The sequence below is a fragment of the Thalassophryne amazonica genome, chromosome 23 (genome assembly GCF_902500255.1).
Source record: "Thalassophryne amazonica chromosome 23, fThaAma1.1, whole genome shotgun sequence".
Taxonomy (NCBI): Eukaryota; Metazoa; Chordata; class Actinopteri; order Batrachoidiformes; family Batrachoididae; genus Thalassophryne; species Thalassophryne amazonica.
The window spans coordinates 6,489,563-6,984,841 of NC_047125.1; the positions used below are offsets into that span (position 1 = coordinate 6,489,563).

The 495,279-nt window shown below is 42.2% G+C and overlaps 9 protein-coding genes and 3 long non-coding RNA genes across 25 annotated transcripts; 4 read left to right on the top strand and 8 right to left on the bottom strand.

Moving 5' to 3' along the window:
* Positions 1-56,905: 56,905 nt before the first annotated feature.
* On the top strand, positions 56,906-68,167 carry LOC117505087. Of its 2 annotated transcripts, XR_004559026.1 has the most exons (4): positions 56,906-56,917; positions 66,302-66,636; positions 67,398-67,743; positions 67,864-68,167. It is a non-coding gene; the product is annotated as an uncharacterized LOC117505087 (long non-coding RNA). The 2 variants fall into 2 exon arrangements; XR_004559025.1 differs by lacking the exon at positions 56,906-56,917 and having other exon boundaries at positions 66,097-66,636.
* A 4,312-nt stretch (positions 68,168-72,479) lies between these two features.
* rce1a (Ras converting CAAX endopeptidase 1a) lies at positions 72,480-92,026 on the bottom strand. The gene is made up of 8 exons (XM_034164618.1): positions 91,714-92,026; positions 85,157-85,259; positions 81,709-81,792; positions 80,313-80,391; positions 79,787-79,954; positions 78,519-78,590; positions 77,959-78,021; positions 72,480-75,730 (listed from the first exon to the last, which is right to left on the bottom strand). The coding sequence occupies exons 1-8, from the start codon at positions 91,833-91,835 to the stop codon at positions 75,501-75,503; spliced, it is 921 nt and encodes a 306-aa protein (XP_034020509.1). The 5' UTR covers positions 91,836-92,026; the 3' UTR covers positions 72,480-75,500.
* Positions 92,027-94,589: 2,563 nt separating this feature from the next.
* peli3 (pellino E3 ubiquitin protein ligase family member 3) lies at positions 94,590-154,069 on the top strand. Its single transcript, XM_034164479.1, is given in 8 exon segments — positions 94,590-94,811; positions 144,767-144,967; positions 147,291-147,420; positions 148,274-148,375; positions 150,992-151,216; positions 152,822-153,010; positions 153,283-153,715; positions 153,718-154,069. Coding segments are annotated over 7 exon segments (1,416 nt in total). The 5' UTR covers positions 94,590-94,811; positions 144,767-144,794; the 3' UTR covers positions 153,882-154,069.
* Positions 154,070-160,856: 6,787 nt separating this feature from the next.
* Positions 160,857-183,121, bottom strand: rab1ba (zRAB1B, member RAS oncogene family a). Its single transcript, XM_034164049.1, has 6 exons — positions 182,817-183,121; positions 174,801-174,873; positions 174,624-174,719; positions 169,833-169,928; positions 164,350-164,481; positions 160,857-164,065 (listed from the first exon to the last, which is right to left on the bottom strand). Exons 1-6 carry the CDS (start codon positions 182,828-182,830, stop codon positions 163,871-163,873), a joined length of 606 nt encoding a protein of 201 aa, XP_034019940.1. The 5' UTR covers positions 182,831-183,121; the 3' UTR covers positions 160,857-163,870.
* A 3,618-nt stretch (positions 183,122-186,739) lies between these two features.
* si:ch73-40a2.1 (tyrosine-protein kinase Mer) lies at positions 186,740-249,408 on the bottom strand. Its single transcript, XM_034164048.1, has 15 exons — positions 248,787-249,408; positions 244,273-244,334; positions 235,497-236,112; positions 232,101-232,256; positions 218,041-218,379; positions 217,595-217,784; positions 216,352-216,443; positions 213,297-213,410; positions 213,065-213,145; positions 212,190-212,282; positions 197,163-197,284; positions 195,197-195,306; positions 193,878-194,037; positions 193,634-193,770; positions 186,740-187,350 (listed from the first exon to the last, which is right to left on the bottom strand). The coding sequence occupies exons 1-15, from the start codon at positions 248,866-248,868 to the stop codon at positions 187,038-187,040; spliced, it is 2,667 nt and encodes an 888-aa protein (XP_034019939.1). The 5' UTR covers positions 248,869-249,408; the 3' UTR covers positions 186,740-187,037.
* Positions 249,409-256,722: 7,314 nt separating this feature from the next.
* On the bottom strand, positions 256,723-356,143 carry ehbp1l1a (EH domain binding protein 1-like 1a). 11 transcript variants are annotated; one of them, XM_034164107.1, is made up of 26 exons: positions 355,920-356,143; positions 316,724-316,781; positions 315,767-315,862; positions 314,879-314,932; positions 314,566-314,744; positions 314,151-314,296; positions 309,074-309,142; positions 305,598-305,840; positions 301,340-301,510; positions 299,235-299,405; positions 292,863-293,063; positions 289,784-289,921; positions 288,575-288,781; positions 287,246-287,305; positions 287,030-287,159; positions 266,702-266,762; positions 266,401-266,567; positions 264,989-265,037; positions 264,371-264,871; positions 264,224-264,275; positions 264,004-264,062; positions 260,739-260,850; positions 260,235-260,334; positions 260,077-260,150; positions 257,528-257,642; positions 256,723-257,429 (listed from the first exon to the last, which is right to left on the bottom strand). In XM_034164107.1, exons 1-26 carry the CDS (start codon positions 356,021-356,023, stop codon positions 257,336-257,338), a joined length of 3,411 nt encoding a protein of 1,136 aa, XP_034019998.1. In that variant the 5' UTR covers positions 356,024-356,143; the 3' UTR covers positions 256,723-257,335. The 11 variants fall into 11 exon arrangements, 1 of the variants encoding a protein (XP_034019998.1); XR_004558840.1 differs by lacking the exons at positions 256,723-257,429; positions 257,528-257,642; positions 260,077-260,150; ... (6 more) ...; positions 266,401-266,567; positions 266,702-266,762 and adding exons at positions 267,651-268,866; positions 270,229-270,750; positions 272,050-272,244; positions 273,089-273,143; positions 273,227-276,630; XR_004558843.1 differs by lacking the exons at positions 256,723-257,429; positions 257,528-257,642; positions 260,077-260,150; ... (7 more) ...; positions 266,702-266,762; positions 305,598-305,840 and adding exons at positions 267,651-268,866; positions 270,229-270,750; positions 272,050-272,244; positions 273,089-273,143; positions 273,227-276,630.
* On the top strand, positions 318,945-328,179 carry LOC117504614. Its single transcript, XR_004558846.1, has 4 exons — positions 318,945-319,103; positions 319,199-319,356; positions 324,079-324,161; positions 328,074-328,179. It is a non-coding gene; the product is annotated as an uncharacterized LOC117504614 (long non-coding RNA).
* A 12,279-nt stretch (positions 356,144-368,422) lies between the features above and the next one.
* On the bottom strand, positions 368,423-374,907 carry LOC117505194 (potassium channel subfamily K member 1). The gene is made up of 3 exons (XM_034164764.1): positions 374,561-374,907; positions 369,876-370,271; positions 368,423-368,763 (listed from the first exon to the last, which is right to left on the bottom strand). Exons 1-3 carry the CDS (start codon positions 374,883-374,885, stop codon positions 368,450-368,452), a joined length of 1,035 nt encoding a protein of 344 aa, XP_034020655.1. The 5' UTR covers positions 374,886-374,907; the 3' UTR covers positions 368,423-368,449.
* A 1,161-nt stretch (positions 374,908-376,068) lies between these two features.
* On the bottom strand, positions 376,069-392,506 carry taf6l (TAF6-like RNA polymerase II, p300/CBP-associated factor (PCAF)-associated factor). Of its 2 annotated transcripts, none has more exons than XM_034164762.1 (12): positions 392,405-392,506; positions 389,770-389,941; positions 389,477-389,563; positions 388,491-388,641; positions 388,363-388,413; positions 388,129-388,223; positions 387,970-388,044; positions 385,489-385,709; positions 385,082-385,214; positions 377,528-377,656; positions 376,892-377,388; positions 376,069-376,423 (listed from the first exon to the last, which is right to left on the bottom strand). In XM_034164762.1, the coding sequence occupies exons 2-12, from the start codon at positions 389,914-389,916 to the stop codon at positions 376,081-376,083; spliced, it is 1,929 nt and encodes a 642-aa protein (XP_034020653.1). In that variant the 5' UTR covers positions 389,917-389,941; positions 392,405-392,506; the 3' UTR covers positions 376,069-376,080. The 2 variants fall into 2 exon arrangements, with proteins under 2 accessions (XP_034020653.1, XP_034020654.1); XM_034164763.1 differs by having other exon boundaries at positions 392,380-392,433.
* Positions 392,507-398,842: 6,336 nt separating this feature from the next.
* Positions 398,843-417,391, bottom strand: LOC117504739. Its single transcript, XR_004558894.1, has 3 exons — positions 417,380-417,391; positions 401,323-401,336; positions 398,843-400,373 (listed from the first exon to the last, which is right to left on the bottom strand). It is a non-coding gene; the product is annotated as an uncharacterized LOC117504739 (long non-coding RNA).
* znf16l (zinc finger protein 16 like) lies at positions 403,497-411,373 on the bottom strand. The gene is made up of 3 exons (XM_034164235.1): positions 410,432-411,373; positions 407,462-407,671; positions 403,497-404,580 (listed from the first exon to the last, which is right to left on the bottom strand). The coding sequence occupies exons 1-3, from the start codon at positions 411,102-411,104 to the stop codon at positions 403,862-403,864; spliced, it is 1,602 nt and encodes a 533-aa protein (XP_034020126.1). The 5' UTR covers positions 411,105-411,373; the 3' UTR covers positions 403,497-403,861.
* On the top strand, positions 416,865-481,439 carry LOC117504737 (SH3 domain and tetratricopeptide repeat-containing protein 1). Of its 2 annotated transcripts, XM_034164233.1 has the most exons (19): positions 416,870-417,065; positions 419,879-419,950; positions 428,465-428,595; positions 435,510-435,615; positions 443,348-443,488; positions 445,340-445,538; positions 448,878-448,954; positions 449,190-449,385; positions 450,169-450,299; positions 453,187-453,225; positions 453,297-454,664; positions 455,838-455,978; positions 456,529-456,750; positions 458,579-458,759; positions 462,553-462,703; positions 463,941-464,063; positions 470,261-470,411; positions 472,011-472,207; positions 479,175-481,439. In XM_034164233.1, exons 1-19 carry the CDS (start codon positions 416,963-416,965, stop codon positions 479,427-479,429), a joined length of 3,984 nt encoding a protein of 1,327 aa, XP_034020124.1. In that variant the 5' UTR covers positions 416,870-416,962; the 3' UTR covers positions 479,430-481,439. The 2 variants fall into 2 exon arrangements, with proteins under 2 accessions (XP_034020125.1, XP_034020124.1); XM_034164234.1 differs by lacking the exon at positions 472,011-472,207 and having other exon boundaries at positions 416,865-417,065; positions 479,175-479,317.
* The last annotated feature ends 13,840 nt before the right edge of the window (positions 481,440-495,279 follow it).

Below are 495,279 nucleotides of genomic sequence, written 5' to 3' on the forward strand. Positions count from 1 at the left end.
ATAGCTATCTAGGGGTGCTTAGGTTTGGTAGTTGTGTGGTCAAACATCAAGGAAAAAAAATGGTCAAAAAAAGACAGCTTTTTTGTATATCTCAGTATCTCAGCAACCAAAAACCCTAGATGGATCAATTTTGGTGAAAATATTCCTTGGATAACTATCTAGGGGTGCTTAGATTTTCTAGTTGTGTGGTCAAACATCAAGGAAAAATGGCCAAAAAAGATGCCTTTTTTTGTATATTTCAGCAACCAAGAAGCCTAGATGGATCAATTCTGGTGGAAATATTCCTTGGATAGCTATCTAGAGGTCCTTAGATTTTGTAGTTGTGTGGTCAAACATCAAGGAAAAAATGGTCCAAAACAAAAAAACACATTTTTTTGTATATCTCAGCAACCAAGAAGCCTAGATGGCTCCATTTTGGTGGAAATATTCCTTGGATAGCTATCTAGGGGTGCTTAGATCTTGTAGTTGTGTGGTCAAACGTCAAGGAAGAAATGGTCCAAAACAAACAAACAACAACAACAACAACAGCAAAAAAAAAAAAAAAAATCACACAATTTTTGTATATCTCAGCAACCAAGAAGCCTAAATGGCTCAATTTTGGTGGAAATATTCCTTGGATAACTATCTAGGGGTGCTTAGATTTTGTAGTTGTGTGGTCAAACATCAAGGAAAAATGGCCAAAAAAGATGCCTTTTTTGTATATTTCATTAACCAAGAAGCCTAGATGGATCAATTCTGGTGGAAATATTCCTTGGATAGCTATCTAGGGGTGCTTAGATTTGGTAGTTGTGTGGTCAAACGTCAAGGAAAAATGGCCAAAAAAGATGCCTTTTTTTGTATATTTCAGCAACCAAGAAGCCTAAATGGCTCAATTTTGGTGGAAATATTCCTTGGATAGCTATCTAGGGGTGCTTAGATTTGGTAGTTGTGTGGTCAAACGTCAAGGAAAAATGGCCAAAAAAGATGCCTTTTTTTGTATATTTCAGCAACCAAGAAGCCTAAATGGCTCAATTTTGGTGGAAATATTCCTTGCATAGCTATCTAGGGGTGCTTAGATTTGGTAGTTCTGTGGTCAAACATCAAGGAAAAAAATGGTCCAAAAAAGACAGCTTTTTTTGTATATCTCAGTATCTCAGCAACCAAAAAGCCTAGATGGATCAATTTTGGTGGAAATATTCCTTGGATAACTATCTAGGGGTGCTTAGATTTTGTAGTTGTGGGGCCAAACATCAAGGAAAAACTAGCCCCCAAAAGATGCCTTTTTTGTATATCTCCGCAACCAAGAAGCCTAGATGGATCAATTTTGGTTGAAATATTCCTTGGATAACTATCTAGGGGGTGCTTAGATTTTGTAGTTGTGTGGTCAAACATCAAGGAAAAAAATGCTCCAAAAAAGACACCTTTTTTTGTATACGTCAATAACCAATGGTATGGTCCATCCAGGAGGTGGCGGTCAGATCAACGGGATATACCATAAACATAGCATCAGTGCTTTTGGGGGTCACCAAGATGTTATTCATTTGAATCTTCACACTGAACATTTGGGCTACAACCTAGTAAAAGATGATACCCATCATTGTTTAAATATTTAATACTGTTCCTTTAGTGGACACAAATTACAGCTTGCACTCATGTTTATGTCCTTGTGAATGTTTGTGTTGGACTTGGCCAATTTTGTTTGCAATAAACAGCCATTAGTTGATTGATTGATTGATTTAATATAATTGTACGTCAGCCAGACAGCCTGGCGTTACGTTCTCCCCATCATGTTTCCTAAAAACCCTCATTAGGGTAACCGTAGCTGGCTGAGCTCATGTTTGCCTTATCAGCCCCCAGCATTAGTGTAATTTATTGCTCAGCCGCAGCCCAAAGACACAAATGACCAGACTCTGCTGAGAAACTCGTACTATGATAAGATACCAGCTCTAATCTCGTCTGGCTGAAGCACAAAAGATGCGAAGCAGCAAGTTTTCCTTCACATTGTTTACATGTCAAACATCTATAAATCACCGTGATAGCCTCCCTCCCATCAGTTATTTCCACTCCGTCGATCTCGTCAGAGCTCGAGGTTAGCTAACAGGTTTGCGTTCCTTCTGTGACTGAATGAAGATGCACATAGAGAACGTAAACTGTGACAACCTCATAAACCACTCGCCTAATTATTCTCAGCTCATTGGAATCAAATTCACCCGCTACGTCCTAGACTTTTATTTTCTGTCCATCCAGTATCTTTGAGGCGGTACGACTCTCTGGTCTCACATTATCAGGGCATCCACCCCCCTACGGAACCACCCTGGGTCCTGAATGGCAACCACCCAAGTGGACAACTGCTTGAATGTAGATCTTGGGCAAAATGTGGTCCACATGCTCCTCCCCCACCACCACATCTCAACTTCACTCTATTTTCGTTATACCATCACCAAACAGCATGAGATTGGGTTGCCCAAAGTCTACATCCATAGATTAATTTACTTTTCATTATACCATCACCAGATGGCATGAGATTGGGTTGCCCAAAGAGTACATCCATAGATTAATTTACGTTTCATTATACCATCACCAAATGGCATGAGATTGGGTTGCCCAAAGTCTACATCCATAGATTAATTTACTTTTCATTATACCATCACCAGATGGCATGAGATTGGGTTGCCCAAAGTCTACATCCATAGATTAATTTACTTTTCATTATACCATCACCAAATGGCATGAGATTGGGTTGCCCAAAGAGTACATCCATAGATTAATTTACGTTTCATTATACCATCACCAAATGGCATGAGATTGGGTTGCCCAAAGTCTACATTACATTAATTTACTTTTCGTTATACCATCACCAGATGGCATGAGATTGGGTTGCCCAAAGAGTGCATCCATAGATTAATTTACGTTTCATTATACCATCACCAAATGGCATGAGATTGGGTTGCCCAAAGACTACATCCATAGATTAATTTACTTTTCATTATACCATCACCAGATGGCATGAGATTGGGTTGCCCAAAGAGTACATCCATAGATTAATTTACACTTCATTATACCATCACCAAATGGCATGAGATTGGGTTGCCCAAAGTCTACATTACATTAATTTACTTTTCGTTATACCATCACCAGATGGCATGAGATTGGGTTGCCCAAAGTCTACATTACATTAATTTACTTTTCGTTATACCATCACCAGATGGCATGAGATTGGGTTGCCCAAAGAGTACATCCATAGATTAATTTACTTTTCATTATACCATCACCAGATGGCATGAGATTGGGTTGCCCAAAGAGTACATCCATAGATTAATTTACTTTTCATTATACCATCACCAGATGGCATGAGATTGGGTTGCCCAAAGACTACATCCATAGATTAATTTACTTTTCATTATACCATCACCAGATGGCATGAGATTGGGTTGCCCAAAGAGTACATCCATAGATTAATTTACGTTTCATTATACCATCACCAAATGGCATGAGATTGGGTTGCCCAAAGAGTACATCCATAGATTAATTTACTTTTCGTTATACCATCACCAGATGGCATGAGATTGGGTTGCCCAAAGACTACATCCATAGATTAATTTACTTTTCGTTATACCATCACCAGATGGCATGAGATTGGGTTGCCCAAAGACTACATCCATAGATTAATTTACTTTTCGTTATACCATCACCAGATGGCATGAGATTGGGTTGCCCAAAGTCTACATCCATAGATTAATTTACTTTTCATTATACCATCACCAGATGGCATGAGATTGGGTTGCCCAAAGACTACATCCATAGATTAATTTACTTTTCGTTATACCTTCACCAGATGGCATGAGATTGGGTTGCCCAAAGTCTACATCCATAGATTAATTTACTTTTCGTTATACCTTCACCAGATGGCATGAGATTGGGTTGCCCAAAGTCTACATCCATAGATTAATTTCCGTTTCATTATACCATCACCAGATGGCATGAGATTGGGTTGCCCAAAGTCTACATCCATAGATTAATTTCCGTTTCATTATACCATCACCAGATGGCATGAGATTGGGTTGCCCAAAGACTACATCCATAGATTAATTTACTTTTCGTTATACCATCACCAGATGGCATGAGATTGGGATGCCCAAAGACTACATCCATAGATTAATTTACTTTTCGTTATACCATCACCAGATGGCATGAGATTGGGTTGCCCAAAGAGTACATCCATAGATTAATTTACTTTTCATTATACCATCACCAGATGGCATGAGATTGGGTTGCCCAAAGTCTACATCCATAGATTAATTTACTTTTCATTATACCATCACCAGATGGCATGAGATTGGGTTGCCCAAAGTCTACATCCATAGATTGATTTACTTTTCTTTATACATCACCATAATACATTGTTTGAATTTTTTTCATATTACACTGCTTTTATGACCTAAAATCTTCGGTAAACCAATTTCTACAAAGCTGTTCCTCCACTTGAATCAAAATGTACGTACATTCAGTAAAGATTTGAAGAATTTCTAAAAATATTTCATGATTTCATCATTGTAATGTAGTGTTGTGCATTCTCGGCAAAAAACTAAGAGTGTTCTGAACATTTTGATGTGCAACACGTGGGCGTTATACTAAAAGAAAGCACTTTAAAGGGGGAATTATGGAAAGTATGGTAAAAAAGAAAAAATCAAGAAAATTCCATAGGACCCCAAAATGTTAAATAACTACGTTCTTGATTTTTGTTGTTGCTAATGTTTATAAAATAAACAGAAGAAAGACAAGCTATACCATTTTGGTGTATGTGCATGAACACAGTAATTGGTGGTTAATTAGCTGTGAAGGTGGTACCAGATAAAAATTTTAAAAGGGCAACAAATTGGTCCATGTAGAAATATTCACTTATCTCAGTAGTGTCATTCATATCTCTGGATCCTCAAGACACGCCTGGGAAGAGCTTATGGAGTCATGGGGTCACTGGACAGAGTTGTTTAGCCCCTAAGGGGACGACTGACTAAATTTGAACCACTGAAATTTTTAAAGGTTTAGATTTATTGGTTGCACGTTATTTAGAAGATTAAGTTGTTGCTTTCTTGGCTCGTGTGTTCACTTTATAAATCATACATCTGTACGTCTTATGTTTGGGCTGCTGCCAAGACCGCCGACACTGAAGCGTTCAGCATTTCACACATGTGGGCGATATTTCACTTTGTGTTGTAGCCAAGGTTACCAAACACACTTACCACTAAACTTTCTATGCACAAACCCACCCTTTCATAAAACACAGTGAATGTGGACCTACAAGAATGAGAATATACATTTAAAGCCACTTTATGTTATAGAAATTTGTAACATTTTCTCTTTGCAGTAAGTATTTCAAGGTCTGTGAGAGGCTAGTTATTTTTATTTGATTATTTTTTAATAATTTCTACCACAGACAGGAAAGTAGAGATATAGCATAGTACAAGTTCTACCAGCTTTCATTCAGAATCACCGCATCAGTAACGGCTGTATCTCTAATAGAAAACAGTTGGCCCCCCTTTTGATCATTAACTCACAATGAATAGGAAACGTACATGTTATTTAGAAATGTCAGCTCTCACGTTTCTTCTTTCCTGCTTGCAGTTGCTGACCTGAACGTTACCTCCTCCACCCCAATGCCACCAATTGGCGCTGTCTGCAACCTGGGGAAGGCTCTGCCCTTGCCTTCTTCTTCTACTACTCTGAAGCACTTCTTTCGACCGTACATGCCAGAGCAACTGAGGAAACAAGAAAGATTTTTCAGGAATCAAATGTGTGTTTTTATTAGAGAAGGTGGGAAGGTAGCACTCAGTGGGCGTTTATCACCTGGTAAACAAAATAAGACCATAGGATAAAATTCTTAATTGTATCGGAGAGGTGTTCAAGTACAATCAGAGAAATGTGGGATTTTGAGGATTTTTAACATGAAACGCCCAAATATAGAAAATAATTCATAGATTCTACTCAACATGTTTCAGTGTAAAAGCAAATATAAAATTTGTCGTATTTAAAGAGAAACCAAGAACAGAATGGTGAAGATCAACTGAATGTTATATAATATGTAAAAGTATGTTTTTGAATTTGTCAATGTGAAGATATGAACAAGTGGATCCCAGTTCACGGCCTCATTCATTTTCACATATTTTATAGATCATGAACCCAAAGTGAAAAATCCAAAACATTTGGTTCAAGAGTGAGGAAAAGGGGACGTGGCATTTATTTGGCAACTTTGAGGGGCCGTATCTCAAACTGTATAAGAGATAATACCTTGATTTCTTTTCAGGGGGTTTTCACCTGTACCAACTGTCCATTTTAGCTTTCAATTTATGGATGTTCATATAGAGAAAATCTATATTATAACAGCCAAGTGGCCTCTGTGTGCATGAGTGTGTTTGGCTTCGATCACGCAAAATCCGAGGAGAGCTGACATTTGCTGTTTGGTATGCTTGTGTATTTTGGGTCAAGGATGAATGCTGTGAAAATGGAAAGTTGATAGAACATATATTTGGAGAAATTAGCAATTTTAGCTAATCAATAAACAATGGATGTTGTGCTGCAATGCACCGTGGGAGTTTGGGGGTTTTAAATGTTGTTACTGTGGTTCATGTTAGTTTAACAGTGTTGTTAGTGTTATTGCTATATTGAGTTTTTGTAGTTTAATTGGTTTAGCCAGTTTAGTTAAGTGTTATGTTGCTCTTACCATGAGTGGCTTAAGTGTCATGTTGGTACCATGAGTGAAATGTTTAATGCTTTTAATGTCTTCTACCACCGTTGTTGTTTGTCAAATTAAAAGCACCTGCTTACAATAGCTGTGTTTGTGTGTGTCCAACTTCGATCAGGGACAAACAGAGCACAGCTGACATTTGCAGTTTGGTGTGCTTATGTATTTTGGTCCAAGGATGAACGGTGCCAAAATAGAACGCTGATAGAACTAATAGTTTTGGAGAAGCTACGAATATTATCTAACATTACTAATTACATTTTGGACCCACACGCCTTTCCAGCAGGGGTCAGTAAATCATCTTTATATTAAAAACGTGAGCGTAAGTGCATATAATTGTAAATATGTTAAAAATACATGGATGACACAAGAAAGTAAAACACTTATTTCTGTTGTGGTCCATTTAAAAATCAAATGACAAACTAGAAGTAATAAAAAAATAATAATAATAGTGTGTATATGATAACAAGAACCTAAACAATTTATGAATATATTAAGACAGTAAATTAACATTAGAAATTACGTAATTAACAGGAAATAAATGGGTTGAGTTCCTTTTCTAAAAAATTGTTGAGGTCTAAGGTTCTAAAAACATTCTGGACTCACACACCATTCCAACTCATTGCTTAATTTATTACCACCCTTGAAAAATGTCAGCTACCTATTTTATAAAGACTACCCAATTTAGAGCCCATGGATCCCCACGAGCAACACGTTAGTTTGGCATAAATGCCCTTTTTGCATGGTCCTTATGGGACAGGAAGAAAAGGGTTGATTTGGATAAAAATTTCAATTTTATCAGACATATCAGCCAAAAATCATTTTATGGACGTCCCCATGAAGGACTTGGGGTCAAAGAAGAAGTGGATGTTTGATGAGGATGTAAATTCAGATCTACTGGCTTTGAATCACTTCGCTATCGGAGTTGTTTCTGGTCGGAAGTGGAGGTTTTATTTTGACGTGTGCTGATAAAAACGGAGGTCTTGCTTTCACCATCGTCCCCGTTACTGAACATAAATGGACAAGAACAGCTGTCTGATATTTTCCCCACAGCTAATGTTTAACCGCCCACTCCAGCTATAATCAGCCCCGCACTTATTTAGATCCAACAGAAGAAATGCCTCTAGATCGTATGTACGTACGTACCGCTGGCCGTGAGAAAAGACGTTTGCGGTGCACAGCCGAGCACAAGTTATGGAACTTCTGCAGCAACCTGTGGTGCTTTTCTCGACTTCAGGGGTGTGCAAATAACTCCCGCATCGTCATGATAAGAGCGGAACAGACAACGATTTTCCAAAAAAGACGTCACGAAATTTCAGCTAGGGGTTTGTCACATAGGAGACTCGAGCCTAGGAATTTTGTGCAGCGGAACACAACTTTTACAACTCACATCATCTGACATCACAGAAGCCTGGAACTAGTTCAGAGATGCCTGGTTTAGTGCAGCAGATAACAGAATATTTACGGAGGAATCCTTCAAATCTGGAAACAAGCACCAAAGTTGGCACAAATACTCCTTAGACATTACTCTTTTGAAAAAAACTGAGTATCCACTTGAATTTTCAGTCGGTGGCCAGGTAGGGGTCAAGTGAAGACTTACACAGGGGTCAAAATTTAAAAATGTTTCAATCATATTGAAAGCTATACCACATTATTTGTCTGATCACAGCGATACCAAAAAGGTATAGTTTGGACTATCTATGACTGAATGTTCTGGAGTTATGGGGTCAAAACAACAAGAATGGTAACAAAGGTCAGATTCAGTTTGTACAGGGGTCAGGGCTCTAAATATTGTAAAATGTGATGCAAATTATTGGTTGAGTTAATAGGGTTTGAAAAAGCAATAGTTTGCACTATGTGGCACGCTTAGTTATCATGTTACAGGGTAACATGTCACATGTCATAGAATCCAATGGATGTCGACATTGCTCTACCTTTACGTTGCAGACCAAGCATTCAACACAGTCAAAACTATTTCATTTATTAATCCTATTAGTTCACCCAATAATTTGCACCACTTTTTACCAAAATTGGAGCAACTTTAACTTTTGACCCCTGTACAAACTGAAATTGACCTTTGTCACCATTCTTGTTGTTTTGACCCCATAACTCCAGAACATTTAGTCATAGATAGTCCAAACTATACCTTTTTGGTATCGCTGTGATCAGACAAATAATGTGGTATAGCTTTCAATATGATTGAAACATTTTTAAATTTTGACCCCTGTGTAAATCTTCAATTGATCCCTACCTGGCCGCCTACTGAAAATTCAAGAGGATACTCAGTTTTTTCAAAAGAGTAATGTTTGAGGAGTATGTGTTCCAATTTTGGCGCTTGTTTCCAGAAATGAACAATTGTTACAGTTATCTGCTCCACTAGTTGTCTTGGTGAATGAAGACAGGAAGACAGGGGACGGGAATGAGAGGAATAGTAGCCAGTAAACCAGTATTGATCAGTATGTCTGGTATTTATATTTATATTTCAAACTGCTTTTACTTTCACTTTTGATACTCTGTGTGCTTCTTACCCTGTGTGCTGCTATACAATGCTGTTGGAACCTCAATTTCCCTGAGGGAGTCTTCCCAAGGGATTAATAAAGTTCTATCTAATCTAATGTAATCTAATCTAAAGATTAGGACTAACTGGTTCAGACTCTAGGACTGGTACCTGATTTTTGGTACCGTGTGTTCTCCCAACAACGGATCAGGTCAGTTTTGGGTCCAACACATACATTGTTACAGCTGACACCTCATCGATCTGACTTTAATATGACTCACTCACCTGTGAAAGAAAGTACGAAAATGACAACAACAGGCAAACACCTGTCAATCACCTACTTGACAAAGATTGACACGCAGCATGACTGCAGATGTGCACGCGAGTGTGACTTTGTGCAGTCGCTCTGGCGTGCAGGCTGGGAATGTGGAATGTTTGATGGGAAGGAGCAGCGAAGACGGAACAGATTTTAAGAAAGTGCCGGCTGACGTGTCTGAACCCGAGCCTGGTCACAATATCAAAAGTCTTCATTCATTATATTGTGTTGATAGCAAGACACCGAAGGCGAACAGCTGGAACAACACCACTCCGACATTTCTCCATCAAAACGGAGAATCACCGCTGGAAGATGTCACCACAGCATTAACTCTAACAACCCCTTGGTCACATTACCTACATGAGACAGCGGCAAAGCGAGCAGCTGTCATTCGTTTTCAATCAGAGTGGACGTCTTAAGATGGTCAAAACAGACTTGAAATCTATTTTACACAAATGCAGGACAATGTGAATGTTAAGTGCCAATCGGAGGGATGACATACGTTGGTCTGTTGCTCAAACAAACTTAAACAAAAAGGCGGAATACGCCCCCAGGCAGCCGGATTTCTGTATAAAACATTTTACCCCCACCCCAAAATTTTGTAAAAGTTAGTTTAAAAGTTGGAGGTCAAATCTACTTGCCATATATATATATATATATATATATATATATATATATACACACAAAATTTCATATTGATTATCTGGCGTTAGAGAGTCATCATCCAATAAACATATTTTCTATTTTTTTATACTATTACAGAACACATTGCAAGCACATTAAAACAATTTATTGTGTATGTGTCATAATTTAAAAGCTGTGGCATTTATTACGAAATAAAAAATACCTTTAATCCATGCTGATACTTTATATGAGGTCTGTTAGAAAAGTATCGGACCTTTTTATTTTTTTGCAAAAACCTGATGGATTTGAATCACGTGTGCTTGCGTGAGCCAACCTTGAACCTTCGTGGGCATCTGTGAACTTTTTCACGCCCGTCCATTGCGTCATTTTCTGGTAATTAATGGTTTCCACCTAGCTGTCGCCCAGTTTCTGGCAATATTTGATGCGGCGCTGCTCCAGTCGTTTCGTCTTTTTCTCTGGAATAAAAATCCGCCGAGAGCACAACACATGTCCTCACACAAAAGCAGCTTACCAGAAAATGACGCAATCGACAGGCGGGAAAAAGTTCACGCATGCGCACGAAGGTTCAAGGTTTGTTCATGCAAGCACACGTGATTCGAATCCATCAGGTTTTTGCAAAAAATAAAAAAGTCTGATACTTTTCTAACAGACCTCGTATATTTCTTAAGAAAAAACAAAAAACAAACATGTTTTATTTTTTTAAATCTTTTTTAAAATAGCTCCTTAGTTGCACTTAGCGCAGTAATAGGATGCTCGGAGTAATATTGACAATGTTTTACTTATTAAAATATACATTTTTATTATTATTATTCATTTTAGTAGTAGTAGTAGGAGGGATAACAGTATATGCAAAAATGTCTTCAAAAGTGGATCTTTAGTCTGAGGAGTTTGGGTGGGCTATTCCCACCCCTGGCCCCACTGGCTACGCCCATGTCACAGACTGTAATAGTCTGTGAGCAGGAAGAAAACACAGTCTTATTTACTTCTGTGTAAAATGCTACAGAAAGAAGTTTACATCACATAAGCCATGTGACAGAAACACATGATGCATATGTGAAGGAAAAGAGTGAAAAACATACTTTTTTAAGCTTTGATTGTGGGAGTGCTGTATAAATATAAAATTAAAAAAAAAATTGAAATATCCTGAAAACTGTGCTTCAGCCTGTATTTTTTTTAATGAACTGTCCTTTGACAAATCTGCACCAAAACTTAAAAAAGTCCTACCAAGTACCTACCAAGTTTGGGGGGAATCTACAATGTGACTTATTTTATATACAAACAAACAGACATGAGTGATTACAATGCTCTGCTTCACCAGACACACAGATGTAGCAGCTTGATTATGGATTGTGTGAGCACCAAGGCCAGCTCTCCAATCTGGGCAATCTAGGCACATGCCAAGGGTCCGTTAAGAAAAATGGGGTTCCCCTCGTCTCCACAGAAATACGCCTGTGTTTATCTCTGCGCGCGACCCCCACTTTGACTCTTCCCAGCTATAAATCACTCCGTTGTTCGATAGGGTCTCAGAGCGTCGCTCACTTTGCCTGCAGAGCGCGACACCGCGACAGACTGCAGAGTGACAGACACACGTTGCTCGGCAACATCTGACACTAAACACAGTGGTTGGAAGTACTTGTTAGAGCGGAGAATGAATAAACAAAAACTGAACAAAAGAAAATGCAGTCTGCTTTCTTTATAAACAAAAGCCAGATTGTCTGTTGTACAACTGTTACATAAAAGCAGAATGACACCGTTGATGGAGATGGTTATATATCTTGTGTTTAACTTGATAAAGGATATAGATATATGATTATGAGTCGAGAGCCGAGTCACAACCCCTCTGTGACTATGTGAGCAAGCTAACACTAGCGGAAATGGACGGCACTAGCCAAATGGGGCCACGAAAAAAGACAGAAAATTAAGCAAGAAAAGCAATTAATACAACCCCTGGCAAAAATTATGGAATCACCGGCCTCGGAGGATGTTCATTCAGTTGTTTAATTTTGTAGAAAAAAAGCAGATCACAGACATGACACAAAACTAAAGTCATTTCAAATGGCAACTTTCTGGCTTTAAGAAACACTATAAGAAATCAAGAAAAAAAGATTGTGGCAGTAAGTAACGGTTACTTTTTTAGACCAAGCAGAGGAAAAAAATATGGAATCACTCAATTCTGAGGAAAAAATTATGGAATCACCCTGTAAATTTTCATCCCCAAAACTAACACCTGCATCATATCAGATCTGCTCGTTAGTCTGCATCTAAAAAGGAGTGAACACACCATGGAGAGCTGTTGCACCAAGTGGACTGACATGAATCATGGCTCCAACACGAGATATGTCAATCATCATGCAATGCTGCAAAAGATGTTGGTTGTTCACAGTCAGCTGTGTCTAAACTCTGGACCAAATACAAACAACATGGGAAGGTTGTTAAAGGCAAACATACTGGTAGACCAAGGAAGACATCAAAGCATCAAGACAGAAAACTTAAAGCAATATGTCTCAAAAATTGAAAATGCACAACAAAACAAATGAGGAACGAATGGGAGGAAACTGGAGTCAACGTCTGTGACCGAACTGTAAGAAACCGCCTAAAGGAAATGGGATTTACATACAGAAAAACTAAACAAAAGCTATCATTAACACCTAAACAGAAAAAAAACAAGGTTACAATGGGCTAAAGAAAAGCAATTGTGGACTGTAGATGACTGGATGAAAGTCATATTCAGTGATGAATCTCGAATCTGCATTGGGCAAGGTGATGATGCTGGAACTTTTGTTTGGTGCCTTTCCAATGAGATTTATAAAGATGACTGCCTGAAGAGAACATGTAAATTTCCACAGTCATTGATGATATGGGGCTGCATGTCAGGTAAAGGCACTGGGGAGATGGCTGTCATTACATCATCAATAAATGCACAAGTTTACGTTGATATTTTGGACAATTGAAAGGATGTTTGAGGATGATGAAATCATTTTTCAAGATGATAATGCATCTTGCCATAGAGCAAAAACTGTGAAAACATTCCTTGCAAAAAGACACATAGGGTCAATGTCAACGAGCAGATCTGATATGATGCAGGTGTTAGTTTTGGGGATGAAAATTTACAGGGTGATTCCATAATTTTTTCCTCAGAATTGAGTGAGTCCATATTTTTTCCCTCTGCTTGGTCTAAAAAAGTAACCGTTACTGACTGTCACAATTTTTTTTTCTTGATTTCTTATAGTGTTTCTTAAAGCCAGAAAGTTGCCATTTGAAATGACTTTAGTTTTGTGTCATGTCTGTGATCTGCTTTTTTTCTACAAAATTAAACAACTGAATGAACATCCTCCGAGGCCGGTGATTCCATAATTTTTGCCAGGGGTTGTAAAAGACACTAGAATTAGTAGCTTTTTTAAAAAGTCCAAATTGATTAAATAGACTGCAACAATTACATATTTTTGGGAGCTTGTTTTTCTTTTTTATGACTTTGAGAGGTCCTGTGACTTATACTCCAGTGCAACTTATACACTGGGTAAAAAAAAAAAAATCATATTCCAAACTCCAATAATATACAAAGAATGAATGTTTATGAGTTCAATGGTACAAATATTTAACGAGGTTTATTAAATATAAAAATGAAATATTTGTTCCATTAAAAGAATGTAAAAACATTCATTATTTGTTTTATATATATTATATATAACGGCTAAAATAGATCCTTGTCATTTGATATTTTATTAATTTATAAACAACAGAAAAAGAACTTACATTTTGGTGTTCGTCACTGGTGCTTTGACATCAACAGTCCAACATGAATTTTAGAAATACGAAAATCGATAGACTATTTTGATAAGTTTTATATATATATGCATGCATTCACACACACACACAAATGAATATGGAAAAGTAATTAATATTTAAAACAAACAATATGCAGTTAAAACTATTAAAAATTAAAACAATCCAACATGCATTAAGTAGTAATAAATAGGTATAATTTTAACCAAATCCAATAGTACACAAGAAAAGCAGTTTAAATAAATAAATAAAGTAATATCACACTTACATTATTTAGAAAATGGTTTAAGATGGTTTAAGTAATTGAGAGATGGCTATTCGTTTTATGAGCCCACAGGGGGCTCAAGTCTATTATCCAAGGTACATATACAAAGAAAGTCATTCATACGCTCTGTCTGATATACCAGTTGAGTGATAATATCAGCTGATAAGAACCTTTCACTAACAGGTTGGTATTGCTATTATTTTTGGCAATATCAAAACATTTACTAAATAATACAGAAAAAAATTGGTTGTAGCAAATGGTTTCATTGTATAGTTGGTTCAAACAATGCCGCTATGCATAGCTGGGACCCCCACAACCCCTTGCTTACATTAGCTACAAGAGACAGAGGCAAAGCAACCAGCTGCCATTCATTTTCAATCAGAATGGGCATTTTACAGCAACCACAGACAAGCGGTTGCTATGCTGCTAGTTAAGCGAAACCAAACTAGATAAGAAGTATATTTTATTAAAATGTTGAGCAATACAATGCAGCAATGGCCAGTCTGTGTAAACGTCGGATCGTTGCTCGAACCAAATAATCCAAGACGGCAGAATACGCTCCCAGATAACTATATTTCTCCATAAATCTGTTTGGGGGTTTTTTCTCTTACATTTTGTAAAATTTAATGAGAAGTAAACATATATATTTTCAGATATATCAGCATCTGTATCGCAGATTTATTTTTACTCCCCAATATCGCCATCATACTCGGACCCTCGTTATTACAGTTTAAATATTTCTATCAGTTTTATTCTGGCCTATGTTTACTAGTCGTCACTAACTAGTCAGTTACAGTCACAATTTCTTTGTGTCATTGATCATAGCGGTGCAGTTTGATCCTTGAATGGAGTTATTTCTCAGCACACCAGTCTAGGGTATAGAACTAAACCCTTTAAACCCTTAAGAGATGACCAACAACGAGTGGACATACAGCCAGTAATCAAGGATTGAGGATTTTTTGCCCCACTTTAGTAGGTATTCTGCAATTTGAGTGATAGTATTTTTCAACCAGAAGATTTATCAGGTTTTCTTTTTCCCAAGCCCTTTCCGGGCCACGTGCCTGACCCGGTCACCCTGTCCATCCTCCTCCCTAGGACTCTGGACTGTCAGATTGGTCCAATCTGAGTCACTGAGACCTTGTGGGGGGGTTTCTGACTTCAACTTCAAGAAACCTTTGGCCTCAGCCTGATTACCTTTGTTACTGATATCATGTTTCTGGAGACATTTGTCTGTTTATCTCATTCCAAGTAGAATTCCAAAGATAAGGCATATGATTTTGGGCTCTACGTATGAAATTTCAATGAATAACAATAAACTGCTATCAAACTTCAGAAAACATCAAATTGTAATAGACAAGAGGTATAACAAGAGGTAAATACCACAAAAAGAACCACTAGAATCTTATCACTGACATTTTTACCTTGATCAAGGAGGAGTCAAAGAAGAACTCGCTGAATGTTGGTGTTGATGTGATTCAAAGGACCTTTGATGACTGAGGATTAATGTTTGAATATAATTCCTTTGAGCCAATTTTACAGGCAAAAAGCAAAATCTATGTCCAGCCATCAGGATGAAAAATAAAAATGAAAGATGACATGTCAGAAACACTCACAAGTCAGCAATCACAATCAAAGTTGATAGGATCAAAGATCAGCTATTTAAGTCAAAGACCACCGTCAAAGATTAGGATGTTCAAAGAGTATTCAAAGATCAGGAATCAGTTATGAAGTTCAGCAATCAGAATTGAAGAAACAAGATAATAATCAGGAACAAAGGTCACCAATCAGGATAAAAGTTGGTTGAGATCAAAAAACGCCTCAGGATTCATGTTATAAGTTCAGCAATCAAGCTGGACGTTAGGCAATCAAAATCAAAAGATCTGAATAATCAGAAACAAAGATCATAATCACAAGTCAGCAATCTGGACCAAAGTTGGCGGAGATCAAAGGTCAGCTATCACAGTCCGAGACCATGGTAAGATATTATGATTCATGTTCAAAGATCAGCAATCGGATTTGAAGTTCAGCGATCAGAATCAAAGATCAAGATAAAAGTTGTCTAATCAATAAGAAAGGTTCAGATAATGGTCACACCTCAACAATCAGGATCAAAGGTCAGCTATCACAGTCAAAGATCTGGATCATCAGATTTCATACTGAAATGTCAGTAGTCGGGTTTGGAGTTCCACAACTAGGATCAAATCTGACTGATCAGGAACAAAAAAAAAGAATTAAAAAATATCAGGATCAAAAGTCAGCATTCATAAACAAAGGCAAGAGATCAGGATCAAAGTCAAAGTCAGGTTCACAGGATCCAATGATTGTCCATCCATAGATGTACTTTGGGTCGGATCCAGATCACGATCCAAGTCTAGTTTTGGAGATAAATATATTTTCTGACAGGATTGGACCACAACAGTGGACAAAAGGTCGTAATTTTGTTTGGAAATTAAATTAAAGAGGAGTGGGGTGCCCCGGAAGCAGGTAGCTGAGTGGGACAAAGAGTTGAGCAGGGCTTAAATAAATTACAAGTTGATTTAATGCAAATATTAAAAAAGGATAGGCAGCATAACATACTTTGGTTGGTTGTTGGTTATATTTATAGTTATTTATAATAAACTTCATGTTTAAACTTTAAAATATCAAGCCTCAATTACATTTCTTTGTCATTTCTTCAAGACTTTGCTCCTGAAATGTTTTGAATATGTACCATTTTTATGTATCAGCAGACAAGTCAGTATCGTAGATTTTTTTTTACTCTGTAATATCATTATCGGCCTCCAGAAAAATCTGTATTGGATGGACTCCACTCTCAACGGCTTGTCACACGTGTTTGATAACAAAATGTTAGGAATCATTGCCATATATTGCATTGAAAGTTTTTTACTCCCTAATATCTGTATAAGCCCCCCAAAAAATCCATATCGGTCAGGCTTTATTACTCATTACAGGGGGGAAATATCAGTAACAACAAAAACAGACAAAGAGAGTGAGCATTTTACAGCAACAAGGAACAAGTGGTCACTATGTGAGATGGGGCCATAATAGACGAGGAGTCTAAAACTGGAGAGAGAGATTATATGCAAATGCAGAATAATGCAATACCACTTGGTTATTGTTATTTCTAATAAAGTTGCTCCTGAAATGTTTGGAATATTTACCATCTTTATGTACTATATATCGACAGACAAATCAGTATCAAATATTTTTGTTACTCCATAATATCAGTATCTGCCTCCAGAAAAATCAGTATCGGTAGGATTCTACTCTCAACTGCTTCATGCTGCAGAATCCAGAGATAAGCACCGGCACTGTTGGGCCTCAATGTCTATCTAGAGTTTAAAAGTGGTTGTCATTGCATGTTTACTCTAAATTCTGAACAGAATGGAGCCTGCGTTGAAGGAATATTCACGACTGTTTGAAAAACTGATGGAAAAACTTTCAGAACCATAAAAAGGTATAAGCTATGGGAGCACACAATTCTATTCAGAGCTGAAGAAAATAGGCACAGGAAGTGATGCAAAGTGAAGGATTGTATGTTCACGGCTGAAAGCAAGTTATGCAAACATGATGACTGTTTATTAATGTGATACATTCTGCTTCAATAAACCAAATGAGTAAATTTTCTCAATGAAAAGTCATAATTCAGTGAAAGTGACACACTGTAATTAAAAGCAGCTGTGTGACAGGTCGGGGTCGATAATATCTGACAGTTAATGGCAGGATCAGAAGCGGTCTCCATGACGATCGTATCCTGATGGCGAGAGTGAGGGATGTGATTTAATGATTTAGACAAAATGATGTAAACCAGCAGACAAACGACTTTAAACTTTAAATCTGCTGCAGTGGAACTGTTCTTTTTTGTTTTCCCCATATCCCAAATGAAAGGCATCAAGCAGACCCTGTAAACTCTACACACCACAATATAAATGTAAATACGTATGCGTACGGTGCGCCTGGAAAGTATTCACAGCGCTTCACTTTTTCCACATTTTTTTTTGTTACAGCCTTTATTCCAAAAAGGATGAAATGAATTATTTTCCTCAAAACACTACACACAATACCCCATAATGACAATACAAATAATAAATATCAAATAAATAAATAAATAAATATGTGTGTGTGTGTGTGTGTGTGTGTGTATACGTCTGCCAAGGACGTAATAAAATCATTGGCATTTATTTATTTGTATGTATGTCTGTTAGCAAGATTAACTGTAAAACAATTCCCTTGTTTTTACAGAAAAATCCTGGCAGCTGTGGTTACCAGGAGAATCCTGTAAAAATTACGGTAAATGTGTAAATTATTTTACATAAAATATGTAAATTTTACAGAGTAAACCTGTTGTAATTTTATTGTCTATTTAGAATATAAAATCTCTGCAAAACGGCCACCTCATGTATTATTTTCCTCTAAATGTAGTTTAAACAGACATCACCTCTTGTTTCAAACCCTTAATTATCTGTATGTTACTGTCTCATCTGTAAAATCTAACTGATTTGTACAGTTTTTGGTATTACCGTTTTTCTGTTTTAAACTACGGTCATCTGTAAATTCTACAATGGTATATGATTATTTTGACATATTTGTATTGTGAAATTCACAGTACAGTTTAGTTCCACATTTTACACATTACTGCTGTAAAGTAAACACCATTCCATTGTTTTTCATTTAACAATTTCTTTATGTTGTGGATTCACAGGATTTCACCATTAATTTCACAGACTTTTTTACAGTGTACATCAAAACTACTGCACGGATTTTGACTGAATTTTGGACTTGATCCAGATCCGGATTGGCGGATGTCAGAACACTCCGAGTGCTCTTGTTTTTCATAAATTGCACAAAAAAATCTTTTTTCATGTTGTCATTATGGGGTGTTGTGAGGGGAAAAAATTACTCCACTTTATTGTACTCCATTTTAGAATGAGGCTGTAACATAACAAAATGTGGAAAAAGTGAAGCGCTGTGAATACTTTCTGGATGCACCATTCACCTGTCATGGTGTTTTTGATTATGTCGGATTTCATAATCAAAAACTGTGACTTCTGTCTGACTTCATTATGAAGTCATTCATTCCAATCGATCACAAATATTTTGCTGATTAATATATACTTTAGATCATCCATCTGGGCTTCACAGCAGGTTCAACTGGCAGGTTGTTGACCTCTTAAAACAGCTGCCCACCACATTCAAATTTGGAAGCTTTATTTTGGGGATGCACATCACCACAGAGGAAAAAACAAAACTGAGCTGTAATTTTCCCGTCTAATAACTACTATTATGTCAGTTTGACATTTATGGCAACAGAGAATTAAAATGGATCAAATCTAAAACATTGAAGTTGAAAATACAAACAATAGAGAATGAAATTAGTGTCATTGAAATTAATGTCATTGCTGTGCACACCAGAGATAGTACGAGTCTTATTAGAAATCAGTTTAATTAAAATGCTTACTTTGATTTTTTTTTTTTTATCCTTTATACTCGCAGATACCATGAGCAAAATGTAGTAGTCTTGTAGTCAGGACGAAAGGAAATACAGTCAAGGGGTAGATCCTGACCTGATCCTGATTACTGGAATAATAATGGCACTGACTGTAGGATCAAACAAAAAAGATCAAAGTCTAAAACACAGGAATAGGATCAAAGAATTCAGGATCAAAGCATTTCAATAAATTCAAGATCTACCCCATGCAACAATACTTTAACTGACCTACGGTCTACCTCCATAGCACATTTAATTGAATTCTGTCTGTGTCCTTTGGAGACAATTAGACAAATTCTAAAGACATAACCTCTGTGATAGAAGGAATTATGGGATACGTTGTGTGTAAGATGCTATTAGTTGAATTGGACACTTTAAATTGACTGTAGAATTGTAATTGTAATTGTAATTTACTTTTGCATGGGGGGCACTCGGGACATTCAGACGACATTCATGTTGCATGGGGGGCTCTCGGGACATTCAGATGCCATTTGTGTTGCTTAGGGGAGCCACTCGGGACATTTGGACGCCATTTGTGTTGCATGGGGGCCACTCAGGACATTCGGACGCCATTTGTGTTGCATGGGGGTCACTCGGAACATTCGGACGCCATTTGTGTTGCATGGGGGTCACTCAGGACATTCGGGCATCATTCGTGTTGCATGGGGGCCACTCGGGACATTCGGGCACCATTTGTGTTGCATGAGGGCCACTTGGGACAATCAGGCGCCATTTGTGTTGCATAGTGGGGCCACTTGGGACAATCAGGCGCCATTCGTGTTGCATAGGGGGGGCCACTTGTGACATTCAGGCGCCATTCGTGTTGCATGAGGGCAACTCGGGACATTCAGACGCCATTTGTATTGCATAGGGGGGCCACTTGGGACAATCAGGCACCATTCGTGTTGCATAGGGGGGCCACTTGGGACATTCAGGCGCCATTCGTGTTGCATAGGGGGGGCCACTTGGGACATTCACGCGCCATTTGTGTTGCATGTTGTTGTGTTGGGACATTCATTTCTCACTATTTTTTACACATTATATGACACAGAGGTATATTACACACAAAACAGTTTTGCAGCTAGCTACCAGCCTGTGATGTCACCATGCTAATGTCCGCGAAATGGCTTGTAAATAAGTTCACAGGTGTTATTATGTTCCAAAACCAGTGTTTTCAGTTTTAAAAGTGTTTATTTCTCACTATCTTTTACACATTATATGACACAGAGGTTATATTTACACACAAACAAAACAGAGTTTTGCAGCTAGCTACCAGCCTGTGATGTCACCATGCTAATGTCCGCGAAATGGCTTGTAAATAAGTTCACAGGTGTTATTGGGTTCCAAAAGCGGCGTTTTCAGTTTTAAAAGTGTTTATTTATCACTATCTTTTACACATTATATGACACAGATGATATATTTACACACAAACAAAACAGAGTTTTGCAGCAAGCTACCAGCCTGTGATGTCACCATGCTAACATCCGCGAAATGGCTTGTAAATATGTTCACGGGTGTTATTGGGTTCCAAAAACAGAGTTTTCAGTTTTAGAAGTGTAATCCTGACCACTGACAGTGAATGGTAACCTTCGACCCTAATCCTGATGTCTGGTTGTGATTGTTTGATTAAAAATAATTCATTACTTTTTTCATAATCCTGCAAGAAAACACACAAATCAGCCAACAAACAAAAAAACGTGGTTGCACACATTATCATCTAAGCAGAAGAAAAAAAAAATCCTTTAAATAAAAAAAGGTAGAAAGATAAAGACGTTAAGGCCCAGTGGGAGTGTTTTGATTTTCACAAACGACATGAAATTCTATCTGTCCTCTGAAATACGGCATCAACCTCTAATCTGTAATGACACACCCGGGGACAAAGGAGTCACCAGATCCTGCCAAGGCTGGATTTTATGAACCATCTATTTTTATTGCAAGCAATAAAGAAGCAGAACACCATGAGCCAAAAAGGGTGTCTTTCGTTCTTTAAATCTTATTCCTGCATTTCCCTCAAATCTAAATAAATTCTGATCATGTATTTTGCTAGACTGCCACGGGTTTACTTGTGCAGTGATAGTTGGACAGTTTTTTTCTGTGACCTTTGACCTAACTCTTGCAGAATCTAAGTACCTCTCAATATCTATCAGATAATGTTCCTCCCCAAGTTTGGAGGAAATCCGTCCAGCCCTTTTTGAGTTATCTTCTGCACAGACAGAAACAGGCACCAGTTAAAACTACACCCTGCTTGCCGCTTTGCCACGGTGCAAATATCTAATTAACATGTAGCTATTATTTTCACATTTGATGATTTAATTCATATGAATTTTCTGATGAACTGAAAAAGTAAAAATGGAAATGTTCCAGTAACAAACCATTTATTCCTGCTTTTAAATAAAGGATTTGCAAGAATACAAGCAACAGTTAAAGAATTTGGTTTGAAATATAAAAAACATTCAATTAAATATTTAGTTTCTCCAATTAAAATGTATAATACTTCTATCTGCTTTAATATTTTACTGTTTTTGTATAAGTAATTGTTCATGTAATTGTTGCTTTGGTCAGTCATCAGTAAATTCTTAAGATCAAGAGATTGGAAAATTGTAATTCATGAAATAAATTTTAACACATTTTCAGTGCATTTGCTTTTCTACATTCCCTTACCCCCCAAAAGCATACTTAAAGTTTATTTGATTAAATAAACTGAAGTAAACCTTGTTTACTTTTGAAATATATTTGTAATACTTCTTTGGAATAAATGATCCACTTTTTAGTTTATAAAAAATGCCTACAAGTACAACTTAAGTGTAAAAGTGGTAAAGTTTGAGTACACAGCTAGTTTTATTTTATTTTTCAAGTTAATTTACAGGTAGTCAGTGGTGGGCACAGCTAATCAAAAAGTTAGCTTCAATAACCATTAAGCTGCTAACTGAAAAGTTAACTTTTATAATGCTAAACCGCTAAAAAAATTTGCAGAAGTTACCGCTAACTGCTAACTTCTAGTACTGACTCGGTCGTGGCCACACCGGGTTACATTGCTGGCTTGATAAGCTAGTTTCGAGTTTAAGCGCTATAGGGGCTGCTGGGTAAATTCAGGATCACAAAAATTAAACGCTAAACATTGTCATCATCTTCATCAAAAACAGTAAATTGCAGTATTAGAAGTCACAGTTTATCGCTATATTATATATTTACAAACCGTTAACGGAACTACGGCTCACCCGTATTGCATTCACAAACACAAAACAAATGCACGAAAAATAAATGAATAAAAATACTGACTTTTGAGCTGCTTACATACCGTTTTTGTCCACAGTGTAACTTCTTTTGGCTCTATGTTGCAAGAACAGCAGCGCTTGTGTGCTTTGACCTGTAAACTGGAAGTGTTAGCTAGCTCTCTGTGTAAATAAACAGGAACTAACTTGTAGGATTTTAGGGTTTATAAACGTTTTTGACCGTTAAATTTACTCACTTTACCAGCAAAAAAAAAAAAAAAAAAAGTTAGTGGACTGAAAGTTAGCCAAACTAAATTTAGCGGACGCTAATTGGTCCGCTGATGGTTTTCAAAGTTAGCTGAAAAGCTAATCCGTAATTTGCGGTATATAATTGTAGGCCACTATTCCTTATATCTATATCTATCTATCTATCTTTCTATATATAAAATTGGGGGGATCACGTATTTGGTGGTAGAAGCACTAAATCTAGCATGGTGATTCTCATGATATTATTTGCCAAATATATTATCTGGTTGATTGCCCACTTGAAAATTCAAGATAACAGCTATTTTTTTCAAGATAGCCACCAAAATTACCTATCGAAAAATCATTTTTTGCATATAACTGCTTCTATTCGATCAATGAAAATTATATCGATGTCAAATCCCCTTTTGTTATATTTATTTTATTTGCTATTTCTGGTATTTATTGTGTTTTATTTTGCTTATGTGCCGAATTAGAATGGTTTATTACATTTAGTGTTAATGGTTTCCACCCAGTGGTGGGCACAGGTCTGCTAATCTGCTAACCGCTGATTAGCGAAGCTAACTTTTTGTTAGCTGATTAGCTTTTCAGCGGAACAATTAACTTCTGCTGAATTTAGGTCTGATCATTTTTAGACCGCTAACATATTTTTGCAGGCATACTGAATAAACAGTTAAAAACATTTGTAAAGTCTGAAATCATACATTTCAGTGCCTACCTGTTACATGTTTTGTAGCAGCCAGACAGCTATGAGAGGTAGAGCTCAATCCTCTGACAGCAGAGGAGAGCTGACTAGAGGAGACCAGACCAGAGAGAAAGGAAGAGGGAGGGATAAAAAGATCATTTATTTTCACTGCCATACAGACTTGCAGATGTATCACAGGAGGCATGCGCAGCAAGACAGATTTGACTTATGGTTAAAATTTTAAACAAACTAATTACGGACAAGTTATTGAAATTAACCTCACCTCTGTCGTTTTACAAAGTGAAAATATCAGTTATATGTTTTAGTTTTAAAGTAATGCACTAATTCTGAAGGTTTTAGCTTTTTCAGACATATATGGCGAAAGGTATTATGGGAAAATTAGTTTCCGGCCATCAGTGGTTGGTCAGTATATGTAAAAATCAACACACAAGTTACTGTAACGTGTGTGTTGGTTTTTACAAATAAATCTGTAAATGTGCCATTTTTTTCATTTCTATAAAAACTGAAAATTCTGTTAAGTGATTCAGCACTTATAGCGAATGTGTCGCAATTGCTATTCACACTGCCATGAACACTTCCATCTACTGGACTCATGGGGGGGTCTGTCATAAAGGAGGATGCTGTGCACAGTGGGCGATCAGATTCTCATATACATTCAGACGAGGCTCCTATCAATTACACATGAGAAAATGAATGGGTGCAAAAGTATTTATTTGGTATAGTCTCCCAGCATGTTTGAAAAAACAGATTTTACACCCCCTTAGTGTGGTCTAACACAGTCTGATTTCAAGTAACCAGTAGTTAACCCGTGGTTCAGTATGACTTCACATTTTTCCCAAATTAAAGTGCTCTATATCCCACCACAGAGGTTTGTGTCATTACACCCTCACCATGGAGTGAAGAAAGGAGACTTTTAAAACGAGTTCTGGATCACAGTGGACAAGCCATAGCATAAATTAGGAAACAAAATGTTATAAATTCTTAACTTTCAGTCTGACAACATTTTTTTCTGGTAAAGTGAGCAAAGTTTAATAGTCAAAAATATTTGTAAACCCTAAAATCAAACATTTTAGTCCGTCTGTTGTGTGTTTGTAGCAGACTGGCTGCCTGTCGCTTGCTGATGATGTCATCATTAAGCACAAAACGCGATTGGCCGGGCGACACAGGGAGCATTGTGGGTAGTGTAGTTCAGGTTCACTTTGGCCGTTACAGTGAGTGAGTCTGCTCGACACAAAAACAAAACAGACTAATTTTAACATTATTTTATTTTATTTCTTTGTGGTTGTAATTTAATCACCAAGACTCAGTGGGAGATAGGCGCTCTCACAGCGCAGCTGTGTACAGAGGGACTTTTCTTCACATTTAGACACTGTTTTGGATATTTAAAAAAAAAAGACGCTTTATGTGGATTATTTCTTCAGATGAATCCCACTGAAACTAACAGGTAAGAATTTATATTTACTACGTGTATTTTACTCTGCCAATCAATGCATTAATGGACGTATTTAGGTTGTTTTAGCAGCAGGGTTCAAAGCATGTGATTAAAAACGGCAGCGTTTTAGTTTGTAAATGATGGTGTATCTAATACCGAGATAAACTGTGACTTCTAATACTGTGTTTTACTGCTTTTGAAAGATGATGACAATGTTTTTTTTTTTTGGGGGGGGGTTATTCATTCAAATTCCGTGCATTCTTTTTGTGTTTGTGTTCTCTGAATTTACCCAGAAGCCCCTGCGGCGCTTAAAATGAAACTGGTTTATCAGAAGCCGACAGTGTAATCTGATGTGGCCGTGTCCAAATAAAAGTTAGCGGTTAATTTTTTAGTGGTTTATCGGTTTAGCTTCATAACAGATAACTTTTCAGTTATCGGATAAATGGTTATCGAAGCTAACTTTTTGGTTAGCTGTGCCTATATAGGACTTGGTTCTTTTACCATGATGGATATTATGGACCTATACAGAGAACTGTACTATAATTTTATTATTCAGGAAGATAAGATTTAGAATTAACAGTGTGGACTCAAAATGAGAATAAAATGTAACATCTGTGCATGAAAATCCTGTGTTGACAGTAATGATTTGCACCATTTAAAGTAAATGTTCCCAAGCCTCCTGGGACGACTAATTTTAAGACCCAAAAACACTGTGCATCTCTGAAAGATGACATCGAAAAAGGCCGTCACACAACAAAGGCACCGCACTGCAGCGAGGCTCTTTGAGAAAAAGAATCCTTTGATGTTTCTTTGCTTGCAGTGTTCTTTGATGACAAAATGTCTTGCAAGTGACTGTCCATTAGCCGTCTATTTAGGAGACATCATGACCCCCCCCCCCCCGCCCCCACACACACACACCAACCTACACACACATACCAATAACATATAGCATTAATACATATACTAGCAACATATACGATATACTACTCCATAACAGTGTGTTATAGACAAAAGCCCTCTGAACACAACAAGCCAGCGCATGAACGTGACAGACTCAAGGTGATACACACGGATCAGCTCAGTAAAGTAGAAGGTTGCACTGTAATGATGAGTATGAAGATGTGACCCCAGCGCAGAGAACAGACCAGATGACTTAAATCCAGAGTTCTTTATTGATAAGCTGGAAGCAGTCCAAAGGTTAGTCCAAATAGGTGGCAGTCTTTCACAGAAATGTGTCAGAGGATTATCCAAAAACAGGTAAAGTTCAGGCACAAACAGTATTTGTCATCGTCAGTTCTAAACAACACGCATAAATCAGGAATACAAGACAGCATCAAAGATCTGTAACAGGAAACCAGTAACTACTAACAAGATAATGGACACCAGAAACATGTGGAATAATACTTGATCCAGCAAAGCTGACAAGACAGGGAGAGCCTAAAAATACTGGAGGGTGATGATGATGCTTTGAGATAGCTGTGTTGCGATTTACAGCAGAGATGAGTCTAAGTAGGACCCCAGAATGCAAGGCAGCCAGGACACAAGGGGTTAAGTGTAAAAACCAAAATCCTTTAACACTCCAGATGACAGTGATAAGCAATTGTGACCAAACAATTCCACGTGATAAAAATCCACCAATACTACAAAAGACTACGTGGCCTAGCAAATGAGGGGATAACAAAAACAACTGTCAAAAACCATATTTGTACACTTACAAATACGGAAAAGCAGGTGCAGACAGACCAAACGTGAGACAGAAACCAGGAGCAGAATGTAAAATCGACTGGCAGTGAGGGAGCAGACGGGTGTGACTTATAAACACCAGAACTGATTAACAACAGGTGTGAGGACTGAGTGAGGGCGGGAGAACATGAGAGGAACTCAAGGAGATAACAGGTGAAACAGACATCATGAGAAATGTGGGGAAACAACCAAATCTATAAACGTAACGTCATAACCCGAAGCATACCACCATACGGAAATAAATCTGGAACAAAGAAATAAGATGAACTTGAAGAACTAAAAGAACCAACACAAAGCAAAATCTAAATCTTAGACCGATATTTACACAGTAAATCCACAGGGAAATAACTTAAAGGGGATAGAGAATCAAAATAATCTTTTTCATGTTTTTGGTGTTAGTTCAGAGTCTCCCCGCTGTGGGGAATACACACGAAGTGCCAGCAAGTTTCAGAACCTCTATTTCAAGTATTTGTCCTTTTTTGAATTGCCCCTAGAAAACAGGCCAATCCGTTTTTGAGAGAAAACTTACGTCACTTTTTCACCAATAGCCCCCACAAACACACACCCACACCCACCCCCTTTCACACACGCCCCTTCGAAATTAATTATTCATAAGGTTGTGCCCACCCATTCGTAACACTCGAAGAGAAGCGATGGCGAGCTACAGGTGTGCTTTCCCAGGCTGTTTTAGCGGACTACGATCTTCCCACGGAAAGCAATGTACGCGATCACTGGCTTTTATTCATTTTGAACCGCATCCCCAGTACATACAACCGCCGACTATTTCTTTGCTCTGCGCATTTCACGGAAGACTGTTTCACAAACCTTGCACGATTTCGAGCTGGCTTCAGTCAGCATTTAATACTCAGTAGAGGGTCAGTTCAGACTCTGCGACAAAATCAACCCCAGCAATCAGTACAGCCTGTGAGTATCACATTTTCTTTTGTTTTAAATTTGTGTTGCGCCATATTCCTGTTGTAAGAATTGCATGTTAGAAAGGCACGTTAGCTCTGGTTTGTTCCTCTAAAGGGAATGAGCTAACCCCTTAGCAGCTAGGGATGTGTATCGAGAACCGGTTCCTTTTGGGTATCGTTAAGAAATGACTCAATCCACCGACATCAATAAGCTTTGTGCTTAACGATTATGTTATCGGTCCTTCAGAGTGGCTGTTGTTTTGGGGGGTGTTTGTCAGGAAAATGATAATTTCTGTATTGATTACAGACCCTGCAGCGGGTCCGTAAACAACTTTTCTACAGCGCGGCTTTGCTTTGAACCTTGAACCAATCGAAGCAGTGCTTCGCAGATTGAAGCAATACTTCGATTATTCTTTCTTCCTTTTGCATAATTTTCTCCTGCTAAAACCCTAAAGAGCATACGTCTGTGAGTATTATTTACCTTTTCTATGTTAAACCGACCTGTTATGTTCTTCTGAAACAGTTGATAGATGTATTTTATAACAAACAGTTGATAGATGTATTTTATAACTTAAAAACGGGAGCGATGCTAACGCGTTAGCATGTCTATGGCATTTTCAATGTTAAAAGTTAGCATTGCAGCTGTCATCACGTTCGGGTGCATTTGTTTTCAAATTGTAATATTTCTTAAATTTATTTTTGTTTATATATTAATAATCTAATGATTATTATATACAATTTTAGAGAAAGAGGGAAAAAAAAACCTGAATAGAAACACAACAGAAAATATAAAAGCAATGAAAATAAATAAATAATGCTTTCTTTTTAGTGAGAGCAAGGGCAGCCAATCAAACAACGGCAACCGATCAGCACCACCTACTTGCATTTCATAATGAGGTTGCCAAATAAGCTCTGAAACTACGCCATTAAAGGCAAACGAGGCATTCTAAACCCAGCATAGTAACATAGCTGTTTCAGAGAGCCTTTTAGGAAGGTTCTGAGCCATTACAGACCCAACCAATTATTTTTTGGGGCTACATATCACATCACAGAACAAGGATTAATGCCCCATTCAACCTCTCTCTATCACCTTTAAGACACAACACATAATGAACACAAGGGCAATGATCAAGGAACCAGGGTGGGGGACAAACGTAACAGACACAACAAGTGACTGGATTCACATAAAAGACACAGAGGTAAATCCATAACCCCAGCCCAGGAAACCTCGACAAGCTGTCGAAATTACTCTGATTGAAAACAGATGAGGCAGGAAACAGAAAACCAGAGGGAGCCAGAAACCAGGTGAGAGAGAGAGAATGAGCACATGAACCCAGAGTACAGAGGATAATGAAGCACAAAAATAACTAATATGCCAGAGACAACAGAATACAAAGGAAAATAACACCAAAAATAGAACAACGCAGAGAATAGACGCAAACACCAAAACATGGCCCATGACAGTGTACAACCATTCCGCAATTTAGTGATATCTATTTCCCTAGTCACACGAGAATAAAATTCCATGACAACACACGACCTGACTGAATGGCACTGTGTACAACCACACAGCAGTGAAGCCTGCATGTTCACATTCCATTTGGTGACCATTATGGAGTTATGCCAGAATTCCCAATGAACCTTATGGCCGTCTGTCCAGAGACTATCTTCACACCGTCTCTATCTCAACTGTTTTGCCCATAAACATCTTGACCATTGATGATCCTCGCCACCTTTGGCTCCTGTGTACTTGCAACTGATGACCCCTCTGGTCCTACCGGATTTCTGTGTCCCAACCCATGTCCTGGAACCCAATTCTGCCCCCTTGTTCCATGTCACCAATATGCCCACGTCAAATCTTTTAAAAAAGTCTCATCTGATTGATTCCTGATGCCCATATCAGTTGTACAATCTCTGGTCCAACATATGTAGATACAAATAATCCAAATTATTAATAGATTGCATTTTAGGCGACTCTTGTAAACAGTGATTGTAGTTTTTGTAGCGGAATAATGACAATGACAGTCCGCAGAACATAAATCTAATGCAGGAAACATCTCTTACATCAGAAACATATTTTCCCATCGAGAGCATTCGCAAACCTTTGAACCTTCAAGATGTGAGTAAGCTTTCAGAATTTAACATTTGTTGATTGCTTCATCTGTTTGCCATCTCCCAAACCACCACTGAACCAATTATTTTTATATTTGGTCACCACATGTGTCTTTATTTACGGCATAGTCTGAAATGCACATTTTATTTCCAAAGTCATCTTTGACTTTCCAGTTTTTGTCCCCATCAGCCGCACGGCCAGAACAGGATATACAAGTGGACTCTATCCATGTGTGTGTCAGGTCGTTACTTGTGGACATGATAACTTCAACTAAAATGTAGTATTTTGGACAAGACCATCTAAGGACCAACCAATTTCTCAATAGGACATTTATTATTATTATATTTTATTATGTCCTGGCAGCACAGCTTTCTTTTTATCAGTTGCTTGCTCTTTATTTCATAGCCTAATTGAACCAATGACCCCCCCCCCCCCCACACACACCCCCTAAAAAACACAAATTGGTTCGCATTTTTTGAATTTTTAAAACACAACTGCCAGTATTCTATTTACCCAATTTACCCAAGTCCCAATCTGGCAACACAGTTGATTGCTTTTAGTCCCAAATGGCCTTTGGACTTATTGGTGATAACAGTTTGGATGGTCCTTTTCATCTTTGGTCCAAAGCATATCGTGTCCTTCAAAAAAATATCCTTCAAAAAAAAAAAAACAAAAAAAAAAAATCTGGAATACTGATTCGTCTGACCACAGTATGTTTCCAGATGTGATGTCCAGGCAAGATGCCTCCAAGACCAGAGAAGTTCTTCTGGATGAGGTTAAGACTTTTTTTTCCAACACAGTAAAGTTTTATGTGTCATTTGTGAATGTGACAAAGGTGTCCCAAAGTAATCCCTTGCCCATATGGTTATATCAACTATTGATGAATGACTGTTCTTAATACAGTGATGGCGATGATAGATGTTCAGCTTCGGCCTGCTTCCTTGCCCTTAATGCACTGAAATTCCTCCAGATTCCTTGAATCATTTAATGACATTAAGTAATATAACAAATGTTTCCCAAAGTAATCCCTTGCCCATATGGTTAGGCTATATCAACTACTGATGAATGACTGTTCTTAATGCAGTCCAAGGGATCATGGGTGTTCAGATTCGGCCTGCCCCCTTTGCCCTTAATGCACTGAAATTCCTCTAGATTCCTTGAATCATTTAATGACATTAAGTAATAAAACAAATGTTTCCCAAAGTAATCCTTTGCCCATATGTTTAGGCTATATCAACTATTGATGAAGGACTGTTCTTAATGCAGTGCCAGGGATCATAGGTGTTCAGGTTCGGCCTGCCCCCTTGCCCTTAATGCACTGAAATTTCTCCAGATTCCTTGAATCATTTAATGACATTATGTAATGTAACAAAGGTTTTCCAAAGTAATCCCTTGCCCATATGGTTATATCAACTATTGATGAATGACTGTTCTTAATGTAGTACCAGAGATCATGGGTGTTCAGCTTTGGCCTCCCCCCTTGACCTTAATGCACTGAAATTCCTCCAGATTCCTTGAATCATTTAATGACATTATGTAATATAACATACATTTCCCAAAGTAATCCCTTGCCCATATGGTTAGGCTATATCAACTATTGATGAATGACTTTTCTTAATGCAGCGTCAGAAATCATGGGTGTTCAGGTTTAGACTGCTCCGTTGCCCCTTAATGCACTGAAATTCCTCTAGATTCCTTGAATCATTTAATGACATTATGTATGTAACAAGGTTTCCCAAAGTAATCCTTTGCCCATATTGGTTAGGCTATATCAACTATTGATGAATGACTGTTCTTAAGGCAGTGTCAGAGATCATGGGTGTTCAGCTTTGGCCGGCTCCCTTGCCCTTAACGCACTGAAATTCCTCCAGATTCCTTGAATCATTTATGACATTATGTATTTAACAAAGGTTTCCAAAGTAGTCCCTACCCATATGGTTATATCAACTATTGATGAATGACTGTTCTTAATGTAGTACAGAGATCATGGGTGTTCAGCTTTGGGCCTCCCCCCTTGACCTTAATGCACTGAAATTCCTCCAGATTCCTTGAATCATTTAATGACATTATGTAATATAACATATATTTCCCAAAGTAATCCTTTGCCCATATGGTTAGGCTATATCAGCTATTGATGAATGATTGTTCTTAATGCAGTGTCTGAGATCATTGGTGTTCAGATTAGGCCTGCTCCCTTGCCCTTAACGCACTGAAATTCCTCCAGATTCCTTGAATCATTTAATGACATTATGTAATGTAACAAAGGTTTTCCAAAGTAGTCCCTTACCCATATGGTTATATCAACTATTGATGAATGACTGTTCTTAATGTAGTACCAGAGATCATGAGCATTCAGCTTTGGCCTGTTCCCTTGACCTTAATGCACTGAAATTCCTCCAGATTCCTTGAATCATTTAATGACATTATGTAATATAACATATATTTCCCAAAGTAATCCTTTGCCCATATGGTTAGGCTATATCAGCTATTGATGAATGATTGTTCTTAATGCAGTGTCTGAGATCATTGGTGTTCAGATTAGGCCTGCTCCCTTGCCCTTAACCGCACTGAAATTCCTCCAGATTCCTTGAATCATTAATGACATTATGTAATGTAACAAGGTTTTCCAAAGTAGTCCCTTACCCATATGGTATATATCAACTATTGATGAATGACTGTTCTATGTAGTACCAGAGATCATGAGCATTCAGCTTTGGCCTGTTCCCTTGCCCCTAATGCCCTGAACTTCCTCCAGATTCTTTGAGTGATTTAACAACGTTATGTAATGTAGTGGGAGAAATATGTAAATCCTTTCCAATCTTTCTTTGAAGAACATTGTTTTTAAAAACCCTTTGTTAATTTTCTCATTTGTTGACCAAATGGAGAACTCTTGATCTTTGTGGCCCTTAAATACGCAGCCTTTCATGTATAACTGCTTAGCTTTTTCTGCAAAAAACATATGTCAAAAATAAACCTAGTTTTTTTTTTTTTTTTTGTCTGTTCTCCATCTGTCCTGTTCTATATTAAAAAAAGACTTCAGTCCATATGTTATGTTGTTATTTCATATTGCCTGAACATGCTGTTCTGATTGTATCTGACACAAGGCATAAGTGTGGAAAGGTCGGAATGCTTTTTAAGCATTTGTGTGTTTGTGGTAAAACTGACAAAGCCTAAAATTATAGAGACCAACCGTTTCCTACCACCCACAGAACCCCAACCACCAACACGGCTCAGTCGTCAGGCCGACAAGTGGACTGTGGGGTGCCGCTCCGTAGGAGTGTCTATAACCCGCGGCTCCGCCATGAGATCTACGCAGGGTGTGGACGAGGAGCCGAGGCGGCGTCTCCGGACACACAGGATGGAGTTTTGGATGCAAGCCAAACGGTCTCTGGGAGACTTCTTGGAGATGTTACCAAGTATAAACCCCAGGGAGCTTCAGTCATTACATCTTATTTTAAATTGCCCAATCTCGCGTTGCTGTTGCTTCCCCCTATTCCGCCCCGCTGACAGACTCCTCTTATTCCGTTCAGACTTGTTCTGGAGGCATTGTTTTTTTAAGGCATGATGACTGACAGCTGTGGACCTAGGGACCGGCGGTAATGACAGAGGCCAGCTTGCATTGCAGTCACGGCGACTCTCTGATCGGTCCCCATGTTTTGGCCAGCGCGGTATTGCCTGGTCTCAACATACACATGGAAACTATTAGCGTAATCTCATGTGGTTGGGTAATTAGTGAGAACACAGTTTTGTTTCTCTTCCATCTTTAGTTAAACCCTTGGCTGCGGGGGGGAAGCTAATTGCTTTAGTGTAAAAGCAACATATAATACCTAGCGTCCCTGTCTCATGGCATAGTCTCACGCCATGAAATATTCTAACAGTGGTGAATAATGAACCCCAGTCTCCACTGGATCAGGGTGAGTAAAGAAGTGCACTCCAAAACCAGACGCTAGGCCTTTAACGATAGCACATCCCAGTTAGCCTGCTAATGCTAGCCTTTTACAATAAAGGTGAGCGCAACCGCTACTGTTGCAATACCAAAATTCTTTTAATTGAAGGACATTTGGGAGAATATGAGCCATTAGCAAGAGCTAACAGAACTGTTGGCCACCTAGGCTCTGTCTGATTTTTTAGAAGAACCTCCAGCCAGAAGGGCCGTTGACTACACAATTTGTAGACAGAAGGCCAAAGTTGGTTAGGTAGGTAGAGGTAGGTTTTCTATTGAAACTCAACTGGTTTTCCAACCCTTGGGCTTCCTGGTGAAAGTGTGTTACCTAGGCCACCCTGCCAAGCCTATGGAAGGGGAAATACTACCAAAAAAAGTCTGAGTGTACATTCAAGAGTAGACTTAACCGAGAAACTTGATATGTTTTATGACTCGTCTGCCACGGATGCAATAAAATCATCAGCATCTATCTATCTATCTATCTATCTGGTTCCAGATTCTGGATAAAATTCACTTTATATAGGCTTAGAAGGATTACTTTTAGCCGGATTATGACAAAACTACTGCAAGTGTTTTGATGAAAGTTTCAACCACTGATAGATATAAGCCAAGAACGACTCCATTAAATTTTGGAGGTGATCTGGATCCAGTTCCAGATTCTGGATCAAGTTTATATATAGGCTTCAAATGATTACTTTTAGCAGGATTACGTCAAAACTACTGCATGGATTCTCACCATATTTGCACCACAGATACATATTAGGCCATGGAGACTCCCTTAATTTTGGATGGTGATCAGATCTGGATCCGGATCAAGTTTCACTTTATATAGGTTTTGAAGGTTACGTCAAAACTACTTCATGGAGTCTCACAAAATTTGCATTATAGAACATATTAGGCCATGGAAAATCCATTCAATTGTGAAGGTGATCTGGATCTGATCAAGTTTGACTTATATATAGACTTTGAAGGATTACCTTTTAGCAAGATTATGTCAAAGCTTCTGCATGGATTCTCACCAAATTTGCACCACAGATACATATTAGGCCATGGAAGATTCCATTCAATTTTGGAGGTGATCCAGATTCTGGATCAAGTTTCACTTTATATAGGTTTTGAAGGATAAGTCAAAACTACTTCACGGATTCTCACAAAATTTGCACTATAGATACATATTAGGCCATGGAAAATCCATTCAATTTTGAAGGTGATCTGGATCTGGATCCGGATTCTGGATCAAGTTTCACTTTATATAGGTTTTGAAGGATAAGTCAAAACTACTTCATGGATTCTCACAAAATTTGCACTATAGATACATATTAGGCCATGGGAAATCCATTCAATTTTGAAGGTGATCTGGATCTGGATCCGGATTCTGGTTCAAGTTTCACTTTATGTGGGCTTTGAAGGATTACAACAAAACTACTTTACAGATTCTCATCAAATTCGCACCACAGATACATATTAAGCTGTGGAAGACTCCATTAAATGTTGGAAGTGATCTGGATCTGGATTCTAGATCAAGTTTCACTTAATATAGGCTTTGACTCAAACTCAGGCTATTACTCAATGCATGTTTTAGTTTGTTAAAATAAGAAACTTTATGTCCTAGTACACATGGACCCCGCTGCGCATCTCACCACACACCCGACGGAGGCTTTATCATTTGATCACGACTTTGATGGGGGTTTTTATTTCTGTTTAGTCCACAGGGATCACCACAGATTTGTTTCCCATTACAATGTGGAGGTGTGTGTGCTGCTTCAAATACCAGCGGGTCAAGAAAATCCAGCACAAAAACATTCTCACGCTCTGGCTGTGCCTTCCCCAAAATACAACAGGAAGTAGCGGGGGTAGGCCACGATGACAGGGGTCGCACAACGTGCTGTGTGAGCGCGCGCGAGGTGGGGGAACACTCTGAACCTCTCAAAGCAGAAGATGTCGCTTCTCACTGGGGTATTTTTAGCTTTTTTCTGGCTCCAGAGTCCATAAATACCAAACAACAGGAAGAGCCAAATAAAACGCTAGCTGTGAAATGCTAAAATGTTTCAGAGCTTTACCAGCCGCAAGCTAGCAAATAAAAACTACGACAATGTAAACAAAGGCAGCACTGCTACCTTATGAACAGAAGTCTTGTCAGCGCAAATACTGTTGTGGAATCAGGTTCAAGCCATTTGTTGGCTGAGTTTTAACAGTAATTTTAATTAGCTTTGGCATAAAAGTGCTAGTATTGTGAACAGAGCCACTGCTTGTCCCCATTTAACACAAATGCTAGAGGCGAGAGTGACTCATGGGCACTCTAAACAAGTGAACTTCTTCAAGCTACACTTTTTTAACACATCCTATTTTGATACCATTACTGGAGCATTTAATTGTTAATATTCATGAAAAATATAGAGGGAATGGCAGGATGACTTGCAATAAAAGACATAGGCTACAATTGTAATGGTGCATTTTTGCCTAGGGCCCCAACAGACCCTAGAATCACCACAGGTTATGAAAAATCAAGACAACCGAGCATTTGGGTGACTCCAATTATCCTAATAATAATAATAATAATAATAATAATAATGTCTAAAATTTTGCAATTCCAGTATCAAAAGTGAGTTTGAAAAAACACAAAATGTAAGAATTTCCCTTTTGATTCAGGAAGTAAGTCCACCTATATACTGCAGTCATACAGTGGCTAACATAGCACCAGCTCATGATGTCAAACAAAGTTCTTTAACTAATAAAATTTCTGAATCGGCTTACAAAAGATGAATGTCAGGAGTTTCTAAAATTAATTGTAGCACACAACGTTCCCTTAGTTACACATCTCAGTACATTGTAGAATATCTATCAAAACACTGAAACGGTTGCAACTATTCGGTTCAAATTTTAAGTACCATTTCAGTCATATCGGCATGGGTGTAAAAGTCATTTAGCTACATAGATGTTAGCCACACCAATGTTCCCACAGTTAACAAGGATGTGCAGTAGTCACATGTTTTTAATGCCCACACCCGTTACGACCAAAAATGCGATAACTAAGCACTTAACCCAAAGGTAACCTAGCCTGTGCGCTTTAGCTGGCTTGGTAACTTTGACATAGGTGGGCAGGTCATGCAAATCTTGCACAAACTCCTGCCCTTTACCCATTTATGGGTTGGTGGAGCAGTTACAAACTTTTTGAAACTATATTAATAATAATACAGATAATATGCTGCCACCTGCTGGATGTTTCAAGAATGCGCATCCATGTCAAATTATGAATTTAATATCTCAAGGATACAGCTAATGCACAGCCCGTAGATGCACTAGCATGGCTGTTATTCAGACAGAAACAAATTAGTAAAACTCCTCATGCAAGTGCCAGTAAGAAGGCAGGAAATGTTTGTTCCAGGCTCTAAAAAGCATGAGTCAATCTTCCAACATTTCTTTCGTGTGGATGCTTTTTGAGGATGAAGAGAATAAAAGCAGCTGAGAGCAACTTTCCAGACTCCTGCTGTTACGACCCCTTTGTGACACGTACATGTTATATAACTTTCAAACAGAGCCGTCTACCTTTTAGATGTCCAAGTGCTACAAATCCTTCATACACCTGCGGCTACATTTAACTCATCCTCTGAATGATGTAGCGATGAAAAGAGATGAATAAAGTTGTCACATTTAGATTTAAAAGTCATTTATAGGTGAAACTATTTTTTAGGGCAAAAGTCATAAGACCTTCAGAGGCCTATGGTATCCCTGGATTCTGTACAGTGAGTCAACAACTTACTATGGATGGGACGCCAATCCATCCTATGTTACTAGGGGAAGTGATGGTCTAGTGGTTAAGCGTTGGGCTTCAGACCACAGGATCCTCGGTTCAAGACCAAACCAGAACGGAAAAATCACTAAGGGCCCTTGGGCAAGGTCCTTCATCCCCTAGTTGCTCCCGGTGTGTAGTGAGGGCCTTGCATGGTAGCACCCTGACATTAGTGTATGAGCGTGTGGGTGAATGGGTGAATGCGAGGCACCATTGTGAAGCGCTTTGGGCGTCTGATTCAAATGGAAAAGCGCTATATAAATGTAGTCCATTTGCCATTTAAAAATACATCCTTTTGGCTGAGGGAGTCATATAATGTGATGCTAGCATGTAAGTGTTAGCATGGTAACTCTATAGTGTTACATAACGTGATGTAATGAGTGTCACATAATGCAATGCTGAGAGGCTAACATTAGCATGAGCTCAGTGCTTTTAAAAATACTTTTAAAACAACTAAAAAATACATCCTTGTGGCTGAGGGAGTCATATAACGTGATGCTAACATGTGTTACCATGGTAAGTCTATAGCGTTACATAACGTGATGTAATGAGTGTCACATAATGCAATGCTAAAAGGCTAACATTAGCATGTGCTGAGTGCTTTAAAAATATTTTTTTTAAAACCACCAAATACATCCTTGTGGCTAAGAGAGTCATATAACGTGATGCTAACATGTAAGTGTTAGCATGGTAACTCTATAGTGTTACATAACGTGATGTAATGAGTGGTGGCATCACGTTATGATGCGATGCTAACAGGCTAACATTAGGATGAGCCGACGGGATTCATGGTTTATTTACAAAAAAAAAAGTTACAATTTTGCTGAGAAAAATCAGTGCACATTTTTAGCTAATTTTGCATGGTGCCTGGACAAAAAAAAAAGGGGGTGTCGTTTTTTTAGTTTTTCGATGAGCAGACTAACATATAACAGACACATTTATAGAAAATATAAATTGTTTTAAAAGTGGTGGTTTCAGACTGGTGTTGGACGATTATCCAAATTTTTTTTTTTTTTTTTTGCATTATTTTCCAAGCTGAATTGAAGAATTTATCACGTCTGAATGAGCAGTTGTAAGGGATCAAGTACTTCGAGTCAGTGCAACGCGTCTCTTGGCAGTTTGTGCGCTGCAGCCTTAAATGGAAAAAAAAGATTTGTTTGACTAGAGATTAACTGCTGTCTGCTCCGTCCAGTGATCCTCGCTGGGATGCACGAGTCAAAGTTACTGCACGGGAAATATGTAGGAATTTTGTGTGTGTGTGTGTGTGTGTGTTCATGAAAAGCCTGAAATGTGTCGTTGCAAAGGAGGAGGAAAAAATGCAAGGGCCCCGAGACGATGACATGCTGCACTTTCACTGTTTCTTAAATGCATTTCTCATCCAGATCGGCTGAAAAGAAGTCATCTCTGGGCAACACATTCGACTGAGGAGGACATGCGTGAGTTAACCTTAACCTCTAATGACTAAAAGCACATCATTTGGCAACTAAACTAATGCTTTTTTGAGTACTTGTAATTCTATAAATAGTTGCTTGTTCTCTGGGTGACTGGGAACAAGCTGTATCCATAACCCTGAGGGACACAGAGGAGCCTGGAGCTATAAAATCCCACGCGGATTGTGTCAACAGATCAGCGACTCTCTCATAGATCAGCACAAGCAAAAGCATTTCAGCAGCTTCAGGTGTTGCAATAGTTTGCAAGACTTTTTGTACTTCTTCAAGTAAAATCCATCAAAAGCATCATAATTCCATATTGCATATCCCGATCTACCTTGTTTATCCATGGTGTTGACTTAGGGTTATCAATTATCTAAAGACTTTTAGAAAGAGCCAGACTCCATGGGTAAAGCTCCTGGATCTGATGGCATACCACATTAGATCTTTCACTGTGGATGGCGAGAATGTTAAAGATGGTGTCACAGTGTTGTTTCAAACCACTGGAATTTCCAGGGTGGCCGATACCGATACCACTATCAATACTGATAATAGGGAGTTCAAGAAAAATTTATGATACTTAGTCCTAATGGTGAGACCAAAGCAAGAGGAAGAATGAGCAAATCTGTTAATGATGGCATCCTGACTGTGAGCAGCCAATTATCAATTATCTAATAAGTTTTATAAAGCGCCAGACTCCATGGGTAAAGCTCCTGGATCTAATGGCATACCACCTGATATCTTTCACTGTGGATGGGGAGAACGTTAAAGATGGTGTCGCAGTGTTGTTTCAAACCACTGGAATTTCCAGGGTGGCCGATACCAAAACCGATACTCATATTAGGGAGTTCAAAAATAATTCATAATACTTAATCCTAATGATGAGACCAAAGCAAGAGCAAGAATGAGCAAATCTGTTAACGATAAACTGGATGGGATCCTGACCGTAAGCAGCCAATTATCAATTATCTAATGAGTTTTAGAAAGAGCCAGACTCCATGAGTAAAGCTCCTGGATCTGATGGCATACCACCTGAGATCTTTCACTGTGGATGGTGAGAATGTTAAAGATGGTGTTACAGTGTTGTTTCAAACCACTAGAATTTCCAGGGTGGCCGATAACAATACTGATATTGGGGAGTTCAAAAAAGAATTTATGATACTTAATCCTAATGGTGAGACCAAAGCAAGAGCAAGAATGAGCAATTCTGTTAATGATGGCATCCTGAATGTGAGCAGCCAATTATCAATTATCTAATGAGGTTTATAAAGAGCTAGACTCCATGGGTAAAGCTCCTAGATCTTACCACCTGAGCTCTTTCACTGTGGATGGTGAGAATGTGAAACATGGTCTCACAGTGTTGTTTCAAACCACTGGAATTTTCAAGGTGGGTGATACTGATACCGATATTAGGGAGTTCAAAAAAATGTAATGGTGAGACCAAAGCAACAGCAAGAATGAGCAAATCTGTTAACGATGAATTGGATGGCATCCTGACCGTGAGCAGGCAGGAAATAGTAAAGAGCAGACGGCGGATGAGGTATTTGTCCACTTTGGTTTTTGTGTGTAAGCATCTCAAATTAAAGAAATTGGATCATGGGTCATGACACCTTTAGGGCAGTCTTGAAATGCATCTTACAGTATCATTCATAACCACCCACCTCTGCACTGGAGGCCAGCGATGTGTCTGGGCTAAATATTGCTAGTTTCCGCTAAAGAATTTGCCCAGATTAGCTCATGCAGTTTAACTTTATATCAAGTGTTTTGCAGAAACATAAATCTGTTAAAATGCCTGACAAAATGTTCCTATTTTACCCCTTAGAGAATCAATCCAGCTTGAACAAAGGCTACATCTCTCGTCCCGTTGACATGTGTTTTGGAACAGGGAGCCCAGGAGCGGTTCCTGTGTTTTTGTTCACCATAATGGTTAATCCACCTTCATTATTCTGAATCATGAAGACTAAATGGCTCCGCTTACATAATCGTGGTGATGGATGACGGAGACGAGGCCTTTTAAACTCGGCGAGCGAACCGCAGCAGGACACAGCCACTGCGCGATGTCAGAGGAACGGCTAATGAATGCAGATGCGTCGCGCCTCCTCATTGCTAATGAAGTGAGGAGCTCTCACCGGCTGCTTCCTCAGCGTGGCCGCGGTCCCAGCTGTTTAAAATTGGATTTATCACAAAGGGTTCGGGATCACTTCTTATGCAAATGTTTCATGCTGCACAGTCTACTTCATATAGGAACTCAAAATAGACTCAAATCAAATAAAATAAACACTCGAGGCGAAGGGAGCAAATCCATGAACGCACTTTGCTATTAAAGTGGAGAGAAATACTGCTGTCAAGCCACACAACGGGGACAAAAAAGGGTTTAAATTACTCTGTTTGTTAGGCAATGGGCGTTTTGTAGTCCAAATACAGTGGTGGGCACAGTTCCGCTAATCTGTTAACCGCTAATTAGCAAAGCTAACATTTTCGTTAGTGGATTAGCTTTTCAGCTAACTTTAAAAACCATCAGCGGACCAACAGGGCAGCGCAGTCTCGTTTGAACCCCAACGTGATATTGTGGGATTTGAGTACATCTGGGGACAGCCGGCACGAACGCGGCAGAATCCCTGGGCGGAGTGTGGGAGTTTCAGCACAAACCGTTCAGCCCCGCTCGGTAAACTTAAGCGCATACTCGCTGTCACCTAGCGGACGTGCCGCTTTAAAATGGTTTCCGCTGAAACCCGCATCCTCCGAAGGTTTTGTGCTAACACTCTCACACTCCCACCCGAGTATTAGTCTCGTCGCACAAACGTTATTTCTGACAAACGGCGTCAATTCTAACGGGAAAATGGTGTACTGTTTTGTTTTTCGAAGCAGTCGCAAAAAGTGCAGTTTTTTTCAGTTCCCAGTGGAGAAGGGAAGACGAGGCAAATGGGAGATGTTGTGTCAATAAAGTGTTAGCATATACAGCTAACCAGATTATATGCGTTCTCGCATAATTCGTTTATTTAACTTGATTGTGATTATTTCATCTTTTTAGATTAGATTAGATTAGATAGAACTTTATTGATCCCTTAACGAGGGCGAATATCTGTCATTATGGGCGACTGGGCATGGACGTCGGGCCTCTGAAAATGCATACCGCACGACAACAGCATGTTATTTGCATTATTATCATTTTACTGAGATACACAACATGTAACGCGTACATAAAAAGTTGGCTCACTTTAACTTTTGTCGTGTCGGCTGGCACGCGCTGCTCTCCAAATTCGGTAGTGTGTCCTCACCAAGCTGGCTGCTTTGGCTGCTGTTCACTGTCGTACTATCCATGAGAAAATCATTCGGAATATCCATACTGGGACCAACACACACGTCTCACCTTTTTATCTTTTCCTCTGCGGAGCAGAGTTTTTTTTCCCTCTGCGGACAGTTCTTGGGCTGCGCGTGCTTACGCACAGCGGGCGGGTATAGCCAGGTACCATCGACGTAAATCTATGCTACCGGCCTAGCAACGCCTTGGTAAAGTGACAATAATGATCAATACCAGTTTACTGGCTACTCCTCATTCCCGTCCCCCGTCTTCCCGTTACTCCTCCTCCCCCTGAGTGAGGAGTTGTACAGCCTGATGGCCTGAGGTTTTAATATACACTGCTCAAAAAAATTAAACAAACACTTTGAAAACACATCAGATCTCAACGGAAAAAAAAAACTGTTAATGACACGGACTGGCTAATGTGTTAGAAATGAAAGGATGCCACATTGTTTGATAGAAATTAAAACTATCATCCTGCAGAGGGCTGAAATCAGAGACACCCCGAAAATCAAAGTGAATAAATTATGCGGCAGGCTCGTCTAGTTTACCAAAATTTCAATGCAGCAACTCAAAATGATGTTCAGTAGTTTGTATGGCCCCTATGTGCATGTATGTATGCCTACCTCAGGACACGCTCCTAATGAGATGCCGGATGGTCTCTTGGGGGATCTCCTCCCAGATCTGGACCAGAGCATCACTTAGCGCTTGGACAGTTTGAGATGCAACCTAGCGGTGTCAGATGGACCAAAACAACATGTTCTGTTGGATTTGGGGTAAGGTGAACGTGGAGGCCAGTCAGTGGTATCAATGGCAGGTATTATGTGCCATCCTGGAGGAGTTGGACTACCTGTGCAACCTCTATAGGGTCCAGGTATTGTGCCATGCCACCAGTGGTGACACTGACCCAATGCAAAACTCGTGAAAAATCAGTCATAAAACCATTCCTGATTTGGGGGGGTCATCTCACTGTTGCCCCTCTAGTGCACCTACTGTTAACTGCATTGACACCAAAGCTGCTGAAACTGATTAACAACCCCCCTCCGCTACTTAACTGATCAGATCAACATCCCAGAAATTGAGCTAACTTGATGCACTTATTTGCTTCCTAAAATTCTGCATTGCAGTTAGAGTCACTCACCACCACCAACTGGGGGAGCTGCAGCCCCCATTCAGCACAGCTGGTTCTAGCCTCCCTGTTGTGTACCATCGTAAACTGAACCTCAAACTATCTCCTCCTCCAACACCGTCTAGTACGCTGCTGCCACTGCTAAGGACAGGATGAGACTGCAGCGCATCATCTACGCAGCAGAGAAGGTGATCAACTGTAATCTGCCATCCCTACAGGACCTGTACACCTCCAGGGCCCTGAAGCGAGCACGGAAGATAGATGGCTGAGGTCCATCCGGACTAAAACCTCAAGACACAAAAACATCTTCTTTCCGTCTGCAGCTACACTTATAAATAATGGCAAAGACCCCATTTACCCTAACCCCCACCCCCCCACCCCCATTCCCACAAAGTACAGACTGATCATCCCTGCACTGAAAGGTTCTGTACATCTGCAGGCCTTTGCACAGCCCCATTCCACTATGTTAGATTTAATTGGCAGTGAACATAGTTTTACCTATTTGTCTCTCTTACTTCTTACAGAAGTATTTTTCCTTCTCTTTCTTTCTTTCTCAAATTCCTTGCATGTGAGAAATTAAATGGTAAATGGACTGCATTTATATAGCGCTTTTCCATCTGAATCAGACACTCAAAGCGCTTTACAATTATGCCTCACATTCACCCCAATGTCAGGGTGCTGCCATACAAGGCGCTCACTACACACCGGGAGCAATAGGGGATTAAAAGTCTTGCCCAAGGGCCCTTAGTGATTTTCCAGTCAGGTGGGGATTTGAACCCATGAGCTTCTGGACTCAAGCCCAACACCTTAGCCACTAGACCATCACCTCCCCCAATTTATTGCCAAATTACTTGTCAATAAATTCGATTCTGATTCTGATAAATCCCAAAAGGGATACCCCCTAGTTCAAGGCCCCCACTACCTAAATATAGTCTAAAATACCTTCACAGCTGCAAAGGACAGTAATAAGAATGCAAAGAACAACACAAATGTGCACAAAGATAAGCGCGCACATCTATCACTGTCATGCAGCGATAACAGGTGTGTTCCTTTTTCACAGGCTGTCGCGGTGAGACTTATGAGCACTGACGCGTGATGCAAGATAACGACCAAACACGAAGGTTCCATCTGTCTCTGGGAAGTACATCGGCAGTGTCTGGAATCTAGAGAAAACACGGGAATGGCGGCAGATGCAGCATCGATTTCTTTGTCTGAAGTGAACAGATTAGCAAAGTTTTCATTCACGCCACAACCCAGCACATTTATATTGCAGCTGTGCAGAAACTGGGGGACAACATTGTTCAGGAACTCAACACAACAGGATGAGAATCAAGAAAAACAGCTTTTGTAGCCCAGAATATGTTTTAGCAAAGGTCAATGTAAATTTTTCACTCCAACTTGCACCATACTTGGCACACACACACACATTGGTGGGTCCCAGAATTACCTAGATGAAGTCAAATTAAGCTTTGAGGTTTCGTTTGTTAGTAGGTTCATTGGCCAACTTATAACAAAACCTATGTAGATACAATATGTCAGTTAAGGTCCACTCTGGAATTGCCCTATTCACTCTTTGGAACATCTTTGGGTATTCTGCTTGTAAATATACAAAAATGGCCAATATTACATTCAATGGAATGGCCATCACTTCCAAACTAACCCAAAAATGGGTAAAGTCGTGGAGCACTGGAGTTACCCTGCGTGTTGTAGATTTTCATTCGGCAATGAATTATGTAATTTATTTGGAAATTCTGCCAAAACAAGGTGACTATGAGGTCAGATCTGGAAGAATGCAGATCTTGCTTTTATTTTATTTTGGGGCCGTCCTTGTTGTTCTTTTAGCTTTTCAGCACTGTCGCCACTTTGTCTTGTTCTGTGTTGCTCTGTGTTTTTACCAAATGAGATGATTCACTCACTGGAAAACAATTTTACCCAAGGGTATAATAATAAATTGAATATTGAATCTTGAGTCTTGAATCTTGAATGCGGTGGTGACACACATCACTACACTATGGGAACCACTCTGGGTTCTGGTTGAGTCCATGCCCAGGTCTTAAATGTGATCGTCTATCTACCACAGCCAGGTGAAAGGTGGGGTCCCCCCAGCCCTCCCCAGCCTCTGGGGTCCTAAACACCAAAATGTCATTGCTGACATTTCCTCAACATGCAAACGATACCCTACAACTGAGTTTCCCTCAGTAACCACTGAGGGAATCCCAGAGATACTCAAAGGTCCCCTGAATAGTCAGAGTACCAAAGACATGCAGTCATCAGCTTTGGCTACAACCAGGTCTCACAGCCATACAGTAAGAATGGAACCACCAGAACCCTAAAGACTTGCATCTTCATTGTCATGCAATGATATCAGCCTCGCGCAATACCTCTGTCCAGTGACCTCATGACACCAAAATAACTCAAACGTCTCATTTCCATCTCGGTGTTTCTACCCAAATATTTCCAGTTTCAGGCAACATTCTGTAATTGTGGATTTACAACAAGTGTTTCTGACAGCTGTATTATCTGCAGACTGACGCCGAATTTCCATTGTCCTCTCTTCACACCTCTCTGTAGAATCATCATCAGCCTGAACCTCCCCCTCACTCTACTCCTTTTCCTGCACTTAAGCCTTCTCCTCTTCCATTCTAATCACGGGCACACCAACATATTTATCATTGCTTCTCTTTGCTCAGCCTATAAATGAAGGGATGACTGGAAAAGCCAACGCCATTGGGTTTTTTTGGTTCTTACTGAAACGACAGAATAGCACAAAACATGCAACAAACAGAAACTGGGGAGGAATTTAGATATCGGTTACCTAAGCCCAGTTATTTGAAGCAGTACTAAAGGGAGATAGGGTACCAATACCCTCCCTTCAACCAACCACTTTGCCCTTTCCCTTTAGGAAAAGCAGTTCCAACAGTTTGGGCAAACTTTCAGTAAGTAAAGACACAAAGTCATGTATCATAGCGCAAGTTCTGCTATTCATCTATTTTCTATACCCACTTACTCTAATTAAGGGTCACCTGGGGTACTGGAGCCTATCCCAGCAGTCATCGGGCGTGAGGTAGGGTTTACCCGAGGCAGGAGACCAGTCTCTCGCAGGGTCACATATAGACAGACAAACACATCCACTGACCTACAATCAATTTAAAGTTTCCAATTCACCTAAACATGCATGTCTTTTGGATATTTGAGGAAGGTGGAGGACCTGAAGGGAACCCATGCAAAAACAGGGAGAACATGTACACTCCACACAGAAAGACCCCAGGTGGAAAACGATTCCACCACCTTCTTGCTGTGAGGCAACAGTGACTTAGTCACCACTAAGCCACTGTGCTGCCCAGAAGACTCACACTTACCTAATCAGTAACAGGTGTATCTCCACTAGGAAGCAGTCTGTCCCACTGTTAGTCATCAGCTTGCAACCAATCGTAAACATACATGTCATTTAAAAACCCCAGCTTTCTAACTCATTTCTCTGCTGTTTGCAGTTGCTGACCTGAAACACTACCTCCTCCACTCCACTGCCACCAGTAGGTCCTTGTCTGATGCCTGGATTTAAGTTCTGCCCCTGCCTTCTAATGATGGCAGGATTCAAGATATATGTATGTACCCTTTTGATGTCATGACTGGGAGCCCCCCTCCCCCCAAAAAACTATTCTATAATTCTGTACATTATCAATATGGATTAAATCTTTAACTGTTCCTAGTATCCCACATTTAAATGGTTGAAATGTCTTTATTCTCTTTCTCTGTAAAACTGCTGTTTCAACACTACATTCAGCAAATATCTGCATTCATGAGTGCAGCTAGCTTCTTGGCATTTCATAAAAATGTAAGCATTTTTGGATAAATGAATATTCTTGAAGAACCTTTGCACACCTTTGAATAACTTATGCAAACACTTTTGGTATATTTAACATAACATGAGAAAAAGCTAAATTTTTCATTTACAAACAAATTGACAAATCTGTAGCCCCACCCACACCTGCCACATGCATGTTTGCACCTACTGGCATTTGCATGGCGGCGCATTTGTTTGCACCATTTGCATATCCTATGCTCACCCACTGGTGGGCACACTCCCGCTAATCTGCTAACAATTATTACAGAAGCTATCTTTTTTACTAGCGGATTAGCTTTTCAGCTAACTTTGAAAACCATCAGCGGACGAATTAGCTTCACATAGAACTAAATTTAGCTCTGCTAACTTTTAGTCCGCTAACATTTTTTTTTAATCTGGTAAAGTGAGTAAAGTTTAACAGTTAAAAATGTTTGTAAATCGTACATGTTAATTCCTGTCTGGTGTGTCTTCAACAGTCAGGCCGGTGTTCTCGAGATTAGCTCCCGTAGTGTAAATCGATAGTGAGCCAAGTGTAGTTTCCGGTTCATAGATCAAAGCACTCAAGCACTGCTGTCGCAACATAGAGCCGAAAGAAGTTACACTGTGAACAAAAACAGTACGCAAGGAGCTCAAAAATCAGTATTTTCATTTATTTATTTTTCGTGCATTTGTTTTGTGTTTGTGAACGCAACACGGGTGAGCCATAGCTCCGTTAATAGTTTCAATCAATCAATCAATCAATCAATTTTATTTATATAGCGCCAAATCACAACAAACAGTTGCCCCAAGGCGCTTTATATTGTAAGGCCATACAATAATTACGTAAAAACCCCAACGTTCAAAACGACCCCCTGTGAGCAAGCACTTGGCGACAGTGGGAAGGAAAAACTCCCTTTTAAAAGGAAGAAACCTCCAGCAGAACCAGGCTCAGGGAGGGGCAGTCTTCTGCTGGGACTGGTTGGGGCTGAGGGAAAAAAGAGAAACACTCAGTGCATCATGGGAACCCCCCAGCAGTCTAAGTCTATAGCAGCGTAACTAAGGGATGGTTCAGGGTCACCTGATCCAGCCCTAACTATAAGCTTTAGCAAAAAGGAAAGTTTTAAGCCTAATCTTAAAAGTAGAGAGGGTGTCTGTCTCCCTGATCTGAATTGGGAGCTGGTTCCACAGGAGAGGAGCCTGAAAGCTGAAGGCTCTGCCTCCCATTCTACTCTTACAAACCCTAGGAACTACAAGTAAGCCTGCAGTCTGAGAGCGAAGCGCTCTATTGGGGTGATATGGTACTATGAGGTCCCTAAGATAAGATGGGACCTGATTATTCAAAACCTTATAAGTAAGAAGAAGAATTTTAAATTCTATTCTAGAATTAACAGGGAGCCAATGAAGAGAGGCCAATATGGGTGAGATATGCTCTCTCCTTCTAGTCCCCATCAGTACTCTAGCTGCAGCATTTTGAATTAACTGAAGGCTTTTCAGGGACCTTTTAGTACAACCTGATAATAATGAATTACAATAGTCCAGCCTAGAGGAAATAAATGCATGAATTAGTTTTTCAGCATCACTCTGAGACAGGACTTTTCTAATTTTAGAGATATTGCGTAAATGCAAAAAAGCAGTCCTACATATTTGTTTAATATGCGCTTTGAATGACATATCCTGATCAAAAACGACTCCAAGATTTCTCACAGTATTACTAGAGGTCAGGGTAATGCCATCCAGAGTAAGGATCTGGTTAGACACCATGTTTCTAAGATTTGTGGGGCCAAGTACAATAACTTCAGTTTTATCTGAGTTTAAAAGCAGGAAATTAGAGGTCATCCATGTCTTTATGTCTGTAAGACAATCCTGCAGTTTAGCTAATTGGTGTGTGTCCTCTGGCTTCATGGATAGATAAAGCTGGGTATCATCTGCGTAACAATGAAAATTTAAGCAATGCCGTCTAATAATACTGCCTAAGGGAAGCATGTATAAAGTGAATAAAATTGGTCCTAGCACAGAACCTTGTGGAACTCCATAATTAACCTTAGTCTGTGAAGAAGATTCCCCATTTACATGAACAAATTGTAATCTATTAGATAAATATGATTCAAACCACCGCAGCGCAGTGCCTTTAATACCTATGGCATGCTCTAATCTCTGTAATAAAATTTTATGGTCAACAGTATCAAAAGCAGCACTGAGGTCTAACAGAACAAGCACAGAGATGAGTCCACTGTCTGAGGCCATAAGAAGATCATTTGTAACCTTCACTAATGCTGTTTCTGTACTATGATGAATTCTAAAACCTGACTGAAACTCTTCAAATAGACCATTCCTCTGGAGATGATCAGTTAGCTGTTTTACAACTACCCTTTCAAGAATTTTTGAGAGACAAAAATCCAGGCCGATGTGGGACCAGGGGCGATGAGGCACAGGCAGCGGCTGAAGCAGTCCCGATGCCCTGCGGTGGTCAGCCTTGCCCCTGGCGCAGGTGGTGCAGGCCTGGATATAATCCCGGACGTCGGCCTCCAGGGACGCCCACCAGAAGCGCTGCCGGACAACTGCCACGGTCCTACGCACCCCTGGATGACAGGAGAACTTGGAGCAGTGACAGAAGTCCAGGACTGCAGCCCTGGCCTCTGGTGGGACGTAAAGTTTGTTCTTCGGCCCAGTTCCGGGATCCGGGCTCCGTGCCAGGGCCTCCCGGACGGTTTTCTCTACGTCCCAGGTGAGGGTGGCCACGATAGCGGACTCCGGGATGATAGGTTCCGGTGGATCCAACAACTCCGTTTTGACTTCGTCTTCATGCACCCGGGACAAGGCATCCGATCTCTGGTTTTTGGTCCCGGGGCGGTAGGTGATCCGGAAGTCAAAACGGCCGAAGAACAGTGACCAGCGGGCTTGCCTGGGGTTCAGCCGCTTGGCGGTCCTGATATACTCCAGGTTCCGGTGGTCAGTGAAAACCGTGAATGGCATGGACGTTCCCTCCAACAGATGTCTCCACTCTTCAAGAGCCTCTTTCACCGCAAGGAGTTCTCGATTGCCGACATCATAGTTCCGTTCAGCCGGGGTCAACCTGCGTGAAAAGTAGGCACACGGGTGAAGTACCTTATCGGTCTCTCCGCTCTGGGACAGCACGGCTCCTATCCCTGAGTCAGAGGCGTCCACTTCAACCATGAACTGGCGGCTAGGGTCGGGCTGCACCAAAACTGGCGCAGTAGAGAACCGTCATTTCAACTCCTTGAACGCGGCTTCGCACCAATCCGACCAGGTGAAGGGGACTTTTGGAGAGGTCAGGGCTGTCAGGGGGCTAACTACCTGACTGTAGCCCTTAATGAACCTCCTATAGAAATTAGCGAAGCCGAGGAACTGTTGCAGCTTCCTACGGCTTGTTGGTTGGGCCCAATCTCTCACCGCCGCAACCTTGGCCGGATCAGGGGCGACGGAGTTAGAGGAGATGATAAACCCCAGGAAGGACAAAGACGTGCGGTGAAACTCACACTTCTCGCCCTTCACAAACAGTCGGTTCTCTAACAACCGCTGCAGGACCTGATGTACATGCTGGACATGGGTCTCAGGATCCGGAGAAAAGATGAGAATATCGTCCAGATATACGAAGACAAATTGGTGCAGGAAATCCCGCAAGACGTCGTTAACCAAGGCTTGGAACGTCGCGGGGGCGTTGGTGAGGCCGAACGGCATGACCAGGTACTCAAAGTGACCTAATGGGGTGTTAAATGCTGTCTTCCATTCGTCTCCCTTCCGGATCCGAACCAGGTGATACGCATTTCTAAGATCCAGCTTAGTAAAGATTTTGGCTCCATGCAGGGGGGTGAACACGGAATCTAACAATGGCAACGGGTATCAGTTGCGAACCGTAATCTCATTCAGCCCCCTGTAATCAATACATGGACGAAGTCCGCCATCTTTCTTGCCCACAAGAAAGAAACCTGCCCCCATCGGGGAGGTGGAGTTCCGGATCAGCCCGGCAGCTAATGAGTCCCGGATGTAGGTCTCCATTGATTCGCGCTCAGGTCGTGAGAGGTTGTACAGCCTGCTGGACGGGAACTCAGCGCCTGGAACCAAATCAATGGCACAATCGTACGGACGGTGCGGGGGAAGGGTGAGTGCCAGATCCTTACTGAAGACGTCAGCAAGATCGTGGTACTCAACCGGCACTGCCGTCAGATTGGGAGGGACTTTGACCTCCTCCTTAGCCTGTGAACCGGGAGGAACCGAGGATCCTAAACACCCCCGATGGCAGGTTTCGCTCCACTGAACCACCACCCCAGACGGCCAATCAATCCGGGGATTGTGCTTCAACATCCATGGGATGCCCAAAATCACGCGGGAGGTAGAAGGAGTTACAAAAAACTCAATCTCCTCCCGGTGGTTTCCAGACACCACCAGAGTTACTGGTGGTGTCTTGTGTGTGAGTAAAGGGAGGAGGGTGCCATCTAGTGCCCGCACCTGCAACGCCGAAGGAAGCGCCACCAGAGGGAGCCCTACCTCCCTTGCCCATCTGCTGTCTAGCAGATTCCCTTCTGACCCCGTGTCCACCAGTGCTCAGGCTTGAAGGGTTAAATCCCCGCTCAGGATTGTGACTGGGAGTCGTGTGGCAATTTGTGTGTGTCTCACTTGAATGTTTTGACCCCCCCTTAGCCCAGTCTCTAAGGGCGAGTGTTGTCGTTTTGGCCGTTTGGGGCAGTTTCTCTGTGTGTGCTCAGTTGAGCTGCAGAGAAAACACTCTCCACGGATCAGCCTCCCCATTTTGGCCCTGTGCGTTTCCCTAACAACGTCAGCAGGGGGAGCTGTTGCCCCACAAAGCGCTGCGGCTGTGAAGCGTGGGGAGGGCGGCCCCTTTTCGAACCCGGAAGGGAGAGGGGCGGCGCGTATCCGGTCACGTCCTTCGCCTTGCTCCCGACGGCGTTCCTCCAACCGATTGTCTAACCGTATAATGAGATCGATAAGCCCATCTAAATCCCACGGTTCCTCCTTAGCTACCAGCTGCTCCTTCAGAACCAACGACAGACCGTTTATGAAGGCGGCGCGGAGCGCAACGTTATTCCAGCCGGACCTCGCAGCCGCGATGCGGAAGTTGACTGCATAAGCGGCTGCGCTCTCGCATCCCTGTCTCATTGACAGCAGCACGGTTGACGCGGTCTCTCCTCTGTTAGGGTGATCAAACACTGTTCTGAACTCCCCCACAAACCCAGTGTATGCTGATAACAACCGTGAGTTCTGTTCCCAGAGCGCCGTAGCCCAGGCGCGTGCTTTACCCCGAAGCAGAGCAATCACATAAGCTATTTTACTAGCATCTGACGCGTACGTGACGGGACGTTGTGCGAAGACGAGCGAACACTGCGTAAGAAAATCCGTGCACGTCTCCACACAACCTCCGTACGGCTCAGAAGGGCTTATGTATGCTTCAGGGGATGGTGGGAGGGGTTGTTGAACCACCACTGGAACGTTTATATCCTGCACAGGGTCGGCAGGAGGATGAGCTGCAGCAGCGCCCTGAGCGCTCGCCGCCATCTGTGCGGAGAGAGCCTCCACACTGCGGTTCAGGAGGATGTTTTGCTCAGTCATTTGATCCAACCGAGCCGTAAAGGCGGTGAGAATGTGCTGCAGCTCACCAATCACGTCTCCTGCAGACGCCTGCGCTCCCTGCTCTCCCATTGGTCGTTCAACAGCCGGGTGACGCCCCTCGGAGTCCATGACGCTGGCCGAGATATCCTGTTGGGAAAGTGTAGGAACACGGACCCACAACAGGGGGCGCAAATGAACGGACAATGGAGGAAGTCAAATAACAACACTTTACTGTTGTGAATAAGCACAACAAACACAACAGATTACAACAATAGACAAAGAAGTCAATTCACAAAATGTGTCACGTGGGCAGGCTCGAAGATAAGAGACGTCTGTCCAAAGCAGAACCGGAACCACACGATTTCCTCCGCCACAGAACCCCGGGAATACTGGAGCCGCCAAGTCCCGAACTCCCAGGTGGCCACTGCCTCCGCGTGTCGGATCTGGTACTGCTGGCGAGGAACAAAAACAGTTAAATGTGGGTGCGTTTGCACCCAGCAACCCGTATGGCGGGAAAACCACCTCCACCTCTCGTCGGAAGAATGTCTGCTATTTAACGCACAAAAGTAACAAAGTGCTAATGTCAAAAAGACAACACAGTCGGCTGAGTACTGTACCTCCTAGGTAGAGCGATATCTCGGCAAAGAGGTGGAGATGTCGTCTTGCTGATATACCACTGCTGATCAGATGATTGGTGACAGCTGTCGTAGGCGATAAGTGACAGCTGTCACCCTGGCTGCTCCTGTGAGGCGGCAGCGCCCTCTGGTGCCTGGAGCCCGCACTCCAGACAGGGCGCCCTCTGGTGGTGGTGGGCCAGCAGTACCTCCTCTTCAGCGGCCCACACAACACATATTGGCCTCTCTTCATTGGCTTCCTGTGAATTCTAGAATAGAATTTAAAATTCTTCTTCTTACTTATAAGGTTTTGAATAATCAGGTCCCATCTTATCTTAGGGACCTCATAGTACCATATCACCCCATTAGAGCACTTCGCTCTCAGACTGCAGGCTTACTTGTAGTTCCTAGGGTTTGTAAGAGTAGAATGGGAGGCAGAGCCTTCAGCTTTCAGGCTCCTCTCCTCTGGAACCAGCTCCCAATTCAGATCAGGGAGACAGACACCCTCTCTACTTTTAAGATTAGGCTTAAAACTTTCCTTTTTGCTAAAGCTTATAGTTAGGGCTGGATCAGGTGACCCTGAACCATCCCTTAGTTATGCTGCTATAGACGTAGACTGCTGGGGGGTTCCCATGATGCACTGAGTGTTTCTTTCTCTTTTTGCTCTGTATGCACCACTCTGCATTTAATCATTAGTGATTGATCTCTTCTCCCCTCCACAGCATGTCTTTTTCCTGGTTCTCTCCCTCAGCCCCAACCAGTCCCAGCAGAAGACTGCCCCTCCCTGAGCCTGGTTCTGCTGGAGGTTTCTTCCTGTTAAAAGGGAGTTTTTGCTTCCCACTGTCGCCAAGTGCTTGCTCACAAGGGGTCGTTTTGACCGTTGGGGTTTTTACGTAATTATTGTATGGCCTTGCCTTACAATATAAAGCGCCTTGGGGCAACTGTTTGTTGTGATTTGGCGCTATATAAATAAAATTGATTGATTGATTGGGGAAAAACGAAAAGAAATGTGAACGGGTTGGCGGTGTACACGGGGCTTCTGTTTAGAACTACGCTTCCTCCTCACAGTCACCCAGTTTATAAATATATAATATAGAGATAATCTGTGACTTCTAATACTGCGATTTACTGTGTTTGGGGTTTTATTTATTTATTTTTCGTGCATTCATTTTGTGTTTGTGAGCCCCTGCAGCGCTTAAACTCAAAACTGGTGTATCAGTAGCCGACTTATCAGTGGCCGCGACTGATTCAACACTAAAAGTTAACAGTTAGCTGTAATGTCCGCTAAAATTTTTAGCGGTTTATCAGTTTAGCATTATAAAAGTTAACTTTTCAGTTAGCGGATTAATAGTTATCAAAGCTAACTTTTCGGTTAAAAAACAGCTAACAGCTAGCACATACTAATTTGCTCCCGTGGCACACTTGATTGCCCAAACCGCGCACTCAGTTGCTCCAGCTATGCATTCAGCTCTGCTTGCCACGCGTTTCTACTCTTTGAAAACGTACTGGGTGCCTAACATTTGTACATTTTGCCGAAAGCCTTACATTAAAAAGGACAATAATGGGAAAAAAAAAAACTGGCTCTGGCTTAGAGGAGAATCTAACCAGTTATTGTTCCTTTTCCAAATTGTAAGATTGTGACCTATAATTATTGTTATTGATGTTGCTGGCTGCCATTGAACAAAGTAGTAGCATTCTGAGCCTTAATAATGGCTCTCCAGGTCCATTTCAGACCTTCATTTCCTTTTGGTGTAATCTTTTCTATCAGGGATCAAACACATATGACTCACTCAGTACTTTCTCAACAGTCACATATTCATTTTTTAAGATTTTCCTGCCATTGATCTCATCTCTGATATACTGACTATCTGATTCCCGCCCCACCGTCCTCTGGATCAAAGAAATTTTGCGTCTTGATGAGCCTCAGAAAATACAGTGAGGGAAATGCACAATGCCAGGGATCAACAGTAACTTAAAATCAGAGCAATAACCCCTTTGAGGTTGCAGCAAATAGAGTTTATATAATAAATTCAATCTCCTTTTCTTGTAACCTTAACAAGGCTCTGTTTTCCCCACAGATGGCCTGGTTCATCTCTTTCCTGGATGACTGGAAATCTTCAGCAACAAAGCGGTCCAACATTTTGAGCAACTGCAACTCTTTTGGTTTTAGGTCCAAAGTATTTTGGTCATCAGTCTTTATACAGATGTATAACCATCTATCATCAGCATAATTATGAAAATAATGTCACTGTGGTGCCCATTTGTGTAGAAGTTGGGCTACCAATGGGCAGATCTGGGATTGATTCCCGTCATTCTGTGCCCACATGGACAAGACGCTTCATCTGCATTGTGTCTCATTTCACCCAACTGACATCCACCAATCCAGCTCCAGATCACCTCCAAAAATATAGTGGAGTCTTCCATGCCCTAATATCTATCTGTGGTGCAAATTTGGTGACAATTCATGAAGTAGTTTTGACGTAATCCTTCAAAGCATATATAAAGTGAGATCTTGATCCAGAATCTGGATCCAGATCCAGATCACCTCCAAAATTTAATGGAGTCTTCCATGGCCTAATACACTCAACAAAAATATAAACGCAACACTTTTGGTTTTGCTCCCATTTTGTATGAGATGAACTCAAAGATCTAAAACTTTTTCCACATACACAATATCACCATTTCCCTCAAATATTGTTCACAAACCAGTCTAAAATCTGTGACAGTGAGCACTTCTCCTTTGCTGAGATAATCCATCCCACCTCAAGGTGTGCCATATCAAGATGCTGATTAGACACCATGATTAGTGCACATGTGTGCCTTAGACTGCCCACAATAAAAGGCCACTCTGAAGGTGCAGTTTTGTTTTATTGGGGGGGATACCAGTCAGTATCTGGTGTGACCACCATTTGCCTCATGCAGTGCAACACATCTACTTCGCACAGAGTTGATCAGGTTGTCAATTTGGCCTGTGGAAATGTTGGTCCACTCCTCTTCAATGGCTGTGCGAAGTTGCTGGATATTGGCAGGAACGGTACACGCTGTCGTATACGCCCGTCCAGAGCATCCCAAACATGCTCAATGGGTGACATGTCCGGTGAGTATGCCGGCCATGCAAGAACTGGGACATTTTCAGCTTCCAAGAATTGTGGTACAGATCCTTGCAACATGGGGCGTGCATTATCCTGCTGCAACATGAGGTGATGTTCTTGGATGTATGGCACAACAATGGGCCTCAGGATCTCGTCACGGTATCTCTGTGCATTCAAAATGCCATCAATAAAATGCACCTGTGTTCTTCGTCCATAACAGACGCTTGCCCATACCATAACCCCACCGCCACCATGGGCCACTCGATCCACAACATTGAAATCAGAAACCGCTCACCCACACACACGCTGTCTGCCATCTGCCCTGGACAGTGTGAACCAGGATTATCATGAAGAGAACACCTCTCCAACGTGCCAAACGCCAGCGAATGTGAGCATTTGCCCAACTCAAGTCGGTTACGACGACGAACTGGAGTCAGGTCGAGACCCCGATGAGGACGACGAGCATGCAGATGAGCTTCCCTGAGACGGTTTCTGACAGTTTGTGCAGAAATTCTTTGGTTATGCAAACCGATTGTTTCAGCAGCTGTCTGAGTGGCTGGTCTCATACGATCTTGGAGGTGAACATGCTGGATGTGGAGGTCCTGGGCTGGTGTGGTTACACGTGGTCTGCGGTTGTGAGGCTGGTTGGATGTACTGCCAAATTCTCTGAAACGCCTTTGGAGACGGCTTATGGTAGAGACATGAACATTCAATACACGAGCAACAGCTCTGGTTGACATTCCTGCTGTCAGCATGCCAATTGCACGCTCCCTCAAATCTTGCAACATCTGTGGCATTGTGCTGTGTGATAAAACTGCACCTTTCAGAGTGGCCTTTTATTGTGGACAGTCTAAGGCACACCTGTGCACTAATCATGGTGTCTAATCAGCATCTTGGTATGGCACACCTGTGAGGTGGGATGGATTATCTCAGCAAAGGAGAAGTTCTCACTATCACAGATTTAGACTGGTTTGTGAACAATATTTGAGGGAAATGGTGATATTGTGTATGTGGAAAAAAGTTTTAGATCTTTGAGTTCATCTCATACAAAATGGGAGCAAAACCAAAAGTGTTGCGTTTATATTTTTGTTGAGTGTATCTGAAAATATCACCAAAATCTGTGCAGTAGTTTTTGACGTAATCCTGCTAACAGTAACCCCTCAAAGCCTATATGAAGTGAAACTTGATCCAGAATCAGGATGTGGATCACCTCAAAAATTTAAAGGCTCCTTTACACATAACATGAAGTTGCACGGTAGGGCCACACATCGCACCCAATGGCCATTCGTGTTGCACGGGAGACACGCACGTCACACCTGATGGCCGTTCGCGTTGCAACACACAATGCACCCGATGGCCATTTGTGTTGCTCGGTAGGGCCACACATCGCACCCAATGGCCATTCGTGTTGCACAGGAGACACACACGTTGCACCTGATGGCCGTTCGCGTTCCTCGAGGGGGAGACATGATACACCCAACCCCCATTTGGAACAGGGACTGGTGTTGCTGCCCATTGTGGTATGTCGCCCGGTCCTGTTTTCCCGTGATGCTTTTCTGTCTCTAAGACTGAGATAATTCTAATTAATAAATATTTATTAAATATAATAAATTATATTTAATGAACATTAAGTTTCTCAGGCTGTATGATAAGTTTAATGGTACTATTACTTGAATTGTTCAAAATTAGGTTATTGTTTCTCTTTGTGTAAATAAAAAAAAAACTGAACAGGTGAGGTGGGAAGAGCTAAATTAGGCCAATAAATGAAGAAACAAAAATAGACCTTTAGTTTCTGATGTAGAGTTTTGCAGTGTTGAGAACTCAGCCACATGGGGTGTGCAGCCAGTACATTCTGAGTGCCGGTCCCAAGCCCGGATAAATGAGGAGGGTTGCGTCAGGAAGGGCATCCAGCGTAAAACAAGCCAACCCAACTATGCAGACTCAGAATCGAATTCCCATACCGGATCGGTCGTGGCCCGGGTTAACAATGTCCGCCACCGGTGCTATTGCCCAACAGGGTGCCGGTGGAAATTGGGCTACTGCTGGGCGAAGACGACGAAGAAGAGGAAAACATTGCCACGAACAGCGGGAGAAGAAGAAAACTAGAAGGGTGGAAATGAGAGTGGGGACTTTGAATGTTGGTAGTATGACTGGTAAAGGGAGAGAGCTGGCTGATATGATGGAGAGGAGAAAGGTAGACATATTGTGTGTGCAAGAGACCAAGTGGAGGGGAAGTAAGAGCAGGAGCATCGGCGGTGGGTACAAGTTGTTGTACCATGGTGAGGACAGGAAGAGAAATGGTGTTGGGGTCATTTTAAAAGGAAGAGTATGTTAAAAGTGTGTTGGAGGTTAAGCGAGTGTCTGACAGGGTGATGAGTGTGAAGTTGGAAATTGAAGGGGTGATGATGAATATCATCAGTGCATATGCCCCACAGGTAGGTTGTGAGGTGAAGGAGAAAGAAGATTTCTGGAGTGTGTTAGATGAGGTGGTGGAGAGTGTCCCCAAGCATGAAAGAGTGGAGATAGGAGCAGACTTCAATGGGCATGTTGGTGAAGGGAACAGAGGTGATGAGGAAGTAATGGGTAGATATGGTATCAAGGATAGGAATGGGGAAGGACAGATGGTAGTTGATTTTGCAAAAAGGATGGAAATGGTTGTGGTGAATACCTACTTTAAGAAAAGGGAGGAGCACAGGGTAACATATAAGAGTGGAGGAAGGTGCACACAGATGGACTACATTCTTTATAGGAGATGCAAGCTAAAAGAAATCACAGACTGTAAGGTGGTATCAGGAGAGAGTGTCACTAGACAGCATAGGATGGTTGTTTGTAGGATGACTTTAGAGGTAAAGAAGAAGAAGAGAGTGAGAGCTCAAAAAAGGATCAGATGGTGGAAGCTGAAGGAGGAAGACTGTTGTGTGAAATTTAGCGAGCAGGTGAGAGAAGCACTAGTTGGAGGGGAAGCAATTTTGGACAACTGGAAAAGTACTGCAGATGTGGTGAGGGAGACAGCTAGGGCAGTACTGGGTATGACATGTGGACAGTGGAAGGAAGACAAGGAGACTTGGTGGTGGAATGAAGAGGTCCAGGAAAGCATAAGGAGAAAGATGTTGGCAAAAACGTTTTGCGATAGTCGGAGAGATGAAGAAAGTAGACAGGAGTACAAGGAGATGCGGCGTAAGGCGAGAAGTGGCAAAAGCAAAGGAAAAGGCATATTGCGAGCTGTACAAGAAGTTGAATAGTAAAGAAGGAGAAAAGGACTTGTACTGATTGGCCAGACAAAGGGACAGAGCTGGAAAGGATGTGCAGCAGGTTAGGGTGGTAAAAGATGCACATGGTAATGTGCTGACAAGTGAGGAGTGTGTGCTGAGAAGGTGGAGGGAATATTTTGAAGAGTTGATGAATAAAGAAAATGAGCGAGAGAAAAGGCTGGATGATGTGGTGAGAGTAAATCAGGAAGTAAAAGAGATTAGCAAGGAAGAAGTGAGGGCTGCTATGAAGAGGATGAAAAGTGGAAAGGCAGTTGGTCCAGATGACATTCCAATGGAGGCATGGAAATGTCTAGGAGAGATGGCAGTAGAGTTTCTAACCAGATTGTTTAATAAAATCTTGGAAAGTGAGAGGATGCCTGAGGAGTGCAGACGAAGTGTGCTGGTTCCTATTTTCAAGAACAAGGGTGATGTGCAGAGCTGCAGTAACTACAGAGGCAGCCACAGCATGAAGTTATGGGAAAGAGTAGTAGAAGCTAGGCTTAGAAAACAGGTGAAGATCTGTGAGCAGCAATATGGTTTCATGCCGAGAAAGAGCACTACAGATGCAATGTTTGCTCTGAGAATACTGTTGGAAAAGTACAGAGAAGGACAGAAAGAGTTACATTGTGTGTTTGTGGACTTAGAAAAAGCTTATGATAGGGTGCCAAGAGAAGAGTTGTGGTATTGTATGAGGAAGTCTGGAGTGGCAGAGAAGTATGTTAGGGTAGTGCAGGACATGTACAAGAATAGTGTGACAGTGGTGAGATGCGCAGTCGGAATGACAGACTCATTCAAGGTGGAGGTGGGATTACACCAAGGATCAGCTCTGAGTCCTTTCTTGTTTGCAGTGGTGATGGACAAGTTGACAGATGAGATCAGACAGGAGTCCCCATGGACTATGATGTTTGCAGATGACATTGTGATATGTGGTGAGAGTATAGAGCAAGTTGAGTCTAGTCTGGAGAAGTGGAGATATGCTTTGGAGAGAAGGGGAATGAAAGTCAGTAGAAGCAAGACTGAGTACATGTGTGTGAATGAGAGGGAGCCCAGTGGAATAGTGCAGTTACAAGGAGTAGAAGTGGTGAAAGTAGATGAGTTTAAATATTTGGGGTCAACTGTTCAAAATAATGGAGAGTGTGGTAGAGAGGTGAAGAAGAGAGTGCAGGCAGGGTGGAGTGGGTGGAGAAAGGTGGCAGGAGTGATTTCTGACCGAAGAATATCAGCAAGAGTGAAGGAGAAAGTTTACAAAACAGTAGTGAGACCAGCTATGTTGTATGGTTTAGAGACGGTGGCACTAACAAAAAGACAGGAGGCGGAGCTAGAGGTGGCAGAGCTGAAGATGTTGAGATTCTTTTTGGGAGTGACAAGAATGGACAAGATTAGGAATGAACATATCAGAGGGACAGCTCAGGTGGGACGGTTTGGAGACAAAGTCAGAGAGGCGAGATTGAGATGGTTTGGACATGTGCAGAGGAGGGACCCAGAGTATATAGGGAGAAGGATGCTGAGGATGGAGCCACCAGGCAGGAGGAGAAGAGGGAGACCAAAGAGGAGGTTCATGGATGTGCTGAGGGAGAACATGCAGGTGGTTGGTGTGACAGAGGAAGATACAGAGGACAGGGTGAGATGGAAACAATTGATCTGCTGTGGCGACCCCTAACGGGAACAGCCGAAAGACAAAGATGTTTTGCAGTGTTGAGGCTCAGAAAGATGAAACTTATTCAGATTAACATTTGTTCTGCGAGCACGGCCATGGTTTCACGAGAAAGAAAACCCTAATTTTTTGAAACATCGGATTTGGAAAGCACCACATTATTTCACACAAACAGTAAGTCAGTGTATCAGATCATCAGGACCCAAGGTGTCAATAATTCCCACGATCTGTTTCAAGAATAAATGAAACAGAAGATTAACGCCTGACCTTTCCAGTCACAGCTTAATGACTTTAACCAGTAATACATTTTGCTAGCTGTTGTAACTCTCTTGAGGCAATTCCAATTCGTTTGAAAATTTAACTGTTTAAACTGTGTGAGATGTTGAATGAATGTGACAGAGGTGAAAATGTTCCAACGTCCCCTTCAACCCCAAATGGAACAAAAGATGTAACACCAGTTAGCGCAAACTGCAATGCACATCAACTAAATGCTAACAAAAGCTCTGCCTTGAAAATATTAAAGTGTTTGTGTCGAGTAACTAACTGTTTATGGCAAACAGGCATTTGCTGGAAATTGCTCTAATTTTTGAAGGATCTGCTGTTTAAAATGCCCTGAGCAGCAAGTCACTTCAACCTAGCAAGCTAATTGCTAGCATTAGGAAAAGATTTTTTTTTTTTTTTTTTACAACCCGTTAAGAAGGAATGAGTGAATTAAGCAACTGCCCTATGTTACAAAACTATACTTTACCCTCAAAAAAGCTATGAAATAACATGACCAGTCTAGTTTGTAACGTTAACAACCTCTGAATATCGCTAGCTTGTTTTTTAATGTATTTATGTAACATACAGGTTTAACTGTGCATCAGTTTTTGCCAGTGACCAATCTGTCTGGTTGCCCTTTTTTTGTTTGCGATGGCTACTGTCAGTTTAGTAGGATTTGGCATTTTATAAATAAACCTATTGAAATGAAGCTTCACCACGATATTGTGACTAACAGAGCAAGTCAAAATTTGAATTACCCAGTTTCTCCTGACTACAGAACACTAGAACTCATTCTGAGTGACCATGGGTGTCCTGGTGGCTTCCCTCACTATTGTATTTCTTCCACGGTCAGTGTTTGAAAGCTGCTGCCTCTATGTTTTCATGACTGATGTACACCCATCATGTACACCCATGATGTACATCCATCCCCAGTGGTCTAAACTGGCTGTAAAAGTGAAAATTTGTATTAAAAGGAAGGACCAACTCTTGATTTCCTGGTGCTACTTGTCTTACTATACAGTTGAGGGACTTGGATGCTACCCAGTGAGCTAAGGCGGTGACTGGATGTCTTTGGTACCATGTTGCCCCTTCACTCGTTTCTTGGATTCTTCAGTTCATCAGCCATCTGTGTATTCTTGCTTGGACCTTCCACAGTTGAGGTTCAAGGGATATGCGGGAACTTGATGGAGACCTGGGACCTGGTCCTAGGACCAATGCCAATGCTCCATTATCTTTTGACTACTGGATTGGGTCTAGGACTTCATTTTGGAGAAGGGGAATGGAACACTGACTTTCCATTTGCAAGATGTTTCTGGGACTGTGCTCGTTGCCGTTTGGATGCTTTTGAACCATGAGGTTGTTGCAGCCACTGGACTCTATATGTATGTAGATTCCTTAGCTGCAAGGCACCGTGATGTCACTGGCAGGTCTCTAATGCTCCAAAAATGCTTTAATGTGGAAATAACATTTTTTTTATATATTATGTAAAAGTTAGCAAGAAATAAACACTTCTGAAACTGAAAATGCTGCTTTTATAAACTGATAACACCTCTGGAGTGATTTACAAGACATCTCTCGGACGTCAGCGTGCACACCAACTTCTGCTCTTGTCAAAAGCTCATGTATGCGTACACGCACGCCTTCCTACAGATGTAAATAAAATATTTATGACTGAGCTTATTTTGCAACATAAATATAAACATACAGAGGTGAATGTATGAAACACGCATAACACAAAGCATTAACGCTTCTTTAAGCATTATATATATATATACTCAACAAAAATATAAATGCAACACTTTTGGTTTTGCTCCCATTTTGTATGAGATGAACTCAAAGATCTAAAACTTTTTCCACATACACAATATCACCATTTCCCTCAAATATTGTTCACAAACCAGTCTAAATCTGTGATAGTGAGCACTTCTCCTTTGCTGAGATAATCCATCCCACCTCACAGGTGTGCCATATCAAGATGCTGATTAGACACCATGATTAGTGCACAGGTGTGCCTTAGACTGCCCACAATAAAGGCCACTCTGAAAGGTGCAGTTTTATCACACAGCACAATGCCACAGATGTCGCAAGATTTGAGGGAGCGTGCAGTTGGCATGCTGACAGCAGGAATGTCAACCAGAGCTGTTGCTCGTGTATTGAATGTTCATGTCTCTACCATAAGCCGTCTCCAAAGTCGTTTCAGAGAATTTGGCAGTACATCCAACCAGCCTCACAACCGCAGACCACGTGTAACCACACCAGCCCAGGACCTCCACATCCAGCATGTTCACCTCCAAGATCGTCTGAGACCAGCCACTCGGACAGCTGCTGAAACAATCGGTTTGCATAACCAAAGAATTTCTGCACAAACTGTCAGAAACCGTCTCAGGGAAGCTCATCTGCATGCTCGTCGTTCTCATCAGGGTCTCGACCTGACTCCAGTTCGTCGTCGTAACCGACTTGAGTGGGCAAATGCTCACATTCGCTGGTGTTTGGCACGTTGGAGAGGTGTTCTCTTCACAGATGATGCGAAGGAGATGTGTTGCACTGCATGAGGCAAATGGTGGTCACACCAGATACTGGCTGGTATCCCCCCCCCAATAAAACAAAACTCCACCTTTCAGAGTGGCCTTTTATTGTGGGCAGTCTAAGGCACACCTGTGCACTAATCATGGTGTCTAATCAGCATCTTGATATGGCACACCTGTGAGGTGGGATGGATTATCTCAGCAAAGGAGAAGTGCTCACTATCACAGATTTAGACTGGTTTGTGAACAATATTTGAGGGAAATGGCGATATTGTGTTTGTGGAAAAAGTTTTAGATCTTTGAGTTCATCTCATACAAAATGGGAGCAAAACCATAAGTGTTGCGTTTATATTTTTGTTGAGTATATATATATATACACACATATATATATATATATATATATACACACATATATATATATATATATATATATATATACACACACACACATCCACGCACACGTTGCACTGGGAAACCAATTAAACTGCAAAAGAAAGACGATGCATTGCGTTATATTTTTGATAGTATGGCCAAAGCAGACGATCGCCCCAATGAGTCTGGTCTGCTTGAGGTTTCTTCCTGTAATCAAAAACAGACTAAGAGTTCTTACTTACCACTGTTGCTAGTGTGCTTGCTCAGGGGCTGGGTAAAGCTGGATTGAGACTAGTGTCCTGCCACAACCGTCGTAATCGATTAGAGCCAGACTGCTATTTATTTTGTGGGTGCCACAAAATCAATATTGAGTGTATCTGCTGAGATTATATATATATATATATATATTATATATATATATATATAAATTTTCATACAAAAAACAATTTACAATGATCTATATAAAACCCAAGGGTGTTGGGGTCCTGGCCATGCTTGGCAGCATTATAAACACCACCCTCTCCTGGAAAACCCTGTCTTACAGTCAGTGTTTTTTGTTGGTTTATTTTGGGGGGTTGCATTTTTTTTTTGGCAAAGCAAGTTTGGATATCGATATGTTGTGACAGGCTCATATCAGCTGATATTATCAGCCAATTGATATATCAGTTGGGCTCTACAATGATACAGGGACCAGGGTAGTATTTTGCTAGATTAGATTCATTGATTGATGGATATCGATTTTAACCAGTCATGACACCATGACATCATCGAATCACGCTCATTTGAGGCGACTAATTTATCATCGTAACTGCAGAAGGACACCGATCTTGAATTCAGGTATTTGTAGGAAAACTGATTTCTCGCATGTGACCCAGTCGTCAAAGGTGAGTTGAGCACTCGAAAGCTTTTTGACCAATAAAATTAGTCATTATTGAACACAATACAGCCACAAACAAAGTGTAAATGACATCATTATTTACAAATAGAAATTCTGCAGTGATTCCAAAGTTTGTGGAAAAGATTGTTGTACTAAAACTCTTCTCCGTCATGTCTAGTTTCAACCTTTTGACAAAGTGAGCACAAAATACAAGCACACATCTTACACTCTGCTCAGGTCAGTAAAATAGATCTGCGTACAAAAATATAGCGCTCGGTATAAACATCGGTGTAGTTGTCTCACGACACACACACACACACACACACACACGAGTTCTGAAAAGTATGTTTGTAAATGTAGTAAATAGCTGAGCTGCTGAGGTTTTTCAAAAATAGAATCTGGAGTTTGTGATGTAACACTGCTCTGTGAAGATAATTAATTACTGCTGTGTACTATGTGTATCGTTAGCAATACTGATAAGTAATTATGGGGGGGGGGGGTAATCTGCTGTCATAGTAACAGCACAGACTCATCACACTGGACCAGAGTTTCTCCAGTTGTGCTCAGATCACCACCGGAGGCTCCACCCACATTTGATCCCACAGTATGTGGCGTTTGACCCGAATCTCCGTCATTACTCAGATTACGGAGTAATCTGAGTAATGACGGAGTAATGACGGAGATTACTCACTGGATTAGAGTGAATCCAAACACTCTAATCCAGAGTGTTTGGATTCAGTTAAGACATGTTTAACGTGTCAGACACCACAGATGCTAACAAAGAACGTTTCTCCAAAAAAACCCAACTGAAGTCACGCCTCAGTTGGCAGCTGCAAGTCAACTGCAGGTCAGTTAAGAGTTCAGTCACAAGTCAGTCGTAGATCTGTTCCAGGTCAAACTTTTCTCACAGATCAGTCATATGTCTGTCGCAAGTCAGTGGTAGGTTTGTCGCAGGTCAAAGTTTCCTCACAGGTCAGTCATATGTCTGTCGCAGGTCAGCTGCAGATCAAAATTCCGTCACAAGTCAGTCGTAGGTTGTCGCGTTTCAGTCATAGGTTTGTCGCAGGTCAAGTTTCCTCACAGATCAGTCATATGTCTGTCGCAGGTCAGTCGTAGGTTTGTCGCAGGTCAAAGTTTCCTCACAGATCAGTCATATGTCTGTCGCAGGTCAGTCGTAGGTTTGTCGCAGGTCAAAGTTTCCTCACAGGTCAGTCATATGTCTATCGCAGGTCAAAGTTTCCTCACAGGTCAGTCATATGTCTATCGCAGGTCAAAGTTTCCTCACAGGTCAGTCATATGTCTGTCGCAGGTCAGTCGTAGGTTAAAGTTCCATCACAGGTCAGTCGTAGGTCTGTCACAAAGCAGTCATGTCTGTCGTAGGTCAATGTTCTATCGCAGGTCAGCTGCAGATCAAAATTCCGTCACAAGTCAGTCGTAGGTTTGTCGCGTTTCAGTCATATGTCTGTCGCAGGTCAAAGTTTCCTCACAGATCAGTCATATGTCTGTCGCAGGTTAGTCGTAGGTTTGTCGCAGGTCAAAGTTTCCTCACAGGTCAGTCATATGTCTGTCACAGGTCAAAGTTTCCTCACAGGTCAGTCATATGTCTGTCGCAGGTCAAAGTTTCCTCAGAGGTCAGTCGTAGGTTTGTCGCAGGTCAAAGTTTCCTCACAGATCAGTCATATGTCTGTCGCAAGTCAGTGGTAGGTTTATCGCAGGTCAAAGTTTCCTCACAGGTCAGTCATATGTCTGTCGCAAGTCAGTGGTAGGTTTATCGCAGGTCAAAGTTTCCTCACAGGTCAGTCATATGTCTGTCGCAGGTCAAAGTTTCCTCACAGATCAGTCATATGTCTGTCGCAAGTCAGTGGTAGGTTTGTCGCAGGTCAAAGTTTCCTCACAGGTCAGTCATATGTCTGTCACAGGTCAAAGTTTCCTCACAGATCAGTCATATGTCTGTCGCAAGTCAGTGGTAGGTTTGTCGCAGGTCAAAGTTTCCTCACAGGTCAGTCGTATGTCTGTCGCGAGTCAGTCGTAGGTAAAGTTCCATCACAGGTCAGTCGTAGGTCTGTCACAAGCAGTCATGTCTGTCGTAGGTCAATGTTCTATCGCAGGTCAGCTGCAGATCAAAATTCCGTCACAAGTCAAGTTGTAGGTCTGTCATAGATCAAAGTTCCATCACAGATCAGTCTTATGTCTGTCGCAAGTCAGTGGTAGGGTTAGTCACATGTCACTCATAGGCCAGTCACAGTTCAGTCGTAGGTTTGTCGCAGGTCAGTAGGTTGTAGATTAAAGTTATGCTGCAGGTCAGGTCAGATCACAGGTCCGTCATGCAGAGCTGGTTTCCACAACGTCTGCAAAAAAAAAAAAAAAACAGGAAGAGGATGTGTTTGAACTTTGGACATGAGCCAATCAGGACACAGTAAGTATTAAATAAGAGACTATAGAGACCATTCTATGGCCGAAGCAGAGGGTCACCCCTCTGAGTCTGGTCTGCTTGAGGTTTCTTCCTCAATTCATCAGAGGGAGGTTTTCCCTTACCACTGTCACCCGTGTGCTTGCTCTAGGAGTTGGTAAGGTTAGACCTTACTTGTGTGAAGCACCTTGAGGCAGCTTTGTTGTGATTTGGTGCTTTATAAAATTAAATAAATTGGAAAAATTTTAATTGACTGCAGTGAGTTATTAAGAACTAAATTCAATTAAATGAAATATGTCAATCGCTGTCCATGGTACTGAACACAGCCCCCAGCTCCTCGGGTGGGTATGCGCCCACCAGACAACAGACCTGCAGCAGGACCAGACCAGCAGAACCTCTGTCTGTCACAAATCAGTCAAAGGTCACAGGTCAGTTAAATATCTGTCACAGGTTGTCACAAGTCTGATCTTTAAAGGTCTCCCAATGCTGGTACAGCATAAATATTTGGACACCATGGTAATGGTGTTTTTGCTCTCCACCACAGAATGTTGGAGTTAAAAACAAACATGAGCTCAAGGATATGTTAAGCTTAGAGTTGATGTATGAAAATATAAGCTTTTGAAACTATAGAGCGCAACAACATGTTAAGAATTTAAATGTAAGAAGTGGAGATGTTCTGAAAGAGCACCAAAAAACACTACTCTAAAGATTTTGAGTGGAACTCCAGCCGCCGGAGGAGCTTCCATAGCGCTACTCTTCTGGGACATAAGTGGGGTGAAGGCGAAGTTGAAGAAATAAGTTAAGACTTAGTTGGTTTTCCAGTGATGGACGACTAACATCAGACAAGCTGTCAGCAGGGTAATTGTGGCAAAGTGCTATGGCGCCCTCTAGTGTAACATTTAGGAGTTCTCATCCATGTCCCATCAACAGTCACAGCGGTCCAACAAAACTTACTTTTGGCCCCATTTATGCCCAATCCAAATACCCATCCTTCGTGAAGAGGTAGGGCATTAGTAATAGGCCAAAACACAGGGACTCAAAATCTACAATCAAAAAGGGCAAAGTAGGTAGGGCAAAGAGTCTGTACTGGGCCAAAACCTACAATCAAATACAATCAAAAATAGCAACGTAGTAGGCTAAAGACACAGTACTGGTACTGGGCCAAATCTACAATTGAATAAAATCAAAAAGGGCAAAGTGGAAGAGTGAAGCAAAGGTACAGAGACAAGGCCAAAATCTACAACCCAATAAAATCAAAAAGGGCAAAGTGGAAGAGTGAAGCAAAGGTATAGAGACGAGGTCAAAATCTACAATAGAATAAAATCAAAAAGGGCAACGTGGAAGAATGAAGCAAAGGTATAGAGATGAGGCCAAAATCTACAACCCAATAAAAATCAAACAGGGCAAAGTGGAAGAGTGAAGCAAAGGTATAGAGATGAGGCCAAAATCTACAATCAAACGCTTGATTCCTCACTCACATATAGTACTGATCTAAAAAAGGTTCCAGCAGCACACACAACTTATTGCAAAAATCCTAAGCAGCACACTTCTTCACAATAAATAAGAAGTAAGTCCTGTACAGGCCCGAGGCCCGTCGGGTCAGTGCTAAACACCAAATATCATGGAGTGAAGTGAATGAGAGTCTACGACTCGAGTCCATCACAGGTTACTTCCCCAGCCAAAGCCGGTACCCATTTACAGCTGGGTGGACTGGGACAGTGGACAGATCCAGACAGGTTGCCTAAAGCACGCCTCGGGAATCGAACCCCAGTCTATAACCCCAGGTAGTTCAACTCCGATACTAGAATGCCTGCTCTGCACTACAATAATACAGACAATAACATATCACAAAAACTCCCATCACCTACCCAAACATCTAAAAAGTCTTAAATGTGCTTGATTAAATGTTTCCCCAAAAACCAAAGCGAAGTAGGTACTGATCCAACAAAAACCCATCTTCACGTTTCACAAGCCAATTCTGACGTTTGTCGCTTGAGCTTCATTCCAACTACTCAGTCCTGGAGTCTAAATTCAGTCGGGATCTGCTTCAGATGTGCTGACTGTCAGCTACACTCGTATCAGCTTGAAGATTCAAAGAGGAACGGCACATTACGATCGCAACTGTACATATATTTACAAATGTGGTTCAATCATAGTGCAACATCAACAAGAAGTCTGTCAATGCCTGACTCGCCCATCTGTTCTCGAGTGGGACACGGAACACTCAACTGGTCCCAGTCCCAAGCCCATAAATACATCAGCAAAACACATCGACACGTAAACAAGATGAAGCCATAGTGGATTTTTCTAGGCCACATATGTGCAAAAACCTTTTTAGCACTTAAGACTAGAGTTGTATTCTGAATACCCTACCCAACTGTGACCAACTCTACAACATTAGCTAAACACACCCCCGCTAACTGTCATCTGCAGGCATCTCAGAACCAGATTATTTGGAACAGAAACACCTCAAGCCCTGTGGTCATCGTGGTTGGGGCAGTGGGGGCTTCAGGGCCAATTTGATTTGGCTTTCACACTTTTTTTTTGGTTAAAAATTTGAAGTCACGAAACAAAGTCAGGTTTCTGTTTCAATACAAAAATTTAGTTGGCTCCCATCTCAATGTGAAAACAAATCTCTGATGTGAACTAAATGGAAATAATCAAATTTAGGGCACCAGAGTAGCCAAATCAATGTATATCAGGTCTGCTGTGGCAACTCCGACAAAAATGAGACGCAAAGAAATACTAATTCTTTCACCCACCCCACGTGTGTCTAAAGACAACTGGTTGTAAACGTGATGATGTGGTTGTTGTGTTCTAATACAATTTGAGTCAATGACTACCTCAGGCATTTTTGCAGAATCGCACAGAGAAAGACATTTAGCTGAATCACCGTAAGCAGAACAGGAACTGCTGGATGTGTGTCCATGTGTTCCTGCGATACCTTGAAAAGACTTCATGTATCAAGGTCAATCTTGGTATACAAGGTCACCTCAGCAAGACCTCAGACAACTTCAACATTTGCCATGTTTCATGTGCAATTGTAGTCACAACAGGGCCGAGACTTTGAAATGATGTGTATCTTTAAAAAGACTTTGTGTATAAAGGTGAAATTTAGCGCACGGTGTCATCTCAGTAAGACCTCTGATGTGTCCAACATTGGGCACATTCTGATTGTAACTGGCCACAAGGACTTGGTTGTGTTCATTGACTCACCTTATGGTACATATGAAGGTAAGACAAATGGATGTTTATTATGTATTGGGTGAGTACTTCAGTAATTGCATTTAATATTTTGTACATGTGTTTACTATAAGCTTTTGAGATTTGTTTTCACTTTGATAGTGGGAAGCAAAATAGGCCAAGCTAGAACTCCGCAAACATCAGCTAATTCTGTCTGGCAATCCTGCCGAGCATGCACACCGCTCGGCAGCAGTCATGTCTTTCCAGACATGCTCATGGGAGTCCAGCTCACTGGACTCCCAGCTACCTCGGCCTGCCTGGAACTCTGGGCAAGGTTTTGCGTATGCTACATTCTCAACTGCTGACATCTAAGGAGCCAATAGCAAAATGTCTACGCGTCACATAATCATTGGACTTTCATAAGTCCATATATCTGCTAAAATATAGGTCCAGCCAATTGGGCAGCACTATGTCATTTGCCACAGTTACTAGGTCATTTGACATAGTAACTATAGCAGGCAAAAGTAAGTCCCTTCGGCTGCGCCCTTGTTTGCACTCGGGGTCGCCACAGCAAATCCTAGGTGGATCTGCATGTTGAATTGGCACAAGTTTTACACTGGATGCCCTTCCTGACGCAACTCCACATTACATGGAAAAATGTGGCAGGGGTGGGATTTGAACCTGGAACCTTCTGCACTGAAACCAAGCGCATTAACCACTTGGCCACCAAGTAGGCAGACAGAAGTAATTAATACAGTATAAGAACCTTTAAGAACCATTTCTCTACTTGTACAACTTCCCTGTTGGCCACCAGTTGTGAAACACTTCCATTAGCAGTCGGGACATTTCAATTACTGGCATAAGTGTGAGGAAAAAATTGGTAAAATAAGACTATATACCTGAGGTTTCCTTTCCTTTTGTACCTTGTTGGGCAATTTGAACGGGCAGTCAGACTTTTTATAAGACAGCACTGGAAAGCATGATTTGGCAATGACTTCCTGACTAATGTCAATGTACAAATAGCAGCAAGCAATGAATCTTACCTCCACAATTTCACCTGAGTGTTGTTGTCAGCTTCCTTAGCTGGTAAAACTGTTTAAAAACAGTTAAACTGAATTTACTCGTATTTTCCTTTTTTTCCCGTTCTAGCTGGTGGAACGAGTAAAAATGTCATACCTGAATCACCAGTAATTCTCATTTCTGTGCCTTTTTGTTATATACTGATCAGAAGTGGTACTACAGTTTCCTCTACGAGCCCAAACAGTAGGCACAGTCGGTCTGGGAGCATGGACTGGTGCCATGCATCCACCGCACCACAGAACTGACCCAGGGCCTGGATGCCAACTACCCTGGTAGACAACTGGTCCATCCCCACCTATAAAAAGTAATTTAGCTGCAACAACCAGGAGAAATATGGGTGTCCCCTTGGCCTTCTCCAACCACTGAGGTCCTCAACATCGAGGCACCCGAGTGCTGGATCATACAAAAAGAAATGTGTCATGTGGCCAAAACTTTATAGGTATTGTTGCCTCGCAGTGAGACAATCAGGCAAACTAGTTCTAAACCAAGTATAATCCTGAATGTGAGGCCCAATGGTTCTCATCTAGCACCATGACAGACTGGTGAAACATCTACCATAACCTGCCTCTCACCAGGTATGCAGTAAAACTAGCAACAAACCAAGAAGAAGAAAGCGGATGGATGGCCTTCAGTCCTTTGACGCAAAGTCCTTCTGCCAACAGCAAAGGATTGTCCTCAGAGACGACGTATCAAAATCATCGAGAAGTTGTACTCGTCAGAATGGAAGAAGGGGTGGTCATAACCTACACCGGAGTTGGTCACTAGGGGGTAATAAAGTACATAACCAATGGGACAGATGTTAAGACGTGTGCTGACCTACACCAAAAAGGTTGCTTTTGATTGAGATTGTTACTTAAAAAGGATTTTTGAAGAGATTTTAGTGAAAATACTGATTGTTATTTAATAAGTATATGTGTTTTCTATTATCCTGCAGTTGGGATTATTTGTGATTTCTATGCACCTCACAATTTGAGTATCTTTTTAGCGAGTACTGTCGGGCCTGGAAAACAAAAATTCTAGGGGAAATACTGGTCACCTAAAACGCAAAGCACAGCTTGATTATTGATGAAAACCGGAACATGACGGTAACAAATTGAAAATGCCCAAACATCCTCGTCGGAGGAATACATCACATCAAGTCTTTGTCTTCAGAACGACAAGATCTACATTTCCACCTCCACACAAGTGTGTGGTAGCAACAGTCAACTAAGCACTTCTTTCCTCCAATGACTGTTGGTCTAATTTTCATTGTTACTACTGCTGATCAATTAATTAAAATCACAAGATTTTCACAGGTGGGGATGGACAAGCTGTCTACCAGAACGCTGTTCAGACAACAGGGGTATACTCCACTATGTTATCCAAATTGGACAAGCACTAATCAGCAGTTTAAAATAGGTAAATCCTTTAATTTTTCTATTTTTTCTATTTTTTTAAACAAGGAGCTTAAAGCCGTACAACACCGTTGTATGTCTCATCTCGCAACGACAACTTTGTTTTCTGCCTTATGGAATTTTTAATGCTCCTCCAACGGACAAAGGCACAACGCATACAGTTGTGCACTTAAAAAGCTCTAAAAAGATTGAATTTGGCGCAAATATTTCATATTAAGGAATATTTTGCTGCGAACAACAGTAGTGGCAGGATGAAGCATCGTCGAGCCTGCCAGCCAACTGCTTCACCAAAAGCTTCATTACTTCAAATGCAATTTAACAGCTTATTTGAGACCACTGACACCTCCTGGTCAAATAATATATAACATACTTACACTGAAACCTGGAGGCCTCAGTCATTACTAGATTAGAGAGTAATGTTTTTCAGAATACTTGAAAATTTGATTATTTTAATCCAAATCTAATTGATAAAATATCAGGTGAACATGGAACAAGAGGTGCTTCTTCAGTTCAGCTTCTCCTCACTGTTTGACCAGCTACGAAGTAGAATTTGAATGTTTGAAGGCAGAAGAAGAGTTTGATCCATTTCTTATTTCTTGCAGGAGGGGATAGTTATGGAAAAACTTTTTTAAAAAGTGTGGCTAAAGACTTTTTACACATTTCACCATCTTAACATGGACTTTGCCTCAGTTTATTGTAGCTGCCAAGTCAGTTTAGAGCTGTAACTCTTCTCTACAGATAATCAATTATGTCAATAATCTGTCAAAATTTATCAATGAAGAATTCCAAACATTCCCAGCTTCTCCCGAGTGAGTTATTACTTGATTTCTCCATGTTATTTTAATGGAAATATCTTGTTTTTTGGACTATTGGTTGGAAAAACATTTAAAAGCATCATCTTGGCCTCTGGGGAAAAAAAATCATGGAAATTTTTCATCATTTTATAGACTAACTGCCATTTGAAACTATAACTGTAGTAATCATTCATTGTAGCCTGAACCCCAAACCCGTAGAGGAAGAGCTGTTTTTCCTCCACAGTGGATATGTATTTTTTTATTATTATTATTATTATGGTTGTATGTCTTCAACATAACCCTAAGTTGGGAAAATCCCATCAACTCCCTAACAAACACAAACTACTAGCACTGAAACATGCAGAGTGATATAAAATTAAATTTACTCAATTAGAACTTCCTGGAACAGCAAAGTCCTCAAATAAATGGAAACTCCAGCTTAAAAGTCATTGTTTAAAAAAAAGAGCCGATTGTTTTGCAGTTTGTCTTATTTGACGTCCAACCGAGGAATCTCAGACATTAAGATTAGCCTCCGTAGCCCAGAATGCACTGCAGCCACGAGACCCCACAGGAAGTGACTTTTTCTAGCATCAACGTGTAGCACTGACAGCGTGAAGATGTCTGACGAGGCCGCGTACACCAAAAAGGTACATTCTGATACCTCGTCATAAGCTGACGAGATTGAGGACATGGTCTTCTACACTAAACCCGCGTATTGGGGTCGTCAATAAATCTGACAATACAGCCGATGGGAAAGTTGATTGCCACAACTGCCCACATGGCACGCTGGAGGTACTATCGGTCCAAACTGGACCTGACCTTAAACTAAACAGCCACAAACAGATTCGTCAACAAAAGGGGACTTGAGCCAAGTGTTGGACAACGAAGGCTCAGATCAGAGAGGGCAGAGGTCGCTGGGGGAGGTGGCAAGGGTACAAACTGGTGTGGGTAGGCTGTAGTAGGACGGGTCAGTGAAGGGGAACAGGAAGAGGAAGAACAGGATAACGCCCAGCACGTAGCAGGTGAGGATGGTGAAGCGGTGTGGATGCTCCAGGGCGCTACTGACGGCAGGGAAACCCATGTGGTTACAGAATGAATGGCAGAGAACCGGACCAATCAGGTGACCTGTGACACACAAAATGAAGACGTCAGAAATACATGTTATCATTGCACAGCGGTTAAGATGTCAAGCACAAATACACGCGCACGCCACAGAAAAAGCTTCTTCCATCTGTCTTTCTGTCGCTGTGCAGAACCGCCCAATGGGCGGCCCGTAGGCCACATGTGGCCCCACTTGGCATTTGACAAGCAAATTAAATAGAAGTGATTTTATTATGTTGAAACTTCATTTAAACTTGGAATGTACTTTGTAGAGCATTTTATCATGTTCTGATCTCCTGGAATAACCCGCCACTGGAGGTCAGAAGGTCAGGTTCTGTCAAGTCCTTGAAAGCGAATCTTAAAACACGTTTTTTAAATCTGAAGAATTTAAATAAATCTGAAACACTTGGATGTGATGACAACCTTCTTCATTAGAATAATGCCAACTTTATATCATGTTACAGTCCAAAGACCAGTATTTTAAACCATTCTCAAAAAGTGTGTATATATATATATATATATATATATATATATATATATATATATATATATATATACACACACACACACACACACACACACACACACACACACACACACACAGTACTTCAGTCTACCCCCGCCATCTATGCTAGTAGCAATCTAATCTCCGTTTCACATCGATGGCTAAAGTTGTAAATTAGCCATCGAATTTAGTCGTCAACGGTTTTCATGGAGATAAGCGACCTTGCTAGTACTGTTACCAAGAAATGGCTCCAATGCGCGAGTTTTGTTTTGTTTACTTCCGGGTTAGTCGTCTGCTACAAACATGGGTGAGTCCGCCGCACTAAAGCAGACGCGCTCCCAGCCTCGGTGTCCGTAAACATCTCCAATGGATTATTCCGGTCCTGAAACACCTGCTCTCCTTCCTTCCTGCTCCTTCAATTGGTGGTACACCATTTTTGAGGTAAGATACTGAAGTTTTTTTCAACTAAAATAAGAATTAGCCTCCTCTGTAGCAAGCTAATAAAAACTTCAGTCAGCTGACGTGAAACTTTAGCTAACTAAGCACTTTGTGTGACAGCTAATGTCAAAAGATTAGTCCACTAAAGATTAGACCGCTTTATGAAACCGGACCCTGGACATCCAATGACTCCGCAAAGATCTTAGTGTCATGTGCAAATATTTCCTTGCAGAAAAATACATCCAAGTCACTGGAATTCCATACAGGTGACCATCCGCTCGACTTTAGATCAATTCTTTAAGGGGTAACAAGCTAGAATTTTCAAACTTGGGACTTTTTTAAATGCCAGTAGCAAGCATCTGTATCTTCAGCAGTCTTCTGTCCTTTTTTCCTGACCCAAAAAATAAACAAAACAAAACAAAACAGAACGGAAGACTGTTTATTGGTCTTTGATTCCTTCCTTGCAGGAATTACAGAAGTAGACATCATAAGACAAGTAACTTTTTTGTGGGCAGTCAGTCACGATGGCATGCACTTTCCAAAATGGCAACGTTAAACAATTTTGATGACCTCTGTAATGCCTCGGCTATGAACCAATGAGCTTCCATTTTTAACAAATGTGTCCTGCAAGGCTTTCAAGGAAAATTCAACATAGGATCTACAAAAAACTGACATCAGGATCACTGATCCAGGTTTGTTGGCCCATTGAGATAGACCATGCACACGCTTGACCAGGGTCTGAAAGGGTTAGTATTTTAAAACTAAACCTAAAGATTGTTGGATCTCAAACTCACTGAATAAGCTTTTTTTAAGTCCTCCTGAGGCCCACTCACGCCAAACCTTATCACCAGATTCTGCAACATAAAGTGGATGAGGGTCTATGACGGGATGCCAGCTCACCACAGGTTACTTCCCCAGCCAACGCCAATACCCATTTATTTTAGTGGACTGAACAGTCCAAATTACGTGATTTGTCCAAGGAATTGAGCCTACTGATCTATCTGCTTTAACACTTTAACTAAATGGAATATTAACTGAAAAGGTAACTAATTATTACATATGAAGGCAGCTATAAATAAAGCTAAGTGACTTACTGTAGAAATAACTGAATATTAAGCTGAGTGGCATCAATTCAAATAAAAAAGTTACACAATTCACATCCCTTATCATATTATCAAATGGTGTTTATTAGAAAAAGTTACAGTTTACGGCAGATTCACAAACTGAAAACATAAGCTGAACACAACCTCCTTAACAAAAGGTAGACCAAAAAACTGCACAGGTTAGAAGTAAGAAATAAAGACATTACCTGTTCTAATGAAGATAAAAGCAGTGTATGCCCCAAACACAGCTGTGTAGGAGAACTGGAACACTGTCACAAACCAGAGAAAACATTATCAGCATTCTTTTTCTTGACAAAGCGCCTTGGGGCAACTGTTTGTTGTGATTTGGCGCTATATAAATAAAATTGATTTGATTTGATTTGACATCAAAGAGCAACAGCACCACCAAGTGGTCTAAAGTCAATACTGGTAACTTATGAAGTTATCAACTGGAGTTGAGACCCATCGAATTTAGTCTGAAGGTTTTCATGGGGATAAGTGACCTTGCTAGTACTGTTACCAAGAAATGGCTCCAATGCGCGAGAGTTTTGTTTTGGGGAAAATCCCATCACTCCCTAACAAACACAAACTACTACAACGGTTCAGGCTACAACATTTTGTGACAATCGGGTACGTACAAGCAGACAAACAAGCTTTGGTTTAAAAACAAAACAAAAAAAGTCGGTAGTAATGCTTATGTGGCACAAACAAACCCTGAACACTTCGAGGTGGTCGATCGACCTTCGAACGTGACGTCAGGACGTACCTGCAGAGAGGAAGATCCCGAACACGGTCCCCTGTCTGAAGCGCAGCAGCTCTATCACATGGTGGAAGTGGGCTGGAACGGGACAACATCTACGTCAAGTCAGACACTTTCCACTCTGCAGCTGCAATAACTGAGGCAGGTCATAAGAGGACAACCCCACCCCCACCCCGACAGCAAGTGGGAAAAATACAAAGTTAATCATTTGTAGCATTATGCTTCTTTAAATATGGAAAACTAGTCTGAGCATGAACTTACACTAATTTCTAATGGCTTTTTTTTTTTTTTTTTTTTTTTTTTTTTTAAATGGGCTGTGGATCTACCAGCTGATATTCAGAGGTTGGATATTAATGAACCAAGTTGTAAGACAGCATCTGGCAGTTGTGCGCCGATAAAACATTCAACGTGAACATGAAAGGCGATTTTAACAAGTGCTACATTTGAACAACAAAAGCATTTCCCGACACGTCTGTGGTCAAACTGTAAAATTTCAGTGTGAAAGACCCCATGCTAATTAGAAAGGTGGGGGCGGGGCTAAAAAGACTGCTGAAAAAGTCTGGCTCTGCCTATAGAGCCACATTATGGTGAAATAGTCAAGTCATGATTTTAAGATAAATAATCACTCTGAACTGGCAATTGTCCACACTTTGATAGCAACTCTGGGCTGATGGAGAGCTGAGAAAGTGGACTGTGAAGACACTGAAGGTAGACACTGAGGTATTTCTTCCAGTAATCAAAGATCAGGTGACACAGTCTGTGGTCTAGTGACCCTCAGCTTGTTTACAGAGGAATCAAAGCACATCACCTTTACAGTGGGTATCTGCTCAATCTTCAAAGATGACTTGGCTTTACTATCCCATTAAGATGGCTACTGTGAGTAGCTGTAAAAGGACGTCGGCATTTCCAGTCCCAGAATTCTGTGGATCATCTGCTGGTCAGATGGGAACCACTAAATCTCAGTGAGATCGCCAAAGTGAGGGCACCTGGATTTCAGGAACTGCAGGCCCTGTAGTCGGGGTAATACCCCTATGGCTGGCCTCCATGTCCTGGAGGAGAGCAACTATGATGCATTTGTCAATGAGGAAAGGTTCATTGACCTGGACCTTGCTGGTGATGCTGTGATCATTGTGGAATCAATGCAGGCTGTGATTGCAGCACATGAGACTTTCAAAGAGGTGTAGAAGTACCTGGGTTTGCAATCATCCTGGATCTATTGACTTCCTTGTAGATTAGTGTGTGTGTGCGTCCATTGTTTAATTAGCAGAACTCACCCACTCCAAAGAAGAGGGGGCAGGTGAAGATGGCAACAGATGGACCGGCGCAGGGTACCAGCATGGGTAACATACAGGCCCTGAATACCAGTTCCTCCGTCAGCGGTGCCACCACCTGATTCCTCAGCCAGCGCATGTCACTGAAACTCAGCACCCAGAACCACGGGTCTGCGGGAACCACAAAAAAGTGTCACTGAATGTCGGACAAACTGATGACATCGATTCACATCAGCCAAATACTAAACAAAACAATGACACAAAGTCACAGCTTCATAACAATAATAATAACGGCAAGATCAAGAGTATAATAAGAAAATTTTTCACTGCAATTTCAGTAACAGCTAAAATATTTTCCAGTTGACTGGAATGCAAACAAACAAGAAGGCAGAGGCACTGTGCCTACAAGATTATTGGACGTATATGGTGATGTATTTATCTCCCTCCCCCCAACTTATATACATAAGAAAAAGTGCCAAAATCAGTGACACCTTAAGGGTAAGAAAGTAGAAGACATTAACTAGCTCACCACAAGCTACCCGTATCCCATCCAGGAAAGTCCAGGGACAGTCCATAGCCAGCTGCGTCAGGGGGCCCAGAAACAGAACCTGAATACATGATAACACAGACACTAACGTCTAGTGACACACTGTGCCAGTAACAACAGGTAAATGTTAACCAGCTAAGTTAACCAGCTGGCTTGTTTAAAAAGGATCCCATGTTATAACAATTAGTTCAGGAACATCTCATCTACCCTCCAAAAACACCCATCAGTTGTTAAAAATCTCTTCAGCAAACAGCGCCCTCTGGTAGCAGGGTGCTGCCCGTGAGCGTCGCTTTTGGCCAATGTTTGAAGAGCCAAACACTTGAGCTCAGTAAAGCCCAAGTGTCAGTTGGCCATTGGAAGGCTGGAGTAGCTGGAGACCCAAGAAGAGAAACCCTTGGAGGACAGCCAACTCTTCCAAGGATTTCTCTTCTTGGAGGAGTTGTAAATGTCTGTGCCATTTATGGGTAATCAAATGGCGCAGATGGCATCCCAGAGGATCACATGCAGCGATACCAAGATGTTTTTTAGAAAGTAGCTTTAGTCCATAATAGTACTTATTAACGACAGGAAATCTGACCTGATTAATAATACTGTTAATAAATCTTGTAAACTAAAGCAGTAATCTTTACAGGGCTCTTAATGTGACGTCACTGGGTGCAATATTAATGCTCAAATATTCCTTCATTATTGATCACCAAGTGTTCCCCAAATATTAACTCTCAGTCAAACAGTATTTTGATACTGCTTCGACAAAAGTTAATTTTATGCTCATAACCAGACGTGCGTCTTTTTGTGCACAGTGTCGATGAAACTTGTGATTTACACCCCCACACAGGAGATGGAATCTGACCCGGATGCAATATATGCATGTCAGATTGTTACTATAATGCTATATGATATTAAAGAATAACACACAACAAAGAATATTAAGCAAGATGAAGCCGCGTTTAAGTTCTGAAACCTCGACACCTCAAGACTCCCAGCCAACTGCTTCCCCAAAGGCTTCAAAACTTTACGAAGCTGATTCACCTGCTACTTCTTGTAACACTTGGATTGTTTAAATGTAAAGCAGATATAAAGTCGGCCCACTGGTGCCAGCACTTCTCCCCAAAATTAGTAGATCTGGATATCACATCTGAGTACTGAGCTCGATTCAAAACAGCACCAATTTCATTCAGTCCAATTCAACTTTTATGGATTCTTTTATTTCAATGCCAATATTGCATAAATAAAAAAAATTTCAAAGTTTTTGCTAAGAACTTCTTTCTTTTTTTTTTATGAAACAGCCAGACAAAACAAAATTGTATTGCCCCCCCCCCGGTGGGCTGCATCTTTTAGGCAGTGATTTATGCACGTGCACATCAGCGCTCTCTCTTACCATAGTGAGCAGCAGGGGGAGTATGACAGCGGGAATGACGCCCTCAATCCGAATCCCCATCAGAGCCAATAGTGACGGACCAGTCTGACACACAGAGAGGAAGGTCAGGGGTCAGTCTCTGATCCACTATGTTACAACACACAAAGTGATGCACAAACACACACAATCCTTCTGGAAGCTGCCGTTATAGTGTAGCTTTTCACACGGATGACAGTTCAGGTAGTGATCTGAAGCCATATCAGCATCTATGGCAATTTCATGTCAAAAAAGGTAGTAAATCCATAAAAGAAGAAAGGAAAATAAAAACAAAATGAATAAATACATTTATGGGGAGGTGATGGGCTAGTGGTTAAGCGGTGGGCTTGACACTGAGGTGTGTGTGTGTGTGTGTGTTAGGGATGCATCAATCCACATTTTCACTTCCGATCCCGATACCTGAATGTTGATATCTGCTGATACCGATACTATTCTGATACCACAGGTTCTCCTACAAGCTTATAACACTGTTCATGGACTGGCACCTTCCTACCTGGCTGACTTAGTAAAACCCTACGTTCCGCCCTGAGTCTATTATTTTGTGTTCCTAGGTTGAATAAAAAGTCTGCGGGGCAAAGAGCTTTCTCTTATCGTGCCCCCTTTCTGTGGAACAGTCTTCCGGCGTCTATACTGTGGACATTTTTAAAGCCAGATTGAAGACGCATTTATTCTCCCGCTCGTTTTGTTAGCATATTTATCATTATGCTTTTTATTGTTGTTATTATGCTTTTTATTTCTTTTATTATTATTTCTATTACTCTTTTAATGGTGTTTTTTAATCTTTTAATTCATTTTAATTTGTTTTTGGGCTGTTTTATGTGAAGCGCCTTGGGGCGACGCCGTCGTGAGTTGGCACTCTACAAATTGAATAAATTGAAATTGAATTGATACCAGAGCTCCGTTTGCTTTTTTATTATCATCATTATTGGTGATTTTAATGATATTTTGAGTCCCCAGGTATGCAGCTTCATGATGAAGTGATACAGAGGAGGATTTTCTAAAAAAAGAAGACCTGAAAGTTCAGCTACAATTTGCCAGAAGGTACATCTTAGATGCAAGCCTAGATTTGATGTTTTGGTGAAAGAATTAAGTACTTGTATTTATTTATTTTTGGTGGTTTCTTGTGGCATTTTGGAAATGCGCTCCTTCCTCAAAATGGTACATGTACCTGTATGCAATTTCTGGAGCACACCTGTGGGGGTGGGGGGGAATCTAATCAAATTTCGATTGATGAGAAATGGAAAGAATTTAGCTCTTTAGAATGCTGAAACACGCAAATGCAAAGAATGAAATAAATATGATTAAGGGTATACATGTTTATGTACACACGTAAATGTAAAAATTTTTGGGTCAGTGGCTGAAGATTCATCTCTTGAACACCAGATGGCACGCCTGCTCCGAGTACATGTACCGTTTTAAAGACGGAGCACATTTCTGTATTTCCAAAGCACCACAAAACCAATCAATAAAAGTATTTAATTTGCTCATATTTGGAGTCCGTTCTGGGTAAATCGCCACACGCTTCTTCCCAGTTGTGCTGAAAAGTTAGGGTTCGGGTTAGCGACCATCAGTGCTCCTCAATGCTCACCTGTTAGCTGGCAGCAAACTGCGGAAGGGATTTCCTGAACGGAGGTGTGTCTCATTACTGCACGTCTCATTGAAAGACGCCTCTGTTCAGCAAACCCCTTCCCCGTCAGCCAAGCAGAACAGCTAGCAAGACGTTTCAGCGCACACACTTGGATCAGAAAACTCCACAGGTTGTATCGGAAATTTCCAATCCATGAATTACGTTGGTATTGGAACCCAATACCGATAATGGATCGGATTAGCCCCATCCCTAGTGTCTGTGTATGGGTGAACATGAGTTATCATTGTAAAGCGCTTTGAGCTTCTCATTCATATGGAAAAAGTGCTCCATAAATGCAGTCCATTTACAAATTACAGAAATAATAAAACAACTAGAGCCCCACCAATATATCAGCTGGCCGATATTATTATCGGCCGATATAAGCCCTTTTGAAAGTACTATCGGCCGAAATTTTGCTGATAGAACACAGATAATTTCTCATAAACAGAACAGTTACTGAAATAATGTTTGTGTCGGCAATGTAAAATGTCTTTGCACCGTTTGTCCAGTAGATGGAGCTCTGACTCCATTCAACTGAGAGCTGCTTACACCCCTGCTTAAATCTGTTCATCACCGGCCCCCGTAGTTCGCCGTCACACTGCACTGATCGGCTGACAAAAGCATACAAGTAAGTTTATAAGGATCTATATCCTTATCTTGAACCTATATCTAAGTTGCAGCAACAAGAGGTACAAGATCAGATGTATTTCACAACTCTTTTTAAGGATATGCATTTGCTAATTTCACAAGGTTTAATTCTTGATTGCATTTTTTGAACTTGAAAATTCTTCTCTGTTATAAAGTTAATCAATATGAGGACAAAGCTTCAGCTTTTAGCTCATACCTTTTTTGTTAAGGGTCCAAAAAAGAACACTGTATTCATAAAAAAAAAAAAAAAAAAAAAAAAAATCGGCTCATTTATTGGCTATCGGCAAATCAGCCGATTTATCGATTATCAGCATTTTTTTCATTCACATATCGTTATCGGCATCAGACTCAAAAAAATCCATATCAGTCGGGCTCTAAAAACAACTAAATAAGATTCTTCTCAAAAGGGGTTGACAACGTTAGACCTTACCCATGTAAAGCGACTTGGGGAAGGTTTGTTGTGATTTGGCGCTATATAAATAAAATTAATTGAATTGAATTCAGACCCATTAATAATAAAAAAGTCCAAAACCTTTCATGGTGGCACCTTAGTAAAACATTGTTCACAGCGCAGGTTGTGTGCTGCAGTCAGACGACGCAACACGATAAGCATTTCATTATGACGTCAGTCATCGAAGGCAATAAACCCGAAGTAAAAAAAAATAATTTATCAGTATATTATCAGTAATTTATCAGGACAAACAAAATGGTAGTTGTCAAGATTGTGGTGCAGCAATTCCAGGTTTTAATCCTGGGTGGAAGATCAAATGTCACATCACTGTACAACTACATTACCCCGTCACCATACAGTAGGCCGTACCATTGTTCTTTGTGTACTTATGATGTTCACAATACAGTGCCGTCCAGCGTCTGATGGTCTTAGGTTCTGTCCATGAATAGAGTCGTACTGTGTAGAACCACCCACGGGGACTGGCATCAGTCTACATGAAAGTCATGTACCAAACCAATGCGTTGATTTGCCAGACCTGCCCCAAAAACTATTTGGGACAGAGCTTCAGGAATTTGCAGAGTCCCATGAATTCAATAGAAATTAATTTCTATTTCCCACCAAGTCTTCGGTAGGAAGCAAAGACTGAAACAGACAAGAAACAAACAAACAAAAAAACCTGGACTCACCTGGATGCCTGTGAACTCCCTCCATACCCAAACGATAATGGGCGACAAGCCAGACACGATCAAGACGCTGGTGAACCGCCTTTTAATGACAGCAGGGTGATCTCTAGGAATGAGCGAGATGAAAATTAGGCAACAACATCCCAAATGCAGCATGACATATTTCAACAAGACAGCTGTCCTGAAGGACCAGTAGCTCCTGTCAAACTGGTTCTGTGGAGTGCAGGATGGGAAATCAGGTATTTCAATCCTCTATGAATGGGTACGGACTCTGGAGTAATTACCCAGAGAAGGACACCAACCAACCAACAGATGGACACACACTGATTTCCGTGTCTGTAGCATCCACACTACAACACCAGGAGCTAAGAAGTACATTAAATCCTAATAGGTTCACTTAAATATCTGAGCCAGCACAGTGTTTCTATAACAGGTGTCTTACAACCTGAATTCCATTGAAGTTGGGACGTTGTGTGAAATGTAAATAAAACAGAATACAATGATTTCCAAATCCTCTTCAACCTATATTCAACTGAATACACCACAAAGACAAGATATTTAATGTTCAAACTGATAGACTTTTTTGTTTTTGTGCAAATATTTGCTCATTTTGAAATGATTGAAGTGGCAACCAAATTTCTGATTTAGTCAACTATGCCATAATGTGAGGAACATATCCAACCTTGTGTCAATAGCAACGGGCCACTTTTTTTTAAAAAATCTCTCTAAACCAACAAAAAAACTGATACACTGGCTCGATTTAAGATCAAATGGGTCTGTCCATTTGGCCAAAATCAACTCATGAAAATCTCTGGATTTTGCACTTGGTGAAAATGAAGAAAATTTGAAATCTGTGTGCAAGACAGTAGACATTGTGACCTCATCTCTGACATTGTGACATGATTGTCAACTGTCAGAAAAAATGGTGGCATTGTCAATGGCCGACTGAGGTTCTAGGTCAGGGTCTAGGACCAAGACGTATCGGCGCAATGCTCTGCCACATCTGGCACGCAATGGAACAACCCATAGGTCCTGGACAGCAGCCATCCAAGCAAACAAGGTCTATTCCCAACTTTTGGAAGTAGCCATCAATCTGCCACAGCCAGGTGAAACACAGGCATCCCCATGGCCTTCTCCAGGTGATGGCGTCCTCAGCACTGACGCACCAGCATGCTGGATGGCGCACAATGAAACACTCTGTCCAAAATGTCGTAGATGACTTTACCTCATTACAGTAAACCTCATCAGAGTCTCTCCAAATAACATTCTTTTAAAATAAAGTCAATCCAGTGGTATCCAAGGATTCTCTTAAAAAATAAAAAAATCCATAGTACCAAACACATCTAGGTCACTGGTTTGGGTCCAACTCCCACAACCACAGCGTGAACATGGAAGCACCAAGGCTTTCAAACATATTAATAAAAGAATGAAATTACATTTAGAAATACATGGCATTTCACAATATTTACACTGAAATACTCAGGCAATGTATTTATGACAAATACTATATATACAGAGACTTAAGGACCTTAAGTCTCTGTCTCTTTAAGTCTCTGGATGTTGTGGGACTGTCTTGGCTGACACGCCTCTGCAACACCGCGTGGCGATCGGGGACAGTGCCTCTGGATTGGCAGACCGGGGTGGTGGTCCCTCTGTTTAAGAAGGGGGACCGGAGGGTGTGTTCCAACTACAGGGGGATCACACTCCTCAGCCTCCCCGGTAAGGTCTATTCCAGAGTACTGGAGAGGAGAATTCGACCAATGGTCGAACCTCGGATTGATGAGGAGCAGTATGGTTTTCGTCCTGGTCGCGGCACACTAGACCAGCTCTACACGCTCCATCGGATGCTCAAGGGTTCATGGGAGTTCGCCCAACCAGTCCACATGTGTTTTGTGGATCTGGAGAAGGTGTTCAACCTTGTCCCTCAGGGCACCCCGTGGGGAGTGCTCCGGGAGTACGGGGTCCGGGGTCCTTTGCTAAGGGCTATCCGGTCCCTGTATGACCGTAGCAGGAGCTTGGTTCGCATTGCCGGTAGTAAGTCAAACCTGTTTCCAGTGCACGTTGGCCTCCGCCAGGGCTGCCCTTTGTCACCGGTTCTGTTCATTACCTTTATGTACAGAATTTCTAGGCGCAGCCAGGGTGTAGAGGGGGTCTGGTTTGGGAACCACAGAATCTCGTGTCTGCTGTTTACAGACGATGTGGTTCTGTTGGCTTCGTCAAATCAGGACCTTCAGCGTGCACTGGGGCGGTTTGCAGCCGAGTGTGAAGCATCCGGGATGAAAATCAGCACCACCAAATCCGAGGCCATGGTTCTCAACCGGAAAAAGGTGCTTTGCCCTCTTCAAGTCAGTGGAGTGTCCTTGCCTCAAGTAGAGGAGTTTAAGTATCTCGGGGTCTTGTTCAAGAGTGAGGGACGGATGGAGCGTGAGATCGATAGACGGATCGGTGCAGCATCTGCAGTGATGCGGTCGCTGTATCGGACCGTCGTGGTGAAGAGAGAGCTGAGCAGGGGGGCAAAGCTCTCGATTGACAGGGCCGTCGAAGCTCTCGATCCTCACCTATGGTCATGAGATTTGGCTCATGACCGAAAGAACGAGATCGCGAGTACAAGCGGCCAAGATGAGTTTCCTCCGCAGGGGGGCTGGGCGCTCCCTTAGAGACAGGGTGAGGAGCTCGGTCACTCGGGAGGAGCTCGGAGTCGAGCCGCTGCTCCTCCACATTGAAAGGAGTCAGTTGAGGTGGCTCGGGCATCTTTTCCGGATGCCCCCTGGACACCTTGCTGGAGAGGTGTTCCGGGCACGTCCAATTGTGAGGAGGCCCCGGGGAAGACCCAGGACACGCTGGAGGGACTACATCTCTCGGCTGTCTTAGGAACGCCTTGGGGTTCCCCCGGAGGAGCTGGGGGAGGTGTGTGTGGATCGGGAGGTCTGGGCAGCTTTGCTTGAGCTGCTGCCCCCACGACCCGACTACGGATAAAGCAGAAGAAAATGGATGGATGGACTATATATATATATACACACACACACATACAACAAAAAATATTAATCAATAATATCATATATTAAACTGTAACTTATGATACATAAATGTTCATTTGGGTCACCTGAATGACTCCCCACCAAATTTTCCTTTATGGCCGACCCTAACCCCAGTGGGGAATAATACAGTCAGGCCTCTTAATTCTATTAAATAATTGTAGCAGACCATTCTTAATAACAAAGGGTAAAAATTCATATAAGGGTCAAAACTGGCACCCAGGGATCAGAATTCAACATGACACTTGTCCTTGATTCCAATTACTAATCAGAGCCCAACAAATATGAGTTGTCTGATAATATCAGCCCAGATTAGCCTTCACAAACACATCGGTAACTGTGTTATTTTTGCCAATATGAAAACGTTCACTTTATCAAATAAACAACACAGAAAAAACTTTGGCTGCTGGAAATGTTGTCATTTCATAAGTTGTTGACAATGCTGAAATGTCAAACATGGCTGGGATCCCATCACCTCATGGTCACATTAGCTACAAGAGACAGGCAAAGCGACCAGCTGTTATATCTTTTTATTCAGAGTGAGAGTTTTACAGCAGCAACAAACAAGCGATCTCTATATGCCACAAGCTAGGCAGGGACAAAATAGACGGGAAGTGTTTTTTATGCAAAAGCTGAGTGATGTGACCCAGTGACTGGTAATCTGACTGAAGACAGAATGACGTATGTTGGTTGGTTGTTGGATATATTTATAGTTATTTGTAAAGTTTATGTTTAAACTGTAAAAATTCAACCTTCGGTAAACTGTCTTTGCCATAACGGGAATTAAAGTTTAATGTTTTTATGTGTTATCTGCAAATGTTTTTTACTCCTCAATATTGGTATCGGCTCCCAAAACCATATTGGTCACAGTCTACAACTAACTACAGAGAAGAAGAAGAACAACAACAAGAAAAGCCCTCTTCTCCCTGAAGATGTCACATATGATTTTCCTGTGTGCACGTGTCCACATGGTGAGGTGGGCTTCATAGATAATTGGCAAAGCTTCTGGGGAAAACCTGGTCTTGTTAGGAGAGACGGCATCCATCCCACTTTGGATGGAGCAGCTCTCATTTCTAGAAATCTGGCCAATTTTGTTAAATCCTCCAAACCGTGACTATCCAGGGTTGGGACCAGGAAGCAGAGTTGTAGTCTTACACACCTCTCTGCAGCTTCTCTCCCCCTGCCATCCCCTCATTACTCCATCCCCGTAGAGACGGTGCCTGCTCCCAGACCACCAATAACCAGCAAAAATCTATTTAAGCATAAAAATTCAAAAAGAAAAAATAATATAGCACCTTCAACTGCACCACAGACTAAAACAGTTAAATGTGGTCTATTAAACATTAGGTCTCTCTCTGCTAAGTCCCTGTTAGTAAATGATATAATAATTGATCAACATATTGATTTATTCTGCCTTACAGAAACCTGGTTACAGCAGGATGAATATGTTAGTTTAAATGAGTCAACACCCCCGACTCACACTAACTGCCACAACGCTCATAGCACGGGCCGAGGCGGAGGATTAGCAGCAATCTTCCATTCCAGCTTATTAATTAATCAAAAACCCAGACAGAGCTTTAATTCATTTGAAAGCTTGACTCTTAGTCTTGTCCATCCAAATTGGAAGTCCCAAAAACCAGTTTTATTTGTTATTATCTATCGTCCACCTGGTCGTTACAGTGAGTTTCTCTGTGAATTTTCAGAACTTTTGTCTGACTTAGTGCTTAGCTCAGATAAGATAATTATAGTGGGCGATTTTAACATCCACACAGATGCTGAGAATGACAGCCTCAACACTGCATTTAATCTATTATTAGACTCAATTGGCTTTGCTCAAAATGTAAATGAGTCCACCCACCACCAGTCATTTTTGATCAGGATATGTCATTCAAAGCGCATATTAAACAAATATGTAAGACTGCTTTTTTGCATTTACGCAATATCTCTAAAATTAGAAAGGTCTTGTCTCAGAGTGATGCTGAAAAACTAATTCATGCATTTATTTCCTCTAGGCTGGACTATTGTAATTCATTATTATCAGGTTGTCCTAAAAGTTCCCTGCAAAGCCTTCAGTTAATTCAAAATGCTGCAGCTAGAGTACTGACGGGGACTAGAAGGAGAGAGCATATCTCACCCATATTGGCCTCTCTTCATTGGCTTCCTGTTAATTCTAGAATAGAATTTAAAATTCTTCTTCTTACTTATAAGGTTTTGAATAATCAGGTCCCTTCTTATCTTAGGGACCTCATAGTACCATATCACCCGAATAGAGCGCTTCGCTCTCAGACTGCAGGCTTACTTGTAGTTCCTAGGGTTTGTAAGAGTAGAATGGGAGGCAGAGCCTTCAGCTTTCAGGCTCCTCTCCTGTGGAACCAGCTCCCAATTCAGATCAGGGAGACAGACACCCTCTCTACTTTTAAGATTAGGCTTAAAACTTTCCTTTTTGCTAAAGCTTACAGTTAGGGCTGGATCAGGTGACCCTGAACCATCCCTTAGTTATGCTGCTATAGACTTAGACTGCTGGGGGGTTCCCATGATGCACTGAGTGTTTCTTTCTCTTTTTGCTCTGTATGCACCACTCTGCATTTAATCATTAGTGATTGATCTCTGCTCCCCTCCACAGCATGTCTTTTTCCTGGTTCTATCCCCCAGCCCCAACCAGTCCCAGCAGAGGACTGCCCCTCCCTGAGCCTGGTTCTGCTGGAGGTTTCTTCCTGTTAAAAGGGAGTTTTTCCTTCCCACTGTCGCCAAGTGCTTGCTCACAGGGGGTCGTTTTGACCATTGGGGTTTTTACGTAATTATTGTATGGCCTTGCCTTACAATATAAAGCGCCTTGGGGCAACTGTTTGTTGTGATTTGGCGCTATATAAATAAAATTGATTGATTGATTGATTGATTGGTGTGCTGCTATGGTGTGAGGTTTCACTGAAATGCATCAAAGAGATGAGTCAATAAAAAATGGGGTTTTCAATGCTAAATTTAAATGGCCACAAAATCTGTAATCTGGATTAGATCCGGATAAAACTTTGCCAGTCCATAAAAGATACCATCCTACACAACACTCTCAAATATGAAAGAAATTTATGAGTTATAAATTTTTGGAAATTTGTTCAATGTTAAAGACAGTGATTTGTTTCTAATTTTCCAAGATTTTTCCTCACTCAAACCTTTGATCTATGGACCTTGAAAACTGAATCACTTCTTGCTTATCAGGATATGAATCTTCAGTAAAAAATTTCATAACGATACATGAAAAATTTTGGGCTGCAGGCTGTTCACAAACAAACAAACATGACCACCTCCAACTTCCTTGGCGGAGGTAAACATTGGTGCTTCACTACAGATCCTCTTAATCACATTGGTGCTGAACCACTAAGAACCCAAAGCAACTGTCCCACAGCTGACCAGCAGGGGGCGGTATTAGCACAAGAAGCCGCTGTAGCGCGGTTAAAATTTCTGTCACTTTCATGTCAAAACAGGACTTTCAACGTATTAATAATAAAAGAAGCAGCTGAGCGGTCTCACCTCGGCAGCTCGCTCCTCCACACGTACAAACTGCCCACGTAGGAGCAGGCCAGCCACAGACACGACAGCACCGACGGCCAGCACGGACCGTCCGCGACGCTCGAAGCCTCCTCCTCCCGCATCGCGGCCCGTGCAGCAAACGCCACCGGAGGCGGCCTGGACCATCTAATTTAATCAAGCATCAGCCAAAAACTACAGCCAGAGTCATAAATAAAATCCCCCAATTCAAAAATAAAAGCTAATTTCGCTGGCTAACTTCCACGTCGCTGTCAAACGACGTCATTTTCTTCTTCTTCTTCGTTGAATTTGGAGGTTGGTGTTTAAAGTTTTGAGATGCGTCCCTGCCACCTATTGCACTGGAGGGCGATGGAGACAAAATTTTAATACGTTTAAAACAATTTTCATGCACATAAGTTCTAGAATTGAATATGTTAAAATGTTGAATCTATTTGAGAAGTGCTCCAAAATATAATAATAATAATAATAATAATAATAATAATAATAATAATAATAATAATAATAATAAATAATAATATAGGCCTATTAAAATATAATCCTAGAATATGAGGTAAAACAGATGGTGCAAGAGGTTAGAATGCATTTCTTTAGCACTTTTTGATCTGATGCACATGCTCAAAGTGCTTTACAATGATCTTTCACATGTACCCATTTTCACATTAACACCAGCCATGGAAGGTGTTCAACTATGCTCTGGAAGCACCTTGAGGATTAAGGATCTTTCCCAAGGGCCCCATTGATTTTCCCAAGTAATGGAGATTTGAACATAGGATCCTTAATTCACAAGTCCACCACTTCAATCTCCAGACTACTGTCTTTCCCTATCTTGGTTCAAGGCCACCCTGACCATGCTCCTGGAGCTTCTAGACTTGCAGCAGACTATGTGCCAAATAAACACATTGGATCTGGAGTGTTCATCCTGAAAATTACATAAACTGACAGATGGATTTTAAGAAAACACAACAAGGGATCTTACTTCTATTGACATGTAAATCTTGAATTTTGAATCTTGAATGTAGAAGAAGTAAGTCCCGTACAAGCCCTTTGGCCTTTTGGTGCTGGAACATATGTCTGGATTCCGGAGTATATGAAGTGGACAAATAGCTACAACCCCCTGTGGATGGGGTACCAGAAGCTCATCCCCATTTACAGGTGGGTGGACTGAGATCATTCAGATGAAGAATCTTGTCCAAGGACATAATCAGGTAGAGTGTGCAGGAGTTGAACCTAGGTCTACATATTGGTCACCCAACCCATGGTCCCACTGAGTTATGTACTCTACTTGACCTCATATTGTCACATACAGGTGAACCCCATTAACTTGTGTATGCGTAACTTGCGTTCGGCTTTACTCACGGTCAATTTGTGGACCCAGAAAATTTAGAGTACTGTATAAAGACTACTCTATGCTTTTTGTCAACCTCATTAACGGTCTGAGGTAACTCCTGGTTCGATTTTGTGGACCCCAACTTGAGCAAGTTAATGAGGTTCACCTGTAGATGGGCAAATTTCTTTTTCAATACATAAATAGCGACAACAACAGAGCAACAGCAGATTTGCTCCAATTCAATTGTCATGAACTAGACTGTCCAAGCACAGTGTTCCACACAGAAGGCAAAAGATAGCATATTATTCTGCGAACAGATTTTAGCGAAAGTCTTCCCAATGCTGTCAAGTTACTCAGTCTCATGGACCAATGACGCTGGGACTATCACAGTGAAAATCTTAGTTATGATGTTGGTATTTTTGCAGGACGTTATTGTAAAGTGACTTGAGCAACTTGGACCATCTGAGATGTTCTTTAACTTTGCTAAAAGTAGCAGAGATACACAGCAAGTGTGGAGATGGAACATGTTTACCAGACCGCTGCTGTGCTCATAACTCTCTGATCCTAACATCAAAGTTGATACCATTGAATTGGTGACATTTAAAATGCTTTGATACGAGGGGGTGGTGGATCCCAACGCAATCCAGCATCGAATTTGAAAATACCGTGGGCCCTCATTCAGTCCTGGACATGTGTTATGTGACATGTGTTATGTGTTAGGCTAACCTGTGGCTCCAGAGCTGCAGTCAAATCGGCAAAATCCTTTCTTTCTTTCTTTCTTTTGGTAGGAGATGGGACAAAAGTGACTCTTTTGACAGTGGTGCAGACTGCAGTGTATCATCCACACAGCAGAGAAGGTGATCAACCGCAATCTGCTATCCCTACAGGACCTGTACACCTCCAGGGCCCTGAGGCAACCAAGGGAAGATAGCGGCCGATCCCTCTCACCCAGGACACAAACTTTTTGTCACCCTCCCCTCTGGCAGATGGCTGAGGTCCATCAGGACCAAAACCTCAAGATGCAAAAACAGCTTCTTTCCGTCCACATCTACACTTATAAATAATGCCAGAGACCCCCATTCCACTTGATCATCCCTTCAGGTTCTGTACATCTGCATGCCTTTGCACAGCCCCATTCCACTATGTTAGATTTATTTGACAATGAACATAGTTTTGCCCATTTGTCTATTTGACTCCTTTACTTCTTACAGAAGTATTTTTTCTTTTCTTTTTATTGTTGTTTATGCACCAGTGACACCAGATCAAATTCCTTGTATGTGAGAACTTCCTTGGCAATAACTTCGATTCTGATTCTAAAGGTTGTCGATTCCTGTCATGAGGCCCCAAGCAACTGCCCACCTTCACCTCATGGTAAACCCGCCCCTGGACAACATGTTTACCACGAGTATATCAACACGATTTAACAGCAAATAAACAAACACACACAACAGCATCTTTGTGTGATGGGGTTTTAGAGGGGGAGGGTAACACCCCTCGTTGCCACCTTTTGGGGGCGCCATTGCTTTGAAGAATCAGTACAAGGATCAGATAAAGGAGAGAGAGACAGAGAGAGAGAGAGACGTAGGCGTGACATCAGCGTGTCTCTTCTGTTCGTGTCTCCTGCGTGAACGTGGACAGGCGATGTCCTGCGCTTCGTAACCTTTCCCATCAGGCCCAGCGGGGACTGGCGGACTCACGCCCCGCGTGCACGGCAGGCCTCACGCACGGACCCTCCGTCGGCAAACATCAACGGGTACGGAGCCCTTTGATCTTTTTTGTTTGTTTGTTGTCTGTTCGGTGCCGCCAGGGATTCGAACCACATCTTTTTATTCGTTTTTTTTGTTTTTTTTTTGGTAATTGCTGAGGTCGTTTAGTGGGTGAGTGACGTCAGAGCAGGAACAGTGATGTCAGATGTTTGATGTGAGCGCCGTTTTTTTATTGTTTTAGGGATCAAAGGGATTCTGTCGGCGTTATTATTGACGTCGCTGCTGTTGCGCGTGTGGGTGATGGCGTGCGTGTGTGGGTGCGGAGGAATCCCCCTGTGTGGGGAAAAAAGACACAAAGCAGTGCGTGCGTGCGCGCGTGTGTGAATACGCTTCTCAGGAGCGTGCGTGTGGTGTGTTTATTTAATATTATTATTATTAATATTAATATTTTGTCGCATTTTTCCTGCTTTCAGGAAAAATGCTGCTTTCAGGTTGTCTTGGAAATTTCAGTTCACATCTCCAGTACTATTGTTCACCTCTTACGCGTTTATGACATCAAATCAACATTTAAAAATCAAGTTTTGTGATTATTTTTTTTTTAACAAATAGATGCTTTCATGTCAGTGTTAAAAGACAACTGGATAACATGGTCTCAGTTTAATGAAAATTTAAAATGACAGATTGCGAAAGTTCTCATCATCACTTTTAAAGCCCTTTCGGAATTCCAATATTGCGCAATACTTCCTGAAGTAAACAGAAGCAGTAGCTCAGTGGGATACAGAGTTGCGCATCATTGTACAGGCTGGGAAAAGTGCAACAAAATAACCAATCGTGTTAGAACTCCAAGTGGGAAGATTGAAGAATTTTCTTAGTTCCCTTTGGTCCGGGGGGGGGGGGGGGGGGGGGGGGGGGGGCATTGTGAGGTACTAGCAGCATGATGTCATAGCAACATTGTGATGAACTTTCCGCCACAAGCCAGAGCTAGATATGACCAGAAATGTGTTATTTGTCATCTCGCCCAGTGCCCCTACCGCCTACCAGCCTGGTACCGCTGGGGTGCCGCAACCTCACATGACAGCCAGGAATGACGGGGCGTCTTGGACTTTTTATGTAGAGTTAGGCAGCCACCGGAGACCTCTCTGAATCTACTGAGCATCTGTAGAAGTGTAGGCTTGGTCTGACATCCATAGGAATGTTCCCAGAACATACCAGCCCTCAACCTGCACCACCATGTGGACGTTGCCCCTGTTTTATTGAATGTCCGTTAACTTGGAGAGATGTTCACTTATCTCAACAGGGACATTCATGTCTGTGGGTTCTCAACCTCTGTCATCAAGAGGCGCTTGGGAAGAGCTTGTGAAGTCACAAGGTCACTGGACAGAGGCGTTTGGCAATGCCGATATCTTTGCAGGCGATTGAAGGTCCAAGTCTTTAGCTTCCTTGTGTTTGCTGTGTCGTTGTGAGATGTGGATGCTAACCAGTGACCTAAGGCAACAACTAGATGTCTTTGGTACTAGGTCTTTTTGGAGGATCTTTGGGTACCAGTGGAATGACTTTGTTTCAAATGAAGGACTACTAAGAGAAACTAGGATGAGGATTATCACTTCCATTGTGAGGAAGTGTCAGCTACCCAAGGCAGTTTCGTGGTGTTGTGGATGCGACAAAGCACAGCATCAGTCCATTACTAAATGTGCCCTGTTGGCTATATACTTGGAAATGGCAACACGTTGTGTTCACGCCCTAAAGTGTATGTTAACACCATAGGTTACTGCGCACGTCATCAGTGACGTCAGTGGAGACGACCCTATGTGGCGGTGCACACAGTGGGTGGTAAAAATTGTTAATTGTTACTTGTATGTAGTGTTTCGTGGGTTTTATGCAATAAATGTACCTGAGTGGTACTGAGTTGAGATGTGGATCTTGGTGTTGCGGTCAGTACGGTGCTAATTTGCAAACTCGTGACTATCCCCCTCCCAAGATGGAGATGAGGATATAGCAGAAAGGAGCTTGATGTCCCTAGCCATACCAACTGTGGGTATTCTTGTTTTCCTGAGCAGATGTACTGGAATGCATTTTGGTCAGATGTCGGAAATACAGACTCAGAATTATCGATTTCCATTGCGTAATGGAAGGCAGCATACTAATGTGTAAACCTTGATTCAATTCCCGCTCGTGCTAACTGTTTGTGTCCTGAGTCAAGACATTTTATCTCCATTGTCCCAGTCCACTCAGTTTTAAATGGGCACCGATGCGAATGGGGAAGCAACCAGCATCTAAATTGTGTCCCATCCATTGGGAGTTGTAGACTCAGATCCGCTTCATAAACACTGGCACCTTTGGACCTCAGGGCCTAGATTAGACTTCCAGCCCATTTAAGAGGAGTAATTTGCTGATATTCCCTTGCATTGAGAGGAATGTCAGCTAGGACATCCACACATTTTTCTGGGCATGATCTAGTGTCTTAATGCCTCACTGTTGAGGACCCCATTGGCTCCAAGTCAAAGAGGACTCCCATATTTCACCTATCTACTGCTGCAGGTACCAGGGCAGTTCGTAGCATGGTGGATGGAACAACTTGTGGCACCAGTGCGTGTTCCAAGATGTAATCTGAGTTACAAGATCGCTATGCAGCTGAAACATCAATATAGAGCCACGTTCTAATTCTGGAAGTGTGAAGCTTACTTTTGGAAGCAGTGTCCTAGGTCCTAGGAAGCAGAAAAAATGTTCAGTACACCCCATGTTCCGATATTGCACAGAACAGATGCCATATTTTCCAAAGGATGTCATGTTTTGTTTTTGTTGGGTTTTTTTTTGTTTGTTTTTAGTAGTTTGTGAGGTTCTGCTACTTATATTCCAGTGTGACTTATATCCCAAAAATCACACATTAATTAACAATAACTATTTATATAGAGCATTCCGAAGAATCCAAGCACCAAAGAAAGTAAACTTGAACAATAAAAGAATCAATGCGAATAATAAAGTGTAGTACAGCAGTTCACAAAAATCGGGAAATTCTAGATCAAATGGAGTCGTGAGAGTGTTTCCAATGTTGTGCACCAACAATCAGTGTCTCTCTGATAATTTGTTTTGTCCACAGTCTGCTAACTAACATCCAATATGTTGTTCATTGGACATTTGTTTGTCCATCTTGGTTATTTTTTTGGAATTTAAAAGTCCTTGTGTTAAGTAACAGTATAGGCTGTTGTGTGCACACACAACAGACAGCCACTTTCCACTATTTATCTGGGGCTAGGCCATGATGGCAGTAAGTTCATTATGGGAGCCAAAAGTTCCCTCTCCCCAGGAATATCTTTCAGGATCTCCTGAAGATTTCAAAGTATTCTCCAGGCCAGATGGGATATATAGTCCCTCCAGCAGGATGGACATATTCCCACTTGAATGTGTCCAGGAAACTTCATATTCAGACACCCACATCCCCTTAAACTGGCACTTTTCTAAATATGGGTAGTCCAACTCTGGTTCCACTAAGCTCCCTGCTCTGCTTCCTTCAATGACTTGTTTGAAAACTGTACAAATTATGTAGACACTCTATCAGGGGAAGCCAATGGAGTGAATTGGCTAGGCTAACTTATCCCTTCCACCCGCCATTAATAAATTCATAAATTGTTGAAGGGAATATTCTCTTAGTGTAAATCTTTGAAAAACTACATGCTTATATGACAAGTACAGCAGGGAAAGCCATTTTGGCATCTAGGAACTGCAATGTTTAAAACGCTAATGTTCTGACGCAGTCACAAGGTAGTGGGTTTTATGAAACAGCGTTATCTGGCGGTTATTGATTTGAGTTGTGGATCTTGGTGTTGCTGTCACCAAATAGTGACAATCCCTCTTTCAAAATGGTGGATGAAAATATCGCAGAAAGAAGCCCAATACAACCTCTAGTGTTTACTCATCTCTATGGGGCAGATGCGTCAAAGTGAGCTAGCTAGCTAGCATGACCACTATCTCACAAAAGATGTGCATATATACGAGGTTTGTTAGAAAAGTATCCAACCTTTTATTTTTTTCAAAAACCTGATGGATTTGAATCATGTGTGCTTGCATGAGCAAACCTTGAACCTTCGTGCGCATGCGTAAATTTTTTCAGATTATTCAGACGGCTTTCGGTGACGATCCGTCTGAATAATCCAAATGGTTTCCACCTGGCTGTCGCCCAGTTTCTGGCAAAATTTGATGCAGTCGCGCTGGTCCAGTCGTTCCCGCCATTTACTTGCAAAGAAAAAATGATGAGAGACTACACCCATCATCACACAAAGGCTGCTTACAAGCAAATGACGCAATCGACAGGCGTGAAAAAACTCACGCATGCGCACAAAGGTTCAAGGTTTGCTCATGCAAGCACACACAATTCAAATCCATCAGGTTTTTGAAAGAAATACAAAGGTCGAATACTTTTCTAACAGACCTCGTACTATTGGAGTATAATGGTTTCACACACATACACACACATATTTTAGAAGGACAATGCTTTATCAAATTATAATGCGGCATGCTAGCTAAATTGTTAGCATTTCAGACGATGCTTATGTACTGTTTAGTTGACACTTTCACTTTTTATTTATTTATTTATTTTTGTCTTTACTGTGACAACTAGAAGAAGCTAATACATTAATAAAGTACAACTTTGACACACCAAGCAGGACTCAAGGAAGGAAAATGCATCACCAAATAAATGCTGAGTCACTGCTGGCGCTCACACAATCACCTCTATCGCTTGTGTGCTACAAGGCCCAAAAAATCTTAGCGATTGCCTGTCTGTTGATTTTAATTATCTGCACGAACCCTCAGCTGCTGGCAGTTAAATCCGTGATGTGAGCAGAACGTGAGTTATATATTTCACATACGCTCTCGCGGTAATGGCTGCCTACAAACCAGGTTATGTGAACCAGTGTTGTGTGATATAAAGAAGGATGCAGCAGATGGATTTGCTCTCTGCATGTCTTGTCTCATTTTAAAGCTCGAGGCAGTACCACGTCTGGGCTATTTAGAGCCGGAGAACAGCAGGACACCTCCTCCAGTAGCTCTCTGTGATGCCAGAATAGCCATCAGCACACACCTTGCTCAGTACTATGACAATTTCAGATACCGGGTGTAATATAGTCATCGATGTACAATCATAAAGCAACCCCAAAGACGGTCTGGAATTTAATAAAAAGTCTGTCAGAAACACTTCCTGCAGCCTTTACTTTGCATTTGTAGTGAGACTACACTAAGTCCAGTGGTCAACCCCTAGAAAACCTCAATGGCGGTTGACCTTAGCTACATTCCTCTATCAAATTTCACACTAACTCACAAACCAAAAGGAAAATAACCTCCTATGTATGAAGGTCAGCTGAAAGGTTCTGCCTCCAATGGGATTATTTCAATAACAAGCAAGATATTGAAGTGAAACTAGTATGAGAATAGTCCTATCGCTATACCAAACGGTTTTTGCCTGTGCTCAAGAATCAACAAATGGTGGGTTAAATCTTACAAGACCTGCCGCACAATCCGGATCTTGTGCCCTCAGACTTTTTCAGAACTTCTCAGCCAATGATTGGATCATCAGGTATTTGTTATTGCTGTATGATGTAGAAAAAAAAATTATGTAATATTTCAGGGACCATACTGGAAATTACATTATGTGCAGTATTAGGGATGGGTATTGATAAGATTTTATCGATATCGATGCCATTGTCGATTTCGCTTATTGATCCGATTCCTTATCTGTTCCCTTATCGATACCGCTTCTGAATTTTCTGTCTACTAAAAGTCGGCTTTACAGGTTTTCTGTGTCAACAACATTTTAAATTGGTCACTGGATCCTTGATCTCTGGACATAATTGTAATCTGTAGATTCTGTCAAAAGCATTTCCTTTCAGACATTTTGGTATGAATGTCTCTCCGTACCTCTGAGCTGAGCTCAGTCGGCTGCTGCACGTCAACACGGGAACGTCTTATTTTAGGAGGGAAAAAATGTTTAATCGATTGCAGTTTGTATTACAACGTTTGGAAAGAGGTGTCAATTGATTTAAACCGCGTTTCGATTTGAAGTTATTAATTCCGACTGGAATCTATCATTCTAACTCCACTCGGCAGAGAGCCGCACAGCGTTTGGAGCTGTGTGAACAGAACAGAGGATGATTCTCGTTTCTCTCCCAGTTAGTAGTATTCTGCTCTTACTAGGATGCAGCAGTTTTCTAGCTTGGCAGATAGTTCTGGAGGAAATCACTGAAGAAATTAACACATTGAAAATATGGTTTGACCAAAACAAATTGTCATTAAACTTAAATGAAACAGGGATGAAGTGGAGGTTTAAGAGTCACTAGGTAATCGATCGGTAAATCGAGAGCTTTGCCCCCCTACTCAGCTCTCTCTTCACCACGACGGTCCGATACAGCGACCGCATCACTGCAGACGCTGCACCGATCCGTCTATCGATCTCACGCTCCATCCGTCCCTCACTCGTGAATAAGACCCCGAGATACTTAAACTCCTCCACTTGAGGCAAGGACACTCCACCAACCTGAAGAGGGCAAAGCACCTTTTTCCGGTCGAGAACCATGGCCTTGAATTTGGAGGTGCTGATTTTCATCCCGGACGCCTCACACTCGGCTGCAAACCGCCCCAGTGCACGCTGAAGGTCCTGATTTGACGAAGCCAACAGAACCACATCGTCCGCAAACAGCAGAGACGAGATTCTGTGGTTCCCAAACCAGACCCCCTCTACACCCTGGCTGTGCCTAGAAATTCTGTCCATAAAAATAATGAACAGAACTGGTGACAAAGGGCAGCCCTGGCGGAGGCCAACGTGCACTGGAAACAGGTTAGACTTACTACCAGCAATGCGAACCAAGCTCCTGCTGCGGTCGTACAGGGATCGGATAGCCCTTAGCAAAGGACCCCGGACCCCGTACTCCCGGAGCACTCCCCACAGGGTGCCCCGAGGGACACGGTCGAACGCCTTCTCCAGATCCACAAAACACATGTGGACTGGTTGGGCGAACTCCCATGAACACTCGAGCACCCGATGGAGCGTGTAGAGCTGGTCCAGTGTGCTGCGACCAGGACGAAAACCATACTGCTCCTCCTGAATCCGAGGTTCGACCATGGATTGTTATTGCTATTATTATTAATATATGAATAAAAATAAAAAAATACAATTTGACTCTTTTACGACAACAAACGCTGAGCCATTAATTATTATACAGAAAACAAATGCACACAAACGTGCTGAGATGCAAACAGCTTAATGCTAACTTTAACATTGAAAACGCCATAGACATGCTAATGCATGTCCCGTTATAACATACATCTATCAACTGTTTCAGAAGACCATAACCGGTCGGTTTCACATAAAAAAAAGGTAAATATTACTCACAGACATATGCTCTTTAGGATTTTAGCGGGGAAAAATTAAGATAAAGTGAAATAAAACAATGAATCAAGCAAATCGAAGCACTGCTTCAATCTCTGAATCACTGCTTCGATTGGTTCAAGGTTCAAAGCAAAGCCACGCTGCAGAAAAGTTGAAAAGTCGCGACCACATGGGAATACACTGTCGGTTACTGATAAGCCAGTTTCAAGTTTAAGCGCCGCAGGGGCTGCTGGGTAAATTCAAAGGTCAAGTCACACAACCTGTGCATTCCCAGGATCACAAACACACAATGAACGCATGAAAAATAAATAAAACCCAAAACACTGTTATCATCTTTATCAAAAGCAGTAAATTGCAGTATTAATACTCTCAGTTTATCTGTATATTATATTTATAAACATTAATAGAACTAACAGCTCACCCGTATTGCGTTCATAAACACAACATCAGTTCCTGTTCATAAACAGGAACTAACATGATGATTTTTAGGATTTACAAATGTTTTTGACCATTAAACTTTACTCGCTTTATCAGCAAAAAAAAAAACGTATTCACACTGAAAGTTAGGCACTAAACTAACTAAGTAACTAACAGAACTAAATTTAGCGGAAGCTAATTGGTCCGCTGATGGTTTTCAAAGTTAGCTGAAAAGGTACTCTGCTAACAAAAAGGTTAGCTTCGCTAATTAGCAGTCTAGCGGAACTGTGCCCACCATTGGCTGTGAGGCTTGCTGAATTGACATTTCTTGACATTTAAAAGAAGCTTCTTCTCACCATCAGTACTATGGGCTTGATGTTGTGTATTGTTCATTAATATGAAACATTGAGGCCAACTTTGTTCATCTGAAAGATGTCATAAGAGCACATGCAATCGGCAATTTCGTTAGTACGCATCTATATATATTTAGTTTCTTTTGTCTACTGGAGGAGCTTTCTAAACATGAAGTTGCATTGTTGCTTAATCTCAAAACAAGAAGTCAATCAATCAATCAATCAATTTTTTTATATAGCGCCAAATCACAACAAACAGTTGCCCCAAGGCGCTTTATATTGTAAGGCAAGGCCATACAATAATTATGTAAAACCCCAACGGTCAAAACGACCCCCTGTGAGCAAGCACTTGGCTACAGTGGGAAGGAAAAACTCCCTTTTAACAGGAGTACAGAAGTACAACGGCATTTTCAAAATAGCTAAAGAAATCATGAAGTGGAGAAAATAAACAAAAAAGTTAGTCACTCTAACGTACAAACTTCAGAGCGCCACTGCTGTCCAAACTGCTTTTCTACTTGTCCAGAAATTTCTACAAACAGTACTCTATAACACCTAAATCAGCTTTTCTCAAAGAGTGACCCCTAATGCTCTGGAAATATATTGGTATATCATATTTTCACTCACTCACTCATCTTCAACCACTTGCTCCAGTTAAGGCTCACAGGGGGCTGGAGCCTATCCCAGCGGTCATAGGGCATGAGAAGCGATACACCCTGGACAGGATGCCAGTTTGTCGCAGTGCCACAAATAGACAAAGAATATAATATTCTAACTTAAACATCTTTCTCAAATGGTTTAAAAATGACTTCAAAGTCTAATTGGTGGTTTGTGATATGGCGCTATATAAATATGTTTTATTTTGATTATAAAGTCAACTCGTATGTTTATCCAAAAATCTTATTTGCCTGTTTAGTGATGCTAGTAAGGCTAGCCGGTGTATGATGTGTATAATTTATAATATGCTGTTGGAGTGGTAAGCAGACCCAGTGTTTTTGGATATTTGGAGAGTTTGATGATCGGCGAGATATTTTTGATTGGTTAAGTGGTCTTTGGTCTGAAAACATTTGAGATACACTGACCTCAGTAGATCCTTGTCATGCGATTGGTGGATTATATGTCACATGGCATTGATTATTTGTCCTATTGTATTGAACAATAGTCCATTGTATGATTTCCCTAGTTTTTCCAACAGTTTGGTTCCATTTTCCTTTTATTATGTTTTGCGCCACTGAATGACTCCACTTTTCGTAAAAATGCATCCATGATAGGAGGAAGCTGTCTATAGTGCCTTTTTTTTCCCCTCTCTGTCCAAGTTGTCCAGAAGTGGGAGTGGGCATCTTCTTCTGTAATCATCATGAAATAGACGGGATCTGTGGACGCAACTGCCCCCTCCCCTCCCCTCCCCAGCCAGCCACTAGCATAAACTCCCACAATTTCCTGTAAATTTGTTTTGTCAACTGTGTCGTTAGCATGGCCCAAGCAGATGGTCACCCCCTTTGAGTCTGGTCTGCTTGAGGTTTCTTCCTTAAATTATCAGAGGGAGTTTTTCCTTACCGCTGTCGCCTGTGTGCTTGCTGTAGGGGTTGGTAAGGTTAGACCTTACTTGTGTGAAGCGCCTTGAGGCAGCTTTGTTGTGATTTGGCACTATATAAATAAAAATAAAGTAAAATTTAATTGAAATGATCCTTACCCTGACTGTGACTTATTTAGGTGTCGTATAATACAAATAATGAATGCTTTCCTTTTGTGCAATGATAAGACTATGTTCATTTGTCAATTGATAGACTCAACTTGCCACATTAAATGGAACGTTACATCTTTCAGTTCGCGCCAATATTCCTCAAATTCTTATTTCTAAATATTCATTATTTGTATAATGTTGAACCATGTGTTGGATCTCGGCGGATGTGCACAATCTGAATACCAAAAATGTGTTTTTTCCCCACTTGACAGTGCACAAACCTTTTGATATTATAATATCTGTAGCAGATATGGAGTACTATGAGACGGCACCGTCCTTTTACTGAGTCATTGTTTTAAAAAAAATGCACGTCTGAGCGGAGAAATAAATAAAACACGGGTGGACTGAATGCAGCAGCTGCAGAATGAGACAAATGAGGGAAATATAGAGCGGACGCTCAGGGTTTGGAGGTGGGGGAGGATAGCATAACTGTTTCTAACGCTTGTAGGATTTGTACAGTACAACGTGTTACATAACACAGAGCCGACTGATTCTGGCTCGACGCGTATACACATGAAAAGCATCAGCGGGGGTTCTTCTGCGTAACGGGCCATTTTGTATTTTCTACTCATGACCTATGTACGTTATTTTTGTGTGTGTGCAAAAGCGTCGAAAGCGAGCATCAGCACAGGATCGATGACTCTAATAACTGCGCGACTCTGTCTGGTGGTATTCCATATAGAGACCCAAAACACAATCTCATTCCCAGACGGATGGGAGAGTCTCGATTTAAACAGGTTGAAGATTGAAGAGCAGAAATGGTGCAATAGTCTTGGTCCAGGGGCCATAATTCACTGCAGAGTTCACTTTGTCAGCTGCAGTATATTTAGCTCCTCTGTTCATTTGTTACTGTAAGAGACAAATTTAACTCTCGTTTTTTTGCTTCTCTCCCACACACTCGCCCTTCTCCTTGCGGTAGGCAGCAAAACGCAGTGAACGGTGGGACCGAGGAAGAGGGAAGCCAAACAAGACAAGACGGCTACAAATGTCCAAGAAAACAACCCAGTGAGGACAGAGAAACGTACATCTATAATGAGACTGATCCAGATCTAGAAGTATGGTATTATATAACGCCGCAAAAAGCATAGAATGTAAAATAAGAATAAAATAAAATGTAAAAAATGTAAAATTAATTTCAACCCGCTCTCCTTAATAATAGGACCTATTATTAAGGAGAGCGGGTTGAAATAAATTTTACATTTCTGGTAGGCTATATGTTGTACTAAAGTAGGTTAAGTAATGTTACAAAAGTGCGACAGTATTTAAAAAAAATGATTAATTATGGTGAATTACCATCATTTGTTGATTTTTAGTTTGTTAGCTATTTGAAAGTATTACATTTATTGTGAACTTTAAAATCAGTTTGGGGTTAGAATATACGTCATCAAAGACTGATATGTTATATATATATATATATATAGAGAGAGAGAGAGACACTTATGGTTATGGTTAGAGTTAGGAGAAGGGGGAGGATTATAATAGTAAATTAAAAAAAAGCGTCATGAAAAGTGGCCAATTTTCGTGACTGGGTCACGAAATGTGGGGTGACATGGTGGGGGGTTATGGTTAGAGTTAGGGGAAGGGAGACACTTGCGTTGTGGTTATGGTTCAAGTTAGGAGAAGGGGAGATTATAAGTAAAATTAAGAAAATGCGTCATGAAACGCGGCCCATTTTCGTGATGGGGCATGAAATGTGGGGTGACAGCGGGTTCTGGGGGGTGGTTATAGTCAGGGGAAAGAAGACACTTCTGTTATGATTATGCATAGAGTTAGGAGAAAGGGGAGGATTATAAATAGTAAAATAAAAAAAACTTTTTCTGAGGGGAGCACAAATCCATTCATGACAGTGGCATGAAAAGCGGGGTGACGGGGGCTCTGGAGGGGTTATGATTAGAGTTAGGCGAGGGGAAGGGAGACATTTACGTTATGGTTAGAGTTAGGAGAAGAGGGAGGATTATAAATAGTAAAATAAATTTTAAAAAGTCACGAAAAGTGCCCATTTTCGTGACAGGGAGCACAAAAAATTCAAGTGCGATAACCCATTCACAGCTGGGTGGATTGAGACAATACAGATGAAGTGCTTGTAATGAAACAGTTCCAGCTGGACCCCTGCAGGGTCAGTACTGTGTGGATTTCAGCTGTGACCACCAGGGGGCGCTTGATTGAAATTAAAGAGGCACAGTGACCATCCAAAGACAGTTTGTAGCTGGTGACAGGGAGGGATCCACTGCCTTGAGGGGTGTAGCCATGATACTCCCAGGGTGTGGAGCCTGAGAAATACCAACCACGTCATAAATTGAACAGACCAAACACACGGTTGGCTGACGGGGTTTGAAAAATGGTTAATTTTTCATTGAGGGAGCAAAACAAAATGTGCGTCCAACCATTAAGTGAACATTTCTTGTTCACCAGGATCTGTCGTGGTTTGGGGTTGTACCACTGCCCTTGACAAAGGTAATTTACACTTCTATGATTACAGCATTAATGCAGAAAAGTACATTGAGATTTTAAAGCAAAATCTCAGTGTACTTTTGTACAGTGATGTCCATGCATTTTTCATCAAGACAATGCAAAACCACATTCTGCGCACATTACAATGACATGGCTGAAGAAGAGGGTACGGTTACGGAACTGGCCTGCCTGGAGTCATGACCTGTCCTCAATACAGAATGTATGGAGAATTCTGCAGTGCAAAGAACATATTTAAGTGTTGTGAGAAGGAATGGCAACTTTAGTAGAAAACAGTTTAGCATCTCAACTTTTTATGTCACCAAGGACATAATAAAATCATCTACAGTTATATATATTTATTTATTTGTCTGTCTGTGTTAGCAGGATTACATCAGAACTACTGCATGGATTTGACAAAAGTTTCACCACAGATACATATTAGGCCATGGAACACCTCATTAAATTTTGGCGGTGATCTGGATCCAGATCTGGATTCTGGATTGAGTTCACTTTATGTAGGCTTTGAAGGATTACTTTAGCAGGATTACGTCAAAACTACTGCACGGATTTGACAAAAGTTTCACAGCAGATAGATATTAGGCCGTGGAAGACCATTAAATTTTGGCGTTGATCCGGATTCTGGATCAAGTTATACTTCATATAGGCTTTGAAGGATTACAGCAAAACTCTTCACTGATTCTCACCACATTTGCACCACAGAAAGATATTGGGCATGGAAGATTCCACTGAATTATCAAAATATAAAATCAGTCTTTCTTTGGAGTAATTATTGGGAAAAGATTGAGAAACGTGTACCAAAGTCCTACTAAATTATATATATTTAATCCATTCACAGTTTATGATTGATAAATCTGCCATTGTGCTGTATAATTGTGAAGGTGCTTATGTCGCACCTATTGTTAGCATTAGCAAAGTACCTCCATTGTGAATAATAGGATGTGCTTCTAAAAATACATACTTGTGGTGGCTGAGGGCCTTAAAGCAGGGATTCACAATGGATTTAATCAGTCGCGTGTCCTGAAAACTCACTAATGTTCATAACGCGATGCCTAATGGGCTAGCATTAGCATGGAAATCACTATAGTGTCACATAATGCAATGATAACAGGCTAACATTAGCATAAAAGGTGCTAGCATCACATAATACATGCTATGAGCTAACACTAGCATAAAAACTCTTTTCTGTATTATACTGTAATATAGTAGTAGATAGTACTTCGAGACAGGGACAGGTCCTTATTCATGCAGCAACATGCAGCAACAACAATACTATGAAAAAAACTGTTCAAAACAGCAGCAACACCTTTCCATTCTCTAATCTTCCTCAGGATTTTGAAAGTTTCTCTATAGCACGTCCTAGTTTGGCTTCTTGTCAGTCAGTGGGTAAGTGCTAAAGCTCAGGGCATCTACTTGAACTCTCCACCGCCACTCAGGGGCCTCTTGGTTGGGCGTTGCACCGTCTCTACATCCAGCCTAATGTACCTTCGGACCAATGTGTCTTTGGAATCTTCAAGACAAGAATTGGGGTTGCATTGTAACAAATTGTAACATGATGGCAGTGGAAAAAAAAAACGCCATAAGATACAAAACTGGACTAAAATTAAATGCGTTCTTGTGAGCCCGTATCCCACCTATCCACCAAATTAATGCTAATCAATTAAATTGTTAAGTTATAACATTACTTTCTTAGTGCAAGTAAAAAAGGACATTTGATGATGTCATGAGGTAAAACAGCTGGGGAACAAAATACAGATTTTATGATGTCATAAAGCAATGATGTTAGAGACAAGAACACTTCTGTTATCTTCTACACTACGCACAAATGGAAGTGATTTTTTTTTTTTTTCAGGGGAGGTTCAGGTGGAATCTCTTTTGTTGGAGGTGTGAAACGACTTGGCCTGTTGTGATGTTCCGAAGCCGATTGGCCGCACAGTGCTGAGTAGATTTGTGTTGCATTATGGCTCGCGGCGTGTTGTGTTGATTTCACCATCTGTCTGGTCTGAGCATCGTCAGCATCTCTCGTTCCCACAAACCCCACAGCGACTCCATGCTCCTCCTGCACTCCCTTTATCGGTTTCTGTTCTTCTCTTCTCCCTTTGTCTTTTTTGCTAGGCCTCCCCCCCTTCTCTCTCTCTCTCTCTGTCTCTCTCTCTCTCTTTCTCTCTCTCCCTCCACCCCCAGGATGTGGCTGTGAGTTGATTAGAAAATGCGTGGCACAGAACAGGCAATCCATCACCCTGCCAAACCCCTGTTGTTGCGCGCATGCGCCAGCTGACATGCAACCAAAGACGCCTCTCACAACACGTTCACTCTCCTGTTCCTCGTTTCTCCTCCTCCATCACCACAAACATTTCACTGTTTCCTTCCATATTGTGACATCCACAGCGTCACACGCCTGCCGCTCCCGTAATTTCCTTCCCTCACCTCTCCTTGCCCTTCAAACCTCCTCCTCATCTGCATACACGAATGGCCGTCGTGCTTCTTTTGCATTTATAGATTATTCCCGCAGTGATTCTTCTCACATCATTTGGAGAGAATAGAAGACAGTGCCAGCAAAATGTGTCATCTCTCACGTTCAGACAACAGTCAAGCACACGAGTCTGTCGTTTTGGTCCAAGTCGGTTCTGAACCCAAGATCGCTCAGGACAGCGCAATGCTGTTTTTAATTTTCTTCACCTTCCCCATATTTTCCTCTTACAGCAGCGTTTTTGAGCCAGCTTGTGAAAGCAACACTTAAATAAAAACAATATTTTGAGAAAACTTGTTGCAAGTATAAAATCAAGATGCTGGTGTTAACGGTATTATTTTTACTGCACACTATTAATGTGTTTGTCGCTATAGTAGCATATTTTCTGGATTATAAGTTGCACCTATCAAAAATTGCATCTTCAAACAAACAAACAAACAAAGCGTATTATTTTTGGTATGTGAAACGCAAGTGTTTCCCTGTGGAGGAGTTTTAACATCGGAGAAGAACTCAGGGTGGCACATGTGCACACCACAGCATGCACTGTTACTTAACATAAAGACCTTTAAAGTCCCAAAATAAGCACGATGGACAACTTATTGGATGTTATGTGATGCTGTTTGGATAAAAGGGTGGATGCGTATGGAGGCATGAATAAGCAACATGGATAAATAAACATGCAACATACAACATGTTGGATGTTATTTGATGCAGATGAACACGAATTGCTGGAAACACAACAGTAAAAACAAGATACAGTACTTCTTCACAGTTGTAAATTACCCGAGTGCAGACAAGCTGACTAAGAAGAGTAACTTACAAGCGTCTGAGGTCCATTAGTTCCCAGAGCTTTTCCCTTTCCCTGGATTCACCAGCATGTCCCAGATGACTGTGACTCCCCCTCGACTGGGCGTCAATACATTACATGTTACTTCCAACCCAGTCTCATGACAGTCCTGATGGCATTACAAAAAGTCTACTAATATATTGGTTTGTGATATCATCACAAAAATGGGGCACTTTTTGGGATGGGGCATGAAATGTGGGGTGACGGGGGAGCCTTGGGGGGTTTATGGTTCAAGTTAGAAGAAGGGTGGATTATAAATGATAAAATTAAAAAAGAAAGCATCATGAAAAGTGTCCCATTTTCATGACAGGGGCACAAAATGGGGGTGACAGGGGGCTCTGGGGGTGGTTATAGTTAGGGGAAGGGAGACACTTATGGTTATGGTTAGAGTTAGGAGAAGGGGGAGGATTCTAAATAGTAAAATTAAAAAAACGCGTCATGAAAAGTGGCCAATTTTCGTGACTGGGTCACGAAATGTGGGGTGACATGGTGGGGGTTTTGGTTATGAGTTAGGGGGAAGGGAGACACTTGCGTTGTGGTTGGTTCAAGTTAGGAGAAGGGGAGATTATAAGTAAATTAAGAAAATGCGTCATGAAACGCGGCCCATTTTCGTGATGGGGCATGAAATGTGGGGTGACAGCGGGTTCTGGGGGTGGTTATAGTCAGGGGAAAGAAGACACTTCTGTTATGATTATGCATAGAGTTAGGAGAAAGGGAGGATTATAAATAGTAAAATAAAAAAAACTTTTTCTGAGGGGAGCACAAATCCATTTCATGACAGTGGCATGAAAAGCGGGGTGACGGGGGCTCTGGAGGGGTTATGGTTCAAGTTAGGCGAGGGGAAGGGAGACATTTACGTTCTGGTTAGAGTTAGGAGAAGAGGGAGGATTATAAATAGTAAATAAAATTTAAAAGTCACGAAAAGTGGACCATTTTCGTGACAGGGAGCACAAAAAATTCAAGTGCGATTACCCATTCACAGCTGGGTGGATTGAGACAATACAGATGAAGTGCTTGTAATGAAACAGTTCCAGCTGGACCCCTGCAGGGTCCAGTACGTGTGGGATTTCAGCTGTGACCACCAGGGGGCGCTTGATTGAAATTAAAGAGGCCATAGTTGACCGTCCAAAGACAGTTTTGTAGCTGTGACAGGAGGGATCCACTGCCTTGAGGGGTGTAGCCATGATACTCCCAGGGTGTGGAGCCTGAGAAATACCAAACCACGTCATAAATTGAACAGACCAAACACACGGTTGGCTGACGGGGTTTGAAAAATGGTTAATTTTTCATTGAGGGAGCAAAACAAAATGTGCATCCAACCATTAAGTGAACATTTCTTGTTCACCAGGATCTGTCGTGGTTTGGGGTTGTACCACTGCCCTTGACAAAGGTAATTTACACTTCTACGATTACAGCATTAATGCAGAAAAGTACATTGAGATTTTAAAGCAAAATCTCAGTGTACTTTTGTACAGTGATGTCCATGCATTTTCATCAAGACAATGCAAAACCACATTCTGCGCACATTACAATGACATGGCTGAAGAAGAGGGTACGGTTACGGAACTGGCCTGCCTGGAGTCATGACCTGTCCTCAATACAGAATGTATGGAGAATTCTGCAGTGCAAGAACATATTTAAGTGTTGTGAGAAGGAATGGCAACTTTAGTAGAAAACAGTTTAGCATCTCAACTTTTTATGTCCACCAAGGACATAATAAAATCATCTACAGTTATATATATTTATTTATTTGTCTGTCTGTGTTAGCAGGATTACATCAGAACTACTGCATGGATTTTGACAAAATTTTCACCACAGATACATATTAGGCCATGGAACACCTCATTACATTTTGGCGGTGATCTGGATCCAGATCTGGATTCTGGATTGAGTTTCACTTTATGTAGGCTTTGAAGGATTACTTTTAGCAGGATTACGTCAAAACTACTGCACGGATTTTGACAAAAGTTTCACAGCAGATAGATATTAGGCCGTGGAAGACCATTAAATTTTGGCGTTGATCCGGATTCTGGATCAAGTTATACTTCATATAGGCTTTGAAGGATTACAGCAAAACTCTTTCACTGATTCTCACCACATTTGCACCACAGAAAGATATTTGGGCATGGAAGATTCCACTGAATTTATCAAAACTTTCAGTTGGTCCTTTTCTTTTTGCAACAGTGACCCTGTTACTGTACAGTACCTTACCTTGTACTACCCCTCTTCACCTTTCCTTTGCTTCCACCCGTCCACCCTCCCCTGACTCCTCTCTGCCTCCATCTCCATCTCACTGCCACTCAGTAGCCATCTAAGGCAACAGAGAGCTGCCATAATGAAATGGCCACTGGCTGCCTGCCGTCATTTGATTATGAGGAAGCGTTCTCCTGGTTGGGCTCATCACATCGACCAAATTCAATCCCAGCTAATAACGAGTGTGCAGTTGACATGTGGGTAGTTTAGTTACTGTGGGTTAGTGTTCTTTAAATAACCAATACACATTACTTTGTACACCTTAACAGCAAGAAATATCTGCCTTTTTCCAACATCTTCTCGTGAAATAGGCTTTTTGAAGATATGACAGGCTGTACCAGTATAGTTGCGTCCTTTTTTTTGGTACCCAAGAGAAAAATGAAGCCAGTCTCGTCCGCAGAAACAGTTGGCCAGATTTTATCAAAAGTTTTTATGCAATGGGACCAGATCTGTACTCTCGAGAGGCCATTACCTTTACTCTAGCATCCAAAGATTTTGCAAGAGTAAAATCATTTTACACAAATTGAGTTTTACCGGCCGTTGTTAAAACGGATATTTGAGATCATAATCCAGCATTAGCATCTGCAAATGATCAGACAAAATAGGGTTATTCCCATTCTAATCCAATTCCATCGTTTGCACAGTTTATTTTTCTGTAAGTAATTCAGTTGGCGAAGCTTACCATAGCAACAGTGTCGTCGCCACTCCGCCAGTTTCTCTCGCTCTCTTCTTCTTCTTCGGTTGGCAACCTCTTGCTGTCAGCTGACAGCACCATTATCGACATCTGCGTAGCAACGCAGTCAGGGCGCGGACAAATACATAAAATGTGAAATGGTTGAATATTTTGCCACCGTCCGTGCAATATTTTATGGTCGGAAATCTCAAACGATTAACCAGTCAAATTTGTGGAACAAATGTAATTGAATTAGAATCAGGGTTTCCAGGTAAGATCAACGTCTGGATTTACTAGGTTGCTACTACTACTAGCCTACGTGGTGCGACTGATGAGGGCTAACTTGTTGTAACAGAGGCCCTGCAATTTTCTTTGAAGGTGGCCGGGTGTACAAAGAAGTTTCATCAGCATCACCTTTTGCAGTGGATGTTAAAACAAGCTGCCTTCCAGAGTAATTCCTGATTCCTGAGGCAAGAGAGGTGCTGCTTACAGACATGCCAGATCAAGGTCTTCAGCAGGCATTGAAGTGAGGTCTTGAAGGAACCAGTCCACACAGGAAGCAGTGAACCAGCTTGAATTACAATTCTGGCATAATGTTGGTAGACAGGCCAAGACGATGCTGAAGGAACAGAGGGTAATTAGTTTCACTGTGAGGTTCAAGGAGATTTCATACAAGTTTGCACCACTAGAATAGTGGAAATAGGACAGCAGGTCTGATAGACCAAGTTGGTCCAAGCCCTGGACCATAATATGTTGTAGTCAAAGTTAAGCTGTTCCAAATTACATTCTATCCCGTCTCTCCGTGATGTACTTGACAACTTATCCAAAGTCTTCTGTAGAGTTACAGGAGAAACCTATGGTTGCCTACTGTGCAAGGAAAGAGGACTTGTGGAGCAAATATTGCACAAAGGGTATTATCAGAGGCGTTATGACTAGAGCTTGAGGTCTCATAATAGACAAAAACATCCAGTCAGCCATTGTCTTTTTAAGGGCAAACTTGTCACAACTTTGGTGCATACCAGTTACACTCATACCTATGGCAGCAGACTGCCCAATGAAAGACAAGTATGAGAGTCTCCTGGCCAAATTCCTGGATCCTAAGGTGAAGTCCTCGATTTGAAATTTCAAAAATGGTGCTACCAGATTCTTGACAGGAAGCAGAAAGTCAGATTTTAAGGTTCTGCTATTAACCTGTAAAATTATTCACGCCTAGCGCCTCCCTATTTAGCTGGCCCAATTAAACCCTACGTACCGACTCTGCGTTGTCAATGTGCAGGACTACTTTGTGACCCTAGGGTGTATAAAAAGTCTGCGGGTCACATAGGTTTCTCTTATCGTGCCCCTGTGTCAATAAAACAGTCAGATTCTGTGGAGACTTTCAAGTCCAGTCTTAAGATGCATTTATTCTCACTTTCGTATGGCTAGCATCCTGGCATAGCATGGAACTATGCTTTCTGTCCTTTTAAATTCAGTTTATTAGTAATTGTGAAGCTTAGGGCTAGCTGTCAGTGATCACCTTAGTATTTTCTCTGCTTTCCTTTTTCTGCTTTAATGTTGATGAATTATACCTTAGGTGTGGTTTTCCGGCCGATTGATTCTGCTCTTTCTCTCTCTGTCTGAGGTGCGGAGGGAAATACGTGAGAGTGGTGTCTGTGGACAGCGGGATGCTGGACTAACAGCGGATTCCCATGCCTGAAATGTTTGAAGCAGATGTTGTTGGGGGTTTTTTCCCAAACTTTAAAAAGCTTTGTTAAACTTTGTAAAAACCTTGTAAATGGTGTAAGCAGGGGGTCACCCCCTTGAGTCTGGTCTGCATGAGGTTTCTTCCTCAAATCATCAGAGGGAGTTTTTCCTTAACACTGTCGCTCTAGGGGTTGGTAAGCATCTTGAGGCAACTTTGTTGTGAATTGGCGCTATAAAAAAGTAATGAATTGAATTGAATAAGAGTCCAATGACTCATTTTGGTTTGGCCTTGCTAACCATTCTTGATCTACTCGACTCACATACTTCTAGGCATCATACAAATTAAGCGTAACAAGATAATTGTGGATCAACTGAGTAATTTGTGGAGCACACAACCTACGTTGACAAAAGCAGACCAAAGACCTGGACCTCGCTGACAATTCAAGTCTGGGAGTATGTAGCCAAATGAAATGTGGGCTTCCTCTTTGCCTTTTTCAGCCACCGGGGTCTTCAGCCCTGAGACACCTGCATTCTGGATCATGCACTGAGCAATCCGCCACATGGCCAAAATGTTGTAGTTGAATTCTCCCTTGCAACGTGACGTGGTTAGGTCTGTCCACAGCATACCCCGTGTCGCGGCTCGTCTTTAGTCTTCTCAGGATGTCGTCTTTTAGATAACACAAACTAATTGCAAGTGATATGCTAGAAAATGACACAACACTTTAGAATAATTCAGCCTTAAGCAAGATAAAATGCACAGAGTTTTTAAGTTTATTTAAGCCTTCGACACAAAGCTTAGACAAACTGAGTCCTCTAGAGAGACTGAATATGACAACCGCGCTCGTCTATTTATTGGAGACCCGCGGGCATCGCTCCTCCTTCAACTTTTTTATTTATTTCATTCCCAAGACATGGTTTTCTATTGGAAGCGTCCTCTAGTGAACCCTAAGCAGGTGTTAGGCCATTATTTCAATGTGACAAACGCTCCCATTAAAACATGAAGGATTTACAACTGATTTTTTTAAAAGACCTTCAGCCACAGCTGCAGCTGGCCTGAGGCCCCCCCGCACGTGGCCTCAGTCACACGTGCAGCTGGCCTGAGGCCCCTGCACGTGGCCTGCGGGAAAGCACCTAAAAGGCCTTGGAAAGCCCCTGACAGACTAAATGACTAATAGAGCCCTTTTTTTGGGTTGAACACCTGCTAGTTCAACCAGAGGACATAAAGTTCGGATCAGGACACTTGATAGTTCATCACAGTTCAAATAAGGACCTAAAAATTCTTCTACAGTCCCTCCTCTGGGACTCGAAAGAGTCCCATTACATCAACTATACTCTTGGGTTGTTTACTGACAAGACATCCTCATTTGTGCATTGCAATAAAAAAAAGAAACACATCACTCGACTTACTGATAACTCTGGTGCGGATATGAATATCAGTGATACTTCACACGGTAAATATATTGCAGTGCAGGTGAACCTACATACTAAGGCACAAGGTGAGCAATTAGCTGGATTATATCAACGCAAGGTGACATTCAAACATTGAGTTTTGGTGTAATTCAAGGCACTTAAAATGGCCACATAAAACAAGTTACATCAACCTCTTAATCATGGCAAAGTAAAGGCTTCACATTGACATCAGTGCAACCAATCATCTTCTGGCATCTATTGACTCACTCAACCAGAGGCTCCAACCCATTATACTTGGTTCTACATATTATTTTGTTAAAGCGTCACACATTTATTATTTAAATGCATCAATAACCCCTACGTTACCACTATTTAGTCAACCAATCAAGAAACTATTTTAAGGTTAGCGCAGCTATGTCTAGTTAAATGATAAACACAATAATGGTTTCCCTTCATGTCCGTCCTTAAGTCATTTGCCTTAGTCAATCATATAATGGTTTTCATTATAGGCCATTTCTCAACATTTTCCACTTTGTTTTTCTTCTTTTTTCAGCTTGTTTTCTAATGCCCTTTTTGGCCAGACGCCAAATTTAGGCGATGCATGTCTCTTGAGGCATGCTATAATTTAAGAAAAAGGGGTCCCTATGGTGCATCTTTACTACTAAATCTACAAACACGCCGTGTAAGGGTCCCCTTTTTATAACTTTGCAATGTGATATCTATGTGTATGCATTTAGCTTTATCTGTGTTACGCAGATGATGGTAAGGACAGACATTTACCCAACCTTCGTTACTAACATATATCCTTCTTTGTTTTATTTACACTCAGATTTCTGAAACCAGTCCGCAATTCAAACTCAAGAACCAAGATCATAGTCCGTGTTCAGTGCCATTACGTCAGTCCGCGCTCCTCAGCATTTACTCAGCATCTGAAGTTTTGGGAGAAGTTGGGGAACATGGGGAGGTTGGCCTTTCAGGGGTAGTGGGGGGAGGATCAGGAATTCTGGCTTTCAGACAGTCGTGCAGTTCTCTGATGGATCTTTCCAGCTCCTTGTGCTGCTTGGCCAGGTTGTACAGGGCCCCCAGAGAATTCTTGCCCACATTCAGGGTGGTGGTGGCCAGCCCTAGCTGTTCCCTTTCCATATGCTCCATCATGCAGGCTAGCATGTCCATACTAGACTGAAGACCACACAGTTGAGTATGGAGGCCCTCCTGAGCACAAGAGATGTTGGCATTGTCACGGTGTATCCTGAACAGGTATGCAGCTGTCTGACTTAGTTGTGGCATGATTTCCTCAAATAGCTCATGGGGAATGTGATTTGTGAGGGGCAGGAGCTGCTCCAAGGTTTTTGGAACAGACTCTTGTGGAAGACGAAGCTCTCGAACCAAGATTGCCATGTCCTGTGGGGTGACCATGACCAGATTAAGGTTGTGCAGTCCAGGGGACAGGAAGTACAAGGGGGAAGGCATTTTGTGTGTGGGGGGAGTATTGTTGATGTCGCACAGGCAAGTGGGTGGGACACTCTGGGCATTTAGCAGCCTGTACAAAGCTCCCCTCTGTCCTGGTGGGTGAGTTCGGCTAAGGTCTACCCCTGCTGATCCTCCTCCAGAGGTACTGGGCTGATCAGAATATCTCTCCTGCCTTGGGGGTAGAAAGCTGGGGACAGGTCCTAGCAGTGAATTGGGTCTAGGATGCACTCGGGCGGTTGCTGCATATGGCCGACCTTGGCTGCCTCCCCTGGAGGGTATCGTTGCCACTGGCACATGTGACTGTCTCCATGGCATCTGCGGAAGGGGTGTGTTCCTGAGTCCAAAGGGTCCTTCAGGTGATGGTGGAGTCCTCGGGCCGACTCTTGCTGCAGGCAGATTCTGTGAAGCCGTCATCGCCAGGTGCTGGAACGATGAAGATCCTTCTGTTGCCAACTGGTTTAGCTGCTGGATGGAAGGCGGCTGTGGCGACCAATCATGTCTCGACCATCCCTCCTGTATATCCTCTTCTCCAAACAGTTCTGAGAGTCCAATCAGACTTGATAGAGGCAGATCAGGCATAGGTCCCTGATCAGGGGAGTCTGGTCTCTCAGCCATACTCCTGTGTCCTAGTAATATACATATACGTTCATTATTACAGCTCCATGTCATTCTTTCAGATATTGTCTATCCTATCCCTCATTTTTGTGGGTGCATGTGTGTGAATGTAAATGTGCGTGCATGTCTTCTTCCTCGTCTACAATATCACCAAGCACGGTCCATCCCAGTCCTCCCTATCTGGGGTATACGCCACAATATTAGGGAGCTGGGGGCTGTCGGGGAGGATAATTGGTATTTCATCCATTTCCATATATTCTGGTTCTCTGTCTGTTTCGTTTGTGCTTTCTTCCAGGGCTCGGATGGCTAACAGTGGGAGCTGTCCTACTGTGGATGAAATCAATTTATTGACCAGAAATTTTATCAAGGGAATACCACAACATATTGCCAGCAAGACCGCCACCCCTGTTAGTGCCAAAATTACACCTATCTGGTATAACCAGTCTTTCCATGATATCCACCCTCTCCTCAGAGTTCCAAACAGTGAAAACAGTGGGCCAATATTCATTCCATTCCCTACAATGTATCCAGAATCGTCAGTTTCATTTCTCCCTCCTATGGAGTTACTTAATAGTTCCTGTTGCATCTCTTCAAGTGTGATTAAGAGCTCTGTCAAATTTCCGTCTTCCCCTGTACGCATGGGAATAGCTGTGCAACATTCGGTGGCTTTGATCATAATACAAACTCCTTGTTCATCAGCCATCATCATCTCAATAGCTAATCTATTTTGTATTGTCATTAGCGAGGTGGCGTGCAGTTGTTCGGTTAAGGCTCCTACAGCTGCCAATGTCCAATTCAAATATCTTTGTTGATTATACCACAAGTAATTAATCCACTGCACCTCCTGGAACCTAGAACGGATTTTTGGAGTAACCCCGAACAGAGCCAATGCCCATCCCCATTTATCCGCATCTTCATCTGCTTTAACTCTGCTACTGTCTATGGCTTCTAACTGTCGGGGTATCCCTTCTGGTATCCCGTTTCTTACTGTGATGTTGTAGTCTGTTTTAAACGTCATTATTCCTCTTTTCTTACGAAGTTTCTGTGGCATGGGTTGTATTGAATTTGGCATTTCAATTACTGTTATAGCTCCTGTGAGCATCACAGGAGCACAAAGGCCCTTCCAATTAGGGGACAGCGATGACAGGAGTTTCCTTCTTTGTCCGCATATCCAAAAGATGTCAGCTAAGGGTACCGTTCCCTTAGCTAAATTTGGAGTAGATACCCATGAAGCATGGGTGAGATTCAGTCCAATTACAGACCACCCTGTGGCCGGTACTATTTGTTCACACTGTATGCCTGCTGCTGGCAGGGTGTGACAGACGGTAATGTTCCATGCTGTTTTGGCCGGTTTGTATTCTTGCTGCTTTTGCATACACCGTATGTGGTTTTTGGCTGAGTCGTCCCTACCTGCCAATCGCTTATGTATTGTGCTACTAAGCCTTTAGCTATACAGAATGGGTGTATCATCCCTTTCTCTATTTTAATCATAGGTGGAACGGTTCCTTCTGTACTTAGGGGCACTGGACAAAGTTTACTGTCGGCAGCATATTTTTCATCACCTACTGCCATTTTCATAACACATTGTGTATAGCATTCTGCTTGGTCTGAGTTATGTTGGGGACTCCTATAACAGTTGTTGATATCAGGTAGGGGTTTAGCCTGAGGTATCACACCTTTCCGGTGACAGGCTATGCAAGGCTTTTCACTGATCTGCCTAGCCGAAAATTTCAACCATTGGTAAAATAAATTGGTCTTCAACCCTTGTGTGCGGGCTAGGTCTGTACTGGGATCCCATCTCCCTAAGTGACTGCTTGTTTCTAGGCTTCTAATTGTCCTCTTTTTCCTTGGTTTGATTTTTACCCATTTTGTGGCTTCATGTACTGTAACAGTTACGTCTTGCTTGGTTTCCCTGCATCCTCTTTTATCACAAATTACCTCTATGTTGAGTGTTCCCTCCTCTTCACATTTGATGCTAATGGCTTCGCCTAATATGTAATCCCCAGCTTTCCCTGTATTCCTATGTTCTTGTAGGCTTTTGATTTAATGTATACCAAATATATGTTTTTCCTGTGTTTAGAATGCCTTGTTTAGCTGCTATTGCGGCCATGGCCACGGCACAGTCCGTTGTATGTTTTGGATGTCTATTTTCTCCCATACTGACCACCAGTAGTATTGTCAATCCCTTGAATAATTCCTTAATCATTGCTCTGATGACTGTTGAGATGTGCTACTAGATGTGCTACTAAGTGAGCCGTCACTAGATGAGCTGTCACTAGGGATGTGTGGTGTATCTGTGCTTTGTCTGGGTTGTACTTCCTGCGGTTCTTCTGTCGGTAAATCTACTGAGTTGCTGTCCGAGTCTGATGTCTCCTGTGGCCTGTCTGTATTTCTGTCTGTCTGTTGGCCTGCGTCTCCAGTTGTTTCTGAGTCTGCATCTGAGTCTGTCGCTGCTCTATCTGGCAGGGATCCACTACTCTCTGAAGCTGTGCGTCGTCTTTGTTCAATCAGTCTCTGTGAGCGCCTTGGCCAGTGTTCGCCTGGCTGCAGGGAGGCGTGGCCTTCCCTCGGTGCTTCTTCTGGCTGCAGGGAGGCGTGGCCGTCCCTCGGTGCTGCTGTAGGGTCTCTGGCTTCTCCTGCTTCCCCCCTTGGCCCGGTGGCTCTGCCAAGACGAGCTTGCCGAGGCCGCAGGGGCGCTGGGCCACCAACCCTACAGCAGTGGTTTAAATGAAACCAAGTGTCCTTACCGTCTACTTTGACTGCTGTACGTGAGGCAAGAATAACTTTAAAAGGACCTTCTCGGCGGGGCCTGTCCCACTTCTTTTTGAACACCTTGACGTAAACCAGATCACCAGGCTGGATGCTCTGATTTTCGAGTGGAATCTCTGCTTCTCTGTCTTCTGTAGCACCTTTGACCTGCAAAAAGATAGTTTTGTGTATTTGGGTTAACTGTCTCAGATAATTATGCCATTCGTCTTGTAGCTGCTCCAGCGATGGTCCTTCGTAGGGTCCTCTCAGGTATGGAATAGGCATCGGCCGACCTGTAAGAGCTTCAAATGGTGTCAAATGGGTTAGTCGGTTAGTTTGTGAGCGCATTGACAATAAAGCAAGCGGCAACGCATCCAGCCAGGTTAGTTTGCCATTGCTGTCTGCTATGATTTTTGCTAGTTTGTTCTTTAAAATGCCATTAGCCCGTTCCACTGCCCCATTTGATTGAGGGTGATAAACACACCCAAACTTCTGTTTGATACCCAATTGTTTGAATGTTTCTTGTGTAACCTTGGCTACAAAAGCCCTACCGTTGTCAGATGAGATAGTATCTGGAATGCCAAATCTTGGAAAGACATCTCGGCACAAGAATTTGGCTACCGTTTTATGGTCTTGATTTGCAGAGGCTACTGCCTCAATCCATCGGCTGAATCTGCATATCACTACCAAAACATATCTCATTCGTTTAACTCGATTTTCAGCTCCCATGTCTATGAAATCCATCATAAGATGTCTGAATGGCCCATCAGGGACCGGAATGTGGGCTAAAGGGGCTGTGAATGATTTCCGGACATTGTACTGTGCACATACCTCACACTCATTCAACAAACGGTCCACTGTTGCTGCCATATATGGTGACCACCAGACAGCTTTTAGTTTGTTCATAATTTGGACTCGCGAACAATGATCGGGTCCGTGGGCCCAAATGATTGCATGTCGTAATAAATTGGTGGGTAACACAAAATGTCCATGACTACTGCGCCACAGCTTGTCCGCTGGCCCCTGACTGCGTGTCTCAATAGCGCCTCGTTTAACCCACATTCGTTTTTCTTCTCCACTGGCCCTACTTTGAGCCACTATCAGTGCGTCAAGTGAAACCAGTGGGGCACAATCTTGGATGGTTAGCAGGGGAAACATATTTTCTCCTTGTGCTCCTTTGCGAGCTGCGTCATCTGCTAGGTTGTTACCTTGAGCTATGATGTTATTATTCTTTTGATGACCTGCACATTTAATGATGGCTACCTCAGACGGTAATTGGAGAGCTTGTAACAGTTGGGAAATCGCTTCTCCATGAGTGACAGGGGTGCCATCTGCTCTCAGGAATCCCCTTTGTTTCCAAATGTTTGCATGTACATGACATACGCCATAAGCGTAGGCTGAGTCTGTGTAGATATTAACACGTTGATCTTTAGCTATCTGGCAAGCCATAATTAAGGCTTTGATTTCTGCCAGTTGGGCTGAACAAGGCTGATCAATTCCTTGGGACTCCAGTAATTCAAAGGTCTCGCCATCCGTGTTTAGTTTAACAATCCCCATACCCGCATGCAATCCCGCGGTATCCCGAAAGCATGAGCCATCCACGAACAGGGTTAGATCTGCATCTATGGCGTGATTATACAAATGTTCTCTGGCTCTCAAAAATTTCTCTGTCTCTGCCACACAGTTATGTGGAGTACCATCTAACGGTGTGGTCAATTTGGTGGCGGGATTCACCGTGTGACAACGTTGTATTGTTATTTCTGGAGCGGACAACACAACTTCGTATCCAGTGCGTCTAGCTTGTGTTAAGACAAAACGTTGACTGGTTAGCAGGGCATGTAACTGATGCGACGTGTACAACGTTACTGCATGTCCCATGATTATGGATGATGCTTTTTGAAATGCAAAGGCAGCTGCTGCTAGACCCTGATAGCATGGTGGCAATCCTGTTTCAATATTGTCAAGCTTTGTACTATAATAGGCCAATGGTTGTTTTCCTTCATTTGTTTCCTGCATTAGTACAGCACAAGCATAACCAGCTTTTTCAGTAACATACAAATGGAAAGGTTTCCCATAATCTGGGTTACCTAACGCGGGAGCAGATTGCATGTCTGTTTTTAGGGCCTCAAAAGCTCCCGTTGCCTCATCTGTCCAGACGAGGAGAGCTGCATTGCTTGTTTGCCCCACTGCTCTAATCATGGCACGCAAAGGTGCAGTTTTTATAGCATAATCACAAATCCACGGCCGACTGTACCCTGCCATCCCAAGGAATGAAAGCATCTGTCCCACTGTTTGGGGTTTGGGAGCCTTGATTATAGCCTCCACTTGGCTTGGGGCTATACATCGTGTGGTCCCACACAACTGTCTTCCCAAGTATTCTACTTGTTGTTTGCAGAACTGCAATTTGTCCTTACTTACTTTATGACCTCCAGCTGCCAATGCATGCAATACAATTAATGAATCTTTTTCACACTGTTCTTGAGTCTCTGATGCAATAAGGAGATCATCCATATATTGCACCAATGTACTGGGTATATCAAGGTGTTGTAAATCTTCAGCCAGGACTTTGTTAAAGATGGCTGGGGACAGGTTCAGTCCCTGAGGTAGCCGTGTATACGTTAGCTGTTGTCCCAGAAATGTGAATGCAAACAAATGTTGTGAGTCTGGGTGCACAGGCACACTGAAATAGGCTGAACACAGATCTATTACTGTGTACCATTTTGCTCCAGCAGGGATGCTTGATAGTATAGTATGCGGATCAGGTACTATAGGTGCATCCATTTCTATTATTGCATTGATAGGACGCAGATCATGTACCAGCCGATACTCTTTGGTATTGTTTTTAGGGATAGGATAGATAGGAGTATTGCATGGGCTTGCAGTTTTTATTAAAACTCCAGCTGCCATTAGTCCCTTAATTACTGGTTTTATGCCTTCAATAGCCTGAGGTTTTAATGGATACTGCCTTTGGTGAGGCAGTTTTGCTCCCGGTTTTACTTTTATTTTTACTGGTAAGGCTGTTTTTACTAGTCCTACATCTGTTTTGCTTTTGGACCACACCACTGGTGGTATTTGCTCTAACAATTTCTCTTGTTGGGCCGATAACACCATCTGTCCCTCTGGTCTAGGATTGAGCTCCACTTTTTGAGCTATAGCCTCATCATTTACTTTTAAATTAATTCGTATAAACTGCTGGTCTTTTGACAGATGTACTTGTGGACTTTCCATGTTTTGCCATTCTTCAACTTCTGAGGCTGTCTTTACCATTGGACCTAGGTCATGGGATTCGTACTTTTCTGAGACTAAAAGGGTCACATGAGGCATGGCATTCGGCACTTGATACCATTGTTGTTCAGCTGAAGTTAGCTTGACAGAAGCTGCGGCCCCTTGGGGGCTTAAATAAATTTCTGTGGTGGTTATGTGAAACAGCCGTTGATTCATCAATGCATCCCAGCAGCATGCATAGTCAGTTTGTTCTTGTTTGGCATCGAACATCAGGGTGACATGTAAAGGTAAACTAGATGTACATACTGCTTCATAGTGTTGTTCTGCCCAGGGCTTCCATTTTTCCCATTCCAGTTGAAGATTTGAATTTTCTGGTTGTAACTTCAGCCAGTATACCATGGGTTGCACAGGTCGGACCTTGTTTTCCATGTCCATAAGCACCATAATGTTGGTGAGTGCTTCGTCAGGAAAGTGTATTTGCAGTCCTTGATGGGTACACACTATCTGGGTTTGTAGCTTACATAAAATGTCTCTTCCCAGCAAATTCACAGGTGTATTTTGTGAGTATAACAGGGGTGCTTCAATTGTTTTTCCTGCAATCGTTACAGGAAGTGGGCGTGTAAAAGGTATTATTTGAGTTTTCCCAGAGAAGCCGATGGTCTTAATTACAGACCCAGAGAGGGGGAGATAAGCGCCCATTTTCCCTATGCAAGAGTATGTTGCCCCTGTATCCACCATGAAAGGGAAATCTCTGTTTTGTATATTAACGGTGACGGTTGGCTCTTCCTTAGGTATCATCGAAATAGCCAATGCCACCGTTTCCCCCTCTGTCTTCTCTAGGCCTCCCTATTGCCAATAGGCAGAGGGTCCAACCCAAGGTCGGGCCGGACAATTTCTCATTCGATGTCCAGGTTGTCCACAGCTCCAACACTCATTAGAGGGTTGATCCCCTATTGGGGGTGTTGGTCCTATAGGCGGTCCCACTTGACTGTTCCTGGGAGCTGAGTTTTGGAATCTGCTTCCAAATGAAGGTTGGCGAGATCCTCTTCGCCACCCTCCTCTTTGACCTTGAAAGTTCCGTGACTCTCCTCTCCACCCATGATTGTAGGTGGGTCCATTTCCGGGTGTGCCAGTGCTATGGTAGTGATAGTGATGCTCCACTGGTGCCGAGACTTCTCCTGCAGCAGTGCTCCCTGCTGCTCCTTGGGGGCTCTGTGTGGCTGTTACCACAGGTGCCTGTATGGTGGCAGCAGTGTTTGTCGTAGGGGCTAGGCTTGCCGACTCAGAAGGAACAGGGGTCATCATTGGTGCCTGGGTCTTTGTTTTTTCTTTCTTGACTTTGGTTAGCTCTCCCAACTGCATCTGCACCAATTTTTTCGTCAGGGATTTTGCTGCATCTTCTTCTTTTTGTTTTTCTTTCTTGTAGATTTCAAGATGGTGACAAATATGCTCAGAGTATAAAGCCCAATTCATTTTTGATAGTCCCACGACTCCATCTAGGGCTTTCTGAACCTCATCTGGTAGAGCCTTTTTTACAGTTATTTTAAACAGGATTTCAGTTGCTGGAGAATGGTTCCATGCATTTCCTGTTTCCTCCGCCCATCTTTTCTGGAATTGGTGCAGGAACTTCTTTGGGCACTCTTCAGGTGTCCACTCCTCATCATCCAATTTAGAGGGATCCAAGACCTCAGGGTACTTTCTTCTCAGTCCTTCCCACATGGAGTTTCTATAGCGATTAAAGGGGACTTCATCATGTTGATTAGTGCCCATCATTTGTGTTAGTCCAACCTTTCCTACTAATTCTTCAGTGTCATGTTTTCCCATGACATGCATTAGCAAGGCTTTTATGTCACCTAAAGACAAGGTTACCCCTGCAGTGCCTTCTTCTAAGGCAGTTATCCATCTCCCAGCTCCTTGGGTGATGTCTGGCAGCCTGTTGGCCAGCCCCACCATGTCTGTCCAGCTCCATGGGGTATACACATGATGACCATTTCTAACCACCAATGGGCATATGAGGTCTTCGTCCTCCTCTTCTTCTGTGGGGGCTCCATACTGTCTTCCAGATCGAGTGCGACTGACTGGTTCTAGGCAGTCCATCCAGTCGGTTATATTCTGTTCTAAAGCCGCTATGTCTTTGGCTACACATTGTTGTCTTTGCCTGAGTCGGGCCTCTTTTGCACTCTCAATGATGATCTCACCAGAAATTTTTCGGGTGGGTGGCTCTATAATGTGATTCCCTTGATTGGGCGTCGATTGTTGTAATATTCTTCTTTCCTCGGCGTCCCTATGTCTTTGTATTCTTTCCTTCGCTAGCCGAAGTTGCTCAGCTAGTTCTTCATTATCTCTTCTGGCCAGATCCAGTGTGTCACAGAAGCTCTTGTGCCACTCTTCGGAGCCTCTATAGCCTGTGAAGGTCCAGTCGGCTGACTTATGGTGGGAGGGGACGGTTTTCAGTGGACCTCGATGTGCAGGCGGAGCCTTCAGGTCTCTCTCTTTATCCTCGTCTGCCTCCGTGTCACTGTTATTTGTGGCCCCCCCTGCTGGTCGTGGTGAGCGACCACTTACTTTAGGACTTGGAGACCTTGTATGATCCATTTGACAGACTGAGGACCTGTTTCCTTGTGGCTCTCGAGCTTTTAGTGTCAGTGTGAATTTGCCCTCCACATCCATGCCTTGGTCCTCTTCACGAGTTCCTAATACAAATTGTCCAGCTGTCTTTCCCATATCATGATGTTTATATGGGGGTGGCTCTGCTTCCCAGCTCGGTGCACTGGCTTTAGTCTCTTTGGATCTTTCCTCTGTCATTTTTTCTCTTTTCTGCTGTAGCCTCTGTGCTTCCTGCTTGAACAAGGCTAAAACTTATTTTTCTTCAGTGCGTTTTTTGTTGTTTTTTACGTTCTTCTGCTGATCTTTAATTTCTTTTTTCTGTATTTCTACCGCAACTGCTTCACACATCACCGGATCAAATGATCCCTCCAAAGGCCATTGCCTGCCCCCATGTGACCTTTTGTGCCACTTTCTCATACATTGGTTGGCCTTAGTGCGTTTTCCTGGATATTTTCTTAGTACTAAGTCTAGCGGGGTACTTTCCCGACCTTGACCTTGAGAGTTACCCATGTAACCCTGACAAACGCTATGTGAGGTGTTTCTATGGTGTTCTGGTAGTCCCTCAGGGGCTGTCCTGATCCAGACCAATAACTTGCTGGCTGTAACACCTGTTTTGTATTTTAAACCCTTAAAAGGATTAAATTTCCAACTGCTATGCCCGTCTTCTTTTTCTTTAACTAAATATGAAAATTTACCTGTTTCCCACCGAACCTTCCTTGGGACCACAGTCAGAGTCAACCTAGGAATCAGTTCTTCACCTGGATCGGTTGGTAGTGTTACTAAATGATTTAATGGTATGCTAAGTTCTTTATTAGGGTCAGCACAAAGCAGCTCCAGCCACAGGGTTAAACCCTGATGCCACAGACGTCTTATCAGCAGCTCCCAATTAATTAGAGGGAATTGTTCTTTCTTTTGCTTCAGATTGATTACCTTAGTAATCTGCCATAATTTCTGATTGATCTCTTGTTCGTCCTGCCAATGTTCTGCTCCTACCCTGTCAAAATAGGTCCTTTCCAGCCAAAAATGTGTCCTGATTCCCTGGGTTTCGATGTCTCCGTCAGTCAAGTAATGTTCTGGGAGTATTATTTCATCATCACTTAAGTCTCCCATCAAAGACTGTCCCAAGCATTGATCAGTCTGTCAGCTTTTTCACTGTAATCTAAGCTTTATCTCTTTTTTGATTTATAACCAACTTTATTTATTTAATCCTCTTACAACCCTAACACCTCCTAATGTCTTTGCTCCCGACTTTCTATTTCCCTTCTAATTTTTTAACTTTCTGCTTCTCGTCTTTTTCTGCTATGTTTGTTTATTAGTTTTGTCTCTTTGAAATAATATCTACCTTCTCTGTATTTACATAGCACTCTTCTCCTGTCTTTTTCTTCACTGTCTCTGTTTCACACTTTCCTCTCTGCCTGTCATGCACCTCCCAAGTCCTCCTGTTGGGTCTAAATACCTCCCCCTCGTACTCTTTCACATTAATCTTGTATGTCAGCCAGCTTGCAAGCCCTCACAGCTTTTTTTGCTTGCACCTCCCCGCTTACTCTCCACTCTCCCACACACAATTTTCAAAAGCTTTATACACAAAAATTATTAAAAACAACTTTCTATATATCCCTATCTAGACTTCTGCCACTTTTCACTCCGCGGCTTTAAACAACCTTTTTATTCACTTAACACCAATGTGTTCTGTTTAAGCATGTATCTCTTCTTCACGTTAGACAGCTTCTCCGGCGCTGTCAGCAACTTCATATATTACTTTTTCACCAGCTCCTTTCTGAGCGTACAATATTTCATTTACTTCTACGCCTTACCGCGTCTCGCGTGCGTATCCTGTGCCTTTCTGCACTTTCTTCTACCTTTTTTTTTTTCACTTACTGAGCTCCTCGTGAGCTTAATGTGCCTTTGCACTGAAAATACTCTCTTTTTCTTTTCTTATAAAAAACTCATATTACTGTGTACTTAATTACTTATTCTTCTCCCACGCCCCACAAGCGTGTATTTGGTGCCTTACTGCACTATTTTCTGCTTCATTAATTCTCATGTATTCTGCACTAACTCTCTATTTATTTTATTATTTTTTTATAGTTTTTCTCTTTTCTTAAAAAATGACGTCCTTTATTGAGCTCTTTTACTTACTGTCAGCTGTGCTTCTTTGCACTTTTAAATCTCTTTATCACGTACGGTATTTCTACTGCGCCCCCTCAGGCACTTATTTGCTTCCTCTGCACGTATTCTCTGTTAAACTCTTTTTCTCACTTATTTCACTTCAGTCTCTGTTAAACTCTTTAAATAACCTTGTATTACCTTGTATCTATTTGTCAGTATACTCCCCTAAATTAACCCCTACAGCGCATGCTATCAGCCGGCACGTTAGTAACGAATTTCAACACCAATTATTCCCCAAGCATCCAGGTTAGTTCTCCACGCACTCTTTCCGCACCAGAGTTCATGAACATTCCTGACCTTTCACTCACACAGACATTCTTTTTCCCGGGAACACACACACCTTCTGAGCATTTTATCTACAAGGCCTGATAATTTTCAATCTTATCTTTTTTTAGTCTCTTATCAATTTTCTTAGTCCAGGTTCTTTTGGGTAAGAGGCAATTAAAAATATCACCTGTCAACTTGGGCGGAAATCCCGACTCACTCCTCCAGATCGTGCAGAAGTTATAAAAGGTTTCTGCTTACCTTTTAGTCGTGATCACTGTTATTTACGGTCTGGAGGGATGAGCTGGACTGCCCCAGGCTGCCGGAATGCCCCTGGACCCTCCTGAAGCTGGCTCGCCAAGTTCTGTCGCGGCTCGTCTTTAGTCTTCTCAGGATGTCGTCTTTTAGATAACACAAACTAATTGCAAGTGATATGCTAGAAAATGACACAACACTTTAGAATAATTCAGCCTTAAGCAAGATAAAATGCACAGAGTTTTTAAGTTTATTTAAGCCTTCGACACAAAGCTTAGACAAACTGAGTCCTCTAGAGAGACTGAATATGACAACCGCGCTCGTCTATTTATTGGAGACCCGCGGGCATCGCTCCTCCTTCAACTTTTTATTTATTTCATTCCCAAGACATGGTTTTCTATTGGAAGCGTCCTCTAGTGAACCCTAAGCAGGTGTTAGGCCATTATTTCAATGTGACAAACGCTCCCATTAAAACATGAAGGATTTACAACTGATTTTTTTAAAAGACCTTCAGCCACAGGTGCAGCTGGCCTGAGGCCCCCCCCCCGCACGTGGCCTCAGTCACACGTGCAGCTGGCCTGAGGCCCCTGCACGTGGCCTGCGGGAAAGCACCTAAAAGGCCTTGGAAAGCCCCTGACAGACTAAATGACTAATAGAGCCCTTTTTTTGGGTTGAACACCTGCTAGTTCAACCAGAGGACATACAGTTCGGATCAGGACACTTGATAGTTCATCACAGTTCAAATAAGGACCTAAAAATTCTTCTACACCCGCTTGAAAATTTTAAAACATCAATGGCTTTCTTCCCGCATTCTAAAGCAATCTGAGACGCTAAATACCATCTCTTTAGTCATCGTGTTTAATGCACAGTTTTTATTTTTCAGTGAAATCTTCTAATTCACCCTGTCACATATAGGGATGGGTATCGAAAACCAGTTCCCGTAAATAATTGATAAGAAATTATTCGATCCACCGACATCAACAGTCTTTTTGCTTAATGATTCCCTTATCGGTTCTTCAACTCACATTGCACTAGAACTAGCTTGTGGTTGGAGATAGCTCCGACCACTAGCTTCTGTGGCATTTAATGGCAGCTGGCATCCTTATTGTTGCATTGCTGCCACCTTCTGCATCAACCCGTTATAGCAGTAAAAGCTTCTTGAGTCCAGTGTCTTTCAAGTATTTAAAAAGCCAAAACTTCCCCTTTCCACTTTAATTTCTTCTTTATTTCACCAGGTTTGTCCCTTTGAGATCAAGATCTCTTTTACAATGGAGACCTGGACAATTATAAAGTTTCCAATTCACCTAACCTGCTGATCCTAAGTCTAAAATACTTCTTCTAAACTCTGAGAGAAGCTCTTGCCATTCTCTGGAATATTTATTACAAACATGAGGACAACCCTAATCACCAAAACAGTGTCCTAAATAAGGTCTTGCTGACTCCTGGATCCAGTGACCACTTTCACATTGATTTACTTTAAGACTCAATAAACTGTTGTTGACATAGAATCGGATTGATACGCGGAATCGATAATCAAATCAATTCAAATCAATTTTATTTATATAGCGCCAAATCACAACAACAGTTGCCCCAAGGCGCTTTATATTGTAAGGCAAAAGCCATACAATAATTACAGAAAAACCCCAACGGTCAAAACGACCCCCTATGAGCAAGCACTTGGCGACAGTGGGAAGGAAAAACTACCTTTTAACAGGAAGAAACCTCCAGCAGAACCAGGCTCAGGGAGGGGCAGTCTTCTGCTGGGACTGGTTGGGGCTGAGGGAGAGAACCAGGAAAAAGACATGCTGTGGAGGGGAGCAGAGATCAATCACTAATGATTAAATGCAGAGTGGTGCATACAGAGCAAAAAGAGAAAGAAACACTCAGTGCATCATGGGAACCCCCCAGCAGTCTAAGTCTATAGCAGCATAACTAAGGGATGGTTCAGGGTCACCTGATCCAGCCCTAACTATAAGATTTAGCAAAAAGGAAAGTTTTAAGCCTAATCTTAAAAGTAGAGAGGGTGTCTGTCTCCCTGATCCGAATTGGGAGCTGGTTCCACTGGAGAGGAGCCTGAAAGCTGAAGGTTCTGCCTCCCATTCTACTCTTACAAACCCTAGGAACTACAAGTAAGCCGGCAGTCTGAGAGCGAAGCGCTCTATTGGGGTGATATGGTACTAAGAGGTCCCTAAGATAAGATGGGACCTGATTATTCAAATCCTTATAAGTAAGAAGAACAATTTTAAATTCTATTCTAGAATTAACAGGAAGCCAATGAAGAGAGGCCAATATGGGTTAAATATGCTCTCTCCTTCTAGTCCCCGTCAGTACTCTAGCTGCAGCATTTTGAATTAACTGAAGGCTTTTCAGGGAACTTTTAGGACAACCTGATAATGAATTACAATAGTCCAGCCTAGAGGAAATAAATGCATGGATTAGTTTTTCAGCATCACTCTGAGACAAGACCTTTCTAATTTTAGAGATATTGCGCAAATGTAAAAAGCAGTCCTATATATTTGCTTAATATGCGCATTGAAGGATATATCCTGATCAAAAATGACTCCAAGATTTCTCACAGTATTACTAGAGGTCAGGGTAATGCCATCCAGAGTAAGGATCTGGTTAGATACCATGTTTCTAAGATTTTGTGGGGCCAAGTACAATAACTTCACTTTTATCTGAATTTAAAAGCAGGAAATTAGAGGTCATCCATGTCTTTATGTCTGTAAGATATTCCTGCAGTTTAACTAATTGGTGCGTGTCCTCTGGCTTCATGGATAGATAAAGCTGGGTATCATCTGCGTAACAATGAAAATTTAAGCAATGCTGTCTAATAATACTGCCTAAGGGAAGCATGTATAAAGTGAATAAAATTGGTCCTAGCACAGAACCTTGTGGAACTCCATAATTAACCTTAGTCTGTGAAGAAGATTCCCCATTTACATGAACAAATTGTAATCTATTAGATAAATATGATTCAAACCACTGCAGCGCAGTGCCTTTAATACCTATGGCATGCTCTAATCTCTGTAATAAAATTTTATGGTCAACAGTATCAAAAGCAGCACTGAGGTCTAACAGAACAAGCACAGAGATGAGTCCACTGTCTGAGGCCATAAGAAGATCATTTGTAACCTTCACTAATGCTGTTTCTGTACTATGATGAATTCTAAAACCTGACTGAAACTCTTCAAATAGACCATTCCTCTGCAGATGATCAGTTAGCTGTTTTACAACTACTCTTTCAAGAATTTTTGAGAGAAAAGGGAAGTTGGAGATTGGCCTATAATTAGCTAAGATAGCTGGGTCAAGTGATGGCTTTTTAAGTAATGGTTTAATTACTGCCACCTTAAAAGCCTGTGGTACATAGCCAACTAATAAAGATAGATTGATCATATTTTAGATCGAAGCATTAAATAATGGTAGGGCTTCCTTGAGCAGCCTGGTAGGAATGGGGTCTAATAGACATGTTGATGGTTTGGAGGAAGTGACTAATGAAAATAACTCAGTCAACAATTGGAGAGAAAGAGTCTAACCAAATACCAGCAATGATAATGGCATCGATATCTATTAAAATCTTATCAATAGCTATCCCTATAGTCACATATAGGCAATATCGACCCAGAATGCATTACGTCATCAACATTTGGGGTTATTTTTTCCAGTCAGTGAAATTTCCAGCCCCGTTCTTTACATTTTTTTTCTTCGCGTGCGTATGAGAAAGCACACAAGTTTGTCTGACTGTTAGAGAGAAAGTGATGGTGGGTTGGCGATCTCAACGGGACAGCTGTGGTGTGGACATCGAAGCAGTCAGTACTGTCTATGCATACTGACTTATTGACCGTCATTGGACACATGAAAGAATCAAGAAACACAAATGTGACAATGCCCCCCCCCCCCCCCCCCATCTGCCACTGTAACCTTTGTCAAAATGAACTCTTTAAGAGTAAAAGCAGAATCAGTCTTCATCAGCGTGTCGAGTTTGATGGAAATCAGCCAGCGGACCTTTGGAAGAGTCAGAGAACAAAGACGAACGTTGCTCAAATTATAGTGCGACGATTTATCTTGAGGCACTTTGAGCTTTTTCTTTTTTTTGGAAGATTCTGTTCAAATCTTGTCTAACTAAAAGAAGTGTGTATAGCATCCAACCTCACCTTTTTAGTACTAGTGTTGGGAAAGTGTAGTGACACGGACCCACAACAGGGGGCGTAAATGAACGGACAATGGAAGGAGACAAATTATAACACTTTACTGGTGTGAATGTCACAACCAAACACAGCAGATTCAGAATGTGCAACAGTCAATTAATAAATGTGTCGTGTGGGCAGGCTCGACGATAGGAGACGCCCGTCTGGAAACGAACCGGAACCACACGATTTCCACCGCCACCTGAACCCGAGGAATACTGGAGCCGCCAAGTCCCGGAGTCCCCAGGTGGCCACCTTCCCGGCGTGTCGGATCTGGTACTGCTGGCAGAAAGCAAAAGACAGTCAAAGGGTGGGTGTGTGAACACCCAGTAACAATGGTGGGAATGCCACCTCCACCTCTCACTCAACACGTTGCAGCGGTCTCAGATGAAAAGGAGCGCCGTCTTGCACAGCCTCCGCAAAAACGACCGGTTCTCCTGCAAACACTCACAATAACAGATTTATAAATCTCACAAAAAGGCGAGAGTATTACCTCCAGATGAAGATGATATCTCTGCAGTTTGGTGGAGGTGTCTTCCTGCTTTTATACCAGATGTGATGATTAGTGACAGCTGTCACGGATGATGGGTGACAGCTGTCACCACGGCTTGTTCCTGAGGCGGCAGCGCCCTCTCGTGCCTGAAGCCCGCACTTCAGGCAGGGCGCCTTCTGGTGGTGGGCCAGCAGTACCTCCTCTTCAGCGGCCCACACAACAGGACCCCCCCCTCAACGGGCGCCTCCTGGCGCCCGACTAGGCTTGTCCGGGTGGCGACGATAGAAATCGGCCAGGAGGGCCGGGTCCAGGATGAAGCTCCTCTTCACCCAGGAGAGTTCTTCGGGTCCATACCCCTCCCAGTCCACCAAATACTGGAAACCCCGGCCCATTCGACGGACGTCCAAGAGCCGGCGAACTGTCCAAGCTGGCTCCCCGTCGATAATACGGGCAGGAGGCGGCGCTGGACCGGGTGCACAGAGGGGCGAGGTGTGATGCGGTTTTATCCTGGAGACATGAAAGACCTGATGGATCCGCAGTGAGGCCGGGAGTTGGAGCCTCACTGCGGTAGGACTGAGGACCTTGAGGATGGGGAAGGGTCCAATGAATCGGTCTTTCAACTTGGGGGACTCGACCTGGAGTGGAATGTCCTTGGTGGAAAGCCACACCTCCTGCCCGGGCTGGTAAGTTGGGGCCAGGGACCATCGACGGTCTGCATGGGCTTTAGCCCTCGTCCGGGCCCTCAACAAGGCCGAACGGGCGGTGCGCCACACCCGACGGCATCTCCGCAGGTGGGCCTGGACCGAGGGCACACCGACCTCTCCCTCCATCAAAGGAAACAAAGGGGGCTGGTACCCCAGACACACCTCAAACGGGGAGAGGCCGGTGGCAGAGGACACCTGGCTGTTATGAGCGTACTCGATCCAGGCCAGATGTTCACTCCAAGCCGTCGGGTGTGCGGAGGTCGTGCACCTGAGGGCCTGCTCCAACTCCTGGTTGGCCCATTCGACCTGTCCATTAGTCTGCGGGTGATACCCAGACGAGAGGCTTACAGTGGCCCCCAGTTCCCGGCAGAAACTTCTCCACACCTGCGAGGAGAACTGGGGACCGCGATCCGAAACGATGTCTGTTGGTATCCCATGCAGCCGGACAACATGGTGGACGAGGAGATCCGCCGTCTCCTGGGCCAAAGGGAGCTTCGGGAGGGCCACGAAGTGGGCCGCCTTGGAGAAACGGTCCACTATCGTGAGTGTGGTGGTGTGTCCCCGGGACGGCGGGAGGCCCGTGACAAAATCCAGGCTGATGTGGGACCAGGGGCGGTGAGGCACAGGAAGTGGCTGTAGAAGTCCCTGTGCCTTCTGGTGGTCAGCCTTGCCCCTGGCGCAGGTGGTGCAGGCCTGGATGTAAGCCCGGACATCAGTCTCCAGGGACGCCCACCAGAAGCGCTGCCGGACTACTGCCACGGTCCTACGCACCCCTGGGTGGCAGGAGAGCTTGGACCCATGACAGAAGTCCAGAACAGCAGCTCTGGCTTCTGGTGGGACGTATAGTCTGTTCTTCGGCCCTGTTCCGGGATCCGGGCTCCGTGCCAGGGCCTCCCGGACGGTCTTCTCCACGTCCCAGGTCAGAGCAGCCACGATAGTGGACTCCGGGAGAATGGGTTCCGGTGGATCCGACAGCTCGGTCTTGACTTCCTGTTCATGCACCCGGGACAGGGCATCCGATCTTTGGTTTTTGGTCCCGGGGCGGTAGGTGATCCGGAAGTCAAAACGGCCGAAAAACAGTGACCAGCGGGCTTGCCTGGGGTTCAGTCGCTTGGCGGTCCTGATATACTCCAGGTTCCGGTGGTCAGTGAAAACCGTGAAAGGCACTGACGCTCCCTCCAGCAGGTGTCTCCACTCCTCAAGGGCCTCTTTCACCGCAAAGGAGCTCTCGATTGCCCACATCATAGTTCCGCTCTGCTGGGGTCAACCTGCGGGAAAAATAGGCACACGGGTGAAGAACCTTATCGGTTTCTCCACTCTGGGATAGCACGGCTCCTATCCCTGAGTCAGAGGCGTCCACTTCAACCACAAACTGGCGACCAGGATCGGGCTGCACCAAGACCGGTGCAGTCGAGAACCGGCGTTTCAACTCCCTAAACGCGGCTTCGCGTTTAGGGAGTTGACCAGGTGAAGGGAACTTTTGGTGAGGTCAGGGCCGTCAGGGGGCTAACTACCTGACTATACCCCTTAATGAACCTCCTGTAGAAATTTGCGAAGCCGAGGAACTGTTGCAGCTTCCTACGGCTTGTAGGTTGGGGCCAGTCTCTCACCGCTGCGACCTTGGCCGGATCCGGGGCGACGGAGTTGGAGGAGATGATAAACCCCAGGAAGGACAAAGAAGTGCGGTGAAACTCACACTTCTCGCCCTTCACAAACAACCGGTTCTCCAACAACCGCTGCAGGACCTGACGTACATGCCGTACATGGGTCTCAGGGTCCGGAGAAAAGATGAGTATATCATCCAGATATACGAAGACGAATCGGTGCAGGAAGTCCCGCAAGACGTCATTAACCAAAGCTTGGAACATCGCGGGGGCGTTAGTGAGGCCGAACGGCATGACCAGGTACTCAAAATGACCTAACGGGGTGTTAAATGCCGTCTTCCATTCGTCTCCCTTCCGGATCCGAACTAGGTGGTATGCGTTCCTAAGATCCAACTTTGTGAAGATTTTGGCTCCATGCAGGGGGGTGAACACTGAATCCAACAAAGGCAACGGGTATCGGTTGCGAACTGTGATCTCGTTCAGCCCCCGATAATCAATGCATGGACGAAGACCGCCATCTTTTTTTCCCACAAAAAAGAAACCTGCTCCCATCGGAGAGGTGGAGTTACGGATCAGCCCTGCAGCTAAAGAGTCCCGGATGTAGGTCTCCATCGATTCGCGCTCAGGTCGGGAGAGGTTGTACAGCCTGCTGGACGGGAACTCCACGCCTGGCAACAAATCGATGGCACAATCATATGGACGGTGCGGGGGAAGAGTGAGTGCCCGATCCTTGCTAAAAACGTCAGCAAGATCGTGGTACTCAACCGGCACCGCCGACAGATTGGGGGGAACTTGGACCTGCTCCTTAGCCTGGGAACCGGGAGGAACCGAGGATCCCAAACACATCCGATGGCAGGTTTCGCTCCACTGTACCACCACCCCGGACGGCCAATCAATCCGGGGATTGTGTTTCATCATCCAGGGGAACCCCAGAATCACACGGGAGGTAGAAGGAGTCACAAAAAACTCAATCTCCTCCCTATGATTCCCTGACACTACCAGAGTTACTGGTGGTGTCTTGTGTGTGATTAAAGGGAGTAGGGTGCCATCTAGTGCTCGCACCTGCAATGGTGTAGGTAGCGCCACCAGAGGGAGCCCTACCTCCCTGGCCCATCTGCTGTCTAACAGATTCCCTTCTGACCCTGTGTCTACCAGTGCTGGGGCCTGAAGGGTTAAATCCCCACTAAGGATTGTAACTGGGAGTCGTGCGGCAATATGTGTGTGTCCCACGTGAATTTTTTGGCCCACCCTAAGCCCAGTCTCTAGGGGCGGGCGTTGGTGTTTAACCGTTCGGGGCAATCTGTTGTGAAAGTGTAGGAACACGGACCCACAACAGGGGGCGCAATGAACGGACAATGGAGAAGGTAAATAACAAGGTTTACTATTGTGAAACGAGCACAATAAATACAACAATCACAATTTGGGGTCGAATCCGCTGGTGTCGTGTGGGCAGGCTCGAAGGTAGGAGACGTCCGTCTCAGTCGAACCGGAACCACCCAGATCTCCTCTGCCACCGAACCCTGGAAATACTGGAACCGCCAAGTCCCGAATTCCCAGGTGGCCACTGCCTCCGCTCGTCGGATCCGGTACTGCTGGCGGGAGAGAGCAACAACACACAGGTGTGGATGCGACCGCACCCAGTAACGGAGAGGGGAGAAGCCGCCTCCACCTCTTGTCAAAGTACAGCAGGAAGGTGAGTACTTATCCAAGCAATGAAGCTATCAGTAGTCAACAGTCCTGAAAAGGTTTAACAAGTTTAGCTGGTTGTTCAGAATATAAATGCAGAGAATATTACCTCAGTCTTAGGCGATATCTCGGCACTGAGGTGGAGACGCCGTCCTCCTGATATACCTCTGTGCTGAGTGGAACAGCTGTGTCTGGTGATGGGTGACAGCTGTCACCCAGGCTACTCCCATAAGGCGGCAGCGCCCTCTGGTGCCTGGAGCCCGCACTCCAGGCAGGGCGCCCTCTGGTGGTGGTGGGCCAGCAGTACCTCCTCTTCAGCGGCCCACACAACACAATCGCTCAATTGATGCTCCATTGAGCCACAAACAACACATGCCCCGCGTGGAAACCTCCTCTGTCTATTAGGTGGTCAAAATGTGGCCCTGCTCGTGTCCATAGCTTCGTCAGCAGGGGGAGCTGTCGCCCCACGGGACGTAGAGGCCAGGGAGCGTGGGAAGGGCGGACCTTTCTCTGACCCGGAAGGAAGAGGGACGGCGCGCGCCCGGCCACGTCCTTCGTCTCGTTCCCGACGGCGTTCCTCCAACCGATTGTCTAACCGTATAACGAGATCAATAAGCCCATCTAATTCCCGCGGTTCATCCTTGGCCACTAGGTGCTCCTTTAGGACTGACGACAGTCCGTTTACAAAGGCGGCGCGGAGCGCAGCGTTATTCCAGCCGGACCTCGCAGCCGCGATGCGGAAGTTGACTGCATAAGCGGCTGCGCTCCGGCGTCCCTGTCTCATCGACAGCAGCACGGTTGAAGCGGTCTCTCCCCTGTTAGGGTGATCAAACACAGTTCTGAACTCCCTCACAAACCCAGTGTATGTGTGAAGGAGCCGTGAATTTTGCTCCCAAAGCGCCGTAGCCCAAGACGCGTGCCTCTCCCCGAAGCAGAGTGATCACATAAGCTATTTTGCTTGCATCTGACGCGTACATGACGGGACGTTGTGCGAAGACGAGCGAACACTGCATAAGAAAGTCCGCGCACGTCTCCGCACAACCTCCGTACGGCTCAGGAGGGCTTATGTATGCTTCAGGGGATGGTGGGAGGGGTTGTTGAACCACCACTGGAACATTAATATCTAGCACAGGATCGACAGGAGGAGGAGCTGCAGCAGCGCCCTGAACGCTCGCCGCCACTTGCGCGGAGAGAGCCTCCACCCTGCGGTTCAGGAGGATGTTTTGCTCGGCTATTTGATCCATTCGAGCCGTAAAGGCGGTGAGAATATGCTGTAGCTCACCAATCACGCCTCCTGCAGATGCCTGCGCTCCCTGCTCTCCCATTGGTTGTTCAACAGCCTGGTGACGCCCCTCGGAGTCCATGACGCTGGCCGAGATATCCTGTTGGGAAAGTGTAGTGACATGGACCCACAACAGGGGGCGTAAATGAACGGACAATGGAAGGAGACAAATTATAACACTTTACTGTTGTGAATGTCACAACCAAACACAGCAGATTCAGAATGTGCAACAGTCAATTAATAAATGTGTCGTGTGGGCAGGCTCGACGATAGGAGACGCCCGTCTGGAAACGAACCGGAACCACACGATTTCCACTGCCACCTGAACCCGAGGAATACTGGAGCCGCCAAGTCCCGGAGTCCCCAGGTGGCCACCTTCCCGGCGTGTCGGATCTGGTACTGCTGGCAGAAAGCAAAAGACAGTCAAAGGGTGGGTGTGTGAACACCCAGTAACAATGGTGGGAATGCCACCTCCACCTCTCACTCAACACGTTGCAGCGGTCTCAGATGAAAAGGAGCGCCGTCTTGCACAGCCTCCGCAAAAACGACCGGTTCTCCTGCAAACACTCACAATAACAGATTTATAAATCTCACAAAAAGGCTGAGAGTATTACCTCCAGATGAAGATGATATCTCGGCAGTTTGGTGGAGGTGTCTTCCTGCTTTTATACCAGATGTGATGATTAGTGACAGCTGTCACGGATGATGGGTGACAGCTGTCACCACAGCTTGTTCCTGAGGCGGCAGCGCCCTCTCGTGCCTGAAGCCCGCACTTCAGGCAGGGCGCCTTCTGGTGGTGGGCCAGCAGTACCTCCTCTTCAGCGGCCCACACAACAACTAGTTTGTCTCAGGTTGATTATCTAATCTGCACAAAGGGAAACCAAAGCTCGTAGGCCTTTTTTAATGTTTTTTTTTTCAGTCCTCACATTCCACTGTGTAGGTTGACTCGCCCACTGTTGATTAAAAATGGGTTTGAGCATTAAGCTCTGGTTTAGAAACCATCAGAACCACAGACTGTCACAATCAGGGGCACCGCCAGGAATTTTGAGCCACCCTCCATATTATTTTGTCAGTATTTTAATTAACGGCCTCTCTGGGCCCCTTTCAATCATGGGTCCCTAGAAACCTTATTCTCCCCTTTCCGGCAACCCCTGGTCACATTACCCACCGACTGCACTGCGCCGTACGATATTTCTGCAACACAACTTAATTAAAACCTTGCTAATGAGCATTTTGTATCAATAAATTGTATTTTGGGACTGTTGCATTTTTAAAGCCAAGCCCTACGTTTAATTTGACAAGTGTGCAACTGTTGCTCTGCAGTAATAAAACTCACGTAGAACTAAAATGCACCTATAATTAACCTGCTACGACCTCTGTTTGGTGGTTGCAGTTAAAAAAAAAGACACTTTGTCAGTTGATGGTGATCTGGTTGTTAACTGGGAGCGGCACCCGTGCAGGACTTCAGCAATCAACATGGATAACAAGTGGCACAGTGCTTCGTAAAATGTATCAGGAAAAGCAGGCTCCATTTTTGTGCTGATCGCATCTCATTAATACGGTCCAGCTTTTGTCTAAATGGCCTCAGTCAGCAACCGCAAAGCACTTCAGAGCCATTAAAATTAAAGAGCGATATGACCGAACGTGTCCAAAAGACGTCTAACTGTAAATAATGCAGCGTTTGAATAACAGGAGACATTTTAGGCCACAAACTGTAATATTAAATACTATATTTTCTAGAGTATAAGTCACATTTTTTGTGTGTTTTTACCCAACGCCATCAAATATGGCCATCAGGTATTGCAAAGGCTGTCCGTCCATCTGTCTGTGCTTGGCATAAGTCCAGTCCTCTTACTGCCAGACTCTTGAAATTCACAGGGAACAAGTTCAAAGATGGCTAACTTTGATGTATTTTAAGAGGTTAAAAAGTCACCTTCTGTTTCAATCTGATCCATTTTGTTTTTTAGTGACACAGGTGACAGTCAGTCAGAGTAGAGCTGCACCATGACATCAGTCACTAGTCTCTTCAAAACCGCTTTGTTTTGTGTGTTTAAATACATGTTTCTCATATATTATGTAAGAGTTAGCGAGAAATCAACACTTCTAAAACTGTAAACACTGTTTTTGGAAGCTAATAACACCTCTGAACTTATTTACAAGACATTTCACAGAGGTTAGCATGGTGATGTCACTTCCTGGTGTAGCTACTTGCTAACAGCTCTGACCAATAGCTTCTCTGGCTTTTAACGGCAGCCGGCATCCTTATTGTTGCATTGTTGCCACCTTCTGCCTTTATTTTTATTAATATTATCAAATCAAATCAATTTTATTTATATAGCGCCAAATCACAACAACAGTTGCCCCAAGGCGCTTTATATTGCAAGGCAAAAGCCATACAATAATGGCTTATGTAAAAGCTAGCGAGAAATAAACGCTTATTAAACTAAAAATACAGTTTTTGGAAGCTAATAACACCTCTGAACTTATTTACAAGACATTTCACCAAGGTTAGCATGGTGAAGTCACTTCCTGCTGTAGCTACTTGCTAACAGCTTTGTTTCTGATATATTATGTAAAAGCTAGCGAAAAATAACACTTATTAAATAAAAATGCCATTTTTGGAAGCTAATAACACCTCTGAACTTATTACAAGACATTTCACCAAGGTTAGCATGGTGGCGTCACTTCCTGCTGTAGCTACTTGCTAACAGCTTTGTTTCTGATATATTATGTAAAAGCTAGCGAAAAATAACACTTATTAAATAAAAATGCCATTTTTGGAAGCTAATAACACCTCTGAACTTATTACAAGACATTTCACCAAGGTTAGCATGGTGGCGTCACTTCCTGGTCTAGCTACTTGCTACCAGCTTCGTTTCTGGTATATTATGTAAAAGCTAGCGAATAAATAAACACTTATTAAACTAAAATGCCATTTTTTGGAAGCTAATAACACCTCTGAACGTATTACAAGACATTTCACCGAGGTTAGCATGGTGACGTCACTTCCTGGTGTAGCTACTCGCTACCAGCTTTGTTTCTGGTATATTATGTAAAAGCTAGCGAGAAATAAACACTTAAACAAAAATGCCATTTTTGTAGCCTGATAACACCTCTGGAGTCATTTACAATACATTTTAGGGGTGTTAGCTTGCACGCTAACTCAAAGCTAAGTTTCTATGGAGTTAAATTTGTCTCATTATTAATGCGTGCAAATGCACAGAGGGTGATCTGCAAATATTCCTTGATTTGCACAACATGAACAAATGATGGTTTGATTTTGTAGGTAAGACATTAGGATCTTAATAATTAATTAAACAACTGCAAATTGTAAAGAACACAATGCTCATATGGTCGAGGGTATTTTAGCATTGCGTTATATTTTGTTTGCGAGGTCCTTTGACTTTGTATTTCACTGTAATTTATACGCCGGCAACCCCAGTGTACACAATTTCTGTATTTTGTTTGTCTCATTATTTAATGGGATTAGCCAATTGGTTTGTGATTTATTTTTCAATAACTCTTAAAAGGCTTGAATATTGAAGGAATCATGGTCTAAAATAAATAAATAAATATATATATATATATATATATATATAAAATGTCTTAGCCAACGTTTTGGCATATTATTGTGTTTTCGACACTGTTTGTCTGTCTGGTAGTTTGTTTGCAGGAAATCTCAAAAATACATAAATGGATTTCAATGAAATTTGTTTTGTTTGGTGTGGGCCTTGAGTGAAGAAAGAGTTGCTTAAATTTTAGTATTGATCGAGAGGGTGAATCTTGCCTATGACGTTTCTTGTTGATTCTGTCTTTGATCATATAGTCAGTATAGTTAGTGATTTTGGCTTTGATCTTGAGACTATCAATGGAATCAGACATGAGTGTGGATCTGAATCAAATCTTTGAGCTTTGATCCTCATTAATTTGATCTGGATCCTAACTTTGATCCTGTAATCAAAGGCAAAAATGTTTTTGTCTTTGATCCAGATTGTGATTTTGGCCTTATCAGGATCAAAGCAATGAGGAGCAGAGCCTAGCTTTTGATCCTGTCAATACCATTGTCAAAATGTGGATACAGATCAAAGGCAAGATCTATTTTAAAATTGAGGTCAAAGAAGAGGTAATCTCTTCTTAGATCCTAGGCCCAAATTATTACCAAATTTCACTGAAATCCATTTGGAGATCAAAGCAAGAGAGGACAAAATCATAACTTGCCTGGCAGCATTCAAAGTGATCCAGATTAGGATCAAAGATTGAGTGTGGGATAAAAGGTGAGCAGCAATAATCAAAGATCAAGGTTCAAAATTATCAGAACTAAAATTCATTGATCAGGGTCAGTGGTCAAGGTCAAAGGTCTCAAACAGTAGTCAGTTATCTGAACAAAGGATTATACTCGGTGGTCATGATCAAAGTTGAGCAAATAGGATCAAAGCTCTGTAATTTGGATAATCAGTCCTCAGTCTTTTACTAACTCTTGTCCTGTTAAAACATTGTACATCTACTCTCATTTAACAACTGCAAGTTATGTGACAAATCCTACCACAAATATCCACCATGTGTCCAAAATGGCACTGAAACATTGCTAATAAGATACTTTGTAATGATTGTCACATTCATGGTGCAAAACATCTCAAGAAAAACAGCCAACTTCGAACTGGAACCTAGAATTTTGGCAAGATTTTCTACCCCAAAAACTCACAAACAAATACACAAAGGAATGTTTCCTTTTGTATGATAGTAAATATTAATATGAAGATAAACTGGTTATAATTTGATGTATCTGGTGCTTTCCAATCACAAGATATTGACAGGTTATTGATTATCTTTGCCCACCATGTCTCTGAGGCATATGATCCCATGCTTATGTACAGTACTGTTAGGAGAGGAAACCGATACCTCCTCATCATGCGTTGCTAAGTAACCCTTATTCTACTTGTCATCTGTCATTCTGTTGACCTGATTCTTCTCTCTGTCAACTCCCGTCCTCTCTTGGCAGCAGTGAGCCCCCATTGTGGCCGGTGGGCATGGTTTTGGAGGGTAGCTCGGAGGCGCTGTGTCCCCCCCCATCTCTGGAGCTGCGCCCGTCCTGCAACAAGAGCCAGCCCTCGCCTCCTCTGGGCTCCAGCTCCCAACCCCACGACGGCGTCTTCCCTGAGGACAAGGAGCCCATCAAGTACGGCGAGCTCATCGTCCTCGGGTGAGGGTTACAGGAGCGCGTCTTGATTATTTAATTGCAGCTCTGTTGCGGTGGCGCACAAAAGGCAAACGACGAAACACACAAGTCCGTAAATAAATATACATCGTTGATGTCCAAATACTTATGGACCTGGCTGTACCTCGAGCTTAACAGGAGAGAACAGGAGGCTTTTTCATTCTTAGACCTTCGTTCTATTTCGGGCACACGTATATTGATTCGCGAGCTGACGGATAATGAAAATGACTTGGCTTCCTGTCAGTGTGATTAGATGGAGAGAGGGAACGTTTAACGCCGTCCAGTCAATCACAGCGATTGCAGCCAATGCAGCGTGACAGCGAAGGTTGTATGTTACAGACCAAAAACACGCCCAGCCTGTAAAGAACCCGATACAAAGCCATCATTAGCTTAAAACGAGGAACTGGATTTCTTATAGTCCTCATACTGACAGTGGAAGCAATTTTCATGAAATTTGGAGGAAGGGCGGGGCTTAGCCACCAGGGTCCGGTTTCATAAAGCAGTCTAATCTTGTTTAGTCGAATACACTCACTTAGTTGATTAATGTTTTGATGTTAGCACAAAGCGCTTAGTCAGCTAAAGTTTCGTGCTACCTGACTAAAGTTTTTAGCCTGGCACAGAGGGGACTAATCTTATTTTAGTCAACAAAATAGTGTTTTTACCTCAAAAATGGCGGCTATCATGTACCACCACTTGACGGAACACTTAAGAGCACCCCTACGTCGCTCGTATTCCTCCAAAAGGAGAACTTCCTCCGCTTTTGGTCACGGTTGTAGCAGACGACGACTGTCATGATGTGTTTGTGACAGTTCTCACATGAAACACCGGGTGTCGCTATTACGCTGAGCAATGTTGCGTGCACAAAAAGGCTTGACAGAAGTGTAGAAGAAGAAACTGAAGAGTGAAACTAAGCTAAAAGCTAAGCACGTCATTCTGCTGTTCATATGGGTCCGTAAATGTTAATAAAGCCAGTTAACGAAACAAAGGCTACATAGTTCATGATAACGACCAACCTGGAAGTAAACAAAACTGTCACGCACTGGAGTTGTCTCTTGGTAACGGCACACGCGAAGCCGTTATGCCTGTGAAAACCATCAACTAAGGTAATCTACAAGGCTAATCTACAAGTTTAACCGTTTCCCAAAGTGGTCTGGTTTAGTCAACTAAACTCACTTAGTTGACTAATCTTTTGATGTTAGTTGTTACACAAGCGCTTAGTCAGCTAAAATTTTGCATTAGCCGTCTGAAGTTTTTAGCGTGGTATGGAGGAGGCTAATCTTATTTTCGTCGACAAAACTTCAGTGTCTTACCTCGAAAATGGATGGCTATCATGTACCACCAATTGACGGATCAGGAAGGAAGGGAGCGGGTGTTCCGGGACTGGAATAATCCATTAGAGAGGCTTACGGATGCCAAGGCTGGGAGCTCTTCTCCTCTGGTGCGGCGGACTCTGTCATGTTTGTAGCAGACGACCAACCCGGAAGTAAACAAAACTCTCACACATTGGAGTTGCTTCTTGGCAACGGCACTGGTGAGGCCACTTATGCCCATGAAAATCGTCAACTAACATTAGATGACTAATCTACGAGTTTAGCAGTCAATGTGAAATGGAGATTAGACAGCTAATGTTGGGCAACTAATCTTACTTGACTAAATAAGTTTACTAGACTAAAAGATTACACCACTTTATGAAACTGGGCCCTGCTCCCAATTTCCATTTGGGCTGGGCAATAAGACAATCAGGATAATGTATTGGAATGAAAAATTTAGCTCGATAACAATGGTGTGGTTTAGTGTGGTTGTAAAACGCCCACTCTGACTGAAAATGAATGGCGGCTGGTTGCTTTGCCGCTGCCTGTTGTAGCTAATGCGACCAAAGGGTGATGGTGGTCCATGTTGTGCTTGACAGCATTGTAAAAAAAAATGCTGTCTGGGCACCCTCTGCTGGACAGACTATGGAATGTCACCATTTTTAAGAACCATGGTGTTTTTCTTCAGCGTTTATTCACTAAAATTGTACTTTTCTTATCAGCCAAATAACAATAATACCGATGTGTTGGCAAAAAGCTCATACCGGCCGATATTATCGGTTGGGCTCATGGCAGGGGATGGATACGAGTTTTGAGATCTAGTGTAAACCGAGATGAGCTAATGTCACCATCAGTCGACACTCAAGGAAAAATGCGCATCCCAGGGTCACTTCAACTTTGGCAAAGTTAAAAATAGACTTTGATTATGATTCTGTACCATTCAGAGAATCTTTTCTTGTTACTTATACAAACTACTGTTGTGTTCTTACGCTTGACAGACACAATGGCTCACTGGCCAATGGGGACAAAGGTCGCAGAAGAAGCCGCCTGGCCCTCTATAAGAGACCCAAAGCCAACGGGGTCAAACCCGATGTCATTCACAATGTCTCGACCCCTCTGGTGTCAAAGGTGAGAAGACAAACACGTGATAAAATATGACAAAACCTGGATGTCACCTGGTGTACTAACCTATAGGCATTAACGCTAAAGACGATAAAGTGCGAGTCATCATAGCTGCCGTTTGCTATAAAGGTTGAATCCAGTCTCTGAAACGATAGTAACTAAAGATCACGTGATATATGGACCAGATGTTATTGTAGCACTCTCAGTATATTTCAGTTTATTTTATTTATATAGCGCCAAATCACAACTTAAGCCATCCTACGGCGATTCACGAGGGTAAGGTCGAACCTTACCAACCCCCTAAGCAAGCACGTAGACAAGCGTGGTCAGGAAAAACTCCCTAGGGTGGGATTTGAGGAAGAAACCTCAAGCAGACTAGACTCTGGGGTGACCAACTGCTCCAAAATCTTGGAGGTATTCGGCTTATTTTCCCACTTTGCAGTACTGTGTGGAAAATGGAATGCACTTACCTCAAGGTGACATCATTCCCAATTGTGACTTCTGAAGTAAACGGAACGCAGCACTAATTCAATCAGAGTGTCTTCTGTCATTACCTTTAACAGTAAACTGGCACAAAAATTATTGCTTTACAGCTGTTGCTGTAAATGTTCACAAAATCTTGGGGGTGGAAACAGAGTTATCGAAATCCATGGGGGGAGCCACAGCCCCAACAACCCCTGCTCAAAGCCACTGATGAATAAAGTCAAAGTAGTGCATTCTTGTACCACTTCATTACTGTTTTAAAAATAAACAGTTGGATGAAATGAGAGGAATTTCGAGCTGTGTTTTTACACAGGAGGTGGTCACGCCTTCCGTTCTGCTGGTCATGTGACCTGGATTGTGTCTTTTCCATTGGCAGGCACTCAGCAACAAAAGCCAGCACAGCATCTCTTATACACTGTCAAGGAGCCACTCGGTCATTGTGGAGTACACCCACGACACCAACACGGATATGTTCCAGGTCAGTGACTGCACATGCACACTTGTGCACGTAACCTCATGGTGAAAACGGATTCTCAGAAAGACCAGGATGTCCTTGTAGAGTTACAGCTGGTTAAAGTGCAGGTCATCAACTCCACCTGCATCCATGTTTGTTTTACAAGTGTGAGCCACAGCCTACAGTAATTCTGTGCACTGGACTGTGAGAGTGCACGCCCCCGGAGGTACTAGTTAAAAAATAGTTCACTATCAACAGAAAAAAAAAATCAGCATCAAAATATTCAGCCTCAAAAACTTTAATCTAAAAAAAAATTCAACCTCAAACAAAAATTCAATCAAAAAAAAAATTCAACCTAAAAGTGTTCAACTCCTAAAAAAATTTAACCTCAAAAAATAGAAAAGCAGGGAGCAATCAATCCCTGTCTCAATCATCCAACGTTCAGCCAATCACGTTTTGCTCCATTGGTCATGTGACACCGAGACCAAATCGAAAGAAGACGACGACGTGATACATTCAGCCAATCATGTTTTGCTCCATTGGTCATGTGACACCGAGACCAAATCGAAAGAAGAAGACGACGTGATACATTCAGCCAATCACGTATTGCTCCATTGGTCATGTGACACAGAGACCAAATCGAAAGAAGACAACGTGATAAATTGCTGAAGTTGGATGATTGCTAGCTATCGCTAATGCAGGGTGTCCGGTGGATCGTCACCACAGTGGAGACACAACGACTGAGAAGGCCAGTTATTGAACTATTGCTGTAAATGTTCACAAAATCTTGGGGGTGGAAACAGAGCTATTGAAATCCATGGGGGGAGCCACAGCCCCAACAACCCCCGCTCAAAGCCGCCAATGGAAAAATTTAAAGTAGCGCATTCTTGTACCATCACAGGGATTGATTGCTTCTCCCTGCTTTTCTACTTTCTGAGGTTGAAATTTTTTTTAGGTTCAATTTTTTTTTTTTTTTTTTTTTTTTTTAGGTTGACGTTTTTGAGGGTGAATGTTTTGATGCTAAACCTTCAAACTTTAAAAAAATCTAACTCAAACTCTGATGGCACAGATTTACCTCCATATTTCTCACATTTGCATCTCAAAGAAGGCAGAAAAGAGTTTCTTCTATTTAGCAGGGGTGGCTCCAGATGTTCTTCTCTTGGGCGGCAGGTGGGGGGGGGGGGGGGGGGGGGGTAGTATTTTGTTGTTTGTGTCAAGTCATGATGTTGCTAGACAGAGATGTTTGATGATGTCGATAGGGTGGAGGTGCTTCCTGTGCTACTGTATGGTTGTGAGATGTAGACGTTAACCAGTAACCAAAAGGCAATGACCAGATGTCTTTGACACCAGGTCTCTTTGGAGGATCCACTGGAATGACTTTGTGTCAAATGGTTACTTCGAGAGACTCAGCTGAAGAGTATCACTTGCCTTGTGAGACTGTGTCACCTACATTTCTTTGGTTACAATCCAGCTTGCAGACCTAAACAACTGGGAAATGCCAAGGGAACCCTTCTAGAGGTGGGGATGGACCAGTTCTCTGCCTTGGGGCATTACCTTCCAGGACCCAAGCTGGTTCCACTGTGAGGTAGACCTGGAGACGTGTGACTCCAGCAAAGGCTTTCAGAACTGATCACGTAGCGCCAATCACTAATGATACCAATCAGAGGAGGAGATCACAACTGTTACCAGATGAGATCTTTGTTTCCTTTGACCAAACTAGTCCATAATCTAACCCCCTCTAGATACTTATCCACAGTGGGCATAGTTGCGCTAATCTGCTAACCGCTAATTAGCTTTTCAGTGACTTCAAAAACCATCAGTCACCAATTAGCTTCTGCGAAATTTAGTTCTGCTAATGTTTTTAGCTGGCATTGTTGGTAACGGTCAAAAACATTTGTAAACCCTAAAGTCATACATGGTGGTTCTTGTCTGCTACGTATTTTGTAACAATCAGGCAACTGTGAGGAGCTGAGCTCAACTCTACTTCAGCGGAAGCAGGGTTTGACTTATGGTTTTGATTTATAAACCAAATTTATCCAGATAGTTTATCTAGATTAATGTCAACTCTGTCATTTTTACAAAGTGAAAATATAACACATAACTTTTAATTATAAAAGAATGCACTAATTCTGAAGGTTTGAACATTAACACACACAGATGCCAAAAGGCATTATGGGAAAATGAGTCTCCACTCATCACACAAGTTACTGTGACGTGTGTGTTGGTTTTTACAAATAAATGTTTATTTGTAAAATAGGGCATTTTTTCATTTGAAAAAAAAAGGCATTTACAAAACTGATTAACAAATCTGTTTAAGTGTGATTCAGCTCAACGGCCATGTGATATTTGGGGGGGGGGCGCTATTCACACTGCCATCGGTGTTCTATGCATTTTGACCCATCCTGCTATAAAAGTTAACTTTTCAGTTAGCGGATTAGCGGGTATCGAAGCTAACGTTTTTTGGTTAGCTGTGCCCACCACTGTCTATCCAAGTAACATTTACACCAAGAAAATCAAATTTCAAGGTAAATCCACGTCACCAAACTTGAATCCCCTCTCCCAGGATGTACTGTGTACTTTTACGTTCCGATAATCTGTGTGAAGTTCATCTTTTGATTCCCACTCGCCTGCTCCTCCTAGATCGGCCGCTCCACAGAGAGCATGATTGACTTCGTAGTGACTGACACCGTGGGTGGCAGCAGCGGGCAAGGTGGGGGTATGGCAGGGGAAAACGGCAGTGGGGGCCAGTCCGCTCAGAGCACCATTTCCCGCTACGCCTGCCGCATCATGTGCGAGCGCAGTGCTCCCTACACGGCTCGTATCTACGCCGCCGGCTTCGACTCTTCCAAGAACATCTTCCTCGGGGTGAGTACTCTCCTGTGGTGCCGGGTTTCCTTGCAGGGACCGGTGGAGGTTATGTGACCTGTGATCCTGATGTTGGATTCTCATCACTGAATCTACTCTACAGCCTGATTGCTGTGATCCTTTACTTGGTATCAAAGAAATCAGGATTAAAGATCAGCAAACATAATCAAAGGCAGGGTATGCTCTTTAATGCAAATTCATACTAAAACGTAATCTGTTCTTCGTTGGTGCATTCCCCACCCTTTTCATTAAAAATCACATCAATACAATTTGCACAACTCTAACAAACAAATTGACAAACAGGTGAACAAAAAACCTTCAAAAAGATAGTAAGTGATCACGGAAGACACAAGGAAAGGGTGCAAGTGTAGGATCTTTAGTTCCAATCAAGACATTTGGTGTCAGCCATATCAAAATAAGCCATCCTATGTCACTTCCTGTTTTTGATAGTAAGTGATACTATAGTGCCCTCAAGTGGCTGAGCAGAGAACTACAGTACTATGCAACATTTACCAATGTCATTGTCAGCTATTGTTCTTTGATAAATAATAATAAAATATGATGTAAGCCTGTCTGACTGTAATATCCGGATGTGTACGGGTGTTAGCTGGCTAACCATTAGCATGTTTCCTTTGATGCTACAGGGAACCCATCAGCTTGTTTTTGAGGTCTGAAACTTTAATAATTATGTAATTAAGTACACAAAGCATGAAAATCCTCTTTGTACTGTGTATATTTAAATCACAATTTATTATTAATAACTGGAATAGTTTGGACCGTGTTGAATGCTTGGTCTCCAAAGTAATGGTCAAAAAAGGTTGACGATTCAGGATCCATTGGATTCTATGATTTATGACATATGCTAACCCGTAATGTGATAACTAGGCCAATATTAAATTTTGACCCCTGTACAAACAAATATTGATCTTTTGATTTTCCTCCATAACTCCACAACTTTCACTTTTAGATAGTCCAAATTATATCTTTTTGGACTCTTTAGGATCGGACAAATAAAACCTACTCGGCCTAAGGGCTAGGGCGGATACATGAACATTTCCAAGCCAGAAATACAAGCAGTATGGTAAATCTTTCTGCAGTAGACATTCTCAAACTGTGCAAGACAAGGAGACAAGTGAGGGAAGCCACCAAAACATCAATCATAACCCTGAAGGAGTTATAGGCTTCTGTGGGACATGACTGAGGGCTTGTTATTGGCATCTGAAACCGTCTCTGTAGGGAGCTTGAATAATTATGTAATTAAAAGACAAAACGCGAAGATCCACTTTCCATTGTGCTAATTTTAAAGCGGTTGTATTCCTTCCTCTAGAGCAGGATTTGCCTTCAACACATCTCATGCTGCATTATTCAGTGTACTGGCCCTTTAAGGCTTTTTAAAAATAAATTTACACATACTTGAAGTCGGTGTTAATCTGTGTTTCTTTGGTTCCCTCAGGAATGGGTTTATTCTTAGGCGTGGGTGCAGCGCTGCGCATTAGTCAGTACAGTAGTTACTCTGTACTCAGCTAAAAATAGCCGTCGAGAAAAGCAACGCTGGCCGTTTTTCTGGCCCACTACTGCTGACACCACCTGCACTCTCATCCTCAGGAGCGGGCCGCCAAGTGGAGGACGTCGGACGGCTTGATGGACGGCCTGACCACCAATGGGGTGTTGGTGATGCACCCAGCAGGGGAGTTTGTGTCCGAGCCGGCACCGGGGGTCTGGAGGGAAATCTCAGTTTGCGGCAACGTGTTTGCCCTGAGGGAGACCCGCTCCGCCCAGCAGAGGGGGAAACTGGTAAGTCAGCGGACACAGAGGGTACTGACATTAACACGGGGAAAATGGAAATGACCGAAATGAAACTGAGAATACGTCTTCGGCACTGCAGCACAGTGAGTTTGTACTCTAAATAAACCCTTCCTGATTGCAATGCTGATGATGTATATTTAGATGTCGCCTACAGCATGATAACGTGAGCACAGCACCATCTTATGGTGGTACAAAAGAACACCAGAAGATTCCCTGAAGTGTCTGTCTCCACTTGAGCTTCTCGTCTCTTTTCCTTTAAGGTGGAAAACGAGTCCAACACCCTCCAGGACGGCTCTTTGATTGACCTGTGTGGAGCCACCTTGTTGTGGCGGACTCCCGCCGGATTGCGCCACACCCCCACCCTCAAACAGTTGGAGTCGCTTCGCCAGGAGTTGAATGCAGCCCGACCTCAGTGTCCCGTGGGCTTTAACACTCTGGCCTTCCCCAGCCTGGCTCAACGTGAGATCGTCGACAAGAAGCAGCCGTGGGTTTACGTCAACTGCGGCCACGTTCACGGATACCACAACTGGGGGTACCGCAAGGAGAAAGGGCCTGCGGGCCTGGGGGGTACGGCGCCAGCCAGCACCGGGGAGCGGGAGTGCCCCATGTGCCGGCGAGTTGGGCCTTATGTGCCGCTGTGGTTGGGCTGTGAGGGAGGATTGTACCTGGATGCCGGGCCACCCACTCATGCTTTTGTCCCTGCGGCCACGTATGCTCAGAAAAGACAGTTGTGGGGTGGAGCCAGATCCCGTTACCCCACGGCACCCATGCCTTCCATGCTGCCTGCCCCTTCTGTGGTACCTGGTTAACAGGGGAGCAGGGCCATATCAAACTCATCTTCCAGGGCCCCGTCGACTGAATCCCACACCCGGGGACCAGCCGGAACCAAGGGATGATGGAACTACTGGGGGACGTCGGTGCAAGAACACTAAGGCACTGGTGGCACCAAGGACAAGAAACTGTTGAAATGTAGAACTGAAAATGACAAACCATGAGATGCCAAGTGATTATTAAGGCGATAGATGTAAATAAATTGTGTTGAAGGAACATGTTTGCTGGTGTTTTTGTCCCCTATCCATACTGGTACATCTCTGTACTTGGGAGTTCCATCTGATATACACTTAAAACACAAAGGTTATCCATGTCCAGACAGAATAGGACAAACCAAGTAGCATTAGCCAAGGTTCTCAAATGTGAGTTGTCCGGAATGAGTTTGAAGACGATACTGTGCATGTTTTTTTGTCGGTCTAACATTTTCCCTTTCATAGTCTAGGACTTTAGATAGTTCTGCAAACTATGGCCAGAATAAAAAAAAAAGTAGAGTCAAGTCCAGGTCAAGGCACAGAAATAGGCCTTTCCTGTGCTGCTACGTGAAACTAAATTGCTGTAACCAAGATAATTAGGGTATAAATTCATCTCAACTCTCTCAGTTGAGTTCAGAGAGTGATGACCTCAACTTAACTGTTCTGGGACAAATTTGGATGAAGACATAAAAATAGGGTTTCAGCACATGATTACTCGACACCAAATCCTTGCATATTCAAGATATTTTAGAAATAAGTTCTGCGTTCACAAGTCATCAAGGGCCTTGACTTTCTTCTTCTGGGTCAAATCAGGAGAATTCAACCGTAGGTGAGTGTACAATACCTGTCTGTCTACAAGTGCCAAGGCACCGATACTCAAGATTGATCTTGCGAATTGTTAATGTTAAGACATTAAAATGCTTTAAAAGCAGATGTTCGAATGAGGAACACAGAAATTTGAAGGACTTCAGATGGTATTTGAAAAGGCAGAGATTTGATTTAAATGTGATTGTCTGAGCATCACCCACATCCCCATCTCCATCCCGGTAAGAGCTCAGCAGGTGCGACTAGCACGCAGTCCACGACGTGTCTGCAGACTCAGAGCAGACACTGCACTAAAAATAAGTGAAGGTCACCGGCAGAGAGGAACGGAGTCGTGTCATCACCAGAAGTGTGCATCACCTACCGGAGACATGAGGAAATAAAAAATAAATGACACCCCCATCTGTTTCCCACTTCAAAATATCCAAATGTTCATCTGTGCAACACCAAGAGAAACTTACTTAAAGGGTATTCTATGGGTAGAACTGGCAAAAGAAAAAGGTGTCACCTCTACAAGTGTCTTGGCTTTGTGACTAAGATCCAGTCATCAAACTTGGAGAGACGTTCATGCCTCTGAGTCCCCTGCACTTTAGATTGAGATACACCCTGGAGGTCGCTAGTCAAGAATGCTTGCCGCCCAAGTTTTAGGGTCCTGGTACATCCAGTCTTATGGTACAGTTGTAAGACTTAGACACTAACCAGACCTAAGAGGATGACTACATATTTGGTGCTTGGCCTCTTAGAACTCCTTGATTGAAGATATTGGTTACTTAGGGATGAACACACCAGCAGATAGAGAAGCCCAATGCAGCACCCACATTTCACCTGGATGTGGCAGATGGATGTTATTTTTGAGAGGTGGGGATGGACCGATTGTCGGCCCAAGGCGATTTTGTGGCTTAGTAGAAATGTGTGTGCTACCACACCTGACCTACGATAGCTCCTGCAGTTAAGGACAGAGTAATATACAAGAAATAATAGTCACCCATGACAAAAAGGCGGGATGGTAATGCCTTTGAGGTGCTCCCGAGTTCCAAATTTAATTTCTTTCAAGTGTCTTGTGGAAGTTGGCCCTCTTACAATACTTACAGTGATTACAGTGGAAGCCTAAAAGGTCTGTTGCTTATCTCGACATTGACCAATGTACACACAAAGTACTGTTGAGTTTTGCTGAAACCATTTTTACAGTAGATGGCACCATCTGGTAATCATGTGGTGCCACCTGACACCCATTTTAAATCAAAGCTAAGACCAACGACCATACAATAAATGCCCGATGCCAGTTTTCAATTTTCTCTGGGTTTCTCTACATCCAAGATTGGAAGTCGGTCAAAGCGTTGCTGAGTTATTGTGCTTAAACTTGAAGTGTGGACGGACACGTCACTACAGTAGACATTGGAACTGGCCAAGTAGGGGAAAAAGTGCACATTTCATTTTAGAATTGTCTCTTGGTAAGATGAAAGTTATTCACAAAGCATCTTCGGCCTTAAGAGAGCTCCTAAGGTGAAAAACTGTTAAGAAGAGGGAGGAGGACTTTTAAGAAGACTAAGAGTGTCTTAAACAGGCAAGATGGAGAGATATTTATGGAAGTAAATCTGTGCAATCAGAGTCTGAAATTGAATTTCTAAGGTTGAATTTGTTTAGCAACAAAATATTCAGTGCCAAAAACTTCAACCTAAAAAAAAAAACTATTGAACCTAAAAAAAAAAAAAAAATCAACCTAAATTAAAAAATTCAAGCTCAAAAAATTTTCAACCTCAAAACAATTCAACCCTAAAAAAAAAAAAAAAATTAACCTCACAAAACAGAAAAGTAGGGAGAATCAATCAATCAATCAATCCCTGTCTCAATCATTCAATGTTCTTCTTTCGATTTGATTTCATGGACATGACCAATGGAGCAAAACATGATTGGCTGAATGTATCATGTCTTCTTCTTTTGATTTGGTCTCATTGTCACATGACCAATAAAACAAAACGTGATAGGCTGAACGGTGGATGATTGAGACAGGGATTAATTGCTTCTCCTTGCTTTTCTATTTTTGAAAGACAAATACAGTATAATTTATCAGCATTTATCAACAAGAAAAACAGAAGAAATACTAAGTTGATCACCGGCCACTTGCCCTAAGCTTGACTGAAAGACCCAGAATTTAGATAAAGTTGAGGCAGCGGCACGCTCCATTTCCTAATAAAATGAATTTAAAAGGGTAAAACCATAGTAACATACTATGCCAGTATACTAGCCATGCAAAATGGAAAATAAGTGCGTCTTAAGTCTGGACTTGAAAGTCTCCACAGAATCTGACTGTTTTATTGATGCAGGGAGATCATTCCACAGAACAGGGGCACAATAAGAGAAAGCTCTGTGACCCGCAGACTTTTTATTCACCCTAGGGACACAAAGTAGTCCTGCACCCTGAGAACGTAAAGCCCGGGCCGGTACGTAGGGTTTAATTTGCTCAGCTAGGTAGGGAGGTGCTAGTCTGTGAACAATTTTATAGTCTAGTAGCAGAACCTTAAAATCTGATCTCACTGGGACAGGAAGCCAGTGAAGGGATGCCAAAATGAATGTAATGTGGTTGTACTTTCTGCTTCGTGTCAAAAGTCTAGCAGCAGCATTTTGAACCAATTGGAGAGCCCTAATGCTGGACTGCGGTAAACCAGAAAACAGAACATTGCAGTTGTCCAGTCTAGAAGAAACAAATGCATGAATCAGGGTCTCAGCATCAGCCATAGAGAGGATGGGATGAATCTTCACTATATTTCGCATGCAGGTGGAAAAAAGCAGTCCTCGTAATATCTCTAATGTGGAGGTCAAAGGACAACATAGGATCAAAAATTACCCCAAGGTTCCTCACTTAGTGTGATGTATTACACACAAGCCTAGGCTGGTCAAATTGATGCCGATGTCTCAGAACCATCATTTCAGTCTCATCGGAGTTTAAAAGTAGGAAATTGCCTTGCATCAGTGAAAATCTGGATGTCGAGCAATCTTCTAAGGATTTTATGTGGATGAGATTACCAGCAGTTATCTGCATGTATAACTGAGTATCATCAGCATAGCAGTGAAAGGTAACCCCAAAACGCTGCAATATGTGCCCAAGGGGTGTTATATAAAGGGAGAAAAAAAAACAAATTTCATGTCACTTAACTTAGAGGTAGTGTTATTGTACAAAACACAGTGAGAACGACTGGTCAGGTATGACGTCAGCCATGCAAGGGCACTCCCAGTAATCCCAAAATGATTTTCCAGCCTATCAAGTAGAATATGATGATCCACGGTATCAAATGGAGCACTGAGATCGAACAGCACCAGAACCGTAGTGGTGTCCGAATCCATTGTAAGCAGAAGATCATTCACCACTTTAGTGAGAGCCGTCTCTGTGGAGTGATATTTTCTAAAAGCAGACTGCAGTGGCTCTAAAAGATTATTCTCAGTAAAATAATCCACGAGCTGCCGTGAAACCACCACCTCCAGAATTTAGAGCAGAATGATCAATTTTATATCGGCCTATAGTTCTTCAATATACTAGGGTCAAGATTAGGTTTCTTAAGTCGTGGTTTAATCACAGCAGATTTGAAACATTTAGGAACAGATCCAGAAGTTAATGAGAGATTCATCATTTCCATCACAGTCGGCCCAAGGTTGGGCCACAGGTCCTTAAACAGTTTTGTTGGTATAGGATCAAATAAACAGGTTGTGCTTTTTGTAGACATTACAAGTTTCGTCAGCACGCCTAGTGAGATACCATCAAATTCTGTAAATCTAGGTCATACCTCAGTATTGGCACCCACCTCAATAGCAGGGTGTAGTGGTTGGGTTAAGGCATGCTGGGATATGTTTAACCTAATGCCTTCTATTTTTTTCTCGAAGTAATCCAAGAAGTCCTGTGCTATAAAAGGAGAGTGACTTATAGGTGGTTGTTCATGAATAAGTGTTGCCACCGTGTCACAGATTTACTTCCATAGATGTTGGATGATTGAGACAGGGATCGATTGCTTCTCCCTGCTTTTCAAATTTTTTGATGTTGAATTTTTTTTAGGTTGAATTTTTTTTTTAGGTTGATGTTTTTGAGGCTGAATATTTTGATGCAAAACAAATTCAACCTTAGATATTCAAATTCAAACTCTGATTTTGATGCTAAAACATTCAACCTTAAAAATTCAAATTCAAACTGATGGCACAGATTTACTTCCATAACTTTCTGAATAGATTTTTTTTTTTCCAGAAGTTTAGGATGAAAGTTTTACAGTTTTAGAAAATTATGTTCAAAGGCTTCCATTGCTTAAGTTAAATGTTCATAAACAGTAACTTAATTTATAAAAATGTAATTTGTATAAATGGAACACCAATTGCTACTCCTTCAGGGTCCATACATAGAAGTGCCCAATTTGAAATATGATCAGACTAGTTGAGGGTTCGAGGATTCAGTTGAAGCCTTGTAGACAATCATTTGCTCAGTGTCAAAGATTAAATTTAGACAGACTTCAAGATTAGCAGGGCCCATATCCAAGAAGCAGCTCAAAGTCCTCTCAAAGAGCTCCTAACTTAGCTTAAAATTTCCTAAATAATAGAGTGAGCCAGCACATATCTGAGAGCAAGTCTGAGCAAGGAGTGGACAGAAACTCTCTTTATGAGGAGGCAGGGTTGACCCCATTGCTAGGTATGATGCAGTCCTCTAAGAGCTGTGATTGGTTGTCATGGAAAGGGGAGGAGAAATAAAAAAAACAAATGCGCTCCACCCTCCTAGTCATGAATTGGCAGTGAAATCAACCAATCATATAAGCTGAACTGCATTAAGGTGCGTAATCGTGAGAATAACTTAATGTTATGATGAAACTCAGAAAAATTAAACGAATTGTTACACAGCTTGAAAATGTTTGAACATACGTCACTCACTCACTCTCTCCCTCTATATATGTATTAAAAGCATATGTGCGTGAGTTTATTTAGTACTTTCATTGTGAGTACATAATATAATTGTAAATACTTTAAAAATGCATGCATGACACAAGAAAGTGAAAACACTTGTTTCCATTGTGGTCCATTTAAAATCAAATGACAAAACAGAAGTAATAATAAAAGAAAATAAGACCAATAATAATAATGATATTAATAGTGTGTATATAACAAGACCCTAAACAATTTATAAATGCGCTAAGACAGTAAATTAACATAAAATTATGTAGATCAAGCGGGTAGCATGTTACTTACTGTCATCCTACATACAAAGAATATCTCTTTCTGTCTTTTCCACCATCTCCTCTGCTTAAGACACTCTTAGGCTTCCTAAGTCCTCCTCCCTACTCTTAAGACTTTGGCACCTTAGGAGCTCTCTTAAGGCGTTTCGCAGACAACTTTCATCCGACAAGGGAAAATTCTAAGAAATGTCTAGGACTTTGAGGAATTCTAAGAATTTTCTATTTTTTAGCCTTCGTGGATATGGGCCCAGGCTTTTTCTTGAGAGTATGTGGTGCAATGTGGCTAGACCATTTGCAGACATGTCCACATCTAGTTATCTGAACGGGAGTTATTGTGCAACCCTGAAAGTTGCTGAGGATTGTAGTGTTGTTGTCCATGTCTGTAAGTATTTTATATAAAAGCACTTTGAATGTCACTCCGGAGTTGTAGAGCACGGCTTGATGGCTCTGAAGACAGAGACAAGGAGGTGTCCACTACAGTGAGGCAGACTCTGACTTACTCTGTGATTTCTGGTGTTCATCAGGGATGTGTTCAGTAGGGGTGGTGGCCAAGTGGTTAATGCGCTTGGTTTCAGTTCGGAAGGTTCTGGGTTCAAATCCCACCCCTGCCACATTTCTCCATGGAATGTGGAGTTGTGTCAGGAAGGGCATCCGGCGTAAAACCTGTGCCAATTCAACATGCAGATCCACCTTGGATTTGCTGTAGCGACCCCGAGTGCAAACAAGGGAGCAGCCGAAGGGACTTACATGAGGGATGTGTTCTGGTTCCTACTCTGTTCAATGAACCCTCTGTGTGAGGTTATGGAGAACAGCAGCTTCGATACCTTTGCCCAAAGCAGTTGCGTCGCATGCTCCCACACCGGACCTCAAGGTTTCAAGCCTTGGAGGTTTGGGTGAAGCCTCCAACACTAAACAACTCAAAAATTCATAGAATCAATAAAATCAAACCTGACTGTTCTGCATTTCTGATGGAAAACAAAGAGCAGCCATTGGTCTGATGTTTTTCATGATTTTATTATATATATATTTATAATATGTACAGAAATAAAAACATGGCAGAACTCAGCAGAAGACGGCACCAAGAGAACAAGCGCAACAGAAAAGACAGAAGGTGACAGGTGAGGTTCATTTTATTCATGCCTAACGAGTGCCTTCATTAAGCCACTAAACAATGAACACGTGTGCAAATAACATAAAAAAGACCCTCTTTGCTCCCAAAATCTGAACACACAAAAAAACAGCAGAAAAAGAAGCTTTGTTTCTTCAGAATCACATTTGTAAGCAAGCCCCGCCCACCTGCCTTAAGACCTCATTCCCTTCATGTGATGGACCAGACACAACAGCAATAAATGAATACGTGAAAATCAAAACATCAAGACAATCGTTTCAAAGAAAAATTAAAAATACAAATGAAATCAGTCGTCATCGTTCAAAACATCTCGGATGTAAATGTTTGTGGATGGTTTGTTCTGCATCTACTCGAATGAGAGCCGTGTGACGCCCCCAAGAAACCAAAACAAAATAATAATCCACACACAAACATGCTAGATTCCAGTTTCACAAAGTACATTTCAGTTCTGCAAGCTAGAAAAAGAAGAAGAAAAAAAAAATGTCTTTGCAGCTTTCTGTTGCGTCATCGATGCGTTTGGGTCAAACACGGCGTGATGAAGCTTCAGCAATGAAGCTGCCGAAAATCAAAAACACTTACACGAGACTAATTTTCAAAGCTTGTAACAGTTTACAAACGTGAAAAAAAAAAAAAAAATTGTTTGATGTTGTTTTGTCAGTGTGCAGCCTGTTGGTCAAAGCTTAAACTGCGGGTTTTAACATGTTTGAATGTTGCAGATGATTTAGCATAAATATTTCAGCGGACACACAGAGGAGCGGTTCTGTGCTCGCCCATCTTTGTGAGAAACGGACGGATGTGGTTTTGTGGTCCTCAGATTGAAAACAACTCCGTTACACTTCGACAGTCATCTAGATCTGCTCAAAAAAATGCCCTTTAGATTTCTTGCCTTGTGATGTCACAAAGAACTGGGGGGAGGGGGGTTGTCAGCATTCTGACTGCCCCCCCTCTGTCAGGTGACTGCGATGATGGACACCTACCGCATCCTTAAAGTTTTTTTTGTTAAAAAAAAAAAAAAAAGAAAAAAAAAAATCACCCACTGTGTTCCCTCAGAATGAAACCTCTGATTTATTGAGATTTGCAGCAGGGTGTTAAACTGCTGAGGTTTGAGACAGAAAGTCCACAGTTACTCTTTCATTTGTTTTTTTATTGTATTTATTGATCAGCTTTGAAAACACTAGAACAGGAAGTGGAGTGTTGTGTTACAGGGATCGATTCTGTGTCACACTGTGAAGGTTTGAGATGATCAGAGTGTTTGACGTGCAGCTGACCAAAATTCACAAGGGAGCTGCACTTTACTGCCCCCTGCTGGGCACGGCGTGGAGGCGTGGTTTCGTTTCCCCGGCAGAGAAGGTGGAAGTGAACCGGAGTGCGAGGAGGATCAGAGAGGATCTACCTGCTTTCAGCGACGCGGTTGGCTGGAGGCCGGAGTCGGGAGTTCATATCCGGTCAACGAACCAGGACCAGTCAATCCCTGAGCCTCCAGACACTCCCACACAACCCGCCTGGCGAGACCACGGACGGCGTTGGAGACTTACAGCTGCGCGTGGGGGAAAAAAACGTTCACAAAGTGAGGGAAAAATGAGCGGATGCGTTTTGTGAGAGGGAAGGCAAACTGAAAGCAGGCGCTATGTTACAGAGTGGTTTCAAACCGTGAACAGAGCTCATATTTCATTGTAGTGCAGAGCACAGAGGGCAGGGGGCGCTCTTGTCCTACGTTTCTATTAAACCATTTCCACGTCCCTCTGACGTCCAATGGAGACACCTGACAGGTGCGAAAAACTTGTCCAAACACTCCGTGTTCTCATGGAAGAAACAGCGGTTTTAGTAAGATTCCGCCCCTTCTGCCACTAGCCACACCCCTCCTCCACTTCCACACCGGCTTCATCTGCAAACCAGCAACAAACTGAACCTGAAAACTAACGTGAGTAAACTGAACAAGTTGTCCCCAAAAACAAGACATCAATGAGAAAGTAAAAACAACAAATAACAGTATCGTGAATTCAAAATGCTTCTGGTTATCACTGACTCCGCCCCCTGCCCCGCCTCTCTGCGTTATTTAGTGTCACTCCTGGAATTCCACAGATGAAACACCACTTTTTACATGTGAAATGATTTGTTTTTAAGACTGAAGCATTTAAAAAAAAAAAACCCTTAAAGCCTCGCCAGCGGCGTACTAAGCAACCCACCGGCAGCCCGACAAGTACCGAGCTGTTTTCCTCAAAACAAACTCATCCGAGTCCACTGAATAACAGATGCGGCTGCGTTCCCGGACGTCCCTGTCAGTGCCCCCGAGACACTGCGAGCGCACCCCCCAAAAGTCAATGCGAGTGTCCCCAACCACGAATACGCGCAGTGGGAAAACCAGGATTCTGTTCTCCATCTGTGCCAACAGCCGATTAAAGTGGCCTCGCTTCTCTCATCACGGTTTTGAGGCAGTCAACTGGGATTTTTTTGGAACTCGGGGAACAACGTCCTGTTCACAAATGTGTTACGTGGCACCGAACACGTTTGTGAGAATCTCGACTGCCACAGTGATGTCAAATCAATCTAGTTTGTGGTAAACTGGTTCCTTGGATCCTCATTCGCAAGGGGTCAACGTTAGCATAAAAACAGCTCAGCACTCACGTGCCATTTGGGCTGGGGGAGGGGGTGCTGGGTTTGGAGACATATGTATGTAAAGTCGGACCGTTTCACTCTCTAAGTCGTCACTGTCCGTCTGCGTTCAGGTCCTCTTGGTCTCAGTCGCTCCCTCACCAACACACTGGAAATAAATGTGAACTTGTCTCGCTGCCTGAACCTGCAGCCAGGCTGACAGGGCCTCGGGGGGGGTCAGAGGGTGTGATGGAGGGAGGGGTGGGGTGGGGGAGTGGGGGGAGTAACAAGGGCTTCTTTAACAGCAGCCTCCACCAGACTGCTTGACAGGGGTGCTGTCGATTTTCAAGTTGGGTTTGTCGCCACCTGCTGTGGCCCCGGGGCCCATTCGCTTCTTGATTTCAGCGGCCATGGTCATGAAAGCCTGCTCCACGTTGGTGGCATTCTTGGCGCTGGTCTCGAGAAAGGGGATGGCCAAAGAGTCAGCAAACTCCTGCAGGAAAAGGCAACAATTAGTCAAACAGGGACAAGAGCCTGACAAGACGTAACATCAAACACAAACCGCCGAGCGCGTCGTGTTTGAGTTGAGGTTTTATCCGTACAACAGAATCAACACAGATGAGTCAAGATAAATCCATTTTCTGAAGTCAAGTCCTGGGATGCGCAAAACTCAAATGAGACATGGTTCTTGAGTCAAACCCCTCAGAGAGCGAAATCAGGTGCGTGAACATGATGTGTTGAACGGTCACATCCTGACGGGCCACGCCGAGGACTCACCTTGGCCGTGGTGTAGTCCACCACTTTCTTAGTGGTCAGGTCACATTTGTTGCCCACCAGAAGCTTGTTGACGTTCTCGCTGGCGTAGCGGTCGATTTCCTGAAGCCACTGCTTCACATTGTTGTAGGACTCCTGCACGGCGACAAAAATGGCATCAATCAGGACAGACAGTGAAACGCATCAACACCATCGAGGTTTGCAGATCGTGGAACTGCAGCCAACGGATTCATCTCAGTGGTCGTTTGGCACAGAATCATTATTCACAAGGCCCAAACCCAACACCCTCCCCCACATCAGGGTGAAGGAGGGTGTTGGGGTATTGGGCCAATCAGGAGTTGGTTGTGAATTTACAAAACAAATTTTGGCCACTGCACTGAATGTAACGATGTCTCACTGTTAGAAAAGTAACCCTTTAAAATAAATGATAATTATATAAGTCGTGTGATCAGACGACATTCAGCTCAAACAAATACTGACTGTTTGAAAACATTTAAAATCATTTACTTAAGACTGAGTGTAACCTTAAACCACAGCAGCACATCGGTGGAGATGTGACAGGAAATACTGGTGCGGACAGCAAGCGCGCTCAGAAGCCTGTACGTCCTGTTAGCAGTCATTTATATTCACTACATCTCAACAAAACGCTACAATACTGGAACACAACGAGGCCCAGTGAACGGAAAGCTTCTAGGCTAAACTGGAACTTCATCTCCTTTAGATCTTACAACGTCGAGGGGTGCTTTAAATTTTAAAGACCTTAAAGACAGCAGACTAGCAGAAGGTTTGACTCAATGTCCGGATCAGGTTTTATTCACCATGGCAACGGCCGTGTGTAAATTGTGAGTACAAAAAAAATAAATAAATAATACTTGGAGTTGAATCATGATCAAAGAAACGAGAAAGTAAAACTGGAATTAAATAATAGATCATGTAGCTGGGAATGGAAACCTTATCACTACTGCAAATTAGTGATGAAAGGAAAAAAGTTACTCTCCATCAACATTTCTGTACAGAGCAGCTGTTTCAGAGTCGCCGTGGTTGCACATAGTCGTGGTACACTGTCTGTTGTTGTCCGTTGTTGTACGAGGTCTGTTAGAAAAGTAACGGACCTATTTATTTTTTGCAAAAACTATATGGATTTGAATCGTGTGATTGCATCAGCCAAGCTTGAACCTTTGTGCGCATGCGTGAGTTTTTTTACGCCTGTCGGTTGTATCATTCGCCTGTGAGCACGCCTTGTGGGAGGAGTGGTCCAGCCCCCTCGTCGGATTTTTATTGTCAGGAAATTGGCTGATCGACTGCCGCTATGCTTCATCAAAATTTTTTCAGAAAGTGTGAGAGACAGCCAGGTGGAAACCATTTGGAAAATTCAGATGGCTTTCGGTGAAGATCTTATGGGGATCACACAGATTAAGGACAATTACAACTGGATTAAAGACGGCCCACAGCGGCAGATGGCGCGCCACGCACCGAGCAGCGATCGACAGGCTCAAACGACCAGATCATTTCTAAAGTGAACGCTTTGTTGATCCGGGACATCGTCTGACTACCACAGAAATGGCAGAAGAGTTACACATCAGCACTTTTTCGGCATGAAAAGACGTGCGGAGGGATTCGCGCGTCGGGACGGAGGTGCAGGGCACAGAACAAAAAGCAACGCCGTGATGAAGCCTCACAGGACATGTTGTGGCATGTCCAGCTCGTCCACAATTTCTCGGATAGTCACACGACTGAAAAGCCACCGAAATCCATCTGAATTTTCTGAATGGTGCAAGAGCTGGGCATGTCAGGGCTTGTCCTGTGAGACCAACACGGGAGGTGCTTTCGTCCCGCGACATGAGCGGCTCCGTGGCGAATTTCTCCGCTCCTCTTTCCATTACAAACACTGTAACAGTGGAATGTGCCGAAAAAGTGCTATGTCCAGCTGTCCTGCCATTTCTCTGGTCGTCAGACGACATCCCGAATCAACAAAACGTTCACTTTGGAAATGATCTGGTCGTTTGAGCCTGTCGATGGCCGCTCGGTGCGCGGCGCGCCATCTGCCGCTGTGGGCCGTCTTTAATCCAGTTGTAATTGTCCTTAATCTGTGTGATCCCCATATCTTCACCAAAAGGCATCTGAATTTTCCAAATGGTTTCCGCTTGGCTGTCTCTCACACTTTCTGAAAAAATTTTGATGAAGCAAAGCGGCAGTCGATCAGCCAATTTCCTGACAATGAAAATCCGACGAGGGGGCTGGACCACTCCTCCCACAAGGCGTGCTCACAGGCGAATGACGCAACCAACAGGCGTGAAAAAAACTCATGCATGTGCACGAAGGTTCAAGCTTGGCTGATGCAATCACACATGATTCAAAGCCATATAGTTTTGCAAAAAATAAAAAGGTCCGTTACTTTTCTAACAGACCTCGTATAGTCTCTGTTTCAGAGTCGCCGCCGTTGCATACAGTCGCCGTCGTCGTACAGCCTCTCTTTTTCAGAGTCACCGCGGTTGCATATAGTCGCCGTTGTTGTACAGCCTCTTTTTTTCCAGAGTCGCTGTGGTTGCACAGAATTGATGTGGTTTGTTGAGTCAAACCTCATCCTCACATTCATGAATATGTATCATGGCCACGCCTTCATAATTATGCTGGTTGATGGTGGAATTTTTGTATACTATGGCCTGATGCACAGGCTACTTTCAAATACGAGGTCTGTTAGAAAAGTATCGGACCTTTTTATTTTTTGCAAAAACCATATGGATTTGAATCACGTGTGATTGCATCAGCCAAGCTTGAACCTTCGTGCGCATGCGTGAGTTTTTTCACGCCTGTCGGTTGCGTCATTCGCCTGTGAGCAGGCTTTGTGTGAGCAGTGGTCCACCCCTCTCGTCGGATTTTTATTGCGAATAAATGTCTGAACGATTTGGAGCTTTGCTGCATCAATTTTTTCCAGAAACTGTGAGAGACCTCCAGGTGGACACCATTCGGAAAATTCAGATGGCTTTCAGGGACCATTTTATGGGGATTACACAGATTAAGGAGTGCTCCAGCCGGTTTAAAGACCGCCCACAGCGTCTGAGTGGCACTGTGGCGCATCCGTCTGCTTCTTTTTCCATGAAAAAAAAACTCCTGTAACAGTGGAATGTGCCGAAAAAGTGCTGATGTCCACGACTTCTGCCTTTTTTGTGGAAGTCAGACGACGTCCCGGATCAACAAAGCCTTCACGTTGGAAATGATCTGCTTGTTTCAGCGGGGTTTGAGCCCGTCGATCATTTTTCCCCATCAAAATTCTACTCACCACACCCCATAATAATAACATGCTTCACTGCGGGGATGTTGCCTGGTTTCCTACAAACAGGACACCTGGCATTCACACCTAAGAGTTCAATCTTTGTCTCACAGACCAGAGAATTTTGTTTCTCCTGGTCTGAGAGTCCTTCAGGTGCCTTTTGTCAAACTCCAGGTGGGCTGCCATGTGCCTTTTACTAAGGAGTGGCTTCCGTCTGACCACTCTACCATACAGGCCTGATTGGTGGACTGCTGCAGAGATGGTTGTCCTTCTGAAAGGTTCTCCTCCCTTCACAGAGGAATGCTGGAGCTCTGACAGAGTGACCATCAGGTTCTTGGTCACTTCCCTGATTAAGGCCCTTCTCCTCAGTTTAGATGGGCGTCCAGCTCTAGGAGCCACTGTGCTCATTGGGACCTTCAAAGCAGCAGAAATGTTTCTGTTCCGTTCCCCAGATTTGTCCCTCAAGACAATCCTGTCTCAGAGGTCTACAGACAATTCCTTTGACTTCATGCTTGATCTGTGCTCTGACATGCACTGTCAGCTGTGGGACCTTATATGTAGACAGGTGTGCGTCTTTCCAAATCATGTCCAATCAACTGAATTTACCCCAGGTGGACTCCAATTAAGCTGCAGAAACATCTCAAGGATGATCAGTGGAAACAGGATGCACCTGAGCTCAATTCTGAGCTTCATGGCAAAGGCTGTGAAAACATATATATGTGTGATTTCTTTTTTTCATTTTTAATACACTGGGAAAAAAATCTTTTTCACAATGTCATTATGGGGTATTGTGTGTAGAATTTTTAAGAATTCTGGAATAAGGCTGTAACATGACAAAATGTGGGGAAAAGTGCACACTGTGAATACTTTCTGGATGTATTGGACAATGTATGCAAGGGATTAAAGGGAAATCTGGAGCTCTCAAAATACAACAGACAGATGGACGGACTCACGGATTCAGTCCATTTCAATGGTCCCATTTATTTCATGGAGGAGGACAATAAATTTCAGGTGGAACACTGGTGTAGAACGTAGTTGTCGATAGAAGAATATACTGTAACTGAACAATAAACAGTTTAGGCACAAATTTTCTTTCTAGCAATAATTCTTGGGAATTTTACAGAGTTTTATAATGTTTTTTAAGCTGTGACAGAGTGTGAATTTGCTCTTTTTAAATGTATTCTTTGTGCACAAGCCTGTTTTGTCATTTAACAGACAACATGGTGCCAATTTTTGCCAACACACGGCACCAATGTTGCTAAATGCAGCGACAATAACACTTGTCTGATTACCCGAGGGGGCGAGTAAAAAGTCGTGTTGCACAAGCAAATCAATTTAAACATTTGTTCTGGAGCTCACACACTGTGATCCAGCTACATCACATCTACTCTAGACATTTTACACACGATACCCCGCTGTTTGTATCACTTTATGATGGCATGACGACATGTTCAGACACTTGGAAAAGTTCACGTTTATGTCGACCTGACTTGTCTCAGCAAAAGTGGCTGTAAAGAGATGATTTGAAGCACTGCGTGTGCAAATCTCCAATTCCTGAACACTTAAGGCGATACGTTTGTTAAACCATTAAAAGAACACCTTGACTGTTTCATTTCAACCCCATTATGGTGATGTGCAGAGGAAAAAAACAAAACAAACATAAAAACTGTCCAAAAACGTATGGACCGTAAGACACTTTTACATTTAAGTGCTCCACTGAGGCAGAAACTACACACAAACAAAACGGCACCAGGTCTGCTGTGAACTTTTATCAGTACAACATGTAGTTCCTATTCTGCAGAACTCAGCGTGAAGATAAGATGTTCCTTCATTAGTCCTGCATGGGGACATCTGCAGTGTCAGAAAAGCTGTGGTTATAATAATTATGCAACAGTAGAGCAAAGTAAATGAGCAGAGAAAAAAAACAACAACTATTTTATGAATATCAGATCAGCTGGTAACAATTTTAAAAACAAGACCAATAAACATGCAGTATGATCCAGTCACATACTTACACCATCATCCTCAGCTTTCCACATAGAACATCAGGTCAATCAGGAAGCTCCTCCTCTCATAACCCGCCCCCTAACACTTTTGATTAACAAGTTCTTTGATCACTGCCTTCATGAAATCTGAACTCCGCCGCATGAAGACATTTTCTGCATCTTTGCTGTTGAAGTTTAAAGGCTAAAGATGGCAGTTGGACAAAACCCACCTGATCTGTCACATCGTACACAACGATGATGCCGTGAGCTCCTCTGTAGTAACTGGAGGTGATGGTACGAAACCTCTCCTGCCCTGCAGTGTCCCACTGAGAAAACAGACATACAAAACGTGTGTGTTAACATTTTCAAACAGTTTAAAATAAATACATAAAACAAAATGTTCAGTATGTATATATGTAATTGAAACAATGTTTACCGTTTACTGTTTCAGTACTCTGGTAAAACAATTTCCTTCAGGATTAATAAAGTTCTTTCTTATTTTTATTCTTAAATTGATGCATTGATTCTTTAAGTAATAATACTACAGTCTTGGCATGCTTGATCAAAAACAACACATATCACAGAAATGTGTGTGTGTATTTATACAGTCAGTGCATCCAGAAATTATTCACAGCGTTTCACTTTTTCCACATTTCATTATGTTACAGCCTTATTGCAAAATGGATGAAATTTATTTTTCCCCCCTCAAAATTCTACACAAAATACCCCATAATGACAATGTGAAAAAAAGTTTTTTTTTGTTTTTTTTTTTTTTAGATTTTTGTAAATTTATTAAAAATAAAAACTAAGAAATCACATGTACAGAAGTATTCACAGCCTTTGCCATAAGCTAAAAATTGAGCTCAGGTGCCTCCTGTTTCCACTGATCATCCTTGTGCTGTTCCTACAACTTAACTGGAGTCCACCTGGAGTAAATTCTGTTGATTGGACATGATTTGGAAAGACACACACCTGACTACATATAAGTAACTAGTCATATGTGCTGAAAACCCACATTGAAAGTGCCACAACTTTGGGTATAAACTTTTTTAGCCTGTTATTAAACACAGCCCTCCATAAAAGTTTTTAAAAAAATGCATTAAGCCTCAAAATGTCCAATATTTTATGTTTACCTTTGAATAAATGTGAGGATGCTGATGCGAACGGCACAATGTTTGAATGTCAAATGAGAAGACATCATGGACTTTGATTTGGTTGTAAGAGAATCTGCTCAATTTTTAATTGTTTTTCCATTTCCATTCCAGCTTATTAATTAATCCAAAACCCAGACAGAGCTTTAATTCATTTGAAAGCTTGACTCTTAGTCTTGTCCATCCAAATTGGAAGTCCCAAAAACCAGTTTTATTTGTTATTATCTATCGTCCACCTGGTCGTTACTGTGGGTTTCTCTGTGAATTTTCAGACCTTTTGTCTGACTTAGTGCTTAGCTCAGATAAGATAATTATAGTGGGCGATTTTAACATCCACACAGATGCTGAAAATGACAGCCTCAACACTGCATTTAATCTATTATTAGACTCTATTGGCTTTGCTCAAAAAGTAAATGAGTCCACCCACCACTTTAATCATATCTTAGATCTTGTTCTGACTTATGGTATGGAAATAGAAGACTTAACAGTATTCCCTGAAAACTCCCTTCTGTCTGATCATTTCTTAATAACATTTACATTTACTCAAAGAGTCAGAGCTCTATTGAGCCGAGTATTCCTTTAACTTTAACTAGTAATGACTTCATGACTTTCTTTGCTAATAAAATTTTAACTATTAGAGAAAAATTACTCATAACCATCCCAAAGACGTATCGTTATCTTTGGCTGCTTTCAGTGATGCCGGTATTTGGTTAGACTCTTTCTCTCCGATTGTTCTGTCTGAGTTATTTTCATTAGTTACATCATCCAAACCATCAACATGTCTATTAGACCCCATTCCTACCAGGCTGCTCAAGGAAGCCCTACCATTATTTAATGCTTCGATCTTAAATATGATCAATCTATCTTTATTAGTTGGCTATGTACCACAGGCTTTTAAGGTGGCAGTAATTAAACCATTACTTAAAAAGCCATCACTTGACCCAGCTATCTTAGCTAATTATAGGCCAATCTCCAACCTTCCTTTTCTCTCAAAAATTCTTGAAAGGGTAGTTGTAAAACAGCTAACTGATCATCTGCAGAGGAATGGTCTATTTGAAGAGTTTCAGTCAGGTTTTAGAATTCATCATAGTACAGAAACAGCATTAGTGAAGGTTACAAATGATCTTCTTATGGCCGCAGACAGTGGACTCATCTCTGTGCTTGTCCTGTTAGACCTCAGTGCTGCTTTTGATACTGTTGACCACAAAATTTTATTACAGAGATAAGAGCATGCCATAGGTATTAAAGGCACTGCGCTGCGGTGGTTTGAATCATATTTATCTAATAGATTACAATTTGTTCATGTAAATGGGGAATCTTCTTCACAGACTAAGGTTAATTATGGAGTTCCACAAGGTTCTGTGCTAGGACCAATTTTATTCACTTTATACATGCTTCCCTTAGGCAGTATTATTAGACGGCATTGCTTAAATTTTCATTGTTACGTAGATGATACCCAGCTTTATCTATCCATGAAGCCAGAGGACACACACCAATTAGCTAAACTGCAGGATTGTCTTACAGACATAAAGACATGGATGACCTCTAATTTCCTGCTTTTAAACTCAGATAAAACTGAAGCTATTGTACTTGGCCCCACAAATCTTAGAAACATGGTGTCTAACCAGATCCTTACTCTGGATGGCATTACCCTGACCTCTAGTAATACTGTGAGAAATCTTGGAGTCATTTTTGATCAGGATATGTCATTCAGTGCGCATATTAAACAAATATGTAGGACTGCTTTTTTGCATTTACGCAATACGTCTCTAAAATTAGAAAGGTCTTGTCTCAGAGTGATGCTGAAAAACTAATTCATGCATTTATTTCCTCTAGGCTGGACTATTGTAATTCATTATTATCAGCTTGCCCTAAAAGTTCCCTGAAAAGCCTTCAGTTAATTCAAAATGCTGCAGCTAGAGTACTAACGGGGACTAGAAGGAGAGAGCATATCTCACCCATATTGGCCTCTCTTCATTGGCTTCCTGTTAATTCTAGAATAGAATTTAAAATTCTTCTTCTTACTTATAAGGTTTTGAATAATCAGGTCCCATCTTATCTTAGGGACCTCATAGTACCATATCACCCCAATAGAGCGCTTCGCTCTCAGACTGCTCCCCTCCTCAGCATGTCTTTTTCCTGGTTCTCTCCCTCAGCCCCAACCAGTCCCAGCAGAAGACTGCCCCTCCCTGAGCCTGGTTCTGCTGGAGGTTCCTGTTAAAAGGGAGTTTTTCCTTCCCACTGTCGCCAAGTGCTTGCTCACAGGGGGTCGTTTTGACCATTGGGGTTTTTACGTAATTATTGTATGGTCTTGCCTTATAATATAAAGCGCCTTGGGGCAACTGTTTGTTGTGATTTGGCGCTATATAAATAAAATTGATTGATTGATTGATCTCCACCCAAGGAACCACCCACCACCCTGTCAAAACACCACGGACAAACCAAAAACCAAAGGTCCAAAACAGAAGATGGTGTGCATGTCATGTTGAAGTGCTGTGCATCCTGTACGCAGAGCTGTGATGCCCCCACACACACACACACTCATATATGTGTCTGTTCTTGGTCTCTATGTTGCACATGGAGACATTTATTCTTATAGAAAAAAAGCACAAAGTAAATTTAAATATACCCGATGTTTACAAATGAATGATCCCCCCACCCCAATTCTGTGCAGCAAACAGCATTCTGGATCAGCAATCTGTCAAGCGGAATAACAAGTTTATGCCAAGGATTAAAACTCACATAATACAGATGCAGTAAGCACTCCCTACATTTCCTTTTGACCTTGATAAATCCTGTTGCGTGTGAAAACTTTTTTCCTCCCACAAAACGCATTAAATTGACAATATTCACAATTTTGCTCATTTGACACATGCAATCCCCCATTGATAAATCAGTTTAGTGTGTTGTTCAAAGACACAGACAGGCAGCCTGAAACGGACACCTGGAATCAAACGCGGGACTAAACACTGGTCGTGGAAATGCTGTCCCACAGAGCCATCTGCTGTGCACGGGGACGAGGTCGTGCCATTTTAAAACGTGCTGAAATTCTCACAATGTGACTGCGCATGCAGAAATTCTCCTGATATAAAGCTCACTTGGCGTAATAACACCTCCAGCATCGTCAAAAAGGCTCTACACCTGTACTTCTTGAGGAAACTGTAGAGGGCGCGGATGAACCCTGAAATACTTAGTTCCTTTTACAGTTGTGTGGCAGAGAGCACTCTGACCTCTGACATCGCTGTGGGTTATACCAGCTGCACAGGTGGCAGAGAAACAGGCACTGCAGCAGGTAATAAACTCTGCACAGAGAACATCAGCTGTTTTTTAATATATATTTATATCGGATTTTATTTTGATTGGATTTTATACGCTCTTATAAGGTTTGAATGGGGTCCTGGTAATTTTAGTAGGACCTTCTATTATCATGTTTATTACATTTATACCAGTTGGGGATTGGTGACACCGCTGACTTTCATATTATTATAAGTTTGTGTTCTATCTATTAGGTATTTGTTCTATTTATTATTAATGATCATTAAGAGGACCAGAATATGACAATGTTTTTTTTTTCATGTTTTACATAATTAGAATGACAACACAGAATCCTTGATCCATTTAGATTTGAAGCCACTCAACACCCCGAAAGCCCCGACTTCACCCCAAATGTTATAAAGCTCCCACACTCGTCTTCTCTGATTTTTGGATTACGATCCGGTTACTCCTCAGTCCAAGTGCAAAAGCATCCGATCACCTGCCACCAAAGCTTCTGCTGTGTTCAGTAACAATGATTGGATCGGAGCCCTGTTTCAGGTGTAGGTTCCACAAAGTCTTTTGTGTGTGTGTGTGTGTGCCTGCACGCAGACTCACAATCTGCAGTTTGATGGTCTTTCCGTCCAGCTCAATGGTGCGGATTTTGAAGTCCACGCCGATGGTGCTGATGTAACTCTCCGTGTAGGTGTCATCCTGCGATAAGAACGCGACCGGGTCAGGTCGACAACAAAGGGGTGGAGCTTACGTTTAATAGCGTGAAGCAGACATACTCACAGCGAAGCGAAGTAAGAGGCAGGATTTTCCCACGCCAGAGTCTCCAATGAGCAGGAGCTTGAACAGATAGTCACTGGAATGAAAACAAAAAAGGAGGTTACAGCAGGAATCAGATTCATAAACTCACAGAAAGCAAAACATCTTAACTCTCAATGTTTTAAATCAATATACCTAAGAACTGTGCCAACCCCCCACCCCACCCCACTCCACATACATTATGACTTCAATCACCCAAAATGTGACTTTTTTTTTTTTTAAAGACCACTGTCCGACTTGAGGACCAATCAACCATCACCTGACCCTCGAGAGGAAAACATCAACACGGGGCTGACAGCTGTACAGAATTGCTCAATGCAGAGTTCTATTCTGGTGCTGGCGCAAAGTGAGATCTGTCCTACATCCCAACCTGACCTGGGTCAGCTGGATCCCAAACGTGGGCTGCAGCAGCGCTGTCGCAATCATGACTGGCCAATCAGAAGAAATAAGATGTGTGACGCCTTCTTTGGATTCAGACTTACAGGGTGTTTACGCAGTGTTTGACAGTTTACATCAAACTCAAATATCAGACAGCAGAACACTTTGTCATGTATATTTTGGTATGTTTTTATAAGCCAATGGCACCTGCTATGAGAGATTCAGATGCCCCGCCCACCTGCACCATCAGGATTACTTCAGCAGTTTGGCAACAGCAGCAAAATTCAGACTGATATTCATCACCAGAGATGACAGGGCTCAGCCTGCACGGTAACACTAGAAATAATAATAATAAATGATGTAAGTGAAAACCTTTAAAAATCTGGTAAAATGTCAAGGAATTGCAGATATTTTACTCCCCAGTCTGCATGATGAGTGTTACGCCCTGATCACTTCAACACATTTACTTGGTGATCAACTTGAAATTTTGAGGATAATTTAAGGCCAGGTTAGCATCAAAGCCCATTGATTTCAGGGTCAAAGGTAAAAGTCTCTCACACAAGCTCTCTTGAATTTGCTTGTGAATGCAATGTTTGCTGTGCATATCCAGCTGTGACAAAATGTGTAATGTATGTTAGCTAATTTGAGTCATTTTTAAAAGCTAAAAACTGCTTCACGAGTTCCCAACATTTCACATTGGGCCGAGGGGATAATGTGATGAACACTCAGGTTTCAGGAACTCGCAGCTACAATATATTCATTCTAATCCAATTACATTTGTTCCGCAAATCTGATTGGTTAATCGTTTGAGATTTCCGATCATAAAATATTGCATTGATGGTGGCAAAATATTTGACCGTTTCGCATTTGATGTATTACTCCACGCCCTGACCGCGTTGCTGAGCAGATATCAATAATGGCGCTGTCAGCTGAGAGAGAGAGAACCTGGCGGAGCGATGACGACTGCCAAAATGGGTGAATTTAATCTGTCATATGAAAGTATTAATGTGGATTCTGATACAGAATTACTCAGTGCAGTTGACCAGATGGAGAAATCTGTTGGTCTGCTCACAGAATTTCCAGTTTGGCATGAAGACGCTGTTGCTACGGTAAGCTTCGCCGACCAATGTAAATATTGCAATTACTGCTATGATATCTGATAAATACAATACTAACAGTGATTATTTGACAATTCGGGACCAGGAATTTAGAAACATTTCCCTAAGACTACAGTATGCGTAACAGTTTTATTGAACTATATTATTATGTGGGTGTAGATATAGCCTGTAGTCGTGAAGCGGTCTTTCGCTGAAAACATGGATAGGGGTCGAATTACTTACAGAAAAATAAATCATACAAATGATGGAATTGGATTAGAATGGGAATAACCCTGTTGTACCTAATGATTTGCGGATTTACGCTCGCAAATATCTGTTTTAAAACTCCAGCATTAACATCTGCAAATCAGATGACACAACGGGGTTATTCCCTAGTGATTTGGCTGAAGTTTTACACCTGATGCCCTTCCTGATGCAACTCCACATTACATGGTGACTGAGCAGCGGTGGTCTGAAACCCAGCACCTTCTGCACTGGAAACAAGTGCACTTAACTGCGAGGCCACCATATCTTCCCAATAATTTCATTGACATCTTTAATATTCTGCTGCTAGCACTTTGTATTCAATAACAGACATGAGCAGACGCCGGCTTTCCTCGCTGGCGTAAGGCCTCGGCTGCAGCTGCTCCCAATTCTTGCTTGTTGAAGCAGACGGACTTCAAAAAGTAAAATGTGAAATGCATATTCAGTTGACTGTACTGCAGAAGCTTCAGGTTGATTCTGCACTACGAGTTGATTGAACGTGAACGGATAGCATAGAAATCCTGCTGCTGCTGCTTCTGTCATTGTCGACCAGAAGAACAAAGAACACAGTTCAGCTGGAACTCCTCATCAGTCTTCAATCTGGAACAAGTTTGTTACTTCTGCCCAGTGGAGGCTTTTTGTTTGGTTTTTAAACAAACTAATCCTTCAGGCTGCCAGTTTATAGCTTTAATCCTCTGTAAATTTCCTGGTCAAGTGTTGATCTTACTTGCTATGGAAACAACCGCCACAGTCCTTCACCCTGCATTCCTTATTTATCAGAACATCTCAAACCTTGTGTCAAACCTTTAAGTTCATACGAAGAGCATCAATTTTTTAAAAGTTGAAGGGACTTACTTACTTACTAAGCTAACCACACACAGTTATGATGCCACGGTTCAAAGTGCAGCTGATGTGTTGCTGTGTGTCTGCAGCGTGCCGATCAGCGCCGGCTGACGGATTGGATGGCAAGTGAGCCTCCTCTGGTTTCAGTTCTGCAGGTCAGCCATCAAACATCTGCTGTATCAGCTCACGTTAGCCCCGAAAACCTTACGCTATCAATGGTGGGGGCTGAATTACACACACAGGGCACAATGCTCAGAAGCTTAACGCTTGCTAACTACTGCTAAATTAAACAAGTATTTTATACACATAGTCGTTGTGACATAAAAGTGACAGGCATTAGCTCAGCCAAAGCAGTATGACGTTTGTCTATTTGGTAGCGGGATTATTCAAAAGGTTCTCGGACTGCAAATATGAACTAAGGCTGTTAATCTCAATCAAATTATAGGACTGGTTGGTCAGTCCTGTCTGAGATATGGGCTATGTGTGTGTGCTTCTAGTTTGTGACTGAAGTAGGACTGGAAAAGCTTGTCCATGATCACCACGGCAACAGTAAACTCATTTTCTCATTAATTAGGGCTCAGGTCAGCGACTGCAGAGTCACATGGTAGTATCTGAAGTTATATTACGGTAAAACCCTCGGTCTCAGATCAACCGTAGTCTGAAAAGGGCAACAACTTGGATATTATTTAGGTTATGAGGTCACCCAGCACAGACTACACTACACACTGGGAGCAACTAGGGGATTAAGGACTTTGACCAAGAGCCTTTAGTGATTTTCCGGTCTGGCTGGGTTTCGAACTGAAGATCCTCTGGTTTGAAGCCCGATGCTTAACCACTAGACCATCACCTTTCCATGCCATAACAATTTTGTCCTTAAACGCTGCCATGATTGTGCAACAACTCGCTCGCAACAATGATGCTGAAGCTCAATGCCAGTGTTAATTTTAAGAAACCAACGGGTTGGTCACTACTGCACACTCGATAAACATGCTCGGATCAAGGGTGGACTTACAAAATTAGGCTGCCTGGACAATTGAGACTTTTTCAGAAGTGCTCTAATTTGGTCTACCATAAACCACAATATTAAATGCTTGCAGATATTGGTGTTTGTATTTATTATAATAATGTTGTATTTCACAATGTAATATATTTAAAGGTGATAGAGAGAGGTTGAATGGGGCATTAATCCTTGTTCTGTGATGTGATATGTAGCCCCAAAAAATAATTGGTTGGGTCTGTAATGGCTCAGAACCTTCCTAAAAGGCTCTCTGAAACAGCTATGTTACTATGCTGGGTTTAGAATGCCTCATCTGCCTTTAATGGCGTCGTTTCGGAGCTTATTTGGCAACCTCATTATGAAATGCAAGTAGGTGGTGCTGATCGGTTGCCGTTGTTTGATTGGCTGCCCTTGCTCTCACTGAAAAGAAAGCATTATTTATTTATTTTCATTGCTTTTATATTTTCTGTTGTGTTTCTATTCAGGTTTTTTTTTTGCCTCTTTCTCTAAAATTGTATATAATAATCATTAGATTATTAATATATAAACAAAAATAAATTTAAGAAATATTACAATTTGAAAACAAATGCACCCGAACGTGATGACAGCTGCAATGCTAACTTTTAACATTGAAAATGCCATAGACATGCTAACATGTTAGCATCGCTCCCGTTTTTAAGTTATAAAATACATCTATCAACTGTTTGTTATAAAATACATCTATCAACTGTTTCAGAAGAACATAACAGGTCGGTTTAACATAGAAAAGGTAAATAATACTCACAGACGTATGCTCGTTAGGGTTTTAGCAGGAGAAAATTATGCAAAAGGAAGAAAGAATAATCGAAGTATTGCTTCAATCTGCGAAGCACTGCTTCGATTGGTTCAAGGTTCAAAGCAAAGCCGCGCTGTAGAAAAGTTGTTTACGGACCCGCTGCAGGGTCTGTAATCAATACAGAAATTATCATTTTCCTGACAAACACCCCCCAAAACAACAGCCACTCTGAAGGACCGATAACATAATCGTTAAGCACAAAGCTTATTGATGTCGGTGGATTGAGTCATTTCTTAACGATACCCAAAAGGAACCAGTTCTCGATACACATCCCTAGCTGCTAAGGGGTTAGCTCATTCCCTTTAGAGGAACAAACCAGAGCTAACGTGCCTTTCTAACATGCAATTCTTACAACAGGAATATGGCGCAACACAAATTTAAAACAAAAGAAAATGTGATACTCACAGGCTGTACTGATTGCTGGGGTTGATTTTGTCGCAGAGTCTGAACTGACCCTCTACTGAGTATTAAATGCTGACTGAAGCCAGCTCGAAATCGTGCAAGGTTTGTGAAACAGTCTTCCGTGAAATGCGCAGAGCAAAGAAATAGTCGGCGGTTGTATGTACTGGGGATGCGGTTCAAAATGAATAAAAGCCAGTGATCGCGTACATTGCTTTCCGTGGGAAGATCGTAGTCCGCTAAAACAGCCTGGGAAAGCACACCTGTAGCTCGCCATCGCTTCTCTTCGAGTGTTACGAATGGGTGGGCACAACCTTATGAATAATTAATTTCGAAGGGGCGTGTGTGAAAGGGGGTGGGTGTGGGTGTGTGTTTGTGGGGGCTATTGGTGAAAAAGTGACGTAAGTTTTCTCTCAAAAACGGATTGGCCTGTTTTCTAGGGGCAATTCAAAAAAGGACAAATACTTGAAATAGAGGTTCTGAAACTTGCTGGCACTTCGTGTGTATTCCCACAGCGGGGAGACTCTGAACTAACACCAAAAACATGAAAAAGATGATTTTGATTCTCTATCCCCTTTAAGAAAAGACAAAAGGAAAGAAGAACTTTTCTGTTAGCTTCTCCCTTTTACATTTGATGTGGATCCTCATGCTGCTTACCCCATACATACTTGGAGAATGGGAGCGCAGGTTACCTTCAACTTAGACCTTGTGTTTTGAAAGCTAGTGCAACAACCACCTACACTCACGATCAATTGTGACGCAGTGACGGAGCCACTGAATCTGGAATCTGTTCATCGATTGCTGATTCGCTGAAAGCTCCTACGGTATCATCATCATGACAAGATAATTGTCCTACAAGCATGGCGATGTTGGAGGAGATGGTGATTTGGGCCACAGATATAGCCAGACTCCGTAAACAGAGAACAACGTGAATACTCAGAGTTTGTTTAATCTTTTATTGCGCAAAAACTGCATTACCATTTACACTGCGGTTTCCAACTGTCATAATTTAAAGTTGTATGACACGTGTGCTGTGTGTGGAGGAGGTCTTATCAGTACCCAATCCGTACCACATGCCAGATGCGTTCTACAAATGCGAGTAGATCTGTCCATTGTGGACACATAGTTTTGCACCAGCACTAATTAGTACTGTTATGTTAATATTTCTTAACAAAACAGACCCTCACCATAAAGCACATAGATGGCCATTAAAAGTTTGGAAGTGACTCCGTAGCCGTTTACTGCTCTCCATAGCAGTTAAACTATTATATAAAGGATTATTAACCAAGCAAACAAGGTTAATAATTAATTTATTATATGGTTACTATACACATATACACACACACACGCAAACACTCGAACTTATGGTATCACCTCTGTGAAGAACTTGCCAACAGATGGTCCAGTCATTAGCTGGTAAGCTTTCAATCTGTGTGTGTGTGTGGTTTTTTTTTCTAAAACTGTTTACATATTTATGGAGTATGTTCATGTCCGACTTGGATTTTGTAATCATGTTTTTAGTTTTCTGGTTTGTAGTGAATGTGATACACATTCTGAACCGATTGTCACGGTAACTGTCTGATATTGGAAATTATTATCACTTTATCAAGGCATTGCTAGGCCGGTATATCTGGCTATACCTGCCCGCTGTGCGTAAACAAATGACGTCATAGCGCGCAGCCCAAGAACTGTCCACAGAGGGGGGAAAAAAAACTGTTTGCAGAGGAAAAGATAAAAAGGCGAGAAGTGTGTGTTGGTCCCAATATGGATTTCCGGATGATTTTCTCATGGATAGTACGACAATGAACAGCAGCCAATTAAGCAGCCAGCTTGATGAGGATGCACTGCTGAATTCGGAGAGCAGCGCGTGCCAGCCGACACAACAAAAGTTAAAGTGAGCCAACTCGTTATGTACACGTTACATGTTGTGTATCTCAGGAAAGTGATAATAATGCAAATAACATGCTGTTGTCGTGCGGTATGCATTGTCTGAGTCCCTCCGTTCATGGCCAGTCGCCCAAAATGACAGATATTCGCCCTCGTCTACCTCGGGGATATATCTGTCATTTTGGGTGACTGGCCATGAATGTCGGGCCTCTGAAAACGCATACCGCCCTCCAAAAGCATGTTACTGTATTAATATCAGACCGGAAATCAGCCAATCAGAGCGCGCGTAGTGTTGCAGCCATGAAATAAAATATAATATACATCTCACAGTAAATCCCGCAATATTTTGCGGGATTTGAAACCTCAATAAGGTGAATTGATTGCCAGCTATGAAGTCTCTGCCTAAAAGTTTTGCGCAGAAAGGATCTGGCACGTGGTACGGATCTGACACTGACAGGTAGGGTTGCAACTAATGATAATTTCCATAATCAATAAGTGACTGATTTTTTTTTCCTCAATTAGTCATTTGGTCCATATAATTAAACAAGAAAGGTGAAAAATGTTAATTAATGATGGATATTATGTTTACTGGCAGATCAGAGTAATACAACTCGTACAATAAACCAAAAATTATTCACATTTAAAAGGCTGAAAGAATTTGATTTTTTTTTTTTTTTTTTTTTTTACTAAACCTACTCCCAAAATGGTTGTCAATTACTTGAATAGTCAATCATCAATTAATTGATTAATTGTTGCAGTTCTGCTGAGAGGCCTCGCAGCTTATGTTTTTTTTTTTTTTTTTTTTTTTTTCTGAAGGGGGGGGCTAATATTAAATTTAAAAAAGCATAAGATTCAAGACTGAATTTTGAATCTCAAGATTGAACCTTGAATCTTGTGTTTTCTTGTTTTTGTTGTTCTGAAGGGAGGGGGGTAATATTAATTTAAAAAAAAACAATGTGTAGCTACGTTTTAACTTGGTGGGACTCTATGATTAACAATAAATTTCTATTTAAGAGTTGTCCCGCTGACCTTTGACCGGGTTCCTGGTGCGCGTGCTCTGACACAATAGATTGTTCCGTTTTATGGCGCGTGAGAGGCCGCGTGCCACTACGGCCGCGGTGAGGCACGCGCGCGGTGTCAGCTGACGTCGCGCGAGAGAAAACACGTTTGACGTGAAGCCGTCCGCGCCCTGCTCGGCGAATAAACTCCCCATTCTGTCGCCACAAAGCAAACTACAGCCATTAGCACACAAACACAGACGCTGTCGATAACAAACTCACTATTCGGGGTTCATTGTGTGAGCGGAGAAGTGTTTTTCCTCTTCCTTCCTGCTCCGGCAGAAAAACGATGACTTGTAAGTCCGGTATCACAGGCACTTGATGGCGGTTTTGTCGTCTCCGTGTCTGCCGCCTGGTCGTTCCTCTGCGCTCGACCTTTACGATTTCATATACTCCTAAATGTAGCGGACATGTCCCTGTTTCGGCTGATTTGGGTGGTATGTTTACTCCTTTTTCCTCCTTTTCGGTGTCCGTTGCTCCTTAGAGATGCAAGATGGCTGCGCAGGTGCGGTAGTGACGTCGATGACGTGGCACTACCAGGCAAATAGGGACAATTCTAGAAGTACAGGAAAGCTGGGATTTGTAGTTTTTTACCGTGTCAATTTTGAACCTTGGATTTGCTGTGGCGACCCCAAGTGCAAACAAGGGAGCAGCCGAAGGGACTTACTAATATCCCCCAGCAGTCGATTACGCAATGAAGTTGTACTACCTATTTATCTTTATTTCTGCTGTGGCTGTTTTAATTTCATAAACAAATGCAAAATTGCAACATAACGTGCTGCAAAAGTAGGATGGGTAATTATTTTCTGATTTTCTGTGTATGTATCTATCTATCTATATAAAATGGTTTTATATTAATTATTATAATTATTAATATATTATATTAATAATAATAATTATTACGATCTACCTCTTGAGTTGCGTACTCTTCCTGACCTAGCACTTTTTAAATCTAAGTTAAAGATTTATTTATTTAAACTGGCTTTTAACACTTAGTGGGGAGGTGACATGTTTTTTATGTGCTGTTTTAAAATTTTATTCTATATGTTTTATTTTTGTGAATTTGCGTTTTTAATGTTAATCACTTTGGACACCAGTCGGTCCTGTAAAGCGCTTTATAAATAAATGCTGATTGATTGATTGATTGATTATGAATTATTAATACAATAAGTAATTCGATAAATTATGTTAAAAAAGAGCATGCATTTTTATTTTTAGTTATTCATCTATTTATGTTTTGACATAAAATGTTATTCCAGGAAAAGTGGTGTATACAAATTTAATATTTCTGTAATGTCCTCCAACAAAATATGATGGCAGGGGTGTTGCAAGCTTGTTTGCTTGCCTGCAATTAATATATCTCAAAAAGAAGTAGAGAAATATTAATAAGAGTTGTGGAGAGGTTTTCTTGATCAGTTAAGCCTTTATTACATCAGTGATCCCCTATAAATTCTTCCTTTTATCTGTCTTTACTGTTTGTAACAACACAAGGTGGATTGCACTTTGACATCTTTAATATACCTTGTGACATCATCCCTCACAGGGGGAAAGGTCATAATTATCCCTGCACTTTTTGGTTCTTGCAATAATAATAATTAACTTAAATAACTTTATTTTTTAACCTTTAAAACAAAGTCAAAATGTGCTTAAAAACAAAACCAGAATGTTTAATAGCGTAATTAAGTAACAAAATAAATATGGAAATAAAATATGAAATAAAACTTGCTTCAGAGATTTAAAAAACCAAATCAATATAATCAGCAGTTTATGACAGTTAATCAAATGAAAGGAATCAGAGGGCTAATCCAAACCCTGCATGCTCTGCATGCTGGGATATATCCATATCTCATATGTTACCAATCAATCACAAATACTTTGCTGATTAATCTAAACTTTACACCATCTCTCTAGCCCTATTGGCTGTGGAGATATAGCAGACAAAATGTTTTCCGTACCAAGTTTTTGTAGACATTGACATTTGTCTGATCTTCTCCAAAAGTTCATCATCTGAAGATATCTACCCAAGTATTAATCTGACGTTTTGTGAAAACCATCCAGCCACTTTTTGTTATCGTCTTCAGACACACACTGATTACAATTAGAGGTGGGCGATACCAGGAATTTTGGTATTGATCCGATACCAAGTAAATACAGGCCCAGTATCGCCGACCTCGATACCGATACCGATACTTTTTCATATTTAAGCTTCATAGATCCATAGAATTTCACCAAACATTATATGTGGCAACAAAATACTTTATTATCACAATCAACATTTTCTAAAAAAAAAAAAAAAAAAATCACTCAACACAACTTAAAATCTCCTGACGGAGAGGGCTGACTCAAGGAGAGCGCTGAGTGGGCGGGCCAGGCTGAGCCTACCTGCATGGCTGTTGGCTGGCGCCGCTGAGCCACGTGACGCCGCAACAGCAAAAGACCAGAGGGGGGAAGGTGCGCTGCTCCATGTTGTGTGACACAGCGCAGCGCTGCTCTTACAGACAGAGAGTAGACTTTGATGAATCTGCGTGCGCAGCAGTCAGTGTGTGCGGGAGAGAAAAAAGCTTGAGTATCGATCTTTTTACACGAGGATCGTTCAATATCAAAACCAGCGTTGGTATCGATATTATCGATATTAGGATCGATCCGCCCACCTCTAATTACAATACCTTACTTCTCTTCCTTTCCGGTGCATAGGGTAATCAGTAAAGGTACTCAAATAATCACGCAAAGTACATCTTTGGGATTCAGCATAATACTATAACATATAGTTCTGTGTGCATTAATCATACCTATTTCACAACACCTTATTAATAATAACTGGAGCTCTTGGCAAAAATTCTATTGTACCTGCAATAATAGTAAATGTCCACCAGGTGGAAATATTGCTCCATTTCAAGAATCTTGAGCACAGACTGCTGTGGGACACAACACGACCAACCTGTTTATATTAGTAGATGATTAGATTTAATTTGTAGGTGAACTGTAACTATGTGCCATAGGCATTTATGAATTTGACCTTTCAAGGTCAGTCAGGGCCAAAGCTCATGTGACCAATAAAAAAATTGATATATGACTTCGTATCACTGTTTCATAGTAACCATAGGTGTATCTTAGACAGCCAATCTAAAGAAGCATTGTGCCAAATGTCTTGACCTTGATTTAATTGATTTTTCTCTAAAACAAATGATTTTGTCTTTAGATGACCCTCAAACATTCCACCAACTACGGTCCAAATCGCATCATAACTCTTGTGCTATGATTTTCACACACATGCCACCCATTCAAAATTTGGGAAAAGCCAAAAAAGTCCTGAAACATCTGAATGTGGTGGAAACATCTTCTATTTATACTAGAGTAAAGTGCAAGTCTGGATTAAGTACAGGCTTAGATAAACTTCTCTATATCTGGAAATGAGAGAACTGACTTCATTTTGAAGATCTGCCATTGTCCATAATAGTTTTGTGACTTAATTGGACATAAAACATAAGAAATGATTGGGAAACAACATGTGGACCTTTGGTTGTACATTTTCTGGTAGTCATTCCAGGCCAGACAGGAAATGATGACGTAGTGTTGGTATTGTTACAACTACGTTTTGAACATCCAGCACATATCAGGCAGGTAAAACATAAAGGACAAGTCACCAGTGCCTGGATTTAGGGGAATGTATAGTTGGGTGTCATCTGCATAGCAATGGAATATTGTCTATTGCATGAGCAGGTCAAGCAAAGTATTAATGGAGTCTGTCAACCACTGAGCTAGTGAGTAGGTTTGCAGAATTTCTATAACAGGATACAGTCCTGCATCTTCAATTTTGAAATTTTGTGTTCTGATAGATACAGGAGAGGACTAGTTTTGAGCCACGTTGGCATCCTTTAACATGCACAGTGACAGCATACAGTAAAGATAGGCAGTTCTGTAAAATTGCTTGTGAAGTCTTACACGGGTTGCTCTTGTTTGTGTTTGGTATTGTCCAACAGAAATACTGCATAAGTAAAGAATATTAAGGTGCCTGGAACCAATCCCTGAGAGATCCCACCTGTGAGTGAAACCCTGCTGGAATTTTAAACATTCATATAATAGATCACTGTTACTGATTTGAATTTTTCTAAAATATCGGCGAACACAACAACAGAAAGAAAGTCTTTTTTTTTAGACTAGATACACCAACAGTGGCTGAGATATATGAACCAACCATCTGAAACCCATAGCCTCAGTCATTCAAAGGAAATCAAAACTGTTATAGTTTCAGAGGAGAGAAGGAAAACCTCTTTGGGGACTTGACTGTGGAGTGGGTACAGGTCTTGAGTCAAAACATGTTAAATGGTCTTAGTCAACGAGGGTATTGTGGGAGCTGGTACCCAAACAATGCCCTTCCTTCTGTTGTTCTTTCACAGATGTAGTGACTGGAAAGTACCTGCTTTGTAACTGTTATAATGAATTTTAAGAAACATCTTCCCCCTTTATTGCCGAGTCATGAATAAAGTGAAGGTATTCTTCTTCTGTCACCCTGGTGGTTACAGCTGCACCCACAGGAGCAGGCAGGTAGACATTCGCGCATCGTCCCTCGTCTGAGTCTGTGTGTGGCTCCTCAGAGGCAGCGGCGGCCTCCAGGCCCTGGTTGATGTAGCAGGCTTCCTGGCTGGCATCCAGCACCGGCAGCTCTGACAGAAGAGCTTTCAACATCTCGCCCAGTTCCCTGAAACCAGGCCTCTGGTTTGGGTCCTGATCCCAGCAGGTGTGCATGACTTCATAGCTGTGTTTGGGTTTGGGGTAGGGAAGGGAGACAGGAGTGAGATGTGGGGAGGGAGAACTACATTTACATATACATACGATACAGGAATTTATAGTCAGGTGTGCACATAACTGGTACTCATGGTGCTTGTGTGTGTTAAACATCACTGATGCACAGCAGAGGGAAACACTTTTCCTACAATCTGTCGTTGCTTTCCTCTTGTGTTTTCTGCTACGCATCATTTACTTTTAGTACGCACATGCACCATGAGTACCAGTTATGTGCACCCCTGTTTATAGTACTATGTGTTATACAAACATACATACGATTTTCAAATAGTTGGAAACACAGGTAATTTCTACCTGCCTGGCGTTTCCGCCTGACGCACCTCCACCAGTGCCGGTGGGGTAACTGCAGGGTCATCAACCGGGAGCCACCCTTCATTGACGTTTCACTCCATTAATCCTGGAACATCTCACAGTGGTGGAGCAACGGCAGGGATGTCTCCCTGCCACCCCCTGCAGCCACCCCTAGAACCCCTCTTTCCCCCACGACCTATCCTTCCTATGCAACCACAGCCAGAAGCTGGCTCTTTCCGCCTCCTCTGCCAGCTCCCTACATGCCCTCTTCACCCTTATTCCAGACACTCCGATCTTCCTAAAGAGGCGCTGAATGGATGTTCCGATGAACCCCCTACAACCACCCTCCACGGGATAGATAACTGTGGACCATCCCGCTTCCCGACACTCCGCTACCAAGTCGGTGTATTTATCTCTCTTCCTTTCACAGGCAGCCTCCATTCCTCCCTCCCAAGGGACTGTTAGCTCCACCAAAATCACAGACTTAACATCAGCGGACCACAGCACAACATCTGGCCTCAAAGAGGTGGTAACAATCTCTCTGGGGAACTTGAGCTGCCTATCGAGATCCACCCTCAAGTTCCAGCTACATCCAGGTGTTAGCAGTGACCTTGTCCTCTGAGCAACAGGTTGGACTCCAGCCCCTTGTCTAACAAAGTTGATAAAAGTCCAAGACTTAGGAGGAAGCTCTTTAATTACCTCCGTTCTCTGCACTTCAAGGACTTCTGCCAGCTTCCGCAGAACCAGATCGTGCCGCCACCTATACCTACCCTGCGCCAGAGCTGTCTTGCAACTAGACAGGATATGTTGGAGGCTTGGGTTTGGGACATTACAGAGCTGACAGCTTTCCTCCAAGCCATACCACAGACTCACATTGCTTGGGCTGGGGAGGGTATCATACGTGGCCCGAATGAGGAAGCTAAGCCTTGCTTGGGGCATCTTCCACACATCGGACCACTTGATGGTCCTACTGACAACTCCTTCCCACGTTGTCCATTGCCCTTGCCGCGACTGGCTGAGGGCCTTGATGTTATATTTCTCCTCCTCATGCCTGACCACCTCCTCAATCACCAACCCTTTCTTCTCCTTTCTTGTAGCCTTGGACAAACCTTGGGGGCTATTCCCCACCCCAAGCCTGCTCTCCCTGACTGTATCCTACCCACCACTTCTTTATGCTCAAGCCTGCTGATAGCCTGGTTAACAGCCTCCTCAGCCTTCCACTTGCGTCCTGTTCGCACTGGCACCTTGCTGTTTTTTTACGAGTGGATCAGCTGACTCTCTCAACTCCAGAACAAGCCTGGCCTTCTCTTGCCTGTAGCCTAGATTAATAGACTTCAGTGGCAACTGCAACACCGTCTTCCCAAACAGGGCAACATCAGAGAGGCTTCGAGGTAGCCCAAGCCACTTGCGTATAAAGCTATTGGCTTTTGCATCCATCTTCATTACTACGGATGAAGTGATCTCACACAGCTTCAGAGGCCACATCAACCGCTGGAAGAGGGTGAACTGATAACACCAGACTTTCAGCTTCCCTGGGAGGTGGCACTTATCAATCCTCTCCAGCCCATCCGTAACCTGCTGCAAAATGACGGCAGGCATGTGAGTGTCAGACAACTCCGCCGTATACAGCCTTCCCAGACTGCGGACTGGTTGGTCAACCAACAACGGGATCTTTCCTCCATCCACTGTAAAGGAGATATGATCGTTCCTAACTCCCTTCCAGATCGACAAACTGCGGGACTTCGCTGGCTTGATCCTCATTCTCACCCATCTGAGGAGTTCTTCAAACCTCCTTAAAAACCTAACAGTACATGACGCTGTTTGCAGTAGGCTAGTTACATCATCCATGTAACTTCGCAGAGCTGGTAGTCGTTGTCCTGACCCCGTTTTTAACCCTCGCCCCATCTGCCTACTGCCAATCAGAATCACCTCAAAAGCTGCGGTGAAAATGATGAGGGAAATTGAGCATCCCATTGCGATGCCCTTCTCAAGCTGTTGCCAATTGGTGGTAATACCCTGTGTGGCATAACAAACTTGCAAAGAGTTAAAGTAATTGGATACCAGCTTCTGAATACAAGATGGAATATGAAAAAATTCCAAGGCAAAACCAATGAGCTGATGAGGGACCGAACCATAAGCATTTTCCAGATCCAGCCAGACAATGTGCAGATCGTGCTTCTCCCGCTTGGCTGACTGAATCTGGTTCCAAATCATAGCTGAATGCTCCACACAACCTGGAAAACCAGGAATGCCTGCCTTTTGACAACTGGTGTCAATGTAGTTATTTTCTAGGAGATAACTGGTCACTCTCTTTGCGACCACTGAAAAGAAAATCTTCCCTTCCACATTCAATAGGGCAATTCCTCTAAACTGATTGATGCTACGAGAGTCCTGTTCTTTTGGGATAAAAATAGTTATTGCCCTAGCCCACTCAGTTGGAATAACTTTGGTCTTCTAGGCGACTCTCATCAACCTCCAAAGAAACTTCAGCACTGTCGGGCAGCTTTTATACACCCTATAGGGCACGCCATTCAGGCCTGGGGCTGACGCAGATCTCGCCTTGTCCACCACCTGCCTGATCTCGACCTACCTTGGTGGTGTTATATCGAACTCAACTTCGGGCTCGGCAGGACGGGGCACATATCCTGGTGACCCTAGCGGAATGTTCCTCGCAGGATCGCTCAACTGACTTTTCAAGTGCTCCTCAAGCTCCTGTGCCGTAGCCTCCAGTCTTCCATTCTTTTTCTCTTCGAGGAGGCTCCTGACAAACTTAAAAGGATCCCGGAAGAACCTTGCCCTCTCACTCTCCTTCCTTCTTCTCCGCTTTCGAATTCGCTCCGCTCTCCGCAAGGTTATAAGCCTCCTTCGAATTTGAACCCACAGTACTTTAAGTCCCTCTTTCTCATTTTCTCCAGCTTTCCTCCAAGCCTTCCTAAGGGACCTCCTCTCCTTCACTAGATTGAATATTTCCTTCTCTCTTCTCCCTGGCCCCCTGGCCGTGTTCTTCCTCCCCACTTTTTCCCCAAACCTTGCCCTACCCTCTTCATATATGATGTTACCAAAGAGGTTCAGCTTGGTGGACACATTGCCTCGCACTGACTTCAGGCTGACATACAGATCATGATCGAACCCTCTCCATGCCTCTTTGTCACTGGCTCTAGGCCACTTCACTTTGGGCTGTTGAATGGGGTTCTCCCTCCTTATTCTTGTCGGGGTTTCGCTGCAGGGGAGCAATAGCATGAATAATAATGCTATATTGTTAGCATCATAGCTAACAATATAGTCAGTTCTGTTCTGTTTGGGAAGCTAACGTCAATACACACTTTTGTTTACATTTGTTGCTATATGTATTTGTTAATACAATTATTGTAGGGTTAAATTAAGCTATTGTACTTTATATGCTAGTTACTGGCTTTGTTTAACCTTGTTGGCTGGCAAGGTACGGTTGACTTATTAACAGCTAATTTAATGGTAGCTCATCTAGCTATAGTTAGCTTATTTTCGTGATTTACATTTTTATTTTACATGGTGTAGATTTTTAATTATTCTTCAGTTTATGGGTTCTTTAATAGATATCAACATATAGTATCTAAGTTTGGGGTTAGATAGCATATATAATATGTATTTTGTCTTCCTACAGTAAGCTAGCAGGGTGAACTTTAGCTAGATACCTAAAACATATTGCATCAGAGCTTCTGTTTCAATAATAAAATAACCATATTATAGCTTAGCCTACTAGCTAAGCTATAAATATTTAATTTAATTAAATTTTACTACTATTAATTTTTACTACTTTAATGATTTTACTACTAGTCTATAGACTAGGTATACGTTCATATACGTTGTTGTACAATCTTCTGTATTAATATTTAGGTTTTAGAAGCTAACTCCTATAATATTATGTAGTACTATATTTCTTGTATATGTTGTTTATTACCCTGATTGTGTAAATATCACTTATATACATGATGTCCAGGTCAAGGTCACAGGAAGGTCAAACACTAAAATCACCAAAAAAAAAAAACCTTTGCTGCTCGCAATTTGTGCTTTTTTGCCTCCGAATTTGGCATGAATATAGTATGTTCCCTTGCATGTCAATCCTTCTTCATGGTAGTCTCTGTTGTTCATCTTTTGGCAAGATACCGGTCACTCTCAGGGTGACAGTTTTCATTAATTTCTTGAATTTATTTCTTCTTTATGTCCCCCGTGATCTGTTTAAGAAAGAGAGTGACTCGTCTTTGTCAAAGCTGGCACGTGAGAACGTTCCAGCTTGTGCCAATAATGATGATTACTTCAAAATAAATGTTTTGAAAATGAATCCCCAAAATTTTCAAAATAAAGGATGCACATCATCGTGCCATGTACCAGCCATATCCGAAAGCTGAGGCCGATCTGACAAACAGAGAGATATGGGAGCCATAAACACACAGGCTCATCCTGCTTTATAGAGAGATTATCATTAATTAAATTAGAATTTAAAAATGACTTTGAAGCAGATATATTATGCTGGGAGTCAAGTCATCATGGCATTCCCAATAGACTTCCTTAATTCTTGCAGAACATTCAAATCCTAGAACCATCCATTGATATATCTGCAGGATTTCCACATTCTTGGTCTTAAAAGGTATTAATTTGTTGACAAAAAAAATTAGGCCTCAGTTTGTATTAAAATGTCTTAAATCCTTCTTGCCGCACTACTCAGTGCAGAGACATTTTCAACTGGCTAGAAGTAACTTATGTGTTAACATGGAAGTGTAAATTTAAAGAAAATTTGCTTTTTTAAGGAGGATTTTGCAACATGGCTGAAATCAGGAACCATGTTCTTTGGAACAAGCAATATTTGATCAATTTTGCCTTGAATCTATTAAGCAAGAAGCGTCTGTGTGACTGCGAGTATGTGGCTCATATATCGGATATGGCACGCGCATAGCATGATGATGCGCATCCTTTATTATGAAAATTATGGGAATGAATTTCCAAACCTTTATTTTGATTACCATTGTAGCATTTGTACTTCCAAGATGGCGTGGCTCGCTGATTTTACTCGTAGCAAAGTTAAACAACATCAGATACTTCTTGTTGCTTGCACAATAAAATCACAATAAAATGTTTAATGCCACAGCATCCCAGCAAATACTTTTACTGTGAAATGCATGCTGTCACTGTTCCTTGTGACTGAGTTTAACTTGTACCACTAGCAGGCGCCCCTGCCAGACCGGCCCCCACAGCAAACATCTCTCAATTTTTTTCTGCTCTTAGCAGCATCAGTTGTGGAAGCTTTTTTCCTCTTCCATCAAATTTTCTGCACCGCCTTTTCATTTTTTCTCCATTTTGTGACTCACTTTTTTTCATGTTCTTCTGTATTGTTTCTCTCTCCCTTTCTCATTATGATCATTAAAGGTGATTGGACGAGGGAGGTCTAGAACATGCTTGGGTGGAACCCCTAGGCTTCTGTAACCTAGCATAGGGCCACAATTGGGTAAAGTATTCTTTTCACAGACAAGCCACTGGGCCTATGCTGTGTCTGCAGGCTGCAGCTGAGCTCAGTGGACCGGTGCATGTCTCTTTCCCTGTGTTGGGAGAGTTACCATGGCACGGTGCAGCAAAAAAAAAAAACACACACACACAAAAAAAACGGGCAGCCATCGGTCCATTATTGATCGGCTCACCGGGAAAAATCCCAGTGCTCCCAATGGACAATCCACCCTTGTGGAAAACCATGATCTACTTTTTCTGGGTCAGGCTCCAAACTTTTCAGTCACCCCTCATATGTACTACACAATGACTGTAATATGGAAGCACCTACCTGTTGCTGGGCGAATTTGATTATTATAAGCTAATTCAGCAACCTCTCAACCTATTGCCCCTATACCTAGTACAGTATTGCCCCCAAAACTTATCAATACCAAAATAAAAACTGTTATTTAATGAGTGTAGGAACTCACAGTTTGAGGTCACAGTCCTCAGGTAGTTTGAGTCTGTACCCAGACAAAAGCAGGTCCAGCAGCTCGTGGTTGTGGACTCCAGGGTACGGAGTCCTTCCTCTGGACACGATCTCCCACATGGTTACCCCAAAAGACCACTGAGAGGAGAAAGGGAAGTCGTACAAAATTAGAGTCGTTAAAATCTGATTGAGGGTCAAAACCTGCTCAAGTCCCACTATGACTGACCGATCCTCTATAGACTCACCACATCACTTTTGGTGGTGTAGAGCGACTCGGACAGGCTCTCTATGGCCATCCACTTGACGGGGACCCGGATAGCTACTTTCTGACGATAATAATTGCTGCTGTAGATTTTCTTAGAGAGACCAAAATCAGCCACACACACTCTTAGGTCATCGCCCAACCTGCAACAAAATATTGATGAATGTATCAACGTAATAAATAAATAATGAACATTTAGCACAATGATGTGCATCCTTTATTATGGAAAATATGGGGGATTCATTTTTAAAACCTTTATTTTGAAACCTTTATTTTGATTAACATTGTAACATTCATACTTCCAAGATGAGGCTCACTGATGTTACTGGTAGCAAAGTTAAACAACATCAGATAGTTCATGTTGCTCCCACCATTTCACAATAAACCATTTAACACCAGCATCCCAACAAATACTTTTACTGTGAAAGGCATACTGTTAGTGTTCCTTGTGACTGAGCTTAACTTGACAACACTGAGGAGATGTTAGCTAAAATCCGTTTTTTGCTAACATCAACAAATTTCCCACTATTTGTACAATGTTTGTCAGTACACAAGCTGAATAAAATATAATTTGTATTACATTTCATTAAGTACATAAGCTGAATAAAATATTATATTTGCTGTGAGTTCAAGTTTAAATAAACTGTGTTCAGAAGGTGGGATACTGATTTGCTGTTTCAAATATTCTAAATGTTCTGTTTAATTTTGTCTAACTCTCTTCCAATAATCTGTTTAATAGGAATCTTTTTATTTTCACATAGTTGATAATAAAACAGATTATTTTAAAACAATATGAAATACTGTTTTTATCACTTTCCTTTTAATTGCTGTAGCACTCTGAGATTTATTGCAAATGTAAAGTGCATTATGAATTAAAATTATTATTATTACTACTATATTCAAATAATAATATAAGTACACCTCTTTGTACATCCCACCTTCAAACACAGCCTCATACGACCAGCCATGAAAAATCTACTTAAGCTCCTCATTTTCTATAACAATACAATCTTCCTACGGGCACTGCACTAGTAGTTTTAACGAGAAAACCCGCTTAGAAAGAAGCACCTTTTTGCACAGTAAATGCTAATTATTCTTATTTTGACATATTTCTTCTCTTCAGTTTCTGCTTTTTGTTGCCTCCTGTCCAGACATGTGCCACAGCTGAATACTAATAAGTGAGCACAGAGATGCAGTCATACATTAACAAGGGTTCCTTGATTCCTAATCCCTCCACCTCTTCCCCTTCCTATGCAGGTCAGCATTTTTTTTTCTCTCTGTGTCGCCCCCTGATGGACTCACATGCAGTTACGTGCAGCCAGGTCCCTGTGCAGAAAACCCCGTGAGCTCAGATAGTCCATCCCTGTTGAGATGTCAATCATGAAACGCAGTAGACTCTGGTGTGGCACAAACTGGCATGAAGAAAAGAACAAAACTTTAGAATCGCGACACAACTCTGAGCTCCTTCTGTTATCTGACCTGGATGAGTCAATTCAATTCATTTGTACAATGTGAAATAACAACACAAGTCACCCCAAGGTGTTAGGTCTAACCTTACCCACCCCCTGAGCAAGGGCACTGGCAACAGTAGTAAGGGAAAAAAAAAAAGTAGGCATTTTTATTACAGGAAGAAGCCTCAAGCAGACCAGACTCAGTGGGGTGGCCTTCTACTTTGCCAATACTATCAATATCAAGGCATAACAAAGTAACGTCAAATATGCAAAGACAGAAATGTTGCAAGTAAGAAACCCATATGCATATACAGTCCAGTGGCTGCAAGAACCTCATAACTCAAAAACAACCAAACGACAGAGTCATCACCAAACATATGGAGTACAAATTGCAAGTCAGTGTTCTATTCTGTTTGCCGTAAAGTCTGACTTGCTCCAGTAAATATCTCTAAGAGAAATCCATGCATCATGCAAACAGCCTCTGAACTTCACATCATCTTTCAAAGTCCTCATGGCTCCATCACAGAGGAACCCATAGGACACGGTTGGTCAGTTGGCAAGGTAAAGGATCTGCAATGCCCACAAAGCCCTGGCCTCCCAGCAATCTGACTCCTCATCATCGGCACCATCAAATGTGAGGTAGATTATAGGTTTGGGCAAGTCTGACATTTCCATAGGACTTGACAAAGATGACCATGTCACCGGTGGATTACTTGTGATCTGAAAAGTTGGCTGTCATAGCACCTCTAGGACGGGGCTTGATGAGGTTTTAGCTCCAAAAGCCCAACTATGGAATCTAGTGATTTGGGTGTCTCTGTTGAACAGGAAAGGTTAACTGGCTTTGACTTTGTGGATGATGCTCTGATCTTTATGGAATCAATGGATGTGCCTGATTTCAGTGTAAAAGAACAGTGAAACGTCAGAGTGTCTAGATCTTCCAGAATTTCGATGACTTTCTTGAGTAGGCTGTAGCTTATCTCAGGTTTCTATAGTGTAAAATGGATGAGACTCCCTCTATGCCTCCCTGAATGAAATGCTAGTCTATGGAAAGTTACCCGCTAGCTGAAGCCAGTATCTGTTTTTAGTATCTCTGAAGTATCTTGTCCAAGGATACAGTCAGACACATGCGAAGAAGAAACACTTGGAAAGGAACCTGGCTGTGGCATCCCATAAAGATAGAATCATAGACTCTTATCCACTTCATGCTACGGAATCTGGGTACAAACACCAGCACCAATATGCCTCGGGGCCTATATACGACTTATGAGTCCTACTAAGTCTCACCATTATGCTCCACCTCAATTAATCCAGGAACATGAAGCCAATTTTGACCTAATCGGTAATATTTAAGGGGACTAAACAATACCCTATAATCCACCATTTTTTTGCTGTTTTTACCTCATAACTCCATAACATTCCATCATAGATAGTCCAAACTATACCTTTATGGAATCTTCATGATCAGGTAAATAATGTGGTATACATTTCAATATGATTGGGACATTTTAAATGTTGATCCAGGTGTAATTTATCATTGCTCCTGCCTGACTATAGCTGCCACCTTGCAATGGCCACCATACATTTTGTATAGTTTAGTCCCATTAGGTGGTACTGAAAACCTGCTTCGCCCATGGACTAAATATCAGAGAGAGGTGTGAGTAAATGTCAAAAAGCAGTTTTTACTTCCCTGGTCTCTGGGGGTGATGTGTGAGTATTTGGGACTGGACTATGTGCTCTAGGAGAATCTACATTTCCAATTATACACCTGAATAAGTGCTTTTGTGCTTCTGTCTTGTATCCTGTGGACTGGATCTCACCATGGGAACGTCCCCGTAACGTGTAGCAATGAGGAAGCGTCGCAGGTCTCCGTGCTTCATGAAGGGCAGGATGACCAAAGGAACAGGTAGAGGACTGTCCTGCTCCTTCTGTAGAGTGACCCCTACAGGACACATGCATGCAAACACACCTTTAACAAAGGCCAATCCTCTGGACCTTCACAGCGTTTATGTTGATAAAATTTGGGTTAACAGATTTACCTTGAATTTCAGCATCTACCCAGCTACATGTCTGAAATTCAAGGTGTTGGGTCAAGTCAGGTTCTAACCCTCAAACTAACTGACCCGTGAGCTTGGTTTTCAGCATCCACCCAGGTAGTGACATTATTTGTTTGGGATTGATGGTCAAGGCATAGGCGAATTTCAGAAACCCCATGACTCTTTAAATTACTATATATTTATATACCCATATTTATATTTACATTGGTGACCAAATGGCGGTTTGATTGTCTACATTAATTGCAAAAATAAGTCTGACAACATTTTAAGTCATTCTATTCTGTATGCAGAGTCTACATGCATACACATAAATTGCCGTGAGTGTGTATAAAACAGACCTCCCTCAAGACCAACACATGAAAGTACTTGTTACAAAATTGTTCATAACTTAGTATCAACATTTGTCAAGAGTTTATAATGGGAATAACATATCCAGAAAAGGCAAACCTAATCAAGTACAATATTAAATGAAAACATGCCTGACAATTATCATATATAGCTGTATAAGAGAAGACTCAAAAGCTACCTCAGGTGACTACTGCAAGGGGTATCAAGATAGTGTAAGACAACGTTAAATTGTTATCAATCAGAAAAATCATTTTGTTCCTCCTTCCCCTCTTTCTACCAAACACATGAACAATACTGTTGATGTCCACTTTGTTGGTGTGGCTTCTTTCAATACAAGGAAGTCCTAATCATGAGAGACGATCCTGACCCATAGTAGACCTGAGGTAGCTTTTCAGTCTCCTTAAACATGAAAATGACCTCTCTGCTGAGCACAATGAACAGTGGGGAAAATATGTCTTTGACCCCCTGTCAGTTTTGAGGTTTTCCCACCTACAAAGAATGGAGAGGTCTGTAATTTTTATCGTAGGTACACTTCAACTGTGAGAGACAGAATCTAAAAAAAAAATCCAGCAAATCACACTGTATGATTTTTAAATAATTAATTTGCATTTTGTTGCATAAAATAGAAAAACAGAGCTTAACAACTGGTACAGAAACATTTGTCTGCTATTACAGAGGTCAGACGTTTCTTGTAGTTCTTGACCAAGTTTACACACACTGCAGCAGGGATTTTGGTCCACTCCTCCATACAGATCTTCTCCAAATATTTCAGGTTTGGAGTTTCAGCTCCCTCCAAAGATTTTCTATTGAGTTCAGGTCTGGAGACTGGCCAGGCCACTCCAGGAGCTTGAAATGCTTCTTACGGAGCCCCTCCTTAGTTGCCCTGGCTGTGTGTTTGGGGTCATTGTCATGCTGGAAGACCCAGCCATGACCCATCTTCAATGCTCTTACTGAGGGAAGGAGGTTGTTTGCCAAAATCTCGCAATACATGACCCCATCCACCCTCCCTTCAATACGGTGAAGTCGTCCTGTCCCCTTTGCAGAAGAGCACCCCCAGAGTATGATGTTTCCACCCCCAAGCTTCACGGTTCGGATGGTTTTCTTGGGGTTGTTCTCATCCTCTAAACATGGTAAGTGGAGTTGACTCCAAAAAGCTCTATTCTGGTCTCATCTGACCAGCAAGGTCCCCCTGCTCAAGCCAGCATATGTCCAGGCCCATTTGAAGTTCACCAGTGACCATCTGGATGATCCAGAGGAGGCATGGGAGAAGGTCATGTGGTGAGATGAGACCAGAATAGAGCTTTTTGGAATCAACTCCACTTACCATGTATAGAGAATGAGAACAAACCCAAGAAAGCCATCCCAACCGTGAAGCATGGGGGTGGAAACATCATACTCTGGGGGTGGGATGGAGCTGAAACACCAAACCTGAAAGATTTGGAGAAGATCTGTATGGAGAAGTGGACCAAAATCCCTGCTGCAGTGTGTGTAAACCTGGTGAAAAACTACAGGAAACGTTTGATCTCTGTAATTGCAAACAAAGGCTACTGTACCAAATATTAACATTGATTTTCACAGGTGTTCAAATACTTATTTGCAGCAGTAACATACAAATAAATTATTTTAAAAAAATCATACATTGTGATTTCCGGATTTTTTTTTTTTTTTTAGATTAAGTCTCTCATATGCACCTAAGATGAATATTTCAGACCCCTCCATGATTTCTAAGTGGGAGAACTTGCAAAATCGGAGGGTGGTCAAATACTTATTTTCCTCACTGTATAACCTCTTTGGTTGGTCCACAGGTGACCTTTAGGTCTCTTACTATCCACCAGAAGGCAGCACTGCTTGGGCTTTGGACAGGAAGGAGTGGGCTTTATGCTGGTATTTACAACCCTAGACCCTGGCACTAGACTCTATAGAGTTGAAGACATCTGTTCTACTTCTACACTGATGATGGTCACCACACCTTCGAGTAAAATTTCGACATCAGTTTTTTTTTTTCTTGGCTTTTGGAATATTTTTTTAGACATAAGCATATTTTCCTTAACATGGCCCATGCCCGAATTTCCCAGCCCATCTGCCCGAATTTGAGCATTTTGCCGAGTCTAGGGGGGTTGTTTGCCCCCCCACCTCCTACGTCTATGGGTCAAGGTCATAGGCCAAGTTGAAAATTTTCTTTCATTTTTGCATATTTGCATAATATTGAGGTCAGGCTCATTGTCATTAATCAACCTCAAATGTCAAATATTAGGTGCAAGGTCAAAAATCAATAGGTTTCCTGAGATACTCTATTAGTGGGGCGGCACAGCAAAACAATTGTTCATTTTGTGATAAAATCATGGAATTTGGCACACATATTCTAAATTAACTAATGTTTATTTTCAGGTATGGAACCATCCTGGAGCTGACCTCTAATGAGCTACAGGGGCCAATAAAGTATAGAGAGTGGCTATACGCCCAACCGTTGGTTCAATAAAGTAAATACGCGAGCATATACGCCCAATCACAACCGACCAATGAGCGCACTTGTAAGATCACTTCCGGTTTCAAAGCAGGAGGGAAAAAAGGCGGATATTTTTTCGCCGGCTGCAGGAGGGTTCGCAGCCCGTGGAGGGGCTGTGATCTAAAGCGGTTCTGTTTGGCTCATCACACCCAGGGAACTGTGTCAAACTAACACCATCTTACAGACAACAAGCAGCATTGTTTCGTCGTCGTTAACAGGCTTCCATTCAAAATGCTTATGACGTTTGTTTGTTTTGATCCATTGCAGTGTTTTCGCAGTAATTAAAGACGATGCCGTTAAATGTGTCAAACATACGCCACAATAGAGCCTTAAAAAGTGGTGTAAAAAACGTAGTTTAGATGCACAAAACGTGTCAAATACACGATCATGGTTGGTCGAATAAGATATGACATTATATTTATCTGCCCAACGGTTGTGCATGTAATGTTCAGTGTATGACTTATCTGCCCAACGGTTGGGCAAATAAGATAAGACATTATATTTATCTGCCCGACGGTTGGGCAAATAAGATAAGACATTATATTTATCTGCCCGACGGTTGTGCATGTAATGTTCAATGTATGACTTATCTGCCCAACGGTTGGGCAAATAAGGTAGGACATTATATTTATCTGCCCGACGGTTGTGCATGTAATGTTCAATGTATGACTTATCTGCCCAACGGTTCGGCAAATAAGATAAGACATTATATTTATCTGCCCGACGGTTGTGCATGTAATGTTCAATGTATGACTTATCTGCCCAACGGTTGGGCAAATAAGGTAGGACATTATATATATCTGCCCAACGGTTGGGCAAATAAGGTAGGACATTATATTTATCTGCCCAACGGTTGTGCATGTAATGTTCAATGTATGACTTATCTGCCCAACGGTTGGGCAAATAAGGTAGGACATTATATATATCTGCCCAACGGTTGTGCATGTAATGTTCAATGTATGACTTATCTGCCCAACGGTTGGGCAAATAAGGTAGGACATTATATATATCTGCCCAACGGTTGTGCATGTAATGTTCAATGTATGACTTATCTGCCCAAGGGTTGGGCAAATAAGGTAGGACATTATATATATCTGCCCAACGGTTGGGCAAATAAGGTGGGACATTATATATATCTGCCCAACGGTTGTGCATGTAATGTTCAGTGTATGACTTATCTGCCCAACGGTTGGGCAAATAAGGTAGGACATTATATTTATCTGCCCAACGGTTGTGCATGTAATGTTCAGTGTATGACTTATCTGCCCAACGGTTGGGCAAATAAGGTAGGACATTATATTTATCTGCCCAACGGTTGGGCAAATAAGGTAGGACATTATATATATCTGCCCAACGGTTGGGCAAATAAGGTAGGACATTATATTTATCTGCCCAATGGTTGTGTATGTAATGTTCAATGTATGACTTATCTGCCCAACGGTTGGTCAAATAAGATAAGACATTATATTTATCTGCCCAACGGTTGACAAAGGTCAGTTTCAGTTTGTACAGGGGTCAAAAGTTAAAGTTGCTCCAATTTTGTAAAAAAAAATGATGCAAATTATTGGTTGAGTTAATAGCATTCTAAAAAGGGATAGTTTGCACCATGTGTCATGCTTAGTTATGTTACGCGGTAACATATGTCATACATCATTGTATCCAATGGGCATTGACCTTGTTTGACCTTTAATTTGAAGACAAAGCATTCAACACAGTCAAAACTATTCCATTTATTAATCCTTTTATTTCAACCAATAATTTGCATCACTTTTGACCAAAACTGGAGCAACTTTAACTTTTGACCCCTGTACAAACTGAAACTGATTTATTTCTTCCACTAGTTCACCACAGGGTTGTGTCCTTTCACCTCTTTTATTTGTTTTATATACTAACATGTGTCAAAGTCAACATCAAGGATGACTTATTGATAAATTTCCTGATGATTCTGTCATGATCAACACCATGGCCCTGTGGTGTCAGATTTTATCAGCTGGTGTAAATCGTCCTTTTTAGATATCAACGTGAATAAAACTAAAGAGATGTTAATTGATTTTAGGAAAAAGCAGGATGATATTTCTCCTGTAGTTATTAATGGACTGGCTGTGGAAGTTGTACAGAACTATAAACACCTTGGAACCTGTATTGACAGTGGATTAACCTTTGAGCACCAGATTTACCAGTTATGTAAGAAAGCTCACCAACGCATGCATTGTTACCGTAAACTCAGGCATTTTAATGTGGACAGCACTTTTATGAAGATGTTTTATTCTTGTTTTATTGTATCTGTTCTTACTTTTTTTTTTATCTGCTGGTATGGGTTTTTAAAATTTGAAAAACAAAAACCGTCTGGATCGTATTGTAAATGAGTGCAACAAGATTGCTGGTGTTTCTTTAAACGACCTGCTATCTATATATAAAAACAGGTTCATTAAGAAGGCGAGGTTGATTTTGGATGATTCCAGTCACCCCGTGTACCCTGAGTTCACAATCCTTCCATCTGGTCGTAGATTTACGTCTAACAGATGTAAGACCAGTAGGTACAAGAACTCTTTTATTCCCACTGTTATTAGATTTTTAAACACTATCACATGAGTGGTTTTTAACTAGGTTTTCTTATTATTGAGTTATGTTTACTGTGTGGTGAGTTTTCATGGTGAGTTTTTATGCCATATTTAAGATCTTGTTATGTTTATGTGTGTTCGAATGTGTTCTACTGCTGGCTGCACAACAAATTGCCCCTGGGGGGTCAATAAAGTCTACTTGATACTTGATCTTTTGTTGTGTGGGCCGCTGAAGAGGAGGTACTGCTGGCCCACCACCAGATGGTGCCTTGCCATGCGGGCACCTTTTTGCCCTGAAGAAGGCGCACTGGTCTGTTGGCCTCTTTTGGCACCACCAGGTGCGCACCGTTAGGCTGTCAGCTGTTTATTATCATCATCATCCACACCATAAAAGCCTGGGAGAGACACCATAACTCTGCCGAGTTATCAGCTTACCTCACAGGTAAACCAACTCAGCCTTTTGTGCCATACGCACATTCATTGTTACTGAAGTCTTTGCAGTTGTGATTTGTATACTTGCACCTTGTAGCTGGGTTTGTTGGAAGTTTGGAGGAGCTGGCGTCTCCACTCCTCACTTCTTATTTACCTTATTTACTAAGTATAACAATTGACACTGCACGTTTTCAAGTCTTCCTCTGCACTCTGGGAGTTATTGGATTTTTCCCGCAGGAGGATTAGTGTGTTTGCTGACTGTTTGCTGGGTGTACACACACCCACGTTAATCTGTTTTTGCTCCTGCCAGCAGTACCGGTCCGACAGCCTTGAACAGTGGCCACGTGGGGTTTCAGGTCTTGGCGGTTCTGGTGGATTGCGGACCTCCGGCTGGCAGTGGGACTACGTGGGTCCCGGCTCTTCTCTGGATAGGCGTCTCCTACCCTCGGGCCTGCCCACATGTCACCATTTATTACTAAATTGGACTTTGCATATTTGAAACCTTGTTTGCACCTTTGCATAATAAATTGTGATTTATTCGTATCCTATTGACCACTCATTTACGCCCCCTAACGTGGGTCCATGCATTCACTTTCTCAACAGGATAACTCGGCACGTCATGGACTCCGCGCAGGTAGACACAAGCGCGTCAGGCGCGGCTGCACCCACTCCTCCTCCAGTAGATCTGCCGTCAAATAGAATAAATCCAGCGGTTGTTCAGAGGTCTCCCTCCTCGTTGCCCAAAGCTTACATTAGTCCCCCGGAACCGTACGGTGGTTGTGTTGAAATGTGCGCAGACTTTTTGATGCAGTGCGCGCTTGTTTTTTCACAACGGCCCGTTATGTACGCGTCAGAGCACAGCCGGGTGGCTTATGTGATTAATTTGCTTCGGGGCGAAGCACGCGCCTGGGCTACGGCGCTCTGGGAACAAGATTCATGGATCCTCTCGACTTACACTGGGTTCATAAGGGAGTTTCGACAGGTGTTCGATCATCCCAATAGAGGTGAGTCTGCTTCAAATATGTTGTTGTCAATGAGACAGGGACGACGGAGTGCAGCTGATTACACAATCAACTTCCGCATTGCGGTAGCGAGGGCCGGTTGGGATTCAGTCTCACTCCGCGCCTCCTTTGTAATCGGGCTGTCTCCGGCCCTAAAGGAGCATCTGGTGGCTAAGGATCAGCCGCGGGATTTAGACGGGCTTATTGATCTGGTTATTCGCTTAGACAATCGGCTTGAGGAATTCAAGCGGGAGCGAGACGAAGGTGCGCTGTCCCTCTCCCCTCCAGATCCAAATTAGCGCCGTCCTCTCCCCGCTTCAAAGCCAGGAATCTCTGCGCTGCACCAGCTCCCCCTGCTGATGAAGCTATGGACACAAGCAGGACTAAAGTCAAAATGAAGGAAAGACAAAGGAGGCTGGCCCGTGGAAAGTGTTTTTACTGCGGCTTGAGTGAGCATGCGCAGAAGAATTGCCCCAAGCGGTTAAAACTCCAACGCTCACCCTTAGAGACTGGGCTAAGGGTGAGCCATACAAACCACACGGGCATTTCACGCAAATGCGCACGACTCCCAGTCACAATCCTCTGTGGGGATTTAACCCTTACCGCTCCAGCACTGATTGACACAGGATCAGAAGGGAACCTACTGGATAGTAGGTGGGCTAAGGCCGTAGGGCTCCCTCTGGTGGCTGTTCCTTCGCCATTGAAGGTGCGGGCACTAGATGGCACCCTACTACCAGAAATCACACATCAGACACAGCCGTTAACCTTGGTCGTCTCTGGTAATCACCGGGAGGAGATTGTGTTTTTGTAACACCTTCTACCTCCAGGGTTATTTTGGGCTACCCACGGATGATAAAACACAATCCCCGGATTGACTGGCCATCTGGGGCTGTGGCTCAGTGGAGCGAAACCTGCCACCAGGAATGTTTAAGATCCTCGGTGCCACCTGGCAATGAAGTAAAAGAGGAGGTCAGAGTTCCCCCCAATCTTACGGAGGTGCCGGCTGAGTATCATGACCTTGCTGACATCTTCAGCAAGGATCTGGCCCTCACCCTGCCCCCACATCGACCGTATGATTGTGCCATTGATTTGATTCCAGGAGCTGAGTATCCATCCAGCAGGCTGTACAACCTCTCACGTCCTGAGCGCGAATCAATGGAGACCTACATCTGGGACTCTTTAGCTGCCAGGCTAATCCAGAATTCTTCATCCCCGTTAGGTGCAGGTTTCTTTTTTGTGGGCAAGAAGGACGGTGGTCTCCGTCCATGCATTGATTATAGAGGGCTGAATGAGATTACGGTTCGCAACCGATACCCATTACCTCTCTTAGATTCAGTGTTCACGCCCCTGCATGGAGCCAAAATATTTACAAAGTTGGATCTTAGGAATGCTTACCATCTGGTTCGGATAAGGAAGGGAGACAAATGGAAGACGGCATTTAACACCCCCTTAGGGCACTTTGAGTACCTGGTCATGCCGTTCGGCCTCACCAACGCCCCCGTGACGTTCCAGGCTTTGGTTAGCGACATTTTGCGGGATTTCCTGCACCGATTCATCTTTGTATACCTAGATGATATCTTCATTTTCTCCCAGGACTCCGAGTCTCATGTTAGGCATGTCCGTCAGGTCCTTCAGTGGTTACTGGAGAACCGGCTGTTTGTGAAGGCCGAGAAGTGCAAGTTCCATCGCACCTCTCTGTCCTTCCTGGGGTTCATTATCTCCTCCAAATCCGTCACACCCGATCCAGCTAAGGTAGCTACGGTGAGAGATTGGCCCCAACCGGTAAACCGTAGGAAGCTTCAACAGTTCCTATGGTTCACCAATTTTTACAGAAGGTTTATTAAGGGCTACAGTCAGGTAGTTAGCCCCCTTACAGCCGTGACCTCCACCAAAGTCCCCTTCACCTGGTCGGATCGTTGCGAAGCAGCGTTTAGGGAGTTAAAACACCGGTTCTCAACTGCGCCAGTTCTGGTGCAGCCCGATCCTAGCCGAAAGTTCATAGTTGAAGTGAATGCCTCTGACTCAGGGATAGGAGCCGTGTTGTCCCAGAGCAGGGAGTCCGATAGTGCTCTCCACCCTTGTGCTTACTTCTCCCGCAGATTAACCCCCGCCGAACGGAACTATGACATTGGCAATCGGGAACTCCTGGCTGTGAAAGAGGCCCTTGAGGAATGGAGACATCTGTTGGAGGGAGCTGTGGTCCCATTTGTGGTTCTTACTGACCACCGGAACCTGGAATACATTCAGACCGCTAAGCGGCTGAACCCCAGGCAAGCCCGTTTGTCATTGTTTTTTGGTTGCTTTAATTTCAAGATCACCTACCGCCCTGGGACCAAGAACGTCAGGTCAGACGCCCTGTCCCGGGTGCACGAAGAGGAAATTAAAGCTAGGCTGTTGGACCCACCTGACACCATCATGCCGGTATCCACTACCGTCGCAATCCTCACGTGGGACGTGGAGGGAGTCGTCAGGGATGCCCTGACCCGACACCCGGATCCGGGAGGTGGACCACCCAACAGACTGTATGTGCCACCAGATGCTCAGACTGCCGTGTTGGACTTCTGTCATGGTTCCAAGCTCTCCTGCCATCCAGGGGTGCGAAGGACCATGGCAGTGGTTCGGCAGCGGTTCTGGTGGCCGTCAGTTGAAGCCGACACAAAGGACTACATCAAGGCTTGTACCACCTGTGCCAGGGGCAAGGCATCCCATCAGCCGGAGAAAGGGCTTCTCCAGTCACTGTCTGTGCCTCGTCACCCCTGGTCGCATATCGGACTGGACTTCGTCACGGGCCTCCCTTCGTCCCAGGGGAAGACTGTCATCCTGATGATAGCGGACTGGTTCTCGAAGGCGGCCCACTTTGTGGCCCTCCCGAAGCTCCCGATGGCCCAGGAGACAGCAGACCTCCTGGTCTACCACGTCGTGCGTCTGCATGGTATCCCGATGGACATAGTGTCAGACCGTGGTCCTCAGTTCTCCTCGCAGGTCTAAAGGAGTTTCTGTAAGGAGCTGGGGGCCGCGATGAGCCTGTCGTCCGGGTATCACCCTCAAACCAACGGTCAAGCAGAGTGGGCCAATCAAGACCTTGAACAAATCAAATCAATTTTATTTATATAGCGCCAAATCACAACAACAGTCGCCCCAAGTCACTTTATATTGCAAGGCAAAAGCCATACAATAATTACAGAAAAACCCCAACAGTCAAAACAACCCCCTATGAGCAAGCACTTGGCGACAGTGGGAAGGAAAAACTCCCTTTTAACAGGAAGAAACCTCCAGCAGAACCAGGCTCAGGGAGGCTGGTTCAAGCTTTAAGATGCGTAACATCTACACACCCGACAGCCTGGAGTCAACATCTGGCCTGGATTGAGTATGCACACAATAGTCAGGTGTCATCATCAACCGGCCTCTCCCCGTTTGAAGACTGCTTGGGATATCAACCACCACTCTTTCCAGCTGTTGAGGGAGAGGTCGAGGTGCCCTCAGTCCAGGCCCACCTCAGGAGATGCTGTCAGGTGTGGAAGAAAGCCCGCTCTGCTCTCCTGAAGGCCCGGACGCGGGCTAAGGACCATGCAGACCACCGATGAGCCCCGGCCCCAACATACCAGTCCGGGTAGGAGGTTTGGCTGTCCACAAAAAACATCCCTCTTCAGACAGACTCACCGAAACTGACCAACCGTTTCATTGGATCATTCAAGATCATCATGGTGATCAGACCAGCCGCGGTGCTTAGACTCCCGGCCTCTCTGCGGATTCACCCGGTTTTTCATGTGTCTCGAATCAAGCCCTATCACACATCGGACCTCTGTTCCCCTGGACCGACGCCACCTCCTGCCCGGATCATGGATGGAGAACTGGCCTGGATGGTCAAGAAACTCCTGGATGTTCGTCGGAGGGGCTGGGGGTATCAATATCTGGTAGACTGGGAGGGGTGTGGCCCAGAAGAGCGCTCCTGGCTGAAGAGGAGTTTCATTCTGGATCCCGCCCTCCTGGCGGATTTCTACCGGGAGCACCCAGACAAGCCGGGCAGGCGCCAGGAGGCACCCGTTGAGGGGGGGGGGTCCTGTTGTGTGGGCCACTGAAGAGGAGGTACTGCTGGCCCACCATCAGATGGTGCCCTGCCATGCGAGCAACTTTTTGGCCTGAAGAGGGCGCATTGGCCTGTTGGCCTCTTTTGGCACCACCAGGTGCGCACCGTTAGGCTGTCAGCTGTTTTTCATCACCATCATCCACACCATAAAAGCCTGGGAGAGACACCATAACTCTGCCGAGTTATCAGCTTACCTCACAGGTAAACCAACTCAGCCTTTTGTGCCGTACGCACATTCATTGTTACTGAAGTCTTTGCAGTTGTGATTTGTATACTTGCAGCTTGTAGCTGGGTTTGTTGGAAGTTTGGAGGAGCTGGCGTCTCCACTCCTCACTTCTTATTTACTAAGTATAACAATTGACACTGCACGTTTTCAAGTCTTCCTCTGCACTCTGGGAGTTATGGGATTTTTCCCGCAGGAGGATTACTGTGTTTGCTGACTGTTTGCTGGGTGTAAACACACCCACGTTAATCTGTTTTTGCTCCTGCCAGCAGTACCGGTCTGACAGCCTTGAACGGTGGCCACCTGGGGTTTCAGGTCTTGGCGGTTCTGGTGGATTGCGGACCTCCGGCTGGCGGTGGGACTATGTGGGTCCCAGCTCTTCTCTGGATAGGCGTCTCCTACCCTCGGGCCTGCCCACGTGTCACCATTTATTACTAAATTGGACTTTGCTTATTTGAAACCTTGTTTGCACCTTTGCATAATAAATTGTGATTTATTCGTATCCTATTGACCGCTCATTTATCCCCCCTAACGTGGGTCCGTGCATTCACTTTCTCAACATCTTTGTAACCATGTTTGCTGTTTTTACCCCATAACTCCAGAACATTCAATCATAGATAGTCCAAACTATACCTTTTTGAAATCATTATGATCAGACAAATAATGTGGTATAGTTTTCAACATGATTGGAGCATTTTTAAATTTTGACCCCTGTAGCTCATTAGTGGTCAGCTAGGTTTTCTTATTATTGAGTTATTATGTTTGCTGTGTGGTGAGGTTTTTATGCCATATTTAAGATCTTGTTATGTTTATGTATGTTCGAATGCGTTCTACTGCTGGTGCACAACAAACTGCCCATGGGGGGCTAATAAAGTCTACTTGATACTTGAACTTTGTAACCATGTTTGCTATTTTTACCCCATAACTCCAGAACATTCAGTCATAGATAGTCCAAACTATACTTTTTTGAAATCGTTATGATCAGACAAATAATGTGGTATAGTTTTCAACAAGATTGGAGCATTTTTAAATTTTGACCCCTGTAGCTCATTAGAGGTCAGCTCCAGGATGGCTCCATATCTGAAGATAAATCAAATCAAATCAATTTTATTTATATAGCGCCAAATCACAACAAACAGTTGCCCCAAGGCGCTTTATATTGTAAGGCAAGGCCATACAATAACTACGGAAAAACCCCAATGGTCAAAATGACCCCCTGTGAGCAAGCACTTGGCAACAGTGGGAAGGAAAAACTCCCTTTTAACAGGAAGAAACCTCCAGCAGAACCAGGCTCAGGGAGGGGCAGTCTTCTGCTGGGACTGGTTGGGGCTGAGGGGAGAGAACCAGGAAAAAGACATGCTGTGGAGGGGAGCAGAGATCAATCACTAATGATTAAATGCAGAGTGGTGCATACAGAGCAAAAAGAGAAAGAAACACTCAGTGCATCATGGGAACCCCCCAGCAGTCTAAGTCTATAGCAGCATAACTAAGGGATGGTTCAGGGTCACCTGATCCAGCCCTAACTATAAGCTTTAGCAAAAAGAAAAGTTTTAAGCCTAATTCTAAAAGTAGAGAGGGTGTCTGTCTCCCTGATCTGAATTGGGAGCTGGTTCCACAGGAGAGGAGCCTGAAAGCTGAAGGCTCTGCCTCCCATTCTACTCTTACAAACCCTAGGAACTACAAGTAAGCCTGCAGTCTGAGAGCGAAGCACTCTATTGGGGTGATATGGTACTATGAGGTCCCTAAGATAAGATGGGACCTGATTATTCAAAACCTTATAAGTAAGAAGAAGAATTTTAAATTCTATTCTAGAATTAACAGGAAGCCAATGAAGAGAGGCCAATATGGGTGAGATATGCTCTCTCCTTCTAGTCCAGGGGTGGGCATCGAGGGCCGAGACACTGCAGGTTTTCCATGTAACCAATCACCTCAGGAGGTGGGTTGCTGTTGAGCTTCTGCTCTGAACATAAACACCTGGTTGTCAATGAAATCACCTGCTGAGACACCTGATCATTAATGAAATCACCTGCTGAGGCGATTGGTTGCACGGAAAACCTGCAGTGTCTCGGCCCTTTATGGCACATGATTGCCCACCCCTGTTCTAGTCTCTGTCAGTACTCTAGCTGCAGCATTTTGAATTACCTGAAGGCTTTTCAGGGAACTTTTAGAACAACCTGATAATAATGAAATACAACAGTCCAGCCTAGAGGAAATAAATGCATGAATTAGTTTTTCAGCAAAAATGACTCCAAGATTTCTCACAGTATTACTAGAGGTCAGGGTAATGCCATCCAGAGTAAGAATCTGGCTAGACACCATGTTTCTAAGATTTGTGGGGCCAAGTACAATAACTTCAGTTTTATCTGAGTTTAAAAGCAGGAAATTAGAGGTCATCCATGTCTTTATGTCTGTAAGACAATCCTGCAGTTTAACTAATTGGTGTGTGTCCTCTGGCTTCATGGATAGATAAAGCTGAGTATCATCTGCGTAACAATGAAAATTTAAGCAATGCCGTCTAATAATACTGCCTAAGGGAAACATGTATAAAGTGAATAAAATTGGTCCTAGCACAGAACCTTGTAGAACTCCATAATTAACCTTAGTCTGTGAAGAAGGTTCCCCATTTACATGAACAAATTGTAATCTATTAGATAAATATGATTCAAACCACCACAGCGCAGTGCCTTTAATACCTATGGCATGCTCTAATCTCTGTAATAAAATTTTATGGTCAACAGTATCAAAAGCAGCACTGAGGTCTAACAGAACAAGCACAGAGATGAGTCCACTGTCTGAGGCCATAAGAAGATCATTTGTAACCTTCACTAATGCTGTTTCTGTACTATGATGAATTCTAAAACCTGACTGAAACTCTTCAAATAGACCATTCCTCTGCAGATGATCAGTTAGCTGTTTTACAACTACCCTTTCAAGAATTTTTGAGAGAAAAGGAAGGTTGGAGATTGGCCTATAATTAGCTAAGATAGCTGGGTCAAGTGATGGCTTTTTAAGTAATGGTTTAATTACTGCCACCTTAAAAGCCTGTGGTACATAGCCAACTAACAAAGATAGATTGATCATATTTAAGATCGAAGCATTAATTAATGGTAGGGCTTCCTTGAGCAGCCTGGTAGGAATGGGCTGTAATAGACATGTTGATGGTTTGGAGGAAGTAACTAATGAAAATAACTCAGACAGAACAATCAGAGAGAAAGAGTCTAACCAAATACCGGCATCACTGAAAGCAGCCAAAGATAACGATACGTCTTTGGGATGGTTATGAGTAATTTTTTCTCTAATAGTTAAAATTTTATTAGCAAAGAAAGTCATGAAGTCATTACTAGTTAAAGTTAAAGGAATACTCGGCTCAATAGATTAGTTAATACTCGGCTAATAAACATTAGTTAATTTAGAATATGTGTGCCAAATTCCATGCTTTTATCACAAAATGAGCAATTTTTATGGACATTTTAAATAATTCACTGAAGACCCCATTTCTTTTAGGATACTTTTCATTTTTCAGAATAATGCGGTTGGTCTAACCATGACCAAGTCCATTTTTAATTTGAAATTAGTTCCTGCCAGTTAACACATTATTATACTGTGACACAAAATACTGTGGGACATCTTACCAACTAGTCTGACCACATTATCATGGTTAAAGTTCTTCATCATCTCTGCCTCTTTCAAAAACTCATGCAAGTCTTCCTGATTGTGGATCCCAACTAGATAATAGAAGGAAATTAAATCATCACAATGGCAAGAAAACAGTAAAAGAAGGTTTGTACAAACACAATATATGCTATAATCTTTTATATTAAAGTCAGATCTCTGTATGTGGGTGTGTCTGACTATGACTGGCCTGTTGCTCAGAAAAACTAACTATATATTGGTAGTTCATTCATTTCTGCTGCTTATCCAGAGCCGGGTCGTGGTGACTGTAGATCAAGCAACTGAACCCACACTTCTCGATCCTCGGCAAAGTCCTCCAACTCTTCCTAGGGAATCCCAAGGCATTCCCAAGCAAGCTAGGTGAAATAATCCATCCAGCGTGTCCTGGGTCTTCCTCGGGGCTTCTTCCCAGTTGGACATACATAGAAGACCTCCCTAGGGAGACAACCAGGAGGCATCCTCAGGAGATGCAGAAACCACCACAGGTGGCTTCTATCAATGCGAAGAAGCAGCGGCTCTACTCTGAATCCTTCTTGGATAGTTGCGCTTCTCACCCTTTCCCAAAGTGTAAGGCCAGATACCTTCTGAAGGAACCTCATTTCCACCACTTGTATCCACGACCTTGTTCTTTCAGTCATTACTCAAAGCTCATGACCACAGGAGAGGATATTGGTCATCCAGGTCTTTATTCCACTGAACCTCCTGCTCTGCACTTGTGCAATATTGTTGTTTTATGTTTCCATTTTTATTTAATTTAAATTTGAATTGAAGAAATAAAATTGGGAATTCTGTTGTTAGAAACACAAAATTTAGTTATAGTTTAGATAATCCGCACCTCTCATTGTCTTCACAGCAACCTTTAAGTCCACACCTTCCTCTGGTGTGAAGACACCTTCATACACTGAGCCAAATTCTCCTTTACAGCAGAATACAAAAAGACTCAGAGTTATCAATCACACTTAAATACACAAGCCAAAATTTTAGATTATTTTATTTTTTCAAACGGAACAAATATCAGACACAACACTTAATTGATGCTCCCTGTAAAAGACGAGCCAAGAACTGACCTTTCCCCAGCTCCTTGCCCAGCGTCAGCTTGTTTCGTTCCACCAGGACGTCCTTGAGGCTGACCAGCAGCATGTCACTGAAGTCCTCCAACAACTGCAATGCACCTTCTACCACTAAACAACACAACAAATCAAACAATCTCATTCATAACCAGTGTTGCCACCGTTACTATGAAAAAGTAATCTGATTACTGATTACTCTTTGAAAAATAACTTAGTTACTTTACTGATTACTCCATTTCAAAAGTAACTAAGTGAGATTACTAGTTACTTTATTCATTACTTTCAGCAGCTGCCGACAACAACCCCCCTGCCACCTCAACATGAAAATGATAAGCGGTTTTGCCAATACTCACTTTGTTGAAAGTGCATTTTTAACAGCAACGTGGAGTAAACAATGTATGTCCTGACATTTTAAGTTGAATTTGAATACTATTTCCTGAAATAAGGTTTTTGTAAAGCATGAGATAAAGTCAGTCTTTCTTGACTTCCATGAACATAAATACTTGTTTTATAAAAAAGAAAATAAAGACAGGATTTCTTGACGTCCTGTTTAACTGTTCCCAGCACTGTAATGGTAAAACTTATAATTTATAATCTACAATATCTAATATAATATCTAATATCTATAATATCTAATATCAATATCTAATATGTAATTTATAATCTCCCCATTCAATTGCTGTATTTTTGTCTGAGGTAATTGGGTGTGATATGAATTGCCCTTTTAGGGATTAATAAAGTTGTTTGAATCTTGAATCTTGATATATACTATATAAAAATACAAAAATAATAGTAATGCACAATGACTCAGAGATGTAGCTTTAATCTGATTACTGATTAGGAAATATTAACGTCTTAGATTACTCGTTACTGAAAAATGTGGTCAGATTAGAGTAACGCGTAACGCGTTGCCGGCATCCCTGTTCATAACTAACATTGTTGCCAACACTATACATTCTTCCACACTATAAAGTAGTAGTCCACTTCAGGTTGTTTTTTGTTTGTTTACAGTTTAATTCGTAAATTGGATTTTCTTCTGCAGCACTATAAATTGTGTTTAATAACATTCAAAGTATCAATAGTATGATTTGCCATATACGAGGTCTGTTAGAAAACTATCTGACCTTTTTATTTTTTGCAAAAACTATATGGATTTGAATCACGTGTGATTGCATCAGCCAAGCTTGAACCTTCGTGCGCATGCGTGAGTTTTTTCACGCCTGTCGGTTGCATCATTTGCCTGTGAGCACGCCTTGTGGGAGGAGTGGTCCAGCCTCCTCGGCAGATTTTCATTGTCAGGAAATTGGCTGATCGACTGTTGCTTTACGGCATCAAAATTTTTTCAGAAACTGTGAGAGACAGCCAGGTGGAAACCATTCGGAATATTCAGATGGCTTTCGGTGAAGATCTTATGGGGATCACACAGATTAAGGAGTGTTACAACCGGTTTAAAGACGGCGCACAATGGCGGAGTGCGCGCCGCGCTCCGAGCGGCGATCGACAGGCTGAAACGGCCACTGAAAGCTGTCTGAATCTTCCGAATGGTGCAAGAGCTGGACATGTTAGAACATGTCCTGTGAGACCAACACGGAGGTGCTTTTGTCCCGCGCCATTAGCAGCTCTGTGGCGAATTCCTCTGCTCCTCTTTCCATGACAAAAACTCCTGTAACAGTGGAATGTGCCGAAAAAGTGCTATGTCCACATCTTCTACCATTTCTGTAGTAGTCAGACAACGTCCCGGATCAACACAGCGTTCACTTTGGAAATGATCTGGTCGTTTCAGCCTGTCGATCGCCGCTCGGAGCGCGGCGCACCCTCCGCCATTGTGCGCCGTCTTTAAACCGGTTGTAACACTCCTTAATCTGTGTGATCCCCATAAGATCTTCACCGAAAGCCATCTGAATTTTCCGAATGGTTTCCACCTGGCTGTCTCTCACAGTTTCTGAAAAAACTTTGATGCAGTAAAGCGGCAGTCGATCAGCCAATTTCCTGACAATGAAAATCCGCAGAGGAGGCTGGACCACTCCTCCCACAAGGCGTGCTCACAGGCGAATGATGCAACCGACAGGCGTGAAAAAACTCATGCATGCGCACGAAGGTTCAAGCTTGGCTGATGCAAGCTCACATGATTCAAATCCATATAGTTTTTGCAAAAAATAAAAAGGTCGGATAGTTTTCTAACAGACCTCGTATGCAAACAATTTAGAATTTTGACCCCCCCCCCCCACCCCATGGGTTAAAATACAGCAAAAGATGCCATGGCACACTTTCTATGGTGATATATTATATGGCTGATTTTATCTCCATCAAATACCACGGTGGAAAATTTCAAGGAGCAAAAGAAAAGGGAAAGCAGCACAAAAATTAAACAGAAAGAAAGTGACAGATTGAGTGAATAAACACTGCGGAAATTGTTCTGAACATTTTGATATGCAATACATGGTAATTATACTCAAAGAAAGTATGGTAAAATTGAAAAAAATACCCCTGGACACCAGAGGGGTAAGTGCTTTGACCACATTTTTACTTGTCTGAAAAAATTATCTACATGACAGTATGTAATTTAAATTTTATTCAAGTAAATTTGAATTAAAATAATCAAATCCTCAATATGAAAAGATTTATTGGTGTAGTCATGTCTAATAATACTATAACTTTGCTTGCTGTTACATCTTCAGCTTGTAATGTCTTAGTAAGTGTGCTGGTCATTGTTTTACCAGCAAAAATCTCAAATCACTGTTAAATGAAACTTGAAGTTAAAAAAGCTTTTGTTGAAGTAATTGGCTGGGATGTAAGTGTTGAAGCATCCACACTTCATCATGTCATCACTGCATTGCATTCACCAGTGCATTTGTTATTATGAAATATTCACACCAAATTTCATCTTCATAGAGATGATACAAGTGGAAAACTACAACAGTGATTCCATAAGTACGTAATATCGAATCCCGCTGTATTGTGTGTTCTCCAGTAAAAAATTGGCTTTCCTGAAGGTGAAAGCTGCTGCAACAAGAAATAGAATACTGAGTATTTTGAAATCCTACACACTTACTTTGAGCCTGTTGCGGTTCAGGCTCTTCCTCCTGTTGTCGTCGGTAAGAAATGACAGTGTTCAATGGCAAAAGCTCAACTTCCTGATCAGACCTGTGTCAAAATAAAAGTCAATAAAACTAAAACATATTGCAAAGTAAGTTCAAAGGTCATGTGACCAACAGAAAAATGTAATGAGATTTCACATTGCCAATGGTGACAGTTGGTGTGTGACCAATTCCTCAAATTTGGAATTGGGTTAAAGGCATTGCACCTTGGCCGATGATCATGACTTTCAACCAAGCACATCTGGGGACCATTCCCATTTGAATTCTACTAACTCCTGCACCTGATTTAGTTGGACCTCCAGATCTTTGAAGTCAAAGGTCAAAATACAGACACTAATCCCCAATTAATTAAAGGTCCCCCACCCATCTTGGGAAACATGGTATGTTGATGGGTTCCTGAACTGCAAGGTCATATTTGACAGTTTGTTGACCTATTCATCCCAGGTTCTTTGGCCGGGTTCAACCAATCTCCTTGACCCTGAAATTGCCCTTAAAGGGTTCATTTGGCAAAGGGTGGAGCCACTGATGTCAAGTTCACATTGGATCAGGTCTAGCAGCATATGCTTGTCTCACAAGTTGCTGCATCCACTACACCACCACCTTGGAATCTGGATGGCAGCCACTCAGGCAAAAAACCAATCCATCCCTGCATCTAGAAATAGTCAAATACCAGTGCTGTTGCTAAGAAGATTGACCATGTTGTTGTGGAAAAATACTGGAGAATTCTGCAGAACTGCAGGGTCTACAGAAGTGCCCAGTTTGTGAATTCTGATTCCAAAGTTGTGGCTTCCTTGAGGATCCAGTTGAACTCTCACAAAGTACTGCCTGCTCAGTGCCCAACATTAAACTGAAGTCAGGAGGGTCAAGGAAATTGATTTTAACCTGATTTGGACCAAACCTGGCCATATATGTAATTGGGTTCCAGAATCGCTGTGCCAAGTTCAGCCAAAGATTAATCATTCGAATGAAGGTCAAGTCTATCACCAGTGCCAAAGTTTAGACATCCAAAAAGCATTGAATTGCATTGTTTAGTCAGAAATTCTATCCCAAACAAAGTGATTCCATCCTTATTGATGCTATACACAGCATAGCAACCTGCTACAGCCCTCAGAGACTCCATGTCCATGGGTAGTAGTGCCTAGTCTCCTTAATAAGGATGCTATATGCCGAGAGGTGGGGGGATAGAAGTCCACTTACCTGAATTTAACGTAGGGGTGGCGTAGCAAACACAACACAATGGGGAGTACACCAATTAGCAACAAACTGCCAAACACAACAGCACCCATCAGCCACACGGAGGAATGACCCAGGAACGGAGTTGAAGGCGTTATCTCCACCTCTGAGATGTTCAAGACTGGAGTCACAGGGATCACCACAGGTACTTTCCCTGTAAGAAAAAACAAAACCCACATCTTTTTTTTTTTTCAGTGCACAAAAGTAGCACCCCGGCAAATCTGATGGAGCCTTATGTACCTTCTCGTGCTCTGTGTTCTGTAAATGAATGCCTACTTTGTATTCCAATCAACTCCACTCTAAAGCTGCCGACAACAATAATGTAATATTTTCTAACATCAGCTTGATTTCTTTAGGTTAGTTTGCATTTTTATTCTATCATTAAAAAAAAAGAAAGTACATTTACATACATCTGTGGATGGTAACGGTGGCACTGGGTGAAGGAGCCTTCTGCTGGTAGGATATGGAATTCCAGGCATACACGGACAGTTTGTGGTGGCACTGGGGGTTCAGACCTGTGATAGTGACTGACGTGTCGCTCAGCTTGGTCGAGTTTGGCAGGAAAACTACGTTGTCTCCACACGGTTCCCAGACGCCGCCAGCCTCGTCCTTCTTCTCCGAACATGAGACACTGTACATCACTTCGGGTCGGCTCCCCCAGTCCAGAGGAGGATCCCACGTCAGAGTCAGCATCAGCATCGAGTCATTGTGATGGTGAATGGTTAGATTGACCGGAGCAGAGGGCGGCTCTAAAGACGACAGCGCACACTACTTACAATCAAAAACACAATTCAACCCAGAGTGAAGACAAATCTTATATATACGAGTAAAAGTCAGATGTATGTGGGTGTGTCCACGGATAAGTGACCTGTAGCGTAGCAACAATAACCGTAGCAAGCCCCTACCCCCACCACCATCACCACTACTACTACTACACACACACACACAATATGAACATACACAGAAGTCCTCTTGCCAATGGGTATGTGTAGCGGCTGCACTCTGCATTGTGTTGTTATGACTCCACCCATTCCATCCCTTCGGGATGCAAACTCACAATCTCCAGAATGGGAGAAGGCCAAAACCCAGGGCTCTGGCCTTGTGACCAGAGAATCCTTTTGCGCTGTTTCGAGTGAGGTTTACTAACTACATATGCACAACGACACCTGCTGGCCTCCGTTACACTCACCTCGTATTACTAGAGGTCAGGGAAATGCCATCCAGAGTAAGGATCTGGTTAGACACCACGTTTCTAAGATTTGTGGGGCCAAGTACAATAACTTCAGTTTTATCTGAGTTTAAAAGCAGGAAATTATAGGTCATCCATGTCTTTATGTCTGTAAGACAATCCTACAGTTTAGGTAATTGGTGTGTGTCCTCTGGCTTCATGGATAGATAAAGCTGAGTATCATCTGCATAACAATGAAAATTTAAGCAATGCTGTCTAATAATACTGCCTAAGGGAAGCATGTATAAAGTGAATAAAATTGGTCCTAGCACAGAACCTTGTGGAACTCCATAATTAACCTTAGTCTGTGAAGAAGATTCCCCATTTACATGAACAAATTGTAATCTATTAGATAAATATGATTCAAACCACCGCAGCGCAGTGCCTTTAATACCTATGGCATGCTCTAATCTCTGTAATAAAATTTTATGGTCAACAGTATCAAAAGCAGCACTGAGGTCTAACAGGACAAGCACAGAGATGAGTCCACTGTCTGCGGCGATAAGAAGATCATTTGTAACCTTCACTAATGCTGTTTCTGTACTATGATGAATTCTAAAACCTGACTGAAACTATTCAAATAGACCACTCCTCAGCAGATGATCAGTTAGCTGTTTTACAACTACCCTTTCAAGAATTTTTGAGAGAAAAGGAAGGTTGGAGATTGGCCTATAATTAGCTAAGATAGCTGGGTCAAGTGATGGCTTTTTAAGTAATGGTTTAATTACTGCAACCTTAAAAGCCTGTGGTACATAGCCAACTAATAAAGATAGATTGATCATATTTAAGATCGAAGCATTAATTAATGGTAGGGCTTCCTTGAGCAGCCTGGTAGGAATGGGGTCTAATAGACATGTTGATGGTTTGGAGGAAGTGACTAATGAAAATAACTCAGACAGAACAATCGGAAAGAAAGAGTCTAACCAAATACCGGCATCACTGAAAGCAGCCAAAGAGAACGATATGTCTTTGGGATGGTTATGAGTAATTTTTTCTCTAATAGTTAAAATTTTATTAACAAAGAAAGTCATGAAGTCATTACTAGTTAAAGTTAAAGGAATACTCGGCTCAATAGAGCTCTGACTCTTTGTCAGCCTGGCTACAGTGCTGAAAAGAAACCTGGGGTTGTTCTTATTTTCTTCAATTAGTGATGAGTAGTAAGATGTCCTAGCTTTATGGAGGGCTTTTTTGTAGAGCAACAGACTCTTTTTCCAGGCTAAGTGAAGATCTTCTAAATTAGTGAGACACCATTTCCTCTCCAACTTACAGGTTATCTGCTTTAAGCTGCGAGTTTGTGAGTTATACCACAAAGTCAGGCACTTCTGATCTAAGGCTCTCTTTTTCAGAGGAGCTACAGCATCCAAAGTTGTCCTCAATGAGGATGTAAAACTATTGAGAGATACTCTATCTCACTCACAGAGTTTAGGTAGCTACTCTGCACTGTGTTGGTATATGGCATTAGAGAACATAAAGAAGGAATCATATCCTTAAACCTAGTTACAGCACTTTCTGAAAGACGTCTAGTGTAATGAAACTTAGTCCATCAGAGTAAATGTAAATGTTATTAAGAAATGATCAATTAATCAATCAATCAATTTTATTTATATAGCGCCAAATCACAACAAACAGTTGCCCCAATGCGCTTTATATTGTAAGGCAAGGCCATACCAGAAGGGAGATCAGACAGATCAGACAGAAGGGAGTTTTCAGAGAATACTGTTAAGTCTTCAATTTCCATACCATAAGTCAGAACAAGATCTAAGATATGATTAAAGTGGTGGGTGGACTCATTTACATTTTGAGCAAAGCCAATTGAGTCTAATAATAGATTAAATGCAGTGTTGAGGCTGTCATTCTCAGCATCTGTGTGGATGTTAAAATCGCCCACTATAATTATCTTATCTGAGCTAAGCACTAAGTCAGACAAAAGGTCTGAAAATTCACAGAGAAACTCACAGTAACGACCAGGTGGACGATAGATAATAACAAATAAAACTGGTTTTTGGGACTTCCAATTTGGATGGACAAGACTAAGAGTCAAGCTTTCCATTATTATATCATTTACTAACAGGGACTTAGAAGAGAGAGACCTAATGTTTAATAGACCACATTTAACTGTTTTACTCTGTGGTGCAGTTGAAGGTGCTATATTATTTTTTCTTTTTGAATTTTTATGCTTAAATAGATTTTTACTGGTTATTGGTGGTCTGGGAGCAGGCACCGTCTCTACGGGGATGGGGTAATGAGGGGATGGCAGGGGGAGAGAAGCTGCAGAGAGATGTGTAAGACCACTCAGACAGCCAGCAATTCAAGGAGAACATGCGGCTAAACATGTCACTCCCGGTCCGATTGGGGAGGGGCCCAGAGAAAACTACAGAGTCCGACATTGTTTTTGCAAAGTTACACACCGATTCAATGTTAATTTTAGTGACCTCCGATTGGCGTAACCGGGTGTCATTACTGCCGACATGAATTACAATCTTGAATGAATGAATGAAAATGAATGAAAACTGTTTATTTCAAACATTTGATACAACAACAAATACAAGATAGATCAGTGAAGACAACAACAAAAAAAGTTCCTACTGTGTACCCAACATGTCCGAAAAGGGGTAGGGTGAAGCATCAGCTTATTTATCCCTACCCCTTCTTCCCCACAACCAGTGATACCCTTTGCGACATATACACATAGATTCCTACACACCTAAACCGATATCAATATATATATATATCAATATATATATATATATATATATATATATATATATATATATATATCAATATATATATCAATATATATATATATATATATATATATATATCAATATATATATATATATATATATATATATATATATATATATATATATATATATATATATATATATATCAATATATATATATATATATATATCAATATTCCTTCCTACATACCCGTATAATATTAGTTAATCTATTTTTGTATTTCTTATATCTATTTTTCCTACATACCCGTATAATATTAGTTAATCTATTTTTGTATTTCCTATATCTATTGTCTGCCTCTTTAGTCTTTAGTTTTATGAATTCTCTATACAGTGTATTTTTCTTATTACATGCATTTCGTAACCCTTTCGTCATCCATGGTCGATCTTGGATTTTTTGTTTTCTGTAGTCTTGTTTAATTGGACAATTTTTATCATATAATGATGTAAATATTTGTAAAAAAGTTTCATATGCACTATCAACATCACTTTCACTGTATACCTTTTCCCAGTTTTGCTCCTGTAAATCCTTCTTTAGTGTGTTCATGTTTTCCTCTGTCCGCACTCGCCTGTATTTTATTTTCTCCTCTGGCTGATTCCGCCGATGGTTTCTATTATAAACGATGAAAACTGGTAGATGATCACTAATGTCATTGATTAATAATCCACTCACAGTGTTATTCTCAATATCATTGCTGAATATATTATCAATTAATGTAGCACTATGGGATGTAATTCTGCTTGGCCTGGTGATTTTTGGATATAAACTCATACTGTACATTATACTGATAAATTCATGTTATTTTATGCTTATTTGGATTGAGCAGATCAATATTTAAGTCACCACAAATGAACACAGTTTTTTGATTCGTTTTTGAGAACATTTTTCCCATACAGTCAGTGAATGTTTCAATACTAGATCCTGGTGCTCTATATATACAGATGACTAATACATTTTTGCTTTTTTCTTCACATATTTCAATAGTTATACATTCTAATAAGTTATCAATCACAGTTGTCATATTGTCTACTATTTTATAATCCATGTTCTTATCCACATACACAGCCACTCCTCCTCCACTCTTATTCTTTCTGTTTACACAGTTAAATTCATATCCATCCAGTTCAAAATCCATTCCTTTATCTTCATTGATCCATGTTTCTGATATAGCAATTATGTTAAATATTTTTTTAAATTGACTTAAATATTCTTTAATGTTGTTAAAGTTTGCATATAGACTTCTGCTGTTGAAATGGATTATTGATAATTTGTTATCCGTTTTAATGATCCGATTACACTGTTCATCTGTATAATAGCAACAACTGTCATTAATATCTGAGAAGAAATTATTGTCCGGGTCTATATCGTGCTCCAAGTCCAGTACATTGTGGTCTGTGTATTTAAATGTTCTCAGTTCTACTTTTCCATGATCAGCAATCCTTTGAGTTATATCCTTCTTGTCTCCAGATGTAGATGATGTAGTAGATGAATAGGTTCCTCTGGTCTGTGTCATGGTGTTGTGATGTGTTTGTGTCCTCATACCTTATTGGTCATATTTGTCCAGATCCTCGATGTTCCTGATTACCATAACCTTCGCTTGTTCTGGTGTTCCATTCAATTTGATGAATGTTTTGCAGTTGGATGTCCATGTCTGTTGAATTTTTCCCTGCTTTTTTAAGAAACGAGCTTTCCTGGCGATGTCTGCGTTTCTTTTGGTCAGATGTTCATTGATGAATACGTTTGTTCCTTTGAGTTTCCGTTCCTGTTTTAACAATGCCATTTTGTGTTTTCTGTTGACAAACCTCATTATAACTGCTCGCTTGTCTCCATCCTCTCTCCTGGGCAGGGGGTGGCACGCTTCAATGTTATTACAGTCCATTTGAATACCTTTAGATTGCAGGAAGTCAGCCACCTGTTGTTCCACTGAGCTGGCCTCCTGCTCACTGGCCTCCCCTCCGCTGTCTTCTGACACCACCCGTGCGTAGGATCGAGGTTTAATATGAATTCCTGTAATAATAACGTCGTTCATCCTTGTGTACTGTTCCAACTCCGTAACACGGTTCTCCAGGTACACCAGACGCCGGTCTTTCTCGGCATTCTGGATCCGGAGAGCCTTCACTTCTTTCACCAGCTCCATAATGGATTTCTGCATTTTAACAACAGAGATTTCCTCAGACAAAAAGTCCAGGGACTTCTTGATATCGTCTCCTTCCTCCGCTGTCAGTGCCTTCTTCGGACCCATGGTCAGATAACTCCGCGCTGGCGCCTCGGGCCTCGATGGAGCCGCGCTGGTGGAACTGCGCTGATGCTGCTGTGGATCAGCGAACTTCAGGCTTGAAAACTAGTTTCTTCTCTTCTTTAAATCCACTCATTTCTTCTTGCTGCTCTGTGATCTGTTTGTTTCTACCAACTCAAATATCTCGGCTTCATTAGCAGCAGTTAGCCGCTGTTTCAACAACCTTCTCAGCTCTGTCTTACCAAATTTTAGCTTAGCCTTAGCCAGCAGTTTCAAATTTCCTTCAATGTCGCCTGCTCTGGCCCCTGGAAGACAGTTGACTATGGTTGCTGGTGTCGCTAACTTCACATTTCTCAAAACAGAGTCGCCAATAACCAGAGTTTGATCCTCGGCGGGTGTGTCGCCGAGTGGGGAAAAACGGTTAGAGATGTGAACGGGTTGGTGGTGTACAGGGGGCTTCTGTTTAGAACTACGCTTCCTCCTCACAGTCACCCAGTCGGCCTGCTTTCCCGGCTGCTCAGGATCTGCTGGGGGACAGCTAACGGCGGCTAAGCTACCTTGGTCTGCACCGACTACAGGGGCCTGGCTAGCTGTAGGATTTTCCACGGTGCGGAGCCGAGTCTCCAGTTCGCCCAGCCTGGCCTCCAAAGCTACGAATAAGCTACACTTATTACAAGTACCATTACTGCTAAAGGAGGCCGAGGAATAACTAAACATTTCACACCCAGAGCAGAAAAGTGGAGGAGAGACAGGAGCCGCCATGCTAAACCGGCTAAGAGCTAGTAGCTATGCTAAGCTAGCGGATTCCTAAAAACACACAAAGTGAATAATGTGTAAATAATTTAGAGGTGATTCAGCAGAGGGAGTGCTTTAGTTAAGGCACGTGAAGATTACACTGTGAAGCAAATCGTTATCTAGTTAACTAGATCAATCTAACTGCGCAGATTAAACAGCTGTATCTGTTGATACAGCAAAACACCGCTGTGCTCCGGAACAGGAAGTGATACAATACCGCAGTGAGAGCCAACCACCAGTAGAGGCAAGCAAGAGGTCTTAACAGCACTGAGTGTAATCGGTTTTAAAAATAGATCAAACGTTGGAGAAATTTCAATTTATTTCATTTATATAGCGCCAAATCACAACAAAGTTGTCACAAGGCGCTTCACACAAGTAAAGTCTAACCTTACCAACCCCTAGAGCAGTGATTCTCAACCGGGGTGACGTGGCACCCTAGGGTGCCGTGATCGATCGTCAGGGGTGCCATGGGTATTTTTCATATTCGCGATTATTTTTCATATTCGCGATTACCGTGAATTATTTATTTTATCCATAAAGCATAAAACGATTCAGAATCTGATGTCAAACGTGCTGCAGCCTCGCTCTCGTCTTAAGGCGAGACAATAACAAGGAGGCTGACGGCCGATTAAAACATTGCCGTCTTCTTCAAAAGCTGTCTAAAATGTGGAGCTGTCGGTGTGTGTGTCCGTGCCTGTGTGTGTGCGCGCGCGGAGTTAACAGGCTGCAGACAGCGAGGGAGGGGGTGGGTGAGAGAGGGAGGGGGTGGGTGAGAGAGGGGGTGGGTGAGGGAGATTCCTGAATGCAGGCGCGACACGTTCAGTGCGCAGCGAGCGCAGAGCACAGAGAGGATCTTAACCCGAGTGAACGTTAACAAAACGGAAAAGTGAAGCTGCCTTTACTTCTCTCTGAACTTTCTCTAAAGGTGTGATTCTGCCGTTACCGTCCTGTTTACACCATGTGCGTGTCGTATACTGAATTTATGAGATCATGAGATGAAATAAACGGTCAAATATCTTTAAAAACATATTTAAAAAATGAGAATATATGAATGAACTGAGCCACAAAAAAAAAAAACAATGTTCAGACGCACAGATCACAAAAAGCAGGTGAGAACTCTGAACTTTAACAGCTGTAACTTTCCAAAGGTATTTATTTGTTCAATCTTGAGCTTAATGCAGTGTTTAAGCACAAAACGTGACTGATGAGGAGAAACAATTTCAGAAATGCAACAGAAACAACCACAAATCAGAAAAAGTTGGGACTGTATGTAAAATGAAGATAAAAATAAAAATGTTGCACCATTCCCAGTTTCTCCACTCACAGAAGCCAAACGTTCTTCCAGAGTTGTGTAATTATACTACAATAGTAGAATATAAAGAAGGGGGAAAAAAGAAAAAAAATAGACAATATATTCGTCAATCGCAATTATTTGTCTGACAATTAATCATCTCCAGAAATTCCTAATCATGACAGCCCTACTTGAGATCAGAGCGATGCGGTGTTTTCTGTATTGATTTTCTATTAATAATAATAATGATATTTGGGTTTTGCGCAAAACCAGAGGTAATAGCATTATAATATTATTTTGGTTGGTGGTGTGCCGCAGGATTTTGTAAATATAAAAAGGGTGCCGCGGCTCAAAAAAGGTTGAAAATCACTGCCCTAGAGAAAGCACACAGGCGACAGTGGTAAGGAAAAACTCCCTCTGATGATTTGAGGAAGAAACCTCAAGTAGACCAGACTCAAAGGGGTGACCCTCTGCTTGGGCCATGCTACCAACACACTTGACAATATAAGTGTATTGTCAAGTGTGACAATACAACCCCTGGCAATAATTATGGAATCACCGGCCTCAGAGGATGTTCATTCAGTTGTTTAATTTTGTAGAAAAAAAGCAAATCACAGACATGACACAAAACTAAAGTCATTTCAAATGGCAACTTTCTGGCTTTAAGAAACACTATAAGAATGTTATGTGTCAGACGCAGCCCGGAGAACCGACCAGCGTTTGAAGGACCCAGTATAAAATAAGCAGAGCATGGTACAAAGGATAACAGAGTTTAATGAACATAACAGTGCTGTGAAAAAATATAAAAGTGCGCGGTCTGGCATGGTGGTTTTGCGGTGCGCTCCCAGCAGCACTAATGGTCCGGAGCCAGAACCAATTCGGACCCAAGGACCCCGCCGACACCCCCCAGGTGGCCGCGACAAACCGAGTCTGTGAAAGAAGGAATCATTATGTGAGTCCACACTCAACACACAGAGAGACCGCTCAAAGGTGCACAAACAGCAAACACTTCCTGGCTTAATTACTAATCAGCTTCCCACCCTGCAGGCATGGAACACCCAGTTCACAAAACTCCACTGCAGTGGAAGCTGATTACACGACCAACATACAGCTCAATATAATAAGGTGTGAGGGACACCACATTTACTGACTGTATAAATGTTAGTCACAAAATCTAACGTACCTCAGGAAGTGTGCTGACGAGCGTGAGACCTCACCCCCTCCTCTTTCACAGACCATGCATCAAACCTGGACGTTCTCTGCATCCACTGATGATGAGATGGCTCCCGAGACGACAATCTCACCCGTCTGGTCACAAGGTCGAGTCTCTGGCAAATACACACTGTGTACTCCAGTCTTAAATGCCACCATGTTCCAATCCATGTAGATGCACCACAGCTGTGAGTCCTGACGAGCCGCAGGTGATCAGCCTCAGGTGATCAGGGTGAGGTCCTGATAAACTCAGCTACACAGCCACTCAGTCCCAAATGCAAGCCACCTGGAAGGAAAAACAAAAGACAGGACAAAAGACAGAAACAAAAAGGCAGCCAGGCCCCCCCAGCCATACAACAGTACCCCACCCTCACGGGAAGCCTCCCGGCGACCACACAAACCTGGCCCAGGAGAAACACCCCCCTCCAGGGACCATGGCTGGAAACCGTATCCGCATTCATCTTCCAACAGAATCTTCATCTAACAGAACGGTTGATGTCTTCTCCTCTGGCTGCATCTTTGCCCTTGTTTCTATCAGTCAATTAGCACAGGTGTGGCCAGGAGTTCTTGAACCTGTGCGGTCAGCCTTTGTCCAACCATGTTCACAGTCTGATTAGTCATAAAACAAAAAAGACAAACACAAACAAACAAAACACCCCCCCCTCCCCAGGGGACCGTCCCATCAAACCCCGGGAAGAGGAGAAAAGAAAAACACAACCCAAACTTAAGCTTACGAATAAAAATGCTAACCCCCCCCTTCCCCCCCCCCCCCTCCCCAGAGGACCGTTCCATCAAACCCCGGGAAGGGGAGAAAAGAAAAACAACCCAAACTTAAGCTAGCAAATAAAAACACTAACACCCCCCCCCCCTCCCCAGAGGACCGTTCCATCAAACCCCGGGAAGGGGAGAAAAGAAAAACAACCCAAACTTAAGCTAACAAATAAAAACGCTAACACCCCCCCCCCCCCCCCCCAACGACATGTAGGGACCAACACCCCCCAGAGGACATCCCGCCAGCTCCAGGAGTAATAACCACAGCCGAGGTCCCTCTGGGATCCAATGTCACCCACGGGGACTCCCAGCGCCTCCCAGAGGACCATTCCATCAACCCCAGGAGACGCCTCCCCTCATGACCAACGGACCCAGCCCCGGCCGTCTATGGCTAGATGGACCCACAGCCCTTTCCCCCCCAGAGGACACCACAGTCAAACCCTGAGGGCGGAAACTGGGGGGAAAAACAAAAGGAGAAAAAAAAACATACAAACAAAACAACCCCAACCCCACCCCCTTGGCGCAGTGGAAACTGGAAGCACGTCCAGTGTCACCAACCGTGACTATACCCCAGAAGCCAACCGGGAGGAGTGGAACAGCGGTTATGGCAGACGGCACAAAACGGCGCCACTCCTCCGACTTCCAAACCAGCCACCAGCTGCGGGTATATCCCACTGCCCCAAACCTCAGCCACGCCGATGGCAGATGGCTCAAAGGCGCGCTGAAGCCGGAGGTGGAACAGGGAATCAACAAACAAAAGCACCCCCCCCCCCCCCCCCCCCAGGTGCAGAGGTTACCTGGGAAACGCCCAGCATAACCAAACTGCACCACTCCAGCAACGCCGACACTACGGCTCACACGGCTGGAGCCAGAGGAGAAGAGAGGGAACAAAAAGAAAATACCCCAAACCCCCCCTCCCCTCCCGGGTGCAGAGGTTACCTGGGAAACGCCCAGCATAACCAAACTGCACCACTCCAGCAACGCCGACTCCACGGCTCACCCGCCTGGAGTCAGAGGAGAAGAGAGGGCATAACAAAAAACTAAACAAAAAAAAAGAAAAAAGAAAAAACAACCCAATTACCCCCCATCACCCCCCAGGGGACCGTCCCATCAAACCCTGGGGAGGTGAAACTAAAAGAAATAAAAAGAAAGACTAACAGACTAACATAAAGTTGCTTGGGTCCTTTTTTGTTGCTCCAAACAGGCTGCAGGGTCACAACCCCAGACACTAATAGTGGAAAACAAAAAATAAAATCCCACACAAAAACCAACTCAAAAAACACCCACAAGAAATGAACCAACACAAAACTAATCAGTGGTTTATACCGTCAAGCTCAAACAAATCGAACACACCTGTTCCAATTTAAGAGCTTAACGGTAATGTGACTCAATCACCACAAGAGGGAGCCAGAGTGCTAAAAATGAAAAACCCTCTTTGGTGACAGAGAAAACAAACAAGCTGCTTTTCTGTGCGCAGCTGTGTGCAACACACAACCAAAAATGTGATTCAACTAAATAACACCGGAGCTGACACAACAGACGCAGTAGCTATCATTACCCGGGGAAACGGGGCTACGACTGAAACACAGGAAGCACCGCGACCCGTGCCACAGAGCTCCGCCGTGCGTGTTCACCCATTACAGACCCACTACTGCAGCTCCCGTTCAAACCTCTTATCCGGTCGAAGTGCGACGCGAAGCCGTCGCCAGTCACACTCCACCACGACCCACGGATAAGGCACAAACACAGGAACACGGCTGCACGAGCGCTCAAATCAGTGTTCAGTAATGGGTTCTCCAACGCACACCATCCGGGCGGAGAGCACCCGCAACTGATCCGGATAACTTCTGAACGTCTGCTGCCGCCTTCCCGGCGCGTTACCGTCTCTGCTACCGCTGGGTCCATGATGTTTGGCCAGAGACTACTGTTATGTGTCGGACGCAGCCCGGAGAACCGACCAGCGTTTGAAGGACCCAGTATAAAATAAGCAGAGCACGGTACAAAGGATAACAGAATTTAATAAACATAACAGTGCTGTGAAAAAATATAAAAGTGCGCGGTCTGGCGTGGTGGTTTTGCGGTGCGCTCCCAGCAGCGCTAACGGTCCGGAGCCAGAACCAATTCGGACCCAAGGACCCCGCCGACACCCCCCAGGTGGCCGCGACAAACCGAGTCTGTGAAAGAAGGAATCATTATGTGAGTCCACACTCAACACACAGAGAGAACGCTCAAAGGTGCACAAACAGCAAACACTTCCTGGCTTAATTACTAATCAGCTTCCCACCCTGCAGGCATGGAACACCCAGTATACAAAACTCCACTGCAGTGGAAGCTGATTACACGACCAACATACAGCTCAATATAATAAGGTGTGAGGGACACCACATTTACTGACTGTATAAATGTTAGTCACAAAATCTAACGTACCTCAGGAAGTGTGCTGACGAGCGTGAGACCTCACCCCCTCCTCTTTCACAGACCATGCATCAAACCTGGACGTTCTCTGCATCCACTGATGATGAGATGGCTCCCGAGACGATGATCTCACCCGTCTGGTCACAAGGTCGAGTCTCTGGCAAATACACACTGTGTACTCCAGTCTTAAATGCCACCATGTTCCAATCCATGTAGATGCACCACAGCTGTGAGTCCTGACGAGCCGCAGGTGATCAGCCTCAGGTGATCAGGGTGAGGTCCTGATAAACTCAGCTACACAGCCACTCAGTCCAAAATGCAAGCCACCTGGAAGGAAAAACAAAAGACAGGACAAAAGACAGAAACAAAAAGGCAGCCAGGCCCCCCCAGCCATACAACAAAGAAATCAAGAAAAAAAGATTGTGACAGTCAGTAACGGTTACTTTTTTAGACCAAGCAGAGGAAAAAAATATGGAATCACTCAATTCTGAGGAATAAATTATGGAATCACCCTGTAAATTTTCATCCCCCAAACTAACACCTGCATCATATCAGATCTGCTCGTTGATACTGACCCTATCCCATGACATTGACCCTGTGTATCTTTTTGCAAGGAATGTTTTCACAGTTTTTGCTCTATGGCAAGATGCATTATCATCTTGAAAAATGATTTCATCATCCCCAAACATCCTTTCAATTGTCCAAAATATCAACATAAACTTGTGCATTTATTGATGATGTAATGACAGCCATCTCCCCAGTGCCTTTACCTGACATGCAGCCCCATATCATCAATGACTGTGGAAATTTACATGTTCTCTTCAGGCAGTCATCTTTATAAATCTCATTGGAAAGGCACCAAACAAAAGTTCCAGCATCATCACCTTGCCCAATGCAGATTCGAGATTCATCACTGAATATGACTTTCATCCAGTCATCCACAGTCCACGACTGCTTTTCCTTAGCCCATTGTAACCTTGTTTTTTGCTGTTTAGGTGTTAATGATGGCTTTTGTTTAGCTTTTCTGTATGTAAATCCCATTTCCTTTAGGCGGTTTCTTACAGTTCGGTCACAGACGCTGACTCCAGTTTCCTCCCATTCGTTCCTCATTTGTTTTGTTGTGCATTTTTTGATTTTTGAGACATACTGCTTTAAGTTTTCTGTCTTGACGCTTTGATGTCTTCCTTGGTCTACCAGTATGTTTGCCTTTAACAACCTTCCCATGTTGTTTGTATTTGGTCCAGAGTTTAGACACAGCTGACTGTGAACAACCAACATCTTTTGCAACATTGCGTGATGATTTACCCTCTTTTAAGAGTTTGATAATCCTCTCCTTTGTTTCAATTGACATCTCTCGTGTTGGAGCCATGATTCATGTCGGTCCACTTGGTGCAACAGCTCTCCAAGGTGTGTTCACTCCTTTTTAGATGCAGACTAACGAGCAGATCTGATATGATGTCTGTGATCTGCTTTTTTTCTACAAAATTAAACAACTGAATGAACATCCTCCGAGGCCGGTGATTCCATAATTTTTGCCAGGGGTTGTACTCGTCTTACTTTACTATCACAAGGTGGAACCTTCTCATGCGCCAACTTTGACAAACATCGTCAACAAAGCTCCCAGTTTTCTACAGGAATACAAACTTCCTATGACCACTGCACTAGTTCATAATAATTGCTCAAACACAATTATCAGATCCTCATTCTCATCCTGGACTTTGTTGCACTGTTATGCACTCGAGTGTTTATGGCGACATCATCCTGAAGTGTGTCTTACTGGAGCAGCCGTGCTCAGGCGGGTCATCTGGCAGGCTGCTGTAGCCCGGCAGACAGTGGCAGCTCTCTGATCCCTCTCTGTGAGTCCTTTTGTTTGGTGGGCACGGGCGGCATCCTCCACTCTCATTGGCCGGTTTGTAGAAGTTCACGCTGCACGCTGTACAAAAAACACACATACTGACATATAACACAAGTCCACCATTTGATAACTGAGGAAAATATGGAAAATTCAAATTCAAAGTTCAAATTTGAAATTCAGAATTCAAACTTTGAATTCTGTTTCTTTTTCTGATGCTTCATGTTTTGTGTGGCCAATTTTTTTTTTTTGTGGTGAAAGGTATCAGAGAGCTGATGCATATCGGTGCGTTCTACATGTCACAATATAAATGTAGAAGTAAATATACATCTCCCTGCAATTTTGCTTTTAATTATGTACCAATCAATCACAAATATTTTGATGATCAGTAGATGCTTCAGATCACCCATCTAGAGTCCTTGGGTGTTGAGATATAGAAAAAAGGTGTTTTTCATACCTTTTTCTTTCACCTTGACTTTTGACTTAAACGGCTCCAAAATCTAATCACCTCTCGAAATGAAGCCAAGAAAGAGTCCAGCAAGTTAATAAAAATAAATACAAAAAAATAGAAAAAAAAAAAAAATATATATATATATATATATATATATATATATATATATATATATATATATATATATATATATATATATAAATCTTTCCAGCAGTTTTTGCGTTATCTTGTTCGCAGACGCGCAGATACACGGCGCACCGGATAAATAGAAATTCTTGCAACGCATTCCAAAAAAAAAAGTCGGAATGGGGGAAATTTATGGCAATATTTGAAATAGATTATTGAGACAAGTAACTGTAATAATGATTTGGTTCCAGTACCAATCCAAGAAAGTCTGAGTCTTGAGCAGCAATGATGGGTAGATGATCCTCAGTTTGTCAACAAATGTATGAGAAAATTATTGAAATGTTGACAACGTTTCACAAATAAAGATTAGAACTGATTTGCGTACATAGTGCACAAAATCATTAAATGATTCAACAAATCTGAAAGAATTTCAATGCACAAAGGGCAAGGGCACATGCCTAAGATGAACACCTGTGATCTCCAATCCCTCAAGAATTGTCATCAATATCTGATATAACCACTTCAACAAGGGATTACTTAGGGAAAGCTTGGATGAAAATAAAGGCAATTTGATTTTCAACCCATTTGGGACCAAATGTAGCACACACTTGGGTGGACTCCAGAACTGCAATAGCAAGGTCAGTTAGAGGTCAATTATTTGGGTCAAGGTCAATGATTAAATTGCTATAGGAACTACTGTCTATGGGTCCAATGGAACCATTACGTAGTTATGCTTAAAATGAGCAGAATGTGGTGGAGAGGCGGGGCATAAGTCAAGGACAAGCCCCTGAGGATCCAGGTCCAGGGATGGATCTCACTTTTGATGTGTCATCTTTGCTCTTGCTTTCGTTGTTTGATCTGGGCTCCTGATTCATTTGACTCAGGATTTCTGCTTAGTTCAGAGATCAAATGTAGGATCTACCCACCGATCCTGATTCCTTTGATCCTGATTACATTACATTTACAAAAATAGCCTCCTTGTCAAACTTTAAACATTAAAGACTAGTGATGAGGATCAAAGAAGGGCAATCAGCAACACAGATCAAGATAAAATGTTAACAATCAAGCTTCGAAACATTGTATCAAAGATGGCTGAACAGGATCAGAGGTAAGGATCAAAGATCAGGGTCAAAGTTCAGTGATTAAGATTAAAGATCAGCAATCACATTCAAAGGCCTGAATCAAACGTCAGTGATCAGGATCAAAGTTCAGTATTCACATATTGATCCTGATTACTTTGATCTTGTTTACAGAATCACATTTAAACAAAAACATAACCTCATCAAGTTTTAAGGATCAAAGACTAGGATTAGGACCAAAGAAGAGCAATCAGGAACACAAATGAAGTTAAAATGTTAAAAAAAAGCTGCCGCACCTCTAAGAAATTAATGCAGCTGTCACACCTTGACGATTAACCAGTGCACGCCGACAGCCCCATTTCCACCAAGTGGTTCAGGTCGGTACTGCACAGTGTGGTACGGGTCAGAAACACAGTAATTTAGCATTATTTTATTATTTTATTTCTTATCTTGGTGGACCATTTTCATTGTGTACAGAATGCTGATGAGTCGACTGGCTGTGGTAAACGCTGCAAGAATGAATGAATGGAGTGCTGTGACTCTTTAAACTTAAAGCGCCAGTTGTTTTCTGATCATCAGCGGACTTGATCAGGTCATCACAGACATGAATAATGAAACGTTGTGATGATTTAAACTTTATAGCACCAGTCGACCGCGATCAGGTGTGATCTGAAGGACGTGCTGTGTGATCTGTCGGTGTGTGATCACACTGACAGCGACGGTGCTTTAAACTTTAAAGAGACACAGCACTTCATTCAGCTCTGATCACACCTAATCAATCAGGTCGTCTGATGATCACACCACAGCGACAGCACGTTAAAAGTTTAAATCGTCACAGTGCTTCTGTGTGATCAGAGCGCGGCACCGGCGTCAACGCACCTGGAGCAGAAAAACCACAGAGGGATTTGTTTTAAAATGCTGCGTTGTCAAGGAGTTCAGTGTATTAGGAGGTACATCAGCGAGCTTCAACGTGCTCTTGACTTATAAAAAAAACTTACCCATAACTTATTATATATAGACTTATGCCAACTTTTTTAATACTGTTGGCATATGCTGGTTAAATCATCATGGTATGACAGGGCCTGACACTCAGTTTCAATGTTTACTGTCAAAGATGGCTGAACAGGATCACAGGTCTGGATCAGAGCTGAGGATCAAAGGTCAGGATCAAAGATAAGTGATCAGGGTCAAACGTCAGTATCTACACACTGATCCTATTTCCTTTGATCTTGACTACAGAAACAAACATTAACAATACCATAACCTCCTTTTCAAGCTTTAATGATCAAAGACTAGTGATTAGTTCCAAAGAAGAGCAATCGGGAACACAGATCAAGTTAAAATGTTAATTAGGTTCAAAGCTTACTGTCAAAGATGACTGAACAGGAACAAAGGTCCTGCTCAAAGATCAGTGATTAGGATAAAGATTAGTGATTTGGATCAAATATTGTCAATTCCGCTCAAAGATTAGGATCAAAGATCCATTATCAAGATCAAAGATCACAATCAAAGATTAGTGATGAGAAACAAAATATCAGGATCAAAGGTTAGAAGTCTGTGTATAAGAATGTCTAAGAAGAGATCAAAGGAAAAACCCTCTGACAATGTCAGTCTTATCAAACAGTAACGTTAACAAACATGGAGCTGAACCTGGGCCCTTCTTACCTTGACAGGTGTCGCCTACCACATGGTGTCCAGCTTGGCAGACACACGCCCCCTGCAATGGACCCCACATTCCATCCACAGAGCACTCCCGAACAACGTGAGAAACCTCCACAGCTCCCTCCACACAGGAACCCACCTGGGGTCCTGATCCTGCCGCAATCCCTTTGAACCAGGTCAGGTCAGAAAGCAGGTCAGGGCACTTCCTGTAGTACAGTCTGATGGATGTTATCAGTACACAAGGTCCCGAATAGGAGAATCCGAGCTGGAAGCCCCTCTGAGTGACAGCGCCCAAGTTCAGTTCCCGCCTGTGGGTCAGGTAACTCGATATTTGGTGCAATCTGAACGCAACAGGAAGCAGCTGGGACGTCTGCAGGTGAAGTCCAGTCCAGCTGTTTGCAAACCTGGTGACAGGTGTGTCAGAGTTGGAAAGGTAAACCTGCAGTGGGCTGATTAGTCCGTACGGCTCCTCTTCTTGGGCAAATGCGATGTCCATCAAAAGCCAGTGGGCTTCGTTACGCTCCATCCATTTGCTTAAAAGTGTTGCTTTTGTGCCCGCGCAAGCCTGGAGCACAGGAACCCGATTCTCTGTACCAACTCTCAGCTTCACTTCAGTCCACTGTAGAGACAGAAGCAAACACACAAATGGAAAAAAATATGCTCATTGTCAGGGTTTAGACTTGATTTCAACGGAAGATCCTTAAAATCAATGTATACATTGTGAACAACGATTGCACAATCACTATTGTAAGTGAATCACTGTTTCTGATAGGCTTAAGTGCCTTAACAACGGCAATATAATAGTGGAAAATAATAGACACACTTTGTACTGTCATTATTTTTTTCATATTAAAAATTGAATCTGATTCTGAGAAGTCATTAAAATATAACAGTGGGCATCCTTCAGAGCTTGATAGTGGGGCCTCTTTTGTTTCTTCTGTATATAAATAATTTGACACTGTCTCGTATACATTGTGAATGGACAAAGATTGCGCATTCACTATTGTAAGTGAATGCGCAATCATTGCATTTCTGATAACTGTGCACATCACGTAACTGCCCTTAAACATCTGCCTTAATAATGGCAATATAATACCGCAAAATAATAGTCACACTTTGTACTGTCTTTATTTTTTTTCATATTAAAATTGAATATGATTCTGAGTAGTCATTAAAATATAACAGTAAGCATCCCTCAGGGTTTGATAGTGGGGCCTCTTTTGTTTCTTCTTCTGTATATAAATAATTTTCCACCGCCTATCCAAAAATCCATGGTAACTGTGCTTGCTGATGATTTGATTTTTTTTGTTTTTGTGACGCCCAAGTTTATTATTGTTCTAGTGCCTGAACTAAATGTTTTGGTCATACAGTTCTTCAGTAGTTTTATCTTGCCCTACTTTAACTGTTGTCTCTCAGTCTTTTGTGGCATGAACAATCTGTTATCATTATTGTCAAAATTATTGAATTAATCAATAATAATATAACCGTTTGTTTTGTTTTGAATTTTTACTACATTCAAAAGCACTTTTAACTTTTATACAAATGATCATAATATACGAGGTCTGTCCGTAAAGTATAGGTCCTTTTTATTTTTTTAAAAAACTATATGGATTTCATTCATATGTTTTTACGTCAGACATGCTTGAACCCTCGTGCGCATGCGTGAGTTTTTCCACGCCTGTCGGTGACGTCATTCGCCTGTGAGCACTCCTTGTGGGAGGAGTCGTCCAGCCCCTCGTCGGAATTCCTTTGTCTGAGAAGTTGCTGAGAGACTGGCGCTTTGTTTGATCAAAATTTTTTCTAAACCTGTGAGACACATTGAAGTGGACACGGTTCGAAAAATTAAGCTGGTCTTCAGTGAAAATTTTAACAGCTGATGAGAGATTTTGAGGTGATTCTGTCGCTTTAAGGACTTTTCACGGTGCGAGACGTCGCGCAGCGCTCTCAGGCGGCGTCATCAGCCTGTTTCAAGCTGAAAACCTCCACATTTCAGGCTCTGTTGATCCAGGACGTCGTGAGAGAACAGAGAAGTTTCAGAAGAAGTTGGTTTCAGCATTTTATCCGGATATTCCACTGGTAAAGAAGATTTTTTTAATGAAAGACGTGCGGGCGGATTGCAGCGTCGGCTCGCAGCCGCCGCGACGCTCCGCCACAGGAAAAACACCTCCGTTGGAAACCTTAAGGACAAGTTGGAACATCTCCAGCTGATAAACAATTTCTCATATACTCACTCCACTGAAAGCCATCAAAAGCCAACTGGATTTTAACAAATGGTTATCAACACGGAGGTGTTTCTCCTGTGCCGCCGCACCATGTCGGCTGCGTTCATTAAAAAAATCTCCTTTAACAGTGGAATATCCGGATAAAATGCTGAAACCGACTTCTTCTGAAACGTCTCTGTTCTCTCACGACGTCCTGGATCAATAGAGCCTGAAATGTGGAGGTTTTCAGCTTAAAACAGGCTGATGACGCCGCCTGAGAGCGCTGCGCGACGTCTCGCACCGTGAAAAGTCCTTAAAGCGACAGAATCACCTCAAAATCTCTCATCAGCTGTTAAAAGTTTCACTGAAAACCAGCTTAATTTTTCGAACCATGTCCACTTCGATGTGTCTCACAGGTTTAGAAAAAAGTTTGATCAAACAAAGTGCCAGTATCTCAGCAACTTCTTGTTGTGAAAGTGTAGGAACACGGACCCACAACAGGGGGCGCAAATGAACGGACAATGGAGAAGGTAAATAACAAGGTTTTACTGTTGTGAAACGTGCACAACCAATACAACAATCGACAATTTGGGGTTAAGCCGAATTCCACTGGTGTCGTGTGGGCAGGCTCGAAGGTAGGAGACGTCCGTCCAGGTCGAACCGGAACCATCCAGATTTCCTCTGCCACCGAACCCTGGAAGTACTGGAACCGCCAAGTCCCGAATTCCCAGGTGGCCACTGCCTCCGCTCGTCGGATCCGGTACTGCTGGCAAGAGAACAACAAACACACAGGAGTGGATGCGGCTGCACCCAGTAACACGGAGAGGGGAGAAGCCGCCTCCACCTCACGTCACAATACTGCAGGAAGGTGAGTACTTATCCGAAGCAACGGCTTTTTGTAGACAGCTGTCCTGCAATGCTCAACAAGAAAGACAATATAATAGAATATAGCAGAGAACGTTACCTCTATCTTAAGGCGATATCTCGGCACTGAGGTGGAGACGCCGTCCTGCTGATATACCTCCGTGCTGAGTGGAACAGCTGTGTCCAGTGATGGGTGACAGCTGTCACCCTGGCTGCTCCCGTAAGGCGGCAGCGCCCTCTGGTGCCTGGAGCCCGCACTCCAGGCAGGGCGCCCTCTTGTGGTGGTGGGCCAGCAGTACCTCCTCTTCAGCGGCCCACACAACAGGACCCCCCCCCTCAACGGGCGCCTCCTGGCGCACGACCGGGCTTGTCCGGATGGCGACGGTAGAAGTCGGCCAGGAGGGCCGGATCCAGGATGAAGCCCTTCTTCACCCAGGAGCGTTCCTCGGGACCGTACCCCTCCCAGTCCACCAGGTACTGAAAACCCCGGCCCATTCGACGGACGTCGAGGAGCCGGCGCACAGTCCAAGCCGGCTCCCCGTCGATAATCCGGGCAGGAGGTGGTGCCGGACCCGGGGTACAGAGGGGTGAGGTGTGATGGGGCTTGATCCTTGACACGTGAAATACTGGATGGATCCGCAGCGAGGCCGGGAGCTGGAGCCTCACTGCGGCGGGGTTGATGACTTTAAGGATTCTGAAGGGTCCGATGTATCGTTCCTGGAGTTTTGGGGAGTCCACTTGCAGAGGAATATCTTTGGTGGACAACCATACCTCCTGCCCAGGACGATACTTGGGGGCCGGGGCCCGCCGCCGGTCTGCATGTTTCTTCGCCCTCGTCCGGGCCTTCAATAAAGCAGAGCGGGCAGTGCGCCACACCCGACGGCACTTCCGTAGGTGGGCCTGGACCGAGGGCACACCGACCTCTCCCTCAACCACCGGAAACAGGGGGGGCTGATACCCCAAGCACACCTCAAAAGGGGAGAGGCCGGTGGCTAACGACACTTGACTGTTGTGGGCGTACTCGATCCAGGCCAGGTGGGTACTCCAGGCCATCGGGTGCGCGGCTGTCACACAGCGTAGTGTCTGCTCCAGTTCCTGATTGGCCCGCTCTGCCTGTCCGTTGGTTTGGAGGTGATACCCGGACGAGAGGCTGACCGTGGCCCCCAGTTCCCGGCAGAAGCTCCTCCAAACGTGCGAGGTGAACTGGGGACCACGATCGGAGACGATGTCTGATGGTATCCCATGCAGACGGACGACGTGGTGGACCAAGAGGTCCGCGGTCTCCTGGGCCGTTGGTAGCTTCGGGAGGGCCACGAAGTGGGCCGCCTTGGAGAAACGGTCCACTATCGTGAAGACGACGGTGTTTCCCTGGGATGGCGGGAGACCCGTGACAAAGTCCAGGCCGATGTGGGACCAGGGGCGATGTGGGACGGGCAGCGGCTGTAGCAACCCTGAGGTCTTTCGGTGGTCGGCCTTGCCCCTGGCGCAGGTGGTACAGGCCTGGACGTAGTCCCGGACGTCGGCCTCCAGGGATGCCCACCAGAAGCGCTGCCGAACGACTGCCACGGTCCTTTGCACCCCAGGGTGACAGGAGAGCTTAGAACCGTGACAGAAGTCCAGTACTGCAGCTCTGGCTTCCGGTGGGACGTAGAGTCTATTCTTTGGTCCGGTTCCGGGGTCCGGGTCACGGGTCAGGGCCTCCCGGACGGTCTTTTCCACGTCCCAGGTGAGGGCGGCCACGATAGCGGACTCCGGGATGATGGGATCCGGGGGATCCGACGGTTCCGTTTTGACTTCGTCTTCGTGTACCCGGGACAATGCATCCGATCTTTGATTCTTGATCCCGGGACGGTAGGTAATCCGGAAGTCAAAACGGCCAAAGAACAGTGACCAGCGGGCTTGCCTGGGGTTCAGCCGCTTGGCGGTCCTGATGTACTCCAGGTTCCGATGGTCAGTGAAAACCGTGAATGGCACGGCTGTTCCCTCCAACAGATGTCTCCACTCTTCGAGGGCCTCTTTCACCGGAAGGAGTTCTCGATTGCCGACGTCATAGTTCCGTTCGGCGGGGGTCAACCTGCGGGAAAAATAGGCACACGGGTGAAGGACCTTATCGGCCTTCCCGCTCTGGGAGAGCACCGCTCCTATCCCTGAGTCCGAGGCGTCCACTTCAACCACTAACTGGCGGCTAGGATCGGGCTGCACCAGAACTGGTGCAGACGAGAAGCGCCGTTTCAACTCCTTGAACGCGGCTTCGCACCGATCCGACCAGGTGAAGGGGACTTTTGGTGAGGTCAGGGCTGTCAGGGGGCTAACTACCTGACTGTAGCCCTTAATGAACCTCCTGTAGAAATTAGCAAATCCGAGGAACTGTTGCAGCTTCCTACGGCTTGTGGGTTGGGGCCAATCTCTCACCGCCGCAACCTTGGCCGGATCAGGGGCGACGGAGTTAGAGGAGATGATGAACCCCAAGAAGGACAAAGAAGTGCGGTGGAACTCACACTTCTCGCCCTTCACAAACAGGCGGTTCTCCAACAACCGCTGTAGGACCTGACGGACATGCCGGACATGAGTCTCAGGATCCGGGGAAAAGATGAGTATATCGTCCAGATACACGAAGATGAACCGGTGCAGGAAGTCCCGCAAGACATCGTTTACCAACGCTTGGAAAGTCGCGGGAGCATTAGTGAGACCGAACGGCATGACCAGGTACTCAAAATGACCTAACGGGGTGTTAAACGCCGTCTTCCATTCGTCTCCCTTCCGGATCCGAACCAAATGATACGCATTCCTAAGATCAAGCTTGGTGAAGATTCTGGCTCCATGCAAGGGGGTGAACACCGAATCCAACAAGGGCAACGGGTATCGGTTGCGAACCGTGATTTCGTTCAACCCCCTGTAATCAATGCATGGACGAAGCCCGCCATCTTTTTTACCCACAAAAAAGAAACCAGCACCCATCGGAGAGGTGGAATTCCGGATCAACCCGGCAGCTAATGAGTCCCGGATGTAGGTCTCCATTGATTCGCGTTCTGGCCGTGAGAGGTTGTACAGCCTACTGGACGGGAACTCACTGCCTGGAACCAAATCAATGGCACAATCATACGGGCGGTGGGGAGGAAGCGTGAGAGCCAGATCCTTGCTGAACACGTCCGCAAGGTCATGGTACTCCGCCGGCACCGCCTTCAGATTGGGCGGGACTCGGACCTCCTCCTTAGCGTGGGAGCTGGGAGGAACCGAGGAACCTAGACACTCCCGATGGCAGGTCTCGCTCCACTGTACCACTACCCCGGACGGCCAATCGATCCGGGGATTGTGCTTTAGCATCCAGGGAAAACCCAGAACCACACGGGAGGTGGCCTGAGTCACAAAGAACTCGATCACCTCCCGGTGGTTGCCTGACACCACCAGAGTTACTGGAGGTGTCTTATGCGTGATCGGTGGGAGTAGGAAGCCATCTAGTGCCCGAACCTGTACAGGCGAGGTAAGAGCCACCAGAGGGAGCCCTATCTCCCTGGCCCATCTACTGTCTAGCAGATTCCCCTCAGAGCCCGTGTCCACCAGTGCTGGGGCCTTCAGGGTTGAATCCTCATACAGGATCGTGACTGGGAGTCGTGTGGCAATGTGGGTGTGTCCCACGTGAATGTCTCGGCCCACCCCTGGCCCAGTCTCTAGGGGCGGGCGTTGGAGTTTAACCGCTCGGGGCAGTCGTTTGCAAGATGCTCGCTCGAGCCACAAACAAAACAAGCTCCGCAGGCCCGCCTCCTTTGTGCTCCAGGTGCCCTAAATGTTGCCCTGCTCGTGTCCATAGCTTCGTCAGCAGGGGGAGCCGTAGGCGCACGGAGCGCAGGAACAGAGGAGCGTGGGGAGGGCGGAGCTCGGTCGGAACCGGAAGGGAGAGGGACGACACGTGCCTGGCCACGCCCTTCGCCTCGTTCCCGACGGCGTTCTTCTAGCCGGTTGTCGAGTCGTATGACTAGATCGATGAGCCCATCTAAGTCCCGTGGTTTGTCCTTCGCCACCAGGTGCTCTTTTAGGACCAGTGACAGTCCGTTTACAAAGGCGGCGCGGAGGGCAGTGCTATTCCAGCCGGATCTCGCCGCCGCGATGCGGAAGGCGACTGCATAGGCAGCTGCGCTCCGACGCCCCTGTCTCATTGACAGTAGCACGGTTGAAGCGGTCTCTCCTCTATTGGGATGATCGAACACCGTTCTGAGCTCCCGCACAAACCCATCGTATGTATGAAGGAGCCGTGAGTTCTGCTCCCAGAGCGCTGTAGCCCAAGCGCGTGCCTCCCCGCGAAGCAGGTTTATTACATAAGCTACTTTGCTAGCGTCAGTCGCGTACATCACGGGACGCTGTGCGAAGACGAGCGAACACTGCATCAAAAAATCCGCGCACGTCTCCACACAGCCTCCGTACGGTTCTGGAGGGCTTATGTAAGCTTCTGGGGATGGAGGAAGGGACCGTTGAACGACCAGTGGAACGTCACTATCACGCGCAGGGTCCTCAGGAGGGAGAGCCGCTTCCACTTGTGCGGCGAGAGCCTCCACCCTGCGGTTTAGGAGAACGTGCTGCTCGGTCATTAAATCGATCCGAGTGGTGAAAGCGGTGAGGATCCGCTGCAACTCACCGATTACCCCTCCCGAAGACGCCGACGCGCCCTGTTCTTCCATTGGCCGTTCAACAGCCGGTTGACGCCCCTCGGGATCCATGACGCTGGCCGAGATATCCTGTTGTGAAAGTGTAGGAACACGGACCCACAACAGGGGGCGCAAATGAACGGACAATGGAGAAGGTAAATAACAAGGTTTTACTGTTGTGAAACGTGCACAACCAATACAACAATCGACAATTTGGGGTTAAGCCGAATTCCACTGGTGTCGTGTGGGCAGGCTCGAAGGTAGGAGACGTCCGTCCAGGTCGAACCGGAACCATCCAGATTTCCTCTGCCACCGAACCCTGGAAGTACTGGAACCGCCAAGTCCCGAATTCCCAGGTGGCCACTGCCTCCGCTCGTCGGATCCGGTACTGCTGGCAAGAGAACAACAAACACACAGGAGTGGATGCGGCTGCACCCAGTAACACGGAGAGGGGAGAAGCCGCCTCCACCTCACGTCACAATACTGCAGGAAGGTGAGTACTTATCCGAAGCAACGGCTTTTTGTAGACAGCTGTCCTGCAATGCTCAACAAGAAAGACAATATAATAGAATATAGCAGAGAACGTTACCTCTATCTTAAGGCGATATCTCGGCACTGAGGTGGAGACGCCATCCTGCTGATATACCTCTGTGCTGAGTGGAACAGCTGTGTCCAGTGATGGGTGACAGCTGTCACCCTGGCTGCTCCCGTAAGGCGGCAGCGCCCTGTGGTGCCTGGAGCCCGCACTCCAGGCAGGGCGCCCTCTTGTGGTGGTGGGCCAGCAGTACCTCCTCTTCAGCGGCCCACACAACACTTCTCAGACAAAGGAATTCCGACGAGGGGCTGGACGACTCCTCCCACAAGGAGTGCTCACAGGCGAATGACGTCACCGACAGGCGTGGAAAAACTCACGCATGCGCATGAGGGTTCAAGCATGTCTGACGTAAAAACATGAATGAAATCCATATAGTTTTTGAAAAAAATAAAAAGGACCTATACTTTACGGACAGCCCTCGTATAACACATGACTGAAACATGACAAATAAACAGAAAAAAAGACATTCAGCAGCTTACAGCTTTGCGTGGGTCAGGTTTCCATCCTAGTTCGGTCTCTTTCGTAGAATGGAACAGCTCCACTAAATACAGAGGAAGCACAAGAAAGATTTCATTTTTATCCTTTTAGTATCCAGCAATCAAGCATTAAAATATTCCAAATATTCCATATATATATATATATATATATATATATATATCCCCCTCAGTATGTGTGTTCCTCAAGCTCGGGCCCTCTACCAGAGGCCTAGGAGTTTGAGGGTTCAGCGCAGTGTCTTAGCTGTTCCTAGGACTCCACTCTTCTGGACAGAGACCTCTGATGTTGTGCCTGGAATCTTCTGGAGCCACACTTGCAATTTAGGGGTTACAGCTCCTATTGCGTCTGTTACCACTAATACCACTTTGAACTTTACCTTCCACATCTGCTCCAGTTGCTCCTTCAGCCCCTGGTAGTTCTTGATTTTCTCGTGCTCCTTCTTTTTGATGTTGCTGTCGGCTGGGATTGCCACATCGATCACAACTGCAGTTTTATTTCCCTTGTTAACCACCAATGTGGTTGGCCAGCAGTTACTTGTCTGTGTGGAATTTGAAGTCCCACAGAACCGTAGTCCTGTCGGTCTCAACTACCTTTGCTGGCGTTTCCCATCGGAACATGGGGACTTCTAATCCGTATGTGGCATAGATGTTCCTGTACATGATTCCTGACACTTGGTTGTGCCTCTCATTGTACGCTGTCCCAGTCTGTATCTTGCATCCTGCTACTATGTGCTGGACTGTCTCTGAGGCACATTTGCACAGCCTGCAACGTGGGTCCTGTTGGCTGTGGTGGACTCCTGCATCTATGGATATGGTGCTTTGGGCTTGTTGTTGTGCTGCCATGATCAGAGCCTCTGTGCTGTCCTTTAGGCTGGCCTCTTGTAGTTACTGATAGGTTTTCTTGATGTCAGCCACTTCCTCTATCTGTTGATGGTACATCCCATGGAGAGTCTTGCTCTTCCATGATATCTCCTTCTCCTGTTCCTTATCATCATCTGTCTGCAGCTGCCTGAGGATATATATATATATATATATATATATATATATATATATATATATATATATATATATATATATATATATATATATATATATATATATATATATATATATATGTGTGTGTGTGTGTGTTTTGTATTTATTCATGGATGTGTATATATGTCCGCATAGTCAAATCTATACCGTAGTAGCTAAGTGGCTTCTGTGTGTGTGTGTGTGCATGGCTTTGATCATGCAGAAAGTGGGGACAGCTGACATTTGCCGTTTATGTATTTTGGGTCAAGGATGAATGCTGCAAAAACGGAAAGTTGATGTGACAAATAGTTTTGGGAAAATTTGCACTTTTACCTAACCAGTAAACAATGGATGTTGTGCTGCAGTGCACCATGGGAGTTTGGGGTTTTAAATGTTGTTATTGTGGTTCATGTTAATTTAACAGTGTTCTTAGCGTTATTGATTTATTGTGTTTTTGTAGTTCAATTACTTTAGTCAGTTTAGTTAAGTGTCATGTTGCTGTTACCATGAGTGAAAAGGGTATTGCATTTGATGTCTTTTGCCATCGTCTGTTTGTGGATGTGTAAAATTAAAAGCACCTGCTTGTGGCAGAATGCAGAAAGACAAAAAGCTCTCCGTGCATTGGTGCGTGCATGCATGAGTGTGTAACTTCGATCACAGAGAAACTGTGGAGAGCTGACATTTGACGATTGGTATGCTTGGGTCAAGGTTGAACGCCGCCAAAATGAAACTAGGACTAATATATTTGGAGAAGCTACAGATATTAGCTAACAACACTGAACAATGGATGTTGCTAACTACATTGTGGACTCACACACCATTCCAGCAGGGGGCAGTAAATCATCATTATGTTAAAGCGTGAGCGCATGCTTTTATTTAGTAAGCTCAATGTAAGTACATAATTGTAAATACGTTAAAAATACATGGATGACACAAGAAAGTGAAAACATTTATTTCCATTGTGATCCATTTAAAAATCAAATGACAAAATAGTAATAATAATAACAACAACATATAGTACATATGTATAGCACAATGTAATAGTAACAGCGTGCATATGATAACAAGAATTTTAACAATTTATAAATACATTAAGACAGTGAATTAACATTTTTAGAAAAATTACATAATAAACAGGAAATAAAAGGGTTGAGTTCCTCTTCTAAAAATTGTTAAGGTCTAAGATTCTAAAAACATTCTGGACTGACACACCATTCTGACTCATACAAGCCTTGCATAATCTATTACCACCCTTGAAAAATGTCAGCTACCTATTTTATAAACACTGCTCAATCTAGAGCCCGTGGATCCCCACAGGCAATGCACTAGTTATATGTTATTATTGTTATTTTTGTTGATCTTTCTATTTATTACACGCTGTCATCATATCTGGCATTCATATATTACCACTTATTATTAACATCAGTATTAAATACTACCATCACCACCATCCTATTGACGGGCCTGACGTCTTCTTTTACACCTGAGGCACCTTATCCCTTTCCCTCACATCTTTTATGTTTTTACCTGTGCATTCCTTCTTTATTACTTCTTTGTGTTTTTACTGTACTTTGTTGTATTTAGTGTACCCGGCTGCTAAGACAATTTAACTTTCCTCTGGGAAGTAATAAATTTATCTCTACATATCTCTCTATTTGGGTTGATGTTCTTCTGTTTGTCTGTAAATTATTTTAATGTTTAATGTTGTTTGTTTATTTTAAATTCTGTTATTACACTGTTCTATCAATTGACACTTTTAGCACTACAATACCTCTAATTTGTTAAAAAAGTAAAAATCAAATACAATGAAATCAAATTTTATTTGGTTACATTTTATCTTTAACATTTAAATTTAACATTGTAAATTCTAAAAAAAATAAAATAAAAATTGTTTATTTGTTGTTAACTTTGTAATTGTGCAATCTGGATTAGAGTTTTTAAGAATGAATTTATGTGTTCATCATTTCTAAATGAAGTAAGATTTGTGTTATTAACCACTTATTAAGGAATTAGCTAAGGTTTATAAGGTCAGCTGGAATATGAAAGTTAATGATTAACACACTACCTACACCTACATTTACATACATACATTACATTACAAATGTAATGATTCTGCCATATCTTAATATTTACTACACCTACATTTACATACATACATTACAAATGTCATGATTCTGCCACACCTTAATAGTTATTACACCTACATTTACATACATACATTACACTGCAAATGTAATGATTTTGTCATATCTTATCTACATTTACATACATACATTACAAATGTAATAATTCTGCAGTATATTTAATAGTTAATACACCTACATTTATACATACATTACAAATGAAATGATTTTGCCATATATTAAAACTTACTACACCTACATTTACATAATACATTGCGTTTCAAATGTAATGATTTTGCCATATGTTAATAGTTACACCTACATTTATATACATACATTACAAATGTAATGATTCTGCCATATCTTAATAGTTACTACACCTACATTTATATACATACATTACAAATGTAATGATTCTGCCACACCTTAATAGTTACTACACCTACATTTAAACACATACATTACACTGCAAATGTAATGATTTTCATATCTTAATAGTTACCTACATTTACATACATACATTACAAATGTGATCATTCTGCAGTATATTTAATAGTTAATACACCTACATTTATACACATACATTACATTACAAATGTCATGACTATGCCATATATTAATAGTTAGTACACCTACATTTAAGTGCCTTGGGGCAACTGTTTGTTTTGATTTGGCGCTATATATAAAAAAAATTGATTGATTGACATACATACATTATAAATGTAATGATTTTTATCATATATTAAAAGTTACTACACCTACATTTACATAATACATTACATTACAAATGTAATGATTTTGCCATATATTAATAGTTAGTGAGTGTGTTAATACATCTTTTACAAACACTTACTCGTACTACCAAAACACAGTCACAGTGCATTTAGAAAAATTATTAATGATATTTTAAAAATGCAATTAGGAGTAGTTTATAGTCATGCATCATGTTCAGCATTAAATCTGGTATAATTTATATGTTCTAAATTATTATTAGTATAGATGACTAAATCACAGGCATTAACTCCATGTTTGAAAAACTTAAGAAATATTTGTATGTCTTGTAGCACTTCGCATTTTTTTTTACGTCTTTTGGAGCTCTTAACCTTTACAACTCATTTTTAAATGTATTGTAAAGCACAGTTGCTTAGCAACTGGTTAATAACAGAAACATTACCTAATTAACAAAGTGTTAATAGATTATTTTAGTACGTATATAAAACAAAAATCTGTTAAGCCACTTTTAGATGGGCTGATTTACAGACAACAACTTAATGAGAATTAGAGTCCGATCAATGCTTTACTGTGTGTAATGTGTAGTTTGATGAAGTTCTTTCTGTGATGATGCTCCTGTCAAACACTCACCCTCCTCTGCCTGGTGTTGTGCATGACAGATCCACATCCACAGCAGCATTAAAATCGGCCCGCCAGACCCCAGGACCCCCATGTTTCCACACTGCTTCAAATCTGAATCATAATCTGGTTTTGCAGGAAGCCAGACCGGCAGAGGGTCACTCAGTGTTTACATCCACTTGTGACTTGTCTGAGAGGAATGTTGCAATTAAAGTGCTGAAATTAGGCTTCCTCCTCTGGAGGTTACACCCACATGATGGGGCCTAATCACGCACACATTTCATGAACAAGATAGTAAAAATCTAACAATCATCAGCTTTGTTGGACATCTGGACACAAATGTTGGACTCAACAACACAGCTCTGGTTTTTAAGATCGTCTACTGAATGAATCAGTGGGGTCCGGTACACAGAAAGGCAGTTCAAAATCAGTAAACAAATCAGAATCATCAGGCGTTAGGTGTGGTCGGATAAACAGGCAGGTGGTTAAAACACAACATGGAAGCAGGACTAGAAAACACAGAATACAGGCACAAGGTGCAACGATCTGGCAGAGAACTAGTGCAACCAGTGAAGCTTAAATACACCCAGGTGATGTGTGGAAAGCTCCAGAACAGGGTGTGGCCCAGACAGTGTGCACCGCCCACCACCAAATACAAAGAGAGACAGACAAGAGACATAGGGAAAGACAAAGCCCAAGCAGGAAAGATTCAAGATTCAAAGATTCAAAGCTTTTATTGTCATAGGCACAGTAAAGAAACATGTCCCTGTGCAATGAAATTCTTACTTTTCTGCCCACACTGGATGCACACACACACAAACACACACACACACACACATATATATATATATATATAAGTATAAAATATCTAAATATAAGTGGGTTGAAAAAATGCAATAGCATAAAAACCCAACAAGAGAAATCACACACAGAAAACCAAACTAAACTAAGCAGAACTAAACAGAACAAAGCATAATACATAAAGTCCAGATCATGACAGCAATGCTAAAATACCTTCACCCAAATGAGCATTATGTTCTTTATAATTTGCAGTTATTTAATTAATTATTAAGATCCTATAGGACAGCACAGTCTCATTTGAACACTGCGTGATATCGTGGGATTTGGGGACAGCTGCTCCCATTGCGCAATATATACATAGCATAACTTCACATGAAAAAAATTTACTGTGCAGTTGCAAAAAGTGCAGTTTTTTTTTTGTTTGTTTCCAGTGCAGAAGGGAAGACAAGGCAAATGTGAGAAGTCGTGTCAGTAAGTGTTAGCCTACACAGCTAACCAGAGTAACTGTGTTCTCTTGCCTGCAAAACCGCCTCGACACGTTCCACTTTCTACTACATCGTCACTTTTTCTTTGTATTTTCACTTTGTTTGCGTGTAATTTGCCCAAAATCTCAGCGAAAGTGCCGTGTTTCTGTCCCCGGAAGTAGAAAAATTATGTCATATGCATCATATTTTACCCCTTTAACGCCTGAGACGGCACTGCCCAATTGGCTTACCTACAGTTTGTACATGTTGAAATTAAATAATCATTTAATTCATGTTGTGCAAATCAAGGAATATTTGTAGATCACCCTCCGTGCATTTGCAGTTATTAATGAGACTAATTTAACTCCATAGGAAGTTAGCTTTGAGTTAGCAAAAATTTGCGCGCAAGCTAACGCCTTCAAAATGTCTTGTAAATGACTCCAGAAGTGTTAGCAAGTTACAAAAACAGTGTTTATTTCTCGCTAGCTTTTACATAACACATACAAAGCTGTTAGCAAGCAGCTACACCAGGAAGTGATGTCACCATGCTAACCTCTGCAAAATGTCTTGCAATTAAGTTCAGAGGTGTTATTAGGTTCCAAAAACAGTGTTTTCCATTTTAGAAGTGTTTATTTCTCGCTATCTTTCACATAATATATGAGAAAGGTATATAAACACACAAAACGAAACGGTTATGAAGAGACCAGCGAGTGATTGGCTATCACCCGCATCACTCAAACAGAAAACAGATCAGATTGAAACAGAATCTGACATTTAACCTCTTAAAATACCTCAAGGTTAGCCATCTTTGAAGTTGTCCAAAGTCTGTGTCTCAAGAAAGTTCCCTGTGAATTTCTACATTTTTGAACATATTTGAAGGCCTCGGGTAAAAATAATAATGTCAATGTACAAGCTCAGACACGTTCGCGTATCCTGTGAAAAGCTATTGAAAAAGCAGTGATTTTGTGATTGTTCACGACAATTGAAAAACAAGAAGCAAGATTTCAGAGAATTCATTATTTTGACACGTACATCCCCCCCAAACAAACCACAGCAGCAGTGATGGAAACTTATTATCGAGTCAAACCACAAATCACAAGCAAAATAAGTGAGTAAAGATAGTAAATACTTCATAAACAGGCTTGATCATAAATTATCATGATCACACAGAACAGGGTTATTTGATCACTATACAACCTGAACAATGCCATATGATGACATCATCATGTGACATTCTATTTTCTGATTTATATGCATTCAAGATCATCTGTCTATTTCTTCTAGTTTCTTTTTTAGAGAGTATGCTGTTGCATGACATCACATACAAATTAGCAAATTCTAGCACTTGAAATCACCCGTATGGTTTTCTTTGTTTCAAAGTTATAGAGAAAAATCTGATTTCCAAGCTATTCGGTGACCTTCATTGACCTAGAGCTTTGACCTTCATATTAATGCCATGCCTAGATGATATCGCAAAAGAAATTGGCCAAATGGTTCATGAGTTATTTGTCTGGACACACACACGACTGCAGTACTCTCGCAAACCCCTCTGTGGCTTGATTAATAAGTATAATTTTATAATTCAGCAATTATAAAGGGCATATAATGAGGATGTACTGATTGAAATATGGTGAACACTGATGCACCAGAACAACACAAAAAGCAAGTTTGATTTGCTGATGTCTGGCACCTGCTAGATGGTGAGTGGAGTTGGTCTGTAAGTGCTGAAAACAACTCTTGCATGTTTCTATTCCTTTAAATGAAAATGTGAAATGTAGTATAATGACAGCAAGCATGATATTTTGTGACATATGTCACAGAAGTGGACAACAAGCCATTGCAGACCTAAACACTGCTTACAGCAGGGACAGTTTCAGCATCAGTCAGAGAATGGTGGGATGTTTTAAAGATGTTTTAACTCCAAACATACCTAAAAGTTAATGATTGATGACGAACGTTGGACCTTACAAGAAAATCTGATGTCCAGAATTGGGCAACACTCTCACTTCTGCTTTCTGGATTTCATTGGAAATGCCTGTTTCAGTTTTTTTGTAATCTATTCTTAACTTGATTATTCATTAACTGTTCACATTTAGTTTCTTAGTTTTGAATGTCAGCACATCCGATCAGCTGTGCTTAATCAACATTTTCCACTGAGGTTCATTCCACAGAGTCGCTTCCTCATTTTGCTTGATTTCTGTCAGTGTCGTCCTCAGATTTTTCCCAATTTGTGCTTATTTTAATGTCAAACACCATTTCACTTTAAAAAAAATCATAAAAGGCCAAATTGATCATTTCTGGAGAAACCAGATATCAGTATCTTTACTAATACCCTTCTGCCAAGATGTTTGATATCATTCTGAACTGGGGTTCTTGAGGCTGATCCTCCACTCAACTGTAAACCACCAGAGGTTACTGGGAACTCAAACGTAGTTGAACTCCTCCAGTTGGGGGAGACAATGTGCTCCTGGCATCATAAACAGTCTTTGTTTATTCTGGTAGATGGGTATCATCCCTACAGATTGGAAGGGAGGAATTGTCCCAATCTACAAGTCAAAAGGCATTCCCGGGTTTGCAACAACTATGGGGTTGGAAAGGAGAATAACCCTTCTTATTAATTTAAGAAGATTCTTAAGAAGATATTGGTGAAGATATTTGATTTCTAAGATCATCTTGAGAAGTTGTGGGATCTCCAAGACATTGCTGGACATCATAGCAGGCCTGAACACAGATGCTGTGAGTGCTGTTGACAGGTTTACGATCTAGGTTGTGGAGACAAGTGCTTTTGTTGGCGAGGAAAGGATTACTGACCTTGACTTTATGGACAATGCTGAGAACTTTGCAGATTTAATGGATTGCAGCACTCAGCGTGGAGTCAGAGTGTCTCTTTTTGTGGTTGTCCTGGATCAAGATACAGATCCAGGCTTTCAATAACTTTGAGACTTGGCCATCAGAATGTATTTGTATGAGGTGACTGTTGAACTTGTAGAAGACGCTCACTTATCTCAGTAGTGACATTTATGCCTCTGGGTCCTCAACCTTTGAGATCAAGAGATACCTGGTGGATTAGCGGTTAGCATTGTTGCCTCACAGCATGAACATCCTGGGATAGCTTTCCACCTGGTCCCACAATGGTCAGTAGACAAGATGGTGAATCACATGATCATTGAACCCCGTGTCAAATGCCTCCTTGCCTACTCTCAGGTCCATCAGAGCCCACTTGGTCACCTCCCTGTATAGCCTTGAACTATGCATTATGATTCCTCTGTATGATATTCAGGGTGCCTTCAGACATGAAAAATCTATGGACATTGGCAACTCCAGTTGAATCAGTTAGGTTCTGGTTGCAGAAGAACCCTTACATTTCTTTCAGCAGGTGTGCCCATGTCTGCATGCAAATTCCTGAAAAACAGTCTGGTCTTGAAGTCTGGAAAGATTTAATTTCAGGCACTGAGCAGACTTCAACTGGATCCTCAAGGAAGACAAGTCTGAATTGTACTGCCAAAATAAAAATGAATCTGAGAGGGTGAAGTGACTAAGAAAGACAAATGTACCTTCTCATACTGTACGTCTCCAGTTTGTATTAGTAGTAGTGAACGGCATTGAAGTGCCTTATGTCCGCAGGCAGAGTATTCCACAGAAAAAGGGAGGACAAGTGAAAGCCCAGTGGCCTACTGACTTCTTTTTCATTTTTAGAACCCACTGTAATCTTGCATTAGCAGAATGCAGAACATTTGGTTAGCATGTAGCTACCATGAATGAAGGCAAAAGTCCAAAAAGTGATGTAGACAACCAAATATATTTTGTATTTTTTTCAAATCTTTACAACCAGTAGTGCAAATGTATCACAAATCCATTCAAGTGGATTAGAAACAGTCTGACTGCAAACACACACAAAAAAATCAGGCCCAGAAATGTAACCATCTTTCACAGAATTAGCTCCTACTGAAACATTTTCAGTGCACAGAGAAGGAAGAAGTAACCTGCAAGTCAGCAAACAGAAACTGACTGAAAGGAAATTGAACCTTGCACTAAGATATATGGCTTTTGTCATGCATAAACGTTCATGCATATGTGAGGTAAATGTTTTTCAGACAAACGACGTTAGCTTTCAATCTGACATACAATACACCGATATCCTCAAGCACACTGGATGAAATAAGCAAAACCTTATCACAAAACAAGTCGATAGTAAATTATTAAAAATGCTAAAATGTTCAAACCCTGACCATAATGGTCATTACATCTTTATAACAGAGGAGCTAAATGTTAAATCTTTGGCACAAAAACTATTAGCACAAAGCTAAACGTTAGCGTTACAGTCTCACACAAGAATTTTAATCTGGTTATATTGAAATTGTAAAAAATTATTTTAAAAAGGACACTTTGTGGTTGGAGCCCAAAACATTCAGTTAGCATACACACTATGCTACAGATAAGCTACATAACTGGAACAGTGATGATCAAAATACTTTTCTTCTTTCCCCGGGATGTGTAATCCATCATAGCAAACATTACAAATATAAGAATTTTTTTATTCTCCCGTAAGTTATAAAATTTTACTCTTTTGGTGCAGCTAATGTACATTTTGTGGGCAGTTTCACTTTTAGCTGCATTAATGGTGTTGGGGAAGTTGAACACAAAAGATAAACAATTATACATCAATTCACCAAAACATAAAATAAAATAAAAAAATAAATAAATAACCAAAAGAATAATAAAAACTATATTGAACTATCACAGTTCTAGTTATACAGATTCAAAATGGCTAACTGAATGCTAACTGAATCTGGATTCTGTAAGTAGTATCGCAACAAATATGTTTGGAAGAGTGGGAGAGTGACACAAAGTGTTTGTAGGTTTGCGAGAGAATTAAGGGAAAATTAATTGTGACCAAATACACTGATAAAACTTTGAAATAATTAAAAGTACATTGATTCCAAAACAGTGGCATCATGGATTGTACTCTAGCGGGTGCTAGTCGCTTTGTGGAGAGATTCTGGTGTCGTCATTAATCCTACAAAATCAAACTTCCTCAGGTCACAGATAATAACGGCAAGGCACAAATTAGGTCTGGAGTAAAACAATGTAACACTCTTAATGATAAACTCAGCATCAATCCAGAGTTTTGACTGTGACCCACATTTATGCTAATTATCTAAACATTACAGTAAAACTTGTAGTCAGACTTTTTTTTATGGAAAATTCTAAAAAAATTATTCTCTTTAATTTTAAAGTGAAAACAAATCTCTACAATACATTCATTATGAAAAGCAAAAAGTACAAGCACAGTGTGATATATGTGTCTAGAGCAGGACATCATCAAAAACTAAGTCAGTATGCACGAGCAGTAGTCACCAGACAAGTGAGGGAAGCCATCAAAACACCCATGACAACTCTGAAGGATGTACAAGCTTCAGTGGCTGTGACTGGCGGAACAGATTTTTACCCGAGTCCATCAAATACGGCCATCGGGTATTTTTTCATCCATCCGTCCGTCTGTCTGTGCTCGGCATATGTCTAGTCCTACTATTGCCAGGATCTTCAAATTCACAGGGAACATTTTGGGGACACAGACCATGGACAAGTTCAAAGATGGCTAACCTGGATCTATTCTAAGAGGTGTTTTAAGAGGTTAAAAAAGTCACCTTATGCTCTGATTTTTTAGGGTATGATCTCGCAGACGTTAGCATGGTGATGTCACTTCCTGGTGTTGCTATAGTTGCTAAATTTGCTTCAATTTTTGGCTAGAAATAACACCTTTGTCATATATTATGCAAAAGCTTGCAAGAAATAAATACTTCTAAAACTGAAAACGCTGTTATTGTAAACTGATAATACCTCTGGAAGGATTTACAAAACATTTAGTGAACTTTAGCGTGGTGACATCACAGGCTGGTAACTAGCTGTAAACTCTGTTTCATTTGTGTGTAAATATAACCTCTTTGTCATATATTATGTAAAAGCTAGCGAGAAATAAACACTTCTAAAACTTAAAATGCTGTTTCTGGAACCTAATAACACCTCTGGAGTGATTTATAAGACCTTTAGCGGACATTATTGTGCACACTAACTCAACGCTAAATTCAGAGGGAGGTAAATATGACTCATTAATACCTGCAAACACACAAATATTCCTTGATTTGCACAACGTATGCTCTCGTCAAAAGCTCATGTAAATGCACATGCAAGGCTGTTAATAAGCCGTTAATAAGTAAATATTTTTTTGATTGATTGATTGATACAGGGGCTTTATTGAACTTAATAATTAATTACACAACTGCAAATTCTAAAGAACACAATGCCCATACAGCCGAGGGTATTTTAAATAAATCCATTGTTAAAAAGAAAACAGGAAATGTAGAAAGGAGTTTCCGACCTCCCTTTTGGGGAAGTCAAATATTCAACAGTCTTCTCTCTAACAAATTCAAAGTTGCGACTGGTGAAAATCTCCAATCACAGCTACTGAAGTGTGTGACTCCTTTAGAGCTGTCACTGGCATCTCTGTGGCTTCCCTCACCTGTTTACTTCATGCACGCTTGCGGAATTCTTGATACAACTGTATCACTGCATTTCTCTTCCGATTTGTCTAAAGACAACTGGCTGTAAAAGTGATGGCTCGGTTGTGTTGAACTAGATGAGTAGTTGAATAAATATTCAACCCATCTTATGTGATAATTTAATTTAATTTATCTCATGTTGCAGCAATCTGGTTTCACTTTGGAATTAAAGTGCATAAATGTATTTTCTTTACCTTCGCGTGTAAAGAACCCTGATTTTTATTCTTTTAAAAAAATTTGATGACACAAAACAAAGTCACACAATGAGAAAACAACAGGAATCGGTGATTGTAATTTTGTTCATCTACATCAAAAGCTCCAATCACAAAAACACGCAGCTTCAATCAAACACAGTTTATGTATGTTCATAAATACTATCGGTAACCAGAGTTACATTTATAAAAGCGCAGAAACCAACCCAAAAGTCGACCAGCAGTTTTCTCTGAGGAGCTTCATTCACTTACGTTTTGGCAATTTGATGTGTTTATTAAATTTATGCTGTTTCTTTAATTTTTTTTTTTCCTTTTTTTTCTCCTGGAATAGAGAGTTCCACGTGTCACAGCCTCACTTTGGTTTTGCACCTTTTACTCTCTGCTGCCCTCTACTGGTAACTTTACACACTGCAACTTTTCCCCATCTGCTCTGAAGCTAAACAACCTGTGACATCAACGGAGACGCGGCCCATCTGCTGTCGCCACGGTGACGCGGTGGCATTTTCCCGGCTCCTCCGAGTCGATCACTGCATCACGCACTTGTCCTTCTGCTGCGTGGCGTACTTCTGCCGTCTCTGCTCCAGACCTCGCTCCAGGCGTTCGTCCTCCTCCAGCGCTCTGACAAAAAAGCAAAACAAAAAAAAGCCAGTTTAGGTTGGACGCTGAAAAAGCAATTCCACATTTTGCAGGATGGATGGAGGCGTGGCGCTCCTCACCCCCTCTCCTTGGCATCCATATCGTGGACCAGCTCGTCTCTCTGGTTGACCAGTGAGACGAGTTCCTGAAGGAGCAGCTGCTCTCGGTGCTTGTGGGCCGGAGTCTTCTGACACTCTGCAGGAGAATAAGAGCTGAATGAAACATTACACGAGCGCCCTCCAAATCTATATTCTTATCTGTCATATCGTTATTTTTTTATTATTAACATCCACTAACTGCTTCTGTCCTTTCAGCTACTGGTCTGATGGGTTTAGACCATGTCCCCTGCACTCCCTGTCAGCTGACGCACTGTTAGCAATCACCCCATCATCCCCTCAGTCTTTAGCTTGCCAGTCGTCCCCTTTAGCATTGCCAGATTGTCGTGTTTTCAGTGTGGCAAGAAACCTGCTCTCACGAAAACACGGTCAACGTATTGATGGGTTTCACAGGTAAATTCAGAGCTATTAACTGATTCACGCTGTCTGTGTTCTGATGGACTCTTGTTTGGAAATACATAAACAATCAACTGCGTTGCTGACTGAACCGTCAAACTGTGGTCCCGCACTGGGACTTGAGTAAATAACTTGTAGTTCTGTTGGAAGGTTTATGATTTAAAAAAAAGAAAATACTTTTGAGGAAGTCTCCGATCCCAACTTTTTTTTTATTCAAACTTTTTAAAATTTATGATATCTGTTTTAGTAGTTTTAGCCAACATGGAACCAAAATATCAGTCAACACACTCCTACTATACCCAGAGGCAAAACAAATAATAATAATAATAATAATGATAAAAAAAATCGCCAACCCTACTGACCCACTTTTTTCAAATCTGTTTTTCCCCCAAATCAGGTTAAAAAAAAAAAAAAAAGTAACTCCAAAACTTTGCGTATATATTGAGTGTTTGTGAATTAGCAGTCAATCTGGCAGTTGTATAACGCTGGGTTCAAAAACGCACTGTGGGAGTCGATGCACTATCAGCACAGCTGTCATTTTGTTCTGGTGTCATCTGTTTCAAACAAGTCAAAAATGAATGCAAAGATACCTACAAAATTTGGACTGAAGTCAGAATAGAGGAAAGAGATTGGCACCAATTTTTAAATAATATTTAAAAAAGGTACAATCTACCTTTTGACAGTTTAACAGCTTAATCCTGATATAGTTACTAAAGCTTCACATATGCAATCACATTTTTGCGTTAAATTTCATATATATACGAGGTCTGTCCATAAGGTATCGTACCTTTTTATTTTTTTCAAAAACTATATGGATTTCATTCATATGTTTTTATGTCAGACATGCTTGAACCCTCGTGCGCATGCGTGAGTTTTTCCACGCCTGTCAGTGACGTCATTCGCATGTGAGCACGCCTTGTGGAAGGAGTGGTCCCGCCCCCTCGTCGGATTTTCATTGTCTGGAAATGGCGGAATGAAAAGGACTTTTTTTCCATCAGAATTTTTTCAGAAGCTGTTAGAGACTGGCACCTGGAAACCATTCGAAAAATTTATCTGGCTTTCAGTGAAAATTTTACAGGCTTCACAGAGAATAAGGACTTTAACTACAGGTTTAAGGACCCCTTTAAAGGACGGTCGGTGCGCCGCGCTGCGAGCTGCGATGATGCGGCACAAACCACTGGATCATTTCTAAGCTGATGGCTCTGTGGATACGAGACCGTCGTGTGCTCTTTCTCTGGTTATCACAAGAGCTGGACATCAGCCATTTTCCGGCAGATTTCACTTTTAACAAGAGATTTTGTCATGGAAAGCCGCGCGGAGGCTTCGCGCATCACGACCGATTCGCTAATGAAGCGAGACAAAGGAACACCTCCGTTTCGACGTGTTAGAGGACAAGTTGGGACATGTCCAGCTCTCCACAATGACAAAATTTTTCGAATGGTTTCCAGGTGCCAGTCTCTAACAGCTTCTGAAAAAATTCTGATGGAAAAAAAGTCCTTTTCATTCCGCCATTTCCAGACAATGAAAATCCGACGAGGGGGCGGGACCACTCCTTCCACAAGGCGTGCTCACAGGCGAATGACGTCACCAACAGGCGTGGAAAAACTCACGCATGCGCACGAGGGTTCAAGCATGTCTGACGTAAAAACATATGAATGAAATCCATATAGTTTTTGAAAAAAATAAAAAGGTACAATACTTTATGGACAGACCTCGTATGTATTTATATAACGGCTGAGTGGATCCTTGTCATTTGATTGGTGCTTTGTATGTCACATGACATGGATTAATTCGTCCCATTGTGCTGTATTGCATTTAGAGTGCAAATTTGGTTCCATACATTTGGTACCACTGCACTCTGCACACGTGCGCACACGCACACGTGCTCACGCGCACATGTGCATGCGCGCTCACGCACACGCGCGCTCACGCACACGTGCTCACGCGCCCGTCTTAAAGATGAACAAGAAAACAGTGAACTCGTCTCCTCCATGGATGGCTGAGACGCTGTTCTGACAGAGGGTTTTGAGACAGTTTGAAGCCCAACGTACATCACGATTTCAGTTTGACCGTCAGTGAACCAAGCTGGGTCAATGCTGCTGTCACGCTTTAATTACCTTCAAACGCCATCATGTCCCCGAGCTCCTTTTTCAACAGCTCCAATTTTCTCTCCAAGTCTTGTTCTTCCAGTCTGTCAAACACAAAAGATGGATTACAAGTGAACGTTTCCTTGTGTCTTCAGTGCACGTTTGTAGGAACGTGTGTTGTTTCTTACAACAGTTGCAGGTGGTCCTGCCTCCTGATTAAGGCGTTCTTCTTGTTGACCAGCATAAACCATTCCCGAATCAAGCGCTCCTCTTCCACCTTGTCACTTCCTGTCAAAGAAAATCATCACATGACGACTCAGTCACATAGTCCTTTCTTGCATGCATGATTTGGAGCTTCTGAGCAAAATAATGGAAGCCCTTAACTGAGAAGTACCTAAGGATTGTCGAGCAAGATCTAATACTAACGATGTCTTTGCTCACTGGTTATGTTCATGTCTCTGAACTGTGCAAGAAAACTGGAAGAACCAGAGTTCTAAAGACTTGGACCTTCATCTACTTCTGAAGGTATCAACAGGACCACACCAAGTTTTTAATTACTCTATGGACCATTTCTGGTCATCCCAATTTTATCTGAATTAGTGCAGTGACATCATTCTTACCTCTGCCAATGACTGCCCCCCCTGTCAGTTATATTAGTTATAGATTAAGAGGTCTGACTCTTTTGTTCTTACCTGTTTCCATCAGGTTCCTCAGAGTCCTCTCCACCACACCTGCTCTGGTATCAATGTGTTTCTGTTCTGCCTCCAGGGCTTCCACTTCACTCAGAACATACTGACTGGTGTCCTGCACCAGGTGAGACAAAAACATAGCCCAACGCTCCATAATGATACAAAAATCAAACCGTATAAGGCACAAGTCACAGGATCCATGGACAGTCCGACACTGTGAGTTTGTCATTTGCAAGTCACACTCAAAAGAAATGGTGCTAAATAGCACTACAAGAGGTTCTTTGGCTCGTAATCACAGGGGAACCACTTTTGGTGCCGTATACCACCTAAATGTGCCAACGCTACAATGGCAATGTGATGAATGTATACCAAAGCAAGAGGTGGTCCAACCTCATGGAGAGGTATTGAAACCATACCAGTCTACAGGATGCCTCGCTGACCAGCCATGATGACTCGCTTCCTGATGCCCTGGACCGGTTCTTTGCATGCTTTGACAATCACAATAACACTCAAGCAGCATTGCCACCTAGAGAGGAGCCAGCGCTTGTCTTACGGCTCCACCAGGTGAGAATCTGGTGGAACTGTCTCTGCAGTAGACGGCAGTCTCCACCTCAAAACCACAACCATCGTCCCTGTACCCAAAAAAGCAAGCAGTCACATGTTTCTACGATAACCCCCCAGTTACTTCAACACCGACTGCTATCAAGTGTTTTGAGAGGCTTTTTCTCATGCACATCAAGACCAGCATTTCCACCAATCTGGACCGCCACCAGCTTTGCATACTGGGGAACAGGTCAACTTAGGATGTGATCTCACCTGCACTTCACGCTACCCTGTCCCATCTGGAGCCTCCCAACAGATACAGCAGGTAAAGTAAGTATTGAACATGTTACCCATTTTCTCAGTAAATATATTTCTAAAGGTGCTACTGACATGAAAATCTCACCAGATGTCGGTAATAACCCAAGAAAACCACACATACAAAGAAGTCAAACAATACATGTCCATATATTAAGTTATGTGTAATAATGTGAAATGACACAGGGGAAAAAGTATTGAATACTTGAAGAAAGGGAGGTGTAAGAAGTCATGGAACGCCAAGACACCAGCTGAGATCAGAAATTAGAAAGCAGCCCTGCTCCTTGTCAGTGCAAATTAATATCAGCTGGTTCAGTTCCAATTGATGGCCTATAAAAAGGTGTTTCATTACCAAGGTGTCACACCAGAAACATCTCATGATGGGTAAAAGCAAAGAGCTCTCTCAAGATCGTTGCAACCTTATTGGTGCAAAACATACTGATGGCATTGGTTCCAGAAGGATTTTTTTTAACTTCTGGATGCTCCAGTGAGCCCTGTATGGGTCATAATCTGAAAGTGGAAAGAACATAATTTCACCATAAACCAGCCATGACCAGGTGCTTCTCACAAGATTTCTGGCAGAGGACGGACAAGAATTATCAGAAGAATTGTCCAATATCCAAAGACCATATCAGAAAGACATGCACATAGACATTATAATACATAGTCTATGTATTATAATAAAAATAAAACAATCACAAATTTGACTCAGTCGCCAAGTATTAATTATACTGGTGCTTTCCCGTCCTTATTTTTAAATGGAAACATAGGTGCTTTGGTGTTGAGCTCAAGCAACTGGAAAGAGCCTAGGGGCTGTCTATGTTTGACCTGAGCAATCCTACCTAGGCCAATTCAGAATTGGTTCTACAACCCCTGGCAAAAATTCTGGAATCACCGGCCTCGGAGGATGTTCATTCAGTTGTTTAATTTTGTAGAAAAAAAGCAGATCACAGACATGACACAAAACTAAATTCATTTCAAATGGCAACTTTCTGGCTTTAAGAAACACTATAAGAAATCAAGAAAAAAAGATTGTGGCAGTCAGTAACGGTTACTTTTTTAGACCAAGCAGAGGAAAAAAATATGGAATCACTCAATTCTGAGGAAAAAATTATGGAATCACCCTGTAAATTTTCATCCCCAAAACTAACACCTGCATCATATCAGATCTGCTCGTTAGTCTGCATCTAAAAAGGAGTGAACACACCTTGGAGAGCTGTTGCACCAAGTGGACTGACATGAATCATGGCTCCAACACGAGAGATGTCAATTGAAACAAAGGAGAGGATTATCAAACTCTTAAAAGAGGGTAAATCATCACGCAATGTTGCAAAAGATGTTGGTTGTTCACAGTCAGCTGTGTCTAAACTCTGGACCAAATACAAACAACATGGGAAGGTTGTTAAAGGCAAACATACTGGTAGACCAAGGAAGACATCAAAGCGTCAAGACAGAAAACTTAAAGCAATATGTCTCAAAAATCGAAAAATGTACAACAAAACAAATGAGGAACGAATGGGAGGAAACTGGAGTCAACGTCTGTGACCGAACTGTAAGAAACTGCCTAAAGGAAATGGGATTTACATACAGAAAAGCTAAACGAAAGGCATCATTAACACCTAAACAGAAAAAAACAAGGTTACAATGGGCTAAGGAAAAGCAATTGTGGACTGTGGATGACTGGATGAAAGTCATATTCAGTGATGAATGAATCTTGAATCTGCATTGGGCAAGGTGATAATGCTGGAACGTTTGTTTGGTGCCTTTCCAATGAGATTTATAAAGATGACTGCCTGAAGAGAACATGTAAATTTCCACAGTCATTGATGATATGGGGCTGCATGTCAGGTAAAGGCACTGGGGAGATGGCTGTCATTACATCATCAATAAATGCACAAGTTTATGTTGATATTTTGGACAATTGAAAGGATGTTTGGGGATGATGAAATCATTTTTCAAGATGATAATGCATCTTGCCATAGAGCAAAAACTGCAAAAACATTCCTTGCAAAAAGACACATAGGGTCAATGTCATGGCATAGGGTCAATGTCAATGAGCAGATCTGATTTGATGCAGGTGTTAATTTGGGGGATAAAAATTTACAGGGTGATTCCATAATTTTTTCCTCAGAATTGAGTGATTCCATATTTTTTTCCTCTGCTTGGTCTAAAAAAGTAACCGTTACTGACTGCCACAATCTTTTTTTCTTGATTTCTTATAGTGTTTCTTAAAGCCAGAAAGTTGCCATTTGAAATGACTTTAGTTTTGTGTCATGTCTGTGATCTGCTTTTTTTCTACAAAATGAAACAACTGAATGAACATCCTCTAAGGCCGGTGATTCCATAATATTTGCCAGGGGTTGTAGTTGTCCCTCCTATCTTGTAAGATTACATCTTAACTGAAATTGACCTGGCCCTCTGGTCTTCCATCCTCACTCGCAGCTGCAGCTTCTTGTCTTTCTCCTAAACCTGTGAAAAAGTAGCAGGAAGAAGACAAGTGAATGATAAAGAATACCTGATGAGTTCATTTTTGATTTTGATTTCAACAATAACGAATCTTTGCAAGTGTTGCAGAAAGACAAGTTTATTTGTACTGAAGAATAAAAACTGGAAGTATTTCTGACAACTACCTGTTTCGGACTTCCTTCTGCTAACTTTAACATCTTCCTGCTCTGATACCACCTGTAAAATCATTCAATGAAATTAGCAGAAAAAGTAACTGAAATCGAAAAAAGGAAACAGTAAAAAAAAAGCAACAGACTGGTCGGGCGTCATACCGCTGATACTTCTGCCTCCTCTACTGATCTACTCCTCCGCTGGGATCTTCGCTTCCTGACCAGATCTGCATCTTTGATATGAGAAAAAGTTGACTTGGACGGAAGGTGAGTTCTTGGTGGTGCCACTAGCGCATGACCTCCAAGTCGTTTGGTTCGGGGAGGTGGAACCATGTCTCTACTGGTTTTACCATCCTTTTCTGCTGTGCCTGCTTCCCCATTAGCATCCAGAGATAGAGCCTCCTCTTGGAGCTTCTGGGCACAGTAACGAACAGCTGCCTCAGGGTCAACGGCGTCTTGGTTTTCCCGATCCCCTGTTACTGCATAGCTGGACTCACTGCTGTCTTTCTCTATGTGAAGGACACTGAGCTGCTGTCCTATGAAATGGGTGCGGATCTGGCTAAGGTAAGTCATGACAATAAGGCGGTCTGGTACTGGTATCATGACCATGTCAGAAGGCTCTATCAGCCTGGAAATGCCAAGTTCAGCAAAGCCATCAAACGCCTGCAAAGGATTAGAACAAAAAAACAATGAGTTGATCAGATTAGAACTGTCCACGTCCACTTATAAACTTATTTTGCCTTGTCAATAACCATCAAGAGAAATAAAATGATCAGGAACCTTTTTGTTGTTGTGCTTGATGTCATACGGGTCCAGCAACTCATAATTACTGCAATTAGAGGCAGATAACACATCAAAGAGTTAACATTACTATAATTATCATTATTATACTGTATTTTCCAGAGTACAACTTGTGTTTTTTTTTTTACAAGACTGGGAGGTTATGTGACTTATACCAAAAAATCATGGGTTTGTTATTAATAAAACTATTATAAGTATTTATATAGAGCTTTCTCAGGAATCAAACACCGAAACAGAATAGACACCAATAATAAAAGAATAAGCAGCAATAATAAAAGTACGCTACAATGCACAAAAATTCTAAATTTTCCAACACTCTGGGCATTTGACCATTTCTTTTGTCCAAACTGCGTCAAAGGTTCTGCTACTAACCTATAAAATTATTCATGGACTGGCACCTCCCTACCTAGCTGACCTAATTAAACCTTACGTACCGGCCCGGGCTTTACGTTCTCAGGGTGCAGGACTACTTTGTGTCCCTAAGGTGAATAAGAAGTCTGCGGGTCACAGAGCTTTCTCTTATCGTGCCCCTGTTCTGTGGAATGATCTCCCTGCATCAATAAAACAGTCAGATTCTGTGGAGATTTTCAAGTCCAGACTTAAGACGCACTTATTTTCCCTTTCATATGGCTAGCATACTGGTACAGTTTTGTTTTATGCTTTTTACTCTTTTAATTCATTTATTAGTAATTGGAGTGGGCTGCGGCCTCAACTTTACCTAAATTCTGGGTCTTTTAGTGAAGTTTAGGGCTAGCGGCTGGTGATCACCTTAGTATTTCTCTGTTTTTCTTATTGTTTAATGCTGACAAATTATACAGTATTTTTTGTCTTTCTGATGCCTGATTCTGTTTTTTCTCTCTGTTTAAGGTGCAGCTCCATCCAGAGATGGGAGTTGTATTCATGTTGGCGATCCTCCTGTCCTGTGCGGCAATAGCATTTCTTGTATATTCGTCTGTGAACTGTTCTGTGAATTGTTCTGTAATTTATATTTTGTAACATGGCCCAAGCAGAGGGTCACCCCTTTGAGTTTGGTCTGCTTGAGGTTTCTTCCTCAGAGGGAGTTTTTCCTTACCACTGTTGCTCTGGGGGTTGGTAAGGTTAGACATTACCTGTGTGAAGCGCTTTGAGACAACTCTGTTGTGATTTTGCGCTATATAAATGAAAATGAATTGAAACTGAAAAATCTAAAAGTCATTTTGTTAAGTAACAGCACAGACAGTGGTGCGCACACGTGCTAAACTGAGCTGCTGTCTGTTGTTAAACTCACCCCAGTGGAACAACTGTTAAAAAGTGAAAAAAGGTACGACTTATACTCCTGTACACTCTGGAAAATATGGTAATGTCCCATCACCCCCCTCCGCCCCGTAGCCTGAGTTTTATTTGTTTCTTACATCTTGTCTGGGTGGAAGTGATGTAAGATGGCACAGAAAGCCATGCCATTCCTCCAAGAGGTGCTGAAATTGGTAATCTTTAGCCCTTTGTGGCCTTGTGTGACCTCCTGACACCACTTCAGTAGAGACTCGCTGGATTTCACAAGACTGGGAGTGCTCAGCTCACTCTGGTAAAGACAGAAGTTGTGCAGAATTGCAAAACAACTTAAATTCAGAACAGTAGAGAAACCATAAAAGAAATCCTCCCCAGGGGTTAATAAAGTTCTATCTAATCTAATCTATCTACGTAAGAACCACTCACCTGTGTTTTGCTCCCTGCCACTGGTACAGCCTGACCCGAGGGTTTTTCTAGCTCACTTTGCCTAGAAAGATAAACACAAACACAACAAATTAATCAATTATGTATTTATAGTTTTTCAAACTGACACTATGTATGAAATGACACAAAAGTGCGAAGTAGAAATGGCAGTAAACGTACACAGGCTTACATACGTCCTGCTTTTATGACTAATCTCACCTTTCTTTGTCTAAGCAACCAGCAGCTACATTTATAGACGCAAAGCCAAAGTCCATCTCTTTGTCCGCTGGTTCTTTGCTCGATTCCATTCCTGCGGGTTTGCCGTCTTTATCTTCTTCAATATGTAGCCACTCATCCTGAGCAGATGTGACACTGGGAGTTTGATCAGGTTCTTCTTCGAGACTCATTTCAGTGTCAGCCTGCTCTTGGATGTCCAGAGCTTTTCCAGAGTCTTCTGCCCCAACAGGTTTATCTGTGAATGCCCAGCTTTCTACACACTCATTCACTGCCTTAGCAACAATAGTGTCTTCTCCCGATTGTGGATGCGGGGATTCTCTTTTGAGCGACGCTTCAGACACTTCCTGTTCCAACTCTAATGTTGGACCAGCCTGTCCCGGGATTGGGGTAAAACCTGCTTCAAGGATCGCACTTGAATCCATTGATGTCAAACATGCTGAGGCTTCCTGGTTAACTCCAGAGAGTGCTTCCAAATTCTTCTGAGTCGTTTCCATTTCTACGGGGAATAACTGGTCTGCTGATGATGTGGTATCTGCATAAGTTGCACTGAGTCGTTTCTTGAAACGAGGCAACGGAGTGACAAATGTTTCTGACAGAGAAGAAGGTGAACTAGAAATTGCAACATCTTCTGGGAATGTACCACTCAGACATTTCTTTATTCTTGGTTTTGGCACAGGCATGATTAATGGCTCGTTTGTCATCTCTAGACTTTCACCATCTTCTACTTGAACGTTGCTCTCAATGGTCAGCTGTACTGGTTCAAGAGCTTCTGCTGTTCTACCAGGCTCATCACTTAGAACAAGAGGTTCAAGACTTTTGCTGTGTTGTTCAAGTTCCAAATCTTGAGTTGTGACTAAAAGTCTATCCTGACTGACTAGTGGACCATCTTCTCCGTGGTGGACCTGTCTGAACTGATCACTAGTCCTCTCTGAAACTGTGAAGTCATCTGGGAATCCAGCACTCAGACGTTTCCTCACACGAGGCCTTGGGATAGGTGGAGATGTTTCTGTTTTTGTCTGTGAATCTGGTGTTGGATGCTCCAATTTCTGAGATGGTTATCACATATTTCACTAGATGTCTCACCAGTTGACTGTTTTATCATCTCCATATCATCCACCAATTCTTCTCTGTCTGGTTTGCACTACCACTTCCTTGTTTTTACCAGGTTGTGCCAAATTTGCTTGAAGATAATTTCTTGCTATATCGTGAAGACCTATTGTTCTGAAGATTGAAAGACCAGCAGTTTGTTCTGGTTCTGAATTGGTTGTGGGACTTCCTTTCTTTTTGAGGGACCATAAGCGCCCATCAAAGGATTGGGTAGACGTATCTCACCACTTTATTTTTCGTGGGACATTCAGATGTAAAAGAGGTTTAACACCTCCTTTGAAGAGACAACTTCCTTGTCTACCTGTATAGATGCATTGTCAATGAAATCAGCTCCTGTGAGTGTTGTTCAAATGTCTGGTCTATTATTCCTGTAAGTGTGGAAGTAGGACCCACAGTGGGAGCTTGAACAGATTTATCAACATTCTCCAAAGCTTCAGGATCTCCTGAGATATTGGAACTTTTTTTACTCTGTTGAATGAGCTTCTTTCTTTTCCAGACAGGACCTGATAACATCTTGAGGGTGCCTGATAGACACAATCATCAAATTTTTCCTTGTGGGCTAAGGTTGGACTCTCCTTCCTTCGCAGCGGCCGCAAGGGAACAATGCCTGCTTGACCACGCTTTTCCCGTTGAGGCTCTGAATGTTTCTTTTTTGCTTTCTGCTTTCTGGAGAAACAGTTTGTGGTCCAACCGAACCAACAATGCCCTCATCTGACTGTTCCTTCAAGATGGTCTCACTTGGTTTTCTGTAATCTTCCAGAGACTCTTCTGATGAAGGCTGTAGGACAGCAGCAGAAATTTCTTCTACACTTGTTTGTTGTGGGCTTAGGAACAAAAAAGGACAAACTTGAGAGTTTGCGACTGTTTCTGTCAGGCAACTCCATGAGACTGTCACATCTGTTACCACCTTCAGTGATCCTGCTGTGATCTAGCCATCCCAGAGACTTCTTATTTTCAAAAGGATGAAGAAACAGTGGAAAAAAACATAATTCTATGAGGTGGCTAGATGGACCATAGAACAGAAGGACCATTGGAAGCAGGGACAGTCTCATGGTATTGCCCTGCCATTTTCAAACTGTACCATGCATCCCGTCTACCACACAACACCGACAATGAATTTGCTCAAGACTCACATCACCACAAATATCAAAGCTAAAAGTTAAAAACTTTGTGTTAAAAACACAAAGTTGACCTTTGTTTAACACATTCTGCTTTGTTTATAGTAGGTATGTTGGCATTGTCATTACACAATAGCAGCACTTGACACAAAATTAGTAACATACATACAAAACGTATTACGTACCATGCTAACTTATCGTACCATATCTACCAATCTTTTTCTCTGAAACAGGTCTCACACTTGACCAAGTTGGGCACTAAGCGAACGCTGCTCAGAATCCATAACCACCAGGTGGTTAAACTCATGCCACATTTCAATGTGGTGTGCTTGCTCAGGAGGAATTGGTGCCGAATGTAGGCCAGGCGAGAGCTGCTTTCGGTGATCAGGTGCCCTGAGTTGTAACTTTAGGTCAATTCTAGCCTCAAACTCTTGCAGCAGCTTGACCCAAAGCATATTATTAAAAGAAGCTAAGCCCTGGACTTCCTGACTAACTTCTTGATCACATTAGCTGAAAGAGACAGCGGCAAAGCAACCAGCTGTCATTCATTTCAATCAGTGGTGTTTTAATTAACAAGAGATAGTGGCTGCTATGCAGCCAGCTGGACATGGTGACTGCCAATCCAAGAGAGGAGAATTCGACAGTAGCCTGATGTTTGTTGGTTGTTGCTCAAAAATTTAAATAAAATAAAACAAATTCCAAGATGGCGGAACACTATCCCAGACAGAGTATTTCTGTATCTAAAATGTTTTGGAACAAATAAACACCTTTTAAATTAAAACGTTGGTTGTTTGCAACCAGATAATACCTCTGAGGTGATTTACAAGGCATGTTACCACTAACCAGACATTAAAACTCTTGATGCAAGAGTGTCACGCACGTTCTACTGAAACAAATCAATCAAACTTTGGTTCCGTAAAGAACTGCTTGTCGCCCATATTTGTCACTAATCAGACGGTACGGTTAGCTCATACACACAGAACAAGGCATTGCTGTGATGAAAAATATTGTGCACACTGTCACACTGTGCAAGCCAACACGCAATTGGAGCATCACTCAAACACTCACCCTTTTTCTAGGTGTTCATACTGCGGGACTGTTCTAACATCGTGTTCTTCTGCTTCAGTCCACCGCCTTACTAAGTGACCTTCCGCATCGACTGATGTGTCAACTAAATCATCCCCAGTGGCTGTTCTCTCTTGTAGTGTAGCTTGTTGTTCTTCTGCTCCTTCAACATAGTCCTTGGATATTTCGGTGATATCTGCCTCTGTCAGTGGTGGCCATTTCTTCATGCTTGCACAAATCAAAAATCCGTCGTCACTGTCTGTTATCGACGATGAAGATGCTGATCGATTATCGGACAACTCCCACATGTAGGGCTCAGCACTTGTCGGAAATTCAGTGTGATGTTCCAAATGGATTATCTCCCGTGCGACAGCCTCGTTGACTGCAGTACGTGGAACAGGTTCGTCCGGCGGCAGAGCCAACTGCCTTTTCTTTCATGTCCGAGAAGAGACGGGTTTGGGGAGCTGATCACCATCATTAAAAGCAGAGCTAGATGGCCACAAAATAGATGAGACTGTTGCACAACTGTGAGGAATGAATACTATGATGCGAAGGTGAAGCAATTATTTCATTACACAGTACAGCCGGAAATTCACACCAGTACTATAAAGGTGACATTGGTTTTCATGCAAACATGGAAAAGTATGTAGCATATAGTTTTGATAATTGTACATAATAATAAATTCAATAACTTGTCTGGAATTAGTTTGGTTAAAACTATAACCATAAGTCAAAACTGTCTGTCTGTGCAAGACTCCAGTGAAACGCCCAGCAGGTCTGTATGGTGTGAAGAGAAATGATCTTTTTTTTTCTCTCCTCCCTCTTCCTTCCTTTCTCTCTGGTAGTCAGCTCTCCTCTGCCTGTAGAGGATAGAGATCTACCATTCATGGCCGTCTGTCTGCTACAAAACATGTAACAGACAGGCACTAAAATCTCTGATTTCATACTTTACAAATGTTTTTAACTGTTAAGCTTTATTCACTATGCCTGCAAAAATAATTTTAGCAGTCTAAAAGTTACAAGAACTAAATTTATTGGAAGCTAATTGGTCAACTGATAGTTTTCAAAGTTATTTGGAAAGCAAATCCGCTAATGAAAACGTTAGCTTCGACAACGGATTAGCGTTAGTGGTTAGTGGATTAGCAGAACTGTGCCCACTACTGAAGAAAACTAAATGAATACTAAATATTTCAAATGTATGATTTTGTTTTTTTTTTTTACTTTTAACATTTTATATATGCAGTACATTTCTCAAATAATCAGATGTTTAAAATACATGACAATATAATGTCCCCTCCAGTCAAGTCAAGTCTGGAAACCTGCACTGGTGCCACCTGTAGCCACATCTACTACACCCCGGGTCTTAGATGGTAACCACCCATGCAGATAACCAATCCATCCTCACCTCTTGAAAATAACCAACTCTCCACTGCAGCCATTAGAAATCTGAACATCCCCTTGGCATTTGCCAACTGCTGAGGCACCTTTGTGCTACATCATGCACTTCCAAGTCTCCTTAAGTAACTGCTTGTTTACCACAAAGTTATTCCAGTAGTGCAAAGGGATCTTCCAAAGACATTTTCTTTGATTGCTGAAGACTGTCCAAGTCTTACAACCATCAATCAGACAGAAAAAATTAGGACCCTAAAAACTTTCAACAAACTCCCCTATGAAGTGAGTTGGATGTCCCCTCAGTGCAAGTGGTAAGTTGATACAAGGAAAATTTTGAATTCCCCCCACATTACAACAGTGGTAAAGTCTTGATGTCACAAATCCCTAAGGTCCCAGATACGCACCATGTCATGCAAGCTAGGGTCAACTTACCCCTTGTGGAACACCCCAACAATAGTCTTTACTAATCTTGAGGTGTCCTCCTTTGTTGGCGCTGCCTGTTTATCTGCCACTGCTTCCTCTGCCTCCAGTACTTCCCAATCTAAGACTCCCGCTGGTACTGGTGTGTCCAGTGGTTTCTTCCCTGTTTGGACTTCCTCTGCTGCTAGTGGCTCTAACTGTGTTTTGCTGAAGATCCAAACATAAACCACTTTATGCAGAATCATATCCACACAATCCATGCAGATAAACACGAATTCCGCTAGCAAAGCCATAACAGCCAACGGCGTTATTGCTTCTGCAAACCAACATGGGACGGTGGTTAGAACTTCAAAACATAGTGGCAAATCTAGAACTGTTGGATGCAAACATGCAACATATCCCACAATTAATTCCCAACACCCAGATCGACTATGCTAATCTTCACGTCTGAGCAATAACATAGTAACTAATGCTAATCAATTATTTACAAATATCTCATAATTGAGTATGACCAGATACACCAAATTCTAAACAATTCAATTTCATGTTATTGTTCACTATTCTGCAAAACGTGAAGCTTCTATGAACATTAATTTGGAAGACACTGGGTCCCATCTTCCATCAAGCATAAAGCTGCAAGAAAATACATGTGATGATTTGCCTTTTTCATTGGCATCAGCTACAGATAACACTTAACTACAGCTACAAGCAACAGTTTGGTCATCGTTGTGTTCCATAGCAGCCTGTACTCAAGGTTCTTGAAATGGAGCAATATCTCCACCTGATGGACATTTACCAATAATGCAGGCGCAATAGAATTTCACCAAGCACTCTAGTACTGCATAAGAATGCTTGCATAACCACTGCCATGCTCTGGAGGTCTGTCAAGGTAAAAACGATTAACTCAGTTTTGTCACAGATGCTAAAGCATGCACTATAGCCACGTTATTAAAGCCAGTGCTTACTGATCCAAACTGTACAGGTTAGACCGGCATTAGATCTGCTCAATGTCACACCAAACAATGCAAGAGCACTGGGCTCGTCCACTCACCGATTATTTATAGAAAGGTCCACATTTTTTACAAGACCCACCTGGAGTTTCTCCTCTGTCATAACAGCAAATGTTACAAAATTCAATGAATAAGAAAAAAAATAACACCAACATTGACCTCAAGAGTAAATATCTCACCATGTACAACCACGATGCTTGGACTATCACCAGATGTAGAAGGCAAATCTGATATTCTTGCATCTTTAACACATAATAGTGTTGTCTCTTCATGAGGTAACTCTTCTGATTTACCCTTTTCCATTCCAGAAGGCAAATGTATAGTCACTGTTTGGTTTTCTGTTGGGCTTAATTGTGAAAGGCTGGGGAATCCAGAAACTCGAGTCACTGGCGCTAATGATGGTGCCATTGCCACCATACATTCCATTTCCATTTGGTGTTTTGAAAGATAGTTTGCAATGACAGCAATCTTAACCTTTTCTTGCTTCTCAAAGAAACACTCAGGGTTCGGTGCTCTAGGCGGTTGATCCATGCACACAAAGGTAAGCATCCTAGCTGACGGAAAACCGGAGACACGTGAAACACAAGGGGCTGACGCATATAGGCTGACCATGTCCGGTGGCCTGTCTGAAACGGGAGCAGAAGGAAAACCGAACATGTTGGCCTCTTTTGGGCAGGACAACACCAAAGTTGCCATACCTTTACTGTTGTGGCAATAAGGCTGATTCCACCCAGAAAGCGTCACGGCCATTTCTGGTCTCTTCTGATGACGATGTATAAACAGAGGTTTTTGGTCAGTTATCCACCTTGGGTTTTGGACTTCTGTAAGTGATGCAATACCATTGATATTTGATGCACTGGGGCAGCAAGGTACAAAACTTATCATTTGTTCAGTTTTGTATATGGTTCGGCATGTATAGGACATCCCGTAGATCTTTGACATTTCTGGACAGCATGGTGCTAAGGCAAACATTCTCTTCACAGTTTCTCTATCTTGATTTGGACTCTCCATCATACAACACATCTCCTTCTTAAGCTTACTGGACAAAGCTGTTGGTGCAAAAAGCCACTGGCATTCTACTCCTACTTCAAAAGATGCAAACCCAATAAGACTGGAAACTTTGGGACAAATAGGTAGAAGACTCAAAGTACTGTATCGAGAGACCGATGGAAAGCCTGTAATTTTTGGTGCTCTTGAGCAAGAATTAACCAAAGAAAGCATGTTGTTTGGATCATCCACGGCAACTGGTGAGTTTGAAATTTCCACTTGATTCTTCTCACATGGTCTATGTACTAATACATAGGGGCCAGAAATCCAATCTAGCGTCCCATCCCAATTAATTGATGAATATCCAGCAACGGAAGAAAATAGAGGGCACAAGGGAAGGAGGTTGACAACATTGTGTCCAAAATACACAACTTTGGGATGTGGAACAGATGGGAAGCCAGCCATAATTGCTGCTTTAGGACAGGATGGTACACATGGGACCATATTCTTCATCAAATGTTTGTGTTCAGTTGATGTGTCAAATGCAAGTGGCTTCTTTGGTCGTCTCTTAAAAAATGCCTCCTTGCCTGCTGGCCATCCTGCACTCTCATCCCTTCCTAATGTTGCGAGGCCAGGTATTTTAGAAGCTTTTGGGCACATTGGAAGAAGACTGATTAGATTTGGCCCATAATACACATTTTTGGGATTTGGAATAGAGGGGAATCCTGATGTCCGTGATATTTTTGGACAAGATGGTACAAGAAAAACCATAGTTTTCATTGCTTCCTTATCCATTTCAAATTTGTCAATCAGTGACACTGGTGTTCCTTTCACCTTTGGTTGAAGTAGTGGATCCAGACTTGGTGTCCATTCTTTTGAAATAAAATATGATGGAAAACCTGATATTTGTGAGACATTTGAGCATGAAAGATGAACCATACTTGGGACATCAACAGCATGAAACACTTGTAACTTTGGAACAGTAGGGAAACCATGTATGCAGGATTCTCTTGGGCAAGATGATACAAGAGAGATCACTCCCTTCATGTCTGTATCTACTTTCTTGTTCTCTAGTAGTAATATAGCCTTCTTTGTTATTGGCCTTTCCCAAAATGGGTGATGTCTCTTGGTCCAGTTTCTGCCATCAGTGTTCTGCATGGATGGAAACCCTGCAATACTGCAGACAGATGGACAACATGGAAGGAGACTGACTGAACTACCATGGTAGGTTACTGCAGATTCCAAAATAGATGGAAATCCAGGAATACAAGCTTCTTTTGGACAGGTTGGGGCTAAAGCAAACATGGCTTCCATTTCTTTATTGTCTAGACCATCATTAATCTCAAATGTGGCTGTAGGCTTTTTCAATTTCCCCCCTAAGAGTTTGCAGTTTCTTGTCCAGCTTTTGTTCAAATGCTGTATCAATGAAGGAACACCTTCGACACAAGATGTTTTGGGGCAAGAGCTTAAAAGGCTGACCATGTTTGACTTTTCAGACAATATACCAGTGGATTGTGGAATTGAGGGGAAGCCTGGTATAGAAGAATGTTTTGGACAAGATGGTACCAAAGACACCATTTGTGAAAAGTCATTGTATTCTTGATGTAATAATGCCAAGACAAGAGGCTCTGCTTTCATTTTCTTCTCCAAAATGGTTTCCTGAAGTGGCACCCATGACCTCTTATTTGTTTCCTTTATAGATGGTAACCCTGGTATGCTGGACACAATCGGGCAAGATGGAGAAATATCCACCATATTTGGTCCATGAAAGATTAAACTGTGCTGTGACACAGAAGGAAACCCCGGATTTATAGCTTCTCTTGGACAAGATGATACCAGTGAAAGCATCATCTTCTCGTTATTTTCATAACCCTTTGGTGCCCATGCTAGTAATACATCTTTCATTGTTAGCTGTCTCTCATAGAGTGTTTGGTGGTCTTTGGGCCAATGTATCTCTTCCTTTATCGGTAATAAGGAGGGCATGCCAGCTATGCTCGTCACAACGGGACAAGCTATTAAAGTGAACTCTTTTTGGTCAGTTACAGATCTCACAAATTCCGAAACATCTGCCTTTGGTGTGTAGTCTGACTTTTTAGTATCAATGTGTTCTTCTAGAAATGCATCGCCTCTTAAGTGAGGACCACATTCTGTGGTTGTAAGTCTACCATCTTTTGGTAGCTTCACCCCTGTAGACCCTCTTTCCAATAAGCTGTCATTCATCTGTCCATCAAGAGCAGAGAGTTCAAATATTGCAGTGCCTCTTGGGGAAACTGGCATTAAATCTATCATATTCTCTTCTGTCCTTGCATTCCTTCCGTCGTCAGTATGTAACGTTGTGTACTGGAGACTTGAGGTTCTTGCAGCAGCAGAGGATGACGGGGCTGTACTGACCGTTATTTTTATCTGTTCCCTTTCTTCCTCTGGTATTTCTGGAGTAACTTTCATAGTCATCTCTGGTACCTCTTCCGAAAATATTCTGTTGTCTGGAGGGTATTTTTCTAACTGCTGCACAGCGTTAATAGTTTGGATGGATGGAAGTCCTGCTGCACCATCGATAATTGAGTAAGGTTGATGCGGTGAAACCTTGCTTTCAGGTCTAAAGAGAAGGCAAATATAATACATAGTCAAAAGAAAGCGAAGGAAAACATCACTGTGGTTTAGACGAATCTCGTAACCTTGACGGGCTACTTTACTACAGTACTGCACGAGTGGTCTCAGTCAGGAATGAACAGGCGTTTCACTAATAGCATCTTCTATGATAGAAAAACATACCATAACAAGCCCTAAATACAAATCAGAAATGAGTGAAAAACATACCATAACAAGCCCTAAATACAAATCAGAAATGATAAAAACACATACCATAACAAGCCCTAAATACAAATCAGAAATGATAGAAAAACATACCATAACAAGCCCTAAATACAAATCAGAAATGATAGAAAAACATACCATAACAAGCCCTAAATACAAATCAGAAATGATAGAAAAACATACCATAACAAGCCCCAAATACAAATCAGAAATGATAGAAAAACATACCATAACAAGCCCTACATACAAATCAGAAACGATAGAAAAAACATACCATAACAAGCCCTAAATACAAATCAGAAATGATTAAAAACAGACCATAACAAGCCCTAAATACAAATCAGAAATGAGAGAAAAACATACCAAGCCCTAAATACAAATCAGAAATGATAGAAAAACATACCCTAACAAGTCCTAAATACAATTCAGAATGATAGAAAAACATACCATAACAAGCCCTAAATACAAATCAGAAATGATAGAAAAACATACCACAACAAGCCCAAAATACAAATCAGAATGAAGCCCTAAATACAAATCAGAAATGATAGAAAAACATACCATAACAAGCCCTAAATACAATTCAGAAATGATAGAAAAACATACCATAACAATTCCTAAATACAAATCAGAAATACAATATAAATACAATTACTACATTAGTCTCCTGCATGCAACCTCATTAAAGACACATCACACCAAGCGCTTTTCAATATATATTCAAACAGTCTGGTCCAGTTGGACATCATCCAAACTGTTGTAATTTTGAGTCTGTAGGCCACAACACTGGAGTTGAAATGAAGACTAGCGCAAGAAGCCACCAAGACATCCGGACAACTCTATAGGAGTTATACGCCTTTGTTGCTTTGTATGTTTTTCATTTCAAATCCATTGTGTTGGTGTACAGGGGCAACACTGCCAAGATTGTGTCAATGCCCAAATACTTATAGACCTGACTGTAAAATGTTAGTGCACGACAATCCTCTACTTTTGATCTACAACTCATAACAGTTAGTGATGTAAAGCTTTGCTTTTCTCGCAGTAAACAGAAGCTCAAGTCAACGAAATATTTCCCTCATGGAAATATTTATATGCAGTGAAAAGCCATCATTGGACTGAAAAGTATTTTTTAAAAGGTATTGTCAACGCATTCATCCTCTGTCCATCAGTATGTCAATCTGTCCCTTGTAAGCTTCCAAAAATCTACCATAGGTTTTTTTAAAATTGTGTTGTTGCACTTTTGGTTGCATTATTGAACTATTTATGGATTCCCAAACCCCACCTCAAGCCATCATCACCACCACCGCTACAACGACCCCAAAAGATAAATGGAACTGCAACACTGAAAAACTTGAAAAGCAGAAGTACTTTTAGATACAGACAGATGTATTTGAGTACCCCGGGAGAGTTTACTGGTTCCACACATTGCTGCATCCACCACACCACAGAACCACCCTAGGTCCTAGATGGCAACCATCCAGGCAGACAACGTATCCTGTCGAACCTTCTGAAAGTACCGCAACCATCTATCTGCCAGCCTTCTCCAGCCTCTAGGGTCCTCAACACTGAGGCATCTACGGGCTGGACCATGCATGAAGAAATTTGCCATGTCTAAAATGACATAACTGTCAATCACAGTGCAATTGATACGCCTAATCTAAGGCTCTCTACGTAACCACTTGTTTGATACAAAGATGTACACAAGGATCCTTCAGTGAGAGCTAGTAGACATTTCATAATTATAATATATAATAATAATAATAATAATAATAATTGGGTTTGGAAGCTTTTTGCAACTCAAAAAACTGGGAACCCAAGTGATTTTTCAAACTATTACTGAATTACATTCCCCCCACGCCAAATCCCTTTTTTATCCACTGGAGACCCCAAGGGTGCTGGAAGATAGGAGATCCTACTTTCAAGAGAACGAATGCCATGCAGCATGTATCCCTACATCTTGTTCAAACCAACAAATGCAGAGACAACCAGGCTGTCTAACACTTACCCAGGCTCAGAATGTCTGTCACACCCTTGATCCACAGCACCACGAGGCCTGGTAATGACATCTTTTCCCATACTGAGTTGTAACATTGTCTCTACGGAATCATCTTCTTTGGACCTTTCTAAAGGTTTCAAATAGTGATCTGTTTCACTGACGTCAGCAGGTGCTGCTTCTTTACCAACAATATCACCCAAATCAGACAGTGACAGCTCTGTTCCGCGAGGATCACTTTCACCCATGGAGCTGAAACAATTGACATGCAATGAGATAAAAAAAAAAGTTTAGAATGACTCGGACGTGCAGTCCATGCACATAAATAAATCACACTAGTGCATCATTATCAGGGTTCTAGCTACAGTGGGCGGCACCGGGCAGTACCGGGTGTTTTTGCTAGTGGATTAGCTTTTCAGATAAGTTTTAAAACCATCATCGGACCAATTATCTTCCAATAAATTTATTTCCAATAACTTTCAGTCCGATAACATTTTTTTTTTTTTTTTTGCTGGTAAATTGAGCAAAGTTTAACGGTCAAAAATGTTTGTAAACCCTAAAATCAAACATTTTAGTCCGTCTGTTGTGTGTTTATTTGTGGCAGACTGACTGTCGCTTGCTGATGACATCATCATTAAGCGCAAAACGTGATTGGCCGGTCAAAGCATGGAGCATTGTGGGTAGTGTAGTTCATGTTCCTAAGGACGTTACAGTGTTTCTGTCCCTTGTCCCTTGGAAATTTGCTGAAAAACCCATCACACATCATGCAAAAAGAATTATTTAAAAATCTAAAGGACACTGGATTACTTCATCGCATCTAAAAAAGAAAAGCAAAGGCTATGGCTGCCAGGAGTTTTGATCTCAGCGATCAGTCACCAGCTCCGTAGGTGGCGGTAAATGCACCTTAAACTGGTGCCATCCGCCACTGGATCCGAAAGAAGAAGAAGAAGAAGTCTGCTCAACACAAACACAAAACCGACTAATTTTAACATTATTTTTAATTTAGTTCTTTGTGGCTGATGGTATCGCCAAGACTCGGTGGGAGAGAAGAGCTCTCACGGCGCAGTTGTGTGCAGACTGGGACGTTTCTTCACCGTTTTGGATCATCTCAGGATGATTATTTATTCAGATGAATCCCACTGAAACTAACAGGTAAGAATTTATATTTACTATGTCTATTTTTGATTAATGGTTATCGACGCTAACTTTTTGGTTAGCTGTGGCCACCACTGCTTGCCAACACCAGTTTAGAGGTATACAACCCTATAGCTTCAGGGGGATTTGCCCCCTTGAACCCCACCGGGGGCCCCTGCACCCTCGGACGTGAGCCGCGATCACGTAATTTACTCAGCACTAAAATAGTTATAGCTAGAACCCTGATCATTATGCAAACCAAAGCAACCCACCTCTTTGTCACACTTAAATATAACGGCATATCAGGAATGGAATGCCACATTCCGCAAAGCAAATCTCTGAAATCAGAATCCAAAGTAAATATTTTTAAATGTTCGCACAGAAAGCTCCTACGCTACACTTCACTCACCGTTTTTCTGGGACTGGTACTTGCTCAGCCTCAATTGGTATCCAGTAGCTGTATTCATGTGTACGCATCTCTGATGGCAAAGCGGCATCGGATTCGGCTGCTTCTTTTATGCTGAAATCTAATTTGCCTGGACTGGTCTCATGGTGTGATGGCTGGTCCACTTGGACTTCGGAAGCTGATGATGAAATGTTTGTGACGATTGCCTCAACAGGACTGGACGGTGTTTCAGTGATCACATTCTCTGGTACATTTTCGTTGGGGGAAGTAAACCTCATAGACATCTCTCTGTCGGACAGCTTAAAACAGGACTGTATTTCCAATGATAGTTGAGGACATCTCCCATGTCCTCTGTCAACCTTCTCTGAAGATGGAATGCCACCAACACTGGAATAGCTTGTGCTATACGAGAAAGAACTGGTTGTACCTACTTCCAAAGCATCTTCCTCAGAGGATGTCACAGATGGAAAACCAGTTATGTTGGTTTCTCTTGAGACAGATATGGACTTTAGAACATCTGGACAAATGAGTCCTTCAAGAGAATCATATGAATCTCTTGTCTGTCCCAAATTTGGATTTTTTTCAGCTACACTACTCAATGCTTGAGGTCTTTCAGCAGATGGAAATCCAGCACTGAGAGCTTGTCTTGGACATGATGGAAGTATACTTAGCATTATTTCCCTCTCACGATATGGTATTTCTTCGACTCCAAACTCTTCACAAACAATCCTGGGTATTCTTTTCAGTGGATTACCCAAAACTACATTTTTGGCAGCATCCCAGGCATCACATTCTGCTGTAGTGTTCCTTGCAGATAGACCTGGAACTTTACTGTGTTTTGGTAAAGTAGCTAATGATGTAACCATGTTGGGGACTTCTTTCATCAAAGGCTGCGCTGGTCTCTGTCCCAACTTAGAGGGAAATCCATAAATATTACAATGTTTGGGACATGGCGGCAACATTGACACCATTATTTCCACCATTGCCTCACTGCATAAATATATCTTTTGAGTGTGTGTTACTGAAAGTCTTTCTGGGTCTGGACATGGTTTTTCCCATATTGCCCTTTTGTGCCGATTCCAGTCTGCTCCATCTGACTTACTGGAAATTATAGAAGCCATTCCACAAATTCTTGATTTTGTTGGACAAGTAGGCAGCAAACTGATCATCCTTGGTTTATCTACCAACATCCAATGGAGTAGTGCTGGAAACCCAGGTAAGCGTGCCTTCCGTGGGCAAGATGGCAACATGGACCACATGGTTGTAACCATATCACCATCAAAGTTGACCACACTAATAGCCTCTACAGGAAACAGGGTTGCACACGGCTTCCTGGGGAGAAGCAGTGACTTCCTTTCCACTACCCACTCCAACAGATTAGTTGGGTCTTTCAACGGTATACCAGGAATTTTGGATTCCTTTGTACAAGTCTGCAACAATTTCACAATACTTGGGCGATCAGTTAATGTCTGCGTCAGAGCAGACGAGAAGCCAGGTATACTCGAGTTCTTTGGGCAACATGGTAATAATGCAATATTTGAATCAAAGCAAGAGACTACATTTACAATTTTGTGCAAGTCTTGTTTCCTCTGTGTCCTCTCCCAACATGAACTTTTATAGGCAAACCATTCCTTGCAGCTGAAAAAACAGAGTCTCCTTGAAGGCAAACCAGCGACTCTACTATGTCGAGGGCATGAGGGTCTGATATTAACCATACTGGGCGGTTCTTGTGGAGCTGAAGGTAACCCAAAAACCTTGGCTTGCACTGGGCAACTTGGCAGCATATCCATCATGTCCACAACACGGTCCTCGTCTTTCCATGGAATCTCCTGAACCAGGACTGCATTTGTTGTCTTCTCTATTTTTTTCTTAACTGACGTCTTCAGGGCATGCCAGTCTTTGTTTTCTAAGATGCTTGGAACTTTAGATGTCATACCAGGAATTTGTGCCCCTTCAGTACATAGAGAGACAAGACTAATACTTGGTAAAGATCTCTCTGGTCCTGTTGGCCAACCAACAAGAGTCTTTTGGTGACACGACAACCCTGCTTCTGAACTAAACATGGCTTTTTTGTGTAGATCTTCAGCATCACCTAGAAAGGTTTCATCAATTAACACTTCACGTGCTATGAAGGGTTTTTCCAATAAAATATGCAGAGTCACATCGAAATTCTCCTCAGTATCACTGACTGGCTCTTTAGAAGCGAAACCAAATATTCTGGTTTTACTGGGGCATGTTGGTAGAAAATTAGCCATACTAGGATGTTGGCTCAGCGTAGATGGGAAACCTTGTCGACTGGAAACATTTTGCAAGGCAGAAGGAAACCCAGGGCTGGTGGCCTTCCAGGGACAAGATGGCAACATATTGGCCATATACTTTATATGTTCACTGTCCTTTTGTGACTTTTCCTGTACCACAACCAAATTCTTTCTCAATGGTCTATCGAAAATGAAATCCCTACAGGTATGCATCTTTTCATTCCATATTTTACCTATTTGTTGGCATGGCATACCTGGAACCATCGTCGATTTGGGGCATGTAGGTAGAAAGCTGGTCATACTTGGAGTCACTGAAACCTTCCGTTGTTGTGCAGACGGAAACCCTGGAGTACATGCCTTTGCACAACATGTTGGCAATATGGCCACCATGAGTTTAATCATGTTGATATCTTTTAAAGCGTATTCCTGTATACTATGTATCTGTGAAGGAAATACTTTTTGTGTCAGTAATGGCTTATTCCACAGAGCACCTGTGTCCCAGACGTATTTCTTATATCCAATCACTGGTCTCACAGAGGGTAACCCTGGAATCTGGGAATTGTAGGGACATGAAAGCAAATGATGAACCATACTTAGCATGCATTTCGGCACAGATGGAAATCCAGGAACACTAACAGAGGGGGGACATGATGGTGCCATGTCCACCATGTTTTTGACTCTACCATCACAAAGGGGAATAACACAATGTGAACACAGAAGTAATGGTAATCTTTGACGGGGTAACTCCAGCAATAATCTACCACTGGGCCAAGATATATTTTCTGACGGATGTAAAGATGGCATTCCGCAAATACTGGAAAACCGTGGGTAATTTGCCAGTGAGCTAGTTATACTCGGTACACTCACTATTCCTTCAGCCTGTTCAAGTTCTAAAGTGGATTGGAAATGTGAAAAAGAATTTCCTCTTGGCGATACTGGCACAAGTTCAACCTTAGATATGTATGTACACTCTTCTTCATTGCCGATGCCTAAGACTGATGGTTTTTCAGTTCCTTCTTTCTCCAGTTCAGATCGAGTGGCGAAAGCTGTAGAAGCGAGTGCAAAATTCTCTTGAGATTCTTCTTGTTTTGACATGCTGTCAAAATAATTAATTGTTGAAGGAACATCTTCAGAGGCATCAGTGCTATACCCCAGTTTCCTCCCCATGATTGGTACGGGAACATCAGGGTTGATTTTTAGAGACTCCATTGGTGGCTTTTCAAACTCTGAGTTCTTCTTAATTGATAGATCACCAGGCTGAGCTTGAGGTACTTTGTTGATCACCCCTGAAGGAAGATCAGAACTGGTCTCTCTCGGGCAAGCTGACACTGAGAAAGCAACACTCTCCTTTCTGAAGAAATAGGAGATACCAATGACTGGTTTCAGAACAACTTAAAAAGTCTCAAAAAGGTGATATAACTAAGATAAATACAATAAGGGTTTAGCTAATAGCTACACTTACCCCAAATCCATTGATATTGTTTCAGAACTTCTCTTAAAAGTGAGAGGATCTTTATTGTAGGTCAAGTCTGTCCACCTCATTGGCTTTGTGTCACAAGTCATAGAAATTGGTGGCAACTGTGGCAATCTTGCCTGAGGTGATACAGGAGATGACTGGGTTTTGGACGAAGGAAGGGTGTTACTCTCCTTATGGTCTTGTTGGGCGATGGGCGCACCTAATTGAATGGAGATCTTGGAGAAGTGATATTGTGGTTTGTCCCAAAGATCCTTGGCTGGCATACATGTGGATTCCTGAACATCAGTGCTTTGCTTGGAGTCGGAACCAAGGGAAGGAGCTGTTGGATGGACTTTACGGAATGTCCTTGGCCTTTTCCCTGTTTGAGTCCTCTGTGTTTTTGAAGTCTCACAATATTGTAACCCAGGGGCAGAGGTCATATTGGGGTTAAGGGGCAGAATTGAGGCCATGCTCTCAGGTCTGAGAAACAAACAAATGGAAGCCAATGGTGTGATATCTAAACGTACGTTTAAAGGTTCAACAGCAGTAATCCAGCAGGTCACAGAGCTCAACTGCAATGTGACATGGAGGAGAAAGAGACACAAGCCGTGCAAGCATTTCCGAAAAACCAGTACTTGCCAAAGAGCACGATGCACCAGCTGTTACATCAACATGACACAAAACCAGCACTTGTACTGCACATCTGCTAATGTCCAACAGTTAGCCAACTCCACATCAGTGAGGATTCAGACAAAATTCCATTTGTGTGCAACCAATGGTGTGACACACATGCCATTCAATTTTTTGTTCAATTTGGAAGCATAGCCATGACAAGAAAGGATGCTCAAAAGGAGGCGGAGGCAGAAACCACCAGATTTTACAACAGACACTGATTTTTCAAATGGTTTTGATACGTTTTGCACCTTAAAGTGGGCTCCCATTGCAGATTCATGGCCACAATTTGCATTTTCAATGAGAAAATGGAGTGCAATTCATTACAAGAGCAAGCAAAATTTGTTTTTTTACTATTACTGCTAACTACACCTGACATGAGTGCTTGTGCACATGCACTGTACAAGCACTACTTCATACAATCTATGCAGTACTCCCATAATCATCACCACACATTTCCACAAAGCCAAAATGTATCTGTTAATATCCCAAAACTGTCTTCTGATGAAGAGTGCAACATGCTATTCATGGGTTGTGATAGATTTATGTTTCAGAGGAGAATCACAAGGCCAGGTAGGTAGGTCCCATCACTGCACCTTGTACCCACGTGTCCACCGCCATCTATGTTTGTTACACAGATACCCTACATGTGAACATGTGATGGAGCTGTATGATCTCCGCCCTCCCCCCTGCTGACCACTGGCCACTGCAAACAGCTGCCCTGCTCCAGTCAGTTGTCAACACGCTCCAATGAAATTGCCTACTACTCACACCAAAACAGAAAAAAAAAAAAAAAAAAAAAAAAAATCAGCATTATATTTTAATTTAAGCTTCAAGTGTAGCCTGGCATCAAAATAACTGAGCAGCCAAATCTACATTCAAGCAGAAATTGTTTAGTTCAAGATGCACTAACGCTCACATTTTGTAGATCACGCTATGTCCCAACATCACAAATGTTTTAAACATGTTTGAAACTTTTCAGATTGCTTACAATGGTCTATAATGCAATAATTTTTTAAAATTGATTTTTACCAGAGATCTGACCTGTTTTCCGGCTCTGACTGGGTACCAGATTCGAAATTTTTTTGCACCACAAACATACACAATCTAATGTCAGATATCGGCAGTGGCGGCCCAGCTTTATGCAACATCCCTATCCCGTAGTAATATGCAGTAAGAATCTCCCAAGTCCCTGCAAACACATACAAGGACATCATACAAAATCAAAGCTCAGGTCGCATAAATGTGCATTTTACCATATTGAGCAAACTTTATTATAATTCTGGTGGATCAAACCTCCCCTTAAGTCCAAAGCAGTCTTCCATCAACTCAATATGAATTTCTTTTCATATGCTACTGCTAGTACATGCCTAAACATATAGAGTCAATCACAAGACAAAACATGTTACACCATGACTTGCGATTGTTTAGTAAATGAGATTACACTCTTCTTAAGGTCCTGCTCCCATATACACAATTTTTGTCCACAACACCACCACAACTATCAAATCATGGCTGGTCTTAGGGATGTCTTGGTGAGTCTTGGACACGCTTGATAAGGTCCTGCTCCCATATACACAAATTTTGTCCACAACACCACAACTACAAAATCATGGCTGGTCCTAGGAATAGTCTTGGTGAGTCTTGGACACTCTTGACAAAGTCCTGCTCCCATATATACAATTTTTGTCCACAACACCACCACAACTATCAAGTTATATCTAATCTAATCTAATCTAACAACTGCAACAAGAGGTTGCTGATAAAATCCGATAATTCAAAGGACAGGAAAATGAAGGGACAAAAATTATGCTACACAACCTGTAAACCTACATGCTTATATGAAGTTTTACAGATGTTTGGATTTGTTTTCCTATGAATTACTTGATAAACCTTCTGAGAGCTCTAAAAGTACAAGTACTGATAACCACTTTGGTTGAGTGAGTCACTACCTAGAGGCGAGAATTTCAGACAGAAGGGAACTGGACTTTTGATGGAACCAAACCCACAATCTTCTTGGTGTGAGGTAGGAGTGCTAACCACAGAGGTTACCCAACCGTCAGAGCCAAATGAATCACACAGAGTGCCGATGAAAAGGTATGTTGAGTGAATTGCTTGACCAAAAGCATTCAATCAGTCATGTTATCAGTGTTAAAGTATCTGAGGCCCGATTATTCATGCAGTCGTGCCGAACACATCAACTACAAAGAACATCTCAACTGATGCTTTGCTATGAATGTGCAGTATTCTGGATTTACTCACCTTGCTGACGCCTTGACCACCTCTATTCCAAACGGGGGATCCCGTAATCGTTCAGAAGCCCTGGATGGGTCTGGCCTCAGGTTTTGAATAATGTTGGTTCCCATTCCAGAGAGAGATCTGGGATCAGGAGCTGAACAAATCATATAAATTTAGACATGGAGCCACTGTAAGTACTCTAGGTCCTGGTAACTCTATGGATTTCATATTCACACTCACATGTCGGCGTTGTGCACTGGTTATCCTCTTCATTCAGAGTGCTCAGCTGTGGTTTAAATTCTGGAAGAGTAGAAAAGCAGACGATACTGTAATATTTTGTTATACTTACCATAAAGTTCCATGTTCATGTGGTCGTGGCCGCCACAGCACAGAATTAATTTACCTAAAGTTACCAGCTGGAGGAACCCCCATGTCACCACGACAGAAAAGTTGAAAATTCAGGCGTGGACATTAAGCCTACTTCTTTTTTCTTATCTAATTTAAAAAAAAAAGGGACTTTTCTAACAGTGGCTATGAAAATGACAAGGTGAAGTCACATTAATTAAAATACCTTTTATTCACTTAATTAAAACAATCAAATTCTCAGTTAGCCGTGCGAGGCGCCTGTCCAGGGTGTACCCCGACTCTCTCCCAATAACTGCTGAGATAGACTCCAACCCATTCTTGACCCTTAAATGTAACAAGTTGGTCCAAAAAAAAAAGAATGACTGAATAAACGTAACATCACAGTTCATGTGAAAAAAAACATGTCTGTCTGTCTTTTCAATAATGATTATAATATTGCTTCCTGATTCAGGGTTAGACATTGGCCACTTTTTGCCACTGGTCCATAGGGACAGTAACTTTGAGAAGTTACTGGCCCCACCAAAATTCTACTTGCCCAGCGGTACGTTTGAGACGCGAACTACAGCCACCGCAATTTTTAAACTGTCAAAAACTACTGCAGGGTAAAGACACTTATGGGTAATCAGGAACCTGTGGCAGGAATGAGGAACTGAATGCAATCGGAAACAAATGACTGTGACTTATATACCAAACAAACTAATGAGTAACAGGTGTAACAAATCAGGGGAAGGACGAACACAACACACGAGAACTGAATGAACACAAAGTGACTAAAAGTGACATTTGAGCAAAAATAAAAAGCAATAATCACAAAGTCCGATGGAGGAAGTAACAAAACCAACATAAGAACTGAGTGCAGTGCCAAACAGAAATACATAATCAAGTGGCAGAATAAAAAGGCACAGGCTAACGGAGCAACGGGAACCTGACTGCGGGTGCCGGGGGCGCACGAACACGGTGGAGCTGTGAGACACTGTGCACAGCTGACAGGTGTGACCATGACAGGTGCACAAGACAGAGAGACACCAAGAGGATAGCACCCATAAACACACACACTCCGGACTCAACTGCAAAATGGTGGAACACGCAACCCCCAACAGAAAAATACTGAATCTACTGAATCCTGATATTTGATGGATTCAGGCACATTTTGTTGTTTTATATAAAATCAGGAACAACACTGATTTTGTTCAGGTTCTGTACCTGCATCTTCATCACGGGGGGAGGCTATGGCAGGATGGGGTGACTGAGGTTGAGGAGAAGGCCCAGGTAATGTAACAGCAAAATAACGATTTACAGGAGAAGATGAAAGAGTGTCTACTGTAGGTGTGTCCTGAGAAGTCCAGGAAGGAACAAATCCAGACCTTTTCTGGTGTTTCTGCTCTACAGACTGACCAACAAACAGAGAGGCTGGAGATGACAGGGAGCAAAAAACATAATGGGACAGAGGGTTGATGGGAAAGAGGAAAAAGGAGGAAAAAAGAGGGGAAGACAGAGGGAATAGTGAGGAGAGGGGGTAATCACTGATAAGTACCAAGACTTAAATCTAATAATGTGAGATTTCTACAACATTTTCTCCAACATTGCAGCTCGAAGCACAGTGTGGAAAATCAAACTACAGTAACTCAGAGACAGATGACATTAAGCAGAAAAAACAGCACATGGAAAGAAGCCAAAAGCATCAAGAGAGACAATAAAGCGGCGTGAGATGAATACAGATTAGAGTCATAAGTGAAAAACCAAACAAATAAGGATAACGGAGGGTTAGACGCTGAACAATGGCTAGTTAGTTCACCAGTAGTTGAGTCACAGCTCATGTTAATAAAGTAGATGACAGCGTGGCAGAAGAATGGTGAGTCCATGCAGTGTCTCAAAAAGGTATCGTATTGGCTGCAATATAAGAAAAAAAAGGGTCATTTTATATTTGGCTGCTCATACTGCATCAGGAGAGATTTTATTTGAAACGACCTTCATGTTTCCATTCCATTTTTTAGAGATGCCTTTTCCCTTTGATGTCAAAAAGGCTTTTTTTCAATAAAATATGAGATAAAGAAGCCTTTTCTGGCATAAAATGATAAAAATATAAAAGCTCATGAGGTTGAATTGAGACACCATAATCACTGCAATCACAGAGCAGAGGGATGGAAAGAACACACATACAAGAATCTGGGAAACGTGGGGTTAAAGGTAGAGCGGTGTTACATGGTGTCTCTATGCGCTGCTTTTTCAAAAAGGCTTTTTTCAATAAAATATGAGATAAAGAAGCCTTTTCCGGCATAAAATGATAAAAACATAAAAGCTCAAGAGGTTGAATTGAGACACCATAATCACTGCAATCACAGAGCAGAGGGATGGAAAGAACACACATACAACAGTCTGGGAAGCATGGAGTTAAAGGTAGAGCGGCGTTACATGGTGTCTCTATGCGCTGCTTTTTCTGCAGCACTGACGCCTGTCCAGGATCGCTGGCAAGGAGGAACTCAGGAGAGAGTGTGGGCTGTACAAGAGGGGCCTGAGATTTAGGAGGCCTCCACTCACTTTGCCAGGAAGCTATAAAAAAGTAAAGCGGGGATAAAAGGCAGATGGCAGAAGAAACACAAGTTAAGGCATGAAGAGAGAGTAGAAATAGAGGAAGATAAATATTATTGTTTTATTTGGACACTGGTAGTAGCCAGTAAACCAGTATTGATCAGTATGTCTGGTATTTATATTTATATTTGTGTATTAATATTTATATTTGCAAACTGTTTTTACTTTCACTTTTGATGTTCTGTTCTGTGTGCTGCTGGAACCTCAATTTCCCTGACGGAGTCTTCCCAAGGGATCAATAAACTTATATCTAATCTAATCTGATATAATAATAAGTGAAGCAAGCAAGCAGTAAACAGAGACTTCAATCCACCTGCCAAAATCCACTCCTAGATACCTCTCTTTATATGCTAGAAATGCTCAAAACCTTGATTTATATTTATCTAATGAACGCTTAGTCTAAAAAAATAAGAATATAATCCACTGCATGAGATCATATCATAATTATGTAAGAATCCTGTGGAAAAGCTTTGTAAATTTGGCCAAAAACATTTTATAGTAAAAAAATTACTAAGTTCAAAATTTGAAAAAGTGTAAAAAAAAAAAAATCATAAAATTAAATGAAAACTATCACTGCATCTCTCCTCCTCTCATTTTTTCCACATTTTTTTTGTTACAGCCTTTTGCCAAAATGAATGAAATTCATACATTATATATGAGGTTTATATGAAAAATAAATGGGTTGAAACATTTTTGTAAAATCGGTGCAGCAGTTTTTTTTTTTAATATTTAATATTTGAAAGCACTAAACAACAAATCAGAATTTCTCATTTATTCACTTAAATTTAATTACTTGAATAAACTTTGCCTCTCCTTAAGCCTTAAGTAAAAAGATTTGCTTGCAATGTTTTTATTTATTTATTTTTAAAGAAAATTGAGCAGGACAATTTTAATAGAAATTTCCTGATGCTAATTTGGAAAAAGTGTTAAAATATTCCAAATTTTAAAAATGGTATGATACTTCACACTGCACCTGTGCTAGTAAAAGAATAGGTCAATCAATTTTTTTTTTAAATCCCTTAATAATTTTTATAATATCTCCTGGACAAAAAGAAAGAAAGAAATGAATTATATACATACATACACACACACAAGACCACAAATGACTTTACTTTGTCACATGGAATCAATTAATATATGCAACTAAGAGGCAAAATTAAGAGGGACGTGAGTTATGGTATAGCCGGTGAGATATCACATTCAGCACTTGGCAATGAAAAAGTGAAGTTGACAGTGCATCCAGAAAGTATCCACAGCGATGCATTTTTTCCACATTTTTTGTTACAGCCTTATTTCAAAATGGATTAAATTCATATTTTTCCTCAAAATTCTACACACAATACCCCATAATGACAATGTGAAAAAGGTTGTTTTTTTTTTAGACTTTTGCAAATTTATTAAAAATAAAAATAAAAAAACCCTAAGAAATCACAGGTGTATAAGTATTCACAGCCTTTGGCATGAAGCTCAAAATTGAGCTCAGGTGCATCCTGTTTCCACTAATCATCCTTGAGATGTTTCTACAGCTTAACTGGAGTCCACCTGGGGTAAACATGATTTGGAAAAATACACACCTGTCTACATATAAGGTCCTACAGTTGACAGTGCATGTCAGTACACAAACCAAGCATGAAGTCAAAGAAATTGTCTATAGACCTCCGAGACAGGATTGTGTGGAGACACAAATCTGGGGAAGAGTACAGAAACATTTCTACTGCTTTGAAGGTCCCAATGAGCACAGTGGCCTACATCATCTGTTCGTGGAAGAGGTTCAGATCCACCAGGACTCTTCCTAGAGCTGGCCACCCGTCTAAACTGAGTGATCGGGGAGAAGGACCTTAGTCAGGGAGGTGACCAAGAACCTGATGGTCACTCTGTCAGAGCTCCAGCATTCCTCTGTGGAGAGAGGAAAACCTTCCAGAAGGACAACCATCTCTGCAGCAATCCACCAATCAGGCCTGCATGGTAGAGTGACCAGATGGAAGCCTTAGTAAAAGACACATGACAGCCCACCTGGCGTTTGACAAAAAGCACCTGAAGGACTTTCAGACCAAGAGAAACAAAATTCTGTGGTCTGATCAGACAAAGATTGAACACTTTTGTGTGAATGCCGGGCATAGTGTTTGGAAGAAACCAGGCATCATCCCTACAGTGAAGCATGGTCATGGCAGCATCATGCTGTGGGGATGTTTTTCAGCAACAGGAAATGGGAGACTAGTCAGGATTGAGGGAAAGATGAGTGCAGCAATGTACAGAGACATCCTGGATGAAAACCTGCTCCAGAGCGCTCTTGACCTCAGACTGGGGCGACGGTTCATCTTTCAGCAGGACAATGACCCTAAGCACACAGCCAAGATATCAAAGAAGTGGCTTCAGGACAACTCTGTGAATGTCCTTGAGTGGCCCATCCAGAGCCCATCTGATTGAACATCTCTGGAGAGATTTGAAAATGTCTGTGCACTGACGCTCCACATCCGACCTGATGGAGCTTGAGAGGTGCTGCAGAGGCAATGGACAAAACTTTCCAAAGATAGGTGCACCAAGCTTGTGGCATCACATTCAAGAAGACTTGAGGCTGTAACTGCTGCCAAAAGGTGCATCAAAGTATTGACCAAAGTGTGAGAATACTTATGTACATGTGATTTCTTAGTTTATTATTTTTAACAAATTTGGAAAAATTAAAAAAAAAACTTTTTTCATGTTATCATTATGGGGTGTTGTGGGTATAATTTTGAGGGGGAACATGAATTTGCTCCATTTTGGAATAAGGATGCAACATAACAAAATGTGGAAAAAGTGAAGTGCTGTGAGTACTTTCTGGGTGCACAGTATGCTCTGCGCCTCATAAGACCATTTTTTACATTATTGGATTTGTACACCTGCAGTAAGCGCTGCCTGCTACCTGCGCCTGTCTCAGAGGCATATGGCAGACTAGTGGGTCTGGTCAGAGCGGAGCTCGGTTCCACCACAGATGTGAAGGGAGTTTTACGCTGAAGTACAGGAGGAGGGAAGGAGCTGGGAGGAGCTGAGGACGTAGAGAAGGGAGATGAGGAAGGAACACTCCCTGCTCTCCAGGCACTGGGACAAGCTGCAGCAAGAGAGGCTGACAGAAGAAGACAGAAATGATGGAAGACGAAAACAAACCAGAATCAGGTCTAATTCATGCAACACCTAAAAAGAACTTCAAGGAAGAGCCTGACTTCCAACAGGAAGGAGGCCCAAATTAACACCAGAATAAATCAACATTTGTCCAGAAAGTCCAACAGAACCGCAAGTCAAGTTACGAATGCTCAAACAAATTTGTACTGAGGCTTTTTGATGTCGATTTTGAATTAATGACTTGATGGACAGTTCTGTTAAAGGTGGACATTATCACATTTCTACTCTATAAGACGCCTCCAGCTATTTTAGCAGTTCCTTATTTGTGATCCTGAATTTCTGGTGGAACTTTAGAAGAAAAGGTTACCAATTACTGTGTGTTAATTTGGGCCTCCTTCATTAAGGCCCCTTCACACGTAGCGTGAATGAGGTCGAATGGCGCATGAAGGAGCATTCAAACAACATTCGTGAAAAGTCGAGCCGCATTTGAACGCCTCGTACAGCAGTCGGCACATGCACAGCATATGCACACCACAGACGCGGTACGCTTGCATTTGAAACCCAATCGAATAGCAGTCGAGATGAGGCTGTACCATCATCTGACTGTAGTTGCAACATTCATACAGCGAGTCGTACCCAAGTGGGACCATTCGGACTACGGTCGAGGGGCTGTATGAAATGTTTGGCCAGGATTAGACATGGCTGAAAGTCGTGATCAAGCCAGCCGTCACACTACAGGGCGAATGCCACCCAAATGGCCAATCGAACCACAGTCAGCCAAAGTCCACGTGCAATCCAAAATCCTCCAACAGCAGTCGCAGTGGACTTACAGCAGCTGAGCCCATTTGTACCACCAGCTCGACTGTAGTGCACATGACATCAGAATCAAGGTGCGGTCGAGGTGCCGAAAGCTCACAGGGAGGGCAAGGAGCTGTCTTACCGCAGCCTGACTGCAGCCAAGGCGGCCGGAACGACACCCTGACAGCAGTCGAAACAGTCTGGACAACATACCGCAATAGGCAGCCACCACAGGCCGCGGCCGGATGGCGTGGGTGGGCACGGATGAGGTGGATCGCACCTGCTTAACACTAGTCCCAATCTCAAATAAGGGCCAAATGCAACAGGCATGGCGTCTGAGTGCCCCCCTCCCCCCAGGCAACACAAACGGCCATCGGGTGTGTCTTGTGGCCCCCCAAGCGACACAAATGGCGACCGATTTGGCCAAATGGCATAGAATGCTACACAAATGACATCTAAATTGCCCAATCCATTCGGGCCGGCTACGTGTCACATTCTGGGTATTTGGACGACAGTTGGAAGCCATTCGTTCGCTCCTGCCCGAATGTCTCTCCCTCCCAAAAGCAGCTCGAATTTATCAGGTTTGGCCCATTCGGCCTGATTCGCCCAACTTGGTGTTAAGGGGCCTTCAATGATGTAAAGTCTGTGTGGTCTGATGGACAATATGATGGATTTTATTTGATGCAGTTTGGATAAAAGAGATCGGACATGTTCATTTGTCTAGGGTAGGTCAATAAAAGTGCTCATATGTAAGATGTCGTTTTCCATCGGTCATAAATTTATCAAATATCAAATATTTGTCAGTGACTGACCTCTACTGGTGGTTGGCTCTCACTGCGGTATTGTATCACTTCCTGTTCCGGAGCACAGCGGTGTTTTGCTGTATCTGTTAGCTGTTTAATCTGCGTAGTTAGATTGATCTAGTTAACTAGATAACAATTTGTTTCACAGTGTAATCTTCACGTGCCTTAACTAAAGCACTCCCTCTGCTGAATCACCTCTAAATTATTTACACATTATTCACTTTGTGTGTTTTTAGGAATCCGCTAGCTTAGCGCAGCTACTAGCACTTAGCCGGTTTAGCATGGCGGCTTCTCGTGTCTCTCCCGCACTTTTCTGCTCTGGGTGTGAAATGTTTAGTTATTCCTCGGCCTCATTTAACAGTAATGGTACTTGTAATAAGTGTAGCTTATTCGTAGCTTTGGAGGCCAGGCTGGGCGAATTGGAGACTCGGCTCCGCACCTTGGAAAATCCTACAGCTAGCCAGGCCCCTGTAGTCGGTGCAGACCAAGGTAGCTTAGCCGCCGTTAGTTCCCCTCCAGCAGATCCCGAGCAGCCGGGAAAGCAGGCCGACTGGGTGACTGTGAGGAGGAAGCGTGGTCCTAAACAGAAGCCCCGTGTACACCGCCAACCCGTTCACATCTCTAACCGTTTTTCCCCACTTGGCGACACACCCGCCGAGGAACAAACTCTGGTTATTGGCGACTCTGTTTTGAGAAATGTGAAGTTAGCGACACCAGCAACCATAGTCAATTGTCTTCCGGGGGCCAGAGCAGGCGACATTGAAGGAAATTTTTGAAACTGCTGGCTAAGGCTAAGCGTAAATTTGATAAGATTGTAATTCACGTCTGCAGTAATGACACCCGGTTACACCAATCGGAGGTCACTAAAATTAACATTGAATCGGTGTGTAACTTTGCAAAAACAATGTCGGACTCTGTAGTTTTCCCTGGGCCCCTCCCCAATCGGACCGGGAGTGACATGTTTAGCCGCATGTTCCCCTTGAATTGCTGGCTGTCTGAGTGGTGTCCAAAAAATGAGGTGGGCTTCATAGATAATTGGCAAAGCTTCTGGGGAAAACCTGGTCTTGTTAGGAGAGATGGCGTCCATCCCACTTTGGATGGAGCAGCTCTCATTTCTAGAAATCTGGCAAATTTTCTTAAATCCTCCAAACCGTGACTATCCAGGGTTGGGACCAAGAAGCAGAGTTGTAGTCTTACACACCTCTCTGCAGCTTCTCTCCCCCTGCCATCCCCTCATTACCCCATCCCCGTAGAGATGGTGCCTGCTCCCAGACCACCAATAACCAGCAAAATATATTTAAGCATAAAAATTCAAAAAGAAAAAATAATATAGCACCTTCAACTGCACCACAGACTAAAACAGTTAAATGTGGTCTATTAAACATTAGATCTCTCTCTTCTAAGTCCCTGTTAGTAAATGATATAATAATTGATCAACATATTGATTTATTCTGCCTTACAGAAACCTGGTTACAGCAGGATGAATATGTTAGTTTAAATGAGTCAACACCCCCGAGTCACACTAACTGCCAGAACACTCGTAGCACGGCCGAGGAGGAGGATTAGCAGCAATCTTCCACTCCAGCTTATTAATTAATCAAAAACCCAGACAGAGCTTTAATTCATTTGAAAGCTTGACTCTTAGTCTTGTCCATCCAAATTGGAAGTCCCAAAAAACAGTTTTATTTGTTATTATCTATCGTCCACCTGGTCGTTACTGTCAGTTTCTCTGTGAATTTTCGGACCTTTTGTCTGACTTAGTGCTTAGCTCAGATAAGATAATTATAGTGGGCGATTTTAACATCCACACAGATGCTGAGAATGACAGTCTCAACACTGCATTTAATCTATTGTTAGACTCGATTGGCTTTGCTCAAAATGTAAATGAGTCCACCCACCACTTTAATCATACCTTAGATCTTGTTCTGACTTATGGTATGGAAATTGAAGACTTAACAGTATTCCCTGAAAACCCCCTTCTGTCTGATCATTTCTTAATAACATTTACATTTACTCTGATGGACTACCCAGCAGTGGGGAATAAGTTTCATTACAGTAGAAGTCTTTCAGAAAGCGCTGTAACTAGGTTTAAGGATACGATTCCTTCTTTATGTTATGTTATGTGGTATAACTCACAAACTCACAGCATAAAGCAGATAACCCATAAGTTGGAGAGGAATTGGCGTCTCACTAATTTAGAAGATCTTCACTTAGCCTGGAAAAAGAGTCTGTTGCTCTATAAAAAAGCCCTCCGTAAAGCTAGGACATCTTACTACTCATCACTAACTGAAGAAAATAGGAACAACCCCAGGTTTCTTTTCAGCACTGTAGCCAGGCTGACAAAGAGTCAGAGCTCTATTGAGCCGAGTATTCCTTTAACTTTAACTAGTAATGACTTCATGACTTTCTTTGCTAATAAACTTTTAACTATTAGACAGAAAATTACTCATAACCATCCCAAAGACATATCGTTCTCTTTGGCTGCTTTCAGTGATGCCAGTATTTGGTTAGACACTTTCTCTCCGATTGTTCTGTCTGAGTTATTTTCATTAGTTACTTCCTCCAAACCATCAACATGTCTATTAGACCCCATTCCTACCAGGCTGCTCAAGGAAGCCCTACCATTAAATATGATCAATCTATCTTTATTAGTTGGCTATGTACCACAGGCTTTTAAGGTGGCAGTAATTAAACCATTACTTAAAAAGCCATCACTTGACCCAGCTATCTTAGCTAATTATAGGCCAATCGCCAACCTTCCTTTTCTCTCAAAAATTCTTGAAAGGGTAGTTGTAAAACAGCTAACTGATCATCTGCAGAGGAATGGTCTATTTGAAGAGTTTCAGTCAGGGTTTAGAATTCATCATAGTACAGAAACAGCATTAGTGAAGGTTACAAATGATCTTCTTATGGCCTCAGACAGTGGACTCATCTCTGTGCTTGTTCTGTTAGACCACAGTGCTGCTTTTGATACTGCTGACCATAAAATTTTATTACAGAGATTAGAGCATGCCATAGGTATTAAAGGCACTGTGCTGCAGTGGTTTGAATCATATTTATCTAATAGATTACAATTTGTTCATGTAAATGGGGAATCTTCTTCACAGACTAAGGTTAATTATGGAGTTCCACAAGGTTCTGTGCTAGGACCAATTTTATTCACTTTATACATGCTTCCCTTAGGCAGTATTATTAGACAGCATTGCTTAAATTTTCATTGTTACGCAGATGATACCCAGCTTTATCTATCCATGAAGCCAGAGGACCCACACCAATTAGCTAAACTGCAGGATTGTCTTACAGACATAAAGACATGGATGACCTCTAATTTCCTGCTTTTAAACTCAGATAAAACTGAAGTTATTGTACTTGGCCCCACAAATCTTAGAAACATGGTGTCTAACCAGATCCTTACTCTGGATGGCATTACCCTGACCTCTAGTAATACTGTGAGAAATCTTGGAGTCATTTTTGATCAGGATATGTCATTCAATGCGCATATTAAACAAATATGTAGGACTGCTTTTTTGCATTTGCGCAATATCTCTAAAATTAGAAAAGTGTTGTCTCAGAGTGATGCTGAAAAACTAATTCATGCATTTATTTCCTCTAGGCTGGACTATTGTAATTCATTATTATCAGGTTGTCCTAAAAGTTCCCTGAAAAGCCTTCAGTTAATTCAAAATGCTGCAGCTAGAGTACTGTCGGGGACTAGAAGGAGAGAGCATATCTCACCCATATTGGCCTCTCTTCACTGGCTCCCTGTTAATTCTAGAATAGAATTTAAAATTCTTCTTCTTACTTATAAGGTTTTGAATAATCAGGTCCCATCTTATCTTAGGGACCTCATTATACCATATCACCCCAATAGAGCGCTTCGCTCTCAGACTGCAGGCTTACTTGTAGTTCCTAGGGTTTGTAAGAGTAGAATGGGAGGCAGAGCCTTCAGCTTTCAGGCTCCTCTCCTGTGGAACCAGCTCCCAATTCGGATCAGGGAGACAGACACCCTCTCTACTTTTAAAATTAGGCTTAAAACTTTCCTTTTTGCTAAAGCTTATAGTTAGGGCTGGATCAGGTGACCCTGAACCATCCCTTAATTATGCTGCTATAGACTGAGACTGCTGGGGGGTTCCCATGATGCACTGAGTGTTTCTTTCTCTTTTTGCTCTGTATGCACCACTCTGCATTTAATGTCTTTTTCCTGGTTCTCTCCCTCAGCCCCAACCAGTCCCAGCAGAAGACTGCCCCTCCCTGAGCCTGGTTCTGCTGGACGTTTCTTCCTGTTAAAAGGGAGTTTTTCCTTCCCACTGTCGCCAAGTGCTTGCTCACAGGGGGTCGTTTTGACCGTTGGGGTTTTCCGTAATTATTGTATGGCCTTGCCTTACAATATAAAGCGCCTTGGGGCAACTCTTTGTTGTGATTTGGCGCTATATAAATAAAATTGATTTGATTTGATTTTGATTAAATTTATTATTGTTATAATCTCAAGGTATTCCACTTACACATGAAGAACAACATTAAGAATGAACTTTTTAAAATAAATTGGAATAAGTTTGAGTTACATGATGTCGTACCTGTTGGTTGGATATCAAAGGAAGGGGGAGGAGGGTAAGACGGACCAGAGGGTGCAGGACAGATCGGAAATGTGGAGAAGGAATTAGCAGGAGAAAAGGTAGGGAGCGGCGACGCCTCTACACCCTCTGCTGGGAAGCATTCACTGTGAAAGCTGTGAGGCCTCCGAGGAGCTGAAACACGCACCAAAAAAGCAACGTGGTGGAGAAAAGAAAATGCAAATGAAAACTGATGACTAGACCCAGATCCAAGAGGATAAAAACCAACTAACCTGCAAACAAACGGCTACAAACATATCCACCCCGACTGACTTTGCCCCTTAGTCACTAAATCTACTAATCGAACAAACTGAATTAATGTGGAAGAATGTGATTGTAATCCAGTAATCTGGGAAGGATTATGAAGCTATAGCTAAGACTCCGGGACGCCAACGTACCACAGTGTACACTGGACCTTCAGTATTTACCAATACACTCACTCAGGGGAGGAGGAGTAACAGGAAGACAGGGGATGGGAAGGAGAGGAGCAGTAGTAAACAGTAAACCAGTAGTGAGCAGTATTTCTGGTATTTAAATTTGTATTTACATTTGGCAAATTGTTCTTTACTTCTACTTTCAATGCTCTGTGTGCTTCTTACCCTCTGTGCTGCTATACAGTGCTGCTGGACCCTCAATTTCTCTAACGGAGACTTCCCAAGGGATAAATAAAGATCTAGCTAATCTAATCTCTAATCTACAGACACCTTTCCAATATCTTTTCTCCTGTTTTAAAACAATCGTTTAACCAGGACATTTGTCCGTATGTACCTAGTTAACCTAACCATCTAACAAAACGTCAACTCAAACTGTCAAACTGAACAACAGGAAAATCCACATAGTCCACAACATAACTCATTTCTTGTGTTTGATTGAGCCATTTTCATCAATATTGGACCAATACCAATCCAAAATATTGGATCAGCACATTCCTAATGGGAACCTCTAGTTAAAAAAAAAAAAAAAAGCAAAACAGTGAACTTTCCTAGAAGTGGACAACTCATTCAGGAAGCCTCAAAATAGCCAAGGATACCATCCAAGGAACTAAAGGTGTCTCACCTCAACAACAGTCACCATTCACGACCCCATTATCATAAAAACGCAGTGAAAAAGTGGTACGCATGGTGAAGCATCAAGGTGGAAACTACCGCTAATCCAGAAAAACATTTAGTCTCGGAAAGTTACAAAACAGAACAATGCATGTACATCAGACCCTATTTTAACAGTTCATGTATGACAGCTGGTGCAAAGCCTGAATTTGAGTGTCAACCCCCAGTCCTAAGAAATGAAGGCAATGCAGAAGTGCCAAAACTTGCATTACCTCAACTGGCCACTTGAGTCTGACTCCAAAAGTGAGCTCATTTTAAAATGTCCTCCTTTACATCAGAAAATCCAACCTTGTACAAAAAAAAAAAACAAAAACCTGTTTTGTTGTGTTTAGCTAGTTACCCTGTTCATGACAACTGCACAGCGGGTGAATTTTTATATGACTACTTTGTGAAATTTTAATAAACCTATGCTTAATTAATGGCGTGGCAGCTAGTAGCGGCTGGCACATCACTGGTGACCACATGCTAGCAACAGATGCCCTCAGCTTGTGGTGTGTACCATAAGTTACTGTTAAATTCCATAAATAAACAAGATGGACAAATACACGTGTGATAGACAACATACTGGATGTTATTTGATGCAGTTTGGAGAAGAAAAACTGTTAGATGCACCCAGATTGCTGGCCTACAGCAACATAGAGAAGTGAACGGTGGATTTATGCAGGAAGCCTGAGCTTGTGGTGTGTACCATAGGACTGTTAAATTCCACAAATAGAAAATATGGATGTCTGATGGACAATATGATGGATTTTATCTGATGCAGTTTGGACAAAATTGATTGGACATGTTCATTTGTCTAGTGTAGGTCAATAAAAGTGCTCATATGTAAGATATCCTTTTCCATTAGTCATAAATTTATTATTGTTATAATCTCAAGGTATTCCACTTACACATGAGGAACAACATTAAGAATGAACTTTTTAAAAATGAACTGGAATAAGTTTAAGTTACATGATGTCGTACCTGTTGGTTGGATATCAAAGGAAGGGGGAGGAGGGTAAGACGGACCAGAGGGTGCAGGACAGATCGGAAATGTGGAGAAGGATTTAGCAGGAGAAAAGGTAGGGAGCGGTGGCGCCTCTACACCCTCTGCTGGGGAGCATTCACTGTGAAAGCTGTGAGGCCTCCGAGGAGCTGAAACACGCACCAAAAAAGCAACGTGGTGGAGAAAAGAAAATGCAAATGAAAACTGATGACTACACCCAGATCCAAGAGGATAAAAACCAACTAACCTGCAAACAAAAACGGCTACAAACATATCCACCCCGACTGACTTTGCCCCTTAGTCACTAAATCTACTAATCAACCAAACTGAATTAATGTGGAAGAATGTGATTGTAATCCAGTAGTCTGGGAAGGATTACGAAACTATAGCTAAGACTCCAGGATGCCAACGTACCACAGTGTACACTGGACCTTCAGTATCTACCAATACACTCACTCAGGGAGGAGGAGTAATAGGAAGACAGGGGACAGGAAGGAGAGGAGCAGTAGTAAACAGTAAGCCAGTCGGAGCAGTATTTCTAGTATTTATATTTGTATTTACATTTTGCAAATTGATTTTAACTTCTACTTTTGATGGTCTGTGTGCGTATTACCCTCTGTGCTGCTATAAAATGCTGCTGGACCCTCAATTTCGCTCAGGGAGACTTCCCAAGGGATTAATAAAGATCTAGCTAATCTAATCTCTAATCTACAGATACTATTCCAATATATTTTCTCCTGTTTTAAAACAATCTGTTAACCAGCACATTTGTCCGTATGTACGTAGTTAACCTAGTCATCTAACAAGACATCAACTCAAATTGTCAAACTGACCAACAGAAAAATCCACATAGTCCACAACATGACTCATTTCTAGTGTCTGATCAAGCCATTTTCATCAATATTGGACCAATACCAATCCAAAATATTGGACGAGCACATTCCTAATAGAAACCTCTACCTTAAAAATGTTTCCCAGAAATGGTCAATACATTCAGGTCATTCACTGTTCATGACCCCCATTATAATAAAAACGTAGTGAAAAGCGGCATGCATGGTCAAGGCGGAAACCAGTCTGCAAAAATATGCCTTAATCTGTCACCCAAACCAGGCGACTTAGCATTTTTTATTTATTTATTTATTTTTTTGCTATCTTCAATGCCTCATATCTTTGTAAATATATCACAGAAAACAACCAAATTTTCTGTGGCAGTTAATGATATATAGACAAAAATATGTAGACAAAGTGCCAAACATTTACAGAAAATGTGATTGAAGTCTGTGATTGAAATGTGTGGGGTATTCATTGAGCTGATATGGAATGACTCTAAATTGTTTCTTTGGGGAGGCGGTGGAGTCCTGAACTTCCGATAAATGTTCTCGGTTATAAAATGAAAGCATCAACTAAAAGTTTATGTTCCCCATCTCACACCCAGGGTCAAAGCAGCACAGCGCTACACTATGTCGAGAGGTGGTTTCCACACCACACAGTTGGGGTTTTCGCACTCTGCGCACACACTGTGTAAATATCGAGTATAGTTGCACTCGTGTGCAACCACACTGAAATATTTGAACCAACTTAAATGAATAGTGTCAATTGGTAACATCAAAATGAATTAAATTGTCTGAAGTTAGGTTTGTAAGTTCGAGTGGATCTAACTTATTAACGTAAGTTCAAACAACTTAATTCATTTAGATGTTACCAATTCACACAACTTTTTAAGTTGGTTCAACTGGTAACAGCTAAATTAATCAGGCTGTCTGAATTTAAGTTTGTAAGTAAGAGTGAATCTAACATATTAACATAAGTTCAAACAACTTCATTAATTGAGATGTTACCAATTGACAGACCTTTTTAAGTTGGTTCAACTGGTAACATCAAAATGAATTATGATGTTTGGACTTATGTTTGTAAGTTAGAGTGGACCTAATGTATTAACTTAAGCTCAAACAACTTAATTCATTTAGATGTTACCAATTGACGCAACTTTTTAAGTTGGTTCAACTGGTAACATCTAAATGATTGATGATTAATTAACTTAATCATCTTAGAAGCATGGTGTCTAACCAGATCTTTACTCTGGATGGCATTTCCCTGACCTCTAGTAATACTGTGAGAAATCTTGGAGTCATTTTTGATCAGGATATGTCATTCAAAGCGCATATTAAACAAATATGTAGGACTGCCTTTTTGCATTTACGCAATATCTCTAAAATCAGAAAGGTCTTGTCTCAGAGTGATGCTGAAAAACTAATTCATGCATTTATTTCCTCTAGGCTGGACTATTGTAATTCTTTATTATCAGGTTGTCCTAAAAGTTCCCTAAAAAGCCTTCAGTTAATTCAAAATGCTGCAGCTAGAGTACTGACGGGGACTAGCAGGAGAGAGCATATCTCACCCGTGTTGGCCTCTCTTCATTGGCTTCCTGTTAATTCTAGAATAGAATTTAAAATTCTTCTTCTTACTTATAAGGTTTTGAATAATCAGGTCCCATCTTATCTCAGGGACCTCGTAGTACCATATCACCCTAATAGAGCGCTTCGCTCTCAGACTGCAGGCTTACTTGTAGTTCCTAGGGTTTGTAAGAGTAGAATGGGAGGCAGAGCCTTCAGCTTTCAGGCTCCTCTCCTGTGGAACCAGCTCCCAATTCAGATCAGGGAGACAGATACCCTCTCTACTTTTAAGATTAGGCTTAAAACTTTCCTTTTCGCTAAGGCTTATAGTTAGGGCTGGATCGGGTGACCCTGGACTATCCCTTGGTTATGCTGCTTTAGACGTAGACTGTGGGGGGGTTCCCATGATGCACTGTTTCTTTCTCTTTTTGCTCTGTATGCATCACTCCGCATTTAATCATTAGTGATCGATCTCTGCCCCCCTCCACAGCATGTCTTTTTCCTGGTTCTTTCCCTCAGCCCCAACCAGTCTCAGCAGAAGACTGCCCCTCCCTGAGCCTGGTTCTGCTGGAGGTTTCTTCCTGTTAAGAGGGAGTTTTTCCTTCCCACTGTTGCCAAGTGCTTGCTCACAGGGGGTCGTTTTGACCGTTGGGGTTTTTCATGATTGTTGTATGGCCTTGCCTTACAATATAAAGCGCCTTGGGGCAACTGTTTGTTGTGATTTGGCGCTATATAAAAAAAAAGTTGATTGATTGATTGATGTTACCAATTGACAGACCTTTTTAAGTTGGTTCCACTGGTAACTTCAAAATGAATTACGTTGTTTGGACTTATGTTTGTAAGTTAGAGTGGACCTAACGTATTAACTTAAGCTCAAACAACTTAATTAATTTAGATGTTACCAACTGACACAACTTTTTAAGTTGGCTCAACTGGTAACATCTAAATGAATCAGGCTGTTTGAATTGAAGTTTGTAAGTTAGAGTGGATCTAACCTAAAAAGTTGTGTCAATTGGTAACATTGAAATTGATTAAGTTGTCTGAACTTATGTTTGTAAGTTAGAGTGAATCTAACTCATTAACATAAGTTCAAACAACTTAATTTAGATGTTACCAACTGACAGACCTTTTTAAGTTTGGTTCAACTGTAACATTGAAATGAATTTAGTTGTTTGAACTTATGTTTCTAAGTTAGAGTGGATCTAACTTATTAACGTAAGTTCAAACAACATAATTTAGATGTTACTGATTGACAACTTAAAAACTTGTGTCAATCGGTAACATCTAAATAAATTATGTTGTTTAAACTTATGTTTGTAAGTTAGAGTGGATCTAACTTATTAAAACAATTTAATTCATTAAGATGTTACCAAATGACACAATTGTCAGGTGTGCCTTGCACAAGCACCTTCACGGCACATGTGCAGCCTCAGATTATGCGCTTTTTAAACAGCAAAAAATAAGATGTACATGCCCCAATTTGGACTTGCACTGTGCACCATAGAGTGGCGCGCCAGATATCATCAATACAGGACAATGAATGCTGAATTTGACTGCGGTCTCTCTCCTCCCAGCTTCAAGTTACACAGTTTACAGCTGGGCGATCAAAAAAAAAAAAAGAACCATGTGCTGTGTGTGATTTTGGGCGGCTTGAAAAAAAACTGGGAGTGGTGCTTTAACTGGTGCAACAGGATCCTTTTAAAGTGTAACTGAGCCTTTGTGTAAAGCCGTCTGAATAAATAACTGACAACCTAAACGCAACAAAACCGTTTGAACAAACACAACAAAATCATCAAATCCCACAGAGACACCAAAGAACATCACCAAGAGTATCAGCTGATACCTGATCCAGCACCAGGCTGGAAGATTTTGGGCAAGGCTGGAGGGTGAGCACGCGTAAAGGCCGGCAACGAGAAGGCAAAGGGCGAGGGCCGAGCCTGCTGGGTAGTATTTGGTGGCTGTGTGTAGGGTCGCGTTAAAAAGGACGGGACAGTGAGGTCTGCGGGTTCAGGCAGAGGAGGACGAGATGAGATGGAGATGGTGGAGGAAACGCCGGAAGAGTTTTTCCAATCCATCTCCGCGGTTACTGAATGAAAGATAAGAGGATGACAGGGTGAAGAGGAAAGATATTAAAGGGTGAAAGAAGAATGCAAGAGGTGGAGTGGAAAGGACAAACACAGAGAAGGAGGGATGAGGAGGAGCAAACATCATAAACATAAATAAAAGGGTGAAGGCAACTATATGGACAATGGAGTCAAACACTCGAGGCCCTATCTTGTCAACTGTGGAACACAATGCATAGCACAGCACGCAATATAGTGGCAGTGCACAGTATCTTGGTAGTCTTGAATGGCGCATTTTCACACCCAGTGCCCACTTTGTCTTTTCCATCCATCTACGGGTGTGTTTTAGTCCTGGGCCCCGTTTCACAAAGCGGCCTAATCTCTGAATCTACGAAACTTACTTAGTCGACTGCAGTTACTCACCCAATATTAATCACCATTTCACATCAGCAGTTAAACTTGTAGATTAGCCGTTTTACCTTAGTCCATGTTATTAACATTGACAGACCCATACGAACTGCAGAGTGATGTGCTTAGCACTTAGCCTAGCAGTTTCACTCTTCAGGTTCTTCTTCTACACTTCCATCAAGCCATTTAACTGTGACGCCCAGTGGCTAATATGAGAACTGTCGCAAACACATCATGACAGCTGTCTGCCACAACTGTGACCAAAAGCGTGACATAGAGGTGCTCTTGAGTGTTCCATCAAGTGGTGATAAATGGTAGCCGCCATTTTTTTTTTTATGTAACACACTGAAGTTTTGTCGACTAAAATAAGATTAGCCTCCTCTGTACCACGCTAACACCTTTAGTCAGCTAATGCGAAACTTTAGCTAAGCTTAGTGCAACGATTAACGTCAAAAAATTAGTCAACTAAGTGAGTTTATTCGATTAACAAGATTAGACTGCTTTATGAAACCGGGCCCTGGAGTAATACAACCCCTGGCAAAAATTATGGAATCACCGGCCTCAGAGGATGTTCATTCAGTTGTTTATTTTTGTAGAAAAAAAGCAGATCACAGACATGACACAAAACTAAAGTCATTTCAAATGGCAACTTTCTGGCTTTAAGAAACACTATAAGAAATCAAGAAAAAAAATTGTGGCAGTCAGTAACGGTTACTTTTTTAGACCAAGCAGAGGAAAAAAATATGGAATCACTCAATTCTAAGGAAAAAATTATGGAATCACTCAATTCTGAGGAAAAAAATTATGGAATCATGAAAAACAAAAGAATGCTCCAACACATCACTAGTATTTTGTTGCACCACCTCTGGCTTTTATAACAGCTTGCAGTCTCTGAGGCATGGACTTAATGAGTGACAAACAGTACTCTTCATCAATCTGGCTCCAACTTTCTCTGATTGCTGTTGCCAGATCAGCTTTGCAGGTTGGAGCCTTGTCATGGACCATTTTCTTCAACTTCCACCAAAGATTTTCAATTGGATTAAGATCTGGACTATGAGGTCTGTCAATAAAGTAACGGTCCTTTTTATTTTTTATTTTCAAAAACTATATGGATTTCATTCATATGTTTTTACGTCAGACATGCTTGAACCCTCGTGCGCATGCGTGAGTTTTTCCACGCCTGTCGGTTACGTCATTCGCCTGTGAGCACGCCTTGGGAAGGAGTGGTCCCGCCCCCTCGTCGGATTTTCATTGTCTGGAAATGGCAGAATGAAAAGGACTTTTTTTCCATCAGAATTTTTTCAGAAGCTGTTAGAGACTGGCACCTGGAAACCATTCAAAAAATTTATCTGGCTTTCGGTGAAAATTTTACGGGCTTCACAGAGAATAAGGACTGTTACTACAGCTTTAAGGACGGTCGGCGCCGCGCTCCGAGCTGCGACAACGAGGCACAAACCACCGGATTATTTCTAAACGGATGGCTCTGTGGATACGAGACCGTCGTGTGCTCTTTCTCTGGTTATCACAAAAGCTGGACATCAGACATTTTCCGGCAGATTTCACTTTTAACAAGAGATTTTGTCATGGAAAGCCGCGCGGAGGCTTCGTGCGTCACGACCGATTCGCTGATGAAGCGAGACAAAGGAACACCCCCGTTTCGGAGTGTTAAAGGACAAGTTGGGACATGCCTATCTCGGCTTTCATTGCTTTCATAATTTATTCCTCAGAATTGAGTGAGTCCATATTTTGTCCCTCTGCTTGGTCTAAAAAAGTAATCGTTACTGACTGCCACAATTTTTTTTCCTTGATTTCTTATAGTGTTTCATAAAGCCAGAAAGTTGCCATTTGAAATTACTTTAGTTTTGTGTCATGTCTGTGATCTGCTTTTTTTCTACAAAATTAAACAACTGAATGAACATCCTCCGAGGCCGGTGATTCCATAATTATTGCCAGGGGTTGTAGGTTTAGACCTGGAACAATTTTATAACAAGCTGAAAAATTCAGGAAATGTTTAGAAAGTTGTCAGGAATAGCATACTAAAATTCCCCAAGAACCCCCCTTGGGGCTTTTGAGAAAATTGAAGATGGCATCCAAGATGGCCAATGATTTCCAGGTATGACTCAAATTTGATTTAATACTCCTGGGCTAGTTATCTTTAAAGGGGTGTGGTCAAGTGAAGTTCTGTTGTATCGCTATTGTGAGATAGGACAAAAATATTGCAACAAAGACCACCAAAATGTTTTTCTGGCATTTATATAGCACTACACTCATATCGACCTTACATAGGAGTGTTGACGGTGTGCGCACACTCTGTTTGTACACACATGGACGCACATTAGTGCTCATCCTCATCATCACTCATGAAATTCAAATTGAAATAGAAATAAAATCCAAAAATACAAGCAAAAATAAAGGAAAACTGCCAAAAAATTCTTTCTCCACAGGTTTGCAGGCGGTGTCAAGATAGGGCCCTAAACATAGGGGAGATGGAAAAAAATAGAAAAGCCAAATATGTACAAAAACACAGTCATACAGAAAAGAAGGAGAAAATAAGACTATCAGTAACTGTGAAATATAAGGTGAAGGTGTGGGAGGAGAGAAAATGAAATTGAAACTGAAATGAGTGACCGATGGTTAAAGTGGACGTCCCAAAACAAGAACACACATTGAGGAAAACTCAGATTGTCAAATCAAAAAGCACCATCATGCCATGCTCTGAAATACTTCAACACCACTATTACTAAAGAATACAAAAATGGGTGAAGATGGAATACTGTGAAACGGGTCCATTATTAGTTGAAGACCAAACTGGAAGGTAGACGTGGACATCAGGGGACAAGGGGATTACCTGCTGAGCCTGATTCAACAGCAGGTCTCCACGCCACATCGTGGATTCTTGTGGAAGGAGGAGCAGAAGCTGCGACAGAGGAGGGGAAAAAGGAGCAGCAGACAGAAAGATTACACAAGAAAGGAAGCAGGAAGCATAAAAGAGGAAGGAGCAGTTTGTGGAAAATAGTTCAAAGAGGAACAAGGTGAGATAAACAGGAATTTGGTGCACAGTGATTTGAGGACAGCATTATGGTTAGAGTTAGGAGGAGGAGAAGATTATGAATAGCAAAATTTAAAAAAAGGGCCACAAAACGCAGGCGCTAAACGTGGCGGAGGCACCGAAAAAAAAAGAAAATGTGAGACCGGGCTGTGTCAGGTGATGAGTTTTAGTGGGACGGTCCACCTGTCAAACTCACAGAGGACAGAAATCTCCCCCGCCGGTAAACGGCTCAACAGTCTGAAGAGAAACATTGTAGAAAAACAAACAACACTATTTCTAACCTCAGGAAGGCAGACACCTTATTTTTATCCATATGAACCGTCGTCTGTTAACCTGAATGAGCAGGCAGCGGAGAAACGGAAGCTGAGGGACCATGTACAAAATGCATAAACAAGACACCAGAAAAATATTCAATAAATTCAGGTGTGGTGTCACCAAATTCACTGAACACAGTGGTCTCCTGCCAGAAAAACTACAGCACTCAGTTTGGAAAAACTGAATTTTACTGAATTAGCGAATTTTATTGCTCATTTTATGACTTATTTTAATGATAAAAGATCACTAAAATTCAATTTTTGCACATTTTTCCAAACTGAGTGCTGTAGTATAACCAGCAGGACCCCACTGGTGTGGTTAAATCTATTTTCAGTTGTGTTCAATTTTCTAATTTTTTTTTTTTTTTGGTGTTGTTGTTGTCAATAAGCTTTTCTGAAGCTGCTTAACCAGTACAATAGTCCATGTAAAGAAATTAGGAATAACTGATGTTTTATAGTGTTCACATTAGATCAAATTTCTTTTTTTTCCCCCTTTTTTTCTCTGTGTGAGACACTGTTGAGACACAGTTCTGCTGTTTTGTCTGGAGTTTGAACATGTTAATTCTGGCTTTCTGACAAGAGCAAAAGTTAGCGGAGGTTAGTGTGCACACTGACATCTGCAAAATGTCTTGTAAATAGTCCATGAGCCACTCATCACTTTTCACCAAATTGGTACCATTTAAGGGGAAAAACACTTTGAATCCAGCCTCAGTGTATCATGGCCTACACAAAAATGTATGATAGTCATCCCAGGGTGGTAGCTGTAGCCAGGTAGGGGTCAATGAAGAATTACACAGAGGTCAAACTTTAAAAATGCTCCAATCATGTTGAAAACTATATCACATTATTTGTCTGATCATACCGATTCCAAAAAGGTATAGTTTGGACTATCTGTGATGGAAAGTTCTGGAGTTATGGGGTCAAAACAGCACAAATGGTGACAAAGGTCAATTTCAGTTTGTATAGGGGTGAAAAGTTAAAGTTGCTAAAATTCAGTAAAAAAAAATTACGCAAATTATTGTTTGGGTTAATAGGGTTCTAATAAGGACTACTTTGCACCATCTGTCATACTTAGTTATCATACGAGGTCTATTAGAAAAGTATCCAACCTTATTTTTTTTAAAAAACCATATGGATTTGAATCACGTGTGATTGCGTCAGACAAGCTTGAACCCTCGTGCGCATGCGTGAGTTTTTCCACGCCTGTCGGTTGCGTCATTCGCCTGTGAGCAGGCTTTGAGTGAGGTGTGCTAACTACAGCACTATTGTGTGCTAACTGCAGCACTATTGTGCTGTAGTTAGCACACCTAATGGCAGGACAGCTGTCCCTCTAATGATGGGATGGATGTCTTTCTGATGGCTCCCTTGATGACGTGAATGACTCATTACCATGAACAAAAGACTGAAACTCCTTTGACCTGAGTACCCCATTGTAAACAGGAGATAAAGCGTGACTCAGACCCCCTCCCCGGTTAAGGCTGGGTTTCAAATGTTTCACAAAGAATGCCTCCTTGACCCCTCTCTCAAACCATTTCTTCTCTCTGGCTAATATTTTAACTTCCTTGTCCTCAAACGTGTGGTTATTGTCTTTAAGGTGGAGGTGAACCGCAGACTGAGGTCCACTGGCGCCTTCTCTGCGGTGCTGGTATAGCCTTTTGTGTAAAAGTTGCTTCGTTTCATGATTTGGGCTTTTTTTCCATCAGAATTTTTTCAGAAACTCTTAGAGACTGGCAGCTGGAAACCATTGGTAAAATTTATCTGGCTTTCGGTGAAAATTTTACGGGCTTCACAGAGAATAAGGACTGTTACTACAGCTTTAAGGACGGCTTTAAAGAGGCTCGGCGCGCCGCGCTCCGTGCTGCCAACGAGAGCCACAAACCACCGGATCATTTCTAAACGGATGGCTCTGTGGATCCGAGACCGTCGTGTGCACTTTCTCTGGTTATCACAAGAGCTGGACATCAGCCATTTTCTGGCACATTTCACTTTTAACAAGAGATTTTGTCATGGAAAGCCGAGCGGAGGCTTCGCACGTCACGATGGATTCAATACTGGAGCGAGACAAAACCACCTCCGTTTTGGTCTCACAGGACGGCTTTGAGATGGCGTTCAGACAGCTGTCGGTGGTTTTTCCATCGAGTGATTATCTGAGAAATTGTGGATGTGCCTGGACATGTCCCGTGAGGCTTCATCATGGCGTTGCTGTGCGCCATGCGGCACCGCCGCGACGTGCGGAATTCCTCCGCATGTCTGTCTCAATGTGCCGAAAAAGTGCTGATGTCCACATCTTTTCACAATTCCTGTGCTAGTCAGACGACGTCCCGTATAAAACACAGCATCCAGTTTGGAAATGAACGGCACATTCCACTGTTACAGGAGTTTTCGTCATGGAAAGAGGAGCGGAGGCTTTGCACGTCGTGGCGGTGCCACATGGCGCACAGCAACGCCGTGATGAAGACTCACGGGACATGGGGTTCCCATGATGCACTGAGTGTTTCTTTCTCTTTTTGCTCTGTATGCACCACTCTGCATTTAATCATTAGTGATTGATCTCTGCTCCCCTCCACAGCATGTCTTTTTCTTGATTCTCTCCCCTCAGCCCCAACCAGTCCCAGCAGAAGACTGCCCCTCCCTGAGCCTGGTTCTGCTGGAGGTTTCTTCCTGTTAAAAGGGAGTTGTTCCTTCCCACTGTCGCCAAGTGCTTGCTCACAGGGGGTCGTTTTGACCGTTGGGGTTTTTACGTAATTATTGTATGGCCTTGCCTTACAATATAAAGCGCCTTGGGGCAACTGTTTGTTGTGATTTGGTGCTATATAAATAAAATTGATTGATTAATTGATGTTCTGGCATGTCCAGGCACATCCACAATTTCTCGGATAATCACTCGATGGAAAAACCACCGACAGCTGTCTGAACGCCATCTCGAAGCCGTCCTGTGAGACCAAAACGGAGGTGTTCCTTTGTCTCGCTCCATCAGCAAATCGGTCGTGATGCGCGAAGCCTCTGCTCGGCTTTCCATGACAAAATCTCTTGTTAAAAGTGAAATCTGCCGGAAAATGGTTGATGTCCAGCTCTTGTGATAACCAGAGAAAGTGCACACGACTGTCTCGGATCCACAGAGCCATCCGTTTAGAAATGATCCAGTGGTTTGTGGCTCTCAATGGCGGCACGGAGCGCGGCACGGAGCGCGGCGCGCCGAGCGTCCTTAAAGCCGTCCTTAAAGCTGTAGTAACAGTCCTTATTCTCTGTGAAGCCCATAAAATTTTCACAGAAAGCCAGATAAATTTTTCGAATGGTTTCCAGCTGCCAGTCTCTAACAGTTTCTGAAAAAATTCTGATGGAAAAAAAGCCCAAATCATTCCGCCATTTCCTGACAATGAAAATCTGCCGAGGGGGTGGACCACTCCTCACTCAAAGCCTGCTCACAGGCGAATGACGCAACCAACAGGCGTGGAAAAACTCACGCATGCGCACGAGGGTTCAAGCTTGTCTGACACAATCACACGTGATTCAAATCCATATGGTTTTTGAAAAAAATAATAAGGTCGGATACTTTTCTAATAGACCTCGTATATGTCACACGTCACAGAATCCAATAGATGTTAAACTTGTTTGTCCTTTACTTTGGAGACCAAACATTCAACACAGTCAAAACTATTCCATTTATTAATCCTTTTATTTCAACCAATAATGTGCATCATTTTGTACTGAAATTGGACAACTTTAACTTTTGACCCCTGTACAAACTGAGACTGACCTTTCTCACCATTTTTGCTGTTTTTACCCCATAACTCCAAAACATTCCATCACAGATAGTCCAAACTGTACCTTTTTGGAATCGTTATGACCAGACAAGTAATGTGATATAGTTTTCAACATGATTGGAGCATTTTTAAAGTTTGACCTCTGTGTAATTCTTCAATCACCCCTACCTGGCTACAGCTACCACCCTGGGATGACTATCATACATTTTTGTGTAGGCCATGATACACTGAGTCTGGATTCTAAGTGTTGTTTATTCCCCTTAAGTGGTACCAAAAACCTGCTTGGCTCATGGACTAAAATGACTCCACAGGTGTTAACAGGTTACAAAAACAGTGTTTTCACTTTTAGAAGTGTTTATTTCTCACTAGCTTTCACATAATAAATGACAAAGAGGATATATTTACACACAAACAAATCAGAGTTTGGCAGCTAGCTAGACCAGCCTGTGATGTCACCATGCTAACGTCAGTGAAATGTCTTGTAATTAAGTTCAGAGATGTTATTAAGTTCCAAAAACCATCCCCCATTGAGTGGGTTTTACCCCCATGCCTTGCGTCCCACAGGAGTGTGTGCGGGACACCCATTACTCCTGCTGCTGTGTGGGTGTGGGCATACCCCTGCATCCCAGTAGTTACACTTTGTGCCGTTGACGCTTGCGACCACCTGTGGGTTCCTGCATTGGTAACGTCAAATGTTGGCAGGTATGCTATGTCGGTTAAGGTCTTCCTGACTGGCAGCGTTGGCTAATTTTAGGTAATTCAGGCATGTGTACCCCGGTCTTGTGTACCCAGACTTACCAGTAACAGTCAACACATGACCACCTCCAAAGATGGTCTTCTTGTCTTCACCCGCTTCCTCATCACTGTCATTGAAATCATCGAGATTGCCGATGTCACTCTGTTTCATGCTCATTAGACTGGCCAAACTCTGCATGTCCTCGTCTCTGTGTATAAAAAATAAATAACTGTTACAGTGCCAAATACAGTGAGACACTGTCCATTGTCAAGTCGTCACAGCAGGGATGGTATTGCACTCGTACGGCAATACCATATTGTTGTGAGGAAAAGGGAGTTGAGCTAAAAGGCTACACCATGAATGCCCTATGTTTTTCAGAGGCATGGATGAGGTTAGAACTGTGATCTCCCAGGATACAAAGTATCCATGAATGTGAGAATGGTGACTTAGTGATATATTGGAGGGGTATTGACTTACGTGGCTTTTCCCTCCTTCAGGAAGACACACGACAACGTCAGTTTGAGTGTAGCTTCCACCACTTTGATGGACAGCGGTTTGAGCTTCAGTGTCACATCGTACTTGGCCGAAGTGGCGCTGGCATACGTCTTCATATTGACATCAGCCGATGCCAACACTTTTCTCCGTCCTTTCGTCTCCTGACAACAACGGAAAAATGCAGTCAAGTTTGAGTGAATAAGACTTCATTCTTCAACGGGATGTAAAAGTGGAAATGAAATAAACACATGAAACCACAACAACAGATAGGTCAGCTACATTGGAGACGACTCACATTTTCAATGACAAAAGTCCAATTCTTGTCTTCAAACTCGTCCGCAGTAGGTTCCTGTTGACAGACAAATGATTGCTCAGTGTCTAAGAGTTAGGAATCACGACAATGAGCATTTTCCTTCTAGAATATAAATATTTGTTTAGCTATAAACCAAGCATCAAAGAACTTTGGCACTGATGCGGTGACATTTCTGGTTTTGGGCCCTTGGACTTTGACATTGGGAGATGCCTGTAAGAGTCATGAGGTTTGTGAGGCAGAGGTGGCTGGCGATGCCACTATCTTTGTAGGAGAATGAAGGTCCAAGTCTTTAAGTTCCTGGTGCTTCCTGTCTTATTGTATAGTTGTGGGATTTGGATGCTAACCAATGGCCTAAGGCACCAACAGGATGCCATTGGCACAAGGACTGTTTGGAGGATCCTTGGTTGCTGCTTTAATGACTTTGTGCCAAACGAGTGGTTACTTAGGGAACCTAAAATGAGGCGTATCTCTTACACTGTCTGGAACATCAGCTTTGACATTTTGGCCGCGTTATGCTTCTCTGGGCACAATCCAACACACAGGTATGTCGTTGTTGAGGACCCCAGTGGCTGGAGGACACCAAGGGGATGCTCATGTTTCACCTGGCTGTGGCAGACCGATTACTTTCAAGAGGTGGGGCTTGAGTGGTTTGTGTGCCTGGTGGTTGCCATCTAGGATCAATGTTGGTTCCATTGTGTTGTGAATGCAACCGCGTTCTCAAATTTCTCCTTATAGCAATCAAACTTCATTTTGATTGCTTGCAACCAACTTCAGACTTTTTAAGAGCAGAGCCCTCTGTCGTTTCTATCAAATCTAAGCACATAAATACTTGCAAGAACTCAACAATGTCTGACTGCACAAATTTTATACCTTGAAAAGTGTAACAGTAATGTCCAAACTTTCGGAAACTTGCCAAACCACCACGCCTCGGTAGGGGTTCTTGATCCCCGGCTGCCAGCTGTGGAGCTGATGGAAAAGAGAAGGTATTTGCTACATTTTCGCCTCTGAGAAACAACACCAGGGGTCCAGTTTCATAAAGCAGTCTAATCTTGTTTAGTCGAAGAAACTCACTTAGTTGACAAATTTTTTGACGTTAGTTGCTGCACAAAGTGATTAGTCAGCTAAAGTTTCGTGTTACCCGACTAAAGTTTTTTACCCTGGTAGAGAGGAGGCTAGATTTAGTTTAGTCAGCAAAACGTCACTGTTTTACCTCAAAAAATGGCAGCTATATCATGTACCAACACTTGACAGAACACTCAAGAGCACCCCTAAGTTGCTAGTATTCCTTCAAAAGGAGAACTTCCTCTGGTTTTGGCCGTGGTTGTAGCAGACGACAACTGTCATGATGTGTTTGTGATAGTTCTCACATTAGCCACTGGGTGTCGCTGTTACGCTGAGTAGCATTATGTGCACAAAAGGGCTTGACGGAAGTGTAGAAGAACTCCTAGGCTAAGAGCTAGGCACGTCATTCTGCAGTTCGTATATCCGTAAATGTTAATAAATCCAGTTAACAAAACAAAAGCTGGATAGTTCATGACAACAACCAACCCGGAAGTAAACAAAACTGTCGCGCTTTGGAGCTGTCTCTTGACAACGGCACGCACAAGGCCGTTACGCCCGTGAAAACCGTCAACAAATGTAAGACAGCTAATGAACAAGTTTAGCCGTTGATCTGAAATGGAGATTAGATGGATAATGTTGGGGGACTAACCATAGTCAACTAAGTAAGTTTAGTAGACTAAACGATTAGACCGCTTTATGAAATCAGGCCCAGGGGCACCAGTGGTTTTAGCGGAAGCAGCATTCCAAGACATCTCATTTAAATACCTTTGTGCTGTGGCGTCTGTTTCTTCTGATCCAGACTACTCTCAGTTTGTCTGGTTGCCTGGAATCCCAGAAGAGCAAACGGTCAGTTTTGTTTGTCTTTGTTCAAGCCAATATACATGTTTATCATAGAAACTCTGTTTCCAGCTGTACCGCCCATCGCCTCTAGGTCAACTGTAGGAGGAGTTTCAGTTTTCATTTCCTTCAAAAGTCACTCATGTGTGCAACAATCTCTTGTCCTGATAGTTCACCATCTGTCTCCGTAAAGGCAGACAGGGAGCACAAACTGACATGGAACCTGGACACGAAATGGTGGGACGTTGCTTTTAATAAAATTTTAATAAAAAGTTCAACTTTTGCCAGTTCAAGGTCCTCTTCAGGATTAATTTTTTTTTCTGCTGGTCCCACATCTGTCCCATCGTCACTGACAATACGTTTGAAAGCATGTGATAAAACCACACTCTATTTTCCAACATTGTCTGTTCTCTTCTTGTTCATTACTACTTCGCTTTTGGCAGTCCTAGTCCAATACTATGTCAAGAGCATTCTCAATTACCATTGTTGTCTCTTACCATATTGCCATATTTGGGGGGTCCAGAAGCCTATAACTGATATACCAGTTAGATAGTCTAGCTTTCCCTTCCTTCGTGGCAATTCACCCCTTTTTTCCTTCCTGAAAGTCCACTAAAGGTCCTTCCAGCTCTGACTGGATCAAGGATAGTATGTCTTTTCTAAAGCGCATTTGTAAATATAACGCAATGCGAAAATACCCTCGGCCGTATGAGCATTGTGTTCTTTATAGCTTTTACATAATATAGCTTTAAACCCAGCTAGCACAGAACGTCCTTGCAACGTTGCTGGGAGGTTACATTTTCGTTGCACAATTGGGAACGTTCTGTCCACCTCCTGGCAACTTCCATCAGGCATGTTTACTTGTTACAGTTTTTGGACGTTTCTTTGGAACGTTGTACTTACGTTGAGGGGACGTTCTGTTAACTACTATATATAATTCACCAGCCTTATCAATCTATATATTGATTGATAAGGCTGGTGACTTGGTATTGTTGTAAATTTAAATAAAGTGATTCCTGTATTTTCTTTCTTAACACTTATATTTTATAACTTACTTAATCTTCTGAAAGTTTTCATTCTCAGGGATACTTTAGTAGGCCTACCGTCCCGATGATAGTCTAGTCCGGATTGACCGGTCGATCACATTGGGGGGGGACTCCCGCGGTTCATTCTACCTGCGCATGCGCAGGGTCAAGAGGTTGTGAGGAGCTACAGTGGAGAGTGACGCAAGCATATAATGGCAGAGGAAAAAGATCCCAAACTTATCATTTTCATCCAGAGTGGGAGGAAGATTATTTTTTCATTTAGTCAAATGGCAAATCCATCTGCCTTATCTGCAATGCAAACGTGGCATTACCGAAGAAAGGGAATTTGGAGCGGCATTTTAAGACGATCCACAAGAGCACGATGCTAGCTTCCCGGCTAAAAGCCGGCTTGCAGCACAACAGGCCGTTTTCCCCCGGACAAATACCACCAGTAAGGCTGCAACCACAGCTTCTTATCGTGCCAGCCGTGTTCTGGCAAAAAGAAAGAAATCATTCAAGGATGGTGAAATTGTGAAAGGAGCTTTCATGGAAGCTGCAGATGTACTCTTTGCCGATTTTAAAAATCAGAAGGAGATCGTGTCTGCAGGATGTGCAGCTCTCAAGAAAGTCTGTTGCACGACGATGCGAGTTAATGGCGGAGGATATTGATCGGCAACCGAGGAATAATATTGAGGTATGTGAGTGTTTTTCTCTGCAATTCGATGAATCCACTGATACTGTGGACGTGGCTCAGCTATGTGTTTTTAATAAAATGTCTTTTGACAACATGAATGTAAAAGAAGAACTGCTGAGCATTTTACCTTTGAAAGGCCACACGAGAGGCACAGATATGTTTCAGGTTTTTATGGAATTTGTTAATAAGAGCCAGCTGCCCCTCTACAAACTCATTTCTATAACCGAGCTGCCAGCTCGATGCCATCTTAATAATGTATTTATACAAACAACCATGTCATCAAATTTCATTGCATGAGAGGCCTATTAACTGATCGAGTAGTTCTGTTGTGTTTACATACGTGTTCCTGCTTTCAGCAGCATTGTAGCTGTTTCATGTATACTAAACTTGAAGCAACTTTGTAACAGACAGCACGCAGCAACGACTCGACAGACTGGAGTCAAAGGTGGACCGCATACTACAACTACTGTGAGGAATCAGGCTGCTGAAGAAGCTGACTGCATTGGAGATAATGCAGGCCAGACTTAAAACAACGGAGGAGCTGGACCAATTCAGCAAAACGCTGGAGGACCAGGAGTTTAGGAGGACAGTGGTAAATTATTGTTCCTAACACTTTTGCAGAAGTGGTTATTTTCATAAAAGTTGCATACTGCCATTGCACACATACTTCTTTTTACTCTGTCATAGGTGAATCTGCTGAAACAGCTATCTGGATCAATGCTGAACTCCTTTGCCAGGACGATGCTCGGTGAAATTGGGACGTGGTGGTTGTGGGCTGGCGTCAGCCTCAAAGGATGGAAAGGGAAGAAAGCCCTGCAGCCTCTCACTCGCTAGAGTTTTGAAGAGTAAGTTATCAAGCTTAGCAAGAGAGCACGCAGTCTGTTGCGGATTCTATGGCCCGAGGCGTCAGCTAGATCTGAGGCTATCAGCGGCTACGTCCGAGGCTAGCAGCGGCTACGTTCGAGGCTAGCAGCGGCTACATCCGAGGCTAGCAGCGGCTACATCCGTGGCTGGCGGCGGAGGCATCGGTGGAGGCGGTTCATCCAGGCCGAGGCATCGGTGGCGGCGATACATCCAGGCCCGAGGCGTCGGCTACATCCGAGGTTAACAGCGGCTACGTCCGAGGCTAGCAGCGGAGGCATCGGTGGAGGCGGTTCATTCAGGCCCGAGGCATCGGTGGCGGCGATACATCCAGGCCCGAGGCGTCGGCTACATCCGCGGCTAGCAGCGGCTACATCCAGGGCTGGCGGCAGCTACGACCGTGGCTGGGGCGGCTGTGAACGAGGTTAGCAACGGGGAGGGTTGGGGTGCGGCTACCGGACCTGTGGTGGTGGAGGCTACTGGTGAGAATTGTTTTTGTAATCAATAGTGGCCATACTGAGCCACGACAGTCGGCATGGCACCACCCAGGAAAACAGATAAACTCGAGGAAGATATAGAGGAGATAAAGACCTCATTAAACCATATATCAAAAGACATGTCTAATCTAGACAAACTGATGGTGGAAATTAAAGAACTCCAAAATCTGGTTAAAGAGAAGGACAAGATCATTAAGAAACTTGAGCAACGTGTAGATGAACTTGAACAATTTACTAGAAAAGATGACGTTATAATATCTGGACTAGAAACAAGGCATCGGACATATGCAAGGGTGGTGGATTCTGGTGGAACCAGTGGGGAGAATGCACCACCTGAAGAAAGACAATCATTGGAACAACAAGTTACAAACTTTTTATATCAAAAAGGTGTTGTCATCCATCAAGATACAATATCAGACTGTTATACTATTCCAACTAAAGATAGAAAAAATAAACTATCTAACATTGTTATACGATTTACAAGCAGAAAATATAAATATGAGTTATTAAGACAGGCAAAGAATTTGAAAGGAACGAGTGTCTATATAAATGAGCATCTAACAAAAAAAAATGCAGATATTGCTAGGGAAGCAAGACTACTAAGAAAACAGAAACATATTGTTGCTACATGGGTCTGGAATTGTAGGGTGTGGATTAGAGTGAAAGAAGGAACAAACGGTATACAAATCAAAAACATGGAGGACCTTACGAAATACAGACCTGAATAGACAATCAAATATAACATCTGTTGGTAATTGGACCAACAAAAAATCAGATCAAACATGGAAACAGAGGATAAAATATATGACATAGACACTAATATTGATGAAAGTATATTTGACTTAAAAACGATTGGTTGTGAGTATTATACAGTAGAACAGCTGAATAGTGAAAAAATTGCAGAAGATACCCTGTCACTCATACATATAAACAGTCGAAGCTTGTATTGTAAAATGTCACAAATAAAAGATTATTTAAATCAGTTTAAAAATAGATTTAGTATTGTTGCAATCACTGAATCTTGGCTTAAAGATGATCTCATGGATGAAGTTCAAATGGAGGGATATGAGCTGTATTTTGTAAACAGAAGATATAAAAAAGGCGGTGGTATTGCTCTGTATACAAAAACAGATCTGATGTGTATAATTGTTGAAGAAATGACAATTATGAATGATGTCATAGAAATTGTAACAGTGGAACTTGTATATGAAACATCTAAGAATATTTTAGTTAGTTGTGTATACAGAGCACCAGATTCTTGTGTTGTGAAATTTACAGATAAAATAATTGAATTATTCCATCAAATTAAAAACAAAACGCTTTTTATGTGTGGGGACTTTAATATTAACATAGAAAGCTCCAGCTGCCAAAGATCAAGTGATTTTGTGAATACAATGTATAGTTTGGGGTTATTCCCCTTGATAACAAAACCAACCAGAATTACATCGCAAAGTGCAACGGTAATTGATAATATATTTACAAACAGAACAGATGAAATTATCAAGAATGGGATCTTCATGACAGATATTAGCGACCATTTACCAATTTTTTCAATATTTAAATATAAAAATAGGTACAACAAAAAAACTGATATAAACTTTAAAAGAGATAAGTCAGTAAAAGCCTTAGAGGCATTAAAATATGACCTTAAAAATCAAAACTGGGAAGAAGTTTATGTCAGTGATGTTAATGTAGCATATAACTTATTTATGAAAATATTGATGAAATCATACAATAAAAATTGTAAATTAATTGAAATTAGTAAGAAAAGAGTAAATAAACCATGGCTGACAAAGGGGATAAAAAATGCTTGTGCAAAGAAAAACTATTTATACAGGTGCTTTTTAAAATTGCAAACAAAGGAATCAGAACATAAATACAAAAAATATAAAAATAAACTATTAACAATAATTAGGAAACAAAAAAAAGATTATTACAGTGAAAAACTAAATAAGAGTAAAGATAATATGAGGGTAACATGGGGAATTATAAAAAGTGTGATTGATAGTGATGGAACGAAAGAAACTATTCCAAATTACTTTGTTAAGGAAAATAAAGAGATATATGATATAAAAGAAGTTGCAAATGGGTTTAATGATTATTTTTCAAATGTAGGGTCAAGTCTGGTGGGAAATAAACCAATAATAGAAGATAAATTATGTACATTGGTAAATACGGTCAATAGTATTTTCCTGGACAATGTGGAAAAAGATGAAATAAGAAATATTGTAAAAAACTGTGTAAGCAAAAGATCAACTGACCATGAAGATTTAGACATGATGACTGTAAAAAGTATAATAGAAATTGTTATTGAACCATTTACTTATATTTGTAATCTGTCTCTGTCAACTGGGGTTTTTCCAGATGAAATGAAAATTGCTAAGGTAGTCCCATTATATAAAAATGGAGACAAACATAATTTTTCTAATTACAGGCCAGTATCATTGCTTCCACAGTTTTCTAAAATTATGGAAAAAGTTTTTGTAACAAGATTGGATAAATTTATTGAGAAACATCATATTTTAAATAATGCTCAGTATGGATTCAGAACAAAACATTCGACAGCTATGGCAATTATGGAACCAATAGAGAAAATATCAACAACAATAGATAATAAGGATTATTTTGTAAGTATTTTTATTGACCTGAAAAAGGCTTTTGATGTTATAGACCACTCAAGATTGCTCCACAAGTTACAACAATATGGAATAAGAGGTGTTGCACATCAGTGGGTAAAAAGCTACTTAGAAAATAGAAAACAGTTTGTTCAGATAAATAATACCAAATCAGAATTGTGTAACATTATTTATGGAGTACCACAAGGATCGGTACTTGGACCCAAACTGTTTATTTTGTATATCAATGATTTTGTGAATGTATCCAATGTGCTTGGCAGCATTTTATTTGCTGATGATACAACGCTGTTTTACTCTGGATCAGATATACAGGAAGTAGCACAAGTGATAAATACAGAGTTGGAAAAAGTTAAACATTGGTTTGATATAAACAGATTGTCACTAAATATTAATAAGACAAATTTCATATTGTTTAATGATAGAGCGAAAGAAAATAATGTGTCATTACAAATAGATGGAATGGATATACAAAGGGTAAAAGAAATGAAGTTTTTGGGAGTCATGATTGATGAAGATCTTACATGGAAGTCACACATAAATTACATAAAAGGAAAAATAGCGAAAGCCATTGCTGTTTTGCATAAGGTAAAGTATTCATTGAATGGTTATGGTTTGTTAACATTGTACAATTCATTGATTGTCCCATATTTAACTTACTGTGTAGAAATCTGGGGATCAACATATACAACCTATATACAACCTTTATTTATTTTGCAGAAAAGAGCTTTAAAAGTGATTAGTAACAGTGGTTTTAGAGATTCATCTAATCCATTGTTTATTAAGTATAGGGTACTTAAATTTCATGATTTAGTTGATTTGAAAATATTACAAACGATGTACCAAGTTAATAAAAATACTTTACCAACAAACATTCAAAATATGTTTGAAAAAAGAGTAAGTAGTTATAAATTGAAAGGAATAGAAGTCTTTAAAAAAACAAGATTTAGAACCAAAGTAAAGGAAAGGAGTATTGCAGTAAATGGTGTCAAATTATGGAACAATCTTAATAAAGAAATTAAAGAATTAAGGTCGCTTAAATTATTTAAAAAACATATTAAATTAGATGTATTAAGTAAGTATGAAACTATGAAGTAAGTCAGTGGGCTGCAAGAAAGTAAAAAAAAAAAAAAAAAAAAAAGTAAACTGTTAATAATGTTTGGAGTGTCTTAAGTTTAAATGTAACCTGTCAGTGATGTAATTTATTAATTAATGGTCATAATTATGAAATGGGTCAGTGGTATGTGACAAGTTAAAGAAATGCAATCTGTTAAATAATGTTGACTATGATGCTGTATATTGAAAGATTGTATTGTTAAAAGGGGCAGAAATCATAAGACTTGTTCTTCTTTCTGCTCCTTTTCATTCTGGTATTGTGGTGCTTTTGTTTTTTGCTTTTCTGTTTTTCTTTTAAATGAATGAAATAAATATTAAAGAAAAAAAAAAAAAAAGAAAAAAGGTGTCTCACTGCATCATTTAATTTTAGTTAGCAATTAAAAAGAATTTTATCGTTTCTCCAGTTAAAAAAGAGGAAAATACAAGACCGTTTTTTATTTTATTATTGTTTTTGTGACAGAAGCCTTCAGCAACAAGATGGAAATTTTACCAGATGCTATCAATGATGCGTTAACTGAAACACTGCGCCATGCAGCAAAGAGGGTAAGTAGTTAAACTTTTATGGCATCAGCAACTCACAGGTGACTTGTACTAGTACCATGGCCACACCTAGTCATTCCCTTCAATCAAATCCCGGTCCAGTGTTGACTGTTTCAAGAGTGAAGACCGTGACCGACTCACATGCACCCCAGCTCTTTGGAGCAATCTCTCTCTCTCAATCCGTTCCTCACATTCTGTATTCTCTTTCCGCAAACATCTTAAAACCTATCTGTGTGGGCTCACCTTCCCTCCATAGTGTAACTGTCACTCGGCTGTGTTGACAATTGGAATTCATTCATTCATTATTGGTTTATTTGACAGGGACAGTGCATATTAATGAACGTACAATTGTTTATAGACAGTATACACACACACACACACATATATATATATATATATATATATATATATATATATATATATATATATATATATATATATATATATATATATATATATATATATATATATATATATATATATATATATATATATATATATATATATATGGCACACACTTTTACGTAAATATGCCAGTTTTAGCATAATACTAATTTCCAGCCGTAGTCTCCAGACATAAAATATAAAATAGAGCATTTAACAAGCATAAAAACATTGATAATTTTACAATATAATACACTGTCATATTTTAATATAACCCAGAGCCATATAAAGGAGGAGTTATCTGTTCCGGTCAAGATGGAGGTTAAAATGCTGTTGTCTCAATATAAAGTGATGTCTCAGTATGCAATATCTCTAAAATCAGAAAGGTCTTGTCTCAGAGTGATGCTGAAAAACTAATTCATGCATTTATTTCCTCTAGGCTGGACTATTGTAATTCATTATTATCAGGTTGTCCTAAAAGTTCCCTGAAAAGCCTTCAGTTAATTCAAAATGCTGCAGCTAGAGTACTGACGGGGACTAGAAGGAGAGAGCATATCTCACCCATATTGGCCTCTCTTCATTGGCTTCCTGTTAATTCTAGAATAGAATTTAAAATTCTTCTTCTTACTTATAAGGTTTTGAATAATCAGGTCCCATCTTATCTTAGGGACCTCATAGTACCATATCACCCCAATAGAGCGCTTCGCTCTCAGACTGCAGGCTTACTTGTAGTTCCTAGGGTTTGTAAGAGTAGAATGGGAGGCAGAGCCTTCAGCTTTCAGGCTCCTCTCCTGTGGAACCAGCTCCCAATTCAGATCAGGGAGACAGACACCCTCTCTACTTTTAAGATTAGGCTTAAAACATTCCTTTTTGCTAAAGCTTATAGTTAGGGCTGGATCAGGTGACCCTGAACCATCCCTTAGTTACGCTGCTATAGACTTAGACTGCTGGGGGGTTCCAATGATGCACTGTTTCTTTCTCTTTTTGCTCTGTATGCACCACTCTGCATTTAATCATTACTGATTGATCTCTGCTCCCCTCCACAGCATGTCTTTTTCCTGGTTCTCTCCCTCAGCCCCAACCAGTCCCAGCAGAAGACTGCCCCTCCCTGAGCCTGGTTCTGCTGGAGGTTTCTTCCTGTTAAAAGGGAGTTTTTCCTTCCCACTGTCGCCAAGTGCTTGCTCACAGGGGGTCGTTTTGACCGTTGGGGTTTTTACATAATTATTGTATGGCCTTGCCTTACAATATAAAGTGCCTTGGGGCAACTGTTTGTTGTGATTTGGCGCTATATATATAAATTGATTGAAATTGATTGATTAAAGTGCAGGAAAGTACTGAGGTAGAATTAAGTTGTAGGTGTGTACAGGTACAGTCAGTTTTATTATAAGATGCTGAATTAAAGTGCTTTGTCACAATAGTAAAGTGCTCGATACAGCTGCAGTATCTCTTTAAAGTGCTGGTGTGCATAAGCTTACCTATGTGTTGTTGTGTGCGTGTATATGAAAGTATATTGCTTTCGCATGTCTTTAACCCGTAATGATTACAGGTTTGGTGTTGGGGAAAGTGTAGTGACACGGACCCACAACAGGGGGCGCAAATGAACGGTCAATAGATGAGCCAAAAGGTAACAATTTAATGTTGTGAATGTGCACAACGAATATACAGACAATCACAGAATCTGATAACAGTCAATACACAAAGGTGACGTGTGGGCAGGCTCGAGGATAGAAGACGTCTGTCCTGAGAAGAGCCGGAACCACACGATTTCCACCGCCACAGAACCCGGTGAATACTGGAGCCGCCAAGTCCCAAATTCCCAGGTGATCACCGTCCCCGACTGTCGGATCTGGTACTGCTGGCGAGGAGCACAAACAGTGAGATGTGGGTGTGTGCACACCCAGTAACAAAAACAGTCAGATGGTGGAAAGTCACCTCCACCTCTAATCACACACTCGTGCAGCTCCTGTTAAACCACTTATCTGGATTGGGTGTGAAGCGAAGCCGTCGCTGTTCACACCAAACGCCAATCCCGCAGATAAGGCACACCACAGGAAAACGGCTGCAAAGAAGTTCAGACTATTACACAAGGTTTTGTTCAGCAGAGAAAATTACCTTCACAGGTAGATGATATCTCGGCAGCAAGGTGGAGATGACGTCCGGCTTTTATGGAGTGGATTGATGAAGTGGAGATGGGTGACAGCTGTCATGAGTTGATGAGTGACAGCTGTCAACCCTGGCTGTGTCCATGGCGGCAGCGCCCTCTCGTGCCTGAAGCCCGCACTTCAGGCAGGGCGCCCTCTGGTGGTGGGCCAGCAGTACCTCCTCTTCTGGCAGCCCACACAACATTTGGTTATCTTTCAGCCATGTTTTAAGCTGTGTCTTGAATAAAGCAAATGTGGGGTTGAACCTGATTGTCGTTGGCAGAGTATTCCATGTGCTATTGCCCCTAATAGAGAGTACATTTTGAGCAAAGACAGTTTTTCAAAATTTCATCTCGCAATCACACCTAGCGGAGGATCTGGTGTTAATTTCATTGTTACTTTTCCTGTTAATATAGTTCCTCAGAGGGGGTGGGGCCAAATTGTGTAGGGACCTGTACACAGCACAACACATTTTAAATAGCATGGAATTCTCAAAACTTAAAAGCTTATATTTTTCTAAGATTGGACGGTGATGAGAAATCTGTTTTTTTTTTTTTTGTTTTTTTTTTGGTCCAATATTTTTATGGCTTTTTTGTACAATTGTTCTACTGGTTTCAGTACAGTTGTTCCTGCAAAGGACCATGTTGTAATGCAATACTCTATATGTGACATGAAGTGTAAGTAAGATTTGGCCGCATCTATTGTAATAAACGGTCTTATCTGTTTAAAATTAGATTGATTGAACTTTACAGTGTGATTTACCTTTTTGATATGTTTTTTGAATGTAAGATTTGGGTCTAATATCACTCAGAGTTATTTGAATTGGTTCACAAGCACAGTTCTTACCCTTCCAAGAAAACATGGGATCTGGCTAGCTTAATTGGTCTTTTGGTGAACATCATACATACAGTTTTTTGGTGTTTAGCAGAAGACAATTTTTATGTAGTCATTTGTGTATTTTACATAGTGCATTTGTGAGGTCTACAGATATTTTGTCACTCTTTCCCTGGGTAAAGATTACTGCGTCATCTGCATACATATGCATATTTAGTTCAGAGCACACATCGGGAAGATCATTTCTATACAGAAAGAATAATAGAGGGGCTAATATTGAGCCTTGTGGAAGACCAACATAACTAGGGAGATACGAGGATGTGGCACCATCCACAACAACACGCTGCTTTCTGTTCGAAAGATAGGATTGAAACCACTGAATAGTATCCTCTGAAAAATTAAAATATGAATTGTAAAAATTGAGATATTGAATTAAGGATTCTGCATATTAATACATGGACTGGTTGAGCGCCCTTGAACTTCACTGTGCTGAGGGGACTGGCACTATAGAAGTTATTGTATAGTATTTCTATGAATGGTTTTCTTTGTTTTTTAGGCAAAGAAGGAGGATGAAAGAATTGGTACTGGTGTTAATGCTGACTCAGATGCTGGGGTGGATGAAGCCATGGGCGACGATGTGGATGCCGATGCCATGGACCATTGTGTAGTGAATGATGATGCCATGGATGGCAGTGCCATGAGTGATGATGCCACAATTAGTCATGGGTCAGATGAGAAGTGATTCATTTTATACTGAGAACTTATGTCTCCCCCTCTGTAAGGTGCGGGGGAGACATGAAATAAGTGCCCAATTTTCCTTGCACAACAACTTTTTTCCTGGATGCCATGATCATCAACTCAACAGGACTGACACTATGTTTGTTTTGATCCACCTTTGTGATCCACCCACCATTGTGGGAACAAATCAAAAGCTGTGTTCACCACGGAGAGACGTTCGGCACTATTCAGGATTATTTGATGTTTTTTTTTTACCGATGACGAACAATGCGTAAAAAAAAAATCTGACCGATGCAACTACATCGGTCCAAACCGGTCTGGATCCGGGACTGATGTTGCTGCTTTAAAGGGTGGGCGGTGGAGACATCTTCAGTTTTTGTTTAACGTTGACCCTTCTAGTTCATTTTATACTGAGAACTTATCCATGGCTTAATGCTATTGTAACTGTAATAACACTGGATGATGTCACCTGGCTTAGTACCTGAGAGATTGGAGTGTATTTTACCTGTTTCTATGACTGTATTATTTTATGTGTTTATTTATTTATGTAAGATAAATTATTCTATTGAAGTTTTATTGCACTGAAGTCACTGATTGAGAAAAGAAATTTCGTTTTCTAGTGTATACAATTGCACAGTGAAAATAACAACAAAATCTTTGAACCTTAGTCATGGGTCACACATCACGGATGAGAACTGATCCCTGGCTTAATGCTATTGTAATTGTAATAATACTGGAGGGCGGATGAGAACTAATCAAGTTACTGAGAACTTGTCCATGGCTTAATGCATTGCTATTGTAATAATACTTCTAAAGTAATAAACTTGCAATTTACAGACTCATGCAGTGTTCACAGTGTTCCTTCGTGTTGGGGGACATTACATTGGGAAGTTTTATGCCAGATACCCTTCCTGACACAACTCCAGTCTCACCTGGAGAAACACACACAGGGAGATTCCCAATAGAGGATCCTCGTTTCCTGCATTTGAGATGTTGTTCTTGGGTCAATACCCAAAGCTCCATAGGTGACGATAGGAGCAACATAAATCTAGTAGTAAATCTAAAGCTTAGGGTTCTTACTAGACCCTGACCGATATATCAGCTGGCCGATATTATCGGCCGATATAAGCTCTTTTCAAAGTACTCACTATCGGCCGAAATTCTGCCGATAGAACGCCGATAATTTCTCATAAACAGAACAGTTACTGAAATAATGTTTGTGTCGGCAATGTAAAACATCCTTGCACTGTTTGCCCAGTAGGTGGAGCTCTGACTCCATTCAACTGAGAGCTGCTTACACCCCTGCTTAAATGTGTTCATCACCGGCCCCTGTAGTTCGTTGTCACACTGCACTGACCGGCTGACAAAATCATACAAGTAAGTTTATAGGGATGTTGTTTGTAATAACGTTGCAATTACATTCACCCCACATTTCTCCCGTTTCAGTTCAACTCAGTTTGATTAACTCAGTTTATGTAGTAATGTGTCAAATGTGCTTCATTGCGTCGGTCACACTTTTTATTAAGCCCACGTTGTGTAGACCTTATTTCTAGCATGAAAAACTTTCATTTACTGCTAAAAGGTTGAAACATTCAGATTTACTGATCGTCCAGAAGGGTTCTGGGAATTACTGCCGTTCGCCATTAGCCCTCTGGGGCCGACGCCGTCACCAAGCTTTCCTAAATTGTAAATAACTTTTTAATGATATGAGATAGAAACATACTTTTTTTGCTGAAAAGTTAACTCCGCGGACTTTCATTCCAACGTCGGCCATCTTGGTACTCATAGAAGATGTCTGATCACGAGTGCAATGTGAGTGTCCAATTTGCAATTGGTTCTCCGTCACATGGTTTTTCAAAATCCAAGCAGATTTACCTCAGTTTTACCTCACGTGATATGGCAAAGATCATTTTCAGGAGTGATATCTTACTAGTTGGCCCGTTTGAATAGCCCCTAACTGCTCCAACTGCATTTTTACATTTTTTGAACTTAAAAATTTTTCTCTGTTATAAAGCTAATCAATATGAGGACAAAGCTTCAGCTTTTAGCTCATACCTTTTTTGTTAAGGGTCCAAAAAAGAACATTTTATTCATTTAATAAAATAATAATATCAGCTGATTTATCGGCTATGGGCAAATCAGCCGATTTATCGATTATCTGTATTTTTTTCATCCAAATATCGTTATTGGCATCGGCCTCAAAAAATCCATATCGGTTGGGCTCTAGTTCTGAATGAGCCCTTTCTTCACCGCAATGGTCCACTGGTCCAGCACAGCGTCTGCAGGACATAAGACGCAGCCCTAATTTTTCCATTTTAACCCCACGTGTCAACAAGTTCCTAAGATACTTGATTCCTCTACTGTGGTACAATATACTCTCCCCTGACCCCGAGCGGACAATCCATCCTTTTCTGAGCAGAACTCATAGTCTCAGATTTACTGTCATGTTCTGCCCCTTATCTGGCTTATGTTGTTTCCCTGTCTGTGTCTGCTTTCCTGCTATTTGACTACTGTTTTGCCCTGGTCTTGATTTCCTGTTAATTATACTTTAGTCACTGGTTGAATTATCTGTTTGTTATGCTTTAGCCACGTGTTGAGTTACGTTGTAGTTTTCTGGTCCAGCTTTAATTTTCTTGTTGATCTCTTTCAGTTTTACCTTGTTTTCTTGGGTTGTGTCTTGGTTTCCTTTCACGTGGGAGGATTATTTTGTTGTGGTTTTTGCATTTTCTTTGTATGTGTTTGGGTTTATTTTTATTTAGGTTCCGTCTGCCTTGTGTTTATCTGACTGCAAGCTTTTGTCTTGTGTTTGGGGTTTGGTCTGGATCCCTTCTGTTTGCCACACCTCCTTCCTGATTGCTCTCACACCTGTGTCTCATTTCCCTAAATCAACCACCTGTATTATTTAAGCCCTTTGTGTTTCTCTAGTCTTTGCGAGTTCAGTTGTGCTTTTTCGCCTCATTCCAGCCCTTGTTTCTCGCCACTGTTTAGTCATTGTTCTTTTGCCTTGCTGTGTATGACCCCACTTAGCTTTTGAAACTTGCTTGTTTTTGTACTACGTCCCTGTCTCACAGCTGCCTGTTACCGCCGCCTGGCTGACTGTCAAACTGTGTACTGAACCTCTGGCAAGCAGCTTTCCTGGGAGGATGGACCCCTAACTCCTCTATAAAGGGAACACACTCTCCAGTCCCTTTTTCCTCTGCAGTTCACATAAAAGAATGACAGTTTTATCCTATCTTTTGCAAACACATCTGGTTTCATCTTAAAATTACTTTAAAGTGGGGACAAATGTAAAAAAAAGAACAGTAACTAGCTTTACACATTTGCATTCACTGTACGCAGTCACAGAGTAATAGGGAACAGAGTTGTGAGCTTTCACCTCTTAATAACTGGAAAAATTCCACGTCAATACAGCTTTTTGATTTGATGCAAGCAGAGTGAAGCCAATCTTATAGTAGAGGACAATTCTGCCATTCATGTGTAGTCTCAGAAATGCTGGACTACGCACTTTTGAGTACTCATCTACTGCTTGTTAAGCAAAGACAGTACAGTATTAGTGGCAATAATTTACAATGTTCATGGAGGAAACACAATGTATAGCATTCAATGCAAAACTGCCATTTTAGCAGTGAGGTGGCCCAGCTTGGAAATACCCCAAGGACAGGACCTGAGGGGACAACAGTCAGAAAGAGAACAAGAAGCGTGTCATAATACAAAAAAGAATGTTGATGAGGCCAAATTGGAGGCTTAGAAGTAGTTTTATGAGGCTCTAGAGGTAAAGCGAAGGCAAGAAAAAAAAAAACACTCTGGTCAACAGGCTCCACCAAAGGACAAAACCGGACAAGAATCACAAACATCAGTGTGGAAGACCAGAAAAAGCAATGGGAAAATGAAAAATAGAGAGACAGAGAGGATCAGAATGAAAATCAGGAGGGCGAGGCAAACAGAAACAAGATGACAAGGCGTATATCCTAGAAGTGGGGGAGTTCAAGTATTGATGAACAATGAACCAACAGAAAGCCAGTGGTGTCAAAAGTACACACATTTGTTACTTAAGTAGAAGTACAGATACTGCAGTTTAAAAACACTCTGGTAAAAATTGAAGTATCAACTTGACCTCTTTACTCAAGTAAAAGTGAAAAAGTATGTGCTCCAAAACCTACTTAAAGTATAAAAGTATAAAGTAACCTTAAAAAAAAAAAGGTAGATGCCACTATATGAATTGAAAGCTTAATTTAAAAACTGATTCGTTCTACATGTGGCCCAAGACCCAAAACCCAAAATTACCCCCCAACACCACCTGCACGAAAATGTTTCAATTCTAGAAGCTCTGAAATGCAATCTGGGACTATTCCAGACAATAAACTGCAGTGAGTGCAGCATCCATTTAGTGAGAAAAAAAAACACAACTTTCCTTATTCAAATTCATTCCAGTAGTATTCTGCTCTTACTAGGATGCAGCAGTTTTCTAGTTTGGTAGAAAGTTCTGGAGTAAATCACTGAAGAAATTAACACATTGACAATATGGTTTGACCGAAACAAACTGTCATTAAACTTAAATAAAACAGGGATGAAATGGAGGTGTGAGAGTCACTAGGTGTTCACTTATTTATTTCTGTATGTATGTATGTTCATTGTTAGTTGCTTTTATATTTTATTTTCTGTTGTGTTTCTATTCAGGTTCTTTTTGTCTCTTTCTCTGAAATTGTATATAATAATTATCATTAGATTATTAATATATAAACAAAAATAAATTTAAGAAATATTACAATTTGAAAACAAATGCACCCGAACGTGAAGACAGCTGGAACTGCTTCATGCTAACTTTTAACATTGAAAATGCCATAGACATGCTAACGCGTTAGCGTCGCTCCCGTTTTAAGTTATAAAATACATCTATCAACTGTTTCAGAAGACCATAACAGGTCCGTTTAACATAGAAAAAGTAAATAATACTCACAGAAGTATGCTCTTTAGCGGGGGAAAATTAAGCAAAAGAAAGAAAGAATAAACAAAACAATAGGTTGAAGCATTGCTTCAATCTGTGAACCACTGCTTCGATTGGTTCAAAATCCATTCCTTTATCTTCATTGATCCATGTTTCTGATATAGCAATTATGTTAAATTTTTTTTTAAATTGACTTAAATATTCTTTAATGTTGTTAAAGTTTACATACAGACTTCTGCTGTTGAAATGGATTATTGATAATTTGTTATCCGTTTTAATGATCCGATTAAACTGTTCATCTGTATAATAGCAACAACTGTCATTAATATTTGAGAAGAAATTATTGTCCGGGTCTATATCGTGCTCCAAGTCCAGTACATTGTGGTCTGTGTATTTAAATGTTCTCAGTTCTAGTTTTCCATGATCAGCAATCCTTTGAGTTATATCCTTCTTGTCTCCAGATGTAGATGATGTAGTAGATGAATAGGTTCCTCTGGTCTGTGTCATGGTGTTGTGATGTGTTTGTGTCCTCATACCTTATTGGTTGTATTTGTCCAGTTCCTTGCTGTTCCTGATTACCATAACCTTCGCTTGTTCTGGTGTTCCGTTCAGTTTGATGAATGTTTTGCAGTTGGATGTCCATGTCTGTTGAATTTTTCCCTGCTTTTTTAAGAAACGAGCTTTCCTGGCGATGTCTGCGTTTCTTTTGGTCAGATGTTCATTGATGAATACGTTTGTTCCTTTGAGTTTCCGTCCCTGTTTTAACAATGCCATTTTGTGTTTTCTGTTGACAAACCTCATTATAACTGCTCGCTTGTCTCCATCCTCTCTCCTGGGCAGGGGGTGGCACGCTTCAATGTTATTACAGTCCATTTGAATACCTTTAGATTGCAGGAAGTCAGCCACCTGTTGTTCCACTGAGCTGGCCTCCTGCTCACTGGCCTCCCCTCCGCTGTCATCTGACACCGCCCGTGCGTAGGATCGAGGTTTAATATGAATTCCTGTAATAATAACGTCGTTCATCCTTGTGTACTGTTCCAACTCTGCAACACGGTTCTCCAGGTACACCAGACGCCGGTCTTTCTCGGCATTCTGGATCCGGAGAGCCTTCACTTCTTCCACCAGCTCCATAATGGATTTCTGCTGCATTTTAACAACAGAGATGTCCTCAGACAAAAAGTCCAGGGACTTCTTGATATCATCTCCCTCCTCCGCCGTCAGTGCCTTCTTCGGACCCATGGTCAGATAACTCCGCGCTGGCACCTCGGTAAAGCCGCGCCGGTGGATGTGCGCTGACGCCTCAGCGCACATCCACCGGCGCTGAAGCCAAGAGTAATGAGGCTGTTTGTTTTAAAAATGTAAGGAATAGAAAGTACAGATACTTGTGTGAAAATGTAATAAGTAGAAGTCAGAAGTAGGCAGAAAAATAAGTAATGGAGTAAAGTATAGATACCTAAAAAGTGTACTTAAGTACAGTAACGAAGTATTTGTACTTCGTTACTTGACACCTCTGCAGAAAGCACAACTTCACTCCAAGGTGGGATGAAGGGTCTGTAGAAGGATGTCAGGATGATGGTACGGTTAAAACAAATAAATAAAGCAGGAGGTACAGTTGGAGGTGGAGGGCTGAGGTTGGACTGACAAAGAAAGTAAAGCTGTGAAATAAGGACATTTACCATCTATCTGCTGCAACCAGGACCTCAAAGACTGAAACTGGCACAAATCAAAAGTCAGTATCCTTTACCCAGGAAGACGATATTCCCATTTGTTTTACCGAGGAAGACAACATGAATAAATGGGAACATTGTTTCCCTGGGTATTATTTACCAAGGAAGACAATGTTCCCATTTGTTGATATCTTCTTCCTGGGTAAAACAAATGGGAATATCTTCTTCCTGGGTATCCTTTACCCAGGAAGAAGATATTCCCATTTGTTGATATCTTCTTCCTGGGTAAAGGATACCCAGGAAGAAGATATCATCAAATAGGAAGAGGGAAAGACCTAAGAATGGGTACTTGGACATAACAAAAGAGGACATTTAGGAAGTAGGAGTGACTGAATGCACAGCAATAACCACAGGAATCAGCCAAAAGAGATGAAGATGAAACCAAGATATTTCAAAATGTATTTTCTAAAATGTAAGCTCAGGCCTGAAACCAGCACTGAATTTCATAAAAATCCAAAAGCCTATATCAAGTTTGTATTCTGTTTTCTTTGACTTTGCTTTCATTATTTTGTAACCATACAAATTCCAGTTTAATCTAATTTAATCAAATTCAAGCATGAGGTCTGAAATGGGGAAAAAAGCACACAGGCCCAACTGTCTGCTCTGAAAACAAGCTTTAGCCAGAAGAAAATGAGAATCTTGTGACTGACTGTGGAGTTGCTCGCTCACAGCACTGTCCTCCTGAGGACACTCCTAAAGAGCTCTGCCTGGATGTTTATGTGTTCCATGACCGCTGCAAACACGCTGTGTTCAAGGCTTCACAAACCACTTTTCACTCAAGGATTCACTATTAGAAATTAACAACACAGCTTCTAAGATCTGTATGGTAGCAAAACAACTATGTCACGAAGACCGTCAGCTTTCTTAACCATGAATGCCCCAGAAACTGGAGATCATCTGCTACTCATAACCAATAGTTATCATGTTTCTGGACAACAAAAAAGGCATTTAGTGTTGTTAAATATGACAAAATTGCACTCTGTCTCCTGTCATTTGGCGTCAAAGTCGAGACTTCCAGGTGCGCTGATGGCTTCATACTCCTGCTGCGTTCAAGCCGACTTAGAAATCCCAAGTGGGCAACTTCTGAAAACTGTGTTCACGTGATGAACCTTGAACAATATGGACGCATGCAGTAACATATTCAAGTTTGTTGTGTTTTCAAAGAATACATAAAATATAACGCAATGCCAAAATACCCTCAGCCCTATGAGCACTGCGTTCTTTTAATTTGCAGTTGCTTAATTAATTATTAAGATCCTATTGTCTTATGTACAATTTGTACATGTTCAATAAAGCCCCTCTATCAATCAAAAACAATATTTACATTAACAATGGTGTCTTGCAGGAGGTCTTGCATGTGCGTTTACATGAGCTTTTGACAAGAGCGGACGTTGTGCAAGTCAAGGAATATTTGTTGATCACCCTCTGTGCTTTTGCAGGTACTAATAAGACAAATTTAACTCCATAGGAAGTTAGCGTGCACGCTAACAGTCGCTAAATGTCTTATATGTCACTCCAGAGGTGTTATTAGGTTCCAAAAACAGCGTTTTCACTTTTAGAAGTGTTTATTTCTCTCTAATTTTTACATAATATATGAGAAAGGTGATATTTCTAGCCAAAAATTAAGCGACGTCATCACACTAACGTCCGCTAAATGTTTTGCAAATCCTTCCAGATGTGTCAGGTTACAAAAATAGCATTTTCAGTTTTACAAGTGTTTATTTCTCACTAGCTTTTACATAATATATGACAAAGAGGTTATATTTACACACAAACAATATGGAGTTTGCAGCTACCTCCCAGCCTGTGAGGTAACCACGCTAACTTCCACTCAATGTTTTGTAAATCCTTCCAGAGGTGTTATGAGGTTACAAAATTTGTGTTTTCAGTTTTAGAAGTGTTTATTTCTCGCTAGCTTTTCCATAATATATGAGAAAGGTGTTATTTCTAGCCAAAAATGAAGCGAAATTTGTAGCTAGCGACACCAGGAAATGACGTCATCACTCTAACATCCACTAAATGTCTTATAAATCACTCCAGAGGTGTTATCAGGTTCCAAAAACAGCTTTTCACTTTTAAAAGTTTATTTCTCTCTAGATTGTACATAATATATAACAAAAGTGTTATTTCTAGGCATAAACAAAGTGAAGTTAGCAGCTAGCGACACCAGGAAGTGACGTCACCATGCTAATGTCTGTGAGATCATCACGCTAACGTATGCAAGGTCGTAACATAAAAATAGGAGCAGAATGTGACTTTTTAATCTCTTAAAATACCTCTTACAATAGGTCCAGGTTAGCCATCTTTGAACTTGTCCAAGGTCTGTGTTCCAAGAATGTTCCCTGTGGATTTGAAGACCATGGCAGTAACAGGACTGGACTTATGCTGAGCACAGACAGACAGACGGATGGACGGACAGCTTTTGCAATAGCCCAATGGCCATATTTGATGGCCTCGAGTAGTAACTTATTAATAACCTAAAATACAGTCCCTTTTTGTTGTTTTTTCTGCACATCCTGTAGAACAAACACTACAAAATATTTGTCATACTTTAATCCTCTTAATAACCAATTCTGTTCAAAAATTCCACCCAGATTCTCTAAATCGTTGATAGTACATGGTAACTTCCGGTTCAATCAGCTGGTTCAGAATGCTGCTGCCAGATGTTTTGACACAAAACATATTACACCCACTCTAGCATCTTTACACTGGCTTCCTGTCTCTGTAAGAGCAGATTTTAAGGTTTTGTTATTGACTTATAAAGTTGTTCATGGACTGGTGCCTTCTTATCTGGCCGATTTGGTGAAACCTTACGTGCCGGCCCGGATTTTGCGGTCGCAGGATATGTGATTATTGTGTGTTACCAGGGTGAAGAAGAAGTCAGCAGGTCAAAGAGCTTTTTCATATCATGCACCAGCTCTGTGGAATAGTCTCCCTGCGACCATGAGGCAGTCAGAGTCTGTGGACATTTTTAAGTCAAGACTTAAAACATATTTTTATTCTCTTTTTATCTGTTTTGTTCTTTTATTTGCGTTTAGAACTATGTATTTGAATTTTTTTTTATTTACTCACTTATTTTATATTTTATTTTGAACTGTTCTGTGTGAGGTGCCTTGAGGCAACTTTTGTTGTGATTTGGCGCGTTATAAGGTGAATAAATTAATCATGTTCGAACTTCTTTAAATGGGGTATTCATAGGTCTTTCATCGTGCTCCATAGGGGTAAAAATTTGAAGCCAGTGGAGAGTTTCTTGCGTTTTTTTTGTTTTTTTTGAGAGCAGTTCAAGCACCTTTCTTTCGTTTTCTGACAGGTTGCCAGATCCGCCCTTTATAAGCCAGCCTGTTAGGAGGTAAGACAGATTAAGCCGTTTCCTCCCATTTTTGCACTTTTTTGGGTGATGGGCGATCGTAGAACGGCACCCTGTGGAATAATCCTGGAATAAAGTTGCTTTTTAACAGTTGGCAGAGGGCCAGAGTCCGGCCAGATTGTCTGAGAGACATTGTGAGTCTGAAATAGCACCAGGAGTGACACTCGCATAAACAGAAGACGTCTACTCCACTTCACAGAGTCCTTCACATCAAGCCCACGTCTGCTCAACCATTTATCAGAGGAACGTTTAGCCCTGTGATGGTGCAAAAGGCTTTCTGCAGAACAACTAATCTGCAGAAAGGCCTGAACATGTATCAGCACTAACAAGAACAGAGCACACCCACGTCAGACCCAGCAGCTGTAAACAATCTGTGGGGCGTGTTTTGGGTTTACCATATGAGGGAAGACGTAACGGTGTAAAGGACAGCGTGATCACAAGACATCTGGCTAAACTACGGCTTCTTTTTGTAACCGTGGAGCCAAGCGCTTCAGCGTTCTGCTAAGAGCTTTGCACAGACAGTAGATGTAGTCCATCCACATTTTACACATTCTTTTTAGATCATCTAACTTGCCCCAAGGTTTGAGTTTACTGGTCAACACATGCATTGCTCTCTGCCACAGAATCTTTATATGTGTGTCCAAGTCACAATTCCATAGATTACAGGCACCAGGTTTTAACATCACCAAGTCGATCCAGACAGGGATCAGATTCCTGTGTGTCCTGACAGTGGGGAAGGGGGACAGTCCACTAGTCCTAGGGTAAACTGGTACTAGGGTCCACTGGTCTGAACCTCTTTAAATTATTTGATGGTTTATATTACAACCCCAAACTTGATATTAAAGTTCACCCTAACCCCTAACCCTAACCAGGACTAGTGGACCCTAGGACAAGGACTAGTGGACCCTAGGACTAGTGTACCCTAGGACAAGGACTAGTGGACCCCAGGACTAGTGTACCCTAGGACTAGTGGAACCTAGCAGGGTTCTCAAAAGGATTTTTTCACAGCATGGGGGGGGGGGGGGATTTTCATCACATTTTCAGATAAATATTTCACATGCTGTACCTAATGAAATGCTATTTCAGGTCCTGTGTGTATTGCTGTTGGTGGGTCTTCCATTTTAGTTTCATCAAACCATATGACTCAACACTCAGTGTATGCACTGAGTGTTTCTTTCTCTTTTCGCTCTGTATGCACCACTCTGCATTTAATCATTAGTGATCGATCTCTGCTCCCCTCCACAGCATGTCTTTTTCCTGGTTCTCTCCCTCAGCCCCAACCAGTCCCAGCAGAAGACTGCCCCTCCCTGAGCCTGGTTCTGCTGGAGGTTTCTTCCTGTTAAAAGGGAGTTTTTCCTTCCCACTGTTGCCAAGTGCTTGCTCACAGGGGGTCGTTTTGACCGCTGGGGTTTTTCCGTAATTATTGTATGGCCTTGCCTTACAATATAAAGCGCCTTGGTGCAACTGTTTGTTGTGATTTGGCACTATATAAATAAAATTGATTTGATTTGATCAAACTAAAATGCTAACACTAGCTAAAGTTAGTCTCACATCAAATAAGGAGGGTCCACTAGTCCGAGGACCCACTGGTCAGGACTAGTGGGCCCTAGGACTTGTAGATCCTAGGACTAGTGGGAAGTTCTTGAGTTGGGTAACGTCTTCAGCTGTATCCCCTCAAGATAAAACTTGGTGCCCTTTGCCGTTTTCCCCAATTGGGGTGACCAGCTTTCACACGTGGTCAAGTTTGGAGCACAGCTTTCATGGGTACTGACTCAGCAGAAGTCGCATACACCTTGGGGGAAGCCTGGTATACTGCTCAAAACAAGTCGGGGCTGCTCGAGGTGAGCTCAGTGCAACATGGCATAACTCTAGACAACTCAGCGTACACTTGGGCAAACTTGGCATTGCCAAAGTGCATAGTTTTTCACATCTGTTATGTTCATTTTCTGGTCTCTGGTTGTATTCCTACTTAACTTCTAACTCCCTCAAGGACACTGCCGCTCTTTGGACTGTCTCGCTGCTGCCAAGACCTTAGCTGTTGATCGAGGGTAGCCCTGTTTGCCATTTCCACCCTGATGACATTGCCGTGCAGACTGTTGATCTTGTGCCCAGTGATCTGTTTAGTTCTGATAGCTTTAATAAATCAATTTAGCATTCTCAACGTGTGCTTCTTTGCTCAGGGGTCTGTGACTAAACAATATGCTTTACAGGCCTATGAAAACTGGATGCCAAGTTTTGCAAGGCTTATTATCCCGAGCTACCCAAGTGGAGGCCAAGTTAAGACAAGTTCATTTGGCGTAGGACTAAAGCCAAGTTGTTACTCTGGAAACCCAGCATCAAACTTCAATTATGGCATTCTAAGCTGTCCAAGAATTCTGTTGTTAATACAAAATGACTCCTTGAATGTTCCAGCATTTCAAGACCTAAATACCACCACCACACCATGTATAAAGTCTATGATGACAACACACACAGAGGGAGTGTTGCTTTTTTCTCTGTGCAGGCTGAAGTGCAGCAGATAACAGAATATTTACAAAGGAATCCTGCAAATGGTGATACAAGCACTAAATTCTGTGCAAGTACTCCTTAGACATTGCTGTTTAAAAAAAAACGATTGGCCACTTAAATTTTCAATAGGCCGCCAGGTATGAGTCACTTGAACAGTTACACGGGGTCAAAATTAAAAGATGCTCCAATCATATTGAAAACTACACCACATTATTTGTCTGATTACAAAGATTCCAAAAGGGTATAGTTTGGATTATCTGTGACTGAATGTTCTGGAGTTATGGGGTAAAAACAGCAAGAATGGTGACAAAGGTCAACTTCAGTTTGTACAGGGGTCAAAAGGTAAAGTTGCTCCAAATTTTGGTAAAAAGTGATGCAAAATATTGCATCACTCTTTAAAAAAGGAATAGTCTGCACCATCTATCATGCTTAGTTATCATGTTACGGGGTAACATATGTCACATGTCATAGAATCCAATGGACGCTGACCTTGTTTGACCTTTACCCTGCAAACCAAGCTCTCAGCACAGTCAAAACTATTCCATTGATTAATCCTATTAACTCAACCAATAATTTGCACCACCCTTGACCAGAATTGAAGCAACTTTAACTTTTGACCCCTGTACAAATTGAAGTTGTCACCATTCTTGCTGTTTTTACCCCATAACTCATTAACACATTAAGTTAAGGAACCAAACTGTAACATTAAGGGCAGCTGGATGTTGTGACACTTAAGCTTTGTCACAGCTGTTGACTGCGGCGGTTTTTCTTCAATACTAAAAACACTAATTTTGCAACGACGGTAGACCACAAACTGGTGTCGCCTCACAGGAAATCGGGTTTATGACTGCAGAACACACACTCAGAGGGCTTCAACTGCAGCAGTTTGTGCACAACTCCAGTCAAAATTTATCTCCGGCTCTTCTACCACCACTCAAGAAATCACATTCCAGTCTTTTAGTCTTTTATTTTAATCTTACAAGTAACAACAGCAGGCTGAACAGCATCACCTTAAGGAGAAGATGCCCCCCATACATCAAAGACTCTGCTGTGGAGATTGTGCGGCAATGAAAATTCCTGACAACCTGACCTGGAAACTGCACATATCCTCTCTGGTTAAAAAGGCCAACCAGCATTTGCACTTTCTTTGCAGGTTAAAGAGTGCTTGCCTGAGCCCGACTGTCTTCACCTCCTTCTATAGAGGAACTATAGAGAGTGTACTAACCGGTAGCATCTCCCTGTGGCATGAAAGTAGCAACCTTGCAGACAGGATGCCACTGGGGATGTTCATGAGGGCAGCAGAGAAGCATATTCGGGCCAGGCTGCCAACCATTGGTGAACTGGCAGAACAGCACTGCTTGTCCAGGGCAAGAAGGATAATCAGAAACACTTCACATCCCTTTAACAATCTGTTTTCCCTCTGCCCTCAGGTAGACGTACCGGAGCCTGAGGTGCAAAACATGCAGATTCAGGGACAGCTTTTACCCAACTGCCATACAGCTAAATACAAATCGATAAAAAGAACTGTGCAATATAGAACGCAGGACATAGAATACACTGTAGCCTTTAGTAGCAACTTTATCCTTGTAACATCTTCATATATGCAAAATCACGTGTCCTTTATTATTTATTGTAAGCTGCGTATACACAGATACAGAGACAGATATCAATATGCTTTTTTACCCAGTGTAAATGACAATAAAAACAAGTCTCTCTAACATTTAATATCCATTGACCACAGATATTCATAAATGTGAAGTCTAGTCCAAGTCTATTTGACATTTTTAAAGATGTAGTCCCCTTCTTCCTTTCTTTTTTAAACAATCATTATAAGGATTTTCTTCTGCAACACTATAATTGTATTCCTTACGCTGCATTCACATGTTGGTGGGAGAAAAACTGTAAGAAAGGACTACATGCACAAAGGCTTGTGAGAGATACTTCCAATATCAAATAATACTGCTTGTCTGGCCAAGTTCTTGTTAACGGTGTTTATGGTATTTCAGCATGAGGATACGCAGGAAACTATTTAAGGGTGTGAAAGAGTGTAGGCAGAAGCTAAAGCTTATAAATACCCACCCCTTTTACCATTAAAAAATTATAAATAGGCATCTATATATATACACAGTGAGAAAAATAAGTATTTGAACACCCTGCACTTTTGCAAGTTCTCCCACTTAGAAATCATGGAAGGGTCTGAAATTTTCATCTTAGGTGCATGTCCACTGTGAGAGACATAATCTAAAAAAAAAAAAATCCGGAAATCACAATGTATGATTTTTTTAATAATTTATTTGTATGTTACTGCTGCAAATAAGTATTTGAACACCTGCCAACCAGCAAGAATTGTGGTTCTCACAGACCTGTTAATTTTTCTTTAAGAAGCCCTCTTATTCTGCACTCTTTACCTGTATTAATTGCACCTGTTTTAACTTGTTACCTGTATAAAAGACACCTGTTCACACAATCAATCACACTCCAACCTGTCCACCATAGCCAAGACCAAAGAGCTGTCTAAGGACACCAGGGACAAAACTGTAGACCTGCACAAGGCTGGGATGGACTACAGGACAGCAGGCAAGCAGCTTGGTAGAAGACAACACCTGTTACGATTATTTATTAGAAAGTGGAAGAAACACAAGATGACTGTCAATCTCCCTCGGTCTGGGATTCCATGCAAGATCTCACTTTGTGGGGTAAGGATGATTCTGAGAAAGCTCAGAACTACACAGGAGGACCTGGTCAATGACCTGAAGAGAGCTGGGACCACAGTCACAAAGATCACATTAGTAACAGATGATGCTGTCATGGTTTATAATCCTGCAGGGCAGTAAGGTCCCCCTGCTCAAGCCAGCACATGTCCAGGCCCGTTTGAAGTTCACCAGTGACTATCTGGATGATCCAGAGGAGGTATGGGAGAAGGTCATGTGGTCAGATGTGACCAGAATAGAGCTTTTTGGAATCAACTCCACTTACCATGTTTAGAGGATGAGAACAACCCCAAGAAAACCATCCCAACTGTGAAGCATGGGGGTGGAAACATCATACTCTGGGGGTGCTCTTCTGCAAAGGGGACAGGACGACTGCACCGTATTGAAGGGAGGATGGATGGGGTCATGTATTGTGAGATTTTGGCAAACAACCTCCTTCCCTCAGTAAGAGCATTGAAGATGGGTCATGGCTGGGTCTTCCAGCATGACAGTGACCCCAAACACACAGCCAGGGCAACTAAGGAGGGGCTCCGTAAGAAGCATTTCAAGGTCCTGGAGTGGCCTGGCCAGTCTCCAGACCTGAACTCAATAGAAAATCTTTGGAGGGAGCTGAAACTCCAAACCTGAAAGATATAGAGAAGATCTGTATGGAGGAGTGGACCAAAATCCCTGTTGCAGTGTGTGAAAACCTGGTGAAAAACTACAGGAAACGTTTGACCTCTGGAATTGACAGGACTGAGCGGAGGCGAGGCACAGACAGAGGCTGGACACAAATGCAGGCTCACAACAGGACGTATGAGTAAAAGGATGGTTTAATTCAGGCCTGGGTTCAGTAACAGGAAGGCAATCCGTGCAGCAAAAGTACCAGGCAGGGACAAGACAGAGGACGTGGTCAAAAACAAGCAGGGTCAGTACACGAGCAAACAGAGTTGTCAGAGCTGAGTCAAAAAAACGGCTTGGCAAAACAGGACTGAGACAAAGTGCTGGTAAGTGAATGAATCAACAAAGGAGCAGGGAGGAAGTGAACTGAAGCAGTTTAAATAAGAAAAAGTGGTAATAAGATAATGAGGTGCACGTGGAGGAGGAAGGGCCTGGAAAGGGGCGTGGTCAGGTGACAACTAAGAGGCAAAAGAGATGCAGAAAGGCAGTGACAAATGGGCAAGTAAATGACAGATGAATGGGGCGTGGCCAACAGTGATGACAAAGTGCAGGTGCAGGACATGAGAGTGCAGTGATCAGAAAGAGACTGTGATAACTATGAAACTGGACATGACAACTTAGAGACCTGAGAGAAGTGCAGACAAAGAGAATGACACGCAGGTGCAAGTGAGCAGTGAAGAGATTACAGACATGACAACTAAAGACAAATCTAAACTTGAACAGGACTGAAAAGCAAACCAGAACATGATAAACAGAATCATGGGAAATAACACACTATGACAAAACTAAGTGGAACAGACAGACAAAACTATAAGAGAAACAGAAACTGATAACAAAACCTGACATCACAGTACTACATATTACAGAAATGAGAACAGCAAAAAATAGGCAAACAGTAACTAAATGATAAACCATGAAAACATAGACTGATAGAACAAAACTAGATCGGAACTGAAACATGGCCAAGGTCAAAGAGCACAAAGAAAGAAGGTAACAAAGCAAAAATAGAACATAGAATAAAAACACGATGAAAGTAACAATTAATAAAACAAGGCTGGGGCAGAAGGAGCAGAACCAAATAAAATAAATAAATAAAATAAATAAATTCAATGTTTAGCCAGTCACCATTCAGTTTCTGCATTTATGCCAGGGGGCTAGAAACAGCCAACATCTGTCTGTACAGACTGAGTGAAGAGCTTCCATACCTGAAAAACAGTTATGTTATTTTAAATAAACTCCCTGTATTTTCCATGGGGTTCCCCCAAAATAAATACTTTGCTTGCCTAATATTTGCTTTAAGTTTGTATTACGCTGTGACCTGATACCAGATAAGCGGCTGAAGATGAGCGAGTGAGCAAGTTTGCAATATACCACAGATTTAAAGGTATTTCATAAGAATTAGATTTCAGCACTTAGTAAATCTTGTTAATTTGATGGAAAAAATTATTACTCATAAAAACACAGCTGTAGGACCAAACTTCAAAAACTATCTTATTCATCCATGCAGCAAGAAAGTGGTCAACTGCAGTCTGCCATCCCTACAGGACCCTGTACACCTACAGCGCCTTGGGGTGAGCAAGGAAGATAGCGGTCAATAAATAGCCCCATTTACCCTGCCCCCCCACTCCTACAAAGTATAGATTGATCATCCCTGCATTGAAAGGTTCTGTACATCTGCATGCCTTTGCACAGTCCCATTCCACTATGTTATATTTATTTGACAGTGAACATAGTTTTGCCTATTTGTCTACTCAACTCCTTTATAATTCTTACAGAAGTATTTTTTTTCCTTTTCTATTTATTATTGTTTACACACCAATGACACCAGATCAAATTCCTTGTATATGTGAACTTACTTGACAATAATTTCGATTCTGATTCTATTCTATGAAGAAGACAGTTTTTTGTGTGTCATAAAGAAAAAAGTAAAAACTCAACAGCGTGAGTAATTCTTGAAAGCACTGTAGAGAATATGACTTCCTCAAGTACACAAATGTACTCCAGTGTGGTCTGTCTTCAACAGGAAGCTACAAGCGTCTGTTGTGAATATTAATTATACTCCTTCTCGAAATATGGCAGCTTTATTTTGAACCCAGTCCAGTTTAAAGTCCTCTTTTGTCTGTATAACTGTTTGCCTGAAAAGCAAAAGACCAATAATCAGCTGTTTACACTGTATGACAGGAAAGAAACCACAATTAATTCAACATTCAATGGCAACAATAGTTCCCATACCACGAAATGTTGTGGATCATCATCAAACTCTCGCTGATGAGACATCATCTGAGGTCAGAATTAAATCAGTTACACACAAGGCCCTCAGAGGTGCACTTTAAAATTGTGTTCTGCGTGTGAACAATACCATAAAATTAGTATTCAAGGGTAACAATACCCCTTAAAAATCTCCCGAGTGCATAACTATGCCAATATCTTTGTCGGAGAATGAAGGTCCAAGTCTTTAAGGTCCTAGTTACACTTTAAAATTGTTGTGTGCACATGAACAATACCTTAAAATCAGTATTCAAGGGTGGCAATACCCCTTAAAAATCTCCCGAGTGCATAACTATGCCAACACCTTTGTAGGAGAATGAAGGTCCAAGTCTTTATGGTCCTAGTTACACTTTAAAAATGTGTTCTGTGCGTGAACAATATCCTAAAATCAGTATTCAAGGGTGACAACACCCCTTAAAAATCTCCCGAGTGTATAACCATGCCATTACCTTTGTAGGAGAATGAAGGTCCAAGTCTTTAAGGTCCTACTTACACTTTAAAATTGTTGTCTGCACATGAACAATACCTTAAAATCAGTATTCAAGGGTGACAATACCCCTTAAAAATATGCAGTGTATAACTATGCCAAGTCTTTAAGATCCAAGTCTGCTATAGACTTAGACTGCTGGGGGGTTCCCATGATGCACTGAGTGTTTCTTTCTCTTTTTGCTCTGTATGCACCACTCTGCATTTAATCATTAGTGATTGACCTCTGCAGTCTTCCATAGCATGTCTTTTTCTTGATTCTCTCCCCTCAGCCCCAACCAGTCCCAGCAGAAGACTGCCCCTCCCTGAGCCTGGTTCTGCTGGAGGTTTCTTCCTGTTAAAATGGAGTTTTTCCTTCCCACTGTCGCCAAGTGCTTGCTCACAGGAGGTCGCTTTGACCGTTAGGGTTTTTCTGTAATTATTGTATGGCTTTTGCCTTACAATATAAAGCGCCTTGGGGCAACTGTTTGTTGTGATTTAGCGCTATATAAATAAAATTGATTTGATTTGATTTAAGGTCCTAGTGCGCTATCTTATTGTGTGGTTGCGAGACCTGGATGTTACCCACTGACCTAAGGATGGATTTAGTACTAGATCTCTTCAGAGGATCCTTGCATACCACTGGAATGACTTTGTTTCAAACAAACAGATACTTCCAGAGGTTAATAGGAGGACTACCACTTGTATTATGAGGGAATATGAGCTACACCATTTTGGCCTTACAGTGGTTTTCAGTGCTGAAGACCCCAGGAACTGAAAAAGGTAAGAAGATATCCGGGTTTCAACTGGCTGTTGTAGACCTCATCTATAATTTTTATTCTCAATGCTAATCATACGGTGGTCATTATCACAGACGCTTCATTTGCTCCAGACAGTACACGACATGGTGTTTAGCTGTTCAATTACAACTTCAGTTCTGCTCATGGGTTCTGAACAATGTGCCACGGCCTGTCTATGTGACTACGTCATGCTTCTGCACAGCAGAGTGAAAGGTCAAACATGTGGCTTCGCTTTAGAAAAGAACAACAACAGTGATGAGGCAAAGTGCACGTGGGAAGCTAAGCTAATTAGCTTCACGTTAGGGTTCACATCAACCATCAAATCTGACCACACACTTAAACCTGCATTCAATAGCTCTGAATTGGTCACAAGCCAGTATCATATCCTTAGATACTGTCGTAAAGTCAGACAAAATAAAGACTTTTTTTGCAAATCAACGAAGGCTGACCAAAGACAAAACTACTAGAGTGGCGTTAGCTACGTCAACATGAAGCCTCATAGTGTTGAACCCTTCTGAAGCGAAGCCTCGATACTTCACCGAGCCTTCCAGCCAAATGTTTCACCAAAAGCTTCATTACTTGGAACCTGATTTAACAGCTCATTTGAGACTATTGACACCTACTGGACAAATAATGTATAGCATCCGTACCAGGATATTCCGAGCTGTGTATATGTAACAAAAAAAACAAAAAAACAAAACAAAACAGCTAGTTAGGCACCTAAATAGATTAACTCCAATTCAACTACCAGTTCATTTAATTAACTAGTCTATAGTGACCTTTGCTATTTAAATTTTTCATTTTTATTGTATAGAGTTAAAAATACTAGCAAATACTAAATATAGGGGTGTAACAATACACTAGCTCCATGATTCAATACATCTATCATGATTCTATATATAATTACATCACTGTTGTCATTAATTATGGAGAAATTAATCTGTGGTGAATGTTTTAACTTTAAAGAAATAAATTCTTCTGGAGTAAAAATTGTAGTCTTTGATGTTATCCAATTCCTAGTTGTATGTACGGTGGCATCTGAAATCTTACAGATGCTGTACCGGACCGCTGTAGTGAAGAAGGAGCTGAGCTAGAAGACAAGGCTGCTGGACAAGTTGAGAAGCTCGACTATCCGCGAGGGACTCAGAGTAGAGCCACTGCTTCTTCACATCAAAAGAAGCCAGTTGAGGTGGTTCTGGTACCTGGTGAGGATGTCCCCTAGTAGTCTCCCTAGGGAGGTCTTACAGGCACATCCAACTGGGAGGAGGCCCCATGGAAGGCCACACACTGGAGGGATTATATTTCCTAGCTGGCTTGGGAATGCCTTGGGATCCCCTGGGAAGAGTTACAGGGCTTGGCCAAGGATAGGGAAGTGTGGGACGATGTATATATATATACACACATTCAACAAAAATATAAATGCAACACAACACAACAGTCTAAAGCACACCTGTGCACTAATCATGGTGTCTAATCAGCATCTTGATATGGCACACCTGTGAGGTGGGATGGATTATCTCAGCAAAGGAGAAGTGCTCACTATCACAGATTTAGACTGGTTTGTGAACAATATTTGAGGGAAATGGTGATATTGTGATTGTGGAAAAAGTTTTAGATCTTTGAGTTCATCTCATACAAAATGGGAGCAAAACCAAAAGTGTTGCGTTTATATTTTTGTTGAGTATATATATATAAACACTTTTATTGTTATTTATGAAGATCTTATTGCCTTATTTACATGTTCAATAAAGCCCCTCTATCTATCACTCAATCATAAACAATACTTATGTTTATGAGTTTTTGACAACAGCACTTGTTAGCTTTGAGTTAGCTGAAGTTAGCGTGCCTGCCGACATCCACAAAATGTCTTATAAATCACTTCAGTGGTGTTATCAGGTTATAAAAACAGCATTTTCAGTTGTATAAGTGTTTATTTCTCGATAGCTTTTACATAATATATGACAAAGATATTATATTTCCACACAAACAAAATGGAGTTTGCAGCTAGCTACCAGCCTGTGATGTCACCATGCTAATGTCCGCTAAATGTCTTGTAAATCACTTCAGAGGTGTTATTAGGTTCCAAAAACAGCATTTTCAGTTTTAGAAGTGTTTATTTCTTGCATGCTTTTACATAATGTATGACAAAGACATTACATTTCCACACAAACAAAACAGAGTTTGCAGCTAGCTACCAGCCTGTGATGTCACCATGCTAATGTCCGCTAAATGTCTTGTAAATCACTTCAGAAGTGTTATTAGGTTCCATAAACCGGTTTCAGTTTTACAAGTGTTTATTTCTCGCTAGCTTTTGCAGAATATATGAAAAACATGTTATATAAACACAAATGAAGGTAGCGTTTTTAGAGAAAACTGCCACTGACGTCACTGTGCCGTTCGATTCTGATTGGCTGTCACCTCCTCCACTCAAAACCAAAAACGCAACAGACCGAAAGAGAATGCGACATTTTAACCTCTTAAAATAGGTCAAAAGTAGTCATCTTTGAACTTGTCCAAGGTCTGTGTCCCAAGAATGCTCCCTGTGAATTTGAAGAATCTGGCAGTAATAGAATTGGACTTATGCCAAGTACAGACAGACAGATGGACACATACCTAATGGCCATATATGATTGCCTCGGCTAAAAACTGCGCGACTGTATAGGAAGGAGACTACTGAGGGAAGCCATCAAGATACCCGTGAAGGGGATAAGGGATTCTGAGGCTGTGAGTGGAGAAAATAGGGACAGTGCAGCGTTTGACTGATGTACCATCAACTGTACAGCATCACCGAGGACTGGAACAGAGAACGATTTTACTACAAGAAAATCGGTCAAAGGCTCCAGTCCTCCACAAAGTGGTAAGTGGTGATGGACGCAACAAACAAAAAGTTGCGCTACCCCAATTTTTCTACTTGCAGCCACATAAATAGGATAATTCCTTTAAAGGTTGTTGGGTGTCTTGGTGGCTTCCCTCACTCCTTCTTGCACAGTCAGTCACTATCAGAACTCCGTCCTCCAGTCAGATTTAGGATACAATACTGTTTATATTTATGTGCCAAATCAACATGCAGATCCACCTTGGATTTGCTGTGGCGACCCCGAGTGCAAACAAGGGAGCAGCCGAAGGGACTTACTTACTTTACTGTTTATATTTATGAATGCAAATTAAGTACTAGAAAATGCTCAGGTTATCCATCATGGAGGGTCCATGAACTTCATAAATGCTTCATGTGATTTTATTTCAACTCCTTTGAGGCACACTTACAAAGACTGTGGAACTGACTGTCCAAATACTTATGGTCTTGAACGTACCGGTTGAACCTTCATGGCTGCCTGTATTTTTCCCTGTGGGACTGAACACACAGTGATAGGATTGAAGAGCTGAAGCCTCCCAAACCCCAAACGTGTTGGTACTGGTTTGTGTGTGTAATGCGTCAGGTCGTGTACATAAACAGAGTGACAGGTTGGCGTGCCAGGGCCGGCGTGTTGGAGAGGCTCCCTGACTGCCGCGTAACAACAATGGAATTAAAGGAAGTCTGACGTGCCAAGATAAAAGCAGTCGTCTCACCAGCACATCAAAAACTCATAACATTACAATCAGGTCCATAACTATGTGGACAGGGACACCAGTCTGTGCACGAAGACAACTTGTGAGGGAAGCCACCAAGACATCTAGGCTAGGGCGTAATTTTGGGTAGGGACGCTAGGGTCACGTCCCTATCAATATTCAGCCCCCTACTGTGTAATCATGACCAATAAAACCGCTGTCCTCCATTATTATGGCACATAAAGGGTTACATGTATGCCACTGCTCGAAGCCCCCCTCAGCTAGGCTACTGCACAGTTGCAGGGAACTTATTAAAAGACTGCACGGGCGGACACAATAACAGACAAACGGGAATCGATTAATTCACGAATAGGGATGGGTATCGAGAACCGGTTCCTTTCGGGTATCGTTAAGAAATGATTTGATCCACCGACATCAATAAGCTTTTTGCTTAACGATTCTGTTATCGGTCCTTCAGAGTCGCCGTTATTTTGGGGGGTGTTTGTCAGGAAAATGATCATTTCTCTACATTGATTACAGACCCTGCAGCGGGTCCGGAATCAACTTTTCTGCAGTGCAGCTTTGCTTTGAACCTTGAACCAATCAAAGCAGTGGTTCACAGATTGAAACAGTGCTTCGATTGCTTTGTTTATTCTTTCGTTCTTTCGCTTAATTTTCCCCCACTAAAACCCTAAAGAGCATACGTCTGTGAGTATTATTTACCTTTTCTATGTTAAACCGACCTGTTATGTTCTTCTGAAACAGTTGATAGATGTATTTTATAACTTAAAAACGGGAGCGATGCTAACACTATGGCATTTTCAATGTTTAAAGTTAGCATTAAGCAGTTGCAGCTCTCATCACGTTCGGGTGCATTTGTTTTCAAATTGTAATATTTTTTTTATTATTTTTGTTTATATATTAATAATCTAATGATTATTATATACAATATATACTTATTATATACAGTTTTAGAGAAAGAGACAAAAAGAACCTGAATAGAAACACAACAGAAAATATAAAACCAACTAACAATGAACATACATAAATAAATACATACATACATACAGAAATAAATAAGTGTTTCCTGTGAACACCTAGTGACTCTTACACCTCCATTTCATCCCTGTCTTATTTAAGTTTAATGACAATTTATTTCGGTCAAACCATATTTTCAGTTTGTTCATTTCTTCAGTGATTTCCACCAGAACTATCTGCCAAACTAGAAAACTGCTGAATCCTAGTAAGAGCAGAATACTACTGGGATGAATTTGAATAAGGAAAGTTGTTTTTTTTCTCACTAAATGGATGCTGCACTCACTCCAGTTTATTGTCTGGAATAGTCCCAGATTGCATTTCAGAGCTTCTAGAATTCATTTTCATGCAGGTGGTGTTGGGGGGTAATTTGGGGTTTCAGCTTTTTTTGTTTTTCACCACTTTCATCCCTGAATATGTCAATCGTGAGTCACTTTTGTGCAGATTAAAGTTACTAACTGGGACTCCTGTCTTGTTGCGAGAAAGAAACAAGAATCGTCCTCCGTTCTGTTCACACAGCTCCAAACGCTGCGCGGCTCTCTGACAAGTCAAGTTAGAACGATAGAGTCCAGTCGGAATTAATAACTTCAAAGCGAAACACTGTTTTGTTTATTTTTAGTTATGTCCAGAGATCAAGGATACAGTGAGCAATTTTATATTTATTTAATTTAAGACTCAAGGAAATACATAGAAAACCTGTAAAGCCTACTTTTAGTACAAAATTCAAGAGGTATCGATAAGGGAATCGATAAGGAATCGGATCGATAAGCAGAATCGATAATGGCATCGATATTGATAAAATCTTATCAATACCCATCCCTATTCACGAACGTCACAACACTAGCAGATAGGGTCATTGCAATACTTTGTGTTAAATATCCATCCTCGATGAATTCAATTTAAATGTATAGCTGGAGCAATGTTGGGTTAGTTGCTTTGCTTAAGGTCACTCCAATCATGGATGGAAAAGAGAGGTAAGGTTGGGATTTGAGCCTGCAACCCTGTGATTGAAAGAACTCCCCCCTAAGGATTGGGATGGCTCATTAACCTATAACATCTGCATGACATGAACTTATGATTGGTAATGCAAAAAAAAAAAATCTTTATCTTGGAACACTTTTGTGTCCCCACCAATATCAAAATCAAAGTTACTCCCTTGCATCTAGGCAACTCTGAAGGAGCTAAAGGTTTCTGTGGCTGTGACTGGAGAAACTTTGCACCGTGCAGCACTGGTTGGTAATTAGTCAACATACCAGTGAGTTTGACTGATCACTCAACCTAACACCCATTTGCACGAAGATTAAGTTATACCATTCTGCATGGATTTGGAGTCACTTGTCCGCATGACATTGAAGTTATTGAGGAAAAAAAGGGCAACTTTTTGTTAAATGGACATTGTTAAATCCACCAAAATGAGTTGTGCCTTATTTTTCCAGGTTAGGACCATTATGCACTGTTTGGAGTAGAGCCCGACCGATATATCGGCCGGCCAATATTATCGGCCGATAGTGAGTACTTTGAAAAGGGCTTATATCGGGATATAAGCCTGATAGAACGCCGATAATTTCTCATAAACAGAACAGTTACTGGAATAATGTTTGTGTCGGCAATGTAAAATGTCCTTGCACCGTTTGTCCAGTAGATGGAGCTCTGACTCCATTCAACTGAGAGCTGCTTACATCCCTGCTTAAATGTGTTCATCACCGGCCCCAGTACTTTGCCGTCACACTGCACTGATCGGCTGACAAAAGCATACAAGTAAGTTTATAAGAATCTATATCCTTATCCTGAACCTATATCTAAGTTGCAGCAACAAGAGGTACAAGATCAGATGTATTTCACAACTCTTTTTAAGGATATGTATTTGCTAATTTCACAAAGGTTTAATTCTTGATTGCATTTTTTGAACTTGAAAATTCTTCTCTGTTATAAAGTTAATCAATATGAGGACAAAGCTTCAGCTTTTAGCTCATACCTTTTTTGTTAAGGGTCCAAAAAAGAACATTTTATTCATTTAAAAAATAATAATAATATCGGCTGATTTATCAGCTATCGGCAAATCAGCCGATTTATCGATTATCTGCATTTTTTTCATTCAAATATCATTATTGGCATCTGCCTCAAAAAATCCATATCAGTCGGGCTCTAGTTTGGAGTCAATGGGTCAAACAACATGGAAGGTACTGAAAAATAAAAAATAAAAATCAAGATTTTTCCATACACAAGTGCCTGAAACTTCATTAAAATATCCACATAACATTAGAAAGTGGATTAAAACAGCAGTTAAAAACAAAGTGATGTAAATTAATTGATTTCCATTCACTGAAACTGAAATTATCCTTTATTCAAACATTTCTACAAAATAAATTAATGACAGTAATAATCACAGGAGGTGTACTATGGAAATCATATTTCTTATAATTTATTTAGTACAAATATGGTTAAGTTTGCAAGATGGTTTTTCAAAATAATACTGGTTTTGTGTGACTGAGCCAGTAATTTGTTGATGGTCCCTAAGTGAAACCGCTGTGTTTCCGGATGAGAGTTTGTAATTGAATTAACCGTCCTCACACCACTAACAGTCTGAAAATAAAAGAGGGAAGCATCTAAAGCTAACTTCACCTTGGTCTTAGGTTTAAATTCATGGAGAATGTGGCAGGATGTGATTTGCAAAAGAAGGGTTTCTGCAAAAGTGAAAGTACAAGTTTACAAAATGGTAATATAGTGCAATGAGGGAGACAGCGACAAAGAGGCTGGGTGTCAGAGAAAGGAAGACAATGAGCAATGGTGATGGAAGGATATAGCGAACTGTACATGAAGCTGAACACTAAGGAAGGAGAAAAGGACTTGGCCAGACAGAGGGACCAAACTGGAAAGGATCTCCAGCAGGTTAGGGTGATAAAGAATGCAGATGGAAATGTGCTGACAAGTGAGGATAGTGTGGTTAGAAGGTGGAGGGAGTATTTTGAGGAGCTCCTGAATGAAGAAAATGAGAGACAAAGAAGGTTGAATGTTGTGGAGAGTGTAAATCAGGAAGTTTAGCAGATTAATAAGGATGATATGAAGGCAGCGATAAGGAGGATGAAGAGTGGAAAGGCAGATGGTCCAGATGGCATTCCAGTGGAGGTATGGAAATGTTTAGAAGAGATGGCATTAGACTTTTTCACAAGATTGTGTAATAAAATACTGGAAAGTGCGAGGATGCCTGATGGTGCCAAGCAACAGCCTTTATAAAAATGACTCAAATCCAAAAAGCACAGATTCTGCTGAGCTCAATGGCGTCACCTGTGGTGTGGATGATCCTGACTGTGTGAGTGAGCTCTCTGCCAGGTTAATTCCACTCTGACGTCACCCTGTTAACACACGCGGAAGCAATAGGGCGTGCTCACTGCGCGTGCACAACCAAACACATTAGGGAGGCTCACGTTTAAAGTTCTCTAACGTGTTCATAAGTAAAGTGTAAAGCTCGTCATCAAACATTTAAAACTCTAGAATGCAAAGAAAAGTCGCCAGCATTTCATAAACAGGGAGATCCACTTTTAAAACTGATCACACCCTGCGTGCGATTATGACGTAATAACATGATAACGACTCAAACGTGGCGTTTAATGAGCGTGACGTCATTTACGTACCATTTGCTGGTGCATTCCACCGTCAGTTCTTTAAAGGAAGCGGCAAACTGGAACTTGGCCGCTTTCTTTCCGACCCGCTGCAGCCGCTTCCACACAGAAGTCATGGTGAAATTATCCCCACGGACACGGTGTTAAGAAGAACTGAAGAACATGTTCGTGTGACCGCGGACCGGACCGGACCACCTGCCACACTGACAGCTCCTCTCCGCCGCTCTTGTCACCGCCGCCGCCTCTGCCGGGATGGAAAACAAACACACGCCTCGACTCGGAGCGCAGCGTCAAGGCAGACAAAGAAAACAATACACTTCCGCCTGGACTTGTCAAAATAAAAGCCTCGATGGAGAGGAAAAAAAAAAGAAGCAGAGCGGCGGTCACACCCTAGAAATATTTGCACCGTACAGTGATTTCTAACTACGATGGCGTTTTATGGCCATATTGATTTTTTTTTTTTTTTTTTTTAGACTTCGATAAAAAGTCGTAATATTACGAGTATGTTGTTGTCCATTTGGTTGCTCACGTTTTGTGTTCAGGTTCGCCACAGATACAGCCAGATCCGCATCGGATTTGATTATTACTGTGTCATTAATTTATTTTACAGAAATGTTTGAATGAAGGATCATTTCAGTTTCAGTGAATGGAAATCTATTTCTAACTGTGGCGTTTTAGGGCCATATTGAATTTTTTTTTCTTTTTCTTTTTGTAGACTTTTGTAGAAAAAGTCGTAATATTACGAGAATGTTGTCGTCCATTCGGCTGCTCCCCTTTTGTGTTCAGGGTTGCCACAGAGGATACAGCCAGATCCGCATCAGTAGCTGGCACAAGTTTTAATTTCATCTGGAGAAACACACACAGCTGCTGGTGTTCCAAAGAGGTCTCCCATCCAAATCCTAACCAGGCCCTGCACTGCTAGTCGTAATTTTAAGACTTCGAGAAAAAAGTCGTAATTTAATGAGAATAAAGGCTTATTTTTAAGAGAAAAAAAGTCGTAATTTTTACGAGAATAAAGGCTTATTTTTAAGAGAAAAAAGTCGTAATATTACGAGAATAAAGTCATAATTTTAAGACTTCAAGAAAAAAAATCGTAATATTACAAGAATAAAGTCGTAATTTTATGAGAATAAAGGCTTAATTTTAAGAGAAAAAAGTCATAATAATACAAGAATAAAGTTGTAATTTTACAAGAATAAAGGCTTATTTTTAAGAGAAAAAAGTCATAATATTACGAGAATAAAGACGCAATTTTATGAGGAAAAACTCTGCAGAGGAGTTTTGTGTGCTGTCAATGTTTCATTTCCAGAATCAAGCTTTTTTTCTCTCTCTTACAACTTTATTGTAATATTATGAGTTTTTTCTTGTAATATTATGACTTTATTCTCGAAGTCTTAAAATTACGACTTCATTCTCGTAATATTACGACTTTATTCTCGAAGTCTGGAATAAAACAAAAAAAATCCTCAACGTGGCCCTAAAACGCCGTTGTATCTAAAAGATATGAAGAGTTCAATAAATTAATAAAAATCTTTTCCTAATGCATTCTTGAAATTCATTCAGATACACTGAATATATTAAAGCACAAGGTCTGTCCTGGAAAATATCAGACCTTGTGTTTTTTGCACAGACTTCGCTGATGCTCGGTCCTCAGCCTGATATTCCCGTACAGACCGAGCGAGGTTAATAATATGTTTATTATATGGTTACCATATATTTATACACACAAACTTATATCGCGCGAATATAAAAGCGGCTGACTGCTCGTAGTCAGACCTGTTCGCTTCACCGCCATGAAGAACTAGCTAACAGATGGTCCCGTTCATAGCTGGTAAGCTTTCAATCTGTGTTTTTTCTGATGCAGTTTAGAATTTTATGGAGTACATTTATGTCTGACTTGGTTTTTCTAATCGTGTTTTTAACTTTTGTGTTTGTAACAAATCTGAGACGCAATCCAGATCGATTGTCATGGTAACTGGTGTGATATTGGAAAATATCAGACCAGTCAGTCAGAGCGCGCGTAGCGTCGCAGCCATATAATAATAATGTTATATTGACTTTCGAACTAGAAATGCCCAACATTTTAAGATTTTCAACCTAGGTCCTATTTTTTTTTAGATTTTAGATTTTGGGGTCCAACTTTCCAGATGCGCAGAAACGGCAATAATCAACTCAGCATTGTGTAAGAACACTAATACTGTCAAGGATTAAGCAGCAATACAAAGGAAGCCTGGAGGGCAAGACATGAACTTTGAAGTAAATCGATTCTTGAATGGGCAAAATTGTCATTAAAAGTGTCTGGTAGCGTGGAGAGGATCTGTACGGAGGTACACGTGTCAATGTTTACCTTAAATGTAAAGAAACTTTTTAAACTGACAGATAATACAGACGGCGACTTTATTCATCAAACGGTTTGACAATGCCGTTGGTTGCTAATCTGTATAAGTTAAACATCATTGAGAGACTCATTCGTGTTGTTTACCAACAATGAGAAAGAACAAGTTACTTTCAGAGTTGGGTAAGATTACTTTGAAAAGTAATCAGTTACCAAATACAAGATGCAACTGGAATACTCTGGATTACTTGTAATCTGAATACTTTTGAATTACTTGACCCCAAAACACTTGTCATGACCAAATGTCAATATGTGGCAAATTGGGTACTCCCTTCTCGTCTTAGTGACATGTAGGGTAACCCTACCTAGAACTATAACCCAAACTATCAATACTAAAATGGACACAACCACAAATATTTGTTTTACATGATGTTTTAAACAAATGAGAGCGAAGTTTGAATCTAGTATCTAGTTCACCCAGTCATTCTCATCCCTATTTAGATGGTAAGGCACTGGCTACCTTCAGTGAGTCTTGGTGTTTGGACTCAGATTTAGCCATATATATATATATATATATATATATATATATATATATATATATATATATATATATATATATATATATATATTTCAAATTAGACATCTAGCACAAACACCGTGTCAGATCGACACGCGGAACCATACTGGATTTGCTGTAGTAACCCCGAGCAAAAACTGGAGCAATGAAAAGAAATTACAGTAGTGTTCAGAATAATAGTAGTACTATGTGACTAAAAAGATTAATCCAGGTTTTGAGTATATTTCTTATTGTCACATGGGAAACAAGGCACCAGTAGATTCAGTAGATTCTCACAAATCCAACAAGACCAAGCATTCATGATATGCACACTCTTAAGGCTATGAAATTGGGACACCTGATTCACACCTGTTTGTTCCACAAAATTGACAAACTCACTGACTGAATGCCACACTACTATTATTGTGAACACCCCCTTTAGCCCAATTTCATAGCCTTAAGAGTGTGCATATCATGAATGCTTGGTCTTGTTGGATTTCTGAGAATCTACTGAATCTACTGGTACCTTGTTTCCCATGTAACAATAAGAAATATACTCAAAACCTGGATTAATCTTTTTAGTCACATAGCACTACTATTATTCTGAACACTACTGTATATCGCTAACCAGAAGTGGGAGTAGGTCAGCATCAAGTCACTCTCAAGTCATGAATCAGCAAGTCCCAAGTCATAATGACCACCAATTGTTTGCAAGCTGACTTGAGACTTGACTTAGGACTTGCACATTGATGACTTGAGACTGACTTGATGGTGACTTACTCCCACCTCTTTCTCTAACTACTATGACACTTAAAGCAACTTTGGAAGATGTTTTGATCCATTGGCTAGACATTCTCAATACCTACTCACGACATATTTCCGCTTGGTCAGTACCCTTTGTCATCAATGTGTTGAGTTGGCTATCATCTTCACGTCATTTACTGACGTGCAGGGCAACAGGTTAAACATCTGGTCAACTCTCACCTCATCCCTTGACACAGCAGGGAACATTTATCTATGTTTGGGTTCCGGTTAATGCTTGGGTTACCCTGGACGAAGGGAGTACCCAACTTGACACATATTGACACTTGGTTGTGACAAGGGTTTTGGGTCAATATTTGATGAGGTGGGTGTGAGAACGTGTTGCCACAAGTTGAATCTTGAACATATTTTTGTCCAAAGGCAAAGTACAATATGAATGTCTGGTGTCATCATTTGGCCCGAAACAACCCACAGCTTGATACATGACTCAGCAGATTTATCAAATACAAGTAGTGTTATCAAGTACAAACATATAAACAGACTTGAGACCAGTTAAACAGTGTTTACTGAGGTCTCCTTCATCTCTGTTTGTGGATATTAGCAATTGGATACAAAATAAAAAGTACCCATGATGCTACTGGGGGAGGTTTTCCCCTGAAACGATTGGCCCCTCGGCTCGAGGGACATCTCCGGTTCAGCCCTAATGCTATTTATAATCCGTTGCTGACACACGGAGCAGCTGGGAATAAAATGTAGGCTGAGGACACACAGTACACTGACTAACACCCCGAAGACACAAATCAGACATCAAACATTTATTACATTGATTTGTCGTGGCGTTAAGAAGGCAATAAAATGGATAAAGATATCACTTGACTGCTTGAAGTAAGAGTCTACCAACTTCCGTTCTGGTCTGAAGGTATCAGCAGCATTCGCCAAGGATCGGACTTTGGTATCGGTCCTGGTCCTGAACATATGATACATTATGAGGAGGAAATCTATCCATGGGTTTCTCAGATCTTCTGCCACAGAAATAAGAGTTTGTTCTAGCGTTGCATTACACAAGAAGTTCGTTTCAAGCCGCTGGTTTTCTCATATGTGTGGTGATATAATCAGACAATAGATGGTGGCTTTCCACAACTACAACAATAATATCCAACTTAAGTCCAATCCAGTTTTCGAACCCCGTTTTCACTTTCACTGATGCACATCTTGGAAGGGTGAAGACCACAGCCGCCAGATGTGATTTAGGGCGAGGCTGCACCAGTCTAGCGTATGATGTGATGATGTAACGTGCCAGGCTTGCTCCATGTGATGACAACTGTAGCATAACCATAGAACCCGCAGCAGGACTATAGAGTACCTTCACCAAAACCATGTGTCCATAAAACCTCCAGGTGATGTTAGAGTATGTGTGACAATGTTACGGAAATGGAGTGGATTTATATTCCAGTTTTATTTTTCCAAACTTCTCAGACCAAAGCTCTTGCGAGGGTCAAGGCTCAAACAACAGCAGTTAAGTCCAAGTGAATTCAGAGGATCCACACTAAGCTGTTGGACATCATAGGACTGCTCGGAGTGGAGGTACAATCTTCTGGTATTCCGGCATCTACTCTTCGGTGGTTACATGAACTGGCTGTTAGGGAGGATTGTGAAGTCTATGGAACTGGGTGTATTTGTTGGGAGGAAAAGGCTCACCGACTTTGCAGACAACACTGGGATCTTTGTGGAACCAATGGATTCCCTATTTTTACTACCTGAGAAATTGAGCGAGGAGTTGTAATATCTGAGTTTTTGCCTCACTTGGATCAAGACTAAGATCCAGACTTTCAATAACTTTCTGAACTCGACCGTTAGTGGTGTGTCTGGTTATAGTGAAAGTGTCGTACGTCAACAGCAACATTTATGTTTCTGGAACCTCGACCCATAAAGTTGAGCTGCTCCTGGGAAGAGCTTATGGACTCATGACGCTGCTGGAGAGAGGGGTTTGGCAAAGCCAATGCTTTTACACAAGGTGCTGGTGCTTCTTGTCTTTCTGTATGGTTATAAGAGTTGGACTCTGAGCAGTGACCAAAGGTGATGAATGGAAGTTTTTGGTACCAGGTCTCTTCAGAAGATCCTTGAGTGCTACTGACCTTTTTCAAACAAGGCCTCAACTGGGGAAGTAATCTTCCTCAGACTGGTATCCCATCCAGAGGGTGTCATAGACTCTCGTCCTCTCCACGCTGTAGAATCCCAGCCACAGATATCTACAACTCCTTCAGAGTTGTTGTGGGTGTCTTGGTGGCTTCCCTCACTGGTCTCTTTTCTCCATGGCCGCAGTTTTGAGAACTGTCTACTTCAGATGATCAAAGCAAGTGAGACAAACAACAGAAACTTGACTTGCCTGGTGAGGTAGAACGGACATAATCAAAGATCAGCAGTTATCAACAAATCAAGAGCAAAAATCAGTGATCGGGATCAAAGATCTGTGGTCAGGATCAAAATCCATCATCAATCAGGATGAAAGGGCAGCAATCACAATCGAAGGTCATGGTTAAAGACCAGCCTCCACCGATGAATGATCAGCAATAAAGTTCACACTCAAAGGCTATCAATCAGTGATCTGGATCAAAGTTAACCAATGAAGATGACAGCAATTAGAATCAAATGTCACAATAAAACATGAGTGACCAGGGAAAAAGAAGATCAGGATCACAGGTCAGCAATCAGGATCAAAGCTCCATCATCTGGATCAAAGATAACCAGTCAGGATGAAACTGCAGCAATCACTATAAAAGATCAATGATTAACCATGAAAGATAAGAGATTGGGAACAAAGCTTTGGATCACAATGAAAATCAATCAAGATGAAAAGACATAAATTCAAAACAAACATCTAGATCAAAGCCCAACAATTAAAGATGAGTGATCAGAAAGAAAGACCAGGATCAACAGGCTTATGCTAGCATGAAAACTCAATTGCATCACATAACGTGTTGCTAAGAAGCTAACATTGCTATGAAAAGCCACTAGCATCACGTAGCTAGCAAGCCACCTTTAGCATGAGCCAAGTCACTTATAGGCTTTTTGATGTCATAAAGGGACTTAAATATTGCTTGTATCAGCTGCCTTGAACAGTGTGACACTGCTCATTGAGGGTTCATACCAAGGAGAGGATAAAAAGCTAAACTGAAAATGAACATGTGATGATTGTGAAAGGACACTGACTTGTGGTTTTCCACTGGGAGAGGAACCCGATCTGTCCGCGCTCGGCGGTGTGACCTCGATAAATATAGTCCGGATAAAGCGAACACCTGCCAGCTGTCCATCAGCAGATCTTCAACATAAGGTCACACAACACATACAGTTCCACATACAGAAGAAAGGCGTGACAACTTACAGTCTGGAAAATACAGTTCTCTTCCCTCCGTCAAAGAATCAGTGTTTTTGTTGCAGATTTTCTTCTTGGATGTCAGATATCTCAAAGCAATGCAAACGGTTTTCAATGAAATTTGGTGTAGATGTAGGGTCTTGAGTACAAGTCAGGTCTACAAGAGTGCGCCAGTGTTGGGCATTGCCACATCCACCAACCTGTGAGCCATCTGGTGTTACAGATCACGACTACCCAGGCAGACAATTGGTCCATCCTTCCCTTGGCCTTTTCCATTTGCTTGGGTCCTTCACCTTGAGGCACCTATGCGCTGGATCACACCCAGAGAAACAACCATGTTCCCTCTCATCCAAGTTCTCACCATTCATTTGTTAAAGTCATTTCAGCGGAACCCAGCGGTATCCTTTGAATACAGGATCAAAGACCAAATTAATAAAAAAAAAAAAAAAAAGGAGGCAAATGGCAACAAAAACATAACCTGTGTCAAGTAACATGAGTGATTAGGATCAAAGATCAGGAATCAAGTTCAGCAATCAGGATAAAATAAAGGTAAACCAAGAGATGACTTTTGGGTCTTAACTGAGGTATTTGCTCTCTGGTTTTAATTACACAACAAATAGGGCAGTGCTTAAGTTTGAACAAACATTGTGTGTAAACAGGTTGGAAAATGCTCATTTTGTTCACTACTTTTGATACCTCCTCTAAGGGGTGGGGACAAAACAGGCCCCTCCTCCCAGAAAGGGCCACATTACACCACGATTAAAGTGCCAAATATTCATAAAGGCTTCATAGATGTCAGTGTGTGGCTCGAAATATGAGGGAATGAGTTGTGACATCCCTGTTTTGATGAACTACACAAAGGGTTCTGTGGCAAAAGCTGCTGAACGCCCCCTGCTGTTCAGTCTGTAAAGTGCTGGAGGCCGTTTATATGTGGTGGAGATTTGTTTTGTTGGTTGTCATCAAGGAGAAGCCTGGAAACTACAGTATAATGCAGGACTTAGTGACTGGAAGTACTTTTTTTTTTTACAGGAAGGAACCTCAAGCAGACCACATGTAGTGTGGTGACCATCTGCTTTGGTCATGCTACCAAATAAGTAAAATAGTACAATAGGAGATGTCAAACACGCAAAGACGGAAATGTAGTGGCAACCACAGTCCACAGTGGTTGCAGAGACCTGGTGGATCAAGAACCATCCAAACAGTGAAGAGCAAAGTTGCAGCAAATGGAACCAACATGGCGAATTAGTTTTCCTACACGTCACAGTAGGAAAATTCTCAAAAGTTAAAGTTCTAGTATCATGTTACGGAGAAGCGAGACACATGTCCAAAATGTCGTAGCTGAAGTTCCCCCATATCACTTACTTAGTACACGAGGTCCTTCCGTGAATTCCCTAAGCGCATAGGCGTAGGAGGTGGGGGGGCAACCGCCCCTCCCCCGGGCTCGCAAAATGCTCAAATTCGGGCAGATGGACTGGGAAATTCGGGCATGGGCCATGTAGACAGAATAGAATGACCTAAAATGTTGTCAGACTTATTTTCGCAATTAATGTAAACAATCAAACTGCTACAACCCCTGGCAAAAATTATGGAATCACCGGCCTCGGCGGATGTTCATTCAGTTGTTTAATTTTGTAAGAAAAAAAGCAGATCACAGACATGACACAAAACTAAAGTCATTTCAAATGGCAACTTTCTGGCTTTAAGAAACACTATAAGAAATCAGGAAAAATAATTGTGGCAGTCAGTAACGGTTACTTTTTTAGACCAAGCAGAGGGAAAAAAATATGGACTCACTCAATTCTGAGGAATAAATTATGGAATCACCCTATAAATTTTCATTCCCAAAACCCTTTGTCATACTCAGTGATGAATCTCGAATCTGCATTGGGCAAGGTGATGATGCTGGAACTTTTGTTTGGTGCTGTTCCAATGAGATTTATAAAGATGATTGCCTGAAGAGAACATGTAAATTTTCCACAGTCATTGATGATATGGGGCTGCATGTCAGGTAAAGGCACTGGGGAGATGGCTGTCATTACATCATCAATAAATGCACAAGTTTACGTTGATATTTTGGACACTTTTCTTATCCCATCAATTGAAAGGATGTTTGGGGATGATGAAATCATTTCTCAAGATGATAATGCATCTTAGAGCAAAAACTGTGAAAACATTCCTTGCAAAAAGACACATAGGGTCAATGTCATGGCCTGCAGTCCGGATCTTAATCCAATTGAAAATCTTTGGTGGAAGTTGAAGAAAATGGTCCATGACAAGGCTCCAACCTGCAAAGCTGATCTGGCAACAGCAATCAGAGAAAGTTGGAGCCAGATTGATGAAGAGTGCTGTTTGTCACTCATTAAGTCCATGCCTCAGAGACTGAAAGCTGTTATAAAAGCCAGAGGTGGTGCAACAGTGATGCGTTGGAGCGTTCGTTTTTCATGATTCCATAATTTTTTCCTCAGAATTGAGTGAGTCCATATTTTTTTCCCTCTGCTTGGTCTAAAAAAGTAGCCGTTACTGCCACAATTTTTTTTCCTGATTTTTTATAGTTTCTTAAAGCCATAAAGTTGCCATTTGAAATGACTTTAGTTTTGTGTCTTCTGTGATCTGCTTTTTTTCTACAAAATTAAACAACTGAATGAACATCCTCCGAGGCCGGTGATTCCATAATTTTTGCCAGGGGTTGTATTTGGTCACTAATATAAATATAAATATGGGTATATAAATATATGGTAATTTAAAGAGTCATAGGGGTTTCTGAAATTCGGGCAAATTTGGTGTCGCCCCGCCCCAAATAGACCCCACCTCCTACGCCTATGCCTACACGAGCTTACCTTAGCCTCCCGAAGTAACCGCACATTTGACACAAGGCAATTTGAGTGGTACCCAAGAATCCTCCAAACAGACCTAGTACCTAGTACCAAAGACACCATACAGCAAGACAGGAAACATCAGGAGCCTAAAGACTTGGACCTTCCTTTTCCTACTATAGCAAGATGAAGTCCGGATTGAAAAGACGTTCTTGCTAGCTTGGCTAATGGGGAATCCCCCTTTGGCTGACCTGGTAGAGTTCTGGTCTTTAGTGTGAGCAGTCCGGGGTTCAATCCCACCACCGTTCCGGCCCCAAATGCCCTACAGTCACACTACATAGGTTATCAGCATTGCCAAACACTTATCCATGAGCTGTCACCAGGCGCCTCTTTGATACCAAAGGCCAAGAACCCAGAAACATGAATGTCTCTACAAGTTCAACAATTAAAATGTGTACAGATGCACTTTTGATGGCCAAGACGTCATCGAAATCCTAGATCTTTATGGTTCATTTGTACTCAGAGGTTGGAATGCCCCACAGAAACGCTGCCTGAAGTCAGAATTCAAACTCATTCACTCATACGAACCCCACATATCAAAGTTTGCAATTCAACATGTAGCACACTAGTAGTAAAAGCTGTAGTTTTGATGGGGGTTTTTTTGGACAAGCCTGTATTTGTGTGTCTCAATTAACAATTTATGCACAAAGTACTGCCCTACTGCTGTCTGTTGACATGTTGCTGCAATATGTTTATGCATAAAATATCACGTAATGTGCTTCTCAACTGGTGCTGCTAACGATGAATGTGTACACCAAGTTACAAACTAAGTGGTAAATGGTGGACTCTTTGGTGAAGGTTTTTTTTTAGCACTCTACTCCAAAATCTTGGAGGCATCCACCTAATTTTCCAACTTGAGGTGTGTGGAAAATGGAACATATTCAACTTGGGTGTGGTGTCATTCCCAGTTAAAACAAAACTTTTGAGGTAAATGGACCCCAGCATTATTCTTGAGGTCTTTCCAGGTGTCGCAACCTCAAAAATCAAAGACACAGAGACATTTACTGTGTTTCACACATAGTCCTGTGTATTAGTAGTACTGTTTCTTCCTACTTCAGGGCTGCCACAGCAGATGTGATATGGATTTTATACAACTTTTACACTCAATGCCGTTTTTGATGCAACTCACTATGTATAAGATTAGGGGATGGATGACCTTTGAATACCAGAGCTCTTTGTGAGGCAAAAGCACTACACTGCACTATGTGCCCTATCATACTATAGTACTACAAATGACCAAAAACAAACAAATTTAGTAAACGTGCGCCAGAATAACTTGATATACAAAACCAAGGGCTGTTGGAAGTTCTTCCTGGTCTATTACCCAACTTCTCAAGTACCCTAGGCCTAGAAAATGCAAAAAATGGCCATTTATTTCAAATAAAATGGTCATATTTTGCATTTTGTCATCATGATCACATCAAACTAGCTCAGACATTGATGACTTGGGCACGCTATCCATCAAAGTCCTGCGTCAAATACTAGAGGTCAACAGGTAGACATCTCGCCTATTGAGCATTTGGTCGACATAGGTTGTCGGCCAACCTGAGTGCGACCATGTGTAAGTGTCCAGAAGTAAAGGTCGCTAGCTAGCGCTTGTTTAGCATGATGCCAGGATCCAGCGAAGTGCGTGTGCCTTTGACGGACTATATGGCTGGCAGTTTTCCATATAGTTGTTTCTTTGTAGGGTGGCTCCTACGTAAAACATGGAATGCAACTCAAAGTAGAGACAGTTGTCGTCATTAGGAGAGTGCTAACTAGAGCACAATAGTTGCTAATTAAAGCTATTGTTTAGTCACTAGCCTATAGCAGTATGCCTCTCAGTAGGAGGGGGCCTGGTTAGGTTTAAAACTCCAGTTTTTGTTGGCTTTTGTTTTATTCCTCTCTACAAGAGTCAGACAGAAGTCAGACTTCCAGAGCAAGAATTTTAGCTGAGGAAGTTTCTGCGATTTGAAGCGAAACGTCCTCGCGTCAAGCAACCCAGTCCAGTCGAAGATTCAAGCTTCTCTACTATGGAAACCACCTGGACAACTGAGAGCCTACACAGAAACAATGCAACTCAAAGCATGTGTGTGTCCCATCCAGCTTTGCTTGAGTTGTTAGAGTACATGTTGTTAGAACCAATTTAATAGTGGCACAAAAGATTGTCTGGTAGATTTAAAAATTACATCCTATGTATTTTTAAGGCTACCATGCCTTGGCTATTTTGTTGTTGTACGTAGGTCTATACTGAGGGGCAGCACAGTGGTTTAGTGGTTAGCACCTTTGCCTCAGCAAGGACGTCATGGGATCTACCTGTTTAGAGTGCACCCCGCCTCCCCCTTTTGTGGCCTTCAATTGGAGTAAGGGTTGAAGATGAGTGAGTGTGAGGTCTATACTGCCCCCTACCTGACACCACAGAGCTCTACCTGATCATTACTGTTTTGATGGAAACCAAAAGAAAGACAAGGTTTAAAGGATGTTAATTTATTTAAGGAAGCAACTACTAGAGTCTGAGAACAATGTCTGAAGACACAACATAAACCTGAAAAAATGTTTCCCAACTGCACGTGTAAAGGTTTACTGGAGCCAAAAGAACACAAGCCCTGCAAACAACTGAAATTCCCTTCAATCTCAGTGATTTGACATAATTTGTTGAGACGCTTAAACATGCGGCGCTGTTGTCCCAAGGCTTGTAGACTGCTTTGTGTGTGACAGACAGCTGGTGGTTCTCACAGACCAGGTGGTGTCTCCGTGGTGGTTCGAACAGGACTGTGCGGAGGAGACGGTACAGATGGACAGGGAGTACCGCGGCTCCTCAAAGCTTTGTCCACTAAGTGTCAGCTGATTGAGATGGAGACCTTCCAGCTGTCCAAACTGCGGACCGACGAAGAACCTGATCAAGGTACGCACCTGGGAAACCCGTAGGACAGTCTCCTTAAAGGTAAAAATCACAACCAGACTCACCAGCAGGTAACCTGTGAGAGAGCAGACTGTCAGGTTCCACAGAGAAAATCATCACACAGAAAATCAATTATTTAGATATTTAGATTGATGAGCAGGACTCAGGTTAATGTATTTGACACCACCTACGCGCTTGAAGACACCAAGTTTTATGACATACGTAGGGCAAATAGGGAATCAGTATGGACGTGGTCATCTTGTTTAGGATAAAATTTTCTTGGCACAGTCTCGTTTGAACCCCTGCGTGATATGACCACATCCAGGGACATCCTCCACAAATACAGGAGACTAATCCCCGGGTGGAGTGTGGGTCTTTCAGTGCAAACCGCTTGGCCCAGCTTGGTAAACTTAAACGCATAGTCGCCACCAACTAGCGAATGTGCCGGTTGAAGACGTGGCGATTTAAAATGGTTTCCGCTGAAACCCCCATCCTCCAAATGGTTTGTGCCGTCACTCCCATACTCCGCCTGGGGAGTCTCTCCCTACAAACAGCGTCACTTGTAACAGAAAAATGGCATACTGTTTTGTTTTTGGCTGCAATCACCGAAGCAGTCGCGAAAAGTGCAGTTTTTTTTCAGTTCCCAGTGGAGAAGAGAAGACGAGGTAAATGTGAGAGGTCATGTCGGTAAGTGTATAGCCTACACAGCTAGCCACAGTAGCTCCGTTCTCACCACCTCGACTTGTCTGAGCTCCGGGTCATAAACAAACCCCAACATATGTCCACTTTCCACCAGGGCATTTCCACTTTGTTTGCCGTGTAATTGGTCCAAAAACTCAGCGAAAGTGGCGTGTTTCCGATAGGGGGGCAGACAAGAGCTGTGCCCAGATGTAGGATTATTGCGTCATATTTTAATCCTTTAGCACCCACCCTTGAACAAGACTACTGTGCCCAATTCATTGCTGGTGGAACTCTCACCTTTGACCCCAATGAACTTGAACTTGTGCATATGTCAGGGCTGGAAATTAAGTTGCTAACCCCCAATGAGATTGGTATTTATTGGCGCCATTGTTGCAGTGTTGTACCGCGGTGTTGGTGGATAGTGCAATGAGCGGCACTAGTGCACCCTCACAGACCTGATGATAGGTCACATACCAGTGAATATGTTTCTCAAATCATTCCTCTTACATGTAGTGATGAGTTCCAGTGTTTCTCTGGTTCCTGGGACCCAGCTTCTCCCCACTGAGGAGCTTCCTGGGCCGACGGTGCTCAAAATGGCAAAGCAGAAGAATAACGCGTCTAGGAAGCTCCACTCTGGTTGCATCAGACGGAACATCAGAGCAGGGCAGAGGAAGAGGACAACAAGAAGAAGCCCCAAAAGAAGTCCAACGTGGACAAGTGCCGCCCTGTTGTAGGACAAGGACCAGTACTTGTGGAGGTAATGGATGGGAGCGCTGGTGATGAAAGGAAGCAGGAGGTCAGAGAGGAGCGTGAGGAGAAAGAGGGTGAGGGGGATGCCCAGGGAGCAGTAGACAATAAAGAACAGCTTGACCTGATCTGACATGGGGCTGAACGAGTCAGAACCTGCAGGAGAAGGAAAAAAAAAATTTAAGGGACTGATCACCAAAAATGTTGAAGATGAAAAATTTAAGCGTCAGAATCATTGCAATTTGTTATGTATATATCAGCAGATATATCGTTATAATATTACTCCCTAATATCGGTATCGGTATCAGCCTCCCAAAAACACACATATCTGTCAAACTGATGCCACATATAGAGAAGAAATGTTGAAGTAAGGCTAAAACGAGTCCACCCTTGGCGAGGAGCAGAGCGGTTTGCGAACAGGCGAGGACCACTCATGGACAGGTTTGGGGAGTAACGGAATACATGTAATGGCGTTACGTAATTAGGATACAAAAAACAAAACAAAAAAAAAAAACATAACCGTATTCTGCTACAGTTACAGAAAAAAATATGTATTCAGATTACAGGTATATTTAGTAAAAATGGGGATTAGTTCGCAGGATTACAATTTTAAGGCATTTTATGATATTATCTGAATATATTTTTTTTCTTTGAAATGAAAACGTCCCTTCATGGACAGCGACATGACGTCTCCTAACCGGGCAAAATATTGATGAAGTTCCTGCATGTTAATGCATTTTCAATGGAGATTCGCGACTGAACACACTCAGAAAAATGCTCGCAAAATACGTGTTAAAATGCCATTTTGACCTGGATATCGAGCCAGTAAAATTAAATTACATTAAATTATGTCCGGAAAGTATTAAACTTACTCTGACACACACACACATTCTCAAATATTAGTGTTGAAAGTTACACGGATCTGCGCTGTTCAAGCTGCTGAGCTGAGGCGTCCTGCTGCAGCTGCTCTGTTCAACGCAGCGCGGCTCCTAAAACCATTACAATACATACATATATTATATTTTTACACAATTATCCTTTATTAACCAAGTTTCATTCATGAAGTCTGTGGTGTGTGTGCACATCTCTCTGTGTGGGTGTGACTGTGAGCAGCACAGCGCGGGTCATTATAATCTCATTATTTTAAGTTGCAAATTAAAAAAAAAAAAAATCCCCAGTCTTATCGAACAATTTTAATCACTAACGACAAGTATTTTAACTAGACACTGGTCTAGCAGTGGAAAATATCAACTAGACATAAGTGAAGAGTTAATGGTCCGTGTCATCAGGCGACACAGGTACGACAGGAAACATACAGCTGTTTATCAACCAAATATCACGGACAAAGTGACAAGAAGAACCAAAACCACGTACTTATGGAAGGAAATATTGTCTCCCTTGTTCCTCCACTTGTGGCTTTGCCAACATGCGCAGCTCTCCGGCATATTCCACCTGTTTCTTGAACTTCTATGTGTGCAAATCACTAACTTGCCCGGAATTAAAATGGCGATCACGCCTCCTTACTGACAGTATTTACTTAATGGTTTTCATTATGCTTTTGTTCTTATTTTGAAAGTTCAATAAGTGAACTGATACGTTAAACATGGCGCGAATGCTACGTGAAAGACTAAAGTAATTTTACTGAACAAGTAACAGACTTTTTTTGTTTTGTATATTGTTCTGCAAGCCACTTTTAATTACAAATTCATCCGCACACCGCCCGAGTTTTCATTATCCTTCATTTGTTTGCCATTTTTTGGTTGAAAATTTAGCAGGTGAACACTGGGTGTGTTTAAAACAATATTTTGGGTGCTCTTAATACATAATGTGAAGTAAAACAGAGCATGCCATGTAAAAGAAACAGTTTTATTTTTGCTTAATAAACTGTACTATGTAGTCAAGACTATTTAAATTTAGTTTTTGTCTGTATTAGCATATTTGATATTGGAGTAATCCAGAAGTAATTGAAAGTAAATCGAATTACATTAGTTTAATATTATGGTACTTGGATTACATTACTGACTACATTTTTCAACAGGTAACTAGTAACTGTATTGGAATACATTTTTAAAGTAACCCTCCTAACCCTGCTCATGGACACGTAGAGTGTCACACTAAGACTTGGATTTGGTGTTTATTGATGTGGAAAAGGCTTATAATAGGCTGCCACATCAAGACGTATGGAGGTAGATGAGGGAAAAAAGAACATACGGATTGTTCGTGACTTTACAACAAACTTCATCTACATTAGCCCACGTCGAGTAAACAAGTCCCTTCATTGTCTTCATATTTTTTCGTGCCAGTTCTGCAAACAGTTCATGACTTCTTGGTTGGCCTCATATAGGTCTTCTTGAGTGATATTTGGGCCCAGTTCACAATCATGGAGAATATGTCGCATGGTTTGGTGCCCACGGGCACTTGGCTGAGTACACCCGTCCCTATTTCAGGAGTTTATCTCTGGTTTTGCCTACTCCCCTTCTGATTCTGTTCAGGGAAGCCCATTTCCTTCTTGGCAAGTGGGTACCATGAGGTAGGGACTCTGGAAAGTTTCATTTGGAGGTAGATTGTCTAGACTTTTCCATTGGTCTAGTCGGTATTTGGCAGAGCCCTTAGGGTTTAGACTCTGTACAACCATGAAACTGTCTGGACTTGAGTCTTCTTATAATCTTGATAATGGTATAGTGGATGTCTTGGGTCCTGCGCCTGTAGAAACTTCTCAACAGATGGGAGGTGGTGCAATACCTGCTTCAATCATGACTTGAGGGTTAAAGCACTGGGATCATTGGGCCTCAGAGCCTACGTAAGACCTATTTCTTCTTGAGCAGGTAGGTATAGCGGTTGAATACCTGTATGTAGACTCGGCTTTAACTTCCAGCCCTGCTACCTGTGTCCTTTGACAAGACACTTCATGTCCATTGTCCCAGCACACCAGACTGTATATTTATTGCAGACTCTGCTGGGGAAGTACCCTGTATCTTTCTTACTACAGTATCTGGGGATAAACACTAATCCCCAATCAACCTCAGGAGTATATTAGAAAATAACAATCAAACAACCCTTCCATTGAAAATAGTAATGTCCAATGGCCACACTGCAGGGCAATTTGTTTCAGTAGATCTATTAGCAATCTGAAGGTAGCAACTCGCCTTGGCTCTCGTCTCTGCTTCCCTGTGGAAGGCTGGACTGAACCACTGTTGCTCCGGGGTCTTCCCCGTTTTCAGAAGGTCCAGTTGACAGAAGACCTGGTAGAAAATGTGTCTTTTGGGGGATTCCATACTTTGCACTTTCACTTTCTGTTGCAAAATCTTACAATCCTGTGGTTGTTGTTCATGGATTGTTTGTAGATTTTGTGCAGTTCCTCTGCTTACGATGTTGAGATAACTACATGTTCATATGCATGCTATTCATTCGGGCAGGTGTTTATTTTATTTTTGAAGTATATTTTAAATCAAGCTGAAGACATTTTCTACATTCCACTGTCCACATTGCTCAGACATTTTTCTACTGAAATCCAACTGACTTTCTAACTACCGGTGTCACCAACCGAATGGTCCGCCTTTTGCATCTGCGCATGCGTCATTTTGGACCAAAGCAGCACATCTGAGATGGAGTCTCTTCACCCAAAGTGATCAAATGGATTAAGAGGATTAGTAACCGTCAGATGATAAAGGTAAAACCTCTTAAAACATTCTAAAGTTAGTTTTAAGCAGAAACGAGGCAAAATTCTGTGACGCTTTGAAATGTCCGACGTGCAGTGAACACATCAGCTAGCAGCTTGGTTAGCCGCAGCACTCTGATTGTTTCTGCCGCCTTTCATGATGAAATAATGCTGAATTTATGTGGAAGTGATTGTTGTATAAAAATTTCAGATATCTGTCGCTAAGATAGATGGTGACTGGAGGCAGTTTGAAGCAGAAACGAGGTGATAATCCATGAACCCGCGCCATCAGGGAGGGATAGATTTTAGGGGGACCGTTTGGTCAACGTCATTGGTGGGGGACTGATTTTTAGGGGGACCATTTGGTCGGCGAACAGTCCCCCTAAAAATCAGTCCCGCTGATGATGCAGTTCATCATACGTGACGAATTTCGCAGTTTCTGCTTAAAACTGACTTTAGAATGATTTAAGAGGTTTTACCTTCATCATCTGATGGTTAATAATCACATTAATCCATTTGATTGCTTTGGGTGAAGAGACTCCGTCTCAGACGTGCTGCTGTGATCCAAAATGGCACATGCACTGATGCAAAAGGTGGACCGATTTTTTTAGGTGGACCGTTCGGTTGGCGACACCGGGCCTTCTGACAGTAAAGTGGACACCGTTGCTCCACACCAACTCCTCAAAGATGAAGACACAACGCAATATCAAGACAAACAACTACTCCCCTACGTAAAAGTTCATCCACGTTTGAATACACCTCTAGAACTAAAGCTACTGTATCTCACCCATGGTGGTCAGAGTGACCATGATGAAGTAAAGCGCAGAGGTGAAGCCGAAGCTGCGCTCCTCGCCGTCAGCCTGCAGAACAGCTACATCACGGCGGTGTGCGGTTACAGCTTCGCCCAGCAGCTCGCTCAGCTTGCCGTCCTGCATGCAGGGGTTCTCCTGCAGGAAGGAGTGATGCAGCTCCTCCATCTCTGCTCGCATCCTCTTCTCCACGGGCATCTCCAGGGTGCGGAACACCAGGGCACCCAGCAGCACAAACAGCACGTAGCCGCAAACCAGGAAGGCCAAGGCATTGGCCCGGAGGAAGAGAGCCGGCGAGGGCATCGTCCGCTTTCACCGCCGCATCGGAGCAATCAGACACTCCAGCTGGACAGCCTTTAAATATTTAGAAAGGTAGAGCAGGTTACACACAAACGTAAGCCAAAATCTTGGCAGGTGTTGCAAACAAACCAGTTCAGGTTTCAGAGTACAGCAAAGTTTTATTCCAAATCTGCATCTTGAGTCCATTTGCTGAAACACTGACCTCAGATGCTGCTCAGACAATAACTCCTCCCACAACCCGTCCACTCAGAACGCCACATTCCACTAATCCTGTGCAGATGCTCGATGCACAGCAGGATTATACTGCAGCATTTGCTTGGTAAAATACAAAAATTAGCACACAATTCTAAGAATACAGTGTGATTTCATGTAAACCAAGTTTCTGTTTTTAACTCTCACATATAAACAGGTCTGGAATAGAAACAATCAAATTGGAGGGCAAATCCATAAAAAAATAAATAAAAATTGCGTAGTAGAGCTGCACGGCATAATGAATTGTACAATAATTATAAACTAATTGTAAAGGTCCTATAAACAACAACTGTTAATGTAATGATAACGATGCAGTGGCGTAACAGCGTCCAGCGTCGTCCTCTGTGTGTGTAGTAATCAGAGTTTTTCTGTTCCTGGTTGTCATAGGTGGACGGGCCAAAAGTGCACGTTTCCACCTCGTTTCCACACGGCGTCTGTGTACACAGCCTTGGTAGAGTCCCTTGATTGAGGAGAGTAACGTCAACTTAGAACATGGCGCCACTTTGGTTCCAACTGCGCTGAACTACTGATTGAACCTTTAATGTTTTCAACATTTTTTTTTTTAAATCAGTTAACCACATGACATTAACCTGACCAGGAGCTGGTGTACGAGTGGCAGAAGGAAAACTAGGTTTTTGCTAGTACGACGTCTAGAGGTACTAAACCGTTTACAGGACATTTAATGCAGGTTCGTGGACATATTGTTGGTTAAAACGTGGACAGGCCTCAAAGACAGCACTTGTGGAAGTTTGACTTTTTAACCATGTATCAACTGTATTGTTACACTTAGCTGGATTAGCTTTAGCTGGATTAGCTTTTGTAGCTTTAGCTATTCAAAGCGCTAAACTGCATTTGGAAACTTGTTTTCAAATAAAAAAACAAAACAATGTACATGTCAAATGAAGTCCAATGTTTCATGGTGAAACCTGAACTGGAACCAGACCTATTAGAGAGGGAGATGAAGGGAGTAATGGGAACATGCCCATCGGCGAACAGGTTTGCCCACCCTCCCAATAACAGGAAGTTTGTGGGCATAGCCACGCAGTGGGATGACGGGCAGAGGCGGCATTGGAGCAAAAGTGGTCTGGAACGGGCGGCGGCCTTGACAACGGCGACCCATTTGTCGTCCACCGATGAGGAACGAAAATGCCGGCAGTCCCGTCTGTGGAGAAGTGAAGCGAGCCTTGGGAAAAACGTCACGGGAGAGACCGGCCGAACGTTGGCTCGTCCGCCACGAGGAGGATCTGGACCGCTGCACGGAGGAGGAAGATGAGGAGCGAGGCAGAGTCCTGGTAGAAAAAAGAAAGACGGTATGATGCCTTCAGGGCGTCTCCCTGCTGAGCTACAGTTACCAAACAATAATCATTAATCAGATCCAACTCCAGCTGTACATGGTGACTGGAGCCCAAGTGGTGTTGACCCAGGGACCTTCTTGGTAGGAACCTTAGAGCACTACCACTGTATTCACTGTGTCACCTCAAGCTGTATTCATATCAGCTCATATAATCAGTTATATCAGGGTAAATCTTTAGAACTTAATATTTATAGCAGGACGAGTTCAGAGCACTGAATATGTGTGATGTTTTTGGCTTTTTTTTTTTTTTAGCCTTGTGTGCCAGATTTGTCTGAAATTACATTGTTTGCTCCCTTTGATTCTTAGTTGAGCAACAAATAAATCTGATGTTGCCTCCTCAGCGCTAGACACATCCAGAATCTGATTTTTTAAAACTAGATCATCGACTTAGTGTTTCCTTTACCTCCCTGATCCCGTTGCTACCAAGCTGGGTGGAGGCGGATCCGTCCGAGGACTTCCATCCTGCCTGGGACTGATGTTGAGGTTGGCGGTCAACTGTGGCATTTTACGAGCGGTGTCGGGGTTGGTGATGGGGCCGGGCGCTTCTTTCCTGGTATCACTGGGCTGGGAGAGGGTGCAGGGAGGATAGGTGCCAAATCCAGGTCCAGTACTGAACCTGACGGCCAGGCTGTCTCCAAAGAAAGAGTAAAGTTCACAGTACATGGCTGGAAGCGGCACAGGGGTCCACTCCTCCCAGGGGCAGCCAACTCCGCCTGCCTGGAGATGGCTAGCGATTCCCAGCACGGCCTCTGACAAAGGCTCTGGAGGAGGGCTGAGGCCCGGGGAGCTCACCCTGTATCCCATAACGCCCACCACTGAGCCTGGATGAGCACTGGACGTCCCCTCTGTAGGCTGAGACAACGACAGCGCCTTCATCTTCAGCAGACGCTCTACCGCAACCTGCAGCATTAAGAAATAAATCACAGTGCTGCATAATCCTGAAACAATGATAAATGATTACTTAATCAGGATGTTGGAATAATTTACAAACAACTACTTGATGAAACCCGTCAAAAACCGAAAGAGCTAAAGTACTGACCAGGATGGCTCCATAGACCTTATGACCATCTGCTTTGACCTGGGCGTTGGAAACGGAGTAGTCGTCCAGCACCGCCTGCAGATTGGCCCAGTAGGCTGGAAGATGTGGAAACAGCACTCGTTCAACAGCCTGATGACAAAAACAACACAAACATCCGAGCAGATTAGAGCCGAGGTCATTTATAACCCAGTCACACGGCACACGACAATTCAACGAAGGGAAAAAGTTAAAAAAAAGTCACAATTCGTTGAGAAAAGGTGGACGAAGAGCTTTATCACCGAACAGCCTGTGAAGCAAGAGTGCAAAATGGACGAAAGAGGAACTTAACAAAACCGAAGCTAATGATCTCGATGCTTTAAATGAAACGCGCCTGGAGCCACAGCTGGATCACTGTGTGTCTGCATCTCTGAGTTCCAGGACTCGGTGCTGGGACGGAGCTCATAGCGCCTGAGTCCTGGAGAAACTGCAAACAGAATCTGTGGAGATGTGTGTGCACGTCAGTGGACCCACCTGCTCTGGTTCCTCGTCTAGAACAAAAGAGGGAACATCTCATCATCATCAGAATCCTCACTGTCTGATGACATGCTGCATGCTCCATCTTGCTCCAATTAAAAAAAAAACCTCTGGTGTGCCGTGGTCACTGCTGTATCACTGTATTATGTTCTAAGCCATATATATTGATTTATAACAGAAAACTGTTAAAAGGGGGAATAAATATAAGTGTAAAGATTGAATATATCAGAGCAGTAAATTGATCAGTCCATGTGTACACGCACTGACTCCCCATGTGCAGTTATTTCAACCAGCTGCAGCTGATCCACAATGTAAATTCTGCCTTCCAGAGCAGCTCTTTATATAATCATCTGAATTATCTCCCTGTTGCCACATATACAGAAGGTCTGGATTGTCATTCCTACACTCATATTGTTATATTTAATAAAAAATAAAAAGTACACACAGCAGCTGTTGCTGCCACTAATGCTGCATTCAAGTGCTGTCGGAAATTACCCAACTTTTTTGTTGTTTCAAATTCAGCAGTTGCTTGTGGCAAAATAATTAATTGTAGCCACAAAAAAGATTACTTCTGGCCTATGTAAGGTGCCTGAGCCCATTGAAGCTGACCCCCCACACAGATAAAAAAAAAAAAATCCAGGCAAACAGGCTGAGTTTGCCCTGTAATTTCCAATGGTACTTGAACGCAGCAGCAACCTCAGCGGGGCTTCTGCACTATACGAAAACAATCAGCCGGTCGAACGAAGTCAAACTAAAAATAACGTTACAAAACTAAACAAACGATTAAAAAACGTCAAGAATGACAGCAAAACGAAACATGGATGAATTGAGGTTTTCGTTGCCCTTCGTTCAAATTTTTCTACAGTTTAAAAATACTGATGAAGCACCAGTTGCAAGGCATGAAGCTGCGCGAAGGCTAAACGATGCCAACGAAAGTCAACAAAAGTCCAGATTTCTTGTTTCCTCAGGGCTTTGTTGCCCTTCGTTAAGTGCCGTGTGACTGGGCCATTAGACTGACCGCAGAAATTAAGACCACGCCACAAACACGGCTGTGATGGGCTTAGGTTTAATCACAACAGATGATAGATTTCTTTATACAATACAGTGGAATCTTGGTTTGAGAACTTAATTGGTTCCTAAATGTTGTTTTTAAACCAAAACCAATTTTCCTATAAGAAACAATGTAAAACGGATTAATCTGTTCCTGTTCCCAAAAAGAACACTGTGTTTTTACCTTTTTAACAGCATTTCAGGCATAAAAGGCAAACAAAATACAAAGAATATGCACAGTATCTTATACAAAATACTGTACAGTAATAATGATAATAAAATAGACTATTTAATTTCACCTAACCTGTACAGAGGAGACCATAAGAACATTGGGTAACTGAACTGCACCGAACAGACGCCTCCGTTGTAGTGAAAACTTAATGTCGTATGCTAACAGCATTAGCACTTTCAGCAGCTGTCGGTAGCATCACCTGTTAGCTCTACTTAATGTATGATTTCTGGAAAAAGAAAAAAAAATGTGTCTCATAACTTTTAATTTCCCACAGGAATGTAAACTGTTAGGACAGCCACCACGCAGTCCCCAAAAATATGATTTAATAAACACCCAAAGATGGACTTTCTTGCTTCTCCTTCTTCTTTTGAGTTTACTGGCAGATTGTAACCCAACATGGTGCATTACTGCCACCTACTGCGGCGGAGGTATTCGTGAACCAAGACTGTTCAAAAAGTGATGCCTTTTTTGTTTAAAAATATGTTCGTAAAGAGAGCAGTTGTAAAACCGAGGTTCCACTGTACTTTTATTATGATCTTTAAAGTAAAATGTGAACAAATCTCGATTGCAAAATCTTAAAAGGTAAAGTCAGTTTCAACAGGTGACATTTAAACACACCAATTTAACTTCAAGATAAATTTGGAAGGAACGTGATGTTTGCTAAAGGCAAAGGTTCAGCAATAAGAGCACAAAAATTCATCGCTGGCCAAAAGTGAATGACTCACTTGTGATTTGTTGGAGCATTGTGCCCTTTGATTAGTTTTGATATACTAAAACACTAAAATAGGAATGTTTAAATCCATTACATTCAAGAGTCGCCGTTTCGGGGTCATTAACTGACATTGACATTGTCAATTGTCTTCCGGGGGCCAGAGCAGGCGACATCGAAGGACACTTGAAATTGCTGGCTAAGGCTAAGCGTAAATTTGGTAAGATTGTAATTCACGTCGGCAGTAATGACACTCGGTTACGCCAATCGGAGGTCACTAAAATTAACATTGAATCGGTGTGTAACTTTGCAAAAACAATGTCGGACTCTGTTGTTTTCTCTGGGCCCCTCCCCAATCAGACCGGGAGTGACATGTTTAGCCGCATGTTCTCCTTGAATTGCTGGCTGTCTGAGTGGTGTCCAAAAAATGAGGTGGGCTTCATTGATAATTGGCAAAGCTTCTGGGGAAAACCTGGTCTTGTTAGGAGAGACGGCATCCATCTCACTTTAGAGGGAGCAGCTCTCATTTCTAGAAATCTGGCCAATTTTTTGGGATCCTCCAAACTGTGACTGTCTAGCGTTGGGACCAGGAGGCAGAGCTGTGGTCTTATACACCTCTCTGCAGCTTCTCTCCCCCTGCCATCCCCCTATTACCCCATCCCCGTAGAGACGGTGCCTGCTCCCAGACCACCAATAACTAGCAAAAATCTATTTAAGCATAAAAATTCAAAAAGAAAAAATAATATAGCACCTTCAATTGCACCACAGACTAAAACAGTTAAATGTGGTCTATTAAACATTAGGTCTCTTTCTTCTAAGTCCCTGTTGGTAAATGATATAATAATTGATCAACGTATTGATTTATTCTGCCTAACAGAAACTTGGTTACAGCAGGATGAATATGTTAGTTTAAATGAGTCAACACCCCCGAGTCACACTAACTGTCAGAATGCTCGTAGCACGGGCCGGGGCGGAGGATTAGCAGCAATCTTCCATTCCAGCTTATTAATTAATCAAAAACCTAGACAGAGCTTTAATTCATTTGAAAGCTTGTCTCTTAGTCTTGTCCATCCAAATTGGAAGTCCCAAAAACCAGTTTTATTTGTTATTATCTATCGTCCACCTGGTCGTTACTGTGAGTTTCTCTGTGAATTTTCAGACCTTTTGTCTGACTTAGTGCTTAGCTCAGATAAGATAATTATAGTGGGCGATTTTAACATCCACACAGATGCTGAAAATGACAGCCTCAACACTGCATTTAATCTATTATTAGACTCTATTGGCTTTGCTCAAAAAGTAAATGAGTCCACCCACCACTTTAATCATATTTTAGATCTTGTTCTGACTTATGGTATGGAAATAGAAGACTTAACAGTATTCCCTGAAAACTCCCTTTTGTCTGATCATTTTTTAATAACATTTACATTTACTCTGATGGACTACCCTGCAGTGGGGAATAAGTTTCATTACACTAGAAGTCTTTCAGAAAGCGCTGTAACTAGGTTTAAGGATATGATTCCTTCTTTATGTTCTCTAATGTCATATACCAACACAGAGCAGAGTAGCTACCTAAACTCTGTAAGGGAGTTAGAGTATCTTGTCAATAGTTTTACATCCTCATTGAAGACAACTTTGGATGCTGTAGCTCCTCTGAAAAAGAGAGCTTTAAATCAGAAGTGTCTGACTCCGTGGTATAACTCACAAACTCGTAGCTTAAAGCAGATAACCCGTAAGTTGGAGAGGAAATGGCGTCTCACTAATTTAGAAGATCTTCACTTAGCCTGGAAAAAGAGTTTGTTGCTCTATAAGAAAGCCCTTCGTGAAGCTAGGACATCTTTCTACTCATCACTAATTGAAGAAAATAAGAACAACCCCAGGTTTCTTTTCAGCACTGTAGCCAGGCTGACAAAGAGTCAGAGCTCTATTGAGCTGAGTATTCCATTAACTTTAACTAGTAATGACTTCATGACTTTCTTTGCTAACAAAATTTTGACTATTAGAGAAAAAATTACTCATAACCATCCCAAAGATGTATCGTTATCTTTGGCTGCTTTCAGTGATGCCGGTATTTGGTTAGACTCTTTCTCTCCGATTGTTCTGTCTGAGTTATTTTCATTAGTTACTTCATCCAAAACATCAACATGCTTATTAGACCCCATTCCTGCCAGGCTGCTCAAGGAAGTCCTACCATTATTTAATGCTTCAATCTTAAATATGATCAATCTATCTTTGTTAGTTGGTTATGTACCACAGGCCTTTAAGGTGGCAGTAATTAAACCATTACTTAAAAAGCCATCACTTGACCCAGCTATCTTAGCTAATTATAGGCCAATCTCCAACCTTCCTTTTCTCTCAAAGATTCTTGAGAGGGTAGTTGTAAAACAGCTAACTGATCACCTGCAGAGGAATGGTCTATTGAAGAGTTTCAGTCAGGTTTTAGAATTCATCATAGTACAGAAACAGCATTAGTGAAGGTTACAAATGATCTTCTTATGGCTTTGGACAGTGGACTTATCTCTGTGCTTGTTCTGTTGGACCTCAGTGCTGCTTTTGATACTGTTGACCATAAAATTTTATTACAGAGATTAGAGCATGTCATAGGTATTAAAGGCATTGCGCTGCGGTGGTTTGAATCATATTTGTCTAATAGATTACAGTTTGTTCATGTAAATGGGGAATCTTCTTCACAGACTAAAGTTAATTATGGAGTTCCACAAGGTTCTGTGCTAGGACCAATTTTATTCACTTTATACATGCTTCCCTTGGGCAGTATTATTAGACGGTATTGCTTAAATTTTCATTGTTACGCAGATGATACCCAGCTTTATCTATCCATGAAGCCAGAGGATACGCACCAATTAGCTAAACTGCAGGATTGTCTTACAGACATAAAGACATGGATGACCTCTAATTTCCTGCTTTTAAACTCAGATAAAACTGAAGTTATTGTACTTGGCCCCACAAATCTTAGAAGCATGGTGTCTAACCAGATCGTTACTCTGGATGGCATTTCCCTGATCTCTAGTAATACTGTGAGAAATCTTGGAGTTATTTTTGATCAGGATATGTCATTCAAAGCGCATATTAAACAAATATGTAGGACTGCCTTTTTGCATTTACGCAATATCTCTAAAATCAGAAAGGTCTTGTCTCAGAGTGATGCTGAAAAACTAATTCATGCATTTGTTTCCTCTAGGCTGGACTATTGTAATTCATTATTATCAGGTTGTCCTAAAAGTTCCCTAAAAAGCCTTCAGTTGGTTCAGAATGCTGCAGCTAGAGTACTGACGGGGACTAGCAGGAGAGAGCATATCTCACCCGTGTTGGCCTCCCTTCATTGGCTTCCTGTTAATGCTAGAATAGAATTTAAAATTCTTCTTCTTACTTATAAGGTTTTGAATAATCAGGTCCCATCTTATCTTAGGGACCTCATAGTACCATATTACCCCATTAGAGCGCTTCGCTCTCAGACTGCGGGCTTACTTGTAGTTCCTAGGGTTTGTAAGAGTAGAATGGGAGGCAGAGCCTTCAGCTTTCAGGCTCCTCTCCTGTGGAACCAGCTCCCAATTCAGATCAGGGAGACAGATACCCTCTCTACTTTTAAGATTAGGCTTAAAACTTTCCTTTTCGCTAAGGCTTATAGATAGGGCTGGATCGGGTGACCCTGGACCATCCCTTGGTTATGTTGCTTTAGACGTAGACTGTGTTTCATAATTATTGTATGGCCTTGCCTTGCAATGTGGAGCGCCTTGGGGCAACTGTTTGTTGTGATTTGGCGCTATACAAGAAAAAAGTTGATTGATTGATTGATTAACTAACAACTGATCGTGACAGTGCGAGGAAATCTATCCTCAGTGCCAGCTGCTTGTTGCTCAGCAACCATAGTCGTCTGGCTTCACACACTATCGACTCAATACTTTGACAAAACTCAAACTGCAAGCGTAAATACCAGCAAAGTTTCTTTGCGAACGTGTTAATATTTACAAAGGATTTGATTTGGTTGACCTAAGTGCATTATGGGACATTATGGTCAGCCTATATCGTAAATCCTGGCATTGCTCAGGGGTGTTCTGGCCTCTACTCTGTTTAGTGTTTGCATGGACTGGATGTTGGGTTTGTCGACTCCAGTGACCTGGGTGCCTTTGACAGTGAGGAAAGGTTCACTGACCTTGACGTTGCACGCAAATTTGACCACAATGTCGTGATCTTTGTGGACTCAACAGATGATCACATTGCAGTAAAAAAAAGAAACCAAATTCAGAGTCAAGAGTGTTGGGGTTTGTGACTGTCCTATCTTTTCAGACTCCGCAATACAGAGAGTCAGGATGTGGTGACAAGTGACCAACGTGCTCAGAGACTGAGCAGTGATGCTTTCCATGGAGAATGGTCACAGGTGGTCTTGAACCAGGAACCCTCTGTTTTGGAAGCAGACGCACTGACCAAGAGATCTCTCAACATCATGGGCTGAGCATGAAGTTCCAGAACAGAAGTGTTTGGTGATGCAGATACACCTGCAGGAGGACCAAGGTTCAAGACTTTTCTTGGGGCTTCTGGTCTTTTAAGACGAGCCTTCAAACACCAAAGTGGACCTTCTAACATCAAACGGCCAACTGTTCCACAAAGCTGGACCACGATATCCAAAGGCACCACCGTCTACTGACTTCTTAAGTTACAGCTAGATGCCAAATTACCTTATTAACTTCTTGATTTTCAAAAGCTCCAACTACATGTGGAGATGGTTAAGTTTACCAGAGGTGGGATGAAGTTACTCTCAAGTCATGAATCAGCAAGTCCCAAGTCAAGTCTCAAGTCATAATGACCACCAACTGTTTGCAAGCTGACTTGAGACTTGCAGATTGATGACTCTGGAATGACTTGACAATGACTTCTGACATTTAGAGATGACTGTCAACCCACCAATAGCAGTTATTGGACATCCACACAAACGTTTGTGAGGCAGAATTTCCGTACCGTCCTATCAACAAATAATAAAATATCAGATTTAGTTTCTGAAATCACGTGATCATGTTCAGATTTTTTTAAGGCGTACCTTCCATCCCAGAGCATGAAGCCCCACCACAGCACCATAATGCGAGCAGAGTGGTCTCACTGGGTCCGACAGAACCTTCTGGAGAGACAGCAGGATCTGGTGGTAGAGACCACTCACCAAATCACCGTGAGTCCTAAAAACAAACAAATCCCAAAGATCGAGAGTAAAAAAGAAAAGCTCTATACCACATGGTCCACACTGAATTAGCAAAACGATCAACCTCTGTGCATGTAGCTGTCAAATGCAACGGTTTTATAAAAGTGCATAAGATGTCCAAGCAAATTAAAAACAAACAAACAAACGCTGTTTGTTTTTATGTTGCGTTTTGACCATTGTGTATGTTGGAAGTTGCCAAAATGGCCCCAAATCAGAGGTTGACTAGGCCACATAGACTAAACTAGTATCACCAGAAGATGTGACTCAGGAGGAGGGCCGCGTAGTCTCTGAGGGTCCAGTGGTCATTCAGCGGGTTGATGGAGGCGGCCAGCGGCTCCAGGATGCAGTACATGACACTGGACACCAGGCTGCGCACGTAGGAGCCCAGGTACAAGTATGGATTCTGCACCAGGCTCTTCACCATGTGCAGTAACCTGTTGAGCTGCTCCAGGTCGTGGCTCACCGACTTCACCTGGAAAAAACAAACAAACAAAACAAAAAAAACAAACAAAAAAAACATGGCAAGCCCATAAACGATGGACACAAAACCACAAAAAAAAAAAAAAAAAAATACAATAAAATACCCATCAAAAACAAAGAGACGAGCAGAGCATAACCAGTGTTGCCACAGTTACTTTGAAAAAGTAATCCAATTACTGATTACTCCTTGAAAAAGTAACTTAGTTACTTTACTGATTACTCAATTGTAAAAGTAACTAAGTTAGATTACTAGTTACTTTTTTAGTTACTTTTCCCAGCTGCCGACAACAACCCTCTGCCACCTCAACATGACAATGATACCTGTTTTGCCAAAACTTACTTTATAGTCACCCTTTCTTGACTTCAATGAAAATAAATACTTGTTTTATAAAAAGTAAAATAAAGACCTCTTTCTTGACCTCATATTTAACTGTTGACAGCACTGTAACAGTAAAACTTGCAATTTTGAACCTACATTGTTTATAAATGTAACTATTAAATTCATTCTAGCATTTTTCTAACATTTAAGTTCTCTCTAAATATTTTACTTGTTGAAATTAATATTATTTTAAGTAGTATTAGTAGTTGTAGTAAAAAAAGGCTTCAAAACTGGACCTTTAATCTAGGGGTGTTGTGAGGGGGGCACATCCCTCCCCCACGCCCCCATTCCATCTGGATTCGCCCCTACTTTGGCGTTTGAGCACAAAGAATGGATAACATTTATTTATGCAGAAAACATGACCAGATTTACAGGTAAGAAAGTTTTATTGTGTTTTCACATCATGTGGTCCTCAGAAAGAGAGTTTAGGTGCATTTGAGTGGAAAATAGTGTTAGTTGTTGACGCGTTGCGGAGGATCAGCTGTTTTAACGTGCAGATACAGAGCGACTCAGCTCAGCTCTAAATAAAGAAGGAAAAAAAAGTATAAAAATGTCTTTGTAAAGCTCAGTGCAGGTGTGCTGATCACCGGGCTTTAAGAGGTGACGACGAGTCGAGCAGCTGCAAAAAACCGCGGATGAAAAGCTCACAGCTCACTTAAAGTGGGCAGTTCAGTCGAACCCCGACCTCCTGCCCACGGACCAAGTTTAATGCTGCTATCGACCCACAATGAAAATAATAGTAACGCACAGTGACATGAAGAAGTAACTTTAATCTGATTACTGATTTGGAAAGATTAACGCGTTAGATTACTCGTTACTAAAAGAAGTGGTCAGATTAGAGTAACGCGTTACCGGCATCACTGAGCATAACGGCGTACACACACACACACTCAACAAATACAACTGTGTCACACTGTGACTGTTGGAACTGGAAACACGGCGACACAAGGAACAACAGTGTAGTGAGCGTACTTCAACCAAATCAAATCAAGCAAAATAATAAAGCATCGTGTGTCACCACAGTCAACCATAATGCAGAACCTCCCTGGATCCTGATGGCAAGAACCTTGGACAACTGGTCTATCCCCCACCTCCTGAAAGTAGTCATCTATCTAGCTACAATCAAGTGAAACGCAAGCATCCCCTGAGCCTTGTCCAATTCTCCATATCACATACAGCCAAAACTGATCCAGGATGCACTGTGTGGTCAGAATGTGGGTGTTTTTTGTGGCAGATCACAAACGCCTGGTCACTTTCACACAGTGAAACATTTCACTTTGCGGTGCCTGGCAATTGTTTTAATACTACATGTGTCTATGAGAAAGACATGCACGTTGATCCAATTTTGGAAGCGTGTGACCATGAAGGCTCAGAGAGGAAGTGGCGGCGGGTGACTCCAGCAGAAGGCTTTGTTCACGCTGTGGCGTAGACACGGGACTTTGAAACAATCAGCACTGCTTCGTGTTAGCAGCGTTTATGCTTACCTGCCTACTGACTGTAGTTGGGAAAAAAAAGCAAAAAACAAACAAAAAAAATCGAAGAAACACAAATATACATAATGACGTCTACCGGATGTTTGCCGACCATCGTCTTGAATTTTAAAGTATCTAAGCTTAGAAAGCTGCAAGAAGCCTAAGCAGTGGCGGACAATCGCAGGATATGCATTTACTATTTATTATATATTTAGTCCTGTCTTTGTTACAATTATTTGATGTATTTTTAAAGCTTGCTTGTATGGCTAACTGCAAATCTCTGCAAAATATGGCAATAACAACTGTGTTGGTTTGTAAGTGACGCCAACTCTAGGTTCTGAACCTAGAGTTTTAGTAGCTCAAGATCCAACAGGTTTAATGATGTCCTTGGTTTGACTGACCCCACTGATGACATACACAAAGTATGGCAGGAGAGCGGCTATCTTGGAGTTCGACTGCAGGTCCAGCAAAGCCACCTGAAACACAGGACACAGTTTTGGACCTGACATCACATCCAGAGCCGCGCAGCAACATTCCAGTTATCAGCAGGAGCAGTTTACCTTCATGAGGTGGGGGTCCTCACCCAGGATCGCACGTGTGATTTGCTGGTAGTATTTCAGAAGGTCCTCTGACAAGGACTGAACTGCAGATGGAACTGTGTCAAAAAGACATCACTCAAATGATGAAACTAAACCGTCCTGCTAACAATTCTTGTATAACGAAGGCTGCATTTTTTTTTATTCTGATTTGACATCATCAAATGAAACGAATATTAAACCCAAAGAGAGTCTTACCTGTCCCCTGAGGTTCAAGGTTACCCTTCCCATCCAGATAGGACACACTGACTGAAACCAGAAACAGACTTTCAGCAACATCAAGGATGCTTCCGTCACGTGTTCCGTTTAGAGTAGCGGGGGCGTACCTCGCACCAGGGTCTCAGCGCAGCCTTTGGGAATGTTGGTGGCCAGAGCCAAGTCAACCAGGTTGATTTCCCGATCGTCCACAAAGAAGAGCTCTCCTTCTTTCACTGCACGGAAAGGTACGGCGTCCTGAGCTCCGTAACCACAAATGGCCTGCTCAACACCAGGATAAAAATAAATAAGGTGAAGGCAGTGACGACCACAAGATTGACTGCAAAGACAAACTAATGACCAGAAGAGATTGATAATGTCAGCACAGTTTAAGACGGTGATCCAATGTACCATGGCAAGAACATACTTGGTCTTCTGTCTACAGGGGTACCCCAAGGCTTGGTGCTGAAGCCTCTCTTCTTTGCCTTGTATACCACCCAGGGTTTGCGCCAAGATTTTTTTCACAGCATAGGGGGTAACTTAGCGGGGCACAGCCGCGTGACGAGCATCGCAAGCTTGAGTATTGTCAGAGGGTCCAGGGGCATCCCCCCCGAGAAGGGTTTGAAATTTATAACCCAGTGAAACACTATTTCCTGCATTTTGAGGGCCACTTTGTGTTGCAAACTTGGATGCTAAAAACATGCGATATGTCCGTTAAAAAAGAAAGAAAAAATCTGAAAAGCCCCTCTGTACTGGTTAAATCACAGCATAGGGGCCCCCCTATGCTCAACTCTGCTTTGCCTTTTCCACTATCAGGCCTTACCTAACTTAACACACTACTCAGACTATGGTTATCCCTTGCCTACTGCAATGCCTTCCCAGCAGGACTCCTAGCATCTGCAATGAAACCTTTACAGATAGACCTGAAGGCTGTGGTCCTTTTGGAATACAATCAGCCCAAAAAGTCAAATATTATCCCACTGCTCATCAACTTCCACTGGCTTCCCATTGCAAGCAGATTCACACAGGGACATTCTTCCCCATCACTCATCAAACGTCCCAATCTTCTCACGAGAGATTTATTATATTTAAATTGAGTGTGAATTCACAGCATCACCTCCACGTTGCTCCAGCGCAGAGCTCGATTGAAGTCCTCCACTGTCAGCTTCCTTCTCTTGGCGTGCCTCATGAACTGAGAGCTGCTCTGTAAAGTTCCAAACAACGTTACCATGTGAGAAGGTATTTAAAGCAGCACAATGTGCGAATGAATAACGTGACTGTGCGGAAAAGTAACAAATCATTTGGGAAATAAAAGCATTCCTCTGGAGATCTGTGCAGTTTGCAGAGTTATTGTGAAAAGGAACGTGACAAATTTACAAAGTGTTCAAACCTCACAGAGGTGATACTGACCTGTGTTGCTTCCCTGAGACGGTAGCAAACATCTTCAGCCAGCAGAGCGGCGACATCATCATTAAGCTCCACGCCAGTGCACTCGGCCATGAGTTTGACAGACTCCCGGGAAACCTCGGCGAAGCGGCGCTCCTCGCGGTCCGCCATGGTCCCAGCAAACTCTCAGAAGAAACTGTCCAACGGAACATGTCCCTGTTAAAAATGACTACTAGAAGCTTTTCTAGAAACAAAGTACAAAGGTTTGCTGCACTTTAACGTGACCCGCAGTACAGAAACTCAAAGACAAGATGCAAAATTCTAACAGTAGGTCAAAACTTGACTTGGGGGGGTGAGCATGTGGCTAGAAGGAGTGTACCTTTCAAAAATCCTACTGTTCACAATTTATGCTCCATACCAGTGTATCTCCTCTGGAAAACATGGTTGCCTCTAATTTTTGTATGGCTAAGCTCCTTCCTGTGATCGGCCGCCATCTTGGGAGGGGATCAATCATGGGTTTGCAATTGACCACCACAACCCAAGTCAGGACCAGTCACACACATTTATTGCATAAAATCCTCTGTCATACCCTACATACAAGTCAAAATTAAAGAAAAGGTCTGCTTACTGCTCACTGTGTGCACCACCAAGTCTGTCTAGATTAGATTAGATAGAATTCAAGAGCCAATATTTTTAAAGTTCAGGCAGGTTTACATTAGGGTGTGATTCAAGCCGACTCGGATTTCAACGAAACTTGGCTCAAAGATGGAACCTACCAAGAAACAAACTTTCCCAAAAAATTTTGCCTGAAAACCAAACGGTGACCTTGCCAGGAGTCATCAAACGTCAAGGCAAAAATACGCAAAAACTGATATTTCATTAAATTGCCATCTTTCAAGTGGTGTAACATTCAGTGCCATCAAGTCCCCCAAGCCAGTTTAACTATCAAATCACACAGGGAGGCAAACAGTTTCATCTTACATACATATTAGGTTGGGGGAATCGATGGTGCTGAATATAGGTCTGGTCATTTTGTGCAATTGGCTGTATTTAAAGACCCATAACCCTCTGCGCCATCTTGATAGCACTGGCCACCAGGGGCGCCAAAGTACTCGACTTGCCCAATTATGAGGAGGTTTAGCACCACCTGGTGGCCATCAGCCTTTTTTAATGACATTTGCAGGAGTGGATAAACAAACATCTCTACTTTATATAACAGTTGGCAGAATTTTGGGGACTCCTCATGTTGATTTGATACCCCTTTCATACCTGATTAAAAAGGGGTATCAAACCAGTATAAGAGGAGTCCCTCAGGGAAATTGAGGTTCCAGTAGCATTGTATAGCAGCACACAGGGTAAGAAGCACACAGAGAAACAAAAGAGAAAGTATAAAACAATCTGCAAATATAAATACACAAATATAAATACCAGACATACTGATCAGTACTGGTTTACTGGCTACTACTGTTCCTCTCCTTTCCATCCTCTGTCTTCCTGTTACTCCTCCTCCCCCTGAGTGAGGAGTTGTACAGTCTGATGGCCTGAGGGACAAAAGAGTTTTTCCAGTCTGTTGGTCCTGCACTTGGGGAGGAGCAGTCTGTAGCTGAAGAGGCTCTTTGTCCAAACTATTACGTTTCTGTGTAGAGCCCAACCGATATATCGGCCAGCCGATATTATCGGCCGATATAAGCCCTTTTCAAAGTACTCACTATCGGCCGTCACACTACACTGATCGGCTGACAAAAGCATACAACCTCTGCTTGCACTAAGGTTGTTTGAAAGTTTTTTGTTCTTGAAAGTTGCAAAATAGAAAAATAAAGGAGTGTTGTAAAAATAATGTTTCCTTAGTGTTTGTGTTTCTTTCCTCTCACAATTACTTGTCTACAACTGAAAAAGTTTTTCTACCTGTAATATAACCTATATCTAAGTTGCAGTAACAAGAGGTACAAGATCAGATGTATTTCACAACTCTTTTTAAGGATATGTATTTGCTAATTTCACAAAGGTTTAATTCTTGATTGCATTTGTTGAACTTGAAAATTCTTCTCTGTTATAAAGTTAATCAATATGAGGACAAAGCTTCAGCTTTTAGCTCATTCCTTTTTTGTTAAGGGTCCAAAAAGAACATTTTATTCATTTTTAATAAATAATAATAATATGGGCTGATTTATCGGCTATCGGCAAATCAGCCGATTTATTATCTGCATTTTTTTCATCCAAATATCGTTATTGGCAACGGCCTCAAAAAATCCATATCAGTCGGGCTCTATTTCTGTTTATTCCCGATGTGCACTTGTTTAATTTGAAAGTGCACAGCACAATCTAGTAAGGTTTAAAACCTACTTCTGCGTTTCAAAGCCATTTTTTGTTGTGCACTTTTCTGAACAGCGCCAACTATAGGGCGAGAATGAATTCACATCCTTCAAAAAATTTAATTTGGTTTAAAAAATAGCAAAGAGTTATATCGCCTGAAATTCAAAATCGTCTACAGCGTGAAAAAAAAAAAAAGTTTGATTCATATTTCGAATATAATGCTAACAGTAAGAGAATGCTAAAAACACAAGCGGAGCTAGCTGCAGTAGCTGGCTAAAATCAGAAAATAACCTACAGCTACAGATAAAATGCACCATAAACCTGCACATATTCGCTTAGATTCTACCTTCTTATGCAGAACGGCTGGAAAATCCTTTAACTGAGCAGTAAAGTTCAAAAACCGACACAAGGAGACAGCGCTACGATGTCAAGCCAGCAACTAGAAGACAACAAACTTCCTGTCTTAACTCGTCAAAATAAGCCCACATTAGTGAAACATTTGAAGAGTATCGCACTTTCTATAGAGACAACAAAATATTCAACCATGCTCTATCAAATAGCATGACTCTAAACTTGTTTTATTAAAAAAAAGTGTAAGGCTTAGATTTTGCTGGGCTTCTTTTACTGGACATCCGGTATTACTGAGAATAACTTGACACTTTCTAGTGAGGGCTGGTGACAGATTTTTTTTTAAAACTTTATTGATCATTGCAACAGTAACATTGTAGCACACCCAACTCATTACTTTTACTGCCCAATTACTTTCTTTCTTTCTTTTTTTTTTGGACACATTTCCAAGTTAAAAATTCAATCAATAATAAATACTGCAACAAATCTGTAACTGTTTTAAAGACTCCCTACTGAGATGATACAATCTATATCACTTTGTGCCCCAAATTGAGATGGTTTCCTGCACTGATATTGACAGTCAGGCTTTAGTTTTGAAATGCCACAAGACAAGAAATTAAAATTAACATTTTAAAATTTAATTTTTTAAAAAAGGGAAATTAAATTAAATCAAACATACCAGTGGAAAATTATAATGATTTGTTTTTTTGTTTTTTTTTTAAATACTGGATCAAATTAAGCTCTGACAGAGGACTGAAGAATGAAGAAAAAATAAAACAAGACCTCCACCTGCAAAGCCCTAAATGGTGAATTTCCATGACCCAGAGTTGAATTCACAAGACCTGGGTACTTTCCAGAAAAGTGATCTCACTAAACGTGGATTCTTTTCAAAAATCCACAGGTGTTTTTATTGGTGTAAGATTTGCTATATTCAGAAAAGACCACCCTTTGGGGTGGAAAAATTGCCCCTTCACAGTAATTAAGATGAACCCAAACCAGGTTAATTGAAGTTGTTCCGGTGTTCTTGATGACTTTGTGAATTGCCGCCAAAAATAAAACTGTTGCTTTGAGACTTTGATCTTTTTCTGAATTTTCTGGATACCTTCAAGGAGATCTTTTTAAACAACTGAGCACAGCTAAAACACTTAAACTCTTGTGTGGTGATCAAGGACTCTGTCTGATGTCTCCATGACAGTGGAGACATCTAAACTCCTCACAATGCTCATCGGGTTCCACTCAAAGTCCAACACCCTGAGACTGTTTGATCAACAAAAAGTGGGAGATCAGGAGTAATAAGTGTCAAAGCCACCAACAAGGATGAAACTAACATCTAACTACGTCAAGAAGTTGGCCCCCATGGACAAATGACTTAGTGACTACCTCCGACAACAGAAAACAGGGGGTAGTAACAATGAAGAGGAGATGTTATGGAGCCCAGACTCATCTATGGGATGGACCACCAGCCTGTCTGGTGCCACGAGAAATAATGCGATTGTTGTAATTTTCCTGATTGTTTTGGGGCGGTGTTATCTGGTAGACACCCAGACGCAACAGCCCTGAATGAATTATTTAAGGCGTGCTCTCATCAGTATGTTTTAACAGGACAACAAGACGTGGATAGATTTAAGTGAAATTTGGTACAGCAGCTGGCCTTGGGTTCAGGAAGACTCATCTTCAACCGCTTATCCAGGATCGGGTCTAGGTTCAGGAAGAGATGGATACATTTTGAGGTAGATAGGTACAGAATTCTTGAGGATTAATATTTTACAACATTTCTCAATGAGTTTGTAATTTGCACTTTAGCATGTGAGAGGCACCATGGTTCCTAAACTATGAGGCTCACTGTGCGAAACAGCGCCACCACCTAAAGTCCAACTTGTTGTAGGACTGCTGGGCCTTGGTAGAGGTATCTCGATGCTGAACCCTGTCTGTGCACACCTGATGACTGTTTTTTCTAAACCTGAAATCGATGCACTTTAGATGCAGCCTAGAATGACAACTGAGGCTGCTCTGATTATGCTACCTATCATACCCAGCAGGACAGCCCAGTCTCACTTTTTTTTATGCCCCCGCCACGTTAAGCAGCCGATTTTTGTGACACAGGTTTTTTTTTTATTTTGCTATTCATAATCCTCCCATTCGCCTAACCTTAACCACAGTGTCTACCCTCCCCAAACCCTAGCCATAACCCCCCTATAGACTGCCCTGTCACCCCACCTTTTGTGCCTCTATCACAATCCCATAGATTAATGTACTTTTCGTAATGCCGCCACAAACTGCTGTGAGACAGGGGTATGACCACTGGTCCTATCATATCCTACAGTAGGACCACTGCATCCTAGCATACCCCACAGTAGGGTCACTGCATCCTAGCATACCTTACAGTGGGATCACTGCATCCTATCATGCCCTACAGTAGGACCACTGCATCTTATCATATCCTACAGTAGGACCACTGCGTCCTATCATAGCCTACAGTAGGACCACTGCATCCCAGCATACCCTACAGTAGGATCACTGCGTTCTAGCATACCTTACAGTAGGATCATTGCATCCTAGCATACCCTACAGTAGGATTATTGCATCCTAGGATACCTTACAGTAGGATCACTGCATCCTAGCATACCTTACAGTAGGACCACTGCATCCTAGCATACCTTACAGTAGGATCACTGCATCCTAGCATACCTTACAGTAGGACCACTGCATCCTAGGATACCTTACAGTAGGATCACTGCATCCTAGCATACCTTACAGTAGGATCACTGCATCCTAGGATACCTTACAGTAGGATCACTGCATCCTATCATGTCCTACAGTAGGACCACTGCATCCTAGCATACCCTACAGCAGGACCACTGCATCCTAGCATACCATACAGTAGGACCACTGCATCCTAGCATACCTTACAGTAGGACCACTGCATCCTAGCATATCCTACAGTAGGATCACTGCATCCTAGGATACCTTACAGTAGGATCACTGCATCCTATCATGTCCTACAGTAGGACCACTGCATCTTATCATACCCTACAGTAGGACCACTGCATCCTAGCATACCATACAGTAGGACCACTGCATCCTAGCATACCTTACAGTAGGACCACTGCATCCTAGCATATCCTACAGTAGGATCACTGCATCCTAGGATACCTTACAGTAGGACCACTGCATCCTAGGATACCTTACAGTAGGACCACTGCATCCTAGCATACCTTACAGTAGGATCACTGCATCCTAGCATACCTTACAGTAGGATCACTGCATCCTATCATGTCCTACAGTAGGACCACTGCATCTTATCATACCCTACAGCAGGACCACTGCATCCTAGCATACCATACAGTAGGACCACTGCATCCTAGCATACCTTACAGTAGGACCACTGCATCCTAGCATATCCTACAGTAGGACCACTGCGTCATTTGTTAAACCTTTTTTAAAACTTCAACTTCACAATTATAATTTTGTTTGATGTTCTGATGGATACTGAAGCACCGGGGCATGTGTCAAGAAATTAGGAATCGTCAAATCAAGGCTTGGGAAGCTTTCAGAATGTCACACTTTTGTTTGAATCTTGCAAGAAGAAAAAGCCTTTTGGTTTCCAAAAACATCATCATCCATGAGGTCTGGGATGTTATAGGATTCCTTCAGAGAGGAAGTAAAGATCTATTTGATGGAACTGGAGATCGGATTCAACACGTCATGTTTTAAGCAATTTCACCTCATCTGGAACAAGATAAGCCAAAAGCCGAGCATTGTGCAATACCCACCGCAAAATCACTGCCACGCCCACCTTTGTCTTGAAAACTGTTTTTTTTTAACATAACATGCTAAATTGAAACAAATAATGTGAACTTTCAGCAGGCTAAACTAGGTAATGAAGGTTTGACTCCAAGATGTATTCTTGCTGTATTGAAGAACAAGGCATCCCAAAAAAACAAACAAACAAAAAAAACCCTCAAACATAATACCTCACCAACGCCAGCTAACTTTGCACTTTAGTTGAGGTGAGGTCGTTGACATCAGAGGTCACTTCTGATTGAACATGACCATGACCTTTGTTGTGAGAGGCACTGATTTGATTTTATCCATAATGTTTAAAGGAAAATGTTTATGTTTTGAAAATCTCGCCATGGAAATACAAAGAAACAGACAACAGCATCTTTCTGCTTCGCACAAAGCCAAAAATGAAAAATAAGCAACATACATGCTCGCGATAGACTGAAGCCTTTCCACATTGTTATTTTAAAGTATTGGCAGTAAATCAAGAATTCATTCAGGTGTTTGTGTTTCAGCACCAAAGTGCACAAATCAAATGGAACTTTTTTGAACATGTGGTTCAAAACACGTACAAAACACTAATGTTCTGAAACACGCAAAGGTTGCAAAGCATTCTGAACCGTGTTTTGAGTTTGTCATCACTACTTTGCAGTTTTGGTACCATCCCCAGCCACACATTCTATCCATTTTTTAAAATTCAGGTTCTACTTTTATATTCTGTTGTGTATTTTGTCCCATATTTGCTCTCAACATGTTTCTTCCCACAGTTGCTACTTGTGCAAAGGTGGGTGCCACTGAGCGGAGAGTACACACATGCCCAGTATTCAGCATTTTGCTATAATCCATCCAGGATCCACTAATCATCCAGCAGGGAGCAGACATGTACATGGGCCATTTATTGGCAAAAAAAAAAAAAAAAAGCTGCTTCAAAAATTGATACATAGATTGCATCAAAATTAAGATCAATCTTATCACTTCATCCTTATTATGAACTCATTCAATTTGGGAGTATTGAGGTTTACTCCGTGTATAGCACCACAACAAATATTGCAACCGTTTGCAATTACACTTTACCCTTAGAGCCTTGTGGGTATTTTCTCAATTTTACCAAGCCTTAAGAAATTCCCCTTTTAAAGGCCATTTTCACACAGTGTGTTGCATATCAAAATGTTCTGAACAATCTCAATATCTTTCTGAATGGGAGACATATATTTGCCTAGAACACTATGAGCTCTTAATTCTTAAGTTGACAAGGATGCAAGAGAGCATTATGACGGCTCGAAGGGTTAAAGGTCAGTCTAAACCAGGGGTGGGCAATCATGTGCCATGAAGGGCCGAGACACTGCAGGTTTTCCTTTTAAGCAATCACCTCAGCAGGTGATTTCATTCATGATCAGGTGTCTCAGCAGCTGATTTCATTGACGATCAGGTGTTTCTGTTCAAGGGAGAAGCTCATCAGCAACCACCTGCTGAGGTAATTGGTTGCAAGGAAAACCTGCAGTGTCTCGGCCCTCGTTGCCCACCCCTGGTCTAAACTCACTCTGATTGTACTTATACTCATTTCAGATCTTCTACACCTTGTTTGGTATCACCTAGTGATAAACATTATTCATTGGAAATTATATTTATATAAGGTCTCCCTTTAGACTGTATCAGTAACGAAGATCCAGTCAGTGGACCATTTGAAGAATGCTTTACCTTAAATTTAAATAAAACACATTTGGAACCACAACTCTTCATCACGCTGGCAGTCAGGCCAACTGAGGAACTGTAGAGAGGGACCCAAAAAATAACTGTTAAAACAGCTCAGACTACCTTCAGCAATCCACAATGCTATGCTACATTAGGCGTTTCTTACAGTCGCACTCACTGTATGTAACAGGAACCGTGGTTGCTAACTTTATTGAACAAACCAGCAGTCAATATTAATCAACAGATTCACTCTTTTGAACAATTACATAAACAAGAACAAACAGTCTGCCAAGAGAAGAATGTTTGACACCAGTTCATGCAAATTCACTCTGTGATTCGGTGACACCATAATATATGGTTCTGCGTGGCCTTCACATTGAGTTAAACAGCTCTGACTTGAAGTTGAGCTTTCGAGGTCAACCAATGTCATAATGGTGATATATGATTTAATGGTAGTTCCTCACAACTACCATTCCAAACAACCCCTCTACACCGACCGCATTGTTCCGAATAGGAGATTGTGTTGGGTCCCCCCCCTTGAAAATTTAACTAAGGAAAGTGAACTTTTTTATCTTCAACTCAACTAACACGGCATATATATGCACAATAGTAGGTGTCGCCATGTACCCGAAACAAGTCACCAAAAACCCCTCTAGCTTTTTTAGCACGGCACAACAGAGACACAGTGATCATCCTGAAAAGATCACATCTCAAAAGTCAACTAAGTTAACCACAAACTAAGTTAGGATCAATCAATCAATTTTTTTTATATAGCGCCAAATCACAACAAACAGTTGCCCCAAGGCGCTTTATATTGTAAGGCAAGGCCATACAATAATTATGTAAAACCCCAACGGTCAAAATGACCCCCTGTGAGCAAGCACTTGGCTACAGTGGGAAGGAAAAACTCCCTTTTAACAGGAAGAAACCTCCAGCAGAACCAGGCTCAGGGAGGGGCAGGATGCAAACTTTAAGCTCATGGCGAATAAGACTGCGTGCATCAGAGTAATCAAATAACTCTCAAGCAGCCAGTAAATATGTGGCAGTATAACATTTGAAGATGGTGAGTTGACAAAGGGAGACAGTCATCAACGCTGTCTCATATTTGGAAGAATATGGTATATGATATATATTTGGGCACAAATTTGACGTTGGGCTGTTACTTTAACTTTTAATGGATTTAACATCAAATGACTTTGTCCTTCATTAAACTTCAATTATTCTACCAAATTTGGCCCAAATCAGATCCTCGAGTTATGTTGCTCACAAATGGAGACTTGGAGACACAGAAAATCAAATGCCCCCTTGCCCGGGCAATGTGATACTGCTGCAGGTTGTAATGACCACGAATAGGTAGTAAAAGTATACACAGTATAACCAAAGCAGGAACATTTGTTACTCAAATTTTGAAATCTGTGAATATGAAAAATACTCAATAACTGCTAATTCAAGATAGTGGGTTAAAAAAAAACTAAGATTAATAAAAAAAAACCGACCAATTAATCAATTGTGATTATAATTAGTTATTTCTAGCCCTACACAACCAGACCGGTCGTTTCTCAATAAAAGGCGCCTAAAGGACTCGAAACAGGACTTGGGTCTGATGAAACTGCGTAGCTTCACTTCTCTGAGACAGGTCTTGAGGGAACTAGTCAGAGCTCATTAGCTGTACAAAACCATGCAAATGCGCTGCACAGCGGTGTCAATGTTGTGCTGTGGGCTTGATTTTTTTACCCAGCAAGCCCTGGGTGTTTTTCCTTAACACTGTCGCCAATCTGTGATGGGTAAGGTTCAACTCAACCTTCCTTGTGTTGAGAGGTTTGAGGCAACTTGTGTTATCATTTGGCGTTGTATAAATAAATTGAATCGAACCCGATGCCACGAATTGCCAAAACAGCACAAGTCTTTATTCCAGTTCAGCATGAGTTCACTGAGCTCCTTTTCTGAACTCTAAGCAATATTAATAGATTAAACTGCCTGCCGATATTGACCAAAGATCTACACCTTCTGGGCACACTGCTACCAAACCCTGCAACAAGACCCTCAGCGGACAACGACTGAACACCCCTCAATGTCCTACACAAGCTGCGTTGCAGAAACCTAAGAAAATTTGTCCACTAATGGTGTTTCTGGGTTCTCTCTGGGGTTCAAAAACTGTGAGCAACTATTGCTAATTGATGGCAATTTCAATCAGCCATACGAGTATTTGTTAGATGATTAGCCACATAGATAAGCACAAGTACGAATTTAAAACAAAAAACCCAAGACAGCTCATAAACTTTGATATTATAAAAATAATGAATGTTTATGAGTTCAATGGGACAAATATTTCATGAGGTGAAAGCTGGAAAAAAAAACATTCAACAAGGCTTTCCTTTGAAAGAATGTAAAAACATTCATTATTTGTTTTATATAACGGCTAAAACAGATCTTTGTCATTTGATATTACATTATTAATTTATAAACAGCCAAAAACGGATTTACATTTTGGTCTGTCGCTGCACTGATTTGTGTACTTCAAAAAAAAAAAAAAAAAAAAGACTTTGTGTACCTCCTCATTCTAGTGAAAAATCACGTCAGAAATTTGTGCAGCTTTTTATTCTAACAGCTCTTCATGCCTCCAGATGGCTTACAGTGCAGTGGATTTGTTTTGTGTGTGTGTGTGTTCGGAGAATTAGCACTGTCAATTAGCTCCTCCAAATCGTTGTCCGTCAGCAAAACAAATTCCACGTTTAGCTAAATGCTACCCGCACTAGTGAGTGGGGTTGGCAAACGTATGGAACCAAATTTGCACCCTAAATGGAAACAAACTGCACTCTAAATTTGTGCAAATGCACCAATGGGATGAATAATCCATGTCATGAGACATTTTCGTTTTTGTTTTGTTTTTCATGTTTTAGTTGTTTAGTTGCATTGTCCAAAACTTTGGGGTGGCATTAAGGTGGGGGCCCCCATGTGATTTTGGGGCTCCTGCTCCCTCATGTACAAAGGCTGCATACGCACAAAAACATGGTGTACGTCCGTCTCCACGCTAACATTCAGATGTATCAAAAGTGAAATGACGGTGGAAATGTGCGGTGGTGCGTCATCCAAAAATCATGGCTGGCGTACGCACATTTCTACAGCTATTGTTCCACTGGCGACACGTAGAGGTGACGCACGCAGGGAACCTTAATCGTGTGAAAACAAGAAGTCATCAGAGTGATGTGCACATCAGAGACACACAGGAACAATTAACACACCCACGTTTGCAATCATATGGGCGGATATAAAAGCATGCGCAAAGTGATGAAGAAAATGGCGTTAACAATGGCTGTGTTAGCGTTGTTAGAGGTCCTGGAAAATGGTGCAATCCGACGTGAGTGTGTATGCCTTAATGATTATCCAGTCAGGCAGGGATTTGAACAGAGGATCTTCTGGTCTCAAGCCCAATGTCTTAACCACTAGATGATCAACTCCCCTTAAAGGGTTGGGACCAAGCTAGAGGCTGACACGGTGTGCGATGGATGGCTGCTTGGTAAGTAAATAGTTTATTTATTTGTGTAATTGTTCGTACTGAAAACCAGCGCGAGAACATGTGGGCATGTACACACTCAAATATGTTTTTTTGTTAATATTAGTCATGTTTTTTGTTTGTTTCTTGATGGCGACAGTAGACCTGCAGAGCTACTTAATAGGACCCCGATTGTCTCCCTGTGTTTATTTGTCAATAAACAATGTTATGTAATGTTATGTCACACACTGTCAGTCGCAGCATACTTTTTTATTCAGCGTGTGCGCTACTCTGAGCCCACACCATATACAGCCTGACACACATGTTCCCAATAACTTTTTTTTCTATTTCATGTTTATTCCATGTGACAGGGTATCAAATAAACTATTCCTGCATGTCTCCACGCTATTTCCAGTCATCTGTAGCTCACACTCTGTATAATTTCTTTTCTGTGTTCTTGCTGACTGATTTGACGGAGGGGGTTTCCCAGCTCCCAAGGCCTCTTTACATGAATTTGCATATTTAAATAGGAGCATGCAGAGGGAGGAGTTTGGTACATCTGCATGCGCGTTCAATTCCACGTACACGTTGACACATTGCTATTTTTGTGTGGATGCCAGTTTCTGGGTTTTAGCATACACCATGGTTCAGTAGGAAATCCAAGTAAGTCTTTTTACATGAGGCCCCTAGTCTTCAGCCCAGGCAAACCTTTGCTTTAATCCACCCCTGGTTCTGGTTCCTGATTGGATCTAATCAATTCTACACTTTATTCTCAGGTTTATTGTGGCTTGTCACTCAGTATTTTAAGAAACTGCACTAGATTTTTTTAAAGGAACTAATCTGAATATTTTATCTGAAGTTCACACTCTGCACAGCAATTGAACGTACCTGTGATATGGAGCACACAGGCTGTGAACACAGACGTGACCTCCATATCAGACGAACTCACGCACATAACTGAGCATGTGTGTCCTTGTAATTGATTCACACATAAATAAATACTGAAAAAATCGTTTAAAATGAACAATTTTTTTTTTCTGTTGTCGATGACTCAGTGGCATCTGTAAGCGTCTTTTTTTAATGGAGAAGATGGATGCTCAGGATGGATGCAGAGAACAACACAAACCACAAAAGGGCTTTTACCATTCATCAAAAAAAACAAAACAAAAAAAAAAACAGAAATCTTAGTTTTGGCCCCAAAAAAATCTGGTAGTGCCAAAATTCTTGAGGATTTTTTTTTTTAGATTCCCCACCGTGGTGAATAACAGGCAAACATGAGGTGAGGGCTGGTGTCCTTATAACCTGTATGAGTTTGAGATGTTCTGCAGAGCAAATTGCAAGAAAACCCCCTAAAACCCAGGCGTGCTGAGGTCATCATAAAACATCTCAGAAGATACCAGGATGTAATCACAGCCAAAGGTGTGTCAACTGTGTTGAGTAATGTGTGCAGTAAAGTGATGGTTCAGGTTTTTTGTTTGTTTTTTCCAATCTTTAGTCAGTTATTCAATAAAAGAGTGCTGCAATTCAAACTACAAAAGATTTCAAAAAATTTTTAGAATGAGTTTGCAAAATTAAAAGAGGCAGTTTGATTAAATCAATTAACATAATCTTTAAACGAACGCCTGCATTCCTCTGGTTAAGTACCTACAGCACATCCGGTATTCAAGTATTACAAGTAGTAGGTAGTACAAGTATTCACAGCGCTTCACTTTTTCCACATTTTGTTATGTTACATCCTTATTCCAAAATGGATGAAATTCATTTTTTCCTCAAAATTCTACACACAATACCCCATAATGACAATGTGAGAGCTCTTTTTTTAATGTTAGCAAACTTATTAATAATAATAAAAAACTAAGTGCATCGACGCTCCCCATTCAACCTGATGGAGCTTGACAGGTGCTGCAAAGAGGAATGGACAAAACTGCCCAAAGATAGGTGCACCAAGCTTGTGGCATCATATTCAAGAAGACTTGAGGCTGTAATTGCTGCCAAAGGTACATCAACAAAGTATTAAGCAAAGATGTGAATACTTACGTACATGTGATTTCTTAGTTGTTGTTTTTGTTTTTTAAATAAAATTGTAAAAAAAAAAAAAAAAAAAAATTATGTTGTCCTTATGGGATGTTGTGAGTAGAATTTTGAAAGGAAAAAAATGAATTTACTCCATTTTGGCTGTAACATAACAAAATGTGGAAAACGTGAGGTGCTGTGAATACTTTCCGGATGCAATGTACACATGCTAAAGAGTCTTGGTTTTAGGGTTCCAATGCCCTCAACCTCTGAACTACCCATGTTCTTTCTTGCTTAACTCTTGAAGGTTCTGTCTTAGACTGTCCAAATTGCCTGTCTCTGTCTTGTACAGACATCATAAAAGATCATGAAAGTCTCAGAAGATGAAAGGTTGGATTGCCTCGCAGTATCACCCGCACACCTCGCCACAGACAGCACGTAGCCAATACTCTGGACCCTGGAGGGTACCCGTTGTCAATGGGCTGGATCCTGTGTCGGAGTGCAGCGGTGGCTCTTATAGGTGCCGAGGTGGCGGAAGCTCCGTCCACACTGCTGGCAGCAGTATGGTGTGGCCCCGCTGTGTATCCTCTGGTGAGTGTACAAGTTTCCCAGCTCCTTAAAACGTCGGCCACACTGTGAACAAGCATAGGGGCTTTCGCCAGTGTGCACCCTTTGGTGTCTCTTCAGACCGGACAGCACTGAGAACCCCTTCCCACATTGGGGACAGGGGAACGGACTTTGGGCCCCACTGTGGACCAGCCGGTGGCTTTTTAAACGGGCTGCATGGCGGAACCTCTCCCCACACTCCGGACAAATGAAGGGCTTCTCCCCCGTATGGATTCGCTGGTGTTGCCGCAGGTTTCCAAGGTAGTTAAACTGGCGCCCACAGTCTGCACACTCATAGCCACCTTGAATCTTAATCTGTCTTTTAACCGGCCCCCCTCCCCGACCTGCACCAATGCCGTTCCCTGGTCCCACGCCGGCCTCATTCTGGTGGGTTGAGCTCCTCGTGGAGTCCCTGCTGCCATCCCCCATGTTGGATGCAGCCGAGGAGGTGGACTGAAGGGCTTGGAGGGCCTGAACTCCAGGACTGTCTGAGTGTATCAGTTTAACATGTTCTTCCAGGAACAGAGAATCGGGGCAGAAGGTCCCACAAAGGGAGCAGATGTAAGTGTGGCTGGGAAACTGCTGGCCTGAAAAGACAAACAAAAATTTTAATACAGAATAAAAGTTAGAAACAGTTAAACATTTTGAAATAATAATCATGTCAGATTGGCGTCTTAGCTGATGGTTAGCACTGGAGTCCTGCCAACATATTTATGATTCGAACTGCTCAAATTCAATAAATGTAAAGGACAACTGATTCAGCCATTTTTCCAAAAATGAGAAGTCCAATTTATTTCTTTTTGCCAAAATCAACATCAAAGATTCATTGTGTGATAACTTGAGAAATATACACCTGACGATGTACAATTTTAGATCAAATCTAATTGAATAATGTGGATGAATCCATGCAAAATTTCAACGATGAGTAGTTAAAAAACACTGACTTATGGAACTTTGCAATTTTTTTAGCAACACTGTTAATTGGGGCTATGCTCCTTTTTAAAGCTTCATCTCAGAACGAAAGATGATACAGGACAAACACCTTCCACTCTAGTTTCTGCTTATAATGACATTATTTGTGTTACATATAGAACAAATCCAAGATGGTCAGTTGGGAGAAATGGGACCAATCGTGACTTATCTGTATAAGGGCCTCTGTCCATTAAATGACTTTTTCTGGAAGAAAAGCACAGAGAAAATAAATCCAAACTGCACCAAAAAGTACTCACCCTCAACAGGAATATAGCTTCTGATTTTGTGTGATATGTCAGCTGACTATAGACAGAAACAGCAAAAACATACTTCTCCTTTTGTGAGAGTGATCAAATTAAACCACTACTCCGTGCAGCTGCACAAAAAAGTGGTGCACTCTGGGCCATTCTTATTTTTAGCAATTGACAAAGCACACTGTCGCTCAGGGAAAAAAAAAAAAAAGGATGGACACGGTGCATCCACAGTGCTCTGAACAGCACTGCCGCGCTGAGGCGGCTCAAATAACACAGCTTTTAGTTTGAGCTCCACACATAAGTCAAAACAGCAGTTAACCACTTATCTTACAGAAGTAACACAATGAAGTCACTTTCACACAAATACATAACTTAGCAGACATGGAAATACCATATAAAATATGATTCTGTTGTGTGAACCAGCAGACATTTGCAGTGCATACTAATTTAAGCCTTAACCACTGTTAATTATACACAGATGATTAGTTGTTAAACATGTAAAACGTGTAAAAGTCTGATTCATGACATTTTTCATCCAGTTTTTAACTTTTAAGTTGCAGAATTGAAAACATTCTCCTGCTATTAATATCATTTAGACCCGACAAACCTTCTTTGACACCTCTAACATCTATAAAGCAAGAAACGTCTGTGAAACGTCTGTGTGTGTGTGTGTGTGTGTGTGTGTGTGTGTGTGTGTGTGTGTGTGTGTGTGTGTTGTGTGTGTGTGTGTGTGTGTGTGTGTGTGTGTGTGTGTGTGTCTTGCATATCTCTCTGACTGTTTGTCAGATGTCAGAATATTTTTGCGATTTATTTTCAAAACCTCGATTTCAACATTAACGTTTTCTTTTCACGTTTGTTTGCAAAAAATATATATATCAAGCGTGGCTCACTAATGTTACTGGTAACAAAGTTAAACAACATCAGAAAGTTCATGTTGCTCGCATCATTTCACAATAAAACATTTAATGCCAGCATCCCATCAAATACTTTTACTGTGAAAGTCATTCTGTCGGTGTTCCTTGTGATTGAGTTTAACTTGACAACACTGAGGAGACGTTAGCTAAAATCCGTTTTTTGCTAAAAACAACAAATGTCCCACAATTTCTACAAAGTTTCATTAAGTACATAAGCTGACTAAAACCTTATTGGGAGTTCAAGTTTAAATAAACTGTGTTCAGGAGGTTCTGTTTAATTCTGTCTGACTCTCTTCCAATACTTTTTTAATAGGAATCCTTTCATTTTCACATTATTGATAATATAATTGAAAATAATTCAAATAATAATATATTGTAACATATTAATCGAAACACAGACCCAAATGACACAAAAAGTACTTATTATCAACTCCACATGTCAATCAAATATGTTTAATTTGTGCCAAGTGGCTTTTGAATGTTTGTATTGGGTCAAAATTTAGATTATTTCATTTCATTACATATCACTTCACACATTTCACAACAAACCTAAATATCCCTGACTCACATTATCAGTAACTACTGTATTCATATGTTTGTGCTTCATGTACACTAACTGTGTTTATTCCTTCCTATATATCTCTGTGTATATACGAGGGCTGTCAATAAAGTAAAGGTCCTTTTTATTTTTTTCAAAAACTATATGGATTTCATTCATATGTTTTTGAAAAAAATTAAAAGGACCTATACTTTATTGACAGACCTCATATATATCTGACCTTGTTTGAGGAATGTCAGTCTTTTTCTTAAAATAACTGTATTTGCGTGTCTCTTGTATCTCAAAGTCAACCATGTCTTAATAAACGTACACTTTGTCTGTTAAAACTATATCTGAGTAAGTACACCTCTTGGTACATCTCACCTTCAAACACAGCCTCTTATGACCAGCCATGAAAAATCTGCAAACTTCCTACGGGCACTGCACTCGGACGTAACAGAAATACGAAATGCTTTAATTTTACCATAGATTTTTAACCTTGCACCACCAAAAATAAATAAATAAATAAAATAAAATAAAGAACTTGCGTATACAAAATGAAAATTACTACATGACACAGAAACACCACTTTAACTGTGATGAACAATATAATAATCCAAAAAGTTCCTAGTTACATAGTTTAATTTCATACAATAAAATATTTCTGGAATTGTTTTCAGTGAAAGTGAAGTTTTTTTTCTCCTAGACCTGACATTAATTTTATTGATACATTCACCTTAACTTTAAATGCACTTGCTGATTACTGCTAACTTGCTGCTTATCCACCCACCTGCCTCCAGCCTGTCTGTCTTGACCTCCAGTGGACACTCGGTTTCGCCCGGAGAACTCTGCGGCTCCATGGAGAACGCGGGGGACTGGACATGTGACATTGGTACATGGTCCTGGTCTAGTCCACCTCCTTCCCTTGTTGATGATTCCTCTTCATCATCGTCTTCCGTTTCGTCGAGTGGGGTGCTGTTGCACTCAGGATCCGTCATCACTGTCAAATTCAAAGAAAAGAAACAACCACAGAATCGAGTGATGCAATATCATCTCCTCCAAAATTCAGTGGAGTCTTCCATGCCCTAATATCTATCTTTGGTGCAAATTTGGTGAGAATCCGTGAAGTAGTTTTGATGTAATCCTTCAAAGCCTATATAAAGTGAAATCTTGATCCAGAATTTGGATCCAGCTCCAGATCACTTCCAAAATTTAATGGAGTCTTCCGTGGTCTAATATGTATCTGTGGTAAAATTTTGTCAAAATCTTCAAAATCTCTATAAAGTGAAATGTGATCCAGAATCCAAATCCGGATCCAGATCCGGATCACCTCCAAAATTTAACAAGTTCTTCAACGGCCTAATATGTATCTGTGGTGAAAATTTTGTCAAAATCTTCAAAATTTCTATAAAGTGAAATGTGATCCAGAATCCAAATCCGGATCCAGATATGGATCACCTCAAAAATTTAAAGAGTTCTTCAATGGCCTAATATGTATCTGTGGTGAAACTTTTGTCAAAATCTGTGAAGTAGTTTTGACGTAACACTTAAAAGTCTATATAAAGTGAAACATGATCCAGAATCCGGATCCAGATCCGGATCACCTCCAAAATTTAAAGAGTTCTTCAATGGCCTAATATGTATCTGTGGTGAAAATTTTGTCAAAATCTGTGACGTAGTTTTGATGTAATCCTAAAAAGTCTATACAAGGTGAAGCATGATCCAGAATCTGGATCCAGATCCGGATCACCAAAATTTAATGGGGTCTTCCATGGCCTAATATGTATCCGTGGTGAAAATTGTGTCAAAATCCATGCAGTAGATTTGATGTATTCTCACTAAAAGACAGATGCACAGACAAATAAATAAACAGCGATGATTTTATTACATCCCTGGAGGACATAATTAGGGTGACACTGATGTTAGTGAGAACAACATTACATTAATATGACATCATATTAAATCGTCATTTCAGTTCAAGCAACAGCGGACTGAAACTAAAATTGAAAACTGTTACTTATTCTGTAGAGCAGGTAACTGAGTGGATAAGGAGCTAGCACTGCCTATGTTTGTAGAACTAGGTTTGAATCGCTCTCATGCTACCCGTTAGACACGATCCACACTCTAAGAGCAGTGGGCAGCCACAGTCCGGCGCCCGGGGACCAACCGCACACATTTAATACTTTATGAATACAGCTATCCATATGTAGCCGTATTCATATAGTGAAATTGTTTGTGTACGTAGCGTTTCTCTCACTGGTCAATATAGGTAGCGTGATCATGGCACTACATCCTTGTACATGTATTTGCTATCCATATGTAGAGTCCGTTCACCAGAACCGCTAACCCTAACAAAGCTGTGATACGTACAAATACAATTTGGAATCATCATTACAGCTATGTACGAATAGCTACCTCCTAAAAGAAAACGTTTAGCATAACTGGGATGCAAACCCATGCTGCTGGCTCAGAAGTTTGACACCCAACCACTTAGGTCATAGCATGAAGTCATAATTTTATATGATTAATAATATGACAATGCAAAGGCGCCACTGTGATTAATTATTGTAGCGGGATCTACTAATCACCGGAACTATAGGCGGAATGAAATCAGAACAACTGGTAATTGGCGGAATTGTTGACAATCAGCGGAATGGATGTTTTTTGCTAATATTACACCAAAAACAAGTATTGATAAGATGATCATGTCTCAGTAATCTAGCCACTATATAAACCTATAGATCTGCATTAGAAGCCTCAAACTCTTGACAGAACAGCGACAGAATAGCAGAACGGGAGCTTGTGTGGTGCCATCTAGTGTTAGAGAAGGTAAATTTTTCTGCTATTCCAGCGATTTGAAAAGAGATAAATTTGTGCTTTGAAAATGAAGGGGGCACTTTCCGATTTTCTTGAGATGGTTATCAATATCTTCAGATGGGTTGGCGCAAGTACACGTCACTTCCAGCGAAGTGGCGAATCCGAAGGTGAGAATTCATACTTCCGCGACTGACTGCCTAAAGAAAACAAGCTCAGGCTGCGTTGATCGTCTATTGAAATCAGCTGGTTTTGTTTTGTCTCTAACTTGCTTTCTAACAGCCAGCTGATAGCCGTCATCGCCTGGAACGGCGAGATTTATACACCAAGTTGACCTGAAATGAACCATTGTACCTTAAATTGACTTTATTGATGAGTTTGACCCATTTGAAAAGTGATCAAATTACATGTAATTGTATTGAGCTCTGCGAGGTTTTCATCAGCCAAAAATGGCCACAAGAGGGATCTTGGTGTAAAGTCTGCACCGACCCATTGGTTACCAATCCACGGAAGGGAGCATCATTCCATCAACTGTATTATCATTCCGGTTCTGCCGATTAATACCTGCTTACTGTAGGGCTTGTGGTGAATCAAGAAACAAAGTGGCTACGGGTACGTACATCCGTATCTTCTGTGGGACTGCTAAAGGTACAGACCGAGGTTCACTGAAGATATGGACAATGTACGGATGAGTTTTGAAGGCTTGCCGGACCTTTAGCCGCATATGGCGCATTCTGATTGGTCGGTAAGACACCCTCCGTATCTTTAGAACGGTCTGTGAAGATATGGGTCCGTAGCCACGGCCATCAAGAAAATGTGACTTAGGGCTCCTAGGATGCAGCCCAGTGGCACATGCATTAATCTGCCCATGACTGAGGGACAAGGTTTTGGTTGGTAGAGGTCTGGACTTGGATTAGAACCACTTTATAAGGTGAAGAAGTGTTACCTTTCATCTCTGAGGAATACTCCATGGGTGTGATCCATTCATAGTCGTAGATCCGTTTGCTTCCAGAAGGCAGCATGCTGAAGATGTCATCAGCGGCGGACTCGGACTCTCCGTGCCCGGATCCGGACCCGGACCCGGACCCCGCCAAGCCGCTGTCCGGCCAAAGCTGGAGGGAGTCCTGATCGTGACGAGTCTCCCTGTCCCCGTCCGCGCCTCCTCTGGAGTTCTTATCTTTCATCAGAAAGTCACAGATGGCGTCGATGTTCTCCTTCTTGACGCAGGGCAGGCCTGCTTTGGCTCTCCTCGGGTCCGGGTTGTTGTGTTTGTTCTTGAATCCGGCTTCAGGCGGCTCCGGGACCGTCTGGACCGCCTCCAGTCTCGCCTTCAACGCTTCGATCTCCTCGCTTTTCTGGCGGAGCTCCAGCTTGAGCAGCCGGATCCGGACGCTGACCGTCTGTCGGATCTCGGACAGCGCCGAGTCCAGCACGGCCGCGATGTTCCTGCCCAGGTGCTCTGTGATGTCGCTGACCGAACACAGCAGCTCCTCGTCCGGCTCCAGCTCCGCCGAGTCGCCGTCGGCTCGGTTCGTCGAGCCCGGAGGCTCCATAAAGCCGCCGTGAAGCTCCGGACTCAGGCTGGTTTCAACAAAGCTGTGGTTTCTTTTGCGGCTCATAGGTCACCAGGGTTAACTAGTACCGCAACAATTTAACCAGCTGGGCTAAAACACAACAAGCTAATGTTTAGAAGATGCTGAAAGACACTGGTAAAGTTCGTCAGAGTCAGCGCGAGCATTACGAAAAGTAGTGAGATTGTCTTTACAAAATAAAAGCATTGTAATCCCGTGTGACTGGAAGTTCCTCAGTTAGACTTCTACCGTGAAAGGCCTACACGGAGAGTATGTTTTACACTGTTTGGAATCGAATTAACTTGATTAAAAGCGAAGAAAAAAATGTCAGCGTTTACAACAGATTTAAGTCGTACCGCCCTCTAGAGTACAAAGTGATGGCATGCAGTTTCTTTTAAATATTTGGCAGATTTTTTATTTATTGAAAAGAAAAGTCACACGGTAAAAAAAAAATCGCTCATAGGTCATAAAATTAATAAAAGATAATTGACATAATTGTTTTATACAGAAAGAAAATTCAACAGTCAGTCAAAATCAAGAAACACTAAGCCAAAAAGAATACAAGTAATGTAACCGTCACTCTTGTACTCTTGTCCACTATGGAAATAAATATATTATAATCTCGTAATAACGTTACCTACGACGGCGTTTTAGGGCCACATAGATTTCTTTTTTTTTAAGACTTCGAGAATAAAGTCGTAATATTACGAGAATATTATGAGAATAAAGTCGTGATTTTAAGACTTCGAGAATAAAGTCGTAATATTACGAGAATAAAGTCGTAATATTACGAGAATAAAGTCGTAATTTTAAGACTTCGAGAATAAAGTCGTAATATTACGAGAATAAAGTCGTAATATTACGAGAATAAAGTCGTAATATTACGAGAAAAAAGTCGTAATATTACGAGAAAAAAGTCGTAATTTTAAGACTTCGAGAATAAAGTCGTAATATTACGAGAATAAAGTCGTAATTTTACGAGAAAAAAAGTCATAATTTATGCGAATAAAGTCGTAATATTATGAGAATAAAGTCGTAATTTTAAGACTTCGAGAATAAAGTCGTAATATTACGAGAATAAAGTCGTAATTTTACGAGAAAAAAAGTCATAATTTATGCGAATAAAGTCGTAATATTATGAGAATAAAGTCGTAATTTTAAGACTTCGAGAATAAAGTCGTAATATTACGAGAATAAAGTCGTAATTTATGCGAATAAAGTCGTAATATTACGAGAATAAAGTCGTAATTTTAAGACTTCGAGAATAAAGTCGTAATATTACGAGAATAAAGTCATAATTTTACGAGAAAAAAGTCGTAATATTACGAGAAAAAAGTCGTAATATTACGAGAATAAAGTCGTAATTTTAAGACTTCGAGAATAAAGTCGTAATATTACGAGAATAAAGTCGTAATTTATGCGAATAAAGTCGTAATATTATGAGAATAAAGTCATAATATTACGAGAATAAAGTCGTAATTTTACGAGAAAAATCGTAATTTATGCGAATAAAGTCGTAATATTATGAGAATAAAGTCATAATATTACGAGAATAAAGTCGTAATATTATGAGAATAAAGTCATAATATTACGAGAATAAAGTCGTAATTTTACGAGAAAAAGTCATAATATTACAAGAATAAAGTCGTAATTTTACGAGAAAAAAGTCGTAATTTATGAGAATAAAGTCATAATATAATATTTCAACTTTTTTCTTGTAATATTACAACTTTTTTCTCGTAAAATTACAACTTTTTTCTCGTAATATTACGACTTTTTTCTCGTAATATTACGACTTTATTCTCGAAGTCCAAAAAAAAAAGAAAGAAAGAAAGAAAGAAATTCAATGTTGCCCTAAAACTCCGTCGTACGCTACAGTGCTCCTTGTTTATAGCAATTTGTTTACTGTCTGTATATTTACTTTATTTTAATTTTATTGTATTTTTCTTGCTAATTTAATAAAATTGCATTTTTTCATCTTTTCTGTGAATTCCATTAAATCAGTCAAAATGATGAGAAAATCCAAATTTTATTTAAAAAATTAATTCAATGAACTAAAATCCAACAACAGCTTCCAAAACTAGTAGGGGAATAATACACACATATAAACGTCACGGCGGGTGCATGTGTTTGGAAGCAGGTTGAGCAACTGGGAGTTGCTGTACAGAAATGACACCTCCTCAAATGAGACCCTCTAACCCAATGAGGCAATTAAAGTTGAACCTTTTAGGTTGAATTTTTTTTTTTAGGCTGAAGTTTTGAGGCTGATTATTTTGATGCTATAGAAATTCAACCTTAGAAATTCAACTTCAAACTCTGATTTTGATGCTAAAAAAAATTCAACCTTAAAAATTCAAATTCAAACTCTGATGGCACAGATTTAGTTCCATACTTTTTCACCATTCTTGCTGTTTTTACCCCATAACTCCATAACCTTAACTCATAGATAGTCCAAACTATACCTTTTTGGAATCCTTATGATCAGACCAATAATGTGGTATAGTTTTCAATATGATTGGAACATTTTTATATTTTTATCCCTGTGTAATTTTTCAATTGACCCTTTACCTAGCGCTCTATTGAAAATTCAAGTGGCCAGTCCGTTTTTTGTTTTTTTTTTCCAAAAAAGTAATGTCTAAGGAGTATTTGTGCTGAATTTGGTGCTTGCTTCACCATTTGAAGGCTTGTTTCAGTTCTCTGCAGCACTACAGCTGCAGCGGCAAGGTCATCAAACAACTCTGCAATGCCTAGGAACATATGGGTCACCTTGCTACATACGAGTATAGTATGGACTTGTATAATAGGACAAACAAAAAGGTAATCTGTGATGTCATCGTCAGTAATCCAGTGTTGCAACATTTATCTTGTGATACTAAAACTGGAATTTCTTTGTCCCTAGTTGACCTTCATCTGTTTCACCGAGTTCCATCCAGATCAGATTAAAACTGGTTATTCTGCACACACACACACACACACACACACACACACACACACACACACATAGAGCGAACGCAACATGCACACGTGTTACCGCGGGCAGATGTACAGATAAAAAATAGCATGAAAGTCAAATGTTTTGGATTTGTCAGGAAATTTCTGCATGTTCGTCTAGTTCTGCAGAGTTTGGATTTCTGCTGATCGGCCGCGCCTCTGAACTGATACAGGAAGTCACCAGAGCAAAGGAAATGCTGAGTGTGTTCCTGCCAAAGTTTGAGGCAGAATAACACTTTTGGATTAAAGTTGTATCATGCTGAACAGTAAACTGACCCAGGACCAGCCAGACAACCAAACCTGCCAACCACGTCACATTTAAGGAGGTTTATTTGTTCACTGAGTGATTATTAACCTCGGGCCCCACTGCTGCAGCCAGAACAAGCTAAATGTGGAAAGCTTCAAAATAAGGCTGATATTTGTTTGATATTCTGGTGAGAGTGTGAGGTGACTTTGCACAGACGGCAGCTTCTAATCAGGTTCAAAGTTTTACACGTCTTTATGAAGCTGTAATCGAAATATGAGGCAGTACTTGTGTTGTGTCCTTTCCTAGGCTTTGGAAAAACCTAGGCGTGTCCCCACTGGGTGAATACTAAAAGGTAACCGGTGAGGGAAGCCACCAAGACACACAGACAACTCTGAAGAAGTTGCAGAGTGCAACTTCTGTCTGTTGGAAATTTCAGCTCCAGTTTGCCAGAAAGTATATGGGTGACACGACCCTAGATTTTACTTATTTAAGAAATAAATTTAAGAATTTAAGAAAATCTGATCAGCTTTGATGCGCCAGATAAATAGAAAAACCAACTTTGTTTTGTTCATGTGGATGGGCCCTATTTTTGAACAGTTATTTTTAAACAGAAAAAAAGGGGCGGGTGGGGGAGGGGCAAGCAGTGTTGCCACAGTTACTTTGAAAAGTTACTTTATGAGTTACTTTTTAAATTACTTTATACAATTACATCATTAGAGGTTTTATGCAATTACTTTATTAGCAGGTGCCGACAACTTGTAGCTAATAAGTAATGTAACTAATAAGGTAACTACTAATCTGACTTGGTCACTCTTAAAATAAAGTAATTAACAAAGTACCTAATCAGCAAAGTAACTAACAGTTACTTTTCTGAGTACTTGAACTTAAAAACCAATAACTATTAATCTAACTTTTTTTAAGATTGAGTGCTCAGAAAAGTAACTATTAGTTACTTTGCTGATTAGTTACTTTAATGATTACTCAATCTTAAGAGTAACCAAGTTAGCTTACTAGTTACCTTATTAGTTGCATTACTTATTAGTTACAACTTGTCGGCAGCTGCTAAGTGTAACTAATAAAATAACTATTATTAATCTAACTTTTTTAAGATTGAGTGCTCAGAAAAGTAACTATTAGTTACTTTGCTGATTAGTTACTTTAATGGTTACTCAATCTTAAGAGTAACCAAGATGGATTACTAGTTACCTTATTAGTTGCATTACTTATTAGTTTCAACTTGTCGGCAGCTGCTAAATGTAATTAATAAAATAACTATTATTAATATAACTTTTTTTATGATTGAGTCCTCAGAAAAGTAACTATTAGTTACTTTGCTGATTAGTTACTTTAATGATTACTCAATCTTAAGAGTAACCGAGTTAGAGTACTAGTTACCTCATTAGTTACAACTTGTCAGCAGCTGCTGAGCATAACTAATAAGGTAACTAGTAATCTAATTTGGTTACTCTTAAAATTAAGTAATTAGCAAAGTACCAAATCAGCAAAGTAACTAATAGTTACTTTTCTGAGTACTCGACTTTAAAAATAACCAAGTTAGATTACTAGTTACATTATTAGTTACGCTCAGCAGCTGCTGACAAGTTGTAACTAATGAGGTAACTAGTAATCTAACTTGGTTACTCTTAAGATTGATTAATCATTAAAGTAACTAATCAAAGTAACTAATAGTTACTTTTCTGAGTACTCAATCATAAAAAGTTAGATTAATAGTTATTTTATTAGTTACATTTAGCAGCTGCCAACAAGTTGTAACTAATAAGTAATGTAACTAATAAGGTAACTAGTAATCTAACTTGGTTACTCTTAAGATTGAGTAATCAGCAAAGTAATTAAAAGCTACTTTTCTGAGTACTCATTCATAAAAAACAAGTTAGATTAATAGTTATTTTATTAGTTACATTTAGCAGCTGCCGACAAGTTGTAACTAATAAGTAATGTAATGAATAAGGTAACTAGTAATCTAACTTGGTTACTCTTAAGATTTAGTAATCAGTAAAGTAACTAATACTTACTTTTCTCAGTACGCAATTGTAAATATAACCAAGTTAGATTACTAGTTAATTTATTAGTTACATTTCGCTGGTAAGTTGCTAATGAAGTAAATGTATAAAGTAACTGTGAAATGTAGCTGTTTAAAGTAACTTTTCAAAGTTGCTGTGCAACACTGGGGGCAAAGCACTTCTTTTACAAAAATGTTAAAACCCTTGATTTTATTGGCTATTCTATGATTTTTTTTTTTTTTTAGCAGCCTGTTTCAGTGTTTCCACACATCAAAGTGCTAAATCAGAGCTGCAAACGTTTATTATGTTCTAAAACTCACACAACCCAACTTAAATTGTTGTTTTTTTAATGAATTTTGCTGCAAAACAAAATGACACAAGGGAGCCCAAATCGTGACAAATCAGAGAAAGAACTTGGAGATTATTTGGGGAAGAAGTGTCACTAATATTTACATTTGTAACAACATGACCCGGTCTCCCCTATGCTCACTTTGATTTTTTTTTTTTTTTTTTTTTTTAAAGCGGCAACAAAAGACACTTATTTTGAAAAGAAAAACCAAAGCAGCTGTTCTGTCAAGCTTCACGCCACAGAGGAGCCACGTGACGTGCCGTGGAGTGGACTAGTCACACTCGGAGCTGAGTTCGAGATGTCAGCCAGGACGGACCGAGGTACCGGGAACCGGAGACCGAACGCCGCCAACCGACACCGGAACCGGAAGCAGACGGAAACAACGAGCCGCAGCAGAATGGGTACCGAACCTAAAACCTTCTGAAGAGTTCTGAACCTGACATAGACCACAGTCAGTGGCCTTCGTGTCATTATTTAATTTATATAGTCATTTATTTCCCCTCGAAGCCAAATGTGATTTTACAACTTAAATGTATTTGAATGCTTTTATTTTCAATGTTGAAAATAGTAAAGTAAAATGTAAAAAAAAAAAAAAGTTACAAAATAAATATATAAATGCTAAATCCTGTAACAGAATAACATATCTTTACCAGAACATCACTTGTGAGAATGCATAACTGCTAAATATAATTTAGTGTTACCTTTATTCTTATACTCAAAAACAAACCCTAATTAATTAAGAAACTTGATACAGTACAGTTTTGGTGGAACCCTCAGTTTTAATCACTTGCCTCCTGTACAACTTCAATGCCACAATGTCCATCTTTATCTCGCGATAATTATAGCGGTTTGTTACTGAATGTCATATGGTCACGGCAGCTTGTGACTGGATGCAGTGTGGTCTCGGTAATTTGCTATTGGATGCTGTATGGTCACCGTGGTTTACTGTTGAATAATGTGCAGTCGTGGTTTGCTTCTGAATACCACATGGTCTTGGCAGTTAGTCATTGAATACCGCACAGTCGTGGCAGTTTGCTATTTCATACAATACAGTCGGTGCAATTTGTTCTTGAATGCATTCCGGTCTCAGCAGTTTGTGCTTGAATACTGTACAATCATGGTGGTTTGCTATTTTATACCATACCGGCGTCATTATGGTTTGCTATTGGATGCAGCAAATCATGGCGGTTTGCTGTTTTATATCGTACAGTCAGGACTGTTTGCTATGTTATACAGTACGGTCGTGACGTTTTGCTGTTGGATGCCTTACGGTGACAGCGGTTTGCAGATTGATGCTATCCGGCCTTGGCAACTTGCTCTCAAATACTGTACAATCATGGCGGTTTGCTATTTCATACCATACTGTCTTGACATTTTGCTATTGGATGCAGTAAGTCATGGCAGTTTGCTACTGGATGCCAAATGGTTGTGGCGGTTTGCTATTTTATACAGTACGGTCGTGATGGTTTGTTGTTGGATGCCTTATGGGAACAGTGGTTTGCAGTTGGATGATATTCGGTCTCAGCAATTTGCTCTTGAATACTGTACAATCATGGCGGTTTGCTATTTTATACCATACCAGCATATTGACGGTTTGCTATTGGATGCAGTAAGTCATGGCTGTTTGCTATTTTATCCCATACAGTCAGAGCTGTTTGCTATTTTATCCCATACAGTCAGAGCTGTTTGCTATTTTATCCCATACAGTCAGAGCTGTTTGCTATTTTATCCCATACAGTCAGAGCTGTTTGCTATTTTATACAGTATGGTTGTGACCTTTTGTTGTAGGATGCCTTACAGGGACAGCGGTTTTCAGTTGGATGCTATCCAGTCTCAGCAATTTGCTCTCGAATTCTGTACAATCATAGCCGTTTGCTCTTTCATACCATACCATCTTGACAGTTTCCTACTGGATGCAGTACAGTCACGGCATTTTGCTATTGGATACCAAAAGCTCGTGGCAGTTTGTTATTTTATGCCATACGGTCATGCAGTCGTCGTCCAGTTTATACTACGGGGTATATTTTGGACTCAGCTAGAGTATACCCAGTATAGTTTGGTAGATGAATTAATCTAGCCTGCTAAACCATCTTTTTGCAAAGTTCACGAGTCGTTTTGTTTTTGTAAATGGCCTCCTTGCCAGACATCTTTGTGTTCATACTCTGACAGTGACTGATTTACATTTATTGAGTTGTGACCATTCACACTTTGAGTCACATTTGTAGTGGTTATAGCCCAATCACTGCACCAACAACCTTCAGATGCTTTGAGGTAAGTTAAGGAGTGTCACATAGTGTTCAAGGTAATGCCATAATACTAACTAGGTATAAGAGATGTAGTAAAACACTAAAGTTATGAGTGTCGTGGGACCTTGATGACTCTCAGGTGACATCAGTGTCAATGACCATTGAGGTCAAACAACTAGGCCTTAGGAATTACTTACTAACCACAAGGTCTTGAAATTACTGTTGGACTTTGACACCTCTGTGTTTTTGATTTGGCCAACTGTTGTGCAGAGAAAGAACCTGTCTTCTGAAGTGCTTGTTATTTGTAATTTTACACCTATGCACAGTAGTGTATAGAGGTATTGTCTTCGGTCTGGTGTCCATGTGTGTGAACAACATAACTCAAAGAATTTTGATCTCATTCAGGCCAAACTTGGGTGACCTTGAAAAGCCAAACCCACATATGGGTTTTCAAGGTATTGGGGACCTCTACACCTACTGATTACCATTAAACACTAATATGAAGTCCTATATTACTTTGTAATTGGTTACCTAAGCTTTGACTTTGGTAACCTTGAAAGTTCAAACTCAAGGCCTGTTTAACTCAAATATTTTGGAGCCAGTGTGGATGAAATATGATGGAAGTGGGTGTTGTTCTCTCTCAGAGCCTCTTTTACTGTATTTGTTAATTTTTTTAAAGAAAATATACCAAATTGATTATTTTTTCTTGCTTTATTCTACCTTGGACAAGGCACTTCAACTTTATTGTCCTAGTTCACCCAGTTGTAAATGGGTACCAGCCTTGGCTGGGGAAGCAACCTGTGGTGGACTGTTGTCCCATCCATGAGGAATCTTAGACTCTCATCCGCTTCCCTCTGTGGAATCTGGGACTAAACACGGCGCCAATAGGCCTCAGGGCCTGTGTTGGACTTACTTACTTAACCAAGCTATCTTTAATTTCAGCAATGCCTGTCCTTTTTTCTTGACAGTGCACGGTGTGTCCAGAGATGCTGGAAGTCTGAAGGGAGCTCAGTCAACGCCTGAGGAAAGCTTCCCAACAGGTAACGAGGCGGCGTCATCCATCACAAGAATGACATCAAGTACTTTCTGTCCAATTGTATCACTTTTCCCTTTTTAATGTCCTACTCATGAATATCTTTGACATCTGAATACCTGTGTTAAGGAAGTGCAGCTGTTTCTAGGCATTGTTGATGGTTTCTTATTCAGTAGTAACTGGGTTGGAGAACATTTTGCGAGTAATTTACTAACAATAATTGCACACATGATAGCGGGTAATAACACGATGTAGGCAGCAGATTTTGTGTGTGTTAATGGCCGTAAGCACAAATGATATTCAGTCAACCACCTGCATCTATAGTTATGCATAAACTATTTCAGACATAAAAGAGCAGAACTGTGATCCACTTGTTATGCATGGAGACTTTTATTCGTATCAAAGCAAGAACAATGTAAACGCGTGATATACAGATGCAATCAAACCCGCTAAATTTCCTTTTGATCAATCTTATCGTGTGTGCTCAAGTCACCTATTTATATTTTCAACACCCACAATTTTGCATACTCGAGTAGACACACTCCAAATCGAACATATTTTGGCACAATTTTTACACCGGATGCCATTCCTGAGGCAACGGCAGCTGTACATGGAGGACGGGGTGTGAGTGGCCTTGACCTGGGAGCCTTCTGTTTTGGAGGTAAGCAGACTAGATGAAGAGGATGAAGACTGTAAAGACACCTTAACCAGGTAAATTATCAATGGAACCATGGAAGAAAAAATTTGAAAGGTAAATATGGAGGTGGATGGAAGGGGTAAAGGAAGTCTTAAAAGAGAAGGAGATTCAGGACTGGACTGGATTGTATGGGGACAAAGTCCATCAGAAGTCCAGTCCATCAGATCATGTAGACCTGGAAAAACAAAGCCAAAGAAGAACAAACCCAAATTCAGAAGAAAACATTGAAACTTGATTGGAAAATGTGACCGTCTAATGTGGTTTATACCTTGAACCTTAGGGTTTCTGTTTATGAAGTCATTTATTAATCTTACTTTTATACCTTGAATCTTAGGGTTTCTGTTTATGAAGTAATTTATTAATCTCACTGAGTTACACGGTATCAACTCTGACGGAGCAGAACATTAGTACATTCTTGCTAGTGAGGCAACAACTGTGGTGCTGTGGAAAATTACAACAATTTCATCAACTGACATCCAGACAAACACCTTCAACCCATCAGATGAGTGAAAAATCAGAGTGTGTGGGTTTGCAGTTGTCCTGGATCAAGACTAGAATCCCGTCTTTCAATGGCATCCTGGACTCAGCCATCTGAAGTGTATCTGTGCTGGTAAGATGAACTTGAAGAGAGATTAATTCATCTCAGCAGTGACATTCCTGACTCTTGGTGAGGAGACACATGTGAAGAGCTCATGGAGTCATGAGGTTGCTGGATTGAGGTGTTTGCCGATACCTTTACAGGAGAACAAAAGTCCGAGTCTTTTGGGACGAGGTACATTCAGTGTTCTTGTATGGTTGTAAGACCTGGGCCCATATTCACAAATCCCCCAAATCCAAAGAGTTGCTTCAAAGTTGACAAACTGTTAGGAGAAGGAAGGAGGACTTAAAAGAGACTAAAACCCCTTTCACACCAGTCCAATGTAGAGTTGCATAATGTGGCGTACCGACTATGCCGAGCTCATGCATATGTGCTCATATGTGGCAATATGCTGAGGAACACAAAAGTGTGCACGAAATGCCTGCAAAAAAAAATACACTGTTTTTGCGGGCATTCGGCATAGAACACTGTGTCCAGTCTATGCAGCAAGTCTACATAACACTGCGCTACTGTACACCAAGCCTCCACAATTGTACGCTACCCTACGCCAGTCCGGTGAAAAATCCTTTAGGTTTTTTTATCAGTACATTGCAAGATGTTATTCATTCCGCTGGACTCTGCTGAACTTTGCTGGCAGTGAAGCTTCAAAACCACAGAAGAAGAAGGGCAGGCCAAAGCTCCCCCCAACTCTCAACATATGCAGCCATTCCTGTGTAATAGATACACAGCACAACAAAACTCTATGCAGGCCCGGTGTGAAAGGGCTTTTGGAGTTTCTGAATCAGAAGAAAAAATGGCCAGCAGACAAAACGTCAGAAGATATATGCTCCAGACAATAGATAACAGCGAGTTATTAAAATGCAACAGATTAGATCACAGCACAACAATGCCATAATTGTTGTGTGGGCCGCCAGAAGAGGAGGTACTGCTTGCCCACCACCAGAGGGCGCCCTGCCTGAAGTGCGGGCTTCAGGCACGAGAGGGCGCTGCCGCCCCACAAGAGCGGCTGGGGTGACAGCTGTCACTCATCGGCTATGACAGCTGTCACCAATCATCTGCTCCTCACCCCTAATAAAAGCAGGACGACACCTCCACCACGTCGCCGAGATATCGTTCTACCAAGGAGGTAACGTTCTCAGCCTGAGTGTTATCACTACTAACGTTGTTTCAGTGAATACGTTGTTGCAGCTGTTTTCCTGAGGAACCGGCGTATGCCGCGACTGCTTCGCTCTGCATCCCGCCAGTTAAGTGATTGACAGTAGCTACACGAGTGTAGATGAGAGGTGGAGGTGGAATAACCTCCATACTTGTTACAGGGTGTACACACTCCCACACCTGACTGTTTTTGCTCTTCGCCAGCAGTACCAGATCCGACACGCGGAGACAGTGGCCACCTGGGGACTTGGAACTTGGCGGCTCCAGTATTCTCCTGGTTTGGTGGCGGAGGAAATTGTGTGGTTCCGGTTCTTCTCCAGACGGACGTCTCCTATCGTCGAGCCTGCCCACACGACACCTTGATTGATTCTGTATTCGTTCTATAATCTGCTGTGTGTAGTTGTGGCATTCACAACAGTAAAGTGTTCATATTTGACTTCTTCTATTGTCCGTTCATTTGCGCCCCGTGTTGTGGGTCCGTGTCACTACACTTTCACAACAGGATATCTCGGCCACCTCGTCATGGACTCCGAGGGGCGTCACCCAGCAGTTGAACAGCCAATGGGAGAGCAGGGTGCACAGGCGTCTGCAGGAGGCGTGATTGGTGAGTTGCAGCACATCCTCACCGCCTTTACTGCTCGGTTGGATCAGATGACCGAGCAAAACATCCTCCTGAACCGCAGGGTGGAGGCTCTCTCCGCACAGGTGGCAGTGAGCGCTCAGGGCGCTGCTGCAGCTTCCCCTCCTGCTGACCCTGTGCAGGATATAAACGTTCCACTGGTCGTTCAACGACCCCTCCCACCATCCCCTGAAGCATACATAAGCCCCCCAGAGCTGTACGGAGGTTGTGTGGAGACGTGCGCGGACTTTCTTATGCAGTGTTCGCTCGTCTTTGCACAACGTCCCGTCATGTATGCGTCTGATGCTAGTAAAGTAGCTTATGTGATTAATTTGCTTCGAGGAGAGGCACGCGCTTGGGCTACGGCGCTTTGGGAGCAAAATTCACGGCTCCTTCATACGTACACTGGGTTTGTGAGGGAGTTCAAAACCGTGTTTGACCACCCTAACAGGGGAGAGACCGCTTCAACTGTGCTGCTGTCAATGAGACAGGGACGCCGGAGCGCAGCCGCTTATGCAGTCGACTTCCGCATTGCGGCTGCGAGGTCCGGCTGGAATAACGCTGCGCTCCGCGCCGCCTTCGTAAACAGACTGTCGTCGGTCCTGAAGGAGCACCTGGTGGCTAAGGACGAACCGCGGGAATTAGATGGGCTTATCGACCTCGTTATACGGTTAGACAGTTGGTTGGAGGAACGCCATTGGGAATGAGACGAGGGGTGTGGCCGGGCACGCGCCGTCCCTCTTCGTTCCGGGTCCGAAAAAGGTCCGCCCTTCCCACGCTCCACGGCCTCTACACTCCGTGTGGCTACAGCTCCCCCTGCTGACGAAGCTATGGACACGAGCAGGGCCACATTCAGACCACCGAATAGACAGAGGAGGCTCGCCCACTCCCCGATGGGAGCAGGTTTCTTTTTTGTGGGCAAGAAAGATGGCGGTCTTCGTCCATGCATTGATTATCGGGGGCTGAACGAGATCACGGTTCGCAACCGATACCCATTGCCTTTGTTAGATTCGGTGTTCACCCCCCTGCATGGAGCCAAAATATTCACAAAGCTGGATCTTAGGAACGCATATCACCTGGTTCGGGTCCGGAAGGGAGACGAGTGGAAGACAGCATTCAACACCCCGTTAGGTCATTTTGAGTACCTGGTCATGCCGTTCAGCCTCACTAACGCCCCCGCGACGTTCCAAGCTTTGGTAAATGATGTCTTGCGGGACTTCCTGCACCGATTCGTCTTCGTATATCTGGACGATATACTCATTTTTTCTCTGGACCCTGAGACTCATGTCCGACATGTACGTCAGGTCCTGCAGCGGTTGTTGGAGAACCGGCTGTTTGTGAAGGGCGAGAAGTGGGAGTTTCACCGCACCTCTTTGTCCTTCCTGGGGTTTATCATCTCCTCCAACTCCGTCGCCCCGGATCCGGCCAAGGTTGCGGCGATGACAGACTGGCCCCAACCTACGAGCCGTAGGAAGCTGCAACAGTTCCTCGGCTTCGCAAATTTTTACAGGAGGTTCATTAAGGGGTATAGTCAGGTAGTTAGCCCCCTGACAGCCCTGACCTCACCAAAGATTCCCTTCACCTGGTCGGATCGGTGCGATGCCGCGTTCAGGGAGTTGAAACAGCACTTCTCGACTGCACCTGTCTTGGTGCAGCCCGATCCCAGTCGCCAGTTTGTGGTTGAAGTGGACGCCTCTGACTCAGGGATAGGAGCCGTGCTATCCCAGAGTGGAGAGAACGATAAGGTTCTTCACCTGTGTGCCTATTTTTTCCGCAGGTTGACCCCAGCAGAACGGAACTATGACGTGGGCAATCGAGAACTCCTTGTGGTGAAAGAGGCTCTTGAGGAGTGGAGACATCTGTTGGAGGGAGCGTCAGTGCCATTCACGGTTTTTACTGACCACCGGAACCTGGAGTATATCAGGGCCACCAGGCGGCTGAACCCCAGGCAAGCCCACTGGTCACTGTTCTTCGGCCGTTTTGACTTCCGGATCACCTACCGCCCCGGGACCAAGAACCAGAGGTCGGATGCCTTGTCCCGGGTGCATGAAAATGAAGTCAAAACCGAGCTGTCGGATCCACCGGAGCCCATCGTACCGGAGTCCGCTATCGTGGCTACCCTTACCTGGGACGTGGAGAAGACCATCCGGGAGGCCCTGGCACGGAGCCCGGACCCCGGAACAGGGCCAAAGAACAGACTTTACATCCCACCAGAGGCCAGGGCTGCCGTCCTGGACTTCTGTCACGGTTCCAAGCTCTCCTGCCACCCAGGGGTGCAATGGACCGTGGCAGTGGTCCGGCAGCGCTTCTGGTGGGCGTCCCTGGAGGCTGACGTCCGGGAATACATCCAGGCCTGCACCACCTGCGCCAGGGGCAAGGCGGACCACCAAAAGGCACAGGGACTCCTTCAGCCGCTTCCTGTGCCTCATCGCCCCTGGTCCCACATCGTTCTGGATTTCGTCACGGGCCTCCCGCCGTCCCGGGGGTACACCACCATCCTCACGATAGTGGACCGGTTCTCCAAGGCGGCCCACTTCGTGGCCCTCCCGAAGCTCCTGTCGGCCCAGGAGACAGCGGACCTCCTGGTCCACCATGTCGTACGTCTGCATGGGATACCAACAGACATCGTCTCAGATCGTGTTCCCCAGTTTTCCTCGCAGGTTTGGAGGAGTTTCTGCCGGGAGCTGGGGGCCACCGTGAGCCTCTCGTCTGGGTATCACCCACAGACCAACGGACAGGCAGAACGGGCTAACCAAGAGCTGGAGCAGGCCCTGCGCTGTACGACATCCGCACACCCGACGGCTTGGAGTGAACACCTGGCCTGGATCGAGTATGCGCATAACAGCCAAGTGTCCTCTGCCACCGGCCTCTCCCCATTCGAGGTGTGTCTGGGGTACCAGCCCCCTTTGTTTCCTGTGGTGGAGGGAGAGGTCGGTGTGCCCTCGGTCCAGGCCCACCTGCGGAGATGCCGTCGGGTGTGGCGCACTGCCCGTTCGGCCTTGTTGAGGGCCCGGACGAGGGCGAAGACCGCCGACGGTCCCCGGCCCCCGCATATCAATCAATCAATCAACTTTTTTCTTATATAGCGCCAAATCACAACAAACAGTTGCCCCAAGGCGCTCCACATTGCAAGGCAAGGCCATACAATAATTATGAAAAAAAAAAAATCAGCCCGGGCAGGAGGTGTGGCTATCTACGAGGGACATCCCCCTCCAGGTCGATTCCCCCAAACTCAAGGACTCAAGGAGCGGTACATTGGGCCCTATAAGATCCTCAAGATCCTCAGTCCCGCCGCAGTGAGGCTCCAACTCCCGGCTTCACTGCGGATCCATCCGGTGTTTCACGTGTTGAGACTCAAACCACATCACACCTCACCCCTCTGTACACCCGGCCCGGCACCGCCTCCTGCCCGTATCATCGACGGGAAGCCAGCTTGGACAGTGCACCGGCTCCTGGATGTTCGTCGAATGGGCCGGGATTTCCAGTATTTGGTGGACTGGGAGGGGTATGGACCCGAACAATGCTCCTGGGTGAAGAGGAGCTTCATCCTGGACCCGGCCCTCCTGGCCGATTTTTACCATCGCCACCCGGACAAGCCTGGTCGGGCGTCAGGAGGCGCCCGTTGAGGGGAGGGTCCTGTTGTGTGGGCCACCAGAAGAGGAGGTACTGCTGGCCCACCACCAGAGGGTGCCCTGCCTGAAGTGCGGGCTTCAGGCACAAGAGGGCGCTGCCACCCCACAAGAGCGGCTGGGGTGACAGCTGTCACTCATTGGCACTGACAGCTGTCACCAATCATCTGCTCCTCACCCCTAATAAAAGCAGGACGACACCTCCACCACGTCGCCGAGATATCGTTCTACCAAGGAGGTAACGTTCTCAGCCTGAGTGTTATCACTACTAACGTTGTTTCAGTGAATACGTTGTTGCAGCTGTTTTCCTGAGGAACCGGCGTATGCTGCGACTGCTTCGCTCTGCATCCCGCCAGTTAAGTGATTGACAGTAGCTACACAAGTGTGGATGAGAGGTGGAGGTGGAATAACCACCATACTTGTTACGGGGTGTACACACTCCCACACCTGACTGTTTTTGCTCTTCGCCAGCAGTACCAGATCCGACACGCGGAGACGGTGGCCACCTGGGGACTTGGAACTTGGCGGCTCCAGTATTCTCCTGGTTTGGTGGCGGAGGAAATCGTGTGGTTCCGGTTCTTCTCCAGACGGACGTCTCCTATCGTCGAGCCTGCCCACACGACACCTTGATTGATTGATTCTGTATTCGTTCTATAATCTGCTGTGTGTAGTTGTGGCAGTCACAACAGTAAAGTGTTCATATTTGACTTCTTCTATTGTCCGTTCATTTGCGTCCCCTGTTGTGGGTCCGTGTCACTACACTTTCACAACAATAATGCCAGAAAAGAAAGTCATTGATCATCCATCTAGGCTTCTTGGTTCTTGAGGTATTTAAAGGAATCTCTTAAATCTAATCACCCTTAGATATCTGTCCAAGTAAAATTTACAAGTTCGAAGGAAATCCATCTACCTATTTTTGAGTTAACTTGTCCATAGACTCTTGCACGCCAATGAAGACAATACCCTGCTTGCCACTTCTTCATGGTACAGGCTAATGACAGCACTTTCAGAACTTCATATTGTGTCATAGTTCATTTCCTTTCCACTGGATGATCACACCTTATAGGCTCAGAAAATGGTATTTATGAATATAGCAGGCTTCCCCAGTATTTTCAGAGTAACTGATTGAACCTACGTTGGAGTTATTGCACTGTCCAAAAATGGGGAAGTTTCTGTGAATAGAAAGAGGTGCCACAGGACAAACGTTTTTCCTCATTAATGACAAATACATAAATTGGTCCTGTATCACTCTCAAGACGCATAGCTTGTAGTTTTTATTTTAAGTAAGGAATTCGCAGAGGGGACTCCTTATGAACGGGCCCCGGACTCTACCCAGTGACCAAAGGCTGTGGCGGGATGTCTTTGGTAGAAGTTTCCTTGGTCACCTTTGGAATTTCTTTGTTTTAAACTGTTTCTTCGTGAGACCCAGTTGAGGCATGCCAGTACTACTTGCATTTTGAGGGAACATCAGCAACAACATTTGGCCAAGCGGTGTGCTTGTCTTGGGTATGATGCAACACACAGGGACCTCAGTGTTGAGGACCTCAGCAACTGGAAAAGGCCAAGCGCAGACTCATGTACCATCATACATGGGTACTTTCGGAAGGTATGGATGGGCCAGTTGTCTACCTGAGTGGCTACCATCTGCTTCTGCACTGTATTGAGTAGCATCTCTGTCCAGAACTAGCGCCTGTTCCCTGACCAAACCTGACCTAGTAGATGGTAATGTAACTGAAAGCTCAATACCTGCTTTTTCTTTATTTGGTGATTATTGCAGTTTTATAATAATGAAGCATTGAAGCTGTGGTGTGGTTTGTGTTCAGTTCTGCCCATGCTGCTGGCTGTGGTCAAGGGTCCTGTCCATGTTCCTGCAGACGACAAGATACAGGAAATGCTCAGAAGGAAACTGTGCATTCTGCAGGGGGATAACACTGAGCTCAATGCTTTATTCATGGTACAGTCCATCACACACACATTTATACATCCCACTTTTGACAAATGAGCTTCTTTAAGTCAGATACTTAAATTAAAATCTTGAATGGCTTGAGTGGCTCTCACTGTGGTATTGTATCACTTCCAGTTCCGGAGCACAGTGGTGTTTTGCTGTATCTGTTAGCTGTTTAATCTGCGCAGTTAGATTGATCTAGTTAACTAGATAACAATTTGTTTCACAGTGTAATCTTCACGTGCCTTAACTAAAGCACTCTCTCTCTGCTGAATCACCTCTAAATTATTTACACATTATTCACTTTGTGTGTTTTTAGGAATCCACTAGCTTAGCGCAGCTACTAGCTCTTAGCCGGTTTAGCATGGGGGCTTCTCCTGTCTCTCCCGCACTTTTCTGCTCTGGGTGTGAAATGTTTAGTTATTCCTCGGCCTCATTTAACAGTAATGGTACTTGTAATAAGTGTAGCTTATTCGTAGCTTTGGAGGCCAGGCTGGGCAAATTGGAGACTCGGCTCCGCACCGTGGAAAATCCTACAGCTAGCCAGGCCCCTGTAGTCAGTGCGGACCAAGGTAGCTTAGCCGCCGTTAGTTCCCCTCCGGCAGATCCCGAGCAGCCGGGAAAGCAGGCCGACTGGGTGACTGTGAGGAGGAAGCGTAGTTCTAAACAGAAGCCTCGTGTACACCGCTAACCCGTTCACATTTCTAACTGTTTTTCCCCACTCGGCGACACACCTGCCGAGGAACAAACTCTGGTTATTGGCGACTCTGTTTTGAGAACTGTGAAGTTAGCGACACCAGCAACCATAGTCAATTGTCTTCCGGGGGCCAGAGCAGGCGACATTGAAGGAAATTTGAAACTGCTGGCTAAGGCTAAGCGTAAATTTGGTAAGATTGTAATTCACGTCGGCAGTAATGACACCCGGTTACGCCAATCGGAGGTCACTAAAATTAACATTGAATCGGTGTGTAACGTTGCAAAAACAATGTCGGACTCTGTAGTTTTCTCTGGGCCCCTCCCCAATCGGACCGGGAGTGACATGTTTAGCCGCATGTTCTCCTTGAATTGCTGGCTGTCTGAGTGGTGTCCAAAAAATGAGGTGGGCTTCATAGATAATTGGCAAAGCTTTTGGGGAAAACCTGGTCTTATTAGGAGAGACGGCATCCATCCCACTTTGGATGGAGCAGCTCTCATTTCTAGAAATCTGGCCAATTTCTTAAATCCTCCAAACCGTGACTATCCAGGGTTGGGACCAGGAAGCAGAGTTGTAGTCTTACACACCTCTCTGCAGCTTCTCTCCCCCTGCCATCCCCTCATTACCCCATCCCCGTAGAGACAGTGCCTGCTCCCAGACCACCAATAACCAGCAAAAATCTATTTAAGCATAAAAATTCAAAAAGAAAAAATAATGTAGCACCTTCAACTGCACCACAGACTAAAACAGTTAAATGTGGTCTATTAAACATTAGATCTCTCTCTTCTAAGTCCCTGTTAGTAAATGATATAATAATTGATCAACATATTGATTTATTCTGCCTTACAGAAACCTGGTTACAGCAGGATGAATATGTTAGTTTAAATGAGTCAACACCCCTGACTCACACTAACTGTCAGAACGCTCGTAGCACGGGCCGAGGCGGAGGATTAACAGCAATCTTCCACTCCAGCTTATTAATTAATCAAAAACCCAGACAGAGCTTTAATTCATTTGAAAGCTTGACTCTTAGTCTTGTCCATCCAAATTGGAAGTCCCAAAAAACAGTTTTATTTGTTGTTATCTATCGTCCACCTGGTCGTTACTGTGAGTTTCTCTGTGAATTTTCGGACCTTTTGTCTGACTTAGTGCTTAGCTCAGATAAGATAATTATAGTGGGCGATTTTAACATCCACACAGATGCTGAGAATGACAGCCTCAACACTGCATTTAATCTATTGTTAGACTCGATTGGCTTTGCTCAAAATGTAAATGAGTCCACCCACCACTTTAATCATACCTTAGATCTTGTTCTGACTTATGGTATGGAAATTGAAGACTTAACAGTATTCCCTGAAAACCCCCTTCTGTCTGATCATTTCTTAATAACATTTACATTTACTCTGATGGACTACCCAGCAGTGGGGAATAAGTTTCATTACAGTAGAAGTCTTTCAGAAAGTGCTGTAACTAGGTTTAAGGATATGATTCCTTCTTTATGTTCTCCAGTGCCATATACCAACACAGGGCAGAGTAGCTACCTAAACTCTGTGAGTGAGATAGATTATCTCGTCAATAGTTTTATATCCTCTTTGAGGACAACTTTGGATGCTGTAGCTCCTCTGAAAAAGAGAGCTTTAAATCAGAAGTGCCTGACTCCGTGGTATAACTCACAAACTCGCAGCTTAAAGCAGATAACCCGTAAGTTGGAGAGGAAATGGCGTCTCACTAATTTAGAAGATCTTCACTTAGCCTGGAAAAAGAGTCTGTTGCTCTATAAAAAAGCCCTCCGTAAAGCTAGGACATCTTACTATTCATCACTAATTGAAGAAAATAAGAACAACCCCAGGTTTCTTTTCAGCACTGTAGCCAGGCTGACAAAGAGTCAGAGCTCTATTGAGCCGAGTATTCCTTTAACTTTAACTAGTAATGACTTCATGACTTTCTTTGCTAATAAAATTTTAACTATTAGAGAAAAAACTACTCATAACCATCCCAAAGACATATCGTTCTCTTTGGCTGCTTTCACTGATGCCGGTATTTGGTTAGACTCTTTCTCTCCAATTGTTCTGTCTGAGTTATTTTCATTAGTTACTTCCTCCAAACCATCAACATGTCTGTTAGACCCCATTCCTACCAGGCTGCTCAAGGAAGCCCTTCCATTAATTAATGCTTCGGTCTTAAATATGATCAATCTATCTTTATTAGTTGGCTATGTACCACAGGCTTTTAAGGTGGCAGTAATTAAACCATTACTTAAAAAGCCATCACTTGACCCAGCTATCTTAGCTAATTATAGGCCAATCGCCAACCTTCCTTTTCTCTCAAAAATTCTTGAAAGGGTAGTTGTAAAACAACTAACTGATCATCTGCAGAGGAATGGTCTATTTGAAGAGTTTCAGTCAGGGTTTAGAATTCATCATAGTACAGAAACAGCATTAGTGAAGGTTACAAATGATCTTCTTATGGCCTCAGACAGTGGACTCATCTTGTACTTGTTCTGTTAGACCTCAGTGCTGCTTTTGATACTGTTGACCATAAAATTGTATTACAGAGATTAGAGCATGCTATAGGTATTAAAGGTACTGTGCTGCAGTGGTTTGAATCATATTTATCTAATAGATTACAATTTGTTCATGTAAATGGGGAATCGTCTTCACAGACTAAGGTTAATTATCGAGTTCCACAAGGTTCTGTGCTAGGACCAATTTTATTCACTTTATACATGCTTCCCTTAGGCAGTATTATTAGACAGCATTGCTTAAATTTTCATTGTTACGCAGATGATACCCAGCTTTATCTATCCATGAAGCCAGAGGACACACACCATTTAGCTAAACTGCAGGATTGTCTTACAGACATAAAGACATGGATGACCTCTGATTTCCTGGTTTTAAACTCAGATAAAACTGAAGTTATTGTACTTGGCCCCAGAAATCTTAGAAACATGGTGTCTAACCAGATCCTTACTCTGGATGGCATTACCCTGACCTCTAGTAATACTGTGAGAAATCTTGGAGTCATTTTTGATCAGGATATGTCATTCAATGCGCATATTAAACAAATATGTAGGACTGCTTTTTTGCATTTGCGCAATATCTCTAAAATTAGAAAGGTCTTGTCTCATAGTGATGCTGAAAAAATAATTTATGCATTTATTTCCTCTAGGCTGGACTATTGTAATTCATTATTATCAGGTTGTCCTAAAAATTCCCTGAAAAGCCTTCAGTTAATTCAAAATGCTGCAGCTAGAGTACTGACAGGGACTAGAAGGAGAGAGCATATTTCACCCGTATTGGCTTCTCTTCATTGGCTTCCTGTTAATTCTAGAATAGAATTTAAAATTCTTCTTCTTACTTATAAGGTTTTGAATAATCAGGTCCCATCTTATCTTAGGGACCTCATAGTATCATATCACCCCAATAGAGCGCTTCGCTCTCAGACTGCAGGCTTACTTGTAGTTCCTAGGGTTTTTAAGAGTAGAATGGGAGGCAGAGCCTTCAGCTTTCAGGCTCCTCTCCTCTGGAACCAGCTCCCAATTCGGATCAGGGAGACAGACACCCTCTGTACTTTTAAGATTAGGCTTAAAACTTTCCTTTTTGCTAAAGCTTATAGTTAGGGCTGGATCAGGTGACCCTGAACCATCCCTTAGTTATGCTGCTATAGACTTAGACTGCTGAGGGGTTCCCATGATGCACTGTGTGTTTCTTTCTCTTTTTGCTCTGTATGCACCATTCTGCATTTAATCATTAGTGATTGATCTCTGCTCCCCTCCACAGCATGTCTTTTTCCTGGTTCTCTCCCTCAGCCCCAACCAGTCCCAGCAGAAGGCTGGCCCTCCCTGAGCCTGGTTCTGCTGGAGGTTTCTTCCTGTTAAAAGGGAGTTTTTCCTTCCCACTGTCGCCAAGTGCTTGCTCACAGGGGGTCGTTTTGACCGTTGGGGTTTTTCCGTAATTATTGTATGGCTTTGCCTTGCAATATAAAGCGCCTTGGGGCAACTGTTTGTTGTGATTTGGCGCTATATAAATTAAATTGATTTGATTTGATTTGAATAAAAGAGCTGGATTCCAATAAGGCCTCCTTTTTGTCTCAGTTCCTGGCTTTGCTACGGGTTGGCTCTCCTTTCAAAGATGAACTTTTCAAGTTCAAATTAATACAGGTCAAGATGGGAGAAGAACATTAGGAGGAGTGCAGGGCCTCAGCTTGGCTGCTGACCATAGCTCGTTATTTGCAGCTGAAGGGAACTAAGGACAACAGTAAGGTCATATTTGGTTTTAACACTTGATTGTGCCAAGCAAGGGGTTATGTTGGAACTCACGCTCCTTGGAAGACTAAAAGAGCCTAAATATCTAGAAAAAGTATCAGAGTGGCTGTCAGTCTAGATGGGTAGTGTGCTACTTGGACACAGACCTGGGACTCATAGCCCCTGGTTGGATCACCAGAGTGAACAGAAAAGTAAGTCCTATATAGACCCTTTGATGCTTGGGTCCAGATTTAACAACATGAAGCAGATGGGAGTCAATGACTACATTTACATTCCGTTAATATTTGGGTTAAGGTCAATATTCTGGTTTCTGAATCATTAGGAATAACCCGTTTACATGCTTAAGCAGACAGAGTTACTCCTGTATACATGGTCACTGGTATCATTTGGAATATCCCCATCTAAACAGCAACACATGGACAACATCCAGGTGCACGGAGAACGTCATGACGCAAATATGCATCATTTCTGTTTCTTCTTCCTCTTTCTACCGTCAATAAAAGACATTATATTCATGTCTTTCACGACTAATGAAGTATTCGGTTTCCTCCTCGCTCCAAAAGTGCGGTGCTGTGCTGCCGCGTCTGGATTTCCCCATGCTTGTTTACCTCTGCTTCTGTGGTGTCCGGTGGGTTGTGCGCACCGCATACAAGTAGTTGCCGTACTCAAAAGACCATAATTCTTTGTGGATAGGACATGCACAGAACACAAAATAATGTTCCTTTTTTATGGGGATATTGCGATGCGTGTTTATATCACCTGATATTCGGGTTAGAAAAGGAGTAACTCAGGCGTCATATTCGGGTTTTTAAAAACTGGAATATGAGCATATTCTGATTTTTGCGGGTGTTTACATGGCCGTGCGCAACCAGGTTATTGCTAATATTCCGGTTATGAAAGGGTTATTGGCTGTATGTAAATGTAGTCTATGACTCCGCTGGCATGGGACTCCAGACTGATGCAGGGTATTTTCCCAGCCAGTGTTGGTACCCATTTCCAGCTGGGTTGACTGGGACAATGCAGATTATGTGTCTTATCTAAGGACACAGACAGGTAGCCTGAACGGGAGTCAAACCCAGGTCTACATGTGGGCAGGCCATTTCTGTTTCCACAGAGCTACAGTACCTGCTCTATACCAGAGCATCTAGCTCAATGAATAACTTATCAGACAACCTTACCCTGGTGCCTAGCTCCAGAGGACCAGGGTAAGGTTGTCTGGTAATCTAACACCCAAAAGACTCTATCACTCTGGGTTCATCCCTGGTGATGTGTCAGAATTGCACCACCTTGTGTTTTTAAGAAACTAAAATAACCAACGTAACTGTTTAAGTGTCTCATCAATAGTTCTACAGCTATACATATTTAAATACCAAGTAGCGCAGTTGGATAAGGAGTTGGACATCCAATATGTAGACCTGGATTTGATTCTTGATCATGCTCCTTGTACGTGTCCTTGGCAAGATGCTTCATCTGCATGATTGATCTCAGTCCAATTAGCTGTAAATAGGTTTTGCCCTTGGTTGGGGAGTTACCCTGTGATGGACTGGCGTCCCATCCACTCATATGCTTCGTGCTATAAAATTTAGGGATAAGTACAGACGCCAATGGGCCTCTGTGCCTGTAGAGAACTTTGTCTGCGTCATTTATATGGGCAATCAATAAGAAAAAGGCTGCGGCACCTGTAACTCAGTTGCTTCGGACAGGTATAGAGCACTTTCGTGTGGGAGTTTGGCTCTGACACTGAACCTTAAAACTGCTCTTCTTTGGGGTTCATCAACCATTTGTGATATTTTGATGTAACAAAATGCAATATTACATAAAAGAATGCGCCATTTCTAGTTGTCCCAATGAATGTGTAAGAGACTTATTTGTTATTGTTGTGATGTCATCATTTGAATGAGTTCTAAGACCAGAATTAATAATCAATCAATAAATAATGGACAAATGTGTCTTCTCTCTCTGTAGGAGTTGTCTGCCCATCTTGTCTCCATCAACAGTGAGGAAAAGGTCATTTCTGTCACTTTCAGTACATTTGAGGAAATATGGAAGTTCACCACATATTACACAACAGGTATGTAGAACATAGGTTTGTGAGGACAACATCACCCTCAGTGTGGTTTAATATGCGTGTATTGTGCCACAGCGCAAAATGCAACTGCTGTCAGGAATCAACAGTTCAGGCAGAACGCTTGAAGTTACAGTGTCTTCTCTGATGGAAAATGTTGTTTCATTTGTACTTTACAAATACCATCTGTGTTAGTGGGTTAATTCCTCCAAATACGCCCATCATAATTCATTAGATTTGTCAGAATCCCCACCATTCATCACTGACAGGTCTTAGGGTGAATGTGCACCAACACTTTCTTCTTCAAAGTTTCAGTCCAGACACCCTGGAGAAGCATGTCCATGCAAAAGGACCTTGGGTCAGAAGTGGCCTGTGGACCACAAAATTAGCACTCCTCATTCAGGTGCTGCACAGGGTAGACATAACAAGATGTTATCCGACTAACCATCACGCAAGAACACATTTCTTAAGTTTTTTTAAACTGCACGTTGCCTTTAGCAGATGTCTGGTGTGAAACAGGATTTACTGGGAAACAGTTTTAACGGTGCCTATAGATTGTACGAACATTGTGAGAGCATTTCATAGAAAAAAGGCTCCAGCACAAAGTCAAAATCTGTGGAGGAGATGTCAGATTCTGACATCTGCCACCTTCTGTTACCTTAGATCTTGTTCTGACTTATGGTATGGAAATTGAAGACTTAACAGTATTCCCTGAAAACCCCCTTCTGTCTGATCATTTCTTAATAACATTTACATTTACCCTGATGGACTACCCAGCAGTGGGGAATAAGTTTCATTACAGTAGAAGTCTTTCAGAAAGTGCTGTAACTAGGTTTAAGGATATGATTCCTTCTTTATGTTCTCCAATGCCATATACCAACACAGGGCAGAGTAGCTACCTAAACTCTTGTGAGTGAGATAGATTATCTCGTGAATAGTTTTACATCCTCAGTAAAGACAACTTTGGATGCTGTAGCTCCTCTGAAAAAGAGAGCCTTAAATCAGAAGTGCCTGACTCCGTGGTATAACTCACAAACTCACAGCTTAAAGCAGATAACCCGTAAGTTGGAGAGGAAATGGCGTCTCACTAATTTAGAAGATCTTCACTTAGCCTGGAAAAAGAGTCTGTTGCTCTATAAAAAAGCCCTCCGTAAAGCTAGGATGGCTTACTACTCATCACTTATTGAAGAAAATAAGAACAACCCCAGGTTTCTTTTCAGCACTGTAGCCAGGCTGACAAAGAGTCAGAGCTCTATTGAGCCGAGTATTCCTTTAACTTTAACTAGGAATGACTTCATGACTTTCTTTGCTAATAAAATTTTAACTATTAGAGAAAAAAAATTAGTCATAACCATCCCAAAGACATATCGTTATCTTTGGCTGCTTTCAGTGATGCCGGTATTTGGTTAGACTCTTTCTCTCCGATTGTTCTGTCTGAGTTATTTTCATTAGTTACTTCCTCCAAACCATCAACATGTCTATTAGACCCCATTCCTACCAGGCTGCTCAAGGAAGCCCTACCATTAATTAATGCTTCGATCTTAAATATGATCAATCTATCTTTATTAGTTGGCTATGTACCACAGGTTTTTAAGGTGGCAGTAATTAAACCATTACTTAAAAAGCCATCACTTGACCCAGCTATCTTAGCTAATTATAGGCCAATCTCCAGCCTTCCTTTTCTCTCAAAAATTCTTGAAAGGGTAGTTGTAAAACAGCTAATTGATCATCTGCAGAGGAATGGTCTATTTGAAGAGTTTCAGTCAGGTTTTACAATTCATCATAGTACAGAAACAGCATTAGTGAAGGTTACAAATGATCTTCTTTTGGCTTCAGACAGTGGACTCATCTCTGTGCTTGTCCTGTTAGACCTCAGTGCTGCTAAACTTTTATTACAGAGATTAGAGCATGCCATAGGTATTAAAGGCACTGCGCTGCGGTGGTTTGAATCATATTTATCTAATAGATTACAATTTGTTCATGTAAATGGGGAATCTTCTTCACAGACTAAGGTTAATTATGGAGTTCCACAAGGTTCTGTGCTAGGACCAATTTTATTCACTTTATACATGCTTCCCTTAGGCAGTATTATTAGACAGCATTGCTTAAATTTTCATTGTTACGCAGATGATACTCAGCTTTATCTATCCATGAAGCCAGAGGACACACACCAATTAGCTAAACTGCAGGATTGTCTTACAGACATAAAGACATGGATGACCTCTAATTTCCTGCTTTTAAACTCAGATAAAACTGAAGTTATTGTACTTGGCCCCACAAATCTTAGAAACATGGTGTCTAACCAGATCCTTAGTCTGGATGGCATTACCCTGACCTCTAGTAATACTGTGAGAAATCTTGGAGTCATTTTTGATCAGGTTATGTCCTTCAATGCGCATATTAAGCAAATATGTAGGACTGCTTTTTTGCATTTGCACAATATCTCTAAAATTAGAAAGGTCTTGTCTCAGAGTGATGCTGAAAAACTAATTCATGCATTTATTTCCTCTAGGCTGGACTATTGTAATTCATTATTATCAGGTTGTCCTAAAAGTTCCCTGAAAAGCCTTCAGTTAATTCAAAATGCTGCAGCTAGAGTACTGACGGGGACTAGAAGGAGAGAGCATATTTCACCCATATTGGCCTCTCTTCATTGGCTTCCTGTTAATTCTAGAATAGAATTTAAAATTCTTCTTCTTACTTATAAGGTTTTGAATAATCAGGTCCCATCTTATCTTAGGGACCTCATAGTACCATATCACCCCAATAGAGCCCTTCGCTCTCAGACTGCAGGCTAACTTGTAGTTCCTAGGGTTTTTAAGAGTAGAATGGGAGGCAGAGCCTTCAGCTTTCAGGCTCCTCTCCTGTGGAACCAGCTCCCAATTCAGATCAGGGAGACAGACACCCTCTCTACTTTTAAGATTAGGCTTAAAACCTTCCTTTTTGCTAAAGCTTATAGTTAGGGCTGGATCAGGTGACCCTGAACCATCCCTTAGTTATGCTGCTATAGACTTAGACTACTGGGGGGTTCCCATGATGCACTGTGTGTTTCTTTCTCTTTTTGCTCTGTATGCACCACTCTGCATTTAATCATTAGTGATTGATCTCTGCTCCCCTCCACAGCATGTCTTTTTCCTGGTTCTCTCCCTCAGCCCCAACCAGTCCCAGCAGAAGACTGCCCCTCCCTGAGCCTGGTTCTGCTGGAGGTTTCTTCCTGTTAAAAGGGAGTTTTTCCTTCCCACTGTTGCCAAGTGCTTGCTCACAGGGGGTCGTTTTGACCGTTGGGGTTTTTCCGTAATTATTGTATGGCCTTGCCTTACAATATAAGGCGCCTTGGGGCAACTGTTTGTTGTGATTTGGCGCTATATAAATAAAATTGATTTGATTTGATTTGATTCTGTTGAACGCTCTGCTAACTTTAATGGAAGTGGGCAACAGTTGGATATTATTTAATATTGCTTTATTTCTGTTATTCAGCTGACTTCTGGTAAGTTTAGAATATAACGTAATGCTAAAATACCCTCGGCCATACGAGCACTGTGTTCTTTATAATTTGCAGTTGTTTAATTAAGAACCTATTGTCTTGTGTACAGTTTGGACGCATTCACATCAAATCATTATTTGTTCATGTTGTTCAAATCAAGGAATATTGGTAGATCACCCTCTGTGCATTTGCAGTTATTAATGAGACAAATTTAACTCCATAGGAAGTTAGCGAAAGTTTGCGTGCATGCTAACATCTGCAAAATGTCTTGTAAATGACTCCAGAGGTGTTATCAGGTTACAGAAACAGCGTTTTCAGTTTTAGAAGTGTTTATTTCTCGCTAGCTTTTACATAATATACCAGAAATGAAGCTGTATGTTGTGTGGGCTGCCAGAAGAGGAGGTACTGCTGGCCCACCACCAGAAGGCGCCCTGCCTGAAGTGCGGGCTTCAGGCACGAGAGGGCGCTGCCGCCTCAGGAACAAGCCGTGGTGACAGCTGTCACCCATCATCCGTGACAGCTGTCACTAATCAACACATCTGGTATAAAAGCAGGAAGACACCTCCACCAAACTGCCGAGATATCATCTTCATCTGGAGGTAATACTCTCAGCCCCTTTTGTGAGATCTATAAATCAATTATTGTGAGTGTTTGCAGGAGAACCGGTCGTTTTTGCGGAGGCTGTGCAAGACGGCGCTCCTTTTCATCTGAGACCGCTGCAACGTGTTGAGTGAGAGGTGGAGGTGGCATTCCCACCATTGTTACTGGGTGTTCACACACCCACCCTTTGACTGTCTTTTGCTTTCTGCCAGCAGTACCAGATCCGACACTCCGGGAAAGTGGCCACCTGGGGACTCCAGAACTTGGCGGCTCCAGTATTCCTCGGGTTCAGGTGGCGGTGGAAATCGTGTGGTTCCGGTTCATTTCCAGACGGGCATCTCCTATCGTCGAGCCTGCCCACACGACACCTTTATTAATTGACTGTTGCACATTCTGATTCTGCTGTGTTTGGTTGTGACATTCACACCAGTAAAGTGTTATAATTTGACTCCTTCCATTGTCCGTTCATTTACGCCCCCTGTTGTGGGTCCGTGTCACTACACTTTCCCAACACTGTAAGTAAGTAGCTACACCAGGAAGTGACATAACCATGCTAACCTTGGTGAAATGTCTTATAAATAAGTTCAGAGGAGTTGTGTTCCAAAAACAGTGTTTTCAGTTTGACAAGTGTTTATTTCTTGCTAGTTTTTACATAATATTATATGAGAAACATGTATATAAACTCACAAAAATAATCAGTTTTGAAGAAACCAGCGACTGACGTTATGGTGCTGTACTCTGATTGGATGTCGCCCGCGTCACTCAAAAAAAAAAAAGATCAAATTCAAACAGAATGTGACTTTTAACCTCTTAAAATACATCAAAGTTAGCCATATTTGAACTTGTCTAACGTCTAACGTTCCTTCACTTCCTTTTACTGCTTCATTATGATTGTTGTGTTATCAGACTGCATATTTGGCTAGATGTTGGGGATCAGCTCTCTCAGCGCAATCTTGAAAGATACCACAGTTGTCTGAGAGATCTTCAAAAGAGTGGATCCCTCTTTAAGCGGAACCAAAGCAAACTGTTCCAAACAGTCAGATTTGATGATAGCGTCTCTGGACTGTGGCAACTACAGCGACACCGTTAGTAGTTCTGCTGCTGCTGTTAATGTGATTTGCGCTAGCATCACAAATCAAGTGGATGCCATGAGACAGATCCGACAACAACGCGCGCACTACAAAAAACAAACAAAAGAGTGTCGTGGCCTATTCCAGTAAACGAGCAGGATTTAAGTGGTAACCTATTCCTTAAACTAGTCCACACATCTTGAGGTGGATTTTTAGCCGTTGCCAGATTATTTGTGGGTCAAGTTGTTGCCAGACCTCAACCATGTTTCTGCCAAAAAAAAGTCCAAGTGAAGACAGTGCATTCCTTACACACTGGCCCATGGTTCAGCGGAAAAATATTTGAATTAAAGAGAAAGATCAGTGACAAAATGAGAGAGGCAGGAATGAGATGGTTTTTCATGGTACAGGATATATGTGGAGACGGATACTGAGGATTATTTTTTTTTTATTAGTAGCTCACCACATAACAAGGCTACAATCCGCTCAGCGTTATGGTTTGCAAAAGACATGCAGTTGTGACAGAAGGGCAGTTGGACTGACGCTATGTCAAGGAAAGCTGTTTATTGACATTGGACTTGAACACACCAAGGTTATAGTGAACAGGGAAGCAGTCCTTTTGTCAGTTTGAGGAAAGAAACTGTCAGCATGAAACTTCCGTCTGGAATTTGGAATATGGAGGTCGTAACGATGGTTTGCTTCCACAGAGACGCCGAATCTAGTTCTAGTCATAAATAAGTAAAGAGGTGGTACAAGTGCCCTAAAGTCGTCAGAACACTTGCCATGAAAATAGCAATAAAGTAAAGACATCTCTTCTGAGGGACAACGGTTGAAGTGTGGAAAACAGGTCATCTCCAACAAGGCTTCTTATGTGATTTTGTACTCTATCGAAACAAGATGGTGTGCTCTTAGGAGCTACAGCCCAGATGTGGCAGCGATATTGCATTTTAGGTCTTGTTTAGCTCTTATACAGTTACAAAAGGGCAGTAGGCGAACCCTTCATATGAACAGAGGGGAAGGATGGATCTGGTCGATGGTAACTTGAAGGTCACAATCACTTATTTCCCCGTTGCACTCTCTCTTCTAAGTCAGAAGAGAGCAGAGTTTGAGTTTAAAGTGTGGTATTATCAGCATAGATATTGACAAATGAGCTAATGATATGATCAGGAAGGTCATTTATGAATATCAAGAACAAGGTATGTCCAAGAAGGGATCCCTGTGGAACATCTGCATTAATATTATGAGACTCAGAGGTCTGACCATTCACCACAACCTTAAATGATCTATCAGGAAGTTAAAACTTGATAGTAGCAAGCACATTCTCTGAGATGTCATAACTATCTACGTCACGTAGTAGTCCTCTGTGCCAAAATTTATCGAAAGCTTTAAAGATGTCATGTGCTATACAGCCTGGTCATTTGCCCACAATCAAGAGATTCACTAGTCCTGTGCCTGATGACAGTTAAAACGAGATTAAGCGGGAGACCTAAGAGGAGGCCAGTGGATGTGGTGAGGGAGGACATGCTGGTAATTGGTGTAACAGAAGAAGAGTCGACTGAGAATTGGTTTGTGATCGGAATTGTCTGAGTGTGATCTTGTTTTTTTTGTTTTTATGATGAAACGCTGTTCCAGGGTCAGAACAGTGGTAGATCTACCATTGCCGATTTATGGTACCCGATTGGTTGCTATAGTGACTTTTAGCCACTAGAATAGTATAAGTCGACAACAAAGCTTTAAAATCTGCCCTCAAAAGAACAGGCAACCAGTGGAGAGATGCTAGCACTGGGGTTTTGTGACCAAACTTTCATGTTCAAGTCAAAACTGGAGCAGTGGCATTTTGGATCCTCTGGAGTCCTCTAATGCTTTTAAGCTGGAAAACTGAAAACAAAGCATTTGAAAAATCAAATCTGAATGACACAAAACACGGATAGGTGAATTGGTGACCCTGAGGAGGTGTGGGAGAGAATATGAATGAGTTTGTCTAATTGTCTTTGCCATACAATAGACTGGCAGCCTGTCCAGGGTGTACCCTGCCGCGTGCTCAGTGACCACTGGTATACGCTCAAGGAACCTCCATCCCCCAAGATGCTTAACTGGAATAAGTGGGTTTACAAAATCTATGAACTGATGATAGATTGAAGAACAATGGCCCAATGACTGATCCTTGTGGAACCCCAGAGAAGATTTATCTTCTTGCAAATTTAAAACAACCTATTGAAACATTAAAAATTCATGTACTTTAAATTGGGTGGAAAAAATAAGACCAAAACCCACTAAATGGCCAAAAAATGAAGCAGTTAAAATGTTGTGCTCAACAAAAAAGCAGTGAGATTAAACAACGCTAGTAGTTTTCTATGTATTATTGTTGATCTTAATGTAAGTAATTACTCTTACTATGGCTGTGGGTCATATATAATGGTTCATTTGGTTGACGATACTGTTGGGCGACTGTTTGTTTTGCTGTTGGTTCTTGCTAGCTGCACTCCTGCCAATTATGATTCTTCAGTTTGTTCCTCATAGTAACTCTACTTCCTGTGATTTTAGCTTGTTTATGACTTTACTTTTCCCCCTATGTATCTTGTTTCAGGTCTTGTCGCCCAGTGTATGGAGAATCTGTTGGTAGATCAAACGTTCTGGCTCACTTCCTTGGAAGAAGACGTAGCTATTGAGGTGTCCATTCAGGAAGAAACATTAAACCTCATCTATAAAGGCATTCTCCTGCATGATGGTAGGTGGTGAAGTGCAGGTTTTGAAAGTCAATGTCAAATAAAAATGCTTTGATTGCAAAAATCAAAGCATTTTTATTTGACATTTCTTTGAGAGAATAAATAGGCTACCAAAGTTTGGCTACCAATATGTAGACCTGGGTTTGATGTTGTATGGCTGGGGGGCCTGGCTGCCTTTTTGTTTCTGTCTTTTGTTTTTCCTTCCAGGTGGCTTGCATTTGGGACTGAGTGGCTGTGTAGCTGAGTTTATCAGGACCTCACCCTGATCACCTGAGGCTGATCACCTGCGGCTCGTCAGGACTCACAGCTGTGGTGCATCTACATGGATTGGAACATGGTGGCATTTAAGACTGGAGTATACAGTGTGTATTTGCCAGAGACTCGACCTTCAATCAATTCAATCAATTTTTTTATATAGCGCCAAATCACAACAAACAGTTGCCCCAAGGCGCTTTATATTGTAAGGCAAGGCCATACAATAATTATGTAAAACCCCAACGGTCAAAACGACCCCCTGTGAGCAAGCACTTGGCTACAGTGGGAAGGAAAAACTCCCTTTTAACAGGAAGAAACCTCCAGCAGAACCAGGCTCAGGGAGGGGCAGTCTTCTGCTGGGACTGGTTGGGGCTGAGGGAGAGAATCAGGAAAAAGACATGCTGTGGAGGGGAGCAGAGATCGATCACTAATGATTAAATGCAGAGTGGTGCATACAGAGCAAAAAGAGAAAGAAACAGTGCATCATGGGAACCCCCCAGCAGTCTACGTCTATAGCAGCATAACTAAGGGATGGTTCAGGGTCACCTGATCCAGCCCTAACTATAAGCTTTAGCAAAAAGGAAAGTTTTAAGCCTAATCTTAAAAGTAGACCTTGTGACCAGACGGGTGAGATCGTCGTCTCAAGAGCCATCTCATCATCAGTGGATGCAGAGAACGTCCAGGTTTGATGCATGGTCTGTGAAAGAGGAGGGGGTGAGGTCTCACGCTCGTCAGCACACTTCCTGAGGTACGTTAGATTTTGTGACTAACATTTATACAGTCAGTAAATGTGGTGTCCCTCACACCTTTATTATATTGAGCTGTATGTTGGTCGTTTAAATCAGCTTCCACTGCAGTGGAGTTTTGTGAACTGGGTGTTCCATGCCTGCAGGGTGGGAAGCTGATTAGTAACCAAGCCAGGAAGTGTTTGCTGTTTGTGCACCTTTGAGCGTTCTCTCTGTGTGTTGAGTGTGGACTCACATAATGATTCCTTCTTTCACAGACTCGGTTTGTCGTGGCCACCTGGGGTGTGTCGGCGGGGTCCTTGGGTCCGAATTGGTTCTGGCTCCGGACCGTTAGCGCTGCTGGGAGCGCACCGCAAAACCACCACGCCAGACCGCGCACTTTTATATTTATCACAACACTGTTATGTTCATTAAATTCTGTTATCCTTTGTACCGTGCTCTGCTTATTTTATACTGGGTCCTTCAAACGCTGGTCGGTTCTCCGGGCTGCGTCCGACACTTTAACATTTGATCTCCAGTGATGGTACTTGTTCATGTCCTTGGACAAGAGAGTTGATCTGCAATGTCTCAGTCCACCCAACTGTAAATGGGTGCTGGCCTTGTCTGGTGAAGTAACTTGTAGTGGACTGGCGTCGCATATCCAGGGATAAACACTAGCAACAAAATAGGACTTACGTCTTATACCTCGGCCTTGCTTGAGGGCATTCGTAAGACCAAACCATGCTTGGCTAAATACCAGAAGAGGAATGGATAGGAATATTTTGCTGATAATTTGATAATGCACTGATAAAGAGGCAAAGCTTACAGTATTTAATCAGTCACAATGTGCACTTTCCCACTTTATCCACTCAGGTTCATTGTTTGCTAGTTGTAATGCCAACCAGATGTTTGACAGCTCCACATATGGAGGTGACCTATACCTGGAACAGGGAGACATTGCCCAGTTTGAGCCTCCCTTCCTAGGGTCTGGATGGACCGTCCTCTCTTTGGCTGATGGAGCTCGAGGCACTGCACCCAAACCTGCTTTGGAGCCAGTTATTCCTTTTCATCAGTGAGTCAGATCCACACACATGATCCAATGCAAAGGTGCTGAAACACAACTGGACAAACCCTTGTAAACTAATGGCAGTTGTCATGGAGGGGAACCTAGCTACAGAGACCAAAACCATTTTTACTTCTCTAAAGTTGGACATTTTAACATGGGTTTCTATAGCAATGTGCTCTTTCTGGAGCCTCAAGTGGCCAGTCGAGGAACTGCAACTTTTTCCTTTTCCGGGTGGCTTCATTTTTGACGTCCTGAAGGTTAGGTCTTGGTGGTACCACACTTAGGCCTTCTTGTTATATGGCTGGGGGGGGCCTGGCTGCCGGTTTGTTTGTCTGTTTGTTTTCCTCCCAGGTGGTGTGCATTTGGGACTGAGTGGCTGTGTTGCTGAGGCTGTCAGGACCTCACCCTGATCACCTGCGACTCGTCAGGACTCACAGCTGAGGTGCATCTGGATGGATTGGAGCATGTTGGCATTTAAGACTGGAGTGCACAGTGTGTATTTGCCAGAGACTCGACCTTGTGACCAGACGGGTGAGATCGTCGTCTTGGGAGCCATCTCATCAGCAGCGGACGCTGAGAATGTCCAGGTTTGATGCACGGTCTGTGAAAGAGGAGGGGGTGAGGTCTCACGCTCGTCAGCACACTTCCTGAGGTACGTTGGATTTTGTGACTAACAGTTATACAGTCAGTAAATGTGGTGTCCCTCACACCTTATTGTATTGAGCTGTATGTTAGTCATGTATCAGCTTCCACTGCAGTGGAGTTTTGTGAACGGGATGTTCCATGCCTGCAGGTTGGGAAGCTGATCAGTAATCAAGCCAGGAAGTGTTTGCTGTTTGTACACCTTTAAGTGTTCTGTGTGTAGAGTGTGGACTCACATAATGGTTCCTTCTTTCACAGACTCGGTTGTTGCGGCCACCTGGGGGGTGTCGGCGGGGTCCTTGGGTCCGAAACAGCTTCTGGCTCCGGACCGTTAGCGCTGCTGGGAGCGCACCACGCCAGGCCGCACCTTTCTGTTATTACATTTTCACTGTTATGTATTAAATTCAGTTAGCCTTTGTACCGTGCTCTGCTTATTTCATACTGGGTCCTTCAAACGCTGGTCGGTTCTCCGAGCTGCGTCCGACACATAACACTTCTGCTTCTTTTGAAACATCTGATATTTTAAATTCAGTCAAAGTGAAATGTAAATGTAATAATATCCAGTGACCTTAAGAAACAAAGCTTGTTTCCTTTTCAAACTTTCGATCAACCTTTTGTTAAAATCCAATGACGGCCCAAAACAAGGGTGCCGACTAACTCTGAATTTACTTCACAAAGGACACTTTCGTCACTACACAACCGCCTGTCTGCACCTAATCTAAATGTTTAGTAGCTCTGGACTTTGTTATCTATATTATAATAGCCAAGTGGCCTCTGTGTATGTGGGTGTGTATGGCTTCAATCACGATAAAACCGGGAGAGCTGACATTTGGCGTTTGGTATGAGTCAAGGATGAGCGCAGCAAAAACAGAAAATTGATAGGACAAATATTTTTTGAGAAATTCGTGATTTTAGCTAACCAGTAAACAGTGGACGTTGTGTTGCAGTGCACAATGGGAGTTTGGGGTTTAAAATGTTGTTATTGTGGTTCATGTTAGTTTAACAGTGTTGTTAATGTTATTGATTTATTGTGTTTTTGTAGCTCAATTGGTTTAGTCAGTTTAGTTAAGTGTTATGTTGCTGTTAACATGGGTGATGTAAGTGTCATGTTCCCGGTACCATAAGTGAAAAGTGTAGTGGATTTAATGTCTTCCGCTACAGTCTCTGTTTGTCAAATTAAAAGCACCTGCTTACAGCAGAATGCAGAAAAGACAAAAATCTTTGCATGTATACATGCAGTTTTGATCACACACAAACTGGGGATGAACAGCGCCAAAACAAATGTTGATAAGAGCTAACAACACTGAACAATGGACGTTGATATTTACATTCTGGACTCACACGCCATTCCAGCAGGGGGTGGTAAATCATCTATATATTAAAAGCGTACATGCATGCGTGCATGATTTTATTTAGTAAGTTCAATGTCAGTACACAATATAACTGTAAATACATTAAAAATACATGGATGACACAAGAAAGTGAAAATGCTTATTTCCATTGTGGTCCATTTAAAAATCAAATGACAAAATAGAAATAATAATAAAATAATAATATTGATGATGATAATAATAATAATAATAATAATAGTGTGTATATGATAACAAGAACCTAAACAATTTATAAATACTTTAAAATAATAAATTAACATAAAAAAATTACGTACGTAAGTAAGGTCTAAGTTCTAAAAACATCCATCCCTCTATATTTAAATAAATGACCGATTTCTCACAGCTATTAGCATTACTGATGTAGCTTAGTTCGCATTCATGCTAGCCCAAAAACCACGGCAGAAAAAGAGAAATCAAAGTCGAAATTAGGCTACAATGCTGCTCCAGGGTAATCTGCATAAAGCTGACATGAATACAAACCTTGTGCCTCCATCAACCAGGCAATATTGTAACATAAAATCTGCCTTTTAACTATAACTTTATGGTAGAGGTGGGCGGATTGATCGTAATATCGATACCATCGATACCAATGCTGGTATTGATATTGAACGATCCTCGTGTAAAAAGATCGATACTGAAGCTTTTTTCTCTCCCGCACGCAGATTCATCAAAGTCTACTCTCTGTCTGTAAGAGCAGTGATGCGCTGTGTCACACAACACAGAGCAGCGCACCCTTGTATTGTGGTTTGTCAGCCCTCTAACTCAGGAGATTTTAAGTTGTGTTGAGTGATTTTTTTATTTTTAAACAAAAATGTTGGTTGTGATAATAAAGTAATTTGCTGTCACATACAATGTTTGGCGAAATTCTATCCTAGGTCTTTTGGATCCTTTGGATCTATGAAGCTTAAATATGAACAAGTATTGGTATCGGTATTGATATCGGCGATACTTGGCCTGTATTTACTTGGAATCGGATCAATTCTAAAATTCCCAGTATCGCCTACATCTGCTTTATGGGACGTTTTTTACTGCTCCGTTGCACTGTACGTCCGTTTTCTGTCCTTCAAAATAAAAGCATTGCGGTAGCACAAGTCCAAAAGACACCTTCAAAATAAGACTAAAAGTAAACTATTTGGGTTCATTACAATCCTGGACTCGCACGCCATTCCAATTCATTATAGAAACTTTGCACAATTTATAACCACCCTTGAAAAATGTCAGCTACCTATTTTATAAACACAGCCCAATCTACAGCCCATGGATCCCCATGGACAACACGCTAGTAGTCTTGATTGTGTTTTGTTGCCCACAGGTGGTTTCTCAAATCCTGTTCAGAGAGTATTTTAGTTGGTGACGGGAAACCAGCCTGTGACTTTCCTCTGCCGTTTGGTAAGTTCTGTTTATTCGAAAGATGTTGACATCAACTTGACCCCAAAGATCCACTATAGTGTGCAGAGTCTGATGTGTTCACTGTAAATACGAAAGTGTGGATTTTATTTCTGTTAATCTTTTCTGTCTACAAGTAGGTAAACGTGTATGAATCTCCAGACCTCTTGTCTCATTCCATCAGTCCATATGCCTCTTTCCTTCTCCCTTCTCCTCCTCTTATTTCATTTCTATTCAGCTCGAGGAACGTGTCGGGCCACAGCGGAGTATGTCGCCGAGGGCCCCGAGGAGCTGAGCGTGGCCCCGGGTGACTGCATCGTTATCACGGGGCTGCTGGTGTCCTGCTTTGATTGGTTCACAGGGAAGAAGAAGGCCACAGGAGAAGTGGGTTTGGTCAAGACGAGTGTGGTGGAACCGTCCGGGAACACGTACATGTGAGTGCACTGACCAATCAGATATCAAACAAAAATAAATCCAGTCTTCTCTGTTTCAAAATGTCTAAAATTGTGTCTTTTAAACTCACAGGGAGAACAACACTAAAAATATTCTACAACATAATATAGAATAGATTAAAAAAAATATCAACGTTAAAATAATGCAATCCTCAATTATGGCAACTCATTAATACAACACAAATAAATCTTCACTTTTATAGCTACGTAGTTTTCATTCAACCTGTCAGGGGTTGGATACATGAATAATTCCATTCTTGGAATTAATTTACATCAATCACAAAGAAGCACAAACAGAATAGTACTCTATGGTCTATAGCGCCTTGAGGCAACTTTGTTGTGATTTGGCGCTATATAAATTAATTAAATTTAAATTGAATGGTAAATATGTCAGAATAGTTTGATTAAAGCTGTTTATCTTGTGATGCAACAGACAAAAGTTGCACTCTCCAGTTTATCATAGTCACAAATGCCTGTAATTCCTTCAGGATTGTCTTGGTGGCTTCCCTCACTAGACTTCTTCTTGCACAGCACTTCTTTCATAGTGAGGGGTGCAGTCGTGACAATTAAATTAGAAATTGCCATATTCAACTGTTTATAGAGTTATGTTGTGTGGGGTGAGTCCAGAACGTCAGGTCGCGACACTAAATTTGTTGCCTTGGAGGAAATTCCCATATATATTAAAAAAATATTATATTCATTATTTGAAACACCACTCATGTTAGACAACATAAAAATACTGGATGTCTGCTGACTTTCTTTCAGGTCTGATGATATTTTTTTGGATGAAGAAGTAAACACCTTATTTAGTCTACGAGATGATGATGTCATAGAGGAAACAACTGCTGTGTTGAAGAAGAAATCTGAAAATGATTTTGGACACAACTATAAACTGGGTAAGGCAAAAAGCTACCCAATAAAACCTATACAGATTTTCATTCATTGTTTTCCCAATTTTCATTGTAAATTACCACAGGAACTTATGTGTAAGTGCACACGAAAGATTTAATAAGCTTCTCAACATTTTCTTCATCTTCGTGATTTTATTTATTTATATATGTATTTGACATCATAATGGTCCGAATGAAGGCCAACACGGGTTTAAAAGAGAAAAGAATGTATTTGATGATCGTATTTGCAATGTTTTTGATTGTTTGTGTTTAAATTGTTGTGGTTGGACCCACGTCTGAGATGAAACCCCAGGATGCAGGCAGCAAAGGCTCAAGAAATATTGTCAAAAACCCCACGGTGTTTAATAATTAAAAAGGTGACACAACAAAACAAACGTGATGAGCAGCCTGGGAAAATATCAAATAGTCCACCCAAACTATAGGGAGGTGATCAACCTGGGAATACCCAAGAAAAATCAGACCATAGGAGATCAAACAACAGAAGACACAAAAATATACATACTTACAAAGAGATTGCAGGAAACAACATCAAACACCTGGCAACAAACAGTAAGGAGGGCAAGGCTTAAATAAACCAACTAATGAATCACAGGTGCACTGATCAGAGCCAACAGGAACACGTTATAATAAAATGAAACACAAGGGGGCAGCAAACAGAGACATCTGCAAGAACTGAAGAATAAAACGTTACCAGGACACATGACCAAAGACATAAAGTAATAAAAAGCCAAAACCACAAACAGAACAAAATACAACAGAGGAAGTAACAAAACCAAAATATAAACCCAAGTGCAAAATACAAAAAGCAAAGTGGAATTCATAAAGTGTAAGAGTGCAACAGGATAGATGCCGAACAGGAGTGCTAAGAATAAAATAACCAGATGATCAAACTAAAACTACGGCATAAACAGAAACCAGCACAGTGGAGGACAACGGGAAGGAACAGAAATACAACACACATGGGGTGGAAATTAAATGACACAAAGAATGATGGAGAACACAACAGATCATGAAGGGCAGGACCCTCTGCAATGAGGAACAGTCAGATGCCGCGCACAGCTGTCAGGCGTAACCAAGAATAACTGCATGTGACTGAAGAACAGGAAAGCAAGACAATGGGGGAAACAGTCATGCACATCCACACAGGGAGACAGGTACACACACACGCACCCACAGACCACAGGAGGAGGAGGGCACCAAGATGAGACTCACGCACACACTCACACATAATTCGGGAGGGGCAAATGGAGGATAAGAACATATACACACCTTCACACACATACACACACACACACACACACACACATATGCACACCATGGGAGACAAACACATACCCAAGCACGATCACATGACCAAGGAGCATGCAGTGCCCCTGCACATCAGGTACAGAGTGCACACCCCACAGGAGACAGACACACACTCACTTCCGCACGCACACACACACACACACACACACACACACTGGGATGCAGAACAGGGCAGATGCCAAGGACAAAAAGGACAGAGGGACAACTCAAAAACCCGGCCATGGAGCAAACCCAATATAAATAAACTAATATTGATTTCTAAAGACTTGAATTTACAAAGTTTTGGAAGCAGTGTGCAGAAGATGGATGGAGTGCTGAGATCATTTTGGCCCTGGGAGTGTGTTGCTTGTCAACAACTTTTGCAAAGCTGCCAGGAAATCACTGTACCTGTACTGAGGTTTTCAGGGAAAAAAAAAGAAGAGGATTCATGACCTAATTATTGATTACTATGATCTTGCCTCATGTGTCTAAATCCTCAACTATTTATAATAGATTTTTTGACAAGGCAAGAGGAACCCTGTTGTCAACATCAAACTGTAGCTTTGTGTGAGGGTTAGGATTGCGATTACGAACAGGGATCATAGTTTGAAGGTAGGGTTTGGTAGAGTTAGAGCTAGTTAGCGTTAGAGCTATCAAGTTAGCGGCAGGCCCTAACTTTAGTAGATCCAACATCTGTATTTTAGATTTTCCATAGATTGCAATAGATTATCATTCTATCACAGTTGAATAACTGCAGATACTGCTGTGTGATATTGGCAGAGACGATATTCAGTTGACCTACCTACCTAACTTCAAAATAGTAACCTCTGTTGTAACTGATCAAGTGAGGTTGACCTACTTCCGTATTGACTGGGAGACTCCTCAGTCTAAACAACACTACCCTTGAAATAACTGCAAACTACTCGACTGGGAATTATTCTGATTGATGTCAACTCCAACTGTCCTCAACTGGGTCAACCTTCAATCCAACCTTTGAAATAGGTTCATCATTCATAATCATGAACCTAATTCAATTCCTACCCAATGACTATCATCCTAAGGGTGTTGGTGATCCTTAGGACCCAAAACTACATTGTTGATGAGGTGATGGTCTAGTGGTTAAGCGTTGGCCTTCAGAATCGTAAACCTAACTCAGTTCCTACCCAACGACTATCATCCTCCTACCCAATGACTATCATCCTAAGGGTGTTGGTGATCCTTAGCACCCAAAACTACATTGTTATTGAGGTGATGGTCTAGTGGTTAAGCACTGGGCTTCAGAATCGTAAACCTAACTCAATTCCTACCCAACGACTATCATCATAAGGGTGTTGGTGATCCTTAGGACCCAAAACTACATTGTTGTTGAGGTGATGGTGTAATGGTTAAGCGTTGGGCTTCAAAATTGTAAACCTAACTCAATTCTTGTCAGTGGGTGAATGTGAGGCTTCATTGTAAAATGCTTTAAGCTTCTGATGCAGATGGAAAAGTGCTTTATAAATGCAGTTCATTTGTTGAATAATCCAGTCATTGGTTCATGACTGTTGTTTTATCATTCACTTTACTTTTTATCATTTAATTTCAGATATAATCAATTATGAAGACTCGGAGAAGACAGTGTCAAGTAAGTGTTAACTTCAGTTTGAGTTTCGTTTTGGTTTTTAAATCACTGTCCGATTTGTCATTATTTTTCAGATCGTTTTTCAAGCAAAGTTGAGTCTCACCTGCCTGAACTGAACCAAAATATTCAGAGGATTCTTCATCAAAGTAAATATTCGTCACCAGAGTCCGCTGTCTTGGTGACGGGCACATACATGGACTTGATCCAGGGTACACAGACAAAAGACCCGAGTCCTCTCCTGTTCACGGTTTGCCCAGTTGTAGAGGAACACAATACCATAGACATCTTCATCCCCCTCTTCTCCTTTTTGGAAGGCCACAACTACAACGTTGAGTTTGGAGCCCTGTATGGACTAAGTCCAGACCTCCTCTCCGCCACAGTCTTTACCGGCCATTCTGACGAGGATGAGCTGATATCTTTCTTAAGTGTTGCTCGGGAAATGGCCAGGAAAAAGCGACTTTTCTGGCCGCACACCCGTCTTTGTTTCCTTTTGGGTAAGCTCTGCACTGGGAGGTTGAAGTTCAGCCAGGCCCGAGTTTATTTTGAGGAAGCACTTACTGTGCCACGAGAAGGTTTCAGCGACCTGAGGCTACTGGCTAGCATCTACGTGAACCTAGCTGCCATCTATCTTTTGCAGAAAAACAGAGAACATTTCTTTGATGTGGCGGAACGACTTGCTGCCTTGATCATGGGGATCCCAGACTGTGTTGTCGGCACAGATGATGACTTGGCTATGAAGTTTATTCTGAAGAAAGCCATTCTGTCGCATAACAACATGGCAGAGGCCCGTGCTTGCTACCTCTTAGCGAAGTATCACTGGACCTGCACCGAAGGTGAGAAAGCCATTCCTTACCTTGAGAGACTTGTTGTTCTTTGTGCTGAATCTCAAAGAACATGGAGAGTCACCCCCAGTCGTGGGTACCAGATCCTGGGAAAGGTCTATAGTGAACTCAGCCTCCCCCACCTTAGCGTCAGCTCAGTCAGGATATCATCTCTGCAGCCATCTACCACACTCACCGATTGCCTTAGAGGCATGGTTCTAGTTCTGGACAATGCCATCAGCCTGTCTGGTTTTACAGAACAGAAAAACTCAGTCCCAACTCAAGTGGTTCCTTATTTACACCAAGCACTCAGTTTTTCGAGGGCTAGGCACGGTGAAGAAGACAACAGCCAATACAGCATGTTGACCCATTACCTTACCGTTTGTCTGTGTCAGCTGTTTTACAAGCACCGGATGGTTGGACATGCTATCCACCACATGCATAATCTTATCTACAACTGTCCATCTTCACAAAGTCTGTCCGTCTCAGTCCCTGAAAGAAACAGCGCCCTCATCTGGCTGGCATGGCTTCACATTGTCAATAACCAGCCTGAAGTTGCGTTGGATATCCTGGACACTGTACGAGCCTCCATGCCAGAGCAGCGCACATCTTCTGAGGAAGGTCAGTGGGTTTCTGTGTTTATATCTGTTTAAAAAAATCAAAACTGAAACTTGCACAATGGCTTAGTTTTACTTTTTAAAAATATTTGTTTTGAGTATTATTTTGAGACTGATGTATCGCTATTGATTTAACCAGGGAACAGTACCTGTGGGTATAACAATACTATGGACTGGAACAGCTGGGTAGATTTAGTGTAGCATCAATGTGGGTGTGGTCACGTTGATTATGACAGAATTCATTGGTAAGCAACATGATCCATTGCCTGGTGGGAGTTTCACCTGTGACTCAGTGAGGTTGATTTTTGCCTGAATGATTGACCTTTGGATTGGTTTGATTCAAATCAGGTTGAAAATCAAATTTGTTGACCAAAATAACCTTGACTTTTGCTAAAATGAACCCTTTCAGGGAAATTCTGTCTTGACCATCATCCATACCATCTGTTATACTTAGTTTTTACATTACATGGCAACATACAGTATGTCATATGTTGTAAAAATCCAATGGACATTGACCTTGTCAATGGAAACCAAGCATTTAGCATTTTCAAAACTGTTCCATTTATTAATCCTATTGGCTCAACCAATAATTTGCATCACATTTTACCAAAATTGGAGCATCTTTAACTTTTGACCCCTGTACAAACTGAAATTTTAACTTTGTCAGCAAGTTTGCGGTTTTTACCCCATTACTCCATAACATTCGGTCATTGATAGTCCAAACTATACCTTTTTTGAAATCCTTGTGATCAGACAAATAATGTGATATACTTTTCAATATAACTGGAGAATTTTTAAATGTGGGCTCCTCCCTGGCTGAAGCTACCAGCCTGGGTAGGCCACCACACATTTTGTGTAGGCCATAGTATACTACAGGTTGGGTTGTAAGTGCTGTTGAGACCAAAACTGCCCTTGGCCTATGGACTAAAAGGAACTGGGAGGAGTTGGTCAACAGTGTGGCAGATGTTTGACGTTGGCTACAATGACTGACCTCAAATGGCCAGTCTATTTGACCTCAAATGGCCAGTTCCAGAACTTGTCGACATTCTGTAAATTTGCCAGATTTGATCCAAACCAGGTTGAAAATCAAATTCCTTGACTTTTGACGGCAATTTTCTCAATCTAATTAAAAAAACAACAACTTTGTGTTTAACAATGATTTTAATTTCATGTGTAGGTGTGGTGCTCAACATGTGTGGTGTTGCGCTTCGATGCATGGGCAACCTTCGGAAGGCAGCAGAGAGCTACGGTGCTGCTCTTGACATATGCAAAAAGCTTGAAGATCAACCAAACTCGGCTGCATCCCAGGCGAACCTCGGTAACATCCCTTCACACATTACTTAGAAATGAGACTTTGAGCATTATTTTGTGAAATGAAATGCAGAGAAACATTTGTAAAAGTCGTCAAGTTTTCAAACGTGTTTTCTAGTTCTAAATTAACCCAACTGGGTGACAATAAGACCAGGTTTGACAACAGAATTCCAGTGTCCAGTGGACTGAGCTTGGAAACAATATGGTTCCACATCACTAGTTATCACTACTCTCTGTTTGTGGGCACTCTAGACAGGACCACCCAAAGCCCACTCATGTCCTAGTCTCCTTGAACATCTGGACTTTGGCAACATCAGCTGTATGTGCTTGGAACTGACATTAACCAGTGACCCAAGGCAACTTGTTATATTTGGTTCTAGGTCTCTTTGAATGCTTGGGTACTTCTATCAGTTATTTTAGTATCCACTGCCCACCCCTAAAGTTCTCCATTTTCAAACTGTCCTGCAGCAGATGCTTACAGAATATGAGCCTTCTGGTGGGGAGGAGTGTACTCATGCTTGACTTGTGTTCCTGTGTGTCTCTTTGGTTTCGTGAAGGACTGCTGTGTCTGAAGGCTGGAGCAAAAGGTCTAGCTGAGAGATGTCTGAATGAGGCCGTGCATCTCTTCTCTGAGCTGGATGATGCTGGTCATGAGGAGAACTTCATTATGGTGCTACTGGAGCTTGGACAGCATTATGTGAAGCAGCACCAGCTGAACTTTGGGAAGGCATGCTATGAGTGGGCTCTACTGCTGGCTATCAGCGCTGACCTTTTAGACTGTAAGTTACCTTACTTAGGACAACTGTAAGTAGATGCCCACATGACTTGGCTGTGACAGATAGATGACGAGTTTCAGGTGGTGGGGATGCACACGTTGGGTGTCTGCATGGTGCCCAACCATAATCAGTGATGTTACCCATAGGGTGCATCCAGAAAGTAGTCAATGTGAAAAAAGTTTTTTTTTTTTTTTTTTTTTTTTTTTTTTTTTGCGATTTTTGCTAATTTACTAAAAATTTAAAAACTAAGAAATGACATGTACAATACATAAGTATTCACAGCCTTTGCCATGAAGCTCAGAATTGAGATCAGGTGCATCCTGTTTCCAGTGATCATCCACCTGGGGTAAATTCAGTTGATTGGACATGATTTGGAAAGGCACACACCTGTCCACATATAAGGTCCCACAGTTGACAGTGCATGTCAGAGCACAAACCAAACATGAAGTCAAAGGAAGGGGAAGGGTACAGAAATATTTCTGCTGTTTTGACGGTTCCAATGAGCTCAGTGGCCTCCATCATCCAACAATGGTAGAAGTTCAGATCCCCCAGGATTCTTCCTAGAGCTGGCTGCCTGTCTAAACTGAGTGATCGGAGAAGAATCGGGGAGGTGACCAAGACCCTGATGGTCACTCTGTCAGAGCTCCAGCATTCCTCTGTGAAGAGAGGAGAACCTTCCAGAAGAACAATCATCTCTGCAGCAATCCACCAATCAGGCTTGTATGGTACAGTGGCCAGACGAAAGTCACTCCTTAGTAAAAGGCACATGGCAGCCCACCTGGAGTTTGACAAAAGGCACCTAAAGGACTCTCAGACCAGGAGAAACAAAATTCTCTGGTCTGATGAGACAAAGATTGAACTCTGGTGTGAATTCCAGGTGTCATGTTTGGAGGAAACCAGGCAGCATCCCAACAGTGAAGCATGGTGGTGGCAGCATCATGCTGTGGGGATGTTTATCAGCAGCAGGAACTGGCAGACTAGTCAGGATTGAGGGAAAGATGAATGCAGCAATGTACAGAGACATCTTGGATGAAAACCTCCTCCAGAGCGCTCTTGACCTCAGACTGGGGTGACGGTTCATCTTTCAGCAGGACAATGACCCTAAGCACACAGCCAAGATATCAAAAGAGTGGCTTCAGGACAACTCTGTGAATGTCCTTGAGTGGTCCAGACCCAAATCTGATTGAACATCTCTGGAGAGATCTGAAAATGGCTGTGCACCAATGCTCCCCATCCAAGCTGATGGAGCTTGAGAGGTCCTGCAAAGAGGAATGGACAGAACTACCCAAAGATAGGTGCACCAAGCTTGTGGCATCATATTCAAGAAGACTTGAGGCTGTAATTGCAGCCAAAGGTGCATCAACAAAGTATTGAGCAAAGGGTGTGAATACTTATGATTTTTATTTTTTTATTTTTAATAAATTTGCAAAATAAACAAAAACTTTTTCATGTTGTCATTATGGGGTGTTGTGGGTAGAGGTTTGAAGGAAAAAATGAATTTACTCCATTTTGGAATAAGGCTGTAACATAATAAAATGTGGAAAAAGCGAAGCGCTGTGAATACTTTCCAGAAACACTGTAGGTTTTCTGAAAGCGGGTTTTTGAACGGGTCACCTCTAGATGTAGCTGTCCTGGCACCGCCTGAATCCACCTGGCCAACTCATAAATGGATAAAGGGATGGGGCAAGGGCAAGACCAGACCAGGATGAATAAAACCTGAACATGTCAACTTATCTTGTAGTTACCAAGCACATTAAGGGTAACAGGCTGTTTAATTTGCTTTGGGTGTTTTTGCTCTTTTCCTTCAACAAATCTGGAACGTGATGGCCAGACCAGCTCACTGCGTCCAGACACCTGCACCGTCTGTACAGCTGTGAAAGTCCAGACCAGACCAAGTGCATCATCTACAGTCAGCACCAGGCCTTGCTGCTGACACAGACAGGGGACAGAGGACAGGAAGGAGACACTCTGGAAGCCATCAGCCGGCTGTACCTCAGTCTGGGCACAGACAGGTCTGTCCAGTCGTTGTCTTTAGTCAATCATTACATGTTGGTGTTGATTCTGGATCACTTTACATTTTGTCACATAGGGAGTGGGGCCTTTGTTTCACCTTTTTTGATCAAAATCTAAACAGGTTATCCTCATGAAACCTGCCTGTCAAATACATCCAGTGACCAACAGTCAAAAAGGAGCAATCAGAAATTTCTGACATCTGCCGATCTGGATCCAGATCACCTCTAATGTTCAGTGGAGTCTTCCATGCCATAATATCTATCTGTGGTGCAAATTTGGTGAGAATCCGTGAAGTAGTTTTGATATAATCCTTCAAAGCCTATATGAAGTGAAACTTGATCCGGAATCCATATCCAGATCCAGATCACCTCCAATATTTAATGGGTTCTTCGATGTCCTAATATGTATCTGTAGAGAAACTTTTATCAAAATCCATGCAGTAGTTTTGACATAATCCTGCTAACAGGCAGACAAATAAATAAACACCGATTATTTTATTTTATTTTATTACTATTGGCGGAGATCATTAAAATTTTGTGCAAATCGGGATAACAACCTGGATTTGTTGCAGTTAAATGTACAAACAGGTGACAAGTTAGTGAAAAACTCAGTCTTAGTCAGGGGGAAGCACAACAAATATACCTAGATGCTTCTACATAGTTGCACTGAATAGAACAATTAAGCAACTAACATCCAAGTAAGCTCAGAAGTCATACATTTACATACACCCACATACACCAAACTCAGTTTTCCCTAACTGAATGTTCCATTTTATCAAACAGTACATTAAGTTTAGTTAGAGAGTAGGTTGAGATGAGTCTGGAGAGGTAGTGATATGCTCTGGAGAGACGGGGAATGAAAGTCAGTCAGAGCAAGAGGAAGTACATGTGTGTGGATGAAAAGGAGCCCAATGGAATAAATACTTAGGGTTAAGTATCCAAAATAATGGAGAGTGTGGTAGAGAGGTGAAGAAGAGAGGGTAGGCAGGGTAGAGTGGGTTGAGGAAGCTGGCAGGAATGATTTGTGAAAGAAGGATATCTGCAAGTGTGAAGGGGAAAGTCTGCAAGACAGTAGTGAGACCAGCTATGTTGTGCAGCTTAGAAACTGTAACAAAAAGACAGGAGGCAGAGCTGAAGATGCTGTGATTTATGAGGATGGACAGGATTAGGAATGAAGGACAGCACAGGTAGGATGGGTTTGAGACAAAGTCAGAGAGGTGAAACTGAGATGGTTTGGACATGTGCAGGGGAGGGACCCAGGGAGGGACCCTTGTTGCCATTTTTTAATTATGTACAGCACTTTGGTCGACTGCCGTCATTTTAAACGTGCTTTAGAAATAAAGGTTGAGTTGAGAGAGTATATAGGGAGAAGGATGCTAAGGATGGAGCCACCAGACAGGAGGAGAAGAGGGAGGACAAAGAGGAGGTTTATGGATGTGCTGAGGGAGGACATGCAGGTGGTTGGTGTGACACAGGTAATACTTATGAATACATATTTTAAAGTTTCATACAGTCAGTGGTAGGCACAGCTAACCAAAAAGTTAGCTATGATACCTGCTAATCAGCAAACCAAAAAGTTAGCTTTCATAACCGCTAATCAGTTAACTGAAAAGTTATCTTTTATAACGCTAAACCGATAAATCACCAAAAAATTCTTCGGAAGCTACAGCTAACCACTAACTTCCAGTATTGTCACATTGTACACTCTCAGCTACCGACAAGCTGGTTTTGAGTTTAAACACCGCCAATGCTTCTGATAGAATCAAAGACGATCACAAACCCAAACACAACCACAACCAATGAGTCAGCACTTCTGTCTTTGTGTGCCTGCCCACTGCTGTAGGGAAGAGTCATTATCCTTCACAGCATACAGTGGTCCAGTCATGAGGCAGACTTCTTGAAAAGGAAAGCAGGTTTGACTTATGGTTTTGATTTATAATCTGGATAGAATAACTGCATTAATGTCAACCCTGTCATTTGTACAAAGTGAAAATATAACACGTATCTTTTAATTTTAAAACAATGCACTAATTCTTAAGTTTTGAACATTAACACACACAGATGCACAAAGGGATTATGGGTAAACTGAGCCTCCGCTCACACTGATTAGTTGATTTATTTATTCTGTGTAAAAACCAACACAAGTTACTGTAACGTGTGTTTGTGTTTACAAATAAATGTGTTTTTGTAAAATATGTCATTTTTTTCATTTGTAAAAAAAAAGGCATTTGCAAAACCGAAAGTCTGTTTGTTAAGTTGTGATTCAGCCGTATGATATAAGCGGGCGCCATTCCCACTGCCATCTAGTACATGGGCCAAAATGCATAGACCACTTTTGGTCCCCAAACCACCTCAGCGGCTCTACTCCGAGCTCCCCACGGAAGACCGAACTTCTCACCCTATCTCTAAGAGAGACACCAGCCACCCTCCTAAGGAACCCCATTTCGGGCACTTGTCCCCGCGATCTAGTTCTTTCAGTCATGACCCATCCCTCATGACCATAGGTGAGAGTAGGAACGAAGATTGACCAGTAGATTGAGAGCTTCACCTACAGGAGTTGCAGCCATTGATAATATGGTATTGCTGCCTATTCTGCTTTTTTGCATTTACGCAATATCTCTAAAATCAGAAAGGTCTTGTCTCAGAGTGATGCTGAAAAACTAATTCATGCATTTATTTCCTCTAGGCTGGACTATTGTAATTCATTATTATCAGGTTGTCCTAAAAGTTCCCTAAAAAGCCTTCAGTTAATTCAAAATGCTGCAGCTAGAGTACTGATGGGGACTAGAAGGAGAGAGCATATCTCACCCATATTGACCTCTCTTCATTGGCTTCCTGTTAATTCTAGAATAGAATTTAAAATTCTTCTTCTTACTTATAAGGTTTTGAATAATCAGGTCTCATCTTATCTTAGGGACCTCGTAGTACCATATCACCCCAATAGAGCGCTTCGCTCTCAGACTGCAGGCTTACTTGTAGTTCCTAGGGTTTGTAAGAGTAGAATGGGAGGCAGAGCCTTCAACTTTCAGGCTCCTCTCCTGTGGAACCAGCTCCCAATTCAGATCAGGGAGACAGACACCCTCTCTACTTTTAAGATTAGGCTTAAAACTTTCCTTTTTGCTAAAGCTTATAGTTAGGGCTGGATCAGGTGACCCTGAACCATCCCTTAGTTATGCTGCTATAGATGTAGACTGCCTGGGGGTTCCCATGATGCACTGTTTCTTTCTCTTTTTGCTCTGTATGCACCACTCTGCATTTAATCATTAGTGATCGATCTCTGCTCCCCTCCACAGTATGTCTTTTTCCTGGTTCTCTCCCTCAGCCCCAACCAGTCCCAGCAGAAGACTGCCCCTCCCTGAGCCTGGTTCTGCTGGAGGTTTCTTCCTGTTAAAAGGGAGTTTTTCCTTCCCACTGTAGCCAAGTGCTTGCTCACAGGGGGTCGTTTTGACCGTTGGGGTTTTACATAATTATTGTATGGCCTTGCCTTACAATATAAAGCGCCTTGGGGCAACTGTTTGTTGTGATTTGGCGCTATATAAAAAAATTGATTGATTGATTGATATTCCCCAAACTGAAATCTTATCTATTCAGCAGTTTTTGACTTTCTTCTGTGATGGGGGTAACAGTGATTGAACATGGGCTTGCTGTGAAGTTAGGGTGGGTTTTGTTCTAAAATAGTGCAAGAAAAATCTTCCCCTTGTGATGGTGCTTGGTGAGGCTGAGGCCTTGAAAAACCTTCATACTGATTTTGTTCACGTAATATCAAGTGAAAGTTTTTCTCTGTATCTTTCAGGGCATACCGGGTGGCCCTGGACTACACCAAGAGGAGTTTGGGCATTTTCATAGATCTGGGCTGTAAACAGAAGGAGGCCTATGGCTGGTTGCAGGCAGGAAGGATCTACCACATGCTGGGGCAGACTGAACTGGTGGACCTATATGTCCAGGTCTGTAGATACTCAAAAGTCGGTTTCTCATTGCTGACATTTGACAAGTGACTGTGTACGTTTTTGGTGCAAAAAAAGTGATACCCAATTAGGGCCTGAAAATGGGTGTAATCTGTAGTAAAAGTAGCATTGTAGAATGAGGAAAGTTTTAAACATGTTTAAAAGAAGTTTGCGGCATTGGGGCACATCGTGATCCACAAAACGTGAGTAATTTCTGCAAAGAAGGGGATGATATTTAACAAAAGTCAGGATATATGAGTGGAGCGGAGAGGATGGATTTCGCACAGAATGTGTGGCAGCATATAAAAAGAAATGGGAAGAGCAAACCTGAAACACTTAAGCATACTGGTGCGGTACCGACCCACTCGAACGATAGCTTATTTTCTTTAACTTTACAGATTTTGTCAGTTCATCTTGAAATAAATCATTTCTGCTTGAATGTGGATTTGGCTGCTCAGTTATTTTGATGCCAGGCTACAGTTTAAGGTTAAATTAAAATACAGTGCAGATTGTTTCCCATTTTGGAGCTGTGAGCCATTTCTTTGTAGTGGGTTGAAAATTGACCGTACCAGGTGACGATCAGCATTCTGCTGTAGCCGTGGGGGAGGAGCAGGGGGAGGTGCCCAACTCCTATGCTTGGGTATAGTCAGCAATAATAGTGGGAAACAGATTTTGCCTTCTGTTTTAATAAAGTATTCCCTATTTCCTCATTTTTGGAATTGGGATGGTAACTGCAGCCAAAAATCTTCAAAATGGTAAATGGCCCTTAGAGATTTTCTGGTCAGGCTGGGATTTGAACCTAGGATCCTCTCAAGCCCAACGCTTAACGACTAGACCATCACCTCCTATAGGGGATGGTCTTATTAAAGAAAACCAAAATCCAGCACTGTCTTGTTTGGTCCAAAATATTTTGTTTGTAACCTTAAAGTCCAGTGGCACAGTGGTTATCATTTTTTTCCCACACAGCAAGAAGGTTTGGGTTCAAGTGTGAGTAGTGTGGTGAGTCTGAGTGAACAGGAGCTGCCGACAGAAACCTTCAACATCAACACAGCTTTAGCTCTTGTCCGTTGGAGTGAGTAGGAGCCATTCGAGGTGGTTTGGGAATCTTAACATATGTGTTAAATGCTTCGCTCTGGAGATGGATGGATCTCGAAGCCTTAAATTGTTTAAAAAAATGGACTGTGAAATGTTTTAGAAATGTATTGTTGTGTGTATTGTTCTGTGTTTCTTTACTCAGGTAGCTCAGGATGTTGGTCTGAGCACAGGAGACACCAGCTTCATCCTGGAGCTTTTGGAAGCAGCTGGAGATGTCTTCTTCAACAGCTCCAACGACCAGGACAAAGCTGTCTGCTTCTATAGGGTATGTCCAAGATGAAATATTAGTATCCAAATGGTGAAAATAGATCCTTGTCATTTGATATTTTATAAATTTGATATTTTATTAATTCATAAATGACAGAAAAGGGACTTACATTATGGTGTGCATCACTGGTGCTTTGACGTCAACAATTGTTCTCAGTCAACTTGCAAAAAACGAATCTGACGATGTAGTCCGTGATGGTGTGCACTGACTTCGTGTACTGCCGTCTGCTTTCCTCCCTCCAGCGAAAAATCGGGTCACAAAACAAACTCCGCCATGTTTAGCTAAACGCTACTAGTCGGCAGTGGTTGCAGCGTGCAATGTGCAAAACCTATGGAACCAAATTCCACACAAACTGTAATGCTTGCTTGCTTGCCTCTACTGGTGGTTGGCTCTCACTGCGGTATTGTATCACTTCCTGTTCCGGAGCACAGCGGTGTTTTGCTGTATCTGTTAGCTGTTTAATCTGCGCAGTTAGATTGATCTAGTTACCTAGATAACGATTTGTTTCACAGTGTAATCTTCACGTGCCTTAACTAAAGCACTCCCTCTGCTGAATCACCTCTAAATTATTTACACATTATTCACTTTGTGTGTTTTTAGGAATCCGCTAGCTTAGCGCAGCTACTAGCTCTTAGCCGGTTTAGCATGGCAGCTTCTCCTGCACTTTTCTGCTCTGGGTGTGAAATGTTTAGTTATTCCTCGGCCTCCTTTTGCCGTAATGGTACTTGTAATAAGTGTATCTTATTCGTAGCTTTGGAGGCCAGGCTGGGCGAATTGGAGACTCGGCTCCGCACCGTGGAAAATTCTACAGCTAGCCAGGCCCCTGTAGTCGGTGCAGACCAAGGTAGCTTAGCCGCCGTTAGTTTCCCTCTGGCAGATCCCGAGCAGCCGGGAAAGCAGGCCGACTGGGTGACTGTGAGGAGGAAGTGTAGTTCTAAACAGAAGCCCCGTGTACACCGCCAACCCGTTCACATTTCTAACCCTTTTTCCCCACTCTGCGACACACCCGCCGAGGATCAAACTCTGGTTATTGGCGACTCTGTTTTGAGAAATGTGAAGTTAGCGACACCAGCAACCATAGTCAATTGTCTTCCGGGGGCCAGAGCAGGCGACATTGAAGGAAATTTGAAACTGCTGGCTAAGGCTAAGCGTAAATTTGGTAAGATTGTAATTCACGTCGGCAGTAACCCGGTTACGCCAATCGGAGGTCACTAAAATTAACATTGAATCGGTGTGTAACTTTGCAAAAACAATGTCGGACTCTGTAGTTTTCTCTGGGCCCCTCCCCAGTCAGACCAGGAGTGACATGTTTAGCTGCATGTTCTCCTTGAATTGCTGGCTGTCTGAGTGGTGTCCAAAAAATGAGGTGGGCTTCATAGATAATTGGCAAAGCTTCTGGGGAAAACCTGGTCTTGTTAGGAGAGACGGCATCCATCCCACTTTGGATGGAGCAGCTCTCATTTCTAGAAATCTGGCCAATTTTCTTAAATCCTCCAAACCGTGACTATCCAGGGTTGGGACCAGGAAGCAGAGTTGTAGTCTTACACACCTCTCTGCAGCTTCTCTCCCCCTGCCATCCCCTCATTACCCCATCCCAGTAGAGACGGTGCCTGCTCCCAGACCACCAATAACCAGCAAAAATCTATTTAAGCATAAAAATTCAAAAAGAAAAAATAATATAGCACCTTCAACTGCACCACAGACTAAAACAGTTAAATGTGGTCTATTAAACATTAGGTCTCTCTCTTCTAAGTCCCTGTTAGTAAATGATATAATAATTGATCAACATATTGATTTATTCTGCCTAACAGAAACCTGGTTACAGCAGGATGAATATGTTAGTTTAAATGAGTCAACACCCCCGAGTCACACTAACTGTCAGAATGCTCGTAGCACGGGCCGAGGCGGAGGATTAGCAGCAATCTTCCATTCCAGCTTATTAATTAATCAAAAACACAGACAGAGCTTTAATTCATTTGAAAGCTTGACTCTTAGTCTTGTCCATCCAAATTGGAAGTCCCAAAAACCAGTTTTATTTGTTATTATCTATCGTCCACCTCAATCAATCAATCAATCAATCAACTTTTTTCTTATATAGCGCCAAATCACAACAAACAGTTGCCCCAAGGCGCACCACCACCTGCCACCTGGTCGTTACTGTGAGTTTCTCTGTGAATTTTCAGACCTTTTGTCTGACTTAGTGCTTAGCTCAGATAAGATAATTATAGTGGGCGATTTTAACATCCACACAGATGCTGAGAATGACAGCCTCAACACTGCATTTAATCTATTATTAGACTCAATTGGCTTTTCTCAAAATGTAAATGAGTCCACCCACCACTTTAATCATATCTTAGATCTTGTTCTGACTTATGGTATGGAAATTGAAGACTTAACAGTATTCCCTGAAAACTTCCTTCTGTCTGATCATTTCTTAATAACATTTACATTTACTCTGATGGACTACCCAGCAGTGGGGAATAAGTTTCATTACACTAGAAGTCTTTCAGAAAGCGCTGTACCTAGGTTTAAGGATATGATTCCTTCTTTATGTTCTCTAATGCCATATACCAACACAGTGCAGAGTAGCTACCTAAACTCTGTAAGTGAGATAGAGTATCTCGTCAATAGTTTTACATCCTCATTGAAGACAACTTTGGATGCTGTAGCTCCTCTGAAAAAGAGAGCTTTAAATCAGAAGTGCCTGACTCCGTGGTATAACTCACAAACTCGTAGCTTAAAGCAGATAACCCGTAAGTTGGAGAGGAAATGGCATCTCACTAATTTAGAAGATCTTCACTTAGCCTGGAAAAAGAGTCTGTTGCTCTATAAAAAAGCCCTCCGTAAAGCTAGGACATCTTACTACTCATCACTAATTGAAGAAAATAAGAACAACCCCAGGTTTCTTTTCAGCACTGTAGCCAGGCTGACAAAGAGTCAGAGCTCTATTGAGCCGAGTATTCCTTTAACTTTAACTAGTAATGACTTCATGACTTTCTTTGCTAATAAAATTTTAACTATTAGAGAAAAAATTATTCATAACCATCCCAAACACGTATCGTTATCTTTGGCTGCTTTCAGTGATGCCGGTATTTGGTTAGACTCTTTCTCTCAGATTGTTCTGTCTGAGTTATTTTCATTAGTTACTTCATCCAAACCATCAACATGTCTATTAGACCCCATTCCTACCAGTCAGGTTTTAGAATTCATCATAGTACAGAAACAGCATTAGTGAAGGTTACAAATGATCTTCTTATGGCCTCAGACAGTGGACTCATCTCTGTACTTCTTCTGTTAGACCTCAGTGCTGCTTTTGATACTGTTGACCATTTTATTACAGAGATTAGAGCATGCCATAGGTATTAAAGGCGCTGCGCTGCGGTGGTTTGAATCATATTTATCTAATAGATTACAATTTGTTCATGTAAATGGGGAATCTTCTTCACAGACTAAGGTTAATTATGGAGTTCCACAAGGTTCTGTGCTAAGACCAATTTTATTCACTTTATACATGCTTCCCTTAGGCAGTATTATTAGACAGCATTGCTTAAATTTTCATTGTTACACAGATGATACCCAGCTTTATCTATCCATGAAGCCAGAGGACACACACCAATTAGCTAAACTGCAGGATTGTCTTACAGACATAAAGACATGGATGACCTCTAATTTCCTCTTTTAAACTCAGATAAAACTGAAGTTATTGTACTTGGCCCCACAAATCTTAGAAACATGGTATCTAACCAGATCCTTAGTCTGGATGGCATTACCCTGACCTCTAGTAATACTGTGAGAAATCTTGGAGTCATTTTTGATCAGGATATGTCATTCAATGCACATATTAAACAAATATGTAGGACTGCTTTTTTGCATTTGCGCAATATCTCTAAAATTAGAACGGTCTTGTCTCAGAGTGATGCTGAAAAACTAATTCATGCATTTATTTCCTCTAGGCTGGACTATTGTAATTCATTATTATCAGGTTGTCCTAAAAGTTCCCTGAAAAGCCTTCAGTTAATTCAAAATGCTGCAGCTAGAGTACTAACGGGGACTAGAAGGAGAGAGCATATCTCACCCATATTGGCTTCTCTTCATTGGCTTCCTGTTAATTCTAGAATAGAATTTAAAATTCTTCTTCTTACTTATAAGGTTTTGAATAATCAGGTCCCATCTTATCTTAGGGACCTCATAGTATCATATCACCCCAATAGAGCGCTTCGCTCTCAGACTGCAGGCTTACTTGTAGTTCCTAGGGTTTTTAAGAGTAGAATGGGAGGCAGAGCCTTCAGCTTTCAGGCTCCTCTCCTGTGGAACCAGCTCCCAATTCAGATCAGGGAGACAGACACCCTCTCTACTTTTAAGATTAGGCTTAAAACTTTCCTTTTTGCTAAAGCTTATAGTTAGGGCTGGATCAGGTGACCCTGAACCATCCCTTAGTTATGCTGCTATAGACTTAGACTGCTGGGGGGTTCCCATGATGCACTGAGTGTTTCTTTCTCTTTTTGCTCTGTATGCACCACTCTGCATTTAATCATTAGTGATTGATCTCTGCTCCCCTCCACAGCATGTCTTTTTCCTGGTTCTCTCCCTCAGCCCCAACCAGTCCCAGCAGAGGACTGCCCCTCCCTGAGCCTGGTTCTGCTGGAGGTTTCTTCCTGTTAAAGGGGAGTTTTTCCTTCCAACTGTCGCCAAGTGCTTGCTCACAGGGGGTCGTTTTGACCGTTGGGGTTTTTATCTAATTAGTGTATGGCCTTGCCTTACAATATAAAGCGCCTTGGGGCAACTGTTTGTTGTGATTTGGCGCTATATAAATAAAATTGAATTGAATTGAATAATGCAACACATATGGGATGAATAATGCATGTCACGTGACATACAAAGCACCAATCAAATAATGACAAGGATCCATTCAGCCGTTATATAAACTCATATAATCAATCTCAGAATTACCGGCACCCATAGTGTGGTGGAGTGGCAAATAGAAGGACTTGCCAACGACAATTTGCGAGGAAGCACATGGGAGAATGAAGCCTAGATTTGATGAGTTTTCTTGTTTGAAAAACCTTCTCTGATCCTGTCCGACATGAACCTGCGCCTATAACTCTTCGGAAATATTTCATCCTCAAATGACACAACACTGATGTCAGGATAATAACAGTTCACCTGGATCATTCTTGAGAATTTCCGACTCATAATTGAAAATTGACTGATTTGTAAGCTGTGATCAAAACACAAAGTGTGGATTTTCCCCCATGGTGTTCCTCTAGGGAGGGCAACGGGGCCCCCACACTGATGTGCGCCTCTTTGTCCCTGAGTATGATTGATTGATTAATATAGAAGAAAACAAACAACAAACATGGAAAAGCAACAAATCACAAAATTAAAAAAAGAACAAGAACAGAGACAATGGTTGAATGGTACGTTCCAGCTTTCACCTCATGAAATATTCTTACCATTGAACTCATAAACATTCATTATTTGTATAATATAAAATACAGAAATCAAAGACACTCAAAAATATTTACAAACATCTAAATATTAATATGTTAAACACTAATATAATTGAGTTTTCAGCTTTAAAGACTAAACAAAATAAAAACTCTTGTTTGACTATGTTTTACCTTGGAATTGGAATTATTTTTCCCTGAACAATTTCATGGTTTTACAACATGTTTGTCAATTCATTACTTTTTAAAATTTTTATTAATTGTATTTTTTAGTTATCTGAAAAGGTAGTTTATTTTATAAAACACACCGGATTTTCGAATGAGAGAGATTTAACATCAAGTACGAATTGTAACTGACGTAATCAGTAAATTAGTATCAATAACTAATATTTGGTTCATTCAAATAATTTATGTGGACAATACCAAATAAAACCCATTCCTGTCAGAGGCACTTTTGGCTCAATGGCACCACCTGGTGGTGAGTGTGCGACACTGTTTACTGCTGCCAAGCTTCCCATCACTTAGATTTGAGCTATTCTTCATGTGGTGTGTTGTCATGGCAACTGAAATGATAACTGGCCAATCACAGCTGCCATCCGTATAGATAATATCATTCTTTAATTCCTTTATCTTCACATGAGTATTGAACAGGAAGTTTCCAAAGCCGACCATACGGCTTTCACGTGTCCATATTTGTTTAATTATAAAAGTGTTTTTTGTTGTGACTTTGTGTCCTCTGCTGTGCAGGACCGCGCTCTGCCCATTGCGGTGAAGAGCAGCAGCACTTGGGCCAGGCTGAGGTTGTGTAACAAACTGACCGAGCTGATGCTTCGTCTCAAACTATATGGTGAAGCTGTGGAGTTCGCTCAGACCGCGCTGCACCTCAGCATCACTCTCGGTAACACAAATTATAAGTATGCAAAGATATGGTAAAATTATTGCACAGTTTTTTATGTAATAAAGCACAAAAGGTGGCAGTAGACGTAGTTGATACTGCAAAATCAGCATGTGATTATGGTGCAAGAAACATTTTGAGGTATTATACAGTCTGACTGCAGTTGGAACAAATGACCCTTCTTTCAGCAGCAAGAGTTGTACTGTAGTAAAGAAAAAGAAAAATATTTACATTAAAGAAAGGTGTCTCAAGCATATTGCAATGTTTGCTGGTGGGTGCATAAATACTGATGTGAACAGATTACATGAAAAACAGAATATAGTGAGTCTATGTACAAGCAGTGGTGGGCACAGTTCAGCTAATCCAAAAACAGGTACTTATTGAAGCTAATGTTTTGCTAGTGGATTAGCTTTTCAGATAAGTTTTAAAATCATCATTGGACCAATTATCTTCTAATAAATTTAGTTCTGATAACTTTCAGTCCGATAACTTTTTTTTTGCTGGTAAAGTGAGCAAAGTTAAAACACGCTTTATGTGGATTATTTCTTCAGATGAATTCCACTGAAACTAACAGGTAAGAATTTATATTTACTACGTGTCTTTTACTCAGCCAATCAATGCATTAGTAGACGTATTTCGGATGTTTAGACCACAGGGTTCAAAGCGTGTGAAAAAAGCGGCAGCTTTTTAGTTTGTAAATGACGGTGTATCTAATACCGAGATAAACTGTGACTTCTAATACTGTGTTTTACTGCTTTTGAAAGATGATGACAGTGTTTGGGGTTTTATTTTTTTATTAATTCATTCTTCGTGGGTTCTTATGTGTTTGTGATCCATAAATTTACCCAGCAGCGAAAAATGAAAGTGAAACTGGTTTATTTTTGAAAGTTGGTGCTACTTCTTCATACAACAAGAGGCAAAATTAATTTAATCAGTGCGTTATTTATTTATTTATAATAGAAACACTGTGTTAGCAAGCAGAAGCTAAGGCTCATTAATGTTACTGAACAAGGCATAACCCACCCAGGTATAAAGTGCCCCTTGTTGCCACTGAACACTGAACACATCAAAGCAAAGTTTACCTCACTAAATGTAAATAAACCTTTTAATTGATTACTTGATGCAGTTTATTTAACATTATAGTTAGTCTTACCTTAGCCTACCCATCCTCATCATTGTGGTTCCAGCTGTTCTACAAAATGAGAACAAGTTGAGTGCAAAAGTTATTGTTTAGCTTTATTCAAGCGTGTATGAAGGTCATTCCCTCTCTTTATTCAAGAGTGTGGTCTTTCAGTTTGAGAGCATGATTTATTAATTTTGCTCTTTCTCTGAGACCAAGCATATCCTTCTCATTCAGATCTTCTTGTTTTAAGGTGCTTGGCATCCAGCAGACAGTGCCTCATTCAGATCAATATAGACCATCAGCTTGTCATGCATATAGACGATGTGATCTTGTGATTCAGACATGTTGTATAAACATGTCCTTGAATGTTCCATCTGTTGAAGACGTATTTGGATACTAACAGGCATTTGAGAAGAACCTTAAATGTTTGAAACCTAGAACATGCTGACTGTCATATTTTTGGGTTTACGTGCACACAGGTGAACAGCTGAACGAGCGAGTGGCGTACCATCGACTGGCCTGGCTCTACCGTTGTCTGGACCAGTTTGAACTGGCTGAGCACTACTTCCTTAAGACCCTGTCCCTGTGTCCAACACCTCTGCAGTTTGATGAAGAAGCTCTGTATTACGTCAGAATGTACCAGATCCTTGGCGACATCATATTCTACGACCTAAAGGTGAAAACACTCGACAAGAAATCACACACAGTCACATCTACACACTATGCCTTCAGTTCTGGGTGGCAACTACCTGGTATGGTCAGAAACCAGGACAGTTTCATCAGGTGGTGGAGGGAACGTCCCACACAAACACATGCTATGTGGTGTATGTGAACAGTACTTTACACATATGTTCTGTGTAGTTGTGCACTTACTTTGGAAGATCAAAAACAGCAGTTTTGTGAACGACAGTTTTGTTTTGTAGCTCATAAGCTGATGTTATAGTTCTGATTGTTTTGTTCAGTTCATCTCAGCACTGTTCACAATTATTCCTCATAGAATTTTAAAATTTTTATTTAAATTTGTGGGAGAAATACAGAATTTTTGTGGTGAAAACTGTGAAATTCACCAAAAATGTGTCTTCTCCCGTCCTTGATGGATTTTGATTCCAGTGTTTTTGTTTGTTTCACCTAAGCCGTGTTCACAGTTATTCCTTGTAGAATTTTTTTTTTTTTTTTAATTTTCGAGGAAAATATGGACTTTATGTTGTGAAAACTGTGAAATTTGCCAAAAATGTGTCTTCTCTCATTCTTGAAGGATTTTGAATCACATGTACTGCTGACAATTCTTCCTTGCAGAAGTATGGAATTTAAACACTGTTAAAAATTATTCCTCATAGAATTTTTTTTAGGTAAAAATACAGACTTTTGTGGTGAAAACTGTGAAATTCACCAAAAATGTGTCTTCTCCCGTTCTTGATGGATTTTGATTCCCGTGGTTTTGTTTCACCTAAGCTGTGTTCACAGTTATTCCTCGTAGAATAATTACGTTTTTTAAATTTTCGAAGAAAATATGGGCTTTATGTTGTTCAAAATGTGAAATTCACCAAAAATGCGTCTTCTCTCGTTCTTGAGGGATTTTGAAGAACATGATTTAATTTGATTCTAAGCACTAAGCACTGCTGCCAATTCTTCCTTGCAGAAGTATGAAATTTAAACACTGTTCAAAATTATTCCTCATAGAATTTTATTTAATTTTTTTTTAGGGAAAAATACTTTTTTGTGGTGAAAACTGTGAAATTCACCAAAAATGCATCTTCTCCCATTCTTGATGGACTTTGATTCCAATGTTCACAATTATTCCTTGTAGAATTGTAATTTTTTTTTAATTTTTGGGAAAAATATGGACTTTATGTCGTGAAAACTGTGAATTTCACTACAAATGAGTCTTGTTTTGAATCCCATGATTTTGTTTGATTTGTCTAAGCAGTGCAGACTGTTTACAATTGTTTCTCATAGAATTTTATTTTATTGTTTAGGGAAAAATATGGACTTTTTGTGGTGAAAACTGTGAAATTCACCCAAAATGCATCTTCTTGACAAATTTTGATCATGATGAAAAACCATCATGATCAAAATTGATCCATCTCGCAATTCTTCCTCGCAGATGTTAGAAATTTTACTTTTTATGAAACATATGGACTTTTTGTGGAGAAACACAGGAAATCCACCCAAAATGCATCTTCTCCCTCAGTTCTTGATGGACTTTTAGTCTGGTAGTTTTCTTTGATACCACTGAGCACTGTTTACCGTTATTCCTCAAACAATTTTTAAATTTTAGCTTTGGGGGAGAATATAGATGTTTTCTTGTGAAAACAGTGAAACTGACCCAAAATCTGATTTGAATTCTGGTGGTTTTGTTTAATTCATTGTTTCAATTGTTCATTGCGGAATTTGAAATTTTTGGAAAAATACAGACTTGTGGTGGTGAACACGGTGATATTCACCTGAAGGACGTTCCTGAATTGCATTGTTGCTATGAAAAAAGTCACCAACATAAGACATTAAGAAAATTTACACTTTGTTTCACCCAGTGGTTCAGGTTTCATTCAAAAGTGGATCTACTCAATCGTGTAAATGCTACAATTTACAGCAATTCATAAATAATTTTGCAGGGTGGTGGCCAAGTGGTTAATGCGCTTGGTTTCAGTTCAGAAGGTTCCGGGTTCAAATCCCACCCCTGCCACATTTCTCCATGTAATGTGGAGTTGCGTCAGGAAGGGCATCCGGCGTAAAACTTGTGCCAATTCAACGTGGAGATCCACCTTGGATTTGCTGTGGCGACCCCAAGTGCAAACAAGGGAGCAGCCGAAGGGACTTACTTCTAGTGTTTTTGGAACCTAATAACGCCTCTGAAGTCATTTACAAAACATTTAGCGGATATTAGTGCGGTGGCATCATAAGCGTGCATGCTAACTTCTACTAACACAAAGCTAACTTCCGCTCTTGTCAAAAGCTCATAAACGTAAATATTGTTTATGAGTGATTGATTGATTGATAGACGGGCTTTATTGAACATTGTAGAAGTTGTCTTTTGGCGAAAAGACGAGCCGAAACTTCTCACATTAAGACTCTTTTAGTCGCGTTTATTAACAGACTACAAACATGGCGCCGCGCGTTTTTAACAGACTACAACAGAAAAACCGGAAACAGAACATGTCACCCGAACTCTTAAAGGGACCGCTACTATTACATGAATCACAACATAGCACATAACAGAACACTTATAAGAAAGTGAATTATGCCGTCAGTGTTGAGAGCACTACACATGCCCCCCAAAAATTCACTTTAACAGGACACCTGAAAAAAAAAAAAAAAAAAATTGTATCAACGGCGTGGGGGGCGAATCAAACGTCCAGTGCGGCTCCGCCGTATGGGAGAAGGCGGAACCGCCCCCTCAGTGGCTGTCTGCAGGGCTCCCCTGCGGCATGGTCGAGGGGCAGGAGGAACAGGAAAAGGGGGCCTAGTCAGAGGCCGTCCTCGTTTTGGGGGTTGCGCCAACTCAACTGGCGTGGCCAGATCTAGGTGAGCTGGCTTAAGGCGGTCCACAGATATACACTCCGGTTTGCCCCCAATGTCTACCACAAAGTGCTTGTCCCCAGTTTCCACAACACGGAAAGGGCCCTCGTAAGGCGGATGGAGAGGTCCACGGTGACCATCTGCTCGAATGAAAACATAGCCAGCAGACTGTAGGCTACTGGGGACGTGAGAGTTCGGCAAACCGTGACAGGAAGTAGGAAGTGGAGCAAACAGCCTGGCGTTATCCAACAGGCTGGAGCGCTGGAATGTGGCTGACCAAGGGGCCGTGGTGTTAGGGACGAAATTCCCGGGGACTCGTAGTGGCTGACCATAGACCAGCTCTGCGGAGGAGGCCTGAAGGTCTTCCTTCAGTGCTGTCCTGATGCCCAGCATGACCCATGGGAGCTTGTCAGCCCAGGAACTGTCCTTCAGGCTAGCATGCATGGAGGCTTTCATTGACCTGTGAAAACGTTCGCAGAGGCCATTACTCTGGGGGTGGTAGGCCGTGGTGCGGTGGAGTTTAACTCCCAAGCTTCCTGCGACAGCGTTCCAAAGTTCAGAGGTAAACTGAACGCCCCGGTCCGAGGAAATGTCTGATGGGGTGCCAAAACGGGACACCCAGGTGCCAATAAATGCCCGTGCCACATCAGCCGATGTTATAGATGACAGTGGAACAGCCTCTGCCCACCGTGTGGTCCTGTTGACCATAGTGAGCACATGAGTGTAACCCTGCAAGGGTGGACGTGGGCCAACTAGGTCGATGTTGACGTGGTCGAAACGTTGTTCTGGCACTTGAAACTGTTCCAGTGGCGCTTTGGTGTGGTGGTGTACTTTGGCACGTTGGCACTCCACATAGGTGTTCGCCCAGTCCCTCACGTCCTTTTTAAGACCGTGCCACACAAACTTGGCTGCCACCAGCCGTTGTGAGGCCTTGGTTCCAGGGTGTGAGAGGCCATGGATGGCATCAAAAACAGGTCGCCTCCACTTCGCAGGCACAACAGGCCTAGGAGAGCCCATGGAGACGTCGCAAAGCAGAGTGGTGCCAGCATCGCCGAATGCCACATCCTGCAGCTGCAGCCCAGTAACGGATGAACGGCAAGCCTGCACGTCCAGGTCTGTGGCCTGCTCTGCTGCCATGCTGCAGTAGTCCAGACTGAGGTGGACCGCCCCGCAACAGCGTGGGAGAGGCAATCTGCGACATGGTTGTGTTTTCCAGAAAGATGTGCAATGTCCGTCGTGAACTCTGAAATGTAAGTCAGCTGCCGCTGTTGCCTGCCCGACCATGGCTGAGTGACTTTGGACATGGTGAAAGTCAGAAGCTTGTGGTCCACAAAAACGGTGAACTGGCGTCCCTCCAGCAGTGAACGAAAGTGTCGGATGGCGAGGTACACCCCAAGTAGCTCCCGATCGAAGGTGCTATACTTCCGTTCACTGGGACGCAACTGCCTGCTGAAAAAGGCGAGAGGCTGCCAGGCATTACCCACCCACTGCTCGTAAACCGCACCGACGGCGTAGTCTGAGGCGTCCGTGGTAAGTGCAATTGGGGCGGAGGAGGCGGGATGGACCAACATGGCGGCCTTAGCCAGGGCTGTCTTAGCGTCCGCAAAAGCCTTGTCTCTTTCCGGGCTCCAGCCCACAGTGTGCTTAGGCTTGCCACCTTTCAGAGCCTCGTACAAGGGTCACATGATTTTGGCGGCCCTGGGGAGAAAACGGTGGTAGAAGTTAACCATGCCTAGGAACTCCTGTAAGGCTTTGACAGTGACTGGGGGTGGGAAAGTGGTGATGGCCTCCACTTTTGACAGAAGAGGGACGACCCCGTCCTTTGTGACTCTGTGCCCCAGAAAGTCTATGGTGGACAGGCCGAACTTGCACTTGGCTGAATTGATGATGAGCCCGTGCTCGGTAAGTCGCTCGAACAGAGTGCGAAGGTGCGAAAGGTGCTCTGAAGGTGATGAACTGGCCACCAGGATGTTGTCAAGGTACACAAACATGAAAGGCAGATCCTGTAACACAGAGTCCATGAGCCGCTGGAAAGTTTGAGCAGCATTCTTGAGCCCAAACGGGGTGCGCAGGAACTCAAACAAACCAAACGGCGTGATTATAGCTGTTTTTGGGATGTCGAGAGGGTGTACGGGCACTTGATGGTATCTTCTGATCAGGTCCACCTTCGAAAAAATGACCTTACCAGCCAGGTGCGCTGAAACATCCTGGGTGTGCGGCACTGGGTAGCGGTCAGGCGTTGTCGCGTCGTTGAGCCGTCGGTAGTCCCCGCAAGGACGCCGGGACGAGGTGTAGGGGGGAGGCCCAAGGACTGTTGGAGCGACGAACAATCCCCAGGCGCTCCATGGACTCGAACTCTGTCTTGGCCACGGCAAGCTTGTTCAGCTCGAGGCGTCGAGCGCGGGCATATACAGGCGGGCCAGTGGTGTCATTGTGATGCTCGACACCGTGCTTGGCTGTGGAAGAGGAGAAGGTGGGCTGCGTGAGTGCTGGGAACTCAGCGAGCAGACGCTGGAAACTGTCCGTGACAGAGAGCAGGCTGGAGAGGTGCAGTGCATCAGAGTCGCTGATTGCGCATGCATACGAACAGAAAGTGACGGCGTCGATCAAGCGCTGATTTTTAACGTCCACCAACAGTCCATAAGCACACAAAAAATCTGACCCTAAGAGGGGAACGGCTACTTTGGCAGTCACAAAGTCCCAGCCAAACCGTTGGCCCCCAAAACACAGTTCAACATGCCTTGTGCCGTACGTACGGATGGGGCTACCATTGGCGGCTTCCATGGGGGGGCCGTGGGTGTCAGCTACCACATCCACCTGTGAAGCAGGCAGTAGACTCCGCTGTGCCCCTGTGTTGCAGAGGAAGCGTCGGCTGGAGACGGAGTCATGGATGAAGAGCAGCCTGCCGGCATGGCCGACGCTCACGTCCACTAGTGAGCGCCGGCCTTGGCGTTTCCCACTCCACTGAAGCTGCATGGAGAGCGGCATCGTTTGGCCTTGCGGCCAAACCTGGCATGGTAGAAGCACACACCTGAAGACTGCTGCCGACGCGGGGCTGCTGCTGCGATGAGCATATGATCATCCAGTACCTCTGATACATCACCAGCAGGGAGGAGGGCGGGTGCGCAGGGCTGCTGACTCGCCAGGAAACACTTGTCAGCCTCAGCAGCCAGTGTTGGCCAAAGCAGCTCTCACATGAGCAGGCAGTTGGCGTAGGAAAAGGTGGAGGAAAAGGAAATCTGGCTTGCTGTCGCCAAGCAGGTCGAGCATTCTGTCCATTAGCTCTGAGGGCTTGCTGTCACCGAGCCCTTGAAGAAAGAAAAGCCTATTGGCCCTCTCAGCATCAGACAGTTCGAATGTTTGAAGTAAGTATTCCTTCAGAGTTTCATACTTTTCCGTCAGAGGAGGACGTTTAAGAAGGCTCACCACTCTCGATGCCGTAGAACTTCCGAGGGCAGATACCACGTAGTAGTATTTAGTTTCGTGATCTGACGCAAGGCGTCTGAGTGAACCAGGCTGAAGCAGAAGATTCCCAGAATTCGGGGAGCTTGAGAGACACAGCGTTGGCGGTCATGGCGATCTGGATACGTCCAGTAAACAAACGTCGGGGTCACCAGTGTAGAAGTTGTCTTTTGGCGAAAAGACGAGCCGAAACTTCTCACATTAAGACTCTTTTAGTCGCGTTTATTAAGACTACAAACATGGCGCCGCGCATTTTTTAACAGACTACAAACATGGCGCCGCTCGCCAACAGAAAAACCGGAAACAGAACACGTCACCCGAACTCTTAAAGGGACCGCTACTATTACATGAATCAACATAGCACATAACAGAACACTTATAAGAAAGTGAATTATGTTGTCAGTGTTGAGAGCACTACATCATGTACAAATTGTAAGTAAGACAATAGGATCTTAGTAATTAATGTAAATAATAATGTAAATTATAAAGAAGACAATGCTCATTAGCATTGCATTTTATATATCTAGTTTTAAACCACATGGGGAACTTTTGTTGTGTCCACAAACAGATTGACAGGTCAATCATCTCCATCTTCTTCTCTGAGTTGATGGTGGTAGAGATGTTCTTCAGAACACTTTTATCTTCATGAACTGTTTCTTTTCCAGGATCCCTTTGATGCTGCCGGGTACTACCACCTCGCCTTGGCTGCAGCCATGGACCTGGGCAACAAGCGGTCTCAACTCCAGCTGTGCACTCGCCTGGCCACCATCTACCACAACTTTCTTGTAGACCGAACTCTCTCCCTCTTCTTTTACCAGAAGGCCAGGGGGTTTGCAGCAGAACTGAATGTGAAGAGGATTAACATTTCTGCTGATCAGCTGCGCAGCGGCGGCACACGGTCCAAAAGCACCAGGAATTAGAAAAGAAACAAGCAAGACCTCGTCAAGTCACAGGTTACTTTTCCAGCCAAGGGCAGTACCCATTTACAACTGGCTGGACTGGTACAATGTGGATACATCCAAGAGCACAGATAGTGTGACTGGGAATCGAACCTATGTCTACATGTTGCCCAACTGCTGTCTTACCTACTTAGTGCTTGAACCCACATTTGGCTTTCACAGAAATTACTTTTTTTTTTTAACGCATTGGGTTTGCGTGTGTAAAAATGTGCACTCACTTGGTAGCACCCGCAAATGAATGCACATGCTAATCTACTCATGGCGCGCACTGATGATTGCATCTTTCAAATGAACAAAATAGCACGTATTGTTCACTTAACATGTTCGCCATCACAAATATGCAATTTGGGGTTTGTCTACCCGAGTGCACAAAATTGTGGGAGTTGGTGAATTTAGCACATTGCCGATACGCCGCCGTTCATTATTGTTAAATATTGCAACAGCAGCTCATCATCATCCTCACATCTACCGGTCAAAGAATTTGAAGCACATTACAACAATATTAACAATATATTTGGCTTCTTCAGCAGCTAATATTATAGTCATTCTTGACTCGATATATAGAACTACTCCAAATCAACTAACACTTACTTTAATTAAATGCATAGATTTTTCTTGAGTCTGGATCATACAATCTTATTGTATCATGCAAGTGAAAATTTTGAATTTGTTATTTCAGCGTGAGTAAAGTACAGAAAAAATGACTATTGGGGGCCGCTAGTGAATTCCAGGTATCTGTTCAAATATGAAAAGTACCAACCCTAGCTATGACTGAACTATGTCTGCCTATCTGTACCCCCTCTGATCCCTATTATGCATCTTGTGCCTTACTGTGAGCTCAGATAACACACTGTAAATGCAGGGTGGTGTTAAACACATTCCAAATGCACTTCCGCAATGCACTTTAATCTACGTACTATAGACCTTCAAGATAGCATCCACAACTTTTTTCCATTCCGAAAACTAGTGAGCAACCTTGATGGACTCAACTGTAGATCACTACTTTCGAGAGGTGGGGCTGCACCAATTATCTTCTAGGTGGCTGCCATCCAGGATCCAATGCAGTTCTGAAGTGTGACAGATGTGGCAAGAGATTATAATACAGTATGAAACCAACCACCTACATCCAACAACAACAACAAAAATCAAATTTAAATTCTTGGGTAGAAAATGACAATATACAAATAATGAATGTGTATGAGTGCAATGGTAAGAATATTTAATGAGATGAAAGATGGAATGTTCCTTGTCATTTGATATTTTATTGATTTATAAACAAGAGGAAAAGGGACTTACGCCCTTCGTGGTCCTATGGTGTCCGCCAAAGCTTGATAGTGAGACCGAAATGCCCCAGCTCACCTAGGTGTCATCTGACAGAACCTGGTGTGCCTCAGCGGCCAACCCGGCCTGCACGGCTCTACCTCTGACAAACACTGCTTTCTCAAGAGCCCCCCCCCCCCAACTCATTCTCGAGCCCCCTCGATGCATCCAGCCTTCCCGTCTATTACCCAGCATGCCTGGGCACTGTACCAGGCTGCTTTTTGTTTTTAAGCTAAGCACCATCACTGCTAGTGTGTGTACAAAATGTATAGAACCAAAATTGCACGATAAAAGGAACACAATGGCAAATGGTATGAATAATACACATCACGTGACATACAAACCACAAATCAAATGACAAGGATCTATTTTGGTGTTATATAATGTCTGTTAATTAAGTAAATATTTAATTTTTGTAGAGGTCTTAGAGCTGGTGTGAACACATCCATCACATCATTGAACTGCTTTGAGTCCCAACTAGCAACAACAGATCACCCTGCAGTCCATCCTTGTTTCTGGAAAGTACCGATTCTATTGGCTCATTTGACACAAAGTCCTTCCAGTATTCTATGGAGAGCTACGGGAACAAAGACGTCCAGTCATAGTCTCAAGACCCACAAACCACAGATTAAAGATCTGCCTAATCCTGACTGTAAATCTGCCTGATTCTTGATTCATTCTTTTCTTCTGCAGCGCTCTATTTTGTTCTGTCGTGTACTCATACTACAAGTCTTCAAACGTTCATCATGTTCCTGTTAAGTATTATCGAACATAATCTAACACAAAAACTGTAGAAATGAAGAGAAACTTGTTTATTTAAAAAAATAAAATAAAATTCACAGAATGACCAACATTTAAACGCAGCTGTCAGTCAATAAGTGTTCATACTGTGGGCGGAGTCAACAGCAAAAGGTCCTCTTCATGTTTCTGAAGAAACCGCAGATCATACAGCAGGTTTTCACACTGGCTGAAACATGAGATGCATTGCCCAGGTATCCTGCTAGTCAAACAAATTCATTGATCACCCAATTCCACATTTTACTTACACTTGTGGTCGGACGTTTACATAAAATCATCATGGGCATGAATGTCATGGAAACTTTGGGCTTTTAATGATGCCTTTGGAATGTTCTTTTGACAGGGTGGGATGATTCTACAGCATACATCGTTCATGTTTTTAAAAGACAAGAATTGGGTGCACAAGTTTGAATTTATGTTGGATGTTCTTTAATCTACACAGGGTCAAAAATCATACATACAGGCTCAAATACATTCATGCACGGCCACTAATATTCAGTGAAATATCCTTTAATAAGCTTCTGGCATAATTCTGGTTGGATATTTGGCCGCTGCTCTTGGAAGTATTGGCAGAGTTCATTTAAATTGGTTGGGTTCCTGGCATGGACCAAGAATTTCTGGGTATAGCCCACAAATTTTCCAAAGGGTTGAGGTCTGGAGCTTTTTGAAGGCCATTCCAGAAGCTTAATGTTAGCCTGCTGTATCCAACCCACAACCAGCTATGATGTGTGTTTGGTTCATTGTTATATTGAATCATTCAATTGTGGCCAAGTTTCAACCATCTCGCTGTTGATTTGAGGTTATGGTGAAGAATTTGGAGGTACACCTCCTCCTTCCTTATTCCGTTCTCTTTAGGGATGGAATAAGGAAGGCGCAACGGCCCCAGAGCATGATGGTACCACCACCGTGACTGACTCTTGGTACAGTGTTCTTAGGTTTGAAAGCCTCACCTGTATTCCAAACATAACTTTGGCCATTGTAGCCAAATTTTTCAATCTTTGTCTGCCCATAAAACATTTCTCCATGTTCAATGTCCCCCCGCTGAGAATAATAAAGCATAGACGGTATATATACTGGACTGTGGCAGACATAATTCAACATGTAATAGACATTGTGGACATAATTCACCATACCCGGTTGTCATTTGTTACTAGTGTGTTCTGTGCTGTGCGTTTGACAATGTATTGAGGTGTGTGTGGCGCACATCGATGAGTGTCTCGTTCAGAGCGTGGTCTCTTTGATGTTTTTATGCTGGTACTGCTGTGTTGTTGATGGGCGGTGCTTAGCTGGTTTTGAAATCAGTGAGTTTTTGAACCTGTTAGACAAAATAAATGGCACACCGTTACATTGTCGAAGTGGGAAATTGTCTCATCTTTTTTCCATCCATCACAATTTCCACACTGGTGACACCGACATTTGTCTTTTGAATGTTTTTGAAGGACATTCTGACACGATCATGACGATGAATGTGTGTCTTTGAAGCTTCCTGAGTTTTAGGAGTTGTCGGCTTTGGCTTGGTTCGCTCAGACAGAGGCGCAGTACGACACGAAACACTCTTATGTTGTATGGTTAGTCTCCTGAAAAATCCCCCTGCAGTGGCTAAATATGCAGCTCTCAAGGCTCACCTGTTAAAGACATTTGAACGTTTTCTGCACGGTTTAGGAGATAGTACACCATCTGAGCTTATGGACAGAATGTTAGCTCTCCTGGGGGAGCACAGGCCTGATTTCCTCTTTGTTCACCTCTTGTTGCGCAACTCCTTCTTCAGGTGTGTGCAGCTTTGGCCACCACCATCACTGACTCTGGCAGAGGAAGTTTTTTCTGGCTAGTCAACACCATGGACTGCTGCTGCACTCACCCCTGCCCACACTGTCATGACCGTCCCAGTCCATGCCCTTCACACACCTGCGCCGCTCCCAGGTGATGCAACACTCATGGCAACGGCAACTGTTTCACCTCTGCAGCATTGTGAGATGAGATGAGATATACTTTATTGATTTCACAGTGGAGAAATCATGTTTACACTCCAGTTACCTCAGACAGCAGTTAGTCCACAATTATTACTTGTTTACCATAATAATGGCACACATCAGAATTAAAGACAGCACATACACATTTGACATTGTTTATGTGCACTAAATTTGAAGAAGTCCGTTATCCGAACTGAGGCAAGTGGGTGAAGGTCATGCAGCAACCCTGAGATGCGCCACCATCAGCTTGGGGGGAGGAATGAGGACCAACAACAGCTAAAACTGCACCGCCCCCGCAGAAGGGGGAAGGAGTGACGTGAGCAGAAGCTGGAGTGGGGAGTGTTTGATGGGGGGTAGGATGTGGTGGGGGGAGGGAATGGAGCATGCTTCAGTCCTGTGAAAACAGTTTCTTGTCTTTGTGATTTGAGATAAGAAAGAGCCAAATGATCACCAAGGACAGAAGACATTCCTCTGGAGGAAAACAGTCTGGCAATTTGTCCTTCAGGCTTGATAAGCCTGCCGTGTTGTGGTTTGAGCAGTGAAAAACACTTTTTACAGTTCCACTTGAACAACCAAATCCCAATTATGAATTAAGAATATTCCCAACTATGAATTAAGAATATTCACCGGCCTCCAAAATCTTCAACTTCAACTGCAAGGCACGCATCTGCTCCAAGATGTCATCCAATTTGCATCTGAGTTCAAGAGTCATTGCAGTCTGATGCAATGCACTGCCTTGCCAACCTCGTTAATCATGACGGACAAGCAAGGGGCTGTGGTTCTTGATGCTGCCGTCTTGCCAATTTTCTGGTAGATCAGGGCAGCACATAAGCCAGAAAGTACCAGCCCTGCTACCATAAAACCAAATATGAATAAATCCTCGACGTCCTCAACGGAGAAAGGCGCCAAGCATGCAATATGCCAAGACCCCCAGGAGTCGAGAACATAGCCCGCAGGATACGTTCCATGTGGGCAGGTAGGATCCCCTGGTCCTGACCTTCTTATAGAAAAGATGGTGTCAATAGCATTCAGAGACCAGCTGATCAGTTCCATGGTAAATCCAATAGTAGTCCAATAGATCCAGTATCCGATATAATTGTTGTGAAATTGTAGGAATACGGACCCACAACAGGGGGCGCAAATGAACGGACAATGGAGGAAGTCAAATAACAACACTTTACTGTTGTGAATAGGCACAACAAACACAACGGATCACAACAATAGACAAAGAGGTCAATTCACAAGAATGTGTCACGTGGGCAGGCTCGAAGATAAGAGACGTCTGTCCAAAGCAGAATCGGAACCACACGATTTCCTCCGCCACCGAACCCCGGGAATACTGGAGCCGCCAAGTCCCGAACTCCCAGGTGGCCACTGCCTCCGCGTGTCGGATCTGGTACTGCTGGCGAGGAACAAAAACAGTTAAATGTGGGTGCGTTCGCACCCAGCAATCCGTATGGAGAGAAAACCACCTCCACCTCTCGTTGGAAGAATGTCTGCTATTCAACACACAAAAGTAATAAAGGGTTACTGTCAAAAACACAGCTGAGTACGTTACCTTCTAGGTAGAGCGATATCTCGGCAAAGAGGTGGAGATGTCGTCCTGCTGATATACCACTGCAGATCAGATGATTGGTGACAGCTGTTGTAGGTGATAAGTGACAGCTGTCACCCCGGCTGCTCCTGTAAGGCGGCAGCGCCCTCTGGTGCCTGGAGCCCGCACTCCAGACAGGGCGCCCTCTGGTGGTGGTGGGCCAGCAGTACCTCCTCTTCAGCGGCCCACACAACAGGACCCCCCCCTCAACGGGCGCCTCCTGGCGCCGGACCAGGCTTGTCCGGGTGGCGGCGGTAGAAATCGGCCAGGAGGGCCGGGTCCAGGATGAAGCTCCTCTTCACCCAGGAGCGTTCTTCGGGTCCGTACCCCTCCCAGTCCACCAAATACTGGAAGCCCCGGCCCATCCTACGGACATCCAAGAGCCGGCGCACAGTCCAAGCCGGCTCGCCATCGATGATCCGGGCAGGAGGCGGTGCCGGACCGGAGCACAGAGGGGTGAGGTGTGATGAGGTTTTATTCGGGACACATGGAAAACAGGATGGATCCGCAGTGAGGCCGGAAGCTGAAGCCTCACTGCGGCTGGATTGATGACCTTAAGGATTTTGAAGGGGCCGATGTAACGGTCCTGTAGTTTGGGGGAGTCCACTTTGAGGGGAATGTCCTTCGTGGACAACCACACCTCCTGCCCTGGCCGATACGCAGGGGCTGGGGTCCGCCTACGGTCTGCATGGGCTTTTGCCCTCGTCCGGGCCTTTAGCAGAGCAGAACGGGCGGCACGCCGCACCCGACGGCACTTCCGCAGGTGGGCCTAGACCAAGGGCACACCGACCTCTCCCTCAACCACCGGAAACAACGGGGGCTGATACCCCAGACACACCTCAAAAGGGGAGAGGCCGGTGGCTGAAGACACCTGGCTGTTATGGGCATACTCGATCCAGGCCAAATGGGTACTCCAGGCCGCCGGGTGCGCGGCCGTCACGCAGCGCAAGGCCTGTTCCACCTCCTGATTTACCCGTTCTGCTTGCCCGTTGGTTTGGGGATGATACCCGGACGAGAGACTCACCGTGGCCCCCAGTTCCCGGCAGAAGTTCCTCCAGACTTGCGAGGAGAACTGGGGACCGCGATCGGAGACGATGTCTGTTGGAATCCCATGCAGCCGGACAACGTGGTGGACCAGGAGGTCCGCTGTCTCCTGGGCAGTCGGGAGCTTCGGGAGGGCCACGAAGTGGGCCGCCTTGGAGAATCGGTCCACTATCGTGAGGATGGTAGTGTTGCCCTGGGACGGTGGGAGGCCCGTGACAAAATCCAGGCCGATGTGGGACCAGGGGCGATGAGGCACAGGCAGCGGCTGGAGCAGTCCCGATGCCCTGCGGTGGTCAGCCTTGCCCCTGGCGCAGGTGGTGCAGGCCTGGATATAATCCCAGACGTCGGCCTCCAGGGACGCCCACCAGAAGCGCTGCCGGACAACTGCCACGGTTCTTCGCACCCCCGGATGACAGGAGAACTTGGAGCCGTGACAGAAGTCCAGGACTGCAGCTCTGGCCTCCGGTGGGACGTATAGTTTGTTCTTCGGCCCGGTTCCGGGGTCCGGACTCCGTGCCAGGGCCTCCCGGACGGTTTTCTCTATGTCCCAGGTGAGGGTGGCCACGATAGCGGACTCCGGGATGATTGGTTCCGGTGGATCCGACGACTCCGTTTTGACTTCGTCTTCATGCACCCAGGACAAGGCATCCGATCTCTGGTTTTTGGTCCCGGGGCGATAGGTGATCCGGAAGTCAAAACGGCCGAAGAACAGTGACCAGCGGGCTTGCCTGGGGTTCAGCCGCTTGGCGGTCCTGATATACTCCAGATTCCGGTGGTCAGTGAAAATCGTGAACGGCACGGACGTTCCCTCCAACAGATGTCTCCACTCTTCAAGAGCCTCTTTCACCGCAAGGAGTTCTCGATTGCCGACGTCATAGTTCCGTTCGGCCGGGGTCAACCTGCAGGAGAAATAGGCACATGGGTGAAGGACCTTATTGGTCTCTCCGCTCTGGGATAGCACGGCTCCTATCCCTGAGTCCGAGGCGTCCACTTCAACCACAAACTGGTGACTAGGATCGGGCTGCACCAGAACGGGTGCAGACGAGAAGCGCCGTTTCAACTCCTTGAACGCGGCATCGCACCGATCCGACCAGGTGAAGGGGACTTTTGGAGAGGTCAGGGCTGTCAGGGGGCTAACTACCTGACTGTAGCCCTTAATGAACTTCCTGTAGAAATTCGCAAAGCCGAGGAACTGTTGCAGCTTCCTACGGCTGGTGGGTTGGGGCCAGTCTCTCACCGCCGCAACCTTGGCCGGATCAGGAGCGATGGAGTTGGGGGAGATGATAAACCCCAGGAAGGACAAAGAAGTGCGGTGAAACTCACACTTCTCGCCCTTAACAAACAGCCGGTTCTCTAACAACCGCTGCAGGACCTGACGTACATGCTGGACATGGGTCTCAGGATCCGGAGAAAAGATGAGAATATCGTCCAGATATACGAAGACGAATCGGTGCAGGAAGTCCCGCAAGACGTCGTTAACCAAGGCTTGGAACGTCGCGGGGGCGTTGGTAAGGCCGAACGGCATGACCAGGTACTCAAAGTGACCTAATGGGGTGTTGAATGCCGTCTTCCATTCGTCTCCCTTCCGGATCCGAACCAGGTGATACGCATTTCTAAGATCCAGCTTAGTAAAGATCTTGGCTCCATGCAGGGGGGTGAACACGGAATCTAATAATGGCAACGGGTATCGGTTGCGAACCATAATCTCATTCAGCCCCCTGTAATCAATACATGGACGAAGTCCGCCATCTTTCTTGCCCACAAAATAGAAACCTGCCCCCATCGGGGAGGTGGAGTTCCGGATCAGCCCGGCAGCTAATGAGTCCCGGATGTAGGTCTCCATTGATTCGCGCTCAGGTCGTGAGAGGTTGTACAGCCTGCTGGACGGGAACTCAGCGCCTGGAACCAAATCAATGGCACAATCATACGGACGGTGCGGGGGAAGGGTGAGTGCCAGATCCTTGCTGAGGACGTCAGCAAGATCGTGGTACTCAACCGGCACTGCCGTCAGATTGGGAGGGACTTTGACCTCCTCCTTAGCCTGGGAACCGGGAGGAACCGAGGATCCTAAACACCCCCGATGGCAGGTTTCGCTCCACTGAACCACCACCCCAGACGGCCAATCGATCCGGGGATTGTGCTTTAACATCCATGGGATGCCCAAAATCACACGGGAGGTAGAAGGAGTTACAAAAAACTCAATCTCCTCCCGGTGGTTTCCAGACACCACCAGAGTTACTGGTTGTGTCTTGTGTGTGAATAAAGGGAGGAGGGTGCCATCTAGTGCCCGCACCTTCTGACCCCGTGTCCACCAGTGCTCGGGCTTGAAGGGTTAAATCCCCGCTCAGGATTGTGACTGGGAGTCGTGTGGCAATTTGTGTGTGTCTCACTTGAATTTCTTGACCCCCCCTTAGCCCAGTCTCTAAGGGCGAGTGTTGACGTTTTGGCCGTTTGGGGCAGTCTCTCTGTGTGTGCTCTGTTGAGCTGCAGAGAAAACACTCTCCACGTATCAGCCTCCCCATTTTGGCCCTGTGCGTTTCCCTAACAACGTCAACAGGGGGAGCTGTTGCCCCACAAAGCGCTGCGGCTGTGGAGCGTGGGGAGGGCGGCCCCTTTTTGAACCCGGAAGGGAGAGGGGCGGCGCGTATCCGGTCACGTCCTTCGCCTCGCTCCCGACGGCGTTCCTCTAACCGATTGTCTAATCGTATAACGAGATCAATAAGCCCGTCCAAATCCCGCGGTTCGTCCTTAGCCACCAAGTGCTCCTTCAGGACCAACGATAGTCCGTTTACGAAGGCGGCACGGAGGGCAGTGCTATTCCAGCCGGACCTCGCAGCCGCGATGCGGAAGTCGACTGCATAAGCAGCTGCGCTCCGGCGCCCCCGTCTCATTGACAGCAGCACGGCTGAAGCGATTTCTCCTCTATTTGGGTGATCGAACACTGTTCTGAATCCCCTCACAAACCCATCATACATCAGAAGGAGCCGTGAATTTTGCTCCCAGAGCGCTGTAGCCCAAGCGCGTGCCTTACCGCGAAGCAGATTAATCACATAAGCTATCTTACTAGCATCAGTCGCGTACATGACGGGACGTTGTGCGAAGACGAGCGAACATTGCATAAGAAAGTCCGCGCACGTCTCCACACAACCCCCGTACAGCTCCGGAGGGCTTATGTATGCTTCAGGGGAAGGTGGGAGGGGTCGTTGAACGACCTGTGGAACGTCACTGTTGCGCACAGGATCGTCAGGAGGGGGAGCCGCAGCAGCGCCCTGAGGGCGCGCTTCCACCTGCGCGGCGAGAGCCTCCACCCTGCGGTTAAGGAGGACGTTCTGCTCGGTCATTAGATCCAACCGAGCCGTAAAAGCGGTGAGGATTCGCTGCAACTCACTGATCATGCCTCCTGCAGATGCCTGTGCGCCCTGCTCTTCCATTGGCCGTTCAACAGCCGGTTGACGCCCCTCGGGGTCCATGACGTTGGCCGAGATATCCTGTTGTGAAAGTGTAGGAACACGGACCCACAACAGGGGGCGCAAATGAACGGACAATGGAGGAAGTCAAATAACAACACTTTACTGTTGTGAATAGGCACAACAAACACAACGGATCACAACAATAGACAAAGAGGTCAATTCACAAGAATGTGTCACGTGGGCAGGCTCGAAGATAAGAGACGTCTGTCCAAAGCAGAACCGGAACCACACGATTTCCTCCGCCACCGAACCCCGGGAATACTGGAGCCGCCAAGTCCCGAACTCCCAGGTGGCCACTGCCTCCGCGTGTCGGATCTGGTACTGCTGGCGAGGAACAAAAACAGTTAAATGTGGGTGCGTTCGCACCCAGCAATCCGTATGGAGAGAAAACCACCTCCACCTCTCGTGGGAAGAATGTCTGCTATTCAACACACAAAAGTAATAAAGGGTTACTGTCAAAAACACAGTCAGCTGAGTACGTTACCTTCTAGGTAGAGCGATATCTCGGCAAAGAGGTGGAGATGTCGTCCTGCTGATATACCACTGCAGATCAGATGATTGGTGACAGCTGTCACCCCGGCTGCTCCTGTAAGGCGGCAGCGCCCTCTGGTGCCTGGAGCCCGCACTCCAGACAGGGCGCCCTCTGGTGGTGGTGGGCCAGCAGTACCTCCTCTTCAGCGGCCCACACAACAATAATTTGAGGAATTCAGTCTGGTGAAGTAGGGACTTGAAGGTTAAAGCAGAGAGCAGAGATAAGGGAGAGTGGACTGCCCTCATCAGAGTCCCAAGCTTATGTCCCGTGGCCCATGTTTAGATCCAGAGCCAAGCGTTGCCAGTCACCTTGCACTTCCAGCGGGAAGGGAAAAGCCAGGGCTGCCGCTCAGTAGTGGCTAAGAGCATCGGCTGTGTCGACAGGCTGTTGTTCTTCCATGACACCATCTCTGGGTGTCATTACTTGTGTGACAACAATGCGCAGAGGAGCATTCCACAGCCCCTCCTGTATACTCCCGGGTGAGGCATCTTGACCCAGCCAAGCTCGTCATTGCTAGAGCTGAGTTCAAGAACATGGAACGCTTTGGCATTATCTGACGCTCCAACAACCCATGGGTGTCACATGGTTCCCAAGCCCAGTGTCGGGTGGCCCGCCTGTGGTGATTATCGCTGACTTAGCAATGCTACGACACCAGACTGCTACTCAGTGCCCCACATCCAGGATTTTTCAGCACACTTGGTGGTTAAAGTCATCTTCTCTAAGGTGGAACTTGTTTGTGGATACTACCCCATGCCTGTCCACCCACTAGATGTCCTCAAAACAGCAGTGATCACCCCTTTTGGACTGTTTGCATTCCTGAGAATGCCATTTGGCCTTAAGAATGTCATCCAGTTGTTCCAGCACCTCATAGACTCTGTGACCTGCCTTTCCTGTTTTATACCTGGATGACATTCCTGTGGCCAGTACCTCCTAAACGGAACACCTGTCCCAACTGCGGATACTCTTTGAACACCTCAGCCTGCATGGGCTGATCATCAACCCAGCTAAGTGCCAGTTTGGTTTGATCACCACTGACTTCCTGGGACACAGAATCACCAAGGCAGTACTGTGCCACTCCTGTCTAAGTTGGACGCAGTCTTAACGTTCCAACGACCGGTCACAATATGGGTCCTGCAGGAGTTACAAGATACAAGATAATTTATTGATCATATTGATCATATTGATTTATTGATCCTTTTGTCTGACTTAGTGCTTAGCTCAGATAAGATAATTATAGTGGGCGATTTTAACATCCATACAGATACTGAGAATGACAGCCTCAACACTGCATTTAATTTATTATTAGACTCAATTGGCTTTGCTCAAAATGTAAATGAGTCCACCCACCACTTTAATCATATCTTAGATCTTGTTCTGACTTATGGTATGGAAATTGAAGACTTAACAGTATTCCCTGAAAACTTCCTTCTGTCTGATCATTTCTTAATAACATTTACATTTACTCTGATGGACTACCCAGCAGTGGGGAATAAGTTTCATTACACTAGAAGTCTTTCAGAAAGCGCTGTAACTAGGTTTAAGGATATGATTCCTTCTTTATGTTCTCTAATGCCATATACCAACACAGTGCAGAGTAGCTACCTAAACTCTATAAGTGAGATAGAGTATCTCGTCACTAGTTTTACATCCTCATTGAAGACAATTTTGGATGCTGTAGCTCCTCTGAAAAAGAGAGCTTTAAATCAGAAGTGCCTGACTCCGTGGTATAACTCACAAACTCGCAGCTTAAAGCAGATAACCCGTAAGTTGGAGAGGAAATGGCATCTCACTAATTTAGAAGATCTTCACTTAGCCTGGAAAAAGAGTCTGTTGCTCTATAAAAAAGCCCTCCGTAAAGCTAGGACATCTTACTACTCATCACTAATTGAAGAAAATAAGAACAACCCCAGGTTTCTTTTCAGCACTGTAGCCAGGTTGACAAAGAGTCAGAGCTCTATTGAGCTGAGTATTCCTTTAACTTTAACTAGTAATGACTTCATGACTTTCTTTGCTAATAAAATTTTAACTATTAGAGAAAAAATTACTCATAACCATCCCAAAGACGTATCGTTATCTTTGGCTGCTTTCGGTGATGCCGGTATTTGGTTAGACTCTTTCTCTCAGATTGTTCTGTCTGAGTTATTTTCATTAGTTACTTCATCCAAACCATCAACATGTCTATTAGACCTCATTCCTACCAGGCTGCTCAAGGAAGCCCTACCATTATTTAATGCTTCGATCTTAAATATGATCAATCTATCTTTATTAGTTGGCTATGTACCACAGGCTTTTAAGGTGGCAGTAATTAAACCATTACTTAAAAAGCCATCACTTGACGCAGCTATCTTAGCTAATTATAGGCCAATCTCCAACCTTCCTTTTCTCTCAAAAATTCTTGAAAGGGTAGTTGTAAAACAGATAACTGATCATCTGCAGAGGAATGGTCTATTTGAAGAGTTTCAATCAGGTTTTAGAATTCATCATAGTACAGAAACAGCATTAGTGAAGGTTACAAATGATCTTCTTATGGCCTCAGACAGTGGACTCATCTCTGTGCTTGTTCTGTTAGATCTCAGTGCTGCTTTTGATACTGTTGACCATAAAATTTTATTACAGAGATTAGAGCATGCCATAGGTATTAAAGGCACTGCGCTGCGGTGGTTTGAATCATATTTATCTAATAGATTACAATTTGTTCATGTAAATGGGGAATCTTCTTCATAGACTAAGGTTAATTATGGAGTTCCACAAGGTTCTGTGCTAGGACCAATTTTATTCACTTTATACATGCTTCCCTTAGGCAGTATTATTAGATGGCATTGCTTAAATTTTCATTGTTACACAGATGATACCCAGCTTTATCTATCCATGAAGCCAGAGGACACACACCAATTAGCTAAACTGCAGGATTGTCTTACAGACATAAAGACATGGATGACCTCTAATTTCCTGCTTTTAAACTCAGATAAAACTGAAGTTATTGTACTTGGCCCCACAAATCTTAGAAACATGGTGTCTAACCAGATCCTTACTCTGGATGACATTACCCTGACCTCTAGTAATACTGTGAGAAATCTTTGAGTCATTTTTGATCAGGATATGTCATTCAATGCGCATATTAAACAAATATGTAGGACTGCTTTTTTGCATTTGTGCAATATCTCTAAAATTAGAAAGGTCTTGTCTCAGAGTGATGCTGAAAAACTAATTCATGCATTTATTTCCTCTAGGCTGGACTATTGTAATTCATTATTATCAGGTTGTCCTAAAAGTTCCCTGAAAAGCCTTCAGTTAATTCAAAATGCTGCAGCTAGAGTACTGACGGGGACTAGAAGGAGAGAGCATATCTCACCCATATTGGCCTCTCTTCATTGGCTTCCTGTTAATTCTAGAATAGAATTTAAAATTCTTCTTCTTACTTATAAGGTTTTGAATAATCAGGTCCCATCTTATCTTAGGGATCTCATAGTACCATATCACCCCAATAGAGTGCTTTGCTCTCAGACTGCAGGCTTACTTGTAGTTCCTAGGGTTTGTAAGAGTAGAATGGGAGGCAGAGCCTTCAGCTTTCAGGCTCCTCTCCTGTGGAACCAGCTCCCAATTTGGATCAGGGAGACAGACACCCTCTCTACTTTTAAGATTAGGCTTAAAACTTCCTTTTTGCTAAAGCTTATAGTTAGGGCTGGATCAGGTGACCCTGAACCATCCCTTAGTTATGCTGCTATAGACTTAGACTGCTGGGGGGTTCCCATGATGCACTGTTTCTTTCTCTTTTTGCCCTGTATGCACCACTCTGCATTTAATCATTAGTGATTGATCTCTGCTCCCCTCCACAGCATGTCTTTTTCCTGGTTCTCTCCCTCAGCCCCAACCAGTCCCAGCAGAAGACTGCCCCTCCCTGAGCCTGGTTCTGCTGGAGGTTTCTTCCTGTTAAAAGGGAGTTTTTCCTTCCCACTGTCGCCAAGTGCTTGCTCACAGGGGGTCGTTTTGACCATTGGGGTTTTTATGTAATTATTGTATGGCCTTGCCTTACAATATAAAGCACCTTGGGGCAACTGTTTGTTGTGATTTGGCGCTATATAAATAAAATTAATTGATTGATTGATCATATGCAGGTTAACACAGAGTCAACAGTGCAATGATCGAACAGTGGGTGAATGGTGCCTGGCAACCTCTTGCTTTCTTTAATCAGCAGTTACACCCCAGTGAGAGCAAGTACGAGTATAGCACTTTTGACCTGGAGCTGCTCGCCTTTCACCTTGCCATTTGACACTTCTGTACACTGCTGCAGGGCTGGCAGTTTATGGCTTTCGTCGATCACAAACAATGACACACATTACAAGTTACTGTAACGTGTGTTGGTTTTTACAAATAAATGTGTATTTGTAAATATGTTGTTTTTTCATTTGCAAAAAAATGTATTTGCAAAACTGAAAATTCTGTTTAAGTGTGATTCAGCACAATGAATAGCGACTGTGTGATAGTTGGACACTATTCACGCTCCCATCCAGTAGATGGCAGTGTTCTATGGATTTTGACCCAAAATGCAACACACGTTACTTGTGTGTTGGTTTTTACAAATAAATAAACCAACCAACCAGTTATGACCGTTGGCTCATTTTCCCATAATGCCTTTTTGCATCTGTGTGTGTTAATGCCTTTACCATCAGAATTAGCCCATTACTTTAAAACTAAAACATATGTGCAATATTTTTCACTTTGTAAAAATGACAGAGTTGACGTTAATTCAATAAACTGTCCGGAATTAGTTTGGTTTATAAATCAAACCATAAGTCAAAACTGCCTTCCTTTTGATGTCTTCTGCCACACGTCTGTGCTGTTCCATGTTGAAAGTAAATGACTCTTCCTTACAGCAGTGGGCAGGGCACTCAAAGAGAGAAGCACTGACTCATTGTTATGTGTTGGTTTTGTGATCGTCTTTGATTTTACTCAGAAACGGTGGTGATGCTTAAACTCAAAACTGGCTTGTTAGTAACTGACAGTGTACTGAAGTCAATACTAAAAGTTAGCAGTTAGCAATTGGTTGTAGCTTCTGCTAATTTTTTTAGCGGTTTAACGTTAT

Coding starts and splice junctions, on each gene's coding strand:
- rce1a (XM_034164618.1), bottom strand. CDS start 91,835: ATGCGGGAGGAGGAGGCTTCGAGCGTCGCGGACGGTCCGTGCTGGCCG. Junction 81,793..85,156: donor GGGAGTTCACAGGCATCCAG/GTGAGTCCAGGT, acceptor TCTGTGTGTCAG/ACTGGTCCGTCACTATTGGC. Junction 80,392..81,708: donor TCCCCCTGCTGCTCACTATG/GTAAGAGAGAGC, acceptor TCATGTATTCAG/GTTCTGTTTCTGGGCCCCCT.
- rab1ba (XM_034164049.1), bottom strand. Junction 164,482..169,832: donor TGTACGATGTGACAGATCAG/GTGGGTTTTGTC, acceptor GTCGCCGTGCAG/GAGTCCTACAACAATGTGAA. Junction 164,066..164,349: donor TGGACTACACCACGGCCAAG/GTGAGTCCTCGG, acceptor CTTTTCCTGCAG/GAGTTTGCTGACTCTTTGGC.
- si:ch73-40a2.1 (XM_034164048.1), bottom strand. CDS start 248,868: ATGGGGGTCCTGGGGTCTGGCGGGCCGATTTTAATGCTGCTGTGGATG. Junction 218,380..232,100: donor GCCTGAGCACGGCTGCTCCA/GTAAGACACACT, acceptor TGTCGTCTTTAG/AGCCGCCCTCTGCTCCGGTC. Junction 216,444..217,594: donor CACCCCTACGTTAAATTCAG/GTAAGTGGACTT, acceptor ATTTTGACACAG/GTCTGATCAGGAAGTTGAGC.
- ehbp1l1a (XM_034164107.1), bottom strand. CDS start 356,023: ATGACTTCTGTGTGGAAGCGGCTGCAGCGGGTCGGAAAGAAAGCGGCC. Junction 260,851..264,003: donor ATGGAAGACCAGAGGGCCAG/GTCAATTTCAGT, acceptor CACCTGGTGCAG/GACACCAGTCAGTATGTTCT. Junction 260,151..260,234: donor CAGGACCACCTGCAACTGTT/GTAAGAAACAAC, acceptor TGTGTTTGACAG/ACTGGAAGAACAAGACTTGG.
- LOC117505194 (XM_034164764.1), bottom strand. CDS start 374,885: ATGCCCTCGCCGGCTCTCTTCCTCCGGGCCAATGCCTTGGCCTTCCTG. Junction 370,272..374,560: donor GGTCACTCTGACCACCATGG/GTGAGATACAGT, acceptor CTTCTCCTGCAG/GTTCTGACTCGTTCAGCCCC. Junction 368,764..369,875: donor ACTGGAACTCATCACTACAT/GTAAGAGGAATG, acceptor GCTCTCTCACAG/GTTACCTGCTGGTGAGTCTG.
- taf6l (XM_034164762.1), bottom strand. CDS start 389,916: ATGGCGGACCGCGAGGAGCGCCGCTTCGCCGAGGTTTCCCGGGAGTCT. Junction 389,564..389,769: donor GTCTCAGGGAAGCAACACAG/GTCAGTATCACC, acceptor GGAACTTTACAG/AGCAGCTCTCAGTTCATGAG. Junction 388,414..388,490: donor CGCTGAGACCCTGGTGCGAG/GTACGCCCCCGC, acceptor TTCTGGTTTCAG/TCAGTGTGTCCTATCTGGAT.
- znf16l (XM_034164235.1), bottom strand. CDS start 411,104: ATGAGCCGCAAAAGAAACCACAGCTTTGTTGAAACCAGCCTGAGTCCG. Junction 407,672..410,431: donor GTATTCCTCAGAGATGAAAG/GTAACACTTCTT, acceptor TGAATTTGACAG/TGATGACGGATCCTGAGTGC. Junction 404,581..407,461: donor GACAGACAGGCTGGAGGCAG/GTGGGTGGATAA, acceptor TTGTCTTTTCAG/GCCAGCAGTTTCCCAGCCAC.
- LOC117504737 (XM_034164233.1), top strand. CDS start 416,963: ATGTCAGCCAGGACGGACCGAGGTACCGGGAACCGGAGACCGAACGCC. Junction 419,951..428,464: donor TGAGGAAAGCTTCCCAACAG/GTAACGAGGCGG, acceptor GTTTGTGTTCAG/TTCTGCCCATGCTGCTGGCT. Junction 462,704..463,940: donor TGGTGGACCTATATGTCCAG/GTCTGTAGATAC, acceptor TTCTTTACTCAG/GTAGCTCAGGATGTTGGTCT.